This window comes from Homalodisca vitripennis, chromosome 4 (genome assembly GCF_021130785.1).
Source record: "Homalodisca vitripennis isolate AUS2020 chromosome 4, UT_GWSS_2.1, whole genome shotgun sequence".
In the NCBI taxonomy this organism is placed as follows: Eukaryota; Metazoa; Arthropoda; class Insecta; order Hemiptera; family Cicadellidae; genus Homalodisca; species Homalodisca vitripennis.
Genome location: NC_060210.1, coordinates 165853600 through 166430315, shown reverse-complemented (window position 1 = coordinate 166430315; position 576716 = coordinate 165853600). Strand labels below are relative to the sequence as shown.

Below are 576716 nucleotides of genomic sequence, written 5' to 3'. Positions count from 1 at the left end.
TAATGATATCGATAATTCAAAGAAACTAAGCACTTTGTTGACAGTTATGGGTGTAAGGCCTATACGTTACTGAAAGACTTAATTACACCAGACAAACCGTCTGACAAGTCGTACAAGGAAATTGTGGACACTATAGCGAATCATCTGCATCCCAAGCCTTCTTTTATCACGGAAAGATTTAAATTTAGTAGGCGGAATCAATTGGATCATGAAACGGTTAGCGATTATATTGTGCATTTAAAACAGTTATCTAAGTATTGTGAATTTGGTGATAAATTGCCAGACTACTTAAGGGACAGATTAGTCGCGGGTCTGCGAGACCAACAGATACAGAAAAGACTTCTCGGGGAGGAGAACCTCACTTAGAAAAAGCCGTGCCAACTAGCTACTGCAATGGAATTTGCTGAGAAGGGGGCGGCCCCAGATGACAACTGCAGGAGACGTATTCACCGGATGCAGAGCAGCGGGTCGATACCGAAAAGGACACAGGCGGTGAGCATCGCAGCGAGACGGTCATCGGACGGCGGGAAGGCGCTGGGAGACATCACCTGCTATTGTTGCGGCAAGCGAGGATCACACACAGCATCGCAATGTCGGTTATTCGTGAGTACACGTGTAATCATTGTAAAAAGAAGGGACACCTTGAAAGAGTTTGTAGATCGAAAAATATGTTAACAAACCTAATGAGAACAAACCAAATGTTTTTACAAATAGGTCTAAGGAGCCTTCAGCTAAAGGGAAACAGTTTTACAGCAATAAAAAGCAATATGTTTATAAAGGTAGGCAGCACTATGTAGAGGAAAGTAAAGAATCAGCAGAGTCCGGTTCAGATAATCACTGGAAACATAAAGACAATGACGATGTGTATGACATTTCCAATCTATTTACGGTTAAAGAAAATAGAAACTAAAGATTAATAAAATTGAGCCAATAACGGTTACAGTTATTAGTGGAAAGTAAAGGAAATTGTATTTGAAGTCGATAGTGGAGCTTGTGTTTTCAGTTATGTCAGAAAAAGATTGTAAGACTAAGTTAGGAAATATAAACATGTATCCAACTAGCTTAGTATTAAGTTCATATACACATGAAAAGATCAGGCCTTTAGGTAAGGTTATGGTCAATGTACAACATAGAGGTAAAGAGAAACAATTAGCTTTATACATCGTAGCTAATGGGGCTAATCCCTTGTTAGGGCGTGATTGGATGCAAGCATTAGATTTAACAGTTAGAGTGCCTAGTAATGTAAACAATGTACAGTCAGCTGATCGCACGAGCATGGTGGGGGTTGTGCCAACTGCAGGCGGCAGCGCGGCAGACGCATGCAACGCCTGTCAGTGGAAGCACAACACACCTGTAGAGGTAAACAAACAAACATCTGTCAATCCGTCTGTTGTCAAACAACAACAAACAAGTAGAATTACTGTACAATGAGTTTCCAAATGTATTTACGAATAAGTTGGGATGTTTCAAGGGTGCACCAGTTAAATTAAAGTTAAAAGAAAATGTAGTACCAAAATACTTTAAACCTAGGACGTTACCTTTTACACTTAAAGAAAAAAGTAGAAGCCGAGCTGACTAGACTAGAACAAGAGAACGTTATTTTCACCAGTAGATACCAGTGAATGGGGGACTCCCCATTGTACCAATTATTAAGGCTAATGGGAAAATAAGAATTTGTGGGGATTATAAAATAACTGTAAAATCCTTTCTTGGAGGTAGAGACCGACACCCGTTACCGAAAATTGAAGAAATATTTGCCAGCCTACAAAACGGAGAAAAATTCTCTAAAATAGATTTATCTTCAGCTTATCAGCAGCTTAAACTAGATGTAGATAGTCAAACGTATTGTACAATTAGCACACACAAAGGATTGTATGCTTACAATCGCCTATGTTTTGGTATCAGTTCAGCACCGGGAATATTCCAGAGAATAATAGAACGAACTTACAAGGTATCCCGGGGGTAACTGTATTTTTAGATGACATTCTAGTAACCAGGTAAAAAACAATGAGGAACACATGCATAGACTTAGACTAGTGTGTCAAAGACTTGAAGACAATGGGTTCACAGTGAGCAAGAACAAATGTAAATTTTTCTGTGACAGTTTAGAATATTTAGGTTTTGTTATCAGTAAACAAGGGTTGCATACCGCACCTAGTAAGGTTGAAGCAATTGTCAAGGCACCTGAACCTCAAAATGTGACACAGCTTAAAAGCCTTCCTTGGTCTTGTTAATTACTATTCACGTTTCATTCCTAGGATATCCACTATTTTAACCCCAATGTATCAGTTGTTAAGAAAGGATACCGATTTTGTATTTTAATTTAGCATGTAAGAAGGCACTACAAGAGATTAAGCAAAAGTTAATCTCTGCTGAAGTTTTAGCGCATTATGATCCTGCATTACCCACTAGTGGTAGCCAGTGATGCTAGTCCATATGGCATTGCATCAGTTTTGAGTCAGATTCAATACGACGGTACAGAAAGACCTATATCATTCGCAAGTAGAGTGTTAAATAGCGCTGAGAAAAACAACTATTCACAAATAGATAAGGAAGCATTAAGCATTGTATTTGGTGTTAAGAAATTTAGTCAATATTTATATGGTACACAGTTTTTGTTTAAAGACTGATCATAAGCCTTTAGTGGCTATTTTTGGACCAAAGAAAGGGTTACCTGCTTTCGCAGCCAGTAGGTTACAACGATACGCTTTGTTTTTAAGTGGTTTCCAATATGAGATTGTGTATGTTAAGTCCCAAAACCATGGCAATGCCGATGGTTTATCTAGATTACCTGTAAATAGTGAGATTAAAGATGAAATCTCGGATGATGACCTTAATATTAATGTCATAGGTACCTATTTGCAGTGTTTAGCTGAAAATGACATACCATTAAGCTATGTAGACATAAAAAGAGAATCAATGGTAGATAGTGAAATCAAAAAGGTAATATCCTATGTAGAATTAGGTTGGCCTATTGTAACTGAACCAGATCTAAAAGCCATTTGAAATTAGACAGTCGGAATTAACCTTGGAGCAAGGAATCCTAATGTGGGGGTACAGGGTGGTAATACCTAAAAGGTTCAGAATAAACATTCTGAACGAATTGCATACTTCACACATAGGTATTGTTCGCATGAAGGCATTAGCCCGTGCATATGTATGGTGGCCTAATATCGACCGGGGACATAGAACAACTAGCTAACAGCTGTGCAGCCTGTTTGGAGGAACGAGCAAACCGCCCAAGGCTTTCCTGCATCATTGGAATGTTCCGGAACGAGTTTGGTCTCGAATTCATATTGATTTTTTTGGACCTTTTCAGTCCACAGTTATTTTTGGTGGTAAAAGATGCGTACTCTAAGTGGCCAGAGGTGTTGCCCGTTGCTTCAACGGCAGCTGTTCACACGGTTGTGAAATTAAGGGAATTATTTAGTAGGTATGGTATTGTAGACCACATAGTGTCCGACAACGGACCAACCTTTTACCAGTCAAGAGTTTAAAGAATTTTTGATGTCAAATGGTATCAAAACACACGTTTTCACCACCATACCACCCAGAAAACCAATGGTTTGGCAGAACGGTCAGTCAGAACTATTAAAAATAAATTGAAAACAGCTCTTCATAATTCCAAGGATTTAGAATTAGCTTTGAGTAACTTCCTGTTCACGTATATAGAAATACAGTGCATTCTACTACCAATCTATCGCCAGCTCAATTAATGTTGGGCAGATCGCTAAAGTCTAGGTTAGATTTAATTCGCCCAAATGTTAAAGCAATAATGTCAGATAATCAAGAAAAACAACGATTGTACTATAGGGGTAGTAAAACTAGACAGTTAGCTATTGGACAACCAATCATAGCCAGAGATTACAGAGGTAGAAATAAGTGGATACCAGGTGTGGTAGTTTCACGATTAGGACCAGTCACGTATTTAGTTGAACTGAATACGGGCATGAGTGGAAACGACATATCGACCAGTTGGTAGGTTTACAGTGTAGTCCGGAAATGTCTGAGTTGACAACAATGCCTAGACTCCCAGACGCAAGCGTGGCAAACAGAGCACACGCAGGAAACGATCGATATACAGTCGCGGGACAGAGCGAGCGCAAGGTCGCCAGTACTTTTAGCAACGACCTTGCCCCCCTCTCGCAAAACCATAACAATAACAGAAACGCTCAGGGGCAAAGCCCCAGCCCACGTACAAATGTAAACAATAACAGTTCCAGCGTTTCACCCAAACAAATGACACCTGTTTAGACGATACCCACTAAGGGATCGTAAACCTTTAGTCAAAATGGACTTGTAAATACAACCCAATTGTGACTTGTATATAATTAATATTGTTTAAGCATTATTATTATCGATTTGTTAATTGTGTTCATTCAATGTGTTATTAATTGCTATATTCTGATTTATTGGTTTTGATTGAAGTGTTTGTGATTTGTGTTAAATGATTATATTGAGTTTGTATTTTGTTTCTCTATAATCTATACTTACAAAAATAAAAGAGTATAATGTCAATTTTCTTATTCATTGTAATTGATTTAAAATTGGAGAATTGTAAAACAAATTGTAATTGATAAATTTCTAAAATTGTAGGGGACTTATGTATTTAAGGGGGGAGGATTGTAGTGTATTTAGTGTGAGAAGTACTAAGTTGGTAGGTATCCATAGTGATATTTAATGTCTGCACCAGTGATGTTGGCAGTATGTATTGTCAGGCGATGTAACATTACGATGTGGTCTAAATGAATAAAGAATGCTCATAGGCTGCTCCTGTGACGTCACATCACGCCACTACCCTACAACCAACGGTCCAAGCTGGCCAGCCAGCAGTCCACCCGGAGTCCACCGCCAGACACCGTCATGTAACCTCCGCGTCCCGTCCGTTCCTTTACGAGCGGTCCTAGAGCAATGTTACTCTAAATGTTGTAGTTTAATTATTCTTCCCGACCCATAGAGAGTACAGTGTCGACCCGCATACATTACAACTGTCTTATTTGTTTAGTTTGGTTTTATTGATAGATAGACTTACATATTCTTTATTGAAATTGAAATAAAATCTGGTAAGCAGAGACAATTAGAATAGAAAATAATAATACAAAATTATTTTTATTAATAATAATATAAGACATTTCATTAATAATATAAAACAATAAAAATCCACTTAAAGTTACAAATAAAATCTTATAGAAAAAATTAAGAAAAAAACATTTTATGAGAATGTTAAACACAACATTCTTTTACAAAACCATATTACATTTGAATTATGTCTTGTAAAAATTGTCCATTTTATTTCTAAGGCTAAAATGAGACCAATGTTTCAATTTCCGTAAGATATAAACTAATTCTTTTAACTTACTTAAGCCATTCTTTATTACAAAAATCTACAAAAGTAGACAAGAAAAATTCAAAGACATGTTTTACCAATTTTATACTAGACAAAGGTTGTCTGATAAGAACATGGATTTTGGCTTTCTGTATTACTTTACCTTTTTAACTGTGTATTGATTTAATGGCTCTCTTTCTGAAAAAAAACAGTAGTTGTTAAGTTCAAGGCTTGGAATATTTTGTACCTGGCCTCCATTTGTGAGCCATCCACGTAGAAAACTATTGGCTTGTGGTCTAAAAACCTCTAAATTTCTTCAGCCATTCTTTTTTATTTCTAATAGTATGGTTTCTTAATGTCAATTTCTTTATATCTTACACCTTGTATAGTTCCTTGCTTAATCTCTTTGAGTATGTACATAAGTCTCATTTGTTTGTGACGGGATAGATATTTCAAGACAGAGCCAGCACTGTTTTAAACTATCTCTTCTGGCTGCGACACCTCAAAAAGCTACTAAACAATTGAGAGCAACTCCTCTGATACCACAATACTCCAATTTATTTAACAAACTTTCATGGTTTACGCAATCAAAAGTCTTCTGGAGGTCATAGAATAGACCACAGGTCGCCTCTCCCTGGTCCAAGGCAGTCAGCATATAGTCTGTTAAACTTACAATAGCGTTACAATTGATCACAATTATTACTATACAATGTAAGATTCCAAGTTTGTAATCAATGAGTTCAGAGACAAATATCAATAATTGTTCTTCCTCTGTTCATGCACACAATATCTTAAATGAGATCTATAGTGTCATCTGCAGTAAAAGTGGAGGAGCATTCACTCTCAAAATAATTTTCAATACTTTTCATGGAAATAATTATGCTTCTAATGTATAAAATTTAATACATCATTTAATTTAATTTAATGTATCAAACAATCATGCTGCTCCAAAGACTATATTTCAAAATGTGCAAATATACACAATTTATTATTTAATAGAACCAGTGTGTGTATTTATAAAGAAATAACAGAAAGAAGTGGTAAATATAAGTGGAGTAAGAGGTTCCGTTGACCAATAAAGCTGCAATCCAAATAAAAGAATTTCCTTCTGACAAACCACTGTTTGAATTAAGATAATGATTCCTTTAACTTTTTTGATTCTATGTCGCATTTTAAAATTGTAATTAGAACTAATTTTGCAGACTTGTAGAGGAAAGGACATCACACTTCATGTGTCTGCATCAAACACCAGTGCTCTGTTACTGTATCAGCAATTTGCCTTCAAACCACAAGAGTTCATACAGAACTTCTATGATAAGTTTATACCACCTACTTCAAGGGAATGTCGGCACGCATATTTTCTGCGACTTAGTAAATGAGTGGATTTGTATTTTGATTCTCAAAGTGCAGGTGGGTTGGAATTTGAAACATTGTACGCTTACTTTGAAATATCAAAATAATATTATTCAATGTAATTAGTAAATGGTTTTTCGCTTGCTGAAACCTGTTACCTTACTACTAGAAAGTTAGTAAATCACTTTAACATTTATGAGATATTTTTGAAAAGTAGAGAAACAACCCTTGGATAATGGAAATTTTCTGTATATTATTTCTTTTATTTTTATTTTGTTTAGTAAATAATTCTGAAATTATGAAGAGCTAACAACATAGCATCACAAGACATCACGCACAACTCCCATAACTCACGAGAAGTTCAGAAACAGTGAAATAAAATGTGTCCTGCTGTATGTAAAAATAAAAAAATGTATGCTGGATTTAGAAATTATTTATTTAATTTTCAATTATTATTACATCTAGTAATCATACTATAAATTAATATCTTTGGATTATTTTTCTGTAATTGTGAATTACAGATGTCCGTTGCAATTTTTAATTTATAGTTCAGATTTTATAATGCTCAGTTTAATGGAGTAATTTATTACAACAATACCACATGTGTTTTTATTTAGATTTTAGTAATTTACTGTCTTTTTAGGTAATTGTTATTATTTACTACAGTTTTGATATATGAATTGGGTTGTTCTAAAAAAACAAGTGTAAAGTGTACAGTACGCGCGCTGAAGGTTCGGCTCCGAGTCAACCGAGCGAAACTATGGCGGGGGACGGGTGGATTGCTCGATATAACAACTGTTCTGCAGACATCCGCCAATGTTTGGCCCGCTGCAGTCTGAATATTTATTGTCCCCTGTTCTCCCTCACAGTCGAGTATTCACTGTTGCTAGAAGTGGACAAGTGGTTTAAGTGCGTTATACACAATTCGTTGGGATCTTTAAGGTCCCAGGGAGAGGTCAATACACTTCCGGGTCTAGTGATAGCCTCAAACTTCTCCTTGAGACTCACTTCCCTGATTGCATCTTTGAGAATGACGACACTGGAACATCTGGTAACCATGAGGCAGGCTCATGGCCAAGAGCTTATCATGGTAGCTGGGCCATTGCCAGAAGGATAATTAATCACTCTCTCTAAAGCCAAATGGGCAATTTCTAAATTTGCCCCTTTCAAATCTGCAGGAGGGGATGGAATCTTTCCGGCCCTGCTTCAACAAGGGCCGGAGAATCTCCTCACCCTTCTATGTGAACTATTCAGGGCGAGCGTTAGCTTATGGGTACATACCACAAGTCTGGCGTCTCAACAGGGTGGTCTTTATCCCTAAAAAAAAGGGAGAGCGGGACTATTCTGTCCCTAAATCTTTTCGTCCCATCAGTTTATCTTCGTTTCTACTGAAAACATTAGAAAAGACTGGTGGAGAGGCACCTGAGAAAGGGAGTTCTCTCAGACACTCCCCTTCATCGCAACCAACATGCATACCAGCAAGGCAAATGCTGTGAATCAGCACTGCACCAATAGTCAGTAGGATTGAGAATAGCCTGTCCGCCAATGAATTGGCATTGTGCACCTTTCATAGACATTGAAGGAGCTTTTGACAATGCTAAATTCACTGCGATGGTAAGTGGAGCACAGCGACGTGGCCTCGAGCCAGCTCTGTGCCGGTTGGCTTAGGGCCATGCTGTGCTCCAGACGGATCAGGGCCGATCTCAATGAAGAATCGCTTGTGATTGCACCCACAAGGGGATGCTTTCAAGGAGGCATCCTGTCACCTCTACTGTGGATCTAGTAGTAGATGGTCTACTTGAGGACCTTACTAACAATGGAATCTATGTCCATGGATATGCAGACGATATAGTCCTTATGGTACAGGGAAAACATACAAAATTTTGTTGTTGATATCATGAATACCAACCTTCAACATGTACACAAACTGGTGTCATGGAGAGGGACTGAAAGTAAATCCCTCTAAGACAGTAGTTGTTACCATTCACTAGGAAAAAGAACCTAGAGTCTCTTTCCAGGCTGAAACTCGCATCCACACAGCTTGAGTGGTCAGACAGTCAAATATTTAGGACTGACTCTAGACCATAAGCTTACGTGGAATGATCATCTTAACAATATCCTGCACAAAGCAAAGTAGGCGCTCATGACGTCCAGGAGACTTGCAGGAATCTCATGGGGCATAAAACCCCATATAGCACTATGGCTTTACAAAGCAGTTGTAAGGCCTCAAATCACTTATGGTTCATTAGTCTGGTGGACAAAGGTGAATCAGGTAAACTGCTAAAGCCAAGCTCGAAAGCTTACAAGGCTTGGCACAATCTTTGCAACCGGAGCATTTAGGAGCAGTCCCTCAGCGACCCTCAAGGTGGCTTTAGGACTTCTACCTCTTGATGTCTATATAAAAGCTGAAGCGCGTAAGTCAGCTTATCGGCTGATGGTTGCTGACTTGTGGAGGAATGGCACGTCTAAAACGGGCCACGGCACCATCACCGAAGCTGTAAACCCAAACGCTCTTCTCGAAATGGTCTCAGACATAATGAGAACGGAGTTCGTATTCAATAAGCCATTCTCTGTTGACTTCTACTCCAGAGATGAGTGGAAATCGCAAGATAACATCCCAACAATAAGAAAGAGCTTTGTCTGGTAGGCAAAGGAAAGATACCTTTGACTCCCTCACCAGAGGGTGCCAAGGAAAGAACAATCTGCATAATGTCAGGACAGTCAGGCAGCTCTTAAAGCTCTCGACTCCAACAGCATTTCATCTAAGCTTGTGTGGGGAGTGCTTTCAACACTCTCTGCAAGCTTGGATCACGCAACTTTGTACGTCTTGGTTGGGTACCGGGCCACACAGGCATAGGGGGCAACGAATGCGCAGACAGGCTTGCCAAAAGCGGAGCAAAGCATGCCATACCACCGGGTCCAGAACCGAGTTGTGGTATAAGCAAGTCAGCTGCTTACCAAAGTATAAACAAATGGTCCAGGAAGACACACCGCGTGCATGGCAGAGTCACCAAGGACAAGCACTCGGCAAAAGACTGCTTGCTGATTCTAGCTCCGGCTTCACCAGATGGCTGATGGGGCTGGGCAGGGATCAGGTTGAGCAAGTGATTGCCTTGATCACTGGACACGGCCACTTCAGGAAACACCTAAACACTCTAGGTTTACGAAATGAGGACTCGGAGTGTAGACTCTGTAATAAGTCTGAAGAGACTGCAAAACACATAATACTGGACTGTGAGAGACTGGGAGCAAGGAGAAGGGCTCTTTTCGGTGATAAACAACCAGGTGACGAACCAGATGCTAAGTATCGGGGAAAAGCTTCTTAGCCTAATTAAGGGCACAAAGATAGGCTTACCCCTCTAACATCAAAGGGGCACACAAGGAGGATCTGTGAATCCACCCCAATACCCCAACGCAAAAAAAAAAAAAAAAAACACACAATTCATTAGTTTAGTTAGTAGTGAGGTTAGTGAATTTTGGTAGTTGTAGGGCGTTACAAATTATTTAATATTATCCTTGCTATTAAGGTTATATTACAAGTTTTAGTAGTTTTGTTTTGATTCATCATCTTCAGTCGGTATAATGGCCTGATAAGCAAAGTGGCTCGAGGAAAGACTACGAGAAGCCAGGCTCGAGAAATTATATGGAGGGTTAGTGATTTAATGGCAAATGAGTCGAAACTATCTAATGATGAACGAATCCCTATAAATAAATGTTTAGAAAGAACTGCCGCGGCTTGTGGTGTTTCAAAGACACTGATTAAGGAGATTCGCCGTGAAAAAAAAAATTATGGATTCTTCCACTGAAGCGGAGTGTTCGTACACTACCCTAAAAAATACAAAAGAAAATAGTAGAACTAGACAAGAAACTCAGCTCATTCCAAACTTACCAGTTAACTCTCTAATAATTATTGATAATGCCGCCTATCATAATGTCCAAGTTAATAAAGCACCTAATTCAGGTTCCAAAAAAGCAGAAATGATCAAGTGGCTACAAGATCATGGACTGCAGTTTGATAAAATGTCACTTAAGCCCGAATTGTACAGTTTAGTAAAACACCGATTTTAAATAATAACGGATTCTAAATTTATGCGTTGATAATTTAAATTCTTAATTTGTATTGTTAGAGTTTAGTAATTGTACGATTTTTAATCGCTATAGATTTATGACATTTTATTTCTTATCTGTCAGAAAGTCAATTAATATGCAATGTATTGCTAAGGTAGTATTCGAATTTTGAATTGAATGCTACAATGTAATACGGTTTATTCCATTATACAGGGTGATTCGGTTAGTGTTACCGGCACTTTCTGAGCTGGATTGTACTATAAAAAAATAAAGAAAAAAGTTCATATAAACATGGGTCCGGAAATGCTTCCTTACTGGGTTATGGCCAATTGAAGATTTCACCAAAAATTGTGTGCAGGAGGTCAAATGATGATTTGCCGCGTGTTTATGAAGAGATATTTATAGGCGAATGCAAAAACTTTTTCTAACGGATTTTTAGATGAGAAATTGAATAAAATTCATCTCATAGCTGTATCTCATTTAGTTTTTTTGTTTATTACTACAAAAAACAGAAATAAAATAATTTTGAAAACACTTTTTTTAAGGTTTAACGGACAATTATTTTGTTAAATAGGCATTGAAGGACCCACATTTTTACAAAGAAACTTGCAGAAAATTTAATTCTGAATAAAAATTATGTGCCCACACGGCTATTAACAGCGAAGTATTAGTTTCTGGAATTTAATTTTACAACAAACATTCTACCAAGCAAGAAATTCCAAAGCAAAGGAAAACCGCATTTTAATGACATAGAGTAGCCTACACATAAGATTTATTAGGATGCAATTTAAATTAAGTTTTAAATAAATTATTGTTTTTCATCTAAAGCTTATAATACTACGTACCACTTTCATAACAGGTGTTCAAAAATCAGTCCTTGTACTTCAATACACTTAGCAGCTCGCTTTCTGATTGATCGAGTTATCCTCCGCAACGCTGCACGATTGTTTTTGATTTGTGCGGCGGCATCTTCAATTCGATTTATTAACTCTTCACGTGTATTTACTTTTTCCTGGTACACCAGGTTCTTCATCCAAACCCCATATACAGAAATCTAATGGAGTTAGATCTGGTGATCTTGGTGGCCAAGTGTGTGGTCCACCGCGACCAATCCATCGCCCGGGAAACTGCTCGTTTAAGTGCATTGTTACATTATGGGAAAAGTGGGCAGGGGCACCATCATGTTGATAAATAATATTGCACCTTGCTGCTAATGGAACATCTTCTAATAATAGTGGTAGTTGTTCTGTAAGAAATTCTAGGTACATGCGGGAATTTAGATGTCCTCGGAGAATGAATGGTCCTATTAATCGATCATGAATGAGTCCACACCATACATTTACACTAAATCTGTGTTGAAAGTTGCGCACGATTGTACTATGTGGATTTCCCTCTGCCCAAGTGTGTTCATTGTGAAGGTTGTTGACGCCATCTCGGGTAAATTGAGCTTCATCAGTGAATAAAATGGTTCTATGATGTTGACGGTTTCTAATTAACCAGTTGCAAAATTCCAATCGAAGAGGAGGATCTGTTGGTTGAATACTTTGAACTTGTTGTTTATGGTAAGGGAACATGTTATTTTTGCGCAAAGTTCTCCATATTCAGACTGAGACACTGCGAATCGCCTAGAAAGACGCCGTGTACTGACACCAGGACTGCGTTCAGTAGCCATGATTATAGCCTCTTCCATATCTACATTATTCTGGGCAGGGCGATCCCGATAATTAGTAATACTAGGAAGTTTACCTGTTACTCTTAGGGTACGAAATGATCCACTGATCGTATTTGGGTTTGGAACTCTGCGATTAGGAAATCGTCTTCGGTATTCTGCAGTAGCAGCGGTTGCATTTCCGTCAAAAACGCCTAAGACAAATACCATGTCGGCAAAATTCTTCCGTTTGTAAATAACAAAGGCATTGCAATTGTGATAGTAAGTTACTTTAAAATACACTTCACTAACAAACGAGTAGTAAATTAATTGTATTATTAAATTGCACTCATTAAACTAGTACAGAATTGGTAACAAATAATTTGGATTCCTCAATAAATTGCAGTGTATTGTTGAACAGCTGATTTGTGATACCAACTTATTAAAAACATAATTTACCTTCTGTAAGCTAACGTGACAAAGATATGTAGGTACATGATGTAACCATTTGGATAGTCCTAAAAGTAATAGTATTATTGTTTTTTAGTTGAGCATTAATCTATTAAAATCGTATTTACAATTGTATGCTAATCAATTATTTGTGTACCTTATATCATTACATTACGGTGTTTATTTTACTAAATACGTATTTCTTGACTTGGTAGAATGTTTGTTGTAAAATTAAATTTCCAGAAAACTAATACTTCGCTGTTAATAGCCGTTGTTGGCACATAATTTTATTCAGAATTAAATTTTCTGCAAGTTTCTTTGTAAAAATGTGGGTCTTCAATGCCTATTTAACAAAATAATTGTCCGTTAAACCTTAAAAAAGTGTTTTTCAAAATTATTTTATTTCTGTTTTTTGTAGTATAACAAAAAAACTAAATGAGATACAGCTATGAGATGAATTTTATTCAATTTCTCATCTAAAAATCCGTTAGAAAAAGTTGCATTCGCCTATAAATATCTCTTCATAAACACGCGGCAAATCATCATTTGACCTCCTGCACACAATTTTTGGTGAAATCTTCAATTGGCCATAACCCAGTAAGGAAGCATTTCCGGACCCATGTTTATATGAACTTTTTTCTTTATTTTTTATAGTACAATCAGCTCAGAAAGTGCCGGTAACACTAACCGAAACACCCTGTATAACCAATGCCTCTATGTATAGTGTATTTGTAGAAATGCTAAAAATATAATTTATTGTCATGCCACATAATTAATAATTAAGTTTTTCATAAACAGGATTCTTTATACAACAGTGTTTCGTATTCATTCTTCTGTCATAAAATGAGTTTATAAACATTACACCCCAAAACGCTTTCTATTTGAATATAATACAATGAAATTCAACATAATTTCATTAGAGTTTAAAACTTTTAGTTTATCACAGATCACCACTATGGGCTAGTGTTTTTTTTTTTTTTTTTTTTTTTTTTTTTTTTCAGAAATAAACTATTGCAAAGTGATTTAATGTTAAACTTTCAAATGGTATTGCCGTGTTGCATTTACGTAAATGGGCCATAAACTGTAGGGCAGCGGTGTCGGTGATACATTCCACTTCAGACTAAGTTACGGCTAACCTAAACTATGTATCTGAAAAAAGTTAAATCTAAAATTAACTTCAGTTCATTCAGAAAAACTTTCCCGCTGGTGAAAGTTTCCTGACCAAATAATAAAAAAAAATCCTCACATACAAACTTTTTTGTATCACAATTTTTGCACAGTTAATTTTAAAATATATTTTATTGAAGAAAAGTAATAAGACATTGAAACTTAATACAACCATTAGCATTGGCATAAACAGGAAAATAGATCTGCAAAGTTTCAGAATTTTATTTGTACAGGAAGTTGGTCTAACCATAAGTTCATTGTCGAGCGAGAATTAAACATTGCCGACCGTGACGGATCATTGGAGAATCAATGTTTTTATTTGGTTAGTAGGGCAACGACAGGGCCGAACCTTCAGCGTGCGTACTGTACACTTGCTTTTGAATATTTGTTATATTTACTTAAATTTTTAGGTTATTTTTAAATATCTAAAGTGCATGATATTTCATTTATATATTGTGTATAACTTTGTTGAAGGTGTGTCTCTCAAGGCTGAATTATGAATGATGCATGACAAAAATTTGAAGAAATTTCTTCGTGGACAGATGGTCTGATTATAGCATGTATTGTTGCCACACCATTGTATTGAGAAAAGTACCAGAAGAAGAGAGAAGTATTGAATGATTAAATTTGAATAATTTGTACACTCTCACATGATGTTTTTCATAATTATACTTTTTATAGAAAAGGCTTTATACATTTTATACCTTGCTTCCCTTTAGTTTTAAACTTAACCCTTCTCATGTGTACTACACAAAATTCCGTGTGGTAAAAATGACTACACACATGTGCGGAAAAATGACAGGAAATGTCATAATCTGTTGATAAAATGCATTAGAATGCATTTAACTGAACGTCAGACAAAAGCGGCACTCTATTCGTTATTGTCTGCTGCCTTTTATCAATTCAAAACTGATTGTGATAGCAACTTAACGTCATTTTTGTGGTGAACACTGGCACATGTAATGGCTTTTTTTCTTGTGGGGAGGATGATAGAGTAATTCTTGACATCTGTGGACAAGCTCTGTTGCCATGTTTAATTGCGTGTTGTATGTTACATCTGAACATTGATTACAGCTTGAGTTTGTGTATGAAGAGTGTAATTGGGATTTCAATTTTATTTTGCTTCTTTAAAATTATGATAATAACTTCAGAAATCTTAATTCAAGTTGAACTTTAAGAAAATTAATATAAATTTTCAAACTAATTAATTGCACATTGAGGGAAGTCAAGAAAAATATATCCAGCACTCCAAGGGTTAAGTTTAATGATTATTTCAGAGTTGGTTACACTGATATAATATGTATATAAGATTAGTAAATTATGTAAAAGTGTCTTGTGTCTAACAACTTATAATCTACAAGTGTTTTATTGAGTATCACTAAATATTATAACTCATTTTATTAAAACCACTGAAGAAATTAAGTTTATCTACAAAGTAATAAAACCAATTTGATTATTGTTTGTATACAAAAATTACAAATCCTGTGTTCCTGGTGTTTAAAGCTCAAATGTCATTACAAAATTGTTACTTCAAAATTTATTCTGACAATCACATTAAAAAACTTTTATCAATGGTTCATTACCCACTCCAAACATTATTTTATATTATCGCTCCTAATGAGAGGTCATCCTTACTGGGGATGATGTCCTTGCATAATTCCTGTTTTATTTTTACCATGTTTACTGAATTGCATAATTTGAAAATAGTTTCACCACCATCAACAATAAATGGTGGTAAAATTAATTCTCAAATTAAATAGTTCTCAAATTAAACTTGCAGCAAAAAAAGATGTAGAAGAGCCATAGACTCCTTAACCCTAGAACTGGCAATGGTGTCACTCTGTACTGGCGGCTCTATTTTAACAGCCTCGCAGACGTTTCTTATAATGTATCACATTTCATAACTATTAGTCCAAATATAAACTATTATATGTCAATGTATTCACAACTATATGGAGAGCATTATAATAACAATATCTTATTGTTTCCATGGAAACATATTTTTGTTTTATTTTACAAAATGTAAGAAAAATGTTTTTTGGACATTATTTTTGTAAATATTCCGTTGTGTTTTGATGTAAAGCTTAGCAATAAGCTTTACATCAAAACTGTAAATGTATAACTTATTCAAAATTTTATCCTGATTCCAAAAATATATAATTATTGTAACTTTTACCTCAAAACGTATGTGTTACAGGTCTTTGTATGAAAAAGCATGCGTATTTACTTATATTTCAAAAGTGCGTAATTTCTAAATAAATATTATTGTTTGTAGGTAAACATAATCTCATGACTGCATTTATACTTACATAAGTATGACAGATAAAACAAAAATAAAATAAAATAATAAATTTTAATCTTACCTTATTTACGTATGTACAATATATACAAAGTTTCATTTTTCACTCAGCGTCACTAGAACCCACCCTGCGAGCTCTCTAAGATCATTTGATCGGTCTCTAAAGTTTTCACCCTTACTGAACAACTAAAACTATAACTTAAGAAAGCTAAAAAAACAATAATAACAACACTAAAACACTACAAAATACAATTTCCACAAATACTATTGGATTCTCAAACACAAAACTCGGCACTTGTTTACAGTTTCACAACAATGTGGTTGACCCGTACTACGTTCACGTCAGCTGTCCATAGAGAATGATGTTTTACGGTAAACAAAGAAGACAATAATTGAAGTAAGAACAGTAAATCGGTACTATAGTTAATGCTCTTCCAGAATATATCAAAATAAAAATCATTTATATGACCTTAATTGTCTAAAATTTAAATAACTGTACATGTCTACTTTGGCGACGAATATTCGTCCTTGCCAAATCGGATGGGCCTTTGGCGACGAAAATTCGTTTCATACCAGCTGGAGGGTTAAAACAAAAAGCTTTAGCTAGCATAGATAATGTATATACAAAGTTAAATAAAATTTGTAATATTTAAGTTTTGAACTTAACGACTTACCCCTTTCCACCACTAACTGACATGATAAAAAATGTTTTAAACAAGAAATCTCCTCAATAAACTAAAATGCCAGAGTTCACCCAAAACACAAAAATAGAGCATCTACAGATACTGCCAGCATCTCCATTATCTCCACCTAGTAAAACTTTATAGAAAAACTGCACCTGATAGACTCCTCCAGCACCTAAGATTCTACAACCTATAACAGGTTTTGCAGTTGTTTGTTTTTGCCATGGATTCTAGCAATTAAAATAGTATCATTCAAGTAATATTGTAGTTTATGTTTATATTGATTGATATTTAGAGTGTTGTAACTACTTCTAGTTCTCAGAATTAAATTATCTACAAATTGGGAACCAGTTCTTTTCTTAGCACTTTCACAAATATTGTGAGTAAAAGTACATACATACGTGAGTGTGTAAAAAAATAAACAAAAACTACTTTGTTTTTGTGTGCAAAAACTATTTTTGCGTGTTTAATTTATGGCTTTATTGAAAATTCGCTTAGTTTTGTATATTGAACCAAAGATTTGAAAAATAATGAATCAAAATCTGGAAACTATATTGATTAAAAATGCAAAAAATTAAGTAAAAGCACCCAATTATGTAATACGTAGAATACAACAAGTGAGCAGCAAAGGTGGCTTAAGTTACTTTGCATTATTTAAATCTAATCTGTAACACAGGATGTGCTGTAACAGGGGAGGGGCTCCACACATTTTGAAAAGGTACTTATGCAACAGAATGCTCTATGCTAAGACAAGGCTTTAACTTCTGGGAGAGCTGAAAAAACTTTAAAAATTTCTATATCTTCCTAGTTGTATTATGAACGTGCATAAGAAAAGTAATCCTCCGTTCAATCAGAACAGACCAGACATCTTTATATATATATATATATATATATATATATATATATATATATATATATATATATATATATGTTACTTGTGTGTGTATGTCACTGAATTCCTGTCCTGTCCTGTCGGCTGGACCGATTTTAATGAAATTTTTTATGTCTTCAAGTTGGTTCAAGAATGGTTTGGACTTGCAATTCAGTCCAATTTAAATTGCTTAATAAATTAATTTTTATTTATAAGTGTTGTTTTTGAAATTTTTTACATTAGATCCGGCAGATTGCGCTATAACATGTAACAACACAAAGTGAACTGATATTTATCAGCTGTTAACACTTTCAGCTGAAGTTCATAAAAGAGGCAGAAACATTTGTTTACATTTAAATTTTAGAAAATATTAAATTATTGTAAAGTGTTTGATCAATAGTGTAATGCAGATTTCAAAGATATTATTTAATTTTAAATTTAGATTGCACTAATGTTAAAAATGTACCATCTTATGCAATGTAAATAATATTTAAACACTGTTATAAAAACTATCTTATTGTGCAAAGCTGTGAATGTTTGCATATAAGGTAATCGAATCTGGTTAGCTTACTTGACATTGTATATGGCAGTTTTTACTGTAGTTAAAGAAAAGCAAATGGATGACACTCTTCTCCTTATACCAGAAGCATATACCCTTATACATATTTCTTGATTGGTGAAAACATCAAAATCACTTCAGAACCAGAAATTAATCTAAGTTGGATTCTAAAACTTAGATATGTGATCATTTTCTTAGTGTAACCGTAAATAAAATAAATTTCTCAGTTGTGGAACCGTAAATAAATTTGGACCGGGAGTAAATTTAAACAACCGGAACAGACTCATATTGACAGCAGGAACTTTTTACTTGTACAATAAACTTTTGTCATTGGGGCAAAAGGCAAACTCCAACTAGAACACTTGAAATATCTTAGACCAGAGGTATATTACCAGTGCTAGTGCTGGTAGTAGAGCCTTTTTGGCCCTATGAGATCTTGAAAACCAACATATGTATATATTTTATAGATCAAGTAAATAAATTAGACCGAAAGTGAATTTAATCAGCCGGAGCTAACTCTTTTTGACCACTGTTACTTTTAAGTCTTATGCAAGTTATATATTTTATTCATCGGAACAAAGAGGCAAACTATAACTAGGTCACTTGAAAAATCTTAGGGCGAAAGTAAATTTAAATAGCCAAAAGAAGATGCTTTATGATCGAAGATGGTTTTCGTTGGTATATATTTTTTTGATTAGGACAAACTCTACAGTGGTACTGGAAATATAGACATAAAGTGAATTTTAACAGACAGATTTTTATTCTCTATAACAAAATCAGTTCATCGAGACTTATCTATATAAAAGAAGTGTCCTGAATTACTTAACGCCTAGCAAATACATCAGAATCAGAAATATTTTATTGTCATTAAGCTTAATTACAGCGATAGACAAAGTCAGCTTATTCATTTATGTATATACAGATAAGTTAATAAATAAAACACATACTATATCACGAATAAATAAAACAAATACAAACAAACAATTACGGTTTATAATTAACAAATCAATGGAACACACAACAAATATTAATTTTAAAAGCATAAACATGTAATATCGCTGCTAAAGAAATCTGAGACAGTAATAAACATTATTCTTGAACCAGTTCTCTAATACTCTCTTAAAATTATTTAAAGGTACAATCCATGCATTTTGTGGTAATTTAACAGTTTAATTTTCATAAAAATATGGCTACCTCTAGTTTTTTCTAATCTTACTTGAGGAAGATCTAAAAAATACTTCCTCCTCGTATCATACCCATGTACTTGTTCCCTAATTGTAAAGCTGGGGAGGACTTCTTTTACACTTACTAAACAACAGTACATATAAAGATTTGGCAGTGTCATAATTTTATACTCTCTAAATAGAGGAACACTAGTTTCTCTGTCTGATACATTTTTTATTGACCTAACCGCTTTTTTTTGTCATATGAATGCTCTTTGTGCACTAGTACTGTTTCCCCATAAAGTTACACCATATCTTAATTGCGATTGAAAAAGGGCATTAAAAACTAATAACAATGTTTCAATAGATACATAATTTCTTTACTTTCTTAGAAGATAAACTATTCTAGATAGTTTTTTACAAAGTTAAAAAATATGATAGGCCCAATCCAACTTACTGTCCAAACAAATACCTAATAACTTAGCAGTTGAAGTACTCTCTTCTAATAATAGATTGTTTAAAGAAAAAACTATTTTCTCCGTCTTATTACTATTTACAACAAGTAAGTTTGCTTCGAACCATTCTAATGCCATTTTTAATGTTTGATTTTCTTTGTCCATTAATTCATCTAAATGTTTTGTGCTGTTAATCAGAGTAGTATCGTCAGCATATAACACTGACTTACATGTCACATTGAATGAGAAATCATTGACTGCCATTACAAATAAAAAAGGACCTAAGATCGAGCCTTGAGGCACACCTCTGGTAATATTCTTAAAGCTAGATTTATCATTACATTGTACAACCATCTGTTTTCTGTCATTCAGATATGACCTTAGTAAATTAAGCTCATTATGTCTAATTCCATAACTGTGAAACTTATCCACTAAAATTTTGTGATCTATACAATCAAAGGCTTTAGTTAAGTCAATTAACATAGCAGATGTTGTCATACGCTCTTCAAAACTTATTAGAATATTATTAATTACAGTCTCTACTGCTTTGATTGTACTTCCCCCTGGAATAAACCCAAATTGTTCTTGATAGTATACATTATTTTGGACAAAGTAAAAATGAAGTTGCTGTTTAATGTTTAATTCAAATATTTTACCAAGTATAGGTAAAATTAAGGAGATTAGGTGGTAACTTGAGGGATTTGATTTGTCCCCTTTCTTGAATATTGGACACACTCTAGTTAGCTTTAATGCCTTGGGAAAAATCCCTTGCTCCAACATCTTATTAAATAACCATGTAAGAGGTGTTACTATTCCTTCAATAACATTTTTTATGGTTTTATTCGAGAATCCATATATATCTACATGAAAAATAGAGGCATGAAATTTGGTACATACTTTCATATTGCACCCTAGAGGCTCATGAAGGCTATATGACATCAGAGCTGGTAATAAAATTGTGAAAATTTTCATAAGAAATACATTGCCGCAAAGACATTTTAGTTATTATAAGAATCTGGCAAAAAGTAATAAACTGTTCTATGTAAACATTATAATATTACAATACAATCATATGTTTGATTAATTTAAGTATTATTTTAAATGTATTGATATTTATAGTCTTGAAAGCATAGAGTAAGCATAAAAATAATATCACTTCTTATTTCAATATTTTCTTTAATCACTTTTGGAGCACAGCGGTTATCCAGATAAAAAATTGGAAGTTTTAGTAAAATATACAGGGTGGTTATAAATTATTGTACACATTTTAAGATTGAATAAATAAATAACCAATCAACTTAAAAAACATGGGAATTGTTTTATTAAATTGTAAATTTAAAACAGTTTTATATACTGACTGAAAATTAATAATAATTGTACACATTACAATAATTATAAAAAGTAGTTATAAAAAGAAAAGTAAAAATGTCACTTAAACTGTGGGTGTAAGGTATGATTATTCTTAATGACTTGTGTTGTGACATAGTCAGCTGGTCAACAATGGATCTTTCCGCACACCCAGCTGTTAATTACAGTTGACTAAACAAACACTAAACTAACCTCAGTATCAAAATGGCTAGTGCTCAAGAAAATGCAAGGTGTTTTTCTTTGGTTTCATGAAAGCAGATCTGTAATAACTGTTCAAAGAAGGTTTCGTTTAGAGTATGGCCGCAATCCTCTGAGTAAAAATTCTATAAAACGCTGGTTTTTATAGGCAGTTTGAACAGACGGGAAGTGTCCAACATAGAAAAGGTGCTGGTAGACCTCCAGTTTCTGAAGCTATTGTTGATCAAGTAAGAGAATTGTTTACGAGGAGCCTGGTAAGTCTACTCGGCTGTGCAAGTTTGGTGAATTAGGATTACCTCGATCAACAGTCTTAAAAATTTTGCACAAACACCTTAAGCATCCATACAAAATTCAGTTATTACATGAACTAAAACCTAACGATAAACCTCGACGCTAGATTTTGCTTTTTGTTAGATTATTACTTGACCTCGAAGAACAAACAATAAACATTGGAGAAAGCAATTTCTTGAAAAAAGTAATTTTTTCTGATGAAGCAACCTTTTCATGGTTTTCTGGTAAGGTGAATAGACACAATTGTAGGATTTGGGGTACTGAAAAATCCTCATAATGTTCGAGAACAAGAAAGAGACAGCCCTAAAATAAACGTTTGGTGTGCATTGGCTATAGATGAAGTGATAGGACCCTTTTTCTTCGCAGAACCGACAGTCACTAAAGAGGTATACCTCGACATGCTTGAACTTTTTGCAATACCGCAAATTGAGCATAGACAACCAAATGTTTACTGGCAGCAAGATGGTGCCCCTCCACACTGGGGTAAGATAGTACGTGACTACCTAAATGACACGTTTCCTGGTCGTTGGATTGGACGGGATGGTCCAATTCCTTGGCCTCCACGATTCCCCAGACATTACACCCTTAGACGTTTTTTTTTGTGGGGCTATGTCAAGGACAGAGTCTTCGCCAAAAAAGTTCAAGATATTGAGGAACTCAAGAATAGAGTTCGAGAGGTTATTGGAAGCATAACTCCAGCAATGCTCAGAAACACACATGGTGTGAGGTTGAATTTAGACTACAAAACTTTGCGTGCAAACCTCGGAGAGCACGTGGAATTAGTTTAGTTTCCTTGTAAAAGTATGAGTAACAGTAATCTTTTTGTCCTTCATTGGTAATAAAACTGTTTTAAATTTGCTATTTTAATAAAACAATTTCCATGTTTTTAAGTTGATTGGTTATTTATTTATTCAATCTTTAAAATGTGTACAATAATTTATAACCACCCTGTACTTTTAACTGAAATTCTTAGTAAATATTAAGTATACAACGCTTGATCAGTAATTCATGAGGTAAGGATAATGTTATTATCTAGCTTTCGCTACAGATTTAAACACATTTATAAAACCCAACTTACAGGAAGTTGAATATGTTTTATATGCACAGACTGGCCTTATTTTTAATTTGTGTTCGTATATTTTGAGTCTATACAATGTTTTAATTTTGTATTTCATAACAGTTATTAGTTTTTTCCACATTTACTGGTAAATGTAGTCAGTTAATTTTCATAAGATTGCTCTTTTACTGTTTTCAATTATTGGAAATAGTCATTATTATCATAACCATCATTCAATTTGGTTCATAGCATTGTTCAAATTATAAAAGTTTCTGTGAACTAGGGAGGGTACTACAACAAAAGAGTGCACTGAAATAAAATCTTATCACAGTTTTAAGTTTACTTTCCACTCTATAAATAAAAGTCACATGTTGAAATGTCAAATTATTGGATTCAGTTTATTACAAATTTATTTATTCAGAATTTTCTCATTGCCATCATGATGTGCATAGGTTCAACGTAAAACTATCTCTAATGGTCAGCCAAACCCCATGGAGTGACATGTACCATATGAAGTTTTATACAACATTTCAAGACTGATACCATGAAATTTCTCCATCTCCACAAGTAATGTAAGTCTAAAGGCAGCTTGGAAGGTCATAACTTATTGCAGAGGAAATGGAGCTGTGGCTAACTAAATCACAGTATTTTTAAGATTAAATAATGTTAAAATATGTATAAAAACTCAGTATTTTAAGTCAGAGTTTTATGGACTGTTTCATCACATTGGCAGGATTAAGCACATTTTACAAGTTAAATTTTAATGTATTTATAAATAACTATGTAATAAATAAAACATAAATGTAACAAAACGTACTATGGAGCCCAAATCAGGCGTCTCAACGTGTTTTGGAAAATCTTGATTTGAAACATTGAAAACTGCGTTCAAGCCTGCTGTAATCGATTTAGTTTGTAGGCTCAATAAAATGTGTTCCATGAGAAAATAGAAAAGAATTGCAATTGTATGGATTCCGTCTTAGTATGGTTTAAAACGGAAAATTACAAAACATTTGGCATACACAATCTCCAAATGAGGCTTATAAATATGTTAATGCAGCTATATAAAGAGTGTCCCTGAATTCTCTACCAATATTTTCATGTATTATTCCTGGACTAAAAAAAAAACTAAAATATTCAAACTTTTGTAAATTCAAAAATTATCCGAATAGTCACTATTGAATATTTTCACTTTTAACTATAAGCAGTTTTTAAATTTAAAATAGTTAAGTTAAAAACTAAATGGTGGCTACTCGGGTAATTATTGAGTTTTTGAAAGTTTGATATGATACTATTGTTTGTCATTAGTTGCCATTTAATACCTAAAAGTATTGGTGAAGAGTTCTGCCACACCCTTTATTTTAAGTAGGACCCAATAAATTACAAACCATATATATTTCAAATATATATATATTTGAAATGTGATTTGTTTCTCATTAAGTGCATAGTATCATTAAAAAATATATTACAAACTATGTGTAGTCTTCTCGGACGCACTTAAGTAAAAAGGGATTTTGATACTGCCACAGTCAGAAAACATTTTGTGATAAGTGCTGAAAAGGGTTAAACCTAATTTAAAAGGTCTTCCTCCACATTTGAACTTAACAGTTTAAACATATTTATTGTCATAATTACCTAATTACAACATATTCACTGTGGCATGAGTCACTGATGAGTGATTTCTCAGTTCTTCTTCCTCTCCTTCTATGGGACGGCCTATTGCCATGCACTTAAGCCTCAAGGGCCTTTTGTGCACCCCGGAAGCACACCATGAGGCCTATCAGTCTATAATTTCAGCAGTTCCACAAACCGCCAAAAATAACCTATCAGATCCTCCTGGAAAGTCACCACCCTTGTCCAAACTACCAAAGATGGCATACCGCTCCCTTGTTATTGTAGGACAATCAAAAAGCAAGTGTTTGGCAAATTTCTTCCTGCTCATCATACATTCTACAGAGCGGATTTCTCAGTTACTTCTCATGTGTGAAATGAGTCACCCATGACTTAGACAAGCACAGTAGTTTCCCTTGATAGCGCCTATTTCAACTGCTGTTATTGTTTGCTATATTATTGCATCAGCCTTCAAGGTACAGGGTAGATCTTTAGATTTGTCACGTTTTGGAGATATATTCAATAATTTCTTCTTTTTTTTCTATGGGGTGGCCTATTGCCATGCACTTAGGCCTCAAGGGCCTTTTGCACACCCCAGAAGTACACCATGAGGATGATCAGTCTACAGTTTCAGCAGTTCTACAAACTCCTAGACCCCTTCAATAATTTAATATTCATCTAATTGAGTAAACCAGTTTGCAGCATGGGTCACGGGTGACTCAGGACAGTTAAAAAGTAAACGTACAGGGTGACATTCCTTAACAGTACACGATCTGATAATTCCGCCAATTTCATACAGAGCGCTTTAGTGCTGACTTACACTAAACTATCAGACACCATTTAACATTTAAATATTTTGTAGGAATAAAGTAGTGATATCCGGTTTAATTTATGATGAATTTTCAGTATTCAGTACAATGTAAAATACCCTGCACTCAGAAGGTCCCAAATTTTCAAAATCTCCAGACTAGGTCCCCAGCATGGTTGAGGGCCAGGCCCTCTCTAGAAAAAATTTGAAACTGTGCCAATGACTTTAAAGATCTGGAACAAAATCTTGTTTCATTATATTTAAGAACTATGTGGGTAAGTTAGGAGCATTTAATGTAATGGCTTAATAGTATTTTCATTTTTCTAACGAATAAGTTTGAAACCATAGCCTACTCTGTTTTTTCTTAATCATACTACTTATACCCGCTATTAATTGTAATGTTTTAATATTGAAAAACTAAATTAAATTTACTTTAACTGTTACATTGATCTGTTAGTTTGTAAATACCAGTTAGATTACATTTTGAATATAATTTACTACAACTTAAATTTTATATGTGATTATCACACAAAAAGTCGCTGTTTAATTTGTCTGCATCTAAGTCATCTACTTTGGCTACAAAAATATTTAGACCCCCCCCCCTTATCATACCAATTCTTATTGCACAGATCCATTTGGTGGGAATAACAAATAAGAAAAACTCATTCCTTATACAATATTTTATTATAGCCTATATAAAACATTTCTTACTTTCTTCAAATTCAAAAAACAATACCAATAATTCAAGAACTTTAACAATCAATATTTTTCCTATTTTATGAATACAATAAGTTTTTGTTGGTTTTTTTACAAAGATTATTCTGGTTCTTTCTTTGAGACTGTGCATATCAAATATTATGTCAAACTGAGTACGAATAACACAGATTTATTATTAAAGTTGTTATACAAGAGTTTTGTTTCTAATAAAAAAAATTGGTTTGATCATTTAAAACAAGTAACAAACCAGCCTAATTACAGAATCACAAAAAAATTTAAAACTATTTTATATGATGGTTAGTATGCTCATTCGATTTAAGTAAGTTATAGGAATTTAAGTCCTAATGGAGTGATATGCAATAACATATATTTTTGTTATTTTTGAATAAATAGAATAAAGGTTTTAATTTATATTTTATTTCAACTATAGGTGAATTGAACTTCATTTAGAAATTTCATCTAATAATATCTATGCTTTAGAGTTGTGGGATGAAATATTTAGGCTACTATTTTTATACAGAATTTTCTTGTTGGAATCAGAGCAAATAATCTTCTTGTAATACACTTAATGAACAGTTTCTTGATAAATGGATAAGACAGGGTACAACAGTCAGTTATCCTGTCCATTCTCCAGATCTATCCTACCTTTCGGAGAGTCTGAAGTGTATTATTTATGCTACAAGACCTAACTAGAGAGGATATGATGGAAAGAATAAGACATGCAGTAGCTTCCATTTCTCCAGAAGAAATATAAGTTTTAGTAGACAGCATCAGTGGACGGGTATAGCTTTGCGTTGGCCAGATATGGGAAACACTTAAAGCACCTGTAAGGTGTTGGTGGGTTTGATGGTGCTTTCAACGTATTAGTACTGTTCAACTGTTCTATTACAATTTATTGTATGAAAAAATGCTTTAAATCAATTGAAATTTTTATTTATGCTTACACAACTAAAACCGCTTTGAGATAAAACCAGTTTAAATACAAACAAATGTTTTTTTTTCCTACCTTTAATTTGGCGTAATACAAACCATACGGTTGTATTTAATATTGTTTGGTTATAAATATTTTTTAATTTTCAAAATCTAATTCAAAAATTTAAATTTTTAATGTAGAAATCTTTTGGGGATTGAATTTTTTTAGTTATATTTTGGAAAGGTAAGTTATTTTGGGTAACATTTGCAGTTTCATAAGTTGTTCAGTAAATTAACGATTAAAAAACCTGTTCTGTTCTTTTTTTAGAATTTTTTACACTCTATTCTTTTAAAGCAAGATAAATTAAAAACATGTTTTAATGGTCTTTGTCATGAAACCTTTAAAATTAGGTACCACACGCCCCATCTTTACATTTAAAAATTTCCCACCCCCCCAAAAATACCCCTTACAGATCTTTTGAGGGGTCCAAAACAATCTTACAGAATTCTTTAGCCACAAAATTGGGGAGGGGGGGTTCATTTGAAACAGAATTTCTATCTTCACTTGTTATACCTCTACAATCAGTGAACTAGGTGGTCTGGTTCACTCTGTATTGTTATTGACTATTCAGAAATAAATCTCAAACTTTATTTTTCCACTTTTAAAAAGTATCGGCTATTTCACAAGAAAGTTTAAATAAGTTTGAATGTGTGTATCTTTAAATTTAGACATCTTCCATAAATGTAACTAAAAATAAGTATGTAACAACAACTAAAAATAAGTATGAAATGAAGGTGTAAATGTATATTACACCTAAAATTGTTCTTATGGTGCTACCATCAAGAAGACTGCCATTATAGCAGACTCCTAAAATACTCACAATTCAGTGGTTTTGTCTCCCCCTGCATGTTCAAAATAAGCTATGTCAACTGAAAAACAACATAAAATGACTGCTTTGTTTTAATCAAGACTCTTCAGATATAACAACATTTATTTTACTTCATATACAAAATATCAGCTTTTGATTTAAACAATTTTGTGAACTGGATAAAGGCACAAGGAGTCCTTGAAATTTTTTATATTGGAAATAAATTTACCTCCAGTATCCTTTTGTGGGATAAAGATCAGTTCTTTTTTGAAGATGTACTCTAAACTTTCACTTTCATTTTTTATGTTATTGGTCAATAGAACTTCATTAATTTGCTGCTTACCAACAACTTGAGTAGACAGTTTCTTGAATTTTGGTGTGTCATGAATACCGGCAACCTCCTCAAACCACTTTATCACTTTATCTAAAGTAAGCTTCTCAATGTACTCTCTTTCCTTATGATGTCTATCAAAAACATATGTTTCTAACTTTATTTCATCCCAATTTCGCTTGACTTCCTCTTTCAAATGGATGTCTGCACACTTCTTCAATTTTATAAGTGATTCTTGAACTTCACTGAACTCTTCTGGTGAAGTTTCCTTAAGAATTTTTATAAAGTCTGCAAGAAATTGTGTGATTCGAGATTCTACTAATTCAACAGTATTTCGATCAGATTGGCAGTGCACAGTTACGGAAAATCCTAGAACTCCAAAAGTGTCTCGTAATGAACAAGATACATCATACCCTAATTGCTGCTTCGTTCTAAGTGTATCAAATATTGGTTCTTCCATCATCATTAATAGAAACTCAATAACACACGACTCCTGAATCGTTCCTAATCCAGACTGATAGTAATTGGTTACAACAGAATTAGTGTCTTGAGTATTAAACGACTGTACTACACAATGTTTCTCACCAGATGGCAGTTCATTGACTCTTATAATAGGCACAGTATTTGCTGATAGTGGTTTACAAGCCAACTCATTTTTTACAAGCTCTCCAAATTCGATTGCTTCGTGTTTTGAAATATTTCCTTGGATAAGACATTGTATGTAGAGCTTTTCAAAATATTGAGAAATAAAATTTTTCAGCTTCTCAAGTGTAACACCTTCCAAAGCTTCTTCTTTGTTAAGAGCTGTCCAAAAATTTTCAAGTAAGATTGACATTCTGACTTCTCTTACAAGGAAATTAGTTTTTAAGTTTGAATTCGAATAGCTTCTTTTCAGTTCATCCTTCATTGCAAAAACCAAATCTTTATCAAGATCCATTTTTAGTGAATTAATGCCTCTAATAATATAGTAAAGAAGAGCTTTCAGTTTTTCATTAAAACCATTTAGTATAATAACTAATCCTTTTTCTCCAGAATGGAAGCTATAGTTTAGTTGTGCCACCTTAGCAGGATAAAGCTCTTCAACAAGTGACTGCCTCAAAATATAAATAAACAAATCCAACATTGCTGAATTTTGAGCAGATTCGTGAGGTAGTGGGGATATAAAGTGCAAACAGCAAAATCCATGAGGGAGCTTAAAAGTTGCATCTTGTTTATACCAAAGCTCCAAAATATCATCTTTCACAATATTTTTTGGAAACTCTTCAGCATTTTCATTTGGTAAAATTGTGAAATCAGTTGGAATGAACATATTTTCATTTGGAAGATGGAAGTCCTCACTAGCTTCTACATTATTCCAATTATCTATCCATTCCTTGGGAATATCTTTTGATTGATATTTGGTCCCAAACCATTTCTCAACCTGGTTGAGGATTTCTGTAGCAGCTACCAATTTAGATGAAATCATAATGTTGACATTATCAGGTTTAAGTTCCTTTAAAAATGATTGAATTGACTGAGGGTCATACTCAAAATATAATTCCATGCCAGTAATATAATCAGTTGATGGATAGAAGTGCATGTTTTCTGACAATTGTTCAACGTTATCAGAAGATGAAACTTCTTCAAAGAATCTGAAACTTGTCTCTGCAATACACTGCATTTCATTAAATAATCTTTCTTGAGGGCCTACATCTTGAAACATTTTTATATATTTAAAAACTGAAATGAGAACCTCTTCAATGTGTTTGACTCCTTCTGGGGTTAAATGCACAGAAATTGAAAATAACGTATATATTGAGTTTTCTTCTGTTCCATCTCCACCACTACTAACTGTTACGTCAAAACCCCAAAGTTTTTTTCTCAAGTAAGACAGTAAGCTTCCTTTACCCTCATGACCAATTACCCATGACATATAGTTCAACGGTTTTGATTTGTACATTTTCAATGTAGAAGGCATAACCCATGTGAGATCCAAATGATTAATATTCTTTACTGGCTCTACAATATAAAGTTTATGAAATTCTTTTGGCTGAAATGGAGGTTCTGATAGTTTAAATTCATCATGGGGTAGTCCATTGTTTGGCACACCTTGAAAACACTCAACTACCCATTTTTCTAAAACTTCTAGAGGCAATCTTGCTTGAACTGCCAATGTCATCCGATGGGCTGAATAATGTTTTAATCTAAAATCATGCACTGCTTTATATAGATCATTGTCATTCACATTATCTTTCAATGTTATCAAATTTCCCCACATGAATTTGTTTGCAGGATTATGTTTATTGGCTAAACTACACAGGAGCTGAGATCTTCTGCTTTCATCTGAAGGTAGGGACATCTGAAACTCAGACTCTATTGCTTCTCTTTCTTTTGTCATAGATTCTCGTTTCATTAGTGGACTTATGAATAACTGGGAAAATATGTCCATTGCGCCATGTAAATGTGCCTCATGACAATCAAAGTAAAAAGTAGTATACTCACATTCTGTTGAAGCATTATCGCAGCCACCTTTCTTTTTAATGTAAACATCAAATTCATTCTCCTTTGGAAACTTTTCACTTCCCATGAAAATCATATGCTCAAGAAAATGAGCAAGGCCTGGGATGTTTTCTGGATCACTGAAACTTCCAACACCAATACAAAGTGCACATGCTGCCAGTTTTTCCTCACAACCACCTTTAATTGGATTTTGGACCTCATCACTGCCGACACTGCTTCCATCAGTTTCCACATCACTTGTTTCACTATCACTTTCAACTGATGTACCATCTGAGTTCTCATTCATATCTTCAAGATTTAATATATTTGATTTATCTGATATTAGTAAAGCTGTTAGTCCATTTGATAACCTTATAACTGAATATTCTTTTTTGTCGAACTCAGATTTATTTGGAGGAGGCAAAATAGCATAGCCCTCCGATAATTTTACTTGCCCAATTTTGTTATTTGAAAGAGAACTTGAAACTGGAAAATTTATAGTTTCATTTTCATCAGAATTATGAGATGATATTTTATCAACTTTAAGTCGTTTAGCCATAATTCCAGATAATCCTTTAGAAATATGTTTCTTAATTAACCTAAACAACATTAAATTTATAACCACACTTAAACTTACTAAACGTAACAAATATTAAATAATCCATTTTGTACTTCACATGTTATATACACTTTGCACGTTAAGTAATAATTAAAATTATTACAACTCGCGACACACTTCCGATTTCAAACTCATGATTTTTACTAACATAACCTACTTAACCTAGAAATGTAATAATCAAGCAAGTTTCTAGGGGGAAGTCTGATGATGACATTTTTTTTCAAATGTCGATTTGGCAGTGCCATAGCTGCTGGCTGAATAGTGGCCAGTGCTTTTACTCTACCGAAATCCGCGTTTGAGCTGATTGACCCTAGTTATTTTGCAGATACAAAATTAAAACCCCTCATGAACGAAAGTAGTCTAAGAGCAGGCCTAATTTTTGTGAGGGTAGGCCTACTTATACCGTGTGGTACTATTTAACAATAACTGTCTATATACTGTTTAACATTATTTCCTAAATATGATGGGTTTTTATCTCGAATTAGCTTGAACAACTTAATAAGAAAGCAATTTTAAATTGTATTTTGTATATACATATATAATTTTAAAGCTCTATGAAGTCCAAATATCAATGTGAGAAGACTATGAACAGCAGTAATATCGCTGTCTGGAATCAAAGGGTTAAAACTTCAGGACATAAATAAACTATTCGAAATATCTTAAGTCAATCAGAATTCAGAACTTCTTTTATAAGCAAAGAATAACGCCATTGAAAAATAGTTTAATTCCAGTAAGTATATCGAATTACATGATAGTACGTTTGCAATATTTATCCTAAGGCAATTATGTTCAGACTAGTACAATAAAATTAAAATTAACTATATACATCAAATAGATTTTACACTCTTTTTAGGTGGACCTTTACTTTGCGTAAATATGGCATTTGCTGACTAGCACTCTGATTTCAATTTTTTAAATAGATTCTGCACATATAATTAAGACACACTTCCTTAACTTTCTTTAGTGGAAACGGACTTTTAATGTTTTGTTCGACGTTTAAAAATGGGAAGAATTTTCGTCTAAACACTGAAAGAATGGACCATCAATTCGGAAAGAATACCTTCGGAATAATGGTTATACCTTTTAAATTAAAATTCTCAATGCATTAACCATTCGATTGTGTCGTCTTTGCCAAATCTTCCCGAACTGGTGACGAACGGAAAGTGTCCCACGAGATTACTTATTAACAATTATCTCTATTATTATTATTATTATTAGTATAGATTGATCAATAGATGTTATAATCAGAGATGCCTCCGGTAAACAGTGCGGCACATACCGTGTTGCGGTAACCTACGCAGCCAAATGTATGTTTTTTTTGATAAATATGATTGAAAACATGGAACCAATTTGTCATCAAAATACGAGGAGACTGATTTAATGATGCCAAAAATAGCCGATGATTAAAGCATTGAACTTTGTAAATTAAAAAGCAAACCCAATAAAAGAACTTTTCTTCCTGTTTTTACCCGGTCATTCCTCCCTTATTAAAACTATGAAAAACAATGAAAAAATGTAGTGAAAACAATAAAATACGTGCCTTTTAAGGCTGTTGATAGAATCTAGTTACAAAATCAAATTTTAAAATCGGTGTAGTAGTTGGTAAACGCGATATTTATCTGTAGTTATACTACTGCGTAAACTTATATGACTGATTTCTAGACCACGATACCCGGCAGTGACACTTCATTGGGTTATGTAAATTAGTATATTCCTACAGTTATATTCAAATAAATACATCAGCCAGTCGGTGGTAAGTCTAGTCGGTGGTATCAGTCACGGTGGCGTTGCAAGGTGTCTTTTTAGTTTGTGAGAACCGCACATGCCCTCAGTTCAGCCAGAAAAGCAGACTTGCCGTCAAGGAATGTTTTGAAGGTGTTTCCACCGTGCTAAATAATGTTTTTAACCTTGATTTACAACGTACATACACAAATATCAAAATTCAAAATTATAAGGTTTTATGATAAAAGTAATAATTTTGATTCATAGGGCAATTAAAATTTAATCATAGATTCATTGGTCATATCGATTTCATCTCACTATAATCAATAACTTACTTAAGGGGAGCAGGTCGATGAAAATTTAAAAAAAATAGAAAAATTTTTTATTGCATTTTTTAATAGTTTAAAGTGTGTATTTTAAAAATATGTAAGTATTAATGCTCAAATAAATTTATAAATTACCAAAAAAAAATTCACAAACAAAAGATGTTCACTAGTTTTTTTTGCAGCAGTTCGTAAGATGTTGGCTGGACACAATCATATATATCATGTGTGTTAGTTATAAGTATGTTATGGCTTTGCTCTGTTGGTCAACCTGGTACTGGACAACTGGGAATACAGATGACAGACAGAAAGAATATATTGCTTTATTTGTTTTGATATGCTTAGGAGGTTATGTTATAATGTGTTTGTGTCGGATAATTGTGTTTTACTAAAAGTGTTGCACTTTATTCATAGTTAGTGGTAGATTAGGAGTGTGTATTGTTTTTCTTGAAGTGTTTTAAAACTTCTTATAACCATGCCAAGAGCAAAGGTTAGTTACAAAACTAAATCTAAACGTGAGTTTAGAGGAAACAAGTACCGTAAGTTGGACTCTAAATCTAGGCCTACCCAAACAGATTCTGCTAGCCCTAGCCCTAGGCCTACTACTAATGCAAACATTAGCTCTGCTTCTAAAAAAACTGTCCTTTGATAAATATGACAATTATGAAGGAACTGGAATGGGTAGTGTTATTTTGGATCTTAGTTTATTTAGTGAGCAATTAAAAAAAAATTTGTAAAATGTAAATTCTGCGATAGCGAAGACTGCATAGAACTTTGTACTACGGATAAGAAAAGATTTGGATTGGCTGTGAATATTGAACTGAAATGTTGTGTTTGTTTGGAATCAACTAATTTTTACAACTCTAAAAAAAATGAGAATGGAAAATATGAGGTAAACTTGAAATTTATTTACGGCATGAGAAACGATCGGAAAAAGGTATCAGTGCAGGTAACATTCTGTGTTCATTATTAGACTTACCTTTACCACCTCAAAAAATAGGACCTTGTAGTAACATAATATATCAGGCTGTTGAAAATTGTGCTAGTGAAAGTATGAAGCAGGCCATTGAGGAAAGCTGTGTCTGTAAATGAGTGTGAAGAAACGTCAAAAAGAGATTTGACGGTTTGTTTAGATGGGTCTTGGCAAAGGAGGGGGACACAAGTCACTGAATGGGGTTGTCAGCGTAACATCATTAGATACTGGCAAGGTGTTGGATGTTTCCATAATGTCCAAATACTGTCAAATCTGCACTGTACATGAAAAAAAAAAAAAAAATAGTAACCTTGATCATATATGTTCCAAAAACTACGAAGGGTCAAGTGGCGGCATGGAAGTTGCGGGTGCCCTAGATGTTTTCCGAAAGTCCAGAGATCGAAATGTACGGTATGTACGATACTTAGGAGATGGTGACAGCAATGGTTTTTAAAAAGATGGTTGACGATAAGCCATATGCAGATGAAGTAGAAGTAAGAAAACCTGGAATGCGTCAATCATGTCAAGAGAGAATGGGGAGCAGACTAAGGGAATTGAATGAAACGGTTGGGAAAAACAAAACTAAAAGATAATAGAGCAATAGGGGGCAAGAATAGGCTAACAAATAATGACATAGACAAGCTGCAAGAATATTATGGCCTAGCTATAAAAGAGGTGGATCAGATCTTCAACAAATGGTTAAAAATGTGTGTGGGCAACTTATTTCCACAAAATATCGAATGATGACACTCCGCAACATGGCCTATGTCCAAAGGGGCCGGAGTCGTGGTGCGGTTATAATAAAGCCGAAGCCCTACATCAGACTTTCAGCCATAAGTCACACAATTTGCCATATGAAGTGATGGTACAGATCAAACAAATTTATAGAGATTTAACCCAATCCGGATCTTCTAAAAAAATGCCTTGACCAAAAGACTCAAAACCAGAACGAAAGTTTCAACAATGCCGTCTGGTCTAAGGTGCCTAAAAATGTTTTTGTAAGGCTAAACACTCTAAAACTTGGCATATATGATGCAGTTTTAACTTTTAATAATGGATTCACCAGCAAATTGGATGTGTATAACAAGCTAGGAATCAAACTGAGCGAGAAGTCTGTTGCCGCATTGCGAAATTTTGATACAATACGATTGAAAAAGGCAGAAAAATCTGCTTTAGACATGACCAAGGGAGGCTAGAGTTGCTAGGAGGAAAAGAAAACTTGCATTAGAAGAGGAAAATGAAGACCCAGATGACCCTGAGTACGGAGCTGGGATGTTTTAGCAGCAAAAGTTTAGTTTAGCAGTCATTTTTGCCTTTACCGGACATTTCCCGGAAACTTGGTTTTTTTTTCATATAAAGGTACATGTATCTCAAAAAACTATAAATGCTAGAGAATTGAAATTTGGTATGCATATAGAACAGTGCAATTCCAAATGGTCTTGCATCTTTTATCATTCTATCTAAAAAAAACAAATGAGAAAAAAAAATTTTTTTGTATAAAAAAATATTTTTTTTAACACACAATATTTAAAAATTCCTAAAAAAATTTTTTTTAAAAGATTTTTTACTATAGTTGCAAGAGATGTTTATAAAGGAGTACTCTTTGCCTACAAAAAATTTGAAGGTTGTAACTTACTTAGTTTTGACAATACATGTACCTAAAGTTTCTAAATTTAACATGCGCGGGATAGGAACGACCCGCTCCCCTTAAACAAACTTCTTATATACTTTATCGGTATTATGCAAAACTCATAAACAGAAGTAGACATTTAAAACTATATTTTATGTTTAGTAAAAAAAAAAACATTTGCTGGTTCTTATATGGTTAATGAAAAATGTTAATTTGGGAAATTTATATCGCTACTAATAAATAATTAAACAGTTCAAAAGTGAAGTATTAGATGTACTTCAAGCTACAGGAAAGTTATTGAGCCTTTTTAGAATACATTTGTTGATGTTAGAATATGCCTAAAAATTTATAGAACAAAAATGGTAATATCACGAAGTTAATAAATGTCATTCGATATAACGGGACACACTATTAAAACATATACCGTACAGTTTATTTTTATATATACTGGTACAAAATGTTTTTCTGCACTTTTAATGAAAGTAACCGTTTTAAAAGACATTTTTAGATCAGGAATAAGTTACTGCGTGATTTCAAAATGGTTGTTTTAATGTAATAAATATTATTGTTTACTAAAAGTGGCCTGAATAACTAATGTTTGTACAAAATACGGTTCATAATAATTAACAACAACTTTCTTATTTTATTATAATTAGTCTAAAAAACAGGAACTCCTGGAGATCATACTTTTATACTGTATCCTGGTATTTCCAAACCATTGCAAAACTGAAAAATACACTGTCTGTCCATCTTTTAAAGCATTCTATCTAACGTAGATAACCACAACTTAACCTTTTGTAAAAAATACACTGAATGTGTAATTAAATTATTTATCAATTTATATTATTTTGCAGGTTCGGTTAGATTTAAGGTGTGTGTATGTGTTTTTTTTTCTTACTAGACCACGTAAAAACTACAAGACCGATTGTACTGAAATTTAATATGGAAGGTGATATAAGAGAGAGTTCCGGTGGTTAAGATGAGGATGAGACTCTTATTGTCCTTTTCTAAGACCCCAGAGACCAGCGAAAATAGCTACACCAGGAATGATTGCTAAAACTTCTTTAAATTGATTCGGAGCACTGTGTTGGCTGTAATATTCCCAGATTTGTCCTTATCTGGTTCTGTTTGTGTCTCCTAAATTTGTAGCGAAATGATCGCCCGAACTGACAAAAGAATATTAACGAAAATATTATCAGCCTTTATGTTCATTGTCAAGGGACACAATCAGATTCACAAGTGAATGAAGCGATACACGCCCAGAACGACCAAAGTGAAAACAGACCTGGACCAGTTAGATGATTATGGAAGAACCATTGTTGCACAGAATTGTTAAGCTTAAAAACGATATTGGACTGCGATATTTCCTAGCAGTTCCTTGATGTAATAGGGAAATATGACTTCATATAGAGCATTTAGCAGAGAAGATGCAGATATTCCCTTTTTCTTGTCATCCTAAAGATTTCATAACACTCCGTTTCCTTAACTGTCTCCCAGATGTCCTGCACACTTGTCATCTCCACTAATGAAATCATCTGAGTGGGATGCTATATACCAAATATGGTTCCTCGTTTCTAGTCGGTAGTTTGAGCTTTACTTGGTTGGCACACACGTTTCTTATTCCAACAAAATAGTGAGTTCTTGAATAACTTCACCACTGTTATTTGGCGACAAGTGGAGTGTCAGACTGTGTTTAGTGAGTTTTGTTTTCACTGTCCAGACTGTGTATCATCTACCAATGTGCGAGATATGTGCTTAGTGGTAAGGTCAGGAGCAGAGAAATTCCACAATATTGCAGTGTGTCTGGTAGAGCTACATAAGTGCGATCTGTCCTTTCTCTGTGTTCCGGGGACCTGTAAAGACGTTTTCTCTGCCTTTATCTCACCCACACGTAACTCTTATTTATATTGCTCATAGCAGCAGAGAACACCTGAAAAATCTTTTAAAGTTCTTTATTCAACTTTTCTTTGTCTTGAGTGCTTTCCTAAGATGTTTCAATAAAACTATTTTCACTGCATAAGCTCGACTTTCAACATCACTTCAGTCAACCCTTTAACATCAACCCCTAACAAACTTGATGTATTTGCGCCAGTGTTTGCTTAACAATGCTTTTTTGAGAATGCCACAACTCTTTCTTACTAAAACCATGGCCTTATTTATTTTATTTTTTATATATTTTAACGACAGCTTGGATAAGTTTTATATTGTACAAATTTTACAAACATTTAAGAGTTTCAAATGGGCAGATTTAAACACAACATGAAGTGGAAGGCTAGCGCTTTTCAATTATTTTAATTTGGACTTTGAAATCTGAATCAGTGTTTAAATCCATCATCACATCAAGTAAAACTTATTCAAAGACAAAGTCTAGTAACCTCAATGGTCCTTACACCTGTCGTTGAGGAAGAGGTGGATTCAGCAGAAAAGGTCCAATGATACTAATTTAATGTAAATGTGGCTCACCAAGCAATGCTCCAAGCATAATGTGAGTTCTTTGACTGTATTAGTTAATCTGACATTTCGCACAGGAGTTTTCTCCCCACTCCTAAAAATCTCAAAAGCAATACCAATTTAAAAAAAGATGACCCCACACTCATCAATAGTTATCGGCCTATCTCGGTTATGCCAGTAGTAAGTATTCGAAAAGCTTTTTTTATTACGAATGCTTCAGTTTCTTAACAAATACAATCAGCATTCAAACGAACAATTTGGATTCAGAAATGGCAAATCGACGATAGACGCAGTTGTGAGTCTAGTTGAGATGATTGTAGAGGGGCTAGAAAGTTGAAATCACACATTAAGTGTGTTTCTCGATTTATCTAAAGCATTCGATTGTGTTGACCATCTTAAGCTACTCGACAAATTGGCGTTCCATGGCATCCGAGGCGTGCCTCTCTTGTGGCTTAGTTCATTTTCAAGTCACAAATCTCAATTTGTCCCAATTTCAAACCATGTTTCTACTTAAATGAGAAAATTATTTATGGAGTCCTTCAGTGATTAGTTCTCAGCCCTATTCTCTTCCTGTTCTATGTCAATGACAGAATAATCATTACCACACGGAAAAATTGTGCAGTATGCGAATGATACGACTCTCTATTTTAACGAAACAACAAAATCAGTTTTAGAACATAAAGACCTTTGTTGCAGTAAACAGTTGTGTCCAACATTTGCACAGCCTCAATCTAAAAACAACTTTTTTAAATCCAATGTTCTACATTTTTCTTTGCGCTCGGCAGACTGCGAATATGGCCCCGTCATCGTGTTGGATGAGGCCATATTAGTAGAGGTCTGTTCCTCAAAATTCCTTGGAATTTATCTTGATCAAGGTTTGACATGGAATGTTCATCTCGATTACGTTTGCTTCAATTTAGCCTCAGGCATTTATGTGTTGAGGTCTCTAGTTACATACTGCCCTATTCAGGTTATGACGACAGCTTATTATGGCTTGATCTATCCACATCTCGCCTACGCACTAGTGCTGTTGGGTGCATGTGCAAGTAACCAATTTTTAAGAGCGTTCAAGTTTAAAAAACGAGCGATACGCATGATTGCAAAATTAAAATTAAGAGATTCGTGCAGGCCAGTTTTCAAAAGATTGCAACTGTTGACTCTGCCAAGCCTCTACATTTTAGAAATAACGTCATGTTGTATGCTTAAATGCACCTTGACCAACGGACGGGATGTTCACTCATACGAGACAAGATGCAGAGAAAACTACCGGACCAGAAGACACAGAATAGTAGTTTATGAACGTTTGCCTTCACAGACAGAAGTTCATCTCATCAACAGCTTGCCAAATGAAATTAATTCGCCTATGCATAAAGCATTTACAACTCATATGAAACGCTGTTTAGTGTCGAACGCGTTTTATAGCGTAAACGAGTTTATGGCGTGTAACAATCAGAAGATTTACTCTCTATTTTAGGTGGGAAAAAATTGGCGATGAATGCAGCAGAATAAGTGTCAAAATGTATGTGTACAAATGAGAGTTCGGTGGGGCATGTGTGTCAAAATTATAAGACACTTGATGTTTGCTGTACAAATGTACTTTTTGTCTCCGCAATAAATACTTAACTATTCACTATAATTCATTTGTTCTCACTGACAATTTTTTCTTATTTTCGAAATTCCAATAGAGATTCATGTGGTAAAGTTGGCGGCCAGGAACATAATGACTTGTCTTTAGCCGAACTAAGTATCTATTTTCTGTTGTATAGTGACCTAATCAGCATAATTAGGAATGAATACAAATACGGTTACAGTGCTTACATTTACCATAAAATAAAGTGCGTTTATTCTTCAGACCTCAGTTTCTGTAACATTGCTTTACCTCGATTTCGACTTCAAGGTCGTATTGGCAATGAAGCGATGAAGTTTGAAGGTGATAAATTACTTGTAACTCAAACGGAAATGTCTTGAATCGGTTAACGAATGCCTTTGAAACTGCAACAGATTTTGAATTTTTCTCCTTTCCTGTCAATGTTATAGTTTTATTTTTTTAATGTTGAGATAGATGAAATAGTTGAATAATTGTATTAGTGCTTCGTTTTTGCTATAGCTGGGTAGTGCTGTCATAATGATGTTTTCTACGCTACACAACCTGGTTCTATTATATGGTAATTGTATCAATTATATACTGAACAGATTGATGTTGAGTAATATCATCTTTCTAGGTTTGAGGAGCTGTTGTTGCAAAAACCGAATATTCATAAAGAATTTAGCGAAAATTTCTGTTCCTTTAAACGTGCTTAGGAAGAAACATTTAGTTTTTCATTAGGAAAAGCAAGACGAAAAGGTTATTCAAGCGTTAAAAAAGTTGTTCGATGATATAAGGTTTTGGTACGACTGCAGTTATTAAATTTTACACAAAAACAAGGATGTCTAATGAATTCTTTGTTCTTAATTTTTGAAGCTTGAAGAATTACAGCTTGCTCGAGAATATCGTCGAAATTAATATTATGTACTGCAATATTTGTTGTCTATGACAATTAATTGTCTTTAAACCCTTAGTAAATTGAGAGCGGATGAAAATATCGGCAATTAGTACAACCTATTTGCATTAACATTAGACTAAAATTTGCATTAAGTTAGATCGTGGATACAGGATCAGCTGTAAACTTATAAATTAAATGGACTGGAGTTATGTTGAGTTATGTTTTAAAATAGTATTGTGATACTCCTACCTAGAAGGCAGTAAGACTAATGTAGTAATCAGCATCTTTAAAATAATAACTTGAGATAGTTTTCTTATTATATAACAAGCCTTTAGTGGTGTAAAACTGTTATAACGTACCAGATAGTTTTTCTTGTGTAGAAAAAACCAAATTGTTCTAAAGGAAGGAGCTATATTTTACAGCGATAAGTTTTTCTCTTTAAATGTTGCAGAAATTACATTAAATCGTTGAAAATGTATATTAGGTGCGAAATGTACGTAAATTAGGCATGAATAAAAACTTCCTCCACCTTGAAATATAATCTTTAATTAAACTGAAAATGTTTGAGTTCAGTCTTAAGTTTATAGAAATTAAAAAGATTTATACAGTTTTTCTCTGTTGTAGCCAAAATAAATTGCTTTTGGTAACAAATTAAAATAAATAGAAGATTAATGCTGCATATTTTATTTTACATAACATATTGATAGAAATAACGAAAATGACTTGTGTTTACAAAATTAAATAAATACATCCGATTATATATTATTTAATGGGCATTACAACAACAGCCCCATATTAGATGAAGTTTTTTTTATTTGTCTTGTTTAACTGTTTACATTGCAGAAATTATTGAAAACTGATAAAAGGAAACAGGATTTTAACGTTATCCGTCGATCCTTCTCATCATTTAGAAAAACAATATGTAACTCATCTATTGGCCTATTGGAGATTTGCTGTGTAATCAAGTGACTCTTATTGAGTAGTTGTGTCAGCTCCGCTTATACGGTGTATCTAGCGGGGCTTTAACCCCGACAAATATAATCTATGTGTTCCCAATAAATTAAACTATCCTAAATAGGTATTGATATTTCCAATAAACTTCATCACTTAACTTTAGAAACGTATAAAGTTGTTGCATAGTTAGCGGCAGTCGCAAAGATGTAAGAAGGGTAAATACTACCTATATGTTCAAGTATATCGAAGGGAATTTCCGTTTTGTATTATTATATATTACCAAGGAATACGCTACATCACATGTCACATAACAGGCTTCGCTGAGGCTTAATGCAAAATTTTAAGTCTATAACTCATTTCATTACTAACAGATAGTATGACAACCACAGAACAACGAAATGTTTACATCTCTCGGCAATTAAATGAGAAAAATGTGTTAACCTACTGAGTGATAAGGTACTTTGATGACGATAGCCAAATTCCATAGCTGGACGTACAACATCATATAACTCAAAATCAAGTTATTGCAATCTGTAGATCAAGCACGAAGGGTAAAATTTTATCGCTGGGTGTTCACAAAACAGCAGATTTTTGCAAACTTCTTAAAGAACGTCTTTATATCATTGATGAAACCACTTTTACTAGTGAGGTAGTAATTAATTTTTAAAATAATCACGTTGAGTTGAAGAAATTTCATTTGGAATAATTAAGCACCATCACATAATAGTTAATATATTGGGTGTCGTATTAAATTACACTTTAATCGGTTCCCAAATTTCGCCAAATAATCTAAATGGACAAACAAATTAAATTTTTCTTCGAGATGTTTTGCTGGAGCTAGTGGTGATTGTTTCTCTTAAACTAGGCAACAAACACGGGTTCGTTTTAGAATAATGTAGTCTGGCAGCACCTTAATTCTTTCGATCGTGCGCTGTAACCCTGTGCAGTAATTCGGCAGCAGAATGCATTTGAAGTTGTTCAACGATTAGTATAGCAACGAATTCAACCAAAATTGTGGAAGCCATGTTGAAAATCTACAAAGAAATAATAATTAGGTGTGAATTTGTTTGTGTATATTTATTAAATTTTTATGTTGATTGGAAACTTTTTAATTATTTTTGTAAAAACTCATCGTAAAACATTCAGTGGAATACCTAAATGTTTTATAAACATAACAATGCTTGTTTTTATGAAACCATTCGTTTTAACATTAGTAGTTTTTGAAATATTTAAATGACCACCATTTTGTAATGTAAAATATATTAGTTTCACCTAATATGTGGACTAATTAGACTATTACACGTACACAGTTTCAGTTATTTTTCTTAAACGATGATGAATAGAGTATAAAATGAAGTATTAAAACCCCCATACGGGGCGGACAAAAAATTAAGTAAGGTAGGATTATATATTATATGACAACAATAATACTATTTTATCTATATAGTAATAACCTGATAACATTTTGGCCAGAAATAACGGGACACGTGTTTACATATTTCCATCGTTTTAAAACAGGAAACGGCTAGGTGACTTGACACTTGACTTATTATTTATTTATTACTATATTTCTATGTCCACCCTATGCAGGGGCGAATCTAGGTCCGTGTAATCCATGCCTCAGCACGGGATGTCTATTAGGATAGGGTGACAACACAAAAAATTTTAAAATATACACTATAAAAATGAAGATGGCTTTACAATCAAATCTATAAGGGGAGCTATCGCCGATTCATAGTATCACTTGTCTAAAGAATTTGGAAAAGACCTTACTTTAAAAGCACTACTTCCCTCCCTATTGTTCTGAGAATTTAAAACTAGACTCGGTTGGTGGTTCAGCGTGTTGTCCGCTTACTTCCTGCTCGCTCCTTTCCGCGGTTTCAAAGTTGAAGGAACTCAAAATCCGACAGTAACAAATATTGCTGTGAAACTGTTACCATTTGTAACTGTTTGGAGGTTTGGTGGCATGGTCTTTACTGAGCAAATATTTTTTTACTACAAAAATTATAAAAAAAGTACGAAAACATAATTTATTCTGAATGGGTCCTAAAAATGGAAGGGGCGGGTGAAGGGTTGGTAGATTTGGGGGTGGGGCGCCGAAATAAGGTCTTGCACGGCTTGTTCCCATCTCAGACCACCCCTGACCCTGTATATTTAATTAAAACTATAAAAAAGTTTTATCCTCGAAGTTCGATCAAACTTAGTATCTCCGCACAGTATGGACGCATTTTAAGAGTTGTTTATTAATAGAACATCTGCATGCTAGAAATGATCAATAATACATAGCCTGAAAAAATGTGAACCAATATGAACTAACGGTTACTTGGTTTTTAAATATAAATTTTTGTTTCTCCTGTATCTGAAGGAAAAAATACACACAGGTATGATCGTTTGTTACTCACATGAGTACGTGTCATTTATAGTGTACATTAGAACAAAAGTTTATTGTGTTTTTAATTTATTTGGTATATTTAAAATACGCAATTACCCTTTTACCACAAAAATAAATAATATATTTATACCTTGCCAAGTAACAAAATATTGAACGCTCCATTGGGACATACGAGAACAAGATTCGCTAACGCACTACCGCATTCCCAGCTCGGACAGAGTATTGAATAGGTAAATTATTCGTTGCAGTGTTGGTAGAACTGGAGCCTCCAGCAGACCTGCCGCGCCGCCTGCCACCGTTGAATTATGGCAAGCCAAACGGCGTCAGTTGGCAACGCGAGTCTGTTTCGTGTGATTGGTGTGTGTTTTGGTGCAGTGTGTTGCAGTGTTGTGTTTATTTGAATTTGGATCATCATCTACTAACGTACTTGCTGTCCACAGCGGATATAAATGTAAGTAGGGTTTTATCGATCAGCTGTTTTAGTACAGTGGGATAGGTCGTGTTTTACATAGGAATGTACGACGCATGCCGAAGCCACTGCTGGACAGTGTGACACAGCTGCTCGTCATTTGAACTCAGAACGATAAAAAAAGTTTAATAATAAGTAATACTAATAGCGAGTGACAAACCTTGCCGTTATGTTCCGGTTAGTTTAAATACCCAATCTAATCGCTTTATGCCTCTGATCATGAGTAAATATGAATAACAATAACGTAATCCTTTTTATTTTGGCACTCTCAATAAACCACTATGAAATAGTAAGCCTAATAATTATCTCAAAGTGTAAGTTTTATTAACCTCTCTTCATTAGAAATACAGTATACTGCTTAGTCTTTAAATAATAACAGAAAATACAGTACACAATTATTGTATATTGTTCATAATATTATGAGTTTTAAACTGAATCTACATTATAATTTAGACAACAGCAGTGTAACCATAATGATTCTTTTTTATTTACTCTATTAATTTTAAATTAGGCATGTTCATTTTTAAGCAAATTTTATTCTTAAAGTATTTATTACCAAACATAAACATTTCAATGTTGTTAAATAAATTCGACTTGATACATGATGTATCATCTCAAATAAATTTTCTTTTTAAATCGTTAAATTTGGAACTTTTGTGTTTAATACTATAAGTAAAATGGCAGAGAATCAATAAATACAAACCATACTGTCCAAAATACAAGTCTGATACTGTCAATTTGATAATTTATGATACTCTCCTCTATCATGATTCATTATACAATTCTTTCTATTACTGTATTTTTATTATGTTTTAGATCCTTTACAATTTTACACTGCCACAGATTTGAAACTGAAGCGTCTTGTTAATCTTAATTCTAATCTTACACACTGAGTTAGTTTTCAATATGATGTAAATCCATTACATACCATATTAAACACAACTTAAACCAAACCATTTTGTAAATGGTTGGAAATGGAACAATTATTGTTCATTTAGGGTAATCTTCGGATAACTAGGAGTTAGATATATAATTTAAAAATAGTTTGTTTATCAATAAAGAACTGCATTTCTAATAATTGGTCATAAATACATTGTATTTAGTTTGTAAAGCTGCAAAACTTACAAGCAAAGTTTAATCAGTAATTTGGCACACCCATGGCAATTTGGCACACATTTGATCAAGAGCCGATTTATAATTGAATAGCGAAGTTTTGTGTCATTTTTCTGCACAAGAACCATTGATTAAAAAAAATTAATTGATTATCGTTTTAATCAAAATATAGAAAATATATAGGGTTAATTTTACTAACGTTTTGTTTTATAACCAGCTGTTAAATATAACTTTTTTCTGCGTGTTCATCAGGGTTGCCACTTCAGTTTCAATCATAAAATTGTATGACCCTCAAAATATTTTCTAAGTAACAGACATTAACCTAACAGCTATTAATATCGCACAAAAGATATGTTGGAATTGGCAGTAGCAAATCTTGATTACAGTAGCAAGCGACATTATGTATCTGCAACTACCCCATGACAATGTTACACGTCATATTAACTGAAAACACACATTTAAAAGTAAAGGAAATTTGATTGCAGTATTTTACAAGTAAAAATGGGTGTTTTGATTTTATAATAAGGATTATTCTAATTTAGAACGATGGAAAGAATTACTAGAAACTAAATGATGAGACCTTCAGAATTGGTCAATTCAATTTACTAATTGTAAATTAATTTTGAAAATAATTAACAGAATGGTTTAAATAACACCAAACTACTAAAACATTTTAACGGTTGCGTGCAATTGATCATTGATCAATTGATTACGTGTTTTTATCTTGTTGGAATCCAAATGTTACGAACCCATATTCCCTGATATGGGGTGTTTGTATCTGTACCTGAGTTTTAATCACTCTTATAGTTAAAATTCTTAATAATGATTACTTTAACCCTTTTAGTGCTATAGCGTCTACGTTGTAGACGCTGCGTATTTATATATATTTTGGTTCACTTTATGCAAGTTACTGGCTGCAAACGATGACAGTTCATCCAAAAGCCATAGAGTAACGATATTTGTATATTTAATTGCCGACGACCAGCTGTTTATACGTCATTGACGTGAAATAAAAAGGTCAGTTCGGATGTTTACGTTGCGAGCGAACTGACGCTGTGCTTTGTTTACTCTGTTTTATCTTATTGTATCCATTAAATTGTGTTATAATTGTGAAATACTACTTCATTAGTATTCCAAATCATTGCATTACTTCATTTTTCATTTGTGTTTTCCGTGTGTATTATATTTTACTAAGTTGCAAACTAATAAGAACATTGCAGGTTATGATGAGTTACTTCACCATTTTTATAGTTTTATTACTGAATAAAACAATTATTTAGGTAAAAAAGTGTTAACTGTGCTTGAATTTCTTCTTTTATAAATAATAATAAAGTTAGTAAAGCATTTATGCTAATAATAGTAAGTGTATTACTTTTCTCTTGAGCGTTTCAAACATTAGGCCTATATGTAGGGCAAAATTTGGCGCGGACAACATATTATATTTTTAATCCACACTTCTTATTTGTTGTGTAAAAATTAAATAAAATATATGGAATTTGTTTAGTTTTAGTTTCTCTTTCCGATGGTAGCCTTAGAAAAATAATATAAAATGGTTTTCATACTAAAATTGTATGCCAAAGTGAAAAAAAATTATTAAAAAATTTACATTATAAAGACAATTTTTTTTATAACAATCCAAATATGTACCACAAATGTATTTTTTGTCTTTATTTCTGTTTATTTATCTTCAATACAAAAAAAAAGTAACAAGATATGACCTCAAATAAGGAAATAGTAAGGAATTTACTAAAACTCTGCATTTATGCACTAAAATGCTTAGCACTCTTGGGTATGGCAATGCGCCAGACCCTTTAGCACTAAAAGGGTTTTAAACGGTTTAAAATTATTTTTGACACTTTTTTAATAGTATACAGAGTGGGCCATAAGTCACTTGACAAAAATGCATTGCGTTGTTTTGTTGTAACAGCTGACAGGTTACAACTAGAGTTAAATTGATACTGAGTGACTGGTAGTGTCAAGTGACTTATGGCCCACCCTGTACTTTCATTTCCTGAAAGAATGTTTAGGCGGTCTTGCCATATATAGCACAATAATTATTAGTGTTTTAATTTTAGGTTATCTCTCAATTAGTATATCGGTTTTGGGTTATGGGAGGAATCGGGGTTTCTGGGTCTGCGAGGATAACAAACTAAGGGGTAGGTATAATAGGAGGGAATAACAGGGTTGTCAACCGTCACGTGAGAATTTTAGCAGAAATATTAGCTGCAGTTGAATATAATTTAAGTTTTTCGTCATCTCTCAATAGTCTCTACCTCCATGGATATGTTTATTTTTAGTTTCTACCTCAATGGTGAAGATTATTCATTGTTTTTCCTTGTTTTTCTATCCTGTTGGCTATTTTGCAACTTCCTTGGTCATCTCGACGTTGCTTTTCCTGACCGGATAAATTTAATTGTGAAGTAATTTACCGATATAGTCATTTTTATTTCTTTTGTGACGCTAGTGAGTGGTGTTTTTTGTAATTCGCTACAAAAGTCGGTCTCGTGAGTGCAAATTAACTCGTTGTTATTATTGTGTCAGAAGGGACAGAAAAGACGTATTGTTTTATTTTAGTTTGCAATTAGAATTTAAATGGTTTGTGCACTTCTAGGGTAGCGGCCATTGTCAGCCATTGCCTTGCTTCGTATATTAATATGGTTAGGCGAGTTTATAATATTTTAGCTCTTAAGCATACTGATCAGCCTTTTGGAATTTTATATTTTACTGATCGGTACTTTCTCGAGGGATGTTTTCGTTTGTCATATCAGCGTGGGACAGCAAAGCATTATTGTTATCCTGTTCAGCTATTAATGCCTTTTATAAGATGAAAAAAGTATCGGCCTTTCCGAAATTTAGTTATTATTAATTGTTTTTTTTTTATTTAATTTTTGAACATTTTCCTTTTGACAAGTAACAAATATTGTGGCGTAGCCAAATTAAACTTGTACCAAAAATCTTTATACATAGGTTAATTTAATCTGACATTGCAAAGAAATAGACAGCTCTTAACTGTAGAGACGGTAGGGTATTTAATTTACTCCCTGATAAATATAAGTTAGTGAACATTACTTTCACACAAACTATAGATGTATTGTATCCTGGAAAGCGGTGTCTCACTAATAACATTTATTTTACTACTTATTAAAGGTAATTCAGTAACAGGGAATACTCTAAACACAGGGCTTCCTGTGTAACACGGTAACTAATACGTTTTTAGCAGAAGTCAATAAATTTAGTGTTCTAAACGTTGCAGTAATGGAAATTAATAAACACACTCGTTCTTAAATATTCGGAACAATCCTACCAATATAATCGATATGTAAGACTGGTCTAAAACTGATCTTCAAGCTTATTATTCAAACATCCCAAAACGTTTTCTGGCTATAGTCTCAGTGTACAGTCGTATCATTTATGAGGTGAGTTCAATATTATATTACGAAAATGACGGATTGATAGGATAATATGGGCTGGAGACAAGCGACCTCTCTGTCAGCCACACCAGTGGGGTCGAGCCACCTGTCCGAGTGCGACTGTGACATATGATCTGTGACCGGCATTGCATCTGCTACAGGGTTCCATGTATCACTCACTCACTGATGACGTCATAACTGAAAGTGATCAATCACGCATACTCTTTTCACTATAATTTGTGATCATGACAAATGTTAATAACTCTTCTAATCGTGGTATAATTCTTGATAATTATTTAAATAAAACAACAATGACAAATTTATAAGCCTATTGTTGTTGATGACGAGTATGAGACGCCCAAGAAACTTCATATAAATCTCTTAAGATTATGCAAGGCAAATTATTTTGCGATTATACTAAAAAAATATTGGTCAGAAAATGAGTTGGCAATAGGCTACTTAGTGTAACTTGTATGCACGAGATAGTTTCCGTTACGCTCGAAAAGGTACATAATGTGACTTTGAATTTTGAAATTTTCGTTAGGGGAGAGGTGGATAGTGGAGGGAATCCCCCTTGAAGTTCTACCAACAGAGAGCATCGGTCTTTAAAAACGCCAATCTGGAGAACACTATCTACCAATGAAACTAGAAATTAATTACGTTACTAAGTGACTGGTTCGTTAATGTAAACTATTAACTGGTTAATATGCTGTGCGTTGTTATATTTTTTATACATCTCATGAAGTATAGTTAGAATGTAAGAGCAAATAATGTTTAAGTTGTCATATCACGCAGTTATTAAAGTGTCCCTAAAGCAATTATTTTTACCTAATGAACTATTTCCAATTAAAAGTATTAAATTAAGACCTTGTATACCTACTATTCAGTAACTGTTACTTTATTATAGAAATACAGTCCTTAATATATATATTTGTTACATAATTTATTGCAATGCAAAAGAAAGTATATCCTTATTAAATGCACATTCTTCAGTTTGCAATAGTGCATTAAGCTAACATTGCTAAATATTTATTCTTTTCAATTATTTGTCAGTACGCGATATGTCAATAGTTATTGCAGGAAGTGCAAAATAATACGAAAGTGAATTTTTTTCTGGTCACTCCTATAGAAAACGTAGTGGGAACTGACCAATGAAACTTATATAAATAAATAGAAACTTGTTTCTTCTATTACAGGATCACGCTAAGCACCAAGTGCCACAAATATAAGTCATTAGATGACGTAATATCTATCTCTCTAGACAAACCAATTCCAAGGTTGAAACGTTCAAATTGTATCTCTGGTAACATTGTGGACAGATTTTATTGTATAATTAAATAAGATCAATATTAAGATGTTAACGAACGTGTATAGTGAATTTTGTTAAAATATTTTTTTTATAGCCTTTATTTACTAAAATAGGCTAAATTTGTTTTTCGGTACTGAACTATGTTTTACGGGCAACCCTGGCACCGTGTTTAGCGCGGATTTAAACAAAATCTATTTTGAGTGTTTAAGAATAATAATAATTTTAATTAATTGAGTGGAAAACATTGGTGAGTGCAAACAAAGTCTATCGCCTACAAATCGAACTCTTAATACAGAATTGGTCGACTTAACTTAAATTCTACTCAATAGTTGAAATCACTGTACGAGTGTTTATGAAAGTAGCAAAGAATCCGCCTTAGGCAAGTTGTTGAGACCGATATAGACTTGAAGGTCGAATTGTTAAGTAACCAGAACACCAGACAATCACTTCTACTGCAAAATATACTCTCGTAACCGCAACATAAAACTCTCGCCACTTCTCTTATTACGGTTATTTAGTCTTAGTACGTACGTCTTAGTATTTAAGTCCTAACACAGCAAAACTGGACCTTCCCAACGAGTAAGATTCATTAATTATTCCTAATTTGATATTTTAAACTCTAAATATTGCCATAAACTATAAAAAAGTTCATAGTAGTAAGAAAATGTTATTGAACTTAAAAAGTGTATTAGTGAAATATAATTGAAACTTGAGATGTCCACTAATTGACTAATACACATATTTTATGACCAACTGATACTATGTATTAATTGCACTGATTTTCACACGTAGACTAGCTGGTAGTTTTTTTTTCATCTATTATTACTAGATTCCAAACTCACTAAGAACTGGCGCTCTAAGATAGTCGGTGTACGTCTCAAGTAAAGTAATCGAGTACGACGTGATGACTAGATTACAACTTGTAGGAGACTTAGTATTGATTCTCCTATACATTTGAGATATACAACTTCGACTCATTACTACTACACATGGAACAGAGCCAGCTTCAAGCACTGGTTATCTTGATTATTAGTTACCTTCGCAGCGTGCAAACAACTCAGCACAGGCTCTCTACTTACTTTGTCTGAAATAAATAGCGTTGCCACTTAACTGTACTTGCGCGATGCGGTAGCCTTGTACTGATATTGACAGGATGTGCCGCTATACTAGTAAATCCTCTTGAACAGTACTAGTTACTAGTAGTCTCGGTCTGGATTTAAGCTTCATCATAGACCATACTTTTCAGCGACTAGTGTGCGACTAGTGAACTAAGTCCCTGTGTTGCATACAACCAGCAACGGTCTGAAACTGCAGCAACTCTGACAGTGGCGCTTGAACAACAACTGGCTGTGCTGGGTGATCCGGTCATCATTGTATTCTTTCTCCTCTAGCTTCTTGTTATTGGTGCGAGGCAGTTACATTTCAATAGTTATAAAATAGTTATTTAAATAGTATTGTTAATAAAACAAAACTTTCCAATATGATTGATTTTTGGGACGAGGCCTTTAAGAATTTATTTTCACAACATACAGCACTTTCTCGAACCAAATATGCAAAATAATAAATATAAAAAAATACAAATAAATCTGTCACTCACAGAACAAGCAACAAAGTATCCCAAGTTGTACGAAACCCTACACAAAATTTCAAATGATTATAAATCAGGAATTTATGAAATTGGAGTTGACTATGATAAAATTTATATTTGACAAACCAAAAGAACAATAAAAACACGATTTAAACAGCATTTATCACACAAAATATGGAAGAGTTGAAAAACTCCTCTGTAGCCAAGCACTGCATTGAATCAGGACACAGAACTCAATTACAAACCTAAAACTAATAAAAGAAGTAACAAAACCAATGAACTTAAATGCTTGGGAAACACTGTACATGAACAAAAATTAAGAAAAACTCATAAACAATAAAGAAAGTCCTATTTAAAATTCCAGTCTTTTTTCTTCTCAATTTATTCAAAAATGACGCTGTAGCCATATTTAATTTTTTATACTGGCTGAAATATCACCAAAATTTTTGTTTTTGTACATTTACACCATATTGTATTTTAATATTGAATATAAATATTAATTATACATTTAAGTTAATTTCCTTAGTACCGACACGATGTATAATAAACTGTCGAGGTGAACTACTGGCTGGTGTGGTGTTTGTAGGGTGTGAACAGTTTGTACCGCATGCCCCGTGTTACTGCCACGCTGCCCGCCCCGCCCTCCCCACTTCCGCACTGCCCTCTCTGGCCACAAGTCATTAGATTAATCAACATGATGCGCTCTGTAAATGTAAACCCAAGTCTCAAATGACTTGTTACTAGTTGTTGTTGATACTTGACACTCGGTGTCGTCAGTGTCAAGGTGATGCAACTCTTACTACCGATACGACAGGAAACATAAAACACAGTTCACAGCGTCATTCTACGGCCACCCCTAGAAACTAACATGTGTGCAGCACTAGCAAATACAAACTTCAGTGAGACGTTCGAGTGGTACTTTGTGTACGTACGGAGACTGTTTTAAAATAATTTAAGGACTTGTAGAACAAGTCATATGTCTCAAAATGATTAGTTGTATGTTGTAAAGATCTGTCGCAAATTTGAAATAAGGATAGCTTTTGTAAATAAGCGTTAAATAACTAAGGAATTACATAAAAATGCTGTTACAAATTGTTACACTAAGAACCTTTACCAAGCAAAAGCCATTTAGCCGCTTTTATTTGTATATGCACTTTTCTTAACACTGGTGAATCTCCTGTGACCTTTAAGCTAATCTATAACCTTCCTATTGTAAACAGTACGAATTTCAATAATAGATCTTATGGCGAAATCCGATCAACCATTATTTTTACTTTTGGTTAAAACAACAAGTGTAATTTCAGTATTACGTATAGCCTATGTTTTATGACAATTTCAGTAAAATGAAGAACCCAAGAAGTGATGGTAGATGAAAATCAGAAAAGACGGAAGTATTCTTTATTCCGGCTTTAAAAGATACTTTCAAAGAGCATTGCAATGATTAAGTGTCTTAAGAGGTGGTAGGCCTCAGTTGAAAGTCTGCAGCCTTTCTCCGGCTAAAGCACCACCGATACGTTTATTTCCAAATTCAACTCCGGACTATAAACCGATTGCAATTAAATCACGTCTGTATGCTGATGAAGATTTGAAGCTCATAATAGAAAAAACTGAACGGCTCTGATGGAGTTATTGAGACGTGTTACTCACTCACTTTGGCGAACCAGATGCTTGTTGTGGAATGATAGAGAAAAAAGAAACGGTTTTGTCTTAACTATACACTAAACTATAACCAGTTCTACTATGCTAGATGTATACCCACTGCCACGGGTGGAGGATATTGTAAACTGAATTCTAAGTACAGTACATTCAGCTCAATTGAACTCTAGAGTGCCTATCACCAGTTGCAAATTGAAGAAGAATAACGTGCCTATTGAGGCATGTAGGCAGCTTTACCAGTTTCGGAAAATTCCTTTTGGAGTTACAAAATGTGTTTATAGTTTTCAAAGGACTATTCTCAATAATCCGAGAAGAAGACTTTAAAGTGTACTGTGGTATATTTTGATGATGTGACGGTTGAGGGGAAAGACAATGTAGATCACGATTCAGATTTAAAGAAATTCCTTGAAGTGGCAAAGAAGTACAATTTAACCTTCAATATGGACAAATGCTCCGATTCATCTGTTGGGATGTCAGTTCAAAGACTCCAATCCGACCAGATCCAGATTGCCTTCAAACTTTATTTGAGTTGGACGCACATCATGGTATTCACTCTTTTTGTCAAGGCATGTTCAGTCACTCTTAAAGTTGTATACAAATATTTCTGAGTTCGATCTGCTCTACTCTGTCACAAACAGAAGTTACCTTTTCCTCAAGAACACTTTCAAAATCTGAACCTGTCGCTCTTCTGTTGAAAAAGAGGTGCAGTCAATTGAGTAGTATGTAAAAAATTACGCCACTTTCTTATCAAGCTACTCTTTAAGCTCATAACTGATGTAATTGTCCATTACTTTTATGTTTTACAGTAAAAGGGCTCTTAAAATAAAGAATGAAAAGATTCAACGTTGGCGCCTGGAACTGACTTACTTTAAATCTGATATCGTCTATCGTCCAGGAAAGAAAACGGAGTTTTTAACACCATGTCAAGATTGTGTGGTTAAATTCAAGGCAGGCCTAATATTCAAGAAATACACAAGAAGCTGGACCACCTTGGATAAGAAGAGTTTATCACTAGATGAAAACAAAAACCTGCACTTTTCTTTGGAAGAATTACGTAAAGTTGTACCTTGCTATAGAGTGAAATGTGCAAAGCTGAAATTTAGGTTTGTAGCTACTAGGGGAATCTGATAAAGGCAAAAATCACCATTTGAAAGATTAAACATAGATTTTAAAGGAACGTGCCTAGTGTCAACAAAACAAATTCATTCTCTCTATTTTTGATGAGTATTCACACTTTTCATTTGCATTTTCATGCCGAGACACATCATCACCAACAATCATCCAAAGGCTATGTGGACAGTTAAGACATTTTAATGCCTTCTTTTATCTATTCAGACCATGGATTACACTGATGTCTTAAGGACAGAATTCATTTTTTTTAAGTACCTACCTTTAAGTACCCTTTTTGTTAAGTCATTCTTCAGCATACAATCCCAGAGGCTATGGTTAAGTTGAAAAGTATAATAAAACATTTTGGATATCATAATACTTGCCCTAAGGAGCCAAGATTTACCAACCAAACACAGTTCAGTTCAGTTTGCCAATCAGTCCTGTCAGTAGACCTCCACTCGACTAGATCTCTTCTATGTACATCTACGAATACCATTACACATGAGTTGATGTTCAAGCATAGGAGATCTCACTATGGTAATTCACTTTCAACATGGCTTTCCCTACCTGGTTCTGTCCTCATTCGGAATCAAACCAACCGATCTAGCAAAATAGAATCTTTAGTGGAAGAAGTTGAACTCATACAAGAACGAATCCTGGCTATGCACACGTCAAGTCCTTGGACGGGAGAAAGCAGTATCAATCAGAGATCTAGCTCCAGCCCCAGAATCTGAGTCACATGAAAATCAAGATCCAGTCAGTTATTCAAGGAACTCTGTTGATGAAGCAACTCCTGATACACATAAATCACCGTACCATACCACGGAGATAAATTCACCACTTTCTACAGGTGATTCAAATACGACTACCTAATCCTCACAAGATAGGCAATCTTTATCTCAAACTAATAGTCCCCGGCCACGGTGTTCTAGGATACCACCGCGGTACCTGCAGGATATGTCACAAAATGAAGCGGGGGAGAATGGTATACTATTTAGCATAGTCTTAGTTCATTATAATAGTCAGATTTATTATGAGCTGTCCCTTGATTTGTTGTTTACAGTTAATCGCTTACTGTTCATTATTAAAGCTAAATTTTTAAATAGTTTACTCCTTTGTCTAATAAAAATCTTTAGGCTCTTTACAACATTACTCTTCTTTCTTTATGTCCATTGTATGTTGCTTGTTTACGTGAAATAGTAGATTCTTTACATTCCTAGGCAGTAAAATAAACAGAAACGAAATGGGAAAGTTTAACAGTAGGAAAGTACAGAAATGGTTGACTGGCCGTCAGTACCACCCTCCCCTCCACCCCATAATTTAATTTACCTAACCACCACACGTGCATCTATATCCACGAACAACTTACATTCGTACAACCTCCTGCGGTTTTGGTGTTCATCTTATTTCACTTAAAGGTGTTCACAAGGCATCCTTAGTGAACCCTAGCGGTAATTTCTGTAATCAGATGAAATGTAAGAATTAAACTTTTCAGATTCTCAGCGACCAATCCAAATGGAAGTGAGTGTGTGCGATTAGACAAGATTTTATCGGACCCAGTTTGACACGGAACTGGCCTGTGATGACTGTGCATCTCAATATGTGGCCTTCGTAGGCTCTTCATATTTGAAGAGTTGTAATAACAAACCAAGTCTTATTCCGTTTTAAATACCGTGTAATTGCCGTGACTTCCGGCATCCTTCATAAGTATTGAACTTATCCCACAGCACAACCACAATAGCGTCAAGGAGATACATGCGACCACCATGGTTCAGCGTCAACTTCATGAGCGCCAGACTACGAAATAAACAGACCATAAGTCACAACTTTCAGTCAAAAGCTCGGTCTTTGTAGGGTTGGCTGAATCTGATTTCATTTTATTCTTCGTGCCTGATGGTTGGTCTGAAGTGTATCAAGCTAAGATTAATGTGATCTAAAAAATGTTAAACTTTTTAGATCTCTATCAACTTTATCTTTCTTAGGGAAAATTAATCTTTCGGTGTGAAAAAACTAAGTGTGTACTTATATAATGAAAATCTCTCGGCTCCTACATTAAGCCCGTATTTGGCTTCCCTCAATATCCATTATCAGACCATTCACCCGACTACAAAGATGATGGTTTTAAGTTGTTTAAGTTGACATTTCCGTTGGTGCTTAAGTTCACTACCGTATGTGCCCAGACATAAATATGTTACAAACATTGATCTAGACAATGTATTCTAGAAACATGACAAGTCAGAGAACCCGATCCGCATTAAAAACCTCGGTGCAAAAGTACATCTCCCTCTTCCACCATTTGTCTCCAGATCTGTGCAGAATGAGTGACAACCGGGTCAGTGGAAGTGAAGTCGTCAATGCTCTATTTCGCCATCTGCCCGGCGAGAAAGTGAACTGTTAGTGATGTAGATTTGTCTGGGTAAAAATTGAACATCATACATCGTGTAAAACCCTTTGATATAATAGTTCCTTGGCAATTAGGCGCAAATTCTGTATGTAACATTCTATTTTCATATACGTCCAATATATAGGACGTTAGCAAGGTTAATTGTTTACAACACTCTTGTTACGTACACCATAAAATTAAATTCGTCTTTTCGTGAAAAAATATGTTAATTTTAGAATCTATTAAGAAGAGAAAGCGATTGAATTATGTTAATGGTAAAGTTTTTAAAAACCCAATGTCACCCAATACAGAAGCCAATAAACATATGTACAAGTCTAATAGCTAAATCTATGTAAATTCCCCGTCAAATTTTGGAGAATGGGGAGATGCACTGAAATATTCACCGAGGGCGAAGCTGATTAAGCGCTAAAATACAGATATAACAGAAGGGATGATTACTTACTATTTACTACAGAAATAAAAGATCACATCCAGCCGACTTTAATCTAATGTCCAGTACATGTGAAAGTGCCCACTCACAGTTTACTGGGTTGGATGTACCATGTCTACTGCGTTAGCGGTTACTCAGCAAAACGGCATTGATGTCTCATGTGTGTCAACCACATCGCCGTTCTGGCAATAATGGTGCTCATAAACGTGTGTTGTGCGCAGATCCTTTCTCTAGACCTACATCCTCTAGCTATTCCTCTGTATTCCAGAGGACTGTGACTACGGCTAGTATCGGTTTGTCTATTTGTATGTTTAGTACACGGAAACAATGACATAATTATGGCAATAAGAGAAGAAAGAAATTATGGGTAGGTCGCTTATACGGTACTCAGAATTTCCAACTATTTAAAACGTCCAACTTCTGGTACTCACAATGGCCAAATTTTAAAATCATCTAACTTTTAGTACTCACAATATCCACCTACTTAAAATCATCCAAATTCTGGTACTCAAGCCTAGCTATTTCAAGTCGCCCAGCTTCCACATTTGGGTTACGTGCCTCAGCATATCTCTGGTGGAGATTTTGTTCTATGAACAGTTTACTGTTTGTTGCTATATCTATACATATTTATATTCTGTATTAAAATCTCTGACGTACACTGCAGTATTATTTTTATTTCCAGTATCATTACATATACCGGCAAAAAATTATTTGTAAGTGATAGCTAAATTGTCAAAATCAACACATTGAATTAGTATAAAATTATTCTTATTCTTAGTATAAATATATACTAAGAAATGTCAAGTATAGTAGATATACTACAATGAAAAATCTTCAAAGACTTCACAGTTATCTCCTTTAAATAAAATGGTGGGCAAAATAAAACTTCCCTCTATCAAGACCCTACGCAGCAGCGTTCTGAACCTCTTGTATTGTTTCCTTTTGATATCGTATGAGAGGCGATCAAACATTTACCCCCAAATAAAGCGGTGAATTCTCCAAGGACGATGTTCTATAGACTGTAAGTATCAAATCATGTCTGTGCCGAGTGGAATGTATTATATTGTCATTAGAATAGATTGATATATTTTGATGTATAAAAGTTAGAAGTTCATAAATATAAATTGAAGGGAGTAAGTTAAATTGTTTAAAAAGAGTTTAGCGAAGATAAGCGAACAATCTTGTTTGCTACTGTGCTTTAATCCTCTTCTGAATTAAAAGAAAAACTGCTTTTCTTTTGGAAGAACTTACAAAAACATTATTGCACAGAGCAAATAAGAATAAACACAGCCACATAGACCATTAAAGGTGTATTTAAATGGATATTTTTGAAACAGTCACAATCACATAGTAGAATTTGTTCTCTTTAACACTTGGGTTACCAAGCGTCTCAATTCTCTTAATGAGAGTGTTATCACACACCACTACCGAGTCCCTTAGTAGTGAATGTGTTCATGATACCGCTTACGTGAGCTTCCCAAACGAGATCACTCTCAATCTGGAGACCCAGAAATCTACATTCGGAAAAATATATTTAGAAAACAGTGATAATAAGAATCATCTGCCCTGCTACTCCGTCTTCAACTAGGATGTAAGCTAAGAATCGTCTTGTCTTCGTTTTAAAGAAGTCCATTTGAAAAGAACAGATAATTATTTGTTGGTTCATACACATCTATTGGTTCCGGTGGAATTATTGAGACAGTTCAACACTCGTGTCTGGTTTTCCTTTGGCTAATGGTATTAACACTTATTTTTTATTTGCTTTCTAATCTGTCCTTGTTTAACTTGACTTTATAAACACAATAGCATAAATTACACGAAAGAATGATTATGGGGAGATAAAAGACGTAGCAGGAAAATTTCATCGCACCTCCCCACTCTTCCTCCCCAATACAATCAATTATTGACAGTCAGTTCTAGCAGGACTAACAACTTGGGTCTCATAAATAACTCGCTAGGGAAGTCCCGTACCCAACAAGGCTTGTGGCGGCCAGCTCGGAGAGAGTCCATGCCGCTGGCCCGGATAGGACCATGAATCACCCAAGGTCATCACTCAACCTTCCCGCTGGAGTTGCCGCTGTCTGGGGCTGTTGTCATCAGTCTGTCTGGCTGTTGACTTCTTGGTTCGGTTGGCAATCCTGGTTCCGCAAAGTGTCCTTCACCGCAACCGATTTCAGTCCTTCTCTCTGTGGTCGGGGTACGCGGAACTGCTGGATTGCCGTGTCGTCTTGCTTTCGGCCATTGACGCCGCGCCGCGCAGCGCAGAGGTTGTTAAGATAAGACTTATCTAATCGCCTCCAGTTACAGGTGTATAATCCGACAATCGTGTTAGATAGCTTTGAGCCCATAATCCTCTCAGTTTGTTACAAGACAAATCATTGCTACAACCCAATATTGCAACTACATCCAGTTGTTAGATAAATCCTCACAATCATAGGCACCATAACAGTAAGATACGATTAAAGTAACGTGTCCCATAACACGACTGTTATATTAATTGTACATGTCCTATCCCGTATTTAATTGTTTAGCAGTTCTGGTCTACATGTGGATAAATAAACAAAATGAAAGTGAGACAACATTCTTAGGATACCTAGACAAATAGATATAAAAAGTATAATAGGAGGTCTTATTTGAAAAGTTACAACAATCGGACTCGTCACATCAGTGTGACTGAGTCACTTGACCTTTGTTGTCGAAGCTTACCGTGCACGTCGTTTTATAATAATCTGTCATATTCTATTGTAATCGTAAACCAATTGATCGAATGTTTTGTACCTACTCAATAATTTGCGTTAAGTGTACTATTGTATGCATTTGTATTGTAATTTAAGTTGCGACAATTAGAAGATAACTTTTGTATTTGTGTCATGTTTTAAAGGCACAATTATCATTTATTTGCGACAAGTCATGAAAATCAATTCCAATGCAAAGCAACAAAAATACAGTATGTTAATTATAGATTATTTAGCAAGAGGTGTAGTAGTCTTTACGAAAATTAGGCGACACTCTAACATAAAACGTACTGGTTTGGAAAATCCAATGCTTTTTAGGATGAAAATGGTTTGCAAAATTGGAGAAAAACGTTGCTATTTATTTCTCACTATGCGGTATAACCTGGTGCAGAGCTGTGGGCGTGATATAGCGGTAGAGTTAGATAATATCTGTGGTATTATCTGGAGAGTGACGTACGAGCAGTGCGGGGGCGGCAGAGGGAGCACGCGAGCGAGCGAGTAGCAGACACGCGTGTCGTGCACGCCAAGGTTCTGTAATCCAGAGTCCAGACGACAATATCGACCCTACAGCTAACAGCACATCAAGGGCAAGGCTGATATCGATCGCATCAACCCTTATGTAACTGGGTGACTCATACGATCGCCCTTCGTCGTCCCTCACACTCTTGGACGTTAATAGATTAATTTGTACAAAGCTAGGCTTGCTCTGCACAGATGTGGTAGGTGGTACTGTATGTGCTTGTGATAATGGCTGTGTATGAAATAAGTTTAGATCTAATCGTTAATATGTTTGTAACTAAACTACGCGTTTTAATACGAGGGTGGAGTTTTATTTAATAAAAAAAAAAGTAATTCAAATAACCTTCCCAGCTTTTTCGGAAGAAAGGTAGATTTCTCGTGTGGCTATCATCTCTAAATATTAAACTAAATATGCATTATTAGTTTAGAAGGTTAATTTAATCAGCAGACAACGATTATACATGACAACTTTAATGTGTGGCATTTTATTATACTTGTGTCGTGAACAATGCTACTTGATAAAAATCCTCCACGACATGAGCATTCATAATTATACGACACTTTGACTTGAAAAGAAAGCAGAAAATACATAGCTAATAGGTCAAACAATTACAATCATACGACATAACGAAAGAGAATAGGTATTATTACTAAATTAAGTTTTCACCATTTCCAACAGTCGCAATTATACGAATGTTTCTTGCAAATAAAAAAGTTCAAACGGATGTACTGAGAACGAGCGGTTGTACACAAATGGACACGTAATTCCGTTTGAAGTTGAAAATATGGCGTCAATGCCACAAATTTAATTTTAATTCACCAAAGTCTCACCGTGTAAAAAGATATTATATATCCCCGAATAGTTCAAAGAAGTCCTTACAGGCATAAATGAAAACATTTCCAAATTTCGTAAACAAAGTACTTAAATGTCTAAGGGAATCACACGTTACCACAAACTTAATTTTCATTTGGGGTAGTATAACAAAAAACCTATCTGAGGGCAATAGTTGTAAATTTTGATACCGTCTAAGCTTAATTCAAGTGCAGTTATGTTTTGGAGGTGCAATTAATTGAGTTGTAAATTATACAAATGTAAGAAAATGGGGCTGTGATTCAAAAAATAGGGCAAAATAGCAATACATCTTGACGTAAATTCTATCAGACGGGTAGTTTTTTTAAAATATATAAACCTGTGTTAAGTACAGTTAACCCGTCAGATGAGAAGCTGACTGAAAAGTCCGTTTTCGATTAAGTACGTAACTTATTGCTCCAATTTGCTTTTAAGGAATCGGTCTTGGAATCATCTGTAGCGAACAAATAAATACCCGAAATTTCTGTGAAATAGGATAACCACCGATACACTCCCAAAGTCTGTTGTGTACGGTGTAGCTTTATTCAGTTGTAAGCAGCGCCTAATAAGGTTAACGTTGTATTCGCAATTTGGGTTAATTGATTAAAGGGTGGTTTTTACTGAACGTATGTGTCGCACAGCCTATTGAAAAACAGCACTTTTCCCACAATGTTTATGCTATCCTTTTTAAAAATGAATCGTACTTCTAAAGAAGCACTGTAAATAACATTTATTTGATTGACATAAGACAATATTGGTACTCTTCAAATATAAGGTATATAAAACTCTTTTTCTTATACTTCGTTAAGACCTCCAAACCCAGTAGGCAACATTTTAGGATGCGAAAAGAAAGAACACGAAGAATGTCTGATAATGCAGTGCAAAAGAAAATACGCGGGTCTCTACTTTCCTACAAGTCTCTTTTTTAAACTCCTTCTTTGACGCGTTTGGAACCAAATAGTACTAACCATTGCAATATAAGTAAACATAAAAAGACTATTGATATAACATAAATAGCTTAGGCATTTGAACAACATGTTATTAACCGTAACTTCACGTGGTCTTAGAGGTAAATGTGTAGCTGATCTCTGATCGTTTGTTTCCCAAATGTTTCCTGAAGAATATAAAAATATTTTCCAATCAAGTGGTTTATTTTTTATGCGGTTTAAAGAATGTCTTATTATTCGAACTATATTGAGTTGTGTGTAAAAATTAAAAAAGCTAGTTCCAAAGAAGAAAACTGAACATTGAGATGAGGAAAGACTGAATCCTTCAACCAATATACTCGTGTTTAGTTTGTATCTGTGGCCAGGATATGAGAAGATACATATGTTTTTAACACAAACATTGCTGTGTAAATCAAGGGGCTTGCCAGGGTGGGGAGAGTAACCACTTGGTCGGGATAACTTCCGACAGCTGGTCCGACTCAAAGAACCCTTAATCCTTCCCATACCGTGTATCATCATCACATCAGCAACACAACACATCATCCTGCCTGTGTGTAGTCGCAGTAGTGTGACACGCTTCTAGATACTGCCAAGTAAAGGGTTAATACCCGCTTCTGGGCGCAGAAGATTCTACTGATCCATTGACACTGAAGAAACCTTATAATATTATACCATATTTAAATTTTGATTCTATTAAGCTACAGTAACACGTCTGAAGGTCTGTCTGAAGACAAGTTGGAAAGCACCTCAGGGAAAGAGTTGTATAATTAAGATGTTTACAACTACCAAGTTAATGTGGAAATCCCGCTTTAAATTGAAGTGTAAGAAATGCTTTCGATATTTGTACAAAACACGTCTATGAGGATAAGATTGTTAGAAGAATGTGGTTCGGGAGATATTTGTGGGAATAAAATTACATAATATTAGTTTTTAAAATATTCTCCGATACATGCGTCCATAAATCATTCAATGGGCGTTTACAATCAATCACGCAAGTCACGTGGTTTTATGAAAGAAAAAAAAACAACATAAACTGAAATGAAGATGAGTAACGAAATAAATAGATAAAAGTGAAAGGTGACATGTACACTGATACGTGCAACAATAAACCTCTTTTTGTTACCTTACATGTGATAAAGGAGGACGGAGTACCTGACTCTATAAAACGTGCACAGTTCTTTCTGGTGGTCATTTTACTATTTCAGTAGATTTCACAATAAAGATCCCCAAGAATCATGATCTCTATTAGATTATTACTATGAAATCGAATTCTGTCTCTCACAGTAATCGTCATCAAAATAATTACTTGAGTACTAGATGGTCTGAAGCATTGAGTATTCGAGTACAATTGAGTAGCACTTGGGAGGTGTCTTAATGTTGACCTTTGCATGTACCTCATCCGAATGTGCTATTCGCCAATGATAACCAAGAACGATCTTGGTAGTAAAACCTTTTTGGCAATCCAGGCATTCAAACTCTATAGGACCTACAGGGGGTCTTACGAGCACCTAAAAAGGGTCAGATAAGGATGAATTTGTAGGAGGAGCAGGTATTGAAGGTCTGAATCCTACCTTCAGATTGTTTTTTTCTTTCACCATGGCCGAATGATATAGAACAGCGTTGTGGAACGGTCTTTTAAGCTAAAGTTCTATACGACCAGGCCCAACGTATTGTTAGATCCCAAAAATTAGGAGGCTCAGATAGATACAAACATGGGAAATACTGATCCACATCCAGTCAAAAATACACTTTGATAACAGCCTACCATGTAGATAGGACCTTTTTCGTCCTACTAAAATACCGTCTTAAAGTATTTAACGCTGAATACGAATTATAACATGGTAACACTATGATTAAAAGATTAATACGTATAGGTGAATTAAAATATGTACACCTAGCTTCAAAATTTCTTAGCTCACGAAATTAATATCGACCAAAAATTGTACAGTTGAAGCACTACCCCCAGAATCTAAGTCTTGTTGATAACTGACAGTTCAAAGTTAAATAGTTTTTTCCTTTTATTAAAAAAGCACTAAGAGGCGAGTCAGGAGTATACTGGTGAGTGAGAAGACTGTAATGTTCTCATAGAGCACAAAGCTCAGCAGAGAGTACGGAGTGTAACCCTAACTTATCCAAGTTGGAGTGTAACTCTATGCCCCGCAGAACGTATAAGGCGCGGAGCGACACAGCCGTCACCTCTACCGCTGTGTGTCCCTGACACAGTAACGCAGGAGTGGGCCAGTGGAACACTGTTTCTCATTCAGCAGATTCAGATTTGTTAATTCTCCTCAATTATCATCTTAAGCTTATGTAAATGCCCATGATGCCTCTGAGTGATGGGATGAAGATTACCGCGTGCCGTTTGTATGGAGGAAGAAAGACGGGCAGATCACAGTTTAAAAATTCATATTGAGTTTTTTGTTACAGCAGTCGTTACAATTTAGTAACAATAAGGCAGATTTATTTATCTTAACAAAAAACTAACACAACTAAGTCATCATAGTAGAGAAACACAATCCAAGAGCAAATATGTTTAAGATAATGTAATTCTGCAACAATACACAGTACAAAAGTAATAAATATTTTACAGCCACTTTACAAGTCATTGAGTCATCAAGGACATTATAAAATGAGGTGTCATAATATATGGACTTTAATAATACTAAGTATTGTCACTTATCTGTAACGCAGGCATTAGGCACAGACTTAAAATTTGGTACAATGTTACAGTCCATGATTTTGGAATATATTTTAGTAAGGTAGTATAGAATAGTAATAATCCCATAAAGTCCCATAGTGAATATTAATATATTAAAACTTTTCAAATCATAATAAAAATACTCGTCTATACGTCACAAAGTATAGCGTGCTTATCCATTAAGCAATAAACACTACATAAAGACATTATACGGTTGCAAACTCTGTAAAAAGTTTTAAAACAGAGAGATAGTTCTTAAAACTCTATTATTGCGTTATTGTAAGGAATTTGAAAATACAACTAATGTTTCAGTGGCAATGTGCAGACTTTTCAAAATAATCGGGAAGAAAATCGTATCAATAGAAGTAAATGTTTTTTTAAATATATATTGCATCTATACGGAACATTTCACTCTCGGACCTCCTTCCTCTTAAAAGGCTAAAAAGTCAAAATAGATACATAAAATACGTTATTTGACTAAAAAAGAATACATACTGTGCATTACACAATTTCCAAAATATGTTCATGCTATTATACTACATGTAACTGTTTAGTGTGTTTAATTTGAATGAATGAATTAGTTTATTTCCACCAATTTACAATATATACAGGAACAGATTATACACGTAATAATTATTGTCAATCTAAAGGAACAAATAAAGTAACTAAACAGGTTTTTTATAATTAATTGTTATCTTATCTGCCTGAGGAAAGGTTGCTCTAAGGAAATGGGTCTACTACATAGGCAATGTGGCCTGTGCGTAGACCCGAGTTGTTCAAGTAAAAACAATAATTGCAACAATGAGTTTGAACTATTATTGTATGGTTTAATTGAAAGCCACAACCCCAACTATATGCAGCCGATGCCGATGTACGTCTTGAGTCTATGTGACGGAGTGTGTCCGTAGGAGGGGACACTATTATTTAGTCGTTACATAATAATTTCAATTTCAAAATTCCCCTTGTTAAGATGTAAATTAATGTCTAAGAATATAAAACTGATATACAAGGCAAAGCAGTAAAATGATGGATTGCTGGCGGGAACTTGTAAGCCCTGTAGCAGCTGCTCTACAGTTGATCGCTTCTTGGCGGGAATAAATGATTATTCAGTCAGCTGTTTTATAGTCACAAGAGCCTCAGCTGTTACAAGCTATAGCCATCTGGATCCCACTCTGAATAGCATTTTCCTTTGTTATTTAATTGAGTTAAATTTAATTTGAACAAAAACATGTTGTAAGATATACATATTACGATATTACAGTGTATATTTATCTCTTGATAACCAACGGTAGAATCATTCGTAGAGGTGTTATAGTGCGTAAAACGTAAAATGGCGTGCAACAATTTGCAAACAAACGTTCTTTCGACGTATAAAGAAGAAGAATTTTTATGAAATACCAGGATAGTATTTTATTAAGAGGAATCTCAAACAACTTTCAGTAAAACCCCGAGACTTTTATGAACTATAATGTGGAAAATGTTAACTGTAATGAAATAGTAATGCTAAAAATGGTGATGCTAATTTCTTGCTAGCTATCATAAGCTACGTCATAAGTAGGTTTACTTGTTTTAATATCGGACCTTATGGAAATAATTCAATATAATTATGTGTAAACAATAGGTCTTGACGAAAATTGTTAACGAAGGTTTGTCATGTAGAATTTTCGATGCACTTATAAGATTTAATTTGATAAGAAGATAAGAGATTGCGTATATGACTCCCTAGATATTTTTTAATTGGTTATATTGCTAAAACATGAAAACAATCATTAATCAAGAAATTTCTCAATAATTACGAACGACGACTGTCTCTGATCTATGTTTATTTTAAGTGTAGTCATAGAGCGTCGTGTTTACTGTATATGGAAAACGAAATGTTTCAGAGCTACCATAATTGCAAATGTACTACTCACTATATTATATTTTGGTTAAAACTAAGTTTCTTAAGTTAAACAACCTTGATCCATCTACTTACTGGATATGCGCGTAGATGGGCTGCGGACGATTGTGGGGACTTCTCATTTTGGTTAGACATGGAAAATGGTAATTTACCTTATTTACTATTATATTCGATCCAGAATTCCAGATTTCCTGGAGGTTCATTGGTACAACGAAAATTGAGAGAATACTGTATTTATGAAGAATGAAAATTATTTCTGTATTTACGAAATCCTTGGTGATACAGTTATAGAAAATCTTTGGGAAACGATAGTAAAAAATGTAAGAACAATTATCCAAAGTATTTATTTCACGACTCCAAAAGGCCAACTAGGGCTCTTGTATACAATACATCTATTACATTATTAATTTAATATATTGGTTTATTATACAATATAATTATAATACGAGTATTGTGCGTTACAATTGGTGAAAAACAAACCATCAAGAGTGTTATGGTATTATCACTTCAGTATGATAATAAGTGTCATTTATCACACGCACCCCCCACAATATACGTTTTAGTTATAATGACGTGGTGGTAAAACAGTTTGTATTTCTCTCTTGACAGAGCGAGGGTGAGTCGGCTGTAGTAATTAAATTCGGTGAGATATCCTGAACCGTGTTGTTATTTCACCAAGAAGTACTCAACATATAATTCTTAAAGAGATATTTTATTTATAACTTATCTGCAAAATGATTTTTGTTACATCATTGGAAGTTATCCGGTACTGTATATTGCAAATCCTACAGATTATAAAATACGAATTCATACCGACACCCTAAACACGTATGCTCCTAAGTGTGATATCTGCTTGTATTTTAGTGTATGCAGAATTTATTGTGTTTGCGGCACACCTTTCACGAGAAGCTTCGGTGATATTACTCTATTCAACCTGCTTTACCCGCCAAAAACATGTATATTTAGTAAGTTTGCCTGTTTTGCCCACAATACAGGGGCATAGAAAACAATCCATTTAAAACGACGTCCTAAACATCTTTATGAAGTTATTTGTATTTGGAAGATATTCGCGGCGTCTTTGGTTCAAATTTTACAGGGTAGATCCAAAAACCAATGTGTTTAATATGAGAAATTCTAAAATAACTTTTAACTAGTTGCCATTACCATAGTAACACGAATGTCTGTGCCAAATGTCATGTTATTTGATGTAGTACGTTGTGAGATTGGAATTAGTGGGCGTTGAATATTTTAACTTATAAAGCTAATACTTTCTTGGCTTTTATTGTAACATTTTTCGAAAATGGATTAGGTTCTAAATTTAAAAAATAATAGTGAGCTGAGGCTAGAAATCGGAATTCACAACAGTTCGTGGGTAAACACTGCAAGATATTCGTAACAGATTTCTGAACGAAATTTTGAAATACTGTACTGAACTAACTAATGAGTGGTGTCTTATATGTTAGTAGTTTCTATTGATGAAGTCAGATAACAAGTCGGAATTTTAGTGCGCACCTGTGAGATAACTTTCAAGATAAACGAGTTTGACAGCTTCAGTATATTGTACATGGTGATTCTGATTAAAGTGCGCATTTTCATTGTATAGTATCTGAAACGGCTTGAGCACAGTACATTCCCATCCTGTTTAACACTGTTCTCTTGTTGTACCGTTCTGTTGATATTTTCTCCTTCTGTGGGCTTCTGGTGTTATCTTTTTCTACATTTTTATTCCTTATTAAATATTTATAATTCAATAAATACGAATGCTGTGAAAGATTTCCACGACCAGCAGTATCCAAGACGATGGGGTTGGGATACTGTCCGCGAGATCTCACTTCGCTTGACTGTTTATCTGTGGCTATCTAAAAATTAGTGTACGAGACACCAATAAATAATGTAGTAATACTCAAAGCGTGTATTGTCACTACATCAACATAAGTGGGGGGTCCCCCAAATGTTTATTAAATACTAGACAATCAATGTTACAAAGAGCTTAGCTTTGCAGCGATGTAAACTGAAGGAATTTTGAATGTTTCCTGTAATACATTATATTCATTATTATTGTGTTTTTGTGGTAAATAACCAGACAGTTAAATGTTGTTTATTTAGCTTTACGGCTTGTGATACGAGTCTCAAGTAGACATGACAACTTCTAGGCTACACGGCTATAAACATTTCTTCTTGAAAGCGGAAGAATGGAGACCCCAAGTTGAATGGAAAAAAATCACCATCACAACCTTAATCGACCGTGAAAATAAGTGCACATACCGTGTATAACACACACGATGGCACAAAATGGTTTACCAAATTACCTCAGTCGGCCATAGAAGTAGGCAACATCTTCCTTTAGTGAGGTTCTGTGTTACATAGTGTTACATGTTTCTGAAGACTTGCAAATGAGGACTTGTAGGTTTATTATATGTGTATATTCAGTCATATCGCGTTGTAATAGAATGTTTCGCACTCCTAGTTGAACGTCCACTAATTACAGCATTGTCCTTGAACAGCAAATTCTCCAAACTTTTCAAACTGTCGGTCCAGACTCCAGACTCGCTTTGTCTCGGCCCCAGGTGACTTATGATGTGTTCCGGCACGACATCGCCAGGCCTCGTCTCGCTCGCTGACCGCATCTTCCGCTCTCACGCACCTCACCTGTCTCCCCCCCCACCCCCTCCAACACCTCTCCGTTATCCTTCGTCGTAGATCTAATCTCATCCATCATCTGACATAGTACGTCTACCGTTCTATACTTCTAAATAGAAACCTTTCTTACTTTACGCCGTACTTGTCTTCTGCACTTAATCACCAGACTTAATTACTAGCAAACATAACCTCACTCTTAGTCACATCTGACTGTTGTCCAAAGTATTGCATGGACTAAACCTATCTTTAGTGTTTCAATAGTTCTAACTTTATTTTATTATGGAAACGAAGTACTACTATGTTGTAGTGCCCAAATCTTGAGAGGTTTGTAGCATCCAGAATATTTTTAGTATTTCACAAACATTTATAATAAATCATAAAATGTACTTATTTCACTTCAAGTAATCAGGAATCAATGTGTTTTTAACTTAACTGAAATATAGAAGTTGCCTGTCTATTCTTATTGTGATGTATAAAAATGTGTACATTCTGTAAAAAAAATTATTGTTATTTTATATTATCTACCGAGTATAATATATTACAATTTAATGAAAGTATTATCGAATACTGCCTAATGAAAATACATAAAATTTCATTCATTTAGTTTGGTCCACACACACACAACATTTACCTTCCATCTATTTTTGTAAACACGATATATAATTAACGTTGGGAAAACAGCGCCACAAGGGCAATATTGAATAATATTTTGGCAATATTGTAGTTAAATATAACTACAATATTTGTTCACTAGAGACTGTTGTCTGTTTACTCTTGCGTCATATCTTTAAACCTTTGTTTAAGTACCAGGCTTAAAAAATGTACTGAACTATGCTTATATGAAACAACAAATCAACAGTTATTATATATACGTTTATAAAAATTGCTTAGTCGCAAGTAGAATGACTTATGGCATGTGAACATCTAAGTGTGGACAACAAGTTATACGTCTACCAGGATCTCATATAAATGGTAGATGGTCTGTGAGTCCATGTTCTATACCGTTATGCCATGGCCAGTTCTCACGTACTTCATAAAAGGCGGACGCTAAGTCCACGGTCACCCACTGTCCGGCTCAAGGTCTCTGTGTACGAGAGGACCTCGCATTACAGTCACATTGCAATACTTCAACTGGTGTTTTCACATATATCCTGAATCCTGTTGAGGATTTACTTGTTGATTTTGTTGACGTCTTTGTTTCAGAGTTTTGTTTAATTTTACGCCCTAATCCACCACCACCCTTCCCCCATTACGTGGCAATTTAATGTAAATGTGTACAGTTCTGGAAAACATTAGCGTAATTAATGTTAGCGCTTGTTGTAACCAAACTAAATTTAGTGTGGCGCGATATCCTCAAGAGCGAAAGATACGGCGAAATTGGCTAACATATTATATTATTTATATAACTTATTTACATTGCTTGTAGATATTTTATATATTTATAATTATATGTATTTAATTGGCTGAGCGTTATCAAAGCCTACCACTCGAGGGGCTGGTAATATATAATTATAGACTTGACATATCGCATGAAGCTTGTCTTGTGTATAAGCAACATCACGTTTAATGATTGCGAATGTTACTACACGACATTTGGCTGAACGTTAGCGAATATTTTTAGATTGGTCTAATGGGTGACCATGATGGTAAGAGAACATCTCAGAATAAATACATTTGCTAACAAACTTAGTACAGTGCTATTACGTTTTCACATGTGACAAAGTAACACATGTAAACGTAATGAAAGAGCGGTATATTTTAAATTTCGCATGCAACCTTAGCTTGAAGCCTTGGCTTACTTTTCCTCGTATATAATTATGTGGGCGTTTCATAAGTTAATTACCACTAGTCTTACATACTGCGTATTATGTGAATGAGTTGAGTAGTGTAGATTGTGCCTGCGTGTAATGGGTTAGTTTTATCGCGTGAGGAAGGGACCGGATTACAAAGTCTAGAAACGTTACAAAAATTCTGTCTACCAAAAAACTTAATTCCAAAAATATTAAATAACTAAATGTGCAGACTATACAGAAGTAATGCTATCACGTATATTTAATTATTAGACTTGTACTCTGTGTCTCACGAAGGGTTTACATTTTTAAACAGCCAGTAGATGAGCATATTTTTTCATCCGATATATATAAATTCTTGATAAAGCATAGTCTAAATCCTATTTTTTATTACAATGCTTTTCAACACTCTTCTTTATTAAAAAAACACGAATCATTGAGGTTCTCACAATCCAAAAGTTTCTGGCCAAAGGCTAGGGAAATAATTTCATATCTAATGATTTCCCTTTGACGAACATCTCCAGATTTTGTTGTATTTAGTAACTTCTTCTCACAAACACCAATCTGGATTTTGAAATTTCCATGATTCATAACCTCCCTCTCCCAGATTTCTGTCTTGACCATTAACAACGAGTTTCAGAACACGCAATTTGTTACAAGTAAAGAAATGTGATGACTTAAACGTGAATAGAAAGTTTGTTTTATTGTTTGAGAGTTGCTTTTATAAAACAAGAAACATTCCTGTATCGACGTGTAAGACTCCTCATTAACCCACATTATCCTACCGGTACATTGGACAACTCAGTATTGTGTGATAACTGTCTTTAGTTATTATGGTAGGAATACTCTATAGACAGATTCGAATTTACCGATACTGTAATATAAATATCTCATTAAGTATACGTAAGTAATTAATAATAACGTGATACACCTGAAAAATAACATTTGTGTAATACTAATTTACAACGATACGATAAAACTATTGTGCATATCACAGAGTGTGTGTTTAGAAGTATTTTATTCATTGTCCTATAGCATAATGCTCTGTAAATCAGAGAGTAATACTGTACACCGAACTCTGTTAATTAAATCACAATTACTGAATACTTTATTTCATAATAATGTCTAGTTTTATAGCTTGAGGTTTGGTTACAGTAATTTCAGTACGCTAAACGAATGCAGTAACTAGATTGAAGTGTGTTCAGGTAGGAATAAGACAGTCCTGAAAATTTGATTCGGTAGTCAGCTAGGGCTCGAGTCCGGAAACATGACGTCACCCACCCTTGTAACAAGTAGCCGTGCAGTTATAATCCATATACATCAATTGAGGTCCAGTTCAAGGTTAGTAGTCTTTTCTCACCATCCTTCATCTGTTCCCACAATCTTAGACACAGGTAGATAGATACAGATCAGATTCTCAGCTGACGGGGGACAGGTGCTGTCGATACTGTTCCGGACAGCCAGGTGTCTCATTTCAACAAGGGGCATGACCCTCGCCCTACCCTTGTCTTCCTTCCGAAGCACTTGTCAGCCAACATATGTTAAAGCCCCTACATACTGATGAACATTCCATAACATTGACACGTTTGCCAAGTCTATACGATTGGTTTACATCTACTCATTAATGTCTGGATCTTTTGGCCAATAGCATAACACAAACCACACTAAGCAGTTATAAAGGCACAATAATGTGTGTGTAGGATTCATCTCGATAACTCGAAATTTCCTTTCAGAAGAAATGGAAATAGAAAAAAAGGTTTTTGGCCATTTCACGAGGAGGGTAGGCAATTGAAGCAGAATTTAGGGTAGTATTTTAATTAAATCGAAAGTAAAACTGTTTAAGATAGCCTAAAGATATCATTTTTTTATATTAGGTACATACAAAATAACTGAAACGAATTCCATAATGTACTTTATCAAAGCAATTTATATTTTTTTCAATCTAGATTTGCCTGAAATTATATTTAATTACTTATATTTCTCTGTCAGGTAAATTTCACTCCCTGAAGCTATAATTCAGTTACATTCTGTAAAACCTCACATTGTTTTATTCAGCAGTTTTTATTTGACCCTGGATACAAACTTGCCAAAATTTTTTACTTTCTTCTGCAAGCAGTTTTAAAGTATTTAATTAATTTCTACCCAATTCTTTCCACCATTTTTATCACTATGTGCGCACTATGTACAGTTGCTAGGCCGTCACACGATAGCAGACTGACCACCCACCGATGGGGACGCTATAATAATTCGATACGGAGGCAAAAGAGACTACAAGGTTATTGAATATAATTCCCGCGGTGAGTGACCAGTAGTCTGGACTTGTGAGTCACTCAGGCTGTTCTGTCAAGAGAGTGCCAGGTATCAACGCTAGTACCATTGGCTTTTCATAATCGACAATTACTTGGCGTGTAATTTGATTGTCTATGAGCGTGAAGTTTTTTATAGGTAAAGGTCACGCTCTTGGGGACGTCACGACTGAGGTTCTCCAAGACGAGACGTCAATATTCGTTTCATCAGGATTTCGGTCCGTCCTTCTTACTTTTGAAAGTTGGCAAAATTATCCTCGGAATTATCCTAGGAACCTAAAAAAATCTCGTATTCAACCTGTATCCTATTTTTCTTCTTTATGTTACTCTCCCAATTAAACAAGTACAGTACATCATCAAGTGAAATTCTTATTGAAAATGTACAGTCCCAGTCAAGGTCATTATGGTGGTTAATTATTATGAAAACTGAATTCGTCATATTTACATTTTTATTTTGTTTCAGGTGAGTACTTGGATCATACCAGACTATTCTGTAAGTGTAAGTTGGATATTGTATATTAAGTTCTCCTCAATTACGTATTGTATTTTGTAAAATATACGAATTACCTAAATTAAATATAAAGCTTAATTTAGTTCTCCTCAATTATTTATTGTATTTTGTAAAATATACGAATTACCTAAATTAAATATAAAGCTTAATTTAGTTCTCCTCGATCATGTATTGTGTTTTGTAAAATATAGGAATTGCTTGAATTAAATATAAAGCTTAATTTTGTATATAAAAACGTAAATAAAATGTATGGACACATTTTCCCTACTCCACGTCACATCACCGTGTCGGCCACACAATACACCAACAGGACAGCCAGATGTAGCACATGTCCTAAAAACCAGTTTGGAAAGATGATATCTGATATGCTCGTTTATTTTTACAATACAATCTGCAGATACTAATCAATTCCATTAGACGCCGTGTTATAGCTCAGATTACATTACTTTTATTTTTTTAGAAGGCTCCGATTGTATATTTAATGACTTGAAAAAAGCAATGGAAAACCACGTATAAAAATATGTTATTCAAATTGTAGTTTTGGTCTCTTTGTTGAAAGGAAATGAATTTACGAGAACATTTTCGTGCTCAGTGAAATACCAGTACGTCAGCTTCAAATTGGTGCAAAAATGTCACTATTACTATCCATAATAAATTTGACCTTTTATAAAACAAACTATTTCATGCTTGAATGAAAATAAACGAAATTTGCATAGCAATATACATGGAACAATATATTTGTTCATCTTATAATACTTTAACATATGAAATGTCGCCAATTACATGGGAGAAAAGTATTAAATAAATTCCTAAATTATACATTCTTACATTTCATTGCTAGCAGATATTTCTACATATGTCTATAAGGTATGTGTTACTAGTCTTGGGGGCGATATTGCATTTACGAAAAGAAATTGCTATCGAGTTTTCCAATAAATCTCTTGTACCGAGTATTGAACGATAATTTTCACACGATGCAAACAAGTACACCTTTTAGACTACCTAAAATTTAATAATCTAGTAATTATTCTTCCATAAGGAAACGTAACACTATTTTATAACTCATTGTGGTTTTAAAATCATCAGTTTGAACGTAGTATTGTCTTCTTCTTCTAAAAAAAGTCTATGTGACGGACAATTGCTTTGCACTGAAGCCTCAAGGGCCTTATGCGCATCCCGGAAGCACACCATGATGCAGACCGATCTACGGTTTCAGCAGTTCTATAAACCGCTGAAAACAACCGATCAGGTCCTCCAAAGGACTGTAAAAACATATGTTAGTTGATCTATGTTTTAAAGGTAAAATTGTAATTATTTAAAACATGTTTTATGTTTGTAATAAAAATAAAATGTGTGAATTAAAAGTTCAATTACACCAAATTTACCGCTTATTCTCATACTTTCATAACAAAATTCATTAGTGATACTCTTGACCAAACCGAGAATTACACAGGGAAATATACATAGGAAAATAATTGTTTACTTAGGAAACGTAATGTGTTTGGGACAGGAAAATCGTCTGAATTAGCTACGATGGAAACGATGACTCGCAGTATTGGAAAGTAGCCCATTACAGAACAGGGCGATGAAAACTAATTTTGACAATCCATAACGTGATAACGTGGTATGATTTGTTTATTTTAACCTAGAATGTAGTTGTGTGTTAGGCTAGTTATTCACCTGAGGAATACATCAGATTGCTGATCTCGAAATGTAGTGGTGCTGATATTCTAAATTACGTCACTAAACGAAGATACATTTGAGGAAAAATCCTGTTCTTTCATAATTTTACTCATTACCTTTATTTTATTTCATTTCATTTAAGATTATTAGCTAGGAAGCTTCAAATGAGTTCGTCCTTTCACTGAACTTGCACAACTTAGGAAGTACCGTTTCCGGTATGGGAGCAATAACTGGCCTCTTATTAACATCGATTATTGTTTCTTGGTCGCTTTGGGCAAATCTCGTTCGTTTCCGCGTCCATTAAACCGTAACGTAACGGACTACCCTGGAGCCCTGTGGTGTCTATCAATCTCGTCCCCGCAAGCCCATTCACTCGATCCCGTACAGATCCGGGTTGGGTGAGTTTTACCTTTCAATTTCAAATTACTCCGGAATGGAAGTCATAGAGCTTGTATCCGGTTACTGATAAAATCGATAGGCTTTCGCGAGATGATCTTATACGTGTTGTACACCCACCAAAGTTTACACTGCACACACAACAGCTAAATGGTCTGTATCGGTTGCCCAGAGTGTGTGAAAATACTTTGGTAACGTAAACACATTCGTCTGCACGGCTTAGCATGACGTCAATATGACGTCAGCGTCTGGTATATTACATCACCCGTAATACAATCTGGTCATCAGACTCAGCAACAGCCAATTGTTCTCTTTCTGAGTATACCATTCGATACGAGACAGTGTGTACAAATCGAATAAACAGATTGTCTTGACAAGTCTGAATGTTCCAATCGGCCTTTTCGGTTCTCAGCTGTCTCTTGCATTTAATTATTTTACATGCTGTAGGTGAACATGTCAATGCTAGGGACATGTCATAGTCGAACACGAATGATTAAAATAAAAAGCATAGCAATTTTAGATGCAACAAAACAAAAATAATAGCAAAAATTCTTCACTATTATCGAAGGTGACATTAGAGACTAACCTGAGAAATAGTCAAGAAAGAACTTTGCTTCAACAAAGAAGAAGGAGAACTGTTGCCGTAAAACTAAACTGAATCCTGTGATTGGATTATTGGTTGGTTAAGCTTCAGCCAATCCAACTCATTTGTACAGGCGGATATGTAGTATTGACGGTTTCGGTTATACATCTTATGAGTGAAGATGGTTCTCCTGAACGAGACCGAAACATTATCATTTGTTAACAATATTTTGACGCGATGTAAACCGGAAAACAAAGGTGTATTGTTATTACACCAGACGTGTAAACCTAAAACTAAAATTATACTTATTTTGTAATGAAATATTTTCGGAAGCTAACGACTCCACTTATCTAGGTTCGATCGGTACTACATTCAGCAGGAGAAAGGGTGGCATTTGGAACCTCTCTCCCTTGATAGGTTAACGAGCCTAATACAAAAGGCGATTCATGTATCTCTGGGACGAATCATAGATTTTGAATCATAAATTATTTTAGATTTGCAAATCCAAACAGTGAATACACACAACGTAGCCGGCATGCAATGATTGACCGTCCTGGTTTATATTCCTTGTGGTTTAACGGTGTGCCTGTCCCCCTTCTTCCCTCTCACTCAAACTGAAGTAGAGTATATCTGTTTTACTTTTACTAGAACAGCTGAGTTCTCTTCCTGTCACAAGCTTATGCCGATATTGCGATATTATTTTTTTATCAGAAAGTTTAAAATCTGACAAATTTTCTCTCTCTCTTAACTTCTTCGCTCTCACTCAAACTGAAGTAAGGTATATCTGTTTTACTTTTACTAGCTGAGTTCTCTTCCTATCATAAGCTTATGCCGATATTGCGATATTATTTTTTGATTCTTTGTTTGAAGGTTATTTTTGACGATGGAAGGATTGTGAAGGAAACAGGATTTTTCCGGACATTTGCCATCTTGTTTCACTTAACGATGGCAAATGTCCGGAAAAATCCTGTTTCCTTCATTATTTTTGAATCAGAAAATGTGATACCTGGCAAAATTTTGTCTCGAATGTCGTGAGTGTACTTTATTTATATAGCGTATTTTTTTCTTTTGAATCTCAGCTGTTATTGGCTATGCTGGCTAGGTTGGGGTCACATTACTACTATTACGGTCATAGCGTGTTGACCCTTGATCTCTCAGTTAGATAGCGTGACAATATCTACTAGTCTACGGTGGGGGGGGGGGAGACATGCATAATACGTAAAACATGGGATTAAAATTTTTTCTGTTTGAATAGGAACACAAAGACAGCGGAAGGGGATGTACACATAAGAGATGCAAGGAGTGATGGGAGGGGACTGCGACCCAAAATACTGCTTTTAATCGTGAGGATGTCAGGGCTGATGTTATAATGTGTGTGGCTTGTTACGCTGTTCTATAATCAACCTTGGCACTCTGAGACTAATTACCCGACCCTACACGTCCGTGGGTTAACACACTACTTAACTCTGCAATCTCTTGCAGGTCTGAGGGTCTTCTTCATCCTATCAATGAAGTCATTATGTCTGTATGTTGTTTTGAGACTTAAAGCCCATGCTAGTTAACAACTTCGCTATCTGAAATGATGAACTCCCTCTCCAAGTAATCCTACAGCATGTTATTGGTCGTACTATTGTGACGTAGCAGTCATTAATGCCTGAGTCTCTATGCTTGTTCAGCTTCGCACCCCATGTCAGTGGCACATGTCACAGGTCGTCGCCCCTAGTGAAAGTATGGGACAACAGATCCTTTGTCACAGTACAGACCCACCTGTGTGAGATAAAGCCGCAGCCACCGTGTCGCATACGAAATAACGCCTGCTTGATTAGTTCTTCTGTGTCAGCTCTGATTACATTTTCCGACACAGCAACAAGCCCAGCACTGAATATCCACGTGATGTCTTCTACACGTCGGGTATAGCCTAGTATATGTTTATAATGGGCAAACCTATCTATTCCACTCACGGCAGTCACGTTATTTAATATCCTCAAATGCAGATCAACCAATCAGAACTGTCAATTAAATCAACCAACTTAGCGACGTTAGTATGATCAAAAATTAGGTCATGACACAAAGACATCACAATGATGATTAAACAATAATTATTGGTATCGATGGCTAACTTTCGATCTGCCATCGATTGAGTACAATGTTTTGTTTTTAATATCGTCTACAACACACAACTGGTAGTACAGAGTGTGTGTTGTTAGTATGCATAGATTGTTTACACTACTCTTATGTTTACACGTATGTACAACACAGAACTGATAGTACAGAGAGTGTGTTGTTAGTATGCATAGATTGTTTACACTACACTTTGTGTACACGTATGTACAACACACAACTGGTAGTACAGAGTGCGTGTCGTTATACAAGTATGCATAGATTGTTTACACTACACTCTGTACACGTATGTACCACACACAACTGGTAGTACAGAGTGTGTGTCGTTATACAAGTATGCATATATTGTTTACACTACACTATGTACACGTATGTACAACACACAACTGGTAGTACAGAGTGCGTGTCGTTATACAAGTATGCATAGATTGTTTACACTACACTCTGTACACGTATGTACCACACACAACTGGTAGTACAGAGTGCGTGTCGTTATACAAGTATGCATAGATTGGTTCACTACTATTGTGTAACAAGTATGTACAACATACAAAACCTGGTAGTACAGAAGTGCGCGTGTCGTTAGTATGCTATAGTTTGGTAAAACATACTTTGTGTAACACGTATGTACAACTACAACTTGGTAGTACTAGATTCTGTAGTGCGCGTTGTTAGTATGCATAGATTGGTTACACCTACTTTGTGTACAAAGTTTGTACAACACACAACTGGTAGTACAGAGTGCGCGTTGGTAGTATGCATAGATTGGTTCCACTACTTTGTGTACACGTATATGGATATACCAACACACAACTTGGTATACAGAGTGCGCGTGTTTGTATGGCATAGATTGGTTACACTACTTTGTGACACGTATGTAAACACTCAAATGGTAGTACAGAGTGCGCGTGTTAGTATGGTTCACACTACTTGTGTACCGTTATGTACAACACACAACTGGTGGTAGTACAAGGTGCGTGTCGTTAGTATATGCATAGATTGGTTACACTCACTGTTGGTGAGTACACGTGGATAGTAACAACAACACATCAACTGTGTAGTACAAGAGGTGGCGCGATTGTTATAAGTCTGCCTAAGAAGATTGGTTACACAACTTTGTGAACCACGTATGTTACAACACACACACTCCTGGGTAGTACAAGAGTTGCGCCGTTGTAAGTGATGCATAGCATAGATTGGTTACACTACTTTGTGTACCCGTATGTACAACCACAACAACTGCGTTAGTACAGAGTGCGCGTTTGTTAGTATGCATATACATTGGATAACACTACTTTGTATGTACCAACGTTATGTACAACACATCAACTGGTAGTATACAGAGTGCGCGTTGTTAGTTATGCATAGAGAATGGTTTACCACTACTTATGGTGTTATCACGTAATAGAAAACACACAACTGGTATTCACAGAGTGCGCGTTTGTTAGTGATGCATGATTTTGCTTATACACTAGCTTTGTGTACACGAATGTACTAACACACAAACTGAAGTAACAGAGTGCGTGTCCCGTTAGTATGCAGTAGATTTGGTTTACGCTACTTTGTGTACACGTATGTACAACAACACAACTGGTAGTACAGGAGTGCCGGTTGTTCGTTATAACAAGTATGCATATATTGTTTACACTACACTACTGTTACACGTATGTTAAACAAACCACAACTGGTAGTACAGAGTCGCGCGTTGTTAGTTATGCATAGATTGGTTACACTACTTTGTGTACACGTATGTACACACACACAACTGGTTAGTATTGAGTACAGAGTGGCGTGTCGTTATACAAGTATGCATATTATTGTTTACACTACACTCTGTACACAGTAAGTTAACACACAACTGGTAGTACAGGTGTGCAGTGCGTGTCGTTATACAAGTATGCATTATATTGTTTTACATCTAACACTCATGTACACGTATTGTAAACACACAACTGGTGTAGTAACAGATGTGCGCGTTGTTTGTATGCATAGATTGGTATTACACTACTGTTGTGTACACGTATGTACAACACACAATTTGGTAGTACAGAGTAGCGGTGTCGTTATGTATGCATCGATTGGTTACACTACTTTGTGTTCACGTATATTACAACACACAACTGGTAAGTACAGAGTGGCGCGTTGTTAAAGTATGCTATAGAATTGGTTTTACACTAGTTTTGTGTACACGTTATTTACAAACACACAACTGGTTAGTACAGTAGTTGCGCGTTATGTTAGTATGCATGATTGGTATTGGTTTACAATACTTTAAGAACACGTATGGTACAACACACGAACTGGTAGTACAGATGTTGCGCGTTGTTAGTATGTCATAGATTGGTTAACACTACGTTTTATGTACACGGATGGTACAACACACAACTGGTAGTGACAGAATGTCGATGTCGTTAGTTTGCAGTTAGAAATGTTGGTTTACACTAACTTTGAGTGTAACACGTATGTACAACACACACAAACTGGTAGTACAGACGTGCGTTTCGTTTATAACAACGTATATGCAGATAATTGATTTACACTACACTTCTGTAACACGTATGTAAACACACAACTGGGTAGTGCAGAGTGCGTTTCGATTATTCAAGTATGCATATATTGTTTAACACCTACACTCTGTACACGTATGTAAACACACAACTGGAAGTGAGTAGCAGGGAGGTGCGGTGTCGTTATACAAGTATGCAATATAGTTGTTTTACCACTACCCTACTCTGTACACGTATGCGTACAACACACAAACTGGTAGTATCTAGAGTATTCGTGTTCGTTATACAAGTATGCAATATATTGGTTTACACTACACACTGTACACCGTGTGTACAAAAGCACACAACCTGGTAGTACACAGATGTACGTGTCGTATCATAAAAGTATGCATAGATTGGTTTACACATACACTAAGTACACGTATGTTACAACACACCATCTGGTAGTACAGAGTTATTGTGCGTTGTTGTTAGTAATGCATAGAAGGTATATCAATAACACCTATGTACACGATATTTACTAAACACAAAATCTTGTGACAGAGTGAGCGTTTGTTAGTATGCATAGATTGGTTACCTACTTTGTGTAACACGTATGATACAACACACAAAACTAGGTAGTACATGAGTGCGGTTGTCGAATTTAGTTATGCATAGAATTGGTTACTACTACTACTTTTGTGTACACGTATGTAACGAACACATACAACGTGGTGAGTACAGACGTTGCGCGTTGTTAGTATGGCAATAGATTGGTTACACTACTTTTATTGTTACACGTATAGTACAACACACAATGGTAGTTCGAACAGACGTTGCGCGTTGTTAGCATGACATTAGATTGGTTACACTACTTTGTTGTACACGTATTATACAGTAACTAGTTGGCATCCAAGGGCGACCCACGATGGACACAACAACTGGTAGTACAGAGATGCGACGTTTGTAATTAGTATGCATTAGATTGGTTTACACTACTTTATGTACACGTATGATACAACATCACCAATGGTAGTACAGACGTGCGCGTTTGTTAGTAGTCATAGATTGGTTCCACTACTTTATGTACACTCGTATGTACAAACACACAATCTTAGGATCAGAGTCTACAGAGTGCGCGTTGTTTAGTTTGCATAGATTGGTTTACACTACTTTATGTACACTTATGTACAAAACATCAACTGGTAGTACATGAGTGTGCGCGTTTGTTAGTATGCATAGATGTTTGGTTACACTACTTTATGTACACTTATGTACAACACTACAACTGGTAGCTACAGGATGTGCGCGTTTGTTAGTAGTATGCATAAGATTGGTTAACACTTACTTTATGTACACTCGTATGTACAACACACAACTGGTAGTACAGGAAGTTGCGTATTCGTTATACAAGTCATTGCCATATATTGTTTTACACTAACACTCTGTACACGTATGTTAAACACCTCAAACTGGTAGTGCAGGAGTGCGTGTCGGTATACAAAGTATGCATATATTTGTTTACACTACACTCTGTACACGTTGGTACAACACGACCCCAACTGGGTTAGATATCAGAGTTCGTGTCGTTTATACAAGTATGCATATATTGTTTACACTACACTCTGCTACACGTATGTACCACACACAACTGGTAGTACAGAGTGCGTGTCGTTATACAAGTATGCGACACCGCCATTCATGGTACATGCTGTACTTGCGCAACTCCTCTGCTCTACACTACTTTCTCTAAATACTGTGTCTGTAGCCACATAACCTCCTACAACTCCGGCAATGTTACCGCTCACAGATTGTTGTGTAAAACCTGTCTTGTCCGTCGCTTCGTCCGGTGCGATTGCTATTTTTTATATCCACTTCCGTAACTCTAGTTCCGAGTGCGGCTACAGACACTTTAAACGTCAATGTTGTCATTTTATATCGAAGGACATTTTATGAACAAAGAATTCCATTGCACTTTTTTACACTACAGGTACAAGAGTTGGCTTATGAAACTGGATTACTTGGTTAGTACGAAGTCGACCGGTCACGCTCGCTCAGGTTACATACAGTTGACGTGCAGTGCAAGGTCGGTTGTGTTGAGATTGAAATTCCAGACTGGATGAGATAATTCAATGACACTATCATCACACGACCACGGTCTGGTAGCTCGCCTTGTGTGTTACTCTGGTTGTGTGTGGGCTGTTGTTCTCCAAACTCAGTCGTAATATTGTTAAGGGACACAAAATTCCTCATAGCTGTAGTATGTATCTTAACTAGAATAATTAATTTTTACTATAGTGTAAGAATAATAATATTTATTAATTTCACATTATCAATATAGTGAAATTAAAATATTATACCATTTGAAGTAATTAATTCTACAGCTCAAAAGTGCTGACCTGATTAGTACATATATGTATTATAGTCCAGGATCCTAGAGCCAATTTGCACTGTATAACCACACAACATGGTTCCTCTTTATGTCAGTAGAGGAATTCTTTCTAAAATATATCGATTGCCAGCCATGTTAGTTTTGGTTGGAGGTCGAAATGGGTGGTAATCTATAGGGTTCAAAATATGAAACGATATTTTTATCTCAGATTATATATTTACTAGCTTGATACGTTTAAAACCGGGGTCTCACACACATACACATAATACTTATATCAAGGGTAGACAATTAATTAGAGACCGAAAGTCGTCTGTATATTGTTAGCTGACTCTGGTTTAACATTTAGTATCGTGTCTGTTGGTTGAAATATATATCAAGCTAAGAAAAGTGTGATATGAGAATAAATTTTTATATTATTATTAGCCTATTATACCCGATGTTCAATCATTTATTGCATAGATAGATAAACGTGAGAGACAAAAAATAGATGTGAATTAACCCTTAATAATTGTTTCCATATAAGCATTATAACATTCTAAATAATGCTCTCTATAAGCACAATGCTTAATTTATAGTCGATTGCCCCTAAGTGTTTCAAAAGTATTAGTTGAGGTTTTACGTGTACCTAATGTTTAAAAACAAGTGCTGTAGATAATGATACAGTCCCTGTGACGGAAGTGTTTTGTTATTATTTCGGCTGTCCTCAAATATTCAACAGAAGTATAAGGATCATAGAGTAAACAAGGTTTGCAATGATCGATTTATCATGGGGATATATGGATGACTTTAATAATTGTATCCTAAGTCTTTATGGTAGTAATATATTTTTTAATGAAAACATTTTTATTTTAAAGAAAACGTCATACACGTAAAACATGATAAATTAACAGTCATCTTCTCTTCTTTGCTGCTTTATTGGCAGTGCTTCGTAAGACATTGAGCTTAAAAAATGTAATGTTTCTGAATTTACTCTAATTTTGTTCTAAATAACGTAATGTTTTCAACTCTATAAGCGTGTTGGAAGTTAATATATCAAATATTTTGTGGCCAAGACAAAATATTCAATATTTTGAATATCCTAAAAGTAACAAGTATGTCCATTTTAAACAAAGAAATGCAGTGGTTGTATATAACCCATGCAATAAATCATTCTCGTGTGGTAACAGTTTTAAAGTAGTCTTTACAAATAACTTTTATGACTCCGACATTTCGTGGTTTCATTGTAATTACTCAACGTGAATTCGAAATTAAGAGGTTTGAGTCATGGGTGACTTAAAATGGCGTAAAGCTCCCCAACAAGTTATGTGTCATGAGTTGAATTAATTACCATATTTTAAGTTTTGATTGGATCGATGCTTCGCCCCTTCCTCCTTGAAAAGGTGCTATATCAGCGACATGCAAATGTCCGTACTCTGGATTTGAGATCAGAGCACTCAGTTCACGAGAGGTCGAACTGCTTTCGTTCTCAAACCGTTCCAAAAGACAATATGTTGAAGTCAAGTAAATTAATGATTAATGATTGTCTCTTGAAATGGATTGAGTTACAACGACTGTGTGGTCGGACAGTGCACGACTACGACAAGTAGGCAGGAATGTCGGTAAACTCGGCTCTCATGCAAGACGGATTGAGTTACAACGACTGTGTGGTCGGACAGTGCACGACTACGACAGTAGGCAGGAATGTCGGTAACTCGGCTCTCATGCAAGACGGATTGAGTTACAACGACTGTGTGGTCGGACAGTGCACGACTACGACAGTAGGCAGGAATGTCGGTAACTCGGCTCTCATGCAAGACGGATTGAGTTACAACGACTGTGTGGTCGGACAGTGCACGACTACGACAGTAGGCAGGAATGTCGGTAACTCGGCTCTCATGCAAGACGGATTGAGTTACAACGACTGTGTGGTCGGACAGTGCACGACTACGACAGTAGGCAGGAATGTCGGTAACTCGGCTCTCATGCAAGACGGATTGAGTTACAACGACTGTGTGGTCGGACAGTGCACGACTACGACAGTAGGCAGGAATGTCGGTAACTCGGCTCTCATGCAAGACGGATTGAGTTATGTGAGGCAGGATACCCGCACGTCTTCTGGGCCAGAGAAAGCATTTGTCCTGGTGGAAAGCCACCGTCCACCTTTTTGTCCCGTAGCTCCAGGATCTGCGATAAGGTGTGTTTGATATTGTTTGTGTCCTGTGCACTCGACTTCCTGAGCTCATCCTGACATCGTAGAGTGCCGCACGTGTCCTTAAGAGTCGATTTTATAGCCGCATCTGATGCGTGTAAGACTGTTTCAGGACGACTCTCCGTGCACATAATTTAGTACCCGAGCACAAGATGACTTTCCGTATTGGTTGGTATTGCAAATTGACATTTTAAAAGTTGATTTGGTATGTTTTAAAATTCAGAAGGTGAGCCTTCGATCAGTATTGTCCATGAATACGGTATCCAACAAAATATTGGGAACTCTATAAAATATTTGTAGATTACTATACTTAGTGATAGACATTTTGCGATGCCTTGTGTGGAATTATGAGATTAGATAAGTCATTTGTTAGCTTTGATTATCACAAATTGTCAAATTCAGTAAAGGCAATTTTTAACAGAAAGAAATAATACGTGTTTGTGTATTTGTGATTTGTTTCCTAGATGTGTTTTGTTTAATAAACTCCATACTTCAGATAAATGTAGACGCTACGGTGAGAGCGAGTATCTGAAGAGGCGACTGCGTTAGTGCTGTGTGGCAGTGTTACTGTGCTAATGATACGGAGCCGTTAGTCCCCGCTCATTAGCTAAGCGGAGGGGGGGGGAGAGGTGTCAACACGATGTCAGCTCGACACCATCCTTATCTAAGTGGACATACATAGCTGCCGGTCGTACATCACAAACAATATCTGAGACTAGAGGCACTGCAACTACTGCTGTACGTGTGAACTATAACTGAGTGTCTCTTCCCCGCCAAAAAAACTTTTTTGAACATACTTAGTTAAGATTAGTAATATAAAAGTTAGTGTTAAATTTACGTGATGTATTCATTTGATATGCCATTATAGCACAGTTATCTTTTGGAAAATATGCAATTTAAATGATTATTACGTTCTTTATTTTGCAGCCTTACGTGGTAAACATTCGAACACCGTGTCCTGTTTGGGATTACTTGATCTTAGATAACTATCTGAGAGAACTGTACAGCCCTACACAATTTTATGAAATGTTTTGAACGTTTAAGAATGCAAATTAGGAACATGAGTGAGCGTTGCACTCCTTCGTATCTTGCGGCAGGATTATGTTCCTTCTTCTCTTAAATTTGAATAACATCACTCCCAAACAGGATGTGATTTATAAAGAAAAGTAGCAAACACATTTCCAGTATCAGTTGCAATGTATCAGACTTGCCGCGTAATACTGGTGTTGCTATAAATCAGATGCTGCTCTATGCGACACGTTTTCCGGTGCTGATTGAACTGTGGTTAACCAATACTAACCAAAGTCGCCGTAATACCGACCCGATATGCAGTGTAAGGAAACAACAATTTGTATGCGACTGACACTCAACCTACTATTAATAATATATTGAGCTATTCAGCTCAAGTGTGTACACTGAAAACAAGTTTTACAATGCCAATATTTAATTATAAATTCTGTTAACCAATAGAGTTACACATTGTTATAATTTCCGTAGTTAAGTTTATTGGAAATGGTACTATTTAATAATTTAATTTGTTTCGGCTGTTATTATTTATTTATTTGTATATAAATTAAAATCATATACTGAATGTTCCTGAATGTATATCCCGAACCATACTGACAGCTAGTAGTAATTGAAGGTGGTTGACCCCGACTCAGGTGCGAGAATATAACAGGTGTTGTCTTGTTAATGTATGCAACTCTTGGGACACGGGCCGCGGTCCAAATGAGTTTGGGTAATAGTGTTAAATTTAATATACAAAAGTCTTTTAATGTGGGTGTTGATTTGAACATTATTTGATTTCTTTAAAAAAGTACAATTAATTTTAGGTTCCAAACTGAAAATAATTTGTTTATTTAAATGTATATTGTCATGTTTTAGTTTGTAAGTAGTGCTATGTGTAGTGTTTGTGCTTAGCTCGTTATAAGTTTATAGTATAAATTAAAGAAGAACAAGGAAAGTTGAGTCGGCATTGAATGGTTCGTCTCAAGGAATTTTCCACCAGTCATACGGACGGGTATGATTAATTATTAATGTATTCGTAGACTCTTTAACCAGCATTCTCTGCCTGCATGTTGTTGAATTCATTCAGATAGTATTTTGTCTTTGAACTTTGCCGAGAGTTTGATATTGGAATATCCTTAAAAATAAGAGGAATATTATGTAGCGCAGCCACATTTTTGTGTCGATTAAGGGAGAAACTGTTAGATGTAAATTTTACACTCTACCGTGAGGAAACCTCTTCACAAATAGTAACTTTCTAAATTTGTTTACAGTATTCAGTTAGTATTGAAAACCGTTCAGTGAGTACTTGGAACCCTTGGCCAATCCAAATAAAAACTCTTGAAATGTGTATATATGTGTGGGGAAGTGCATGTTGAAGTGATACAAACTGGAGATCTTAAAATGGCATAGTAGTAAGAGTTAGCACAGGACATTGTCTTTGTTGTGCTACTACAACGTTTGGTAATTTATATTTAACATTATATCCATTATTTTAGTAAATTGAAGTTTCAAAGTAAGCTTGAAAGAATGTGTAACTTTATTCTTCATAATGTGTAATATTTGTTCAAAATTTATTGTATTCCCCAAAATTGAGACCTCCAAACATAATAGTTTTATTACTTTTTAAATTGACAAGTGTACGGACATTTTCTCAAAATTAATGTATTAAGTAAATTGATACACAAGATTTCATTAGATTCTACGTAATAAAGATAATTGAAAGGAAACCGGTTTCCTCCTTCTCAAATTGAGTGTGGTAATTGGCGGCGATTGTGCTAATTAGCCCAAGCTTTATTAGTGCTCGCGCCTCCACATTCTAGCCGAAGCGCTGTGGAGGGATTTCTATAACAACTCGTTATGTAAGAATCCCTGGTGGTCTTGTTGGAGATTTAGAAACATAAGCTCTTATACGTGCTCCAAACGTTATATAACAAATCTTGATACTTTGTTTGGACCTAGTACATTGACTTGAGTCAAACTCAATAATCCCATAGCTTTTGCAGTTTTATGTAGGTTACTGAATTCGTTCATTGTTTTGCGGGAGTCCACGGAACATTAAACCAATTTCTAAGAATGGAAAGATTGCACTAGTAAAAATGGTACTTTACAGTTATTGGTGTTTTCGCTTATCAAGTTTTGTTTACAAGAGGGGAGGAGGGGCAAGCATCAGTGTCATATCCAAACATTTGGGTTCAGAGGGGATCCACTCTCAATAACTCATTTTTCAAAGGGGAAACGGGTTAGTTCTATCTGTTTTTTTTTTATTTTTAATTTATTAAAGATACATAATGTTTATAAAATGTTAACTAAAACTAACTGAAATAGATAAAAGGACATTGGTATCTAGATAATATACTAAAGTGTCTTATAGTAGATGTTTTCGCACACCGCGTCGAAACATTGAGAACAATTTTTAGTCGACAGGTGTTCAACGGAAACACGACTGTGACTCTCCACAGCGAGGCCGTAATATTTAAAGATTTCGATTGTTTTAACGTTTCGACGTTTAGTGAACCGGAAAGCTGGAATGATGTGAACCGGCGCGCTACCCTAAGTTGTCAGTGTGTCAAATCATATCAGTTGATTACTTGGCACCACTGTGCACTCTCAGACGGAAGTGCTGTGTTGTAAGAAGTGTAGTCGTAGTGTACCACCTGTACACTGTACACTGTAGCCTGTCAGGCGTGAACAGTTCAGCACCGTGCTCAATGGTTCGTATCTCAGCCAGCAGGTGCCGCCACTCGTCGAGCCAGGACTTATCCGCTCGTTTGTATTCACTTCGTTCTCGTTGTTCGTTGAAAATTTATTTTCGGAACTGTATTTTACTCATCGTCACTCCTTGTGTTTAATTTCCTGGAAGAAGAGATAAGTTTTGTTAAAAATAATATGATCGAAGCGTGGCGAATATATTAAATCGATGCCGGGCTCACTGGAAACTGTCTCCGTTATTGGCCGGGAGCCGAGAAACGATTTCTATTGTGTAAACACACAACCTGGTTTTTCGTGTAATCGACGGGGAAATTTCCCATAAGAAAGAAATCGATCCTCAGCCACTGTTGTTTATGTGGGGTCATAATGGAATAGTAGCGAAAGGGTAAAAATATCAGATGATACATTTTTAATAGGACGCATCTTTTAGCTTGAAAGCCTTCAAACCGAAAGTCCGGCATGTGAAGCAAAGAAGTTACTAACAAACATGATGATTTGTCTGAAATGGCTTTTTTATTTCGTTGCTGATACAAACATAACAAAAATTACCTATCAAAAATAAATAATTTTTGTTGTGTTCAACCCTTTTTTACCCTCCAAACTCATCCTCCACAAAGAATATCAAGGCTAACAGTCGATTTATTTCTTCATGAGCTTCTGCTATTTATTTTAAATAATAAACATACAACTGGACTATTTATCGTGTATATAGGAATAGTTATTTAAATGCTGTACAATTTTGCCAAATTACGGTACCGCAAGGTATTCATTAAATTGATTTGAACCTTTTAAATATTAAGTTTTCGTGTTTTTTTAATTTCAAAACTCTTGCAATTTAGGTTTACAAGCCGTAAAATATTTTAAAAGCATTTATGGTAGTACGTTTTACAAGCGTAGAGTTTTTTAATTCGCACGGGTACAGGAAGTACAAGTTATATACTCATAAATTATTTATAAATTATGTATTAGTACGATATTTTTATATATTTTATAATTTCTCGTTTATAAAATTGATAAGCGTCACACAGGATTTGAGAAACTTTTGTTATTTCAAATCTCAAAATGAATTATGGATAAATGGTGTATGGATTGAGTATTGATTGATAAAAATGTATGGATTAAACAATTAAATGTGTTTTAAATTTGATTTGTTATTCAAGACAGATAAATATCTACAAATCTCTGTTGGAACTGCAGCAAATTATAACTAAGAACCACTTATTGAATTGAAGTATTTTATTCCATAATGAGGTTTTAACGAGATTAAGGTAATGAGGTTTTGTAATAAAAGCTGTGTATACAAAAAATTGAGTTTTTAGAAATCTGTAATTGTATTATATCATTCAAGCCTGTTTGATCAGCGCCTGAAAATCATTGTCGGTGATTTAGCACCGGTAGAGCATTGCATGGCTAGTGTCGAAGGAATATGAAGGCGTCGTGTCACCTCTATTTTTTACCACTGCATTACAATTACAAAATTAAAGAGAACTCATAGGTGTTAATTTCGGGAGATATTCTACAATAAACTTGGGAAATTCAGTGTCGTAGAATTATTTATTTTTACATGTTTTAAATATTTTACATTTAAGATTTGTTTCTTTTGGATTACATTTAGTATTTAAATATATGACGTAAAGATATTTTTTACGTTTAACCCTTAACTTAGCATGACGTATAGATACATCGCCTTGATTAATAATAATCTGGGTATTGTTTATACACTCATTATGTACCGTGAAAAAAAATAGTTCTCAATGAGAGAGTATTATATCTCCCGACCTAAAAGTAAAAAATAAATTATAATAACGATGAACTGAACCAATTCACAATTAGAATGACAATTCGCGAATGTAATGCTTCTTGCAATGAAATGAGTAATGTCTCCTGTTGTAACGTCTGGTGTCGAATGCCTCGGATCGCGGCCTCTGTGGGGTTGAACCTAAAACCCACGATATAAAGAAAACATTATACTGTATCAGAATTTTATTCCTTTTATTGTATCTATACAAGGTGTTCGGTAATACATGCTGTGCTTTGTATCTCGATATTTATTATTCTCACAAACTATTTGTACTATGTTTTACTGTTATTGCGTGTCTAAAACGCTTAACAGTTAATTATTTATGAGATCACCAATATTATTTATTATTAATAAAAAAACTTTTATTCCAGACGGAAACCAAGAAGCAAACCCCATACGACATCAAAGAGATATTCTATGTTAAATCAGGTTGAATTCATTGGTTATTTAAGTTCTAATGATTGAATTTAATTTTTATAATCTATATAGAAGTGTAAGAAAATTATGTTTGTAAAGTAAGATATGTGACTTCTGTATTTTCCAAAATTGTATAAAACTGTTTTAAGAAAGTCATGCTAGTTGTAGCGCAGCGGGACATCTGAGACTCTGTTTTTAAGGGGGGGGGAGTCTAAAACTGCGTAACAGATAGGAATCCATGTGGAGCGTGTGTGGATGTGGAAAGTGTCATATGTATAACGCAGTTTTAGACTTCAGTCTCATGTTAAAAGCGAAGTCTTAGTTGTAAGGAAGGTAGTCTACTAGCGTTACCGCTCAAGCTGTAAAAACTGATTTAGATATTTCAGGCAACGGTTAATACTCTCGTTTTAGTACCGTGGCACTTGTCAGGACGTGTAATTTAGACTAATGTTTGATCCAGAGCCTTCCCTCTTCTGCGCAGTCGTTATCTCTCCCCCAACCATCGCTGCAACATACTGTACAGAGTGTATTTTCACACATCATGACTTTACTCTTATTTATAATTTAATTATAATGTTGTAAATGTGGTCTGTTATCGTCAGATGCTGTATTTAAACTGAAATTTCGGTTCCAAATGCTTTTGAAAGATTTATATAACTAAAAGTACACCTTTTTTTCAAAAATAACTTCATTCCAGAACTTTTTACTGTAGTCCTGATATACGAGTACATATGCACTTCTAACATAAAAATGTCACGATGTAGCGATGTAACACTCATAATATATGCGTGACTATTAATACACATCTTGGGGTCTTGGTAAGTGCTCTGTCACAAAGACTCTTCCAGACTTGAAGGAGATCGTAGGATCGAAATTACGCATAATAAACACCCTGGTCTTTCAGGAATGTGACCCCGATAAGAATAATGAGTACAAGATAGTCAATTAGAAATCCGCCACCGCATTGCCATGAACCAGAGGTCAATCCTCTGACCTCACCTATAAGTGCACAGCGAAGGAGATGTTGACTATCTAGTGGTGGCCACTACGTTGTCATTCCTCCTTCACAAATGTTGGGACAAACTGTCCGGTCCCAAGTATCATTGTACTAATCTGCGCTCAGATATAGGGCAGGTGGAAATAGTTTTCGTTAATAACGTGACTGATGATCCCAGAATGACCAGTGGAGACTGGAAGCTCCACATAATACCTTAATAGCTTAACATAATACCTCTGGCTCTAACTTAGTAAACAAGTGGGTCAGAAATCTGAACCTGCTTCCAAGTAATAAGCTCCCCTCCTGAAGAAAACTGTGATCCATACCGAATGTCAAGTGGGGGATTAACGTTTTGGCCCGGGCGAGACGTGTCCCGTGAGTTCTCAGTGTACACATAAGAGGAAGTTAATAACCCCACGTAATGTAATTTAATATGAGTTTTAAAATTATGACCACTCAACTATAACACATGCTCAATTAAAATCTTCAACCTCTAAATCTGCCATATACCTTTACTTTATCAAATCCAAATACGATCCTTTCATAGAATTGCCTGTTATTACTGTTCTTCACTGTCATGCCTTGTTATTTTATTGCACTGCTAGTTTATAATATATCTGATAAAGCTTATTATCAGAACAACTTGAATTATTTCGAATTAATATTTCAATTTAATTTATTTCGTGAAGTTTGGAGTTCATTATAATTTGTGATTTAATATAACAGATTATCATATCTTCATAAACATAATAACAGAACAGGTTTTAGATGATTGATTGCCTGTATAACAAATATTCATTCTTTTCGATTTTGTATACAAAGTGGTTTAAACTATTTTGATATTGATTAAATGAGGTACGTTTGGCCTACCATGGTTTGTACTACATGTTGCTGCACATTGATCTCTCAGGAGGTCAGAATCCCTTCACAGCCTGCTTCTCCGCAAAATTTGTCTAAACTTGGATGCCCTGAAATCGGCCTGGCATTCATCGTATCGCATGTTCCGGAGTTTGGCAATGTTTCAAGTAGCAGACGAGAGCTGACGGTTTACTAGTGTGGTCAAGAATACGTAAGGGCGATCCATCATCACAAACTTTGTTATGTAAGGTTTGAGAGCCAGCAGATCAACTATTTGATTTTTAGTGGCGTTTTTCTTTGTTTCCTTAATTGCCTAGTTGAAGTGGGGACTTTAGACAACTTTGGGGAAGTCTTCGGCTGTTTGCTTCTTGGGAGTGTCATTATCTACAAGGTGATATAGACTTCAAAATCAAGTGAAAATGGGTGGCGACAAGCATTTGTAACTTTATCGATGAGCAAATCTTCAACAGCGATGGAATACTTGGCGCTCACATCTTATTGCCCCTGTATACTAGTGTATCGTGCTTAGTACAGTGACGGCGAAAACTATAAGTTTCTTTGTCGCACTATTTATACACGCTTCTTTCAGCTGTGGTTATGGTTGCTGAAGAATACGGCAACGCAATCTAACTCTCGAAATTACTGGGTTAATGTACGCAGGTTACTTGTATTTATGTCCGACTTAGAAGACTGTAAATCATCATCATCATTCGTTATATTGGTGTCCCGTTCCACGTGGGTCGAAAAGTGTGTTGTATGGATTCGGAATACCCTTGCCATAAAACTACAGCTCTTCACAGTTCGAGAGTCTAAATGTCAGTTTCACAGCTACGAGCGTATGGATTGTCTTCACCTCCCTTAGAATCCCGGGTCGACATAATGTTCGGTTAGTTCATGTTCCGATCGACTATCTCCTTACAAGACTACGCGCGGCGAAAGGAAAGCGACATTTGAATGTCGAGTGTCAGGCTGGTTACTGTATGGTGGAGACTACAGCTCACGTAATACTGAGTGGCCACCTAACTCATGGTGATCACATTAAAGGTCATGAAGCTGTCTGCGCTTCGTAGCTGGGACAGGAGCTGGTGTTTGGCTAACGTGGCCAGTAACAGAAGCAACGGCTTGTGTGTCATTGACACTAAAGTAAGGACAGTTCCTGTGTTGCGTGTTTTGTGCATTGAAAAGTACCACAGCAAGCAGCTATTGAAGCTGACAATTGTCAGTAGTACGGCCTAGGCCAGTATATTAGTGTTCGTACTCTAACAGAACTGGTAAATGGTTTTCAGGTTTGGGCCGTTTCGGATTTACTAGAGTTTCAGAGGTAGTTACACGAATGTAAGTAAGTGGAATAAGGTGTCCATCAGAGCTACAGATGCTGCGCGATCTGTCCATCTTTCCCACGTGAGGGACTGTGTATAAATTAGTTAGGTTTGAGTGTACAGTCAAATTTACACTCCTTCGTGAATGTTGTTCATGTTGTCGTCTTTAATGTTAAACTAATCAAATCTAACGTATCTGGTTTATTTGTAATTTTAAAATATCTCGTAAAATAAATATTGTCTATAGGTTAATATAGAATACACGATTGTATTTTTGTTATATGATGTATTTTATTGTACAATTGGCTGAGCGATAGAGAAGTCTATCACCCGAGTGCCTGGAACATTTTCAGTTCTGTTTGACTGAATGTTCGCACATCTTGTATAGACTTGGAATTGTGCATGAAGCTTCATTTCTATATAGGTAATATCGGGTTTGATGAAGGTGTATGTCGCTCCGTAGGATTTGGCTGACCGCTATTTGCAACCCCAGCGAAGCCTGTTACTTTACCCAGCAGGGATCACTTCTGGCTGGTTTATACCTACCAGTTGAACCCACCACTGGGCACAGCAAAAACCGATGTGCCACTTCAATCTGGGCAACCTTATGGATGTCCAGTAGCGGCACATCACTAACCGCAAATGTTGAGATTCTGGGGTTCATGGGCAATTCGATAAGTTTAGTCTACTGTGGAAGATGACTGTTGGAGTTGGTGGGGTTTGTTCCCTTACCTCAGAGGTTCTTGTTAACCTTCAACAAGGGTGTGCCACTAGGGGAGGGGCCTACTTTGACTGGAGAGGCTGGTTCAGAGCTGGCCTCCCCTTCTTCCGGGATGACTTTGAGATGTAGTGCCCTAATTCTTGCTCATGGATCTCGATAGGAGGCGGCACCTACTCCCTAACCTTACCCATCCTGAGTATCCTGTAACTCCGGAAGCAGCGCAAAGGTTCTTACAGGACTAAGTGCAATTTATAAGCTTCTTGTCCTAAGAGAACAAAAAAAGCCTGTTACTTGACATTAAAGGAATTATCAAACAATTGTGAAAAAGAAAGTGATATGTATTAGAATATAACGGTATATAGTAGGATATATCTAAAAGCTTCATGTGAAACATGTGGGATTTATGTTATTAACAAATAATAACGGAATTAAAATCGATTTCGACATACGGTCTTTAACCTGAAGAAAAGGGCGTTACCCTGACTTATGAATGAGTAAACATTTGGTGATTGATCTATATCACAAAGAAATCCATATCCAGTTATATAATTGTTGGAAACTAGTAAACGTCACAATTCTTGGGTGAAACCAGTTGTGACGTAACCCCTACACAGTATGTCGTTCCCAAACAAGTTTGGGCGTATAAGTGGTTAGTTGGTTAGTGTATTAAAAAGCGGCTAAAGTGATTAAAGTTGAGTTTTATTGAAAGGGATCTATAAATTTATTTCCTTGTAAAATGAGTAGTTAAATCAAACTGTAATGAAGTCTTAAGTTCAATGACCGAAATCTGTAAACCCTATCTAAATGAAAAACAGGCTCTTGAATGCGCCATAACCAATGAACAAGATTGCCTACGAGGCTCCGTCTCGAATCGATTACGGTTCATAGCTTGTCGTTCTAATAGCAATTAATAACACTCGGGCGTAGGCGGAGATTACCACCGAGAAGCTAACTTGGTCGATGTTCGAGATTTCTGAGGTTTGTGCTTGTGAGAATATTGAAGTCGTAACCTCATTGTACACGACAGTTGGCTACGAATTAGTTGGCCATGTCCGAACTTAACTTGGATAGTTTGTAATGGAGGTCGAAAACAATTACGTGCAGTAACTCAACTGGTGAGCTAATCCCCCTAATAAGCTGTAATATCGGAAGCTTTCTAAGAAGGCAACCACGAACTACTGGCTTCTGACCACTTACAAATCATTTGCCGATCATTATCATAATTCAGAGTGATCATCTAATAAATACCCTCGAAGAATGGTTCGGTTTTATTGTGGGAGCGGAACGAAAGTCGAGCGCCACACCGCGAAAGTGGTCTGATACAGCTGTATCGGAGAGCGATATGGCGGCGGCGCGGGCGGGGGCGGCTCTCATGATTGATGTTATCAGCTGTCGCGAGATAATGGACAGCTGATTGGCGACCGGAGAGAGGTGCACTGTGCTGTCTCCCCCGCAGCTTATTTGTATTAAACCCCGCGGTCCCGGCCTGACCTTTGCTCAGTTCCTGTGGCGCATGTGAAGATCGGTCGCGCGCCACCGCCGCGAGGGGCGCTGCTCAGCTTTCTACCGATACCACCTATTTTAGGGTATTTTATTGATAATATAATATATTCACTCTCGTTCCATACGGGGTTTTTGCGATGACAACTGAAAAGGTACTATAAAGTTTTTTATTGAAAGTTTGGGTATAAAATGAGAATAATTTATGGCGGGAAAGTTTCTTGTAGCGACTTTTGCACTTCACATACACTTCTTACATTTAACCTGGTATTATGGTGGCGCAATCGATTTTGCCATTGGAAGATTTTGTGTGTTACCTCGATACAGAAAAGTCTTTTGATCGTACTAGGTGAAATTACAGGCATTGAAAATACAACTGTGGAATTTTTATACAAAAATATTTTCAAAAAGTGGAATTAATACTGAGTCAAAACAATTCAAAGAATTAAATTTATATGATTAAAATATGCATATAGGTATATGTTTAATCTAAAATAGATTATATCCATATGTTTTGACATTACTATAATTAATTGGATAAAGGTAATAATTGAAGAACGAAATATATTTGAAAATGAGAGATAAGTGGTGCGGAGGGATGTGATAATTGATAGTTTCCTCCTCACATGTCCTACAGGCAGCTCAGGTATCTACTGTTAATAGCGAGAAGTTCGAGTGTAGAATTTGTGATGGACTTTTGTTGACAGTGCAATGTGGTTTTTCCCCGATAACAGAGTATACATTGCTATGACATAATGTTTTCTGTGCCCAGATACGGTCCGGAAATTGCCGAGAGGTTTTTAACTAGACACCTGACACCGTGCTATAAATGGACATAAAAATAATAATCACTATATTATATAATGGTAACTATAAACATAACATTAGATGCTTATGTTTCAGTTTTCAAAACAATAAATTACAAGCTAAAGATTATTAAACGCATTTATAACAAAACAGTAACTATACTCAAGTATGGATTTGGAAGTGTCTGTGTAATACAATTCAAATAATTGTAATAATCTGATGATTTTCGTTTTTATCTACAGTAGTTTGGAGCTTATCAAAACCCGCTTCCATTCTTCCGACCGTTTATCATTTTCCACACTTTATAATTTACTGTATCCTGTACGATCAAAATAGGTTCTGTACAAAGACGGGCATGAGGTTCGTTTTTATTGCTTATATGTAATGTACATCATGTCGAATGTATTGCCACACTGCATAGGCCAAAATCGATGTGTTATAATGATAATAATAATTTTGTTATTGGGTATAAACACAGACATGTTATAGCAACCGTCAAAGTGAATTATCTACTAAAATGTTTCATTCATTCACTACATTTCAACCTCACGTATACATGCCATTTTTACATTCACCCCAGTTCTCATTCATTCTGGAATTTTTTCCAATGTCAGTCAGCCAATGTGGTCTCCCAAACGGGTGTCATAAACCGTCTATGCAGTAGAATGCTTTTAAAAGCAATGCGTTAGACGATTTTTAAGTGCCTTTGGATATCGCAGCATTTTTTATTGAATTGCGCTATTGGTTGACAAATTGAACTGCTGCCAGAGAAAGCAACCGTTCATAAGCTACCGCTCTGTCTCCCAGTTTGGTAGTTATCCCTGCCTCTAGTTTCATAAGAGTGTATGTCGTTACTCCTAATAAGATTGCGCTTTGTCTTGAAAAAAACGTCTGTAAAATATAGAGGAAGGGTAATGTCAACAATTTCAGATGCGAATGCTGGTCTGCGCGACTCTTCAGTCGCAGTTTTGCAATTATTGTGATAGATTTTTTTAAGAATAAACATTCTAGAAAAAATGTTGTTTCCACAATCTCCCCACAAAGGTACGCCATTGGAGATATCTGAGTAGAATAGTCCATAGTACAACGTCATTAGCACCTGCGTTGAAAAGTACTTGGATAATTGTCTCAGTACATAAATGCCTGAGGACAGTCTTGCACACACTCTATCTACTTGACAATCCCATGTCAACCTTCAATCAAGGTACATTCCAAGGAATGTTGTTGAATAGACTTCGTCAATCTCGGTTTCGTTCAAGGTAACTGTTGGACTAATATCTAAATCTGTATATCTCAGACAAAATTTAATAAAAGTAGAATGTTGAATTGTTATGCTGAGTTCAGTAAATATCGCCATTTCAAGTTATGTGTTCGATTTGCGTTGAAACAGAGAGTCGTGTCATCTGCATACTGGACGATTTGCCCGTGATGCTGTGATGAGCCAGCGCTGTTGACGTACAATAAAAAGAGTAGTGGGCTGAAGATGGAGCCCTGAGGAAGACTACGTCACAACCCCCGTCCAGCTAGGAAACACTTTTTCATTGTGCCGAATTTCGTGTCGAACAATTATCTTTCCGTCAAGTTACAGATCTTTTGGGAGAATTTATACGGTTGGAGTTTAGACCATGACGTATTGGCAATGATTGTTCGTTACCGACATTTAGGTCCATGCAGTGTAGATGGGCGCCAGGAGATAACCACAGACAAGTACGAGCCTGAAGCGGGAGATCTCTTAGTAATTAGATGAGTCGGAGCAGAGGAGCAAGAAATTGTGTGGTAGACGTGGACACGGAATAGAGGCGACTGGACAGAAAGTCTGAAATGTATGACATATGAGATAACTAGATGAAGTGGCATGGCCGGGCTTCAGGAAAGTACCAATAAAAGTGAATTAGTAATCGGTCGTCATATAGTCGGATGACATGTCGAGAAAAGTAGATCTGGAGGTACTGGAGCGGCGAAAGGTCGGCGGCGCCGGTCGTTTCATCACCTGTTCACAGGAGAGTGTGCGCGCCGTGCCTGTCATTGTTATAGGAGAGCGGACACTTGAGTGTTGATCATTCATCGGCTGAAGTTATTTTATGTGGCTCAATAAACAAGTGATCGTTTTGGACTGTGATTGTCATAAACGGGAGTCCCATTAAGTATTAAATTAGAAACTAATGAAGGTTTTCAAAATCAAAATAAAAAGATGTTATTGTCCAGACCATTCTACACTGTGGACGGAGTCATGAAACATCACATTGGATAAACGACTAAATTCAAGGTTTATGATAAATAGTTCATTAGTAAAAAAGTCTAAAATTTACTTAATTTAGTTAATTTTATTTATTTATTTTATGATATTAGCAGAAAAACAATTGCAAATTTAAAAACTGTTATATTACCATATTGACATTGTTGATACGACTTAATGTTGTTATATCAATAAAAATGATTGTTAGTGCAGTAGTTATTGTGAAGTGTTTATACTTATCCGTCCTCAATGGTGCAAACCAAATACATACGACACCATGTAGTTCTTATGTTTAGTGTGTTCGTATTTCTGTTTACATTCAAATTCCGAAAAATGTTAACTGAAATCGATTTTTGTTCAAGGAAGCGCGCACTTGCACGCAATCGACTCAGTTGTAGCTTGACGTATGCACGTTTTTGACATAATTCATTACGTATGGCTAGTCCTGGAAGTATGGAACTAGTGACTCAATCACATTTCTGATTCTACAATCCTCAGTAACCGAAGTTCTTCGTAGTTTTATCGTATCTATTGTCTGATCCATTTTGTTGCTGGGATATATTAAATATGTGAAAATATAAAATTAGTAGTTCTGATTTGTGTACGGTACTGCGAATAGTAGTTTATATGTTTTCACTTGATACCACATATCCGCAGGTTCATTATAGTTACATATTTGTCTACGGTACTGCGAATAGTAGTTTATATGTTTTCACTTGATACCACATATCCGCAGGTTCATTATAGTTACATATTTGTCTACGGTACTGCGAATAGTAGTTTATATGTTTTCACTTGATACCACATATCCGCAGGTTCATTATAGTTACATATTTGTCTACGGTACTGCGAATAGTACTTTATATGTTTTCACTTGATACCACATATCCGCAGGTTCATTATAGTTACATATTTGTCTACGGTACTGCGAATAGTAGTTTATATGTTTTCACTTGATACCACATATCCGCAGGTTCATTATAGTTACATATTTGTCTACGGTACTGCGAATAGTAGTTTATATGTTTTCACTTGATACCACATATCCGCAGGTTCATTATAGTTACATATTTGTCTACGGTACTGCGAATAGTACTTTATATGTTTTCACTTGATACCACATATCCGCAGGTTCATTATAGTTACATATTTGTCTACGGTACTGCGAATAGTACTTTATATGTTTTCACTTGATACCACATATCCGCAGGTTCATTATAGTTACATATTTGTCTACGGTACTGCGAATAGTAGTTTATATGTTTTCACTTGATACCACATATCCGCAGGTTCATTATAGTTACATATTTGTCTACGGTACTGCGAATAGTACTTTATATGTTTTCACTTGATACCACATATCCGCAGGTTCATTATAGTTACATATTTGTCTACGGTACTGCGAATAGTAGTTTATATGTTGTCACTTGATACCACATATCCGCAGGTTCATTATAGTTACATATTTGTCTTCATACTAGTATATCACGGTTGATTTCTCAACTGTTAAAATATGACTCATTGTTATTTTTAACATTAAGAATGATATAAGACTAAAGATACGCCGCGCCGTGTACAGATAATGTACGCCATATCTGGAAGCTCGAGGGCAAACGGTTCTAGGGACAACTGAGCAGAAGCGTGCTTGAAGGTCAAGGAGCGTAAACGACCGAGGAGAATCTTAACCGCACGTTAACGTTCGGCTCGTGGCTGAAACATAACCGGATGTGATGTACAACATTGTGGCTTTGTAATGTCACGGATAACAGCCGACTTCTAGACATGCGCAATATACGTTAGACTACATTTTGTTACTTAATTACTGGTATTTTACACGATAAAAACCTAACTGCTTTCTGAATAGCCAAGTTTCTCAAATTACATAAGCAGCAACACCAGTAGAGAGAATATTAATTTTTGTAAATTACGCGCGTTATACTTATACGGATTTTCGAGTTTGTCAATACTTTAAGTATTTAGGTGGTCCCATCCATTTTTTTGGAAAATATTTCATATGTCTAATTCGTAGCCCAAATTAAGTACATAAATACAATACATCGAATTATAATAACTAACCTAATATTAATTTAGATGGATACACGAAGATCGTTTATTCTGAGCCATATTACGCATTGAACTTGAATCTGTTGTAGACTGTTGTTTCCTTGCTGGATGGTGAGAATCATGTCTTGTCGGTGACGTCACAGAGTGAGTGCGCATGCGCAGCTGATCGCTGTCCGAGGAAAGTAGTCACGATCTCAGCTGTTTAGGCTAACTATTAGAACAATTGAATCCGCCGATCCGTGACACAGGCCCGGGCCCACGCATGGTCTCGCCTTTCACGGCCCAGGCCCTGCCTCATTCGATAAGCTCAATATAGTCGTTCCGCCAGGCAGTACAATATATCTCGGTACCATTTGTGGCAGATCTGGCTGGCCCATTCAATTATCTCAGCAAGACACGGAGAAAGTCTTTCTACTTGCACAGATTCACTTGTAGTCGCCGCGAGTCCGAGTGTTACAACATTTATAATGTTGACTGTCGCCAACAGATAATTGTAGACCGTTATATTACTGACTTTCATTCCCTTCCGAGGAGTCGTGGACTGATTATTGATGCCCTTCGCACAGTGTTACTTTTCCTTTCGAATTTCGTCTCCTTTCCATTGGAGATCGTTTTCTGTACTGTACTGTTATCGTAGAGATCGGAAGGAGCAGCGGTAGGACCAGAGATGGGCGTGGCGAGGGTGTGTTGCCAGGGGTCCTCTCACGTATCCGTACACTAGACTGCGGGCCCGGGCCCGGGCTTCAGCACGACTCACTTTCCCCGCTCACCCCCACATACTTTCTAGCATTTGTCATACAGACGCAACGGCAACCACATTTGTGGTTGAGTGTCCGGTAGGCAGTAGCTAGCTCTCAGTTTGGAGTGAAGGGCAGAGTTGTTCGGCTCCTTCGTAAACCGTTACACAATAGATCATATCATATTTTACCAGCGCCAACTCACCACGTAGGGTTGTCCGTTTGAGTTAAGTTTTTATAGGTTTTGTGGAATAAAATGCTTACCAGATTTGCAATTCTGCACGGGGTCAGGAAATCCTCCCCGTGTGATGGTTAGTCAGGGAACAGAGTGGTTGGAACAGACATAAACACGAATCACCATAAATTCATCAATGAAAGTAAATGGACATAAGCATTTTGTTTGATTGTATTTTATACGTTATTATTTATTTCTTGCTGTGATTAAAAGAATTGCATTTTGCAGGTCACTCCACTTTTCTGCAGATCATTCCAGCAGTGACGACCTGTATAAAATTCAAACTTTAATAGGTGTCCAGCTTGATAATTCAAGTGTGTAACACTTAGACAAGAAGTAGGATATAAATGGTTGATGAAGAGCAAGGAAAATACTCTCATGCTATTCTCCCGTTGAAATCAATCCTGTGTTAAATACCTATATCTTTGTTAATGCTCGCATTTAATGAGACGTTCTACGTACACAATATAAATGTAAACCCGTACCTCGATCAAAAGTTATTTCTTTACCATTATTCCTCTGTTTTTTAATAATAAGTAGCATATAATACTTAATTGTTCTCATTGAATGACAGTTTGACGAGCATACTGTAACACTCAAGCTCTGGAGTCTACCAGACCATCCAGAGTGCGTTAGTGGCAATTTTAAGTCCCATTTGCTATATCGCTAAACCACACTTACACCCCTTCCTGAACACCCCCAGCCACTCAGTAAACATGTGGCCGGGCCGGTCAGTTCTACGAGCCCAGAGAAAGTAAAGCACCGCCACCGCCTGGAGGTCACACATGAAAGGTCAGACGCGCGCTGCAGGGTTATCGCGCTCAGTTCGCAAAATCTAAGTCTATTGTCTTTTGCCAATCATGCATTGCTCTGACTTTCTTTCTGATCTAACCCGCATTTATCTGCCATACTACACTATAAATAATTTCTTAAAATTGCACCTGTCAACAATGTTTGATATAATTCAAAGTTCCCACACATTTCCAATCCAAAATGAAGATAGATAATCAATTCCTAGGTTTTATGATACCTCCATTAAAGACGAGATGTTTCAAAAGATTTATTTATTTAGCTCTCAAGATCTTAAACATAATAATTTAAACAAGACCTTTTATATCACCAGTCTCAAGATTCAGGTAGATTTCCATTGCAGTTCATAACACTGATTCTATCATGATTAGCCTCTACCAACTCCCGGTCTCTGGCAGCTTCTGGCCTCTGGAAAGTCCTGGTCTGTTGATGCCTCGGCATTTGGCAAGTCGCGGTCTCTGGTAGCTCTCGGGTTTTGGCAGATTTCGGCAATATGCCCCTGGAAGCTCTCAGTGGACCGTGGTGGCTGGCTTTGGTACCTTCAGGTCCTGGTCTTCGGAACCTACGGCCTAAGCAGCTCCCAGCTTCTGGCAGTCCCAAGTTAAAAATTTGCCGGTCTCTGGCAGGTTCAGGTCTTTGCAGCTTCAAGCCTCTGGCAGCTCTCAGTCTCTGGCACTTAACGCCTCTTGCAGCTCTCCAATTTGAAACCTTCTGGCTTGTGAGGGCTTCCATCTCAAGCAGCTCCCGCTTTCAGTCAGTTTTATAGCGTTTGGATTGTTTTGAATTAGTGACTTCCTTTCTTAAAATATACCTTATTTTAGGAATCTGCAAACTATTTGAGATGCATATCTCTCCAATAATAATGTATATGGATTCTCTTGTATCCAGGCCGCTTAAAGACATCCGTGGTTAGCATGTATCATGTAGAATTTTCTTACGCTTAAAAAAATATGTAACCGCAAGGCGTTGTAGAGGTTTATAAAAAACGTTTTTGCATTGAGACTCCGCTTACGCGTTGGTCCCCCTAGTGCTAAGAATCAATTACGCTGTTTATAAAATATAGACCGTTCATGAAAATAACAGAAGGAGTCTTTTGTAGTTGTGTTTTGGTCTGGGCGCTCCGCATCCTTGGCTCTAAAAGGAGTCGTGAACTATTTGTTATTATTTTTGTTCTGTAAAACATTTATGTTAACTTTGGCTTGTATTCCTCAAACTACGATATACGAGATGTCAAGCATAACAGTTTATAAGAAGGTTTTAACACTAGGGCTTCGCCCTCTTGTTTCAAAGGTGCGCCGGAAACCAATCTTGGGTTAACATTCATCTCATTAAAAATACACTCCAATTTTGATTTATACACAATGTCTGTATATAGTACTTGTTTATAAAAAGGTTTTGACTCTTGGACTCCAACCTCATCGGCCCGATTGCCTCCAACAACAAACTTGATCTTATCATTCGCATTCGAACGTCCATAGATAGTGTGTGCAACGTGTGGTATGCAGTGACATTTCTTCTGACAGCTCTGGACCTAAGGTATATTTTTGGACAGTTTTAGGTAGTTAGTTCAAAGAAATTTTAAATGATCGAACTTGAATTTTCAAAAAAATATTTACTTAAAGCATGACAATGGAGACAAATAAAAATGTTAATGTTGCAAATGTGTGAAAGCTTTAGTACTTCATATTATTAGATTTTGACAGTAGAACCAGTTATTTGAATAAAATATAAAATAATATCGATTTGTAATACACTAAATAAGAGCAAATTCGAGCAGTTGAATATGAATGACTGCGGTGGTGGGTATGTGTGGTGAGTACAGTGTGAGCGCTCGTCGTACACTCGTAGTCATGTCCCAGCGGCCTGCGCTTAGTAGTTATGTACTACTCCTAACAATTGATGTTTGCCTGTTGACACGGAATTGCCGTGAGTTCTGGTAGGAAGTGATGTATAACTGGATAGACAGTTTTGGAGAAAGGACACTGACTAGTAATACCTGAGCAGTCGAATCTGAGGATTGTCCGTGGGCTCGGTGTCTAAGGTCAACCCGTGACACTGACTGACAGACGGAGCGGAGATGTGAAAGTGGAAGTGAGAGGAGAGATAAGTTGTGAGTATGAACTGAACTGACCATCGCTGTCCTTGGCTCGGATTTACATGTTCGAGCCTGTTACGAGAAAACCAGATCAATGTAGGAGATAAGTAATGTATAATGTTACAAGTCAGAGCGAAAAGACTGAAAGAAAAGGAATTTCACTTTTTTGTACTTTAATGAACAGTTATCTAGCCTTTATTTATGTTTTTCAATTTTAGGACATAATGGTTGTGAACATTAGCGAAAATATGACATGTGTTTTATTTCAAAACGAATTTGGTATATTACGTTATTAGTTTATTTTGTACAAAGATGTTCTTCCTGTGTCCATTCTGTTTAGGCTGTCCTGTAGTTTGAAAATTTTACAAGTGCAAGGAGTGAAATTGAGTTATTGGAGTAGTTAACGATAAAATAACGTTAGTCACTAAGATAAGTATCTCCTTAGAAGGGTTCACTTCTGTCTGGTCTGTACCTTTCAGTTGAACCAACACTGGATACAGCAGAACCGATATGTCACTTAAATCTGGGCAACCCTATGGATGTCCAGAAGCGGTACGTCACTGACCACAAATGTCGACATATTGGGGTGCAAGGTTAGATCGATATGTCGAAGGATGACTTGGAGTTGGTGGGGCTTCGTAGGCAAGGCAGTTGCAAGCTTGGACATGACGGCGTGCTCCTACTGCCCGTTTTGACTGGAGATGCTGTTACAGAGCTGCCTCCCCTTCTTCTATTGAGGTGTATTGTGTTCGCTATTCCTCCTCATGGGATCTCGACAAGAGCGGCTCCTACCCCCAACCTTTCCCATCCTGAATATCCTGTCACTCCGGATGCAAGCGCAAAGTTCCTTGCAGGATTAGTCCTGCACTTAGGTGCAATGAGAGGTTTCTTAGCTTCTTGTCCCAAGTGAACAAAAGACGTTAAAATACGGCCCATTTCCACATGTTTCATTCGCACCCTGTATGCCGATGGACTATTCAGATATATCACACACCTGTAATACAATGCCTTTACACCATTCTTTTATTCATAGTGGAAATGTATGGTGAGTAACTTCGATGTTCTGAGTGTTCTCTTCAAATGTTCTAATTGGAATGATGAAAGTTCTAACTTGTATTGACAGAATCATAATAAATTCATATTATAAATTTATAATCTTTTAACCTATTCCTTAATTTTATTTGGTTGGTTACGTAACATCAACATCCAAACAACCCTTTGTAGGCAGTAATATTTGACAGTTATTACCTTTCCAATACCAATATCATTACTGCATCGTAAAAAGCCATTGTGTTAGAAAGGGTAATAAACATTTCACAAGTAACAGGGTAATAATATGAGAGTAAGTGGTAGAGAGTGACCTACACATAACTAAACCTCATTTTCTTTTATATGTATAGTAAAGCCGTCGAGAAAACAAAAATTATGTTTTATGTTAAAGTCTTCTTTAAATTCAACAATACGAAACCATTTCAGCAAGTTTAACATATAATATCGAAATTGAACTTAGTCAACAAGTTCCTTTCTTCCATTTCAAGGAAACTTTATGAACATTTTGGAGACATGTTTGGCGTTGACATTGAGACGCTCGAGGCTCCACCTATCGAAGAACAACTTGCTGTTTGAATACGTTACATATTGTTTTGCCGAATTGCTCTTTTTTATTTTTGTAATTATCTATATGCTGGTAATCTAATATAACTTATTAACATTAACGATTTAAATTCTGTTAAATGTGATCAATTAAACAGGATTAGTAATTCAATGAGTGTATGTTAAGTGAGGGATGGCTCGTATGAAAACTAGTGTTAGTTCGTTATTATTTGTCATAGCGCAATACACTTGTATTAAAATCTAAAACTAATTTGTATTTGATTATTTTATACATTGTACATAAAATATTCAAATATAAACGGCAAAACTTTTTATGGCCGTCATTTTCAGGTGAGAGACTATTTATATATATATATATATATATATATATATATATATATATATATATATACTGTATATATACATTAAATTTGTATAAATATAAATGCCAATAGCCTTATTTAATTTCAACAATCATTAAATCGCAAAAAGTACTTGCTCCGCCGGGACTCGAACCCGGATCTCTCACTTGCCGGGTGAATGTGCTACCATTACACCACAGAGCCCTCACTTTTACGATTCAATTATTTTGTATTTGGCCGTATCTGTCACATATGCGTTTCACATATGTATATTTGGTCTTCCGATCATATGTTAATTTGGTTATTCAAACGCATATGTGACAGATACGGCTAAATACAAAATAATTGAATCGTAAAAAGTGAGAGCTCTGTGGTGTAATGGTAGCACATTCACCCGGCAAGTGAGAGATCCGGGTTCGAGTCCCGGCGGAGCAAGTACTTTTTGCGATTCAATGATTATTGAAATTATATATATATATATTCACTTCGAGTGTATAAAAGCAGAATTGCTCTGTTATATGCAATTACTAAACTTCTTGATACAAAGTTCCTTTAATATTTCGGCTTTTTGCCGTTTTCAAAAAGGTATAATACAAAATAACAATACAGCAACAAAATTTACAAAAGTAAATAAATAAAAACTGACATAAATAAATAAACAAGAATTTTTGAACATGTGGTTAACACCAAAGAGAAATAAATAAATATCATGAACAGAGAATGAATTTAGAATATATATATACCTTTAAAAAAATCTTATTAGGCTACAAATTTAGCAAAGCTTAAACTCTATACCTTTATTTAATTGAAAGATATAATAAGAAAGATACACACAAAACAGATAAGACTGTATGTGACGTTTCTTACTTATTTTGGTCTGACATGATGGAGTTTGATACAGTAATTTATGGACACCCCGTGTTGGTTGGGATGGAGATTGGGGGGATGATGCGACGTTGTGTAAGGTAGCGAAGATTGAAGATCACCCTTGAGTGGTAATACCGTAGTTCCCCAGTGACCAGAGGCCGAAGATTTATTGTTCTGGGCGAGGGAAAGGAGGGAAACTGCGGTGAAGGGCTACACCATGTGGTATCTGACCGTTTCGCGGAGTCATGGGTGAAATAGCCTGGCCCGCTCCGTCACTGTTTGTAAGCTCTAACTAGCTCCAGATCTGCTGGCCTGCGAGTACCGCACATCAGGGAGAAGTAATGTTCCATCAGTAAATAGTCAAGTTAAGCAATTCACAGTAATGAAATTCAATATTCAAATAAATAAAAAGAATAGAGGGGTCTTTTTCGTTTAAGGCCCAGCACAAAAGACCCTAGCTTGCCTATTCAAAACTCAGATCACGCGATGCTTGCCCGCTGCGCAGCGCTTTGCGCTGCTTGCTCTTTTAGAAAAAAAATTAACTCGAGCTTGCAAAGTCCAAGCCCTGATCAACTCACCACGCTTTATTGAACAAGAAAAACTAGACAGAACTAACGCGGGTTTCATTACAGGCAAAAGATAAGCGGCGCGTGTTTATAACTGATAAGATAAGACGAGTTTATACTAGAAGTAGTACCTGGACTACTGTCCTACGAACTAATAACACAAAAAAAAAACGATTAAATGCACTGTCAGTCAGGTATAGTATGTTTGTAAAGTGCTGGCCCTTAAACGAAAAAGACCCGAATAGAGTTTTCTAAATGTGTGCAATACACATAGCGTGGTATATTATTCTATATCGACCTGTTCGTCTCTGTTAAGCCCAGTAAATTCAATAATATTCTGAATGGCACAAATTATCTGCTACAATCACAAATATTAACTCATCTCAAGCGAATCTCGACTACTCAAAATCCAAATGTGCAGCGTAGCCGGTACGACCCGTAAAAAGCACGCTTGGGAACTTTAGATGTTTTGTATTGCTCATATAGGCTAGGAATTGAGGGTCATAAGCACACAATCTGCTTTACTTTCTGATCGATGGGGAATTTTAACTAACAGAGAAATCAATCGTCAGCCGCGTCAGTTTTAGTGCAGTTCGAAATAGGAGGGTATCAATGGGAAAGTGTGAAATGATAATTGCTCTCATATTATATTTTTCTTGCACACTTAAAAACTCATAAATAATAGTTATCATCGTAACATTGATAGATAAACTAGATAAGAAGGCTAATAGTCACCACTTAAGGGTCTGTATATTGTTAGCTGACTCAACCGAGAGTTTATAAATAAAGGTTTGCGGTGAATGTATGTTTACAAACTTTGGCGTACAGAGTTATCACACACATAAGCATACACAAACATTCGCGGTCTAAATGTTACGATCACATTTCACTGTCCTGGGCAAGGTCAACCGCAACATCTCATTTTACGTATGAGAATCTCCTAAAAAATCGTTTTATTGCAGTCTTTGGGGGCATGTGCAAAATGGAAGATAATAATATTAAAATTTATAATACTTCATTTAGTAATTTATTACTGTTTTTTGTTTACTTCATGATCACACAAGTAAGATCACTTTTAGCACGATTGTGCCTGTAACGCAGATACAGCATTGCGAAACATTGTGAACAACATTACCTGTTTCTTGTGATAACATAACCGCTTGTAATTTTCAGTTATCAGTTGAAGTGGAGAACATTGTGTCACTGATAACGAGCAGCTTAACATCTCATACATTCCACATACACTAGGAGTTGAACCTGAACATGCGTTCTCCTGCTGGTTGTGAATGAAACGCGCTTGCCGTATTACTTGTCCCTACCATCTCAATAGTTCATGGGCGTACTCCAGCGTGCTGAAGGGGGGGGGGGGGTGCAAGAAAATTAAGAGATAATACGGTAGGTCAGTTTTGAATCATCAATTCTCCACTACACAGAAATCGTGTAAAAATCTAGAACAATATAAGAAACCCTAACTAATGGTAGTGGATCATTTACAACCTGAATGACCTTGGATTGCCCCCCTTTTCCCTAGTTTTAATTGTGGGTACACCTCTGATGAAAGCTGAATTTTTTTTCCGGAAATTTGCCATTATCCATTGATACTAGAAATCAGTAACATTGTATTACTAAGTAACATCTTTTGTTAATGATTTATTGTATCACCGAACGATCGCAATGTCCGGAAAATATTGTTCCCGGTTTCCTTCATAATCCTTCAATCGTCAAAACAAAGAATAGATACGCCTATGGATACAAACGCCAATACGCTCGTACAGACCACTGTACATATTAACAGATAACTGTGCCCTCGAGTAGTTCGTATAAACAAGTTTTGTGCAGACTTGATCGTCTTCAATCAAAGAGTTTGTTTATTGAATATTCAAAATTGTTTTGAAGTATTGTTTATTGTTGTATTTCATAAATATGTTTGCCATCAAATTAAACGCCAGTTTGTTTTCTCTCGATGTCGACGTTACTTTAAAACGAAACGGAAATGACGGAAGTGCAGCTGCCAACGTCGAGGGCAGGCGAAGACTAGGCCAACCCTGGCTCCTGTAATTTATTGGCACACAAATCCTTATAAGTCAACGTTTGATTTGAATAGGGAAATAACGCCGACAAGAGATGAGTAGACGAGATACCGCGTGCGTGCGTGCGCGCGGTCGCGACAGTAGTTGCTGATGGCAGTAGGTCAGCGTCCTACTGGGACTGCAGCCCACACCACACCACGGCAGGCACCCATCAGCCACTATAAGAACAATTGAATTTCACAAGCACAACCACAACAATACCTGCAGGTCCTGAATGATGCAGTGACCTGAATGATCCTTTCCCTCTTATGTTACTGACAAATGAACTTGAAATATTCTGGCAAACTGGAAAGAAAATGGACAAGTCATAATTGAAGACAAAATCATGTATATGTGTTTCCTTTCAGATCCCTGAGTCTAAAATATTTATGTGTGCTATATCAACGCTGTAAGGCGATTTTTGTTTTATTTCTGTCGTCAGTCATACATGAACCAATTTAATAAAATATTTTTGCTTAGTAATACATTTATTACACCTTTGGTTTGTTAATAACAAGATATGAGAAAAAGTAGGATTTTGTCTTAAGCTTACAAGTATCATTATCAGACCTTACACATACTTTCTGATAAACCGAGAAACACTATTTATTTAAATAACCCAAAGTGTACAAGCATATTTGTTGGCATTAGTAAAATTTCAATTCACCCTTCATTATAGAGATAGTTTTTAGCTGAATTAATAGTTAAAGAAAAATGTATAACAACTAACACAAAGCATTGAAATTAGGTACCTCATAGAACCATAGTACCACGTGACAACATTATCAACGTAATCTAAATGTAGATTATCTGATGCTTTGTCTTTTACTCAGAAAAATGCGAAGCATACCTAAATAAATAAAATAAATTACGAACCATTAAATTATAACTTCAGTGAGATAAAGGTTAAAGTGTTTGTGTGTGCTGGAATAAATTAGTATTATTATAAAGGAGATACAGTGATATAGAAATTATTCCATTAACAACTATTAGTTATTTTACTACGTAATCTAAGGTTATTCTGAATTTTAGGTAGGATTCTCTTTAACAATATCTGGTAGCTGCAGATTTCTATTAAAGCTTCCAGCTTTGTTTATTATAATTGTACCAGAAACCTCTACCGATTATAATTCTTCTTTTTCCAATAAAAAGAGATCCAAAATATTTTTGGAACACTAGACATAAAAATGCTTTAAAAGCGAAATACATAACACTTGAGAATTGGCATACATTACTTTTTTGTTAAAATGCAATCGAGCAAAATGTCAAGTCAAGGATGTGTACGAATGAGCGTTGTGAGTTCATTGAGACCTAAAGACGACTGCTCTTTTATTACAGAAGATCTCATCGGTGACCTGGAACTAAAGAACTGTTGTCAATATGACGTTGCTCATGACACTGTTTGAATGTTAAGCTATTTAAATGCACTACGTGTTACAAACTGGCAATTCTGGCACTTAATTATCACATTGAGTATTGTATATTGAGATTGTGGTAATAATTCTGTTACTAATCGTTGATAAGAAGTTGAAGGTATTTTATCTGCCAGCTCCTGAAACCATTGACTAAAATTTCATTCCGATGTTAATTTTTGTAAAGAGTTAAAAGAAACATTAGTGAATACATGATTGGACCCTTGTTTCAAAGTTTTGTAGATTGCTAGACATCTTTACAATTGTTCCTATTGTCCATTATGACTTTCAGTAATTGTGACGATAAACAATCCCATTAAACTTAATGGAGTAAATGTGAAGGAAGCAGATGGCCTGCTCGTAACGTTCACTTGTCATATATTTTCTTTTATGTTGGATCAGCTGTCAAGTAAATATTATGTTCCCAAACGAATCTAAAATGTCTTTAAAAATGGTAGTTTATAAGAAACATCCTGATTTGAGGGGCAGTTCATGGCTTTTTGTAAGGGTGAATAGAACTTCAGATAGTTTATCTATGACGAAAGATCTTAAAACATGAAGAGCGGACAAACCTTTGAAATTCTTCAAGGGCTTCCTTACGAAAGGTATGAGGACGACCAATATTGCGTAGCATGGAAACGTTCACTAGGGAGTATTGAGTTTTACAATTTATCACTCTCCAATCAGAGGGATAGGCCTACAAATTAACTGTGTTCCATTAAGGCTATCCAGCTATGTAAATTGAAATGCAATATTTTGGAACATAATATTAGGGTCAAGATGCTTTGAGCAAGGCTTCGAATTCCAAGTCGACCAGCGAGGTGCGTATATGCATTAATGTATTAGCCCTAATCTAAAGGTATCCCATATTGGTATACGCTCGTATCTCCGAGAACATACATAATTTACAGTAGTCTTACAACGTATCCGCAAGGCTATACTTGTAAATTTGCGCTGAGCTCTTATCACAAGATCTGATCTCGCCAGACACTAATTCTGTCACGCTGTAATTGACTATACAACAAACACAGACAGGTAATGTACAAGGCGCGGCTCGACTGCCGGTGAGTATTGGCGCTGGGTGATGGAGGTTTGGGCCAATATTTGTCAGGTGACGCACATCGGTGAGGTGAGGCGCGCTACAGCTGCACACCGCACAGCACACACCGCACAGCGAGACTGCACACCACGCGTCAGCACGGACTCGGCTCGGCTCATGATGATAATGATGATGATGATGCACATGCACTCAGCGGTTATTTGACGCCAGTAACGGGTTTCGGCTGGGAACGGTTAGCGATTAGTGTGTACCTGGCATGTGAGATTTACAGCGGATGTGTATATACATACGATCCTGTGGTAAGACTAAACATGTGGACATCTTCGACCGCCATACCTACAGGCAAAGTGATTGTTGTTTAGAAAGAACATTTCAAGAGCTAGTTTTCAAGAAACCACTCTTACGATGGATTCTTTTGCCGGTATTAATGTAAGTATTTCTTTAAATTAAAAATTTAGATAATGATATTAAATATTTAAGGAATCACGACCTCTCCCCAAATATATATTCCTCTCTATATTGTTCTCATTTTCGTGAAAAGTATATTTTAGGCTAAAATATTCATAATAACCTGTTTTTAAGACACGTATGTCTTTAATTTTACCGGGAGAGGACTCGCCCTCTCTCCATTTCGTGAGGAGCATTACATAACCCCCACTCCCTCCGTTGTGACCCTGAACTTCGTACTAAATTGGCCACTGCTTTACTATAACAAGCTTATATATCTTTTGTAAATGTAATTTTGATTATGTCATTGATTTCTACTATTTTTCTACCTTGTTATAACGGTAACTCATTCTTTGATAACAGTTATTTTTGACGGTTTATTTTAAAGAGTAACGGTGTTCATAGGGCTACTACAGCAGAGCACAACTTGTATTACAACAGTTTTCAAACATAGTTTTACAGACACATTTCAGTCATGCATTATTTAGCTATTCATTTTTTTAAGGAAGGGTGTCATAATAAAAATCTTGAAGATTCTTGTTGGAGAAACGCTACCCGGATTTCGTGCCGATTGCTTGGGAAATCTACACCTACTTGGTGGGGGCTGATAATTACCTTGGACTTTTAGCTATATAGTGTGATAGTTACATGATTGTAGGCAACGCAGGATGGTACACAGGGCTGAGCCCAAGTGGTACCAGGCCGTCCCATAATATGCCTACTCCTTTTATTAATCAATCCTGTTAGGCAAGAAGAAAATTACAATTTGGAATTGTACTCAGAGGAGATTTAGAGTCCATCGACTGTTTCTTCGTCAATCCAGACACACTTGATACCAATTTACAGTCACCCAACCTATTCCGGTCATATTCCCGCAGCACTTGTCTACGAACTTTCACTAAACAGGTAGACGTAGGGTATTCGCCTCATTCGAGTAGAGGAGTGAGGAGATTTGTGTCCAGGAAGACACAAGACAAATGTGATCGGAGAGTTACATTTAATGACGATAGAAAGTAGATCTGGTTGCTGAGATAGGAATTTGGTTTATACATCAGCACCGCATTGAGATCGGAGGTCTTGATGTAATCAGGAATGTCTGGCGTACCATTTGGTTTAGAGAAGCTACACGCGGCCTTGAGGCAACCTCAGATATCTCCCATACGACAGTTGTAGCCGGACGGCCTCCACAGTCCACACGTCACCTCCACTAACACCACCTGATCGGAGTGTCATGCAGCCTGCAAGGAACCTCGCTCGACTCGTTGTCAGTAATTCGACCTATCCGAGGCTGAGGCTGTCACCTAGATTTCTTCTAACAAAAGTGATTTATAGAATTTTCACGCGGAGGGAACGTGATATATTGGATGCATCGAGTTTTTCTACTATCCAGTCTTGTCGCGTCAGCCAATGGTGCGTTGTTCTCCCCGAATTCTTGTAATACAATGTTTAGACAGTAGTGACAAGAAATGTATTATGTTAAAATATGTGAGCCAAGGTGTGAAATGTGTTTGATAATACGACCAGAGACATCGAAATTCTCTCTGTAAATGATAACGGAACACTTGGGTCAATTTGTTGATCATCCACCACATTATTTCAGAAAGTCCTCGGTAAATCGGAGATGTGATTTGTCCTTTTCATGAATTCGGTTACCTGTGAATAGGTGTCTGTCGCTGGACTCTTCTCTTGTTTGAGCCTGCGCTTGGTACGAGTATTACTATCCTTAGACAGTGTTATGCAGTTTCAGCGCCTTCCACAGTCACATTATTTAAAATTGTTCTTGGCTCTGATATATTCTCTGGCAATATTTTTTTAGTTGGTAATTCTTATCGATTTAAAAAGCCCAATGATATTCAACCAGCCTACATTTGACACTTCAGTACACTACTACATTTAATATTAAAAATCTTTAATCTGTACCTTCGGAAGGGACACTTGATTTGCGCCAGCATTGCTTTGACGATGACTGTGCTTAATGTTATCACACTGCTAAATGCCGTGTTATCAGAATCGCGGTCCAAGTTGTGTCAGCTCAACATTGTAAATTTGTCAGAGTTTGGAATGGCAAATGGGCTTCGAGGGTTCGAACTCCCCATAAGTGGTGTTGAAGTGGCGGAGGAGAGATCTTAAGTGTTTATCGTGTAGGCCAAGATTTAAGGCAGTGCAGTCAGTTGTCGTCGATTTTATTTTGGTTTTGTCTCTTGTTCCGGTTGACTAAGTTAAGAATAACATTACCGATCTTACATCTACATCGGGAGAAGATTATTTTATCCATTTCTGCTTCCGGGAATTAACACTTTCTTCGCAAAGACATCAAGCTTGAGCTAGAAGCAATTCATTTGTATCTTTGTTGGATATAGAAGGCTTCTTTGAATCCCCATTAAGATAGAAAATGTTGCAATCTCTTATCCTACCTCATATTTATCATAGTTGTTTGCTAAATGAAGTAACTGTAAGTGAGTTGAGAACGTTGGCTCACTCTGTCGTGCTTGTTGCGGCACGGTGGCTGCTCGATGTTGTAGCCACTGCAACAATACGTGACCTTTGACAAAGCATCCGCTGGCAGCAGAGGGTATAATGGTGTCTCTGCTTGCCAGGTCTCAATTCATCCATATATCACTATTCCTGCTAATTACAACAGTTGCACGTTCCGAATCGGTTAGAATCAACTCGATTGAGCTCGCAATGCTCTCATTTGGAACAATAAATAACAACTATTTACTAAGTGTTGTTGAATAAGTGATCGGCAGAATATTTAGTTATAAGGAACAATTTTAAATTCAGTGAGGGTCAAAATGATGCTGCCTCATCAGCTTAATGGACGCTGCTTCCCTCATGGACTCCTGAGTAGAAATTATCTTTTGTTTGTTTTCAATCAAATTTGTCTTGTTCTACAGATATACAACCTATAAGGGAAAATGTAATTTGATGCCCAGAGTTATGCTGGCTGCAGTGAGACCTAAAATGGCAACCAATAAAGGTAGTCAAGTAGTAAAGATGCGAAAGGAGTAAACGAAGTCCGTTGTGCCTTCACCGTATTGTGAGCGACGTAGTGTTCGTTTGCTAGTTAATTTTGGCCCATATCCTGAGCCATTTAATAAATTAAAGAAGCAGCTATTTGAAGACGGCTCCGATAGGAAAATATCCTTCGCGTTCTGCCATAAGACCAGCATGACAGGACTTGTAATTGCGTAATGTGACGTGTGGTGGCGGTGGCGGTGGCGGAAGGGAGGAAGTGACACAACAGAGATGCGGCGGCAGGCAGGGTAGGACAGGCAGTCGTGTTATCGCTTTCTCTGGAGGGGCGAGCCCAGCAGCGTGGCTAGCCGGTGTGTCAGTCGGGCCCAAGCCTGCCGCGCCTAGCAGTAGTGTCGTGCCGTGCCGTGTTGTGAGCAACAATCAAACATCGCGTGCCATCCTAGTAGTACACGTTGTGAAGTGTCATGTGATTAGATATCCGCATCTCACTGTCTTGGGATTTATTTGTTTTACGAATGATGGTATGTTTCGTCTGTAGAAACAAAGTAAAATATTTTAATTTGTATTTAAATTTGCACTATTAGAATCATTGTTTATCTAATTTTTATTGACTTCTTTTCACAAATTACGGTTTAGTTTATTTTGTTGTTTGTGTTACTTAATGCTACAATTTTTAGTTTTGCAAGATTGACATTGAATTGCCGCATGCACGTGACATTTGACTGTCCAACTTAATTTTATTAATTTATAGCTTTACAGCTTTTAGCGTAGGCCCAATCTTGGTAACAGTGCAAAATACTTCAGTTTCATAATTTGATACATTTACATTACGGAAGGCGTGTTCCGAAACGTAATTTTGAATATTTAAGATGTATATTGATTTTGCGATGTATATAAACCGTCATAAATACATTTTCTAGTTTGGACTCACACGCTTGAATAAAATCTGCCACTAACTACGATTATAAAACTGGTGTATTTGACTGTTACCATTTCAAACACGTGGCCTTAAAATATTCATTCAACTAATAATTTTTTCAGATTGGTCTCTCCAGTTTTAAATTCCAGATTATGCAAAATGACAGAAACCTTCACCCCCTTCCTAACTACTGATCATGTACTGACAATTAAATTAAAGCATGGATTATGAGTAAATGTTTAATGTCAAAGTAGGAAAAATCAATCAACAAATATTTTTAAATTTTCACGTTTTGTATGTGCTACAAATACTTGCTAAACATTTTAAGCAGTTAAAATTTGTATGTTAAAGACTGAATCTTGCTTATAAATTAGTTATCAATTTAATGATAAGTGATCCATAAAATAAATTTTGATTTTTAATACATTTTAATAAATAAATTTTAATTCTTTTAGGCGAAGGAATTATTTTACTACTCAACAGAACTAAATGTATGTTTTAAATATAGACAATTAATGAAAAATATATGACTCCTGTTACTAGGCGGATAATTTGCAAATTCAAATGTACTGATCCAAAATGAGCCACATTCGGGAGCTTGCATTATATTATCCTTTTTCAGAGATATCACTTTTTCAGACTGTACATGTTGTTACAATTGCTTGATTTACAAGAATTAATGACATGCATACTTAAGACAATTTGAGTTTGTGTCCTTATAGGAAGTTATATCAAAATTCAATAACATTGATGAAACCACGTTTTTTAATTACCGGTGGCATTATTAAATCATTTTAAGAGACTATTAGTTGGATAAGTACGAAGAGTTTTTATAAAAACCGAATACACGAGTTTCAATGTTTTAAAACGTTTTTATAAATCTTAATGTAACATTTTTTCCTCTCTACAGATTATTCAATTTCGATATGTGGCGCCGGTAACATAAAACACCAGTTTCAACTAAACATTTGAAGACGGAACTGATATCCTAATATCCTGAAAAAAGATGCACCAAACACCTACATTTACCAGCAATGTATGATAACGCAAGAGGAAGTTACGGTATCCCTGACAGGAAATAGGTATGGAAATATACACCACACAGCCTACCTACATCTACACACGATGAATATTAACGCAAGAGGAAGTTTTTTATCTCTGAAAGGAAATAGTTATAGCGAATATCCATCACATACCTACGTCTGCACTCGATGTGTAGTAACACAACATTTTTTAGATATTCCTGATTGGAAATAGGTATAGAGATTTACAAAATGTACAGTAACGTAAGACACAATCAATGTATAGTAACGCAAGAGGAAGTTTTTTTATCTCTGAAAGGAAATAGTTATAGCGAATATCCATCACATACCTACGTCTGCACTCGATGTGTAGTAACACAACATTTTTTAGATATTCCTGATTGGAAATAGGTATAGAGATTCACCAAATACCTATAGTTTTAGCCATGATAAATATTAACGTAATCCACGATGAAATATGTATCGAAAAGATCCACCACATCTCTACGCAATGAACAGTAACGTAATAGGAAGTTTACAGTTTATCCCTGACTTGAAATAGTTATCGCGAAGATCTACCATATACCTATATCTCTATTCAGTGTATAATAATGTAATATGAAGTTTACGATATCCCTTACAGAAAATAGGTATCGCAAAGATTCAGCACATACCTACATCTCTTCTCAATGTATAGTAACGTAAAAGGAAGTTTACGATATAGAAAATAGGTATCGCGAAGATGAAGCACATACCTACATATATATACTCGATGTATAGTAACGTAAGCGGAAGTTATCGTGAAGATCCAGCACATACCTACATCTAGACACAATGTATAGTAACGTAAGAGGAAGTTTACGATATCCCCGACAGGAAATAAGTATCGCGAAGATTCAGCACTTACCTACATCTCTACTCAATGTAGAGTAACGTAAAAGGAAGTTTACGATATAGAAAATAGGTATCGCGAAGATTCAGCACATACCTATAGATTCAGCACATACCTATATCTCTACTCAATGTATAGTAACGTAAGAGGAAGTTTACGATATAGAAAATAGGTATCGCGAAGATTCAGCACTTATTATATCTCTATTCAATGTATAGTAACATACTCGATGTATAGTAACGTAAAAGGAGGTTTAGGGTAATCCTGACATGAAAAAGGTATCGCGAAGATCCACCACTCACCTAAATTCATACTAGATGTATAGATGTAAGAGGAAGTTACTAATATCCCTGGTAAAGAAATAGGTTTCGCGAAGGTCCATCACATACCTACATCTATACTCGATGTATAGTAACGTAAGCGTAAGTTATCGTGAAGATCCTGCACATACCTACATCTATTCTCGATGTATAATAACGTAAGCGGAAGTATGTATCGTGAAGATTCAGCACATACCTACATAAATACTCGATGTATAGTAACGTAAGCGGAAGTTATCGTGAAGATCCAGTACATCCAGTACATACTACATCTAGACACAATGTATAGTAACGCAAGAGGACGTTTACGATATCCCTATAACAGGAAGTTATCGTGAAGATCCAGCACATACCTACATTAGACACAATGTATAGTAACGCAAGAGGACGTTTACGATATCCCTATAACAGGAAGTATGTATCGCGAGGATCCAGCACATACCTACATCTATACTCGATGTATAGTAACGCAAGAGGACGTTTACGATATCCCTATAACGGAAGTATGTATCGCGAAGATCCAGCACATACATACCTACATTGAATACTCGGTTATAATTTACGACGTAACAGGAAGTTATCGTGAAGATCCAGCACATACCTACATCTAGACACAATGTATAGTAACGCAAGAGGACGTTTACGATATCCCTATAACAGGAAGTATGTATCGCGAGGATCCAGCACATACCTACATTTATACTCGATGTATAGTAACGTAAGCGGAAGTTATCGTGAAGATCCAGCACATACCTACATCTAATACTCGATGTATAGTAACGCAAGAGGACGTTTACGATATCGCTATAACAGGAAGTATGTATCGCGAGGATCCAGCACATACCTACATCTAGACACAATGTATAGTAACGCAAGAGGACGTTTACGATATCCCTGGCAGGAAATAGGTATTGTACGCGTGTAGTGTCAGATGTCTGCGAGAAGAGCGGTTTGGGCAGTATTGTTGTGTGGTATCAGGTGGCCGAGCGTATGCAGGTACAGCCAGCTGAGACATACACCGCACTGTTACTGTCACGGCCCGTCTCGCCTGGCTTGCATTACAAGCCTGCTGCTGTCACTTTTTGTTTTTAGGTTTGGGGAATACCCTACTGTTCTCTTAGAACTCTGTGAATGTCCTAGTTTCTCAGATATTCAGAGAAGGCGGTAACACCAGTGTAGCCTACCCTGCAAACTCTATGTAAACATTTACAACAAACTCTAGAGCATTTATTGTTTACGTGTCCGTTCGATCCATATTCGGCTTTGGTAAACGTACACGATACTTTAATGCGTGATACATAAAACACAAAGACAATTGTCTTATTATTAATTCAATATTGCAATTATTATGAAATGTAAAATATACAGTTAGGCCATAGTATAGTTACATTATTAATTAAATGATGTAATGTAAATTACATTACCAATGATTACCAATGCAATCAGTGGTAATAGGTTTAACGGTTTGTTGTGAACATAGCCACAGAGTAGTATATCTTTGTGTGAAGATAAGCGTTTAATATAGTTCACTAAAGTCTCACAGCAAAACCTTGCATAAACAACCCCTCTCCAAGAGATGTACCACAGACATATATTTCAACACTCGAGCAAGATACAACTCAAAATGTTTGTGTTTATACAAAACCATCACTATTTGAAGAGAGTTTCTTAGTTTAATTTCGTTTTTTAGAAGAGTCATTTTAGAATAATCTTGAGTCTACTGCATAGCCAAGAACACAACATATCCAGTCTTTCTCAGTAGACTGTTTTGTATAATTGAAATGTTGCATTGATAAAAAAGGTGATTGAAGCGTGGGAAACTTTTGTTGAGAATCTAGCATGTTTGAGCTTATTTTGGTTTTGGTCCAGATAATACATTTTGTAGATAATTGAAAAGATAGAGTTATACTTTCACACAAATACACGGTATGAGTAGCAAACGATCACAATTAAGCACTCCTAATGCACCTTACATTATTTAAAAATTAAAAGTTAGTACATACTTGTGTGTTTACTGTAAACAAATGTTTGATAATTTTTTTAATGTGTAGCATTCGTTTTGGGTTGAAATACATAAGCTCCAAATAATAGAATCTATAGTAATTAAAAAATAAATTTTACTGCAATATCAATTAAATGATTAGTGAAATGAGAAATCACAACTGGAATCGAAAACATTTTCCATGAATCCAACATCTCGGTCTACTTAGGATTAAAAAATAAAAGCATAGAACACGTATAACTTTTCCTGTTATACGGCTTATACAGTATAATTATGTCAGCATTAGAGAATAAACAACATTATTTTAAATCAAGTAACTCATTTGTACAATACACATTGTATTAATATACGTGTTGTATACACGTGTGTTACCATTTAAGAGAGTTGTAATTAAAGTAGGTTGTAATATATCTAATAGAAACCAACTTATCACGCAATAGGTGTAACGTTTAATGTGCTATAAAGTGAGGCTGTATCAGTGAACCTCATGTAATGTTTAATAGGGTAGTAAGCGATGGCTCCGATGCGGTAGTGGTAGTGAGTGACTTGTGTGTTATTGTAGCAGCGTCATCTGTGCGACTGCGTCTCCCTGCTGCTACTCTGTTCGCACTGGTTTCCTCTTACACTAACTGCCCATTGTTGTGAGGTACTGCAATGTTTAATAGTGTATTAGGCCATGCCTCCGACACGGTGGTAGTGAGTGACCTGACGTGTTATTGTGGTGGCTGCGTCATCTGTGCGACTGCGTCTCCCTGCTGCTGCTCTGTTCGCACTGGTCTCCTCTTACACTAACTGCCCATTGTTGTGAGGTACTGCAATGTTTAATAGTGTAATAAGCCATGGCTCCGACAAGGTATTGGTAGTGAGTGACCTGACGTGTTATTGTGGTGGCTGCGTCATCTGTGCGACTGCGTCTCCCTGCTGCTGCTCTGTTCGCACTGGTCTCCTCTTACACTAACTGCCCATTGTTGTGAGGTACTGCAATGTTTAATAGTGTAATAAGCCATGGCTCCGACAAGGTATTGGTAGTGAGTGACCTGACGTGTTATTGTGGTGGCTGCGTCATCTGTGCGACTGCGTCTCCCTGCTGCTGCTCTGTTCGCACTGGTCTCCTCTTACACTAACTGCCCATTGTTGTGAGGTACTGCAATGTTTAATAGTGTAATAAGCCATGGCTCCGACAAGGTATTGGTAGTGAGTGACCTGACGTGTTATTGTGGTGGCTGCGTCATCTGTGCGACTGCGTCTCCCTGCTGCTGCTCTGTTCGCACTGGTCTCCTCTTACACTAACTGCCCATTGTTGTGAGGTACTGCAATGTTTAATAGTGTAATAAGCCATGGCTCCGACAAGGTATTGGTAGTGAGTGACCTGACGTGTTATTGTGGTGGCTGCGTCATCTGTGCGACTGCGTCTCCCTGCTGCTGCTCTGTTCGCACTGGTCTCCTCTTACACTAACTGCCCATTGTTGTGAGGTACTGCAATGTTTAATAGTGTATTAAGCCATGCTTCCGACACGGTGGTAGTGAGTGACCTGACGTGTTATTGTGGTGGCTGCGTCATCTGTGCGACTGCGTCTCCCTGCTGCTGCTCTGTTCGCACTGGTCTCCTCTTACACTAACTGCCCATTGTTGTGAGGTACTGCAATGTTTAATAGTGTAATAAGCCATGGCTCCGACAAGGTATTGGTAGTGAGTGACCTGACGTGTTATTGTGGTGGCTGCGTCATCTGTGCGACTGCGTCTCCCTGCTGCTGCTCCGTTCGCACTGGTCTCCTCTTACACTAACTGCCCATTGTTGTGAGGTACTGCAATGTTTAATAGTGTATTAAGCCATGGCTCCGACACGGTAGTGGTAGTGAGTGACCTGACGTGTTATTGTGGTGGCTGCGTCATCTGTGCGACTGCGTCTCCCTGCTGCTGCTCTGTTCGCACTGGTCTCCTTTTACACTAACTGCCCATTGTTGTGAGGTACTGCAATGTTTAATAGTGTATTAAGCCATGGCTCCGACAAGGTATTGGTAGTGAGTGACCTGACGTGTTATTGTGGTGGCTGCGTCATCTGTGCGACTGCGTCTCCCTGCTGCTGCTCCGTTCGCACTGGTCTCCTCTTACACTAACTGCCCATTGTTGTGAGGTACTGCAATGTTTAATAGTGTAATAAGCCATGGCTCCGACACGGTTGGTAGTGAGTGACCTGACGTGTTATTGTGGTGGCTGCGTCATCTGTGCGACTGCGTCTCCCTGCTGCTGCTCTGTTCGCACTGGTCTCCTCTTACACTAACTGCCCATTGTTTTTGAGGTACTGCAATGTTTTAATAGTGTAGTAAGCCATGGCTCCGACAAGGTAGTGGTAGTGAGTGACCTGACGTGTTATTGTGGTGGCTGCGTCATCTTGCGTCTCCCTGCTGCTGCTCCGTTCGCACTGGTCTCCTCTTACACTAACTGCCCATTGTTTTGAGGTACTGCAATGTTTTAATAGTGTAGTAAGCCATGGCTCCGACAAGGTAGTGGTAGTGAGTGACCTGACGTGTTATTGTGGTGGCTGCGTCATGTGTGCGACTGCGTCTCCCTGCTGCTGCTCTGTTCGCACTGGTCTCCTCTTACACTAACTACCCATTGTCCAGCGGTTACTGGAAGGAAGTATCATGGCTGGATAAGGAAGAATAATCACCTAGTAAGTGACAGCTGCCCATATTTGTATTCCAAGTCGAATACTTAAAGCAGTATATATCTTAGGGATTACTTATTTCGTTAATATATTCATATTCATTTTAATGGTTTCTTAACGTGTTTTTATCATTCGTTAATGATACGGCTTCTTTGTTATCTCCGGAGCCGTAACCTTTTAGCAGACCATTATGTAAACAATCCCAGCAGCCTCCGCTCCCTAACTAGCACCTGCTTCTGGGTGTAGCATTAATTGATCACTTAAGCAGCAGCAGCAACAGGTGTAATTGTAGTGTGGAGTAATGTCAGGCCATAAACCTCGTCGCAGTCTGTCCCTGGGTCACTTTCTCGACTCTGGTTTACTTTATTGTGGTCGTGTGGCACTGTTGCGCAATCCGCCGGAAACTGATGTTTTATCGGCTGGTTTTACAGAGCACCAACTTAATACCAGAACCGGTGTGTACATCACGCATGCTCGTGGACAACTACGCGGAAGACTTTCTACGCTGCACCGCAGGATCAAGATACATTAACTTAATGTGGAAACTGTCAGATGCTATTTATATTATCATCAAGGAAGTCGGTTTCGGTCTAAACAAGTCTATAGATTAACATTTTACGTAAACTCAAAACTTCGGAATCGTCATTGAATAAAAGTACCAGTAGTTCTGCAGTGCCATCCAATATACTTTGGGAACTTGATGTAATTAATTACATTTCAAAAATGCAATACTTTAGGAATCAAACGCCTTTATAGCAAAATAATCTTAATCCAAGCATAAAAATCTGCCTTTTCTTTATGTTTCCACTTTTTGGTAGAGTATTTTTCTATTAGTTCACCATACTTGTATTAAAAACTTGTGAAAATCATCTCTTACCGTTGATGACCTTGAACAATTTTTATCGCCGACATTTTCTTTAAGCTATTCTTGCTTCTCCTACTGTAGCAGAAAGTATGATTAAAAGCTAAATTAGACCCAAATAAACTTATTTCAACATTTTCCTTTTTGATTTTATTTATTTATGCGTATTAATCGTTTTACTATATAATTTAAATTTTAATGCTTTTGTTTCTGTTAATAATAATAAATTGTCAACGAGCTACGTAACTTCACAAATTCAACTTTAATATAAGTTAGACCGTCTAAAATCAATTTATATGATGTTTTATTATTTCATATTGATTATTAAAATGTTTGTAGCAAAATTTAAAACAAATGTGGTTGCCAGTCAATAATATTTTGTATAGCAGACTTATAGAAGAAGAATTTTGAACTTCATGTATAAACTACCAAGAAAAACTAATTTTGCGCTTTTTTTTGGAGCTTAAAAGAAGCATTTTGGATTTGTAATTGAAATTTTAAATGCATTTCAAATTCTTTTGTAAGTTTCTTGGGAAAAAACGTATCTTCCTTTGCTCGAGTTCATGTTTTATTTTCTTTGTGCTATATTGTTTTGTTGTTCCTCAGGCAGCCGTGACGGTGAAAGATGTTCCTTCCACATGTTACGTATTGTGTTATAAATTGCTATAGCAGAACTTGCCATGGCACGAGTGGGCGTGGAACTACCACCGTCCCCCATACACGAATCTTTAGTCAATCTTTAAATTTTATTATTTTTGAATTTGTTTGTATAAAACATATTTGATAACATCGCTCATAGTAAAAATCTCTTTTATTCCTAAAGGAAATAAAATCGCTAAAAACTTCAAAATTTCGGTTTGAAATTACTTTAACCTCATATTAATCTCAATTTCTAAAAGTGCTGCCTCGAAATAAAAAATAACTTATTCGTGTGTATTTTGCATTGCATTTAAGAGCAAATGAAACAACTTCCCTTACTTGCATTATTTTCTTTTATGCCATAACAATATTATTGATAACTAAATTAAAACGGTCTATGTGAAATGAAATGAAAAATGACTTTATTTACAGAGGCGAAGTTAGGACTTAAAAGTCCTCTCTACCACTTAACCTCCAAACAAAACAAACAAAGTAAAATATAATCATACCTATAGGCCTACACACATCATCATACATTGTAAGTGACACGTAAACTAAATCACTTTAATAGTTACTTACATATTGGATTTAACATAATAATATGTGGTTAGCAAGTAATGCAATACTCAAATATTATGAATGTTCTGTTTATTGTGAAAGGCCAATAATTATGTTCGTTACGACATTAATTCGGATTAATATTTAAACTATGCTTTTCCTTTTTTATAATGCATTTTAATCCAATAGTAACTATATTGTTTATAAAGTTTATTACATAAAACTTCAATTAATTTGTAGGAACCTTATAGTTTTAGTATAGAAATCTGGACTTGCTAATTTCAAATTTTACATTTTCAATAAAAACAATAGGAAGAATATGGACACCTACCCAAGGTTAAATATTGATTTACTACTACTTGCTTCATGTAAAGAAAGGTAAAGTTGTGGAAGGACGAATTAAGTACTTCATTAATATGCACAAACCATACAAAATTAATTAATATTATGCTTGCTGTTAGAATACCTCGACCGCCTTGACAAAGTAGGAAAAATAGAGGTCGACAAGTTTGATGGCAATAGGATATATGTAGGGTCAGACTTGTACGGCACTGTTGTTACCACATAACGAGACCTGCTACAGGAAGGAGAGTCTAGCGCCTAATTACCGCTATAACAGAGGTCAGACGACGACCCTGACTAAACAGTCAAAGTCAGACGATGGTGCGGAGTGGATAAGTATCCCCTGGTGTGTTTGTGTAAGAGCAGTATTGCCGTGATCAAGTGCTCCCCGAGCTCTAGCCGCCATTACCGCTATCAGTGGTCCAGACGATCCTGACTAAACAGTTCAAAGTCAGACGATGGTGCGGAGTGGATAAGTATCCCCTGGTGTGTTTGTGTAAGAGCAGTATTGCCGTGATCAAGTGCTCCCCGAGCTCTAGCCCGCCATTACCGCTATCAGTGGTCAGACGATCCTGACTAAACAGTCAAAGTCAGACGATGGTGCGGAGTGGATAAGTATCCCCTGGTGTGTTTGTGTAAGAGCAGTATTGCCGTGATCAAGTGCTCCCCGAGCTCTAGCCCGCCATTACCGCTATCAGTGGCCAGACGATCCTGACTAAACAGTCAAAGTCAGACGATGGTGCGGAGTGGATAAGTATCCCCTGGTGTGTTTGTGTAAGAGCAGTATTGCCGTGATCAAGTGCTCCCCGAGCTCTAGCCCGCCATTACCGCTATCAGTGGCCAGACGATCCTGACTAAACAGTCAAAGTCAGACGATGGTGCGGAGTGGATAAGTATCCCCTGGTGTGTTTGTGTAAGAGCAGTATTGCCGTGATCAAGTGCTCCCCGAGCTCTAGCCCGCCATTACCGCTATCAGTGGCCAGACGATCCTGACTAAACAGTTAAAGTCAGACGATGGTGCGGAGTGGATAAGTATCCCCTGGTGTGTTTGTGTAAGAGCAGTATTGCCGTGATCAAGTGCTCCCCGAGCTCTAGCCCGCCATTACCGCTATCAGTGGCCAGACGATCCTGACTAAACAGTTAAAGTCAGACGATGGTGCGGAGTGGATAAGTATCCCCTGGTGTGTTTGTGTAAGAGCAGTATTGCCGTGATCAAGTGCTCCCCGAGCTCTAGCCCGCCATTACCGCTATCAGTGGTCAGACGATCCTGACTAAACAGTCAAAGTCAGACGATGGTGCGGAGTGGATAAGTATCCCCTGGTGTGTTTGTGTAAGAGCAGTATTGCCGTGATCAAGTGCTCCCCGAGCTCTAGCCCGCCATTACCCGGCTGTGCATTAGGTGCGAGCACTTCGCTAATCGCCCACTCTACCGGAGTACCTTAATACAATGTATAGCGGCAGCGTCGTACCTTGCTTTACTTAGCCTTTTATAGTTAGCTTACCTTTTGATATACAGTAGCTTAACATTTCACCCTTCTATGTACCCGTTCCATTTGCAGAACTTTTTCGTGTTAATATATTTTTAACGTTTTTTACGTTTTATGATAGTTGTTTTTACTTACAGTCGCCAGTGCAAGTTGACTAATACGAACACCTGTAAATACATAATCATTATCTAAGCTTACAGCATACACCTATCTGTAGCAAGCACCGCACGCGCACACACACGCACTCGCATACTTACCTGCAGATACCGCGATGTTTGTGATGTGTCGACCGCTCTGCCGCTTTTCACTTTCTCAACTTAATTGCCGGGTGTAATGCACCGTTTCGTTGCACACGCACGAACATCGAAAGTTAACAACCAGCTGGCAGATACGGACGCGTTCTCGCAAGTTATTGTTATTCTTCAATAAAGTATATTTATATTCGTTGTAAAGTTCCTATATCCTTACAATAGTATTATATAAAAATCTATCTATGACATTGTGCTACATTTAATGTTAAAACTGCGGAAATGAGAGAAGCGAATCTAGCTGATGTCTGTTTGGAGAGCTGGCTGACAGAATGTGAAAGTAATAGGCCAACTGTAGATTTTCTCCATTTTCGTGACAGTTAAACGCTTAGTGACAAATTTTTTGGTCTTGAAATAAGATTTGTCTTGGTAGAACAAATTTTCCAGCGAGTTTATAACATGTGTTCGGTGATGAAGTGATGCAAACGGACGGGATGTGAATGACCTCTGGACCCAGAGTCAGCATAGTGTTGAGATAAGATCTGTGACGTCACTGCCTACCTGCGCCTGTGTCTGAGCTGACCTCTAGCCCTCGCCTCGCCCCCACTCCTTGCGTAACGTATCGATCTCATCTGATTAGGATTGGTTTTCATTCACCCTACTTTTGCTACTTCTAATCCCTCACTGAACCAATTATAGCGAGGGAGCGTGGCGTAATTTTACACTAGATGGATTTCAAGGCCCGTACTTGAACGTGAGTTAAGTAAACCTTAAACATGATAGTGGGTATTTCCCCCACGTGAAAATCCCTACCGCGGTGACAACCCTTAAAATATTACAAACTGGGATTTTATGATTAAACTTTCTTAAAATTAGTAGTTGTTTATTGGTTTCAAAAGCTATGTAGTTTTGGTAAAGAAATTAACTGTTCTATTTTGTAAAATGTAAAAAATTACTTTACACGAAGTAATGAGGGCAGGAATAAGCATACATCTTGTTCTTTGAAACATATTGTGAAACTACTAAGTATACAAATTGATTTTGGAAAAAGATGATTATTTGTCAAAGCCAAATATATCTTTTTCGTATTTTGGTAAAAATTAGAATTAATGGAAGTTAAGATTTTTATTTGTGTTAGGTTGTTACTTAATTACACCCAAAATAATGTATTTTTGAACTCAAAAGAGTTTTTTTAAGATGACGAAGAAGCAATATTTCTGATTCTTTGAACCGTGCAGTTTACAGAAGGTTAACTCCGCTACGATGTCTTGGCCAATTAAGAGTTGTCAAGTTAAGACATTTTCATATCGTAATTGAGAGAACTACTAGTAGCTTTTTCTCTCAAGAACTCTCTCTGGTGTAATCAGGACGAAGTTGTTTCACCGACCTCTCTGCAACTCAGCGGTGGGCCGGGTCGATGTGTGGATCGCGTGAAAACAGGATCTTGAGCGGACAATTAGCTCTGCTAACGAGTCTGTGACAAACTCTAAACCATTAGAGACGTGATGGTGACGGCTAGATGACGGGTCTTCGCAGAACTGACACACAGGATACTGACAGTGGAAATCACTGTCCAACTTTTTGATGGAATGTCTTCGAAGAGAAATTAGTTTACCTTTTTTTTAATTTGAGTGTCACATTTCAAAAAATACATTGCAAAAATAACCTCGCTAAATGCTGTAAACGAAATTTCCAGTGGTTACGTAGATTCTAATATACCAGTATAATTCAGAAAATGAAATGACTCTTTCAAGATATGATTCAACATCATCACACCTAAGGTAGGGTTTATTGTTGTTACCACAGTATTGATGTAAGCTTGCAACGGTAATGTTAAGGAATCAGATGATATCAGAGTAAGGTATCATAAAATATTGATGACATTATTTTACTTCTCGTAGAGGCCTAGGGTAGAAAGTAGATAAGACTGCTCTCTTTGTGTTTATGATAGTTATGAAGTTGTAATTTTCTCAGTATAGATAAGGGTGGACGAAATACGTCTCGTAAATATAATATATACAATTTCAAAGAACTAAAATAAACATGTGCTACCAGGGAAGTGATCATTACTCATTCGTGGAATTGGATCAACTTCCGCAGCCGAAGTTTGTTAAAGAGCAGGAAGTCCAATAGTAGCTTCCGTTGATTTGTCGAGTTTATGGTCACTCAAGCAGAAGTGGGAGAAGGGAGTTATATAAATAAGCTTGAAAGGAAACAGATCCAAAAGAGTTCCAGATTGATACGGACAGAGACGAACAAACGAAATCAAAGACAACGAAGTGGTGGAGCCGAGCCAAACCAGGAGAGATGAGCCGAGGGCGGCCCGTCGCACGCCCGAGCAGTTCCGCTTCTATAAATGCCTCTAGCCGGATACTCGATTGCGGCTTCTTTTTGCGCCTAACCTGTTTGGCGCTCGTGGCCGCCCGTAACGGAGCCCAGTGCATACAAGCCAGAGCTGAACTCAGCGCGCAGTAAATCAGCCGCAGGAAGTGGTGCTGTACTGTACGAGTCCACTGAAGCAGCTGTTATCTCCCGCATCCAACAGTTGGCATGTCGGAACACGTGAGTCATAGCTAAGGTAGACCTCAGTGACCCTGACCTCTTGGCATCATGTGGGCTTTGCCCAGTGGCGGCGACTCTTGTTGTGCAATACTCTACCAGTAATAGCCGTGAGCCAAAGTCACTGTGGTCAGCACGTGTTCGTCGGGTTTTGTCATTATCTTGTGGAAGACCATCATCACTTACAAAATCTTCCACTTGAGTGAGATAAGACGGCTAAGCTAAAATGCAGAGTGCTTTACATGACAAATGTTTGAAGTCCGATAAAATGGCAAAGCAATACCTGTACAGCCAGACCAAAAGAAAGAGAATATAAAAAATGGTCGTTATTGGAAGAACAGACCATATCTCTGTTCTGATTTTCGCTAGTCAGTGTAAGTTACTATGCGCTGAGTGAAATGGAGAGTGACAGATCACTCCTGCAGTGTTGGAGAGGCTAATCGCATCGGAAATAAGTGTACTTCGCTATGTAAAGGAAAGTTATTTCTCTTATTATAAATGTAACGCTAGTGCAGAGTATGCTTAAATTATTTACTTTGTATATTTGATAATACAGGGTTTTCATAAATTAATGGTGAAATTTTGAATGCTTATAAACAATTTGCTATGCAAGGTAGAAAAATATGGTTGGCACCTCTGAATTCTTCAGCTCAATTAGTTTTATTGCTCTAATGTCAATATGGTGTATTTTCAACAAGATGGTGCGCCACCCCATTATAAGGACTTTGTTCGTGATGCTTTGAATGACAAGTTTGGACAAAGATGGATAGGTCGAGGTGGCCCAATAGCATGGCCTCCTAGAAGCCCGGATTTGACTCCATGCGATTTTTTTTGTGGGGATACGTGAAAAACATTATTTATTCTCAGAAGATCCGTGATTTAGCTCATTTAAAGGAAAGGATTTATGAGGCAGTATCATCGGTTACAAGAGACACGCTGCACAGTGTATGGGCCGAGATCGACCATAGATTAAATGTCTGCAGAGCTATCGGTGGTGGACACATTGAATTGTACTAAATGTATCAGTATAAAATTGTTTTTAACTAGGATTCTAATGAAATAAATATTTTTAATGTACTTCGTACGGTTCTCTTTTTATTTTATGTTTAAATTATACCATTCATTTATGAAAACCCTGTAAAAATGCCACCTGATATGGCACCATAAGATAGATATTGATAACACAACTATAGAAAGGATAAGTCTGCACTCAAAAGATCAAGATCCTCTAAATAAACCATCAAGTGGAAAATATAATAAGAAAATATATAGTGTCAGAGATTACTAAGAAAACCTTCCTTTGATTTAGAATTTCAGCTATCTGTTCCTATTCAAATCTGCAATTTTTATGTTTTTTTTGTGGTAAGCTTTCAGATCAGAACATTAAATATATTTGTAAAGCGTTTTACGTACCATATAACAGTTCACTGTTCTTATATACGAGTATAATTTGTTATTGTATTTACCTTGTGTTCCCGTGTTGTGATTTTATGTAATTTTTTGTTTTTAAATTTAAAAAAAGTTCAATTAGAAAAGCAGGGCACAAGATCTGATAACGAACCAATAGATGTGCTCACCCGCGGCAGTCCTCTAACCAAGGATCCACTAAACCACTTTTCTATTAAGCATATGTTTTGTCGTGTTTGATTTAGTTTACCGCTATAGAAATGGATGGAAAAGGATAGAATGGCTACAACACTCGTGGCCAAAATTAGTTTCGCCTGTCGGTTCGTAAGTCACTGATCTAGCGGTCCACTGATAAGTTGGGCTTATCTGGATCGCAGTTGATCATACACCATCTGTTGAACTGTTGTGTGGGATTTACGAGCCACGCGTGCCATTACACGAAGTGCCCTCCACCTCTACCTCCACCTACTCCCACATCTGTTCCGTACTGCTCGGTGAAGTGTCTGCCATGTTGTTGTGTGTCAGCTGATAAATGGATCATTTTGTAGAACCACACTCGCCACATCAACGTCTTACTTTGGACTGAAATTATCATGGTTCCGTGGCAGCTAAATGATTAACATTTCAGGTTATCAACTGGGGGATACGGGTTCAGAATTTCCACACCCATTCCACATTCATAATATATATAGACCAATTTCTTTTTCTATACTTTCTATACTTTTCTGTACTGCGGCTTGGCGGCAGATTTTCGTGGCTTTTCAGCTAGGGTACGTTGGAGCCAGGTATTTAGGTTAGGTACCGTCTTGTTCTTTTTTCCTCAAGATCAGTATATTTGCTGCGGGTACCACCCAGTTGGTAGGATATGTTTAAGATACAGGTAAGCCAAGTTATGATTTGAGTACTATAAGTTGAGTAAGTTAGGATTGCGGGACAGTAAAAATGAACAGTGTTAACAACCTTTTGCTAGAAGGATCTCGTCACTGACTGAAGCCCTCCTAGCATATTTCACAGATTTTATCTATCATTTTCTCTACTAAGAATACATCTGACCGTCCTTTTAACAAAGAACAGTAAACCTTACCTTCTATTCGGGGGGCCCTTTTAGCATATGCCATTTCAGTTACACCTAGGATGGTTTCACTTAACCGAGAACATACAAGTGGGTGTTACAAGTGGTCGGTTCAATGTAAAACTCCCACAATGAGCTTAGCTTATGTGATAAGCTGTTTATTAGAAGTTCAGACCATGAAAGCTACAAGGATGTAAGAAATATGATACGAGGCTTTTTACGTTTTAATCAATGTCCTACTCAGATGTCGTCGTTAGTAACGTATTACTGGTATCCAAGAAAATTGACTAACATTTCTAATTGTACTTCAGAGTTACTTGGCGATATACGTGTACAGCTGTAGCTATAATAAATTCAATTTACTGTTGCGAGTAACACGTGCAGAGGAATGCTGCAGGGAAGGCCTTGATCGTGGCGGGTGTCGAGACCCGGGAGTCTGATAGCGGCACGCTGTCTAATTAAACGGGTAGTCGAGGATGTGTTGATTTAAACCGAGTGTTGTGTGAGTGTCGTGAGATGCAGATCGGAGAAAGCGGTGGCGGTGGCGGCGGCAGTGGCGGGTGGTGCCACAGAGAGGGTGGTCGGTGAGGTGACTTTCTCTCTATATCGCCAAACAGTTGTCAGTGTCATGTATAATTGTGGTAACCTGCTTCACGTGGGAGTGTCCCCAGACCGTTCGGCCTTGCTTCCGTTCACATAAGATTTCCTGTGACAGTCTCCATGTATAGCCATGATGTAACGACAAAAACGCAGAGTGTACGAGTCAGAGTTTACTGTGATATTAATCATGACAAGATTGAGTACCACATTTGATAAATGAAATTGTTGGACTGGTTGTTTCCTATGAGTATGGAACATTTTAACAGATCCTATACTTCGTTGTATCGACTTATTGTTGCATGAACACTTCGCCGAGATCGTGTTGTAAGGTACGTGGAATTATCTACACTCCAGAATGGAAGAGCTCACATGTGTTATTAATGCGTTACTGAACAGAACAGGAAGAACATCCTGTACATAAGGAGAGACGCGCGACCGCTTCAAGGTCGATTGTTATCGATTTTATAAGCGCGTACCAAAGTAATCTCTGGAGAGATCAACGGGAAATGCAAATTGGTAAAACCAGACCAGAATCGACCAGTTCTGGTAGTTTACATTCCACTCTATATATAACAGCTAAACATTATTGTAAAAGCGTAGCAAATTCTAGAGATACCATCTCGGACGAGCCGGGGATTCATATCTGTTGGAATTCGTAACTCCCACAAGATTACATGTTCCTGTGTCGGCCTCAGCAGTGCAGAGAGCAGAACGGGCCGCGGAGGAGCTGCGGTAGCTCATCATTGTCAACTGGGGTCATATCATTGGAAATACTCTGGTGGTGGAATTTAAATGTTCCTTCAGTCTTTTGTATGAGTATGGACAACATGAACAACGTTTCTCCGCCTGTACTGTACCAAACGTACCAAGCCTCTAAATGATAACAATCTTGCGTGAAACATTAGTTTTCATGAACACACAAAATGACACCTAGCTGGTTTATATCAGACGTTTTCTATGAATCTGTAAACCACGTCTGCAGCGACTAAGAACGAGGAAGTCACTACGGGTATCCCGAGGCAAGTGACCGGTATAGTGGCCGAGGACCGCTAGTCAGCCGTCACCATCACATCGCCCTACTTGACTGTCCTTTTCCTAGTCGGCACCACCTCCTCCTCCTTGCGTCATAGATTCTGGGAACACTGACATCCTCTTGCTCCATCAGGCGATCACGTACACTAGGTTAATAGTTCTTCTTACCCTTTGGAAGTCTAGAGGTATTAAGTGAATAACTTCTCGTGCTTTTTTTCATTGAGGATTATTGAATTAAAGAAATAATTAAACGAAAACACTTTATGCCGCGATATGGATTAATCGTACTTTAAAGTAAATATTTGCATTGAACCAGATCTAGAATTTTTGACCATAAAAAAAGGAACACGATTTCCTTTTGCTACGTTCAAAAATTATCATCTATTTATTCACGTCAGCTAAATAAAACATGTTTATTTAGTATCTCTTTATTTTCCACTAGCATATTACTCATTAAAAAATCAATAAAGACTGAAGGAAGAGTGAATTTAATTCTTAAATAAATGTAACGGTATCATCCATATCCTCTAGATATTTATTAGTATTATCCTATAAATATCTAATATATTGTTATTTTTAATGGATTTGTATAAAGTAATAATTCCCAACATCGCAGAAAATTATTCATAAGCACAGCGACTTAATTATTTTGTATTCACATTGAGCTACTCTTACATCTCGTGCTACCTGTCTTTTGTTTCTATAATATAGTATAGAAATAGTAAGATTTGTCTTCTAAACCAATTCTTTTCCAGATTACATTGTAGTTTATTATAATTTACAAACATGTCTAAAACCACTGGAAACTATGTATCTACCGAAAACATGTTTATTCCAAACTAAGCTACCTTTTTAGGTGGATTTTAGCTGGACAACTGACATTCACTCATCCCAGTCTTAGTGTAATTTCATTGTTTTATTGTGGGCAAAAATTAAATGGATAAATCTGGCAACACGATGAAATTTATTAGTTTTACACAAAGATACCTATTTATTTACTTCATTATGATATATACATGCCCTATTCAACTATTAAGATACCGTAACGACTATTAATATTTAACTATTTTAAGCATTAAAGCAATTGAGTGCTTTAGAATAAATACTTTCATGTGTGACATGAGCATTTGATTTGATTTTCTGAATAAAAATGTTTTATGTGTAAGTTGTATTCGTTTTTTTTGTACCATCTGTCATATCGCAAATATAACAACATGCTAACCTATAATTTCTCAAAATTGTAGCCGGAAATGAAATGTTTGGTAATGAAATGAGGTATGAAAACTGTTGATTACTACTGCTACTCGTTTGATGATATCTGCATACTACTTACACTTCTTGTAAGTGTTACTTTAGTGATAATATATCAACTTACATAATTCATTCACTTATACGGCCATTTACTTCAACTACAACGCATTGGTTGGTCGTTCGTCAGCCGGAACATGTGGAACTGAAATGTTTTGTTCGTCAGCTGAAACATGTGGAACTGAAATGTTTTGTTCGTCAGCCGGAAACATGTGGAACTGAAATGTTTTGTTCGTCAGCCGGAACATGTGGAACTGAAATGTTTTGTTCGTCAGCTGAAACATGTGGAACTGAAATGTTGCATCGTGTCTCTGTTCCAAAAGTTAATTGTATATTTTAGATTGGTATTCTAAGTTTAATGTGTTTTTTATTAAAAAAATGAGCTTTTAAAACATATTCGTCAGGAACTTACTCTAATTCTACCAATTAAAATTAGTGTCTTCAAACGTTTGATAAGTTCCAAATTTTAGGAGTATAAAATATTAGTGCTCTTATGGTAAACAAATTTGGAATCGGTAAAATATAAATCTTAAATGGACATCATGAATATAAATCTGACGTAATGAAGGCTCATTAAAGAATAGTAAATTTTGTCCATTTTTAACAATTTTCTGAATGAGAACTAATTGTAATTTTATCATCAGCAATAGTGCGTTTAAACAAGATTAGAAAGTATTTCTAACCTCTAAACCATAACGTCCATCAGTACGGAGCAGCGTCATACGGGTGCCCCATAGGCTTGATGGCAATGAACGAAAAACACCTCTCAAGGTAGTGCATATTACGAACAAAATATAATTCTATAGTCTGATAACAAATGCCTGAAAGAGCTATTACATATTAGAAACTCATTTACATAAATTATTTTATAGTGAAAGTTTTGCGTACAGCTTACGGTTGACACTCATATGTCTGTAACAGCTGACGTACAGTTGTAAAATATTAAAATGGACGCCTATTGAAAGTGGTAATTTATTTATGTTAAACTCCATAAGAAATCGCAACTCATTGAGATTTCTTATCTTCGTTTTAATGGAAGTATTCAAAGAGGGCCAAGAAAATAAAATCTTAAAATTAAATTTTTATCGAAAATAATAATAAAATACATACTGATGCATAAGAAAAAACAAAATAAACCGCTACACTGGATACTGGGGAAAGTATGAAACATATATACATAAAAATATCTTAAAAAACAAGGAAAGGTTCCTCATTTGCTGTCAATTTATACTTTTCAATGTCACAATAGTGGCTAATTTAAAAAAGTCACTCTGTATCTCCAAATTTGAGTAATTGGCAATAATCTGACTACAACTATGTTGTTTGTTGCAGGTAAGTTGGCCAGTGCTTGAGTTCTGTCCAGGTAAGTCAGACCGAAGTGGCGAGGATGGAAGATCAGAATGGTTAGGCACCCTGAAGACTTTTTGCTGCAGGTAAGTTGGCCAGTGCTTGAGTTCTGTCCAGGTAAGTCAGACCGAAGTGGCGAGGATGGAAGATCAGAATGGTTAGGCACCCTTAAGACTTTTTGCTGCAGGTAAGTTGGCCAGTGCTTGAGTTCTGTCCAGTCAAGTCAGACTGAAGTGGCGAGGATAGAAGATTAGAATGGTTAGCCACCCTCAAGGCTTTTTGCTGTAGGTAAGTTGGCCAGTGCTTGAGTTTTGTCCATGTAAGTCAAACCGAAGTGGCGAGGATAGAAGATCAGAATGGTTAGCCACCCTCAAGGCATTTTGCTGCAAGTAAGTTGGCCAGTGCTTGAGTTTTGTCCAGGTAAGTCAGACTGAAGTGGCGAGGATGGAAGGTCAGAATGGTTAGGCGCGCCCAAGGTTGACCTCCCACAGTCATGTACACTTCTCGTCACTGTTGTACTGCTGTGCTGCGTGGGAGGCGGAGCGAGGTCTGGGCTTTAGCTTATTGAGTGCCACTCCCATAAGTTTGTTTGGAGATGTTGAGATAATATCGTGTGAGTCAACGAATGGTCTACAATTTTGGCGATGTTGATACCATCAAAAAATATTGATAAACGCGATCGCTTTGGTGCAAGTCAGGGCTTTTCTGCTGCGGGTTCGGTGAGAGTGGCGGTTCATGGTTCTTGTGACGGTCTCATTTGGGACAACTGCGTGTAAGTTGAGTGAATGGAGAATGAACCCTGATAAAGATAGGATTGATATTAGTTATCTATTAGTAGTAAGAGAAAAAATTGAGTTTAATGTATTTACTTCATTTATTAGACTTTTAGATTCTAAATATTTTATATAGTATGTAATTCATTATTAGATGTAATTTTAGTTTTACGTACGAGATCAATTTTGTTGTATGAATAATTTATTCTCTGTACTGGTGTTCAGAGGTTAAGTGGCAGAAAAGACTGAAGTCCTAACTTTGCCACTATAATAAAGAATTTTGTTCTATTTTTAATGGATCGTTCTTGTTTATCTGCCGTATTTAGTTCTTTCTTCAAGGACGTGGTAGACAAGTGTGGGGAGCTTGTAACAATCAATTTAGAAAGGAAAATAAGTACCTAGACTACTGATAACAAGTGTATAGTACACATGTGCGGTTTGAACTTACGTTACCTGCAACCCGAGCTCCAATGCCAGCCTCTTCCAGCTCGGCAATAAGGACAAAGCACTTTATTTAGCCCTCTCGTAGTCTGATATTTATCGAGAAGTACAGTTCAATGAGAACTACCATTTCTATAGTACAGGAGCTTGAGCAACAGACCGTACATAACCTTGAGAGAGCGTGCGGGAGTCATTTGCATTCCGCAAATGAAGTGCCGTGGGCAAGTACAATGATGGCTTGGCTGCAAGTGCTCGACAATGTGGCGCGGTGAGGGGAACTGTCTGCTGAACAATGTGGGTCTTTGTTTTGGTCCAATCTCTCAACCATACCGCACTATCCTGTGTGCTCGAGGCTTCCCCATCAAGCTGTATGTAATAGCTGTCGAAATTTAATAAAGAATAGCATTTTATCGTCTAATACCCCCACAATATTATTATTTATTACTAGCAGTTGTAACGTTTGTTACTGTAAAGTGTAATTCACCCAGTCATTCCATAAACTAGATAAAATCAAGTGGACTCATTTATAAAAGTTTTGTAATAATTATTTAGAAGACAAAAGTCAAAGATCTTGTATGTCTATTAACGGTGTAGCTGACAGTATGTTAGTTTCTGAAAACCGGTGACAAATGTACAGTAAATACAATTTTTCACGTGCAGAGGACCGTCAGAGGGTTGTAATTACATATTTTAACAAATTACTTAACGTCTGAGCTCTAGGCTACGATCTGGTTTGTGTACTTATCAGTAGTAACAATCGTTGAATGATTCGTGTACTTATTTACTGTGCAGAATATCTTGGACTCTGAGTGGTTTACCTTCAATTTTTTGGTTTTTGGTTTGGTTAACTAGACAACTAATAGGTTAAAATTATCCTTCCAGATAACAAATTTCCTGTCCAACAAATGTGACTTATAATGTTCACCTATTTGTCATTTGGAGCTTGGAGAATGAACATTTTGATATTTTGGCTAATCACATGATTTTTTTATAATATTATCTATTTTCTCTGTCCATTATTTCCTTAAAAAACATGTACACACATGTGAGGATGGTGTAAATAAGAAAGGTTAATAATAATTTACTGTCACTCGCATTCTTAAATCCATCCCCTCATAGTTTCTTTCACTGTAAAATTGTTTGCCTTTTGATGTATTGGAGAAATCGCGTTTTACTTATGGACGGATATAGACAAGGATGAAAACGACTTTCCTCTCGTTTTGTTCCAGCTGTCAGTTGTGATAATTGAAACACCATACCGCGAGTACATATTTGTCTTCTCAGGACAGTATCACACAAGATCGGTCATCCAGACAGATCGCGGCGACAACTGGTTCTTAGTCACTTCGCTCACGTCACACGGGTAGTCCTGTATCCTTCCCTCTTCGTATGTATTCTACTTGCAGGATAACACTTTATTTTCATGCTCGATTGAGTGCTCAGTTACCCGAGTTTCTGGTTTATTTAACAACATGATTAAAGGGGCTGGCAGCGTGTACGTGTTTGGCAACTTTCTCTTGTTCGTAATCAGCCTTAATTTATGCGGTGATTTGCAGTGGAATACTGGTTAATACTGCTCAGCTTGAAAAACAGTGGTTTAATGTATGTAAATACACATTGTAAAGTAATTTACGTCATAATTATCTTAAAAGCAACTCAACGTGTGTGTACGAATTTCGCATTGTATTTACACTGTAATCTATTTTGTATATGATCCTTGCTTTTTGTACTTGTAAAACAAAATACAAAATAAAACCATTCAAGTATACATCAGTTATAAATTTAATACTGGTTTTTTATGTAAACAAATTAGCAATTAATAGAAATGTAATGTGAATCCCCTAAAATAAATCGACAAGCATGTATGAAATAGCTTTTTAATGGATATGTGCATATTTACATATTTGCGTTATTATTGTTTACGTAGTTTAAGGTTATTAATTTTAAGTTGTTAGAAACGGTTTTTAATATTTAAATGTAGTTTTTATTTTATTTTATATTATTTTTATTATATTTATTTTTTTATTTTTACAACAATTTTTTGAAAATATGCAACGTAAAAGCGTTTTTGATTTAGCTACAAGTAACATTGGTTTCGTTTTGTAAAACGTAGTTCGGGATTCTTGTCATACAGTTTACATAACATTGAAATATTTACACAACAAAGTGAGTTATTTGAAACTTTATTGTTCTTATCGTTATCTTTAAGGCCTGAATGTGACTGTTTAAGATAGTAAACACACTTATGGTTCCGTTTTTCCTGATTACTCGTAATTGAATCTTCCTAGCTTGTTGGCTGATTTTCATTTCATGTTCCTGTTTATTAAATAAACTCCATTGTAAATTGCCTTGTTTCTATAGGCTTCAGCTATAATTTCACAGCAATTCGGTAGCGTTTAGTAATTTTGTATGGCCTAGATCATTCAATTAAAAAATTAACTTAATTTCTTGGACTCGTCCTCTACAGAGATAATGAATTGACATTGGGAAAGGCACGACGTGTAATGCTATTTTAATGAAAGAGTTTATAGTCATTAACAGGACATTTGGAATATAGTTAAGTCCTTCTATTATTTTTGTAAACTGTGTTATGAATCAAATGAAAGCAACTTTTTAAATTGAAATTGAATTATGAATTATGATTAGGGGCACACAGAGGACTTGCAGGTGGTGTCTAAAGTACCCTACAATATTTTCAGCCCGACACGGGAGAGTGGTGTGTACCCGGTGACCCAGTACACGCCGTGCAGATCGCTCGCCCGCGGCCGTGCTCATTATCGCTCCCAATAACCACACTCTACAATTACACTAAACGCCGTGGCGGTGGTGGCGCTCTGCTTCTTGCGCTAATTTCTACAGTAAACAATTTTCGCCTCGACGTCATTTAGCTCTCACAAACCTGTTGTCAAGAACACACAATTACCCGTGCACGCAACGCCAGAAGAAACCTTGTCCTTGTCGCCGTATCACCTACCACAACCTATATTTCTTACACGATTTTACACATTTTTAAATAAAACTCAAACTATTACGCAATATCATCTATAATGCGATTGTTTAACTATCTTTACAAACCATAGTTCAGTTGATTAACTAACAGGAAATACATTGTTTTGCACAATTATGCTGATTGTGACACATAACACAATATGGAACGTTGCTAGTCAGATATTAGAGGTATTGTGTCTGTGAGAGCAAAGTTCAGAGATACTGGGCCTAATGTCTCAATCTCCGCCCTCAATAGCTCGCCAGCTGCTATTGTTCATCATTCACTGAATGTGTTATGGAAGCGGGAATTATTAACAGAATGATCTTTTACCGAATGTACATTTATTGATAAAACTGATTACTACTTTTATTCTATGAGTTAGAATAGTATCTGTTTCTGTTGTCTAGTACTTGTTTCTTATATAGCTTACTATTGCCAGAAATATACGCGAAAGAAGGAGAAATAAAAGGCTGGTGAGAGAATTTAGTTATGACGTAAAAAGCACTGGTATCTACAATACTAATTATTACTCGACTGTATTTTTACACAGGGGATGTATGGAAGGACAATGCGCCCCGCAGGTCTAGTCAATCTCACATAGCTTCCATGGATCAACCTCATATAGCAGCACTATGTTATAGTTGTTTCGGAGGATCTAAATAATGATTTCTATAAGCTACCGAGGCAAGACTCAGACAACAAAATATACCAGTCTGAAACCACTTTCTGACACAAGGGGTGGTGCTCGAGGAAAATACGATGTTAGTAAGCCATTATTGCATATTTGGGAAATAGAAACAGCTTCAAAGACCTGTCAACATGATACTCAGCCACCTTAGTGACGGTAAAATGCTCACCACAGAGACACTGTTCGCAACCTAATGATCAATACCGTTATCGTGTCAGGTTTACGCCGTCATTGATCAGTAATGAACAATTACTAATCAGTGTCTCTTGTGCTACAAATCCAGTGCGCATAGGATAACACCACAGCCGCCCCTGTGTCACTTACCGCTTTGATACACGACAACAAGCACGGCACTGAACATACAACAGTGTAAAATTTTTACCTTGAGTAGTTCATGTTCTTGTAAGGAAACAGTTGATTGTGATTCCAAAGGAAAGAATAGTTTACTCAGGCTGTTGAGATGGGTTCTGCTCTAGTTCATAACAACATACAACAATATAACAACATTGTGTGTCGAACAGAGAAGTGTTTTAGCTCATCACTTGTCTCGTAGGTACCGAGCAATGGCAAATGAAATTGCTGCAAAGATCAGGAGTTATGACTTTTTATAGCTTTGAAATCTACCAAGCATCAAACTTTGAATGATATTTCATGTACGCCTTAGGAGGAAGGGTAGGCCCAGCCGGTTGAATGTCCGGCCGCTTCATGACTATCGGTTCTACTCTCACTGTGTAACCACAGTTTTATATGGGTACCCACTAGATCCGGTGTTTTGTTTTTGGGTTGGTCAGTTAAAGGTATATAAGAACAATTCTTCTCCACTTCCTCTGTGTCAACTCGTTTAGTATGGAGATTACTAGATCCTTTTGATTGATAAAATGGTTCGCTCATTAGCCGAAATAAACCTAAGAACCACTAGCTTTCACTATCTGTGTCACCGCGTTTTGTATAGAGAGTCTCAGATCCGGTTGATCACAAGGTGTGATGAACCCCCAGTTCTGTGTTTTGGTAAGTGGTCTGCTAATCAGCTGATTTAGACAGTCTAAGAACCACTAGCTTTCACTATCCGTGTCACCGCGTTTTGTATAGAGAGTCTCAGATCCTGTCGATCACAAGGTGTGGTGAACCCCCAGTTCTGTGTTTTGGTAAGTGGTCTGCTAATCAGCTGATTTAGACAGTCTAAGAACCACTAGCTTTCACTATCCGTGTCACCGCGTTTTGTATAGAGAGTCTCAGATCCTGTCGATCACAAGGTGTGATGAACCTCCAGTTCTATGTTTTGGTAAGTGGTCTGCTAATCAGCTGATTTAGACAGTCTAAGAACCACTAGCTTTCACTATCTGTGTCACCGCGTTTTGTATAGAGAGTCTCAGATCCTGTCGATCACAAGGTGTGATGAACCCCCAGTTCTGTGTTTTGGTAAGTGGTCTGCTAATCAGCTGATTTAGACAGTCTAAGAACCACTAGCTTTCACTATCTGTGTCACCGCGTTTTGTATAGAGAGTCTCAGATCCTGTCGATCACAAGGTGTGATGAACCCCCAGTTCTGTGTTTTGGTAAGTGGTCTGCTAATCAGCTGATTTAGACCTAAGAACCGCTCGCTGCCACTCCCACTGTGTCGTCATATTTACATACCTGTCTCTGCCCCTGCCCCAGACCACCAGGCACCAGTCCTGCCTGTCCTGCTTAATGACGTTCTCGCTGCCCTTGGTCAGTTAATGTCCTCAATTAACATTCAGCAGCTTTCTGCATATTCACTAGCCCCTCCCTGCAGTTGAGACAATACTGGGACTTATTTCACCTTCGTATTAAATATTGTTTGCAAATTTTAAAACTCTTGCAGCCAAGTATTAATTTTATACAACGCCTTTTAAAATAAAAAGAAATTACTTCAATCTTCAACTTTTTACATATAAAAGTAGGAACAAAGATCATAGAAAATAACATTACAACCGCACTCTTTTGAATAAGGAGTTAAACCGTTCATAAAATCTGATATCGTAAGTAGCTGATAGATTGTTTCTATAAAATACCTTACTTAATCAATATTTAGAAACAGATGTACAAAAATACAAAAGTACAACAAAAATAAAACGCTAGAGGTAAGGGAAACAGCGCGGCGGGCCGGGACAAACAATTTAATTTTGGTCTTGTAAAACCTGTCGATAACATCTGATCTATCTTTGCTAGTTCAAGAAAGTATATTATTTTACGTTCTTCGAACGTGTTCGACACATAAACTGAGATTACTTTTTGAGAGTTGCAATAGCCCTGTATCAATTTAATTTTAGTTGGAATTATTTTCCAAGCTTGCTTTGTGATTACCTTAACTTGGTGGTCGCAAGATTTCACAAGTCCTTGGTTTGCGATCACACCAATTTATGTAAACTTTTTTGCTATTCACTAATACATTGCAGTAATAAAGTTTGTTTTGTAATTCAAAGGCTTTTATTCAAGCTTCTCTTAGCAAAGAAATTCTATTCCTTTAACTACGTGCATTATAGTTATAGTTTAGGAATAAGAAAAAGAACTAATTCTTGTTTGATACGAGTTTTGTGTTTAAACGCCATTTGGGAATTTAGTATGGGGTTGTTTAAATAATGAATTGTTCTTGTAACACACGCATGTCGTACTGGCAGTCTGCTGGCCCTGAGAAGTGACGTACCCGACACCCGGCTTGTTGTTACGACTAAGCCGAGGCGGCGTGATATGTAATGCGGTTCATGAATTGTAAATAACCTAATAAGTGACTGAGGTTTATTGGAGCATCGCACGCAAGTAGTTCTTGCACCTTAAGGTCTAATCTGGGTTGTTGGAATTACGAGTAATTTGATACTCTCGTGAGTCATCTATTTCCAAGCAAAAATAAATCAAGTATGCTTGCACTAATTGTATAGCAATATTACCTAGAACTTACTTAATGAGTAATAATGTTTTATGGTTCTGGTGGGGGGGGGGGGGGGTGGGGGGGGGGGGGGGTGGGGGGGGGGGGGGGTGGGGGGGGGGGGGGGTGGGGGGGGGGGGGGGTGGGGGGGGGGGGGGGTAAACATAGTTACAAGTCATGAGCATGTGGTCAAATTGTACTATATTAGTTCTTATACTCTATTTGCAATTATTTGAACTTTGCACACAAATCACAGGATTGTATTTTTTAATCTTTTTTTGAATGCTTACAACATGGAGATTTAACCTATAATGATTGTTCAAACTAATAAATAGTATAAATTTAAATTACTATATATAAATTTTTATAACTCTTTTTTTGCAATTTTTGAACCTATTGGCACAAAATTCATAGACATTGTTATTTTTAAATATTATTTTTTTTTAGAATTGCTGGTACAACACTTGGAAATTCAACCGTATATATGATTGTTCAAACCTTATATATATATATTATTTTCAAGGAAAACTCAAGGGAATGAATAATAATCCAGTTTTATTATTTGTTACTATTCTGTTTATTCACAAACAAAACTGAAACCCTTGAACAAGGCCTAATTAAGGAAAGTCTACTTTCAAATTCCATTCTAATAAGCTTCTCTGAAACTTGATTTGTTTTCCCAAAATTTGTCTTAAATCACACATATGACTAATAATTTAAACAAAACATAAACTAACAATAAATCCAATTATGCAGCCAGACACAACGGCAGCAGATGTAACTAATAAGACGGCTGCCCCGGTCCAGCATTGGTCACAGTCAAAAACAGAATTGTTCACACAAGATGTTCTTTTCAAAACTATACAAAGAAAGAATTAAAGTTTGACTTATTGAGTAAATAATTATACTTCAAATTGATAGATCCGATTGATAATCGGATATGGCGAAATTCCACAAAATACAGAAAAAGATAAACCAATTATCCTTAAATCGTCCTGCTTACTCTGCCTTATACTATGCGTCAGTGTGCCGACCCAAATTTTACCAGGGCAACCAAACTGCAGTAAATACGACAGGTTTGCCAGTTTTGAAAAGGGTTAAAGTTGACAAAGACATCGGTCAATGTTTTTCCACTCATGAGGCCTGTTTTAAGCCAACCTTGGCTTCACACCTCTTTACACCAACCATACAAAATTTTTGAGTATACAATTTTGGCCGATCAGAAAATTTTAAATCTGCTACTTAGATTTTACAAAAGTCATGCTTTGGAGCAATATATATTCTGCACAATATAATACACAAAAAAAAAACATTCCACTCTGCCCAAAAGCAATTTTTAGTTAACTTGGAAATTTCATCCTCATCTAAGACATAGCATTAAAAAAACCTTAAAGAATCGTGATGAATTGTGTAACATACATCTTTGTAACATTATTGTTATTGTTTTCATCTTCTTGTGGTACTCTTTTCAAGAATTGCTTGCACCCATGTTAACAAGGTTCATTGGGTTTGTGCAGAAACAGAAATTTCCGTTTGCCTAACCTAGTGCTCTACTAGCCTTCACACTACCACTATCAAGATACTTTATTTTCTTTCCTTTGTGTTAATGGTGATGCAGAGCTCAATTTTTCACCATAACTTGGCTGGTGAACTATTTGGCTTATTAAAATAGTGTGAGTAGCTTAAACTCACAAGAAGGCTATTTGCATAGCATTAACCAATATTTTGAGTAAAACATACTTCAATATAGCACTCATTTAAGAAATACTAGTAGAAATATTATTTACAAGGGCTAAATGAGTATTTCTACATTCCTCATTGGCATAGCTAGCGCAAACCCACACTTCACTTCATAATATTGACACCGGATTTGGTCACTTCACTACTGAAAAAAATTAATCTCTTGCCTTAACTGACTGCAGAACGCATTTAAAATCCTTTCATATGCCCGGGCCCATCATACGGGCCTGTAGTTTGGAGACCCCTGATCTTTATCCATTGAAGTAAAAGGCAAGATTTTTGCTGGCAAGAAGCGTAACATCAATAATCAATAAACACTGCAAAAGGACCTTTTTACCAACAAGAAAATCAATACACTATTGTCAATGAGTACTCAAGGTTCCCATTTTGTTTACATCAATTAAATCAATACCACTGGCAACAAGGACCTTTTACCAACAAGAAATCAAATACACTATTGTCAATGATTACTCAGGTTCCCATTTGTTTCCTTAGTCTAAACCTATCATAAAAATTTTTTGTCTAAAAAATTTAAACGAATAATTTGAGTTTATAGACAATTTAGGGCACCCTTATATTTAAAACACTCTTATACAGTGATTCATCTCAAACTCATTATATCTCAAAGGAAATAAAAACAGAAGTTTCTTTGCCAATAATGTCACAACTAGATCATACTACTCTTTTACAACTTCTTTGAGCAACAAAAAAGTTGAGCATTTACTACAAGATTGTGCAATAGAACCCACAGAATTTTTCTCTCATAAATGAAAATTTGGTGATATCAACAAAATTAGAATTGGTCCTGAATTAAGCTTTGCATGCAACAAGATTATTGTTATGCACTTCCACAAGTTACACCTCAAGATAATGTACCCATAAAAAAGAAGATCTAATAACAGAATCTTTTTACACCACACTCTGATCTATGAACCAGGTTCCAGTTTCTGATGAAATTGCGATGCATCCTTCAGTTTAAGTTTAAGGTATAACCCTACTAGTTTAATAAGCTCTTAGACACTGATCAGATGGGGAAATGCTAGATTAACAGACGGTTTGGTCTCCCTGATAACCAAGACAAACCACAAAAATTTTACTCAAACAAATAGCAGAAACCATGAAAGCAATTGTTTTGTCAATGGAATTTCTAAATATATGACAACAAGTGCTCCAGCAACATGCTACAGAAAAATTAAATCACAAAGCGAACAGTCCTCCAGCCATATAAACAATCAAGTCAATCACCATAAAAACGAAAACCACCTAATAGCATCAGCAATAACCAAGTACCTGCTCAGTCATTTCACACTTCTATTTGTGTGTCAGAAGAATTTAGATTCAAAATATCCCTTGTTCTCTATCAATCATACATGTTCTGAACAATATAAACAGTTGGAAAGATAGTAAAAGATCACAGTGTCTAAAATTCCCACGCGCGAGCACACATTTACCATATGAGTGTTTGTCACAAACATTGTGTTATATCTATTCTGTTTAGTCAGTTAGATTTCATAGAGAAGCAACTAATTTGCAAATAGACCCTCATGATGGAAAGGAGGCGGGAGCAGGCGGGTCTATCTCTCTTTAGATATCGATGCGATGGTTATCTCTGAACATGATGGGGCTACCAGGGAAATACAAAAACACTTTGGGGTAATCCAAGCATTTTAAATTATGTGATAATATACGAGATATGTATGGACGTAAACTGACGATTGTAAGCGACTATATGCACTCCACATCTCTCTAGCGAGAGCGTAGCAATTTGAGCCGATCTCTGACATGAGGATTGCGATATCTCTGTGTAGTCGTATAGAGGTGAGACACTAGTTTGCAAACCACAATAAACTGGCCCGTTCATTGATAGAATTAATAGATTCGAGAACCTCTCCCTAACTTAGTTCGAGATACGTTGCCTATAATTCTTGGATGAATACAATGCCAGCCCTCAACTAAATAAAACATTCAAGATGTATGGCCATTTGCACATTTATGAAAAAAAATTGTAAATCTCGGTTGGATATTTCACATTATAGACTTTAAAAACAGAAACAAGTCATTGGAAACTTAACAACAATAAATTGTTTAAATCAAACTATTTGTTTATATACTATACATTGTTATAATATCTCTTAAGCTTTTAAGAGATGACTCCCATTGAAAGTTTCGAAATGTAAGTTTAAATCTCAGTTAATATGCATCACTCACAAACGCATTAAACACAAAAGAAGTCTTTACGTGATTTCCAGTTGCTATTTACAATCATGCTTGTACTAAAATGTGTGACACATTTACAACTACTGACAGCTATGATTGAATATACAAGGGTGTTTGAAAAGTATGGAGTACGGCTTAATATTATAAAAACCATAGGAGATAACATCTATAAACTTTGCACAGTGTCATATGGCTATGTAAACTATTTTTCCTTGCTATTACCATGACATGCCAACCATGGGGGACGGCCTCACAGAGGAAAACACGGAAATCTTAAATTGAAGCATGGGTCGAGTGATACCTCATTTGAAAGAGCTCACTTAGTAGAGTTGAATGCCGCAAGACCGCATCTCAAAAGGTTTATCCAATCAGAAATGGCGGGTTGTTTTAGGTACACACAATGTGAATTACATTATGGCGCAGGGCCATTTCTGACTGGATCGTCGTATTCTGATGCGGTTGCGGCGGTTAACATCTACTAACCAATGTGTTTTCACTGACTTTTTTTAATTAGCAAATTATGTCGTAAATTTATTAACACAATAAATAAAACACAATAAATACCCCGATGTTTTTTTAGTTTTTTAGTAAATATACAGGATTTATTGTGATTATAAATTTACGACATAATTTGGCTATAATTAAAAAAGTTCAGTGAAAACACATTGGTTAGTAGAGGTGAAACGCCCGCCAACCGCATCAGAATCAGAAATGGCAGCGCATAATGTAACTTCACAATGTGTACCTAAAACAACCCGCCATTTCTGATTGGATAAACCTTTTGAGATGCCGTTTGCGGCATTCAACCTACTAAGTGAGCTCTTATCAAATGAGGTATCACTCGACCCATGCTTCAATTTAAGATTTCCGTGTTTTCCTCTTGTGGCCGTCCCCCCATGGTTGGCATGTCATGGTAATAGCAAGAAAAATAGTTATCCATATGAATACTGTGCAAAGTTTATAGGATGTTATCTCCTATGGTTTTTTTAAATATTAAGCCGTACCCAATACTTTTCAACACACGCTGTATAAGCGAAATTGTATACATGTCTGATATTGACTGAGAGTCAATGAGTTTACATTTTTTTATTTTGCTGATGACTTCACTTGTTTGCTGAGCCAAAATTTGATCTTCTTCGATATTGGTTGGTTTGGGGGTAGATCAGGTGGTGTCCATGCAAAGCCTCACCTTTAATTTGGCTAAATGCAGTGTTTTATTTCTTGTCCCAATAAGCATAAACATGACCAGTACATTGCTCTAACAAATAAAAAACTACAAGTATTTTTTACATCCTGTTATATCACATACATTTGAAAGAAATAACTCTGAAATTATTTTTGAAATAGTTACAATTTACATTTAAGTACATATCATAATCAAGGTATATGATTTTCAATACCTATTGAATAAAATTCTGTTGGCTATGCACTTATCCATATATTGGTTTATATGACAATAAGGTCTGGCCCCACTCCATTGATTGTCTTTTATTGTTTGATATTGATATAAGAAACCCATATTTCTTCACCAGTTATTATGTAAGATATTTGTCACCCTTCTTCATGGTACTGGATAAGAAACTTTAGAGCTGGTCTTATTCTCTTTGTTTTGAGTTCATCACTCAAGAGTTTGGGTACCCATCGGGCACAAAATTTACAATATCCAAATTTCATACACTAGAGTTCTTGACATCAGTGGAAAATATTTCGAAATATCAGAGATTTCTCTAACCTAACAATTGATTTGTTCAACAAGGTAACCGCAGAAGATCAGCCATTTTGCTTTACGCCGTGAACATTGATTCATCTTCATGAAATAACTGGCACCATTTTCAACTGCAGTATAGATTATAATGTCTTCTCTATACACAGAATACAACTTGCAAAGAACTTCTATTGGTTGCATTTTTTTACCAAAAGAAAATCTAATAACACTCATTGTAACCTCGATTGGATTACAAAGACTGCCAGATCTCTGTACTATTTCAACTTGGAGCCATATTATGTTGTTTGTTGATGATACAAAAAGTTAAGTATGACATCGCTTCTAAATATTTTAATGTCTTCACATTTTTTTCTATTTTGCTAAGTTTGTTTTGTGACTAAAGTCAACCTGAAAAGCATTATGTGAAGGACAAGGGCCTTCATATTTTTATACTTAATTGTAAAATATGTAATACATTTTACACAACTGCAATAGAGAGTCGATAAAATAAATGAGCTTACCTGATGTTCTTTAGCCTTAACTTCTAATTCTGACAACGTCCATGTAGCACGGAAGTTGAGAGGTAGCAGTCTTCGTTCAGTCAGTCAGCCTTAAAACCATTTTCTAAGGCAGTTGAGCTCATGTTCCACATCTGAAAATAAAATAGAATTATTAAATAGAAATAGAAATATGAATTTAACTAGAATCATAATAAATTACCCAATGTGGCAAGAAATTACCAAAAATCTCATGATCATTGCAACATAGTCCAGGTGCCTTATACTGTAATGTATAATATTTACAACTCTAGTATAAAATACAATTTCATTGTTAGATTAAATTGGTTTTTGTTAGCATTCTTTATCTATAATACTCAAAGAGCTAACTGCACTGACTATAGACAATGACGTAGAATCGGGTGATTGCTCCTTTAAAATACCCATCTAGAGTGTAAAGACATCACCCCCCACCACTGCCCTGTCTCCTGGTCATCCTGATCATCATGTCACCTGTCCCTGCTCGTGTTGCTGCCCAGACCTTCATTCAGTGGCGTAGCGACAGAGGAGTGAGTGGAGCGACCGCTCCAGGGCGGGGGCGACAGGGGAGCGGGCGGCGGCGGACGATAAAATGGCGGAAGCAGCCCCTTCCACGCGCATCACGGCCGCGCAGTGTCTTTGTGTTCAGTCAGTCTGTCATTGACCTTGGCTGAGACAGAAGGCGTACGTACAGACCCACCGAGTGATAGACTTACTTCAATTTACCTTTGCGTAGTCATTGCAGATTTAGCGTTAGTGCAAAGTATTGATTTATATTATTTATTTTGTTGTGATGTGATTTGTGTGGTGTTGATTTATTACCTTTGGTATGTACATGTCGATTAGTAAGGGATTTGACGAGAACTATGGTATTTTCAAAAGAATAAAAAAACCAATTTGAGAATAAAACGTAATTGGTTATGCTATTCAAACATCCTCAATGTTTGCTATTGTCAGCCATGCTGGCTTTTTAATATGGCCTATACTGATGTGGGATTTTTCGAAAGGTACGTCTGATTGGGCACATTTATGTCGAAACATAAAAAGACCATGAAGAAGATTCGCAAAGTCTATGCAATTGCGTGTGAAAATATACTATCCGCTGGCAGTTAGGCCTAACAGTTGATAGTGAGAATCTGGAGGAGATTAAAAAAGCCACTGATTACTGGAGACAAGTTTTTAAGGCGAGTGGTTGACGTCATTATTACGTTAGCTACAAACGACTTACCACTGAGAGAGCACAGATTGTGTAATGACGATGAAGATGCAAACCTAAATCGAAAGGAAATTTCCTTGAGGTAATACATATGCTAGCAAGGTATGACCAGGTCCTTGCAGATTTAATTAAGTTACCAAAACGTAGTGTTAACTAGTACCTTAGTCCTCAGATTAAAAATGAGCTGATCAACCTGATTTCCAGAGAGATAAAAAAAGAAAATCAAGGAAGAAATGAAAAAAGCCCTATGTGTCTATTATCTTTGATACAACTCAAGATATAGCGAAAACCGACCAGCTTGAGTACAGTGTTTCGTTATATAAAGATAAAAACTTGACGAAGGCGACAGGCCAGTACAACTAGTCATAGAAGAAGCGTTCGGGGGCTTTTGGAAGTGGAAAGCCAGAAATCAGAATAACTTATCAAATGTTTGTTTTCAATATCATAGAAAAGTATTCAGATATATCTAAAGTTCGTGGGCAAGGCTACGATGGAGCCGCTAATATGAGTGGTATATATTCAGGCCTTCAAGCAAGAATAAAACAAAAAAATCCTGCAGCTAAGTATATTCACTGTTGTGCTCATGTCCTTAACTTGGTAATCAACGATTCAGTATCAAACATTCCTGAAATCAGAACCTTTTTGATAATGTTCAAATCTTTATGTATTTTTTAAAACTATATCAAGATGGAGTATTAGTTTTCTTAATCTCCATCTATTATATTTGAGTCTAATATCCCAGCTGTTTGAGGGAATCACAACTAGAGGTCCATGAGGCTGGAGTCCTCAAAATGTTTGCCAGAATGATTGAGCACAAGATAGTTTCTATTTCTATTAGCCATTCTTGCCTAAACGTGTGGTTATGTCAGACACCATAGTGCAGTTTAAAGCACTGTTCATTAGAGTTTTACAGTTTTGATAATGGATTCAAAAGAGATGATATGCTAGAATTAGGCAACATCTCTAAAGAAGTGGAATAAACTTGATAACTTTCTTATTGAGTCGGAATCAATCATGATGAAGAGAACCATATCAGTGCTTCTGACCACGACACTAATTCTACAACAGATGACAAAGAGGAAGGAAATTATATTTTCAATTGTAAAACCATAAGCTGTAAGGTAACCTGTTATTGATCATATTCCGAAATATATCCGGCAGTCTGCAAAGAAGATTGCACAAGTTCCATTGGAGGAAATAAACATCATCTGAACAATGGTAAAAAGAAGTAAAGTTCACCTTCACTAGTACATTGTGTGCCCAAGGAACAGGGGCATAAAACAAGTCCTTACTGTACAAAATGTGATAAAACAACGTGGATAAAGCACATGAAAACTGTTTTTGAAGAGTGTTTCAAACCCAAAGCTGAGCCAGAATAAAAACTAATTTAATAAATTTTTTAACTTAAGTAATTCATTAATTTTTCTATGGTAATTCTGGCTACTTTTATATTTTATATTTTGCTCTTTAATATAAGCAGCAAATTTGGTAAATTAAACAAATTTTAAGTTTCCAAGTGTTATGTAGTTCTAAGTAAGCAAAATAAGAAATGGTCCATTATAAACCAAAAGAAAATACATTTTTTTAATGTTACTTTACATTTTTATAATGTTAAACAAGCATGTATGGTATATCATCTTCATTTTCTCAATCAATTTATTAAAAAATGTTATTATTTTACACAAATGTTTAAAGATTGGCAAGAATGTAGATAAAATATTTATAATATGTGATGAAAATATTTCAAATAGTGATGCAATAATTAAATAATACCCACATTATGATAAAATCACAGGAATATTTAACAAAAGTATTATGGCATGGTCTGGTAGACCCCCACATTAGTACTGGTGTCGCAAATAACCACACCAGTACTTAAGAGTTAATCTAGCAAGTGCTTGGGAAAATCTTTCAACCAAAAACAATAATTTGTTTTTGAAAAAAATGATGCCCTGTCCTAACTTTACCACAAGGCTTAAAAGATAAATAAATATGAATGTGATACACAACAAAAGATAAAATAAAGATGTTGAATTAAGTGAAGAGTACTTTGATATTATCTGGAGGCTACTTTTTTTAAGAGTTTTTCTTACCAGGGATCTAAAAAAACTGCATTATTAGAAAGAACAGAATTTATTTGACTTACTATGAAAATATATGTCATTAGAACAATTGGATCTTGGTTTCTGCCTCTCAAAAGGAAGTGATATCGTAAGTAGTAAGTAGTAGTAAGCTGTGTACATGGTGTTCGGACGTCTCATTTGGGGAATGACCCGTCAATACAAAGAAGAAAATTTTCAATGCATTGCACATAAGAAATAAATAATACTGCACCTGTTAAAAGTTAAAGTGGTGTGTTCAAAATGTTCTCCTCAGCCCATCTAGCCTGGATCAGAAATACCTGCTGCTAAAAGAAGTACACTGTTAAGTGAAAGTAGTGGGCCTGTTAGGGTTTCCCATTCACTGGACTTCCCCACAATGTCCCGTTATCTCTTGTTATCTCTCTTTATCAGTTGCACTCAAGCTAAAGTAGTTGTTGCAGCCATATCCTGTTACTGTAAGTTACAAGGTTTAACGAGATTTTCAAAGTTCTTTATGTTCAACTATATATTGCTTATTGAGCGTAAAGGAATTACTTTTTTAATGGTGCGTGGCTGGGGTTATAATGTAACAACATGTGTAGAAGTTACAGATTTATTCAATAATACTTTTCCTGATAGGAATCCTAGTTCAAAATCCATAGCACAACATCTACTTTTTAGAAACTGGTAGTGTTAAAGATCATGTCAGACCAGGACAACCAACTATTATATCAGACGAAGACAGCTCATTAGACAATTCTTCAGTCTTTTATTGAAAATCCAAACATTTCAGTTAGACTTACATCACAATCTCATTGAAAATCTCGTGAATTAGTTCGCAAAGTTTTAAAGAAGTCTGGTTTCAAAACGTACCCTGGTCATGTTAACCTGTTGCAGCAACTGAGTGAAGACAATGTAGATCATCGTATGAACTTTTGTGAAATTATTATGAATAGAATTGACCAAAGCCAAATACTTTTGGACCATGTGATATTCTAAGATTAGTAGACTTTTATGTTGAATGACCATGTTAACAGGCATAACTGTCGGTATTTGGATGATCTTAAACCCACACTTGATGTTAGAATTTCACACACAATATCTCCAAAAAGTTAACATGTGCGCAGGCATAATACGTAATTTAATTATAGGGCCATTTTTCATTGATAGAAATTTCATTGCTAACAAGTATGATATACTCAAAGAAAAAGTTTATCAAACTCAGCCTACAGATCTGATCCAACTCAGACATAGAATAGTACAGGAAGTTCAAGCTATTCCATGAGAGTACATTCAAAATGTAGTAGTCAGCTTTATAACCGGTTAACACGTTGTCCAACGGCCCGGAGAAGAACATTTTAACACTTACTTTGAAATTAGTCCACTGAAATAAATATTACATTCATCTTGTAACAGGTACAGTTTATGTCTTATGTACAATGTATTAAACATTTTTAGACTCTAAACAGCAATTTCTTCTGACTGGATCAACCTTTTGAAGTCCAGTTTGCAGCATTGAGAGATTATCTTCTTACTCCCAAAGAGACATCCGATCATCATGTACACAGAAAAGTAGCTTACTACTTACTACCAGTAATAGTATGCCAAACTTGATTGTGACTTCTCTTGGCGTTTTTGTATTCACTGAAATGAAAAAATGCCTTTTTTTAAGAGGCAGAGTAAGGGCTATCAAGTTATTAAGTTATTAGTGCGGTAAATTATTAACTTATACTTTAAATAAAAAATGACAAAATTGTTACACATACACTTAAAAAACTCTATATATTGAAATGAATTCAAAACCTAATATACAAAAGAAAAACTTTATAAAAATTCAAAATGAAGAGCAATAAGCAATGACACATTCAACCAATCTAACACACTGATTGACCACATAACCGCAACAAGCAGCACCACCTGTCACTCCCACCGACTCCCCAGCAGCAAGTCCCTAACCCTCAACAACTGTTTTTGACTCTAAACTATTATTGTCAGATTTTTCCATAGGCACGAAAACCTGGATACTTCTATTTATAAGTTTATTTTCATAAAAAATAGTTGTTTACTGATTTTGCAAAGATTATGAGGGCTTAGACAATTCAGCTAGATTGTTGTACATCATTGCTCACTTAGATAAAAATCTGGGATATGATAGCTCTTTGACAAACCACTGTATATTGCTTGTTTTTGGAATGTTTTCTTAAGAAATCAATGAGCCTCTCTGCTACCATCTTGGGTGCTTGATCGAACAGTTCAACAAGATTAAGGAATTTTAAAAAAATCATTTACGTGCTTCTTCTTTCCAGGATTGATACTTAATGTATAAAAACTAATAAGTTGCTAGTTATTTCTAAGATTTGTTTTACAATATTTGGTTTTTATTTAATCAAATATAAGAATTACGATGAAGGTGTACTGTGACACCTACATTGTTTAAATTTTGCACTCCCAAAAGACCAAAGTGGTTTTTTTTTTCCTTCCTGAGGGAAAAGGACAATTTGTTCCGGCGCTTAATCCTAGAAAGTCCTTTGCGCCTCCCTTACTTTAATTTTGTGTCCTCAAAGTCCGAGACTTTTGCAAAAACTAATCAGATTTGAGGGCTCCTGTTCTCTGATATCCTTGGGGCTGAGGAGATATGCTCCCAGGTATCTTTTCCGAGTTTCTAAGATGGCAGGGCAATCTAACCAAATGTGCTCTGCTGATTCCTCCTCTTCTCCACAGAGTCTACACTCGTTAGTCTGGCTAAGGCCTACATTCATAAGATGCTTCCTTAGAGGGCCATGTCCTGTCAACATTCCTAATATTAGTCTTATATCCTCCTTATTCTGATCTAAGAAAGCTGTCCACCCTTTAACGTAAGGAGAGATAAACAATTTAGATGGTCTTAATCCTGAGATTCTACTCCAATTATTGTGTCATCCTCTTTTCCCAATCTTTGACCAGAGCTTTAATGTTGGAGAAGGCTATCCCGCAACCTGGCTCAGGCCCCACCATTGTGGATTCCACTCCCTTTTTGGCGAGGATGTCTGCTTTTTCATTTCCACGAACGCCTTCATGACCCGTTACCCAACCGAGTGTTACTCTGTTGTTCATTGCCAGCTCTGCTAGAGCATTCTTACATTCCCAGACCGCTTTAGAATCAAATGAACAGGTATCAAGTGCCTTCAATGGAGCCTGACTATTAGAAAGTATTAGGTATTTTAATCCTTTTGTCCTCATTTGTATGAGTCTTCTGGAACACGAGTCTATTGCCATGACCTCCGCCTGAAAAAACCGTGGCATGTCTTCCTAGGGGGACAGCCATGTCGACTCCTGGTCCGTGTATTCTGTATCCTGCCCTAGAGTCAAGTGGTTAGTGCATAGGCTGTTGTTGTAATAAATGCTGTTTGCAAAATCGCTTCATTTTATATTAAGTGGGTGTTGGAAATTTCGTCATCTACATTCTCAATTATTTCTGTTTTTAGCGTTTATGAGTAATTAATTCAGCGGTTGTGTGATTAACTGAAGTTTTATATTCAAACATCTTATTTCTTAAAATAGTCAACTGATCTGTTTTGCTTGATCCGTAAAGAGATAACCAAATAGTTTACACCAACCTTTTGATAAGTCTGTACATTATTGTTTGAAACCTGTGAATTGGACAACTAAGCTTTCAATTACAATCCAAAAAAGGAAACTATGTTTTAGCATTTCCCGGATTTCTTTGGTCTAAAATAGAGGGCAATTATAAGTATGTTTACTAATAGTGTAGTCGTCAAAAATCTTGAGACTGTGACATTAATTCGTTTTGAGGTTGAAAGTCAAGACAAGTTGATGAATCTTCTGTTTTCATATTTTCTAGTGTATATAGGCGGCCTGCCATAAAAACCAGAGTTTTTGCCCGATGTTTTTATCACTGGGAATGAAGGTTGAGACTGAAGAACATGATTATTCCACTTCTGCTGAATGCTTCTTTCCTCTGGTGATGCTACGGTTTTCTTTTTTTATTATCAGCTTAAATTGTTGTTAGCCATGAAATTTGAACAAACATTAAACGTACCTAACTCACCTTTTTTTTTTTTTTTAAACACGTACATCAATCAAGAACTTATTTGAAAATACTGGTACGTTAATATTTAGTGCGTTCACAGTAACTATGACGAGATAAGGATAGGCTAGCGTCATACTTACAGCATTATAATCTGACAATGGTGTGTGCTGTAAGCTTGAATTATTCTTCACTCTTTGAGGCTTAATAGATACTCTTGAAATCCATTTGGTACTAAATTCTATTAGAATCTTTAGCAATATCAAAGCAGCTCATGATGTCAAACATCTGTAGATGTGTCAACATCAACATCTTTAAAGCCGGTCAGGCATGTCTCCCCAACACCAAATGATAATTTAAAAAATTACCACCTAGTTGACTCATGTGCCAACATCTCAATCAACATCTGTCAACACAAACTGATAGTAGAGCAACTCTTGATATACACCAAGGAAAATATAACAAAGAAGTACTCTGAAAGCAATCAGATGATGACCATGTGTGAGATGATCCAACACAGAGATTTTGCATGTATAAAACTATAATTCATTCTTTGGTACAGGCTGAGGTGGAACACTCACTTCTGACACAGTTTTCTCATACAACACTGTCTTTTAGCCATTAGAAGTTGACTCAAGACAAGTATGAAAGTGACTCAGGTGAAAGAGCATGAGATAAACATCTGTTCCAGCCTCTTCCTCTGGTATTTCCTCTGATAGTGCATCACGTAGGTCAAGTTACAGTCCCACTTGTCGACTGAAACCTTACCTATGGCATGTGTGAGGTGGTCCGGATGAGAGCGTTTGCGCGGAAGTGACCGTCTGCTCCAGTCTCTCCCACTTGCGGTTCAGGTGTGCCATCCGCCACTTGACATCATCCTTCAGCTCTGGGAACCTGGCTGCCAACCGTCCGCCCTGATTGTTGAATACTTTCCTCTTGTATGTCTTACGGTGCATTTCTTCAACGTGACTCTGCAGCATATCACATAACTTAAATAAGTACTTTCTACTTTGTAAAATATATTTATATTTATAATTTGTATTTTTCTTATTATTATTTCACATCAAAATAAGATGTAGAAACATGTCTCTAAGTCACAAATACAACAGTAAACAGTTCATTTCTTACACTAATAACAGATAATAAATATTAAAAACACATTTTGTAACATAAAAAAACAGAACTACTCAATTAAAAATAATTTAATAGCAAAATATTTGTGTACTCAGAAGACATAATTTTATTTTCGATAAATTTAGTTAAGACAAGCTGTTACCCGTGGCTTCACACACAATTTAAAAAATCGAAGCGTTTATACTACTCAGCAATAGCACTAATGATATAATACGATGGAGTCCTATGACATTTTTCAAATAATATTAGGCATACATCCGGTAGATATCATTTAAGTGTTCATGCGTTTAAAGTATCAGAGTTTAACCTGACTTCTTATATCATGTTTTTGTATGTGTAAGAAGATTTCTGGTTTAAATCAATTATATTTCACATGCCATAGCCGAGTCTGCCTTGTTGCCCTGATCAATAACAGGAATTTCATCAGTCTCAGAAACCTACTTCGGTCGATCGAAAAGCGTTTACTTCTAGCCCTTGTAATTGTAATTCCGGTTTAAGATATTTCCAAAGTTTACCTTGTCCCGATGACGAAGAAAATATATGTACATGCATCGTTCTGAGGAGCCTTCTTCAGTTAAAACATGTCTAATTTAAAAGTGTCAAAAAACTATATACCTATGTAGCTGTAGGAAATCTATTTATATGAAAAAACTATTTCCAGCTCATGTTATCTACTTTCACTTATATTTGTGATTTATTTTTGTTTACAAGATTATCTTTTATTGCACTCATATGTATTTGTGATTTAAAATAACTTAATTTAATGTTCGACTCTGCAAATACACATGGAGATCAATAATAAAAATTTCTAATATTTACAAATTTATTAACAATTTTGAGAACATTATATGAAAAAATGAAATGAAAATGAAAAATGACTTTATTTACAGAGGCGAAGTTAGGACTTAAAAGTCCTCTCTACCACTTAACCTCCAAACAAAACAAACAAATTAAAATATAATCATACCTATTACAACATTGTAACTGACACGTAAACTAAATCACTTTAATAGTTAATTACATATTGGATTTAACATAATAATGTATATATACCAATTATAATTAAAATAAACCATTTCGATTAAACTCTAACATAAATCTCTTTAATGCAACAGGCAACTAATAAAACTATCCTTATCCTAACAGCATTCATTCCCCATCCACGCAACTTACATACAGTTACCCCAAGTGTGACCACAAGAACCACCAACCGTCACTCCCGCCGAGTCCGCAACAGAAAGGCCCTAACCTCCGCCCCAAAGCGATCGCTCTTGTCAATACTTCTGATGTTGTCTGGGAGAGCGTTCCACAATCGACACGCGGAAACAGTGAAAGATTTATTATATAAGGCTGTCCTATGAATTGGAATTGATAATAAAGATGCACCCCTACGAGTTCTACGTGCACTAATATCAGACATAAAAACGAAACTTTGGGCCAAATAACTTGGACAACCATTGTGGATTAGTGCGTGCAACAGACTAAGTACATGAAGATCTCTAAGTTCTTTGGATTTTAATAGGGATAATTGCTCAAAATAAGGAGATACGTGATCATCACGTCGTAAGTTGAAAATGAACCGAATACAATAATTCTGTGCACGCTGAATTTTATTAGAAAGGTCAACAGTCATGTCATTGATCACCACGTCACAGTAATTGAAGTGAGGTAAAACTAGAGTTTTCACCAACATCACTCTAACATCCAACGGCAAGTACTGTGCAAATCGCTTGAGGCCATGTATACAGGCAAAAACCCTATTACACATTAGTGACACCTGATCAGCCCATCCCAGGTTTTTGTTGATAGTTATTCCCAGGTTTTTTACTTTTTCATTGTAAACTATTTCTTTGTTGTTCAGTATCAGTCTTGGAGCAGTATTAATGTCGATTTTAGTAATAAGCCTTTGATAGCCTATTAAAATACAGTTAGTCTTGGTTTCATTGTTTCAGTCCATGTCTGCAAGTCCAGTAAGCTATTGAATCAATATCAGAGTTCATTACTTGTACACAAGTGTCCATCTCATTAGGTGAAAAGTGGCGGTAAATTTGTAAATCGTCAGCGTACAGATGGAACTTTGAGTGTAGGATGCTAGTAGTTATGTCATTAATGTAGAGTGTAAAAAGAAGTGGTCCAAGTACAGAACCCTGAGGCACCCCTCGGGTGACAGGTTTCCACTCGGAGCACCCATTGTCAGTCTTGACACGCTGCTGTCGCTCGGAGATATGACCCCACCCACCTGACACAACCATCAGAGAAACCATACCTCTTCAATTTGATCAGTAAAAGAGGGTGAAACACGCAGTCGAAGGCCTTGGAAAAATCGAATAGAGTCAAAATTGTAGCTTGTCGCTTGTCCATAGCAAGTCTTATATCTTCAGTGATTTTTAAAAAGGGCTGTGGCAGTACTGTGGTGAGGGCGAAACCCAGATTGAAATACCGACAAAATATTTCCACTGTCAATAAAACGGGAGAAATTGTTGGTGGACTATTCTTTCTAAACACTTGGATAGTGCCGGCAGTATACTAATAGGTCTTAAATCAGATGGAGCTTTAGGGGAAGAACACTTATTTAAGGGACGGATTTGAGCACGCTTCCATATATCTGGAAAAGTTGAGGACATTAAAGATTTATTAAATATTGCAGTAATAACTGGGTGTGACTGGCAGAGTGCTCTTAATGAACTTGATTGGAATGTTGTCGGCCCCGACTGCATTGCTAGACATCCTCATGACCGCCCTGAACACCTCAGCCTCAGTCACCGGAGTGAAAGAAAACTGATGAACAGGTCTGTCAAGTGGAGAAGCCTCTAGTTCTATGACATAATCACGAGCACGGGACAGATCAATGGGGACGTTAGCAAAAAAGTTATTGATTATATTTGGATTTAAATGGGTTTGTTGGTCACCATCAGATTTGCCCCACTCCCAGCTCTTTCAGTTTCGTCCACAGGGTTTTAGTTGATTGTTTCTGAGAAAGGGAATTGTAGTAAAATCTAATTTTAGAATTTCTAATTTGCTGCTGTGTCCTGATTTCTCAGTCTTTTATATAAGCTCCAATCGTGCTGATTCTTTGTTCGCTTAGCCTTGCGGAAAGCGGTGTCTCTCTGTCTATGCAGATGGCGAATAAAGTCAGTAATCCAGGGAGCAAGCTTTTTTGTTACACGTTTGAAGACTATTGGAGCAATGTTTATCAAACAATTGAATAATTAGGGAATTAAATTGAAAAACCATATCATTCACGTCATCAGAAAATAGTATTTCATGCCAAGAAATATTGGAGGTATCGAAAATCCAGAAGGTCAAGATCAATGTTTTTTGTAGTTTCTTGTATTTAATAAACTTTGGATTGGGTTTGGGGAGAAGAAGTTTGTAGATGCAAAATATCAAATCATGTTTTGAAAGTCCAGGGGCAGGCAGTTGTCCATGGTTCTCAATGAGGGTCGGGTCATCGACAGCAATTATGTCCAGCCAGGTGTCGGCAGCGGCAGTATGGTGAGTGGCATGAAGTGGTAGTATAGTCATGTTACAAGAAAAAAACATGTCTGATAAAAAGGTTTGATTGTAGGTAACTGGTCCAAGTAAATCAGTGTTAAAGTCCCCCATCACAATAACATGACTACAGCGAGCCAAGAGGTTAAGAAGTTCATGTTCGAATTCAGCAAGATAGCCAAGGTTAGGAGCTCTGTAACAGATGGCAACTAAGATGTGTGGTCTGTTAACACTGACATCTAGAAACATATATTCTGGGCGTCCAGCTCTGTATGTGCGTCCAGCTATATGTTGTGTGCAAAGGAAAAAATCATTTTAATTATAGCAAAAATGTAAAATTTTGTGCCAATACAGGGCAGAGATATACTAGTTGGAAGAGATAAAAAAGATATGTGAAATACGAGAGCTCTCCGAAAGTATCCGATATTACTAAAAAACCAGCTTACCAATAGCAATCCAAATACTTTCCATTGGACACACAGTAAACATATTGAAACTTTAAGAAACAAGTTGCCAAGTCCACCTTCGGACTCACCATCAGCTCTGCTGTAGCATTTAGTGCTTTTAGTGTAACCTATTTAACTGCTCTAAATCTGGTTTCTTTGAATGGGGATTCCAATTTTGGGAGCAGCCAAAAGTCACATGGTGCCATATCAGAACTGTGGAGTATGTGACATTTGGCTGGTGTGGTGCTTAAACAAAAACTGTTAATCATATGAGAAAAATGAGGCAGTGGATTATCATAGTGAAGGATTCAGTCTTTATTAGTCCAAAATTCAGGACGTTTTTAAAACACAATCTCCGAGATTTCTCAAAATTTTGAAGTAGTGCTCCTTGATGATAATGAAATGAAAAAATGTCTTAGTTGAAGCAGTGTTTTTTTTATCTGACAGATAATCTGTGACTCTCTGGAGAGTATTCATGGTGCACTGTGGCTTTGTGGTAAAAAAACACTGTATTCATGATTTTGATTTTGCTCTAAACTTGCAGAGCTTTTTTCTGCTACTGGTTTCCAGAATTCATTCAGGGTGATGATTGGGATTTTGTTTTGGGATTGTAACTGTAAACTCATGCCTCATTGCTGGTGATCAATTTTCTTTTAATTTTGGGGAAGTGGTCATCCATCTGTACAATTCTTGTCTGACTTCAAAACACCACTCCTTTCGATCTTTGGTTGACTAGCTTAGGATGAATGTCGTAACCAATTGTTTTAAATCCAAAACCTCCACAATTTCTGCAACAATGGTCTTTGGTATGTCCAAATCTTTCCTCCAGCTTGCACACTGTTAAGCGATTTGTCCGCATTAATAAATAACCACACAAGTTTCATGTTTTCAAAAATTCACATTGATGAAGGCCAACAAGACGATAATTGTGGCTATTTTTAAAAAGGTTGAACAAGAAACTCACAGAAGTTGTTTTCCTGACTTTAAAACAATACATATATGCATATTTGCTGATCTACAAGTTCTGTTATTTTAGAGGGGCAAATATCTGATGAAGGCTTGAGAAACTCACGCACTGAACACTGACTGACAGCAGTCTTATAAAATGTATGAATTACAACTACTCTAGGTACAAGCAGGAGAGTATAGAGATATTGGATGCTGAATTTGGTAACAGTAGGTGCCGTATATAAAGAGTAATCATCAAAGATCAGATAGTTTCTGGCCAACCCATGAAATTATGGAGTCCCAGAAAGCTTAATAAAACAAATAAATGATATGACGCAACTAGCACGAACTTTATCCACCCCTTAAGTATTAAAATATTTCTATTATTTCTACTACTATCTAAAAGATAGATTTTTTTAATGGTCCTTTCTTTAGCTAGCTTCAATCTGAATTAAAATATTTCATTGACACATGATGTGTCTAGTTCCCACTGTATTAGATTTATATCTTGTTAGATGTACTTATTATTACAACTACCATTGGGCTCACTGGCCCATTATAGATCTATGATGGCAAGTAAATATTTTAACATAGCTGATATTTATAGCTGCAATTTTGCATTCATGCGTAACAACAATAGATAGCTACACCAGTTCAATGGTACATAGTCTGCATGGTGACCAAGCCCGCCCCCCCCCCCACAGTATTTTTTGTTTGTTTTTGTTATGTTAAAATATAGGTAATCATATTGACAACCACCCATTATAACTGGTCTGGTCTAGCTAGCCTGGTCTTTAGAAATGTCAAAATGCTATCAAATGGACTTTCTAAAAGTTCACAATTGAAATCACGTAAAATTCTTTACAAAAACTATATCTTTCAAAGAACATTTAAAAGACCTCTGCAGGGTATGCAGGGTAACTATTTGCTTACACAAAAATTGCAGGAAAACTTGATTGACTATACCGTGAGTCAGTCATTTGTGGACGCCATTAACACACACAGTTTTGGGTACCAACAAGCATAAAGCTTGTGGTAGCTTCCTAGTTTTTTTCTGTGATTGTCTCGTCTCATGTAAAAGACTCCGAGAAAATTTGGGAAAATGAAAGGAAAAGTTTCAAAACTGCGAAAGAACAGTTTTATGAACTTTTCTTTCACTTTGTTCAGTAGGTATTCACTGTCAAGAAAAGACCAACTACTCTCCTTTCTGTATTGTGACTTCTTGTTTGTTCTTCTCACTTTTTTTAAAATGTATCCATTGACGGACTACACCTTCACTCATAATGTTTGGGCTATAGACCTGTGTGCGTTTTATTCATGATGAATTTCAGTTGCTGAGTGATTATTTTCCCAGAGGAAATCTTAACACTACGCATTTTACATTGATGGAATATTCTGTTGCAACACTCATATTTTGAGGTTTAACTTGATAACATGTGAATGTACAATGCTCTGTCTTGCCACAGTTAGAAACATACTAAAACCACTGTGCACCATGATGTCAACATGGCGGCACAATTCCCACCAACTTCTTGTGCTATACATAAACGATGGTTACTCATGAATAACCCTCAAATGATGCCACATGGGGGTTTGACAATCTAACGAAATTATTGCTGCCTCAGACCAATCCACCTCTATGCCCTCCCTAACTGCGCTTCTCTGCACTTCCTACCACCGCACTTCTATGACGCTCTCTCTCGCTTCCTATAATAATTTTCTGAAGGAATCTTACATTAACATTGGTCATATTGATGAATTTCATTCCATTTTTTGATTCCCTTAACAACTTATTTCCGGATTTTTGATTTGTCATTGATTTTTCAATAATAATGGCAAAAAACCATTTATTGTTGTAATGGTAAAAATCAAATACATCTAAGTATAACGAGAAATATATGTAGGCTTCGCAATTTTGTACCAAACAAATTATTTCAACACAGTTTTTTTCCGTGTTTTGGTGGTTACCTTTAAGCAAAAAGATTAAGGTAAAAATTAAGCAATCATGCACTCTGATGAGGTACACAATAGTCTAAGGTATTTTATTTAAGCAAGGGGTCACATTTAACAAAAACCACTAATACAAGCCAATCAATAAAAGTGCAATAAATGAAAGGGCATAGTAACTTGTAACCCCATCAGGCGCACGACACGCGTTACGAAAGCACAGTGTGTACCCCCATCGGGTACACAACAGCACTTGTAAAAGATCACGTACCGAATGGGGCACATGTTCGTGAACGTATTAATATTGACATTATCCTAAGTTCATAGACATAGTTCAACACTATTACAAGCGACAAACTAACTTGCTGTTGCCTTTTTAACATCTATCATATTCTTATATAACACTATTGAGGACCAACATATAGAATTTTTGTTTCTGGATGTTAGTGGTCAACGGAAGTCATATTCTTGTAAGTGTTTGTTGTAAACCCTAAATAACAAGTACCTCGTAGAATTTGAGCATTCACTAATCGATCTTATGGCTCATTACAGTTATAACCTTTACCTTGGAGGACCTGAATTCTGAATTGATTGGACCTGGCACTTACTTAACTTCAATGTTACAATCTTGTAATTTGTCTTGTCTTTACTTCCTGCTTACAACCAAAATTTGTGCTGGATATCACGGCTGTCTCTGACCCGACCCCATGTGGCGCACCACAGATAACTTCCCACTCCTGAACTTTCAAAAAGAGATCTTAATTTATTTTTGCCCTATAAATTCCGAACTGCCGTACTTTTCGAACAACATATTTTTTGCTTGCATCCTGTTAAATCCATTTTTTGATTGTTTAAAATATCTGTTTATCTGCAAAAAAATCTTCTTGTAAACTTGTTTCTGTCATTTTAAAGGTAGGACAAGTTTTTCAAATATGACAGAAAATCAAATCTTATTTCAAATTTTAGTGGAACTATAGCACCTTTACAAAACGTCTTGCGATGTTTTAATCATAATATTCAAGTTACAGTTAATTTACTTGTACCTCATTTGGGAGCAGCTAGTTATTGGAATTATTGAATGGCAGGCCTGCGCAAGCACATACCTCACATGTGGTAAGTGCGAGGTGACATACTTTGCAGTGTGGTGTAGTGCAATAAATTACCTCATGTACCAACGCCACCTTCTTTTAATTTTTTTTTTTCTAACCTCATAATTGTATTCAGAAAAAAATTAACAATATAACACTAATTACCAAAATTAATTACTCATAAATAAATGAATTGAATGTACACATAAATAAATAAATGTATAAATAAATATTATTGTGCACAAATAATGTTAGTTTTCCTGAAAAAATGCATTTTAATTTCATAATCTCTAGGTATTTTTTTTTCCTTTATGGGGGGGGGGTGGGGGGGGGGGGGGGTGGGGGGGGGGGGGGGTGGGGGGGGGGGGGGGTGGGGGGGGGGGGGGGTGGGGGGGGGGGGGGGTGGGGGGGGGTACGACAGTATTAGAATTCTTGACGCAACCGTGTATTATATTTTTTTTTACGAAATTCTTTGGGAGTGCATTTCATTTTTTTCTTTGAAAAAAAATTACAGATTGCGATAACTACACTGGTTGTATGTACGTCAAAACCGTTACCGGCAGTAGAGACCTCGCCCATCTAGCCCCGGCTTGTTTGGTCAAAGGGGGGGTCAGTGATCCAAGAGGCGGCCCCCAGTAAACGTGTCAAAAAATAGTGGTGTGGGAGAAATTTCCCCCTCATGTGCGGGAAAAATTTCCCCTGCTCACATCTTACCCTAGTTTTTTGGGGGTTTTTGGGGTGTAAAACCCTGTGTTTTTTCTTAAAATCGGTGATTTTGGGGTGAAAAATCGGGTTTTTTTTTCGGTAAAAGGGGTGATTTGTTGGTCCGGTGGGGGCGGGGGACGGAGGAAATTCCCAAATATGGTCCCCATGATGAATTGGCGGGAACAGGGGAACCTAACCTACTTTTTTGGTTTCCGGTATTCAATATGGCTGCCCCCATTGGCGGGAACAGTAAACAAACCTCAATTTAAAATTGGCGGAACAGGGAAACCCAAACCTCACTTTTTTGGGTTTTTCCCGCTTTTTCAATTGGCTGCCCCCAGTTGGCGGGAACATAGAACATAACCCAATTGTGAAATTGGGGGGAACGGGGAACAAAACCCTCAAATGAAAAAAGGGGGGAAAAAGTAAACTAAAAAGGGAAAAAATTTAAAGCAATCGTATTATTGTGTGATGTTTTAGAGCTGAGTGGGGGTTCCGGGAGTTTAAAAAAAACTTTTTTGGGTAAAAACTAATTTATTATACTATTTAAAACAAATCCAATTGGCATTTCACCCCCCGAAAAGATAGCAATTGTGGGGGGTGACGTCACAGGGAATTTGTAACATAAATAGCCCTGAGTTGAGTTTTGAACAAAAAATTCCGGCTTCCCCACTGGCTGGAATAAGCGCGCCCTTGTTTGGATGTAAATGTATCTAAGCGCTCTGATTGGTGGAACCGAGAGGCCGGCATCCTTCCTCTCTCTCCCGTAGCCTTTGCGGGAGGTTTCAGGGGAGAAGGACGTGTGTCGCTTGTTTTTTACACAATTTTTTAAACAATTACGATCTTTTGATATTACTCGAGTAAAAAAATTAATTAATACTTTAAAAATTTTTATTTTTACTAATCTTATTTCAATTACCGTTAATACTATTCTTGTAATTATTTTTCTTAATCTAAATAAAAATTTCGTTACTAGTAGCAGTTAACTTTTAAATTTTTAGTTGCTTTCTAACGTAAACGTTTCTTAATACATATTGTAAACATGTTTACAAAAAATTTTAAAGTAGATTCTAAACCTTTTAATAGGGATAGGATTTGGATCCTGAAAAACGCTGGGTAAAAACGAGCTTAATAAAAAAAAATAGGGTATCGGTACTAAGACCACCTTTAAATTCAATCCCGCCCCTAAAAACTTTAATGAAATCGTTTGGGGGCTAAGGACGGGATTTTTAAAATTGTAAATGAATGAAAGAAAATTTGCACTGATTCGGACTACCTCGGTTTTAAAATTCATAGTCTAAATTTAAAAATAAAGATCCGGGTACGTGGCTTTTCGACCAGTGTCAGGTCAAAGACGATGCCCTTTTTTGAAATTTTCGGGGGGATAATTAAAAAGAAACGGGACTCGAAAAATCTCCCGATCGTTCAAAGCAAATGTACGCGTGTCAATTTCCCCCTGTTGGTAGTGGTGTTCCAGAAGACCCGGCTTGTACAAATAATTTTCAGAAGAATGTAAAGCACGAACAGTATTGTATCGATAGAAAATGTGGCAATCTGTGTCTGCCCCCGGGTATAGTGGGGCAAAAGCCCACCCAAAAATATCCCCAGTTCAAAGCAATAAGGCAGGACAAGGGTAAGCGACAAACTCTTAGAGCCCAAAAATTTATGACCAAAGCCGGGGGCCCCAAAATTTCTGAACGGAGCGGGGGTCCACGAACTTTCAAAATTTTAAAAGGGACCCAAAAAATTAATATTACATTTACAAATAAACATAAGGGTAGGGACGTGTATTTTAACGGTAAAAATGAAAGTGCTCTGTATAAAATTTAACCTCTGTTCAAAAACACTACAAATTGTGATAATCCCTCCTGCGCCTTTGCTTTAAAAATCTATTTTGAGGCGTGCATGTCCTTTCACCAAAAGGTTATCAAGATGCTAAAAAAATCTGTCCTGGGGTTAGACAGTTTCTCCCCCCCTGTAAAGAGGGCATGGAGGAATAGTTTTGTCAAATTGTAAATAATCTAAAAAATCAAAAATGTTTGGGCTCAAGGGTGAACGGGGTAAATCTGTTAATAAATGAAACATTTTTCAAAACCCTTTTCGAAACGCGTAAATCGAAAAACGGTGCGGGGAAGTTTTTTGTAAAAAACGTAAAGATTTCAAGGCCCCAAAACCAGTGCTACATGCGATCGACACAGGCAAACAGGGCGGGAAAGAGAATCAAAATGGCCGGTATGAAAGGAGAACGTTTCGACGTGAACGCGTGTATGAATTTCAGGGTGGTTATTTCCACGGTGGCCCTAGAATGTTACAAGTAGAAGGAAGGTCCCTTATCAGATGATCCCATCAGACTCTTTGCATCTGAGGTACGAAAGGACCCAAATCCAAAATACGTAAACTCCAGAAAGTTCCGGATATGAAGTTATCGAGATGTGGGGAGTGTGAATTTAAATAAATTAAAAAGATCCTCAGATTGGCATTCTAAATTCATTAAAACCCAATACTAACAACAAACGCTCACCCTCTTATCCAAGAGACGCCTTCTTTGTGGGTAGAACAGGCAACGCCAGAACATACCACAAGTGTGCAGAGGGGGAGTCTATACAGTTGTGACGTATGGTCTCTCCTATCCTTTTGTAATTAATTTAAAATGTAACGTATAATCTCACTCCTAAAATCTATGGTGGGTGACAAAGATGTAGGGGGCGAGGGCATCGGCTGAAGGTCCTTCTTAAATGTAAAGTATGCCTGCCTCCGCTAAAGTTTGTATCACCCGTTCTCCCCTACACGCATGAACATAAATTAATGTTTGTTTTATATAGACAGGTTGGGGAGGACATGTACACGGGTGTGACAGTGCCCACAACCACGGAAGCGGAGAGCATTGGACAGGGACATGGACGATGCAAGAAATTAGAAAAGACGGTTTTTTAGAAAAAGGCTATACCAATTTTAGAGAATGTACGAATTATGGGAATACTAGGTATGGGACCTATGAGGATGGCGGACTCTCAACAGACGTTTGTAATTAAATTTTTAAAAATCAAGCAGGAGGCATCGGGCTAACCCTTCCTGGTGTCCTCACTGATCAAGGACAAAGAAACGTACATTAAAAAATATTTGACATGAAGGTATCAGACCTTGACCAAACAAAATTGAAAAGGAACGCGGGACCTTCGCTCCCTAGCAAAATTAATGCTAAATGCTTTTGGGGGGAAAATTCGGACAGAGTGAGAACCAGACAAAGACATCGATAATACATACACCCGACACATTTTTCAAACTACTAACCATCCCGGGGGACACAATAAATACGGTTCAAGAAATTAACGAAGATTTCTCCTCGTAAATTGGCAAAACACTAGAAGAAAGGTTAGCGAGTCCCTCAGAACGTCAACGTCGTCTTGGCCGCTTTTACCACATCGTCATCTCACGCGAGGGTTAAAACTGTATGAACACTGAACAGCTACAATCTCAAGTCCAGTTACTACTACACAGACAGTGTAACTGTACATACATAAAAAACGGCATGTATAAAGTTCCTACCGGTGACTACCTCCGGGAGATGACCGATGAGTTGGTCGACTACGGTCCCGGGTCATACATTGTAGAATTCTTTTTCTGGTGGCCTAAAACCTATGCCTAATCTTATGTTTGGTCTCAAAAAAAAAATTCGTTAGTTGAAGTCTGTAAAATTTAAGGGCTCACTCTAAAATTTAAAAAACTATAAACTCTAAATTTTTTTTGAAAAAATTAATAAGAAATGGGGCTTAGTGAAACGGATCAACTCTAGAAATAGACAGCAGAACGTATTAGACGGTCAAAAGACAAAACATAGTTACCGTAGAAGAGACTAAACTATTTAAAATTTTTAAACCCGTCCTAAGCTAAGCGGGGGAAAGGAGGATATGAGACACTACCGTATGGGCTATAGTAAAGTTTCTAAATATTAGATATTGTAGTATACTCACAGTGGGTAGTAAAATAGCCTCCTTCACTCTTCTAAACAACAGACACCTGACTAACAATAACCCCTTCGTAGGTCAATACTTTTCCCCCTCTCCTCTTAATCATTCTCCCGCGATAGCTCGAGTAAATGCAGCTTCTCCCGCCATCACGCCGAGACGAACGCTCTCCTCGCAAACCGTGTACACCCACTACCACACAGCGTCCAAGACCAAAATCACCTTCCTGTCACTGTGCTTGCTACCGGCCCTCGCAGACCCAAACAGCCTGAGTGGTGTGGTATGGGCTCTGAGTCCCGAAGGAGTGGGTTGCGATCCTTCAGGTGGCCTAAACTCCATAATCTCCTTGGATCATGTGTGAATTGTGTGGTGGCACACGAGGCGGGCTAAAACCCATAGATGTACTCTTCCGTGAATGTGCCGCGAGGGTTCGTGGCCTTCGGGGGTGTGAATGTGATCCTTAAGGTGACTAAACCCCTTAATTCCTTGGATCGAGGGTGAATGAGATGTGAGATAGTGATGACCGATCAGCCATGGCAGATTACAAAGGTATATAGTGTCTTGATAATTACTGTATCAAGTGTAAATACTGTGTAACAAACACTTATCTTTGGCAAAGTGTGAGGTCTCAAGTGGGGATCGGTGGTGGGAGGGGATAACCGTGGAGCAAGTGGTGGTGTGGGGGAAGCACTTCATTCTCAATCATGCGTGGAACCCAAAGAGCCTCTAGACCTTTGTCTCGCAAATTAGGCCCCAACATCCTATTCGCTTTCTTACTATATATCCAATCCCCGAATCCATGCCGTCGGGGGAAAATAATCTAAACATCGCGAATGCTGCTTTGTATTGTAGTCAGAAAGAAAGAAGTTTACCGACGGACGCGACTAAGCAGACTTTGTCATATGTGTTGCTCGAGACCGATTCAGCTGTTTGGCAAAAAGAATCGTCGACCGCGTATGACTTCACGGAAAGGGATACAGTTTACACAATGCGTGTTGATGTGGAGGCACATCGTTGTAACAATCGGCTCTTTTACTATAGGACCGGGCGTTGCATGTGCGATTAATTCCATTGTCTAAGCAACCCAAGGGATGGAACAGTATTTGGTCACCGTGGCGACAACAAGTTACTTCTGGACTGGCCCACAAAAACAAAATACTTTTAACCTGGGCAGCGAGCATGCTAGTGTTCGACTGGTGGGTGTTCCCAAACCACACCACTTAGACTAATATAAATACCGGTATAACAGATTTTTTTCTTCAATTTACAAAATGGACGCTTATAGCGAAAAAACTGCACAAACCGGCTAGGAAAAAACGATCCCAGACGCAGGTTACGCTGAAGGGACTCGATGATCTATACCAGGCTGACCTAGTAGAGGGAAAAAATGAAGCCCGTATTCAAGTGGCACAAAGGGTACAAGTAAACTATTGACAATGATAAACAGCTTTATAAACCTGGTGCGTTTGCCTTCTTTAAAAAACACGACCGTGCAAAGTCGCGCATGCACTAGAACCTATACTGTCTAAACACAAGATGAAAAAACCTTCAACTGATCAGGGTAGAGCGAGTGGAACAAACACTCACGTCAAAAAGCTAATGGACAAATATAAAAATAAACCTTTAGCTCGACCACCACCAATCTGAAAAGCGCTATTGTTAGAGCTCTAAACAGAACATTAAAAGAGAAAATGTATAGAAAAAATCACGACACGTGGAAGTTACGAATGGTTCAGTATTCGCTCTGGAATAGTCAAGGAATTACAATAATAATGTCCCACTAGAACAATCGTATGGAAACCAAAAGGGACTTTTAACAGAAACACGTAAAAACAAATCCTTGACCGATTTTAAACAAACCACAAAAAGAAAACAAAAAATTGAAAATCACTAAATTCAAGCTAAACGATAAGGTAAGATTAGCAAATACAAAGGAGTTTTAAAAAAGTTTATCTGCCTAACTGACAAATGAAGTATTTTCAACAGTATATGCAATATAAACCTACAGAAACCCTTAGAACGTACATGTCTAGCAAAACTCTAATGGTGAAGTATTAAAAGGTGGGTTTTATGAACAAGAACTCCCTCAGGTCCCAAAAAAACTGGTAATGTAAATATATAGTTGAGAAAGTGTTGAGGCGAAAAGGAGACAAAGTACTTTTAGATGCAAGGGGTTTCGAAATAAAAACAGTGACACATGGGTGAGCAAGCTATGACATCACCACACACTGAGCGTGACTGCACCTGGCAGTCGTGGGACATGATGCAGCATGGCACCAGCCCGCTGCGTGGGAAGGACGGATGCAGCTGTGCGCTCCAACGTCCAAGGAGGGCCTACCAGTTCAAGCATCTGGTACTTTATATAACCTCACTGTCATATAATGTGCAACTTAGTTTATATCTTCGACAATGAAGACTTGATTAGTCAATCTGTGGAAATTACCAATTAGTGAAAACTTTGACGAGTTTGCTAGGTGGTGGTATGAACGTACAAATAAAAACGGTCCTCGTGCTACCTGGAAACACGATTCGCGGATTAATGTTGGACCGTCCAATTGCGGTTTAAAACGAACGTACTGTTTAAACCCTGATTTGTAGGTAGATCCAAACGGTTTGAGATGTTGAAAATGTTTACGTGTTATCAAAATCACTCTCACTCTAACACCAAACCACCAAGTACCATTACTATCCAAGATTAATGGCCGAAAGAGATCGGATACCTACGCGTAATGATGACAATGCATCGTCATACACCCGAGTGAGGCTAAAACAGAATTCATAACTGATATTCGAGGAACGACAATAGCCTGTGAAGAAACAATAACAATATACGAAACTACTTCACCATGGTTAAGACACAAGAATAATTGACCACATCCTACCTAGCCTAGTCAAGACTCTAACCGCCCATATAACCCAATACAGCTCGTTAGAGACAATGCAACTTTAATCGTACTATTCAAACAAGCAACGAAACAAACCTTCACCATGCATACAGTGACCACGTCAATACCGAAATAGACCCTTTGAAAGTTAAACAAATGTGTGGGTGCTCATTGGCGTGGAAAAGATACACTCTGGCTTCCTGCGGTCATATCAAAGGACTGTGACATTGATAAAGGCAGCGTAATCGTATCGGAATCGATAGTTTTTTTCATTCAAGAATCTATGATGGTAAGGATATACCACTACAATGACCTCAGAGGTGTTACTCAATCCAGAGATCCAACAAAGTCCCATTTCAAACCTGTGCACCTGGTCCTATGCCGATATAGAAAAAGTTTTGCGGTAATTACTGTAGCAGTACTCGGAACCACAATTGGTTTTTCACTTCCAATAGGAAGGTGCTGGAGACATAAGCGTGATAGGCGATGATACAGTGCTAGTCTACCACCCGTAATCTTGTTAATGAAATCAGCAAGCGAGCGAACGGTTTCTGCTACACATCGCGATATATGGGATAATTTGTTGAAAAGAAGTCAAAACAAAGGGGTACCCCGGCTCGAACTCGTGGTGTCACCAACGAGACATGCTAAATAGTATCGGAAAGAAACTCCACCACAGAACATGTTATCCCAGAATTCAGACCGTTTCTTCCCTCCGATCAATTCGGTCAAATCGTACCGTTTTGAGAAACGCTCATGGTAGTGTAAACTTTGCGCAGACCTGTATAAGGATGCTCCAGTGACGGGTGTAACAATACGCGCATGCAGCTCGCTGGGTATTCTCATTACAGAGAGACGCAAACCAAGCAATCAGGAACCCTGGTTTTCAAAATCTCAACAATCGTGGCTCTAGCTTCAAAGTGCTACATTGAACATTAGCTACAAACGTAGGGTTACGGCAGGCGCCCTCCGTCCCATACTGGTTTTAACCCGCGAGGGTCAAAGGAATGAAAGATTTTGCTGCAGGTGTAAACAACAATCTTTGTCCAAAGTCATGTTTTACGACAGAATTTCTCTAATTTGGCTTACCCGACCGTTCCAATGTACTGTCGATTAAGTGTCGGAATAACACCGTGCGTGACGGGACTTACTCAAATTACAAATACCAAACAGTTTTGAGGCTTGGAGGAGTTTTACAGGAGCTAATCCAAGTGAAATTCTGGTTACTCAACTCTTACATGATTCACATAGAACATACACAGTAGGTGAACCAGAAACCCTATAGAGCATCTGAAACAATATATGGAAAGCACTGTGGAGAGTGGACAAGTATACTGTAGCTGAGATACCCCAGTGGAGAGACGGATTGGGAAAAGGACCCTTTGTGTTCAGGGACCGACTGATAGACCTGTTAACAGATACCGAGAACAGTTTTAACCCTAAGAGGGCTAGGTACCGTTGGGTGTCCACTAAAGCAGGTCGTACCTTTCTAAGAAAGCATAAAAAACGAGCCCCTCTCTCTTAAAGAACAGGGTTGAAACTGCCATAAAGAATAAGTTAGTAATTAAAAAGTACTAAAACCGAGTCACACATTGTCCATGTTTAAAACATGGCTTTTCAACAGGACGCGAGAAAGGACCTTTACTCTCATATAACTCGTTTGAGGAAAGTCTATAAAGCAAAAGTATAAAACACAGTTCAGAGAAGGGAAGAACTCAGTGGCCACAGACGTATTTCCTAGAAAAACAGTACAAACCTATCCTGTCAGAGTTTACAAAAAAACAACAGATCTGTAAAAACGTGAAACCGAAAAACAGAACCAAAGCAAGAAGAAGAAGAGGAAAAATGAAGATGAGGCAGCCGTAACAGGTTCACCCCGGACGTTATGTCAACCCCCAAAACACCCTGCGTATCCTGCAGGACGATGATGTGCTCTTGAAGCAGGACCGTCGTCACCAACCAGACTCAGTGGATATATACTCAGCACGAAAAAAGGACAACTCACAGCAGCCATCTGCATGGATACAGAACAAACACGTTCTCACATTGCCACTAAAACCATAATGTACATGACAAGTATGATGAAGGGCATATGTTCAGGTAAAACGTATAGTAAGATCGACCATAGACGTAACGGACCAACGCCTACGACAACAATACGCTAATGGGTAGGAGATAAAAAGTTAACATTTGGAGATGACGGTAGCATACTCGTAGGTGAACGGGTCCTACAGACCCCTACACAGGGACGTTTATTTTGAAATTAGCTTTTTAATGCGTTCTGCCTGATGACAAACGTTACAAACGTTAACGATATGAGAGCTTACAAGGATATATTGACAACTGTCCGTCTTGCTCACAAGAGAAGTTACAATTATAAAAATCACGTGAACCGTAACGCTTCAACGAAATACACAAGTCATTATTTCTCAAACTCCACTTCCCAAAGAGCCGGTAGCGGGTATAAGGATGTAGTGAGCACCAGAACCCTATCCTAACTATGATGACCCAAACGAAACTGTGTTAACAGACTCAGACTCCCTCGTGTCCTCAAGCAGAGGACCCGGTAACACGGTACATAGGAAACGAAATAATAAACATTATCGAAGAACTCAAAGAATCAAAGACCTATATCAAGGTGAGTGGTAACGCGAGATCATCAGAACAAATTGATGAGATGACCTGTCAATAAGTTTTTGGTCCGAGGCCACAATTCTGTGAAGAAGCAAGACAATTCAGAGAGTTTAACGAATACTGTAAAACCAAAAGATAAAGAAAAGATGTACAAGAAGACTGTACTCGCAAATTGCAATCCTTCAGAATTCAAGCGCTTATTCAGCAGAATCAAATAAAACAGCTTAACAAAATTACAAAATGAAGAAGTTATAAAGAACGTCTAGCAAGTTCAACCTATTGTCACTGGATCAATAAGATACACACATTACTACCGTACCTCCAGCACGCTTCCACGGCGTCTTAGATGTTGATAGAAAACACAATATATTGACTGGGATAAAGCAGATATTTATAACAGAGCAATGTACAGGAGGAGTCTTTCATCACTTGCACCACACATGAGTGTTTGACAAGTTTGGTCATACGGTCCGGTGACAGGAAGTAAAGAGAGAGGTCCGCCTGGACAAGGATTACAGGTCTCACAGTCGACGGCAACTACGATATTCCAAGGGCAAGTCGGTTATGTTAAACGTGGCCGAACGGAGACGCCCCAGCACAGTCTAGACGCTATAAACCTGCAGACCCTTGAAAAATAATGTGGGATAGCGCAGTCCTCGAAGACTGGCTGGTCCTGACGTTTTTCGCTCTGTATCCAAAGAAAAAATGTGATGGACGCTAAAGGTAACAGAATTAGGCAACACTAGGTTGATGCACCTACCTCTGGACCGATTTGCTCTGAAACTCTTCGTCCGTCTTGCTAGGGAGGTACCCCCTATAAGGACACGAACAGCAAATGATTACAGACAGGTATTTGACAACTACAGGTTCGCGCATGATAAGGTGATTCCCCACTGGGGATACAGATGCAGTGTACGCCTTAAAATATCTTAAAACGAACACTCTATAAAAGCAGTAGTGATGGTAAAGTCTAGGGAATGTGATAACAAAAGACTCGGGACAAGATGGCCTGATCCTCTTCTCGCTGGCGACGGATGTAAACCTACAGACTCTTTGAACCAGGAAACTGAAATGAAAAAAAACGCCTGGCGATAGACAAGGGACGACGATCGACGCTTTAAAAAGAGGAGACTAGTGAATGTAATGCCGATGGTCAGAAGGTACCACAAACGATGCCGTTACACTCTCTCAGTGTCCAAAAATCTATTGCCTGCCTACTAAAAAGTATTAGCGGACGGAACAGTTTATCTTTAATAATTAACAGAGTTTCGTAATGCTTGCTGCGAACCTAAAGGAAGGTACCGACGGCTTGCACTGTAAATTATGTGAAGGAGGAAAGAAACACCGGATTTAGCGGATAAGGGATAAAATGGTTATTCTGGACGTTAAAAACGATTAAGTCAAGTAGCTTCCCTCCCGCTGTATGACGGAGATGCTGTTAAATAGAGAGATACCTTAAAAGATGAACACTCCGAGTACTCGACGGTGACACGTGGAATTGTAGGAATAAAAGATTGAAACTTGTGTGGCGAACCCCTGTCGACATGAGTGACGCTGTGTCTGTTAATTATCTGGTGAGAGTGGTGAGTGAAGTCTTTTACGGTATGTACAAAACTACTGGCTCCGACGCTAGACGCTATAACACCTAACCGATAAAGACGAGTGGATTAGGTTCAACATTGTCGACCCATACTTTAAAGACCCAGTGAGCAGGGTGAGATCGAAACCGTGATGGTTTTATTTATATGTGAGCAGCTGACATTTTTACCGCCAGTTTACTTTGGAACCTGGCGAGATGAGGGTTCTTGGTATTTATTCTATGTGTAGCTCCTCTGATAGCTGCTAATGAAACTTTGTTGTAACTTGGAGAGATACGGCTATCTCGAATACTAATACCTCAGAGCTATCCACAGACATTACACAGGCGGTCATTAGGTTTCAGGAGACGTTCGGCTTGAATGTGACCGGATAATGTAAATGAGGAGACGACTAACTTAATGAACCAGCCCAGATGCGGGCATATTCGGACGAATTAATAGCGTCTTTTCACTGCAAACCCAAACTACGGATGGCGGAAAAAAAAACGATATTATCCTGGTTTATGTACGGTAGTAATTATCAGTATGACCAACTATGTCGGATGCGTTCGCCCTATTCTCAAGACATTCCAACCTGACTTCCGGCGGAACCCTATAAACCCCACAATCATTTTAAGTATCGCTCCAGGAAACATCTTTCGTATTATCTACGGAAAAATTGCAGTAGAGTGTTTGATGGTAGGGGGTGGTTTAGTGGGGTCACGCCTTTCTCCCTATATTGGGGATGAACCAGACAGATATTCATATGGACGGTGACGAAGATTGGGATTATACAATGGATCTACCTGCACCTGGAAAAGTTTCATTCTTTTTGGTTCTAGTACACGAAATTGGACACGCTCTAGGTTTGCAACATTCATCACTTTCGTCGTCTATAATGTATCCTTTTTATTTTGTACCACATGGTATTTCAAATCTTTACCAATTTGATTTAGACAGAGATGATCAAATGGCAATACAGTATATTTACGGACCACCTGTTCCTCCATACACGTCCACCACTACTACTACAACATCTACAACAACCTCGAGCACGACTACCACTACTACCAGTACCACCACACCCACGTCAACCTCTACGTCCCCTACAATACCTACAGAGTTGGACATTTGTAACATTGAGACATAGAATCAATGCATTTTTGATTGTAAAAAATAGATTGTACGCATTTTACGGCAAGTATGTATGGGCTCTGAGTCTGAATCACGCGCTTAGAACACGTGAGGAGTTTACCAATCCTCTAATAATCACCGATTGGTTTGCCGTTTTTATTACCGTCAGACTTTTACAAACATTTCGGCTGTGTACCAAAGACCGAACGGAGAGGTGGCTTTGATTGTGGACAAGACATTGTACATTATTGAGTATCCGTCACTCGTACTTTTAAGACAGAAAAGAATTGATACAATCTTACACTCCAGAATAAATAAAGTGAACGCAGCGTTGAACAGTAATACAGGTAGGACCTTTATTTTTACCGATGACCAAATTTGTTGTAGAACTTAACGAATGCACTCTCAGAGGCACTATGTTGGGTATGACCAGTAGCGTGTTGCCAGGAGTCCCTGATGGAATTAGAGGAGGTTTCAGATATATAAATGGCCGTCTGTACTTTATAACAGACAGTCACGTTCTGGAGTACGACGAGTTTACAGGAGTGGTTACAAGATCCGAGGCGGATATCTTTTGACGTACTGCAGATCACATGTGTTAGGGGAGACCCTGCTCAGGCAACTCTATAACGTATTACGGTATATAAGGGAATAAAATGGGAAAGCACAAAGTAAAGCCAAACAGATTGAAACGAACCGTCAAGCGAGGAAGAGGTCTGGTTTCGAGCGCTTTGCAAAACGCCGGATCGGTCGCTGGAAAATCTTTTTGAACCGTGCAATTGACGCTCTAACCTGTCGAACTCCATTTACCTGGTGGGTACCGATACTGTGGTCCAGGTACGAAATTAGGGGTGAGATTGGCAAGGGGTGATAAGGGTATAAATCCCTTGGACGAATATTGTAAAAATCACGATATAGCGTACTCAAAATACAGGGATTCCGAACACCGAAGAGAAGCCGACAAAGAATTAGCCAAAAGAGCCTGGGAAAGAGTCAAATCGGCAGACGCAAGTATTGGGGAAAGAGCCGCAGCCTTAGCTGTAACAGGAGCCATGAAGACCAAAACAGCCCTCGGTGGAGGGAAGAGGCGGAAGAGCAAGCGAGGGAAGCCCAAACGTAAAGGTCAGGGTATGGTACCCCTCAAGCCGTATCCAAAGAGAGGCGGTGGGGTAAGAAAGAAGAGAGAGGTGTTTGCAATAAAAAAAAAACGTCGATACCCAGTAAAACCGTTATCAAATTACGAGCTAGTACACTACGCGAAACTACTTAAATATTCCGAATTTCCGTGGAGTTTATATGAGAGACGCTCTACACCAAACGCCCACGATCGTATGAATCGGCCATAATTAATCTGGATAACTCGGCCGGTGAAGGTACACATTGGGTGTGTTACAGGAAGTTAGGTAACAGGGTATACTACTTTGACAGTTTTGGTAACCTAAGACCACCAATAGAGCTTATATCATACCTAGGACCAGACGTTAACGTACGGTATAATTACGAGAGAAGACAGAGTGAGGGCTCAGTAGTCTGCGGACACTTGTGTTTAAAGTTTCTCAGCAGTAATGTTTTCCACTTAGTGGTCCCTGCTCCACAGGTATCATGCGAGGTATTTCCTCCAATGGACGTGAGCGATGGTGATTACGAAATCGGTCTAGTTGACCTCTCCACATACTATACGATTCCAAATATTGAAACGGGAATAAACGATATGTTTTATTACGGTGACAATAAACAAATCAAGATAGCAGAGGGGTCGTACGAAATTGAAAATATCGAAGAATACATCCAAATCCCATTTAGGCGCGGATGTGACATTTAGTCTGAAAGGAAACCAATAATACGCTAAAATCCGAAATCACTTGTAATAAAATCATACACTTTGACAGAGAACAGACAATCGCTCCCCTACTAGGGTTCAGTAAAAAACCACTTGAGCCAGGCAGGGTACACACATCCGATGTCCCCATAAACATAATGAATGTAAATACTATACGCGTTGAATGCAATATCGCACGAGGATCCCTTTCAAAACGGTGTAGAGGGACACGCTGCTGCATGAGTTCTATCCTGAAGTGGCCCCAGGCTATAAAATAGTTGAGAAACCCGCCAATGTAATCTATTTAACCGGTGAACGTTCGTAGAGTGAACAACATTTCCGTAACACTCAAGGACCAGGACGGCAGATTGATTAATTTCCGTAACGAGATAGTCTCACTACTACGCTTGCATATAAGAAAACAATAATGGGTCTAGTATTTAGAGAGTTGCCGAGCCACACACTGGTCAGTAATCACCGAAAGGTGGCAGCGTTAACATCAAAGAACATAAAGTTTCTAAAGTCTCTAGGCTTTAAGTATGGCGCTTCTATCGATAGAGTCCGGAGCAATGTACGATGAAGTCGTAACGGGGTGGGAATTTCATACCCATAAACCGTACGCCTCGTCTACGTTTAAGAATAACGATGAAATCAGAATACCGATTAGTCAGCAAGACATAATCACAGCACCGTTCGAAAGCTTCATACATGTTAAAGGGACGCTGCAGGCTAAAAAAGCTGACGGCAGTGCTTGCAATGTAAATCTAGTGAACAACTCAATGGCACATTTATTTGATGAGATTCGTTACGAGTTGAACGGTCAAGTAATCGATAAAACACGCAGTGTCGGCATAACTACGACGATCAAAGGACTGGTATCTTTTAAGGAAAATGAAAAAATGAGTCTGGCTAACGGAGGGTGGCTCGGGGCGAATAATTCCGCAGACGCTGTTAAAGAGTTTTTCAATTACGCCGTTCCCGTTAGGACATTGATGGGATTTTTCGAAGATTACAAAAAGGTAGTGGTTAACAGTAAACAAGAGTTGGTTCTTCTGAGAGCCGCCTCTGATAACAATGCTTGTAATTTCAGCTGACGCTGCTACTGTTGATCTTGATATAACTGACTTGTACTGGAGGGTTCCTTACATTACAATATCAGACAGCCACAGGTTAAAGCTGTTGCGTATGGTCGAGAAAGATACACTGATTCACCTTCCGTTTCGATCATGGGAAATTCACGAGTACCCCAGTTTGCCGTTGACAACACGTCATAGTTGGACAATAAAAACGAGTACCCAAATTGAAAAACCTCGTTACGTGATTTTAGGTTTCCAGACTGGAAGGAAGAACAATTTGAAAAAAGACGCTTCCAGCTTTGATCACTGCGATCTACTCAATATCAAACTGTTTCTGAATTCACAGTACTTCCCGTACGATAACATCCATGGTGACCTACGCATTTTCTACGACATGTTTACCAGATTCCAGAGCTCATACTACCAGATACAAGGTGCCCCTACAGTTGATTTCAACACGTTTAAAAGTAACGTACCTCTCTATGTTATTGACTGCTCCAAGCAGAATGATTCAATAAAAACTGGCCCCGTAGACGTGCGTCTGGAGTTTGAGACTAAAAACGCTATTGCTGCAAACACTGCGGCTTACTGCTTAGTACTATATGACTCACACCTGGCATACACTCTGCTCACGGGTAACGTTAAGCGGATGGTGTAGGAGCGGTGGTGGGGTAAACACTTATAAGTAGCTAAATTTTGTACATGTGTCTCATTCTGTGTCATGGAGAAGCTAAACAGTTTTCTAAACGAGCCTGACTCGGTCGAGGCGACCTCGATACCTAACATTAAAGAACGAACTACTCTACAAGGTCGAGGGCATGCGAAGACTCTTTGCTCGCTTTAGACCTACAGTTAGAGTGCCCAGTGACTCTTATAGATACGGCCATTTCAAGGAATGCGCGTGGGCACGACCCGACGCTACGTCAGGTCCTGACACTTGTCAGTGTCACTATATGGATTCATACATTAGGGGATCGATTACGATTTTGGATCAGTTAGCTGAAATGAACGATCCGTTTCTTTCGAGATTACAGGTTCTACTTGAACCCTTCCGTGATACCGCAACACAGGGGCTGTATTGTTAGGGTGGGGGTAATTGTTAGGGTGGGGGTAATTGTTAGGGTGGGGGTAATTGTTAGGGTGGGGTAATTGTATAAATTGAGCGACTCCTACGCCGAAGCCGACGTACATTACCTACCCAGTGTTGAACACTCTCGCAACGATGGCGTTATACATTCTCAGTTATAAGGAAGACGAAGCAGAGGGGAAATTATTGGGATACCTCGAGTGTACTAATTGTACATCCTATACCGACTTTTATGATGTTAAGGACTTTAACAAAATTGAGGTTTGTTTTGAGGTAGACGATGAGCCCGAGGCCTACGACACGGATGATGAGGATAATCCTGTTAAACAGGCTCTAAATAGGTATAGACAGGGTATAAAAGCCGGAGTGTACACTTCCTTGTGGAAGGACGGAGAAAAGAAAACATGTAAATACCTCGACTGTGCTAATTTCACACCTAATAGTGCGTTTTATGATGTGACGGGTTTTGACAGAATTAGGGTTAGATTTTGCAGAGAGGATGATGTGAAGCTGAAAGGGTATAAAAAGGGTATCAAAGCCGGAGTATACGCTTCCTTGTGGAAGGACGGAAAATTGAAAACAATTAAAAACCATCAACTGTGCTAATTTAACATCCCATGGCGACGCCTGGGATGTGAGGGACTGTGACAAAATTTATGTCTCTTTTTCGATAGATCCTTTCACATACGAATGGGAGGAGGAGGTGGAGGGGGAAGAACCACCTGCTAAAAAATCTCATTGGTCAGAATAAGCGCGTCCTCTGATTGGTCGAAATTCTCCTGTCTAAAAGTAAAATTTGAGAATTTACGTCAGACGTTGAGATGGAAGGTCGCAGACTATGGACGTGGAACCCACGCGGATTCCAAAAACGTAAAGAGCGTTATCAATGCGTTTAACCGGGGTTTTTCTTAGATCTGTCTACTTTTTTGGATAGTGATCTTTTCAAAATGCGTAATTGTAGGGTTTGTTAAGAATCGGGGTGACTCTCTCGGGGTTCTCTTTAAGGGTAAAAAGGGATGCGTTTATTGGTCACACGATGTGTTCAATCAAATCACTCCTCATTTCAATTCCATAACCCTGGCTCTGGAGAATAAAACCAAATTTTATATTAAATCGGACACGGAAGGAGGATATCAAGGTCACAAATGTTTTCGGTCGTATGCACGTGTTTCTCTTTGACGGGGAGCATACTTTAACGCTTAACGAGGCCGAATGGACTCAGTTTACAAACAGCCTTCCTCTGATGTACATTGCTCTCAGAGACAATTTTATTATCGAAGAGTCTGTACGGTTTACCATTCACGCACTGCACTAGCATCAGGGTTGGTAGAGGAGGACGTATTTGCAAAAAGCAGATAGTCAGGGACTCCTCTGCTCCACAGCTCATAAATTAGCTCTTGAAGTGGCCTTGTACAAACGTTGGCCCAATGGATGTGGCAGTAGTTGAATTTCACGCATTTCAAGGCAATAAAAGACCCTTTATTCTTAAAGAGCTCGCGAATCGTGGGAAACTCTTTTCAATGTCAAATTATATTTAAACCACCTTTTCCTAGAGAACGGTTGAGCGCCAAAAATCGTACAACAGCTCGCTGGCTTGAAGATAACTACCATAAGATTTCTTGGGAGGAGGGTGATTATCCCTACAGAGCTAATGTACTTCGCACTCTATGCAAACCCTTTGCCGTGATTTACACGCGCGGGTTGGAGAAGGCAGAGTTCTTGAGAAAGTTTCACGGTGATGTCCGTGAACTGGACGATATAGTGTGCGAGGAGGCCGGCAATCCGTGTAGCTGTAAAACAACACACAGGTTTGCTTGCTCGTTGCCACAACATACGTCAACCGAGGATCCCAATGTGAAATGCGCAATGATTGCAGCAAAGTGCCGTTTTCGAGATCCTTAACAAACAGCTGCACAATACCAACGCTTATTAGTATCGGCGAGTGATTAGTAAAGGGGCGGAGGGGTTCGGCATTTAGTTGAGAATCCCGACGTGTTGGCTTGAAAGGACTCGCCGACGGGTCACATTGAAAGGCTTCACCGAGTAAAGTGACTTTTGACTGTAGGTTAGATACGAAAAATTCTAGAGCGGGGGTGAATGAATGATTGGTAAGCTCCTAAGGCTGGCGTAAAACCTGTAAGTCCTGGGGCTCTTTACTGCTCTTACGGCAGGCCTAAACTCCGTAAGACCGGGAGCAGTTGTGTGTGTGTGTGTGTGTGTGACAGATACCTCTATGGCAGGCCTAAACTCCGTAAGTCCAGGGGTATGTACCTCGCTCTAGATGCTGTAAAAAAATAAAAAAAATTTAAAAAATGTAAAATTCTCCGGTAAGTTTTTGAGTCACATTGAAAGGCTTCACCGAGTAAAGTGGCTATTGAAACTTACAGGAGACAAAAATATGTTGAGGAGCGATACATTGTAATGGAGTGAATCGCTATCGTGTACAGCGGTGGTTGGGGCTGTACACAAATACTGGTCACATTGAAAGGCTTCACCGAGTAAAGTGATTAGTAAAGTGAAAGAGTGAGAATAGGCCTACTGGGGAAAACTCACTATAATCAAAAACGCACTGGGACCCCTACGGCCTAGCCATTCTGGCTTACCGTGGTGTGGAAACGTGGGTCACAAATTGCAGTTAATGCGGTGCAAGTGCGAGTCCTCGGTGGGGGGAGAGGCGTCCGCGTATAAAAGCGCGGTGCATCGGCTGCAGCTGCACTTGCTGTGATAGCTTTGCTATGTCTGTGGCAACTAGTTTTACCGTTTTCGCCATGTTGCTGTTGGTGGTGGCTGGCAACGATCTCGAGGTAATTATTGTTTTGATTATTTATTGTTCTATCGAGTTGTCCCTCAACACTGTTTCTAACTTGTAAAGTGTTTTTTTTAGGAACAACCATCCACTTCAAACGGTTTGCGTAGGAGTCAACCGATCCCTGTGCCCGGGGCTATCCGGGATCGATACTTTAACTACGGATAGCGGGTCTATAGTCCATCTGAATATGGTTAGCTCACATTTCAATACTCTAATTTTTACTCCTTAGGTGTGTGGGCAGCTTTTCTAACTTTATTTTTCTCTTTTTCAGAATAATGGTGATGATCGGGCTACACTTCCTGTCCTTCAGCGTGAGGTGACCAGGGTCAGTACACTATTGTTACCGTTGTATTGTACTAATTACGCATTACTGCAGTCCCTATAATCGAACTCTATTTCAGAACGAGTACGAGGCTCAGATCCAGAGGATGTTCAGGTCTGGGCAATGGGTGACCACTCGACGCGGCCGACGACTGCATGTCATAAGCGCCGGTATTGAAGAGGTGATTACCGTTATCCTATTTTCCATTCGTGCAGTATTCGTGTCTGCTAAGTCCCGCAACCGGTGGCGGGACCCGCCATGTATTAATTCACTTGTGCTTTAGGATGAGTCTCAACCATCGACTCTCGGGTGGACCGGTGATGCTAACCCAAACATCACTCTCCCCCTCTGACATCTCTGAGGAGAGTCTAATCGCTGCTGCCGATAGGGCTATAGCCGAGGCGTCGACTTTTCCCGACGAGGCGACTCAAAGGGTGGTGATGGAGGAATCTAATTCCAGCTCAGATGAGGCGATTTCGGTTAGTATATAGGGCATTCATATTATATTGCAGGTTTCGCTCTGTTTACAGAATCAAAAAATGGATATTTTCTTGTTGACAGTTGAGTACTTCTTGGGACTGTTCCGACGCAACCCCTCGACCCGGAGACAGTCCTCTGAGGATCTCTCTCAGTTCTATCGGAGGTTGAATCAGTCTACTCCACCAACAGTCTCGCCCATCAGTAGTGGCTCCTTCCACTCTGGTTTCTCCCCCGACCCCACCTCACAGGAGTCCCTCATATCCATGGAAGTGGCTGCCGGCTCGCCACCCCTCCTCTCACCATCTGCAGTACGTTTCATTCCCTACATTATCCATGCCACTACGTAGTGTTTCATCTGTTTAATTCGTTACCTATGTTACAGGACATAGATCCCCAATGGGAGGCAATGAGGGCGGTGTCAAGGTCCCTGAGTATAGTCGCTCAGGGTGCAGGGCATCAGTGAGGGGGCCGTCTACGACACCGAACGGTGGATGGTGCGGAGACCCGAGGAGGAGGAGTTCCGTGCCGCCGCTCCAGCCGCTTGGGAGGAAACCCGCGAACGGTGGATGGTGCGGAGACACCCGAGGAGGAGTTCCGTGCCGCCGCTCCAGCCGCTTGGGAGGAAATCCGCACAGCATCCTCTCGCGGATTTCCTATACGAGACAGCTACCCGCATGGAGGAGGACTCCCGACGTAGAAACACCGCTGTGCCGTCCAACGGATCAACCCCTGCCACTCAACCCCGCGAAGTGTCCTGCCCCGTTTGCTTTGCGAATCTACCAACAATCGCTCTTCGACTGTGTGGGCATACACTCTGCCGTCCATGCTCCAACAGAGTGGGGGATAGATGCCCCACGTGCCGTGAGCTGATTGTGGGAAGATTCACAATATATCTCCCCAGGTAGATCTCTCTCTACCTCTATCTTAATTATTCAATTGGCTTCACATTCAAAATTTATATTCCAAATTCCAAAGGGACGGGACATTATCCAGTCGTAGGATGTCTAACCAGTTTCTCTGGACCGATTCTTATACTGGATAATGTTTAACCTGGGTACTATTACGTAGTGCGGATGTTCCGAAACCACATCCAGGCCCACATCAACTCACCGCATCACACAATAAGGTACGATTCGTCTTTATTTCTCTTGTTTGGTTTACTTTCCCGCCCTTTTTACATTTGAGGTTATGTTCCCCTGTTCCCGCCAATTTCACAATTGAGGTTATGTTCTACTGTTCCCGCCAACTGGGCGCAGCCATATTGAATACGCGGGAAACCAAGAAAGTGAGGTTAGGTTACCCTGTTCCCGCCAATTTCACAATTGAGGTTATGTTCTACTGTTCCCGCCAACTGGGCGCAGCCATATTGAATACGCGGGAAACCAAGAAAGTGAGGTTAGGTTCCCCTGTTCCCGCCAATTCATCATGGGCGCAGCCATATTGGAATTCCCTCCGTCCCTCGTTTCTTTTCTCCCTCACCGGACCCAACAAATCACCGATTTTACCGAAAAACAAACCGATTTTCACACCCAAAATCACCGATTTTACAGAAAAACACAGGTTTTGACACCCCAAATCACCCCAAAACACTAGGATAAGAGTGTGAGCAGGGAATTTCTCCCGCACATGAGGGAATTTCTCCCACACCACTATTTTTTGATCACGTGATACATGGGCGCCGCCATCTTGGATCACGTGACCCCCTCTCGACCAATCAGAGCGCGGGGCTAGATCCGGGCGAGGTCTACTGGCAGTATATGAGAACTATTTACGCAACCGTGTATTTTTGGTCTGTACTTTGTACACAGTACTTTTAGCGAACTATTTGCGTACACTTTGTTGCACAAACAACATAATCCAATATAAAATGATTAATTTAATATTATTTTTAAATTTGTATTACAATAAGAAGTATTAATACTCTCTGGTGGCAGTTAATGTTGACCATGAGATAGTATTGATGACTGTTACAATTATTTTATTAACACTCATTCTTTGTACTGCCAAAACCTTCCCCTCTTACCCACAGTACAGTGAGTAATCTGCCAGCAGGAGTACGTCACGGTACCTGCGCTCTGTCACGTTTCTCCGTCATGTTTCCTTCTATACTGTGTTTATACTCCTCATGGTTTTTGTAACGTCTAGTCACCACAGCTACAAACTTGACGATATGATGTATGTTCCAGGCTCTGGGGCCGGCGGGTCCAGTGTGGCCGCCCTGGCATTGTAGACGCCGCCACACCTTCCCTACACACTCCAGGTACTTTGTCAACTTTGTACTTACACGTACTTCGTGTACTTTATCATTAGCCTGTAGAAGTGGAGGGTTGTGTACAGGTGTTAAGACTGGACATTACACTTGACCGATTTTAAGTTTTATCCTGCCTCTAGAGAGCTCTAAAAAGTCAATTTATTATTTTACTAAAATTTATTTATCAAGATAAATGGAATAGTTGGGAGTTATAATAGTGTCATCAACAGTGAATTAGAATATCTTAACGAGTTGTTTTTGAGTAAATTTTGTTTACAATAATCAATACTTTTGAATCTACCAAATGAATTAAGAATTCTTATCACTGTCAAATCTAAAATCAAGCGAAAAGGTTTTGTTGGATTTGACAAGGCTTATTTTAGATGTGCAAGAATACCTAATTTACTTTGTCAATTAAACCCAAAAGGAAGATAATCAATTAATTTTAAATGAAGTTAGTTTGCTTCAACTCTTGCACTTTTGTGGTATAAATTTGCAACAAACTCACAGATTTTAATAGCTTTATCAAACTAATATGTACAAACCTCGTGTATTGAGTCTCCAGTTAGGAAGAATGAATGAAATTGTTGGTATTTACTTCACATTTTATATTGCCATTTGGTATTGCCTTTCTCAATGAACACATTGTTGACCATGCCCATCACTGAATAGGTCGTAGCATTGAAAGTGGTTTTGTCGAGAGTAAGAAAACAAAGGGGAAAGTTAAAGAGAAGTAATATTATTGTAATGTTGACGCTATCTGAACTAGATTGAATGATCTTGCGTTCAATCATGTTAATGTATCTCGAAATAGTCAAGCTTAACACAATATTTTGTTAGTTGTGTTCATTGTGTAGTAAAAATGATTTTTTCACTTTTTATGACATCAAGCCTATAACTTATCACTGCACTGTTATAAGTCTTATAGTAATCCATTAGCTCGACTTGCGGTGGATGTTACACTAACTTGAGATGATGGCGAGATAATGCTGAAGAATGACGTGTTAACCGGCGGAAGCGCGTGGAATTGTGGTGTAAATATTGTATGTTGTGTTGTGGGGAGGATGACCATTGTACCTACTCTCTTATTGCCAGGGGATTTCGTGTTGGGTTGCCGCCACCACCCACTTGACTTATACCTTCTTCGGCCCCTTTAGGTTAGTCACTGTGGGGTGTGCAGATCTCTACATCATTGACTAAGAGATGTTGTCAAGGCGAGAGCTCAAGGTTGTCTCTCAATGTCAGGATTCATTACGATCTCTGTTCTGCCTTAGGGGTGCAAGTTGTGGCTGTAATCGCAACGTTACTTATACACCAACTTCCTTTGGTGGGGGGAGAGGGGTGGTGAATGGAATACAAAATTTGCAGTTCAATGATGCATTCAGACATGAAGGATTTCGCGGTATAGAGATTTTTTTTTAAGAAGCAAATTTGCACAACGAGATTAGGAAAGCCCAAATGCGGAGGTCCTTAAAATTTGATGGTTAAAAAGGTGATTAAAATTGATTGATTATAACAACCTTGACTTTTTGTTTGCGAAAAGAACACGATGATAGCAGCTGTGAGAAAAGGATGCCAATTCAAAGATTTTGACACTTTAATATAAATTTTTGCCTATGGCTCGGTTTACACTTTTGATTTTGCAGCATTGACAATGGCAGATCATATCCGGACTTGGATGCTGTATTAGCTGTGCAATTACAACGTAGGCAGGGACAATGGAAGATATCGATCAAGCTGCTGGAAGTGGGATGGAAGAATTTCATGTGGGCTGTTATTGATGAAGCTTCAGCATGGTTTCAGGTTCGGCAAATACTGGCAGGGTACAATCTCTAAGAGACTCCAAGAGTTGAGCGGTGGTTTGCCACTTGTTAGGAGGTGCAGGTGCTAACTATTAGGTTTACGGTTTCAATAGTCAACAAAATTATGCGATTTTAATATCTCTTGAAGTATTGATCATGGCGCTTGCATCACAGCAAATTATGTGTTTGTTGTGAGCAGGAAAAAGTATATTCATAATATTCGTTATGTAATTTTCTGCGAGTAGTTATTTTTCTATAGTATGCCTTCCCAATAGAAGGCTGTTTTATAAAACAATAATTTAAATAAACACAAGATCTCAAGGTGAAATCGATCATAATATTAATGTTGTAGTCCGGCCAAAGGAAATTATTACAATATGTTAACAAATATATGCAACCGGAGTAAGATTAACTGAAATCGACAGAGTACGTATTTCTATGCTGTGTTTAGTAATGTAACTGGTTTCCCGTGTACCTCTTAGGTCATTTCATAATAAGTACCTCCCATAATCAATGTGAAATTACGCATATTTTTTACGCAAATTTTTGGACTATAGACCAAAGGCACATCTAAACTAACGTGCACTTGAAGTAAAACTAATAGAAAGAAGGCTGGTAAGGAACTTGAAAATAAAATCGCATAAGGTGTGGTCGTAAGGAATAGCAAGAAAAGCTAATATACTAACATAAAATATAATTCGTTTGTGTTTTAGTTTCACAACGAAGCCTACTGGAATGAGAATGTGTGTCTGTGTGTTTGTGAATGTGAATGTGGTGTGTACACTACAGTTAACAGCTGTCAGATGTTATCAGTTGTAAGTGGTACTGTGGCAGATAATGGCGCCCCCCGCCCCCACCCCCTGCCACCGCCCACCACTCGCACTCCACTCTCACTCATTCACACATCTACACTCACTTTACATACCGATACCGTATATCAGCTCATACCTGCCTTCGCCGCTCACTGTCCTCTTATCGTTTAGTGTTAACATCGCCTTCTCCTCATCATCAGTGGAGCGTTGTTAATTGTGAGATCTGATACTGTAACGTTGTGCCGTTCATTTAAAATGTGGAGCGCTGCTCCGTGGTGGTGGAAAAGTTAGGATCGCATTTCTAAATTGAGATGCAGCGAGAGCAAGGTGTATCGGTAGGTGAAGAGGGCGAGGGAGGGGTAGTTTACCCTCGAGACGGGACCGGTAAAATGTTTACGAGTAGCCCACAGCCACATGTCCGAGCACTCAGGTCGATATACGGTAACATATATCTGCTCCACACGCTACTTCGTCATAGGTGCTTCTTCAGGAGGTGGACGTATGATTACTTTATCAGGCCACGGCATGCGAGGGGCTTGATGTAGTACCGGAGGGTTGAATGAATTAGTCTTTTGAAAGAATTATTCAATTTTAATGCGTTCACATGAACCTAATTTTGTACATAACACATAAAAAATAAATGTTACATTTTTAGTTTATTCTCTTGTTATTATTACTTCATTTCACGCTGTTTTTACATTTGTTCAACAGTTTCCTACCATTACAGAAGAGGACAATAACACTGTGTAATTGTTTACAACGTTGTTACAGTTTTATTATTCCAAATTTAACTAAGTTTAAGTGCAAGTCTTGTGTAGATGTGACGTCTGTTCTTGCATATGTGTTTATGGTCTAATTTAATTGCTGTGTGATTACTTTCATGTTTGAAAAAATATCGGTTTATTAGTCAATTTATTGTTTTACAATTATTATGTTGTCTACGTTTCCTGTAAGATTTTTAATTGAGTAGTATAATAAAAATTGTTAGCATGCAATCTGCTTACCTATTTTAGATCAGTAATATGATAACGATTTTCTTTTAAAACGAAATCAAGTCTTGACATAATTTTCTTTTCCGGTTCCGTTAGAAGAAAGGTAAATTTCAACTATGGATTTCATTTCAAAATGTCTATCAGAAGACGCATTACTAGTTTTAAAAGGTTAATTTGTAGTAGTACAAGACTAATGGCATGAATATTCTAAAGAGGGGAATGTTAATATACTTTTAATAGTTTCAGACACACGTATCCCATCACCATAAAAACTTAGTATATACTTATAACATTGTTTCTAAAAACGTGGACGTGGTTAAATTGCAACCAGTTACAAATTACGTTTGTAAACATGTTCGCTTACCGTGATTCGGTATTAATGTATAGGGGCAATATATCGAAACATTCTACGAGCGCTATAACGAGATGTAAAAGACATATAACATAAACGTTGTTGTAAATTACATAACCATTTTAAACAACTTTTCCGATTTGCTGTGCAATTCGTTATAACTTATTAGGTATTATATGAACCCGTAGGATTGAACACACCACAGAAAACTTTGGTTCGTCATTAATTACTACAGAAGAAAGGATACTACAGAGTAGTGTGATAACGTGTGTAATAGTTCGTTAATAGGTTCCATCACACGGCGCGGCGTGTCACTATGTATCAGCTCTGTATATGGTGACGTAAGAGTAACGGCTACTGATGATCTGTTATACTTTATTACCTTTCACTACCAGATAACATCTGTACTTCCAGACTACAGAAGAAAGGATACTACAGAGTAGTGTGATAACGTGTGTAATAGTTCGTTAATAGGTTCCATCACACGGCGCGGCGTGTCACTATGTATCAGCTCTGTATATGGTGACGTAAGAGTAACGGCTACTGATGATCTGTTATACTTTATTACCTTTCACTACCAGATAACATCTGTACTTCCAGACTACAGAAGAAAGGATACTACAGAGTAGTGTGATAACGTGTGTAATAGTTCGTTAATAGGTTCCATCACACGGCGCGGCGTGTCACTATGTATCAGCTCTGTATATGGTGACGTAAGAGTAACGGCTACTGATGATCTGTTATACTTTATTACCTTTCACTACCAGATAACATCTGTACTTCCAGACTACAGAAGAAAGGATACTACAGAGTAGTGTGATAACATGTGTAATAGTTCAGTAATAGGTTCCATCACACGGCGCGGCGTGTCACTATGTATCAGCTCTGTATATGGTGACGTAAGAGTAACGGCTACTGATAATCTGTTATACTTTATTACCTTTCACTACCAGATAACATCTGTACTTCCAGACTACAGAAGAAAGGATACTACAGAGTAGTGTGATAACATGTGTAATAGTTCATTAATAGGTTCCATCACACGGCGCGGCGTGTCACTATGTATCAGCTCTGTATATTATGGTGACGTAAGAGTAACGGCTACTGATGATCTGTTATACTTTATTACCTTTCACTACCAGATAACATCTGTACTTCCAGACTACAGAAGAAAGGATACTACAGAGTAGTGTGATAACATGTGTAATAGTTCATTAATAGGTTCCATCACACGGCGCGGCGTGTCACTATGTATCAGCTCTGTATATGGTGACGTAAGAGTAACGGCTACTGATGATCTGTTATACTTTATTACCTTTCACTACCAGATAACATCTGTACTTCCAGACTACAGAAGAAAGGATACTACAGAGTAGTGTGATAACATGTGTAATAGTTCATTAATAGGTTCCATCACACGGCGCGGCGTGTCACTATGTATCAGCTCTGTATATGGTGACGTAAGAGTAACGGCTACTGATAATCTGTTATACTTTATTACCTTTCACTACCAGATAACATCTGTACTTCCAGACTTTCCACAGAAGTCCTTGCGAGTAGGCGCACTTGTCGCTCTGCACACAGCTGTTAGTCCAACAATGAAGGTCATATGTTCGAAATAAGTCCCAGGGAGCTGGTAGTCTGTAATAGGTAAATTAAAATCTAAATATGTGATTTCCCAAAAATCCCTGATTTTCTCTTTATATTGTCCCCATCCATTTGTGCAGGCCTCTATAAAACCAACTATAACTCCTATTAAGTAATGCAGTGAACTCCTTAATTCTTACTTTAATTTCGTTTGTCAAAATTATGCTTGTAAAATAATTACTTCTAGTTCTTCTTGCAAACTCCATATTTTCGTAACAATAGTGGTGCCAAAACAAAAAGATACTGTTACTGGTAGTTTTTCTAATAAAACTATCTGTAAATGCGAATGTTGAGTTCAGTTCCATTTCACCTTCCGCTTAGTTTGTCAGATTTCAGACCCTGCGCTGAGCGGGACGTGGAATGGAATTGAAATCAACAATCGCATTGAATCAACCTTTCCTACCATAGCTACGTCATCTGTAAATACTATTGCAGATGAATAGTAAAAATATCTTTAAATAAAGTCTTAGATCGTGATCTAATTTTTAAAACAATATAATATTTTTACCACAATTAACTGTATAGAAATTAATACATGTTACTGGACTACTGCACCGAAAATAGCCAATTCAATCGAAGCGTACTTACTATATATTGGTATTAATTCCCGGAGATCTGTTTTCGCTATATAAGCTATGTAATTTACTAAAAGGTATATTCTGTTACTTGTGCTTCTCCTCCGCCATTTTAGAACACCAATGCCCTGTAGAAAATCAATTTTACTCCAACAGTATTAAAGCGAACTATGTGAAACGTTTTTAAATATGTTTGGCTAAAGTATACCTTAAACATAGGTATTTATAAATATTACATGAAGACGTCATATTTTTTAGTCAAATGCGGTAGCGCCGCACAAATATGATTAAAACTAGTAGTTTTTTGTAGCGAAAACTATTATGTTTACTATGGAGATTTGAGTTATTACTATCTTATGGTAAGTTTAAGTGATTAGTTATTCTGTACAGGTATTATCCATACTCGTACCACAAGGATATTGATGTAAATCGTTTTAAAGGCAACCCACGGCTTTATTTTAAACGTATTTTCGCTATTAATCTACTAGTATATTAATATTTATAGACAGTTTTAGTCTAATTATTAAAACAATCAAATAAAAATGTTCAATTAAAAATCAATCGAAAATTTCCACTTTATTACTTTCTGAGGAAGGCACAGGGAGGAATCGGAGACATTTGGGAAATAAAACATTTATTAACAGCCTATAAACGTGGAAATTAAGCCCTCCGTGAATGACTTCCAACATGGCCTAATATAACTGTCGCATCGCGAGGTTGACTGGGCTGCAGGTTGTCCACTAACTGTTCAATGCTAGTTTATTACTATTCTTTATTCAAAGTACGTGACCGAGAAAGTAATGTTTTGTAGTAAAATAACCTTTTGTTGGTGGTGTTTAAAATATATCTATATTTATAATGTTTATTTTAAACACTTAGGTCTACAGGATTTACTTCAGTGCTGATTTTTGCCCACATTTAGCATTTATAGGTAATAAAAAGTCTGGTAATAAAAAATCCAGAAAAATCTGTAATTTTTAAATTTAAAATATTAAAATAATCTGACTTAAAAAATATCTCCGGAACGTGTTATACTATTGGTATTATTTTTATTAACAGGCAGTTAAATATTTTTTAAATGTTATAAACTGCAAGTAACCTGTGGTGGGATGTGGTCAAGCAATGTATGCAATTGACTGAACGTCTTTTTGCCTTTCCTGCTTACGTTTATTTCTTTTGCCATCGGCGTGTTCAGGGATTGTGCAAAGATAAGAGAGTTGGTTAAGTGGCTGATAGGAAGACTGCATGTCAAAGCATGATGTGAAATTATTGTATTTATAGTCAGGTGTCTCGATGTCCTTGAACCTGTAATCACAGTATTACTCTGTGCTGTAATATTACTGGTTGACACAAACTTCACGTACTGTCTGTTTTACGGTGTCTTTGACATTGGAGGTTGCCAAGACCTGACAATAATATAAAGATAATATTAACTGTCAAGAAAGAAAACTAATAATCTATATTTGTTCAGAACACCATAAAATCTCTAATGGTAATGAATGATACCTGTACACAATAAAGATGGACTATAACATCAATCATGACTTAATTTCTGACTGGTCCTGCATTACACGCAGTCATTCCATAATTGCTCTCGGTGATATTTATGATGCGGGTGTGAATTACTTCTTTACAACCGCCTCGTAATAAAGCAGTAATTATTGTTCCGAACTAAAACTCTTTATACTTCCTAAAACTAACTTAAGATCAACATTTTATGGCTTCGACGAAGAATAAAAAGCCCAAACACGCCATACTAAAGGTAGATATTAAGTCGGGAGTTCGACATTAGGGCATTTATGTGTGATAAACTCCCAACAATTCATTTCGGGCTGGGAACGGCGCGTTATCACGCGAGGTCTCTCTGCCAAACCGCGCGCGGTCTCCCGTGGATCGAGGCACGGTGAAATATGTACGACGTGTAAAAGTATAGAGATGAAACTGGCGGGCGGGGGCACGTATGCCATAAAGATGGTCGGGCAATAGCGGAGGCGCTGGCCGGCTGAATTATTAAACATACAGACACTTGAACCTATGTCTGGCAACTTTGTACTTAGTGTACTTCGGAATACTCCATAAACTGCGTCTTCGTGTATACTTGTAATTATTGCCAGGGACTTTTCCAGATAACTGGAATCTTTTTAACACATAAGCGCTTCTTGGTTTCCTGTATTTTTATTACACATCACATTTTTAACATTATGTCGAAATATTTATTGTTAAGGCATCCCTCGAGATATGAGCCACAACATATAAATCGTGTGTGAGGTTCTCAGATGCCTAAAAAATGGGACTGAAATTTGTAATGACCGCTATTTTTAAACCTTACGAGCCGTCAAAAACATGTAAGAACGAACATTGTTTTAAATGAAATTAGTAGTATAAAACACGTGTTATTCTAAAACACCTAGTAACTGATATACAACTATTTTATTTAAAAATTTCTAACGGTTGCCATCTTAGAAACCATACTTAAGTGGTTTAGAATTAATTAGCACTTATAAAAAAAGACTTGTATACCAAATTTGAACATATCAAATGAGAGCCATCTTGAAACTTTTTTTGTTGCCTCTAGTTAATAAACATATTCAAACGTGGTGTAAATAAAATATCTGTAACAAATTTAATGTTAATATGTTAGAATTTAGGGTAGTTATCGTATATAATCGCATTTCCGCTAAGTTATTGAATACTTATCAAACGGTTGTGCGGTCGCTATCTTGAAACCTTGCTCTTAGACGAGAGTGTTCTTTAGTCGCAAGGTTTGTATATCTCCTAAAATTGTAACTATAAAAATTGTTATAAATGATCTCAACATTATAACATACTCCTTTTTCCCTTAAGTGCCTAATAATTGAGATATATACTAACTATACACTATCTTTTCCACCAACTTTGAACAGCCTATTTCTTAAGGCCTCAGCATTATAAAATACTTTTCTCTTTTGTTCTGTAATAACCTACAACTGAGATATAACCAATTGTTTTCTAACCTTGAATTGCGTCCATAAAGAATGTACAAGTGTAAAAGTTATTTGAGATTACATAGTATTTGTAACGTGTTGGTTTGGGTCTAGGTTGGGAAATACGAGTTTAAATAATGTTTTTGAACAGAAAATGGCCGACGTCTTGAAACAGAAAGTTGGCAAACAGCAAATACTGTTTTTTTTTAAATACTGTATTTATTCTCGAGTTTAATTTATATTTGTGGAAATGTATACAGAAACATTTTTGTAAATGATCTTAGCATTCTAAATAACTTTTCACTTTTGCTCTGCAATATTTTATAGACTTTGAAGTTTAGTCGGGATATTTTACATAATGCGGCAGTTATCATCTTCTCAAGCCCGATTATATCACACAAGCCCATTTATATATTACATAAACATACATATATATAAAACTAGATTCATATTATATGATACAAATGGTTGGATTAAGGTGATGTGGGTTCTGCGGAGCCCTGACGTAAAAATGCAAATAGAATCTACCGGAAATTCCGTCATAGGGCGATTGCTATAGATAGACTTCTATGAAGCCGCTCCAATGAGCTGAATCAGAATTGGTTAGACTTATATGTGCTAGATACTGGGGAGTGTGAGCACTAAGAGGATTTATAAGAGTGTATAATGTTATGATACGCTGTGTGCGACCACTGCGCCAAACAGATGTCCAAGGCAATAAACTATCGGGTCCGCGCTACTACGGTAGTACGTGTAACTGATGATCACTGTAAAATATGGTCGGGCGCGCACTCTAGTGCTGCAGCTTTAAACTAGGACATGCTAATTAATCGGTGAAAGTGAGAAGAAGAAGATAAACACATATTTGAATGAATTGGACCTTCTTACGGTCCTCTCACTGTACGGAATGCCATGCCGGGTCAACCAGTACACCATAGCTATTTGGTGGGCAACAAAAATGTCCTGAACATTTGCCAATGTTAAGTTATAGAAATCATAAATATCGATCCAGTAAACATTAATACGAAACGTGTGTGTACAAGTTAAAGTAGATAAATCCATGCCAAAGCACGCAAAGTGTTAGGAAGTGTTACAATAATATGCAATTTGTGCGTGAAGTCCACTGACGCTATCAATGGCCACACACACAAATTAAAACGAACAAAACCTTCATAACCCCTTGACTGGGGCACTGCCTGTGGTACTTGAGCTTCGCAGATTGTTATACAGGGTGTATATTATGTCTGGAAACACCCAAATATATCCTTTAATAATTTAAATATAAATTTGAAAACCTCTTACAATCGTGATAGAGATTGGGCATCTACTTTTTGGAACAATGTTTTGTTTATGTCCACACCAACGGGGGACGTCCTGCCGAGGGTATCGTGAATATTCTTAATGGAAGCCTATACCTTGTGATACATAATTTTAAAGGTAATAGCTTACTGAATTGAATGCCACAAACCGCATCTCAAAGGAATTATTCTATCAGAAAATAGAGCATTTTTAGTATTGAAAATTTACTGATGTTCAACAATGTAATTTTAAACATGGTTTCTTGCCACAAAAATGTGTTACACTAATTTTTTTAGCATTTTTTAAATGTTCAATTAAAATAAAATAAACAATTTATTTTTAAGCTGGTTTCATTAGTACAAATTTACCAGTTTTTTATTACAATGAATAAAACTTATGAGTCACTTTCTCTGATTACTTATGAATCTGTACTTGGTGTTTTTCCAGTCAGCAGGAAGGTTTAAAGAGACAAAGGTCACTAGCCTATGAGAAACATTATTGTGTTATTAATCATCTGGTCTACACAGGTTTCAGTTTGTTGAGCATGGAGCTTTCACTAAGACAGGTCTAAGCTTGGGAATTACAAATGGACAAATGTCATATCATTCCTGTCGAGTTAATCAGTGTCTCTGAAGCATTGCTGTCAACAAGTTATCTAATTACAGTAGTTCAGTTTTTATTTGGCATTTTAATGGAATTGTCTGAAAGAGAACGAATTAACTCTGTTGATGATGCGAGGATATGGCGATCGTCAAAGATCTTATCGGGAAGTTTGTAATTTGTTTTAATGACACTTTCCCAGAAAGGAATCCCATAAGTGTTTTCAACAATATCAAAAACTATTGAGCGTTTTGAAATGACAGGGAGTGTACGTAATCGGCCAAAGTCGGGTAGGATACAATCTGCAACAGATGAAGAACATGCACTAGATGTTTTGCAAACATTTATTGAAGACCCACATACATCGCTCAGAAAAGCTGCACAGCAACATGATATGCACCCTATGTCCTGTCAGTAAGATTTTGAAAATTAATAAATACAAACCATTTAAAGTTCATTTAGTCCAACAGGTTAAGTGAGGATGATTACGACAGAAGAGTTGAGTTTTGTGAACTTGTGATTGCGCAAATGTGATGACAATAGAGATTTTCTGACCAACATACTATTTTCTGATGAGGCAACTTTTTTCCTAAATGGCAATGTTAACAGGCACAATTGCCGTTACTGGGCTAGTGGAAAACCCACATTGGATTACTGAGTCCCATTCACAGCAACCACAAAAATTGAACGTATGGTGTGGAATTTTAGGTAACAAAATTGTTGGACCCTTTTTCATCAATGGAAATTTAAATGCCGAACTTTACTACAATATGCTCCAAAATGAAATAATCCCAGCTATTCAAATTGCATCAGGAGAATACTTTGATAATGTATGGTTTCAGCAGGATGGTGCTCCACCCCATTATGGGAGACAGGTAAGAGAGTATTTGGATTTAAGGGTTTCCTCATAAATGGATTGGCCGAAGAGGAGAAATCGAATGGCCTCCAAGATCTCCGGATTTGTCACCAATCGATTATTTCCTATGGGGTCATTTAAAATCCAATGTTTATAGAAGAAAGCCTCATAATTTGGAAGACCTAAGAAACAGGATTATAGAGGAGATTGCTTTGATAACTGAAGAAATGTTAGGCAACTCTGTCGAATCATTTTACACAAGAATGGCTCATTGTCAAACCGTAGAAGGAACACAGTTCGAACAATTGCTTTGACACCAAATGCAGGTAAAACGTTGTTGTAAGACTTTTCTAACAGCATACATTATTTTTTTATTTGTAATAAGAAATCAATAACATAAGTATTTCCATAATTGTACTGTAATAAAAACTGGCAAATTTGTGCTAATAGAACCAGCTTAAAATGAAATTTTTGTTTTATTTAATTGAACATTTAAAAAAATGCTAAAAAATTAGTGTAACACATTTTGTGGCAAGAACCATGTTAAAATTACATTGTTGAACATCAGTAAATTTTCAATACTAAAAATGCTCTATTTTTCTGATAGAATAATTCCCTTGAGATGCGGTTTTTGTGGCATTCAATTCAGTAAGCTATTACCTTTAAAATTATGTATCACAAGGTATAAGGCTTCCATTAAGAATATTCACGATACCCTCGGCAGGACGTCCCCCGTTGGTGTGACATAACAAAACATTGTTCCAAAAAGTAGATGCCCAATCTCTATCACGATTGTAAGAGGTTTCAAATTTATATTTAAATTATTAAAGGATATATTTGGGTGTTTCCAGACATAATATACACCCTGTAGTATGATGCATATCATTGCAAGTCTGGCCTTTTGGCGTCATAATTTATTAATAATGTAAAGCGATATTATGTAAAACGTGTAATACTAGTTTTTTCGTAAAAACTAATTTTCTATACTCATGCGAAGTTTCAATAACATATCTCAGGCTTAAGTGCGTTATACAGCAGTTTATTTCCCTCGCCCTAGGATATGTCTTGTACTATATATATATATTAAGTTGAGCAGCAAGTACTGATTCAGTGTTTATTGGAAAATTAAATAAGGCTATTACCATTTATACAACTTTGATAAATGTAAACAAGTCGTTTGACAGGTATTTGGTCTTCCGATCATATGTTAGTTTAGTTATTTAAACGCATATGTGACTGATACAGCCAAATACAATATAATTTAATTATATATATATATATATATATATATATATATATATATATATATTGTAGATATAAACGTCCTAATTATACATACTAAAAATTCTCACTTATTTCCGTTTATATTGTTGGTGCTATAAGTACAGAAAGTAAAGTTTTATCCAAGGCCTCATTGTATCTTGTTATCATAGACTTGAACTTGAAATTTTTTCTGAGGATTGGCTTATGTACTGAGGGGAAGATTTTAAAATTGACATTTAAGACGATGTCGGCCGGAGAGAGATGGAATGGAAGAGGTGAGGATAGGGCGATGTGAAATGAGGTAATTGGTCCCAGAGATAAGTGGCGGTAAGATAATGGTGGTGCTGCACTGAGGAGGAGGAAGTGCACCATAAAGATAGGCGAGATACCGGACATCTCGGGTGGCGACAGTCCCCAAGCAGGTGATGTGCGAGTCATGCCTCGGTGCCGGGCAGTTCTGCCGTGACGTGACGTGACGTGACATGTCGTGTCCAGAATTGATAACATTGTTCTCTCTGGTCTCAACATTGTGTTCTCTGAACGCGATTACTATGTTTATGTGATAGGTTTAGTATCAGAAATATGTTTCATACTTCATTGTCAACTACAATATATCTAGAGCAGTGACCAAGCATTATCGAAGCAGGGTATTATTAAATGATGAGATCGAGAAAACTTGTACCTATTATTTTATGTGTGTATAAGTTTATAAATATGTTCGATATCTCCGTGAATTGTCCGAGGTAGTATTGTAAAATGTTGTATACATTTAAAATTGATTTACAGTTAAAAATAATTGCTTATTGATTTAATAATCCATAATTAATTTTTAGTCTGTTAGTATTTTCTTTAATACAAATCATGTACAAATGTGAGTTTTATTCATATAAAAGGTTTATTATATGCTTGTTTCAAATAACCTTTGAAAGAAACAGTTTCTAAAAGTTAAGACTACACCATTCCATGATTTATCAAATTAATTCAGCAACACACATATCAGTAACAATTAAATTTAATGCAAATAGATAGTTGTACAACTTAAGTATAAAAAAAAATTGTGGAAGGTTTATAAATTATTTGATCCTTATACATAATAAAATAGCATAAACAATAAAATAAGAATAATGGGTTTTCTTGTGAGATTTATTCCAAAAACTGTATGTCGGTCCAGATTTCAAATTCTAAATTCGATAATTTATGGAGTATTATTGAAGATCAATCCATCATAGCCAGTTTGTTGTAAAGTTTACCTTAACGCTACTTTATCTTATTATTAATAGAGAGTAATCTTATTATTCCTCTTAAAAAATAATTACATAAAAAGTGTAGCTATCTTATGGATAATCAAATGAGTTATCAGTAATAAAAGACGTAGTAGTGAAAATAATATATTTAGGAATTACTGTAGTGGTATGTGAACCTCGTACACAAGATAACATTTAATCTAATTTTGAAATTCCCATTTCATACATGGGCTACTTACTGTCCTTATAGTTTCAAACACGCCTGTCCCCAATACTTCTTTTCGGATTTCAAAACCAACCATCCCACCGAGTTAAAATTTGTTATGGTTGATTTTGGTTTCAGATTAGGTCTATGAAAAATTGCTCAACAAAATTACCTCATGGTGGTAGAGAGTAGGATTATTAACATTAGGCAGAGTTAAACTTCGCACATTATGTTTTTTATGTTACAATATAACAATGAAAACTGTAGTATTCATTGAATATAATCAGAAGAAATCTTGGAATCAAAAGAAAAGATACAGTTATATGACCCCAAGCACTAGTATCAATCAATAATTTAACCAATTTGTTCTGGATATCGTGAAATTCTTTTTTTATTATAAAACGCCACACTCGACATGTAGGCTATCGCACAGCTTTTGTACAAAACCGCCACGCCCGAAATAGTTTTTCCAATATTATCAGTTGTGCGGCTTTTCTCGCGATGACAGCCGATATGTTGTGTTATTTATTTTGTTACTTGAGGCCCTATAATTTGGTGGTTGGAAACGAGTAGGAGATTGTTGTAAGGTTGGTGCTGCGATCTTGTGGATATTAATCAAACTACTTGTATGCCACCCACATCCACGTGCATTGTATCGTATGCGAGTAGTCTGCTAGTCTGCGGAGTCTGCTTTGTTTCTACTGTGTTTTACTGAGTGTTATTCAATGTTTATGTTGACAGTTGAGTAAATAAGGGAATTATTAGGTAATATGTTTATATTTTCCACCCCTAAATAGCATTTAAAATTACCGTCGGCCGCGGTATACTATCGAAACCTACTCAATCAAATCGGTGTTCAAAATTAAACGTTTTAAAAATAGCGGTTTTACAAAATTACACGCCCAACATAACAATAAAGAGCTCTATAATAAGACTAATATCGGATTTTGTAACCGCCCGGTCAAGAATAAATGGTAATTTTAATAACCTAATCATATAATTCTAAAATGTCGTACTTAAATACATTACTCTTGCAACTATCTTGTAAAAAGATTCGGTCTTATAGGTATCTGAGTTATGAATGTTCAAAGTTGCACTTAGGTTAAGTGCCAAAATTTTTACCTTTTTCGTTGTTATTGATACAAAAACTGAAAGTTTTTATTTTTAAATAATTTGCTTTATGTGCCCAAACAAGCCATATTTGAATACAATTCCCCATATTATACTTCTACTGTGTTTAGTTTGTGGTTAACTCGGAGATCTGAATTTTTGATCTGAGAGTAGGCTAGTTATCACGGCAAACTAGTCTCGCAGATAAAAATAATTAAAATGGTAGTTAAATTTCTTTGTAGCCATTTATTTACGTAAAGAATATTTTTTGTTTTTAAAACAGTTTAAAATTGATTACGAGTTTGAGAACATGAAAAGGAAACGGATCGAAGCAAAATCTTAAAAAAATGAAATCCTGTTCATTAGAGTTCTTTCTCCTGTCTAATGCATGACTGATGTAAAGGTATCATATAGTGCAATTAGATGCAATGTATCATGCAATTTTTTAAATATTTATAAAGCTTTTTCAAAATATATTGCTATTTTTCAATAATGAAATTCAATTATAAAATAAAGTGAAAGGCCAATTTATGTGCCACTTATTGTAATGTGTGGACATTAATAATTAATGAATGCTAGACCATTTCTAAGCTGTAAAAAGTTTTTGGACATAATAACATTGAATATAATTGAACATAGTTGTGTAATGTTTATGAATTGACCGTATTTACAGTATTTACCTAAATGTACATATGCAATAATATTTTTAAGTGTATATTTAAAGCATGGTCAGAATTTAGGGTAAGTTTTATCAAATATAAGATGCCCACCTTGAACAACCCCAAAAGTTTCTCTTAATTTTGTTTCAACATTTTTCATAACAATATAAATAAATAAAACATTTGATTTCTTTCATAAAGTTTCAACTCAGCACCAAAATCGAATAGAACTCTTATTTTTATAAAAAATTAAATATTGCAAAAAATACCTGTTAATTTAAGCTTAAATATCCAAATAATTGCTCTGTACAAACAATACAATCACTATTTCAACAAAACAGATCCTAAACATTAATTTTAAACTCATATTTTTCTTGGATAAGGACCCTCAACCTCCCACTCCCCTGTTATCCTGAGAGGTAATTTCTCCACACATAAAGATCCCTTACACAGAATGGACAGAGGTGCTGGCTATCTCAAACTTTTCCTCTGGATTGTTCACACTACTTAAGATACTACTGTAGTTTAGTAAGTGTGCTGAATGGTTGGAGTGACAGAAGGATGATGGTGTTGGCAGAAGGAGCCGCAGCAGCAAGCGGTGGCGGAGACGCAGGCAGTGGTGGCGAGTGTCACCACACTCTCTGTCAGACTCCAGCTGTAGCTCGGAGGACGAGAGTACATCAACACTGACATACCGGCACCATTCAGACACTGAGACCAACATGCCGGGTGGTGAGTGTATCTCATAGTCCTTCCTGTCCTGGCACAACGATATGCTTTTTGTAATGTGAAAAGTTAATGGAAGCAAATCCTATCTATATACTCATGAGTGTAGAGAGTTAATGACATCTTATTGTTAAAAAAGGTCACATGATTGAATCACTTACTAAGAGATTGATAATTTAAAGAACACGTCCATGTTTTTACTTTCCATACAAAATATTGTGAAGTTTTTTTAGATATAGTGAAATACAAAAATTGTGTGAAGATCCAAAAGCTGATAACTAGGATTTAAGTATGAAGTTACTATAACCATTTGGGTGCCAGGTCTCATTGCTGATATATCTGAGTGACTACTATATAGACTTCTACCATTCTTCTTGCCCATTACTCAGTGACATGTAAATTGACATGCTCGTTGATACTTTCAATTGACAGCTCTTACACTCCAGATGTGCCTGTTGTGGATTAAAAGTACATCCGACTATACGGCTCTGCCCCAAGGTAGATACATATCAGTACAAGCCTGGACTTTGGCTTTATTATTTATTAATAATATAAAGAGTTCTCAATTAATATTTTTAATAGTACTGTTATGACAAGAATCTAATATTCTATATTTATGCAAAGTTTAAACAACATATCTAAGGCCTGAGTGCTTTAAAAACAATGTATTTGCTATAACTCAAGCTTGCAATAATGTCTCTTACCACAGTTAAAATATAATATAGCAGTATTTTGGCTATGAGATAGCTGTTGTAAACTATCATTATTTGGAATGTGCTATCTGAATGTTTAATACACATGAAAATTAAATCAAACTTTATAAATTGAGTAGCTAATTATTTGAAAGAAAGAAATAATTTACTATGTAATCTTGAATACCTAAAACGTTTGATATATTATAATTACATTTTTCATTTTTATCCATAAATTTACAGTACTAAACACTTACTAGAAAAATGGTAAATTCTAATAACCCATTGTAATAATGAATTATTTAATATATGTTTAATCTTAAACTAAGTGTAAGATCATTTATTTCCTCACCCACTTCAATTCAAAATATGTTGGAACTGTAATAATTTCTACTGGAGAAGAAGTATTTAAGGAAAAAACACTAAAATTTCAACTCTTTAGTTTAGTGGGTTGTTGAAGTAATGAAGAGTGAACGGATGATGTATTTCCCCCCTACTAGATGAAAAAGTCAAATGAATGTATGTTGTAGGATTCGAGAACTCTGCGATGAAGTCAAGTTTTTCCCTGTCCTCGCTGCAGCCCTCTAGTGCAAGTCTAGAGACTCCTGAACATGCGAGGCCAGAGAGACCTTACAACTCCCTCAGGAAAACTTGCAGGTAAATAAATCAGATGTCTTTGATGGACTGTACATTCTGAAAATGGTGTTCTGTGTCCATCAGCAGTAAAAGTAGATCTTCCCAACATATAGGATTACTCTTTATGATATTCATGCCTTTATGATTCATGTGCTATTTTATGATATTCATGTTTAATTTTAGTTTTAAAAATTAGTTATTAAATTAGTTTTTGGTATGTAATTTACAGTAACAACGGGTTTATAATAAAAAAATAAATTTTAAAAGTGTTTGATTTAAATATTAAGCATTACAATTGAATAAAATAAAATAAAATACCTTTATTGACATAAAACATTTCAAACCTGTAATAAAACGTTTTTCAGACCTATAAGTTGATAATTTTAATCAATTGATTGTGGCTCATTTTTTAGAAGTGTTAAACCTCTAAGAAAGAGCTTTAACACCAAAGTAGGCAAAATTTATTGCACAATTAGAATGAGTGTCTCAAGTTTCATGCGTACCTGCACGGCTATTAATAAATAATCTAAAGGAAGGTGGTTTTCTTCTGTAAAGATGATAATAATGAGCAATTTCACCTAGTTTAATTTTTTCAAATAAAATATTATTTACCTTGAAAGTAACATTGTTTGTAAATTTGCCAGTATGTCACTTGCCACTTTGGATTATGCACACAAAAGTTTAAACTATTAGAATATGAAGTACATACTAGAAAACAGGAAAATAATAGACACTGTTCTGTTCTATAAGTCATTTCTGTGACCACAAGCATAAATATGCTTTTAGTTATCTAAAAATCTGGAAAGGTTCCATTGAAAGTGCCATAGTATACTTTCAGTTTACCATATAAAACTAACAATTGCAGATTTTTATGTAAGAAATAGTTCAAGTTAAAGGAGTAGAGCATATTGAAACTGATTTGATTTTGGACACAAAATTTATATTTTGATTTGATTTCTATGAGGCTAAGCATATGCTTATTTGTAATAGTATGCTTATAATATATCAAATTAATATGTAGTTTAGGTTGATTTCTGTTCATAAGCCATTATTAGTTAAACGCAGGTATGAATATTTTAAATTGTAATATTTTTGATACAATACAATATATTTGTTTTATTTACTATGAAGGTTATTTTAAGAAGTAACATAATCATTAATTATGCCATATTTACATTAGTGATGGGTGAGTAAGCAATAACAATGGTTTAATGTCTTTAGGCTGGATAATAAGCGCAGCCTTTAACTGCCTTTTCAAAGGGATTGCACTGTAACATAAATGCAGCTTGAGAACTAAGAAGTTCATTGTTTAAACAACCCTTTTTAATGGAGCTTACCCAGGGAATAGTCTGATAAAAGAGTTGTCAATGAATATGTAGGAGTCTGAAAACATTAGGACAATATCTTAGAATTTGATTTCTCAGTTATCCAGAGACATGCAGTGACTTCAATAACTCAAGTCTGGCCGAACAAAGTAGCAGAATAAGGATGCGGATACAGTGTTCCAAGTAAACAAATTACCTTGAGTTAGACAGAGCCTTAGTATAATGATGAATTAACACATTGCAGTTCAAATGTAACATTGAGTTTAGAACACTGTTTTGATTAAGAGTCCTAAGGATTGAGCTGGGTCAAACTTTGTATTTGATATCCATGTAACCATCCATTGTATCGTTATAATAGCTTGACATTCTGGTTATTTTTTTCTCTGGTTTTAGTTTGTTCAGATATAAGGAAATAACAAAAAATAATATAATATTATTAATAATTCAACTACATATCAATGCTCTAAAGGAATGAATCATAATAAATTAAATAGCCTATTTGTGACTTTTAATAAACGCTAGTTAGTCTATATTAAAATTATAACACATAAACAAATCAATAAAAATTAAAACCGAATGCTTGAATATATGTCAGATCAAAAAGCATGTTATACTTCTAATATGTGTAGTATAGTAAACAGTCTCAATTTTTAATTTGTGTTATTGAGCCTAAAGCTTCTGACATATGTTTCACAGTGAAAATAAATTTTTTTAACAGGCTAGAACATTGGGTACTGGTACAATGTCTATTTTTTGGCCTCTTGTAAAACTAACTAAATAGTGCTTAATATTTTTGTGAGGAGCAAGTAATAAATAACACTGCTAGATATGTGATACAGAGGTTTTATAACATGTCATGGTACAAATATTATTACATTCAAACTTGGATAGTTCAAACATTTTAAATTTGTGATCTTGGATAATCTAAACTTGTCTTCCAGGCCCTTGACAATCCTATACAATGTGATAAAGTCTGGATCTTGGATAATTTGAAGTTTTTGCAGGTCACTTGAGTTTTGGATTATTTAAGCTCCTCTGTAACACTAGAATACTCATGTTTGCCTACTCTAGCGTCTTTTACAAAGTAATTAATCACATTACATCAAGTAATAGTTCAACATTCATTCATCCCATTGTTTTATTGTTATATAGAAAAGATCCCGAACAAGAGTCATGGAGGAGATCATGGGACAGAAAAGATGATACAAAAGACGAATTTTGGAATGCGCTAAAACCAAACTACCTCTACTTAATGGATAGTAATTTAATCGACAGTTGCAAGGTAAAGTATATGTTTACAGGAGACACTGTAAAATATCTGAAATATACAATTATATTGTTTATAATGAAAATTTACCTGATTTATGTGAGGAGTTCAAGTTAAACTGTCTACATACTACTGTAGTCTGCATTTTAAACTCGTATTGAACATCATATTACTCATACTTATATATAAAACTTGCTGTGAATTCCTTCATGATAACTATTTCTTACAAGGGCTGTTTTTTAAACCTCTGATGTGTTGTAAAAATAAAATTAATGAGTATAATGAGATAAATTTACTATCAAAAGTTACATACATATATAGTTTACGTTTCAATATAATCACCATTTAAATTGAGGAATGTATTATACCAGGGTACAAGCTCTCCAATACTCTCTTGATAAAACATTGCCACTAATGTTGATTTGAGACGGGTTTTCACGGCAGCATTTCTAGTATGCCGTCTGTTTGGAAGAACTGCCCTCCTATCTACTTCTTTAATTCAAGGAAGAGGTGAAAGTTTCTTGGCGCTATATCAGGACTATAGGATAGATGACCAAATATGTCTTATTGAGATCTTTCAAGAAGCTGTTTTGTCTGAGCAGCTCTGTGAGGACAGATATTGTCATGGATAAGAACAATTCTTGTAGTGAGCATTTCTTTTCTTTTATTCGGAATGGCTCTCCGTAAACTATAATGTAATCTAACGTAATTCAAAGTAGTCCACTCCATGTATCGCTGTCCCTGGCTTTAAGAATTCTAAAGAAACACCTAGAAGCAGAACACTTTTCTGGTGAAGGAAACAGGATTTTTCTATACATTTGCCATCGTTCAGTGATATAAAAGATCAGTAACCCTATTTTTCGAGATCTGCAATCTGATCCTTCTTCAGATAAATAACTAAACTAACATATAATTAAAATCTAGGTTAAAATAAACAAATCATACCAGAGCCTTGTGACACGCATGTTTTAACAACATGCACTTAATAAAGACAAAACACAACATAATTATTATTAAAACTTAACTATAGAATACAGCTCACAATAGGTGTGCATCAACCGATTGACCAGAGGCCAATAGTAAATGGCAATTGTCATGGCAGAAATAAGATGGCAGGAAAAAAGAAGTAATTGGAATGAGCCTTTTTATTATTGGTTCATAGAACTTCTAGATGAACTTCTTAAACCCATACTGTGACTCCACATTGGTTTATTACAAATATCTAATCTGTGTAATAATTTTGGTTTTCTTTTTTTAATTAATTTTTCAGAATTAGCAGCCAAAGCGGCCTATTCTCGAATGATGGTTGAAAGATTGTTTGGTCTGTCAATTTAATGTATGATGCCTCAATTAATTTCCTTTTAAAGAAATGAGGTTCCCGATGTATTATGTTCGCTTCACTGCCACTTACCACTCTTCCGATATTTTCTCTTGTTTTCTATATTTCTATTATAAATTTATACAGATGTAACTTATATAAATAAACGACATTGCAGGAAGCGGGTCGGGACTTGCACTACGGACCGTCACCGACCCACGACTGGAGCTTCGAGCAGTTCTGCACGCAATTCACAGAACTTGATCTATGGCTCACAAGTATCCAGGAAACAATTTACTCTAAGGAAGAAAATGTCACCGATAGAAACTTAAGACTGGTAATATAACACTAACATTGCAATGTTTTACAAGTTTCTTTGATTTTTATGTTTTGTATTTTTAATGCTTTTTAAAAAATGTAAGAGGTTTTTGGGTGCCACAGCCAAGACCTGGATTTCTAAATGTATGGTAGTGTGTGAATGTACATAAGGTAACAAAATTTAAAAGTTTAACCTTTTAAGGAGTAATCTCGTCATGATGTAGCACAAACACCTACTATAAATAAGTACATACTTTTGCATATTACACATGAATAGAGTAAGAACTTTTTTTTCATAGTTGTAGTAAATATACCAAACATAGTTTATGTATGTTTTTAGCTACAAACATTCTAAATGTTGTTATAAATGTTGTTGTTGGTAGTAATAAATGTTGTAACTTTTTTAAGATAACTTTCATAAAGTTTTATAAGAGTAACATTAGAAGGTTTTTTTGTGGTACACAGCAAAACACAGATGAATGCACAATGATACTCTACATTACTTGGATTCATATGAAGTGTCTTTCCACTTGGGTCTTGTCTTAGTGTTGCTTCAGACAAAACATTGGCAGTAAATCTTCTTCTTCCGCTCTATACTGAATGGAAAATGAGTGGGAAAGTGCCGCTCAACAATGAGCGTTGGATTCTTGTCTCCAAGTTGATGTTCCTTGTCGGTACAGTACAGAATGATCCAGAATAGTTGACTTATGGGATTTAGTCTGAAGTTTGCTGAAAGATTGCTTTTTATTGGTGGCACAATCATGCTATTTAATTCATGTAATGTGTATTGAACATTATCAATGATGGCAACCAAGTAGAAACATAACTTGCGGTATCATTTAGTGATTTTTCGTGAACTATCATTGAACGATATTATCATAAAGCCCCCATGTTTTTGTTGTAGTCACAAACAGGTACTGGTTTGTTTGTGATTTTTCCAAACTTTTTTCGTTACCATTTCGTGGTTTGTGAATGGTTAATAGCATAGTCTGAGCAGTTTGTCACCACACTTTTCAGCAAGCAACTTATCGTGTAACACACTAACACTTCTCCCTTTTCATTTTCTTAGGAAAACTAGGCATGCATTGGCGGTCACTTCTAACAGTTACACAACTACCAGTGGGATTGTTCAAAATACAGTTGTGGTGCCATTGATGTATAGTACACAAAGGGCCATTGCCTGTACTCACAACATTATTAGGTAATCCTTCATTCCTTCCAGGTCTCATTCTGGAGTTTGTATCGTTCAAACTTCTGTAGAATTCAGGGGTTCATTGCTTGTTGCATTGGAATCAATTTCGAGGCCCATACAATCAAAACTGTTAGCTTCATCTTCTTTATCGCCAAAAACGTCTACATTAGAATCATACATCATGTCATTATCTTATTCACTAATCAAAAATTCCACTTCCCTTCTAATTTTATCAATTCATAACAAATTGTCCAAATCATGCTCCATTTTCACAAGAATTCATGACAAAAACGCAATAGCTTTTTGAAATACAATTAATTACATCTGTACACTAAAAGGAACATTTAATCATTAACTAGGGGTCACATAAAAGACATGATGTTACAATGGTGTTGAAAAGGCGGGAATTCCCACAATAACGTTGGGGGGCATTTAGCATAAAGTGGATTCCCTCACGATCTGTGGGAAATAGATAGAACTGCTGTTCTGTTGTATTGTCGCAACAATTACAATTACAATTATGGCATAATAACAGCGTATTAATAACTAAAGCATATTGTTTTGTTAACATAACCTTCTAAAATAATAATAATAATAATTCAAATCCATCATATAACGTGATTATTCCTCTACCGTAAATAGCACGATCACGTCAAATGGCATGATTACTATTTGAATGAATTTTTTCATACTTGCTTAAAGGTAAAAAAACTAGAGATTATGAAATTAAAATGCATTTTTTCAGGAAAACTAACATTATTTGTGCACAATAATATTTATTTATACATTTATTTATTTATGTGTACATTAATTCATTTATTTATGAGTAATTAATTTTGGTAATTAGTGTTATATTGTTAATTTTTTTCTGAATACAATTATGAGGTTGGGAAAAAAAAACTTAAAAGAAGGTGGCATTGGTACATGAGGTAATTTACTGCTACACCACACTGCAAAGTATGTCACCTCGCACTTACCACATGTGAGGTATGTGCTTGCGCAGGCCTGCCATTCAATAATTCCAATAACTAGCTGCTCCCAAATGAGGTACAAGTAAATTAACTGTAACTTGAATATTATGATTAAAACATCGCAAGACGTTTTGTAAAGGTGCTATAGTTCCACTAGAATTTGTAATAAGATTTGATTTTCTGTCATATTTGAAAACTTGTCCTACCTTTAAAATGACAGAAACAAGTTTACAAGAAGATTTTTTTGCAGATAAACAGATATTTTAAACAATCAAAAAATGGATTTAACAGGATGCAAGCAAAAAATATGTTGTTCGAAAAGTACGGCAGTTCGGAATTTATAGGCAAAATAAATTAGATCTCTTTTTGAAAGTTCAGGAGTGGGAAGTTATCTGTGGTGCGCCACATGGGGTCGGGTCAGAGACAGCCGTGATATCCAGCCAAATTTTGGTTGTAGCAGGAAGTAAAGACAAGACAGATTACAAGATTGCAACATTGAAGTTAAGTAAGTTAGGTCGTAAGTGGCACGTCCAATCAAGTCCGAGTTCAGGTCCTCCAAGGTAAAGATATAACTATAATGAGCCATAAGATCGATTAGTGAATGCTCAAGTTCTACAAGGTACTCGTTATTTGGGGTTTACAACAAACACTTACAAGAATATGACTTCCGTTGACACTAACATCCAGAAACATAAATTCTGTGTGTTGCCCCATTGGGTACACATGATCTTTTACAAGTGCCGTTGTGTACCCGATGTATTGAAATAATTTGTTTGGTAGAAAATTGTGAAGCCTACATATATTTCTCATTATACTTAGATGGTTTTGGTTTTTACCATTACAACAATAAATGATTTTTTGCCATTATTACTAAAAAATCAATGACAAATCAAAAATCCGGAAATAAGCCGTTGTTTTGAACGTTTTAAGGGAATCAAAAATGGAATGAAATTCATCAATATGACCAATGTTAATGTATGGTTCCTTCAGAAAATTATTATAGGAAGCGAGAGAGCGTCAGAGAAGTGTGGTGGTAGGATGTGCAGAGAAGTGCAGTTAGGGAGGGCATAGAGGTAGATTGGTCTGAGGCAGCAATAATCTCGTAGATTGTCAAACCCCCATGTGGCATCATTCGAGGGTTATCCATGAGTAACCACCGTTTATGTTTAGCACAAGAAGTGGTGGGAGTTGTGCCGCCATGTTGACATCATGGTGCACAGTGGTTTAAGTATGTTTCTAACTATGCAAGACAGAGCATTGTACATTCACATGTTATCAAGTTAAACCTCAAAACATGAGTGTTGCAACAGAATATTCCACCAATGTGAAATGCATAGTGTTAAGATTTCTCTGGGAAAATAATCACTCAGCAACTGAAATTCATCATGAATAAACCCCACACAGGTCTATAGCCCAAACATTATGAGTGAAGGTGTAGTTCGTCAATGGATACATTTAAAAAAAGTGGAAGAACAAACAAGAAGTCACAATGCAGAAAGGAGTAGTTTGGTCTTTTTTGACAGTGAATACCTACTGAACAAAGTGAAAGAAAAGTTCATTCATAAAAACTGTTGTTTCACAGAAACTGTTCATTGAAACTTTCCTATCATTTTCCCAAAATTTCTCAGAGTCTTTTACATGAGACGAGACAATGACAGAAAAACTAGGCTACCTTAAGCTTTATGCTTGTGGGTACCAAAACTGTGTGTGTAATGGCGTCCACAAATGACTGACTCACGGTATAGTCGTCAAGTTTTCCAGTAATTTTTGTAAGCAAATAGTTACACTCATATCCTGCAGAGGTCTTTTAAATGTTCTTTAAAAGATATAGTTTTTGTAAGAATTTTACGTGATTTCAATTGTGACTTTTAGAAAGTCCATTTGATAGCATTTTGACATTTCTAAAGACCAGGCTAGCTAGACCAGACCAGTTACAATGGGTGGTTGTCAATATGATTACCTATATTTTAACATAACAAAAAATACTGGGGGGGCTGGCTTGGTCACCATGCAGGCTAGGAACCATTGAGCTGTTGTAGCTATCTATTGTTGTTATGCATGAATGCAAAATTGCAGCTATAAATATCAGCTATGTTAAAATATTTACTTGCCATCATAGATCTGTAATGGGCCAGTGAGTCCAATGGTAGTTGTAATAAGAAGTGCATCTAACAAGATGTAAATCTAATACAGTGGGAACTAGACACATCCTGTGTCAATGAAATATTTTAATTCAAATTGAAGCTAGCTAAAGAAAGGACTATTAAAAAAATCTATCTTTTAGGTAGTAGTAGAAATAAAAGAAATATTTGAATACTTAAAGGGTGGATAAAGTTTGTGCTAGTTGCGTCATATCATTTATTATTTGTTTTATTAACCTTTCTATCTGATCTTTGATGATTACTCTTTTGTATACGGCACCTACTATTACCAAATTCAGCATGCAATATCTCTATACTCTCTATATTGTTAATTCATTTGTAAATATTAAGAATTTTTATTTTTGATCTCCTGTATGTGTTTGCGGGGGCGAACATTAAATTAAGTTCATTTTAAATCATAAATATATATCGGAGTAATAAAAGATAATCTTATAAATAAAAATGAAACGCTGATCATGATCGCTGATGAACTAATTCGGCTAATTCTTTTTGTAAAATATTTTTTGAAATCTGAGACAGCTTTATATGAACAGAAAGATTGGGAAAGTTACTTGGAATATTTTGGAATTCTGAAAAATTGTAGTATTTACGTATTGTAATCTAAATTTAACTAACACTAAACAGCTACTTTATTGAAGAAATCTGTGAACGTTTTCATTTACTGTGCTGCTAACTGGTGGACTTCCTAAACATTGAAATATGGCATTTTAACAGTGGCTTAAGAAAAAACATAGAAATGAACGAGTCTCAACAATCCATTCTTCTGTAGAATACTTGTACAGTCTGTAAACAATAAGATTTCATAACGAAAACCCTTATAAACGATTAGTTTTGAAAGTTGCATGACCTTAATAAGAATTACTCCCTTATACCTGAAGTAGGTAGGATTTTACCTATAATACACTTCTCAGTCCTACGTATGTATGTATATTTTTTCCATCGAGAAACAAGGCAAACTTAACTATCACACTGAAAATTCCTTAGACCGAAAGTAGATAACAAGAAACAGAAATTCAGCTTTTTGACCGAAGGAGATTTCCGAGAGCTACATACGTGTAAAGTTTTTTTATCAGGGCTATAAGATAAACTCAACTGTGGGACTGTAAGTAATAAATTCTATACGGTCAGAATTAGACATGTTTTAACCGAAGTAGGCTTTCAGAACTATGCGTTTGTTTTTTTTTTTTTCATCGTCAGGACAAGGCAAACTTTGGAAATATCTCAGACTGGAATTATAAATACAATAAACGCTTTTTGGCCAAAATAAGTTTCTGTGACCTATGTATTTCTGTTTTTGATCAGGGCAACAAGGCAGATTTGGCTATGGCATTAGAAATATAATTAATTTAAAACAGAAATCTTCTTATACATGCAAAACATGATATAAGAGTCAGGTTAAAATCTGATTCTCTTAAGCATGAACACTGAAATGATATCTACCTTATGTATGCCTAATAACGTTTGAAAAAAAATGTCTTAGTACTCAATCATATTATATCATAACTGCTTTTACTAAGTAATATGAAGACTTTAATTGTGAATATTTCATCTGAAGCAGCGGGTTACAGCTTGTCTTAACTAAATTTATCGAAAATAAAATGATGTCTTCTGAGTACACATAATATTTGGCTATTAAATTACTTTTAATTGAGTAATGTTTTTTCATGTTACAAAATGTGTTTTTAAATATTTATTATATGTTACTAGTGTAAGAAATGAACTGTGTACTATTGTATTTGTGACTTAAAGACATGTTTACTGTTTCTACATGTTATTTTGATGTGAAATAATAATAAAAAAAATATATATTATAAATAAAAATATATTTTACAAAGTAGAAAGTACTTATTTAAGTTACGTGATATGCTGCAGAGTCACGTTGAAGAAATGCACCGTAAGACATACAAGAGGAAAGTATTCAACAATCAGGGCGGACGGTTGGCAGCCAGGTTCCCAGAGCTGAAGGATGATGTCAAGTGGCGGATGGCACACCTGAACCGCAAGTGGGAGAGACTGGAGCAGACGGTCACTCCGCGCAAACGCTCTCATCCGGACCACCTCACACATGCCATAGGTAAGGTTCCAGTCGACAAGTGGGACTGTCACTTGCCATACAGATCATACCTGGCCTCTGGTATCATTATATTCAGATATTCTCCATGCTGGCCTTATCTAACCAGGTATTTTTAAATGCATGATTATTTTAGATTTTTATTGTCTGAAATGTGTTGCGACTTGTGGTTATTTTGATGCGGAGCAGAATGACTCCCGTTTTTATCCCCTTGGTTAGTTGGCTAGAAAGTTTTGGAGGTAAAGCTTGATGCCTAATGTTAGCCTTGATAGCATTGGCACTTCCTCTGAATAGTTCATCACCTAATGCTATCACATCTGGATGAGTTGTATCATCAATAAAAGATTACAAAAAAAATATTGTGATGGTCATATCTAATCTATACTTTAATGACGGTACATGAAACAAATTCCTATTCAGTTTAGCACAAAATTACTACTTAATCTTTACCATTGACAGATAAACTGTTGATGACGTAACAATCACAACTGTCATCCAGATGTGATAGTTACATATGTTGGTAGTATTTTATCTGAAGACATTATCATTAGGTGATGCACTATCAGAGGAAGTACCAGAGGAAGAGGCTGGAACAGATGTTTATCTCGTGCTCTTTCACCTGAGTCACTTCATACTTGTCTTGTGTAAACTTCTCATGGCTAAAAGACAGTGTTGTATAAGAAAACTGTGTCAGAAGTGAGTGTTCCACCTCAGCCTGTACCAAAGAATGAATTATAAAGTTTATACATGCAAAATCTCTGTGTCGGATCATCTCACACATGGTCATCATCTGATTGCTTTCAGAGTACTTCTTTGTTATATTTTCCTTGGTGTATATCAAGAGTTGCTCTACTATCAGTTTGTGTTGACAGATGTTGATTGAGATGTTGGCACATGAGTCAACTAGGTGGTCATTTTTTAAATTATCATGTGGTGTTGGGGAGACATGCCTGACCGGCTTTAAAGATGTTGATGTTGACACATCTACAGATGTTTGACATCATGAGCTGCTTTGATATTGCTAAAGATTCTAATAGAATTTAGTACCAAATGGATTTCAAGAGTATCTATTAAGCCTCAAAGAGTGAAGAATAATTCAAGCTTACAGCACGCACCATTGTCAGATTATAATGCTGTATGTATAGTGGGGGAGGCTTTATCTCTGATTGTATTGTGGCATAAGATCTGTTGGTTTACATTGACGAGGGAAGCTACCAATCAAATACCATTTACAAACAATTTATCAGTATGTTACTTATATTGAAACTTAATTATTGAGTGATGTTTCCATTTTAAGTGTTTTACATGCCACAAAGGTGACAAATATTTTAGTACAACCAGCTGTTGAGTTTGGTTGTGTCTTATAAGTGCAATATTGATGCAAAAACATTGTCTTTCCATTGTGCGTGATCATTGGTCATGGAATTTGATCATCTCGGTGTGCAGGATTCCTCCATCTCCATTGCTTAGGTGAATCATTTCGAGGACTCTTCGAGGCAGTATATGCATTTTTCTAGGTAGACCATTAAGATCGCTGAAAAGCTGTCATATCTCTATGGTGTTAGGTTGGCCATCCATCTATCCTATGTTAGGGAGATGGGTGAAATATAAATATTTTGGTGTTTTGGGTACTATTCAATTCCTCTTCTATTACCATAATCTCTTATCCCATCTACAGTATATATAAGTAACGTAATACTGCATGTATTGAACACTTCAAGTTTCTGGACTTTCTGCAACAAATAGATACAATATGGAGTGTGGATCAAGATTAGATTTCTTTCAATATTACTGATTTGAAGGGGAACTTATCATCTGAGTAAGAGTACCGAGTAACCTTTTTTGGAATCTTACACTATTTTCTAAATTGTATAGTATTCATATTTTAATATACTGCGTAATATATTATAAAATGGTCTTATATTGCAATCCCCAATTTTCTCAAGCAATTCCCACCATGCTTGAGAAAAAGCCCATATTTATACAAGGAGTTAAACATGTTCTCCAATATGAAGATATAAATAAATTTTTATTTGAAAAAAAAGAAAAAAGAAATACAAATATTAGTTGTTGTAGTATGTTATTTTTCACCTGTAGTTGTAAATCTTATTAATATTTCGATAGTAACTGGCTACAGAGTGTTTGCATGATCTGAGAGATCCTACTCTGCAACTTAATTATAAACAAACAGTCCATTCCTTCCCCCACCCTATCAAGTAGCTTTACTACTAATCCTAAGAGCCCTTAAGAGTAGTAAAATAATCTTAAGTTTTGCACCATAAGAACAATGTTAAACCTCATTCAATTTTATTGTAGCATTATAGGAGATATTTAATTTTAAATATATAATTAATATGCATCCTGACACTTTTTAGCTTTTTTTTTGTTAAAGTGTATGCTTTTTGAATATTTAAACGATCAAGTACAAAAAAGTTTTAGTTTTTTTTTCTCGATAACCCATAAAAATATTTGAAAATCTAAAAAGTATTTGGAGGTGCATTAATTAAATCTCTAAAATAAGACATGTTCAATAATTCTAAAACTAAAAATAAGGGTGGAAACTGGACAAGTTTAATATTGCTCTTATGGGAAAAACTTATTTTGCCATAGTCGGCTCTTAATGGATACACATATCATCCAAACCACTTAAGTACACCGTAAACTCAAAATTACGAATATTCAGTTCCATGGTAAACACATTTGCACATTCTAAGATCCAAGGATGATGAGTTCATACAAACAAATTTGTATACAGCCAAGCATCAAACTAGAGTTGGTGAAAGTCAGATTGGGGGGAGGGGGTGTTGCATAGTTCACTGTCATAAGCAAAAGCAAAGACCTGTGCTTCCTTTACCTGCTCCACCTGATTCAGAGTTGTTTGAAGACCGCACTTCAATTTCACAAATAATAAAGGATTTTCATCCAAAGCCAAGAATTGGATTGCTAATTCTTAGTCTCAAACTTACATTTAGAGCACTCATGACAATGTCCATAATAACACCTAAGAAAATAAAAATAGAATGCACTGTTTTACATCACAGGAAAGCTACATGTTAAACTTCCAACATCGTTCCGGTTGTAATTTAGCGGAGAAAAAATTAATTTATAAAATGTGTCACAGAGACTAATAAATTTCTAGCTTATTGTACTGTGTTTAAAGCCAGTGCGGACTTTAGTCAGTTGCCACTAAGCCACTCAGCATACAGCTTCATAGACGATACGGCGCTATGACGCTAGCCTATCCTTATCTCGTCATAGTTACTGTGAACGCACTAAATATTAACGTACCAGTATTTTCAAATATGTTCTTGATTGACGTACGTGTTTAAACAAAAACAAGGTGAGTTAGGTACGTTAATGTTTGTTCAAATTTCATGGCTAACTACAATTATTAGAGGAAAGAAGCATTCAGCAGAAGTGGAATAATCATGTTCTTCAATCTCAACCTTCATTCCCAGTGATAAAAATATCGGACAAAACTCTGATAAAAATATCGGACAAAACTCTGGTTCTTATGGCAGGTCGCCTATATAAACTAGAAAATATGAAACAGAAGATTCATCGACTTGTCTTGACTTTCAACCTCAAAACGAATTAATGTCACAGTCTCAAGATTTTTGACGACTACTGTATTGGTAAACATACTTATAATTGCCCTCTATTTAGATCAAAGAAATCCGGGAATGCTAAAAAATAGTTTCCTTGTTTGGATTGTAATAGAAAGCTTAGTTGTAAGACTTGCATGTTAGTTGTCCAATTCACAGCTTTCAAACAATAATGTACAGACTTATCAAAAGATTGGTGTAACTATTTGGTATCTCTTTACGGATCAAGCAAAACAGATCAGTTGACTATTTTAAGAAATAAGATCTTTGAATATAAAAATTCAGCTAACCACACAACTGCTGAATTACTAATAAATGCTAAAAACAGAAATAATTGAGAATGTAGATGACGAAATTTCCAACACCCACTTAATATAAAATGAAACGATTTTGAAAACAGTATTTATTACTAAAAACAACAGCCTTTGCACTAACCACTTGACTCTAGGGCAGGATACGGAATACACGGACCAGGAGTCGACATGGCTGTGCCCCTAGGAAGACATGCCACGGTTTTTCAGGCGGAGGTCATGGCAATAGACTCGTGTTCCAGAAGACTCATACAAATGAGGACAAAAGGATTAAAATACCTAATACTTTCTGATAGTCAGGCTGCATTGAAGGCACTTGATACCTGTTCGTTTGATTCTAAAGCGGTCTAGGAATGTAAGAATGCTCTAGCAGAGCTGGCAATGAATAACAGAGTAACACTCGGTTGGGTACTTGGTCATGAAGGTATTCATGGAAATGAAAAAGCAGACATCCTTGCCAAAAAGGGAGTGGAATCCACAATGGTGGGGCCTGAGCCAGGTTGCGGGATAGCCTTCTTCAACATTAAAGCTCTGGTCAAAGATTGGGAAAAGAGGATAAGACACAATAATTGGAGTAGAGCCTTAGGATTAAGACCATCCAAATTGTTTATCTCTCCTTACGTTAAAGGGTGGACAGCTCTCTTAGATCAGAATAAGGAGGATATAAGACTAATATTAGGAATTTTGACAGGACATGGCCCTCTAAGGAAGCATCTTATGAAGGCAGGCCTTAGCCAGACTAACGAGTGTAGACTCTGTGTAGAAGAGGAGGAATCAGCAGAGCACATTTGGTTAGATTGCCCTGCCATCTTAGAAACTCGGAAAAGATTCCTGGGAGCATATCTCCTCAGCCCCAAGGATATCAGAGAACAGGAGCCCTCAAATCTGATTGGTTTTTGCAAAAGCCTCGGACTTTGAGGACACAAAATTAAAGTAAGGGAGGCGCAAAGGTCTTTTTAGGACTAAGCGCGGGAACAAACTTTTCTTTTCCCTCAGGAAGGAAAAAAAAACCACTTTGGCCTTTTGGGAGTGCAAAATTTAAACGATGTAGGTGTCAGAGTACACCTTCATCGTAATTCTTATATTTGGTTAAATAAAAACAAAATATTGCAAAACAAGTCTTAGAAATAACTAGTAACTTATTAGTTTTTTATACATTAACCCAGGCGAAGTCACCCAAAATATTTTACGTAAATGGTCGTGCGTATAGAAAAAATCTAACATCTGACACCTTTTGTTTTACAGCTTTTCAAACGTATTCTTATACCAAGTATCAATTAATTAATTAATTGGAATATTCTCTGAAAGTCTTATAATATTTAAAAAATTCTGTATTTTATCCAAACCAAAGTTAAGTGTGTAATCTAACTAAGAATATTGGACAGTAAAAAATAAAAGATCAACTTTTTAAAGTGTTTAATTTTTAGTGTACAATATAAATACAAACAGAATTTTTACTTTTTGTATTGAGACAAGTTTTAGGCAAAGTTTGCATCATTACAATTTGTACAAGTTAGTCTGGTGAAGGCTGTGTGCTCTTTACAAAGTAGTGTTTGACAGCCCCTGTTAAAAACAAACTATATTAAAATTGTTTACCTATCAATTTAGTATTTTTATATAAAATATTTTTAACGACTTGCTAGTTCCTAGAAAACATTATATTTTATAATACATTTCTATATTTCTGTTAGGTACTATAGTACAAAATATAGCAATATAAATGAAAATAATATTTTGTTTAATATTTGGAAAATGCTAGAAAACATACCTTGAGGTACCTCTCGTCTTGGAGGATCCTGGCCGGTGACTGTTTTGATTGACTGTTTCAATGAAGATGGAAGGCTTGCAATAGATGACCTTTTGAGAAGGTGAGGTGTTGCCAGTTGTTTTTGCCAACTCTGCTATGTACATCCTTCTGGGAATGAGATTATCAGTATTAGCTTTAAATATTATTTGGCTGTTGATTGTTCCCAAGTTTTAGCAATCCATTGAACAAGGTCATAGGCGAGCGGTTGCTAATTCTCATGACAGAATATTCTTTTTCATATGATCAACAACATCGACACCTTCCCTTTGTTAGATTATAAAACGTTATGACCTCTGGTTTGTAAGAGTCACCGCTGCTTATATCAATTGAATCATCAGTGTGAAATGTAGAGATCAAAAGAACATTTCTTCTCCTCTTAGGGGACATATGAGACAAGAAGAGTATGATTTGGTGGAGTCCTTAAATCCGAAAACACTACTGCAAACAGGTCTTGTATTTACATCTTTGAAGACTTCAGGAAGTTGCGGCTTTTTTTTTCTTATCGTACCAACAGTGGTAATTTTGTGATTCACAAATAAGTTCGTTAGCAAGTGGAACCGACGTGTAGTAGTTGTCGGTAGTAAGATTCCGTCCACTACCATCAATTGGTTTGATCAACCTTTTTACAACGCTAGCTGCATCGTTATCTAACTCATATGGCCCTAACAGGTTGTTTTCCACAGTATACTTCCATATTTAAAGTATAAAATGTCCTAGTATAAATTTATGTAACCAACGCATACCTTTTCACCCCCCATATTTATCAGGTTTATTTCCAATATACTGTCTAAACTTGCACTTGCCCCTAAAGGCTTCCAGCATTTCATCTATAACGACATATTCCCCTGGAGAGTAACATGCAATAGATAGTCTGACAAAACACCTCAAAAACTTAACTAAATGCTGCTAAATTGCCTCTGACAATGGTATGAAAACGTCTTTCACTGATTACTGCTCGGAAGTACTCCGGGTGACGTTCCATCAGTAGCCCACATCTCAGAAGTATGAGCATGGTTTGCCTTTTTTTACCCCTAACACGTATAAAATACCAAAAAAAGCTGAAAGTTCTTCAAAATCAGTTTGTGAGCAGTCTTTTTGGCCACGCGAATAGGACTCACTCATTGATAGAAGTTCTTTGTTAGTCCAAATTAGTATTCGATGAATCATTTCGTCTGGAAAAAATACTTTCCAGCAATCTAATTGAGTCACTTTGTTTTTTGCCACTGATTTGGACTCCAGGTAATGAAATAATAATGTTTTTCCTTTGTGGTTTTGGTATTGCGAATGTTTGTAGGCTTGTGAACCAACCATTTTGTGTATGGATCTTTCCCTACAATAATACATAGGCTGACTCACCAGAGGACCTTGTACACATTGAACATTTGATGTCGAAGCTAAGGTGCAGTTGCAGCTTGTGAATGTTTCTATTTCCATTTGCACAGTGTCTTCTTGACGTAACACACTTTCACAATCTGATTGGTCTGTATTTGTGTTATGGTCCGAGTATTCAGTCTGGACATCACTTTCATTCATAGAATCGCAGTTGTCAAGCTCACTCTCCTCAACTTCATCAATCCATCCCAAAATAAGGGCTGCGATTTATTAGCCATTGCACTAAACTAAATTAAATAAATTACAAAAAACAGCACTCAAAACAACAACATAAAAGGTCGCACCGTTAGTATACCAATTACATGGTATACTTTAAATAAAAATAAAAATTTATTTTAGAATTGTAAGTGGATAGGGAATAAAAAGTAAATTTATATTGTAATCCAGCGGCAGGCACAACGCGCTTGGAATCTGGTCTAGACCTGACTTGATGGCAGTGAATGCTAAACAATAGTTTACAGTGGACTCAATCTTTTGTTAGGGGGCGAACCTGCGTTGAGAGAGATTTAAAACAGACCTGCAGGAACAGGAGCGTAGTCGGTGCAGGCCGAGAAACCACGTTCTGCTACCATTCCGAGTTGAGAAGCGAGAGAGTAAAGTCATTTTTAGTGCGAGTTTAAAAACTAGTGTCGGGCGTAGGATCCGTCGGTATAAATTATATTTAATACCGAACTCCAAGACCTTCACGACCAAAGAGCTAAGTACTTTGACTGAATTATTAAATTTTTCCAAATTTGAAATTTGCAAAATTAAAAGTGAATTAATTTAAAATTGGAATTGAAAATTTGAAATTAACGATCAAATTCTGTTGAGTGAGGACTATAATTATATATATGAATTGTAAAGGAGTAATTTATTAAAGTCGAACGTAAAATTTAATTGAAATTCTAAGGATTGTAGTAAAAATTAAGAGCTGCAGGTGCTGCACCATATCCTGTAGGAACTTGTGAAAAATTCCTGTTGAGAACTGTTTAGTTTTGTTTGAGAATTTAATTTGAAGGAAGTTTATTATTATTATTTTTATTAGTTTTTGAGAAGAAGCCTATTTAATTTATTTCATTCAGATTTATTCAAGATTATTATTTTATTTTTTATATTTTATACTCACGTATTTAAAGGACAGTGAGCCAATATTAAATCGAAAGATGCCTTGCCTAAGGAAGTAGTAATTTTAACCTATTGTTCAAAACACATTGTTTTGGTGGAATACAAGGTTAATAATTGACATTTGAATTGATTTAATAAACCTGAATATTTCTAAAAGGGTGCAGTTTTAATTTCCACCAGTATCTACTTAAATCTTATGAGTTCGAGACTATATAGGGTCATCATAATAAAAACAAAAAATTTTGTATATTAACATTCAGTATAGTTAGAAAAAATTTAATAATAGGCAGTACGTATCCGGTCGGGGCGTTAGATTCCGACTGCGGGCCCGTGCGCGCCCCACTTCCAATTCTACCCCCACCCCTCCGGCTGCATGAGTCATTGGAAAAACACGTGCAACAGGCATCTTATATAGTAAAGGACACATACCTAGGCCCTCAATCGCCTACGACTGCAGATAAACAAATTTTCAATACAACAATTAGTTATGTTAGAAAAAATCTAACAGGGTGACCGTTTCCGGGTTAAGTATCAATCCTTGGAGGAATAAGCACGTAAATGAATATTCTTTATTCTTTAATCTTGTTAAACTGGTCGATCAAGCACCCAAGATGGTAGCAGAAAGGCTCATTGATTACTTAAGAAAACATTCCAAAAACAAGCAATATACAGTGAAATATACAGTGGTTTTGTCAAAGAGCTATCATCTCCCAGATTTTTATCTAAGTGAGCAATGATGTACAACTCTCTAGCTGAATTGTCTAAGCCCTCATAATCTTTGCAAAATCAGTAAACAACTATTTTCTATGAAAATAAACTTATAAGTAGAAGTATCAAGCTTTTCGTGCCTATGGAAAAATCTGACAATAATAGTTTAGAGTCAAAAACAGTTGTTGAGGGTTAGGGATTTGCTGCTGGGGGGTCAGTGGGAGTGACAGGTGGTGCTGCTTGTTGCGGTTGTGTGGTCAATTGGTGTGTTAGATTGGTTGAATGTGTCATTGCTTATTGCTCTTCATTTTGAATTTTTATAAAGTTTTTCTTTTGTATATTAAGTTTTGAATTCATTTCAATATATAGAGTTTTTTAAGGTCATTTAATTTTGTGTATGTTTAACAATTTTGTTATTTTTTATTTAAAGTATAAGTTAATAATTTACCGCAATTGTATCAAACCATTGTAAATTTACTGTATACAATATATGAGGGCTTGATAGCCCTAACTCTGCCTCTTAAATAAAGGCATTTTTCATTTCAGTGAATACAAAAACGCCAAGAGAAGTCACAATCAAGTTTGGCATACCATTACTGGTAGTAAGTAGTAAGCTACTTTTCTGTGTACATGATGATCGGATGTCTCTTTAGGAGTAAGAAGATAATCTCTCAATGCTGCAAAGTGGACTTCAAAAGGTTGATCCAGTCAGAAGAAATTGCTGTTTAGAATTTAAAAATTGTTTAATACATTGTACATAAGACATAAACTGTACCTGTTACAAGATGAATGTAATATTTATTTTAGTGGACTAATTTCAAAGTAAGTGTTAAAATGTTCTTCTCCGGGCCGTTGGACAACGTGTTAACCGGTTATAAAGCTGACTACTACATTTTGAATCTACTCTCATGGAATAGCTTGAACTTCCTGTACTATTCTATGTCTGAGTTGGATCAGATCTGTAGGCTGAGTTTGATAAACTTTTTCTTTGAGTATATCATACTTGTTAGCAATGAAATTTCTATCAATGAAAAATGACCCTATAATTAAATTACGTATTATGCCTGCGCACATGTTAACTTTTTGGAGATATTGTGTGTGAAATTCTAACATCAAGTGTGGGTTTAAGATCATCCAAATGCCGACAGTTATTCCTGTTAACATAGCCATTCAACATAAAAGTCTACTAATCTGAGAATATCACATGGTCCAAAAGTATTTGGCTTTGGTCAATTCTATTCATAATAATTTCAAAAAATTTCATACGATGATCTACATTGTCTTTGCTCAGTTGCTTGCAACAGGTTAACTCGACCAGGGTGCGTTTTGAAATCAGACTTCTTTAAAACTTTGCGAACTAATTAACGAGATTTTCCATGAGATTGTGATGTAGATCTAACTGATTTGTTTGGATTTTCAATAAAATACTGAAGAATTGTCTAATGAGCTGTCTTCGTCTGATATAATAGTTGGTTGTTCTGGTCTGACATGATCTTTAACACTACCAGTTTCTAAAAAGCGGATGTTGTGCTATGGATTTTGAAATAGGATTCCTATCAGGGAAAGTATTATAGAATAAATCTGTAACTTCTACACATGTTGTTACATTATAACCCCAGCCGCGCACCATTAAAAAAGTAATTCCTTTACGCTCAATAAGCAATATATATAGTTGAACATAAAGAACTTTGAAAATCTCATTAAAAGTTGTAACTTACAGTAACAGGATATGGCTGCAACAACTACTTTAGCTTGAGTGCAACTGATAAAGAGAGATAACAAGAGATAACGGGACATTGTGGGGAAGTCCAGTGAATGGGAAACCCTAACAGGCCCACCACTTTCACTTAACAGTGTACTTCTTTTAGCAGCAGGTATTTCTGATCCAGGCTAGATGGGCTGAGGAGAACATTTTGAACACCACTTCAACTTTTAACAGGTACAGTATTATTTATTTCTTATGTGCAATGCATTGAAAATTTTCTTCTTTGTATTGACGGGTCATTCCCCAAATGAGACGTCCAAACACCATGTACACAGCTTACTACTACTTACTACTTAGTATATCACTTCCTTTTGAGAGGCAGAAATCAAGAACCGATTGCCCTAATGACATATATTTTCATAGTAAGTCAAATAAATTCTGTTCTTTCTAATAATGCAGTTTTTTTTAGATCCCTGGTAAGAAAAACTCTTAGAAAAAGTAGCCTCCGGATAATACCAAAGTACTCTTCACTTAATTCAACATCTTTATTTATCTTTTGTTGTGTATCACATTCATATTTATTTATCTTTTAAGCCTGTGGTAAAGTTAGACAGGGCATCGCTTTTTTCAAAAACAAATTATTGTTTTGGTTGAAAGATTTTCCCAAGCACTTGCTAGATTAACCCTTAAGTACTGGTGTGGTTATTTGCGACACCAGTACTAATGTGGGGGTCTACCAGACCCCCATTTTAGTCAATTTTTAATAAACATACCATAATACTTTGTTAAATATTCCTGTGATTTTATCATAATGTGGGTATTATTTAATTATTGCATCACTATTTGAAATATTTTCATCACATATTATAAATATTTTATCTACATTCTTGCCAATCTTTAAACATTTGTGTAAAATAATAACATTTTTTAATAAATTGATTGAGAAAATGAAGATGATATACCATACATGCTTGTTTAACATTATAAAAATGTAAAGTAACATTAAAAAAATGTATTTTCTTTTGGTTTATAATGGACCATTTCTTATTTTGCTTACTTAAAACTACATAACACTTGGAAACTTAAAATTTGTTTAATTTACCAAATTTGCTGCTTATATTAAAGAGCAAAATATAAAATATAAAAGTAGCCAGAATTACCATAGAAAATTAATGAATTACTTAAGTTAAAAATTTATTAAATTAGTTTTTATTCTGGCTCAGCTTTGGGTTTGAAACACTCTTCAAAAACAGTTTTCATGTGCTTTATCCACGTTGTTTTATCACATTTTGTACAGTAAGGACTTGTTTTATGCCCCTGTTCCTTGGGCACACAATGTACTAGTGAAGGTGAACTTTACTTCTTTTCACCATTGCTCAGATGATGTTTATTTCCTCCAATGGAACTTGTGCAATCTTCTTTGCAGACTGCCGGATATATTTCGGAATATGATCAATAACAGGTTACCTTACAGCTTATGGTTTTACAATTGAAAATATAATTTCCTTCCTCTTTGTCATCTGTTGTAGAATTAGTGTCGTGGTCAGAAGCACTGATATGGTTCTCTTCATCATGATTGATTCCGACTCAATAAGAAAGTTATCAAGTTTATTCCACTTCTTTAGAGATGTTGCCTAATTCTAGCATATCATCTCTTTTGAATCCATTATCAAAACTGTAAACTCTAAGGAACAGTGCTTTAAACTGCACTATGGTGTCCAACAGAACCACACGTTTAGGCAAGAATGGCTAATAGAAATAGAAACTATCTTGTGCTCAATCATTCTGGCAAACATTTTGAGGACTCCAGCCTCATGGAACTCTAGTTGTGATTCCCTCAAACAGCTGGGATATTAGACTCAAATATAATAGATGGAGATTAAGAAACTAATACTCCATTTTGCCAAACCTTTTTTGTTTTTTTTGGATGAACTAACATATTTTAAGTACTATAACTACAGTACACTACTTACGTCTAAATGGAATCTCATACTGAGTTTGGATACTATTCACTATAAAGAGGCAACAATTTCAGGCTTATAGTATCACTTAATTTTGAATAATTGCTCTTCTCAATAGTTTATCAGAATTGTGTAAAGCTATATTGAATCGTGAAGAGACTTAAGAATCCGGTTCAGGCGGCTAATGAATGATGTTCAGACTTTATTGTAAAGACAAGAACAAATTATACAAATGTGGACAGGAAGTGACAGTATGATAGAAAAGGGGTTAAATAGAGGAATGATGCTAATTACCGAAGTGGTATTCACCTGTCACATGCACAACACAGCGAGATGTCTCATTCTCCCAAAAGATTCCCCCACAGGATCGACACACTGTCTGTGGGCACATTTGCAGATGAAATCAGAGATGGAGTATAAACACAGTTCATACCATTAGTCACATGCATCTAGGTTGCACGGAAATAAACATCTGTCCCACGGTCACAAAAGACACATTCCACAAAACTAAAGCGGATCAAGGGAGCTCTCGAGATAATACCTGCACCTTGTGTTTTACTGAATTACATCACATAGTTACAAAGAACTTACAAAGAGACATGTACCCGGCACAAACGAAGAACAAGGTCCACCACACAATAATCCAGATTTTGGAATGAAGGTCTGGGCAGCAACAAGAGCAGGGACAGGTGACATGGTGATCAGGATGACCAGGAGCAGGCAGGGGCAGGGGGTGATGTCTTTACACTCTAGATGGGTATTTTAAAGGAGCAATCACCCGATTCTACATCATTGTCTATAGTCAGTGCAGTTAGCTCTTTGAGTATTATAGATAAAGTATACTAACAAAAACCAATTTAATCTAACAATGAAATTATATTTTATACTAGAGTTGTAAATATTATACATACAATATAAGGCACCTGACTATGTTGCAATGATCATGAGATTTTTGGTAATTTCAAGCCACATTGGGTAATTTATTATGATTCTAGTTAAACTCATATTTCTATTTCTATTTAATAATTCTATTTTATTTTCAGATGTGGAACATGAGCTCAACTGCCTTAGAAAATGGTTAAGGCTGACTGAACGAAGACTGCTACCTCTCAACTTCCGTGCTACATGGACGTTGTCAGAATTAGAAGTTAAGGCTAAAGAACATCAGGTAAGCTCATTTGTTTTATCGACTCTCTATTGTAGTTTTGTAAAATGTATTACATATTTTACAATTAAGTATAAAAATATGAAGGCCCTTGTCCTTCACATTATGCTTTTCAGGTTGACTTTAGTCACAAAACAAACTTAGCAAAATAGAAAAAAATGTGAACACATTAAAATATTTAGAAGCGATGTTATACTTAACTTTTTGTATCATCAACAAACAACATAATATGGCTACAAGTTGAAATAGTACAGAGATCTGCAGTCTTTGTAATCCAATCGAGGTACAATGAGTGTTATTAGATTTCTTTTGGTAAAAAAATTGCAACCAATAGAAGTTCTTTGCAAGTTGTATTCTGTGTATAGAGAAGACATTATAATCTATACTGCAGTTGAAAATGGTGCCAGTTATTTCATGAAGATGAATCAATGTTCACGGCGTAAAGCAAAATGGCTGATCTTCTGCGGTTACCTTGTTGAACAAATCAATTGTTAGGTTAGAGAAATCTCTGATATTTCGAAATATTTTCCACTGATGTCAAGAACTCTAGTGTATGAAATTTGGATATTGTAAATTTTGTGCCCGATGGGTACCCAAACTCTTGAGTGATGAACTCAAAACAAAGAGAATAAGACCAGCTCTAAAGTTTCTTATCCAGTACCATGAAGAAGGTGACAAATATCTTACATAATAACTGATGAAGAAATATGGGTTTCTTATGTCAATATCAAACAATAAAAGACAATCAATGGAGTGGGGTCACACCTTATTGTCATATAAACCAATATATGGGTAAATGCATAGCCGGCAGCATTTTATTCAATAGGTATTGAAAAGCATATAACTAGATATGATATGTACTTAAATGTAAATTGTAACTATTTTGAAAAATAATTTAAGAGTTATTCTTTCAAATGTATGTGATATAACAGATGTAAAAGATACTTGTAGTTTTTTATTTGTTAGAGCAATGTACTAGTCATGTTTATACTTATTGGGACAAGAAATAAAACACTGCATTTAGCCAAATTAACCCTAGAACTGGCGGTCATTTCATCCTGTAGTGTCGGGCTGTTTTAGAGCTTCGCGCAAGGTTTTTTTTAAAAAAAAAATTATTAAAAATATAAAATAAAAGCAATATAAATAAGAGTATATATTTTTGTGTTCAGAATTAAACGTAGAATTGCACTATATTGTAAAATTAACCATCAAAAATTTTCTAATAAACACTTTTTTAAATCAAATATAAAATTTACGAAAAATATTTCTTAAATTTGGGGGGGACCATACCTAGCAAATGAAGTTATAGTGAGAAATATATTTATAAGTGAGATAGCCATTCTGTGTCAAATTTTATCTAGTTTCAGAAAAACATAAACATTATACACATTTATGAAAGCATCATAAAGCTATAGAACAAAAAGCAGCGATGCGTATAAATTCTGAAAATCGGGTGTACACGTAAGACTTTGGTAAAACAAGTTTTGCTAATACATTTATCTATGAATACATGTTATTTTGCATATTTTATTACTTAGAATAAAAATAGAATATACAGTAGTAATGAAAATAATTACCATAAATTATTTTTTGACAAGTAAAAGAAGTTAAATTTTGCCATTATTCAAAAATTTTGTGAAAAATTTTCATTCAGCAAAATATAAAATAGTTTCTAAAGCTTGTACTATATCAAAAATTTATAAATTTATGGATTATAAGTAATAGGAAATATTACATAGTTAGAAAACTATAAATATAACTAAAGATATTGAAAAAATATAGAATAACCCAAACAGTTATTATATATAACCAAAGAAAATTACAGGAAATATATACTTTATTGTGAAAACTATCTATTTACCAAAAATAAATAGTTACTTCAGAGCTAAAAGAGTGCTATAAATAACGTTTAGTAAGTGAAAACAATAACAAACTATGTGAAATGAATTTTAGCCAAGTCATTTTGCCATAGCCTACACAAAGCCGGTAATTTCTCAAACATATTTCAGTAAATAGAAATTGATTTATTCTAAAATATATATGTTTACACTACTACGACATCAAACAACACACTACACATTAAATACGACACTAAAACACGCGTAAAACTATTAAAAACTTACAAATATCCACAGCTCGGCACGAAAGTGATACAGAACGGCAGCGGCAATATGGCGGTCACAACAAACGGCGTCGCGTTTTCTTTTACGTTCATAATAACAAGCTTGCTATGTCATAACCATAATACAAAGAGGAATAAAAACTCATCTGTTCCTTAGCATTTTTCTTCCCGAATCCAATGGTGCATGAATTATATCGATACGTTACCGGAGTATATTATAAAAAGTAATTATACGAGTGAATGTTTGACCGACAAAATTTTGACGGTTAACAACCACAAAAGCGGCATTAACCGACATAATTATGTCGATTAACCCTAGAACTGTTAATCGACATAATTATGTCGGTTAATGCCGCTTTTGTGGTGTTAACCGTCAAAATTTTGTCGATCAAACATTCCCTCCTATAATTACTTTTTATAATATACTCCGGTAACGTATCGATATAATTCATGCACCATTGGATTCGGGAAGAAAAATGCTAAGGAACAGATGAGTTTTATTCCTCTTTGTATTATGGTTATGACGTAGCAAGCTTGTTATTTTGAACGTAAAAGAAAACGCGACTCCGTTTGTTGTGACCGCCATATTGCCGCTGCCGTTCTGTATCACTTTCGTGCCGAGCTGTGGATATTTGTAAGTTTTAATAGTTTTACGCGTGTTTTAGTGTCGTATTTAATGTGTAGTGTGTTGTTTGTTTGATGTCGTAGTAGTGTAAACATATATATTTTAGAATGAATCAATTTCTATTTACTGAAATATGTTTGAGAAATTACCGGCTTTGTGTAGGCTATGGCAAAATGACTTGGCTAAAATTCATTTCACATAGTTTGTTATTGTTTTCACTTACTAAACGTTATTTATAGAACTCTTTTAGCTCTGAAGTAACTATTTATTTTTGGTAAATAGATAGTTTTCACAATAAAAATATATATTTCCTGTAATTTCTTTGGTTATATATAATAACTGTTTGGGTTATTCTCTATTTTTTTTATATCTTTAGTTATATTTATAGTTTTTCTAACTACATAATATTTCCTATTACTTATAAACCATAAATTTATAAATTTAGATATAGTACAAGCTTTAGAAACTATTTTATATTTTGCTGAATGAAAATTTTTCGCAAAATTTTTTGAATAATGGCAAAATTTAACTTTTTTTTACTTTTCAAAAATAATTTATGGTAATTATTTCATTACTACTGTATATTCTATTTTATTCTAAGTAATAAAATATGCAAAATAACATGTATTCATAGATAAATGTATTTGAAAAACTTGTTTTACCAAAGTCTTACGTGTACACCCGATTTTCAGAATTTATACGCATCGCTGCTTTTTGTTCTATAGCTTTATGATGCGCTTTTCATAAATGTGTATAATGTTTATGTTTTTCTGAAACTAGATAAAATTTGACACAGAATGGCTATCTCACTTATAAATATTTCTCACTATAACTTCATTTGCTAGGTATGGTCCCCCCCAAATTTTAAGAAATATTTTTCGTAAATTTTATATTTGATTAAAAAAAGGGTTTATTAGAAAATTTTTGATGGTTAATTTTACAATATAGTGCAATTCTACGTTTCATTCTGAACACAAAAATATATACTCTTATTTATATTGCTTTTATTTTATATTTTTAATAATTTTTTTAAAAAAACCTTGCGCGAAGCTCCAAAACAGCCCGACACTACAGGATGAAATGACCGCCAGTTCTAGGGTTAACAGTTCTAGGGTTAAAGGTGAGCCCTTGCATGGACACCACCTGATCTACCCCCACCAAACCAACAATATCGGAAGATCAAATTTTGGCTCAGCAAACAAGTGAAGTCAACAGCAAAATCAAAAAATGTAAACTCATTGACTCTCAGTCAATATCAGACATGTATACAAATACGCTTCTACATTCAATCATAGCTGTCAGTAGTGTAATATGTCACACATTTTAGTACAAGCATGATTGTAAATAGCCTGAAAATACTAAAACTCTTTTGTGTTTGGTTTGTGATGCATATTAACTGAGATATAAACTTTCATTTTGAAACTTTCAATGGGAGTCATCTTAAAAGCTTAAGAGATATTATAAAATGTAAGTATATAAAAATTGATTGATTTAAACAATTGTTTTAAGTTTCCAATGACTTGTTTCTATTTTAAGTCTATAATGTGAAATATCCAACCGAGATTACAATTTTTCATAAATGTGAATGGCCATCATCTTGAATTGTTTTATTAGTTGAGGCTGGCATTGTATTCATCCAAGATATAGGCACGTATCTGAACTAAGTTTAGTCTGAATCTATTAAAAATGACGGCAGTTATCGTGTTTGCAAACTTGCATTATATTGCTTAAGCCCTTACACACGCATACATATCTCGTATATTATCACATATTTAAATGTTTCGATTACAGTGTTTTTTATTCTGGTAGCCATGTTCGGAGAAAATTATAAAATCCATCATGAGGGCTATTTCAATAGGCTTCTATGAAATCTACGTAAAAGAATAGATATAAACAAAGAAAACAATATTGTATTTCAATTTTAACACATGATCTTTTACTTCTTTCCAACTGTTATATTTTCAGAACATGTAATGTGAGAGACAAGGGATATTTGAATCTAAATTCTTCTGCACACAAATAGAAGGTGAATGACTGGCAGGTACTTGGTTATTCTGTGCTATAGGTGTTTCTTTTATGGTGATTGACTTGATTGTTATATGCTGGAGATTTCGCTTGTGATTTAATTTTCTGTAGCATGTGCTGGAGCACTTGTGTCTATATTAGAATCCCTTGACAAAACAATTGCTTTCATGGTTTCTGCTATTTGTTTGGTCAATTTTGTGGTTTCTTGGTTATCAGGGAGACAAACGTGTAATCAGCATTTCCATCTGTCAGTGCTAGAGCTTTTACTAGAGGGTTATACTTAAACTGACATACATGGCATTTCATCAGAACTGAACCTGGTTCATAGATCAAGTTGGTGTAAAGATTCTGTTACTAGATCTTCTTTTTATGTACATTATCTTGAGTGTAACTTGTGGAAGTGCATAACAATGATCTTGTTGCATGCAAAGCTTAATTCAGGACCAATTCTAATTTTGTGATATCCAAATTTTCATTTTGAGAGCAAATTCTGTGGGTTTTTTGCAAAATCTTGTAGTAATGCTCAACTTTTTTGTTGCTCAAAGAGTTGTAAAGAGTAGTATGACTGGTTGTGACATTATTGGCAAAGAAACTCTGTTTTATTTCTTGAGATATAATGAGTTTTAATCACTGTATAAGAGTGTTTAAATATAATGATGCCAAATTCTATAACTAATTGTTTAAATTTTTAGATAAAAGTTTTTATGATAGGTTTAGATAAGGTATACCTTCTTGCCAGCGAAATCTTGCTTTTACTTCAATGGATAAAATCAGGAGTCTCCAAACTACGGCCCGTACGATGGGCCCGGCATATGAAAGGATTTTAACTGGTCTGCAGTCAGTAAGCAAAAATTAATTTTTTCAGTAGTGAAGTGACAATCGGTTTCAATATTATGAAGTGAAGGTGTTGCGCTAGCTATGCCAATGAGAATGTAGAAATACTATTAGCCTTGTAAATAATATTTCTACTAGTATTTCTTAACGAGTGCTATATTGAAGTATGTTTTACTCAAATATTGGTTAATGCTTCCAAATAGCCTTCTTGGAATTTAGCTACTCACACTATTTTATTAAGCAAATAGTTCACAGCGGTATGGTGAAAAATTGAGCTTGTAGCCATAAAAAAGGAAAGAAAATAGTATCGTGATAGTGTAGTGAAGGCTAGTAGAGCACTAGGTTAGGCAACGAATTTCTGTTTCTGCACAACCCATGAACCTTGTTAACATGGTGCAAGCAATCTTGAAAGAGTACCACAATAAGAGAAACAATAACAATATGTTACAAATATGTTACAAATTCATGATTTTTAAGTTTTTTTAATGCATGTCTTAGAGTGATGATTTCCAAGTAACAAAATGCTTTGCAAGTGGAATGTTTTTTTTGTATGTATATGAGAATATATATTGTCCAACATGACTTTTGTAAAATCTAAGTACAGATAAAATTTTCTAAGGAATACCAAAAAATGTATTTTGGTGAAAGAGGTGTGAAGCCAAGGTGGCTTAAAACGGCCTCATGAGAAAAACATGACCGATGTTTTGTCAACTTTAATTTTTTAACTGGCAACTGTCGTATTTACTGCAGTTTGGTCGCCCTGGTAAATTTGGTCGGCACTGCCATATATAAGGCAGTAAGCAGACGTTTAGGAAATTGGTTATTTTTACTGTATTTTGTGGATCCAAATCCGATTATCAATCGATCTATCAATTGAAGTATATTATTACTCAATAAGTCAAACTTTATTCTTCTTTGTATAGTTTGAAAGAACATCTTGTGTGAACATCTGTTTTGGCTGTGACCAGCTGACCTTATTAGTTTTATTAGTTACATCTGCTGCCGTTGTGTCTGCTGCATAATTGATTTATTTTAGTTTATGTTTTGTTTAAATTATTAGTAATATGTGTGATTAAGACGCATTTAATTTTGGAACAAATCAATTTGAGAGAGCTATTAGATGAATTTGAAGTAGCTTCCTTATTAGGCTTGTTCAAGGTTCAGTTTTTTTGTGAATAACAAATAGTAACAATAATAACTGATTATTTATTATTCCTTGAGTTTTCCTGAAAATTATTATATATATACATATATATATATATATATATATATATATATATAATTATATATTATATATATATAAAATAATTATATATATATATATAATATTATTGAATATATATATATATATATATATATATATATATATATATATATATATAAGGTTGAACAATCATATATAGGTTGAATTTCCAGTGTTGTAAAGCAATTCTAAAAAAAGATTAAAAAATACAATGTCTGTGAATTTTGTGCAATAGTTCAAAAATTGCAAAAAGAGTATAAAACTATATATAGTAAAGTTGACCACATGCTTTGACTATTGTATTATGTTTGTCTTTATATCATCAGTATTTGATGATATTCACTTTTTGAATGAAAGGAGCTAAATATGGAATAAAAAGCGACTTTTTAGACTAAGTCTTTATAATCTTTTGGAGTTTATAAAAATCAAGGAACTTATGGATGGTAAGAGTGTAATATTCAGCTTTACTCCTTCAGTAACATGTTTGTAAGTTATTCTTTTGAGAGGCACAGAATGGTTTTTTTGTTCTTGCGCTTTGTGTCTTTTCTTTACTGTGATTTCTTCAGGACTCTCTCTATTGTGTTGATTTATGCCATAAGGATCTCTTCAACTTTTCTTCTAGACCTTCTTTTGAGCTTTAATTTAATTAATATACCTAAGCATTGGTTTTTAAAGTCAGTACCCTAACTATTGTGGGGCATTGTCCATTTCTCACCAGTCACATGTATTTTCTTCTGGCAGTTTAATTCAACTTAGTAAACTCCAGACTAAGCCTTTCGACTTGTTTCACAAGATCTTTCTGTAGAACTGTTGACAAGGTAAGATACCAAGTATTTGTCTTATTGTCTTGTTACACCCAATGGCATTGAAGTTCATTCACCTGTTTCCTTGGAGAACTCTAGGTGTGGTTTCCCAAAACAGGCAATATATAAGACTAAACTCACAAAGAACTCATCACTATAACATGACGAAATCCCATCCCAAGCTATGGCGCATGACAAGAAGATTTTATTAATGGTTAGTTAGTACAGTCGACTCTCGATAATTCAAAATTGGCGGGACATGCAAAAAAATTCGAATTAGTGAGAGTTTTTGAATTACTGAGAGTTTCTATTTATTGAGAGGAAAAGAAAACTATTCGAATTACCAAGAGTTTTTTTTATTAAACCACACAATGCCATACGGCCAAACTAACAAAACTTAAAGAACATTAATTTCTAATGATTAATTGAAAAAATCTGTTATCTTTGATTGCTTTTTCTTGTTGATTCGTGCCTCATCGACGACCTTGTTTAACACAAATAGTGCGTCGAACACTTCCGGCTCAACTTCTGTCTGCAAAGAAAAGAAAGAAAACAACTGTCACATCGTATTTCGTAACAAATGCCGAAAATTACGTAATTTGTTGGTTGTATTATAACTTATGACATACAGTATTTACATTGAAGTTTTTAAACTAAGCAAACAGCTGATTTTACAGCCCTAAGACTCTAAGGTTAAAAAAAGTCTACGCTACTTTTGGACATCAAATTCAGTAAAAAAATGATGGATAAAATTGCAGTGTGGAGAATATGGCATTTTTAAATCAGTTTAACAAATTGATAGGCTAACTACATTAGTTTATTGCGATGCTTTTACCTGGAGAGAAAAATGGCGCAGCTTTTCCTAAGGATGTGCTGGCTTCCTTCAGTGTGACAGGCGGGAACTCCTGGTCTTCCTCATCGTTATCAACATTAGGTTGTTCTTCATCTTTAGCGGCCCAAGATGTCAGCATCAGTAAGGGTTCCCCATACTGCAACTTCGTCATCAACTTGCACAAAATCTTCAAATGGGAATCTCCTATTACAGGGTGAGATTCCCAAGGTGTTGGCTGCACAACTTGAAGTTCTTCATCGGGTGTGTTAACACAGAATCCAGACTTGTTTGGAGTTTCATTACTGTCAATTCCATCCAGTACAATCTTGACTATTTCATGTTTGTAAAATGCTTTGAAGTTTTGAATTATGCCTTGGTCTAGAGGCTGCAACTTGAATGTTGTATTTGGTGGAAAAAAGTGAAAGTTTCACATTCGAGAGATTTGGAGGTTTGTTATGAACTGAACAGTTATCAAGGAATAAGAGGATTTCACGATTTTGTTTTTTCATGTTGCTGTTCAATGAATTTAACCACTCGTTAAACAACTCCGTTGTCATCCACGCCTTTTTGTTCGAAGCGGTAGGTTACGAGAAATGACTGGATACCTTTAAAACACCTAGGTTTTGCTGCTTTCCCGATGAGGAGGGGCTTCAATTTTTCGGAACTATCCATGTTAACAGTCAACAGAAGAGTTTAACCTTTCCTTACTATGTTTCCCTCCGTGGCATTTCTCGTCTTTAAATGTAAATGTCTTGTCCGGCATGCATTTAAAGAATAAGCCGGTCTCGTCGGTGTTAAAAATGTTGTGTGGTTCATAACTTTCTGTTAAGCTGGACAACTCTGCACGCCAATCGGAACACACACTGTCGCTTAACGCTAGCGCTTTCCCCACAAACCTTTTAAAAAATATACCAATACGTTTTTTGAAATTAGTCAACCAGCCTTCGCTTGCTGCAAAGCTGGGGATGCCAAGCTCCTTAGCATATGCCTTTACCTTTTCTTTTAAAAGCGAACCTCCAACAGAACATTTTTTATCTCTACACTGTCTAAGCCATGTGACTAAACACTCTTCTAATCTAGGATATTCACCTTTTGTCGTTCTTTTTCTTCCTGCTACGGAACTCACTTCAACTATTTTTTGTTTATTTTTTAGAATGGTAGACAAGGTACTCGCAGGGATTTGAAATGTTTTTGCAACTTCCGACTTAGCTTTACCACTTTCTACCGCCGCGATCACTTCTTTCTTTTCCGAAAGAGACAGACATTTATATTTTTGCTTAGTAGCCATCACGACAAACACTTCTACACACAACAAACACGACTTCCACACAACACGGCGCAAACATAAACCAACACTGCAAAGAGTATGCTCTGGGACACAGGATGCAAAGTTTCTTGTTATGACAAGAATAAGTTGAAATACGTGTTTTCCCACCGGCCAACTCTCAATTTCGAATTACAAAGAGTTCTGTCGAGTGAACTTCGAATTACTGCGTGTTCAAAATTAGTCTGTCCTCTGCGGTAAGTTCGAAATACCGAGTGTATCAAAATGCATTGAAAAAATTTCGAAATAGCGAGAGTTTTTCAAGGGACCGGCCTTTTCGTTCGAATTACCAAGAGTTTTGAATTATCGAATGTTTGAATTATCGAGAGTCGGCTGTATATAAACCACTCATAAGAGGTTCTCCATTTATCATCTTGAGTGTCAGACATACAAGCCTTAAGCCTTTATCAATCATATTGAGCTTACATCGTTCTTTAACGTTGTCAGAAATTTGTCTGTTGCAGTACTCCAACCATAGTAGCCAATATATCAGATTAGAATATCATTAATTTGAGTTTGACATTCTTGGGTTTACATGAGCAGAATGATTATGTCCACCTCACATTAGACATCCGAATCTCTTCTTCCTTTGTATTGCATTCTGTTGTTTGAAGTTATTCTGAATTTAAACGAACTGAACGTTCTATCAAAGTCTAGCTGCCTGTCCAACTATGAAGTTTTCTATCTCAACACTTCTTAAAAAAATATTTTGGACATAGCTGATCTCTATTGTAATGTGTAAGTGTTCTGAATCCATTTCTTGACCCTCGTGGAATGATACAGTGTTAATGACAAGCTGTAGCTTTTGCTGAACTGAAAGCAGTACAGAATGACAATCTCAAATTTACCATTGTTACTCAAACAAGGACACAGTTTGAGTGATAGAGAAGGAGGAAGAACAATATTTTAAGTGCCACTGGAGTGTAAAGGAGCTTATAGCTTTGATAGAAAACAAAGTTAGCAAATAAATCATGAATAAATTCGACTGACACTTACAAGCATATTTTGTAGACAACATTGGCCAGGTAATAGAATCTTTAATGGGAGATCTTGTTTAAAAGTGTTTCACTGGATAGATCTAATAGTAATTCAACACAATTATCAGCATTTTCTTAGAATACCTATTGTTGCATTAAGTAATAAATAATGTCGAAGATAAACTCTATAAATTTCCGTTAGACGATCATAGATTCATTTCATAACTTCCTAGTGGAGTGCAAGGGTATGGTTAAGAAAAATCATAACGTGTTTTGGTGTTGAGTCTTCCAGGGAATCATCTGCTAATAACAAGAAAGGTACCTGTGTGTGTCTGCGATGTCAATCTCTGGAGTAATAACACGACTGGGTGGTCAATTCAAATTGACCTCGCGGAACAAATCCTACAATCTGGCTTGACCTTGGTGTCTCTGGTAATTTGGGTGAAGGTTCATGCTATCCTCCACAATGAACCACATCAATACATGACCTCGGTCACTGTAAACAGTGTCTGCTCTTTCCTGTCCTTTGTTGTTTTAACACTTTAATTTGCTATTAATCACACTGGTGGAACTCAAAACTTTAGTCGAAGCCATACAAAATTTCATTCTTATCCAGGACTAAAAAGTGAAGCTAATCTTATTGAAGTACACTAAGACTTGTTTTTTTATATTAACCCTTAAGTACAGTTCGAGGACTTTAGCTGTGCGCGTGACCTTGATTGTGTGGTTATAGGCGGGAGGGGTGGCGGGGTAGCATTATGCGCTGCGTCCCGAAAACATTTCCTACGACTCATGGGTAAAACCCTCCTTTCAGGAATTGTAATGACCCAAATAACTCATCACATTTGCTAAAATCAGTCTATTTTGTGACTATTGTGGTGGAATTAAATAATAAGAGAATACCAAATAATAGCAATAATAGGACTTATCCTAGTTTATCACTTGCTATAGTGTTGTTTAAAGTGTTTTTTTAAATAAAGTATTTGTCAATACTAATGTGCAAATCGAAATCGTGAGTTTAAAGTCGTTAAAGAGATTGTTGCGCCTTCATCTCAGTGGCTACCACCTAAACGCAACCCGCCACACATATAGCGTTTATTTGTTGAAAGGGTAGTATTATGGCCCTATGAGCACAGCTAAATTCCTCCAACTGTACTGGATATTTGTGACACCATTACTGGCATGGCGGTCTATCAGACTCCCATTTTAGAAAACTTATATAAATATTAATGTGATTTTATCATAATAAAAATTCTACAGTATTTAATTATTGTATTACCATTTGAAATATCTTTTACCAGATTAAACAAAAATATTTTTCCTGCAATCTTTCCAATCCTTAAAAGTTATGTACAAAAATAACAGTTTTTAATAAACTGGTTTAGGAAATAAAGATAATGCAATATAAGGTCATGTTATCAAAATGTTAAGTAACATTGAAAATATATTTTAAACATACTTTCTTCTGGTTTACAGGGGTACATCTCTTATTTTGCTCCCTTAAAATTACCTTACTTTTGGAAACCTTAAAAGATGCCTTTGTTGTTTACAAAAACACAACACACCATTATTTTTTATACATTTGTTTACCTTACAGAATTCACTGCTTAAAATTGCTCATATACTTATAATCATATATGGCCCTCTTCATCATGATTGATTCCGGCTCAATATGAAAGTTATTAACATCATTCCATATCTTTACAGATATTGCCTCTGGTTAAAAAAAATTCATTATAATAAACTGTAAACTCTAAATAAAATAACAAATAAAACACGAAAATCGCTTTACAATGATAATTAATTACATGGAGAAGTTCCAATATAAAAAAAAACATATAATGGCACAGAGATCTAATGACACCCTAGGGCATTTTGAACCCTCTTTACGCTGCAGCAGAGTGACTGTAGCAGAGTGAGGTGAACTGACAAAACCACTTTAACAAATCACGCATGAGTTAACTTGGAACTGCTGGAGAAGCTCAGAATTGCACCTAAACCTCTTCAGGTTGTTGTCTCTAAATTTATATCAAGGTGGGGGTCTGAAAACATCCCAGGACCAGTACTTAAGGATTAACTAAAAGAAATGAAGAATAACATTATTACTTTAAACAATCCTTTGTACAATTTTAAATCAGCAATAGAACAATATTTTGTTACATAAAGAAGTACTTTTTTTAAGGAAAGTTCAATTAAACACTAAAAATAGTAAAACTCAGTGAAGCTTATGATTTGAAAACAAAAATTGTTGTTTTATACGAACACAACACACCAAATAATGTCTATCTTTATTACACTCCAATTACAAGACTTTTTATACTTCTTTTACTGGAGTTCACTTTATTATCAGTATTTCAATTCTTATAAATTGTTTCTCCTTATAACATATATTCACAGGATGGAAGGAAAACTTCTTAGCTCTAGGTGTTTACATCTTTATTGGGAATATTTACTCAATAATAATGATAAGCCATTCAGTCTGCTTGTTTTTGTTGTATGAAGTTAAGTTCTCATCATCAAACTTTTACTTTGCCAATATTAGTCCTATGATTTTTGAAAATTTAAAGAGGTGATCAAGTTACTAACTTTTAGACCCGCTATGGTTTGACTTTAATAATGGACACATTATGTTTCCTAGATAGGTGACACTATTTACTTGTTAATTACAATACTTAAAAAGTTAGGTTTTATAATAATCTAGTTTTATGCTAAAATATGTAAAGTGTTTGTTCAATATCATAGTTTAAATAATCTAGTAGAAATTCTTAAACAGAGGTGGGCTAAGTACAATATTTTTACAAAATATAAACTAAACCAAAACCCATTGACCTTGTAATGTATTATTTGGGATAATTAAACCATACAAAATTGATTTCACGAGATCAATAACAAATTTGGCACCACTTCTTATCAATAAGGAATAAATATATTTTTGAGATTCTTTACTTTTTAAATAGTTTGCTTACGAAACCAAATACAGGGAGTTGTGAATGTTCTTTACTTTTCTACAAAGGCCATACAATCTTGCCCATCATGGTTTTCAGTTACTGTATTTAGTAATGGTCTGTTTCTGTTCTCTTAAAATACCTTCAAGACGATAGATAGAAACTAATGGTTATAACTTAAAGTTTTTGAGGCATGACATCAGATATCATTCAAGACCCTAAAATGTCTTAGAGGCCATCAAAAGGAATTTTATTTCTACAGTTAAGATTTTGAGCAACAAATGTTATTAGTTAATAAGCACGTGTATCTTCTGAGGGGGATGCCTTCACTGGCAAAACAGTTTCAGTAGGAAACAGGCTTCCTGTAATTATTACCACAGAGGAAATAACGAGTAACAATTTCCCTAGCTTGACTAATAGGGATTGCGGCTTGTAACAGATGCTATTTTCTCATCATCATCTTAGACAGATTGTTTATTAATCTTTTAGAAGTGCTTCTGAGGGGCAACCAGTCCCTTCTCTTCTTAAATTTTTAAATTCTATGGTAGGCATTTCAAATATACAGCAGAATTTGATAAAGTTATGGAGTTGTCAGCTACAACATAATATTTAATGATAAATTACTGGCTGGTATTGCTTATCCAACCTAACTGAATAGAAATTCTTGTGGGCCATTAATATTAACTATGAAGACATGCCTTTCTGCTTCGTGGGCCTAATCCAACTCACTTGCTTTCCACTTCCCTCACCTTTTAGCACAAAGAACCATTACATGTTCAAGGCTGATTGACATTTTTGTTTTGAAGTATCATAAATGTTTGAAACATGGGGCTTAAAGGACAAGGTATTAATAATTTAGTTCATGGTTTTTAAACAGAAGTTCAACAATCTTAAGTTTCAGAATCAAAGTAATCAAAATGTAATGGAGTTTGTATAAATATACAACCTTAAAGATCCAGTTTTAAATCAAACTTTATTTATAAAAGTAATGATTGATAATGATTTTTGTGGACACTGAGGTTATATGTACATAAAGGTAAATGTTATTAACCATCTCAAAATTGGTTTTGTGCATTTTCTATTTTATATGTATCCAAAGCTAGCCTCATAGTGTACATTAACATGTGAATGCCAATTTGTATAAATAATAGCTTTCTAACATCAAATGCTTAAATAAAACAAATATTTCACTGTTAAGCATTTTCCCTGTGATTTAACTACATTGCGATCTATAATTAAGATTGCTATACTATTTACCTGATTAATAAGTAACGACATAAACCAAGAAAAGATGAGAAATTTATTTATGTAATACCACACTTTCAGAACAAAGAAGATTTGAAAGAACTCTGTTAAATGGTATTGATTTAAGATATAGACACAAAGATTGTACAAGTGACGTATTCGTGAAACATATAATATTATTAATTATGATGAGTGACATTAATTACAATAAATACTCTGTAGGCATTTCATTATGCAATTTGAAACATGTATGTTTTAAATGTTTTCTAAATCTGGTAAATCCTTGAGTAATTACTTATTTTTATACAAATATATTTTGTTTGTAATGAAATATGTTATTTAATCTCTCATATCTTATAAATAAGAGAGATATTGCACACACTAAAAGATTATACTTCTATAGTAGCTGTAGCAAACCGGTATTAGAGAACAGTCTGGTTTGCTGACCTGGGATCAGTCAGACAATTATATTAAACCAGCGTGAAATGAAGCCAGAATAATTATTTAGGATTACATATAATGACAGTGCAGCTGAGATAGCAGGAGCAGTGGCTGGAGCCCAACCTACCAGGCCAGCTGTGAGACACTCCTCTCTCACACCCACACCCCACACACATCTGTATTTACTTCAATTGTTTTACTGAATTCATTACTAACGACATCAACAAGTGATGAAGCTGGAAAACTTATATTGTAGCTTAGTATTATGCGTACAATATAATACTTTCAAAGTTCTACATATTTTAGTGTTTTTATTATTTATAGTTATAATGCATAAATTGTGTGTAGGGAGACAGAGAGATAATTGCTCTGTGGGTGTCAGTGGGGAGGGGGGAAAGTGGAGAAAATATAATTTATAGTTAATAGCATAAGAAATAATGTCAAGTTGTAGATTGTAAAACTCAATTGCATTTGAAGTTATTATGTACCTCGTTTTGGATAGTTTCTGTTTTACTGCTAACTAAATCTTTCTTTTCACCTATTGTACTTTACAATACTTTCTTACTATTGTACATACATAAAAGTATGGGTTGCTTATTTCTATATGCTTATTATAGGAGAAAGTATTGTAAATGTGTAAAAACTCGAGATTTTGGTGGATGTAACCATTTTGGGTTATTCTGAATTGTGAAAAATGGATCTCATGAAAAGTTAATTCATGTTCATGTGTCTGTCGTGAGATTGGATGGTTTCATTTTTATGAAACAGCATCTACACATAACTAGTTACGGTCTCCAAACAATTCTACAATTTTGTTAGCTGTTTTATAATTTTGTATTCAAACCCTACATTGAGTTCCAAAAAGACAAAATTTCCCAAGATTAATCAAAGTGGGTCTACTGAATGTTACGTTCATTTTAATTTCGGAAACTTCATTTAATATAAACATATTGTTCTAAAGGTTGTCAGTCTACTTAATAAACTCTTTGAATTGTAGATTATACTTAAATTTGGTTTAGATAATGATCTAAATGAAACTCGTAAATAACTAGCACATCAAACTATTGATCAATGCATTTAAAACTTATGATACAGTAAAAAATACCAATAACATGATAGATGGCTTTTCTGCTATAACGTCTCTGTTTCTAAAACGTTATGCATATAGTTATAGTAAAATCCATTTATATAGGCCTACTTATTTTACAATAATAGTCTCTTTCCTTTGCTATAGTCATTCATAATAATAGGTAATATTAGAATCCATGATTAATCAATAGTATCCCAAGATTTCGGTTGTATAAGGAGAATAAATTCTTTAGTACACTGGAAGGAAGTATCAACAACTGGACTGTCAAGGCAGACAGAGAATGTGACAAGGAATATAACATCAGACAACAGGATATAACAATGTTTGCACCAAGCAATAACTGTCCATTTGAGTTCAATGCCTGTGTTGATATAACCATTACGTTTGTTATTGGTTACATTTTTAGGTATATAAAGTATTTTTTTCCAATTCGAAGTCAGCTACTTTTTAATTATGTCTTTATTTAATTATTGTCTTATGTAAAATAAATCTTGCCCGTCGCCATGTAAGAACAATGTTAAAACTCATGCACTTTTACGGCCTTACTTTTAGTTGTACAATAACGTCAGCTGTCACGATTTAAATATATCATTAATACTAATTTAAACAGTTTTTCTGTATTTTTATAGGTTATTCAGAAAAAATCTTAAACATTTTTATACTCAATCGTTTAATATGCCAAAAGTGTACACTTTGCAAAAAAACTAAATATAAAGTTTTTAGATACGTATTAATTATATATTTAAGATTAGTCTTAATTATGTATTTGAGATTGGTTGGCTCCCGTAATTGTATGATAAAAAATGAGGTTTAACATGGTTCTTGTTGTTTCCGACTACTAAATTTATTTAAAAATTACTTTATATTTTTTAAAGATTGCACTGTCTGTAGAGAATATTGTCTTATTTTAACATCGTTATTGTTGTTTATCTACTAGCCTATAATTTTATAACCAGTGATAACTTTATGAACAAAAATGTCTAGATTGGTTTCCACAACTAATTAGACTACTGTTGTGACACTGCTATTGTTACCGGTCTCCAGGTAGACAGCACAGTCGCCGGGACAGTGACAAGGAAGTGGGTTGGGGCCGGACTGTGGCGGCACGTCCTAAACCACTTTCGGTTTTCGGCACGAAGTTTGGCGCACAGATGGCCGGTCCGGGTTTGCGAAACTATACTCAATTGTCCGTTGCGAAAGATTGCGAGGGAGGAACCTACAATTGGCCCGTGTCTCCCGCACTCCACAATTATGTCCCACGCATATTTAAATTGTACGCTTGTGATCTGTAAGTGGACGGAAATGGCGGACGCAGACACGGACGTGAGTTCAGCGACCGGCGTGAGGAGCAGCATCATACCCTTCTGCAGCACTTGCTGTGTAATGCTGTGGAGAATGGTGGGAACAATCGAGTTACGGTTACGGTGGCTGTATCTTCTCCACAAGTTTCTTCCCCCCCCCCCTCCCACACCGATCCTATCGTGACTGCATAGTGCTAAGAAACACCTTGCTACAGGTGCAGGTGGTGGAGCAATTACTACCGTTGTAAAGAACCACGATGACGTCTCAATAGTAGACCTTTCGGGTCTATTGTAGAGTAGCGAGAAGGGGTGGATTGCGAAGAACTACATATATTACTAAAAAATATGTACCACATATCTAAAAATGTTTTCCACTAAGAAAAGTGCTAACACCGTAGTTATATGCTAATATGCTATCTTAAGCCGCGCTGTCGTGTCCAGTTTCTTTCACATTATTAGTTTCTAGTACACTGTGAGTATGACAGTGGAGCTCGCTAGCGATGGTCTGACCTCTAGGCATATGTCATGTACTACATTAGCAGAAGAATGGGATCTGGACGAGACGGTAATAAAGAGGACAATAAATGTCTGGCCTAATTTAATTTATTAAAATTGTAAACCTAGGACGGAGCGTTTGTAAATGAGGGCTGCTGCCGCTCCTGCTGGGATATTCTTCAGGATTATGTTTCCACCGGTTTTGTTCGATGTAATCTACTTCTTGTTCCGAAATCCGTTCTCTGGTGAGCATAGTTTTGTTAGTATGGGGACTACTGTAAAGTAGTACGTGCATTATGTACCAAAGTACATGTAATTTAGAAAACATCTCATATTAACAATGTATTGCCTTTAAGAAAGAAAAAATCGTTGATATGAACCTTTCAAATATTTCCAATATTCTTGATGAATTCTCGATAGACTTTCTAATGTCTGGCATGTAGTGTTCTATGGACTCATAGAACACATTGGAGTGTTCTTGTACTGGTGTTAATTTTAAAATTATTCTCATTTACACAGTTACACTTTACGAATAGTTTTCTATGTTCAGTTTCAGTGTTATTATTCCATTAATTAATTGTTGTACGGTAGGTACGTACTCACAAGTCGAACCTGTTAAGATATTTCAATCCGGTTGTCTGGGGTTTCCGCTGAATTACGTGTAGATTGCATATTTTGTTACTGTTGTGTTCAGGATATGTTTATCAGGATGTGTGCTGTCCTTATCTTTCAAACATTTCGTTTTCCTTAATTGTAGATCAGTATTTTATGCGTGATTTCGGGTTTATTTTTGGATTGCATATAACTTGTTTACGGTACGTGCGACTCCCTCATCTTAATTTCCTACTGAGAGTTTTTCATTATCGGCTGTTAGATATTTTTTATAAAAAAAAGACGACTTTGGTATTTTTATTATGTGGACAAGTCTAGCACTAGAAAACAGTTTCGTAGCGTGATTTCATGGCAAGACCTTGCAATTACAGTACCATGATGAAACACAGCCATCACTAGTGAATGTCCTGCAATTTATGACGTATGCTACTTTTACAGGCTTACTAATTGTTTACTTACTTTGTTTAAATATGTGATTGTATAACTGTGTGCTCTTTATTAGTGTATCAGGAATTGCGTGTTAATCTGTTACAGCTCAGGTCGTATCATGTGTTGCATTTTAAAAATAGGAAAAAGCTGGTTTCTACATAGTACGATACGACCAAGTACAGTGTGGTGTGATACTCTTTAGTTGTACGCGGTGACTTCAATGCGTACATTACATGACCGAATGGTGGCTAGGAAAGTGGACGTTAAGAACTCGGCCTTGTTTAATATATTATCGCTACGACAGGAAGGAATAACTTACTGTTAAGTGACGTACTATCCAGAGATAAATTTCATCACGCGATAATGTATGTCGGGGGTCCTGACGTGTTTACGAGCAGCAATTACACAGCATACGATACAGCCGTACTGGGAGAAAGTGAGCTAATCAACACCGAACTCGTCACATCACATGACAAGGTCGTCCTTCGCCGCTTTCAACCATTAACACCCCTGTACTCGTACACCTCTAGTTCCGTTTGGAGGATGGAATGTAACGTTGCTTTACGACTCTATTAAATACTTAACGTGTGTGTTATAATGAGATCTTCAATTAAAATAAACAAGTTTTGAGTAATTTAAGTGTTAACTATGCATAAAAAAGTACTGTAAAATGTTTTTTCTCTACATTCCTATTCTTGAGTGCTGGGATAATCGATTCCCTGGTCTGTACAACATGTGTGAGGTAAACAGTTGTATAGTAAAGTATAATTATAATATAAAGTATAGATTGATTGTATAATATCAACCGTCTGTGCTCAAAAATTGTTTGTATACTTTTCATTGCTGTATACGAAGTCCAGTAAAAAAATATCCGGATGGGTGTTGTTAAAGAAGAAGCACTTGATTTATGGCTTCGAAACTTATAATCCAGAGTAATTCCCCTTGATGCAACACATTTTGCCGATCGCCACATCCGCTCCTAGAAGCAGTTTAGAGGTCGATTTTTTGAACCTCGTAAAGTTGCTGCGCATCGTTTTATTGTATCGCTGATACAACTTGAAATCGGTCTTAACCGTAAACCCGTTTCCTCACCAGTAATATGACAGTTCTTAAAACATTTTATCGTTTTTAGAGTACTGGATGAGACATCGAGCAGCCGAAACGAAAACTTCCTTTTGCCAAGAAGAAAGTAATTTCGAGACTAACTTTGCAGAAAGTTTTTCATCCCTAAATCATCGGTTAAAAATGATTGAACTGAACGAACACCAATTCATAAACCCTCACCGATTTCTATCACAGCTAATCATTTGTCTTCTGTTACTGGTCCTTTCTTGTTTTAATACAACTCGTCGTGGGTCTCCATGCCACTAGTCACTTTTGACATTTTCACGACCTTCTTTAAGTCATTTAAACTAGCCATGAACTTACACAACCAAGATTTCATATAGTCCTCAGATTCAACACTAGAAGCACGTGCTTACTTTTCATAAGTCTCTTTACAAGTATTTCCAAGCTATTAACAAAACTCGATACAATTACGCTGGAAACACGAAACATACTGAAAGAAACTGATTTTGCGACGGAACTAATGAACTCAGGTTCACCAAACCTTGTTAGTCAGGTAGAGAACAGAGTTAGTACTAGTAAGCTTTACTGTCCAGCGATGCCCATCAGCGGATATATGATACAAGTTCAAATTCAATCTTCTTCGTTTAAAAAAATACATAAATACAAAAAAAAAAAATCCGGATACAACATATCGGAATTGTATTCAGATCGAAGTAGCCACGAGATTTTCTGAACCGACGTATTTTAGTGAGTATTTTGAATAGAAAATCAAATCTAATAAAGCTCGCAATCTGGAGAAAGGACAAGACTGAATTCTGTTTGGGACCAAATAAGGAACTTAGAGAGCAAATGACTGAATGAAAGTAAGATAGACCAGAGAGTGAGAGAGACGGGCGAGTATTAGCCCAAATACAGTCGTGCTGTCTGCCGCTCGCTCTCAGACAACAACTATCGTGAGGTCGTGGAGTAAGGTAATGGAGTCTAAGTACCCGTAATCCAAGTGGTCGCTATGAGATACTATCGTATGTAAACACCTGTTGCTGTATATCCAGAGAACGATATCTCTTAGATGGCATCCGAAATGTTATGTTGGTAATATGTAAAAAAGTTTAAAGCTTAAAAAAATCAAATTTATTAGGTGGCCGTTTTGTATACATACATAACTTAAAATGCCAAAATTATGGTTTTCAATGGATAAAGCAGTTGTATATGACTCAGGGATTTGGTACTAGTAGTATAACGCCACCTCTCATCTCTCAGCCGATTCTGGAATCTTGAGTGAACATTGGGGGTATAAGTAACACAGTACTAGGTGCTCGTGTTTAGCTCTCACGACGGCTGTTGGAGCTATCATGGGAGTGGTGTGTGGCATTGTAATGATGGATGGGAAGTTTGAGGAGTTAGTTGGTATACTTCAGAAAATCATCAGGGGTACTCAGTTAGTTACTCTGAGAGGAAAGCATTAATAATTTTTGTGAAGGGGAGACTGAGCCTATGGGTAAAGTGAGCCATAACTTTACAACTTTGAAGAATATTCCATCCAAGCAGTTTGTGATTCTTAATTCTAATGACTGTTGTTATTTGCCTTCATCAATATATTATTTGATGTGTGCAATATATATTCAGAGTTGTCATAGTTTTCTTAACCCTGTCATTGACATTGAACATAACCATATACAGACTGCATTGACATAGTGTCTTCCCTAGTCTGTAAACTATTCTCACAAAGAGAACAGGAAAGCCTCCCTTCTCTTCTCACAAATTGTAAGGAAAGCCAAGACTATGATAATTGTAGAATCCAAACAAGCATCGTGTTTCCAGGCTCGGGGTTATCAAGCAGACACATCTCCGAGGGGTTTCACCTTAAATTTCCCTGTCGAGGCAATAAACACGCCAGCACGGTCACACTCGCAGTCGGACCGGGGTAATCAGGGAGAGATGACCATCACACAGAGCGGAGCGGGCGGGGACGTGCCTGTGTGTACGGCCCGAGGTGCGACCACTTTCTATCGCAATATACGGCGATGCATTAGCTCAAAGTGTACGGCGAAACAAAAGGTACAGCCTGGAGGCTTACACGCGAGCCCTGCATAGTTGTACATTATCGGTGGTGATAGAGGGAACTCTGTCCATCTCCACCGTGGTCACATCATACAAGTGTGCTTACGACATGATGTAACGCGATACACTGTCAAATTACTATTCACCATGTGTGTCATTTGATTTGGTGTGTCATTTTAAAACCTTATAGAGTGGATTTGTAGTTACGTGTGCAGTGAATGCTACAGTAGCAAAACGTTCTTCCCCCTTTCAAAATCCGTTGAAAACCACGAATTGTGAGATAAACGGCGAGATGTCGACGCGGTGATAACGCCGGCGCACGAAGTGACGGAGGCGCTATCGGACACGACTGCCGCCGCTGCCGCTGCCACCGATGCCCGTCGCTGTCGTACGGAGTAGGAGAATGTGGTGGCGTGGATGCAGGAAGCGGCCGTAACGCGTAACGTCAGCACGCTCTAAGCAAACTTTCTATAGTTTTCGTATCCCGGATAATAGTCCCGAGTCGAATCGCTTTTACAGTGTCTCACACAAAAACCGGGGCCGAATTGCGGCACTTTCTCCGCGGCCAGTGTGAAGAGCGAACAGTCGTACTGAGCGTCTCACACGACTTGCGGTCCGGCCTGCACACACACACTCGATAATACCTTTCCAATTTCCTGTTCCCTCAATTAATAACAGTTTTGAAGCTCTCGACCGCGACCGCCCGTGTGTGCCCCTGTGGCTCTGCCCCGGCGTTACACAACCGATAACACGGCTGTGCGAAAGGTCAAACTTACTACTCCACCTGTTGTTAGTCATGCCTTTCCACTTTTTATGGCCGTTTTGGGAAACACTTATCTGCTTCCAACAGGCACGCACTCTTTATTACCGAAATGGCGCGTACGAGAGGTTGTACAGCTGTAGAGGTCTAACAGGTAGAACGTGTGATCCACATCTCTGGCCTAGACAAGCTCGTACGGTTAAGTGCTGCAATCGGCGCAATAGCTATATCCTTCTAACACATCCTTTCTGAACATAGAAGCAAGCATAACTCCTTGAAGGGTTGTATTTGACAGACTGTATATGAAAGATGACAAAAGGGAATTACATATTATTATAAACAATGTAATTTATTGAACCTTTAACGCTATGCATACTGTTAGCAATCATTCAACCTTCAACCGTGTTTGTTTGGACTTGGTGATAAAATTTCCTAAATTTTCTACTCTAAATACTTATAATTATGCATGAAGTGATGAAATATTGTTTTTCAGATTTTAAGAAAGTTACGTCAAAGGACTATGATAGTAATATTTTGAAATATTATCCAACTAAAAATCGATTGCACCACCTTTACAGAAATTTATCAATTTAACAAAATGGATCTATCTGCATGCCTAATCAATCGATCTATAGAGATTGCATTTGATAGTTGACTCCCGTCATTATACATGAGTATATATATTTCCATTTAGTGGACTGACTATAAGCTACTATCTCTTAGTATCTCTTTAGATAAAAGTTTTAACGCTGTAATATAAAGTCCGTTTTCGTGTTGGTAAGGATTGAATCTCGTATTATTTAATTTGATATTATTTTAAGAATCACATTGCCATCAGTTTGAACAACAATAATGTCACCTTGTAACTGGTGAACAGCTATGGTTGGGTAACCGTTACTTCAAAGATTGTGATGAAAAGACTAATTTACTTCCCCCGTGATACGAGCTGAAGCAGGAAGTGTGTGTACGCACGCACGTACTCCCCCTATTACAGATGTAGGCTGACTAGTGAGGCAGTGTGGGCGCCGTATCACAGTTCACGCTTAAAAGCTTTTTGTTTCAATCGTATAATTATTTACCTTTCTCTTTTATTATCTGTCATCTCACACATTTTATGAGACAATGCCTTTCTCTCTACCTTTATTCTTCACGATCCATATAACATGCGAAAGCTCAAACGCGATTTTAAGGAGTAAATCAGAACAGATATTACACTTGTCAATGGATTATGTGTATGACTATCATCCACATTATTAAACTAGTAAGATTAAATAGGTGCAGCAAGGTGTATAGAAGTAGTCAGCATTAATTGTTTCAGTTTTTATTCTTTAATTCTTATTTTTAATGTTATGAATGAAAAAAAATGAAATAACATGTATGGCCGACACACTTGTTTTTTTATATATTAAAATAAAATTCGTTAATAAAAAATAAATATTGAGCTGAAAAATATGTTTCTTGATATTAAGCGCATTATTTTAATAATAAGTGTAATTGTATTTTATTTATAGTAAACATACAATAAACGTTTATTACAATAATTTACAATTAGTGTCAATGTACTACAAACTAAAAACTAATTACAATTATAAAAACACTTGAATATAACAAAATAAAATAACAAACTTAACGTTTCAAAAAACATAATAGATGTATAAGTTATAATTTTAAAAACATTAATGGATATGATAGGTTTGAATATTCTTAACGTCCTCACTTAGTGTTTCTGTCCACAAAACATAATAGATGTATAAGTTATAATTTTAAAAACATTAATGGATATTCTTAACGTGCTCACTTAGTGTTCTGTCCACAAAACATAATAGATGTATAAGTTATAATTTTAAAAACATTAATGGATATGATAGTTTGAATATTCTTAAGTGCTCACTTAGTGTTCTGTCCATAATGATGTATAACATTAATGGATATGATGAATATTCTTAACGTGCTCACTTAGTGTTCTGTCCACATAATAGTGTATAAGTTATAATTTAAAAACATAATGGATATGATAGGTTTGAATATTCAACGTGTAAGTGTTCTGTCCACAAAACATAATAGATGTATAAGTTATAACGGATCGGATATTTGGCAATAAACCAATGCGGAGTCAATATGGTTTTAAGAAGTTCATCTCGCATGAACCTATACGAAAGGGCCCATTCCTGTTCCCTTTCCTTGTATTTCCGCCTTCTTGTTTTAGCACGATTACCATTGGCTACCCCCTCTGGTCAGTCGTAAATGGTTAGTAGACAGTGAAGACATATTGTGACCTGTATTCCGTAGTTTAGTGATTGGTGTTTTGTATAGTTTTTTTATTAAGTGCATGTCTTTAGTGTTAGTGAAGTTGATCAACATGTAGGTGTGATTCCTGACTCAGGCGTGCCACAACGCTTTATAAGATTTGTTTATTTTAACCTAGTTTGTAATTATGTATTAGGTTAGTTCTTTACCTGAAGAGAGATCAGATTGCAGATCTCGAAACGTAGTGTTACTGTTCTCTTGTTTCACTTAACGATGGCAAATGTCGAAAAATCCTGTTTCACTTCAGATGTTATAAGTTATAATTTTAAAAACATTAATGGATCTTAACGTTACTTAGTGTACAAAACCATAATAGATGTATAAGTTAAATTTTAAAAACATAAATGGATATGATAGTTTTGAATATTCTTAACGTCTCACTTAGTGTTCTGTCCACAAAACATAATAGATGTATAAGTTATAATTTTAAAAACATTAATGGATATGATAGGTTGAATATTCTAACGTGCTCACTTAGTGTTCTGTCCAAAAACATAATAGATGTATAAGTTATAATTTTAAAAACATTAATGGTTATGATAGGTTTGAATATTCTTACGTCTCACTTAGTGTTCTGTCCACAAAACATAATAGATGTATAAGTTATAATTTTTAAAAACATTAATGGATATGATATGGTTTTGAATATTCTTAACGTGCTCACTTAGTGTTCTGTCCACAAAACATAATAGATGTATAAGTTATAATTTTAAAAACATTAATGGATATGATAGGTTTGAATATTCTTACGTGCTCACTTAGTGTTCTGTCCACAAAACATAATAGATGTATAAGTTATAATTTTAAAAACATTAATGGATATGATAGGTTTGAATATTCTTAACGTGCTCACTTAGTGTTCTGTCCACAAAACATAATAGATGTATAAGTTTATAAATTTTAAAACATTAATGGATATGATAGGTTTGAATATTCTTAACGTGCTCACTTGTAGTGTTCTGTCCACAAAACATAATAGATGTATAAGTTATAATTTTAAAAACATTAATGGATATGATAGGTTTGAATATTCTTAACGTGCTCACTTAGTGTTCTGTCCACAAAACATAATAGATGTATAAGTTATAATTTTAAAAACATTAATGGATATGATAGGTTTGAATATTCTTAACGTGCTCACTTAGTGTTCTGTCCACAAAACATAATAGATGTATAAGTTATAATTTTAAAAACATTAATGGATATGATAGGTTTGAATATTCTTAACGTCCTCACTTAGTGTTCTGTCCACAAAACATAATAGATGTATAAGTTATAATTTTAAAAAAAAAACATTAATGGATATGATAGGTTTGAATATTCTTAACGTCCTCACTTAGTGTTCTGTCCACAAAACATAATAGATGTATAAGTTATAATTTTAAAAACATTAATGGATATGATAGGTTTGAATATTCTTAACGTCCTCACTTAGTGTTCTGTCCACAAAACATAATAGATGTATAAGTTATAATTTTAAAAACATTAATGGATATGATAGGTTTGAATATTCTTAACGTCCTCACTTAGTGTTCTGTCCACAAAAACATAATAGATGTATAAGTTATAATTTTAAAAACATTAATGGATATGATAGGTTTGAATATTTCTTAACGTCCTCACTTAGTGTTCTGTCCACAAAACATAATAGATGTATAAGTTATAATTTTAAAAACATTAATGGATATGATAGGTTTGAATATTCTTAACGTCCTCACTTAGTGTTCTGTCCACAAAACATCTCCAAGGATGTAATCTCAGAATTGTTTCTTTAGGCCTGCAAGAGATATGAGACTCTCATAAAATAGATAAATTGTCATGGTGAGGTGGAGGAACTGAGTAATTGGTTTGCTTTGCGGCGTGTAATATCACGAATAAATGTTAAATGTTACGTCGTGGAGTTCCGGCAGTAACAGAGTTTATTGGCTGGCGTTCAAGTCATTGGGCAGCATCTGACGTAAAATAGCTACCAATGAAGCGGACAGTTACTTACCTCGGTTATAGGCTGCAAGCCATTAAGACGATCGGTAAATTAAATTTCTTCTCATAACAAACTTAAATATTATAATTTAATTATTTTTGTTACAAAAAATCTTTTTACTGTCTTTCTCTAATTTAGAATAGCAAGCCGGAACCAGCGACTCCATTCTCTTTCACAGTACTTGTTCTTAAGTATAGTCCGCAGGTGAACAAAGTAATGGACAATTTATTGTGGCCTACTTATACAAATATTCGAATCATTTGAAACACTTCATAATAATATAAATATATAGTTACGAAAACACGCGGTTGTTGTAGTACTATCTTCATATAACTTTTTTATTTTTAAATATTTACAATAGTTTAAACATCTAATATATTAAGTTATTTATACAATTAATGTTTCATTTTCACTAGCTGAGGCTGTACTTCCCATGGACGATGATCTGAGATTCGTCATGATTTTATCTTATCACTAGGTGCACATTACGCTGTAACTATAGCACTGCCTAACCAGCAGTGCTTATTGAACAGTCGTTACAATTTGAAACAAAACTAGTCCATAATAAGCATTAGACTAGTTAGTAAAGTAGCTTATGTTTCAGATACAGAAAAAATTGTATATAGTGTAATATAATACTATCAAACACTTAGACTTAATGATAAATATTATAACATTTGAAATGAACTTCTGAGATCACAAACCAATAATTTCTTTACATCACCTAATTAGTAGTCTAGAACCTGTGAATCTGTAAAATACATCTCAGTGTCAATTCACAACACTAAACGAGGCGTAAATTACACGACATTGTTAAAATGTTACCGTTGTTTTATACAAGTTTCTCAACTTTACCGCACAGGAAAGTGTTCAATGTAGTACAGTATACCTATACTAGATTCATACAACATATTACATAGCATACGATTAAAATAAATATATGTACTTCTGCTTTCTTCCGCTCTAAATAAAATTCATTTTGAAGTAGTTTTGTTATTTTTTATAATAAAAATTGTTATTCACCATGTTTAACTCCCTAATACCATCAGATCATTCTGAGTACAGTGGTCATTTATAGAATTCAAAACTCAAAAACTGTATGCTGTACATAAAACATCGAAATTTATGATTTCTTAAGCTCTAAATATTTAAATTATGCAAATTCGAAATTGATTTGTCGACATATAACATCTCCGTAATTTGTTTCAATATAGTTTATTTTGTCGTCGTAGTTGTTCAAGCAATTGAGAACTCGTTCTCCATTAATTGTTACTTTATTTCTTCCATAACTATCATATAAAGCAGGAACTATCAGTTACGTTTGGTACATAAAGCAAACAAACGTATAGAATCTTATCTTTTAAGTTTTATTTAGATTGTATAAAAACGGTCATAAAAGTTACATAAAGAAACTGAGTTGGATGCAGTTACTAACCCCTTGTAAGTTCCCTGAGTATTGCTGTTGGTTAAGCGTTTCCCATGGTTAGATAACTGACTTTTCTCACCCATAGGTATAAGTCTATGATATATACGATGAGGTTCTTAATTAGTGATAAATTTATACTATTACGAGTCGGCTATACTGGATCTTGACTTAAGCTCCGTAAGAACAATGTAAACACCCAAACAATATCCAACTAAACCCCCAATATATAATGGAAATTTAGTTGCATATTGTGTAAAAATATATATAATACTAAAATCAGTTCTTATGAAATGAAATAAACAACATTATAAATACCGATATATTATATAAATGCCATAAAGGTGCTTCTATAGTGTTAGTAAATAGTCATATGATAAAGAGCTAGAACTGTTGTTATTGTGAACTGTTGTGTTATAGTGCGTTAGTAGTTAGTCATTTGAAATCAGATGGTATAGAGCTAGAACTGTTGTGTAAGAATGCGTCAGTAGTTAGTCAGTTGAAGTCAGATAGTATAGAGCTATAACTGTTGTTATTGTGAACTGTTGTGTTATAGTGCGTCAGTAGTTAGTCAGTTGATGTCAGATGGCATAGAACTAGAGCTATTGTGTTAAAAAATGCGTTAGTAGTTAGTCAGTTGAAGTCAGATGGTATAGAGCTAGAACTATTGTGTTAGGAGTGCGTTAGTAGTTAGTCATTTGAAGTCAGATGGTATATAGATAGAACTTTGTTATTATTGCGAAATGTTGTGTTATAGTGCGTTAGTAGTTAGTCAGTTGAAGTCAGATGGCATAGAACTAGAACTATTGTGTTAGAATGCGTTAGTAGTTAGTCAGTTGAAGTCAGATGGTATATAGCTTGAACTATTGTGTTAGAGTGCGTCATTAGGTAACTCTCTTGTAGTCAGATTGTGAACTGTTGTGAACTACGAGCTGTAGGCGTGTTATAACGTGCTGATCGACCCACGGATGAAGAAGTTCACAGGACGTGAAGGCCCGGAGCCGTTGCTGTGCGTAACACATTAGTCGCGGACCTAATGGACCTAGATACTTCCTTGTTCTTTCACCTCACGCACTTGCTCCGGTCTCACACTCATACTTTTCACAGTTTCCCTTTCATCTGCAAATTGTTTTTAAATGGACCAGCGAGGCTGAGCTGGCCCTGACATTTGGTCGCCTGCAGACATGTCCGCCTGGCACCGACATGCGAAGTGCCGTTCCCCGTCCCTCCGGGGGCTCATCACGGTCAGGGTTGCCAACGAGGAGGAATCAGTGCCCGCAAGACGTGAAACTGTTACAGTTTCTCGAGTTTAGTAAATATTTACAAATATACTGGAAATGTTTTTCGTTGTAATAAAATCTTTTTCTTTTGACAAAAGAATTTTCAAAGCCTTATTTTATACCAAAACTAGCAGGTACCCGTGGCTTCTCACGCAATTCTCACAAGTGGAGTGCGTAGCCTTCTTAGTGATAATAGAAATTATAATGGCGTAGCCATCATTCATGTGTAATATGATGGAGCCCTATGATATTTTTCAGACGTAAGTGTATCACGGTACATATTATTTCAGTATTCATGGTTAGAGAGACTTAAAAGATAATACAAATAAATTAGTTCTACTTTAGGTTTTGTTGTATGAAAAATATATACATATCAGTCTCAAAACCCTAATTTGGTCGAAAAGTGTCAACTTCCGTCTGTTTAAATTCACTTTCTGTCCCACAGGTATTTTCAGTGCCATAGTTGAGTTTGCCTTGTGCTTTGATCAAGAAAATACATACTAACGAAAACCAACTTCGATCAAAATGCGTCTACTTTTCAAACGTTTCATAGAGTGGCGATCGACTTACGTTCCGTTCTCTTCACATTTTTGTCTCTCATGTGGACAGATCGGTCAGCGAGGAGCACGGCCGCGGCCCCGGAGGCTGCCTTGCCCCGGTCCAGTTCTCGGACTACGTGCCGCTGACACATGACCAATCGCATTTCGTGTCACAATCTGGCTGTCATGGCCCGTAGTTCGCTGAACTCTCCGCTGACATTTCTTTTATTTCTCAATAAATAACTAAACACATTCCTCATTCTTCGTAATCAAATCCTTTATTGGAAATGTTCATGTTGACTGGTTTGAACTTTGTGTATAGCCTTACCAGGGAAATCATTAGAGATATCGACTTTGTATGTAGAATATAATATCCATACGTTATGGAATATATAAATTATATATATATATATATATATATATATATATATATATATATATATATACACACATACAAAATTGTATAATAAAAACCAACTTCCATCAAAAAGCGTCTAATTTCTCCTATTTTAATGTATTTTCTGTCTAAGATACCTTAGTTGTAGTTTGCCTTTTTATCCCGATGAGGGAAATATATAACTGAAGAACGGCTGAAATGTTGCTGTGGTCAAAAAGACCCGGCCTTTTAAATTCACTTTCGGATTATTTACGGGCTTATTTTCGGTTTTACGGTTTCTTGGGTCAAAAAGCATCTACTAGGCCTATTAGCACTTCTAGGTCCTACAATCTACATCTGGTGTAAGATATTTAAAGTTCCATAGTAAGACTTTGCAATTTGTCACAATGAAGAAAATATATCGTAAAACTTATTACTCTTCGTAAATATTATAATTATTTTCCCGATTTCTTAAATATTCTGAGAAACCTTTCTATCCTTATAAACCTTCATCGGCTCTTCAACGAATATAAAAATAAGAATTAGCCGAATTGGTCCAGCCGTTCCAAAAATTATTGCTTAGCAACACACTTAGAAATTCATTTTTATGTAGTAGATGTTTTATTTTATTTTTCGGATTGTACAATGTCCACTCACAGTAAATGTTTTTAATGTTATCAATATTGTGTTGTTTTCTACTTGAAAGCATCATTTCAGTAAATGGCATGCTGTCACTAAACCTTTGTAAATTGATTAGTTTATTAATAGCAATTTGCATTACAGTCAATGCAAATCACTAGAGATATCGACTGTGAATGTAGTATGTATCTATAAGTTATGGAAGCCAGCTCGCTTCGCTCTGCTGCCCCTGTTGCAGCTGTGGAGAGTCCGCCGTAACACTTGAGCAAACCCAATTTACGGATATCCGCCAAGAGCTCAGCACACAACGGCCTGTGTGGCATAAAATTATCATACCTGTTCATCGGCGTTGCTGATTGTGTTGTGTAACTTGTACACTAACACACAACTCTTCGATCCGTCTCATTTAAAGCAATCGATTTTTCAATTTGGAACTACATTCATAATAGACCTAATTAGAAAGTAATACAAGGAAGATTGATCTTTACGGCATTAAAGTAGCTTTCGATTCTCTAGGCAGGAATTAAAACTTGGTTTAGTTAGCATTCGTGGTATTGTTAAAAAGCTATTTCAAACGCAGACTGCTAAGTGTAATGGGTAAAGTAAACAGTGCCACCACGGAAGTAAATTACAGAGTCATTCAGGGCACTGTGTTAGGGCCAGTTTTGTTTTAGTTTATATAAATAATTTTTCCCAAATTATAGATAAATGGAAAAAATCTATTTCCCGATCATGTTGCTGTAATTTTGGAGAAGCCAGTTTACAATTAATACTGATACCAATATATTTGAGTTTTTTTTACTTATTATATTGGATGTCATGAACAGGTTATTAAATTACAAGAAGGGGAATAATATTCTATTGGTAAAGGTATTTCAAAGCACCTCTTCCATTACCTTAGTAATAAAAGATTTTGATTGATAACTCTCCAAACAAACTTGCGTCTTTATCGGTGCAAAAAGCATAATATCTTCCGCTAATGCGATAGTGTTTATGTAACGTTGAATTATTTTTCAGTTCAGTATTAAAAATACAGTTGCGAATGTCACTGATCTCTGCAGGAAATTGACTTAATAATGCCTCATTTATAATTAATTATTCAATTTCTTTTCTTTGGTATGCCTTAGTGTATATGCCTTTTCAGCCACAATAATTGTAAATGCAATTAATTGTGCGTAACTGTTGTGTCGTAACGTTGTTCGTTGTTGTTGCTAATATTTTTTAGGTTGAATTCTGATTTCCTTTACGTACATTTTTAAGATTACATTGTTTTCCGTAATCCTCGTCCGTTTTCTAGTAAATATTTCGTGACAGCATTTGGTTTCCAATTCAAACTATGCTTAGTTGTGCAGCCGATGTAAGATACCTTGGCAGTGCTGTATTTCAGACTGACTTTAATAAAAAATTTCTTAACTGGGATTTCAATGTTTTTACAACGTGTACTAACCTTGCATTAGTTTTAATTTGCCTTAATAAAATACATTTGTTGTGGAAAACTTTAGACAAAATTAAAATCTGTTGATTAAATTACTTATGTATTTAATTTTGCTATGCAGAACTATGATAAACTACATAGAGTACTTCTGAACTGATTCTAAACTAATACTGTACTAATCAGTCGGTCACTTTCATCGTCGTCGGCGTCTCAAAGCAGATGAATTACGGTTCGTGATCCAATTCGTGTGCAAGGTCGGAGCAATCCTCTCCTTTTCGGTAGATCTGGAACATCGAGCACGGGAGTGCGAGTGTCGTGAGCCGAGAGTTGAGTTAGTGTTGAGCTTTCACTGGGCCAGCCCCGGGTCACGCGCCCGGTGATAGCTGTAGGGTGTTAGATCACAGTCACAGTCTCTACTACGTATCATTGCTCTGCTCTAGCTGTGACCTAATAGCTACACCTACTTGTGCAACAACTGGGGGGCGCCCGACTTTAATAGTGTGTGCCAAAACTGTACATAAACATGTAGTTGTTGGTGAACCGTGAACAACGAATCGGTAAAGAAATTTGTGCTTGGTATAAAAAACTGAGATCGTCCTTACCCGGAAGTCCTGAATAGTGTCTCAAAGTTCAGTAATCGCGTTGCAAACCGGATGTTGCATGTTTCTGCGTGGATAATGACCCGAGAACTACAACACTATATTACATCCTGATTTAAACGTTGTTGTAGTCTGTAAAAAAACTCCTTGAATCACGTGACCTGAGGACCATAATGAGGTAGAAACACCACAGAAGAATGTTAATTAATATGATGGCAGAAGATGCTGCTTCGTTTAATTTGCAAAAATCAGTTTCCTGTAATTAGTGTTTTGTTCATAGCTGTGTATTTATCTGTAAGTGTTCGCAGTGTTGTGAGAGTGAGGTACGGAGAGAAGAGCACCGTTGGGTTGGGCGCGGATCGCCGCTGCGCTGTACCGCAAACCCTTTGTCGTCTGTGAGAAATGTTCCGTCCGGTCAACGATTGACGACGACCTGTCCCACATTAGTGAACACATGAAAGGAATCCTTCCAAGACAACAGGTTCGTCCTCTCCACCGAGTAGGATGCCTCGGAAATGTCGGTTGGTCTCGCAAGTCAACCTTTTACTGAGAGCGTTAGAACCAGAATGATAAAATTCGTAGTTTATGGTCGGAAAATAAAGAAACCACGACCTTGCTTTTTCTTCCTGTGAAGAGGTAGCGGAACAAATAGTGTTCATTACCTATCTTGTCTGCAAATACATTACACATCACCGTCCAGAAGGGTGTGTGACACATCGTGTGTATTACACGCAAGTCAGGAGAGATGACGTCATCTACTGTAAGTGCACAGAAGCCCGTTAAAACTGATTGGACTAGCTTGCCAAGTAATAGGAAAAGTACTTCTTTGTTAGGATTTTGCGTACAAAATTGGTTAATTGCAATTTTGCCCTCATGGTAGAATTTACGAAACATTTTTACATAACTTCATTGAACACGACCTCCAGAGCCCAGAACCAGTTTCAAAGTTGTTTGAAATCTAACGCGGCTCGTGGAAATGATATATGTCACAAAAGATTATAAAAAAAGCTGGAACTTGGTACAAAAATTGATCTCGGTTAAGTTTGTTGGCCGCCATTTCATAGACTAAATGACGGCTGTTCAAACTTAAATAAATCACAACTTCGCTTTTATGGGCCTACACAAGAATTGTTTCTCTACAAAGTAGTTGGAATTCTGTAATTAGAAAACGAACCATATTAATATTTTTGTCGCCACAAAATCTACCCAGTACTGCATATATACACATATCAATTAAAGCTTGACAAAAATATCCTTACACTATTTTGTTCCCTTTGGAATTAGTGCCAATTTTAATCAAGCAACGTAAGACACACCTCACTGACGCTGAGTTTTATTAATGGTTTTTTGATTAGTAATAAAATATCAGTTTGAAATAAGTTAGACAAATACAGTGTTGCAAGGTAAATCAATAAAGTGTCTGATGATGGAATCTTTGATTCAGAAAGGCCTTGCACAAAATAAAAAGTGATATTGGAAAATGTTGTATTCCTTGTACTAGTGATACTACAATACCCACTTCTTGTTAATGAGTCGGAAGGAGTATTGTCATTTTTTGTGCTATGGTTTATTAGTATTGCTACAGCGACCGTTGAGACTATCGCTTCTGTGCTCAGATCAAGCTCTTGCGTAGTGTCGGGAGTTGGCCGATGGTGGGAGACACGTAAGTCTCGGTACGTAGTTGCTGTAGACCAACATGATGTCATTTATTCAACAACAACAAAGTTTTCTCAGAAGTAAAGTAAGTGCGGAATTGATATCTAGGCCATTATTGCCATTGTAGCAGCTCACACTCGCTCGCCACCGCCTTCGCCATAAACAAGTTGCTGCTGACCTGATTACGCTTCACACAACGGGTTAATCTGACGTTTATGTCCGCTCTCGTGTAGTCGTTCACTTTTTATTAGTGGCTGCTTTTTACTCCCGGCATGCCAGTGACATTAGAAATAATCTTGTCCACCTTTATAGCTCATTAGTACAGACCTCGTTACTCAATGCTTCCTCTTCGTTACACTGCCACACGTCCCGGGCTCGTTGGCCGGTTCAGTGTCGATACTTTAACAGTTTTTGTGTGCTTACAAGATTATCTTGTTTGTTAACATATTTTTTCAGTGAACTATTTATAGCTTGTGGTCCCGTTGCACTGGGAGAAACACGGGAACATGTCATATTGCACCAATTAAACGTTTTTCTTAACTTGCAACAGTTATACAAGATTTTACCGATTGAATAAAACTGTATAAATGACTCATACATAACCTACATATGCAAGGCTGTACTATATTCGTTATTAACACATTAATGTACCAAAATAAGCATGAAAAAGGCTATATTTTACGACCTAATATATTTGGCTATAGCATTTATTCTGCTACTAAGTTTGAAATATTCTACGTTGAAATCAAACGTGATTAGTTTTAATTTTATGTTTCAATTTATCGTTGAGAAATTCATATGAACGTAAAAATACGTACTAACATACAGAAATACAAATAGAAGATTAAACATGATATTATATATCAAGTACATATGTAGTGATTTAAGTCATCTCAATCTTACTACTATCAAGAGAGTAAATAAAGTTACAAATTATAAATTTAAATTTCATTGATTTAATAAAAATACTGTATCACAAATGTTAGTATTTTAAAATGATTTGAACTACCAGCTCTCTGACAGAGTAAAAACATTCCAGTGTTAACTAATTAAACCATTTAAACCCGCCCCTAAGAGCTTTTTAGTCTTAGACCTACCAACAACTTACTTTCAAAATATTATTTATCTAAAAGTAAAAATATCTAGAGAAAGTTTAAATCAATAATTTATGAAAAAAACACTGTTTTAAAACCACGTGAAAACCTTTATATAGCCGAGAACCGGAAGGGTTACGAACCTTGGTCGATTCTAGTAGTATAGTGGTTCCAAATAAAACCTTTTGGAGAACCCCTAAGTTCTGTACTCATGTTTGGCGAACCCCTTTGTAAACTAGGTATGAGAAACATGGACCTTTTTAATGGTTTTATACAAATTGAGAGTGCAATATTTTACACTATGAACTTATTTCATCATTCGGTTCTAGATAGTAATCACAATCAATTTTATATACAAATTTTTCAATACTATAATTATTACATGACGTGCACAAATTCACATTTATTTAGTCGGTTTCTTTGTTTAAGAAGTAAACAAGTTCACGTATTAACAAAAACAGGAGATCTAAGTTCAAGTTTTTTTAAATTAGCCTACATTAAAAAACTGAAATAAGGTTTTACTATTAAAAAATTTACTATCTTATGTACTACCGGCAGTGATTTACATTATTGTAGTAATTCAAATAGCTACTTATATTTGAGAATTAAAAACTACTTAATCAGTAATAAAATGCTGGAGGAAATTAACTACCAAAATAATAAAAAGTACTATGTCTTAAATTTAGTATTGTGTAATTTAAAAAATTAAAATCGTCTTGTGAACGCTTTCACTAATTGTAATGCATGATTACAACTGAAAGCGTTGGTTCTAATACCTATACTAATTGGACAATGCATTACTTCTTCATATATTGTTTTTTTACTTAATAAATGTCTAATAAGTTTGGTATATACCTTGATATTTTAGCTTGAAAATGTGCATTGAAGTCAAGCCTGTTTTTATACTTATTTTTCATAAAACACAAAAGAACGATTGTGGGTAGTTGTGAGAAGTTAGTAAACAAGCACATCAAATGAAAAGAGACAGTCTCCATATACTTCTCCGTATACTTCTTCATGACTACTTTTCTCTAATTTCTATGCTCTCATAAAAATTCCAAAATGAAAATATCGCAGTTATGACAATACGTATCCGTATACCCATATCACAGGCACAGGAGTAAGTAGTGTCTTCAGTAATTGTGTGAAACTTTACACACTTTCACACAGCAACTCATAAGTTTAGAGACTTTATTATAAATACATAGCTGGATTTTAATTTAAACTTATAATCCTTCACTTATTTATTAATCACTTTTCGTCATTATCTATTTATTGTCGTATATTATAATTTTATAATTCTAAACACTTACTTTTACAAACCAAATGTATTGTTTCCAGATACAGACGAAGTTTTGCAATCTTCATGCACTCGTTTTTCAAAACAAATATTACTCTGACATGTCGGGTCATGTTCTGTCCCTGCAACAGTGAAAATAATCATTAAATATCGCTATTAAATTATAAAATGTACAAATAATATTAAAGCGCAACACTCAACCCAATTTATTAGACTAAACGAGAACAATTTAAACTTTATTAAGTGGTGTCACATGCTGCTCGCTAAGTGTTTTCACCATCGCTTTAGTTGCGTCGTAATAAACTTGATAAATATGTTGTGCATCTAAGGTTTTGTGGACCCTGTAGGAGATATCTGGCACGCGCAGTCACGGTCGGAGTGATCAGGCTGCCCGTTCTACATAAACTGCGTTTCCGACATATTGGCCAGTACATGTATGCTACTAACTGTAACAGAAACTGAAATAGTTTACCTGATATTAATAAGAGGTCGAGTCCATTCTAAGAAAGCAGTTAAGTTCGAATCATGTTTATATCGTTGTGACGTAGCAAGTCGTTGTTAAACCCAGAGTAACAGTTAAGATCCAGGAGGTTTGATTCCCTTTGAATGGTCGAGGTTTATAGCAGTGGCTGGCGGGGACCAGGCGGTTGTTAATCTGACCAATTAGTGAGCAGGGGCTCTCTGTTCATTAATTAAATTGGTCCCGAGCCTGGGAGTGTTTCACTATCCATGAACCCGACCGTATTGTGGTGTAGCTCCAGCCACAGCCTGAGGCGGGGTTACACGTAATACAGCATTCCTAACGTGATCGTGAAGAGCGTTTCGGCCATAGTAAGGCGGCTATGGTCGTGTCGCTGCGCTGTGAATCGGTTCCTCATTCGCGAGGATGTATCAATGGAAACTATACCTGCACAATGTATGTGGCCTACTTCATCATTTAAAAATCCAGCTTTAGTTCGTCTATTTGTTGAACAGTGTAACAATACATTAACACTACATTAACAGTATCCAATCAGTTTTACAACGTCTTCACGCCCTGAAGTCTCATAAATAGCCATCGTGGGTCAACTGTTCACATTAAAAATGAAAACCTTCGATCTTGCGAGGGGGTCGTTGCAATTTTCCGATACCAAATGACATTGCCGATAGGAACATGTACGGTGGCCTAAACCTACCTTTAATCATAATATCTGCCAACATTGATGGTATATATTATCTGTAATAACAGAACGGTAACTCAGTCTTCATAAGGTTGTTAACGTGCTTCAGGAATAAGATAGTATGAACTTGTATTACACAAAGTAATGTGCCGATACGGAAACAAGTTGATACAGACTAAAGTGCGACAACACAGAATTCCCTGTTAATGCTTACAAACGCTGTTATTTAGTACCCCTTATTTTCTCTGTGCCATCTTTGATTGAGAAAAAATTTCTTTTGAGGATCATTATTAACTATTAAACAATAAGCGTATCTGTGGTACATGATGTTATTGAATAGAAATCAACTGTAGTTATGGAGTTTCGCACAAATTGTGATCACTTAGAAATTTTGTTTAACGATCAGTTATCGTTCAATTTTCAAAGGATAAAATTATTCTTGTGAAGTTCACCATTGATAAATTACAAGTTTTACCGGTTAATATAATAATAAATTTCTATGTCGCCATACCTACGTCACGTGTCTGTTGTAGTCTTGATTATATTCGTATTTAATCAAGGATTGTAAACGACTTGAATGTGTTGTTCTGTGTCGCTTTGCCTACGTCACGTGTCTGTTGTAGTCTTGATTATATTCGTATTTAATTAAGTTTTGTAAACGACTTGAATGTGTTGTTCTGTATGTCGTATTGCCTACGTCACGTGTCTGTTGTAGTCTTGATTATATACGCATTTAATCAAGGATTGTAAACGACTTGAATGTGTTGTTCTGTGTCGCTCTGCCTACGTCACGTGTCTGTTTTAGTCTTGATTATATACGCATTTAATCAAGGATTGTAAACGACTTGAATGTGTTGTTTCTGTGTCGCCGTGCCTGTGTCACGTGTTCTTGTAGACGACTAGTGTTGCCGAGTCGTACATCATTGTACTCTCGCTTGGGGGAGTTTCTCCGTTTTAATTGAGCGGTCTAAACGCTTCTGACTTTACTACGTGTGTTACCGGCTGGCTTTCTTCCCACCAGCCGCAAGGTAACAATGTATATGATAGTACATTATATACCTTACGACACTTTCCCTGGTTCCCAGCTCGGTCTACGCTTCCTGTAGAAAGTTCTAATGACGTAATAAAAAATTAATTAAACATTTCGACCTGTTTTATACTTATTTATTTCTATACTTATTGGTTTTATTTCTTTTTGGTTTAAAATTAACTATATAAATTCATTGTTGACACAGTAACATATAAAATATACACCGAACTACTGATCATACGAAAGCTCAACTATATTTGTGTGTATTTTGTACCGATATTACATTTAAACTTTTGCAACATTCCCTGCTATTCTTTTCATTTGCAACATTCCCTGCTATTCTTTTCATTTGCAACATTCCCTGCTATTCTTTTCATTTGCAACATTCCCTGCTATTCTTTTCATTTGCAACATTCCCTGCTATTCTTTTCATTTGCAACATTCCTTGCTATTCTTTTCATTTGCAACATTCCCTGCTATTCTTTTCATTTGCAACATTCCCTGCTATTCTTTTCATTTGCAACATTCCCTGCTATTCTTTTCATAATTTTCAGTATTTATTACTATTCAATTAGTATAAATATTCTTTCTGATTCAACTGACACAATATTAAGAATAAAGCATAGTTAAAAGGGCCTCTAAGCAGTATTTGACTATTTCAAGTCTTAAGGATATTTTTCACCATAGAACATAACATTGTAGTACCTTTAAATTATACCTAAATTAGAAACTACTACTTTCAAGAAATCATTTGGCTTGACAACAAAGATCATGAAAACGAATAGAGTTAAAATCATGTTAGTTTATATGGAAAATGTAGAGCCAGAATGATAGGAACACAGTAACTGGTAATAGCGGCATCGTGTGGCCAGGCAAGTAGTAGGTAACTAGCACCCACATAACCAAGCCATCCAAACGATAATGACAATAATGCGATATAATGGATGATGGACAACGTGATTACGTCACAAACAACAGTGTTACACAAGTGTGACTGTTTTCGTTTATTGTAGTCGTTTCGGCATACCCCATTGTAATGAGAATAGTGCTTTTTTGTTTTCGAACCATTTAGCCTGTTACCTGTTGGGCAAGTACAGGTGAAACGAGAATAGCCCTGCGGTACTGGATGATGGCCAAAATGGTATCGACACACACACAACATTGTTACGCAACTTAAGTTAACTTTATCTTTGTTTCTTTCGAGCTGTTGGGAATGTACAGGTGAACCGAGAATAGCCCTGCGATACTGGATGATGGCCAAAATGGTATCGACACACACACAACATTGTTACGCAACTTAAGTTAACTTTAATCTTCGTTTCTTTCGAGCTGTTGGGAATGTACAGGTGAACCGAGAATAGCCCTGCGATACTGGATGATGGCCAAAATGGTATCGACACACACACAACATTGTTACGCAACTTAAGTTAACTTTATCTTCGTTTCTTTCGAGCTGTTGGGAATGTACAGGTGAACCGAGAATAGCCCTGCGATACTGGATGATGGCCAAAATGGTATCGACACACACACAACATTGTTACGCAACTTAAGTTAACTTTATCTTCGTTTCTTTCGAGCTGTTGGGAATGTACAGGTGAACCGAGAATAGCCCTGCGATACTGGATGATGGCCAAAATGGTATCAACACACACAACATTGTTACGCAACTTAAGTTAACTTTATCTTCGTTTCTTTCGAGCTGTTGGGAATGTACAGGTGAACCGAGAATAGCCCTGCGATACTGGATGATGGCCAAAATGGTATCGACACACACACAACATTGTTACGCAACTTAAGTTAACTTTATCTTCGTTTCTTTCGAGCTGTTGGGAATGTACAGGTGAACCGAGAATAACCCTGCGATACTGGATGATGGCCAAAATGGTATCGACACACACACAACATTGTTACGCAACTTAAGTTAACTTTAATCTTCGTTTCTTTCGAGCTGTTGGGAATGTACAGGTGAACCGAGAATAGCCCTGCGATACTGGATGATGGCCAAAATGGTATCAACACACACAACATTGTTACGCAACTTAAGTTAACTTTATCTTCGTTTCTTTCGAGCTGTTGGGAATGTACAGGTGAACCGAGAATAGTCCTGCGATACTGGATGATGGCCAAAATGGTATCAACACACACAACATTGTTACGCAACTTAAGTTAACTTTATCTTCGTTTCTTTCGAGCTGTTGGGAATGTACAGGTGAACCGAGAATAGCCCTGCGATACTGGATGATGGCCAAATGGTATCGACACACACACAACATTGTTACGCAACTTAAGTTAACTTTATCTTCGTTTCTTTCGAGCTGTTGGGAATGTACAGGTGAACCGAGAATAGCCCTGCGATACTGGATGATGGCCAAAATGGTATCGACACACACACAACATTGTTACGCAACTTAAGTTAACTTTATCTTCGTTTCTTTCGAGCTGTTGGGAATGTACAGGTGAACCGAGAATAGCCCTGCGATACTGGATGATGGCCAAAATGGTATCGACACACACACAACATTGTTACGCAACTTAAGTTAACTTTATCTTCGTTTCTTTCGAGCTGTTGGGAATGTACAGGTGAACCGAGAATAGCCCTGCGATACTGGATGATGGCCGAAATGGTATCGACACACACACAACATTGTTACGCAACTTAAGTTAACTTTATCTTCGTTTCTTTCGAGCTGTTGGGAATGTAGAGTTGAACCGAGAATAACTCTTTGCGGTACTTGATGGAAACAACATTGTTACACAACTTAACTTAACTTTATATTCGATTCTTTCAGCCTCTTGGGGATGTAAAGGTGAAAAGAGAATATCTCAACGATATTGATTGATGAACATAACAGTTTAGAAACACACATCATTGTTATACAACTAAACTTTTCTTTGTCTTCGTTTCTTTTAGCCTATTAGGCATGTGCAAGTCAAATGAGAATAAGTCAACGATGTTGTTAAAAATGTAATATGAGGTAATGTTTGGATAATCGAAACATTAATGTATGTTACAGGTTGGTGTGTTTCTGTAGCCAAGTGCGTAAGTAGACCTTTACTTTAACCAAATTTAATAAATACAGTATTGTGTGCTGTACAAGTTGGTTGTTGGCACTTTGCATTATAGAAGAAAAATTTAATTAGGAAATCCTGGATTAAATTTGATTTGACCACTGTAGCATTTATTAATAGTAAAAGTAATACTTTATTTAAACTGTTATTACTAACAAAACTAGTGAAAAAACATCCATGATGAGTTATGGGCCACAATTGGTATTGGTTGTATAAACATAACAAATACATAAAGTAAAGTACTAAAAACCATGTAAGCTTTTTATCTTCAAAGTTTTTAACATCGTGTCTATATATTAATTTTTTAAGAATTTAGTTTAAACCTCTACAAAGTATTAAAACAATTTTAAACATTTTCCGTTGTAACCGATCTCGGATTAGTTAATGTACATTGTATCATTGTGACGTTTATTCATGACAAATGAACATTCTGCGTACTATGGCACGTGATTAGACGTATCCATTGTAGACAGGAGGTAACTGTACCACAGGACAGTAGAGGTTCCTGAACGTAGCAGAGCTAAGAGCTCTCACACGCGAACTCACAGTGCCCTGACAGCCATCGACTGTGTTCCAATGCGCTTTGATTAGTTTGATTCTTTATTAGTAAATGTAGTTAATTCTTTACATATGCAATCTTTATAAAAAAAATGAAACTAGTCTAAATAGTGTGTAAACTACTCATTAAATAGTGATGTTAATTAGATTGTATAGATATATTAAATTCATACTTCTACTCATTTAGGATGTCAAAACTTCGGTATTCAACAGACTTCGTATGCTGTGATTAGACACATTTTCCTTATGTACTCATACAGATATAATATTTCATAAAATTATTTTAAAACGGTAGGGCCTACATTAAAAAAATAACTAGATTATTTCGGTGTGATGTGTACTAGTTGACTAGCAGTCATGTAGTAGGGTTACAGTGGTCTGTTTGGTAGTGGTTGTGTTGTGGTAAATAGTCTCAGGGGCCACGGTATACTCTATCCGACAGGGCATAGAAGAGAACGGTAACATTGAGGTTTAGCCTCGCTATTAGCCGTGGACAACCTCGTTCTACTAGCAAACTGTGAGTCCTGTCCACCAGTTGTACAACAGCATACTTCGAAATCATCTCTCTTAGAATAAGAACAGCTGAATGAGCTGAAAAATACGTTGCGCTTATTGAATCAAACTGGAGTTATTAGCCGTGAAAGATCGGTCTCTCAACTAAAGAGTACAACTTGTTGACGAGGGCCTGTCTCAGGTGGGTCGCGGGGCATTGCTGTAGACCTGTATCACAAGTGGTCACAATATTAACATAACATAAGCGGCGCCTACTTTGTTTTTTTGCATATTTCGCACATTAATGCCAAACAAACGCTAAAAATAGATAAACAAACCTAAACAAACGATTACACTAGTTTTTGGTGTATTTTCGTTAATGGGTGCCACTAGCGATCAAGCGGCACCCACTGTTCTTTGCATATTTCGCGCATTAATGCCAAACAAACGCTAAAAATAGCTAAACAAACGCTAAACAAACGATTCCACTAGTTTTGGGTGTATTTTGGTTAATGGGTGCCGCCAGCTTCACACAGCTGTGTACAACAAAGTCAGTGCGCATGCTCAGTAGACTAGGTCACTCAAAGCACAGTTTTCAGCACGATGAGCTGTCCTTGTTATATTTGAGATAATTTCGAACTGAGCTGTCTTTCAACTGGTTGACCGGGCTTAACGATTATTCGTACGAGTTGTACACGGCCAAATTGAGAGAAGTACAGTAGGAGGACGGACACCTGTACGTAATCTCTTTCTAGTATAAATGTCCACGATCTGCATGTGTACTTATCGACTAAACAGCATTGTTGATCGCGAGTGAAGCGTTTGTGGTATCAGCTGATCCAACAATGATCTCGTGTGGAGGTGTAGGCGGGGCGGGGTGGTGCTGGAGTGGGGGGAGGGGGGCACGGACGCGGGATCTCTCAGTTGGTCGCCAGACACCGCCGCCAGTGTTCGCGCCATCGCCGACGTGCCTTTGTCTTGCCGCCCGTGCCTACTGCCAGTGTCTCAGTGTGTCCCTGTAGAGAATTTAGTTTTATACCTTTTTGTACAACAGCTTGTGAATATTGTGTAAAGTTGAAGATAAACTGTGCGACTGTCGCCTGCACCAGAGAAGTGTGTGGACGCTTCAGGTGCGTGCGTGTGTTTAAATCGGTCTTTTTAAAAAAAGACTGTCGGAGATTTTTGACTCCAGTCCAAATATTGCTTCCGCCTGTCTGGCCTTCCCCGCGCCTCCAGCCCAGCAGCTCCTTGGCTGTGGATGCATAAACAATAGGTAAGCGTGAAAACAGAACTCCACTGTCACATAATGTAGTGTTTCCTGTGTCTCCAAACTGTTCCGCTCTATAATGGAACAAACCTATTAGAGCGTTCACTCCAGCAGTTTACACGTTATGTAATTTCCACAAATAAGTATTGTTTTTCATTAAACGGCATGACTGACGGCTGTGACAAGTTCTCAACTTACTGTGACTAGTCGTTGCCTTATCGGAATTAAAAAAAACCTCCGGCCGGAAGCTTTTTGTTGAAATGTAGCCTCGAGTATGAGGGCAAGAATATAATGTAATAATACATTAGAATCGTGTCATCTTAAACATAGGAGAACGGTCGATAATGATAGGAAGTGGCATAGTTTAGCGGTGTGGCCGTGCGTTCGAGATCTATCGAGGGAATATTAAAAACACATCTTATTGTTGCCACATATCAGTTCATAAAATTGCAATGGTATAATCAACAATTTAACCAACAACGCGTTAGTTACATTATTTGTGGACTACTAGACAATTACGTTGGTGTCAGGAAGTAAACTACGATTTATTTGAATAAAACATCCAAATTCCAAACTAATTCCAAACGTCCAAACATGTTATTACTTACTACTGGTAGTATAGATTACTTCGGTATGGTAGCGGAAACATTGATGAAAGCTTAACTATAAAGCGAATTATTTTTACTTAATGTAGAGTACAACTCGCGTTTAGATACTCTATACAGTTCTGCATGAACAAGATAAGAACAATGTAATGGACCATAATAGTGAAGATAAGGCCTGTGACGTTGCATCACTAACTACAGTACATGCACCGCACTCCGCGAAGTACAATACATACTCCACGGATCTTAGAAAACTGTACTCGTGTTACAATATTACATTAGTTATCACGCGCAAGGTACGCTTCCATAAGCTAACGCAGGTGTCCATTCACGGCAAAGAAGCTTTTGAAAACGTTTAAATGTAAGACACAAGTTTTGATTTTATTGTTTGAGGTGGATGTAAATGAGTTTGGAGTACGGAAGAAACTCGCAGTTGTCCCAAAATTTGAAAGTTTGACGGTCACCGCGATAGGAACAGTCTGTGAAGTGTTGCACCACCTGTAGCTTGTAGCGTCTAGCGTGGTGTGTGACTGTGGCCGGGCCGGTGAAGTCCCGACATTGACCTTCAGCTCGGGGCCCAGATGGCGGCAGCGGCCTCTCGCCACCCACGTTTCTGCACCTCTGCTGCTTACATTACGACTGTTGATACGCGGCCTGTAATCATATTTTATAGTCTGTATTATTGACATTTCCAAAATGCTCAAATGGGTTGTTGAACGCATTACTATACATAACTCTCCCAGCCGGGGTTGTGTTGGCTTAACCTGCATGTGTTTTACTCTACTTTTCTGAATTGCCGATAGTTGGGCCTCATCATTTATATACACACACGGAGCTATGGTCTAAGATTTGCAATAACGTCAGGTAACCGTATTGTTGAGTTCACACGCATCACATCGTTCTCGGATGGTATATTTATTATGGCATTTTCAACATATTGCCACAACATCGCATTACTTGTTGGGATAGGTCAAGATAAGGCAAATACAATATAAATTTAAGAAAGCTTCCAGTCCACTTGCAAACATTCACGTTCAATCGGACTGGCTCCAATATTTCAATGTTCAACAATTTAATGTTTGTTAGGCTAATCCTTTGAATCCCATTGTCCGTATTTACGGGCGTGCACAAATTAATTGGTCTAAAGTATAAAACTTAACTAATCATAATTTGTACTATATATCAAAATTAATTGAAAACCTTTTTTGTAAATCCCTGCGAATCGGCCAAAATAGTGTTCGGATTCTTAGCCCTTTACGTATAGTGAGTGCCCTTCATTTTTGGTTGTACTTGTTTCATTGCTAAGATTGAAAGTGTTGTAAAATCGCCGAATTGAACTTGTTCAATTGCATTGGATCGGAATCTGATAAACTACAAATTTTGCCAATAATTTCTTGAAGTACTGTACTGTTGCGAGATTATTTTGATGTGTGTATATTTTTGGGAAATATACATGATTACATCTTTATTGATAAAAAAACACAGGTGTGATATTTATTTCGCTGATATAAAATACAATTCACGTCACAAATAAAGTATCTTCATTAAACATCCCTCTCTCTCTTTCTCACGTTAAACTACAATGACATAACGAATTTAAGCCAATATGTATATAATCTGCTATAACACAAGCAAACAGCAATTGGCGTCCTTGACGCCATACACGTGTAGTAGTAGTGAACCGTTTACTTAACAGTAACAGAAATTGGCCCAAGTGCCAAAAGGAGTTAATGGATATTTGATTGCAATTAACGTACCAGATAGAGCCAATCAAATTACATTAGCGTTGACCCTCAGCGCTAGGTCTGGGATGTCGGCCTACCTGCCTACCCAGAGACCTTGCCAAGGGCGGAGAAGAGCAGAGCACCAGAAGCTCGGACGTAATTGCCGATGCCTGCTAAAGGCTCTGAAGAGTGAGCACATGATAATTGGACGACATTGACCTCGCGAGCACCGACCTTGCAGCCACTTGTAGTCTGGGGACCGTGACGCGCAGGTACAGTCGCAGGCGTTTAGTCAACTGTGAGTTCACAGCTGATCACAACATAATGTTGGTCAGGGCTTGCATATCCAACAGACTAATTATTGTGTCTGCAGTGATGTAAACGACAATGTGGGCAGTATCTTACATTAGAGGCAGGCAACTAACCATTGTTTCACTGGGTAGATCTACATAGGAAGCGATTACGATATTCCTCTGTAACTTTTTATCGCAAACTATTTTTGATAAAAGTCCACAACGAAGATGGTTAGATATTTGTCATTTAGTTCTGTTTAGCAATCAAAATTGTAATCCTAGAGACGTAGTCGCGGAATATGTGGGGAACTTAGAATAGGTCTCAAACTCCACGAGAGAGTCATGTGCCGATGGCCGAGAGTCTAAGATGTTGGACTTTGAGTCAGAGTTAGAGATAGCGCAGGTTCGAATCCTGTCTGTGACCGTCGGGCTTTTTATCAGTACAATCGACCTTGTACTGTATCAACTCTCCCCCTTATTCTGTTTGATGAGATCCTCGCACAGGCCAGTGGCCTATGAGGACGGGCTGAAAAAGGTATAAAAGGAGATCGGCTTCTCCTATAAAAAGGTTTCATAGCAGGTTTGTCGTTGCACATATGAATTATGGCTGAGATATGTGTGCCAAACGTCCTTTGATGGCCTTCCTGCCGTTTCCTTTCAGTGTCCTCCAGTGTGTACGAGATTGTTAAGGACACTAAAGCTGCAGTGGTCGTGTGTAGTGCAGTAGTGTGGGTGGCAGGCAGCCTTACATCACACTCGCCTCAGACAACTCGCCCACCGACCATGGGTGGCGCGGCGGAATGTGCGGTGGCCTTGCGTGGTAACTGGAGCTCTCGCTATTGGGCACTCGCTTTTACCACACACACACACGTTCGGTACTCTCATGACACACATTGTGGGGAAGCGTCGAGTACAACATTTATACACACATGCCGGTAACGGTTCAAAACGGTGGCTGCAACGAGATGTAAATGGGAGTCTGCGGTTCCTGTAAACTCGACACATGTCCAGAGGTTTCAGCGGACACTGCAGTCGGCTGTCAAAGTGGCACAGCACAATTACCGTAACCTGCTGTTATCTCGCGACGATAATTTCCAGAAGCCATTAGTACATCTCGCGACGTGAATTTCCAGAAGTCATTAAAACAAAGACATTTTGCCGGAGAGTGGCCGCGCGGACGTCTCCGGTGTCGCTGCCCTACTTGCGCAACCGCGGCCGCCGCGCCGTACCGCCCCGCACCGCTCTCTGCTGTTGAGCAAGCGACATTTATAGATCGGAAATCTGGACACCGCAAACTTCAACATTTCATCTTTTAAGATTTATATTGTTTATTTTTTAAACAATTATTTCTTTTATTTCAAGGAGTTCGAGTTTGCTTGTCACTAGCAATTCTTAAAAGTTGTATGTCTATCAGCAGTCTAAAAAAGATATTATATTAATCCCATGTTCGATTTGGTGATGCCCCCAAAAAATATTTATTGAAAAAAAAGTCTTTATAAGAGCCGAATTAGGACTTTAAATCCCTCTTTACTGACTGCTTAACCTGAAAAAGGTGACTGAGTGTACTATAAGTGAATATTTATTTGTTACTAGCTGTTTCCCGCGGCTTCGCACGCGTCTCTTAAGCTTTGCCCGTATATTTCTTTGCCTTCAAATAGTGTTTGGATATTTTAATATACGTAACTACTGTGTTGTAATTGCAGTTTATAATGTGCAGGCGCTTTGATAACTTTTATATCTTGCAGTACAGCCTGGTGGTTAGTTACATCAATGGGCATTGCGTATAAACCTTCTACATAGAAAAATACAAATTTTCATAGTGATCGGTCCAATAGTTTCTGAGTCTATAAAGGACAAACACACAAACATTCATTTTTATATATTATGATTGCAGAAACAGTTTAAACAAAATTTGTCGTTTCTCTTAAGCTTACTCTATGCTTTTAAAACTATAAGTGTAAAGAAATTTATATATAAATATATTTTTTGTCGCATTATATATGTTTACAAAGAACAGCTGATTAAAAATTTGAAAAGACTCTTTCACTTAATAACATATGTTTGCTGCAATGCATTTCTTACGGGTATTTCTGTAACCAGTGGGGCGGAATCCTGAATCGGGAAAGGGATAAAAAGTATCCTATAACCTTCTACAGATCAAGACGAACAAATTAAAAAAAAAAAAAATTAGGCGAATCCGTCCAGCCGTTTGTGAGTGATGCTGTTACACACGAACAGTTTCATTTTTATATATATAGATAATGTATTTGAGTTAGGAATTTACTACGTGACTTTTACTATTTGGGCTTTTGTGTTAATAATCCTACATGTATCTGATAACACGATGGATGTTGAGACACTAATATTTCCTCTACACTACTCTAGTATTAGTGGTCGCATAATACAAGGTTCAGGCAGTTACTACCGTAAAATGTTTTGTTATAGAATCTCTTCTATTTAACCACAGAAAAGACATTCTGTTAGGATACCTATCTCAAGTAACTAAATGAAGACAAAAGTTCATGCATTTTTTGAACTTCTTACCAAATTCTAACAAACAAACAATAAATGTTACCAACATATATTGTATGTTCTATTAAGAATGTTTGACTTTTTCCTTAGTTAAATGTATACAATGGAAGCAAGTCGGAGAATACATTTCAATTAGGCCCCGTATTATTTTAGTAAAAGAAAAAAAGTTTAGCTACTTTATTAATTTTGTTAATTAATCCACACTAAATACGTTAATGCTAAATATATCTAACGCCTCAGATAATGTCTGGGTTATCAACCACAGCTAAAGGAATAGTTATACAGCTAAACCGAGAGGCCAGTAAGATTGCAAATCAGTTTTAACAGGCTATGTATGATTCATTGGTGATCCGTGAAAGTTTCTTCACCAGGGTCTTTATGCTTTTCATAATTTCTAATACTTTACTCAAATGTTCCTTGTTTGTCACCGGATTTAACAATGTTGTCAAGCTTTTGTTTACACACCGATTATTTGCTCTTTGGTCTCCCGCTGACAATATGGAGCGAGGGTGTGGTGACACACGAGTGTTGAGATAGGCTCCAAGGGTAAGTCAACAGTGGAGGGCGGGGGCTTGTCTGCGTTATCTGGAGCTGATAACATATTCCTACACAACACTCCCACCACTAGGGTGCAACACGACGTCTCTCTGTGTAACACAATTAGTTTCATTATTTTTAGATTAACATTTTGTTATGTACGGTGTAGTATTATAATTTAATTTGAATCTTGTTACTATTGTTTTTCAAACATAAACTGCATTGTTATCTTATTGGATGATAGTAGTAGATCCGTCATTTATTGAAATTATTAAAATTTACTACATTTAATGAACCACCAATTTACTGCCATTAGTTACGGTCGCGTGAACATGGACTTAATGGGGATCTTCCGGTCGGATGGCAATAGTACGAGCAAGCTGATGTTCAACATGCGGGCCGTGTCAATGGTCACCAGCTGAGCTGCGCTAAACATAGCAGAGAACATTCAAGTGTTCTTTATGACTCAGGGGAGTCATCTTACTCTTTGAATTGCTCTTTTATATGCCCAATTATAAAGATTCAGTTACTTATTTATTGATATTTTTCACACACGACTTTCTGGAAATTGAATACTTGCTGCACACAGTTTTCTGAATATAGACTGGGATAACTAGAAGTTTGACCTTCTATCGCCAATTAGGTATCTTAGGTAAACAGAAGGCAACAAAGAAAAACGTTTTGATCCAATTTGAAATCAGGGTTTAATTTATATTATTCTAAGTTTAAAAGCGATATTGAACTTGTTTTTTAAAATATTTTAAGTTAAGTTAAAGTTTTGCGTATGGGGTTTTAACTACCGCACACAAGTGATATGGAAACTAACTGGAGAAGGTCCCTTACTTTAAGTGGAAGTGACAAAGTTTCCTGCAGCTTTGGTAACCATATTTTCTTCTCCTGCATACTGAGAGTCATGAGAAAGGCTCGCAGTTCTTTGGATGTGATTCCGCTACTTCAGTCGAGACGTGTGAGACCTGGCAGAATAACCAGGCATTACGTGCCATGTGATCTTGTACTTGAAACTACAAATTACTAATATTACTTTCCTCATCACATGGCTAACAAGACAGTGCCAATCTAGATGATTGGCTGTCAATATACGGCACCTTAACAAATGAGCCGTATCATAGAACTTTCACCAACTAACTATACATTTTATTGATGAATTACTCTTAAATTGAGTTGCAAGTAATTTTCTAAATTCCCATACACTATACACAAAAAGATTGTATAGCAGCGTCAGTACAAGTGGACTATTACTCTCAATCTAATTTAGTTCAAATTAGTTCATTTCTTTGTCGATGTTGATTCCATATCAATTTACCATTATTTGCGTTCCTAAGTTTATCAATGTATTGGTTCAAAAATGCATTAGTATATATCATCAGTTCGTAACTTTGTTTGCCTTTTGAGCGTGATATAGTAAATAAAAAGGGGTTTCAAGTACGATAATCAGCATAATTATTAACTGACACCGACTAAATGTAATATACATAACATATTTAATTGCATAATTCACGCGTATGCAAAACCAGCCCGTACCGGTTATAGTGTTTTACTGTAAGTTAGCGGCTATTTACTTGTAGATTAATTTCCACTGAGGTTAAAATAAAATGAGATAATAATGATAAAATTAAGATTCACGTGCCTTGAATAAAACATTTTTTGAGACCTTAGACAGTATTTAAGTTTAAAATACTACTCGTCAGTTGTGAATTTGTTATTATATTTTAGCTACTTACTTTTGGGGAGAACAAAGATAAACTAGAGAGTATTTTTTAATAACCAAGCCGGTCTTAAATTTCCAGACAACTACATCTCATGAAGCTTTAATTTTCTTCGAACTGCGTCAGAACGAATCTAATAAAATAAATGAACAATTTGTAACTGTATACCCAGTAGAGATTGATACTTATCTATGGGCTATGGGATCATGATAATGTATTTCCGAGTAAGCCCAACCTTAGTTAGCTCCACATTTAGCGACCTCCACTGCTCCAACCCGATTGTCGATGAAATGCGAGAGATCATGCGTACCGTGATGTTGTGGGGGTTCCAAGACCGGCGGAACCGAGGAGGAAGTGGTTGTTTGGATCATTACTCCTGTGTTAGAGTTCGGTCGGGCTGAAACCTTCCTTACTGCTGCCGGCTTTACACATCTTTGAAGTTTCGGTGTTTACAAAACCATCTCCTGGTAACGGTATCGCGCTCGAGCTCGTGCCTCTCTACAACTTGGAACTCCGGATCATATTGCTTCCTTATACGTGTTTTTATATTTTAATACCACATTATTCATTATGTGTTTATATACAAAGAGTTGTTGATAATTCTTTTTGTTTTAGAATAGCATAAGGAGGTTACGTACAACTGATTTTCTACTACTGATAACTCATCGATGCTTTGGTAATCAGATAGATTAAAATGATGATAAAGCGAGAATATAATTTACCTTCATTGTATCAAACATGTACAATGGAATGAAATTTTAAAGAATACAATTTGGCTGAGAGTTGAGTTAATAATTTGCCTTATTGATCCAACAATAGGATGTTTATCATTAACTTCTCAGGGCTGTAGACACTCACGCACCTGCCGTCATTAGTTCTGGGGCGGTGCTTCCCCCCGTATCCGTGCACACTGTAGTCTATAGTCTGTATCACACCGGAACTAAACTTAATTTCCCTTATTATATAAAGCTGATAGTTCTATAGACGATCCACGCCGTAAATGCGTGTTAGTAGTTATACCGGATATGCCTATTTACAATTATGTATAAACTGTTTAATTGGCTGTTTAACTTTATTTTATTTTCAATGTGCATATTGTTGTGGGCAAATAAACTTATTACGCCAAGGAAGATATTGTTCTTCTTTATTACGGTTTTCGACGAGAGATGATCACTGCTTCACAAGTGGACTTGAACTCACTTTCTACAATGAACTCTTGTCCCGCACATTCCTTCTAGGCTAGAAATTTAAAAAAAAAACCAATACACAATATGTGGTAACAAAAATATTGTGTAGACGAAATTTTATAAACCAACAAAACGTTTTTGTCGTTTTTTACGAGATAAGCACTGATAAATTACTTCATATATCTTTCTAGAAGATTCTGTATTTTTTACGTATGAATGTTCTAAACTGTGAATTTAGCCTGGGCTTTGAATCGAAAAATGATACTGCTGTATGTAGTTAGAGCAACACTTTGATTGTAACTCGAACTGTCGGAAAGCGTATTAATGTTCGAACTGAAACGTGCAGTGGTATGTATATTGGTCCATTATAATTAAACATGGAATAATTAAAGCTTTATTTAATCTGTATGTGTTGAAAAATGTAATACTGGATATATAGTCTCGACATACGTGGAGTGGTTCGCCTGGAGGGTTCTGGTGTCTACATCCAAGATGTATCCTAGGTTGATTTTCTTTCTACACAACATTAAATTGCGCAAAGCTGTCGGTGATTCACGTTATTGAGGCTGCTGCAAGAGGCTGAGGGTGACGAAACTGTCGACCGCTGGTGTCAAGAGGCTGAAGTGATGATGACGGATCAGCTTGAGTTTACAATTATGAGTCACCCGGAGACGTTTATGCGTTATACTATAGCGATAGTTTCATTAGTATTCAACACTGCATTATGTATCAGCCTAAAAACTTCGCTGTTGACCACACTAAACAATGGGTAGTACATTAAAAATACATTTTTACTACTATTACATTTCTATCACACCAAATATTTACTGTATATACCATTTTAGGAAAATATAAAGTCTGATTTCGAACACGGGGTTGCAAAAATTAAGAGAACGATGAATAATGCTTTTTAAAGTGTTTGTTAAGTTTGGACTGGATTCTTGTGGTAAACTTTATTCTCGATATCGGTTATGAGTGTACTGTGTGTTATGTTGGCTATAAAAATAAGTTAGATTTGAATTGAATTGGTAACGAAAATAATGTTTTTCTATACTTATAAAAAATATAAAGCATGTTGGTCTACTTAGTAAATACAACCGCAAGGTAAGTCCAGTTATATATTGTAAACACTTTAATGTCATGAAGATTGGGCTTCTTTATCACAGTCCAAATTAAAACAATCAATACAAGTGTAATTAAGTGAATTCATGTTTTTGTATAACAAATATTTCTCTCCAGAACCTGTTAAAACTGATAGACATAGCTGTAACATTTTTAATTGTTCATGTCTTAACGCATAACACATACAGTATTGTCTCTCCCAGCAGTCGGATGAAGGCGATCACGTGGAGGTGTCACGTAGGTAGGACAGCTTGGCCTCGCACATTGTATGTATATCGCACCCTACCTAGGATCAGGACCAGGATGTGTTACATATTACACTCTTCATGAACTCTGAATGTATATTCTGTTCATTCTAAGAATCAGTACTTTCCGAGAGGTCGGGTAGCGTGCATAACGAATTAGTTTAAATAATTGTCGAATAACATGAGGCGATTTTACGCTTTTAGTACGTCGTCTCTCTCTATTTAATTAGAGCGTTCTCAAACCTGGCCAGTGGTCTGTAACAACTAGAAGCATCCTTTCTACCACTCTTACTCGCACATAATCGTCGGATATGTGTAGGAATAAACATATGAGAAGATAAGCATTGCACTTTGCATGTCTTCAGAGACAAATGAGACTAGAAGTGTATTCAGGTGGTGTAATCTACACCGAGCCAGTACTTTATGTTTTTCAGTTAAATACTGGCAAATAATATATCTTCCAGATGGTCAGACCTGCGTGTATAAGGAAGGACTGGCAGCTCCTGCCTTGAGTTGCTATTGTCATGTGCTCTACACTCTACACAACAGTACTATTGCCATTATTGTCCTCTTCCTTTGTGTGCGGAGGTCCGGACCCTGACAGTAATTGGCGCGGCCGGGCAACCCTTGCAACTTCGCGACAATGGTCATAACTAATTTGGTTCGTTATAACACGACAATAACAAGCGTACTCATCTACATGATATGATTGGTTCATTATGATTTAATAACCGGGTGATACAATCAAGCGGTCGTGTCCTGCATACTCCTTTCCGGCATGTAGCCGAGTGTTCAGAAGGTTTGCATCACGGATGCAGAAGCCAGTAAACAGTCCAGTTTGCTCATAAAGTCTCTTGCGTAGCTTCTTCTACCTTACTGCATTGAGCATCATGCCCTCAGCTATAAACCAGCCCATTTGAATAGGCTTAGATTCGCTGCAGGTTTGTTTAATAAAGGGGGTTCTTTTTACCCCTATGACGCTTTTTAATGATCACACTTAAAATGGAAAACTGTCTATAAACTTAGTTGGAAATATTGACCTCCCGGGAATCGAACCTGTAACCTCTCGGTTAGAGAGCAGCAGCCTTACCCCCACACTACGGTGAATGTCATATATGCCATTGCAATCCTGTTGTTGTTTTATATTATAACATTGAGTTGGTTCTGGTCGTAACAATATTACGACTGAGCTCCAAAGCTCATGCAGTAAAAACGTATAATTTGATAATAAAATTGCTTCAATGCAATGCCAAATGTACACAGTATCTTTATAGCGGGGTTGCAATATTTTATATTGTTATTATTTTCTCTACAAAATGTTTTTATAGACGTTAGAAGTCATAGATAACGCACTACTTTAAAAGTGTAAGCAAAATATAAATATTTAAACAATCTAGTTTTGTATAGCACCTTACTGATGATTAATTGACGAAAACATTCTTATGAAGAGACAATAATGTTATACACTGGTATCTTATATAAAAAACGTTTGTGAGTTATTAATAAAATCAATACTAAAAATGTATATTATTATTATATGCAGTATTTTTACTCCCTTGTATTAATATGTGTTTTAACCTTTCATTGACAACTCCGAAGATTTAGTTATGTTTAAATTATTTCTTCATTTATACAAATGCGAGCATTCAGAATTTGTTACATGAAATAATGTTTGATTCTATGTTTCTTAATTGTTTACCTTTCTTGTAGACATCAAGAAGACTATTCATGTAAAAAACTGATAATATTTTATCAGTACTTTGTGGTTCAATCACTGGTATACTTGGGTTTCCGCTTATATGTAGACTGATAAGAGAATACTTACATTTATTAGCTCATATCTTCGAAGCAGTATACACGTTCTCTGTCACTGAATCATGTGCTTTGTTTTGCATTCTCTGAGTCACTTTTTATATATTTGGGTGGTTGTAGGTTGCACCTTGACCTAACGCCTCCCTACGGGAAGGGTATGGGTTGAGTCATAGTTACCTGGTGGACCCTTACATTGTCTAACCTTAAGGTTTGTCTGAGTCATAATTCTGAGTTTGAATTGTATAATCGCATCACTGCTATTAACAATACTGTAGTCAAAATGAAGCAACGTACAGACACATAAAATAGAGAATTAAGAAAACATAAACATAAAATAAATCGAGTGTAGGTTTTATGGTCATAGCGGTTTTTATATAGATTACAGTCAAACAAATATTCGTGGTTAACTTAACGCCTGCAAAGGTTGTCTGTACTCCTGCCTGACGCACGTACTGTAGCGAATCCCGCAAACACCGAGTTAAATACTGGTTTTGGGTAATATCAAAATATAACACGTTAGTTGATTGTTACTAACTATTTCTGGTACGGTTGGTTTTTGCTAATAATAGCTTCAAATAACATTCACGCTCATTAACATCACACAATTCACCTTGACGGATATTCCTGTTCCGGTAGCCTACGCTTTGGAAGATTTACTACGAAGAACCACCAAGATATTAGTCGGGCTCAGAATAGAATACGATATCGTAATTAATGATCTCAGATGTTAAACGTATCTGTGATAGTAAAACGTGTTTATACGTATGGAGATTAACGACTTAAAATCTAGTTTAACTGATTCATGAATAATAAACAAGCGTTCACGTTTGGAACGTCTACTGTGCCGTCCACCGCGCATCGCCCGAGCTGTCCGGGCCATGAGCTCCACTAATAGTATTATAAACGGTGTGGGCCAATTACTTGTAGCCTAGTACCGATCCCATCTACATACCATTATGTCTTGTTGGGTCGATGAAGTCACAACAAAACATGTCTTAATGACGATAATTTATTGCTGTTGTGTAAGAACTTTCACATTGTGACCGGGAAAGTGTAGCTGTGGGAAGTTCTTTAATGATCACACGATGGGATTCCGGCCCGGCCGCGTCTTCGAATGTCTTCATTATGCCATACCGTTTCCTACATTAAATGTTGGCCAGTAATTGGCTCGTGTCGATGTTTCGTGGCTATCAATTATTACAACATTGTAGTCGAGGCCCATTTTATACTGTACGGATAGGCCTAAGCTGCTTTCACTATCTTTGTGATTAGAAACTTTGTAATTTCGTCTATTCCGAGTACGTAGCCTATCTAGTTCGCTTCAAGGCATTCACCTGGTTTACGGAGAGGTTTTATTATTTGGATACTTTTGGAAATTTTGTTTTGTTAGATTTGGTTTAAAGTAACGGAATTCTAGTTTGAAACAGTGGTGAGTACTGTGGGCTTCTTGTTTTGTGCGTTACTTGTAGTTCCAGAATAGTCTATATGTTGTGAAATGCTTTCTATTGGACACATTCTGTGTTTTATATTCAGAAATGTGTTAAGGTCCAAATCGCCTGTGAAAGAGTACCCCAAGAGTATCACATTTAGAGTACGCAAAGAGTACATGGGTATAGAGAGTACGCAGAGAGAGTACCAAGGAAGGGAGGAGCGTGGGAAGCTGTCAACTGCCCACAGTACTTTTGTCTTCTAGGGTCCAGGCAGAAGTACAGCCCTATGTAAATGTTCTTTCCGGTCAGTTCTTCAGTAGGATAATTTACATATTGATTACACATTGAATTACAAACAGGATGTAGGTATACACAATGAGGAGTTAGACAATTAAGGCTGTGATGAATAGTCGAAAATGTGGATGACTCATTTAGAAAATTTTAAATTACACCATCAAAACCTCATAAATGAAGTTTCCAGAGATTTGTAAACATTACTATGATGATATTGATTATTCTTTGGTAAACTCTCATGATTTCATGATTTATTTTTACCCGTCGAATTAAATAGTGTAGCCTCAGACACCTCCAGCTATTCCAGCAGCTGACAGCTCTAAGCCCTCGTCCACATGTTCGAGCAGGCGTTAGACTTTTAATCCCTCCCTCGCATGCTTCTGTCATCCCTTAATCCTATTCCCCTTCGTTCCCTACATCATCGCATCTCTCATTTGCCATATCGCTTTGTTAAGATTGTTTGTTTATATCACTGTCATGTGTGCAAGAAGTGTTTACAACGAGAGTGGTGACTAATGAAGTATACAGTATAGACACTTTAGTGTCGGTTTTGTTTACGTTACGCCTTAAACAATGACGTGGCCAAGGGACAGCACTGTTAGCAACCCTGGTGAGTGCACTGTATACTGTACATGTCACGTGTCGTCTCAGTACTGAGACAGCACAGTGAGCGGTTGCAGTTACTACGGAGAAGTCTTACATGAGCGGCACGTGGACTGTGAGCGCCCTCCTCCACTACTTAACCTTGCACTCTCGTCTCGTTAGGCACCAGGTAATACTGCTGTAACAGATTATCCCTACTAGTACACTTTTATTCATTATTTTAATCATCATGTTTTGAGTCATTACGTTTCTGTACTTTTAGTTTCTATACTGTTTGTTTGCATTTTAATCGAATTTAGATTTAACACGGTGATTGCGGCAGTCGCCTTAGTACGAGGTGGAGGTGTTAACTACGAGAAGTGGTTTGATTCTAATAAAAAATCGGCATGAGCATAAATATTTAGAAACGGCTTATTTTAGGTTTTTATTACTTTTTATGTTCTGTACCTGTACGTTACTACTATATGATTACCGTATTGTTAAGTACAGTGTTGTGACAATTTAAACAAAAGTTAGAACTATAACGTAACAGTCTAAAACTTTTAACTTGTTTATAATTCATGTATCAGTCGATCCAGATTTTAAAACTCACCATGATCATTAAGATACAGAAACAATTTATGTTATGCTTATATTTTTATAACTTATGTTATGTGTCTGTACGTTACTGTATATCATTATGACTACCGTATTGTTTAATCACAGTGTTGTAACGGTGCAGTGACAATTTAAACAATAACAATTTATTTTATTCTTATATTTTTATAACTTATGTTATGTGTCTGTACGTTACTGTATATCATTATGACTACCGTATTGTTAATCACAGTGTTGTAACTGTGCAGTGACAATTTAAACTGAAGTCAGAATTTTAACTTTTATAAAATGCCTAAAATCAAAACTAATAGAATTTTATAAAAAGCAATTAGTTACATTTAACTTGAAAACCCCAACTTGTATACTTATGTTGATGTAGATGTGCTTGTGTAGTGAATAAACACCATTGAATAGTACAAGATGTGATACCGCTTCTAATCTGTGTACATGACGAAGTAGTCCAGCGATTGTAAAAATAAGTAGTGCTAATAAAAATATATTTTATAATAGGATTAAGGATCAATAGATTATCTTGGAATTACACAATAAAAACAGTTATTTCTGGGAAGTTGACAATGACTTTTCAGACGACGTAGCTAAATACAGGAAAGTTATTACAAATGTACTTTGGGAATATTTCATTAGTTCTAATATTGTACCTAAATACATTTATGCTATGGTTAAGCAACGATGGAAGTGCGTAAAGCAGGGATGAAATTTAATACGATTTTATTTGAGTAATGTATAACTGTCAACAGCACGGCGTGGTTTTTATGAAGAAAACACAACATAAATAGAAATCTGTAAAATAATTTTCGATACAAAGTCGAGCTGTCAGTCGGAATCGGAAAAGATTAAATCAACAAAGAATTGGAGTAGGAATGCTTGCTCCACAGAGTATCCTATCTTGTATCCTATCTGAGTATCACATTGCTACCATGGTCACTTTCGAGAGCAAACCAAATGAGCAGAATGCCTATTTCAATTACATTGCCAAAAAGGTGGTATAAATCACTTTTCAGTTAGCACACTATGTCCGAAGACAGGGAAAATATATGTTTTCTTTATTATCACACGAGGAGTGGTATGAATTTGAACCATAATGTTTGGACATCTTATAATCAGGCTTGAAGGAAAACTGATGAAGAAAAGGATATTAACTTTTCTAGTATAAAAGGTGATTTGAGGTGTGACATGTTTCTATAAATAATATTTACGTAAAAAAATTATTAAAAACATCCCACTTCCTGTATTAATAAACAAATAACATTTTTCTTAAGTCATTAATTAACCTGAAGCAATGACTCATGGAGCACTAGATATTTTGCAAATTTAACATTTTTACCTTATGCAGAGTACACAGGGCCGCATTGTCTAATTTTCCTACATAGAAGCTTGTAATTCCCCTAGAGTGATACACGAATTTTTCTACGTTTTCTGTATTCTAGAAAGTTATTTTACAGAGCTTTGATTCTAAATCAAACATTTTCTTAACCATAAACCGATTTAACTTGAATATTAAATTTGTCTTCTTCTTTATATGTATGCGGATTGCACGTCCCACTATTGACGGTAACAGGTTTACAATCCTGCTAAAATACACCAAGAGGTTGATTGCGTACGAGGGAGAGTCGTATAACTCGCTGGCCGCAACCCTCTGCAGTTGAGCAACCTCAGGTGTCGTGCATGGTGTGGCGCAAAGGTCAATTAGCTATCTCAATAATTACTGTATAGGGCACACTGTGTGCGTTACCACACGGAGCTTACGACTGTTACTGTCATGTCACACCTGGGCTACCCACTACAGTCAACCGTCACTCAGCTCCCGCCCCAGAGAAAGTATCTCATCGTGTGGGCGCCAAGGACTATGACTTTTATTTCTTGGACATTTTATGTTAATCTAGTTTCTAATTAATATTCCACCTCCATTAATATGCTAATCGCTTCAGGAGACGCTCTCGGAGAGAATACGTTGACATTTCCACATTGTGTTGTTGACGTGCAGTAGTAACACTTGACAACAGTGTGAAGTAACACATGTGTATTTATAGCGTTCAGTCATGACCAGAGATAAGGCGTTTGTATCTAATCGTTTCCTTGTTATCACAAGGTTAGTTGCAGACAAAGTCTCTAGAATTTCGCGGTAAAGCTTGTGCAACATTGCTCACGCTTGTCGCACATTATATTGGACAGATAATCTGAACTTGCTCTCCGTGAGTGTTGACTTGACCGATTGTACGCTGGTTTTTATATATTAGTAAAGACTGATGTTAATTTTGATAATATCGTAAACAAAGCATTTATCTATCTACTTGGGGAAAACATTCAAGATAATCGAAGCTATTTTTAAAAGATTGAAGATACTTAACGTAATAATTTAAGCGTGTAGATAAATAATAATAAGTCGAAGGGTCAAGAGTTGACTTACAAGGTCTTCACCTTCCAACAAAGGTACCGATTAGGTGAACACGAGTGTTTGCTCCGCCTTGTCAGAGTGGACCTCTGTTACTAGCCTAAGTGCGGTTTTAACACAACGCCACATTGTTTGTTTGTTGGCCGTAAAGTCTAATCGAAGGCACAATCTGGTCTCCCTATTGCTGTTGTAGGGCAATTGAACTGGTTCACAATTACTCCTAGAAGCGTCCGTCGTATATAACCTAGCGTTCAATAAACTTTACGCTCATGACGGTCGTAAACGGACAAAGAAACTCCAGCCAGGGCATAAGTCTCACCTTCACGCACAGCTCACCACTACGACCACACACCTTGAGTGGATCCCTGTAGTCTTGCTGTTGAATATTAGGATTTGTATTTGTATTAGGTATGAGTGCATGTTTCATGTCTGCATTTCCTTTTTACTGAATGTCCCAAAATCTTTCTGGGCTACTCGCGGCTCGACACGCAGTTTTCAAAATCGAAGACCGTAGCCTACTTAGTAAAAGAATTTCAAATGTAACGCGATAGATGGAACACTACGTTATTGATCACGTAAATAGGAATAGATCCGGTACGTACTATTTCAGTATTACTGGTTTAGACGATCAGAGGTTAAGGGCTATTGCAATTGACACGCTTATTCAGGTTATGAGCGTGTAAGAAAGAGCATTTCTGGTTGGAATAATTTATATTTCCAACGCCACAGCTGAGTTTGCCTGTTGCCCCAGTGAAGAACATAGATGCATAGGTCTCGGAAACCTACTTTCAGACCTTGTCTTGTCTGAGGTATTTCCATTGCAAATAGTTTAGTTTGCCTTATTGTCCCATTGAAGAAAAAAATACACATCCATAGGACTGAGAAGCCTACTGCGGTGTAAAGTGACTTCTTCCGGCTGTAACTCACTTGCTATCTAATGAATTTACGGTACCACAGTTCAGTTTGCCTTATTACTTTAATGAAGAAAATAATGTATTATTGCGATGATGACAGAAATCTTGAACATTTGTCTTTAAATAATAATAAGGTTTTTTGCGAGTGACAATACATACATTACTCAATACCCGTACCACGACTATCTCGTTGTTGGATCGTTGTAGGTGGCGGTGAGTTGCCAACGTAATTTACACAATAATAAATCATTGCGCGGTCAGTACTGAAGGCGCGTTCTACAAAAACATAAGTAATTAATGAATGCTTGTAAGTCACGTGTGAGGATGCTGGTGGCAAAAGTTAATGACCACGTGGAACGTGGAAGTGGAATGTGAAGTGTAATGTGCAGCTTGACACAGCACGGCGAGGCACTGTGACCTCGGTAGTCTGCCGCTGCCTGCCTCGGCACGTCCGCGTCCCTCCTGCCCTCTCCTGTCACCGTGGCTGTGTCATATTTAGCTGTCGGTGTGATCAGAATCTTGTGAGCACTGCTCACTTGCTACACTGTCCTGGAGATAACACACGACTGCTGCAGTCGCTTCTTTCATGAGGAACACGGCGCTTAAGGAAATTGTGTCCTATTATGATTGCGCAATGTACACCATTCATCTCTGAACACGTGTTTATATGATCCAAATAGACACATAAACCAAAATTCATTTTGAACAAATCAATTTTTCTCATTATTAAGTCTTTATTATGATTCAATAGTTATAAAGCAAACAAAGTGCAGGTGAATTGTCCTGTGAGGAGAACTATAGGATAATGACATAATCCAGCATTACTCACTCGGTAAACCCGAGAACAACGAAAATACCTCATGAGACTGCTGAAATTGTCCGGTACATGATTGCACACTTGTTCACCGACCACAATGCAGACTCAAGGCTATTCCTAACCCAGGGTTTCGCAAGACTACACGGACCTTCCAAGATCCTATCGCAGACATTCCTTTCAAATCTCCTGTGAACATCTATCATCCCTACAATGCCTTCTTTAAAATGCAGACAGATCCGAAGCGAGCTTTATAATTACCCACAAAGGGGCGGCTTGTTCTTGTGTGGTTTTACTCTTTAGTTTTTTTTTTACCGGGAGACATTCACATATAATTTTTGGAAGGATTAATTAATTTACTAAGAAAGAATAAATTTTCGTAGTGGCCAATATTAATTTTATTAGATAGTTATAAAATCTGTAATACTTAAAACATGTTTTATAATAAATAGTATCCAATAATACTTTAAAATAATATTAAAAGATATATCGACCCAGTTTTGTAAAACTGTGTATATTTATTTAGTTGTTTTTATGTTTGCTGTTTTTCATTATACTTTATTGTAGAATAGTATATACTTTTTTATACTTTTATGATATTATATCTTTAAGTTCTTTGAAACTTTTGGAATGATGTTGAAGTTGCCTAACATATGCGATTAGTACTTACGTAATCAGATTGTTATAACTTACTCAGGTTTCCTGTCTGTTTAAACCTGTTACATGCTTGCAGTATTGATAACAATGTAGTTTTATAACAATAAAACCTCTGTTTTCCAGAATATTGAACATGCCGTCAAAATAATACAAATTACAAATCCGCTTGTGGTCTTACAACAAACAATGAGTCGGAAGTCATCACTCAACGTTTCCACAGTGTAGGAAACACTAACGCGGTAAATTACCACCGTATAAGAAAAAAACTTGAAAATCGTCTAAAAAGTGCTTAACTGTAATAGCCCCCTTAGTCTTGGGCTCATTTTATTATCTCGCCTTCGAATCAAAACAAGGTTAAATAGTGTAATTGGAGAACCGAAGCCAGATCTATATTTGGGTACGTTAGTTATTGTATGCATGATAAATTTTGACGAAAAAATTGAAATTATTCGTCAACTCTAATCGGTAGTGATGAATCCTAAACAATGTTTTTCTTGATAAAAATGGGATTTTATGTATTACCTGTATCTTGCCCCTCTCAGTAACGAGTATGAGTGAAACCCTAGCGAGACGTGGGCGAGAAATCCAGGGCCAATGTTGCAATAATGTGCACGTCATTGTACATCCGTTCCGGCCGCTCCTGGGCTGCTCGCGCCGCCATCTTGGTCTGCTGCCATTGTGTCCGCTCGTGTCCAGTTAATGGGTTTAATAAACCTCATTGTTGGGCCAACTTCAAATTGACGAATGATAACGACCGTTTGGCCCGTTACTGTTATGGTTCCACTAATCGTCTCGATGCCATTTGATATCATCACGGCACAGGCAGTCCAGTAATACCGGTACTTCCGGTGGGAGTAGCCTGATACCTTTGTTGTTTCGATTGTCGCCTTCTGTTGCAAATTACAGCCGTCATTCGATCATTATTAACGAGGCGGTGTTGGACTCCGGTAATATGTTTACAATTGATATACTCGTATCGAGTCATCGTTGGTCTCTTTGCCGGTTCAATTCATTCGTGGTACAAGTAAAATCTGGAAGTTTGGTGGGTTTCGCTTATCACACACATCTAAGTTACTATTTATATCCCAATTATTATTTATATAGAGAGGACAGTAGTACTATACCAATGCTCCCATCTTTTTCGTTCATCAGCTGTGGCACAAATTGTCACATTTAAGGTGTATCTCAGTTTGAGGTATAGAGGAATTGCAGAGATTGAGATGTGTTGATGACAGGGTTGATTTTATCAAACTAATCGGTAATGTGAAGAGCCACTTTGGCCGCGTATGGAGCCAACATTTAGGTTGTGTAATTAAAGTAGAATTAGTCATTAGGTTTAAGCGACAGTCAACTTGCTGCAATCAATTCGGATGGCGTGGCTTACTATTGTCTTATAAGAACACTTTCTAGCCATACACCATAATAGAATAGCAGTTTTACGTGTTGTGTGGTTTTAGCCGACATTCGCAAAATGTGCTGCAAATTAAAATTTGTAAAGCGAATACTTGGCATCCGTAAGATCCAGTGCATTATCCAATACATTTTTGTAAGTAGATGTTTCTACTTTTCATAAACATATCTAAGGAGGAAACTCAGAATTAAAATAAACTGAGTAATTTATCTGGTGGATTGTACCCTATGGAAAGTAATAAATAAAATTTGCCGTCAATATTATGTAAGGCTGAAAACATAGTGGATCGGCGCAGAGTCAAGGTTTGCATCATATAAATCTTTCACTCATTTTTATCTTTACCTCCACCTAATGAGGAGGTGAGTGGGTGACGTAATAATATGGCAGATTTTATGAAGCTCAGTGTGAATCGCCGCTTCATTATATTTTACAGCACTCTTGATTTAGTGTTTGCTACATTTATAAATTAACACTTACGTCGTTGTTGTGGTTGGCAGGAGTACTGCATCATATGTGTTACACAATACAGTACAGTATCTATAATGATTGACTACTTCTCCACCACCACAAATACTATTGTTGTTTGTAAAATCTCTTTATTGATTTTTAAGGGAAGTGATTTTTCTTTGCTTCAGACTACCATTGTATTTAGTATCTTTGACATTTGCATTTCTGGATGAAATTTTGATATAGCTAATTGTATAAGTACTTAATTAAAATAATGCTTTTTATATCTTTACTTCATTTTAAAGAAACAAATTAAATATAGACAAGTTATTATTTTGAAACTAGGAAAGGAACAACTGGCCAGTCACTGTAATTTGATATTGACGTAATCTTTACTAGGGCAAATTACTTCCTTCCAGTGCCAGGTGGTAAATTGCGACAGCCGTCGAATGGCACGGCGCGCATAGGCAAACTAGAACCACTATCGCGGTTGCCGGGCCTCGACAGCAGGGTGCGATTATTGCTAATTCCCCCCCCCCACACACACACACACACCTGTTGCTGCCCATCGCCATCACTCACATGTGAATCACCGTTTTACTATTCCTAATGAAATGGTTAGAGATAATATGAGGTTGGAATTCAAGGCTTTATGCTTGTGAATGTATAGGAATGTGTTCTAAACGAGTCTAACGTTCAAATTTTGCATTTTTGTAAAATTCAACACACACGGTGAAAAAATAATTATTAAACTATAAAATTAATTTCAGATTTTTACCAAAAATTTAGTTACCCCTATCTTTTTAGTCCGTATCAATGTTTAGAACTAAGTTGCTTGTTGAATTGATTTGTAAAGTTAAGTTAAACTAATTACATGTAAATTATAAATAAGTATTTAGTTTTTAATTTATTGCCATTATAATGGTATGGCTTTAAAGATTTTTCAAACCAAGATCGTCTAAATGAACAGGCACTCAATTATTAAATGTGACGAAACTACCCATGTTTGGTCAACATTAATTGTTTCAGCAACAGTTATTTTTGTTAAAAGGAAGGAATCTTTTACATTTTCAACATTTATAGGAGATAGGCAGCCAAACTCTTTTTAGTTTTAAGTTCTCTTTTGAAAGAACCATGAAGTACCTACCGTAAGGTTAGACATTGTTTCTGAATAACATATATTTTGTTGAACCAAAAAAGTGTCGAATGCGTATTAATAATATCTTTATTTAACATTAACATTTCCCGGAATTGTACCTCAAACTGTAAGGGCGTTAAGTATTCGAGGTTTATTATTGTTCTTGTGGGTTGAAAGGAAGATGCCCGCCCGAATTGTCAGTTTTAATTAAGCGTGCATTGGAATAGACCTGAGACTCAATTTGCTGTAGTAGCTTCTTCCCGTTTATTCAGTCCGAAACTCTGCTACACACAGAATCCATCAGTGCCCGGGTTTGGCTATGACGTCACCTTAGTCATATCCCCTCCACCTCTCCTGTTCTATAGAGTGCCGTTTGTTCGTCTCCAATTACTCTCGCTGTCTGGTGGCTGTGTATACTGCAGATGCGGGTTGTTTTGATTAACTTCCTAGCCGACATCCAAACTATACCCTCATTGGTTTCATGCCTTTGTTTATTAACTGTACAAGATTTTATTCTACAAATACATACATTATTTTATAAGGTGTTCATATAGTCTGGGATAAAATAGGACCAAATTGAGACAGCACATTGATACAACGAAAATAAATTTAATATTTTATGTCAAAGTGTGATTCTAAATTTATCTCTAGCCCACAAAAGTAGGCGTGTAACTAACTATAGAATATATCAACATTCTTCAATAAATAAAGAAAGTTAATTTTTAATTGTGAATATTGGTGGCACAGCGTGTTTTTATCCATTGTTTATATAATAATAATGGAGTAAAAAATTGGTAAATGTAAGTTTGAGTGAAAGGGATTGACAACAATTTTTACGTATGAAGCTATAATTTTACACCTACTTGAAATAATGTTTCCTATAAATCAAATTAAGAAAAGGCTCACAAAGTTGTGACACTAAGTTTATGTTTAGTTGTGTATTTTTGAAAATTAACAGAATAAATAGTATTCTTTTATTTAATAATAAAATATTTACCAACCTGAAGTCCACCAGAAGCGTATAAAAACGACACAGTTGGTATGAAAAGGTGTATTTTGGGTAATAAAATTCGGCTTTTTATTTTCTACTTGACTTTCGTAAAGTTTCTCATTTCTTATTATGAAAACCAAAGAACAGGAAAATAATAATTTGGTTTGTCATATGGTGATTTCAGTGAAAAGTAGGAACTACAAAACTGCCTGCCCAATCTGTTAACCTAGAGAGTGATCGGCTGTTGTACATTCTGGGAACGAACAGAGCACAGTAGCGCTAGGGCTACAGTGTCACTATCGGAAGTACTTTACCTACTCATTCCGGGGAGTTAACCTAGAGAGTGATCGGCTGTTGTACATTCTGGGAACGAACAGACCACAGTAGCGATAGGGCTACAGTATCACTATCGGAAGTACTTTACCTACTCATTCCGGGGAGAACTGGAGGGCGTGTCTTGTGTAGCTTTTGTCGTCTAATGAAATGCCCACAGACACTCCCCTCACACACTTGTGTCCAGTTGACTGTCAGTGGCTCTCAGGCTCTCTATTGTACCATTCAGATCGTATCCGTCTTTGTGATTGCGATTTCTCAATCATTCAATTGTTATTGCAACAGTTATGTCAAAAGTTTTGTTTGTCACCCCAAGTATTATTCTCACTAAAAGAATTAAAACATTCTTAACTGCCTTAATGTATATTTGTACCGATTCTTTCTTCAAAGTACGTCACTGACGATGAGATATTTACGAGAATGACAGGATTATTGGCATAGTATGTTACATCAGAAACACGAAACGGATACGACGAACAATATCTTTGCTTTTCCTCAGGTCCCAAATCCTAACAATTATATCAGCACACAACAAATCACCCATGGCGATATACACATGAAAGTCAAAGGTAAAAACAATCGTATGCCAAAACATTATACACATATGTGAAACTCAGTATACAAAGCACATAGTTTATGTTATATTCACTATAAATTTTGTGTGTTTATCGCTACGCGTTTGAATTATTTGTTTTCAAGACACCTGAAGAAGAGGGCAGATATCGATCTTGGAAACGTTGTTTTTCTGTTCTGTGGCAAATTTCCGCAATCCAAGTTTACAACGAGTGATATTTTTGTTGTAAACACTTTATAACCGTCGTACAGTTTGAAAAGATGTTAGTTAGAAATAAATGCTATTGCTCGATACAAAATAAGTTACAAAACAATATCAACTTTGATGCTTACGTAATTTGTAAGGCACGTACTGTTGGGCGACGTTATGCTCTGCTAATTGTTCGCACGAATCAGTTGATAGCCTTGAACTGCGAGCAGAGCCGAGCCGTAGCCCTAGTCGTGAGCACAAGGTTAATTATGTACGAACTTGTAAGTCTCGAACTGTCCAAGGTCACAGGACGCTCGGTGTCAGCATTTCAGACAATAATCACTTTCACGTCAGGACCCCTGGACCGGGTTTCACTTACCGTAGCATGCTCTGTTACGCTCTTGTACAATGGCCCATAAACTGGTACTGCAATATTTGTTATAATTATACGTCTATTGTTAGGCCAATTGCAATCGTTTAAGCGGCAATGGTTTGAGTCCATTGTTTAGACAAGTAATCCGTTTGCCGTTTATGAGCGACCTCTTTGACGAGTGTGACTATGCGTGTTGGGTTCAGTAGACTACCAAGTGAGTTTAAGTTCACTTTGCTCCATTCCTAGTGCCACAGCTTAAGTAGCCGTTTAAGCTTTAATATATTTGGGTTGACATGGTTTTGTTTATGTTTACTTTGTATCTTTGCTGTAATAATTATATCTGAAGCCTACAATTAGCATCGACATGTCAGGCGTGTCGTTAACGTTTCTTTTTTAACACATTCAATACAGTTCTTACTGTGCGTGTATGTGACCATGTCAACTAATTAAAATATGTTTTTGTTACAGGTATGTTATAATTTCTTCTGGCCATTCTGCTAATCTAAATCATTCTGGGTAAGTTTATAATATTTAAAAAAATATCCAGTATTAGGTATATCGCAACATCTTTATCATTAAAAGTGTCGACATGACTTGATAACTAGCTACATATAATTTAATATTTGTAATTTGTAAATAATGGCTATATTCAATTAGAGTGTATTGCGATACTCGGTGCCGTGGGGATGGCTCGGCGGGGAGTGCTCTGAATGGATGTAGATGAGGTGCGGTGTGGCACGGAGATCTGACGCCGCGTCGGCATTAGAGATAACATCACATCTGACATAAACCCGGTGGCTGGTCTGACCATCTGGCCTCAGTCGCGTCGCTGCGCGGCGTACTAGCTTCTTTGTCCCTTCAGTTATCTCCAACAGTTGTGGGATCAAATTGAGTGAGGGAAAGAATGTTTAACTTATGTTGTTATGTAACTCAACAACAAATATAACAGTTTAATTAAGATCCGTTCTGTAACCCACATCAACTAACGTTTAAGGCGCGGACAATTGAAAAAGGTCATTTAAATAGCTGAAACATCAGAGATTCATATATTTTTAAAGACTGCGGTAATTTGAGGGGAAACAGCTGTTACCCTTTAATTGGAAATATTTGAGTTTTTGTTCTGTTGAAATGGTTCGTAGAATTCCAGAATGAGAATTTCTTTTTTTTTAATACTTCCACTTTTAATATATGCAGAACATATATCAGAATACAGCAACGTTTCTAATTAAGCTTCTTGAAACTCGGATTTTGAGGTTAACGTGTCTTTAAATCGCTAAATCTGTTCATCTATGTTCTGTGCACTCTCCTTTTGGATGACTACATGCAAAGTTCCTTCAGTTCCACCATTCGATGTTGAAGGTATTGTACTTGACAGTGAAAACTGGAGTACAAAATCCTAATAAGAAAGAGCGGAATCTCTATAACTCGAGGTCGTTGTAGAACGTTTCAAAAGTAAACTTTCTTTCGGTTATGATTAATCTCTAGCCTATCAATTAACGAAAGGGAATTGTTGGGAGGTGTGTGATGTTTGTATTAGTTAATAATGTCTTACAAATGTATTTCTTTTTCAAACTTATTTCCACTACTTGGATATTATCTAATAATAATGCCAAGTGTCACTCGCCCTGTCTGTACGCCGTGGTGGGTATATCGGGACATCAATTAGGTATTTTATAACTTAATAAACTAGAATTGCTTATCAAAAGCTATTTTTCTGGCACTTTATAAAGTCAATTTATGGTCTTGGTTATCAACTGTAATTGGTCTGGCCATCCACATCAAGTCGTGGTTTTAGCAACGACCGTGTTGTACATGGATTGTACTGCACCCAGACTGTCACCTCTCTCTCTCTCGCTCTCTGTCTCAACACAATTCGCTGTCCGCGTCACGGGTTCTATCCCATTACCTCCAAACAAAGACACTCTCGCAACAATTCCATCAGTTTTTACCCTCTCCATTCTAATGGCCCCCACTCCGCTTTCCACACACTTTCCCGGCGATAGACCGCGGTCGCGCTGGCCAAATCCATTTCAAATTCGCCATGCATAATTTTGTTTTTAGCTCGACGCGAGTGACGGACTCGCCAGCGCGCCTTTCTCCCGTAAGACACACGGTGGGCGCAAGAAATCGCGGCGTGGCGGTTCCCGCAGTTTACAGACGGTGGTGACGTGGGACTCGGATGGTGGTGACGTGAGACACAGGCGGTGGTGGTGACGTTGGACACAGACGGTGAGGAGGAGAGAGAGCGGGTGGAGGTCACGTGATGTCTCTGCTCTACTCATCGCCACGCTTGTAACAAGCGTATAAATTGTGCGTCCGTTCACGGGGAAACTCGCCTAATTGCAAGGATTGCAATTTTATTTCTTAATCGATTCGCAATAGAAAGTACACAATCGCCGATCGCCGAAGCCATTACATCTCAATTTCACGCTGGAGATTGCTTCAGGTAGTTAGCTGTAACGGCCTGCTAAAACAAGGTAGTCGAATCGAGTGAATAAATCAACTGTAAAACTATGCTTGGAAAGTAACTTCGTCTCTGTGGATATCCATTGAATATCTCAGGAAGACGGTAGGGTTTTTTTGACAGGTATTGTGTTTTTCTTCCTCCCTTCTCTATTTGCTACACCTTGTTTTCTGTTTGCTGCCTCGACAACACGGTTTCTTTCTTCTTTGGCAAAAATAACTCTTTGTTAAGTCCAATACAAATACGTTGTAAAAGCAGTGGAGTTTCAAGCTTTCTAATGGCTTCTTGAAAGTTTGGTCCTTGTGTCAGTATATCATGTAATAATGGGTAGGTAGTGCTTATTTAACTGTTCTTCATTTGAAACATTTAAATAGTAGCAACATTTTTGAATTAAATTTTGTCTCTACAACGATCCGCGCGCATGCAAGTGTGCTACACATGCATCTACCTATCACTGTCGAGACTGACTGAGTGCGGTGGATACACCCCAGATACTAGTCCTACTGATCCACAGACCTGCATTGTATATCGGTATACTACCTGCGATATACTACAGACAGGAAGTAAGTGTAATCCGTATGGTTTAGCGGTATAATCTATTTAAACGAATGCTGATAAAAATAAAAATGGTATTGACAAATTTTAGTAAATTACTTGACAAGGTTACAAACTGGGAAATATGATCAGCAAATCATTGTTGAATGTTACGAGACCTTGAGTGGAACACAATGTATAGGTGACTCATCAGCTCCAATACCTTGTCTAAGCTCCTGTACTCCCCGCGATGTCCGAAGGTCCTCCCCTGCCGAGCCGACCACGTAGCCAGGGGCACTCATTGTTCTGTGCTGTCCCTAGACAATGATATAACCGGATGTACTAGTTGAAGCGCTCCAATGAAGATTTTTCAATTTGAAGCTCGAACAGGACCGAAATAATGGATTGGAAAGTAGTTCAGTGCAGTGTCAATGCCAGCGCCTAGTTCCTGCAGACTTTCCCAGAGTTGGAGCTGGAGTCGTGTTGTGTAAGACGTGTCATCGTGACACCACAGCTCATGCTCTACTCTAGTACTCGTACATGACAGTTACATTTCCCGCGTCGTGTCATCGTGACACCGCGACTCATTTTCTACTCTAGTACAAATAGCCACACTTCCTGCGCCGTGTCATCGTTGTGACACGGCAGATGTACGACTATACTACACAATAGTCACACTTCCTGCACCGTGTCATCGTTGTGACACGGCAGATGTACGACTATACTACACAATAGTCACACTTCCTGCACCGTGTTATCGTTGTGACACGGCAGATGTACTACTATACTACACAATAGTCACACTTCCTGCACCGTGTTATCGTTGTGACACGGCAGATGTACGACTATACTACACAATAGTCACACTTCCTGCACCGTGTTATCGTTGTGAGACGGCATATGTCCTACCATAGTACATGTTAGTCACACTTCCTGCGCCGTGTCGTCGTTATTACGCGACATATGTCCTACTATAGTACATGTTAGTCACACTTCCTGCGCCGTGTCATCGTTACTACACGACATATGTCCTACTATTGTACATGTTAGTCACACTTCCTGCGCCGTGTCATCGTTACTACACGACATATGTCCTACTATTGTACATGATAGTCACACTTCCTGCGCCGTGTCGTCGTTATTACGTGTCATATGTCCTAGTATTGTACATGTTAGTCACACTTCCTGCGCCGTGTTATCGTTACTACACGACATATGTCCTACTATAGTACATGTTAGTCACACTTCCTGCGCCGTGTCATCGTTACTACACGACATATGTCCTACTATAGTACATGTTAGTCACACTTCCTGCGCCGTGTCGTCGTTTGACTACGCGACATATGTCCTACTATAGTACATGTTAGTCACACTTCCTGCGCCGTGTCATCGTTACTACACGACATATTTCCTACTATAGTACATGTTAGTCACACTTCCTGCGCCGTGTCATCGTTACTACACGACATATGTCCTACTATAGTACATGTTAGTCACACTTCCTGCGCCGTGTCATCGTTACTACACGACATATGTCCTACTATAGTACATGTTAGTCACACTTCCTGCGTCGTGTCATCGTTACTACACGACATATTTCCTACTATTGTACATGTTAGTCACACTTCCTGCGCCGTGTCATCGTTATACACGACATATGTCCTACTATTGTACATGTTAGTCACACTTCCTGCGCCGTGTCATCGTTACTTACACGACATATGTCCTACTATAGTACATGTTAGTCACACTCCTGCGTCGTGTCATCGTTACTACACGACATTATGTCCTACTATAGTACATGTTAGTCACACTCCTTGCGTCGTGTCATCGTTACTACACGACATATGTCCTACTACAGTACATGTTAGTCACACTTCCTGCGCCGTGTCATCGTTACTACACGACATATGTCCTACTATTGTACATGTTAGTCACACTTCCTGCGCCGTGTCATCGTTACTACACGACATATGTCCTACTATTGTACATGGTTAGTCACACTCCTGCGTCGTGTCATCGTTACTACACGACATATGTCCTACTATAGTACATGTTAGTCACACTTCCTGCGCCGTGTCATCGTTACTACACACGACATATGTCCTACTATTGTACATGTTAGTCACACTCCTTGCGACGTGTCATCGTTACTACACGACATATGTCCTACTATAGTACATGTTAGTCACACTTCCTTGCGTCGTGTCATCGTTACTACACGACATATGTCCTACTATTGTACATGTTAGTCACACTCCTTGCGTCGTGTCATCGTTACTACACGACATATGTCCTACTATAGTACATGTTAGTCATGCTCCCTGCGTCGTGTTTCGTGACACCACGGTACGTGCACTACTCTCGAACATGTAGAAATTGTTGATTTTTGTGGTTGGTTATTTTTACATAGTTGGGGTTGTTGACGGTTTTATTGAGCAGTTCATTGAATTCTAAAACAAATTTGTATTAAAAGTTTTTACATTCCAGTGTTTTATAACATGTCCTATAGCACATACTATAATGATTTGTGATATTAATAATTTAGATTTGCATGAAATTACTGAGAGAAAAATTGCAGTAACCTATTGAATTAGTGCTATTTTGAAGTCTCAGTAAATTTAATAGTTGATATTTTTTATTTGTTAAAATCAAATTTGTCATCAATGACTTGTTTTTGTTCTTGGAAATGAATCAATTTGAAACGTAATATCAATATTCACGTAGTGACAAGAACGGTCAAGATTCATGTATCACGCATAATTAAAATGAAGGCAGTAACCTCAGGAAAATATAGATCGATTCGACTTCATTTTAGAAGTTTACGTATAACGAACCCCTGTGCTATAGAATTAGTTAATTACAGACTCTGGCCGCGGCGTGGTGGATGTCGCCACTCCTCTATCTTGATGGCCATTAAATATGCCTGAGGTGTAAGTTTTTTACCCTCAGCCAAATAACAGGCCTTAAAATGTAAGCTTTCTCCCTTTAGGCTTTGTAGGGAAAGTGACAGGATACACGAGGCGGAATTCGGATAATTATTTAGAGCGCATACTAACATTGTAACTGTAAAACAGTCTAATTTAAACTGCCTGTAGAAATTACCAGGATCAGATCATACGTAGTTACTTACTATCCAGTGTAGTAAACACGCTTGCGGCAAGGCTCGCAGGATATGTGTGTGGCCCCTGCAGTAGATTGATATCCCACAATTGAGCGCCTACATATGGACGTTAAAGTGGTCATTCCGGCGCCCCTCTGCGTGCCATTAGGATGTAGGCTTTCGTTCCACTGCCCCAGGCCGTACCTTCCCAGCAGAGCACACATCGAGTTACCGTACGATTTTCCATTTGGTATGATCTGAGGAGCTTGGAGCTCCAATATGAACTATGAGTTTTATGAGTTTTTAGAAAAGTTCGGTGCATGGTAATCAGCATCGGCACTCAGCGCCTAAAGCAAGGTCGCTTGCAAACGCAGTCATGTATGGTGTTCTCTGTCCGGTATATTACGTGACATCTCGTATCATATTGTTACATCAATTTCAATATTGTACCGAGCAGTGTGCGTCGAAAACCCATGAAGCAACGATAAACCATTAAGTTCTGCTTCAAAATGTGCAAAACTGCAACGGAAACATGTTGGTGCAACTGTACGGGAAGGATGTTGTAAGTAGAAACTGTGTGTACGGTTGGTTTCCACGCTTTCGCGCTGGCAAGAAATCGGTCTCCGCAGATTCTTTGCTCCATGACGAACGGCGTTCGGGGCGGCCTTCCACTAGTAGGACACCTGAACACATTGAATATGTGCGAACGTTACATGCAAGATATCGACGTTTGACTGCGATATAGTGGGTATTAATGAAGACGTGATCTGTGATAACGCCTATAAATGTTTGGGTAAGCTCAAGATATGTACCGTAAATCCTAAGTTTTCATTCTAATTTGTAGAAGAACAAAAAGCAAGAAGTTTTGAAACCAGTGGCAATTTCGTCGAATTGTCTGACCGGATTCAGTTCTGCGTTCTGGACTCTTTGTCCCGTGAGACGAGTTCGGGGTATTACCAGTACGTCCTTGAAATGAAAAGGCAATCAATTGAGTGGTGGGTACCTTCTTATCGGTGACAATGAACCGAGTGACAAAAAGCCTATATAAACAATACGTTGATCACATATTATCTAAAAAGGATAATTATCCAAAAGAATTTGTATCTGCTAGCTAAAAGGCGAATATTCTATTCTACTTGGTCCACGCGACCAAACGTTACTCCACATACAATCCAGAAATAAAGTTTAGTGTCGCAGTAAGCACTATGTACACTCAGAGAGAATTGGAGAAATTGTTTTCAAAAATGAATTTTCACAATTTTCAGAAGCTGTAGTAACAGTGTGTGTTTAGTCTGGTGGCGTATATTTTTACAGGTCAATAACAGTATTTACAGTACACATTTGTGTGTGTGTGTGTGTGTGTGTATTGTACCATTTACCAAATATTTTAGATACGTCTAGTATACGATCACAATAGAAGAAATCCAATATAAAACTTGGTAGATTACTGTAGTATTTTCATATTACAGTGGACTACAGCTGACATCTATGTTAAAATTTTGGCAACTGTGTTAACAGCATTCAGAAATTGAGTTTATGCAATATTTGTTATAGTTTTCTGTATACCAGTTAGAGTACTATGATTTAGTACATATATTTATATTTGTATACGACAACCACATAAGAAGGCTTGGCTACAGCATGAAACGATTATCGTGAAACCAACTCTGATAGTTCTACAGTTTATCGGAGCTTGTTGGTTTTCAACTCACGTACCGGCGATAAGTAAGACAAACAGAACTATAAAGCTGTGAAGGAGTCGGAAGTCTCATGCCCGCTCACGGCACTCACTCGTACAGGACAGCGTCGCCATCTTGTTATGGAAGAAAAACCTTTCTGTCACGGTTATTGGTGATTTTTGGAGGTCAAGCGGTACGAAAAACCGGTGCTCGGTGATCGTCTCTTTGTTCCATCGGAGTACGGGGTTCCTTGGGCGAGTTTCGCTTCGGTTCATCTCTCACGCAGTGTTTCTTTGAGGAAGAGTTCTGAGTAACACGGTAATGTTAATGAGTAAAGTGCGGGGAGCGGAAGAAACAAATGTCAAGGTTTGGCTCGGTCACGTTTCATCAGCAGGAGTGGAATTAACGGAGGATTGTCACTTCACGTCGGATTGAGATTTTCGTGTGTTACAGGTTGACCGCACTTGGAGATCACGCTCTGTATTACTTTTATCTTGGGTAAAGTGTGAAAGTCTAATCTTAGTTAAATGTTGGTTATTAGCTTTGTAACACTTCAGTTGTCGACCTGAAGAACGGTTGTTCAGATCAAATAATGGTTGACCTGTACCGATTTTGTGTATGTAATTATTATTATTGTGTCACCGTTGTCAACAACATAATCTAGTATTTTCAGTATGGATTCGAGATGTGTTTTGTCAATCCAATGTAATTCATCATCATGTTAGAAAACCCGTTGCAATGAATTCTTCCTGTTCTGTGAGTGAAATGGGGACAAATCCTTCCCGTCTGTGGCGCAATATTTGATACTTCTCATACCGTTCAGTAGTTAACACGTTCATTGCCTGACTTGTCTGCCTTGCTTCTTAATTAGGATTTACGTATTCGTCGGCCTTACAACGTGTTAGTACATAGTTATAAAAACGCTAAACCGTAACCGAATGTCAATATACCTCGAACTGTCAACAATGAATAAAACATGGCCCTGGCAGGCAAGGCCTAGTATGATGGGCTATTAGTGACCTACTGTGGACATATTGTTTACTGAATACTCGTTACTGAAACAGTTTACTACGAACAATGATTATAGTAGTACTTTGGTAGAATGGCAGAGGTCTACAGTAGAATGTAATGTGAAGGAAACAGGATTTTTTCGGACATTTGCCATCGTTCAGTGAAACAAGAAAACAGTAACACTACGTTTCGAGATCTGCAACCTGATCTCTTCTTCAGGTAAAGAACTAACCTAATACATAATTACAAACTAGGTTAAAATAAACAAATCTTACTAAAGCGTTGTGGCACGCCTAAGTCAGGAATCACAACCTACATGTTGCTTGTCAACTTCACTAACTCTAAAGACATGCACCTCATACAAAACTATACCAAACACTAATCATTAAAACTAAACTACGGAATACAGGTCACAATACGTCTTCACTCGTCTACTAACCACCTACGACTGACGGTATTGTGACCTGCATTCCGTAGTTTAGTTTTAATGATTAGTGTTTGGTATAGTTTTGTATTAAGTGCATGTCTTTAGAGTTAGTGAAGTTGACAAGCAACATGTAGGTTGTGATTCCTGACTTAGGCGTGCCACAACGCTTTAGTAAGATTTGTTTATTTTAACCTAGTTTGTAATTATGTATTAGGTTAGTTCTTTACCTGAAGAAGAGATCAGATTGCAGATTTCGAAACGTAGTGTTACTGTTTTCTTGTTTCACTGAACGATGGCAAATGTCCGAAAAAATCCTGTTTCCTTCACAATCCTTCCATCGTCAAAAATAACCTTCAAACATAGAATGTAATATTTCAAATTTACAAAATGCACAACTAGGGTGTAACAGCTGTATAGATAGATAAATTTCTAGGATCAAAATAAAAAAAATATTATCTGATTTACAAATTTCACCTCTGGTTTAGACATCGATAAAAGTAAAAAAGTAAAATTCTATTCGATTGTTGCCGTACTGAGGAAATGAACGTATTTTATGGAAAATTCTTCGTTATTGCTCGAATAATCTAGCTCAAATCTACTACCCTCAAATTGTATCGCGTGAAGATTCTATGGCGCTTCGACAGTGATTTACTAAATAATCTGAACTTATAATAGTCAATAGTGTTGCTGAGTAGCTTTATGTAGTAATATATAGAGTTATTATTATGAGGTCTCCATTGAAATCTCTCATAACGGTTTTGTAGACCTGAGTGACAGAGGGACTTGGAACCCTGCTCTCCCCCGGCTACAATCTAGATTGTGAGGGAGAAGTCTGTCCTCATACTCGTACCGACTGTCTCATCTACGCTCTGTTTACATAACCGACACCGCCACCGCCTGTTATACGTAACCCCCCTCCCCCCTCTTCAGTATCCCACCTCTTTGTAAACTCCGGGAAGAAAGGATATTGTCATATCATCCACTTTTGTCCACCTTCCTACGATTTGTTCCACGTCCTACATCTAGTCCTCTTGAGTAAGCCTGGACTCCTTTTGTCCGCTGGCCCGTTCTACTTAACGGGTTCTACAACGGAAAATATTTTTGTTGAAAGCTATTTATTACTAACAGCATTTAACGTAATATGCCATTGTAGATAATATTGAACGACAATTACTTCTCGCTACTTACCATGTCATGCTTTACGCGTGAACTTGGAGCACAAGGGCTGCGTTATTTCATTATACACTGTTTAATATTTGTAACCTTTAAACCGTGTTTTCGTTTCGTAACCTGTAATTACATCGACGAAGGGAGCCTCTCTTTGTTAGTCCATAGTGTTTACCGTGGGTTTATTCCACACTCACCCTTTGCTGCTGAGCTAGAATATGTGGTTACAAAGGGTTGGGCCTCGTCACTCTATCATCTTCTCCACCACATCAACTAAAATTCTTAGTAACGATCTGTCCGGCTTTACCCACACTTTCTAGTCTCACGCGACTCAGCAATCTTAAGGCGCGTTTTGTTGTTGCGCACTAATTTAATTACGGCTCTCGCCACCCGCCTTCTCACGCCACTCTCTCCCTCACCTCGCCTCCTCGTCAATTAGGGTTGAGCGAGTTGGAGGTGACCATCAAATATTGAATAATTAAAATTTTGTGCTTGCCCAATGCTTCATATTCCATAGGTGTATGGCACGTGACGTGTTGGTTCTGAGTTTGCAGATTGTCAAAGTCAAACCATTCTTTATTTACAAATATTTAGAGAATAATAATAATAATAATATAACTTTATTGCGGTAACAATAATAAAATTGCATACAAACGTCACAGAATATTTAAATAATAAAAAGGTAGGCCTACACTTCATTCACTCACGCACACAGTCACATGTTTCTCTCATTCACTCTCATCTTCATTCTCACCAGACAATCCTGCCACTGCCACACCAGAACCAGAGGATTGATCGTGTTAGTTTTGAATTTCGTCCCAGCGGCTCTCCATAAACTCGTCAACCGAGTAAAAACACCCTCGACACCAAAAGGTGTCTTAGTCGAGTTTTAAATTTTTTTTGGTCATTCAATTGTTTGATCTCTTCAGGGAGCTTATTGATTAGCTTGACACCAACTTCAGACGGTAAACGTTCGAATGCTGCAGTTCTGTGCTGTTGAACGCGGAAGTTGTTCCTGCCTCTCTAGTCCCCATACTGGTGAACGTCCCTGCCTTGAACCAAGTTACACTTAGAACGGCAGTACAGGACAACCTCCAGGATATAGAGACAGGGCAAAGTCAGCAATCCAAGCTCCCTGAAGGTGTTTTTGCATGAATCTCTGAAGTTCAATTTTGAAATGATTCGGACAGCTTTCTTTTGACTTCTAAATACACGTTCGAATTTGTATTTAGAACAGCTGCCCCACAGTCTCAAACCGTATGTCATATGTGGATATACCAAGCCAAAGTAGGCCGTTCTTAGTATATCCAAAGAGCAGAATTTTGCAAGGTTCCGTAAGACATAAATGCCTGAGGAAACCTTTGAACAAATGCTGTCAATGTGATCGTCCCAAGTCAGCCCTCGATCTAGGTGCATTCCGAGGAACTTGGTGGAATCAGTTTCTTCTTCTATTAGAACATCATCCGCCATCACGGCAGCGAAGTTGTCAGGTTCTTGCTGCCGAAGAAAGAAATTGACAACGGTTGATTTGGAAAGAATAGTATTGGCATCAACCCTTGCACTATTATACATTGGTCCAGAGGTTGTGCCAGATTGTTGGTCCATTGCTCTTCCAAACAAAATTACTCTGTGACCATTAAAATGATCATTAACTAGATACCTATATCATTAAATTCTCTATAAGAGTTTTTAGCGTTTTATTTATAAAGAAATGCATAATGTCTCTTGCCCTCTATACGCAATGATTAGATAATTAGAATAACAACAATATATGGACTGAAATGTATGTTTTTCATTATTGAATCTATTTTAGAATCGGTGATTTACTTCCACGATAGCCTGTTATAGGAAACAGGACTTTTTCTGACATTTACAATCGTTGAGTGAAAAGATCAGTAACACTACGTTTCGAAGTAAATAACTGTAAGACGGCTTCATAACCTAACACATAATTAAAAACTAGGTTAAAATAAACAAATCATACCAGATTGTTGTGACACGCGTAAGTTAGGAATCACAAACACCGTATTGTGTGTCAATTTCACTAACTCTAAAACATGCACTTAATAAAAAAACTAAACACAACTCTAATAATTAAAACCGAACTACATAATACAGGTCACAATAGGTCTGCATTCGCCGACCAAACCACCTACGACTGACCAGAAGCCAATAGCAAAGCTTCGGCTAATAGCAAAGATCTTGAAACCTAGTGTTACACTGAATGATGGCAAATGTCCTGAAAAGTCCTGTTTCCTTCACAATCCTTCCATCATCAAAAACAAGCTTCAAACAAAAAGCCTGTTAGAGGTTAATGGCTCCGTATAGGAATGCATGTTTTCTAATACCAAGAACTGTCACATCGTTTAACCGTAACTTGAAACTCATCAACATGAAATGGTCATTCTTGTCACCTTCATATATCACGGCACAGTTTATACGATGTCGTAAAGCGTGTACGCCGTGACTGATGGTAATGTGCGACTGGTACGTGAGTTCGTGTACAATATACACGACCTCCTCAGTGACTCATTACACTGCGTGGTCACAATATATATGGTAGTGTATACAAGTTATATAGACTGTACCGGTCGTTACTGTAGGTAGACACATCTCTGATCACAACCACGACCTTACAGTATGTGTGGAGTGTGGAAACTGTGATGTAACTCCCATCTCCACAGTGTCCGTAATATTGGCAATATACTCAATAATTAACGACATATTTAGTGGGACTTGTGTAATGTAGAATGTAAAGTGATAAAGCGGTTGATTTTGACCGATATTAATGAACAAAGACTGCTTATTTTCGAAGTTCAGTTGTCATTCAAAATGTGGGTCCTGACCAGTTCGTACGTAGGTCGAGTACAGCAGTAAATTCTCAGTTCCAGTTTTCATGCTAGAAACCTGTAACACTTCAACATTTTGGTAGCTCGAGACGGTCATTGTGTTGATCGGGTATTTAGGAGCTGTGCGGTGCGGTCCTGAGTATCTTTACAGATATAATCCAACAGTTCTGGAAATCTTGGGTCTGATTGTCTCATGAAAGCGGAACAGGATGTGAAAAAAAGGAGGAAATGCCGTCGTAATACAGCTGGTATTACCTGTGGAGAAGGAGCATTGTGTCGGTTCGCATTGTATAAACACAGCCTGTTTTCTCGATACAAAATTGTTTTTTCGTTGCACTTCTACCGGTCGACCAAAAAAGAAAAAAAGTACAATTATTATTTGACATTTTGAACAATTTTGATAAACCCTTCCACTTCGCCCTCCGCATAAAGTATCGCAGGTAACTAAGAGATTTCTTTCCTAATGGACATTTCTCTACCAATTTATTTCAAGAAAAGGCAGATTATGCGCTAGTACAATACAAAACATTGTATATATATATATATATATATATATATATATATATATATATATATATATATATATATTGTACTTATGTATGTGCTAATACAAAAGTGTGAAAATTGTGGTATTAAATGTTATTTAAGGACGTTTAGTTTGCAAGTAACATCAAGTAAATGCTATATAGTTTTCAAGTAAATCATAGGTAATATGACATCATAATAATAAACGAACTTTTAGTCATAATAGCAATAGTAAACATTTTGACTTGTTAAAGGAAATACTTTTATTAGAAAAAACGTAGTCTTAAGTAATAGTACAGAGTTACCACTAACTAATCTTCATATGGACTCTCTATCAAAATCACTTAATGCAATCGTCAAATCTTTAAATCAAGTACAAAACATAAAAACTAACAATATACAAATACAGTTTTTAATGGAAGTAAGGTTTTAAGAAACCTCAGATCATAATTGATTTAACCTCCTTGCTAAATATTGATTAAAATTATAATGAGAGTGCATTTATGTACTGAATATTACTCAACTACTCCTTGTTGTTAGTGGAGAAATTATAATTTATTCTTGTTTAATATAATTAAAAGTTTAAAAATATTTGAATGATAGTAGTTTGAAAATCAACGGCCGTTGCAAAGTAATATAATTTTCTATTTGTTATTTTTCTATTGGCAAGTCTGGTTTTGATTGATGGATGGCGTAAAGATTAGGAGCTGTCGCAGAGCGGCACTTCTGCACGTTACTCCATTATCATCTAAAGAAGCCGGGTTTGACCGCTTTCCTTACTAATATCTTTACTTTCAAGTCTGCTGCAACATGTGGTAACCAACATTAGTAATTCAATCTGTGGAACATAGTTGTGAAAAGATGCAAGGATGCTATAAATAACTGTAATACCCGTTCCCAAAGTTGAGGAGTGGTTGACACACAGTGAGTGGTAGCGGCAAGGGAGGTCTAGGTGGTGTGGGACATGCTATAAACTGTATAAATAATATTCACACCCGTTCCCAAAGTGAAGTGGTTGACACACAGTGAGTGGTAGCGGTAAAGGGAGGTCTAGGTGTGGGACATGCTATAAATAACTGTAATACCCGTTCCCAAAGTTGAGGAGTGGTTGATACACAGTGAGTGGTAGCGGCAAGGGAGGTCTAGGTGTGGGACATGCTATAAATAACTGTAATACCCGTTCCCAAAGTTGAGGAGTGGTTGACACACAGTGAGTGGTAGCGGTAAGGGAGGTCTAGGTGTGGGACATGCTATAAATAACTGTATACACATTCCCAAAGTTGAGGAGTGGTTGACACACAGTGAGTGGTAGCGGCAAGGGAGGTCTAGGTGTGGGACATGCTATAAATAATGTAATACCCGTTCCCAAAGTTGAGGAGTGGTTGACACACAGTGAGTGGTAGCGGCAAGGGAGGTCTAGGTGTGGGACATGCTATAAATAACTGTAATACCCGTTCCCAAAGTTGAGGAGTGGTTGACACACAGTGAGTGGTAGCGGCAAGGGAGGTCTAGGTGTGGGACATGCTATAAATAACTGTATACCCGTTCCCAAAGTTGAGGAGTGGTTGACACACAGTGAGTGGTAGCGGCAAGGGAGGTCTAGGTGTGGGACATGCTATAAATAACTGTAATACACATTCCCAAAGTTGAGGAGTGGTTGACACACAGTGAGTGGTAGCGGCAAGGGAGGTCTAGGTGTGGGACATGCTATAAATAACTGTAATACACATTCCCAAAGTTGAGGAGTGGTTGACACACAGTGAGTGGTAGCGGCAAGGGAGGTCTAGGTGTGGGACATGCTATAAATAACTGTAATACCCGTTCCCAAAGTTGAGGAGTGGTTGACACACAGTGAGTGGTAGCGGCAAGGGAGGTCTAGGTGTGGGACATGCTATAAATAACTGTAATACACATTCCCAAAGTTGAGGAGTGGTTGACACACAGTGAGTGGTAGCGGCAAGGGAGGTCTAGGTGTGGGACATGCGGTGAAGTGACCGCAGCACGCGATGTGCTGTCACAATCTCTCCAGTCGGACCGGTCACTCAAACACCTGTACGCATGTGACCCCTGAGGTCAAGGCCATTCCCTACCAGGATGAGGGTCGTCCTACTCTCATCGTCCAGTTACGAGTAGATACGAGAGGGTGGCGTTAGAGGAAGTTCAAGTTCAGTTCTTAAACATGCGCGGGTGATCTCAAAAACTAACATCCCGCGCATTAGTTCTATTACATTGTAGTGAGGATGTTAAATTTTATAGATTTTATATTATAAATATGGAACAAGCCGAACAGATTTATTTATTTTTAGTTGTAATTTAAATGTGGTGCATGAATTGAATTGAATTTCTATCTCTAACCTACAATATAATTGTTAATACTTTCCAAGTGACTGGAAAGCTATGTGACATTTGTGTAATGTAATGCAGATCGTTTAAGTAAGTATAATGAATTGATCTCGCGTAATCTTCACGTTAGCTGGGCTCCAAGTGATGCCTCATGACAACCAGGACAAATCAGATTCTCATTTTGTCTACGGTGAACGGTGGTTTTGCAAGCTGCCTAGCGCGTTAACATCAAGTATTGTGAAAGCCAGAGAGGCTTGTCTAACGGTAGCGAGGAAAAGTACGTAGCACATCCTCAGACAGTCTCTGTACCGTAGCTTGAACAGAGCGATCGTCTTTCCCAAATTGCGGGGAGACAGAAAAGATTGTAATTTTGCAATCATTGTTTGATTTTTAAAAGATACCTTCCTAATCCAGTCAAAACGTAAGAGCATGTCCTTACTAATCCACTTCTTATTATTGTTGGGGGACGAGAAGAAGAAAACACAAGTTTTAAATATACAGAGTAAACTAGTTTCCGATCAAATTGAGAATGAAAGATTAAAGTGTATCTAGGCTTATGAATGGTTCTGGTATATGCGACTGCCAATGGGCTCTTGCCTGCTATTATAAGCATTTCACAACCGCTCATATAGAGCCTTACTACGTAATGTTTTACTTTGCAATCAATGGCGCATTTTTTATCCTACTTCTGTAAAGATGTACATTACATCACTTTCAAAGCAACGCAACTAATCGATTCTATTTACTACGCAAAGGCGCTGAGATGTCATGGAGACAGCAGGTCATAACCGACATAACACAGTCATTGGGTGACATTGGCTGACTGAACAGAACAGATAACAGTAAATAACTTACAAACACACGGTTTTCGAATACTTGGATCATATCACTCGCTGAGAATTTCGGCCACCTGATAGACTAAGGTTATATTTCCTGTAGTCATGCATCGGCGAATACTCTTCATCTTTTTCTAAATTCGCCTGAGCTTATGGACAGTTGGACCGCAGACGGAGCTGGAGACCACTGGACTCCGGAGCGTCAGTGCAGCGGTTGACAGCGCACTGACTCCAGTTCCAGTAATGGAGGCCTTACTGCCGCCTTGCACGCAATCATTGCTTGCCTGGGTCCGGAGTTGTCGTAAACAATCCCGTTATTTGTTGCAGCCAGTGGTAGGCCTGACTAGAGCTTGCCACGCAACAATACCTTTCTTTCTTTCTTCTTATATTGTCTGTGAAACTTATAATGGAGGTATAAAACTCATAGCCTTATAAGCGCAAGGGTTACAAGTAACGGTATAATGTTATATACTCCGTAGGAAGGTCACTTCGCGGTGAGTAAAAGTCATAAAATGCAACATACTTACTATATAGTAGACAACGCCATTGGATTTTAAAATTTTACATTTTACAATAAATAATCTATAAACTTAACATAACCTAACAAACTCACAACACTTATTCTATGATTATCAACGTTTTGCAATTCAGCTAGGTACATACAAATCGACTTTATAAAATTGAAATGGTGTGCTTGACAGTTTTAAGTCAGACATTGTAGACAGAGTTAAGTTTATACTTGGCTATACTGTCTTTATATATTACTTTACAGTTCTCGTTGACAAGGAAAGGTTGATGAAATTTATCGTCGTCTACCTGTGATAGTTACGATAGTAGAACATAATGAGTTAAATTTGGCATTTCAAATATCCAATTTGTAAGAAAAAATAGTTTCGTGTTAAAGGAATAAATGTATTTACAGGCCAAGGCAGTAAAGTTGTATGCGTGTGTATTTAAAAATTCTAGGACGACATGTAAACCAAAATATTCCCAATTTGTACTTATAATTAAAACTTGTGCTTAACTCAAAATCGGTTATTGGTTTTATGGATCTCCCATTTGATTACATGTATTCCAGACGTATTCTTTTAGTATATGTATCCTATATTCCTGTGATATTTGTACTCGTAAAAATGAGGGTTGTTCACTTCGATATATAATATGAACCGGAAACGATAGTTGTGAACAATCCCTGTCCGAAGTGCACAGTCGGCGCGGGCGGCCAGGCGCTGCGGTGTAATTACCTCACAGGTATTCCGCGGTTCGTAAATAAATCAGTTTCTGATGGTTTCTCGTGGTTATGTTCATGTCTGGTGCTGTAGGAACCGCTGGGGCACGACCTTGTGCTGTCTGGCCGTGCCTTTGTCGTCTGCTCTCTCAGCTAGTGTTGTGTGCCCAGCCAGATGTCGTGTCGTGGCCCACGCCGATTACCACAACTGCACGCCACACACCTCTCCGTCTCCAACTTTGTCTTCACTAATCACACTCTTCGTCACTTACATACAGGAGGTTCCCGTGACCTTCATGACTTTAGTCTTCTCCAATAAGTAACAAAACTACGGCATTTTAGTAAATTATTACTAAAACAAAATTCATTAATCACAACTCATTAATTGTATTTTTTGTAATGCGTAAATGATCTACCTCTAATCAGTTTAGATTATTAGATGTTTTCGCATTATTTCATACAAAATAATAAGTTTTAATATAGTACCTTAGTCTTTGGTATAAGCTTAAATCTGAAGACTATATCGATTAATATCATGTGAGGAGTCGACCACGTAAAGAACCAGCATATTTGGAGTAAACAGGTTTACTAGTCTGGGGAAGAATGCTCAGAAAGATTAAATTGAATATTTTGTAAAATTACTATGATGTGGAATTATTCAATTTGAATAATAATTATAAAGAAATCCTATTTTAATTGACCTTTTTTATTAATTGTTGTGTTCGAAACCACCATAACACTGTGTTAAAAGAACTGTAACAAGTTGACCTACAGACACTCCAGGGGGATGGTTGCCAAAATATAATCTAAGTTTTACTACACAATATTAACTTAAGTGGTCATGACACGACATTATAACTACATCGTAAATAAACCTAACAAATTTTGTTTCTCTGTTTCGTCTTGGGTTGTGAATTATTATTTGTTTTGTATTAGTTTGAACTGAAATGGATGTATTGTGAATAAAAAACTTTAGTAATTTTATAAAACTGTAAATGTGGGAAGTATTGTACATTGTCCTGTGTGAGCGAATTTTTATCTCATTATGCATCATCAATCCTGAAACAATTAAAGCTGTTATTACGTTTCTAGCCGTCATTACCCAATTAATGTCGGTCTTCCTACAATATGGAGGTTTGAAAATTATCTACAATTAGAAATCTCATTGTGAAACTGAAACAAAAAATATAGGACACCTCTTTGTGTTTCTTGCATGGATACCACCTTTAAATAGGTATGGTTGGTAATAGTAAACAGTTTGGTCTGTTCGTTGCTAACTATACAGGTGTTCACAAAAGTGTGTCACAAACTTCTGTGGCTGGCAGTACTCATTGTTTTAATGTTTATAAAAAATGTCATATAAACATAGTTCGAGAAATGTCTCGTTTAACCACATTCTGTATATTTTATAAAATATTATCTCTAAAACTAGTTAAGCTAAGGAATTTAATTTTTTCTAGTCATAACAGATTTTCTAGCTTTTAAACGCTAATGTCCATAAAATTAAAATATTACGTCCGTTAGAGTAGTACCTATCCACACCAGGAACACATAACTAACTGTTGTACTTCACTCAGCTACACAATTACATAAACCGTTTTACATGTTCGTAAAACACACACAGCCAACTCCATCAATGCTCGGTTACAACAAATGTCATAAATGTACAAGTAACGATTATTACATATCCGAATAGCAACATTTATATAGTGATCGTAATCAAGTTTCAAATTAATATATGATTAACCACCCGTTGTGACTTTGTACTATGTATGATGATTTATTTGCGTTAGTATATCTATCTGTTAATATTAGACATATTTCCTGCTTATAACGGTCATTCAAATTAATGCATGAACAACTGTGCAAATCTCGCTATAATTCTGTAGTTTTATTACGTATTATAAGGTTGAATTGTTAGACTATGTTTTAAATTTACAAAACAAAAAACATTTTCTTTAGACATAGAGATGCAATTTGTCTTACCAATATACAGAAATATACCAATAATTGTCAGTACACTATATAGAACAGCTCGTGTTATTTAATATTGACAATCAAGATGTTTACGTGTTTGTACTCGTATGATAGAGATGTCTCGTGTGGTTATAAGTCATTGATGGCGTGCAACCCGTTGAAAGATAACGCCTTGAACAAATACTATTATAGCTATTATTATTAAATTTAAATTATATATGAAGAGTTCATCTATGCTTTTTATTTTCCGTAAACTAATTGCAGACATCATATTCTTACCGGCTAACAAGAAATATACGGGGAAATTTTAGCTTTAATTTGAGTACATGTTTTCTATACATGGTGCGAAGAGTAAGGCTTCCCACTTCGATCGAGCGCAGGGGTGGGCACACCCATCATCATCATTAGTGAGATGAATGAATGTACCTGCGATGTTTCTGGTGACGGCCAGAGGAAGGAAGGATACACAGGACACTAGTTATCATGCGGTGTGTAAGGAAGGACCAGTTCGGCGGACCGGACTGCTGACCCAGTATCCCAGATATGGATCTATCACCGGACTGTCCTCTATTATGTACATCATTACCTCCTCCTCACGATTATTGTTATTACCCGGCCTAGTCGTTTGCCTCTCCAGGTCTCCACCTTCTACTTAACATTTCCTTACTTTATCGTTCGCCCATTTACAATAACCTCCAGTAGTACCATTCACCGCGAAGTGGCCTTTAAACATGCATCTGTGTCAGTTGTCAATGCTATTGTCCCACAAACATTAACGCCATCTCACCCGTAATTTCAAGACGTATTTCATTAATTAGATTGATATTGTTGATCTAATTAATGATATGAACGTAAATACCCGCTATATTATAAAAGTATTCACGAAACATCAGTATTTTACACTTATTTGTTACAAGTTACAATACAAAGATTTCACCAATGTGTTATTATTAATGTTTTTAAACTAATATGAATAGTATATAATTTGAAGGGTGGCTTTAAACCCCTCTAAGGATAAAACCATGCATTCGTCCGTTCATTATATAATTTTCATACTTATCGTGTAATCTAAATACTCTTTTATTAATTACAATTTGAATAATGATAGTAATTCAGTTAATAACACATTGTGCCTATGCAGCCAATTATAATTTATTTTTACTGAGCGTTCTCCCCGATTTTCAGTATAGTTATTTCAGTAAGTTATCTTAAAGGTTTGGTGGTGAAGTTGAAGAATTGCTATGATTTAAAACTAAAAGAAAACTGGAGTCTTTTGGGGTGTTTTGAGTTTTAAATAATAATTAACTTTGTTAATACTAATGAACTTTTGTGTTTAACCCTTGCAATAAATGGTGCTGGTTTGGAACTCGGAAGTGGTATATGTTTACACCACATGGTTGTAACAACTTCATTTGATCAGAAGAATAAGGTTTAGTTTTCTCCTATGACATTGGATTGTTTTATACTTAGTTGTATTGAAACTATCGAAAATACAATTCAGCCTAAACGATCAGTTTGGCGTGATGACAAGAACATACCGTATGTAGGCTCTATACTCTTCATCAAGCAGTTGGTGGACTCGGGAATATATGCGGGTGTAAGTCATAAATAAAGTGATGTATAGTCTGCCAGATCTTGAGGTTATGAGGGCGAGAAGGGTTGTAGAGATGTGTGAGGGTGAGGGTGTTGGCCGGCCTGTCCAGCATCGCGTGTGCTGCCGCTCTAGGTTTACTCTTCTCATTACCTACCCCTTTACTGGTGGGGGAGCGATGGCGTGACAACGGCTACTGCATGTATCACCTGTACCTGCTGTGTCATTATCGTCCGTGGAGACCGGTTATCTGCGATCGCTACCAATTGCGAACAAAGTGCGTTCGGTTCGGCGAACAATTTGGAAACATTACACCGGCGAGATGTACTGGCGAGATAACGTGAGTCATTCATTACTGTCGTATGAACAGTTACTGAATATTGGTGTGGGAGGTGAACCATGTAAATGTATAGGGGTCAATAGTATACTGCACTGAGACTCCACCGCATGCACTGGAACCATTAAATATTATTAAGAACCGAAAAGGGCGTTCTTATAATCGTGTCTTTGCCTGTTCGTCTTTGTGGTAACGCTTGCCCGAAAGCCTTGAAATTAGGTACCTCTTGCTCGAAAAAAGAACTCGGTTGATTTTGTGGTCATAAGATCAAAGATCAGTGCGTCCGTCTGTTTGTCTGTGTGTTAACTCATGATGGAAAGGTTCTGGAGTTTGAAACTTAGCAATGGTTTCTCTTGGCCAAAGGAAGAGCTATTGATTTTGAATCAAAAGGTCAAAGGCCAATCCGCCTGTATGTCTTTCCATCTGCCCTACGTACGATAGCTCTTACAGAAAGATCGTAGAGGCGTACAGGGTTGTACTTTGGTACAAAGGATTCTCCCGGATCAATGAGAATGGCATTGGCTTTGGGATTAAAGGCCAATGGTCAAACTATCTGTCTGTCTGTCGGACCATCCAATATTTCGTTTTATCGGATCATTTTACGTGAAATTAGTAATCTCTCTCCAACCACAAGTATAAAGGGGTAAGAAACTAACATTTCTAGTGTGTGTGGAATAAAGAAATGTTTTAATATATTTTCACCAATTACGATACAACAAGTACTTAACAGTAGAGAATATTTTGAAAAACTTGTCTTTATTCTGTATTTAACGATAACGCCGTTTTATCATACATTGTGAAGTATAAAAGTATTCTTTAAAAACATATATAGCAGTGTACATATTCGTTTATCCATCAATCATCAATGCGAATAGCCTTTGTAATCCTCAGCATACGTTTAAAATAGAAAAAGCACTCTTAACATTGACTTTAGTATTCTTTTAAATTGAAAATTTGCACGAATTGGTTGTAAACGGACTGGTGTGCGGTAAAAATATAATGAAACCGTAGTGTTCCGATTAAGATGCAGAATCGCCGTGAACAGGAACGGTAGTAATAGTAGCAGTAGTTTCCCACTTTATAAACAGTTATTACGGACATTTAATTAAAATCCGTGCTGCGATAGAACCCTTATGATCGATAATTACGAGGAGAGGCTATTAACCGATGAAATCTGTTAATCGACAGCACGGCCAAGCGCGCTGCGGCGATAGTTGCACATCTGACCGCTGACCGCACAGCGCCTGTTAAGTAATCTTGTTTGGCATAACTGTTCCTGGATTGGCGTTCCATAAAATACGTGTTCTATGTCCGGTAAGAACAGTTCTATCAGCAGGTGCCGGCAGTTAGAACTCTCGGGCACGTCATTGAGGTTTCATCGTCGGTGGTCGAGGTCGATATTATTGCCAAGGAAGAACTGTTCATGTGAAGGCCTCCACTCGAACTTCCGTAGCTGATAGGTAGAGAGAGCCTTGTGAAAATTAGATGCTTGAAAGATTGAACTCGTGATAGGAAGATTTGAAGATTCGGTGTTGTAGTGTTCAATACACTACGGCAGGATAGTGAATGGGTCGCGTTAAGAGTCTAGCAGATTACGTTTTAGGTGTTTCGTAATACCCAAAAATGTCTTGAGTTAGAAAGTAAGAAAACTGTAATATCTAACCAAACACATCCATAATGATGTTTGACTTCAGTGGATTGGAAGTGAAATATTTAATAAAAGAATTATAAGGCGGATCCTATCAATCAAAACCCTTATCTAAAATGATGCAAGAATCTCCAAATTAGTGCCTGCGTTCTCTGATAAAATTTAGATTTGATAGAATTGTGAAATACCGTCATGTTTCCGTTGGTTCTTTCTAATTCAAGAGGTGACAGGACAAATTTTTAGTTGGAGTTTGCAGCTGAAAGCCATCATCATCATCATTGTCTTGTCACATAAAAGTAATTTGAATCCTTCTGAAGTTCTGGCCAGGCCGACATCACTGAGGACGTGCTCAGGATATGTACAACCGGGTCAGGGTTGTGGACGATTGTTCGTAGTTTCTCCGTGTCATCCATTGTGCGTCTGCCATTGTTTGATAAACAACGATCAATAGCTCGATCCGATTATGTGCTTTCCTTCTTATATTGTAGTGTTTGAAAAAGTGTCGGATAACACAGTGATACCTTATATGTCTCTTCTTAGAAGTGCGACTGCAAAGGAGGGGTTGGGTGTGCTTTGGCGAAGCGATCCTTATAATGTCGAGTAATTATTTTTATTGAAGGCAGTTTTTTTATGTCGTCACAGCTGAGTCTAGTGGTCCAGAAAGTGTCGGGTAGCCTCGGAACGTTGCCCTGTAATCCCATGCCGAGAGCAGGCAGCCGGGTGCGAGGCTAGCCGGCCCTGTATCCAGTTACAGCTGATTTGATTACTGTCGGCCCTTCCCCCGGCCTGCGTCTTGTCATAAATAAAGAATTTCCTTGCCGCTCTTGTCTGTGCGGCGCGGCGCTGCAGCATGCAACACTACTTTTCATCAGTTTCATATGGACGCACCATATCTCACCAGTTTCACACGCCAAATATCAAGATCAAACTTGGTAGTAACCATTTGTTTAAAAACTGCCACATGACGAATTATGGTATTATTTCAACTTTTAACTGACTACATTATAATCTCCATACCTCACAAGTATCAATAGTTTGATCTCATATGAGTCGTCACTATCAAATGTCTATTACAACACTTTTGACGTTTGGAGCATTCCAACAGCATAAAGCCGCGTTTACACCGAAGTTGGCAACCAATGATTGCAGACTTTTATCGGCAATTTTTAGTCGAACGCTTTAAAACAACTGCAACTCGCATTGCCAACTGTAGTTGCATACCGATTTTACGAGTTGGCAACCAAAATTTGGTTTTCCGACTGAAGTCGGTAAAGATCAAAGGCGGTTGCCAATCTCGGTTGGCAATACGAGTTGCAGTACCAAATTGAGTGGCGACTTGAGTCTGCAACTAACCCCGCTACCCCTCCCACCTATCGGCTCCACGTGGTCGATAGGTATTTAACATTTACTCACCTGTATGTGAGTAAATATTCAGGAAACATATCAAAGCCTCACAGACATTTGGCACAAAGAGAGATATCGCACTTTTTGAAACTAAAACAACTTAACTGATACTTGTATAAGAGTCGCCAGTTGCCAAAAATCGCAGTTATAGCTAACCTTTCACGCACTGGAATTGCTTTCCTGTAGTTAGTATCCTTTTTGCTAATTATGTGTCCAATACCAACAATTAAACATTCAAAATCGTTGCTCAACATCCTTAAAAAGTTTTTTATACTGCCATCGCATCTCAATTCTCCCGTCAAAGGATCTGTATCATCTCTATTTAAGTCATTCAATAGATCGCTGCCACTATACCTTGCTCTTGCCTGCAATGAAGGTCGAACCCAGAATCTTCTCTGTCTTCTCAATTTACCTAGAACAACACACGCTGCCGCAGCAAGTACAACCTCTTACACACTCGACATTCTATATACTTTTTAATTTTTTGGTTGCAAGCTGCAGTAAAAATTAAGCAAACTGTGTTCATGGTTGCAGATACAAATTGCAAACTTCCATCGGCAATCGAAGTTGGCAATTTTTGGTTGCCAATTCCGGTGTAAACGCGGCTTAAGTCAGTCTAAAGTCCTATCAATGTTGTTAAATATGTGTTGTATAGTTTCAAAAGCGCAACTGTAGTTTTTCTCTTATCAATATTACTAGAAATATTTGTTTTCATAAAGTTACAAACAATTTTGTTACAACTTTGAGCTTGACTTGAACGTTCCAGGTGGCATCTACGAGTTTTACCTTTGTACTTGTGCATATCAATAATTTTGAAATGGTAGAAGGCTTTCAAAAAGTTTATCACCATCTCTCATAGAATGGATAGGGTGATTGGCTAAGTTCGGTAGTTAGGGATGGGTGTGAGGCTACCCTCCCCCTCCCTGATCTCCCACTACTCCCCTACCCCTAGCATTAATCATAACCGAGCACCAATAATGGCCAACCCTTCATTGTGCAGTAATATTTGTCTTGTCACGCCGCGCCGTGCCGCAGTCTCACGCTCACTCCCCGCCTACACACCGAGTCTGAGAGTGTCACCCGGGGTGGTCGCGTGTTTACTTTTAAATCCATGTATTATGTTATAATTACACATAGTATTATAGTGAGGTAATACGTACTATTTACATTTGCAATGTGGATTCGTTATCGCTAAATGTCACATCGCTACATTTGTTCAGTCTTAGTGTTATCATTTTCAGATAAGATAATTTCAGTCGGCTGATGAAAGAGTAGCATTGTCACCTTCACACATCATATGTGTCACCGATGTGAAATGTTTTAATACCCACCTGTTTAACTCACTCGGATGTAAATACGTACATATGAACCGATTATGGAACAAATGAATTTTACTTGTTTCGGTGGAATCTAAATACACTTAAGAAATGGCATTACATTGTGATGGGATTTGAACAGGCGAGTCCTTAAAATAATGTTTGTATTACGCAATCGAATATGATTTATTTAAAGCGCTTTGTCGTCAATTCAGGTTATAAGAATAACATATCATTTGAATGGTGTAAGATTTTGCAGTGTAGTGAATGCTTTATAAGCTATATTGAGAGTTTTTGAATTACATTATAAGATGTCTTATTCTCCAATTACGTTTATTACACTGGAGAAAGTTTATAAATGCAGTACGCTGCATTTATAAACAAACGGAATAAAGTAAGTTGACAAAGAAAACTCGACTTTGAAGATAAACAATTAGCGATTCGAGGCACATTTCCCGTGCCACGGTAACTCTACTCCAGCGATCCTGCCTCGCTGGTCGGTAACCAACTCACCTTGTGTCGGCCGGCCCATCTTACGTCATTTTCTTACGTGACACCTTCACACTTCTCTATCTCAGGGGGGCAACACACTGTAGCTTGAGGTAGATTTATCTCATCAGTATCCAAGGACAACAACTCTACTACGAATTTACACTGACCTTTCGTCATCGCTTTTAATGATCGAGTCAATGCACGTTCAGTGAAATCACAGAATCTCACAATATCCCAAAGGCAACAGCACAAGCCTTTGTGAACAATGTCACAGTTCTTGCAATTACTCAATTCCGTTAAACTAATTTGTTGGACTTTTTCCAGGCGTAAACAGTTTGCACATGAATTGCCGGTTATTATTTTGATTACTGTTGTAAACGCAGTGCCTCGGTTATTATTTAGTTAAAACCACATTGCCCTGGAAAGTGTTTAATTATATTACGCCTGGCTCTATGCAAATTGTGGTAAGCGAACATTAGTCCGCAGCCATGAAAACCCCACAATTTCTAAAACTTTCGTCCGTAGAGCGGTCTGTTAAAAAGAAACAACTGGCGTAGCGCGGTAATTCCCCGGCTAGTGTAAGACCGTGTTATTCACGGAATTAGAATTGTGTAAATGCCGCCTCACGCCACAAGCGGGGTATCAAATTGGCGTTCAAGACTGAGATGAGTATGACTTGAAAGTGGACCTTAATTCCTGAGAATTTCTGATAAGAAACGGATGGGTGTCAGAACCTGCTCTGTCGCGTCATCCGCACTGTCAAGGATAAGCCATCTTCTGTTCCGCCTTGGCTCGCCTTACCTTCGGCATCGTATTATCTTACGTTATAACACGTATGTGCGATTTCACCATCACGAAGATCTGCTCTAAAGGGGATGGCATTTATAGTAGGAAAAACGCATCTTTGAAGCATAAATACCATACGATCACCATAAGAAAAGGATAAGTTACTTTCATTATGAGAACTTGCATGCAGTGACATCTGCCTACTACCACTAACCTGCACTTTTCGGTTTGGACTCCTTCCTGCTAATACAGTAACTTGTCTTCCGAACAGGAATGTGATTAATTAAAAAAAGAATGTGGTGCATTGTTAATACTTATCGTAGTATTGCACATATTTTCATAATATACAACTTGCGACACTCGTATCATGATCTTTGTATACTCTTTATTTGACAATGTATATAACATCTAATGTCTGTATTTCCAATTTTAGTGTCTTTGTTCATAATTAATTGACATCCAAGTAAAATGCAACTACACCATTGTCATGCTTTTAGAAACTTCTTAATGTGCTTCTAACTGTTTCTGAAGATTTCAAGATATGGGGTTTCTAAATTTTTACAAAATTATATTATGTTAACTTTGCATACATCAACAGATGTCATACTAGCCGTGTTTTACAAACTAAACTCCATAACTAGCAACATATAAATTCGAGTTGACAGTCACATGAGTAAAGTATATGAGTTATTTTATTGGACAGGAAATCTTTTCAATTGCTTAGAACACAGTTGGGGCTTATTTAAATAATAGTTATTTTGTTTATGATTTCAGAAACATTTTGCCATATTTGGAGTTGTACCTCAAGTAGGTCTTTTAGAGTTGTTTGTTGTTAAAATTTCTAATGATTTATCACGAAACTACTCTGTTTCTTTTATAATTATTACTTCTCTTATAAAGGCAAGAGTTAAGTAGATTGTTGCTACACTACACCTCTATACATATTACGCTGCCCAGAACAATTATTTTGATCTTATTCTTTTTACTTGTTTGAGGGGTTTCTGGCAAGTGGAACAGATTTTTTAACTGCTCTCATAAACAGAGTCAACCTCCAGCACATTCTCATAGTTCATACAAGTACTGCAAGTGCAGTATTCACTGCCCTGCGGAGAAAGCTGCCGGCATGGATGCCCGCACCTCGCCACGGCCGCCAATCTAATGCCCGTCATTAATGTCCGAATTTGCTGCCACCCGTGCGCTTTCCTGCAACTGATGGCGAAACACCTCACCTTGTATTTTGCAACAATCACTTGCGGTTTCCTCGACTACAGTTTCGCCAATCTCTTCAGGCGTTTTCAATGATCATTTCGAAGCTCATTCGTTGACCTGTACGATTTGGAAACTCATTCAGTCCGAATGGTTTTCGAAAATTGGAACCATTAAATTAGCCCAATAATAGTTTTGAACCGTGGTAAAATGTTACCGTATCGAACTTCGATTGAAACGTGTTTCTAACCAGAGCGCAACCTACGTGGCCGCAGCATTCCAATTTCTCTCGGCACTGAACAGAATCGTTAATGATCGCAAGAAGTAGATAATGCAGGTATTGGCAATATTTAGTTTGAAATGTTGTACTCAAACTTAAACATATAAAGATTACGTCTAGTAATGTATGTAATTAAATAAGTTATTTGTAAAAGAATACTTGGTATGTTGTGTGAAAAGTCCTTGGATATTTTCGTAGTTGAGGTCTTGTTGTGTCTCGTAGTGTTGAGTGTTGGATAAATATTCGCATGTCGTGCAGTATTTGCAAATGGAACAGACGTGTATTCTGCGAACGGAGTCGTGTGGGCGATGGTCTCAAGAGACACTTGAATAGTTCCGGTTTAGAGCGAGCTCAGCACTTGTTAGCGAGTGATTGAGCTACACGGCACGCACAGGCGCTTGCTCTGTCATTGAGCTGTGTGTTCACCGATAGAACGTATTCAGCAGAGCACCCTAGTCCTGCGCTCGTTGTTTCACTGTATTCAGTCTAAGGTGTACAAATATTTTGAAACCTTTTGACTTACTTGAACTGCTCTCGAGAGGATTTCAGTTTATCATCATGCTTTTATTAGTTTGGGAGTGAGGTTTATTGATGTACCTTCCTTGATAACTTTTTGGGTTAAAACACTAACACGATCGGATCTTATCCGGCTTCTTTTAGGCCATGAATGTTTTAAAGCCTACCTTTTCCAAGATGAGAATAGTTGTGAATTATCTCATGTCAATATGGAGATCGGTATGATGATTTGAACAATTTATGTTATTACAGAGGTAGGAGGAGAAAAGAAGGACGCTGGGCTGTGATAGATCGTGGGGTAACTCTCGTCGAATACTGTTGTACGGAGGGTGATCACCAGTTCGCAAAACTGGAATGTTTCTGTATATTAGTAGAAAGTGTGGTGAAACTCAAAAAATCTGAAAATGGAAAATCGGCATTGGCGATGCTCTTGACGTTTATTATCCACAGTAGAAGTCGATTTTTTTGTTTACAAGGCTTCCTCTTGAAGTCATACAGAAAGCTGTTCCTAAAGGGAACGTCTTCCTGGACCGGTGGATATTTGTTATTGTGAGAAATTCCACACACCAGCTTCTAAAAATATTGGTGGCGCACAAACAATTCTTCCCCCAAATTAACAACATATCTGTAGTGAAAAACAACGCAAATATAAAGCAGGAAAGATGAAATGGCGAGTCCCTATTGAAAATAAGGGGTTCCTGAATAGTTTCTAGTAATAATCAAGTAAGTTATTGACAATCACGATTTAAGGTTGCGTGATGATGCATCGTCCGATGATCCCTTACGTTTATGTTGTTAATGTACGCATTGAAATGAATCAAATTAACTTGTGGTTGAAATAGGAAAAAAACAAGAAGCATGTGGTTAACCATACAATTAATATCCTTTTCACTATATTAAATTCAAACCTAGTATGAAATGAAGAAATACCTAAGTTCATGCAGGTGCGATCTATGCTCTTTTGCTTCTGGTAGGCTTATACAGTGAGAAGTCGATGTGAGTGGCCGCCGAACAGTACTTTTGAGGTACATTAGGTATCAACAACGTGACTTATGTGGCCACTTTTGCTGGTCATCTTATACTTGAAACCTGAGTTTGAAAGAGACATACAGTTGTGTCCACATCGTGTACTATTGCAGTGGCCACGGTATTGTCGCCGAGAGAGTCGCCGCGGCCGCTGCGATGTCTCCAGACATACAGTTGTGTCCACATCGTGTACTATTGCAGTGGCCACGGTATTGTCGCCGAGAGAGTCGCCGCGGCCGCTGCAATATCTCCAGACATACAGTTGTGTCCACATCGTGTACTATTGCAGTGGCCACGGTATTGTCGCCGAGAGAGTCGCCGCGGCCGCTGCAATGTCTCCAGACATACAGTTGTGTCCACATCGTGTACTATTGCAGTGGCCACGGTATTGTCGCCGAGAGAGTCGCCGCGGCCGCTGCAATATCTCCAGACATACAGTTGTGTCCACATCGTGTACTATTGCAGTGGCCACGGTATTGTCGCCGAGAGAGTCGCCGCGGCCGCTGCGATGTCTCCAGACATACAGTTGTGTCCACATCGTGTACTATTGCAGTGGCCACGGTATTGTCGCCGAGAGAGTCGCCGCGGCCGCTGCAATGTCTCCAGACATACAGTTGTGTCCACATCGTGTACTATTGCAGTGGCCACGGTATTGTCGCCGAGAGAGTCGCCGCGGCCGCTGCGATGTCTCCAGACATACAGTTGTGTCCACATCGTGTACTATTGCAGTGGCCACGGTATTGTCGCCGAGAGAGTCGCCGCGGCCGCTGCAATATCTCCAGACATACAGTTGTGTCCACATCGTGTACTATTGCAGTGGCCACGGTATTGTCGCCGAGAGAGTCGCCGCGGCCGCTGCAATGTCTCCAGACATACAGTTGTGTCCACATCGTGTACTATTGCAGTGGCCACGGTATTGTCGCCGAGAGAGTCGCCGCGGCCGCTGCAATATCTCCAGACATACAGTTGTGTCCACATCGTGTACTATTGCAGTGGCCACGGTATTGTCGCCGAGAGAGTCGCCGCGGCCGCTGCGATGTCTCCAGACATACAGTTGTGTCCACATCGTGTACTATTGCAGTGGCCACGGTATTGTCGCCGAGAGAGTCGCCGCGGCCGCTGCAATGTCTCCAGACATACAGTTGTGTCCACATCGTGTACTATTGCAGTGGCCACGGTATTGTCGCCGAGAGAGTCGCCGCGGCCGCTGCGATGTCTCCAGACATACAGTTGTGTCCACATCGTGTACTATTGCAGTGGCCACGGTATTGTCGCCGAGAGAGTCGCCACGGCCGCTGCAATGTCCCCGATAGCAGACATCATCATCGATTATTTACGTCTCTAGTCGCAGCTTTCTCCCCGTGATGGATGAACGACCAGTGTCACTCCTTTCATAGATGCCGTTTGTAAAATCGTAACTGTATATTTAAACTAAATCTGTAACTTCCGTTAGTGTTTATTTCATTAATCTTCGACCAATTTTGTACATACTCCTTCAGGACTTTTTCATAAATATAGTTTATAGTACAAGATAATATTATCTCTGTAGTGTACATTCTAGTCTGCAGGCTATTTGCTTTACTTTGCTGTCCATGCTAAATTAGTGTTCTGGTATGATTTTGTTTTCATGGTGAGATTTGTTAATATATTTAATGATCTATGAAAGTATATTTCCTTATAAGTATATACTTTTAAGGAAATTCCTTTTCTAATAATACTGATAAAATAAACGACTAATCATCATTTAAACTGTTGTCTCTCTATGAAAACAAAGACGGAACTCGCGAAAGGAGCGATTTCTCTTAGAAATGATTACCTAAATCGTGATTACCGATTACCACGGTTGGACTGCGGACGCGGGCAGTGACAGAGAGTGATGGGGCGAAAGCCGGGACAATATCTCACAACGGGTCAAAGAAAGGAAATCTTAATTAGTATTATTATTGTGCTCACGATAAAACATTAGCGAACTGATACAGCGTCGTAAATATAGTCTAGTTGTCTAAGAAAGTAGTTTGAACTCTAAGTGGGGGGCAGTGAGGGGTCGTGACCGGGGGATGAGATGTGGCGGTAGCTGGTTACGTTACCTCTTTCTTCGTACAACCGCAGTAATGTTCACAATTAACTCGAATACGCTCACCGAGAAGATGGTGGATAAATATAAAGATGGTTTGTGAAATGTTGAACTTCGGTGGGGGGAACTCTGTGAAAGTGTTCGATAATGGTAACAGTGGGACGGAGACATTGTACATCTGTTGGTTGATGGGCCCCTCACTGTGATATCGGGTATCATTGACAATCAGCCACAGCCACCTCGTGACGTCACGAGACACGCGCCGTGCCGCTGCAGGTCACTGACCACTACATCAACAGTGACGTCAGTCTTATATTATTAAAATGTAATTTTCTTAAACATGCTTGAATTTTATTTAAAAGTAATATTCTTTATTTTAATATTGTTGCAATTACTACATTATTCTTGCCAAAGTACGAGCAACGAAATGTACTGGTGGTGGTGGAGAGGGGCGGGCAAAGGCTATCTCTAGATCAGTCAGCTGCTTGCTGCTCACTGCCCAGAGGTCGCAGGAAAGTGAGGGCGAGGCTGAGGGTCAGTTAGTCATTATCGATACTATCACTCAGTCTAAACGGCAAGTTAGCGACTAACGCTTAGTAGAAGGTATTACAGAATATGCAGCTTTCTTTTCGTCCCCTCGAGAACGTTTTTTTATACTAAGGGGTTTAACCGCTATTAACCTTTGAACAGTTTCATTCTCAACGCTGCCTTCGTTTTTTTCCAGGAAACATAAATTATATTTCGAAATTGGGCCGAAGGCCTTCCGTCGTACCGTTACTGGCCAACTGCAGCCGTTGTGTAGTCTGCGTGGTTTTTTCTGCTCACAATATAGCCTTCCCGCCGACCATTAAACTTGAGTTATAGCCTCTTGGTGTTTTTTAAATCTTTTATTTACGTTTTGCAAGCCTTCTGCTATCAAACAGTTTGTAAACTTCCCGTGTTAAAACAAAACACGCAGAGTTTAAAACACTAAAAGTAGTAGCAGCATATTGGTTTTATACGGCGAAAGACTATATGAGCCTTATCTGTTGGCTGATATACTTGCGGTTTGCAATCTGTCTGCTTACGTTATGGCGCCGGTTTACATCATCACACTGTGATCTGTTTATTTACCGCCATAATTCTCCGAAGTTATACCAGACACTGCTTCAGTGGTTGTGGGTTATCATCACATTTAGATCGATCTGAGCACGTTAACGGGATTGGCGTATCTAGTCTGGGATTGATTGACATTTCAATCCATAACTTTTGGTGATTAAAAAATTAGTTATGGAGAATTTTAAACTGACCAAAACCGAATCTATTGATCGAGATTCCTTAATACAAATTTTATCCTGTATTTAAAGGCTTACGTAAGAGGTTAATGTGAATATTGAGTTTACTTCCATTTCACTTTCCGCTTAGTGCAGCGTCTGAAATCTGACACTGACACCTGATAACAATTGTGCCCCTGATAAGACAATGAGAACATCTCTTCATGTAGATTGCACTGGATGGCTGTTGGATAAACCAGACAGGCCGCTATTATAGTCTAGGTGACTCTGATGTCGAAGCGGTGTAAAGAGTTTGTGTTGAACGAACTTCGTCACCGACGTTTTTGGATCGCTTCAGACGGAAGAAAGACTCCAGAATCAACCCTTCCCATCATAGCTACGTTATTTGTTATTTGTTAGGGGTTAGGTGGAGATGCTTGATTATCCTATAAACCAACGACAACAGCATAAGTATCATCGGACTCAAAAATTTAAGAAGAAATTAGAACAAAGGAGCTGAACTGATTCTATATATTCGCTATTATAATCTGGCAGAAGACATCTACGTCCTTATGACATATTGTGTTATGAGCAGTTTTAATTCTTCTCTCGAGTGTACCACAGCTCGGTACGGGTTGTTTATTGGCTGTCACGTGGTCAGCGGTAGCTCGGCGCGGCACTTACTCAGATTGACCGCTCACGAAGTACCGACTGGCAGGGCAGGGCAGCTACACCGCGGTTATCGCCGGCCGTACATCGGCTCCTGTAGTGTACCGACATGACTTACACCCGCCCTCAGTACACTTTCACCCCACCTCGCCGCTAATCGTTCTGTAAACACTGTTGTTTGTGTTTCTCCAATCGTACCGTGTACCGTATCCGGCAGTTTGTGTCGGAATGTTGTAACCGTCACAGGCTGTTGCTGGGCGGAAGTAGACTGTACTGTGGTTTAAACGTACTGACCGTTTATCGCTGTCCAAGGTCGATCCTTACTCTCACCAAGCAGCCTAGACTGTGTGGACGTAATGTATTAAGTGAAATACTTGTGATATATGCTTGTGTTGTGGGATTAGTTAAAGGTAACAAACGGTAACAAGCGCTTGAAAATCAAAGCTGTCCTGATGAAGTCTCTTTTCTACGGGTAGGACTTAGTCTGACAGCTCGAAACAATGTGATGTATAAGTCAATGTAGTAGCAATCGTCATATATTGAAAATATAGTAAATGTTAATATTTCGGGTTTTGAATCTTTTAACGTTTTAAGTTCGGTTCTATCTTCCAGGTTAGAAGTCCTCCTCAGCAATCACGCAAACAACAATTTGTAACATTTCTGAATTTGAAATTAAAAGGTTTAATCATTATATTTTTAACCAAGCTGCGTAAGAAATTACAGCATATTAATAGTCGATTCTGAGTTATTGGTACAGGGCCTGTTAGATAGGTGCCACTTGTTCTAAATGTTGCCGACTACTAATTATTGTTGTATACACAAAGAAATAACTCGTGGGACTGGAAAACTGTATTTCTATCTGTCTGACTGTCCGTGTGGTATCTACCGTGTGGTCTACGTGTTGCCGACTACTAATTATTGTTGTATACACAAAGAAATAACTCGTGGGACTGGAAAACTGTATTTCTATCTGTCTGACTGTCCGTGTGGTATCTACCGTGTGGTCTACGTGTTGCTGACTACTAATTATTGTTGTATACACAAAGAAATAACTCGTGGGACTGGAAAACTGTATTTCTATCTGTCTGACTGTCCGTGTGGTATCTACCGTGTGGTCTACGTGTTGCCGACTACTAATTATTGTTGTATACACAAAGAAATAACTCGTGGGACTGGAAAACTGTATTTCTATCTGTCTGACTGTCCGTGTGGTATCTACCGTGTGGTCTACGTGTTGCTGACTACTAATTATTGTTGTATACACAAAGAAATAACTCGTGGGACTGGAAAACTGTATTTCTATCTGTCTGACTGTCCGTGTGGTATCTACCGTGTGGTCTACGTGTTGCCGACTACTAATTATTGTTGTATACACAAAGAAATAACTCGTGGGACTGGAAAACTGTATTTCTATCTGTCTGACTGTCCGTGTGGTATCTACCGTGTGGTCTACGTGTTGCCGACTACTAATTATTGTTGTATACACAAAGAAATAACTCGTGGGACTGGAAAACTGTATTTCTATCTGTCTGACTGTCCGTGTGGTATCTACCGTGTGGTCTACGTGTTGCCGACTACTAATTATTGTTGTATACACAAAGAAATAACTCGTGGGACTGGAAAACTGTATTTCTATCTGTCTGACTGTCCGTGTGGTATCTACCGTGTGGTCTACGTGTTGCCGACTACTAATTATTGTTGTATACACAAAGAAATAACTCGTGGGACTGGAAAACTGTATTTCTATCTGTCTGACTGTCCGTGTGGTATCTACCGTGTGGTCTACGTGTTGCTGACTACTAATTATTGTTGTATACACAAAGAAATAACTCGTGGGACTGGAAAACTGTATTTCTATCTGTCTGACTGTCCGTGTGGTATCTACCGTGTGGTCTACGTGTTGCTGACTACTAATTATTGTTGTATACACAAAGAAATAACTCGTGGGACTGGAAAACTGTATTTCTATCTGTCTGACTGTCCGTGTGGTATCTACCGTGTGGTCTACGTGTTGCTGACTACTAATTATTGTTGTATACACAAAGAAATAACTCGTGGGACTGGAAAACTGTATTTCTATCTGTCTGACTGTCCGTGTGGTATCTACCGTGTGGTCTACGTGTTGCTGACTACTAATTATTGTTGTATACACAAAGAAATAACTCGTGGGACTGGAAAACTGTATTTCTATCTGTCTGACTAATTATTGTCCGTGTGGTATTTCTCTACCGTGGTATCTACCGTGTGGTCTACGTGTTGCTGACTACTAATTATTGTTGTATACACAAAGAAATAACTCGTGGGACTGAAAAACTGTATTTCTATCTGTCTGACTGTCCGTGTGGTATCTACCGTGTGGTCTACGTGTTGCCGACTACTAATTATTGTTGTATACACAAAGAAATAATTCGTGGGACTGGAAAACTGTATTTCTATCTGTCTGACTGTCCGTGTGGTATCTACCGTGTGGTCTACGTGTTGCCGACTACTAATTATTGTTGTATACACAAAGAAATAACTCGTGGGACTGGAAAACTGTATTTCTATCTGTCTGACTGTCCGTGTGGTATCTACCGTGTGGTCTACGTGTTGCCGACTACTAATTATTGTTGTATACACAAAGAAATAACTCGTGGGACTGGAAAACTGTATTTCTATCTGTCTGACTGTCCGTGTAGTATCTACCGTGTGGTCTACGTGTTGCTGACTACTAATTATTGTTGTATACACAAAGAAATAACTCGTGGGACTGGGAAAACTGTATTTCTATCTGTCTGACTGTCCGTGTGGTATCTACCGTGTGGTCTACGTGTTGCCGACTACTAATTATTGTTGTATACACAAAGAAATAACTCGTGGGACTGGAAAACTGTATTTCTATCTGTCTGACTGTCCGTGTGGTATCTACCGTGTGGTCTACGTGTTGCTGACTACTAATTATTGTTGTATACACAAAGAAATAACTCGTGGGACTGGAAAACTGTATTTCTATCTGTCTGACTGTCCGTGTGGTATCTCGAACACCAACTGACCTATAGACTTGAAATTGTGTATGAATCTTCATTTCTGTGTAAGGAACACTGAGTTTTATTATTATGCATTCACTCCATGGGATTTGATTGAGCGTTAGCAACCGTGGTGGCACCGAGAAAATAACAGAATAAATACGTTTGTAAACAAACGTAGTATGCTTATCAGACATTGAACATGTGATATATTAACACATGTTGCCTAATTATCCCAATACATCAAACATCATTTTATGGACTTGTCATTATTATAGTCGATCCTAAATAGTTGTACTGGGAAGTTGACACGCGTCTTATATTGTCGTGTGCTCCAATGCCATTTGTGATTTTTTGGTAATTGAATTACAATAAAATAAAAACAGTATGTTAAACCTATTGTTTTATGATTACTCAGGTTATAAATATAGAACAGTTCCGCCTTCTGATAGTTGTTTCTTAGTCAACGTTGTTAATCACATTTTATTTGTGTGTTTCAGGTACTGTACATCATATCCAGTGCGCAGTGAGACTGTGAGTAGTATCTTAGATCCTGTAGTGAGTGAGTAGTAGGTTGTCAGCACCTGTACCAGCCTGTATCAATCAGGCGGTGCGGTGCGGGCGCGCTACCGACCGTGAACACTTACTACTCGGGTACATGCCCCGCACAGTGAGACTGTGAGTAGTATCTTAGATCCTGCAGTGAGTGAGTAGTAGGTTGTCAGCACCTGTACCAGCCTGTATCAATCAGGCGGTGCGATGCGGGCGGCGACTACCGACCGTGAACACTTAGTACTTACTCGGGTACATGCCCCGCACAGTGAGACTGTTAGTAGTATCTTAGATCCTGCAGTGAGTGAGGTAGTAGGTGTTGTCAGCACCTGTACCAGCCTGTATCAATCAGGCGGTGCGATGCGGGCGCGCTACCGACCGTGAACACTTACTACTCTACTCGGGTTACATGCCCCCGCACAGTGAGACTGTTAGTAGTATCTTAGATCCTGCAGTGAGTGGAGTAGTAGGTTGTCAGCACCTTGTACCAGCCTGTATCAATCAGGCGGTGCGATGCAGGGCGCGCTTACCCGACCGTGAACACTTACTACTCGGGTACATGCCCCGCACAGTGAGACTGTTAGTAGTATCTTTAGATCCTGTAGTGAGTGAGTAGATAGGTTGTCAGCACCTGTACCAGCCTGTATCAATCAGGCGGTGCGATGCGGGCGCGCTACCGACCGTGAACACTTACTACTCGGGTACATGCCCCCGCACAGTGAGACTGTTAGTAGTATCTTAGATCTGTAGTGAGTGAGTAGTAGGTTGTCAGCACCTGTACCACCAGCCTGTATCAATCAGGCGGTGCGATGCGGGCGCGCTACCGACCGTGAAACACTTACTACTCGGGTACATGCCCCGCACAGTGAGACTGTTAGTAGTATCTATTAGATCCTGCAGTGAGTGAGTAGTAGGTTGTCAGCACCTGTACCAGCCTGTATCAATCAGGCGGTGCGGTGCGGCGGGCGCGCTACCGACCGTGAAACACTTACTACTCGCGTACATGCCCCGCACAGTGGGACTGTGAGTAGTATCTTTAGAATTCCTCCAGTGAGTGAGTAGTAGTTTGTCAGCACCTGTACTACTCGCGTACATGCCCAGCCCCGCACAGTGGGGACTGTGAGTAGTATCTTAGATCCTGCAGTGAGAGAGTAGTAGTTTGTCAGCACCTGTACTAACTCGGGTACATGCCCCGCACAGTGAGACTGTTAGTAGTATCTTAGATCCTGTAGTAAGTGAGTAGTAGGTTGTCAGCATCTGTACCAGCCTGTATCAATCAGGCGGTGCGGTGCGGGGGCGCTTATACCGACCGTGAACACTTACTACTCGCGTACATGCCCCGCGCAGTGGGACTGTTATAGTATCTTAGATCCCTGCAGTGAGAGAGTAGTAGTTTGTCAGCACCTGTACTACTCGGGTACATGCCCCGCACAGTGGGACTGTGAGTAGTATCTTAGATCCTGCAGTGTGGAGAGAGTAGTAGTTTGTCAGCACCTGTACTACTCGACGTACAATGCCCCGCCACAGTGGGACTGTGAATAGTTAATCTTAGATCCTGCAGTGAGAGAGTAGTAGTTTGTCAGCACCTGTACTACTCGGGTACATGTGATGCCCCGGCACCCGCAACAGTGGGACTGTAGAGTAGTATCTTAGATCCTGCATGTGAGAGAGTAGTAGTTTGTCAGCACCTGTTACTACTCTCGGGTATCATGCCCCCGCACATGTGAGACTGTGAGTAGTATCTTAGATCCTGCAGTGGAGAGAGTAGTAAGTTTGTCCAGCCACCTGTACTACTCGGGTACATGCCCCGCACAGTGAGACTGTAGAGTAGTATCTTAGATCCTGCAGTGAGAGAGTAGTAGTTTTGTCAGCACCTGTACTACTCGGGTACATGCCCGCCAACAGTGAGACTGTTTAGTATGTATCTTAGATCCTGCAGAGATAGAGAGTAGTAGTTTGTCAGCACCTGTACTACTCGCGTACATGCCCCGCACAGTGGGACTGTTAGTAGTATCTTAGAATCCTGCAGTGAGAGAGTAGTAGTTTGTCAGCACCTGTACTACTCGCGTACATGCCCCGCACAGTGAGACTGTTAGTAAGTATCTTAGATCCTGTAGTAAAACGGCGGATGAGTAGTAGGTTGTCAGCACCTGTACTACTCGGGTACATGCCCCCGCACAGTGAGACTGTGAGTAGTAATCTTAGATCCTGCAAGTGAGAGAGTAGTAGTTTGTCATGCACCTGTACTACTCGCGTACATGCCCCGCACAGTGGGACTGTTAGTAGTATACTTAGATCCTGCAGTGAGAGAGTAGTAGTTTGTCAGCACCTGTACTACTCGGGTACATGCCCCGCACAGTGGGACTGTGAGTAGTATCTTAGATCCTGCAGTATGGTGAGTAGTAGTTTGTCAGCACCTGTACTACTCGGGGTACATGCCCCGCACAGTGAGACTGTTAGTAGTATCTTAGATTCTGTAGTAAGTGAGTAGTAGTTTGTCAGCAACCTGTACCAGCCGTATATCAATCAGGAGGTGCGGTGCGGGGGCGCTACCGACCGTGAACACTTACTACTCGCGTACATGCCCCGCACAGTGAGACTGTGAGTAGTATCTTAGATCCTTGCAGTGAGATGAGTAGTAGTTTGTCAGCACCTGTACTACTTACTCGGGTACATGCCCCGCACAGTGGGACTGTGAGTAGTATCTTAGATCCTGCAGTGAGAGAGTAGTAGTTTGTCAGCACCTGTACTACTCGGGTACATGCCCCGCACAGTGAGACTGTTAGTAGTATCTTAGATCCTGCAGTGAGAGAGTAGTAGTTTGTCAGCACCTGTACTACTCGGCGCGGTACATTGCCCCGCACAGTGGGGACTGTGAGTAGTATCTTAGATCCTGCAGTGAGAGAGTAGTAGTTTGTCAGCACCGTGTACTACTCGCGTACATGCCCCGCACAGTGAGACTGTTAGTAGTATCTTAGATCCTGTAGTAAGTGAGTAGTAGGTTGTCAGCAACCTGTACTACTCGGTGTACATGCCCCGCACAGTGAGACTGTGAGTAGTATCTTAGATCCTGCAGTGAAGAGAGAGAGTAGTAGTTTGTCAGCACCTGTACTACTCGCGTTGTACATGCCCCGCACAGTGAGACTGTTAGTAGTATCTTAGATCCTGCAGTGAGAGAGTAGTAGTTTCGTTCAGCACCTGTACTACTCGGGTACATGCCCTGCACAAGTGAGACTGTTAGTAGTATCTTAGATCCTGCAGTAAGTGAGTAGTAGTTTGTCATCACCTGTACTACTCGGGTACATGCCCCGCACAGTGAGACTGTTAGTAGTATCTTAGATTCTGTAGTAAGTGAGTAGTAGGTTGTCTGCACCATGTACTACTCGGGTACATGCCCCGCCACAGTGAGACTGTTAGTAGTATCTTAGATCCTGTAGTAAGTGAGTAGTAGGTTGTCAGCACCTGTACTACTCGGGTACATGCCCCGCACAGTGAGACTGTTAGTAGTATCTTAGATCCTTGTAGTAAGTGAGTAGTAGGTTGTCAGCACCTGTACTACTCGGGTACATGCCGCCGCACAGTGAGACTGTGAGTAGTATCTTAGATCCTGCAGTGAGGAGAGTAGTAGTTTGTCAGCACCTGTACTACTCGCGTACATGCCCCGCACAGTGAGGACTGTTAGTATAGTATCTTAGATCCTGCAGTAAGTGAGTAGTAGTTTGTCAGCATCCTGTACTACTCGGGGTACATGCCCCGCACAGTGAGACTGTTGTAGTATCTTAGATCCTGTAGTAAGTGAGTAGTAGGTTGTCAGCAACTGTACCAGCCTGTATCAATCAGGCGGTGCGGTGCGGGGGCGCTACCGACCGTGAACACTTACTACTCGCTGTACATGCCCCGCACAGTGAGACTGTTAGTAGTATCTTAGATCCTGTAGTAAGTGAGTAGTAGGTTGTCAGCACCTGTACCAGCCTGTATCATTCAGGCGGTGCGGTGCGGGGGCGCTACCGACCGTGAACACTTACTACTCGCGTACATTGCCCCGCAGCCAGTGAGACTGTTAGTAGTATCTTAGATCCTGTAGTGAGTGAAGTAGTAGGTTGTCAGACACCTGTACCAGCCTGTATCAATCAGGAGGTGCGGTGCGGGGGCGCTAAACCGACCGTTGAAACACTTACTACTCGTGTACATGCCCCGCGCAGTGGGCCCTGTGAGTAGTATCTTAGATCCTGTAGTGAGTGAGTAGTAGTAGGTTGTCAGCACCTGTACCAGCCGTATCAAATCAGGAGGTGCGGTGCGGGGGGGCGCTACCGACCGTGAACACTTACTACTCGCGTACATGCCCCGCACCGGCCCGTTTAATACAGTTTAATAATTGTTAACAAGCGAAGCTGCGCGGCCCGTCACGCCCCGGCGATGATATCGGCGCACGGTACCGACTAGATCACCGTTTACTCCGGGCTAAGTGCGCTCTTATTTTGTCGAAAACTTAATCTCGAGGTGGTGCTTCCATGGCCGAATGTCCTCTCGTTAGCGCTTTCTACAAGCTGGTGATGTGACGTAGATAACATCGTATTGGCGTATAGACCGTGTGTAGCGGCGGTAATGAGCACCGAGCTGTGTACAGTGTACCTCGGCTCTGACAGTTGTATCCGCCGGAAACGACAGTGAACCGTGACTATCACCGCGCTAACTGATCAGAGTCGCAAGTTAGGCGAGTCTTACTCATTCAACAATTGGCACGAATTTTGTGTTAGTATTATGTAAGGAAGGATCATATGAACGATGTGTAAAGTGAAGCCGATTAGTATATGTATATACTATTTATATATATATATATATATATACTATTTATACTAATACTATTTATATTTAAATTCTGCTTTTAGCCCGATTAAACATGTAACATGTAAACACATATACATGTAAACATATACTATATACATATGATTCAAGTTCTACATCATCGACAGTTTCATCTAACGTAGATATTAGTGTATGCTCAGTAATATTCCGATTATTTAATAACAAATAATAGTCTAAATCAGTTTTTATTTAGATTCAAACCAACATCCTTAATGATCAAGTATAATAATAAAAATGTATTTAGGTCTTTTAATTAAATAATTGTAATACGCGATATTATTCTTTCACTTAGTCAATTGTCAAAACTTAATTATATTGTTCACAAAATAAATTTGTGTAGCAAACGTTAAGAAATTCTAAAAAATGGACACCCGTATCATATTGAACTCCCAGTAAAAAAAACATTTTAACATTCATTCGACATTCATCCACTTCATTCGTGAGTGAGTCTTGATTTTGTGTCAACAAGTTTTTAACGCTTTGAGCGTAGAGTCATTTCTTAATTCGTAAGGCAACCTGTTAATAAAATAACCTAGCCTGTGAAGGCAAGCGTTTATAAACCACCGTCATGTGTGTTCCAGTCCGGTAGTTATCTCTGTATCTAATCTCGTACGAATGAATGCTTGGCCATTGGTCAAAGCTCATTTAGACTTACAGTATAGCGATGTTTCCAAAATGTATCCTCCTTGGCAGAGTCAACATTTGCAACCCCTCGAATGCTGGCGACTCTCTGAACTTCCATTTATTAATGGTGATTTATTTTGAATTTGGAAGCTCTGAAAAATTGATGATTTGTACAGTCACCCCACAACACCAAACACGTTGAGGTGGTGATAAGCCGTGCACTTGTCAGAACCTGACTGGTGCAGTAATTGGCTAATTAGGCATAAGGATATTTTCGTAAGGATATTTCAATAAAGGGACGAAACTACTGATTTACACTAAAAAGGACAAAAGTATTGATCTCTTTTTAGTGGTAAGAAAATAAAAACCAACCATAAATATTCTAAAACACAATTCTCCTACTAATTTAAATATATAATTTATTGAAAACACCAAATGGGGATATTTAAGTGGTTAATGGGATATCCAGGGTGTCCGAGAACTCTATACTAATACTTTAAGATATTATTCTCGAACCGAAAGACAAACTAAAATATATGTACTACAAAGTACCGGATCTTCAAAATGATGAAGTCTAATTATGAAATTTCATGTTAGTGTTATCATTTTTCTAAGAGAGTCGTAAGTAGAAAAAAAAAACACGTTAGACAATTATCTTTTAGGTCTGTGTACCTGTTATAGATGTAGAGTCAGTCCGATGCTCGTATAACTGACGGCACTGCTTTGTTAATCACATTGTGTAGAACTCAAGCAAAACTGTAAACATTCCATTATCAATCTGCAAAACAAATATGTATACCTATTACCTGTGACCAATGGACTGATATTGAGATTTTGATGTAAAATGTACGCGAGTGTACACGGTAGGTTGTTACCGTATACCGCTGAAGTAGGCCACACAAACATCTCTTGCGAACAAACATGCGATGTACGGGAACATACAAACAACTCTCATCTTGTTGACTCGCTATTGAGATTTTGATGTAAAATGTACGCGAGTGTACACGGTAGGTTGTTACCGTATACCGCTGAAGTAGGCCACACAAACATCTCTTGCGAACAAACATGCGATGTACGGGAACATACAAACAACTCTCATCTTGTTGACTCGCTATTGAGATTTTGATGTAAAATGTACGCGAGTGAACACGGTAGGTTGTTACCGTATACCGCTGAAGTAGGCCACACAAACATCTCTTGCGAACAAACATGCGATGTACGGGAACATACAAACAACTCTCATCTTGTTGACTCGCTATTGAGATTTTGATGTAAAATGTACGCGAGTGTACACGGTAGGTTGTTACCGTATACCGCTGAAGTAGGCCACACAAACATCTCTTGCGAACAAACATGCGATGTACGGGAACATACAAACAACTCTCATCTTGTTGCCTCGCTATTGAGATTTTGAGATTTTGATGTAAAATCGCGAGTGCACACGGTAGGTTGTTACCGTATACCGCTGAAGTAGGCCACACAAACATCTCTTGCGAACAAACATGCGATGTACGGGAACATACAAACAACTCTCATCTTGTTGCCTCGCTATTGAGATTTTGATGTAAAATGTACGCGAGTGTACACGGTAGGTTGTTACCGTATACCGCTGAAGTAGGCCACACAAACATCTCTTGCGAACAAACATGCGATGTACGGGAACATACAAACAACTCTCATCTTGTTGCCTCGCTATTGAGATTTTGATGTAAAATGTACGCGAGTGCACACGGTAGGTTGTTACCGTATACCGCTGAAGTAGGCCACACAAACATCTCTTGCGAACAAACATGCGATGTACGGGAACATACAAACAACTCTCATCTTGTTGCCTCGCTATTGAGATTTTGATGTAAAATGTACGCGAGTGTACACGGTAGGTTGTTACCGTATACCGCTGAAGTAGGCCACACAAACATCTCTTGCGAACAAACATGCGATGTACGGGAACATACAAACAACTCTCATCTTGTTGACTCGCTATTGAGATTGAGCAGGCCGCCAGTTACGTTCGCATCAGTTACGTTGGAAATAGATCACCAGCTTTAAAATACCGCGATCTGAACCGACGCACTGGACTGGTGGTACAGTGTACACGGCTCAGCTGACCTTTATACAATAGCGCGCTTCGGCGGGAAGTGTAACTGTATATTGGTGAATGAAACAATTAATTCACACCTACCTCCATTGTTTGGCTCAGGACCGCTAGTCTGACTATTGATGTCACAGCGCTCTCGCTAAACTAGTTGTCATTTTTACAAGTCGTTATGTTGCAGTACAGGAGAAATAAACTGTTACTTTCCTTACTGTCAATTCAAATTGTAATATAATATGTTCGCAGTGTTGTGTAGAGAAAGGAAACATTCGAAAGGATAAATACGAAAATAAGTGGATCTCAGACATGTGAGTGATATGTGTTGGTGAATGATCGCCCGACAGTTGGGAGACCTAGGTTTGAATTTCTTCGGGACCAAGTATCTACCGATATTTATTGAAATCAAATTATGTCATTACGTTTATACAAATTGGATTAATATCGATCTTATATGATCGCGCGCGCGTTTGTGTGTACATTTAGAGGTTAAAAGACATAAGGTGTGTTATAATCTAGTTAAGAAGTTGGAAACAGAAGGTTTTGATTTTTACAAAGAGATTGTAAAGTATTAAAGAAGCAAGACAGACTGAGGCCTTGTTTATTCTCCCGTGAGAACGTGCATCAGCCCGGACTGTGTAGGCCGCAGGCTCCACCGAGTGTGGGAGAACTCGATGTGAGAACATCCTTGAATTACCGAGCGTGGAAAATGAAAAAGAAACAGAAGACAAATACTGCTCTATCAAAATAGACATTGGAAACTCCAACGTTTGGTTCTGAACAACTGCTTTAGAAACTAGAATTAAGACACATGATATGAGGATAACAGCTTCTGAGCGACGTAAAACATGATCAAATATTTACATAATAGACATTGAAAACGTCGCTGTTAAAAGTCATCGTCAGCATCTCTTGTGTCTTTGGTGAAGTAGATGACTGTAACCTGTACCAGAGTTCATTGGCTCAGCGCCAGTCATGTCGCTGTGTGAATGGCCAATGATGTGCTAGATCGTGCGACACGCGTTACCAAACACGCCCACTCCAGCTTCCAGCTCCAGTGAGTGTAGGCTGGAGGGTTGACAGGTCTTCTTCTGTCTTTACTCGTGGAGACTAGTGTTGAGGAGCACTACTATAACTCGTGTGGCCGCGCCCTCGACTTTCATGATTACCTGCGATATACAACCCTCCTGCAATCTTTGTAAGTGGTTATGCCACTTCAAACAATAAACATTCAATTTTATTTTCATAGGTCGATTCGTCAACAGTATTCATGAATTGTGTTGTGAAAAACCGAAGTAATTTCAAGAAATTAATTAAGTCTGCAGTTGAAATCTGCTGAGACTGGCACTTTGTTATATGTGTTTATGTAATTTACTGAAGCAATAATTATATTTAAATCAAGGCTACTCAAAATAGAAAAGTTAACCAAAATCTATATCCTTATTAAAATGTGTAGATAAGGACAGGTGATTTGCTTGTTTTGCATGTTCGTGTACTTGCATGTCGTTGTTCTTAAAACTATGCATAATATTCTACTGGTCTAAATACAGGGTGACAATTAAGTCTGGAACCTCTTTTTTAATTTTTGAACCACAATAGAAAGAAATACCAAAGTTCACACGTGTTTACTAGTGATAGTAATGCACACATCTGCCCAATTACCGACCGGATAATCCCTTTGGGGGACGGTCCACAAGGAGTCAGACAAAATTCTTAAATAGCAGCATAGGTCAAGTTTGGTATAATAATGTAAATTATTAAGTATTACAAGTAAACACCAATTTTTTAAGTACCTGTGATCAAAGCAAGTGTTCAAAATGTTCCCCTCCCATCATCTGACAATGCAGTAATCAAAGCCAGGAATCAATAATTATTACCAATAACACAACTACTGTTAGAATGTGAAAGTGGCAGATTGAGTCATACACAGCATCCTCAGAAACTTAACGTTTGGGCAGGTATTATAGGAAATCAAATTATGGGCCTATTATTTATCAATGGTAATTTAAATGGCGACTCGTGTCTAGCAATGCTCCAAAATGAGATAATTCCTGCACTTGAATTATTCCTGCAAGCTGGTCTTGGTCGACAATTTCAAAGAATTTATTTCCGACAAGATGGTGCGCCACCACACTTTGCTCTCCTTGTTAGAGAATACTTGGATACAATATTCCTTCACAGATGGATTGGAAGATGTGGTGCAGTAGAGTGGCCTGCTCGTTCCCCTGATTTATCTCCGATGGATTTTTTTTCTTTGGGGATACCTCAAAGATAAAGTTTATCGTACTAAGCCTCGAGATTTGGCACACCTAAGAAATCTCATAGTCCAAGAAGCTCAAGATATTCCTCGTGACTACCTTCAAAATGCAGTGGATGGCTTTTACAACCGCCTAGGACATTGCCAGACGATGGGAGGGGAACATTTTGAACACTTACTTTGATCACAGGTACTTAAAAATTGGTGTTTACTTGTAATACTTAATAATTTACATTATTCAATTGTTTTAAAATTCAAATAGCTATAAGTACTGAATGAATCCACCTTTTAAAGTCCGGTTTGCGGCATTGTACTCTGCTAAGTAAGACCTTTAATTTGATACCAAACTTGACCTATGCTGCTGCTATTTAAGAATTTTGTCTGACTCCTTGTGGACCGTCCCCCAAAGGGATTATCTGGTCGGTAATTGGGCAGATGTGTGCGTTACTATCACCAGTAAGCACGTGTGAACTTTGATATTTCTTTCTGTTGTGGTTCAAAAATTAAAAAAGGGGTTCCAGACTTAATTGTCACCCTATACACAAGGAATAACTAATATTACTGTAAGGTTCATTATTTATCTTTGTACATTTTATTTACATTTATATGTATTGTATTATGTGCCTAATAAATTTACCATGCAACAGACATACTGTTTACGAGTTAAAGATAATTTCAATCGTTCGCTTATACTTTATAATGAAAACAGTAAAAATAATCACTCGATTGCTGTCGGTTTTTCTATTTCGAATCCTCAAATTCCCTTACAGCGTAAACTATGACAATGAGACCGCTCTTCACCACATAACCCGCGACAACGACTTGCTCCCCGCCATCGCGTGCCTGTCCACCCTTTCATCGCAGGAAGCGTGTGTTCGATTGAACGATCGTCTGCTCTCACAAATTATACGGTAACAATGCGATCGTGTTGGGCCGCCATTCCGTGGTGCATTACTCTGCCTGCTAGCCAAATATCACAAGCGCGGACTGTACGGCTCCGACTTCCCGCGAGAAGCGTGTGTTCGATTGAACGATCGTCTGCTCTCACAAATTATACGGTAACAATGCGATCGTGTTGGGCCGCCATTCCGTGGTGCATTACTCTGCCTGCTAGCCAAATACCACAAGCGCGGACTGTACGGCTGGCTCTGACTTCCCGCGAGAAGTGTGTGTTCGATTGAACGATCGTCTGCTCTCACAAATTATACGGTAACAATGCGATCGTGTTGGGCCGCCATTCCGTGGTGCATTACTCTGCCTGCTAGCCAAATACCACAAGCGCGGACTGTACGGCTGGCTCTGACTTCCCGCGGGAAGTGTGTGTTCGATTGAACGATCGTCTGCTCTCACAAATTATACGGTAACAATACGATCGTGTTGGGCCGCCATTCCGTGGTGCATTACTCTGCCTGCTAGCCAAATACCACAAGCGCGGACTGTACGGCTGACTCCGACTACCCGCGGGAAGTGTGTGTTCGATTGAACGATCGTCTGCTCTCACAAATTATACGGTAACAATACGATCGTGTTGGGCCGCCATTCCGTGGTGCATTACTCTGCCTGCTAGCCAAATACCACAAGCGCGGACTGTACGGCTGGCTCTGACTTCCCGCGGGAAGTGTGTGTTCGATTGAACGATCGTCTGCTCTCACAAATTATACGGTAACAATACGATCGTGTTGGGCCGCCATTCCGTGGTGCATTACTCTGCCTGCTAGCCAAATATCACAAGCGCGGACTGTACGGCTCCGACTTCCCGCGAGAAGCGTGTGTTCGATTGAACGATCGTCTGCTCTCACAAATTATACGATAACAATGCGATCGTGTTGGGCCGCCATTCCGTGGTGCATTACTCTGCCTGCTAGCCAAATACCACAAGCGCGGACTGTACGGCTGGCTCTGACTTCCCGCGAGAAGCGTGTGTTCGATTGAACGATCGTCTGCTCTCACAAATTATACGGTAACAATGCGATCGTGTTGGGCCGCCATTCCGTGGTGCATTACTCTGCCTGCTAGCCAAATATCACAAGCGCGGACTGTACGGCTCCGACTTCCCGCGAGAAGCGTGTGTTCGATTGAACGATCGTCTGCTCTCACAAATTATACGGTAACAATGCGATCGTGTTGGGCCGCCATTCCGTGGTGCATTATTCTGCCTGCTAGCCAAATACCACAAGCGCGGACTGTACGGCTGGCTCCGACTTCCCGCGGGAAGTGTGTGTTCGATTGAACGATCGTCTGCTCTCACAAATTATACGGTAACAATGCGATCGTGTTGGGCCGCCATTCCGTGGTGCATTACTCTGCCTGCTAGCCAAATACCACAAGCGCGGACTGTACGGCTGGCTCTGACTTCCCGCGGGAAGTGTGTGTTCGATTGAACGATCGTCTGCTCTCACAAAATTATAAGATGAACAATGAGATCGTGTTGGGCCTCCATTCCGTGGTGCATTAATCTGCTTGCTAGCCAAATACTACAAGCGCGGACTGTAAGGCTCCGACTTCCCGCGAGAAGTGTGTGTTCGATGGAACGATCGTTCCTTCTCACAAATTATAAGGTAACAATGCAATCGTGTTGGGCCGACATTCCGTAGTGCGTTACTCTGCTCTGCCTGCCAGCCAAATACCACAAGCGCGGACTGCACGGCTCCAGCTTCCCGCGGGATGTATGTGTACGATTGAACGATCGTTCCTTCCCACAAAATATAAGATGACAATGAGATTGTGTTGGGCCGTCATTCCGTGGTGCGTTACTCTGCCTGCTAGCCAAATACCACGGTATTTGGTATTGCGTGTTACCTCTGAATACCACAGGCGCGGACTGTACGGCTCGGGCTTCCGGCTTTCCCGCGCACCCTCGGAAGCGATTAATAGATTGTCGGTTTTTAAATGGATGGGAAAGGAAAGTGAGAACCTTGAAGGTTTAGCATCGATCATCGCTAATGGTAGACGGAATGTCTGGGAAATAAAACTGAAAACCGTGATAACGGCGAATGAGAGGTGCTGTAACTATGGTTTGGGAGATGGAGGCGCTGGAGAGGTGACATTAGCCATGAAGCATGTGATGTCAAAGAGGTATAGTTTTAATAGGGGGGTTGGAGGTGTTAATATTATCGCAAGACCAGGCTTCGAACAGTTTAATTACTCTGCAGAAATTGATTATTTTAATAGATCGAATAATTAGTGATTTTGTACAATTTGTGTGAGCAGCAACGAGAATACAAAACGGTGCATATCAGTAATTCAACATACTGCCTATCGATTGCTGTGTATATAGGTTATTGTATAATGAATCATTGTAATATGCAAGTAACATTTTTCAAGTGCTCCATCACAAAGGTCGCTTAATTCACTGTAGCAGTCAGTGTCGCTTAACAAAGCTATTTATTTTCAAATTCAATTAACCCTCCAACTGTTGTTCATCAAAATTTTGATAAACACAACCCATTGTGTATTGTTGTTCATCAAAATTTTGATGAACAAACATTCCCTTGCATAATCACTCATTACAGTATATTCCGGCAACGTATCGATTCGATTCATGCACCATTGGATTCGGGAAAAAAAAGCCTAAGGAATAATATAGTTTTATTCCTCTTTGTATTGTAGTTGCAACGTACCAAGTTCGTAGTTTGGAACGTAAAAGATGTGACCGCCATGTTGTCGATGCCGTCTGAGTTGTTGATGTGACGAGTCGTGTTTTATTAGTAAGTTTATTTGTGTTTTAGTGTTGTGTTTAGTGTGTGTGGTGAATTGTTAAATATTGCAGTAGTGCAAATAAATATATTTTAGAATAAATACATTTCTCGAAAATTTTTCGCAAAAGTTTTGAGTAATGACAAAATGAAACTTTTTTCGACTCTTCAAAAAAAAGTTATGGAATTTATTTTACTACTGCTGTATAGTTTCCTTCATTCTGAGTAATAAAATATGCAATATAACATGTATTGAAGTAAAACTGTATTAGTAAACCTTTTATTAGCAAACTCTTACATATACACCCTATTTTCACAATTTATGCGCATCGCTGCTTTTTGTTATATAGTGTTATTATAGTTTCATAAATTTGTATAATGCTTATGTGTTTCTGAAACTAGAATAAATTTGACACAAAATGGCTATCTCACTTTTATAGTTTTCTTACTATAACTTGGTTTGCTAGGTCTGGTCCCCCCCCCCCCAAAAAAAAAAAAAAAAATGTAAATTTCGAATTTCATGGAAAAAAAAAAATTTGGTCAACATTTTTTTAAGGCCAAATTTAAATACTAATATTATTATATGTTTATTTCTGAACACAAAAATATATACTTCTATATATATATATTACTTTTAATTTATATTTTTAATAAATTTAAAAAAAAACCCTTGCACGAGGCTCGAAAACATGCCGCCACTACAGGAAAAAATGACTGCCAGTTGGAGGGTTAATTGAAAAACGTATTAGAACTATGACATCAGAAGCTGGGTTAGAAGTAGCTCACATTCCCAACGGTGTTTTTCCTGAAACCTACGCTGCAGGTGCGTTCAAAATGTATAAGTTACGTATATCCAAATCCCATCACTACTTGGTGCAATATTAACTATAGCCCCTTATCCAATGCTCTGTGGATATAAACATCATTCACAACACCCACAATAGTTAAATGAGTTCTTTTAAAAACTGAAGAAGAAGTATAAAAGTCAATAGTATTGTTTGTAGGTTTCATGTTGCTTTAGGTGTTGACCATTCTTGGAATTTCTTCAGTTCCACCGATTCGTGTGCCCGCAGGCTTCCTGCCGTTTCTGCCAGTTTAGAGAAAGTGAGGCTCGAGGTGAGATATGTTAGCAGCAGGATCAGCAGCGGCCCAGTAGCAGCAGTATGCCGAGTATGTAGTGGTAGCGTGACAGCTGATCCTGCCCGGGGTTCAGCCACAGCTGCTCGTGTAATTGCTGCTACCGGACATGCTCATATCTCCGCTCCACGCCGACATACTTACCTACAAAGTCCTGTAACGGTTATAGATCAGCCTGTAGCACACTACTTATACGTAAACAAAATGAGGGATCTGTAAAACGTCTCTACCAACGTCCACTATCAATGATTGGACGTTTTTTGTATTTTGTGAAATCCACTAGCGTCGATATAAATCAACAGTTTTTGTTCCGATCAGGTCTGCCGCTCCGCAGACGCGACGAGGGACTCAGTTTTTTACCTGCAGTGCGTGTGCTCTCGTCCTTAAGTGAAAGTCGTCCCGTTCCCATATTTGGCACATGGTAAATAGCATTCCTTACCCTGAGATCCTGCGAGTGAACGCCTCAGATTGGTACAGTTCTGCTCGGATGAACGTGCGAATGGTGACGTCCAGGAGAGCGGTGTGCGGTGTTCCTTTCTCCCTGAACACTGCCAAGTCGAGGATGTATGGAGTTGTTTCCTCAAACCACCGGTTGTCAGTTATGACCCATTGTGACAAATGACGGTGTCAGTATGATTGGCGTGTTTCGTCTGTTGAAGGCCATATTTCCAGGATTAGCCGCGCATTAATGACCGCCCTCCGGCGCAAACTAAAGCGCGAGTAATCTCGGCGCTCCTACCGACAGTGGGAACTGAGTGACATACACTTTGGGATTTCATCACCCCTCTATGTCACCGGGCCTGAACATTTACGATAATTGTAATGAAACAAGGAATTATTGTTAAATTTATATTTACAATTTACGTAGTAACCGATTACCAAGAAGTAACGACGATCTAGCACAGTCACATATAGCAACTTTTGTCCTCTTATGTGGAGTATTTTTATGTAATATTAACTATATTTAAGTTAGTAAATATAATATTTCTGAAAAATAATATCAAACCAGATCTATTGCTCTTCAAATATCACTGTGAATCCTATAGTTTCGTTCAACACCAGTGCAAGACATCTACAAATTGTTGGCGGAACAAGCAATTTTAAACGACTTGAAGTAAAATTATAGATTTAAACATTAATCAAACTCGAGAAATGGAAATTGTCCATTCCTATATAATTCTATAAAAACGTTAATTTCACACACTGCAGTAAATTAACAACTATTAAATGCAGTATTAAAGAAAAAAAACAACAACGTAGACATTTCTACAACACAATAAATACGTCTTAAACCAGAAAACTACATTAAAGAATGCTCTATTATTAGCTGAGCGTTATCGAAGCATATCACTCGAGGGCCTGGAAAAATTTAATTTCTGTCTCTCTGTATACATCCTATAAGATTACCGAAAACGAACTGAACTATATAGTGCTAAATTGAAAGTTTGCATGAAGGTTCTTTTCTATTTAGATAACTGTGATTTCGGTGATGCTGCATATCAGTTCATGGGATTTGGCTAAGCGTTAGTAAACATTTTGACATTGATCGTATGGGTAACCTTGATGACAACAAGAAAACAGGGGTCTTTTTCGTTTAAGGGCCAGCACCTTACAAACATACTATACCTGACTGACAGTGCATTTAATCGTTTTTTGGTGTTATTACTGTTATTAGTTCGTAGGGCAGTAGTCCAGGTACTAATTCTAGTATAAACTCGTCTTATCTTAACAGTGATAAACGCGCGCCACTTATCTTTTGCCTTATACTTAGTTTTTCTTCTTCAATAAAGCGTGGTGAGTTGATCTGGGCTTGGACTTTGCAAGCTCGAGTTAATTCTTTTTTCTAAAAGAGCAAGCAGCGCAAAGCGCTGCGCAGCGGGCGAGCATCGCGTGATCTGAGTTTTGAATAGGCAAGCTAGGGTCTTTTGTGCTGGCACTTAAACGAAAAAGACCCGAAAACAGCAATTTTCAACATGCCTTTCCGGGCCAGGCGGCAATATATTGCCGCCATAGATCGTGTCTGAAAAGTGCCAGGCGGCAATATATTGCCGTCGGTGACATACGCGAAAAGCGCCAGGCGGCAATATATTGCCGCCTTGATATTCGTAATTTTCTTTAAAAAATACGACATCAAATGATTAAAGTTTTATGTTTTTTTATTCCCTGGTATATTTGTAGATATTTAATATGAATATAATTTTTATTTTGGAGGTCTATGCATTTTTATTTCGTAATTGTCACGTGACATTATCAGGTGACTCGATCTATTGTTGTTAATTCTTTATGCTTTAGTGCAATCGTACCATTGTATGCTGGATTCTTCTTCATTATTTTATTTTGTGGTTGTAAATATTAGTAGTGTTACCTGCTTAGCTATTGTGTGTAGTAGTTACAATGACTGACAATTTGCGATCTCACGGGAGTGAAATTGTAAGTAGCATATTTGTAAATAGAAAAAGTGTAAATAAATTTCAAATAAAATTGTGTAAATATTTCTTGGTAAATAGTGTTTTTAACTGTATTGAAACTGCTTATGGATCCTACAATCATCTGTTTACCGGTACATCCGTAATGTGAATATTTATTTTAAGTTTCTTGCAGTTAAGAGTCAGTTGCTTTATCACTTGTTGCGAAGTACAATTATGCGTATTTATACAAAATGTGTCATAAAAAATTTATTTATGAGAGAAATAACACAAAAATTTTGTATGGTTGTTCCTTTATAAATGTACAATATAATAACATAGCTTTCTACAGTAAAATTATTTTTCCTTTTTTAGTTATTTACGAAAAAATTTAAAAATTAAATATTTTTTATGTAATCCATTAAAACATTATTTTTTTTAAATTTTAAATTACTTAAAACTACATCTTTATATTTTTTTGTTGATAGTATATATCTATACGAGTAATTTGGTGCAACTTTTAGGTCATTCTCTAATGTTTATGAAAAGTTATAAATTTTAATCTAAGAGACTGCAAAATCGCCAATTTTAGCCTGGCACTTTTGACTAGTCACAAGGGGATAGATATGTGAAAAAATTTTGCAACATCTCATATTTGGTCCTGGCCCTGAAAGGGTTAAACAAATTGAGTGCAATAATTTGAGATGTTAACATATATCGTAGCAACACACGCAGCATAACTGTCCTATCTCGAGGAAGATTTAGTCTGTAAACTTTAAATTTTCCATGAAAACTAATTTATCCATGGAGAAGAACGAGTTCTATGACGATGTATGTCCAACCATGGATTTTTTCTGAGCGTCATTGAAGCCACTAGGCTGACACAATCCCTCCTTTGTATGCCGGCCGGTCGTAAAAATGTCTTTTCTGTGTGATCGTCTGTACTTGATCTGTCCACAGGATATCTAGAGAATAAAATTATCTATAGATTTGAAATTTTGCAAGCAAAGTCCACGAAGACACGTGGTGTGGCGTACTGCTTGTAAATTATAGTCAGTCATATGTTTCAATACTAACATGGTTGAGAAGTTGTTTATGCAGCATGACACATCAAGCAGGTATACACTTAAGAAGACAGGCTATTGTTGTATACGGTGAAACTCTGTCGTTCACCACAGTCGGCTATTAGAACAACGAGGTAAGAATTATAGTCATGATGGTTCCTTCCAATGACCAGTGGGAAGGCAGTTACAGTATGGTTCCGGAATACGACGTGTTTTCTACTATATGGTGTCTGTAATATAACAGCGAGACAGGATAGAATGCAGGGGTCAGGATTTCTTAAAATACTTGCACCATAGTTTATTGTTAAATGTTTTATATTATAGCTTTTATTAATCACTTTTCTTTCCATTGAGTTATAACTTTCTAAGTATCGTGGTTCAACCAAATTGCCCACGATGTGATGCGGCGGGTTCTGAGCATTTATTTCCATTTGGTCACTGTCTAAAATTAAAAAGAAACCCCCCCCCACTTTAGCCAATCAGTGATTTCACCTCCCTTATGATCTGCAATTTCCTTGAAACATTTAAATGAAGATTCGAAATTCCTAGTATTATATAGACCGTTGTTTATTCATGGACTCTAATCATTTTGAACCACAATATTTATAAATTTGCGACACAGTTTTGATTGTCACGTCAAGGTTATGACAGGCTGTGTTTTGTCTGCCGGCCAACACGACTCTGCCGTTACGACACGCTCTTTGTTCAAGACTGTACTGTATTTGTACTACAGCGGAGTGAACTATTTACAGCACTTACAGTTGGCAGCTAATGAATGGGTTCAGTACGGTCACGTGCGCATGCGCTATTGTCGGCAGCTGGCCACAAATGCGCTATTTGCGTGACGCGTGCCCAAACACCTGGACTGTGGTCTCCCTCCCTTCCCCGCCCAGTCTAATGGCAGGTGCTTTCTATCATGTACCGGCCAGGTGACAATTACAGTGTTTTTTTTTCTGGGTGAGCTTGATGGATCCTTTTACACTATATTCGTTAAAACAAATAGTTTGATACAAAAATTACCGTTTGCTGGAATTAAATAGTTGTATATGTGAAAATGCAATTTATTGCGATTAGGTTAGGAATGTAGCGATATCGTTGATATTTACTCGACACCTGGAACTGAGTGATGCAAACGTAGTAGTTTGTCCCTAGTGTACCACACACTAACATGACTTGTGTGAGGCTCACACTGTGATGTAATTGTAGAATGGTCTTGTTCTTGAGTCATAGCATTTCCATTTCCGCCCTCTTCTGACAAGAGAACTGAATCACTACACCACAACTTCCCAGCTGTTGCTTGTAGATATTTATACTGCCCAACTCGTTGGTACTTTTGGATACCAGCAAACCTTAGATTCAGTATAGTTCGATAAATTTACATTGCTATTACTATTATCAAACGTGTACTCTTCATAATAGGCAGATGCTTCTTTCATATGTTTCTTTGGTTTGGATGTAGCTTTAGTCTAGTTTGGATGAACGTACTACCAATCTACATTTCACAACACCGTGTTCTATTTGAAGCAGTTAGTTTCGTAATTGAGATGCTTGTGTGTATTTGCAAAAAGCGCTCTATTCAAATGCAGTACGGAAATTCGATTCTTAAGAATGAAGTTTTTACTACAGAAATGCGTTTTGTTATTTTATACAACAATCCCAGTTCTTTTTTTAATGCAAATCCTGTGTTATAGTGTACATTCTTTTTACGATTATATTCAATAAATCCTCCACAAACTCTATTGTCAAAAAAAGGTTACGCAAATAAATGCATAAAGGATAGGTTCGACGAGCCCTAACTTGTTGATTTCTCTCGCTTTGTCCCTTACTTTATCCTACATCTCACACATAATGTATTAGCCTAAGTAAGGGGAGCTTCTCTCTCTGTTACCGTAGGACTGTGAGACGGCAGCCTTGTGCCGACTACCGCACTGACCAGTTTCCAGTTCTCAGCTAGCGCCTGCCTACTACAGCTGTGATGTCATGTTGCTGACGTTTGGCATGACTTCATCCTGACCTTTCTGCCTTCTGCTATCATCTCGCTATGATCCAACTATGCGAGTTATTATTATAGATTATCTCCTTCCGTAATGAGTCACCGATACATTGTATACAGTTTATTAATGTTAGAAATATTCTGTTTTTATTTAGTAACGAAGGGCTAAAATGAAATGATTAGTAGTTAGAGCTCTTAATATCGATATAAGCTATACGAGCGATCATCGCTTTCGTTTGTTACAGTGGGTTTCTAGATCATTATATGTTTTGATATTGACCGTTTGGATTGCGTACATGTACGTACCTAATCCGACATAACTTGGTTTGAAATGAAATTCAAAAGTGTTAATTTTAATTGTTTCATGGAAAATCAGTAAATCTTAGTCAATACTTTAGTCAATACTAGCAGTTTCCCGCGGCTTCACACGCAACTTCGTATTAAAAATAGTAACGTCATGGACATATTTATGGTCGTCCTCAGTGTTTTTCTGCCAAAGCTGATTTTATCTTGTTTCCCAGGCCAACACAATTCTGACGCTATGACACGAAAGGTGCTATACGAATATTATAGATTGAATTGACCATCATTTTAACGAGATTACTTTTCCACTGAAACTGTGACAAAATCTGATCTATTAGTAATTAGTGCATTGATCGCAGCAGGTGACAGCTCGGATCGTGGCAATGATGCTGATAAGTGGATGTTTACTCAGCTCAGCCGTACCGTTACGTCAGCCCCCGGCTACTGAACCACGGTAACCACTGACTGACCTCACATTGTTGCTGGCCGACTCGGTAAGCGGATGGCCGATGTTATCGGGATAATGGCACGGACCAGGGCGGCATTAGTGGGGCCGGCCACCGCTGCTCTGCCCAATAACATTCGGTCATCGCTCATAGCGTCCGTCCCGCGCTTCGATATAAGTGGGCCTTGGACCCACATTACTTGTTTGTTTATATGTGATGTATACTCAATCGTAGTGACCGTCAATTTAACATTCCAATAGGATCTTTCCGAACAGTTGGCAGTGAGGGGAGTGGCCGAGGAAGCCACGGATCAAGTCGACCACGGCCAAAGCTGCTTACCCAAACTGGCTTACCGTCTGTCTGTCTGAGTGAGTGATTGTAGTTGAATGGTCACGATGCGTTCTGTCACTGACCTTCTGCACTTGACACTGCACCAATAACATGCTGCTTCTGTTTGCTTCACATCCTCAAAAACAAAGTTGGAGTTTTTCTCTTTGTTAGTTCTGGGTTTGTATTCAATTAATGATAATTGGCTAGGATTTATCTTCAAAAGCGTATTTAAAAGGTTTAGTTCGAACCATACGTCTGCTTCACTAACTGCTCTTTCCAATTATCCCCGAAAAATATGTAAATAGATGAAAATATATCGTTGACGTTGTTTAGGTAAATCTATAGTGCCATATAAAAAACGCATACCAAGCAGTGTGCGCCCCCTAGCAGGCATGTGACTCTAATGTGATGGTAATGTCACCGCCTCCAGTCCTGCACCGGATGGTCATCAGCGCCGGATGACGTGGCCATGGCTCAGGCCGGAAGTGCCGCCAACACACCGCAGTCGGCGTGAGCGGCCGGCAACGTGCCAGGTGAACATTTCAGATTGGGACAACTGGTGTCAAGGTTAGGAGCAGATATGTGCGAGTATGTAGACTGCGGTAAAATAAAAATTGCTCACGTCTCAGGTAGGCTCTTGCATTAGATAAGGTCACTCATGATCTCTAAGACAAGACAAAAAGCATTTCATGCTGAAGTGCCAACTTATTGGATTTCAATGGCTATTACAAGGTATGCAATATGAAGGAGGTAAATATGGCTTTTGCTCAATGCTAAGGACAACTGAATCCTGTCAGCTTGTGGGAAGGATCAATGTTCAGAATTGCAGGGAATTCTCAAAAACGGTCGGTACTGTCATCTCAAATTTAGAGTTTCATATCAAAAGGCAATTAAGCTTATGTTAGGATCTTTTACGTAATCAGATGACATCTTTGAATGGAATAAAATAATTGTTATTTTAATATATTTGCATTACACCACGGGAGTAAGTCGAATGCTTCAGGACTTTGGAACCTAATAGATCAATTATGCACACTCTTATGACAGGCAATACAGTGTGAGTAAAGTAGGCTATTCAGATGACAGAAAGCCATAAATTATTGTGTTTAAAACGCACGATAATTACAACTAGTGATATAATCACTACAGGAAAGTGATGAGTAGAAACATCTCAAATGATTGATGCTGATGAAAGGCTAGCTATCAGCTAAGTGTATGTTGACAGTGAGTATGACATCACCCCTCGCCCTGCCGTTACTCGTGATTGTACTCGCGCGAATCCGCATCCTCCGGTAGCCCCCGAGGCGGAGTGCTGCGGCCTCTCTCCCGGGCTATCTCAGCTGCCATCGCTGTCGGAAGCAGTTCGTCTGTACAATCACTTGATCAATGGTCGAGCCCGGGCCAGCTCTCTCCTCGCCAGATCATCCCAGATTGTATCTCTCCAATCTTACAACAAGGATGTAACTGGAACTGCTCATCAACACACCAACGATGCTTGTTATCTGTTAAATATCGTTAAAACTCGAATTCCTGTAGACACGTAAATAAGGTTAACGATGTATATAAAACAAACGTAGCATCACTGAAACATATTAACTCGGTTTGGAAACAAACGTGTTGAGGTGAAGTTACTGTGGTTACTTGACGTCTAGTGCCGCTTATCGAGCTCAATGTCACGTCATGTTGAGTAATAACCAAACAACAATACTAGTAATTCTTACGGAAGTGCCTACTGCCGAAGTGTGTCAATCACTGCTACCAGGAGGGTCCTCAGCTCACAATCACAGTTCTTGTCCATTGTTTGGTCCCAACAGTTCGAAGTCGCTTGTTCCAGCATCTGCCCCTCGGCTGATTGGACTAATCATGAACTCTTCATTAGAATGCCGCGTGTTACGGTCTGGAATTGTTTTCAAAGCACAGCTGTCACTCAGCGCCACACAATTACTATTGTACTAACCGAGGCCGCCGCATCGCGGCTTGAGTAATCGATAGTAAACCGTTTTGAGGTACGTTTATGATTGTTTACTGACTACCAGTGAATGCAGTTCCATTAATTGTCCACTCATATCCGTACACACTTTAAAGGGATCTGCCTGTTTACGTTCTCTACGAAAGAATGTGAGAGAGTGAAACAATGACTTTCTGAGTGAATATTGTCGTATTTGTGGCATTGTTGAACGATGTACGTCTGGTCGTACTAAACAGTCCAAGGTTAAGTATTGTAGTAAATGCTTTCTCTTGACAGTTTCTTGTGCCAAAGTTGGCACGGACAGTTCGCACGTGCGCGGCAAGTGAGTCACCTACCCGGGCACTCTGCCAGCCCAGCGGCCCTGCTCGTGTATTATCTCCAGTGGCCGTTGGTCTCAGCCGGCTACAACATTACATTATTAATCAGCTGTCGAGGTGTCACTGGCCAAAGATGGTCTTGTGACATTATCCTGTGACGTCACACCGGTTCCACATGTTCGGTACGACCACTTCCCGTCCTGTTGGTATGGGACAGGGAAATGTCAAGCTACTGTCAAAATAAACTACCATACATTAAAATCCTTGAATGTAAAAATTCAACAAAGATTGATATACATTGATTATAATATAGTTCATATCAATAAATTCCCCATGTTTCTTTGAAATATTACTGTCGTTTGTATAGCGGCCAAACGCGCTCTCAAGACTAAAGGAAAGTCTAAACATTATTTGGCAAACTGGACACGTATTTGTTATCTTCTATATATGACGTTACATATTATACTGTAGGTTATTATTGATATAAGTCACAAGGAACAATACCATCGTACTGACACTAGCCCAATATCCGAGTGAATGGGGCCCCTGCAGCTTGCTCCTGCTGGGTTATCAACAGTTAGTTGGTCTGTAATGATGTCACACAAGTGGATCACTACATTAAATTTCGTTGTATGATATTGCAAGTCATCTTGCAGCAATCCGGCGTTTCATTTTTGAAGTAAAATTTAACTTATCGTAGCATGATCGTTCTGTTGCAATGATAATTTTATAGGGATAATTGTGTCTTTGAATTTGATTTTTGTTGGGTTAGGATGATTAAGTTTTAGAATCAGCCCTTTACTTACCTGAAGACATGATTTATGAAAATCACGTGACGAATAGTATGAAAAGGTGTTTGGAGGAGAATTTGATGTATCGGTAACAATATTGTGTTGGTGTTGCAGGTGATCCAGCGTGAGGTGGAGTTGCACGGTAAGATCGTGTGCTCGGTGCTCAAGCGCTGCGACAGGCTGGTACAGGTGGAGGCGGAGGCAGGAGTCGCCTCGCCGGTCAATCTTCCTTCGCGCGGTCGTCGCTTCGACTCCAACCAAGCCATCAAGGCAGCCCGCGACCTCGAGAGACGCTGGCAGTACCTCTACATCCGCAGTCTCGAGTGGCTCTGTCACATAGAGAACGAGACCAAACGGGCCAAGAACAAGGTATGTACCGAAGCGCCGTGTGAGAACAGAGCACGCAATGTCCCGTGTGCTGTCACTGTGGTCTCTGGGCCAGTTTAACCTGATTACCACTTCAGCTCTGATGCACGGGTCCGATTGCCTCGGAACACGCACTCTTAACTCGCGAATAATGTAATTAACATAAACTACCGAGCGTAGAGATGGAAACGTTAATTTATTTGTGCAATTTGTAAAGGCCCGTTTTTATTCGTGTAAAAAAGATAATGAAATATGTGTGAAATTGACTCTTAATAATAAAACAGTAAGTGTGATTCTATCTATTCGTTTTAGTGCTCTTAAATCATGTTTTTATGTTCGGATTAATCATGACAGTCATTGATGGAGACTCAATACAAGGTCGAGTTAGAAGATTTGTGACGATATTGCGGGGAAGCCAATCGATAACCAGAGCAGTCTATCTGGGCGGGTTTGATTTGTTCAACAGGCTTCACGCTATCGCACACTGGCGAAGTTACGACGGTGCGTGCAGAATGGATTCCGGCAAAGCATAAATCCTGTCGGCGGTCCGCTTCCTGCCTCTCAGAGGCTACGCTGCGCCGTTGGTCGTGGCTGCGAACGCTTTTGAGTAGTGGTTTTAAGGCTTCCCTTACGTAGGAATTATAGGCAGTCACAGCTTACACAACAACAGCCCTTTCGTCTGAAACTCTCGAAGTATCTAATCAAAACCTATATTGTAGGATTGGCATGATACTGCCCTTCATCCAACACATTCTATCAGATTTCTCGCAATATTTATTGTCACTAAAGAATCCGGTATTAAAAGGAAACGAAAGTCGATAATTGCGTGAAGAAAGGGAAAACAAACAATTAAAGTGTGATTAAACTATCGGCGTTCTCGGCATATACTGTGTGCAATTGCTAGCGTATTGTAATTGTTTTAATTGTAATGGGCGACTGGTTACAGCGAGAGTTCGTTGCGTACAACAGTGACAGCACCGCGCTGTTGCCTGTCGAACCTAACAAGTTATGACTGTTGCTAGAGAGCTGATTAGATATATTTGGCTAACACTGACATCGATAACTTATAGACTGCCAATCCTCCATGTAACCTTGACTCGAGAGCCCTCACATATCGAGTGGGCGTGGTGAATACTGGCGATAACACTCCCATGTGGCAAAACCCACGTCGTGTTGCAAAACTATTAACTCTTGTTTGCCAACATGACCAAGCTCAACGGTTAGATTCTTTTCAAGTACAATAATTTTTGTTTTACATTCTTATTTTTTAGAAGGCTCTCTGCAATTTGTTAAGGTTAATTGTTTTGTTGCATAGTCAAAGTGTAATCTAAGCTGAGTTATTGTAATTGTAATAGATATTTATTGTTAGCGTCTTGCTGGGGAAGTTAATGGAACCACTTACCTAACCAAATTCGCCGGTAAAGGTTGTGCTATATTATATCAAACATTAAGTACAATAATTAGATTAGAAACTATATAGTACATACTAAATATATATTATAAAATGATATATTTGGTTATGTCTTGTTGTTTAAGAGAAATGCCCGAGATATGAAAATCAACATTACAATTATTGTGCTTTCGCCGAGTATCTTCTCTTGTTGCGTCTTTCTTCACTTGCAGATACACATGGCCTACAACATTAATACGCACCAGATCTCATCCAAACCACCGTCTCAGCTGTTCTTGTCTTCATAAACATCAAATGTTCATGCTCAAATTTAAAAAAGCTTCTGTGCTGATAATTGTATAGGTACACCATTTGGAAATTTTTCTTTAAACACAAAGACAACCTGAAAACAAAATTCCCATTACCATGTAAAGATCACACAATCATCTTCAGTCAAAGTTTGTAAAATTTCGTAGTTGTACCATTGGATCTGATCTCTGTAGTACTCACAGTTCGACAGTATTTCGTTTCGTTTACTTACCGGTTAATTATACTCTCAGTCTGTCTTGGATTAGGGTTGTACTGATAGAGGGATGTCCGTTACAATACCTTACGCTAAAGTGTAACTAACTGTATTCAAAGTTAATGTTTAATGTATTTTCTCCGTCATTTGTTGATATAGAACCAAACCACCACCGTGTTAAACTTAAGTGGTGATCACACTTTCGGTAATTGGAGACGTTTCGCTTCAATTTCTGAAGATTACAAGATCGTCCGAACCGCTTGGAAACTGAATACTCCTAACCGAGCTGTTCACTCCTTAAAGGTTATTTAAAAAAAATTATTGCCGGGTTCAGCCACAAAAAGTCGGCGAGAAGACCAAGAGTTTAGCGTCCGGTTGATTGTTTCTTGGAAACCCTTATTGATAGCCTTGAGGTTATATATCATCTTCCACCCGCCCTGCATACACCGCGCCTCGCCTGCGGAGAGATCAGGCGGCGAGATAGCTTTGCTAGATCACAACCAGCTCGAGAATGTAAATATGCGCGAGACTATTTGTAATGCAGTTAGACTTCCCATACGTGTTCGAACAGCTCCTTTCCCTTCCAGCATTAATGTCAGTGAACCGCTTTCTGAATTTGTTGGCACGGTATCTCGCTACATCGCGGTGCGTTTTTGTTTTACGTCCGAACCAGAAGGAAGAAATTCGACCATTTATTGATGTTGGATTTTCAATAGGTAGTTAATGAGCAAAATATACATACATCAGTGAGCAAAAAGGCGTGGTCTAGAGAGAAATAGATTTGTATGAAAATGTACTCGACACAAATTTCGAGTCAGACACAAATTAAACGTCCCATGTCTCCGCACAGCCATATGGTCGCGCGCTGAGCCGTTCGGCATGATTGGCTTTTTCTACACCTACTACAAGAATGCCGACCCTGTCTTACCATGTTGGGCGCTCATAACTTAGCGATCTCGAGTATTCCAGAATCACCCGCTCCATCACAGACGGCACTGGCGCCTTGTACTTCAATACAAATGCGCTTTTGTACGCGTACAGTGCCGTTCATCAAATACAGTTGTGTTCGAGATGTTTATTGACCTCCTCACGGCTCTGGTAACAGTCAGGTAACCGGTTAACGTCGGAGTGTTGTTTATATGTTGGCCTGGCTTGACATGACACACAATGCAGTTTCGTTTTAATTTATTTTATTGTCATTTATAGGTAATAATATTACTGTTTTTGTTTTATTATTTTATTAATCATATGATTTTAGTTTAATAGTTAAAGGGCTTCCTTAAAGAAGCAAAATTGAATTGAAAGAAATACAATTAAATCTTATAGATAAATACGTACAGTTTTTTGATTGCAAGTTTCACATAATTTACTAGTCTAATCAATTTTGGCATTTCATTGACTTTTGACTTTTTTCGTAACTAAATAAACAATTTGAAGCTCTCCCTATCCAAATAAAGATAAGGATTCACCATATCCTAGAGTTATTCAAATAAAATTAAAATTAAATCATGAAAGTAAGGAAATGTATTAATAATGGAAAGAAACGGAACTGAGCGTGTGTAGTATAACTTATTATTTGCTCTTTAAACCAAGATTGAAAAACAAAAAATTGTTGAAAGGCAAGTAAGGTAACTTAAATTTAAATTTTATTTTTTATCACTACAAATAGCACCACGCATTCAACTCCTGTTCCTCCTTGTTCATATATGAAGAGGTTTTCGTGTCGTAGGAAGTAATCATCGTTCTGTGGGTAATATACGGCGGGCGACATAGCGATCTCCTAATAGAGTCACTCCTCTGTAATAGCGTAATGGGACAGGAATGAACGCAACAGCGTGTTGTAGACTGTCGGGAAAGAATCGCAAGAAACGAGAAGACCACATAGCATCTTGTGCGGACTAATTGCGAGAAGCCATAACTGATGTCACAGACCGGTCAGACAAAGAACGGATATGGCGAGTTCATTGATCTAGACTGAAATAGAGCGAGCGTAATGTAAGCGTAGCAAGTCATAAATAGCGACTAGACAAGTCACTGTTTTCATTCATACTCTTCTTTGACAACATTTTAGCCATTGACAACACAACGTCGTCGAGTATTAAAAACAAGCAGATCATGGATTTTAATGTCGTAATCTGTATTTCCATACGAACTGTATCGAAACATGTCAAAAAGTGTATTTATTGTGTTCTAGTCACATGTTCAAGCCAGAATTGATGACAATGATTGTTTTTAAAACAGGTTTTGTAAATTTCAGAGTTTTTTTATCCAGCATAGTTTCTTGCTGATGGTCTCCGAGCACATCCAGGACATTCACGTGGATTCTGCCGGAGACCCAGTTTGTTCCATTTAGTGGTTTCCTCTCCGACCGCAAATGCGACTCCCTTATTATTTCCGCTTGGTAGCTGTTGCTTCCGTGTAATTTCTTACAGCTCTCTAAAAATGACACTAGAGAGCTATTTCTACGTTCTTCTGTGGTTGAATAAGTGCTCAGTGTTTTGAAGACGTTCACCAAAACGCCAATTTCTAAATTAGGTTTGCGTATTTTAGTAAAAATTTGAATAATTTTTAAACGAGTTCAAAGTTTAGTTGTTTGATCCCGGCCGGTCCGGTGCCGTGTGAACCGCTCCTACTAGACAAGAGGTCGCCAAGTTTCCCAGAAGCAAGACACATCTTCCATGCCGCTCACGTACTGTCATTGACGCAGTCGACCAGTGGGCTGACTGAAGATGATCCTACTTCCACAGCTGCTGTCTTCCCGCTGATCTCTTCATCACTGCTGTTAATCCGTTAAATTCCTCAGAACGGTTCGTGTAAACACAGGTATCTAGATGCTATCGGCGATCTGACTGGATTGATGGGTATCGCAAAGATTACAATGGGAGAGCTAGGATACCGTGTTTTAAATGATTACGGGTCAGAATGGGAGTGGGAGCCGACGTCAGGCAGCAGGGGGAAGGTCCGGAACCTCTGGCGGTGGTCTGAACAATCGTGGAGATCCGCGATAACCGGTGCTTGGCTAAGCGCTACTCCCTGATATTCCCTTTATTGTCTCGCTAATTAGCTTTCTCTCGGCGACAGGAGCAGAGGGCGTGTCCAAGCTCCGTCTCGGGACCGGGACTCCATCAGGCGGGAGAAAGCTCCAGGAATGTGTTGTTCATATACCGCTTTATCTTGCTAAGGTCAACTACATGCAAATCCCGTTGCGTGTTAATTAAAAGTGCACTCCCCTTCTGTAATGAAGAAACCTGTATCATATAGAATTGTGCTCATTGAAAGCAAGGACTAGGACGTTGAGAGGAAATATGGAAATGCGTTTGGTGTTACCGTATAATATGAAGTCCGGATCATTGGACTGATAACACTCATCGGAATTTAATTTACCATTCCAGATTGATAATATTACTTGTGGAGTTTTTCCTGTCCAATAGTAATATTTTGTTGGTCATTATTATAGTCGATTCACATGATTGTAGATAAAATGAGTCGTGTTACATATTTTACATCAAGAGTAATGTGTTACACAGAAAACTTCTTAGATCTGTGATCGATCGCTCCGATACATGTCCAATTAACTGGATAGTTGCAAAGCAGCTGATATCGTCTGACACTTATTATCTCGTCTGGACTGGATCAATAAATCGTGGTGTAAAGCGAGCACATTAAGAGACTGAACTGTGATAGGGTTATCGTTAATATGACGGCTGGACCGTTATTCTCTGCAGTATCTGCCGGCGCGGCAGCGTCGGTGGTGGTAGTGAGCCTAGAGATATCTGTATATTATATGTTATTGCGGCAACTCCGACCTCACATACAGACAATGCCCTAGCCGCTACCACATAGGTCCGCCGACTACCCTGAACTTTCTCGCCCGGGTTTCCACATTATCGTCCATCAGAACGTGCATGCCGCGTCGGTAAATTTATATTTATTTCGCCTTTTGTCGATCGTGTGATATCTGGAATTACTTTTTCCAGCCCACTTTCTAATTTTTGGCGAGTCGCTTTGTCAGCGGTCTCGAGGAGTGTGTAATCGGCCTCGGCTGGGAAAATTGTGTAACTTCAGATACTCACAGCTCTAAGTCTAGCTTGAAGACAAGATAACAGAAAAATGCCATACATATGAATATATACATATATCTTCCTTAGGTAAGCGTTTTATTACAAGCATGCTAACGTTTATAACTTGAACAATAGTAATTCCTTTTACTCATAAATGATTAAAAACTCGAGATTTTTGAAATCAAAATTGATACATATATTTTCTAGAATTGTTATACCCAGCTGTTTTGCATCGGGCCTGGTTACAATTGTTGTAAATTTTCCTCGTGAAGCCATTACTGAACAATTTTCAATTTATTCTCTCTTTTACAATTAACCCACTATAGTCGGAGCTCATCATCCGATTTCACGAATACTTTTTCGTAGTTAAAAACTCCGAAATCGATGTAAATGATCAACTTTATTGTTTGGCCAGTTTGGTGCTCAGTTATTATAAGCATACTGTGGAAGTACTCACAGTAGTTGTAAAGTCTCGTAGTACTCGAGAGTGACGCAGGTCGCAGAGATAGAACTGTTAGCGGTGAACACGACACGGTGGGCAGACAGGAAGACGGAACTGGATTACATGTACAACAATGGCTTATCAGTCCAGTATCAACAGCGCCAGCGGCGTGTGTAGCCTTGTGGTAATGAGTGCTACCAAACAGTACGGTGCCTACACAGTACGTGGGTGTTGTGGTGTGCGATTGTTACACTTTCACTGTACTGAATAAAACATGCAGAGTAAAGTGAAGTAATGACCTTTCTATTCCTGTACTTTAATCTAACAAAATAAGCCACACTATACTAAACAACACATAAACATTAGCCAAAATTGCACATTTTGTAATCTAATAACCTCTACGTAAATCTGTGACCGACTGATCTTTGTGTTGTTTTAAAAATACAGAATGCCATGCCAAAAGATGTGATCTTTAGGTCTTATTTATTAAGTTAATTCTCTACATTTTATTAAAATTAAGAATGACTACAAGATACATTCATTTTTATGTACAACCTAGGCATGAGATATTCGGTTCCACATTGTTGTAAATAACATATTATGTAACATGTAAATAACACGTATTATGTAACATTTATTTGTTTTTAATTTAGTAAATATATCGTGAATAAAATGAACTTTAACTTCATCTAAAAATGTATTTGTATTATTTTTATCAATGCAAATTAATTTATTTTCAGGTAGACAGTAATTTGTGTATTTACATTTCTAAAAGTCTTACCTATTATACTCTCTGCAGTTACAGTTCAATGCACTGAAAAAATATTTTCTGAAACGTCTTAACGAGTGAGAATGATGAAAGTTAAATAAAACTTTTAGCAGTAAAAACTTATAGAAATTGAAAAAGTAAAACATCTGAAATTAGATAAATTCAAGTACTTATGAGTAAATAAAATACCAACGAAAAATTCCCTAAATCCGGACAAAATTGGGAGGACAAAATAATTGTCATTCAACCCTTTATCTGCTCAGAATTGCAGCGAACAAACTTTCACTTGTTTGTTCCAACGAAACAGGCATCACGACCTATGGGCTCAGCAGATCTTGCGATTCTCATAACTTTTAAACAAAAATATGTAAAATAATTTGTGGGGAAATGCTCGACAACAAGACTGATATTTCTTTGCACACATATACAAACTCTTGGGACAGTGGCATAATGTTAGTGAATAGTAGCCCATTGCAAAATACGAACATTTGTAATTCCAAAGTTTATGGTATGAGATAAGCAATGGGTGACTCATTGAAACTACAAAATGTATTAACTATGCAAATTTTGTGGTGGCTCTACGCGCGAAGTGAACCACGCGTGACAGGGATACTACTCGGTGGCCTGGTGTAGCTACGGCTAAGGACGGGTGATGCCGCTGATAATGCAAGGTCGAGTACGGCCTCTCTCTCTCACTTCTCCATTTCACTTTCAGCCATCCGACTGTCTCGCGTGCGTTAGTTTGCATATACCATCCCTAATTAGATATTCTAATAATTGTAATCATGTAGTGAAATTCAAACATTTTGTGCTTAAAGGAAGAGATTAACATTAATTTATTATTCAAATGAATTGATAGAGATTTTACATTTCTGAAAATCTTTCTTGATATTGAGATATTGGACGTTTAATTGAGAAACTCTAAAATTCCACCAATGGAGTCACAGATCACGATATTGTTGATCGGAGTCGGAATGTATCTCCAGGTAACCAACTTCTTACGAGTACGCCGTACCGTTTCGGCCCAGTGTTAAATCCTGGAGCAGGAATTTTTACGATGCACCATCTGTGAACTGTTGAGGAGCGGCGGCGCAGTGAACTTTTATGTAAATTCAGCCGTCACGTTTAAAGGCCATGTGGCGCGGCGGAAGTTGTAATTATTTTGGCCAGAGTGGGCGAGCTGTGGAGTGCAGCAAAACAAGCTCGGAATCAAGTAAACCGTCCTTGAGCTTTAACTGGACCAGTCTGGTGACGTCACGCGCTAACAAGCGGGATCTGAGTCAGTCCGTCGCGGACTGTGCTTCGCCACTAGATTGCTCTTAATTGTGTGACAGCAATGAAAAAAGACAAGAGTGAGTGAAAGATCCAGCCGTGAGAACTTACATTTTGCCAACTCTGTTCGTCGTATAACGAGCATTCGGTGGTAGTTGATGACGACATTAACATTAGTGGAACCGTCTCAGCCGTCTTCATTAACAAGACATTTAGTGGTTAACGTTGTGCCCTGCCCGTGTGGCGGCTCCACTCTGAGAACATTAAGCTCAAGGTGAGGATGGAAATTATCTCATACGATGTGAATTAGTTCCAGTGATACAGTCATGGGTAGTGGGTCCTGTTTTCGGCGACAAGATTACAGAGATTCTATTGGTGATTGATTAGTTTATTTCAAGGATAGTAGATTGAAGCAGTATACTACCATTTACGCAGTCAAGAGTAAAGGTCGGCGTTTTCGGTGATAAGATGTGCAGAGATCTTAGAGGAGATTAATTTATTTCAAGCACTATGTGTTGAAGCAGTAGAGTTCGCAAGTTAAAATTGTGTAACAGTAAAGTAGTTAAATAGCACACAACAAATACAGTACCGCTATGTGTCCTTCGATCCTCCCTCTATCCTTAGTATTGTGTAGTGTAGTGTTTACACCTTGACATATTTGCATTGTCCTAGCTCGTGTACTGTACCACCAATGCTACAAGTACTAATATGCCGTGTTGCTAGTTGTTGTATGTACAATTGAAATATATTTACCAAATTACCGGATGTATCAGACGCGAAGGAATAGTGTAACTTGATCGACACATTCACGTTCATTCATTGACCTCCATGTGGACACTGTGTGTGCCGGTGCGGTGGCAGTCACCAGCCAGCGGCCCGGGCCGGCCTGAGTCACACCGTAGGCCGATATATTAATGGCGTTGTGCTGTGTGTGTGACTGGAGTATTAATAGACGCTGGCCTGCCCGAGCTCGCGGCCTGGAGCCTTTGTCGCCTGCCAGAATCAATAAACCTCTATCAGGTCCTATTTTTGTGCTATGATATCATCGGAGGAAACCTAAAGTACTTTCAACTGTTCACCCAGTTATGTTAGTTAGTCAGTAAATGCTTTGATTTAACAAATCATACTGTGAAAGGATAGTTTTAAACTGATGAGGTGAAAAATGTGAGAAAAATCAAGTTTAGCAGTCCCCAAGCGAAATATTAAGTTGTCTTGATGTTGTGATGTAGAATAAATATAAACAAGGCTTCCATTTCCTATACTGCTTACTTTTGCTACCAGATCATATTATTACAACTAAACCTTTTACATATTTGCAGAGTTTCTCAGGTATTAAAAAACAAATGCACCCTAGTGTAAGCATAATTTGTAGTTCTTTTCAAATTATAACGTATGAGCAGTTGGTAAAAAATGCGTATAAAATACAAGCGTAGGGAAAGGTCACCAGTAGTCTACCAATCAAAGAGGTCCCCTGTGTTCTTTCAAGAACCATGACATTATGACCATACCATAACCCTTGAATTTAGCAAGTCATTTATTCAATTTAGTGAAAAGAAGTATGTCCGCTTATTTGAAGATTGTGTTTTATTTACGTTTATTTACCAGATTCATGAACTGTGCAACAACAGCCTGCGTAACTACGTGACGTCATAATCTGTTAAATCTATAACCCATCGAAGGAGCCGATACAACCTACGTCACGAAAGGGTTACGATCAAAGTAGCTTCATCACACGTTTGTTGTTTTTATAAAACTGCGAAAGGCCAATAGTTTTTTTTATTTGTTACTATGTTATGCTATATGATTGTACTGTTTGTTTATTCTGCTTTATATCTTGGTTACCTATAATATCAATGTAATGAAATCAATAGTTAGTTGTGTCCTGAACTAAGAGAAAGCTATTCATGTGCTGCTTAATGTCGATGATGTAAGTTAAAAAGAGAAGTCGTTCTCAGGAAAATGGAGAATAGCAACACAGGAAGAGAACGTTACATTTACTTTGTCACTTTTTTATGTTTGAACTACTAAATTTCCGAAACGTGGTTTTATAAAACAACCCACCTCCGCAGTGAGCAGGAGTAGATTCGGACATTGTTGCGGTGACGACAGTGTTCCTGTGTGCAGTGTTCCATAGCTCGCGACCTCCGCCTCCGCCACAACAGATTACAGAGCGCCTGACCTAGTCAGCTCGCCTCGGCCTCCCCGCGGGCTTCTCACCTATGAATATGTATAGAGCCGTGCTGTGCTCTCTGTGATTACCTACACCCACCACCAGGCGGCGGCGGCGGCGGGAGGTGTGAACACCAGTGTCTAGCGGGCCCGAGGCGTACAGGCAGTGGCTTCAAAGATAAACCTGGCATCTGTAATGATGGGAATCAGCCGCTAATTCGGGGGAGGGAAAGATCGCTTAGTGCTAATGCCCAGATGCCCACCTCGTTTGCATATCTGTTTGTTAACCGAAACTCTGTTATATAACTGTCGATTGTGCGTATCTCGAATGTGTGTAATTTCAGTGTTGATGCGATGATTCAACCAGTCTTATCACAGTAAACTGTTTGTAATCGACCCTTTCAGCATATATTAAGAGATCGTGTGATTAGATCTGTAGTTTAAGATTTATAACGATAGTGTGAATGCGATATCGTTATCTAACCTGTTTTGGTTAACGGTTAAAGTTTTTATATTGATCCATTCATTTTTAGAATAAGTATTCGTGAATATAGATTTGGGTCTTTTACTCTACACAATATTATGCACTATTATAAATTTGGTAATGTCTTATTACAATCTTTTTGCCACGGTAATCATCCTGTACATTGGACATGAGTTCTTGATAATGCTTTTAATGAAGCTAAAGAATTCGCAATGTACAGCCAAATTGTTATCACTCAAATCATCCTGTTGTAAACATTAATTTGTAATTAAATCATCAATAATTTCGGTATTGACTTTAAAATGAACGCCAACACTTTATAAAACCAATTCGACTGTTGTATTTGATACAGAATTACATTTACTAAACTGTTCACAGTCGTTAGAAAACATTGATTCATAATCGTCAATAATTTAACTTTATCGTTTCATGTCAGTTTTAGATCAGGACTTTTAATCCGAGATATTATGGGACATTCTCACGGATATGTTTCGTAATCATTCATTATGTTCTCCAATAAAATATTGTTATTTGGCTTATAGTAAATAGGCCTCTCTCGTAGCTTAATTATATGATACATTTTTCAACAGTGACATAGCTTAGATTTTTTCAACTATTTGAATACTACTCTAGCGAAAACTAAACTATATTTTAACTGTGTTAGATTTTGCTATTTATGTCTTTTATGTTGAAAATAGTGCGTTGAAAATTTGAAACTCTGTGTGTGCCGATTAAAAAGATTTTTTTGGCAAATAAAAACACATTTTATTGTAAATTATTCGCCGAAAATAAGTAATGTACAGTTCTATAATTGTACTTTTTAGACGTTAGGAATATCTTAAATAGTTTTAATGTCTATGTGATTTTTAACTTAGGACAATTAGGCTGAGGATATCTTTCATTCATTGCACTTGATAGAGATCTAATGAGGATGGATAGCGGGCTCTGTATACTCGTATCAGTGATGTCACCTCGGAAGAAGAAAGGGCTAACTATGTTTCAGCCTTTCCCGGTCAAAGTGGTAGGGTAGGGGACGCTACTCCATCTACTACGGGAGCTCTACCACTCTAACGGTCATCCTCCGCTGTAAACTGGACCTATAGATCAATCTTTTATCGCAACATCGTGACATTCGGGGTTACTGATGTGCCGCTCCTGTACATCAATGGGGTTACACAGTGATGTAAGTGACACATAGGTTTTACTGTACCCAGTGCAGGCTTTCAACTGGAAGTATAAACAGGACATAAGTGAATCCTCCAGATGTGAGTGATAATTTACTTTAACATATTTATACTGAACTTCGGTTGGCTGAAATTTCCTTACCATGGCCATGCAGTTTGTCTGTATGCAGCGGCACTCGCTGAAGTGGGTGACGTGATAGATGTAGCGGTTCCCCGCGAGATCGAGACGCGGTCGCGGGTTGCGGGTCGCCGGGGCTGCGGCCTAGTTCCATTTGCAACATTAGCGGACTCATCGTCGCAAGTCATTCCAGACTATCGTTTCTAATTTGTTCGTATTTAACGCAGAAATGAAAGGCGCTGCAGTTATACCACCAAGAAAACTTCACAAAACCCACAAGCCTCACAATACGTAATTGATGTTCATTTACTTATTTGAACATTAAAAATTAATTAGATTAAATTTAGAGTGATGTTAAAAGTAAGATTAAAGGTATGTTTTGTGTAGTCCACGTAGAATTAATTCGAATGGTAGTCCATCCTCTGAAACCTAGCTAAATGCGAAGTGCTCTAGTGTTACCGATCGTTAAAGTCTCTGAAGTAAATAGTCTCCCACGATGATACTTTCTTATACGTGTATCTGAAACTACTTTGCATGGGGTAATTTATATATTTTCATTGCGTTCATTGGTTCGAGTTACGGCATTCACCTTTCGCTATTGTTAATGGTACAAATAGTTCGCATTGCTTAGGTCTGCAGATAACCACACGTGTATGGCAATCTCGCAATGGTAGAGTGTACTCTGAGAATAATGTACTGCTATCAAGCGAAGCATATTTTAACTAGCAATGTTTTACAATAGTCAGAATTAACTTAAATTATTATCTAAAATGTACATTTGAGAGTTTTAATATGGCCTATTTATTATTTTGTTCGAATATCAAATTAAACCTGTTAAACATTTTCTTCTACAACATGAGCGTTAGTAATGCTCTGCAGACTCCTACCGTCACGTATTGAAATCCGGAGAACTTTTCATGTACATAGATGAGAACCATCAGAGTTTTGTTTTCGCTGAGCCTAAATGTTTCAGTTTACTGGTTAATAACTAATAATTAATAAACATTAATTTCATTTTTAGGGCATAAGTTTAATCATTAACAACTAAACAAAGGTTATTTACAAAGGAGCATTTGAGTGTATGGTACCAGAATGATATAAAGCCATTTATTTTGCAGTGCTATTTCTCAGAAAACAATCCAAACGATGCAAACGAGTTAGGAGTACTCAACGTTATCTGTGTTACTGGAGTAGGTGATTTTTTTCTCGCCAAGTAGGATATGTGTAACGCCAAAACATCAGAAGCTTTTGAAACAAAATTGTCTGTATAAAGAGTGTACATAAAATGACTTGCATAGATTTGCTGAAATAGCCACTAGTGGTCCACATTCACTACACAATTCAAACTAAACTTTAATGTTTTGCCTTCTTATTTATCGTTTAGACTATTACTTGTTGACAAAACACTGAGTGACAAAGAATAAATTAAATCTTAACTCACTGGTAATATTACACCAAAGAAAAGATATCAAATAATAAGATTAGATTGTCATACACTGATAAGTTTTATTGAACCAGAAAAGATTTTTGATCGGAACTCACAAATTTTTATTAATAATCAACATCTTTGTAATTGCAGTTTGGAACACATATAATAGGCTACAGTTCGGTTACTTTAGACTACACGATATTGTACTAAATTGCCCATCGAGAATTATTGAAGCGTTAGAGATAGGGGTTATTCTAAGGATGATTGCAGACCCACACCTCAGAAAGAGTGCCTAACTACACTAGCGCAAGCTTAGGATCTCTGTGTAGAGAGAAGGGACGGGTGTTTTGATGTGAGCATTACTGATCGAGTGTGCGTGGTTTACTCACCATCCAGTGAAAGTACTTGCTTCGTGCAAAGAGTATGACGTATATGGGAATAGATCATTTTCTCCAATGGTCGTAGACCTAATTAACCTCAGAAATATTAGGGGATATTTCTCCATGCAATAAGGGTAGATTAAAATACATTAAGACCTCTTGAAGTTCAAGTAGTAGGGGATTCATGTTCAACAAGATAAAAGAGGACCTGTTGCTGTATTTTACATTGGCCAACAATCCCTCTTTATGCTTTGCTTCGCTTCGCTGTATATCGATGTAAGTGCGCTAACAATGCTTGTCGAAATTCAAAACGAACCTTCCCTCTCCTAAGTTGAAGGGGGCGAAGAGTATGGGATTTTTGTCTATAAACATCTTGTACCTCCCAAAATGCTCAATGTTGTATTTCCTAGTCAAGGCTCTTCTTAATCATACCATTGTGAAGTAACTATAACAGAGACGTTGAAATAATCGGTGTTCGCTTGCAGTTCCTAAAATTTTTATTCACACAAAATCGCTGTTTATACAAATTTTAGTTTTTTTTCCAATCGTATGTTGTTTCATGTCCTGCAATTTGTTTTCAGCAAGGTACGTTTTAAACTTCGATAAGTGAGAAGCTGTACGTGTTACGTACACATGACATGACCTTGGCCTGATCTGTTGACAGTAGTGCCAACCTACACGCCACGACACGACAGATGACCTGTAAACTACAGATCGCGGACGTAACATTTTAATCTCACTTGCAGGGCTTGACACCACAGACAAGCTTACGTTACCGCCTCAACTCTCCCTTCCCCTCCTCACCCTACACTAGGCTGGTGTCGTTCTGTTCTGTAGCGGGAACTTGTCGAGTACGCTCTTAGAACAAGACAAATGCAAGTCATTCTGATCATTCGTTTCGTTCAGAATGTCTACATCATTATTAATGGAAGTGTTGACTGTATAATTTGTTAATAACATTATTACGTGGAAACAAATAATTATAGCTAGGCTTTCTCTTCAACAGTAAGTTGTTACAGGTTTGTTTCTATGTTTATTGTTGCCTGAACAATTCAATTTTTCTTCTTTGCAGGTAGTCTAACTGTCGGTAAATATAGTGATATTATTTTATATAATTTGAGAACTAACTCCAGAAACTAGAAGTGACGGATAATAAGTAAGGAGTGTCTCTGTGGAAGTAGCTCTGTGTCGTTCACTTCCAGAGTAGGGCAAGAATGTTACGTCATGACCAGCTGATGTATGTTAGGGTATCGAGGGTGAAAGTATGTCTCTGACGACATTGGTGCTTTGTTGCTACTCTGGTATCAGTCATGATCATCACTGTCTGTTGCACTCTGCTGTCTTGCCGTCATGGCCAGCTGACGCTAGTAGATTGTAGAGGGTGAAATTATTTTGTCTCTGACGACATTGTTGTTTTTTTACTCTGGTATCACTCATGATCATCACTGTCACTGCAGTGCACGACGGTAAAAAACACATTTGATTCAAACCAGTTATTTCAGACCTCAACCGTATTATTTCATTTATTTGTTTTGTTACCACTCACATCTCTGATAAATAGATATATAGATATGTTGCATTAATCATTCCCGTCGCGTCGTTCGTTAGTAATCTGTGGTGTCCGGTCTTCTGTGGTACCTAATGTACTCTTGTGTTAAGATCACACTTGATTTTACATAGATAGATAGATATGTTGCATTAATCAATCCCGTCGCGTCGTTCGTTAGTAATTTGTGGTGCCCGGTCTTCTGTGGTACCTAATGTACTCTTGTGTTAAGATCACACTTGATTTTACATAGATAGATAGATATGTCGCATTAATCAATCCCGTCGCGTCGTTCGTTAGTAATTTGTGGTGTCCGGTCTTCTGTGGTACCTAATGTACTTTTGTGTTAAGATCACACTTGATTTTACATAGATAGATAGATATGTTGCATTAATCAATCCCGTCGCGTCGTTCGTTAGTAATCTGTGGTGTCCGGTCTTCTGTGGTACCTAATGTACTTTTGTGTTAAGGTCACACTTGATTTTACATAGATAGATAGATATGTTGCATTAATCAATCCCGTCGCGTCGTTCGTTAGTAATTTGTGGTGTCCGGTCTTCTGTGGTACCTAATGTACTCTTGTGTTAAGATCACACTTGATTTTACATAGATAGATAGATATGTCGCATTAATCAATCCCGTCGCGTCGTTCGTTAGTAATTTGTGGTGTCCGGTCTTCTGTGGTACCTAATGTACTTTTGTGTTAAGATCACACTTGATTTTACATAGATAGATAGATATGTTGCATTAATCAATCCCGTCGCGTCGTTCGTTAGTAATCTGTGGTGTCCGGTCTTCTGTGGTACCTAATGTACTTTTGTGTTAAGATCACACTTGATTTTACATAGATAGATAGATATGTTGCATTAATCAATCCCGTCGCGTCGTTCGTTAGTAATCTGTGGTGTCCGGTCTTTTGTGGTACCTAATGTACTCTTGTGTTAAGATCACACTTGATTTTACATAGATAGATAGATATGTCGCATTAATCAATCCCGTCGCGTCGTTCGCAACGATGTCACGCACTCTGCCGTCGGTTCGTTAGTGAACTGTGGTGTCCGGCAGCCCACGAAGGTAGAGTACTCGGGCCACTCTCTACTCCACGACTACATCTCGCCCCCTCGCGTTCGTGACTTGCTGGGATATCGCCTTAGATGACAGGATCAGGATGTAGGCAATCGTAGGTTTGATTTACAGTTCCCCCACAGTAGAAACGGACAACTATTTTGCGTACGTCTCGACGTCTCTAACCCGGCGTCTGGACGGTGGGGACTAAGAAAGTTACTCTGAAAACAACTACCTTGGTACTATCAAGGTTTTTGGAGATATCTGAATGGTTGTGGTATGTTGTCTATGACTAGACAAAGTCAGGACAATATTATAACAGGTTACACAATTCTGATAACAATATATTTTTATTTTACACTATTTATATTTACCAAGTTGTTCTAATATTTTCAAATTCTGCAACTACTATCTTGCTGCTTGAAAACATCAGTATACATTTCCATTCCTTACACATATAATGAAATACAGTAAACGCCGATTGCATGGGAGGATAGTTAGAAGATATGAAAGCCATGACATTACACAGCTAGGAGCACATAGAACATAAAGTAACGCTGTAGAAGTATATGAACAATGACTTCCTGTTCTCCTGAACTGTCGGTCTATAAATCTGTCTGTCACTTGTATCTCGGCTGTTATCCCCTCTTGTGTTATGGCTTGTAGACATTCTCTGGTTACAGGTCTACTCTGAGCGTATGTGCTTGTAGACATTCTCTGGTTACAGGTCTACTCTGAGCGTATGTGCGTTGAAATATTATTCATCAAATAATATAAACATCAGAAGTTCAAAATGTGGTGCTTTATACACTTCATAAGTAATAAATAACAAATACAAAAAGTATATTTTGTACTTGAGCTGGAATTAGTTGAACTATTAATTTTAACGTTATGTACTCCAAATCAAGGCTATAAAACTAATTTAAAATGACAGATTGAGTCTACACCACATTAGATGTTCATATGGAATAAAAACGTTTTGATTATGCTCTTCATTATCTTGAAGTTTTTTGTTCTAAATCATGGTCTAACTGAAGAGAAATTCAGTATATTTCTCTGAAAGTCGTCTAGAAAGATTATTGGATAATAGATAGGCAGGCAGGTTCGCAGAGGGACTTCATGTACAGTTTTATTATGTGATCTTGACAATTACCTTTACTATTTATTACTTTATTTTTGCCTGGTTATGAATAGATTTCATATTTTTTTATTAATTCTGAAGACCATCATTATAAACAGTTAACTGCCCTTTATTTAAATATTGGAATGATTTCTACAAGTTAGAACAAACCATTCATGTAAAACAGCAAATTGTTTATGGTAATAACAAAATTGAAAAACATGAACTTAATTAAACAGTGTATTGCCAGTGAGGCCACATAAATTATGTTTTCCAGTCACTTTGACAATGTCCAAATATAGGTAACATTTGCTTTTCGTTATAAATAGTGATGGAGCATGAGTTTACAAATTGTACGATATTTACAAAAAAATACTAATGTATGCAGTTTTATGGATTATTCTCTCATTTTTGCATTGTTTTTAATGTACAGTATATAAACTTTCTTGTAATAGTCCATTAGAAATAATTAAAACAAACTCTACACTGCCATGGACAAGATTTACATTAATAAAATATATTACTTACTTACGTAAGTAAAATTATTTCAATCCTCTTGAAGAGAATAATGTAACTTGAGTGTATCATACTGTATGTCCAACATGTGCTTGTGTGTGTCATGGCCCTTAGCCAAAGTGCCCCCTCCCCTCTGGCACATGTGCACAGGACTTAATACTGACGTAACAGACACCACATGTTTGGCTTTTTGTCCAGAGGTAATGAGTTCAAGCTGAGGATAGGGTATGATGAATATTATCAACAGTTTCAAATTACGAATCACACATGTTTAATGATTAGTTTTTATTTAAAAAAATAATCATTTCAATTCATAACAAAATTATTTCAGCAGCTGAGCAATTATAAGAAAAACTGTTATTTGAAATCTAGGAGGGTTCTTGTCTAACCATTAAATAGTACCAATTGTATTGTGGTTTGTGAATTTATTCTATATGTGGAATAATATAATTTGGGTTCACTCTCTTATAACTGGAATTTTTTTAATGATCAAATGCTAATACTGCAGCATGATTTCTGTAACTGTGTATAGTTTTGTCTCTTATTTAGTGTATGTTACAGTCAAAACAAAATAATAACACAGACATTTTTCAATTTAAATTATATATATATAGACACAATATATATATATTTCTATTTTGATAAATGTTTATTGAGCATACATAGGCTACAATCAACTCATTCTAAAAGCTGTTATTAATCATTTGTAAATTAACTAAATATAATCCTTTGTTTACTCAGATTAAATGTGTTTTATTTTATTAGTACAGAATTACTTTAAATACTATCCATGTGAACAAAAATAATTCAAGTGACCCATGTCTTGATATGTCAACCATAACAGTTACGTCCCCTCCACATATTTCAGGGAACTTCCATTTTGCACTTGCACAATAAGTATTAAATCTTGTGATACTAAAACTCATGTTTTCGTTATACAAATGTTATGAAAATACATTTTTACTATTACATGTGTTCTGGTAAACAGTCCAATCAATTAATTATTTGTTCTGTATGCCTTATACATCTTCCTAATTTCATAATCATAGTTGCTTGTTGCCAGTATGTTCCGTGTATATGAAACTTTAAACTTTTGTTGGAAATAATTAAATATTAAAGTTTTTCTCTTGAATCTCTTATCAAAGTTGACAGGCTGTAATATCTAATTGCCATCTGATCTGTTATTAAACTCTTATCTTCATTATTTTCATTGAAGTGTGGTAGGAGGAAAAGTGGTGTTCTGTTTATTTGCTGAGTGTTAGCAAAGCCTATCTCTCCATGGGATTGCAAAAATTTCTGTCTGCCTGAACGATATCTCAAAAACAAACTGACCCACGTCTCAGCTGCAGTTGTCACGGTATCAGTGTTTGTTACAGAGCCCTGTGTCTGTGAGCGTGGTGTACAGTGACGAAGGAGAGCCTGTACACAAGTACCCACGTTTAAGCTGCAGTTGTCACGGTATCAGTGTTTGTTACAGAGCCCTGTGTCTGTGAGCGTGGTGGATAGTGAGGAAGGAGAGCCTGTACACAAGTACCCACGTTTGAGCTGCAGTTGTCACAGTATCAGTGTTTGTTACAGAGCCCTGTGTCTGTGAGCGTGGTGGACAGTGACGAAGGAGAGCCTGTAAACAAGTACCCACGTTTGAGTTGCACTTGTCTCATTATCAGTGTTTGTTACAGAGCCCTGTGTCTGTGAGCATGGTGTACAGTGACGAAGGAGAGCCTGTACACAAGTACCCACGTTTGAGCTGCAGTTGTCACGATATCAGTGTTTGTTACAGAGCCCTGTGTCTGTGAGCGTGGTGTACAGTGACGAAGGAGAGCCTGTACACAAGTACCCACGTTTGAGTTGCACTTGTCTCATTATCAGTGTTTGTTACAGAGCCCTGTGTCTGTGAGCGTGGTGTACAGTGACGAAGGAGAGCCTGTACACAAGTATCCACATTTGAGTTGCACTTGTCTCATTATCAGTGTTTGTTACAGAGCCCTGTGTCTGTGAGCGTGGTGGACAGTGACGAAGGAGAGCCTGTACACAAGTACCCACGTCTGAGCTGCAGTCCCTGGCCAGACCAACACTCCACCACTGAGTTCCATGTAAGTTGAGCTCCAAATTTGACAATCAGTATTGTAGAAGTTTTAGTTTCCTGATTTTGATTTAAAACATTCCATAATTTGTCTGTCTGAGAGCCTGGTATGTGTTATAAGAAATTATTACTGCCATCTAGAGTCTTCCTTACATATGTACTAGCTTTATGATTATAAAGCATAATCTAATACAATGTTATTTGCTTTACACTTGAGTATGAATTTGGATCTGGCAGTATTTTAATGGGAAGTATTTATTGATTTGATGAAAGAACTAATGTGAGAACCTGATGTCTCTTACACCATAATATTCATATATATATATAAGAAGTTCACACGCACACAAAACAAGGATGTAATTGTGTAGTAATTTTTATTTCCTCTTCCCGACACGCAAATGTACATGTTTATCATTCAAAGCAATGGTTTATTAAAATTGTTCGGGCATTCCTTTGTGTTTTTATAAAAGAAATATTTTTATTCTTTCTGCTTAACAACTAGATTGTACTAAAAAAGAGAGCATATTTACTATAATTCGTTATTTACTATATTAGGGAAATGTTGGTATATTTTGTTATGAAATTGAAGAAAAAGCATAGGAAATATTAGTATTTAAAAAAATAAAATTAGCGTGCTCTAGGTATTTTGTATAAAGACACTTCAAGATCCAAAGGGATGAGTTAGCCAATTTAAAGAAACCCTGGAGATCAAAAATAAAAATGCTATAAGCTCAACTACCTGTGAAGAGAAAATATACTCGATAATGGGAGTTTTTACTTGTGTGGAAATGCATTTTGTCTGAGTTTGTATATGCACAATAATTGTTTGACAATATTGTAAGGTCTGTAATAACCCAATCTTTAAAACCTTCACTGCAACATGAACAATGTACTGGCTTTAGGGCAGCTGGGATAGTAGTAGACTGAGTACACCACAGTCAACGTGTTAAATTATAATACATCTTTAGGTACAAAATACGTTTAACACCTTCACTGTGACACGAATAATGTACTGGCTTTAGGGCAGCTGGGATAGTAGTAGACTGAGTACACCACAGTCAACGTGTTAAATTATAATACATCTTTAGGTACAAAATACGTTTAACACCTTCACTGTGACACGTACTGGCTTTAGGGCAGCTGGGATAGTAGTAGACTGAGTACACCACAGTCAACGTGTTAAATTATAATACATCTTTAGGTACAAAATACGTTTAACACCTTCACTGTGACATGAATAATGTACTGGCTTTAGGGCAGCTGGGATAGTAGTAGACTGAGTACACCACAGTCAACGTGTTAAATTATAATACATCTTTAGGTACAAAATACGTTTAACACCTTCACTGTGACACGAATAATGTACTGGCTTTAGGGCAGCTGGGATAGTAGTAGACTGAGTACACCACAGTCAACGTGTTAAATTATAATACATCTTTAGGTACAAAATAGGTTTTAACACCTTCACTGTGACACGAATAATGTGTGTTGTCACATTACTTTATATCCTTGCAAAGTAAGTAAGTTCACACTTCATTTACAGGATGTGGATGGAGACTATGTAATGGACGTAAGCTCAGCTGGCGAGATGGTGGGATCTCAGAGTGACCTGAATCTCTCACTCCCCCCCTCCTCCTGTAAGTCCCCTTCGCACTCCTCCCTCATCAACCGCTCTGGCTCCATGCAGATCCCAGCTGAGGAGGATGTTATCAACGAGAACTTCCCCTTCCACAAGTCCAGTGGGTTCGACAGTCACACCAGACGTCAGAGTGAGCCCGCACGGAAACTGTTTCCAGATGAGACTTCATTTACACGGTAACTTCATAAGCATACTGTATTAGACTTGATTGATAATAGTATCAGAGAATTACCCCTTCCATAAGTCCTGTGGGTTTGACAGTCACACCAGAGGCGTCAGAGTGAGCCCGTGGAGACCGCTAGGAAACTGTTTCCAGATGAGATTTCATTTAACTTCATAAAAATACGGTATAAAGAGGCTTTATCGAAAACGTTATCAGCAATACACAATGTTACAAACATCTTTTTTGTGTTTATTTAAAAGCTAAAGAGAAAGCATAGAGAATATTGGTTTTTACTGATATTAATATCATCACATTTCATTTTCTTATTGAATTATCAACATAATTATAACAGAATTCAACCCATAGCCAATTAACATAGTTTTTATATAAACAGTACACATAAGGTATTTCAAATATATTATTAATTGTATTATTATTAGTTTTACTAATTAACTAAAGTGATGCTGTTTACATATTATAAGAGACCTAACTTTTTTCTCTCTAAAAACTAAATGTAGTTCTCAGGTAGTATGCCATTCACCACGTTTTGCTACACACTAATTGATATAATATACATGGAAAGTAAATAAGAATTAATATTTTAGATATGGATCTTAATACATTAATTACACTTTTCAAAAGTAATAATTTATTTATATTTATTTCCTCACATGTTTATGTATTGATTTTATGGACTAAATAGAAATTTCTTTCATAACACATAGAAGAAAACTAAATCTAAATTTTTATTTCAGGTCCGAACGCCCTGCACGAAATTATGCCACATTTTATTCAAAACATCCGGATACGGAATCAGAACGAGAGGAAGGATTGATGGAGACCGACACTAAGAACTCGGATGTGTCCTCAGAAGAAGATGAGTGGACGTACAAGCCTGGCGTGGATGGTGAGGACTCACCGGTCCTGAATGATGACAGTTCCCTTTGCCACTCGACGGAGACTCTGTCATCTGTACCCAAATCGGTCAAACCACAGGTGGAGCCACTCACAAAGCCCAAGCTTAAAAAGCTGATCGAGGGTGCAGAGGTGATAGCCCACTCATCACCGACACGCAGTCAACGCAACTTCCTGCCCTTGATATTTGATTCCACAAGGTCAAAATCCAAAGTAAGCGACTGGATGAGATTAGGCTGGGATCCTGAAGATGGGAAAACTCAGGTACAATAAAGTTTCTTTACATATTTAAGCTTTAACTAATTGGTTTAAGAGAATAGGGCCGCCCAGTTCGGTAGTTAGGTGGTAGATAATTCTTTCACCACAATGTTTGTTGTAAAATGACTTAAAAAATGTATGCATGTTATGTACTAATTGTCTTAGCTATGGAAATGCATTGTAAAATTTAAATTTACACAATAACAAAAAGTTACATTTTAGTGGCAAATCATTGTTGCCAACCCATCAGATAAAAATATTTCAAGCAGAATGATTTAAATTTATAATATAATTTACCAAAAACTGTTTTAGTCTGTTATATAATATATCTAAATATAACATTCATTATGATTTGCAAAACATATTGTTATGGTAAAATGAAAACTGTGTTATTAAAGAGACTATAATCATCAGTTTGTTGACATGGTTCCTTATTGTTAAGTGTTTCTGTAAGAGCTGTGTTGAGTTCGTATTCCAACAACTAATCATATATCATCATTATTCAGGCCCTAAAGACTATTCCATCGGTTTGAGTAGACTTGGATTAATACTTTTGATTATCTTGTCCTGAGACCATTGCAGAAGTCATACATATGATTTGTTTCCATCATTTAACAGAGCTTTGATAATGTACAGGAACTCAACATCTTGGCCCTAACAAAATCTATTTGAAGGATGTATGGCCACATTTAATGCATTGGTTATATGCTGTAGTGCTTACACTGATTAAGATGTTTAATGTGAGTTATGAGTACAAAATACAAGGGACTTCTTTGGAGAGTGGCATTCCTTTTTAAACCAGTGGAGAGCATCTTTTTAAAATCAAGAGTATAAGGATTTTCTAGTGGAATGAGATCAGATACTCGTATTGTACTTAAATCTGTGTATGAACCAGGTAGAATAACAACACAACATACTGTATGACCCCTTGTATTAGTAATATCATCTTTCTGCTTCATAGTTACAGCTCCAACGTATAACTCCTTACACTAACATAGGAACTTGTACCTTACTCTAGCTAGGTCCTGAAGCCGTTAAAGCAGCCCCTTGTATTAGTAATATCATCCTTTTTGCTTCATAATTACAGCACTAACCAGTCTTATGGCTCCAGTTTCATGGTAAGTACGAGGCGTGCTCAGAAAGTAAGTACCGTTTCATTCTACTGTCGTCGTAGCGCTGCAATCGGTGTTTCGTGCATGTCGTCATTGTTCACTGGCTATCGACTCACGCCATTTTAGTTTTTGTACGTTGTGTTTTCAGTTTTCTCTGAATGTTTGAAATGTTTAAGACAGTTAGTGATCCCGCTGATTGTGAGATTCGTTCTTTAATAAGATTTTTGAACGCAAAGTATACGAAACCAGCTGAAATTTATTGTCAACTTTGAGATGTTTATGGGGAAGATGTGGAGTGAAGGAATGCTGAGAAAATGGGTTAGAATGTTCAGTGGCGGTCGAACAAATGTGCATGATGAGAATCAGAGCAGTCGGCCTTCTCTCGTCACTGATGATCTGGTAAGGGCAGTTGACGAAAAAATCCAAGAGAACAGATGTTTTCACTATGACAATGCTATCCGACGATTTCCAACAAATTTCACATACTCTTTTTTACGAAATAGTTACGGACCACTTAGGTTATCACAAGCTGTGTTTCCGGTGGGTTCCAAAAATGTTCACTGACATGCACAAAACCAAGAGTTTCCGAAGTGCTTTGACTTTTCTCACACGATACAGTGATGATGGTGTGGATTTTTTTAAACATAATTGTGACAGGCAATGAAACTGGGGTCCGTCATGTCTCACCGGATTCCAAACAGCAATCAGTGGAGAGGCGACACATGCTATCCCTGAAGAAACAGAAATTCAAGACGACAAATGTCTGCACAAAAAATCATATGCACTGTCTTTTGGAATCGGAAAGGTGTTTTACTGATTGATTTTCTGCCAAGAGGTGAAACCATTATTGCAACAAGTTATTGTGAAACCTTAAAAAAACTAAGGCGGGCATTTCAAAAGAAATGGAGAGGAATGCTCAGTAACGGGAATTATGTTGCTCCATGACAATGCTCAGCCCCATACCACTGGTGACACTCAAACATTGGTTTGACAATTTCGTTGGGAGCAGTTCGATTACCCGCCCTACAGCCTATCTGACTTAACACTTGTTCCTGCACATGAAGCACGAGCTAGGCGGCCAACGCTTTGAAACCGACGATGAAGTGAAAACTGCTGTGGAGTTATGGCTACATCCGTTGACAGGAACCTTCTACTAAGAGGGTATAGACAGATTAATCACCCGCTACAACAAGTGTTTGAACATCGGTGGAAACTATGTCAAAAAATAGTTGGTTTGGGCTTTCATGTCGAAATAAAATTGTGTTGAAAAAAATTGTTTTACTTGTTTTTTGTTAACGGTACTTACTTTTTGAACATACCTCATACTGTTTCCTATACTATTATAGAGTAGGAACTTGTACCTTACTCTGGCTAGGTTCTGAAACTGTTAAAGCAGCCCCTTGTATTAGTAATATCATCTTTCTGCTTCATAGTTACAGCACTAACCTGTCTTTATAACTCCAGTTTCATCGTAAGTATCTCATATTGTTTCTTAGTATCATAGAGTAGGAACTCTTACCGTACTCAGGCAACCTTTTGAAGCCGTTAAAGCTCATTGAATGTAGGTAACACTTTGTTCTAATTTGAGCTACCTCACAAGAGCTCTCTGCATCTATAACCAGTGTTTGATTATGGTATGATACACTAAACGAATCAAGACTCGTTCAAATATGTACAGAAGTAAATTCTTATATGCCTCTAGAACATCTAGAGTTTTTATAGTTTTAGTTAAATACAATGTATTTGTGAATTGCAAAATTCAGCTTGTTTTCTTGGACTGTTTTGAATACTTATCAACTAATTTGCTATTCTAACACACATGCTTTCTAGAATAGTCTTAAAGACACAAAAATGTCTTTTCTTGGTTAACCGTAGAACTGGTAATGGTGTCACTCTGTAATGGCGGCTCTATTTTAACAGCCTTGCAGACGTTTCTTATAATGTATCACATTCCATAACTGTTAGTCCAAATATAAACTGTTATATATCAATGTATTCACAACTATATGGAGAGCATTGTAATAACAATATCTTATTGTTTCCATGGGAATATATTTTTGTTTTTTTTTACAAAATGTAAGAAAAATGTGTTTTGGACATTATTTTTGTAAATATTCCGTTGTGTAATTGCTTAGCAATAAGCTTTACATCAAAAACTGTAAATGTGTAACTTATTCAAAATTTTGTCCTGATTCCAAAAATATATAATTATTGTAACTTTTACCTCAAAACATATGTGTTACAGTGCTTTGTATGAAAAAGCACGCGTATTTACCTATTTTCAAAAATGCGTAGATTTCTAAATAAATATCATTGTTCGAGGGTAAACATAATCTCATGACTGCATTTATACTTATATAAGTATGACAGATAAAATAAAATAATAAATTTTAATTTTACCTTATTTACATATGTACAATATATACAAAGTTTCATTTTTCACTCAGCGTCACTAGATCCCGCCCTGCGAGCTCTCTAAGATCATTTGATCGATCTCTAAAGTTTTCACCCATACTGAACAACTAAAGCTATAACTTAAGAAAGTTAAAAGAACAATAATAACAACACTAAAACACTATAAAATACAATTTCCACAAATACGATTCGATTCGTAACCTCAAAAAACAAAACCCGGCACTTGTTTACAGTTTCACAACAATGTGGTTTACCCGTACTACGTTCACGTCAGCTGTCCATTGAGAACGATGTTTTACGGTAAACAAAGAAGACAATAATCGAAGTAAGAACAGTAAATCGGTACTATAGTTAATGCTCTTCCAGAACATATCAAATAAAAATAATTTGTATGACCTTAATTGCCTAAAATGTCAATAACTGTACATGTCTACTTTGGCGACGAAATGTTCGTCCTTGCCAAATTGACGGGCCTTTGGCGACGAAAATTCGTTTCATACCAGCTGGAGGGTTAAGATATTATGTTTCATGTGATTGATCCTAGAGCAATATTTGTTGTTCAATTGCTTATGAAATTATTATAATAAAATAAAAACACTTTATTCTCAGTAGTTTCTTAGTAAATTAATTGTTTTCCATTATAACTGATAAACTAAATAAGTACAAAAAATCAGAAAATGAAATAAAATATTAGAAATACTTATTTAAATGAGCATTATGTGCATTGTTTTAGGTTAAGTGGGAAGATGAACTAGAATAACGTTATGTAAAACTTCTTTTCTAACTTTGGGTAATCTTTGTGAGTGCTACATTGTTAGACTTCCTCCCAAAATAAGCACATCCTTCAGGAACCTTGTGGATCATGTAGAAAATAAATAGCATCTGCCTACAATTTCCATTGGCAAGCAAATTCATAATGAGGAGATTTGTGTTTAAATAGTTTTATTGAATATAACTGTGAGATATAGTGTAAGGTAACAGAAGCAGTGTAGTAGTATTGAATATAATTGTGAGTTATAGTGTGAGGTAACAGAAGCAGTGTAGTAGTATTGAATATAACTGTGAGTTATAGCGTGAGGTAACAGAAGCAGTGTAGTAGTATTGAATATAACTGTGAGTTATAGTGTGAGATGACAGAAGCAGTGTAGTAGTATTGAATATAATTGTGAGTTACAGCGTGAGGTAACAGAAGCAGTGTAGTAGTATTGAATATAACTGTGAGTTATAGTATGAGATGACAGAAGCAGTGTAGTAGTATTGAATATAACTGTGAGTTATAGTATGAGGTAACAGAAGCAGTGTAGTAGTATTGAATATAATTGTGAGTTATAGTATGAGATGACAGAAGCAGTGTAGTAGTATTGAATATAACTGTGAGTTATAGTGTGAGATAACAGAAGCAGTGTAGTAGTATTGAATATAACTGTGAGTTATAGTATGAGATGACAGAAGCAGTGTAGTAGTATTGAATATAATTGTGAGTTAACACAAGCTGTGTAGTAGTATTGAATATAATTGTGAGGTAACACAAGCTGTGTAGTAGTATTGAATATAACTGAGTTATAGTGTGAGGTAACACAAGCAGTGTAGTAGTGTCCATGGACAGACTCTGCTTACACATTTCTAAATCTGTGCAGACTCTCAGTCTACTAAGAACGCACAGGGTTTGTATGATAATTTTGTGTTCTATTATACAACTTTGATATCATGCTTGTTCTCATTGTGTTGCAGGGGGAGAGTTGTGATGCCAGTGGGGAATACACCACAGAGGAAGAGGGTCACTCTGCCCATTCGTCTGGGGACTTCCACACTAGTGTCATCAACTGCCACCAGAGTGCAGAGCTGATACCTACATTAGACAGTCCTGTTGTTGATAAACCTTCCCCCTCCACCATTATGTCAAGTTCTTCTGACCAATTCAAAGTAAGTGAATTATTAAAATATTATTATTTCTGATGACTGGACTGATCTGCTTGTTTCCCTTCACTTGATATTCCAGCTCAGCCATTATTGCATCTATGAGAAATATAATATACCCATGAAAACATGAAAAGAGTAAATGTTTCAGGTAACCTAAGTGTTTTTTAGCCACCTTGATAACATTGATGAAGTGAAACGGTTATGATCATAGAAAATAAGTTGTCTGGAGTTACTACGACAATTCAGTGTATTATGGCTTGAGAAGAATGAAAGATGTAGAAGGCAACATTCTAGAAATGTTGAAAATGGCTTGAAGACTAAACAAACCAACTTTTGAAAATTTCTTAACCCGTTTTTGGACAGGTTCCCTGGGTTTCAGCTGTCAACATTTATGGCAGTGTTGTAACAAATACCACTACGCTGTGTTCAAAAGATGAAAATCTCTTCTGTGTATCAGTCTATTAATGAAGAGCAGTTGTGAGATCAGCTTGAGACAGTTAACTTATCTGATTCAATTATTTACATTTTTCATCTATCGGTTGATGTCCAATCTGCCACGAAGAACCTAAAAATTTAATATTATGTTTAATGGCATTCCTAATTTATTATCAAAAGTATATAATTGTATTGCTCCTATGCAATTATCTATCATTGTTCTTATGCTTGCATCATTGTTCAGATGATTTATTGATTGAACTGTTTTCTTTTATTTGGAAAGCTGTAATTGAGAAGCCAATCCAAAAAAGATTTCTGAATACTTTAATTTTAGACATTGCATTACATCAAAATTATTTCTAAAGGTTGTAATTAGTTTTTTTTTATTACAATGTTTGCAATTGTATCTCTCCACACCAGCTAGGCTTCATGAGAGGTTGTTTAGCGGCCATAAACATAGCAATGGGTGGTTATGTGGTAGCATGACAAAATCAGTTGATGCTATATAATATATTGACTTCAAAAGAGTGTTTAAAATGATTCCCCATCATCTTTTTTTGAGGAAACTTTCAGCTTTGAATTTGTCCCCTACTCTAATTTGCTGGATCAAATCCTACCTGTTACAAGTCCTGGTCTTTTCTATTAAATATCAGCACTTCCTTGGTCCTCTGACATTGTTTTTTGGACCTTGGTGAGTTCGATATAGTCGCACAGTGCAAACAGCTACTGTGTTTTTGTTGCATGTCACTCGTCTTGGAGTATTTTATGGTTTTATTTCTAGTGTTTATTGTACCATGCATAAAAATATGTAAAATATCCAACACACAAATAGATGATTGGTTTTATTTGGTTTATTTGCATGATGATGGCATGGTTACAGATACTAAAAATGACTTCAAAAAAGACACTAAAAATAAACTTTTTTGCATAAAACCTTTTTATATATATATATATATATATATATATATATATATATATAAACTCTACAAGTCTGTCTCTGTAAAAAATAAACAGTAAAAGAACATAATTTTAGGTACAAAAAAAAAACTGTTGTGTTAAGAAATGAGAAAGTGACATGTGAGCTGTAACTGTGTGACATACTCTCACACTCAGCTTGTCTTGAGTAAGACAAGCCTCAATTATTGCATTTTTAGGCCTCAGTGTTTGTTTGTGCCCTTTCTATTTCATGAGTTTTATCCGTCAAGTGCCATTTACCAAGGTGTAGGGTTGAGTGATAGCCCTACTTTATAATTGTAACTATGTAACAGTATTTGATGATAATTATGTTGGTTGCATAGATATCATCTGTGGTTCTGAGGACCAAGAGGAAGGATGGAACACCGAAACGGCCACTGAGCGAGTCCGGATTGCCGCAACTGCCTCCTGGTATGGAAGATGACAAGTTACTTCAGTCACGTTCTGAATCTGCTTTGCATCAGATGGACAACACCCCTACTCAGAGGTCAGTAATGATTATTGTTTTATTGTGATAAGGATAGTACCAGCATGTCTAATGGCGTTTACAGCATTAACTGGTTTTTTATGATATGGTCTCCCTGTAATATCTCTGAGCAAGTCAGTGTTGTCCCTGGATAATATGTACGGTCAAATGAGTGTCTTCCCTTGACGTAAGTTCCCTTTCATAGTCCTGTCCTTCTTATAATATGAATGGGCGAGTCGTGAGAGACCTCCTTTAATTAGTTTTAACTTTTAAATTTAACTTGAATCAACACATTTAGTATTCCTAATTATCTTAATTGAAATCAGACCATTCTATCTATGTGATGACATTTTTTCAGTGTTTCAATTCAGGTTATTTGATTGTTGCATCTGATGAATTAAATAATCTTGAACTGCTTTAAATTATAATAATTTATAGTATTTACATCTTAGTCTTTGTTTATCGCGATAATTGTAAGTCAGTGCCTTCTGAATTGCATCTTTCTAGTGAACCAAAAAAGAGCAAAAAATTTAAAATAGTTACAGTAATATGATAGGATATCTATTTATGTTTCGTTTGATATTATATTACAGAGTAAAAATAAATTAGTAAGGGAATAATGTAATCAAATGAAGGATGCTGTTATATCGGTGCCATTTTGGTACTTATTTTACGGTGTCGATACCTCGGCTCACAGCTGTTTCGGAAGTATGATTCCAGAGTTATTATATTGGCCTTTGGCCGTTAAAGGGGTAAAATTACAACTATTCTGTACATTTTATAAATAAACTCTTAAATATGAACCTCAAATAAATAGTTTACAATTATAAGAACAAAACAAATAAGATTCTTATATTGGTAATAGAATATTATAATTCTAAAGTGTTTTCACAAATGATGTTTAAATCCACATCATTTTTATCCATAGCTCTTCATGTGACAGTTTTAAAGGTTAGATTTTAAAAAGGATATCCCGATAGCATTGTTGAACAAGGGAATATGAACAAGGGAATATATTGATATGCCGATTCAATATAACAAGGGAAATTTACTGTTGTAACTTTTATTGTAGAATATGAGATATGGATTGAACTACACAACATATATCACCAATGTATTATTATCTATATAATATTTGTGAACAGTGTGAAGATGGACACATCTATGCACGGAACTCTCTCGTCCTCAACCACAGTGGAGGAGATGCCAAGTCAGACTCAGGAGGGCAGTGGTGGAGGCTACAGCTCCAACTCCTTACGAAGGAGAAAAATAAAACTCCGGAAGAGGAACCTGGTAATTTTTCATATATGTACATACACTGCTAGATCATTTAATAAGCAACCATTTGTTGTAGGGAGTTTTATAGTAAATGGTACTGTATTTTGTTCAGAGTAATGGGCGTTGTGTATAAGTTTACTACATTCATGTTCATGGTCTTCTTAATCATTAAACTGTTTTTTGCTTTACTGTTGTGTTATAGGGGTTTAAGAGGTTAGGAATAAAGATATCATTGAGGGTTTCAATTCCAGAAAGTTGACAAAAATTTAAAGAAATTGGGAAGGTTAAAAAATTGTTAGAGGTGACAGTTGCTCACAAACACGATAATCACTGATATTTCTCACTTTCAAATTGTGCCACCAAAGGGATTATATTATATACCCAATTAGGTGCTATTCATCTTGAACATACTGCTGCATTCTGTTGGGTAATTCATGAAAGTGTCATATGGTAAAACTAAATGTAGAGTTTTCTCAAAATCATAAAGTTGCCTAATAGCATACTACAGTAGAGTCCCGCCGATCCGAACCCCGCCAATCCGAAAATCCGCCTAATCCGAACACGGCTAGGAGAAAATATAAAATTGCTAAAAAAGGCAGGAAAATAAATTTAAAACCAGTTATTATAGTAAAACGTAAGTTTTATTTCTCAAAGCATTTACTTACTGACATATAGAAACTGAAATTTACATTTGAAACGTTAGATGATACATACATTGTACGGAATTTATACTGTTAATAAATGAAACATAGTACTGTACTGTACTGTATTTATAATGTACAAACCCCTACGCAAGGCTTAGCAAATAATTTGTACTTTAACTTGGACACAATAAGGGATAAAAACGTAAAACAAAACACTGCAAAACCCAACACTTTCTTAAGACCTAAAGTCAGTGATCTTCTTTTGACGCAACACACTAAAACGACTGGAAGATGCAATGTTTCGCCAACGCCGAAATGAACATTACGTCATTGGGAGTAGCAGCGGCAATGTTGCTCGACGTAGCGTAGAGCGAGGTCAAAGGCACTTGCAGCTGCCGCTGTGTGGAACAATATCGGTAGTTTGGACGTCTCCCTCATCCTCACTGCTACATGAGTCATCAGCTGGACTCCTTGCACCTGTGCCACACGATGTCTTCGTCTGTGTACTCCTCGAAAGCCTTTGTCATCTACAGCCGTCCACTCATCAACACACTCACCTTCTCTACATTTTCGCATCCCGGTATTTTTTTTACAAGAGGAAGAAGTTCGCATTCATTTACCGGTGGAACAACCTCTTCAACAAACTGCAGATCAGGCCAAAGATTTTTTCCAAGATTTCTGCAGAGCTCCTACGCTTGTGTTCTCCCAAGCCTCTGCCACCCAGAAAATTACATCTTTGATCGTGATTTTCTTAAGCTTTTGGAGAATTGTGAGGTCTTCATTTTCCTCAAACAGGCTTCGGAGCAGCTTTTTCCGATAATTTTGCTTCAACGCTTGTAGAACTCCTTGGTCCATTGGTTGTATGATCGAAGTAACGTTCGGTGGTAGAAAAATGGCTTTTATATCACCAATAACCAGCTCTAAGTCATCCGGATGGGACGGAGCGTTATCTATGAGTAACAACGCTTCTATCAGGCAGTCCATTTTCTTTCATTGTAGGCTCTCACGTTGGGGCACAAATTGTTTCTCAAACCATTCTTGAAACAAAGCACGATCCATCCAAGCTTTCTTTTGGTTTTTATAGTAAACCGGCAGAGCTTTCATATTCCATGTTTTTAAAACATCGAGGTTTTTTTGGATTTACCGATAACCATCAAAGGTATCTTTATTGGTGGCGGAAGCGTTGCTGCATGCTAATACGGTTAGTCGTTGCTTATCCATTTTAAATCCTGGAGCGGACTTTTCTTCTCTTGAAGCTAGGCTCTTTGTTGGCAACGCTTTGAAATTTAGCCCCGTTTCATCAGCGTTGTACACTTGCTGGGGTGAGTAGGAGGATGTAATTTCTTTGAACTCCTGAAGATACTCTGCGGCTGCGTTGCTGTCTGCAGACATCTTTTCGCCAGTTTACAGTCAGTTGCCTGATACCGTGCCTTTTTTTTCCACCGATCTAAAAAAAACCGCAACTAGCTGAAAATGACGGATCGCCTCCCATAAGGATGTTTAGTAGAAGCACCTTTTCTTTAATAAGAGGGCCGGTAATAGGAATGCCTTTTTGTCTCTCTTGAGAAAACCACAAGTAAAGTGCTTCATCGAGTTTGGTCATACGATGACACAGTAGTAGTTTGACGTTTTTCTAGAGTGTTTTCACTTGTTAACAGAGCAAAATTGTTCGATTTTTGCCCGCTTCTTTTTCCAGTCACTGATCGTCGCTTTAAACCGACACCAAATTCAATTGAAAGTTTGAGTAGCACTTTCACCATTGTCTAGTCTTTTGAGAACTTCGAGTTTTTCTTTTAACGTACACGAGTTGTGTTTACGTTTACTAGCCATAATGATATCGGATATACGCACAGAGCAGAGCAAAGAACAAACAAAACTGCAAACCACAAACTACAGAATACACAGTAAGAGCACGTGCTGCGCGTATGGAAGATTGCACTAAACTGTCGTCTCGCCACTCGTCACCCGGGGTGGGGTGGTGGAGGGGATAGAGGTGAGGTAGTGGCAGTCCAATAGTTTTGCGCGCCACACTGTTTCAAGGTCACCGACCAACTCGCCCCGCCCACCACAGACAGGTGGCTTCTACTAGATTCATTACGCACAAACAATGGCACTCAGTTTCGACCACGCGATGTTACCGTACAAAGACAGGAAGCTGTAATAATATTATTACGTTTAATACGTACTTACTATTGTTTATTGCATTTGATTATTGTATGCCTTTAATTGTTTTAAAACCACGTAAATTGCACTTGAAAGTTTGATAAATGGTACTATTTAACAAAAAATCCGCCTAGTCCGAATTTCCCGTCAATCCGAACAAGGTTCGGTCCCAATTAGTTCGGATTGGCGGGACTCTACTGTACTTCATTCTACACAACATTATTGTCACTATCAGGAGGCAATATTAAAAACATTATGCTGTGATATGCTGAGCTTGTCACCGTGCTATATAATGCCTGCATGATTAATGTGTGATGAGATATCTTGTCAGCGATGTGCTGTGTGTTAGTTCTTGCTAATAATTTAACTCATATAAACTAATTGAATACTGATTTTCTTATGGGTAATAGAAACAAAATTGAAACACATTCATAAGTTATTCTTATATCTTAACCACTTAGCACTACTGGCCACTCCATTCCCAGTTCAGAGCTGTCTACTTTGAATTATCTTCTCAAGTCGGATGATCAATTATCTTCTCAAGTCGGATGATCAATTATCTTCTCAAGTCGGATGATCAGCAGTGCTAGCAGTCACAATGTCTGTATCAGCTTGAACATCTTTGGAATAATAAGTCTTTCCCCTGAGTTTGAATGTCTGCTCAGCTGCCCTTCTAAATTCTTTTTATAATATTCTATGTTTTTGCTAGGAAAATGTAAGAAAGAAACCAGAATACCCAACACTCGAGCTGAGAGGGCTCACACTGTGGCAATGAGTAATGGAGGGGCTGCTTTAGCATGGTGTTATAGTACGGCAGGCTGCCGCTGAGAATGTGTTAAGATAGTTGTAGCAATTGTCTACATGTAAAATATTTGGTAGCGTTTATACATTTTATTCACATGCTGAACATAAATTACTGTACTTAAAAAAAAAGATTAACTCATTTTAAATTTCTTATAAAGATGTATACTTTACCTCTTTTAATTCATTTTTGACCTCTCTATTCCATTTTGTTGTAGGGGAGAAAGAGTGACTCAGGATCAGATGGACACGACCCACCATCACCGCTAAGGTGTGGGCCTGCGATACGCCGAGTACCAACAAGTGGCACCGAGACAGAGGAAGAGGTCGAGGGGGAAAGCAAGTTGCGGTCAGTGCGCAGAAAGCTTATTCCACCTGCCAATTTCCGGCTTGGTCCAGACAATGGAGTTGTTACAGTGTACAGTTGCGCAGACAAGGCACTGTCTGCCGATAGTTCATTTTCAGAACAAGCTTGGGATAACTACCAGGTAAGTTGTTTAATCTGAAGTTGGGTGTCAAATTCTTTATTCATTTTCTACATAATTGTCACTTACATAAAGGCACTTATCTCTAGAAACCTGCAATGTGCGAGTTCAACCACTGATTTACAGGCAGCTTTTGTATGAACATCAGAGCTTTTTCACTATGCGTTGAACTTTTTTGAAATTTAAGGGAAAATATATGAAAAGTTCCATAAAGAAAATGATGTTTGTCAGGACACATTGTGGTAGTACATTTTGGTTGAAGGCTATTAATAAAGATAAAATACCATCTGGTACCTCTTAACTTGTTAAGTCAATTATGCTCAATGTATTTGTCTCATTGTATTTGTCACTCATAAAAACATACATTGTTTTGCATGATTGTAAATCATTTATAGCAAAATTTTTGTAATTTTTTAATAAATAAATTTAAAGGCAAACAAGTAAAGATGTACAGGAAACTATATACATACAAGGTTATAGAACATGGAAATATTATAATAATAACTAAATTTTAAGTATATTTAAAGTTTCAAGATAAACTATATAGGTATTTAGAAAGTAAAAGTTAAGCACATGAAATAAACCACAATAAATATTGTTTCGCCAATATTTCACTATTAACATCTTCACAGTGGCTCTATACAGAGTGCTCATGAATACATTATGGTGTGTGCTATAGTAAATATGTTAAACTACTGTACAATAACTGTCTAGTTACAATACATGTAGTGGACATTTACACTGCAGCTCTGTACTGAGTGTTCTTGGGTACACTACTATGAAACTGTCATAACTATGAATATAGTTAGCACCACATTAAGTCTGTTGGTTCTATCAACTCTTTGCCTTCAACTCGTGGGATGATTTACGTCTGTGATTTTTAGGGGGTTTAAAAGAATGATTATATCAGTTGGCTTACTGTCACCTTACATTACTTTTCTGTCTGTAGAACAAATACATTTTTATATTTAAGAGTCACCATCATGATTGTATCCATCCTAATACATTTCATTGATATGTTGAGAGAGTGGTTCTGCTATAAAAGAAAAACAGTACCAAAAGAAAGGATGAAAGTAAATTCTTACAAAGAATACTTAGTTGGCAGTATAAGTGATACTATATACTATGGTTTCAGGAAAAGTATATGAGTGAGGCGTACAGTGAAGAAACGCCAGACCAAGAAACGACCCGCCGACTTTTAGAGTTTGGTGACGACTACCGCAATTATCTGGACAGCCAGTCCGACGGCGCCTCCAGCCTGGGCTTTCCTCGTCCAGGTTTCAATCGGAGGCGTAGACAGTTGGTGAGTTGTTGTTTATTGTCATTAGAGTTTATAGGTAGCTATTTGTATATAACGTTCACAAATTGTTCTATTATTAGTGCTTATTCATTGTGTTATAATATTCACAATGAGAAGTTGGCTATCAAATTCATAAAATGACAGGTTTAAAAGTTTATGTTGTACAGATGCCTACTAGAAGCACCATCTGAAATTTGTACTATTCAGCTCTGTAATTTTACAATAAATACTTATTTTTAATACATTTTATGTTTCAAAATATATTATTTACAAAGTTTTACTGTGAATGCAAAGTTAAATGTGTTGATGCTTCAGATTGGAATTAGAAAATGAGGCATTCCTTGGAAAACATATCTCTTTCTTTGTGCATTTCGTATTTAATTCCTATTAAGTATACTAGGTCTGATTCCCATGTGTGGTTTGCAGGCAGTGGACAGGGAGAGCCTGGGCTTGGACAGTGACTCTGAGGGTCAAGAGGTTCGCAACCTCATCACCAAGTCTCAATCACAGCTCACCTTCTCTGAGCAAGCCTGGGTTCACCTCTCTAACGCCAACTCTCTTCTCGTCTTGGCCAAGGATTTTGTAAGTTTTCTTTATTGTTTGCTTATATTTTTTTATAGTAATTTGTTATTTATTTTAAAAATTATTGTTTGATATTGAATCATTGTGATGGGCTTTTAGAACTTATGATCGGTTTTATATTGATTTGTTGAGATTTCTGAGGAAAGAAATAAAATAAATAAATTTATTTACGAGTACACACAGGTTTGCTGCCACTGCGCATCTGAGGCTATACGTGGACAGTTTAAAAAGTTTAAAACTGTACTGTATGAGTAAATAGGAACTCATCTATCAAAAAATATTTCACTTCAGACATATTTTAATTAATTTTTTAATAAGAAATTAATTTTTTTCGGTTTTCATTTTTGAACAGTAAGATAGATAAGTAGTTCAAATACAAGAAATGTTTCTTTTAAAAAACTTTTTATTTAGTATAAAATTTATGTGCATTGCTATTTTAGGATTTTAGATTTTTCGTATTTTATATTCTTTCGTTTGAACAATTTGAAATTTGAAAAATGCAATGAGAGGTGCCGTACCACACAATTTTACTTAAAGAATAGCTCAACAATAAGCTTGGAGGAAAATTTGGTGCTACTACATATTTAGTCAGACTAACACAGTACTTAACTTGTCCTATTTTAAATTTTTTTGTACGCTCTGAAAATGCTGCGTTTAATTTAATTTAACTTTCGCTTATACCAAAATTGTGAGTGTAAATAAACCTTTAAATTGATGTATCTCACAACCCATGTTTACATTATTTGAAAATTCCTCAAAAAGCATCCTTTATCTCCTCAGAAAAGGTCATTTGGGGCACTTTGAAAAGTTGAAAATAATATTATTAGATTCTGTGAGGTTGAATTAGGGGGAAATGAGAAAGGAAAAGTGTTGAAGTTAGTTAGTGTGACAGCTATACATACCGTACGGGTGATCTGGCTCACCATGTATGTAGTGCTCATGATAAGAGTTGGTTATTTTTCAGTATATGTTGTTTTAAGGTTTGTAAAATGTAAGCCAAGTGAATTTATTATTTTATTAAATGTTTTTTTTTATTACACTATAATATTAATTTAGAGTTTAAATAGTAAAGTGAAAATTAAATTTTATGTGTTTTTAACATATCTTCAAACATTATGTATATTTGCTAAAAGAAAATATTTGTCTCTTTCGGAGTGATTAAAAACTATGTACACTTAGTCATATTTAAAATTTTTACAATAGTTAGTATTTATTAAACGTTTTATGGTTTATAATTTATTTAAAAAAATTTGTTTGTTTAAAATATTTAAACAGTTTTTTATTTTAAAAATAAGAGTGATATAAAAAGAAAACAAGAACAACAAAAAAAGAACATAAATAACTAGAACATGAAGTTTATGCTAACATAAATATTGTATGAACATAAAAAAAGAAATTGAAAAAAAAACTGGAGTTTCACATATTAGACATATTCCATGCCAATAACCTTCAGTAGCTAAAACATGAATAAAAAATATCTACTTTTTGAGCTCTTGGTAGTCTTGATTTACACACTGCCAGAAAAATGAAACAGGCAGATAAGTTAATGAATATATAATTACATTAATATTTGATATAATTTAGAGAATCTTATTTATTTATTATTTATCTTTGTTGTCATTGCCTCATTAACTTTATTCCTATTGCATATTTTTACTGACGCCATTATGCTTGTTTCAGGCGGAGATTATATCGACATGTAAAGATAACATAGGAGTTCTGAAGATATTTTTGGAAAGCGTCGGGAAGGACAATGAATTCGTAGAGGAGTGTCGAGAAATTAGGGGTAAGTCGATTTTCAGTAGTAGTTATTGGATACTTTTACTCCTAAACCAACCATTAGATATAACTGTTCTGAAGAATTCTGACAGTCCAGTAAACATTAGTAGATCTTTGTCTACAATGTTTGATAACGAAGCCCCAAACTTCCTGACAACTACAATAATCTCACAGGCTTGGTGCCTATTTGCATTGTATAAGCACACTATCTGGTTAGTCTTGAAACCGTGAGAGGAATTCTCATAAGAAAGACACTGATAGTAAGTCGTGCTAGTATTGGGGGAGGCTGATGTGGGAGGGTATAGAACGAATTAAAAACATCAAGAAATGTTATTGTTTTTCTTAGCTTGACTCATTTAAAACTGACTGTCAGGTAGGCTATATAAATAATAGTTACACAGGACTTCTAAATAAAGAGGCTGCTGAAAGTTGTTATTTTTGCAAACAATCATTCTTTATCTGATTATACAACCATTTTAGGAGGATTTCATAGAAATCTGTCTATTGCAATTCCCCTCATAATGGAATTTCTTAGATATTTTTTTGTATTTTCTCCGATCGTGACCCCCAGGATCTAAAACTTGTCATAATCCAAAAATGTATATATACATACATATATATGTATGTAACATACATACATACAGCAGGTATGGAACATGATAACTGCTGTAATTTTTAAACAAAGGCAGTACTTGCACATAACATAAATGAGTTTGTTAGTCACTCTTAACCAATGTAAAGTTTCAAGATGGCAGCCATTTACATTTGATAACAAATATTAAGTTAAATGATTACCCACAATAAACCTAGTTTTTGTGTGTTGCGTAAGGTATTTTTCGTTTTATTAAAAAAATACATATATAACAGCAGTTATGGTGTATTATACGTTGTTATTTTTTCAGAAAAGAGTGGAGAATAACATTCTGTTCAGATGACTTGAATCTATAATATAATTTATAAATTTTGTTACATATAGGCTATATATATATATATATATATATATATATATATATATATATATATACAGGGTGTACATAAAGTCCTGCACTGGTATAATATTTTCTAAACGATAACAGATAAATGAACAAGATTTGGTACATCAATACTACACCTAAAAATATACTTTTTGAAGGAACTATCAGTTTTCTGTAATATCATGGGGACGTCCCGCAAGGAGTCGGAAGGAAATCTTAAATAGGAGCATAGGTCAATATGCACATCATTTTAAAGGGCTTATCTAGCAGAGTTTAATGCCGCAAACCGCACTCAAAAAGATTGATCCAGTACAAAATGGCGGCTGTTCAAAGGTTTTACTTGGTTACATTTCATTAGTAGCCATAACCCCGGTAAAGCAAAACTGCAACCAAACGAATACTGCAGATAAATACTACATTATGATTGTCAGTTGTACAGAAGTGAATTATGACGTAGGTTATCCTCAAGGGGTACAAATATGGTCCTAATATATTGATAACGGGAAAACCTGATAACAGTAACAATTAAAAAGCTCATATCTTTGGGTCGCAGTTTGGACTTTCCAATTAGCCAGTCTATTCATAGTAGGCTATTCTAGTTTTCTTGTTTTAGTAGTGCTGTCCAACCTTTCTATCAGTGCACTTTAGTACAAAAGAGTTTGTCGTATTGCTTGTAGTTCTTCAACTACACTATGTTGCTTGACGAACGTGAACGTATAACACTTCTTATGATGGTTGGTTTGGGGAAACAACGGACGATCACACGAGGAAGCATGCCATTTATTTCATGACTACTTTCACGAGAGGCAGCCAATTTCTAGAACAACTGTAGGGAGAACTGTTCAACGCTTTATGGAAACAGGAAGTGTTTCCGATCGTCATAGGACAGGAAGGCCCGCTACTGCGACAACTGAAGGCAACTCTTTAGATGTATTGCGCTCATTTATTGAGAATACGCAAGAGTCCCTACGCTCAGCAACACAAACTCATGACATCTCTGTTACGTCTGTTAAAAAGATTCTGAAAGGGTCTAATTTTAAGCCTTATAAAGTTCATTTGGTGCACGAATGCAACGAAGTTGATTTTGATCGACGTATAGAATTTTGTGAAACTATGATGGCCAAAATAGATTGCAACGAAATTGATGCAAACAATATTGTGTTTTCAGACGATTGTTCATTTATGCTGAATGGAAGTGTAAACAGGCACAATTGCCGTTACGTACTAGAGTAGCGAAAATCCTCACTGGATGCGGGAAGCACATACGCAGTATTCACTAAAGGTGAATGTCTGGCTTGGTGTGATAGGTACCCAGTTGGTAGGTCCTTTCTTTATTGAAGGAAATTTAAGTGCAATATCATATTAACGTTTGCTAGAAAATGAAATTACACCAGCAATTCGAAACATGTTTGGAGAACATTACCAGAATATCTGGTTTCAACAGGACGGAGCACCCCCACACTACGGCATTGACGTAAGAGCCTATTTAAACACTGTTACCAATATATTAGGACCAAATTTGTAACCCTTGAGGATAACCTACGTCATAATTCACTTCTGTACAACTGACAATCATAATGTAGTATTTATCTGCAGTATTCGTTTGGTTGCAGTTTTGCTTTACCGGGGTTATGGCTACTAATGAAATGTAACCAAGTAAAACCTTTGAACAGCCGCCATTTTGTACTGGATCAATCTTTTTGAGTGCGGTTTGTGGCATTAAACTCTGCTAGATAAGCCCTTTAAAATGATGTGCATATTGACCTATGCTCCTATTTAAGATTTCCTTCCGACTCCTTGCGGGACGTCCCCATGATATTACAGAAAACTGATAGTTCCTTCAAAAAGTATATTTTTAGGTGTAGTATTGATGTACCAAATCTTGTTCATTTATCTGTTATCGTTTAGAAAATATTATACCAGTGCAGGACTTTATGTACACCCTGTATATAATTTACCAAAATTTAAAATTTTTGTACATTAACCCTTTGAGTGCCAACGTCCGATTTTACCGGACGACAAAAGTTGGCCGAAAAGTGCCGACGTCCGATTTTACCGGGACGTTCGGGAAAAAGTCACTAAAAAATTGTAACCTTAATATTTAAAAATAATATCAAATTGAAGTGTTTGTGAAGAATTGTTCTTTTCAAAATAAATTGTTATAGTACACTTCCGATCAAACTTTAAATAATGAAACTCACATATAAACATTTTTGGTTGCCATAGCTACCAGAAACAATGCGACAATAGTTTCTTAAAAGTTGTATAACTTATTCATTATTGAAGATAATAATATAAATTTTTCAAGATTTACAGACAATTGCATACACTTTCCAGTGATATGGACTAAGAAAAGGATATGAATATTTTTGGTCATAATAATTTGGTTGAAAAATGAAATTAAAAAATATTTTTGAATTTTTTTTAGGTAAGTCCATTTTTGGTATTCCTAAATTTAGTTTTATGATAACTTTGTTATTTTATGTAAATTAAACAGAGTTTTCAGAGAAAAATGAAAAAAAAGAATCATGTTGAAAGCTTATTAAATAATCGAACTGTGAATTTTTTACTAAAACCTTGCAAAATGCCTGAAAAGGGCTGGCACTTTTAGGTACACCCACTAGAAAAATACCTGGCACTTTTCAGTATACCCACTCAAAAAATACTTGGCACTCAAAGGGTTAATTATATGGGACCATGGTTTGAAAATACTTTTATTCCTAGAACTTTGAAACTTCAAGATAGCCAAAAGTTGTAAAATTTTGTGTAGTTTTTGAAAATATATAAGTTTTTAGGAATACATACAAAGAAACTAAAAATATGTGTGAAAATTTGAAAACTTGCCTAAAACCCAACTTAATAAAACAGCAACTATCAATTTGAAATTTAGTAACCAAAAACGTAATTGTTTTGAGCCATAGTCAAAAGAAACTTATTAAAAAGAAAGAATAAAGTAGCAAAATTATATTTACAGTGATAAAATAAATCAATAATTAGTTTGTAATGTAATAGTTTTATTTCTGACTTGGACTAAAACAAAACTACAAAATGCGTCTAAATTTAGTAAACAAATATATTACTGTTAGTATTATTTACTAAAATTACTCACATAAGAACATTACAGGATCATAATAAACACGTTTATGCAATAATCAATAAATATTTACAGTTAACGAACCTAATAAATGAACAAAATAACCAATACAGTCAACAACCTTGCCGGGCTATAGTAACAGCAACAGAGTTGAAAATAAATTCCACTTTATAAACAGCTGATTGCGTCATCTGTCCACTCGCGACAACTATTGAAAAAAACTGTCTGTAGACAGGACAAATTCTGATGTTTGCAGTGATGCCTGAATCACGTTGATATGACGAGTTTACGTACTGTAATAAGTGAAATAGTGACGCCATGACTAATCGACGATTGCCAACCACTGCAGAACTGTCATCGACGAATAATCGTCGATTGCCAACACTAGATTTAAAATATAAAGTCTAAATACATACATGGACATAGGCTTGTCCAGCGAATGTGCCACCGTTGCTGTGGCACCATCACTAGATTGGGATTCGATCTGTGTAAAATATGATTTTTAAGATAACATTTCCATGGAATCAATATTTAATAGCTAGTTCATGTTAATAGTTAATTGATAGATAATTAACTTTCATTTCGTAAAGCATTTTCCGCATATATAAAATGTGCCATTGCATTGTAAAACAGCAATACGTGTATTGTAGTGCCGCTGTTGCCGCAGGCCTCACTCAATGGTAGTAACTTGCGATGCTGGTGCTATGCTGGTGCACCTGACAGCTGGTGATTGTAACTATTGTGTCCCATGTCATAGACATTAGACTCTGTCAGGCATGGGGGTTCAGTGTATACACACGTCAGTTCCTTTTGTTATTTTAGATTGCTTATTTAAAAATAACATATTTTTATGATGTATAAATAGCTCATAAAAAAAACCAGAGTCTGTTTGGACAGTGATGCTGAAAGCATGTATAAGTCAATAACCTACATGCTGTTTGAAGTAGGTGTTCTGTGGAAAGATATAGTTTTTATGGGCTTTGACGGGGCTTCAGCAATTGCTGATGCATTTACCAGTGTACAGGCTAGATGTGAAGTTGTTATACACATTGTTTAAATCTTGTCTCTTTTAGTACTTGTGAAAATCACAAGGAAAATCCAATGATTTTTTTTTACTTCCTTACTGTAATACAGATGATTTTTAACTTTACTGAAGGTAGTCCAAAAAGGCATGCTGTCTTTGCAGCATGTAAAAGAAACTGCAATTAAACTAAAAACTAAAATTCCTTTCCTATACTAGACGAGCCTGCTGTTCATAGGTTTTGTATTTATGTTCACTTACATGAAATTTATTGTAAAAGCCATTGAATAGTGTATTGAGTGAAGTACCTGTTCAAAAGCTATGGCCAACGGTAAAGGTATTTTGCTTCAAGTTAAATCTTCTAATTTGAATTAATCTATGAAAATTATGAATGATGTACTTCGGCTTGCTTTGAAAGTGAGTAAAGCTCTGCAAACCCTAAAAGACCTTTGTCAAGCAGTTAATGGTGTCTGGTAGAAACGAGAAATAGTGATGGTGAAGAACGGTTTTTTTGTGAACCTCTTTATCAAAACATAGGAAATGTATAGTACACTAGATATCGATAAGGAAAGTATCTCAGTCTTATTTAAAGACACTAGTTACTCCTCTTTCCCTTCCTACAGTAAAAAATTCACATTATTTACTTATTACCTTGTTTAGGAATGTGCTATCGATGGGATTAAATCCTAATGTCTGTTAAAAGTGTAAAAATTAGGAAATTGAAATTCTCACAAAACAATTCACACAACAATGACAGTTTTCCAGTACAAGCGGCAGAATTTAAGCTTTTGAAATCAAAGAAGAATGGGAAAACCAATACTAACTTTCCGCCTAAAAGTAATTCAGATTGATTGGTTATCAAAATTCCAACGAGGTTTAGTCTTAGAAAATTTTAGTGGTGTTAATAAATAATAAATGTTATACAATACCTGTAACGAACTGTACAAATGAGAGTATTCTTAAAACTCAGTGCCATGAAATCAAAGCTCAGATCTAGACCAATGGTTCTGTTTGTGATGTAAGTGACATATTCAAGAACAGTGTTGCATTCGATAGGTCGGATGATTCAAAGTTATGTGAAACATCAACGTGTAATACTTGTTTTTTAAGAGACATGTACTTTGGTCTTGACTTTGACTTTTTTAACTACAAAATAATAAACCAGTTTTATTTGATTTGTTTACAGTACTCATTGAAAAAACCTACAATGTGTTTATATTAATATAGTTCTGTGTAGATATAAATAAAACTTCTAAAATCCAAAGTTGTTTACATTCAATATACAAACTAACTAAGTAGGCTAAATGTATCACTTATAAAAAGACTCTGAGTGATATATCTGAATTGCACCACCACTACTGAAGTCCTTTACACATCTATGGCTACAGAGGCAATATTTGTATATAGTTTGGGTGAGTTTGTTAGCCAGTCTTAACTAATAAAACGTTTGAAGATGGAGGTTATTTGCATTTTGGCAACATTTTTATCACAAGTATTTCAGTAGATGAATAAAAAAACTGATACATTTCATAAAATCTTTGTATAATTCCAAGCAACCCTTATTCCTACTTTTTTTTAATAACTTTTAAGGTTTCAATATGGTGCCTGTTTAAAGTTATAGAAATATGCAATTGAAGCATTAGAAGTGCATATGTTTACATTGTTTCACATTAAGTGTCACTTAATCAAGTCCACGTTTTTATAAAGAAATTGGTATGGTTATAAGAAAATGTTGTGTCGTAAGGTTTCAAGATTATTGACTTTCTAAATATTTGAAAGTGTAATGATTATATTAACATGCCAACAGTGAGGGTTATTGTCCCATCAGTGTTGTCGAATCAACATCTAAAATAATAATGCATATTCAGTTGACAGTTGACTTGAAATGCCACAAGATGACTGCCTCATGTAAAATCTACCTTTCTTCCGTTTGAGTTGCAAGGGGTATTTATGCTTTTTTTGTTCTCCTAGGACAAAAGCTGAGGAACCTCTCATTACACTTAGTCATAAAAGGACCTTAAAGCTTGCTTCAGAGTGATAGGATATTCAGGTTGGTTAAAGTTTGGGGTAGGGGCCGATTTCTGTTGAGATCCATGAGAAAGGATTTTGGGCATTAAGCTCAGTCATGTCACTTTGGATGAAGGGAAGGCCCAGATCTGTACCAGCCTCTCCCGTCAAAGTAGACAGGAATAACACTCCCTAAGTCCAGGCCAGCAACTGCCTGACACTTAAGGAGTCCCACCTACTCCGTCATCCTCCACAGCAGTCTAGATCTATCGATCTACCCTTGCACCCCAATATGACATCCATTAGGTTGTCCAAATTTAAGCGACACATTGTTTTTTGCTGTACCCACTGCAGGTTCAACTGGAACGTATAAGCCATACATACAATTGTATTAAAACATTGATAACCAAGCTTTGTAATAACTTGTCACCAACGCTGGACAAGCATTATAACACTTCTGAGCTTTGTTGGTGGCAGTGTGCTCTCTGTTGTTGGTGTAGTTTGTAGGTTTTTTCAGCATTCTCTTGATGTGCAAGAGCCGAGAATGCCAAGATTTGTAAAAATTGATATTAACCCACTTAAGAATTCCATGGCTTGTAAACTGAGGGGCCCTGTCTTGAACACTTTACGCTAGTTGTAGAAATAAGTGCACATCTATGAAGAGGAACATGTGCCTTCGCCATCATAAAGCACAACCATTAGGATACTTTATTTTTCTTAAAATTTACATTGACCAGTTCTGAATATTACTCTTTTTTATCATTTGCACTGTCTTAAATCAAATCTCTTGCTTGCATCCCAAACACCCCAAAACACCTTGTGTGCCCTTAGACCCAGGCTCACTGAACCCATTTACTAAAGAGGATGTGCAAGCATCACTTAAGAATAACATGGACCCCATGGTATTGACCTGTAAAACAAATATAGTAGTAGGACATTATTAGAGAAACCACAATAAGTAATTCGTTTGAAGAGAAATAAAATACTTTTCATAAGCAATGGAGACCATATTCTATCTCTACCATAGCCATCTGACTTCGGATGGAGGCATAAACCATTGATCAGCCATTCAGAAAAGACATTAAACATTAATTTATTAACTTTTAAAGTTTATTTAAACTGTTTTGGACTATTCTTCAAGTAAATAAGCTGCCTATTGTATAAGTTTATGTTACTGATTACCTGGTCCCAGCAGTTTGTTTTTAATTATAAACGTATATTAAAACAAAATTATTCTGTATGCATTAGAGTATTCATTAAAGTCCAAGGCAGAAGGGAAAAAGGGAAAAAGAAACAGAATTTTCGAAAAAACTGCAAGAAAATTGTCCACTGTGGGTCACAAAGCAATACAGGAGAAACTAAATGCAAGTTTTATGAGGGGAAATCACATCTATTTGTCACTGATGAGGTATACGATAGGTATAGATACTGATTAGGTGTATAAATACTGATATAATGCCTAGACTGGACTGAGGAAATAGTATGATATAGTGAATGTGAATTGGAAAGAAATATCTTTATTTTACCATGTATTATCTTTACATAAGGATGGCAACTGTCATAATGAAATTATTGAAATGTGTTAGTATTATTGATGTAAATTTTTTTTAATTTCAATAACAATATCTATATGCTTACAATTTAGATAACTGTACTGTTTTGATTCGAACCTCATTACAAAATTATATATAGGTCTATTTATATTGCTTCTCGGGGCAATATAGCAAATTCCAATTTTGCGTTGCAAATACAATTAATTTGAACTAAAAGTGGAAAACCTAAAATGAGAATTACTCACACTTTTGGATAACTTCTAGTCCTCTTAATCATGAACACTGTAAAATGGGTACGCGATGCACAATATGACTAATTCCACTTTAAAAATATAGGACGCTGTCATATTATAACACAAGTGCTTTCACTAAGAAAACTATGAACTTCAACTTTGGAGTTGATCTAAAATAGTTCAAGTGTTTTTGAAATTGTGGGAGCTATTGAAACAAAAAACGGAATGTTGCATAGAAATTGCAGGTGAAGCCGTGGGTATGTGCTAGTAAATACTAAAATAAAATTTAATTGTGGATGTTCTTATATTTTAATTTTCTAACAAAGGGCCCAATGTTGTTAATTTGGTTTAGGAATATATTGATTTGTTTTCTCATGCCAAAGCACCTATGGACTTGTATATTCTTCTTTTACACAATTCACTATGGGGAATAAACATATCTTATCTCAGTAAAAACTGAATAATCTGTTTACCTTTACAAATGACTATAACTGTTCAACACATTGGAAAATGTAATCACTGTCAAAGTATTCAAATATTTAAGCTGACAATTTTTCTGAATTGAATGTGTATGGAATTGATCAGATTTGAGATTCAACTATCTATACCTTTAACATCTACTTCTTTTTCATTTTATTTTGCTTACAGTCACAGATCAAATCAATTCCAAATGTTCAATAAAACAAACCGTCCTCTTGTTTTCATAACAACAGTACATTTTTAATATCTATAAATTATATTTTTTGTCCCATAGACACAGGCTCTTTTATTAGTAATAAGCAACATTTTGTATTAAAGAACATTGCCCTAAAATATTGGATGTGGGAGTTTTGAAACATTCTATAAAGTATGATGTTATTTAAAGAAATCAAACCAATGCTGATTTAGGAAAATAATGGAGTTCAACACATCATGAACAACTGTATACTGGTTTTATTTATAACATTCTATATATTGTAATATGCAAGTGATTCTAAGATAAAGTGATAAACTGCAAAATAGTCAAAACACATTAAAATAATAAAAAGGTTTCTATAAATGCAACTCCTAACATATGATATTGTTATAATCACCTCTTGGAAAAATAATATTTTTTGGCAAAGCCAAAAATGATGTGTTGTTAAACCTTACCCTATATAAAAAAGTTACAAAAATGATTAAATTTTCAAAACATTTTTGCTGAATCTACAGTATTCAATTAGCTAAATGGACATGAAAAGTTAAAAAATCCTAAAATATGCTAAGTGATTTTCAAAAACAGGCCACCAAACTTCCTGGTTTTTAAGGAGACATTGAAATAAAGAAATGATGTAACATTCCGAATGTTAAATGTCAATCAGTAGCCAATTAGTGTGGCATACACTTAAAGTATGGCTTTGTTTTTGGCAATAGTTCTGAAGCAAGAAGATTGTATGTAACATTCTGAATGTTAAAATGTCAATCAGTAGCCAATTAGTGTGGCATACACTTAAAGTATGGCTTTGTTTTTGGCAATAGTTCTGAAGCAAGAAGATTGTATGTAACATTCTGAATGTTAAATGTCAATCAGTAGCCAATTAGTGTGGCATACACTTAAAGTATGGCTTTGTTTTTGGCAATAGTTCTGAAGCAAGAAGATTGTATGTAACATTCTGAATGTTAAATGTCAATCAGTAGCCAATTAGTGTGGCATACACTTAAAGTATGGCTTTGTTTTTGGCAATAGTTCTGAAGCAAGAAGATTGTATGTAACATTCTGAATGTTAAATGTCAATCAGTAGCCAATTAGTGTGGCATACACTTAAAGTATGGCTTTGTTTTTGGCAATAGTTTCTGAAGCAAGAAGATTGTATGTAACATTCTGAATGTTAAATGTCAATCAGTAGCCAATTAGTGTGGCATACACTTAAAGTATGGCTTTGTTTTTGGCAATAGTTCTGAAGCAAGAAGATTGTATGTAACATTCTGAATGTTAAATGTCAATCAGTAGCCAATTAGTGTGGCATACACTTAAAGTATGGCTTTGTTTTTGGCAATAGTTCTGAAGCAAGAAGATTGTATGTAACATTCTGAATGTTAAAATGTCAATCAGTAGCCAATTAGTGTGGCATACACTTAAAGTATGGCTTTGTTTTTGGCAATAGTTCTGAAGCAAGAAGATTGTATGTAACATTCTGAATGTTAAAATGTCAATCAGTAGCCAATTAGTGTGGCATACACTTAAAGTATGGCTTTGTTTTTGGCAATAGTTCTGAAGCAAGAAGATTGTATGTAACATTCTGAATGTTAAATGTCAATCAGTAGCCAATTAGTGTGGCATACACTTAAAGTATGGCTTTGTTTTTGGCAATAGTTCTGAAGCAAGAAGATTGTATGTAACATTCTGAATGTTAAATGTCAATCTCAGTAGCCAATTAGTGTGGCATACACTTAAAGTATGGCTTTGTTTTTGGCAATAGTTCTGAAGCAAGAAGATTGTATGTAACATTCTGAATGTTAAATGTCAATCAGTAGCCAATTAGTGTGGCATACACTTAAAGTATGGCTTTGTTTTTGGCAATAGTTCTGAAGCAAGAAGATTGTATGTAACATTCTGAATGTTAAATGTCAATCAGTAGCCAATTAGTGTGGCATACACTTAAAGTATGGCTTTGTTTTTGGCAATAGTTCTGAAGCAAGAAGATTGTATGTATACAACATTCTGAATGTTAAATGTCACTCAGTAGCCAATTAGTGTGGCATACACTTAAAGTATGGCTTTGTTTTTGGCAATAGTTCTGAAGCAAGAAGATTGTATGTAACATTCCGAATGTTAAATGTCAATCAGTAGCCAATTAGTGTGGCATACACTTAAAGTATGGCTTTGTTTTTGGCAATAGTTCTGAAGCAAGAAGATTGTATAACATTCTGAATGTAAAATGTCAATCAGTAGCCAATTAGTGTGGCATACACTTAAAGTATGGCTTTGTTTTTGGCAATAGTTCTGAAGCAAGAAGATTGTATACAACATTCTGAATGTTAAATGTCAATCAGTAGCCAATTAGTGTGGCATACACTTAAAGTATGGCTTTGTTTTTGGCAATAGTTCTGAAGCAAGAAGATTGTATGTAAACATTCTGAATGTTAAATGTCAATCAGTAGCCAATTTAGTGTGGCATACACTTAAAGTATGGCTTTGTTTTTGGCAATAGTTCTGAAGCAAGAAGATTGTATGTAACATTCTGAATGTTAAATGTCAATCAGTAGCCAATTAGTGTGGCATACACTTAAAGTATGGCTTTGTTTTTGGCAATAGTTCTGAAGCAAGAAGATTGTATACAACAACATTCTGAATGTTAAATGTCACTCAGTAGCCAATTAGTGTGGCATACACTTAAAGTATGGCTTTGTTTTTGGCAATAGTTCTGAAGCAAGAAGATTGTATGTAACATTCTGAATGTTAAATGTCAATCAGTAGCCAATTAGTGTGGCATACACTTAAAGTATGGCTTTGTTTTTGGCAATAGTTCTGAAGCAAGAAGATTGTATGTAACATTTCTGAATGTTAAATGTCAATCAGTAGCCAATTAGTGTGGCATACACTTAAAGTATGGCTTTGTTTTTGGCAATAGTTCTGAAGCAAGAAGATTGTATGTAACATTCTGAATGTTAAATGTCAATCAGTAGCCAATTAGTGTGGCATACACTTAAAGTATGGCTTTGTTTTTGGCAATAGTTCTGAAGCAAGAAGATTGTATGTAACATTCTGAATGTTAAATGTCAATCAGTAGCCAATTAGTGTGGCATACACTTAAAGTATGGCTTTGTTTTTGGCAATAGTTCTGAAGCAAGAAGATTGTATGTAACATTCCGAATGTTAAATGTCAATCAGTAGCCAATTAGTGTGGCATACACTTAAAGTATGGCTTTGTTTTTGGCAATAGTTCTGAAGCAAGAAGATTGTATGTAACATTCTGAATGTTAAATGTCAATCAGTAGCCAATTAGTGTGGCATACACTTAAAGTATGGCTTTGTTTTTGGCAATAGTTCTGAAGCAAGAAGATTGTATGTAACATTCTGAATGTTAAATGTCAATCAGTAGCCAATTAGTGTGGCATACACTTAAAGTATGGCTTTGTTTTTGGCAATAGTTCTGAAGCAAGAAGATTGTATGTAACATTCTGAATGTTAAATGTCAATCAGTAGCCAATTAGTGTGGCATACACTTAAAGTATGGCTTTGTTTTTGGCAATAGTTCTGAAGCAAGAAGATTGTATGTAACATTCTGAATGTTAAATGTCAATCAGTAGCCAATTAGTGTGGCATACACTTAAAGTATGGCTTTGTTTTTGGCAATAGTTCTGAAGCAAGAAGATTGTATGTAACATTCTGAATGTTAAATGTCAATCAGTAGCCAATTAGTGTGGCATACACTTAAAGTATGGCTTTGTTTTTGGCAATAGTTCTGAAGCAAGAAGATTGTATGCAACATTCCGAATGTTAAAATGTCAATCAGTAGCCAATTAGTGTGGCATACACTTAAAGTATGGCTTTGTTTTTGGCAATAGTTCTGAAGCAAGAAGATTGTATGTAACATTCTGAATGTTAAATGTCAATCAGTAGCCAATTAGTGTGGCATACACTTAAAGTATGGCTTTGTTTTTGGCAATAGTTCTGAAGCAAGAAGATTGTATGTAACATTCTGAATGTAAAATGTCAATCAGTAGCCAATTAGTGTGGCATACACTTAAAGTATGGCTTTGTTTTTGGCAATAGTTCTGAAGCAAGAAGATTGTATGCAACTTCTTTCCCCAGTCGTTTGCTGCCATGGAAAATATTGCAATTGTGAATAATAGATAAGGGATTTGTTCTGGTTCATAGGACGTCAGCACTTGATATATTGGAACACGTCATAGCATTTTATGCACATTCTTCGACAATGTTTGAAACTAATCCAAGAGCAAGTGTAAGATCAGTGGCATTCAAATAATATGCAAGCTTTCGTATTGTGTGGTGCTTTTCTCAGCAGAACTTTCAACCTGAAACTTTTAGAAGGTACATTCTTCACTTGCATGTAGTTAAGACCCAAGATTGAACTTAGAGAGTAGCTTTTGCAAAGCTACCGATTGATGATGAGGTCGACCATCCGCCACCAAGGTACGAATCTCTCACACGTGTAAGTTGTACACTTCCAGAACAGAAATATCAACGAAGACTGTTTTGTTGATCTATGATCCATCACTGTAACATAATAACGTCGTACTAACACGTGTTGTGTTGTACGTGTTCTCTGCGCTATAAACTCGACCGATAATGCTACTACTGACCTTGTGGCTAGTCGTCGCGTCGTGAGATCGTAGTTTGTGTAACCGTATTACAATAGACAATAAACTCCGGGAGTGTTCTGCAACAGCAACAGCGGAGCGTGCTCTAGCCCGCCATATTTAGGTGCAAAGTTTCACGACTGCACTATCACGTCACGTCATAATACAGTCAAGGTCGCGCCGCCGTGACGTCACCCTCTTGCACCTCGGCCGCCGCTCGCGCTCAGCTGGTCCGAACGCCGCGGTTAGTGAGTGGTTAGATAGTCAGCTGTCCTCGCGGCGTGCACAGGTACACCTGGCTGGCTGTGGCTCTTGTGTTGTCATTGCTTTGCTGTTGCCTTTGTGTTTGTGTTGTGACTTCAAATGGCATCCGAAGAAGGTCAGTCAGGCTACAGTTATTGTTTATTATTGTTGCTATTGTTTCCGTGTTTTTACAGTTCTTTTATTTTCAGCAAAGTATTTTCGTATTAAATGTTTTATATGACCTCAATACTAAATAAATTAATTGTTCAGTGTTGCTAGTGTAGATGGGGTAACACATGAATTTATATTCCAATTCTAAATCATTCAAAATGTTTAATACCGTTTAGGGAGATTTCTAAGGGGGTGGTGAAGGGGTAGAAACCACCTCCAAGAACCCTAAAAATGAAAAAAAAATAATTATTTGTATAACATCACTACAACTGTTTTATTGTGGATTAAGCATATCTAATTTATTCTGTTTTTGATTTATTTAATTCCCCACAGTGTTGTGTGCTCTTATATCACACACTTACCCCACAGCCAATTCCTAGTCACGCCACTCGATGAATGATTCTTATCGTGTTTCGTTAGATATAAAAAAATCTATCTGTTTCTCTGGAGAGTAATGTAGAGAATGCAGGTTTTTTTATTAAATGATAGTTTGAAATTAATCTATCCGCACTTAGTGTGCTAGAGAAGTGATATGAAAAAGATCACGAAGTTGAAGAAATCAAGGCACCTTCGACTAACTAAACCTTTGACGTTCATAAACTGTAAAATACTCGAAGTCAGTTGTGCATGGAGTTTTTTGTATTAAATACCTTAGTTGTTTTGTGTAGTTAAGAGGGTCAGCCACATACTGAATGTTAATATCAGTTGTACATCACGAGATGAGTGAGCATACAGTAAGGATGATCGAGTGATGTTGACACTGTCTACGGAGAAATGTTACCGCTGTAGGTAGTAGCCACAGAGCCGTGATGGAAAATCGATGTTATGGCGTGTGTATAACAAGCCGGCCCAGCTCAACTAGTCAGCTCAGGGATCTGTTTAGTCGATGACCCCCTCTGTAGGGCTGAGCCCGGAACTCCAGTTGAGCGCATCATCCACTCTCATTGGACTTCCTCGTCACGTCCCCGACCCGGACAGCTGTCACAGACACGGACGCGGTCTGATTGTAACCAGCCTCTAGTATATACTGTACAGTTGCAGAAAAATTTACACCAGACTTCAACTTTCTGCGCTTGCGAGGGGTGCTCAATATTTTGTGAGCTCAGGATTTTAAACACTTTCATCTCTGACTTTCTAATAACCAGGATAATGGCTCATGATGGACATAATGGAGATGAGTGGTCAGGATTGTGTAGCGTTTACATGTGAAGCAGTCGATCCATTGCTTGAACGAACACTGTAAATGGAATGGTGGAGGAAGGTGAGGGGTGTGGTGAGCAAGTCAGAGATAACGTGGGTGAACACAAGCCCACACTGTACTGTAGTGAGGCGGTCAGCTCCCAGCAGTCAAGGTCGATGTTATCTGTCACTTGCTCAATATAACGAACACAGTGCATTGTGGCTTAGTCAGCACCATCCGCGATATCAGTGACACTAATGTTACTGTCTGTTGAACAAATCAATATTCTGAGTAGACATGATTGTAATGCTTAAATTAAGGTTTGACAAAATTCTTTCGTATTCGTTTTGTGCTCGCACTAGTTCATTGTCGATGTTATATTTGTGGCGTTTTACACATTTCGGTGGTCTTCATAACATTTTCGCCATTTCATCAACGACGTAATGTATGGGCTCCATTGCTATAGTACAATCAGTATTTTAAACTTCTTTAAGACTCCTCAGCTATTTTCAATGCAATTTAGTTAAATCGCAACAAATAATTCGCTCAGTGTGTTGGGTCAGTTTCTTTGATCCGGCCGGCCGTCGCTCTTCTATACACGAGGTTGCTTGTCGGTTGAGAACATAATTTAATTACTGATTCTGTCATTTAGGTCTTAACATTTCCTTGATCTTCGTTAAAATTTTGAATTTGATTGTTCACCTCAAATCTTGTGAACGACAAAATAGTGTAGATTTGTGTTTATGGTCGCGTTGTGTGGGGGAGACAAATGAGCGAGCTGTGGTATTGCAAGTCACTGTAGACCAAAGTGGTGACACTTGCAGTGGGCCGTGCGGCAGTTCCTCGTTACGTTGCGGTACAGCTTCCGCTCTATAGCGAGCTGTGGTATTGCAAGTCACTGTAGACCAAAGTGGTGACACTTGCAGTGGGCCGTGCGGCAGTTCCTCGTTACGTTGCGGTACAGCTTCCGCTCTATAGCGAGCTGTGGTATTGCAAGTCACTGTAGACCAAAGTGGTGACACTTGCAGTGGGCCGTGCGGCAGTTCCTCGTTACGTTGCGGTACAGCTTCCGCTCTATAGCGAGCTGTGGTATTGCAAGTCACTGTAGACCAAAGTGGTGACACTTGCAGTGGGCCGTGCGGCAGTTCCTCGTTACGTTGCGGTACAGCTTCCGCTCTATAGCGAGCTGTGGTATTGCAAGTCACTGTAGACCAAAGTGGTGACACTTGCAGTGGGCCGTGCGGCAGTTCCTCGTTACGTTGCGGTACAGCTTCCGCTCTATAGCGAGCTGTGGTATTGCAAGTCACTGTAGACCAAAGTGGTGACACTTGCAGTAGGGCCGTGCGGCAGTTCCTCGTTACGTTGCGGTACAGCTTCCGCTCTATAGCGAGCTGTGGTATTGCAAGTCACTGTAGACCAAAATGGTGACACTTGCAGTGGGCCGTGCGGCAGTTCCTCGTTACGTTGCGGTACAGCTTCCGCTCTATAGCGAGCGGCGGCAGCGGCCCGTGACGGCGCGGCGACAATCGTGAACAACTGGAGTAGACGAATTTACATTACAGTTACACGAGCGGATACGGAGAACAGGTTTAAAATAATTTGTGATTGATGCGATTGGAAGATTTATCGCCACGAAAGTGACAACATTCTTTGCATCCGAGTCCAAACGTAAACCGTTATACACAGGCGAACACAGTGATTTATCTGCAGCTCTAGTTTCATTGTATCCCATTTCTTGATTCCCTTAAACTCCAATGTAATATCCCTCCGCAATATTCCGATCCCAACAGATTCGCTTGTTAACCCACTCGGAAACGCTGGTGGTGGTGATAATGACAAATGCCCCATAACGATGTGGTGATAATAACTTATTCAAGCTTTGCAACCTTCTAATGTGTGGTGGAAGAGAGAAAGGGATCACCACAGTATACTGTAGCAGCAGGCCCATCTTTAGGCCGCAGCCATCGCACTTCGAGAGGACGAGCAGAGCAATCCAAAGTTCTGAAAACTTTCCCAGCGTTATTTACCAAACACTAACATACGAGACACTCGTATATTAAAGGCTGCGTATGAGAAAGTAGTGCACAATTAATAAACCTCGCTGAGCTTTATCAAATAAAAATACTATTTAATAAAAATACACTCGCTCACACTCCTTGTCTTAAGTCAACCTTGAAATGTACACAAAGTTAAATGTTATTACAAAAATGTGGAAATAAACACATATTTTTTAAAAGGGGGGAGGGAGAATAGATACGAATTTGTTGAAAAGTGGTCATCCTATCTTGCACCTTGATACCTTTACACTTCTTGCGTCTTCTGTCTGTTACATATTCCCTAAACACAATTAATTGCACTCCTGATTCATGGAAAAACCTTGTAAATGGCAGTTTTTAAACTGTGTATTGTCGCTTGTGTGAAAATGAAGTTATATTTGGATTGATGATAGGTACCACATTAATTAGGTACCACTTCTTAATATGTAAATAATTTGAATTTTGTAAAGTTTTGAAATGGTGTTTGAATTTAAAGTTTATTTGAATTCACAAAAATGCAAACTTAATATAATACATAATTTCTTTTCAAATCTTTTTGTAATATTTCCAAATATTTTGACTTATTTGGTATTTTTGTGTAGTGGGGTTATGTTTTTTCAATTTTTCGAATATTCAGATTGTGTAATCAATACGTCCACAAATAATTTCAATTATATACTCAACTTTGATGCGTTTAAGAAGTTTAAGATACTTGATTTTACACTCCCTTTTTGAGTTTCATCACTCACAAATGTGACTATTTCCAAATTCATGGATAGCCTACAGTTAAATATAGGAAGTACTTCTATTTAATCTACTATACTGAGTCAACCTTTTGTACAATAGTAAATTGTATTTCCAAGTGTCCCGTTAATAACCCAAAAAAAATGCTCCAGAAACATGATAATGTTTGTTTTAATGTACGAGTCTCAGTAGATACGCGTGGCAGTACAGTATATGGGTGTTAATTATCAAAAGGCGCGATCGTAATATTGGGAAAGTTACTTTTGTACAAGGTTAAACATAAAGGGACTAATTACATTGGTACAAACGTTAATTGCGCCGTTAGTGATTAGTAATATAGTAACATGATTTTCAACGTGGTACTGTCGTCGTCATATATATGAACAAGCTATTTGTCAAGCTAAGGCCCATCGCTCGTCACAAGGCAAAATTGATGCATTCTACATTATCCCTTGTCTAGATTATTGCGAATAATAAAGCAGCAAAGTCTGTCTATGAGACGAATCTCAATTTGTTGTTCTAAGGTCAAACAGTGTAAAAATCTGTATACTTTGTGGCGTTTTAATGTAATACACACTCATCAGGAGTTTGTGGTTTGGCTTTTGAAACAATGCTGTACAGCAAGATTTACTACCTTTTTAAATAGTTCTTGCGTTGTATTTACATTAAATGTTAATCGCAAAATTGCTTTAAAACTTATGTAATATTTAATTACAGTGTTTTAAATGATCTTTGAGGAAAACACTCGGTAGGCTACCTAACCTACGCCCTTGAAAGGTGAAGCGAAGTCGCATTAAGCCAACTCCCCTACAAGGCAAAACAACCACAACCGCAGAACAACCGATAATTTGAACACGTAATGTTCGCCATCAGTAGAACTACGTCAGCTTTCCTGAGCCTCGCCTCTACTCTTCCATAGTCTGTCCTACCGGACAGCTCTCTGTTCCCGCTTTCTCGCGTGGCTCCGAGCCCAGTAGACGGTGATGAACTCTCACTCATCCGGCTAACGAGTTTTTAAAAACTGCTTTCCGCTCTTCACTCCTACTCGGGATTCAGTTCATACTGCATGAACATTCCGTTTTCCTCCGACAGAGCAGCTAGAGACAGGTTCGTGTCATTGACCTACACGTTAAATTCAGTGAATCGTGATCGGTGAACATTCTTTTAATATAATTAATTAGTTTATTGGCAAGTTTTGTAACAGATGCAATATCGTGTTTGCAAAAAGCATTCATTGAGTGTAGTAAAAGTAATTAATATATTCTATAGCATCGTTTGAAACTCTGAAGAAAGCAATTTACCGAAGAAGACTTGAAATACAGTAGTTTATATATGGTGGGTCACGACGGAGGGTCAATGCCTCATTGAAATCGCTACATTCAAAACCCTTGAGCAAAAAGAACGGCGATGGTGGAGTGGTAGCAATATAAGAAACGTGAGCCGTGCCTCGACCACGACCTCGGTAACACAATACATGTCAGGCCGGGCCGAGGTATAGTGGTGTGAAATGGTGGCTTAATGTTACCACTGTCTCAGTTATGTAATAGAGATTTTAGTCGCGCCAAAACTATATTTAACAATCGCTGGCTTAGTACTGCTCCTGTCAGTTTGAACGCTTTTGCTTTTTGAATGGTAAGTGGCCTTGATAGAACAATCTGTCCTCTTTTGCTGTATTTGTAATTTTCTAAAAAAAGTTTAGTATATTTCGAAAACTAAATTTTCCATTTTTTCTTAATTTATTGGCTTTATATAGTCTTGTGTTAGTTTTTGCACGTTAATGACGTCGGTAACGGTACATCTTTAATGACATGAATTTTCGTATAACGAGAAGACGCATTGGAGATGAAGAAACTCCGACTCCCGTTACTGCGGCTCCGGACCGGGACCCCCCGGGGCCCGGAGGTGGGTAACGAACGGTCCCCCCACCTGGAGATGAATGGTCCAATCGTCTCTCTCCCTCATTGTGTTTGGTCGTATTCCCGACAATTATAGATCCGTGTGACGTGTGAAAACTTGATAGAAACTTACAAGCTCAACAGCTTTCACTTCAGGTCGCTGCATCGTACCGGTCTGTGCTTTTTGTGCTTGAACTGCAAAGTGGTCTTAGCGTCTTAGTGGGTGAGTTTGTATAGGTTAATAATTAAATGGCATTCAGTTTGATAAACTGTTTGTACCACATGCACGGAATATTTACTTTACAGGTAATTACTTTACAGGTGTTTTGCCTTTCACGCTCCATAGGTGTGGCGAGTTTTGGAACTATGCAGAATGACGTAATCTAAGAACAGCGTACGTAATAAACAACACAAACACAACTTCAGTCGGACCTAGCCAGGCTTTGAAATGTTTCTATCCAAAACAAGACATTTAATTCATAGCATTGCGTAAACACAACTGTTGTACTTAATCAAAGTTACAAACTTAGTTCGAACCATGACTGGGAAGTGCGAAAAACTGAAGAACAAATGCCAGTAGCTTCAGTTCTATAAAACGATACGTAAGAATTCTAATATTTAAATAACGCAACCAAGATAAACGCACGTACCAAGTTCAAATATGTAGGATCTTCTATCAAGAGTTATCACACAAAAGGGAAGACCTTCGGATGGACTGCCATTTAACTTTTGACCACAATGTCAGTGGCATTCTTCCTAGAAGCAAGAAGAACCAATGTATCAAATTTAAAGTCTCTAGGACCTGTCTATCATGAATTATCGCACAGACGGGCGGACTATGGACGTAGTAGAATACATTCAAAACAACACTTTAGTGTCTCCCGAATATTGACATTTTCGTTTATACACTATTTCACATCTCTGGCAAGTATACAGGGGATTCTTCTCTGTATCCTTGTCAGGTCACTTTTACCACTGTTCTAACCTCCGGCAAGAGGGAACTGACAGTATAGAAGCTGAATGGTAAGTCGGAAGTATGAATTGTGTTGATATGTCTGTTGTACTCTCCAAGAAGCTGCCAGACAAGACTCTGGAGGGAGCATTGACACTGCTGCGCGGCGGACACTGATTGTGCGGTGACGACAGGTTGACCGCTCATTCGCGCTGCTTTACTGCCGTCGAAGCGAACGCAACAGTTTCCTACACGGTCCGAGGTTACGTAAACGAATGGAATAACAACGTTTATCGCAGTTGAAGGCCGCGATTCTATTGTATGGTAAACAAAACTAGAGTACGAACCGCGAGACCGGCACCGGATAGTCCATGACGACGTGATTGTAAGCCAATACCACTAAACCAGTCAGTAAAGTTGAAGGAGAAAGCAAGGTGCATGGATCCCACTTGAAGTATATATGACGCAGGACCGGTCCGCACTGAGTCAGTGACCCTCCTGCGGCCGCTCGCAGTCGGTTTTCAAACTTGATTTCCTGTTGAATTCAGAGATAGATTCGCCGTACAACTAAACGTCAACGAACCAGTTATACGCAGTCCATAGTAGAAATAAAATTAATTGTTTTTATACCTACAGACATTTTTAGATATTTTGCCGACCCATAATTTACTTACTAACATGTCACTCGTGTTACTAATACAGTCCTTTTGCTAAAACTATATTTTATTTGTACTTTTATCAAATAATCATATCAACGGGTTTGTTGTCATATTCGTTGTATTAATTCGTTATAAATTGTCCACATCGCAACCCAACGATGTGATGGTAGAATGAGTTATTGTTGACAACCTGTAATTTGAGACTTGGAGTTTCACACGTTAGAGCCGCTCTGACCAAGGAACCGGCGTTTGTAGGCCAGCCTGTGGTGAGAAGATGCTCTGGTACGATTGTCGAGGGAAAGTGTGAGTATCCGAGTGTGCAAAGCGTAACGCACACAGGCCCAGCGTGATGTCGGATGTGCCAAGTGCGCGGTCCTGGCCTCCCGAGATCCTCCCACCGAGACCACATTCCTGTATATGACGAAATGTGGGCCTGGCTGAGCTGCGCCGGTGGATCGATAAACTTCCAAGGATTCGACCTTCGATTCCGACTCGGGCACGGGCACCGGTCTCCGATCAAACAACGACGTCGGAACAGTTTTTTACCTCACAACCAGAAAACGGTAAAGAAAGGCGTTCGTTATTCGATCCTAACAATGCGCGACTGAAGTTTTAAATCGGAATTTTTTTATGAATTGATCACTCCTAGATAATAAAGCTCGAACTATGATATCGTAGCCAACCGATGGGACACGGTGTTGTGTAGGCATCATTGGTGTGACACATGTAACTATCTTCACTGTCCCCAACACTTCCTTGACGTTCTCACCAACACTTCGTGCCTGAACGTGTGTCAGCGTGGTTTGACTTGAAGCAAGTGTAACGGGAAACATAGCATATTGTATTTACCTTTTCTTAAACGAATATCTCGTAATAGAAATATATTGAAATCGCTCATTAAAATCTATTCAAAGGAGATTATAGACAATCTCAACAAGTTAATGAATTCTAAAGTATGCGGGGTTTTGAATTCATCATCATATATTACCATATCGTTGAGCAAAACTATTGTACATTGTTTGGGCAAAAATGTGTAAAGTAGTCCAATGTGGCTCGAATTTAGAATTTTACTTCCCAAAACGTGTACGACTTGGCTCCCGTTTTCAGGAGTATGGAATGAGAACCAAACATTCAGGAATATGTCTGTTATATACAATTTTGTTTAATTTTAATTGTATGTCGAACAAAAGACTTTTATATTTCTCTTAAAACTTTTGTATTTGTAATATGATATATTCTTGGCTCTCATAAAAACCACCTATTTAACAACCTTGTTATACAACGTCGTCGAGGTCGCATTGCTTAGGTTTCCGTGGCAAGTGTGAGCCGCAGTTGATGAAGGTAGGAAGGAGATAAAGGGGTCCCGGACCGCAGTTTCGAGTTTCGTCTCGGCTGAGTGCTGGAACAGGTCGTTACTGTCTGCTGCCACTATATGGTTACTGGTGCTGATTAACCATTAATTTATGTGTGTGACAGTTAGTTTTAGTTGAGTCATGCTAAGAAAACATTATTGTCTCATATTTTAAATTTTTTTTTTATTCCCTACCAACATTAAACGTTTGCTATAAATTCAGCAGTTTTTGTTTAACACTAATTGAAAAGGTCCTCCTGAATATCGAAAATCTCTTCTAGTATTACACTTCTTTGTTAACATGTTAAATACAAGAGATAACCGCACTGGAGATCCCAATACGGCTTATTACCCAAATTGTCATAATTGATTCTGGGCCAATTAAAAAGTTGAGCAACTCACATATATGATTTGGCTAGGCCTACTATCTTACTTGGAAAGTGGATTAATTATCGTTTGTGAAACTCTGTTAATTGTTACAGCCCTGTGCACTCGTTATAGTGCAGGACTGACTGGCATAATTTGTTTAATGGCACTTCATCATTCACAAGTCTCAGTTGTGAATTCAACTTTCATTCATTATTGCTTTGATAATTGTCTGTGCCATTATTAAGAAAGTCAAGTTTCACCAACCGACCTGTTCTAGGGACAAAGTTGCCCTTGTAAATCACATTTTCTGCCAGCTCTGATAACCTTGCCTTATCTAATAACTTACAGTACATTCCACACTATACCAGGAACACACTGAGTTCTATAGCAAATTGTTGAAATATTTACTATTGCATTTATAACAGTTAAGATCTATAAATAGGATCTCACTCTCATATAACCTAACTTATAAGTAGGGCTAAGATTAAAATAAAAATAAGCTACCAAAAATGATGTGAAGAGTTAGAGTTATAGTCAAACTTTTTACTGTAGGATTGCCAATGTGAACTTGTAGCTAATATTTGTACTGCCATACAGACAGTGCCGGATTTACAGATTTTTAGGTGCAAGTTTTTTTTGTGCAGCCCTCTCTCCTCTTGTGTTATCCAAAGTTTAAATTATGATTATTTAAGTATATATTTTACTCGTGGTGACAGATTATTAGATTAAAATAAAAAAATCAAGTGTAATTTTTTTAAAGATCCTTAAAATATATATTTATACTTATATGATATTCCTATATTTAAAGAGAGTATATCGCTAACTGAGAGTAATATGTGACTTGTTTATGTTATGAGGTATTCGAGTTTTAAGGCTTGAAGTTTTATATCTCCATATCTGTGCACTTCTTTTGCTTAGTAAATAATTCCATAGTTATGATAAACTATCTATCTATTATATAGTAGTCATTATGTAATCAGCCATTTAAAATTAACATTCTATAAGACTAAAAAGGCAGTTAGAAAATTCTGTATAGGAAATGTTATGGAACTGTTATAAAGTCTTTACATTGCACATATAATTTTGTAAATGACTATCTAAAACATTTAATTTTTAACATAAAATTAACTGAACAATTAATTGCGGCCAGCTCCTGCTTGTTTGAACGTGCTAACCACCATACTGTCCAGGGAGGTGCTGCCATGGAAGAATCACTTTATCGCGCTGCGGTAGACAATGATATTTGAATTTCTTGGCTTGGTTGTGACCATTCACTTTTAATGATTGTTGTCTCTCATGTGAAAACACATCTTTTCATAATCTTCGATCTGATAATTGAATTAAAAATAAACTGTAGACATTTATTTGTATATGAAAAAATCTGGTGCTTGGAGGAGTCCATGTCTGTGCCTCTCAATTTCCAGTTGAATTTTGTTACACTTGTAATATTAAACCATTGAATTTAAACTGTCATATATTTCTTGTTAAAAATTTTAAAGGAAAATTATAACATGACATGAAGAGATTGGTGGGAGTATTACTTTATCATCATGTGGTAAAGAATGTTATTCGAATTCCATACACATTATGTGTCACCTCGTGTGGCCCCTCTCAGCCCATTAGTCGGCTGAGTGGTAACCAGCATGGAACCTACATAAGATATAAGATATTTATTGCCGTTGATCATATACTGTATACAATGAAATAGGCATTGTCAATACACTTTTAGTATAAAACATACTAATATAGAAACAAACCATCATTGAAAACCACAAAACAGATTTAAGAGACTCAAAAACATTTACCTTACAGTTGTAAAATAAATATATAGTTTTAAATTAAAACCCAATGATTTAAAACTGAATATTGACATCCATATTTAAAAACTCGTCAATTAAATAAAATGGATTATTTAAAAGCCACAAATAAAATTTTCTTTTTAAATTAGTTATGGGAGTAACATGAGCAATTTCTGGAAGCTTGTTAAAAAATCTTACACAATTTACCATATGGGATGTTCCAAATTTGGTCAGTCGATGTTGAGGAATGTCAAGCTTATTTTTATTTCTGGTGTTGTGTGTATGAAATTGATTTCTAATGAAAAAGTTTCTGAGGTTAGCTTTAGTGTATAATATAATATGGTAAATGTAGAGATTAATAATGGTAGGTATTTGTAATTGTATAAATAGGCATTTGCAATGATCTAATATGGTGCAGCATGACAAATGGTTCTAATAACCTTTTTTTGGATTATTAACAGATCTGACACTGCTACAGAATGGCCCCATAATATCAAGCCATAAGCAATATGTGATTGGAATAATCCAAAATACGCTGTCCTAAGGTACTCAGTAGATATTATAGATCTTAATTTCCAAAACAGAAAAGCAACTCTCGAAAGTTTTTTGCTTAATCCGTTAACATGATCATTCCAACTCAATTTCGTGTCAATACAAATTCCCAGTAAATTAACAGATTGGTGATCGTTTTGAGAAAGGCTAAGCAATATGTTTTGCGTTTTACTTTCATTGCAGAGAAGTTTATTTGTTGTGAACCATTTCTGAGCATTACTATGAGCTGCAGCCATTGTAGCCTTTAAACTTTCCAGATTATTATGACAGGAGAACAGAGTTGAATCGTCAGCATAGATGACAGAATTCACACCAACATTTTTTGATAAATCGTTAATTATCACAAGGAAAAAGAAAGATACATGTACAGAGTGCGACTGTAAACTGATGGAACATTCATTTCCAGGGCTGATGGAGAGATGGGAATCGCTGGAGGGGCGGTCGGAGGAGCTACAGAAGGCGCGATCGCTGCAGCGAGAGATGGGAGCATTGCGAGAGGAATTGCTGGAGCTGACACGACGTGTTACAGCTACAGAGAGTGATAACCTGCAAGACAGGGACCAACTGGACCTCCATATACTCAACATTAAGGTAACACCACTTGTATCTGTAGTATCAGGACTTATATTACATAGTTGAGTACATCGTGTTTTATCCAACACAATCAGAACCAAATATATTCCTCGTTAAGAATTTATATCCACATTATCTAGGTTTTATTTAGAAAGATTTCCAGTTGTATGAAAGATCTATTTGTGCAAAAGTATGAGGGATAATAGGTTCAAGTTTACCTGATTCCCTGACTGACCTCCTGCCATTCTAAGGTGCAGATTTGTCTACACCTGTGCATGTATCTTCAAAGGCATTTTATTTTTCATCTTACTGATTTCAGTTATCTGTTGCACTCTCATACAGATCATGTCAAAAAGGGTGTTTAATCCCTGATTTAACAAATAAATAGTTGTGCTGCTTGTTTAAAAACCATTTCAGACTTCAAAATATTAGCTGGAAGGCTTCACTAGTGAACAGTGTAATTAACTGTAAAACTAATTTAAATTCTTGTTTTGATGAGACAGTCCAGAATCACGTAGATCTCATAACATTTATAGTAGGTCTCAATTGTCGTATACATGTATTTTGTCTGTAGGTGAATTAAGTTTATAACATTACATATTTGAAAATAGTTTTACAAGTGAGCAAATACTAGTTTCCATCTGTAGTGAACTTAGTTGATTCATATCATAGTATACTTTATTTAGGGTTAATTACGTTTTGTGTAAGATTATGGTTCAGGTTCTACAAGTCTATCATTATGAAACTTTACTTTCTCACTCATACTTCAGAGAAATACATATATGTATAATTGCTTACAGTGCTAATGGCAAATTTAAGCTAAAATTAATAGTAAGTCAGCAGAAATAGTTTTCTGTAAAGGAAGTTTACAACCTTTTAAGTTTCTCTCATTCACTGGATATTCTCATAAAATGTGCCCTTTATTGTAATTTCTTTATAGTATATATCTATACTATTTTGCTTCTGTTATTTGAACCAGCTGAAAAATCACTTGTCTAGTCTCTCTATATTCATGTCATTATTTATTTCCCAAGTATATCAAAAAGGTGTTCTTCATCCAAATGCATAGATAAGGAGACTAATAAGAGAAATTAGTTGCAAGTCACCCTTCATGAAGAAAATATAGCTACATTTGTTAAATTGCATTACTTGTCTTTGCTTTCACTTGGCCTACAGTTCTACATAGAAGGCTTTCCATGTCAAGGTTACCTGGACATTATGTCAATTTGCCTCTGTTCTGTCTGCTTCACTTACATGGACATTGTGAAATAAAATAGTAGCTTGTAGTAGTATTATTTTGATAAAATATAAAAAAGGAGTGCCGATTTGAATTAAAAAGATATGGACTAAGCACTTACTTTGCGAAAAGTCAATTTTGTAATGGGTGCTATTTAAGTATGTAGGAAGATATATTGTCACAAAAAATATTTTAATGTATCAATTCTGATTTCCAGAATACTGTAATCAGTAATCTTTGCATAGTTTAGCGATTAATGCAAACTTAGAGTTGGCTTGATCAAACATCCATATGGCACACAATTATTTCTCAAGCTATTTCTCACTTTATATAGATAATTTCTCAGAATATTGCAATCCCTGCATCATCTGGTATGAGATGCTGTAGGTGATAGTTACAAGAGTTTACTTTGTGATTGGAATGGTGAAACAGGTATCAAACAAATATAACTTGTTGAGTATTTTGTGCAGAGCGGTTGTGAACAAACATTATATTATATTTGAAGTGTGTGGAGAGATGAGGTATCGCTTGCAGTAGCAATCAATGGTATAATTAGAGGAGCAGGGTGAGTGCGTGTGAGTGAAGATGCAGCTATTTCAGTAGAGTCAAGACACTGTCTAGAGGTGACACGTGTAGTCTCCTGGCTGCAGCAGGTAAAGGCAAGCCAACTGGGCGTTGTTTCTGGTCATCATCTCACATCTGTAACACAGTTCCATAATTTACATTGTAGTTATACTGTCCAACTTATCACTTTTCAAATTAACTAATAAATTTGTTTGAAATAATTCTTGTACATGTCAAAGTAGTTCTTTGTCAATTGTGGTCTAAATCTCTGCATACTTTGTAAATTGATTAAAGCTTGCATGAAATGTTGATCCTCCTTCACTAGAAATCTGTTGCTCTGTGAGTTACGTCCGCAATACCGCGATCTATAGAGTGTCCATTGTTGTAAATGTGAAGGGAATTCCAAATGTCTATTTATAGCACATATGGTATAACTTTTACTCACTTTTAATAGCATCAAAGAATTATTTTACACTTTCTGTGTGATTTGTTATTAAAATAGTGACAAAACTATTCATCTTAGTTCTAAGTGTCATGACTGTTCATTAATAATGTAAGCAATGTTTCGCCTTTGTGTGAATGGGAGAACTTAGATGTCAGTCAAACATATTCTTTATAAAGACTAATTAATTATAATATATTGTGTGCTCATATTTTATCACCAGCATGCAATTTTTAAATATTAGTTATATTTAAATGAAATTAAATATTTCTTAAATTAGTAATAATATTAATTTAATACAACACTTTATTGTATGAAATTATTCTTCTTAAGGCTGAACATAATTTAATCTAATTGTTTATGCTTTCAATTTCAGAAACTGAAAACGATAGTTGAGTAATTAAAACAATACAACTAAATATAAACCACTAAATAGTTGTCATACAATACTTGTTTTACAAATCAACTTTTAATAATATCAATAATAATGCATATTTAATTTTAAGTTTTGAAAAACTACACATGTAAATTACTTTCTATCCAACTGTGTAAAAAGGGTCATTTTCTCTAAAAATCTATTTACTATTTTATTAACCCTTTTACTGCCGACGTCCGACATATCGGACGTCGGCATTTTTGCCGAAAACGCCAACGTCCGATATGTCGGACGTTTGTTTTTTTTTATCGTTACTGGCTACTGTTATGTTCAAATGCCAAAATATTCAGTATTTTGGTTGTTTAGGAGCAAAGGATAATGAAAGAAGCCATTTGAAGAACTTTTGATTTCTATTTTTGTCGTCTTTGACTAGAATTGACGAACTACCTAGACAGCTGTCAAAACCAGATGATCGGATTATGTTACTGAAATCTTCGTTCATTGTTGTTGTTTACAATGTTATCGAAAGTTTTTTGAAGTGTTACTTTTGTTGATCAAGGATAAAATGAGTAAAAGAGTTACATCTAACTCTCCTGTGAGTGAGGGAACAATAAGTAAGTGCAAGACGAACTAAGTGACGATTTCCTTCAGAATTTGTCAGATTCAGATGCCGAGAACGAATCTGATATTATTGTTAGGGCTATTGATGACAATCAAAGTGATGTGGATGACACTGATGACGATCCTGACTGTATCTTACCATCAGATAATGAGGAGTTATTAGATAGTGAGGGGGATGTGGCACAGATAAGTTTACCTTCAATTTCCACTGGTAGGCCTAGAGGAGGCCTACCAGTTTTGGGAAAATCCTCATAGTGCAGTTATGTTTCAAGGTAGCACCTTCAAATTTGGTATATGTTCTAAGCAATTGCTCTAGTTTATAATGATATCATGCTCATAATTTTAGTATAATTTTAAAAATAAATTATCAGATGCCAAACACAATTTTTATTTTTTTATTTATTTTTTATTTACATCATTTTTAAAAATAAATAATGTGTTTGTTTCAAATTAAAATGTCTTTTTATTATTTAAAAAACAGCATTTAAATACGAATAAATAAAATAAAAATTCATGCAAATCTAATGAAAAATAAAAAAGATACAGCATTTTTTGTAAATGAATGCACAACAGTGATTTTCCTCCTTGGCAATTTTTGACTGGTACAATAAAAAAATGGCCGGCAGTAAAAGGGTTAATAGGTACTTTTAAATATATCTAAAGCTAACAATGTGTCATATATATTATTATTTTCAATGTTATATGCAATTAAAACTAATGAATACTAGCTCACTGTATCATTAGAGTCAACAGTCATAATTGATGCAAAATGTAATGTGCAAAAGGCAACACAAAATTCTCTAGTTATAAACCCTCAATTTGTTAGAAATTATGCAAATTATATATTTTTCAAACTAATAATAACATTTTTCACAAAGAAAAATATTTTGAAAAAAAATGTATAAAGTTTTAAAATAGTAAATGTATTATAATGGCAGTTGTAATTGAATAACTGGTTTTAAGATTGCTTAATTTACTCAATATAAAAAAGCACAAAATTAATAACATGTATGAAAATAATATTCCTTAGGAAAACAATATAGAATGAAACTAAAAGCTCTCGCCAAGTAAGATGATTTATTTAAACACACTTTTACTCATTTTAGTGGTAAAGGGAGTTATAAAACTCATCTAAACAAACAAAAATTGCAAAGTGATAACATAAAAGAATGATGAACATTTTCCTGCTCAACATAAAAGAATGATGAACATTTGCCTGCTCCTAAGTGTTAATATTATGAATTTTCTCAATATATTGAATGGTTTTGGAACATAATTTTGCGTTACTTTAATTTTCATTGAGAACTAATGCAGTATTTTATCATTATTCCTATGCATAATAAATGAATAATAAATCGTATTGGCTGCAAGTTTTCTGATCAATGGTTAAAATATGCAAATTGCAAATTCTCAAAGGAGAGAAGTAAGAGACGTATTTTTCAAAAGGGCAAGAGGAGTGTTGTATGCTGGACACGTTCTAGCCACCCCCTCGCCCCCTCCCTGACTCCCCCAACTCTAAGGAGCAGCTCTTCCATGCTCAGCCTCTAATTGTGCTCAGTTTGCAAATAGTAAGCGAAATGTCTGTGCACACCAAGTTTGTTAATTAATTGATACAGTCTATACTAAATACCATAATTAAAATAATTGGACACCCATCTTAGATAAATTTTGTTAATTTCAGTAAATACCAATAACAATTTGACATACAAATAATATATTTTCTTATAGTAAAAATTAAGTTTGTAATAATACAATATAAATTTGGAAATTGAATATTAAAGTGGCTTGTTCCAAAAAGTGTAGACCTGGTGCCATACATTTGTAAGGCTTAATAGAATTCTGTGTGCTCTGATAGTACAATGATTGAATACTAAAATAAACATATTAAATAAAAAAAAGCTTACATTATTATAACCTTTATTGGTATGATTAAGAAATTAGGTATAAATGTCATATCCTAAAAAGTTATTTTCTGTTAAGCTTCAATCAATGTATTCCCTTTTTTTATGTTCCAAGTTAAGGTATAAAAATTGTATCATAACAAATATGTAAACATTTTTTTTATGGAAAGGCAGTTGGTAGCAGATGTTATCAGCTAGTCATGTACAGCATAGTCAGATTAAAATAGGAGTGTACCAAGTAAATATTTGAATTCAAAATAGAAATATGTCCTTAACAAGTCACTGTTCTGCAGGGTGAGCAAGCTAACCTATCTCAGCGTAAGAAGCAGCTGTTGGAGATCAACACTGCTGTACACAAGTTCTTCACAGACTCTGGTCAGAAGGGCGGAACCATCGAGGCTGCTGCAAGGCTCAAAGATGATGTCAAGGATCTCTACTTTGTCTGGGATGAGACCAACAAAAGGTAACATAAAGAAGAGAAATTTAGAAAAATGTTAGTGCTTTAACTTGTTGATCTAATTAGATTTAATTTTCTTATCTCACAAGTAGTACAAGTGAGTGGTGTAGTAAGGATTGGGATGTTGTGATGAAGAAAAATATAAGAATGAATTACAAAAAAAGGACATTAAGTTGGAGTAGCAGTGACTCAAGCAGCAGATGACATACAGCATCTGTCCAGTGGTCATCCTATGTGGGGGCAGCCGCAATAACACTTTACTTAGGGTGGGAGATTGTTTTTTAACGTCAACTTGATGGTTTGTGCCCCTGCTTTTTACTGGGGTGGAGATTAGTGGAGCTGCCGTCGAGGGTCACTGCTACATCACTCTGTACGGTGGGGGATTTTCTTATCACTTTCTACCACTTTATTTGGCACAGCCCACTTCATGTGAAATACTGTAATATTGTTGTGGATAATCTTAACTGTATAATACACATTCTGTTCATTATATTAACCCTCCTACCATGTAACAAATTGAGGATCGATTTTTGAATATCCAGTGTACACTTTTCAAATGCAATAAAAAGTTAGTTGACTTGAATGGATAAACTTGCGTTTAAAACTTACAAAGTGTAAGTGTTTCCAAAATATAATAGAAACTTTTGCATGTTGAATATTACAAAATGTATACTTGACATTATTATGTTAAAGTATCCACTTTTCTTGTTACATGCTGGTGCCCCATTTGCCACCATCCTTTTTCACTGAAATAAATACATTTTTATTTTTGTAACTTAAATTGCACACTGAGATTCCAAATAAGTTAAATTTATTCCAAGGTCAAAATGTATAAATTCACATCAGTTAAAAAAATTTCAAAAAATAAAATGTTAAGTTAAAAAATGTAAGTAGGAAAAGACTAGATAGAGACTTGAACTAATAGAAGTAAACTCTGAACAGACAAAACAGTGTTACTGACCAACATGTTGGATGGTAAATTTCAAGTGTGCACAAATGTCCTGAAGGAACCACTTAGTTGGCTGGGCCTACCACTCAAGAGGTCGGAAAAATTTCTTTTCTGTACGACTGTATGTCTGTCCGCATGTTATATCAAGAATGAAGCAGGCTATAGACATGAAATTTTGCATGAATCTTTATTTCAATATAAGGAACATTAAGTTCGATGATGATGATGCAAGTCACTCCATGGGGTTTTGGTGAACATTAATGAACATTTTTACATTGTCCTTATGGGTAACCGTGATTCCAATGAGAAAATCGTAGAATCATAGTCATAAGGGGGTGGAAGACCCTTATTTTGAGGCTAGCAACAGCCCTTAACACTTAGGGTAGCCCACCAACCCCAGCAGTAGACTAGACCTATCGATCTAACTAACTTCCCAATATCTTGACATTTACGGTTAGTTATGTGCTGCTCCTGGACATCCATAAGGTGCCCAGATTTTAGTGACACATCGGTACTTGCTGTACCCAGCATAGGTTGAAATGGAAGGTATAAACCAGCCAGAAGTGAACCTAGTAGGGGTATTTGAGCCTTTGCATAGCCCAGCTATATGCAGGATATCTCGAGAACGATTTTATTTGTAGACATTAAATTTTGTATGAAAATTAATTTCTGTATAGACAAGAATGAGTTCGATGAGGGTGTATGTCTATTCAGTGATTCGACTGAGCATCATTAAAGTCCATAAATTAGTAAGATCAGTGCAGATTTTCTCGTCTGTCTGCCTTGGGAGCTTTAAACATTTCTTTTCTGTCTGCTTGTCTGTCTGTCCGCTGAAAATCTCAATAATGAAATGAGCCATATAGACTTAGTTTTGCATGCAACTTCAGCGAAGCCTGTTATGCGCCACATGATGTGACGTATTCCTTCTTTAATCTACATACAGTATATACTATGTAACATCAATTGGTATTATCGGCAGTGAGTAAGTTTTTCTTAATTTGTTACAATAAAACCAGCATTTTTGTTTGACCAAATTTTGGAATAAAAAATATAATTCAATAATAATAATTTAATTATTTTGATATGATCTAAATTAGAGGCAAAAAATGAAATAACACCTACACAATGGAACTTTTCATGTCATCTATTAATACAGAATTCGTGATGAATAAAACTCAAACTTTTCTTTGTAACCTGTATAATATATTTAAAAATGTACTTATAGTTTTATAAATCTCCTTCTTCATTTTGAACTCTATAAGTTAGTTGAATTTCTTTGTTAAGTCCAAATAGGAGTCAGGTTTATTTTCTATTTATTGGTACATTTATTGCATTGTGTAGTCATTGTGAGATTCGTAAAAAATGATTCATATATTCTTGTGTTATTATTTATACAAATAACATTTATTTATATGCACAATGTATTATATGGCAGAATATAAGTTGTACACTTCATGAGGTTTCACATGGCAGGGTCTATCATATATACCTTGATTCACATAGTCAATAAATTGTAATATACATTACTTTACCAAAATTGTTTGGCCTCTTACTAAATGTAATATGTAGTTTCATGCACTGGCAGAAGAATTACCTTTAGAATTTAATGATTAAAAGAAAATTGTTGTGATTAATTTGACAAATGGGTTGGCACAGCATGTTTGGGGAAGCTTAAGAAAATTTGCAGAAAAGAAAAATTGTATATTGTAAAAAGATAGAATGGTTGAAAGATAATTTTTTACATTTAACTCGTATGTACCCATAATTCCATTATTGGGGCAGCAGGGGAGTCCAGTAAGTAGCCTGTGTCTTGTAAATTCCTCCAGTTCTTGGGTTTATATGGGTTAAACAATATACTTTTTGTTTTCTTTATTCGGGTTACAGAAACATTTTTGAATTTATAAATAAAGTACTTGGTAATTGATAAATAATCAAACACCTTGAAGCAGACCTAATTGTCAATAGCTAGCAAACATTTGGAACCTTTAATTTTTGCTATTGTATGTGTTAACAACTATATTTAGCTATACTAGTGATTCCTGCAACTGACCTTTCCAATAGTAACATCTTGATATGTTGTCTACCAGAGTGAGTCAGCAGTTGGAGAGGTTGACTCAGTTGTCAGCAGCGTGGCAGACATTTGAGAGCCACTTGGCAGAACTGCAGGTAGCTCTCCGGGGTGACCAGAACACTCTGAGGTTGCTGCACTCTGCCTTGCAGCAGGGACCTGTGTCTCAGGACGTAGCGTCCTCCGTCATTGATGTTGCTAAGGTTCTATCAGAGAAACAGGACTTGTGCTTCCAGGTAACAACACGTAGTTCTACTTTATGTCAAATATTTTGAAATAAAAAAGTGTAAATTAAAATTTTATTGCAAATACCTAAATATTTGTGAGGTTTATAACTTGCTAACAACATTTGACTGGTAAATTAGCTGTTTTTTGACTTGTCGTTTTTAAAACTCAATTGAGTGAAGCACAGTAATGATGTCCATCATCCACTTTGAATTTTGAAACATTCTCAGGAATTCTTTGCTTTGTATTATTTCTCTTTTTATTCAAACATTTTGTTACTAAAGAAAGAAACAAAAAGAAACAAAAGTTTTCAGCAAATTCTTTTTCAAAAAAATCCTATTTAAACAATTCTCTCTTGATGAAATTCCATATTGCTTTTTCTTCTTTTTAGCCCTATAATAAAAAAGTAATTCATTAAAAATACTTCCTATTGCTTTATCACTCTTGAAAAGTAAACAACTTTTCTAACAAAATTCGTATATTTTGGCAAATTAATATCCGCTTTATAAATATCGTAGACGATGTTAATGTATGAACTAAAGGGATAACTGAGGCTTTATCACAACAAATATTCAAATTGTTGTATTATAAGGTTAAAATTGATATGATTTATTAGCCAAAGATCTATGATTTATTAGCCAAACGCTTGAATAATAAGTGATATATAAGATTGTATGGTTATGTGTAGCAAAATATAAAGTTTTAAACTATTAGCTTGTTATGCATTTGTTTATGTTGTTTGTATTTACACAAAGTTTGAAACCTATAAACAAAAATTCAATACAATTTTATAGCATACAATAATTAAGTATACTAAAGTCTGAATGTGAATAAAAAACTAATCAGACCATTTTATAGCTTTCTTAGAGTAATGTAATTTTTAATTAATATTTTTAAATTTAACAAATTGAAAGATATACTAAATATATGGATTGAAGGAAGTGTTATCAAGACATTGTGTGATCACATATAACTCTAGTGGGAAGAAGTGGTGTTAGCCGTTGTAGTAAATACACATCACCTTCCCTACCAAACTAGAGACCTGGTACAGTTGGTGTGAACTTGACTTGGTTAATTGTGGCCAAGTGTCATCAATTGTTTGTCACTTGTGCTCCATTAGTGTAGTAGCCTGACAGCTGTGTTCTAGTGTGTATCGGATATTGTTCTTCCATCGGGTGACTATTACAAGTTATGTTGTATTCATTGTGAAGTAGTCAATTTAAACATTTTATCTTTAAGCAATTAACTTGACTGATGGTAAAATTTGGGAAAATGTGTACTCATCAATCATATCTTGTGCACACAATTCAATAGTACCTAGATTTCACAAGTGTATTGTGATGTATTGCAGAGTGTGTGTGCACTGAACAACACTACTCCAGTGATTCTGTCCCTGCCTGCCAGCACCGAGGGTTCCCTATCCGACTCTGGAATCTCGGACTCTGGGTCGGAGCAGGAGAGTGAGCGAGAACGCCGCCTGAGTGCCGTACGCCGCCTAGCCCGCCAACTAGAGGCAGTTCTCAGTCCCAACAGTCAGGCTATCAGAGACATGGCCAAGGTACTAACTGCTAATAGTTTATCACAAATGTTTGAAGTAGTTCATCCATTACAATTAGAAGCAGCGATGAAATTTTGAGTTATTTTTAACGTATCAGTTTAGTTATTTAGACAAAACATTTAGACTGTATTATTGTTGTAGAACAATTGAATGGGATTGATTGACATTTCTTACTTACAACAATCAATTGTTATAATACTTACATCTGCATCTTGTCTAGTTTGCTATGTGATTTAGTGTATTGTAAATCAAACATTGAAATATAAAATATATTTTTGAGAATAACATTCATTACTGTGTATAGTTTTTATTGAGAAGTTTTTTCTTAAATATATACATATATATATATATATATATATATATATATATATATATGAAAAATAAATATTTTCCATTCAGGTTTTATTATGATCAATGGAAAATATTTTCTTTTCTAAATTGATGTATTTAGTAAATCAGTAGAGCACTGTGATTTACTTAACAGTTCGAATTAGAGTAAGGATCCTGTGCTATAGGAACAGTAGGGTCATTTAAATGAAACTCAGAAAAAATCATAAGAAATAAGCAATGATTTTTTTTTACAGAAAATCCTTTTCCAAAAATTGTTTCAACAGGATAAAAAGAAAAAGTTTACAATACAAGGAAGGTTATCCGTTGTTGCCAGTTTTTAAAATAAGGTTACAATTGATACATTGATGTCAACTGATGTACAAAAATGCCTAAAGCAGAGAAATATTATATTTGAATGTAGGCAGAAACAGGTTCGTCAAAATCTTAGATATTACAGTCATGTTTTTTTCGACCCTTCATGTATTTATGGAAGGTTTCAGAATCTCAGTGGTAGAGTTTAGTTTGTTATTGTTATATGTGATATATTTTCCTGTGCTCTATTGAGTTAGGTCTGGCTAGTTCTCATCCAATTTTGTATATCAAAAAGTTATTGAAAATTTAAAATAAGTTATTTAGTTTTTTGAGATATAAATACTATTGTGTAATATATATATATATATATATATATATATATATATATATATGAATTGACCCTGCTAACATTATTGTTGCTGTTCTTACAGAGAATAGAGCAGACGGAGAATGAGCTGCGAGGGCTACAGAAGACCTGCCGGGAGCTGATAGTGAGGACAGCTGTGTGTGCTGATGCCAGGATACAGCAGCAGGACTCTCCCTCACCCTCGCCCTCTCTCGTCAACAGGTCAGTCCGAGTCACATAGCTTGTTTTTCATCAAAAACTATTGAAAAATAAGAAAGGAACAAATAGGGCAATATTATAGATATTTCGTTGTGCCAAGATAATTGCAAACCTTGCTGTGAACATAATAAAGGAATACTTCTTTGACAGAATGTACAATGTCTCCATAGAGAATACACATAAATGGTAAATTATGGAAATGTTCTAAAGTAGAATGTTGCCTTACTCCTGGATTCCCGGAAACATATTCAAGTAAAAGGCATCAAAATGGCTGTACTGTTTGGAGAATCGAGAAAAAGTTATGCTGAAGCTTGTGCCATAAAGCTGTAGAATAAGCCTGAAGGTGCTGAATATTTAATAACACTGAACACTGTAGTGCTGCCTACAACCTGATAGTCAAGCTGCTTTACAGGTGCTTAACATCTTGAGTTAAGGTGTCTCTCTATGTGTTAAGGTTATGAAATCTACATGTGTGGCAATTTATGAATTCTGGAATGCTCTAAAAGACCTGGCAAAGAGGAACAAAGTGGTCCTTGCATGGATGCCAGGTCATTCCTGGAATGTACTAACTTGCAGGTTGCAGGTGAATGAACTAACTGGATATGATTCTTTTCCAAATAAATAAAATATCTAATGAAGAGATGGATTTAAGCTAATGCTTAATTTAAGCTAATAATGAATGTATTCTCGGCTTCTTTTGCATGAAGGGGAAAAATGATAAAAATGATAACAAATATGATAAGTGTGAAGGAGATGAAAGAACTGGAACCACAATAATCTTATAGATTTACATTTTGCAAACCTCAGATTTGATGGATAAGGAGAAGTAAGGGAAGTGCAGTTGACCTTGTAGGTATAATGCAGGCAAATAGGAAGGGAAGAGAATAGTAAAGGTGGATAGATAGGAGTAGTACTATTGCGTCATAGTGTTTTCTTTAATTCACTTGATATGGTACAATATCTTGTGTGGCTACTCCTCTTTATAAAGTTCATAAGCCTTTAAACAACTTTATGTGAAAATTCCTTCAAGCAACAAAGAGGTGAAGCCGAAGTAGGTGTTGAATTCCATGGTAATGTTCTAGTAGCAAAAGACAACAATGTTGACCTTAACATTGCAATTTTTGAAACTTAACCTGACGGAGACATTTCCCTCAATGTGTGAGTGACACAAGCTGTTGTTGATTTAATTTTTGAATACAAGGTTGTTAAGCTTTCACAATTGTAACCTTAATCAATATCCCAGGTTTGCAGAAAATGAATAAAAGCAGTGAAAATCTTTTTGTTACTGCTGTACAAAGGTGCAGAAATTGTTTTGAACAATGGTCTGTGTTTATTTTACAGATTACAAGTATTTTTATGTGTTCCCAACATTAAATTTTAATGTAATGATTAAATTTTAAAATAACAACAAACCTATTCTTACAAATTTTTATTTTAAGAGGTCTTTCGTCAGCAGGGCTCTTAGGTCAGACACTTCACAAAAGTTTCATATAAACAGTATATTTGTTTATGTTTAATAGCAGTTAGAAATATATGATTCTAATATAAGATTGTCCATTGTGTTGTTTAGTTGTAAAATAAAAATAACTAATTATTTGGAATTATATTATGTTAATTCTGTAATCTCTGTGGAAGTAATATATCATTTTGTAGGGCCCATCTTCTTGATTTATAATCAATGTTCTGTGTTATTTGATTTATATAATATGATTCCCAAACGTTTAAATATCTTGGTGTGCTAACATGTTTCCTTTTGGTATAGTGTATCCAGCCAGTATTGATACAATGATTTGCAACACAGATCTGTCTTATTTGTTAAATTTTATGTGGAAGTAATGTTTTTATGTCTTGTATGAATGTTTCTTTTAATTTGTCCAATGTATTTTTTATTGCAGTCAACTCAATGTACTTGATATGTACCTGATTTATTTTGATTTTCTTCAGAATATTTTAGATTTTTCAGACAAGACATTTTGTCAGTTATGTGAATGAAAACTAAAATTGTGCTGATCGCTGCAGGAAGAGAAATAAGTCAATCTATATTGAAAATAATAATGTTACAATTCTAAGGATGTCTGACTTTCATTTATCAAATTCTCTTTGCATCCAGAAGCTTTACCAAGTGTAAAAATTGCTGCAGCCTGCAACATAAAGCAACTGAGTTGACCAAATCATTGTATCACGTTCAGTCTCTTATATAATATGAGAACCAACCTTATACTGCATATGTAAAAGCACATCCATTTGTCCATGGAGATTCTTTATAGAGGCAGTCTATAAGAATGTTTATGAGCAATATAATACAATCCTGGAGATGCAAGGAACAGTACTATTTATTGAACAGTGTTTGGTGAATAGAAAATGCAAGACCACCACATCTTTATTTGCCATGGCAGTAAATTGTTCTTCACCCTTAGAGGGAAGGACGTGGTGGTGTAAATTTATTTCTCAATCCTCTTGCAGAAATGAAACAATGCACTTAGATCAGGATCGGTAAATTGTACATACATTGCAAGCTGCCAAGCAAAAATTAAACATGATGAAAGCTAATCCAGAAATCCGATGGTTATATCTTTATGCACCTGCATCCAAATGAAAATATAAATATAATTGGACGTTTCGAAGAAAATGTGCAAAATTTATTTATTGCTCAGGAATTCTTGACAAGTATTGTGACTTATATGAGTAGGTATACAGGGTGAGTCGGATGGTGTCATAAACAAATATTTGGAGAACGATTAAAGCTATAACAACAACACAAAAATATTACTCTCCTAAATCATACACAGAGAATCCATTTAAAATAGTTTTATGAGTTTTTAAGTACAGAATAAAACAATACTGGAGGTTCTGGGTTTGAATCTTAAAATAAATAAATGTAAACCTGTGTCACATGGTACCCTATTTAATATTTTAAAATCTAATCAAAAGAAATATTTTGGTAGCATTCTTTTCCTATACATGTAAACAGTTTCTAAAATGTGGCCCTAAAGTAACAAAATTGCTACTTGTTACACTCATATGTAGAGAAATGTCTTATTATGAATTAATTTTGTGATTCAATTAAAAATAGAGTGCTCAGATTTTATGACTTTATTAAGGATCCTATAGGATCCTCTTAAATTCATATCATTGTCTGACAATATGTCTGTCTGTCTGGCGATGACTTGATAGAAAAGTTCCAGAGTGACTTGAAATTTGGTATGTAGGAGTAGGACCCTTTCGGTCTAAGTTAGAACTCTATTGATTTTTGGTTCAAAAAGTCCGAATTCAAGGTAAAACTAGATTTCTAACATTTTGTAACCAGTTCCAGCAATATTAGAACATCCTTTCTCCCAGCAAAAGGCTAGTGTGTTATCAGCATTGGAACCAACCCTAAGAAAGATTATTTTATGAAAATTTAACTGATAAATCCACACAACTACTCTTCTCCACAACTTTTAGATATACCCTGAATAGAACCTTCTCTATAATTTGTAATTGATAAGTAACACTGTATGTCCTCCAATTTCTAAAGCATATAAGCGACAGTCTAATGGGTGAGGCTGTTATATTCCTCACTTCTGGAAGGGGGTTTCCAACAATAAGTGAATTGTCTCATTCTTGTTTCTCGTATAATCAATTTGTTCCCTTGTTCCGTGAAAGATTTGGAGGCTTCTGCAAGATTTTTCAGATTATGGTTCAATTTGCGAGGTTGTGCTCATAACTGATGCACTGTACCATGATAATACAGTCGCACTTCTACACGAGCACATACAGCAACTTAGTGTACAATATAGAAAGATAGCTTCAGTGTGTAACGATAGAAGGTTTGAAAATATGGAACTAAGTTGCACTTCTTTGTAATGACAACCAACAGTCATTTTTTAGACAAGTGGCTCTCATCCATTCTTTATATTTTGACAGTGATGTGCTATGGTCCAGTAACTGTGAGTGGGCATTTATTGTCCTAGTCAGTATCAGAGCATTGAATGCTTAAATATGCTCTATATTGTATTCATCTCTTCATACTACAGACAGATTTCCTTTTTAAAATAGGTGTTGTAGTGTACTGTATAAAACATGCGCAAACACTTTTACATGGATTAACCCTTTTATTTGTGATATTTTCCTTAAATTAGTGCCTTAAAAAGTTTTTTTGCTTAAGTTGTATATTATTGACACTCATATGTCAACGGATATGTAACCTTGAGCCAGTGGCGTGTCTAGGATATGAGTGTGGGAGATCCAAACCCATCAAAGTTCCAGAATCGGGTTTGAATGACCTTGTCTTTTTGAGTATCATGTATTAAAGAACCAGATATTTTTTAAGCGTACCTTAAACTTGAGAAGCATATAAACTGGATTTGATTATCCAGAAATCTTTAAATACTATTTCAGCCAATATTATGCCATTATCACTTACCTAATAAAGTACATGAAGTTATGTGTCTGCTCCTATATACAGTAGAACTATATGCAACTTATATAAATTACAAATGTGTAAGGGAATACCTCCAAATCAGATTCTAGCTTTATTAAAATTCTTAAGCTTAACGAGGTATATATACCAAACAGGCCATAATACAGTGTTAGTACGTAATGCAGTGCCAGATTTATCTAATGTCTGGTTGATTTCCAAAGATTTCTATGAAATTCATAAATATATTAAACAAAGACAAAGGTTCTAACTAAATGTATGAATCTAATCGACATGTAACTTGCCAATTCCGGTCGTTTTTTTTAATAAGATCAATTTATTGAATTGCTTTTGTTTTCATAACAATGGAAAGAGACAATTCCATATCATAACATACTGAAGTTTCACCTGCCTGAACACAATAAAATAATATGTCTTTTCATGGTTAAATTCTATTGCTAATCAGTTAAATGTATGCAATATTTTGATTGGTTAGTGTGTGAACCTCATATGTTTCTGTTACCAGCCAGTACAGTTGCATCGTAAAGTGAAATTCTATTCCGGCAAATAGAATTATGATAGTCTAAACCAATGGTTTCATAAAAATTATCTTATAAACCCTTACAGGATGTAGTGTTCTTTGACTCTCTGTTAAAGAAATTGTTTTCATTTTACAAGGTTACTTCAACTAGCTTGTTATTTATATATATTCTTTCCTTATCAACTGTTCTGTTACTGTATCTTACTAGGAAAAATTCTGTAATTAAATATAATTAGTTTTTATCTTAGAAGAATACAGTTTTTAATGATAGAATCAATTTATAATACTAAGCATTATGTTGTCTTAATGTAATAGTAATCTATATTTCCTGATTAAATGTTAGTAACAATGCAGGTGCCAAGTAGTCATTTTGCCTTTTGGTGGTTTTAAGACAATATAGTTGAAAAGTGCCAAAAATAGGTTGGTTATATTAATTAATGTTTAAAATTGCACGTTTCTAGCATTTGATGTACATTAAAATTCACACTGTAGTATTTCTGATTTTTGGGAAATTGAAGAGTTTGTTTTGGTGAAGTTCCATTTGCTGTATCATTTAACATACTTGTTCTAAACATAATGCTGAAAGCTGTATAACAAAGTGGAAATAATACTGGTTATTGTTTTTTCGGGTCAATAAGATGTCAATAATGGTTATTGCTGTAGATTGAGCATAACCTTGGAATAAATATAGAAAAATTACAAATCTTTAAAATAAAAGTCTAGTGTAAAATTTTAATGATATAAATCCAAATGTGTAGTTCACAAATAAGTGTAGGATTAACCATATACACAAACAGTTCTTCTGGCTCAGTCAGAATAAGTAGGTAGAGTTTGTGACAGCTTAAATATTACGGTATTAATTTATTCTCACTGGATTTACATGTACTCAAGATCTCGAAAACCATCCGAGATACAGACAGATTTATTATTACAAAACTTGTAGGTAGTACATATTATAAGCATTGCAGAACACTTGAAATCTTTTTTCTAGGTTAAAAAAAAACAGAGTTTTAAATAAAAAAACTATTTTAACGGCCATCATATTGAAATAATTGCGCACCAAGCTAGCCAACAAACTCTGTTGTGGTACTTAAAAGATATATTTTTGTATTAAGTTTGAACTTGTTAAAGCATTCCTATAGCCAGGTCTTGGTGATAAAAAATAATGTTATTAAATTAATATTATGAAATTTACATATAATCAATTTCAAAAAACCGTTCAAGATACAAAAAAAATTGTTTATTATAAAATATTTAGTAAATGTTATATGCATTCCAGAACACTCAAATAACAAAAAAATCAAACATGTCCTAGTTGACAGGTATTAGTTGTTTGTTGCTCCCGGCTTGTGCAAGCACATATCTTTAAAGTGGCTGTGCTCGCTTATGCATTGATGGATTTCGTTGGAATAAATACCATTGGAATTATCATACAAATTTCAAAATAGTTGGTAAATTGTAAAATTTGTATAACCTATTTAAAGTTATACAAAATGATGCTCATGCCTGTCAAATGATAAAATCTTAATAATTGCTCCCTGCTTGTGCAAGCATACCTATAAATGGCAGTGCTTGCTTATGCGTTGGCTGATTTCTTTGAAAAATGTACAGCTGGAATTGGCATAAAAGTGACAAAATAGTTGGTATCCTATGCATTTTTTTTTCATAACTATACCATATTTTTTTGTTATTTGACTTTAAAAAATTTAAACATACGCCATTTCGAAACAGGTATTAATATTTTATTTTCATAACCAAAAGTTAATACAATTCTCAAGTTTCATAACTTAATCTTAACTGGTTCAAAAGATATAACTTTTTTATAAAAAACACATACAGACAGATAGACGGAAAACTAAAGTTTTTAGTACATTCCTTCATATGCTCATTTTTATGTGTAGAACAAAATCCCAAAGTATTGGAACACTTTTACTGAACACCCTGTATACATACTGTGTTTATACTTTATATTTTGTACTCCATAAATGTCTTCATCATATTAAAATGTTTAAAATTAGGAGGGACAATATTCTTGGAGGAGAGTTAGTAGCATATATTTTAATAATTTTTATTTTTATTTTATTTATTTGGTTAGGTATAAAGAAGTGATATAGGTATTCAAATATACTTAGTATATACAAAAATATTCTAAACTAAACAAAAAATATTTATAGATCCGTGGACAATTCAAATTTTTTCTGGATTACTTGAAAAGGAGAGTGGATTGATGTTTATTACTTTGAATCGGATCTATATTTGTCTAAACATAACCATGTTATATATTTGTATGATTTTTTCAACAAATCTAATTAAAATGGTTCTTTAAAATTTCTAACAACGCATACATCGAGTAAAAGTTATGATAATTGTGGCGTGGAGCATGTTTGAAAAGTACATAGCAGCGCATATTTGATTTGTACAATTGAATGTTTACTTGACTAAGCGTGTAAATGATATTTGTAATTGGAAAATGTAATTTTTTTTAAATTATGCAGAAAAGTGGTGTTTAAACTCCATCCATCCTGAAATATAGCATTTAAACTTCGGATGAGTAAAGATTAGTTTTTGCAGTTATACTTGTATTAAAACTATATGGCGAGGCTTCCAATAATATGTCAGATACCAGGATTATAATACATTAATCTCTACCTTTTGTGAATGTAACAGACAACAATAAAGTGTTAGTAGCGTATCCTCATTATATACCATTATAGCATCTTTAAATGATTGTATTGTAGACCTCCGTTATAAACAAGGAAAAGCTTGAACGTAGAATTGTTATCCAGTACTAGTCGAGACAGACGATAGAGGTGAAGGCCGCCGGTACCGAGCTGAAGGAGACTCCCAGCTTGATTGTGTAGCTTCCACCCTATGATTAGAGGGTGCGGACGTGGCCGGACCGGACCTTTCGTAGTCGTGGAATAACATTTTTTGTGTCCAATATTCATCTAATTGTGTCAGCTATGTTTCGTTTGGGGATCGTGAGTCATCGATAGGCAGGCTTTCCTCACACCGAGTGAAACGTCACTTTAATATGCAAGTAGGCTATACTGAACTTTTCGTTAAAGTACGTTAAGTGCACCCTTTTATCCAACTTCGTTTTTTTTGTACGTATGTATCGACTATACGTATTTAATCCATGTGTGGAAGATATTTCATTCCAACATTGAGGCCAAACAAACACGTAAAACTCTTAAGTTGTAAATTGTATACAACTATTATTATTACATGGTACAAACAACGCCTAGAATTCTTGACATTATTTGTATAATTGTTATTTATTGAAGGTCATATCCCTTGTTCGAGATAAAAACCTGGTTCCCATTCATTGATAAGACCGTAAAAACTTCAAGGAATCTGTATAAAATGTTGTCTATTAATGTACAGGTTCGTTCTTTACTGATTTGATTGAAATAAATATCTACTTACAATTATGTAGATGTTTTACTGGTAACTTTATTTTGTTTTTAGTAAGAAACGTGAATTCCAGTTGTTATTACACCAAAGAATAACGTGATTCTTATGGAAAGTAGCTATTGTTGTGTAACAAAAGTTAAGATAGGTACGTTTTGAGAAGTAGTGCACCTTGGTGTTTGACTTGTGGCAATTAATTGACACAGCAGTTGAGAATGTTCTCCACCATGTTTTGTAATATCTATTAACTTGGGTGCACGTTATATCATAAAGTTTCACATCGAAATAAGAGAGCGAGTGGTTTTTGTATCACACAATACTATGATAAATGTTTATAAAATACGGTTTATCTTTTCATATCACTCATTGTCAATAATGAACATAGGCTACTTCACTTGGCATGCCACACAAACTATCTTTGAGAAAGTTACTTAGAACCTCTTCAACATCTGCGTTTTCTTACTGTGCGTTTTAATAGTTTCCGTGTTGCAATTTGTAATACAATGTTAAAGAAATGAATGTAATATAACAGCCCATTGTGCCTCGGTAATTGTGGGGGGGGGGGGGGAGCGGCGCCGTGGGCCGGCAGCGCGGGGGGCGGGCTTGTCCACTATTCTCCTGACATAACTGTAAAAATGTAATTTTAATTGTGTTTAGTTAATAAATAAATAGTGTAGAGCGAGCGGTGTGGGGGGCGTGGTTGTCCGAGGTAATGAATGGTGGTCGACTCTGATTGGCCACACACGCCGTCCTGCTTCGCTCTCGCCATGACGTCATCATAATTATATCTGCACTCCGCACACTCGATGCCGCAATTTCTCTTAGTTTTAATCATCAGTTTAAGTTTTATTAGTAAAATTCCTAGGTCATTTTGTACTGAAACTATAACTACGTCGTTGAGTTGAGTATTAACTTTCAGTGTGAAACCGGGAAGGTGGGTATGATGATGTAGCGATAACATTATCTCGAGGGTCGCGGGTCGCGGGTGTACCGACACCCTCCCCCCCTACCGCTCAGAAACTGATGTCAATTGTTGGCTGATCCCGCAGCGTCGTTTCACTCCAAGAAAGAACATTAGAATTAGCGAGTTATTCGAGGCCTGGGACACATAAGGCTTAGTCTGTCTTTTATTCCGCTAATATTGCAGTGTAATGAGGGCGGTCGGGGGGAAAGTGTTTAAATCAGGTGATTCTTATGCGTGGGGAGGTTGTCGTTACCAAGTGCTTACCGCGTGGTCGCTGCTGTGCCGTCTACTGCCACCCTCCCCTCCCCCTTGATGTGCCAATTAGCGACAATACTGCTTCTTGACTCCACTTCCAGTTTACTCCCACACCAAGGCTTACGGCTTGTCTTGCAAGAAAACTAAATATGTTTTTGTATATTGTGATCATGTGTTGAATTGTATATTGCAATTTGAAACATTTTTGTTTGAAAATTCGTAAGCTCAAGTTTGAGGTATATACTTCTATAAAGTTATAGACTGCACGGACTCATACCCTGTTACAGTGTAACATTGCAAACGCAAGGAAATACTAGAGAGCTTTCAGTCAAATAAGTTTGTCGCTGTTGGACAACACAGTGGTCATACCTTTAATACTATGGCTAGGCCTACGGTGTTTATTTTCGAACACTTATTACTTTGGCTTGGATATAAATCCAAGAGAATTTGTTTTTACAGGTTAGTGCATATTGCTATTGTTTCTAATTAAATGAGTTATCTTTGTTGCCAGTACAGTGATGCACCAACGTACACGTTTTGGCAGGGTTTGTAGATTGGTCGAGCGTGCTGTAATTTAGTTTTACACCATAAACACCTGTAACAGGTTCTAAGCATGATTGTTACGTTCATTTTAATCTGTCAATGATTGGCTGGAGTCGCTGCGGCAGGTGGCGGTTACCGGCCTCGGCTCCGGTACACTTGTACAATAAGGTAACAGCGCATAAATTACGATGCTCGGCCCTTCCCACGGGGATATTATAATAAATTACATCGGTGGTGATTGGAGTGATGATTGGTCAGATGGGGACGTAATAGCCGGGCGTCGGTGCCCGGACATCGATTGTGCCGTCATCGACAGTGCAGGTATCTTATACTATCGATGGTTCAAACATTTCGGTTCTTTAAGATGGATGGTTCTTTAAATTGCTATTTATATATATTTTTCGTCATATACTGTTTCTGATTATCTCCAAATTAAAAGTTGTACTTTTCAAAGCTTATATTCAAACAAAACCGTTGATGGTACCGTTGACAAATAAATATGTTAGCAATCACCCGTCAGAAAAGCGTTAGAACGGGACCTTCTGGCTTTCAAAATCTCCCAAGCGCCAGTGTAATGTTTCTGTCGGCGCTTTAAGATTCGCCCAAATTGTGTTGCTTATGTATGTGTTTCATATTACGAATTTAAAATGTTGTAGAGAAGAGTTGATAAATTGCCATATTTTCTCAAACCTTTCGAGTTTTGTACACATATCTTTCCTGGCTGATCCTCAGACTTCGAGAGTCGCCAAGATTTGGAGCACTTCTTAATAATATTGCATATGTGATGTGCTTGTCACTGTTGTCTCATATGCGGCAGTAGAGTATGCACTGGACATGTTGTCTCACGACTGACTGATAAGCCGTGATGGGCGAGAGACATTTGCCTGTCAGCTGTCTCACCTAATACAAGCGGTTGACGTGACGTGTGTGCTAACATAACTGCACAGTGATTGGCTGGAAGCTTTATAATCCTTTTAGAACAGTAAAAGAATCCAAATAACACGTTAAGCCTCGCAGTCGTGCCAAACAGCCTATCTCGAGGGTGCTGTATGTAACGCACCATAACCAACCCCTATTATTGCACTCCCCCGTTACCACGCACAACACAGTGCGGCGTGAGTACAGAATGAGAAAAGGAGCTTTTATTGTTTTACTTATTCTTTGACGTGTACTTGAGGCAAGTGGACGCTACTATCTAAATTACTGAATTACCTAGTTTCAAGTGTGTCCATTAACACGCAATTTTAAAGATAAGATTGTTATTTTATAAGTTTAATGTACAATTTTGTGTTTTCTAGGTTTAGAACATAGAGTGACTAATTTTTTGACTAAACACATCTATATGAACTGTGGACATACGTTATTAAGTGTACTGAGACATTTTCTAGTGTGAAGGGGTAATATTGACGTAATGCTCTTTCCTTTTATATATATATATATATATATATATATTTAATTCATATATATTCATTAAATTTATATAAGTGGCAATAGCTTAATTTAATTTCAATAAACATTGGATCGCAAAAAATACTTGCTCCGCCGGACTTTATTGAAATTACACACACACACACACACACACACCGTATCTCAAAGTTTCTGGAAAAGAACAATCTCTTTCGGAACACCAATAATGTTTGTGAGAAATAGGGAAGAGGTACTGAATAATATTTGTTAGTGCGAGATACAGAGAATCAAACCCAGTTCACAAACACAGAACACGAACAAAAAAACAAGTCTATTACTATGTAGGATGATCGAATTATTGGATCGTGTGAGTGTTATTATCGTGTACAGACGGTTTACTACAAGGCACTGATGTGTTGCAGGAGCAAGCGGGGTGCGAGTGGGCCGCAGAGTTTCCTGGTGCCGGACGACGATGACGACGATCCTGGTCCTGGCAAGAGGTCTGCCGGCTGGCTCTGGCGGGTCATCCGCGCAGCGCTACCCTTCCAGATGGCCATCCTCGCCATCTTCTGTGTGGCCTGTCTTCTAGAGCCCCACTGTTGTGACAACATCAACAACCTCAACTTCTCGCTCACCCCTCAGTTGCGCTACGTGCGTGGTCCCCCTCCCACCTAGACGCGGACCATCTTACTCTTAACTTTCGCATAGTTTTTGAATTTAATATTTTAATCTATAAGTAGGATTATATTAATCTTAATTTGTACTCGAAGATGAAATGAATGCAATCGTTCTGTGCTCTCCTTCACGCGTTCTGTTCGTGACTTATTTTATTAATAAAAAGTATACCCAGTGTTACTAATTTTGTTCCTATGTCTTTCACACTGGTTATAAGGCTGCAAAACTGTCACTTTGTCAAATTACTTGTGTACTGATTAAAATAGACGTTAGGAATTCCCTAGACACTTAATTATATAAAGATCGCGAGGTCCTGTTTTGTAAATAACTAAAATATTCTGTGAATATTTCGTTTACTTTTATATTAAAAACATTATTGTTTTTACTTTGTTTCTTCCAAGATATTGTTGTACTGAAGTATATTTCACATGTATTTTATATGTAATAGTGTATCTCTCTATTATGATGTTTGTCTTGAAACTTTACAATCAATCAATGTTGGATAGGGCGAATTGACAAGTTTTCATAATAATTATGTAAGGTTGAATATTATTGTAATGGAATTGCATTCATTTGTAAAGAGATATGTAAAAAGTTAATGTGATAAAAGTAAGAAAATCGTGTTGTATTAACAATTTTGACTATCTGGTTTCCTCTTAATAATTAATGAAGGTTTCTTGTATTAATATCGTTTGGTTTTGTTTGTGTCACGAAGATGGCCAATAAGTGTTAGAGTAACGGAGAGCCTTAGTGAGGGTTGTGCCTTGCACTGTATGTGATTGTTTGTGTGTTGTGCATGATACAGGAAATGTTCAACTGAAAGGTAAATTATTTTATGTTGTAGCTGGTAGCACACCAGATTAGATTGTCAGTGAGTAAGTGATTGTAAATTAACTTCGGTGCCATCATCAATTACATTTTTTTGATTTCCATAAAATAATTTATCTTCAGTTGCGTAGTGTAGCGTGTGTACGTGTAACCTAGATACACTAGTGTACACTCTCATGTTACGTAGGTTAGCCTGCTTGTCCTGGACTGTACTGCTCGGTTGGTGTAAATATTTTTCTACTCCTGAAGTCTGCAACAATAGCCAAGCAAGCCACATTCCTGACACTGCCCGCGGGAACATTGCCCCAAACTCGTTTTACAATTGGACCACTCGGGAAATGAATGTAATAAAACTGAATGTGATAAGTATTATATTTGTGATTGTGTTACTGATTACACAAATAAGAGTATTTTGTATTACAACAAATTTATTTTTTAGGTGTAGCCAAGAATTTAGAATTAATGAAAGCTGGTGAGGTTCAACAATCGGAGCCTTTGGTAAGTAATTTATTGAACTCAAGAGCTGAAAATGTCATATTGTGTTTTTATTGATGTAACTGTAGTTACCAGAATTACAAATTCAAGTTTTAAGTAAGGTTATCTTGTAAACACCACAATGTCATTTTTGTAACATTGTAAAACATTGCATTTTTATTGTAAGTTTTGTAATTTGTTCTTAATTTTTATAGACAATACCATTTTTGTTATTAATTTCTTTTTGTTTTTTATCTCGTCCCAAGAAATATTTTATTGTTTTTCTTCTGAAACATGTTATTTTTGTTTTGTTCCTAATTAGTTTTTATAACTTTATTGATTTTGTTATATGAGTAAAATATTTATATACATTAGAAGTATTAAGACAACTAAAAACATTGGTCTTCCCCAAATTTTTATAAAACACTAGAGATTTATTGAAAGGGGATAAGGGTTATTTGCACAATATTGAAGTATTTAGATTTTTTACTGAATTTTTATTACTCGTAGTTTATATAATATATTTGATGAATTAAATTGTTTCTTTTCTTTAAAATACCGATGTACTGTACAAAAAAAAACTATACAAATAGCAAACTGCAAAACAAAACACCACCAGGTCACCCCTTATGAAATGATAAACAACTATAAACCTCAACTAAATACTACTAAGACACTACTAAGTTTTCTATCTTTGCTAGAGTTGTGTTGTGGTAGCCAAGACCTAAAAGGGAAAATAAATAAAAAAAATTGTAAATAAGATATGTCTTCTTATTTCCCGTACCCATTCCTTGTACTGTAGATGTTGGTAATTGGTGCGGAACATTTTTGAATAAAGTACTGCAAACTCATTCCAATGAGCAAATATCTCTTTTTTTGTTAATAAAAGTTTTGAGATATTATGAGACAAACAATATGTATAAAAATTGTTGAGGGTGGTATGTTAGTCTATTTATCAAAGATAGACTGATATTCTGGAAGGATAAATCACAATTTTAAACACTATAAACTATAATAGGATTTACATGTTATTGTATCGTCTAGTAGTGAATGAGGTGTACCAAGTATTGAGCTGATTGAGGTGTAGATGTAGCTCCTTGGACAGCCTAGGAATTAATTATCCATATTACCTCAAGACTCGTGACCTAGGAGTACTGCTATATGTGACACTTAGTGTTGTAACAGATCATAAATGTTTATGGTTAGAAGACTAAATTCATTACGACATGATCAAGAATATTAAAATGGAGAGTGTACAGAGTTTTAATATATATATATATATATATATATATATATATATATATATATATATATATATATATATATATATGGACGGTGAAACAAATCCTAAGATTGTGAGTTGTCAAGTAGTTTAACTGGTTGGCAACAGTTTTGCTGTTATAAGGTGGATTTATTTTTAAAATATTTTACTCTTTGGTTGTATTTGGGGTCCTTACATGGAATTTCAAACGTGGGGTATTCTAATTCTCATCTTGGTCAGCTACGCTAACGGAAATTGTGACACTATAAAAACGCAAACAGTATCTTAACTCATTCAAAATTGCAGGATACTGTTGTTTTGAAGAGAAAACAATTTAACAACATCACTGACCCTAAATCCATTAAAAATATAATTATCTTTTTTAATGGCGTACATGTTTCTTGTGATTGATATTGTCATCTGCCACGTATTATTGTACTGTATGGTAACTGATTACTATAATAAAATGTGTGGAAATCAATATCTACTACATTCTATTCATAAAATATATTTCACTGTTGTAAATTTTGTTGTCCTGCATAGGTCCATTTGCAATCTTGGTAAAATTTTGGATTATTTATCACAATAATGCGTTTAAGGAAATACACATAAAATATGTAGTACTATGTGTTACCCCAGGGCATGTAACAATTTTTAAATGTACCGGTTGGCAAAAAAAGTATGATTGGATTTGAACTGCGTTAGTAGTGTTAGGGGATGACTGTTGTCAACAATCAGGTAGTCCATCAGCCATAATGCCCAGTTTGGCTAGAGATGGTGCAATGAAACGTTAAACATCACATGTTTGTTGTAGTGAATATTTTTAGAAACAATGACTCCTTTGTTTGTATGCAATAAATGTTTTGCCTCCAGGATCAGGGTAACATAAGTATATGTAGACAATTCTCAACCACTAGGTGATCATCCATAGAGAAGTAGCGTCCACTGAAAGAGAAACTGTATTGAAAGTTATGGAGAATGTTAAAGAAAGGTTTCTAATGTGGGTAAATGAAGGATGACATCTTTTAGATGTTTTCGTAGGCAAATGGATATTTTTTAACCAATTTTCTATAGTTAGGTAAAATTTAGATTTTGTAAATATAAAACAAAAATAAATATATTTTATTATATTGAAAGTTATATAAATTATACTTATTTAAAAAGTGTCCAGCTTTTTTATCCAACCTATTATTTTGGATATAACACTGTTATGCGTCAATTAATTTAATAAAAATCAATTTTGTGGAATAATGTGCTTTTCTCTCAGTGCCAGTTTTTATGGCAATTGTAATTTTTTGTTCTATGTAAAGAGTTTATCTATGGAATTATAGCCTACTTTTGGATTAATTGAAGATTTTGTATTAATTTATTCAGTTATTTATTTGAATAAAACACTGAACGTCGTGGTAAGATCTATTTTCTTATTTTCAAAAATCTTCAATATTTTATACTTTTTATTCTCTATAGGTCCATAGTATTTTTTAATGATTTGGACTACTTTTATCCCCTTAGTTATTATATGGTTATAATTAGAATAACAACCTAATTTTAAGATAAACCGGGTGTCCCATGAAGAGGTTTAAATGTTTAATTTTATATTACTTGCCTATTTATGCGCCGAACATTTTCAAACTTTACACAATTCATTAAATAGTTTTAAAAACATCCTGTGAAAATTTCAGCTCTCTAGCAATGGGATTTTGAAAAACTATACTTTAAAACAGTAAAAAAACAGTATTTTTGGTTTTTTAAAATTATTTATTGTCATATTCTAAAGAAATAAAGCATTTCAATCAGAAAACTGGAACATAGGTTACTAAAAACCTACAGTTACAGTCCACAATTATTTGAACTGTAATCCATCCACAGCAACACACTGATAACAGCTTTTAACAAATGAATCGTAAGCTCTTACAAAGAAAATCTGCTGTATCCGGAGAAGTTCCTCCTCAATTGATTGTTTTAATTCCTCATCATTATTGAAGCTACGAGTATAAACTTGTTCCTTTAAGTAACTGCACAGAAAGAAACCACACACAGTTAAATCTGGGGATCGGGGTGGCCAATCTAAAAAATCACTTCCACGACCAATCCAACAGCCATGAAGGTTGTCATTTAGTAATTGCTTGACAGGATTTGTGAAATGAGGAGGAGCACCGTCTTGTTGGAAGATTACTTGGTCCATTTCTGGAATCGTAAAATGAGGCAAGACTTGTTCATTTAAAAACTTGTTCATACCTATTCCCAGTCATTGTACTCTCTGAAATGTCGTAAATAGCATCCAATTACAACTGACAGCTGCCCAAAACAGTAATTCCTTTTGATTTGAGTAGGAGTATATTCAAGAATGTGTGGATTGCTGGTGTTGTAATAATTACAATTATGCCTGTTTTACAGAACCATTGCGGCAGAAAAAGAAGTGGACTCGTCTGAAAAAGCAATTTGAGTATGCCAATTAGGATCTAGCTCATGAAACTCAATGATACGAGAATAAAATTCCACTCTCATGTCTAGATCATCTTCAAGTAGATAAATGGACTAGGTGACTTTTGTAAAATTTAATTTTGCTTTTCTTAAATTATTCTCTGTAGTAATGACTTTGGAACACCAGTTTCAAGCTCAACCTTCCCTAGGGATTTCAGTTTACCTGGAGAGTGGAGCATTGATGCCCATACTAGTACTTCTCTTTCCTCATGTGATCCTCTAGAGACTTTTTTACGACTCTTCCAGTTTTCTAACAAAAGATTTTTCCACTTAGTTATTGTTGGATTGCTAGGTGGTGTAGCTCCTGAGTAGGCACCTGAAATTGTCTAATTGCTTCTGTAATGTTGTCGACGCACAACCCTTCACTTTTTTTCATTTCTCGAACTTCAGGTGTCAATAAAACTAATGGAGGAGGTTAGGTTATGTTTTTTATAGCACAAGCAATTATATTCCTCAATCAAACAATGAGCGTTATTAAAAAGCTGTTCTTTAAAACTGCAACGCAGTAATCAAATCAGGTAACTCAAGAAATTAATTTTATAGGAAGCTTAATGGTAAAATTTTCAATATGTTCCCATTTTGTTTCTACAATTGTTAGGGGAGTTTTTTAAAAAACTACTTTAATTATTCTGTAGAGTTTGAAAATGTTGGTAAATAATGGGCAAGTAATACAAAATCAAACGTTTAAACCTCTTCGTGGGACACTCTGCATATGTTTCTTCCATCATTACATTATACTGCCACCATGTGATCATGTGCTATAATTTCTGATGGTCAGGTACCATGTATTTCAATTTGAGACTTTTATGTGTTTACAAATTATGTGGTAAATACATAAATTCATTGTTTTCCTCAAAATTTGCTATTTTTCCTTAGTGAGTTTTTTATATATAATTCATACAAACCAGCCTATTGTAGTTGCCCTCATAATGAAATGTTCGGGATATTTTGGCATTTTCTCCTATCATTGAACCCAGAATCCAAAACTACCATAATCCAAATATGTATGTACAGGGTGTAACAAAACTTTATATACAAACTAGGATATTGTTTCATGGACCCAGAGGAGCTAAAAACCATAGATTACAATAAGACCAAATAGATGGGCTATGCCTATCTTGCCAACATTAGGGCAGGGTGAAGCCAGGTCCGCCATGTTTTTGTGGGGTAGAAACTCAAAACTACGCTCCGATTAGTGTAAAAATTCCAGTTCTCCCGTTTCAATCAACTCGTGATCTACCCTACTTAGAATAAATTAAATACTTTGAAACTTTGTATGAGTGAAGTCAATAAGCTATGGATGCCTGTGGTATCATTCAAATGTTCAAAAAAATTAGTTTTGCAATTTAAATAATTAAACAAAGTCGAGAATTATGTTTACATTTTAAAACTTGACATAAAAAAGTTGGTCGCCTGCTACTTTTGCCGTTTTTTGGTCAGGCAGGCAAAAACGGTGGAAAATGTTGTTGAATAGTTGAAGTTTTCAGAACATATTTTCTTTTTTTTAAATTAGCTCTTATGGTTTGGCCAGAAAGTTATTGTTTGTGAGACGTTAGTTTACGAGTGCCGCGACTGCTTGGAGCTCAACGCTCCGTGCGGTCCGTGGCCGGGCCATCTGTTTCCTCCTCGTATCGTACATTATAGCATATTATAAAAAGTGAGTAGAACAAGCTTTATTTGTACTTGTTTACAGTAATTACTTCACTCACTACTACAGTAAGCTCGACAAGGGCGAAGTGAAGAGCGGGGGGTGCAAGGCGACGCTCCTCAGTAGGGTGACTCACGCCCGCGCCGCCATATTGTTGAGTATTAGCCGCTCCGCAGTGGCTTCACCTGCGATCACCCTATGTCCTATCTATTGGCCTTATTGTAATCTATGCTAAAAACTAAATACAACCAATCATTTGTCTCTTCTTACAGTCTCAAAACAAGAGTAAAATTAATATTGTATTACTATGTCATGTTTCAATGTGGCAGATGGTTGAAGTTTATAAAACCTAATACAGCACCCTAAAACCTAATAAAGATTATGAAACATTATTATAGAATAATAAAAGTTGCTATAACTAATTACAATTATTTTGATGTCTAGAACATAGACTATGTACAAATAAGCTTTTAATTGTTTTAATGCGCAGTTAATGGTGTAGCGAAGATATAGACAATGAGAATTTTGCGACTTCAAGCAACATTTATTCTTACTAATTTTTCAATAGCTCGTAAGTGTTCAATATGGTTGCCATTTAAGTTTATAGAAGTGTACAGTTGAACTGTTGCAATTGAATTGTTTACAAAATAATTTAGGATTAATTGTAACTAAATAAATTCTAATTTTTACAAAAAAACTTATATTGTTATAACAGTTTTTGTCTAGTAAGGTTTCAAGATTACAGAGTTTCTAAATGTTTGAATCAAACATCTAAACTAATAATGAATCTCCAGTTTGACATTCGAGATGATGGCCTCATGTAAAATCTACCTTCTTCAGACTAACCAGAAGGGATATTTGAATTTTAAGTTGTTCAAATTCCTCTTTGGTAGGTGTCTTTTTACCAAACTTTTTGCTTAATACAACTCAAACTAATGACACTAATTGCTCCTTCCTCATTATTAATTGCTTTAAATATTATCATTTGTAAACATAGAACAAGCAATGCCTGTAATTCTTTAACCATAGTAGCATGTAGCCATTTACTTATATCATCCTGACTTGTGTCTAGGCTCATCAGTGTGACACACTCATTATAAAATAAAGAGTTAATGATTACTTGTAGATTTAAAATACTTTAATTAGGGTTTTGGTGGATTTTCAACAATATTATTAAATTATATGAAGTAAATAAACATATGATAATACCTGTTCTTTCATAAAATAAAACTCAAGAAAGTTTGTTAATTTTTCCACTGATCAGGTTATCTTTTTGGATTATTTTACTCCTGGGATTTCTGTCATATACGAGTATGTTGATAGAAAATGTTCTGAAAAGTTCGAATTTTAAATAAGGAGTTCTGTAGAACTGTAAGAAAGACATATTTCATGTATGGCTTTCACCTTTACTATAGGCCGTGGGTTCAATTCCCGAAGAGGTAAAAAATTATTAAAAATACATTAAACCTACCCTCAAATTTCATTAGATTTATTCAAAGTTTTTAAAATAACTATACAAATAAATACTAAAGTGAATAATATTGTTCTCTACAGTAAACACGTTTTTGATTTGTCAGATATAGAGAACATAAAATATTCCAATGAAAATAGAGTTTTATTTTTTAAGTTGTAATATTTATATTTTTCTGGATCTAGACAATTTAAAGAAAATATTTTAATCATGATTCTTCAATACTTGGTAACTGAAAAAAATTATGATATTTTTCTTAACCTCAACAAAATTTGTCATAATTTTTGATCTGAAGTATTTTATTGCTACAATAAAAATACACTTATGTGAGGCAAACACAGGTAAAATAAATAAATAAATTAGACATTTTCATATTGAGGATCACAACAGAAGCTGAAGCCAAACCACAGTCTTCTGTTATTGATTATTTCATTGAGCCATGTATTAAACTGGGGCTCAGTTTTAATTCGCCATATTTCATTAATACTCCTGTAGAACACATTTACATTTGAAATCAAAATCTGACATTTTTTGCTCATACACAAAAAACATTTGCTTGATGGTAAACATTTTAGAAAATGTAATTGTTTTCCTATTTTATTAGAACAAACTATAAACATTAGTAACAAAACGTTTGTTTACTACAACCATCAAAAAGTCATCCTGTGATAGATGTTTATGTTTACTTGCTCGGGCAATTGGTATCAGTGAAAATGTTGTTAGAAAAAACTTAATAAAAAGGTCTTATTCTTCATATCTTTCCTAACTGTGTAGTTTGACTACATATACAACCACTTCCAACCTGTGAGTAAGCCACACGGGCCATGTTGCCACGCGACCCATATCCAGTATTTTAGTCTAAGATATTGTTATCACACTAGTCTATTAACACTTCTACAATGAATTTTTTCTTACTTACATTTATTTATCAATTAAATTGAAAATAAAATCTGTAAGTGCTAATGTGGTAACTGTAATCAATTTTTTAAATGGCGCCCCTTTCTATTTTATGACCTATCCACACATAACAGAGCTATGGTGAGAAGGGTTGAATCAATGTAAATATTGAGTTTAACTCCAGTGCACATTCTTCTTATTGAACTTTCCATAATGGTTTTTTTCGTACCATATATTTTATTTTTTCGATAAATATCTGCACCGAACTACCACATCCCAAACTTTGTAACGAGTAATTTACATGATTTTAGTACAAGTATTTCTTATGAATGTAAAGTCTTGAGGGACGTGATAGAGTATGCAAGTACGCTGACGACATTCAGAAGGTGAGTTTGGGAGACCAAACCCATTCATGAAGAAATGATAAATTGACTTGTAATTTTTTACTGTGTTTTAAATATGTAGTTATGTGTAGAAAATCTGCAATAAAACTTTTATGTAATGATTTTATAACCCAGGAACTGTAAAGAGAAAAATAGTTTCTTACTCATTATATATGTTCTCATTACATACTTAATATAGTTCATGAAGCTATATCCCCTTTACTGTGTAGCAATAGATCTTATCTCTTAATCTGATTAATAATAATAAATCTAAATCTAATAAATAAATCGTATGTGAGAGGCGAATCTGACTCTGGGAATTCCTCAGAATCTGGTTCTAGGTATAATGAAATTTCTAAGCTTGTTAGGTGCAAGTTACATCGAACATCCAGGTAACAAATAATGCCAGATTTAAATTCATGTCTTATTTTATTTCTAAAGATTTCCATGATGTTTGCAAACATGGTTATATCGACAAGAAATTGGATTCTAACAGAATAATTAAATATGAATCCAAATCACTACTACATAGGTTGAGCTTCCAAGCATCATAACATGACGCTCTGCTGGTGACCGGAGTGACGTTCCATCTTTGGATGGTAAGGAAGTACTTAAAGAACCGTATCTATCCCAAATTTAACATATAGAGTTTTTACATCTTACAGCTAAATATTCATAAATTGTTCAAATGTATTGTATGATATGGTTATTGGTGAATGGATTATACGCATATGATTGTGTTATTTTATAAAGCAGTTTGAAGGGTCCCCCCGGGCCCTCTGTATTGCTGCAATACATAGCAAAAATTTTGTTTAATATTATTTTTCGGGTTTTAAATTAACTCAACATAGAAGCTGAGCACAGTGAGTATGGGCGGGAAAGGAACGGGGGCGGTTGTGCTGAATCAACATGCAAGATTACTTTTCAATTCTCAGAAGGACTATCAGGAAAGTAGTGTCTGTAATGCAAGAGCTTTCCGAAATTTTTGAAACGGTATCAGCTATAATAGTGAATTCAATAAATTGTGAAGTGAAATCCATTTTACAGCGTATAGTTTAACATGTCTTTGTATTTGGCGCCCTTCCCTCAAAGGCGCAAAATGAACCCAGGAGCCCAGAGTCGCCTCTGGTCGTGGCCATATCTACATATGTATGTTACAATGAGATTATTACGATGAAGCACGAGCTCATATCGAGTGTGTACCAACAGTTAGAGAATTTGTCTGTCGATCATTAGACTAGGGGTATAAAAATTTTCATATTGTATTGTAGATATTATTTTGTTCGTAAGGTAATGATCTTAAAAACAGAAACATATTTTTATAATTAGGCAACTATTTATTAGATCTACTGGTCTGTCTACACCTACTCTTGGCGATGTTGTCGTCATCCCTACAGTTCACAGTTATCTGACAAGAGTGTGGGGTGGCGGGTCCCTGTCATTAAACTGGACCTTAATTTTACTAACACTATATCGAGTCTGACAGCGGCCGGTATCTGCCTGGCTTCGGATGATGTGCCCATACAATACCGAGTTGCTCGTCACCCCCACTTACCGTTTGTAACGTTATTGATATAGCTACTGATATAACTAATGTCTGAAAGTATGTGGCAATTTCATTTCCGTTCGTTATTATATTTTATGTATTATATCCCAGCTATTTAAACGGTAAACGGACTGTAGGTCCACGTCATAAAACTGCCGGAAGCATTTCTTACCTACTTCTTAAGGGGTGTACAGTAGGTCCACGGTCCCGGCCTGGGACCCACTGTCCGACTCACGGGTTTCTTTTGACGAGAGGTTGACAAGGGATCGTCGTACTCACACTGCAGCACTTGAATGGATGTTTCGAGATCTAAACTCTATATCTGCTAAATAATTTTCAGTACACTACATAAGACAGCTGCAAAAAGAATGAAACGAAATTATATACATAGTCAGGTTACTTACGCCATTTCTAACTAAAGAATGTCTGTAACGATTATAGTGTCTACTGGTATATACAGTATTGTACAAACGATGGTCTAATCTAAGGAATAACTAATACAAACTTACTGTAGATGTTTATGATTCATTAGGACAATGCCAAATTAATCAGATAGTACAGTAATATAATGCTATATGGAATTCGTTAAGATGTAATCCCTACTAGTAATCCACTTCATATGTGATAGCTTGAGTAAACTGTTGTTAATATTTGCTGCTTTAGCAGTACGCTGTGCGAATGTAGTGGAAGCATCACTGACCAGAACAAAGAATAAGTGCAGGTAGAAAAATTAATGCACGGCTAGGTCAGTTTTGAAAAGTAGAACAGTGAGTCCACAGGTGTCGGCGTGGACTAACTGTCCTACCCTGCAGAAAAGTGACGTCAGCCACCCTCGTCAAACTAGGCGTGGACCTACAGTCCTACAATCATTTAAGATATTTAAACAGACACAGGAGCAACGACTATTAGTAGCTATTTGTGTTGAGCGTCCGCCGTCGCAGATTTATGCTAGAACAGACGGAAGCATACACGATTTTGGTCACCTATAGAGGTGAAATACACCTCGACGTGACTGACGTGGCTATGATGTATCATCCCTGTAATGGTAATACAATAAGCGTGATGGATGTTGAAATGTAATTGGGACTGTCTATACAAGCACCGAATACACGCAAGCATTGCTCACGAACATTAGCTAACAGATGTTAAAATATATAGTCTCTTCTGTTATATAATAATATTAGCAATTACCCGCTGCTTTACACGTGATTTCTTATTGAATAACAGGTGTATCATAAGCACGTCCTTTTTTAATGGTATAGTAAACGCTCCTGAAAATACGAGTAAGCAATAGTCACTGTAAGACATTCCAGTTTCCCGATCCATTTCAGGGTGGCCGAGTGGTCCAAGACGTCGGACTTTGGATCCGAGCTAGAGATAGTGGAGGTTCAAATCCTGTCTGTGACCTTAGCACTTTTTGTCAGTACCATCGGTCTTGTGTACGGTATCGGCTCTCCGACTTCAGGACCCTTAAAGATTGCTTTTTAACCTTAAGTCCAATCATTTTGAAGTGGATCAGGAGACTAGGGTTTCTCTTTCAGTGAACATCACTTATTTTCAGGAGGGTGTACTTATGCCATTAAAAAAGAAAATGCCTATGACGTACCTGTTATTTCGATAGGAAATCGCGTGTAAGGCCACGAATAATTACTTATAAAACACATTTTTAAGTGTCAAAGCTTGAACACATTTCTGACCATCCCGAATCGGGACAAACAATATTAATATGTAAACGTATTTAAATTTTCACAAGAAAATACATCTGCTTCTGATTTACACCAACTTCATCCTTCATACATTCTAAAAGTGACTTCAAAAAATATGGAAAAAATTGGTTTTTATGGATTTGGCAGTATATGTGCACAATTAAATTTGTTGAATTGATAGTCTGTGAAAAAAAAACGATTTTTCAGGATGAAATGAAATGATATTAACGTTCCTAAACTTGTCGAAGACTCTAATATTTCCCCTTCTGTAAGCCTCAATGGTTTGATGAGTGTTTATTGGACATTTTTCAAGAAAAATCGGAACTGGATTGTTGTGACAATTTTGAGCAAGTTTTCTGCGAACACAAGAAACATGATATTAGTATAAGACAACACAGACACATGTACAGTTAAGTACAAAGTAAAAAAACGTTTGCAAATAAATAATTGCGATAACCCATAAGCACTGCTATCATTGTAGACTATATAGTGTTCTTAAACTTTCATTCACATGTTCTGTTCTAAAATGTTACAATATGAACGATCATGATTGATTCAAGTTTTAATTCTGAGTACGCCATGATATATCGACATATAATTTTGTCCTGTTTAATTCATTACGGCGAATTCTCATTACGCATCATTTTTCATTTCTATTCTTATCTTAGTTATAGAGACGGGACACATAACAGGAACTTTAATTTCACCGCTGAACCAAATAACCTCCATATTGTACTGTCGACTGAAATACCGATACAAGGAAACAGGATTTTTTCCGGACATTTGCCATCGTTCAGTGAAACAATAAATCAGTAACACAGGTGATTGTTTCACTGAACGATGGCAAATGTCCGGAAAAATCCGTGTTACTGATTTATTGTTTCACTGAACGATGGCAAATGTCCGGAAAAATCCTGTTTCCTTCACAATCCTTCCATCGTCAAAAATAACCTTCAAACAAAGAACCGATACAAGGATGGCACGCCAAAGCCAAGCGGACGTCAATCACGTCGGAGTGTGTGTGCAGCTCTCCAGCCAACAGTCGTAAGCTGCAATGTCCGTCAGGCAAAGTCATGTAGGCTATCGTATGTTTTCTGCGTTGCCCCGCTAGGACGGACGCTCTGTGCACGTAACTACTAACTAACGGCGCGACGGTTGCTCGTGTGTCCAGCACGCTCGTGACGACATCATCAACACCCGTTAACAACTCCCGTGTGTCCTCGACTTGTACAATTCATGGCACCTGAAATACACGGTCCATGACCACATCCACAACACACGGTTTGTCTGAAATCATACTGTGTAACTCATAGTTCTATTGAAAGATGCTCAACATGTTGTGATTACTACGTAGCTATGGTAGGAAGGGTTGAGTTTACCTCCAGTTCACCTTCCTTTTATTGGAGCGTCTGGTACCTGACACTGTATCAGACTTCGGTTGCTCCACCGTGCTTAAAAATCGTGTCTATCACATCGTAGTCTACTCAATTGTGTACCTGAGGAGACAATGAGACTACCACTTCACCTATTTATAGGTGTCTCTAATGTCGAAACGATGTAAATGTTTCGTTTTGAGCTTCTCCATCGTCGACTTTCTTTGGATCTCTTCAGACGAACATGACTCCAGATTCCAGGAGTCAAGTCTGATACAGTGTCTGATACTAGACGCTTCAATAAAAGGAAGGTGGACTGGAACTAAACTCACAATTCAATATTAGTTCAGTTAAACTGCGGACGTAGCCTACTGGGGAGTATGGGACTCACTAAGTAGCGGACTGGGTGTCGGCAGTGAAGGTATGACCTCATATTTGTGGTGTAACTGTGGGAACCCGAGCGCACATCGTCACCATGCCGTGCCTTCTCCAGTTTATGGGTTATTACAGTGGCGCCATAACTAGGCCTGGCCTTAATGTGGCCATTAGGATTCCAGTATTACTGGACAACAGTTGCACTAAATTGTGTTTTTCAATTAGAACCGTAAGAGATTACTTTATTCTCGTCCGCCCATCCTAGCACGGCAGCTATCATTGAGCTCTGGCTGACTCTGTCCGTAGAATCAGAGTAGCAATTTAATCCATTGAATAAATAATTATACACAATACTCACTATTAACAATTTAATATCCTGCAATCTAGGCAACATTGGTGACCACCTAAAAATTAAACAAGTACGGATGTAACTGTAACATTATCAGAGAAGAACTTTAAAACGTGATATTTTTAGAGTGTATACAAAGTAATGCGAAACTGTATTTAGACCTCAGGTCAGTATTGGCCAATCTTTAACTTTCAAATACTTTCATCTCACTCTTTAATAGTAGTCTGAAAAATTAAGATCATAATAGGCCTACAGATTGTTCAATAATCAAATAAATGACATCGGTTCAATGTTTATAATTAATACCGTTGATTGATTACCGATTTAATCTTGTATGCGTTCATCACAAGGTAAGAAACTAAAGTTTAAATGAGTCATTAAAATTTACATAACTCCTAGCCGAGGCTCGAGACACGGTCACAATACCGGAATGTTCCAGTGTATCTGAGCCGAGCACGGGTTCACGGTTTATTTATTGGCTGATATTTAATTTAGCGAACGGGTGGGGGACGTGAGCGGGCGGACCTCTGGCCCCATACATCACTAGTACACCGAGTCCGCCCCGCTCCACATCGGTTACACCGGTACACCGTACACCTGACTGCGTAGAGCACAAATGTCACCAGCACACTGGCGGTCTACAGTAGAGAGTCTATGTGAATCTCACTGGTATAGCGAGTCCGCCCCGCTCCACATCGGTTACACCGGTACACCGTACACCTGACTGCGTAGAGCACAAATGTCACCAGCACACTGGCGGTCTACAGTAGAGAGTCTATGTGAATCTCACTGGTACAGCGAGTCCGCCCCGCTCCACATCGGTTACACCGGTACACCGTACACCTGACTGCGTAGAGTACAAATGTCACCAGCACACTAGCGGTCTACAGTAGAGAGCCTATGTGAATCTCACTGGTATAGCGAGTCCGCCCCGCTCCACATCGGTTACACCGGTACACCGTACACCTGACTGCGTAGAGCACAAATGTCACCAGCACACTAGCGGTCTACAGTAGAGAGTCTATGTGAATCTCACTGGTACAGCGAGTCCGCCCCGCTCCACATCGGTTACACCGGTACACCGTACACCTGACTGCGTAGAGCACAAATGTCACCAGCACACTAGCGGTCTACTAACAGTAGAGAGTCTATGTGAATCTCACTGGTACAGCGAGTCCGCCCCGCTCCACATCGGTTACACCGGTACACCGTACACCGTACACCTGACTGCGTGGAGCACAAATGTCACCAGCACACTAGCGGTCTACAGTAGAGAATCTATGTGAATCTCACTGGTACAGCGAGTCCGCCCCGCTCCACATCGGTTACACCGGTACACCGTACACCTGACTGCGTAGAGCACAAATGTCACCAGCACACTAGCGGTCTACAGTAGAGAGTCTATGTGAATCTCACTGGTACAGCGAGTCCGCCCCGCTCCACATCGGTTACACCGGTACACACCGTACACCTGACTGCGTGGAGCACAAATGTCACCAGCACACTAGCGGTCTACAGTAGAGAATCTATGTGAATCTCACTGGTACAGCGAGTCCGCCCCGCTCCACATCGGTTACACCGGTACACCGTACACCTGACTGCGTGGAGCACAAATGTCACCAGCACACTAGCGGTCTACAGTAGAGAGTCTATGTGAATCTCACTGGTACAGCGAGTCCGCCCCGCTCCACATCGGTTACACCGGTACACCGTACACCTGACTGCGTGGAGCACAAATGTCACCAGCACACTAGCGGTCTACAGTAGAGAGTCTATGTGAATCTCACTGGTACAGCGAGTCCGCCCCGCTCCACATCGGTTACACCGGTACACCGTACACCTGACTGCGTAGAGCACAAATGTCACCAGCACACTAGCGGTCTACTAACAGTAGAGAGTCTATGTGAATCTCACTGGTACAGCGAGTCCGCCCCGCTCCACATCGGTTACACCGGTACACCGTACACCTGACTGCGTAGAGCACAAATGTCACCAGCACACTAGCGGTCTACAGTAGAGAGTCTATGTGAATCTCACTGGTATAGCGAGTCCGCCCCGCTCCACATCGGTTACACCGGTACACCGTACACCTGACTGCGTAGAGCACAAATGTCACCAGCACACTAGCGGTCTACAGTAGAGAGTCTATGTGAATCTCACTGGTACAGCGAGTCCGCCCCGCTCCACATCGGTTACACCGGTACACCGTACACCTGACTGCGTGGAGCACAAATGTCACCAGCACACTAGCGGTCTACAGTAGAGAGTCTATGTGAATCTCACTGGTACAGCGAGTCCGCCCCGCTCCACATCGGTTACACCGGTACACCGTACACCTGACTGCGTGGAGCACAAATGTCACCAGCACACTAGCGGTCTACAGTAGAGAGTCTATATGAATCTCACTGGTACAGCGAGTCCGCCCCGCTCCACATCGGTTACACCGGTACACCGTACACCTGACTGCGTGGAGCACAAATGTCACCAGCACACTAGCGGTCTACAGTAGAGAGTCTATGTGAATCTCACTGGTACAGCGAGTCCGCCCCGCTCCACATCGGTTACACCGGTACACCGTACACCTGACTGCGTGGAGCACAAATGTCACCAGCACACTAGCGGTCTACAGTAGAGAGTCTATGTGAATCTCACTGGTACAGCGAGTCCGCCCCGCTCCACATAGGTTACACCGGTACACCGTACACCTGACTGCGTGGAGCACAAATGTCACCAGCACACTGGCGGTCTACAGTAGAGAGTCTATGTGAATCTCACTGGTACAGCGAGTCCGCCCCGCTCCACATAGGTTACACCGGTACACCGTACACCTGACTGCGTGGAGCACAAATGTCACCAGCACACTAACGGTCTACAGTAGAGAGTCTATGTGAATCTCACTGGTACAGCGAGTCCGCCCCGCTCCACATCGGTTACACCGGTACACCGTACACCTGACTGCGTGGAGCACAAATGTCACCAGCACACTAGCGGTCTACAGTAGAGAGCCTATGTGAATCTCACTGGTACAGCGAGTCCGCCCCGCTCCACATCGGTTACACCGGTACACCGTACACCTGACTGCCGTGGAGCACAAATGTCACCAGCACACTAACGGTCTACAGTAGAGAGCCTATGTGAATCTCACTGGCATAGCGAGTCCGCCCCGCTCCACATCGGTTACACCGGTACACCGTACACCTGACTGCGTAGAGCACAAATGTCACCAGCACACTAGCGGTCTACAGTAGAGAGTCTATGTGAATCTCACTGGTATAGCGAGTCCGCCCCGCTCCACATCGGTTACACCGGTACACCGTGCACCTGACTGCGTGGAGCACAAATGTCACCAGCACACTAGCGGTCTACAGTAGAGAGTCTATGTGAATCTCACTGGTACAGCGAGTCCGCCCCGCTCCACATCGGTTACACCGGTACACCGTACACCTGACTGCGTGGAGCACAAAATGTCACCAGCACACTAGCGGTCTACAGTAGAGAGTCTATGTGAATCTCACTGGCATAGCGAGTCCGCCCCGCTCCACATCGGTTACACCGGTACACCGTACACCTGACTCCGTGGAGCACAAATGTCACCAGCACACTAGCGGTCTATACTTGAGAGTCTATGTCAATCTGAATGTTTATCCGTAATTTAATTATTGAAACTAATACTCTTGTAGATTTTTTACTTTTCAGTACCATTTTGTGTTAACAGCAACTAACTGTTTCGGCAATACTAGTGGTTCTGTCATTGTTTAAAACCTGATATAATGAAAGGAGGAAACATCGTGTGTAGATAAAATACATCGGTATACTGAGTGTTGAGTGAAGGAGTGGAAGGGGGGGAGGGGGGGAGCACACGGCAGGAATCACAATGGTCGGCCATAGTTGTTGACACGTCCACGTTGCATAATAAACTCATTCAACAAATTGATATGCAGGCGGTGAACGCGGTGGCCGAAATACGATAGTGGACAGAGCTGCAGCAGTGTTTATGGCGGGTGCTACTGTGTGGGGAAGCGGATCTCGGAACACACGCACACACACACACACACACACACACACACACACACACACACACACACACACACACACACACACACACACTATACATCATGTCGCTGTCACATCGTTTGACTCAGTGCTAACTAAATGTGTGAATCATCCAGCTATGAAGTTGTACATCCATTTGGATAAATGGTTCCACGAAGACCTACTTGAAATAATTATGTGTTGAATGTACAGGATGTTAAGTTGATGCAATTTTTGGTTAGGTAAAGGATTTTTAAATTTCAAAATCACAGCCCTTTAAAATAAAATTCCTGAAGGCAGAATACTAGAAATCCAAATAAAATCATATTTTATTGCATTTTTATAATTATTATACATTGCATTGCAAATGTCAGTAAATCATTTTGTAAAAAGTTATTCATTCACACAAGCACCCAAACTTACACTTCCACACATTCACTCAAGCACACTCTCACTGACCCCAGATCCTATGCCTCTCATAAATCCCAGCGGCTCATCGTGAACTCATCGACAGAGTACGAGTAGAACGCTCTAGACACCAATAGGCGTTTTATACGAGTTTTGAATTGGTTTTTATTGTTGGAGTTCTTTATACTTTCCTGGAAGCTTATTGATCAATCTGACACCAACGTGTTGTGGCAGATGCTGCGTAAACGTCAGCCTCTGATGTTGGACTCGATAGTTGTCCCTGCCTCTTGTCTCATATCGGTGAATGTCCTCAAAATGAACCAAAGTGCATTTTGATCTGCAATACATGATCACGTCGAATATGTAGAGGCAGGGCAATGTCAGAAATTCAAGCTTGTCAGAAACCATTTTCACCTCTTCATGAAGAATTTATAAACAATTAAATTAAGAATTTTGAGCAATTATATAACCCAGTCAAACTGAATGCATCTCTTTAATACATGACTTAAAAAATTCGCAATTACTGTCTATGGCGCATGTAAAGTTAAGAAGGCGCTCATCTAAGTCTCCGCTTTATCACGGGTCTCAAGTTTTAAACTGCGTTATAGACATGTTCCAAATCTAAAAATGTTTCACTACAGAAACTCAGATTTTACTGTCACAGTGCTAATGAATTGTTGTAGAAACTATTATCTGTTATTACTAATTGTGCATAATTTATATTCAAATAGAATTTCTTGTGGAAACAATCTATTTTATAATAAGTGTTTCGTTTTCTTTAGTTGTAGCAGAGAGATTAGTGTTTATTCTGAATATCAGTTCTTTTCTCTCTACAATTTCCTAAATTCATATCAACGCTACGCTACAATAATGGCTTTCTTTGTTAAGTTTTCATGGTTTTTCCAGTTAGGTACACTGTTTTCGGTTATAATACATGGAATGAACTGATCCATCGTCATATGCTTGGAAAAAGTGCACCTATATGTATTTGAGATGCACGAGGAGTAGGATTGTGAATTATCATCATACACAGCTAAGCAATTTTGTTTTGATAATATATTTTTACCTCATAAAGTGCTTGATTAAAAAAAAAACAGTTTTTAGTAAAACAATCTGAGAGTTTTACTTTATTACAAGTAGATAAACTTTACTAAACGCCCTCAAATCAACGTTTAGACAGCTGAGTGTGTCAGTTAACTACAAACTAACGAGTAGAGCAGTTATAATAACTGGGATCGGCACCATTAAAATTTAGCGTGATTAATTCTGTGTTGAACAAAACGAGCTAATTGGATAGAGATAATAACTTCAAGTTTTTCTGTGGACATCAACCGAAATGTGTACCGGGTTTTTACGTGTTTTATCCAAATTGCAACTAAATAATTTATAATTTAAACATGTGATCTGGTTCAAACCAAATGTGTATGCAAGATTTATAAGTGAACTAGTTTTCAGTATAAAATTTCAGAATAATTCATCTGAACAGGCTGCCGAGGCAACTCCACCCTGGTAGACTGGCGGTTTGAGCATTCAGACGATCAGGCGCTGGCCACGGTAATTTACCAAATCTGCTCGATTAAATCTGTGTTAAAAATTAAACGTTATAAATAGTGGATTACAAAATTACACGCATATGGTAATAGCCCCATAACGTGGCCAATGCCAATTGTTTTGAACTTCCCGGTTAAGAATAAAAGCTAAGATATTAATTTACTTTTTTCGTAGGATTCCAAACTTACATATTAGAACTTTATACATGATAGTACATACACCTATACCTATCTTGTATAACAATTCGGTCTTATTGGACAACAAGTTTCAAAATTATAAATTGTAATTTATTTGCTTTGCATTTATAAACGTAGAAATAAAACAAGCTTACTTTAAATACAACTCCAATTATTATAGTTGTACTAGTTAGTGTGTAGTTAACTTTGAAACTGGGAATCTATAAACTTTTGATCTAAAAGTTTATCCGATTACGTCCCTAATTACGATTAAACGCCCAATGAATTCTGTTGTGGAATTAATCCATAATATGGATCAATGTAGACAATTAATTTATACAAGTGTTGACGTTATATGCTTTTGTTATCTGTAATTATATTAATTGAATCATCGTTCTGTTTTTCTGTCGGAATGAAAGTAATTATCGTCATTTTAAAACATCCTTTACTTAATTATGTATTAATATTATTTCATCATATATATCCTTAAATAAAGAACACAACCATATTACATTTAGCAGCCCAACTAGTGTGCACTCACTGCCTATGCAGTTATTAATTATAAGACATTATAATCTACAAATTAAATAAACTGGTTTTAGGAAAATAAAATAGAAAATAAATCATGTAAAACTTGCCATCGAAATGTCGACGCATTATTCATTTATTTGGCAAAACTGTAAACAACATTAAATCTTTATCAAAGTAGTTAAAAAGTATTTCCAAACCTGGATATCAACCACATGTGTATTATGGACTTCACAGTTAGTTTCGATACGTAACTGATAAAAATTAGAAACACGAGTCGAGGAGAGTTTTTACTACTAATGGCACATTACTTTTAAACGCATGCAGTGTATGAACTCCTGTGTTTATTTAAAACCAGTTGGTTTAGGTTGGAGTAGCAAAACATTCCTTTTTCTCTTGTGAGATTTCCTAATAATATAGCGATTGCATAAATTGTTCAGGCTAACGAACGAGATGTAACCGCAAATCGTCACTACAATATGTACATAGGGCAACTATATATGTAGGTAGGGATTTACGACGACTGAGTACTTGAAAGTGATGATATATATTTTAGCAATAGTATATTTAACACCAAAACACTGTGCTTGCGTTCCTCTGCTTTGCATACTGGAACTCTTAAAGGGGCGTAGTAGCAGAAACATGAGATGAGTGATTGTTGGGATCTACCACCCAAGAGCTATCCCACCTGCTTCTGTTCAATTATTCAAACAAGTGTAAAGATAATGTGTTATAAACTAACTTTGGTTAGTATATACAGTGGCAGATTTAACTTTTTGTCTCTAAACAACTTGCACTATCCCCTCTAAAAATTGTTTGTAAATTCAAAGGCGTTTTTATTGAATTTAAAATACAAAAAATGCATATTTCTTTTATAACTAATCAATATAAGTCAAACTTATATTATACAAGTGTTTCCTTGTTGTACCATTTGCCACGTAACAGGCTTCGGTGATGTTGCATGCAAAATTTCTAATCTGTAACTCATTTAATTCTCGAAATGTTCTGCGGGCAGATAGACTGATAATTATACCAAAAAGAAGTTGACATAACAATTCCAGCGAAATGCCATGGTTAAATATTCACTAGCATATAGCATATTCTTGCTATTTGGAAATGAAGTTTCATGCAAAATTTAAAGTCTACGGATTAAATCTTTGTCGGGATGCCTCACCACATGATCAACATTAAGTTTTTGTTCATTAAGTTAGGTTGCATAGCAATATTCAAATGATACAAGTTTCTAGTGAGCTAGTGAGAGTACTTCAAAGCAAGATTGCTCTGAAATCAAAGCTTGTCACGTACTTTTAACATTGATTTTCCACTCTATTCCTTTTCCGTATACTACTCTACGAATAAAAATGCTACATGATCATATCACACAGAAGTTAACGCAGTTTGTTTGTAAATTTATGTATTCTGTACTTTCTCGTTGCCATCATGGTTTCACAAAAAACCAATGTATTTGCTATTGCTCGGCCAAATCCCATTGAGTGACATGCATAATCATCGTCATGGGACCCAGTGTTCCTAATATAGAAATTAAGCTGCGTGTCTATAGGTCAAGCTGCGTGTCTATAGGTCAGTTCATTTGCGAGATATCGTGCGGATATACAGACAGACAGAAATACAATTTTTCATCTCCTCGAGTGTTAGCCAATTGTCCTTCACTCAGCCAATTACTTTAATTTGTCTTCCTTGTGTTGACAAGATTCCGTAATATTGTTTTAGAGTTCATGCCGTATAGCATTTCGGCATTTGCTACGAAACTGGTCAGAAATTGTAATTTTATTTCTATTTCTTTTGAGTCTCCTTTTTGGACTGCGTATGCCCGAGCCCAGTGGGCCTTTTAGTAAATCCGCCTCTGTGTATTATAGTTATAACTAAGAATTATAACATAGTTTGAACTGAATTTTGTCTCGTCTTTACCATTTGCGGATTCCAAAATTTTGTTGAAGTTGAAGATTTTGCGAATTTAATGTACCAATTTTCAAAAATATATTCGTTTTCAAATGTGAAAAGGCCGAGTTCTTACAAGGTGAAGGGGAAATAAATCCTGAGCGCGGTGGTCGGTGTTGACGGGCCGATGTCCTGGTGCTGGCACAGAGGTTTCTACTCATTGACCATTCAGCACAGACAGGGCCCACGCCAAACTCCCACAACGCCACGCATTTAAACAATAATTATTGAGACCACGCTTTTCCTCCTTGCGCAACGCATTTCCGCGAGTTCGCAAACTCTTCCAGCCAACGCCAACAGGCGATTGAGAAACCGATTGTAACGTTTCTTGCGTTTGCGTGTTCTGAATTTAAACGATTGTCCGTGTTCGCCTAAATAGCCGTGGTACTTATTAAATGGCTTTCGTCGTATTAAAGATTGATGTCTAGTGAACATTCAAAACTTTCTTTACTTTCCAGTATCTTATCGCTAAGTAAAAAAGTCCAGGTATGACATGATAACCTAAACCAACAATGATAAGCATTGTTACAATATTCAGTATGTAACAACTTTAAGTGTATATAATATATTTTATCAAATACCTGAAATTAATTAAGAATTCCTTAGGGCATCCGATAGTTACACAAATTCTACACGGATTCTAGTTATATATTATATTCTTTCATATTCAAACTATTGACAATGGCAAATTTCCCCCTACTTTCCTTGACGAGATTATCCGCACGTTTTATGAGATATGCTTACTTGGAAAATTATCATATCACACTGGAAATCTGTGAAATGTGGATATCAATGGATATCCCACTATCTGCATTGTTTTATTATATGTATATTCTAGAAAAAGGATGTTAATTTATATAATTCCTTACTTTTTCTCCCTTTTCATGGAAAGCTACATCTCGTCGGGTTCCATTTCCAAGTTCTTTAAAATTGTTTGCTCCTTCTCCAATAGACCCCTACTATTCTCGTTCACTGTCCACATACCCAGTTCAATTCAAGTAATATAATTAATAAACTAAAATAAATTATTTATCTGTATATTTTATAAACCTGTGCAAATTTAAACGTTAACGACAGGAAGTAAGGAAATCTATAAAGTACAGACAAGACACAAACTTGGAATTATTAATGTAGGCTTACTAGATACAGAGACAAAAAAAAACAAACAAAGATTGACAAATGATGACAAATCTGTGTACTGGTATGTCATTTCATGTTACTCACTGATCTTTCGGAAACATATATTACCATATAACTCTACATGCAATTACCATTTCGAGATATGAATAGCAATTGAGTAAGAGGGGCATTAACCGCCAGCTCTATCACATTTACGAGTATCTCGTAATGGCATTATACTTTAATCCATAGGATTGTAACAAAACCTAGTAACGACCAGCGATCTTCGAGTTAGTCAGTCAGCATCAAACAATTGTTACAATAGAAGACAGGATCTTTGGAGGCAATTCGTGTGCAATCCAGTAAGTGGGAGTATTAGCATGTATCCTGCGGGTGTCTGGGGACGTGCGGTTCCACGAAGAGGCTGGGACAGGAACCGAGGCACCGGGGACAATGGTACGACAGTTTCATTGACCATTATCAACTATGAATATGGTTATTTGGGGGTGCAGTTGGCATCTAGATGTATTTCACACGAGGTTGGGCACGTCTCGGGGCTTCCTGCCGTCAGCATGCAGGCTGCGCCCGGTCCCTAGCCGCGGCGCATAGCAATGTGCCATCCGGTGACGATGGCCTCACCACTTCCCGTCATCCGTCATCATACCGTCCAAACAGCGGCCCTTGACCCGGACTTGGGACAGACGGGCAGGTATAACTTCATATAATACTGATACATTCTTTGTTCCAAGTTTGTATCTGGCGATGGAAGGATTGTGAAGGAAACCGGATTTTCCGGACATTTGCCATCGTCCAGTGATTCAAATCAATCAGTATCACTACCTTTCGAGATCTGCGATCGGATCTCTTCCTCAGGTAAATACCTAACCCAACACATTACTGTACTACAATCTAGGAACCTGTTGTGTGCCCACTCCCATACACACTAGCTCTAAAACACGAATTCAATCAAATTAAACACTAATTATTATTAAAACTGCACCACAGTATCCAGGTTAAAATAGGTCTTCACTCGCCACCAACCAAATAGACCATAGCTGTTGTGGTTCCTAACCTATGCGTGTCACAACGCTCTGGTATGATATGTTGATTTTAACCTAGATTATAGTAAGGCATTCACCTGAGGAAAAGATCAGATTGCAGGTCTCGAAACGTAGTGTCATTAATTGTTTTGTAGCACTGATCGATTAGGCTACAAATGTTCGGGAAATCCAGATTCCTTCACTAATCCATTATTGTATTTTACGAACATTACAAGCGTGTTCTATTTTCGAATGCTAAAAATTACAAAAGAAAGAATGTTTGATCAAGTGTTAAATTAACGAATGCATGTTTCTAATAATGATTAATGGGCTATGTACAATTTAAATAGAGATTGATTCACAAATAATGTTTACTCCTTATGAACTGCAAACGGATCATTTGCTGAGCGAGCCAACAAACCATCTCCGCACCACCAAACGATTCGCGTTCGAGGTCCGGCGAAGAAAGTCCTTGTATGCTGTACCATACCGCACAGATCGTCATCAAATATCCGGGTTCGAATCTCAGTGGAGCAAGTACTTTTTCTGAATAAATATTTATTAAAATTAATCTTAGTACCGTATATATTTATTAATTGACTTATCCGAATTTTAAATATAAAATATAAGTGTTAAGATCTTTAATAGTTGGAATATTGTCAAATATGTCGTGTTGGTCGATGTTTATTCAGCAGCGCTGCGACGCACAGCCGAAGTGTGTCGTCTGGCCGGACTGTATATAGCATTTCTTGGCAGCGTGTGGACACTGCTTCATGAATTTAAATTGCATTTAACTTGAAAGTTGCAAAAGAAATACAAAACAGTTTCTTGAAGACTACTTCCAAGCTTGTTCAGCACACAGCTTTAAACCTATCGAGGTCCTTCAACAATTGTTAACAACATGTTAAATTCAATTTCATCAATATCTTTGGTATTGTACGTAAAGTAATTTAATTAAAAACAATGTTCAAAATCAATAAAATAATTCCAATAGTTATTGGGTGGATAGTTATTAGATTGTTAATTGTGGTTATATTTGTTTCAGCGTCTTAGTTTTCATTTAGGCGTTTTTTAATAGAGCAAGGATTGAAATTCTACATTGAAATGTTTTCAGGTTCATAAATAGAAACAAAGGCTCTTTTACATTTACAAGAGTCTGTTCTTCTACCAAAATGAAAAAATTTACTAATCCATAATTGTTATACAACATAAAAATTATATGTTATATAACATAATATAACAATTATACTAAATTATAATTAGTACTTAGCCAATGACGTAGTGTAGCGGGTACGGCGGTTATCGCAAGATAACCAGATCAAGCAACGTCGAGCGTGGCTGCTGCTTGGATGGGTGACCGCTGAGCGATCCTGTCCATGCAAGCGGCCTGCCCGGCCATTGGTGGTGGTTCGGAAGTCACCTTTAAGCCGTTGGTCCCCAGGTAAAGTGTTAGAGTGAGCTTGTTAGCCCTAACTTCGCCTGGTAAAATAAGACATTCTTTACTTTACTTTTACTTTTATAATTATTTAAGAGTTGCCTTTCAATCCAAGTAACATTCACTTTACCCAGAGCCATTTTATCTTTTCGATCCTCACTCAATCTCCCAGTACCCAGAAAGTGTCTAATTCTACAATGTTCCTTAAAGAGTAACAAATGGGTTTAAAGGTTTTACCAGTGTTTACTGAGTACAGTTTAAGAAAACTGTAATTTACAAAGCTAAACTATTTTAACTTTTAATTCCTTTATAAAATATATGAGTAAAACAATTATTATTCATAATTAAAATTATATATTAGACCGAAGAAAACCAAACGCGAATTGCTTAAAACTATGAAACTGTAATTAATTTTGAACTCTAGAGAGTGAAAACATTTGTGATCTTTCTGGAACGTAATTTTAACGGTTTGACAATGGAGGATAGTTTTTTTATCAACGTTTAAGATTAGTAGGGTCACTTATCCCGTTACAAACGCATTATGATATTTCTACAATTAACATAATATAAGAGATAAATTACAAAGTTTGATCGACATAACTCTTGATAGGTTGAACTGAAAGTATAAGTGAAACTATTTAATTCCGATAAAATTATTCGTTAATTTAGAAGTATAAATGACATTTTTATAATTCGAAATAATATTTAATTAACTCCAATATTTAATCCAATAACTAAAAAAATAACATTAAAGTTAAAAAGAAAAATATTTGAATTACTAAACATTATAAAATGTTTTTATTTTATTCGAACCTCAACAAATTCACGAATACTGTAATCCTAAATAACTTCACTACATTTAATGGGGAATATCAATTATTTGCCTAACCTTGCAGCCATTTTCTCTTAATATGTGGTATTTGAAAGTTCCATGTTTTTGTGTCAGGTCTATATTCCACTATTTGGTCGGAAATAATTTCACGACTTCATGAGTTTAAGACACTAACTATATCGGAAAAATGTCGAAATGAGAAAAACAATAAACACTATGAACATAAGCTTTATATGTATGTGTATATATATATATATATATATATATTATATATATATATAATTTCAATAAACATTGAATCACAAAAAGTACTTGCTCCGCCGGGACTCAATGTGATTCAATGCTTATTGAAATTAAATAAGACTATTGCCATTTATACAAATTTAATGTTAATAGAAGTCATTTGACAGGTGTTTGGTCTTCCGATTATATGTTAATTTGCTTATTTAAACGCATATGAGACAGATACGGCCAAATACAAAATAATTGAGTCGTAAAAAGTGAGGGCTCTGTGGTGTAATGGTAGCACATTCACCCGGCAAGTGAGAGATCCGGGTTCGAGTCCCGGCGGAGCAAGTACTTTTTGTGTTTCAATGTTTATTAAAATTAAATAAGGCTATTGCCATTTATACAAATTTTAATATATATATATATATATATATATATATATATATATATATATATATATATAATATAGTTTACCAGTTAGGACATTAACGTAACAGGCTCGGCAAATTCGCTCTCTATAAAAATGTTGTTATTGTAAAGTAAGCGTTTATTGAATTGGTTTAAAATATTTTTCGTTGCTATAAGTAAATTATCAGACACAAATCACAATAGTAATCACATGATCGAACATATCATATACATTCGTATCATTATACATTCGTATGTAACAGCTTCATGTTTTCGCAACTACTACTGTACCGGTTGGATCAGACTTGTATCACATAGTTGGATAATGTTTGATTGTGTGTAAAGTAATAAGCTTAACTCATGAAGGTTGTCAGTGAAGATTTAGGGATTATTGCAAGGCCAGACCGGCTACAGCTAATTACTCAATAATTACCCTTTGTGTGAAGGCCGCCGCGCCGCCCCGCTCGTGCCGTACTATACCGCGTGTTGTCGCTGCTGCTGCTGCTGCTCCACGCTGATCTGATCTTAATAAGCCTTCCCTAATAGCGCTCGCTGTCCGATAAGGAATTTAAATTACCCTTTCGCCACTAGGAAGCTACGGGCCGGGCCCGCCCATCGAATATTGCCGGTTCTGTCAGAAATCGACGAGCGCTCCTCCGCCACTCAGCTCCGGAATAACGAACCGGAGCGTACAATGGCGGTGCGGCAGTCTTACCGCGTGTAATACAACTTTCTAAATAACTTTCACTGATTTGGTTTTATCCAGTGAACACAATCTACAAATTAACCGTAATCATATAAAACTATTATTAAATACAAAACATTAATTTCAAGCTGCTGTAGTGGTTAAACACTGTAGATACATCTAAATGCATAATTTAAGTTTTTTCTCTCACTTGAAGTTTGATAGAATCTTAAATATTCCGTCATAACTGAATGCACGTACCAAATTCAGGGCATATGTAATACACCAGTTGTAACATGTCATTTTTATAGGGGGTTTAAATAAGGCAATTTTATTTTTTTGAGAGGAGAATATTTTTTTAGTTTAATGACATGTTTATGATTTTTTATTTCTTCCACCTACAATTATACTCAAATACCTCAACGCCATCGCGGGAGGACGTCAGCTGGCGGGGTCCGGCTCGACCGGGTAAGACGCGGAGTTTCGGGATACAATCCGCGGAGTTCGCTTCAAGGGCTGAAGCGCCTTACAGCGGACAACTCCAGTACTACAGTACGTAAGTACGCTGTGCCTGGCTTCCTCGCTCTCTCGGTCGCTGTCTTTCGGTCGGTGTCTAGCAGTCAAAGTCGTCGAGTCGGAGTAGCCGCCCCCAACAACACGCCACACGATAAGGTGCAAGTAAGTAGGTACTTATTTACCTGCCAAAACACGCTTTTACCTGAACTTTGCCTAGTCACTAACGATAGGATAAGTACATGACATTACGAAACTTAAAGCTGCTAACAGAATATAATTATAGATATAAAGTGTAGCAAGAAAATAGATCAGTACGAATAGGATTAGATTCTATCACTAGTAAAGAAAGAGTTTGAATTTAATTTAATTTGGTTTATCGTTTCTTTTCGAGGCCACTGGGTTGCTTGACGTACGTTGGCACCAGTGTTCCTGAACTTCAGGCTAGGCGTAATTTAATTTAGTTTTACTTAGTTTATCGTTTCTTTTCGAGGCCACTGGGTTGCTTGACGTTAAGTTGGCACCAGTGTTCCTGAACTTCGGGCTAGGCGTAATTTAATTTAGTTTTACTTAATTATCGTTTCTTTTCGAGGTCGCTGGGTCGCTTGACGTACGTACGTTGGCACCAGCGTTCCTGAATTTTGGGACTAGGATTGAACGTAGTTTAATTTAGTTTATCGTTTCTTTTCGAGGCCACTGGGTTGCTTGACGTACGTTGGCACCAGTGTTCCTGAACTTCGGGCTAGGCGTAATTTAATTTAGTTTTACTTAGTTTATCGTTTCTTTTCGAGGCCGCTGGGTCGCTTGGACGTACGTTGGCACCGGCGTTCCTTAGCTTCGAGCTCTAGGTGAGCTAGGCGCGATTTCGAGCGAGCTAGTGTTTTACATTTAGCTTTTATTTAGTTTATCGTTTCTGTTCGAGGCCGCTGGGTCGCTTGACGTACGTTGGCACCAGCGTTCCTTAGTTTCGAGCTCTAGGTGAGCTAGGCGCGATTTCGAGCGAAGCTAGTGTTTACATTTAGCTTTTATTTAGTTTATCGTATCTTTTCGAGGCCGCTGGGTCGCTTGACGTACGTTGGCACCAGCGTTCCTTAGTTTTGAGCTCTAGGCGAGCTAGGCGCGATTTCGAGCGAGCTAGTGTTTACATTTAGTTTTTTATCTAGTTTATCGTTTCTTTTCGAGGCCGCTGGGTCGCTTGACGTACGTTGGCACGAACGTTCCCTAGTTTCGAGCTCGAGTCGAGCTAGGCGCGAATTTGAGTGAACTAGTGTTCGCATTTAGTTTTTATTCAGTTCATCGATTCTTTTCGAGGCCGCTGGGTCGCTTGACGTACGTTGGCACCAAGCGTTCCTTAGTTTCGAGCTCGAGTCGAGCTATGTGTGATTTCGAGCGAACTAGTGTTCGCATTTAGATTTATTTAGTTATCATTTCTCTTTTTTTGCCGCTGGGTCGCTTGTCGTAAGTTGGCTCCAGCGTTCCTCGTTTTCGAGCTTCAGTTGAACTAACAACTGTCGTATTAGGGGACGTTTAGGTAGTGGAACAGTCATCCTAAAGCAAATGCTGACGCCTTCCCTTTATTCCCTTTCGTTTCCGAGTCTGCGATGATGAAAGCATGTTGATCCGTTGATCGTCGGTGCTGTATTTGCTTCGGCTTTTGGTTTCACATTAATTCGGTTCTGAGCTGAACTTGAAAACTACCTCTCCCTTTCGACCCTGGATTTTACCCCTCTCGACTGTTCTATCCGGTGTCTTAGGGTTATATAATTTTATAAACTATCCCTGACCCGATTAAACGTTATAAATTTGGCGCCCGAACAATTGGACGAAATTAAACGATTAAATTTTCTTAAAATACTGTATATTTAAGGAAATTAGTTTAAGGTGTTTGAAAACGTTATATTTCGCAAGTTCTTTGTAGTTTTACGCTGGCTGTTGGGAATATTGTATATTTTGCCTACCTCGAACAAAAGGGTCGATTTAGATAAGGCTAACGGTACTAAGGGTGATAAAGATACTCCTGTACCATTGTCAACAGAAACTCGACCTTCGGCGACACTTAATATTCCCACTAGGCAACCGGAAACAATAAAAGATAAAATCCCCAACGGAAAATGACCCATATGTTGGATGGGTCTATCGCTTAGACAAAACCCAACTACGCAACGAATTATTAAAATACAATCTTGATAGTGAGGGTAAAGTTGACGAATTACGAAAACGATACGTAGCATATTTACGGGCGGATAAATTGACGACTTCAGAGCGTGAGGTCGAGAACGAAAATAATAGGATGGACTATGCGGGCGTCTTAGGAGCGTCTCACACCCACAGGATACTGAGCAGCAACGAGCAAAACGAAAGCATGGCTCTTCGTGAAATTCTTGGACTCCCTCCTAACGCTGACAGCAGAAACCCTAAGGGAAATGATTTTATCGTTAAAAAACCACTAGAGAATCCAGCTTTCAGCTAATGGCACGATGGGAACTCCGCACACAAAAACGTAGTACATAGCCACCAATCGATGTTACCGGACTATTCACTTCCGACGTACACACAAAACGAATCCGGTCGGACTACAAAAACGACCAGGTTGTTTCGATCTGCAGAATGACTCGCATAACTTATGCAACCTAGTAAGGAAATGGAATCTTCGTTTTGACGGAGTGAAAGGACCGATCTCGTTCCTAGAGAGATTGGATGAGCTACTCGACGCTTACGGCATTGAACGAAACGACATCCTTATAGCCTTGCCAGAGATTTTCCAAAACTCTGCACTCCTGTGGTATAGGAACAACAAGGACTTATGGGACAATTATGTGGATTTTCGGAGGGACTTTGAAACCACAGTTTCTTCCTCCTGGATACAAACAAAATCTTGATGACGAGATCCGGAAGCGTACACAAGGTCAAGAGGAGCAATTTAAAGACTTTGTCGTGGCTTTAATGACATTAATGCGCAGAAGAGGTTCGGTAACATTAGACGAAAAAACTCAATATTTTATATTCAAACATGCGTCCCGAGTATAAACTTACGATGAAACGACAAGAATGTAGGACCATATCGGATATGATTCACCAGGCTGAGCAGTATGAAGAATATTTTAGGGCCCGAAACACTTACCGGCCTCCTCCACTGCCATCACTCGCCCTAGTGGCCAGAGACGGCATACTATGCAAAGAAGAAGGTGTGATAAATTCACGAAGCGTCTGCGGTTAGCAAGAACGGCGTTACAAAGACAAAACCGCTCAAGTAGAAAATGAAATGAGTTGCACCATTCATGGCGAGGCGAACCACACGCAAAGACGGACGGAGACAGAAACCAAAAATTGTCAAAACCTAACGTTCAAAAAGATAAACGTGAGCTTAAACGTGAGGTTCCAAACCCCAGTTAACACGGTGAGGCGTATACGCGACGACACCATATGTTGGAACTGCGAAAAAAGGGGGCATTTTTTTCGAGAATGCCAGAGGCCCAAGACCTTGAGGTGTTTTTTATTGTAAGCGACAAGGTATAGCAACTACCGCTTGCAATTGCAGACGGGAAACGGTCGGTGGACTCAGCCGAGAAGGGGTCACCTGAGTCCCCAACCGAAGAAATTAAGAACGACCCCAGAAGACTGGCAGAGTTGGCTTCGCACAATAGCGAATTTTTCTGGATCAGTACAGAGCAGCAGAAACATGGACAGCAGACCACACATCGAAATAGAAATCTACGGTAGCATATTTTTCTGCTCTAAATAGATACCTGGAGCAACGATTTCAATGGTGGGAAATGAGACTAGCTGAGGCATTTGAGAAGGAAAACGGAAAATGTACCATTTAAACGCCCGATGAAAATCCGGATGGCTGATGGCTCACAGACATCGTTAGAAGAATATTATACGTTCGAAGGCTTGATCTCCTACAGAGATACGACGCATACGTTCGAAGCACTTTGCGTGCCGTCACTTACTTCGGACCTGATAGTTGGTGTCGATTCGATTGAATCGTTAGGGTTGCTGACATATGATTTCCCTTCCCAGACGCGACATGAACGTAATATCTTCTTAAAGAGGAGTGATGTAGGGGATGTTAGCGGATTGAATCAGCTATCAGAAGATGAACAAGAGGTCTTAGAAAAATTTCTACAGAGTTGCCTAAATTCGATGATGTTACGGGTAAAAACAACACTAGTTGAACCCAAGATTCGCCTGATCGATAATACACCTATTAAACAAAGGTACTATACGAGAAATCCGGCAATGCAGGCTGTACTAGAAAAAGAGTTAGAGCGTATGATCGAAGCTGAAGTGATCGAACCGTCTTCGAGTCCGTGGAGCTCACCGATTGTACTTACCAAAAAAACCATCTGGTGCATACAGAGTTTGTATCGATTTTCGGCGTCTAAAATGCAGTCACGGTGAAGGATGCTTACCCCTTGCCACAAATCAACCCCATTCTAGAAAAACTCAAGGAAGCCCGCTATATTTCGACCATCGACCTCAAAGATGGATATTGGCAGGTCCCTTTATCAGAGGAAAGTCGGCCGCTGACAGCATTCACTGTACCTGGAAAAAGGATTGTTCCAATTTCGCGTCATGCCATGTTGGTTTGCATTCGGCTGGGGCTACATTCCAGCGCCTCTTGGACACCGTTATTGGACCAGAATTGGAACCTAAAGTGTTTGCCTATCTGGATGACTTGGTTATCGTGAGCCCTAAACTTTGAGGCTCATTTAGAGCTTCTTCAAGAGGTTTTTCAACGACTAAGAAGAGCAGGTCTGATAACTTAACCCTGCCAAATGTCACTTCTGCAAAACTGAACTGAAGTATTTGGGTCATGTTGTGAACGACAGGGGCACATTAGACAGATCCAGAGAAAGTTCGAGGCCATTGTAGAATTTCCTAGGCCGTCCAATTTGAAAAACTCTAAGAGGCTTCCTTGGTATGGCCTCGTGGTATCGGAGGTTCGTCCCCAACTTCGCATCTCTGACCACCCCCCTCACGAGACTGTTGAAGAAAAGATACTAGATGGCAATGGACGGAAGAACAGGAGAGTTCATTCAAGGACTCTTAAGGAAAAATTAACGACTACGCCTATCCTAGCCTGTCCTGATTTTGGGACAAATGGAACGTTTGTTTTAAGAGTGGACGCCTCGGGCGATGGCCTTGGAGCATCGTTAACACAAACACAGAACGGAAAAGAAGTTGTGATTGCGTACGGTAGCAGATTGTTGACGGGAAATGAACGCAAATTTCTCAGTCACAGAAAAAAGAATGTTTAGCGCTAGTCTGGGCCGTAAAAAAATTTCGCCCATACCTAGAGGGATATCACTTTATCGCAGAATCGGACCATCAGGCTTTGAGATGGTTACAAAAGTTAGAGACTCCTTCTGGTCGGCTGGCCCGCTGGGTGTTGGAACTCCAGCAACACGATATGAGATACGATACCGAAAAGGAGCCCTAAACAAAGTGGCTGACGCTCTGTCTCGGAACCCCGGTCCCATGAGCAACCAATTGAAACATATAGGATCCTTTACGGCTGAAAATTGTTCAGCTCAGAAAAGAAGGCAGGTAAACAGAAGACCACGTCAGGAAGAAATTACAGATGAATCCAATGATGTAGGGATGGTTGATAGGAACCGTTGGTACAAGAGGCAATACAAGATGGCCGCAAAGGGTGACTCGAATCTGGTTATAAAAGATGGGAACCTCTATCGTCGAGTGATCGTAAAAGGAAATAACGGATGCAGGCAAGCTGACTGGAAAAATGTGTGTTCGCGAGGAGGACCGCCCGAAAAGTACTGCAAGAAAATCACGACATTGAAACTGCAGGTCATTTGGGTGTTAGAAAAAACCGCCTTAAAGCTCTCCCAATGTTATTACTGGCCAGGTTGGTTTCGTGATGTAAAGGCATACGTAAAAAAATGTCTGATATGTCAACGATATAAAGCTGAGCAAACGAAGCCCGCCGGGAGAAGATGTATTTTCGTAAGCCACAAGGTCCGTGGTACACGGTTACCGCAGATATAGTGGGCCCCTTACCACGATCGAAGAGCGGAAATCGGTTTATACTAGTATGTCAAGATTACTACAGCAAGTGGTTAGAACTTAGTCCACTTAGATCGGCCACAGCAGCTAATGTGGTAAAGAATTTCAAAGAGATGATTTTGTTCAGATACGGTGCACCCAGCGTTTTAAATAACCGATAATAGGTCCCAATTTGTTTCGAAAATATTTCGAGACCTTTGTAGAAACTGGAACGATCGACTGTCAGCTGACGGCCCCTTATAGTCCTCAGAGCAATCCAGTAGAGCGTTCTAACCGCGTCATCAAAACCTTGATATCGCAATTCGTTGGTGAAGACCACCAATCGTGGGATGCTAAACTAAGTGAGTTTAGATATGCATTAAACACAGCGAACCACGAATCAACAAACTTCACGCCAGCCATGCTTAACTTTGGACGCGAGCTGAGATTACCTAGAGCAATATGTGGACCTGCGTTTGAGTACTCCGGCGACCAGGAAACGACTACACGAGGAGAACGACACGAACAACGAATGAAAGAATTTAAAAGGGTTTATCAAAGCTGTCATCGCAATTTAGCCCGTGCCTTCCAGAAGCAGTCACGATATTATGACCTCAGGCGACGAGATCATAACCTCCGTGTTGGACAATTGGTCTGGAAAAGACACCATACCCTGTCTTCAGCTCCTGACGCGTACGCATCGAAGCTGGCGCCTCGTTTTGTAGGCCCATTTGAAGTAATTAGGTTTAAAAGCCCAAATATCGTAGAGTTGAAAGACCGCTCGACGAACAAGACTCAAACGGCCCACGTAAAAGACGTAAAAACGTATACGGGATCCAACTGATGGAAATCAATCTGCAGTTTACAGTTGTTTCAGAAGAGTCCTTAAGTTTAACTTTTTTCTCGTTTTGTTTCCCCGAAGTGGGTGGGGGATATGTAACATGTCATTTTAATAGGGGGTTTAAATAAGGCATTTTTTATTTTTTTGAGAGGAGAATATTTTTTTTAGTTTAATGACATGTTATGATTTTTTATTTCTTCCACCTACAATTATACTCCAATACCTCAACGCCATCGCGGGAGACGTCAGCTGGCGGGGTCCGGCTCGACCGGGTAAGACGCGGAGTTTCAGGATACATCCGCCGGAGTTCGCTTCAAGGGCTGAAGCGCCTTACAGCGGACAACTCCAGTACTTACAGTACGTAAGTACGCTGTGCCTGGCTTCCTCGCTCTCTCGGTCGCTGTCTTTCGGTCGGTGTCTAGCAGTCAAAGTCGTCGAGTCGGAGTAGCCGCCCCCACACACGCCACGATAAGGTGCAAGTAAGTAGGTACTTATTTACCTGCCAAAAACACGCTTTTACCTGAACTTGCCTAGTCACTAACGATTAGGATAAGTACATGACATTACGAACTTAAGCTGCTAACAGAATAAATTATAGATATAAAGTGTAGCAAGAAAATATAGATCAGTACGAATAGGATTAGATTCTTATCACTAGTAAAGAAGAGTTTGAATTTAATTTAATTTAGTTTCTTTTTTTCTTTTCGAGGCCACTGGTTCACCACTGGGTTGCTGACGTATGTTGGCACCAGTGTTCCTGAACTTCAGGCTAGGCGTAATTTAATTTAGTTTTACTTAGTTTATCGTTTCTTTTCGAGGCCACTGGGTTGCTTGACGTACGTTGGCACAGTTGTTTCCTGAACTTCGGGCTAGGCGTAATTTAATTTAGTTTTACTTAATTTATCGTTTCTTTTCGAGGTCGCTGGGTCGCTTGACGTACGTACGTTGGCACCAGCGTTCCTGAATTTTGGACTAGGATTGAACGTAGTTTAATTTAGTTTATCGTTTCTTTTCGAGGCCACTGGGTTGCTTGACGTACGTTGGCACCAGTGTTCCTGAACTTCGGGCTAGGCGTAATTTAATTTAGTTTTATTTAGTTTTATCGTATCTTTTCGAGGCCGCTGGGTCGCTTGACGTACGTTGGCACCGGCGTTCCTTAGCATCGGGCAGGACGTAATTTAGTTAAGCTTTGATGTAGTTAAGCTTTTATTTTGTTTATCGTTTCTTTTCGAGGCCGCTGGGTCGCTTGACGTACGTTGGCACCGGCGTTCCTTAGTTTCGAGCTCTAGGTGAGCTAGGCGCGATTTCGAGCGAGCTAGTGTTTACATTTAGCTTTTATTTAGTTTATCGTTTCTGTTCGAGGCCGCTGGGTCGCTTGACGTACGTTGGCACCAGCGTTCCTTAGTTTCGAGCTCTAGGTGAGCTAGGCGCGATTTCGAGCGAGCTAGTGTTTACATTTAGCTTTTATTTAGTTTATCGTATCTTTTCGAGGCCGCTTGGGTCGCTTGGACGTACGTTGGCACCAGCGTTCCTTAGTTTTGAGCTCTAGGCGAGCTAGGCGCGATTTTCGAGCGAGCTAGTGTTTACATTTAGTTTTTATCTAGTTTATCGTTTCTTTTCGAGGCCGCTGGGTCGCTTGACGTACGTTGGCACGAACGTTCCCTAGTTTCGAGCTCGAGTCGAGCTAGGCGCGAATTTGAGTGAACTAGTGTTCGCATTTAGTTTTTATTCAGTTCATCGATTCTTTTCGAGGCCGCTGGGTCGCTTGACGTACGTTGGCACCAGCGTTCCTTAGTTTCGAGCTCGAGTCGAGCTATGTGTGATTTCGAGCGAACTAGTGTTCGGCATTTAGATTTATTTAGTTATCATTTCTCTTTTTTTGCCCGCTGGGTCGCTTGTCGTAAGTTGGCTCCAGCGTTCCTCGTTTTTCGAGCTTCAGTTGAACTAAACAACTGTCGTATTAGGGGACGTTTAGGTAGCGGAACAGTCATCCTAAAGCAAATGCTGACGCCTTCCCTTTATTCCCTTTCGTTTCCGAGTCTGCGATGATGAAAGCATGTTGATCCGTTGATCGTCGGTGCTGTATTTGCTTCGGCTTTTGGTTTCACATTAATTCGGTTCTGAGCTGAACTTGGAAACTACCTCTCCCTTTCGACCCCTGGATTTTACCCCTCTCGACTGTTCTATCCGGTGTCTTAGGGTTATATAATTTTATAAACTATCCCTGACCCGATTAAATGTTATACAGTTACAATTTTAATTCTTTTAATTAGGCTAAACATTTGGAAATTTTGAACTTTATGATGACCTAAATGATCTAAAGATATAATTTTTTAACATACAGACAGTTGGTAAACTGAGCACGATAGGACAATAGATTTTATGGTTTTTCATACTTACTTTGACCTGACAAATCAAACGATGTAGCTTGATATAGTAATTGATGGACACCTTCTGGAATCTAAGGAATAACAGTTTTTGAAGCCAAATTGATCACAATGAGAGTAAGCAAAGCTGGATCCTGTACCAACCCATCATGCAATTGATTGTATGTGTGGATTTTACCACAAGATAATGTGATTACAATCATTGCCACATAAATAATTGGCTAGACATCAAAGATGGACTGTCACGCTCTTTTTTATATTGGATTAATGTAACGAAATCTGTTGTAAACATTTGTTTTGTAAATACTCAACAGTTGAATTGGGTAAAGTTTTGAAAATTCTTCTTCTGTAGCGCTTTTTGCTCTTTAGTATCAAGAGTGTGTATGGTTTAAGGTTAGATTACATTCTACATTTATATCTTCAGTACATTATATTTACGAAAGCTTTGTGACGATATCATTTGTGTGTGAGTGCGGTTTCCCACTAGTTGTCATGATTACCTGTGTATATCATGAACAGTACTGAAACTGTATCAGCTGTAGTTGCCTTCTCAATCAGCTGATTCAATTGTTGCCACGGCTTCGTGTTCATTACTTCTTTCTTATTTGAGGTTAGTTTTTGCTAACACGGGGCTAACAACGGTAGAAAAAGTTTTTATCGTAGAGCATTATTTTTTTTATATACAATCACGCAAACATTTTAATATCTGTCTGTCTGTCTGTCTAGTAAAAGAACTGAATTTTTAATAAAACTTAATTTCTGTACAGGGTGTCCATAGGTTACTTTATTAAACTACAGTATTTGATTTCTCTCGTCAAAATAAGTAAGAAATGTTATATGAATTATAGCCACAGTCATTAGTTTACCGAATAATAAACGTTTTACTGAGTTCTTCTTGTCGCATTTAACATAAAAGATTACCAGCTCATTTCTGTCTCTTACTCATTACAATTTGTTTGGTTTCAGTACATGTTATTGCCAATTAGACGGCGCTCAGTAACCCTTTCTTATTCGGTTATAATGTGTCTCGCAGTCAAGTGAATTTAGGATCAAAATGTGCATCTAAAAGTAACCCATACTTAAATAATCTATTAGAGTTTTAAGAAATTTCCTATTTTTAGATATTATATTTTGTATAGCAGCCATTGTCAAGCTTGATATTTTATCCAATTTAAAAAAAAACAGGTCTTAAATAGACTAAACATTTTACAAAGCTTAAACTTCATATCTTTATTTAATTTAAAGATATAATGTTGTTCCTTGACAAACAGACAAACGATAAAACTAAGCAAGCAAGCACTATTCCGTTCTAGAATTGTTCCAGTTTGAAAAACTACAGTATTAGCCATAATAAACAGTACTGAAACTGAATCAGCTGTAGTTGCCTTCTCGATCAGCTGATTCAATTGTCGATTGTTGCCAAGGCTTCGTGTTCATTACTTCTTTCTTATTTGAGGTTAGTTTTTGCTAACATGGTGCTAACAACGGTAGAGAAAGTTTTTATCGTAGAGCATTATTTTCGCTCATACGGAATTGGACGTGCGGGTGGGCCAAGCTTGTCATACACTGCATTACGTTTACAGGAACATTTCCAAACAAACCCGCCTAGTACTGCTGTCATTCTTGGTGTTGTTCAAAACTTTTGACAAAACGAAAGGGCTTTTCAGGTCACCCAACTATTGTCTGTACAAAAAAAAACAACGGAAGAGTGTTGCAGCAAGTGTTACAGTCACCGAAAAGAAGCCTAATGCGAAATTCTCTTAAACTGAATTAGCAATAAGTCAATGCGAAGAATTTTCAAAAACATTGGTCGATTTCCCTACAGGATACAGACTGGACAACCTTTGTACTGTAGAACAAACTAGCCAGAGTTCAGTACTGTGCTTTAATGTTAGCGATATGCTATGAAGAACCTGGGTTTCTGAGTGATGTATGGTTTACAGATGAATGTCATGTGCACTTTCATAAACAAGCAGACAACACGTTTCCTTGGATTTGAACGTCCTGATATTGTTGTAGAGAGGCCAGCATAGTAAGCGTGTAACCATTCGGTGTGCTGTGTCTGGGGAGAGGTATAGTGGGACCATACCTTCTTTAAGGCAACAATGGAGAGTCACTGTGATCCGAACAAATACGCATAATGTAACACTACTCTGAATAAGTAAACTGTTATAAGAATATCAGGAGCAAGGGTTGGTTACAATAAGAAATTATGTTCGTAAACGGTTGCTGTAATGTTATCGTACAAGTATATCCTTAACCACTTGTTTAGAAACTATCAGGATACCACACGATATATTAAAACACTTATAAATAAAATTTGTTATAAACGATCTTCGCGGAAAATATAAAGTAACCTCCCGGAATTCCGTTATAAGGGAGATTGCAAAATGTTGAGTGTTTTAAAAGTAATTATTTCGCCTTCTTCTACAAAATAATAAGTTTAGCCGAAATCAGAAGTATAAGTTACCGTACTATATTGGTAAATCAATTATAAAAAGTGATAGTGAAAAATTACATGAAATATGTTAAAGACGTTTATAATTAGATTAATTCTTGCTTAAACGTTCGGAAGCTTAAAAAAATATATGACTACAGTCAACCTTCTTTTGTGAAAGTTGTGAAAGAGTTGGAAAAGTATGGCAGTGACATGAAAATAGCCTTGCTTAGCTCTTCGGTATTTCAACGACCATTGAAAACTTTGATTTTATAATTTAGAAATGATCCAAGTTCACTTTCGGCTGAAAACGAAATCGGCCTTTTTAAACGTAAGGATTCAATTTAAAGTTTTAATTCAATATGCGATAATTAATATATATATATATATATATATATATATATATATATATATATATATATATATATATATATAAGGATAATGTTAAAATGTACTACTTTCTCAATTGAAAAAAGTTAATGAATGAATCCTTTATTAAAGAGGCGGAGTTAGAGTTATCAAGCCCTCTCTACCACTAAACCTCATATCATAACTTATACATTTACAATAGTTTAATAGTTTAGGTAGTTCACATGTTCGCAGATACGGAATAGTGGTCAAAAGAGAAGTATTTAAAATCAAGTGCATAAATTAATTGTTTTATTAAGTCCACAAATTAAACTGTTTATTGATGACATTGTAATTTGATGGCAGCGTTTTTAAAGCTTAATATGAATGAAAATTGTAATAGCAATTTATTGAAACCGAAACACTCTAGTAACAGCTGAAAATATTCGCTGGAGTGAGATACACTACCGCTGGAGTGGAAAATCCTACTGGAGTGAGATATATTATCATCGAACCTAGTGTTCCTTAAATCGAAATGAAGTTTCATGCAAAGCTTTGTCTATTGGTTAGATATAGGACAGACGGGCAGAGATTAAATTCTTCCAACCCCTCGCTGACGCTTATAAATTATTTTTTTACATATGGTGACACATTTTAATTCTGATATTTATAGGAAGCCGGTGACAACATAGTCTGATTTTCTCAGTCTTAATTAGTGATAGTGCTGTTAATCCAATATTGGTACTATTTAGTTAGTACATCTATGTTACTGCATACTGTACCGATTCGTGCCTTCACTCTGTTTAATTTTCTGAGCTTATACAGTCTTCGATGGAAAATTCGAATAATTTTAAAAGAAGATCTGAGTCATGAATTTTCTTTATACCAGTTTTATATTTTGGCTCTGATATTTTATAGACTAAAATAATCTTTTTTCAGTGTGCCCTTGCATTAATGTCCTCAAAACGACATTCAACGATGCTGGGCCCAGCGGCAGGACAGAACGACCCAAACTTCTCCTCAACATAAACAATTCTCTGTTCCAGTTTAGCTATTCTTGGCTCAAATTGGCCTTCAAATGCGAGTTTTAGATGTTATACCTTTTATAAGATCTACTATCGTTAAATTGATCAATATTTTTGACCAAAGTGTCAAGGATTGATTAACTCGAATAAGTTGTTTTACAGTCAACTCTCATGCAATTCCATTTGTTACAAGAGTCAGCTGTCATTTTATGGTATTCACTTATATAAAATTCAGCACACCTCTGGTGAATTCATTTACTGTATCATATTAGCCATCACACCGTATACCCTTTCGGAATCAATATCAAAATTACAGCAAACAATACAGACCAGGTACTACTGGATGCCATATTATATGAAGTGAAGGGAAAAAATAACATGTAGACAACTTGAGCTTCATGTTGAGCTTGTGATTGGACAGTGCTAAACAGTAACCAAAAAGGTAACAATAATAGACCAAATGCTATTTGAGATAATTTTAATTAAAATTATTACAAAACACATCAAGCCAATATTTTCTTACAACTTATTATAGTTAGTATAAAGCGACTATTATGTAACAAACAAACAACTAAATTCATGAAATACATGAGATAAATAATAATATTTTACAACAAAGTAATGTTCTGTTTATGTAGTAATATCACATCAAGAGAAGGAGGCGATTCAGAAGGCCGTGGAAAACCCAACGAAATCTTTCTCTGTGGCAGATAAGACGGGGAACAGTTGGAAAGACCGGAACTCTGTAAACAGAAATTGAGAGCCAACACCTCCGAATTGCGGACTAGGCGAGGCAGAGTTCACGTCGAGTAGGTATCACATTGGCAACAAATATAAGTAATGTACAAGCCGAATTTTGTCCAAATCTGTCTCTTTTGATTGAGTAATAATAAACATCCAAACATTCAAGTATCCAACCATTCAAACATCTTCACAATCTTTCGCTTTTATAATATATAGACGTAGGATAACATTTGCTTGCGTAAGTTTTTCACCTAACTGTTTCTTTTAACACTGAATATCCTATCCTATGATTAAATTAAACATTTTGCGTCATTCGAACAACTTTGGAAATTTGAACCTTTTTAAATGGTGGCGTATAACTAAAATCAAGCAAATTATTAAAAGACATTATATTAAATTTTGTATTTCTTGTACATTTTATGTCATAATTTATTAAGCCGTAAGGAGTGTTGATTCGTAATCTTTTAATTGTAGTTAAAAAAGGGATAATTACGTTGTATGAGATTTTTCAGTTAAATATTAAATTACGCCAAATATTTAGAATATGATATGATATTTGAAATAGATACGATTGAAAGATCTGAAAGGATATTGTCGATATACCGGATACTGCTTCTTCTTCCCTGTTTCGTCTATTCCGCTAATAACAATGGAAAGGCTTGAAGTAGGGAGGGGAAAGTATTTTATATCAATAATAAAGATATATGCACTATTGTTTCCTGCATATAGTAGGCCTAATGCTGAAGGTTCTTATTACTGACATTTAATTCCAGATCTGTTTCTTTTTTAATTCTTATTAAGTAACTTAATTAACATTCGTTTCCCGACCTTTCAACTCTCTTTTGTGATGGTTCATTGTTTTAATTATGAAACTATTAAGAACGGAATTATTTAATTTTACATTCGTTGGCTACTATACTTTTCAAGCCATTTTAATAAAATCTGTGCTGTGTATACGTTTTTGGTACAACCTAACTTTTCTATTTCGTTATATCTTCACATCTAAAGACTTTAAACTTGAAAATTAAGACTTTTTTTATCAAAATTTGACATTTGAATTTACTTAACCTAAATTTAAAGATTTTCAATCTCCATATTTCAGTTTTGTACCAAATTGTGATGTGAAATTTTTCTTAACCGAATTTATTATAATTATGTGTCAAAAATAAAACGTAAAACGTGTTTACAGCAACGTTTTATTTTTGACACATAATTATAATAAAGTCGGTTAAGAAAAATTTCACATCACAATATATATATACTGTATAGCCTATATACATTCTATGATATTAACAGCAAACAAATTAATGATTGAATCTTGCCTTAAACAACTATTGTAAATATTACTAACTATTAATGTAATGGTTTGTTTACTACTGTAATAACAGATTTACTTTGTAATATGCAGTAAATAAAAACAAACGTTTTCAACAATGTATCAAAAATTTACATATTACCTTAGAAACGACGAATAAAAAAAGTGTTAGAATTTCAAAATATTGAACGCTCTTAATGTGTGTTAACGGATTTTGATCAACAAGAAGTACGGCAAGACAACAACGGGGATCCGAAATGGATGAGTTACCTTTATGTTTTACTATCTCTTAAATATTCTATATCAATATCTCTCATTTCCCAAAGTGTACACTTAGTTTTAAGAATGATTAATCACAGCATGTAACAGTGATTTGAGCAGCTTCCATACTATAAGTTAATTATTTGAAGAAGTTGTAACGTTAAAGTAATTATTTACAGTTATTTTTTATTAATTATTGAGGTAATTAAACCTTTTTTCTCTTCTACCTATAAAGCCACTAAATTGTTTGTATGGAGGTTGCCAAATGCATGTTTAGGGCTGTTTTTAATCCTCTCTGTACCCAAAGTGTACAGGGAGAATCGGAGGGAGGAATTTGTTGAAATTATGAATGAGTGACCACTGTTTTAATATCCGATTCCTTCTTAATAAACAGAACCTGTATAATTCTTTGCGAGATTAAATTTCTGACTTAAATCTCACACAACTGTTACTATACTTTTTGGGCAGCACAATTAATTATGATGACTCAAAATGTAAAAACATGTTTGAAAGCCAGTCATAAACGGTTAGATAAACTAACTTTAGAATTTAGCGTTATTTTTTTTAATATAAAGTGCTAATAATATTCAAAACAATGTTGTTCTTAAATTTAGATATGGCTCTATTTGTTACAGAAATTCACACCAGAGTGCAGACATAAAATCTATCGTCATTGATAAAATTTATATAACTAACTGTGAATATTACTTATATTTATATATTACTCTTATTTCTTTCTCATATCAAATACTAGTGTGTTTATATCAATATATAATCTCCTAGATTTACTAAAAAAGAGTGTTAAATTTTCTATTATATGTCTAGATAAACCAGTCATTATGGAGGTTATGGTAGTTTCTGAACTCCCCAAGTTGAGCGACCATCATTTTGAGAACAATGTTTACGTCTACTAGAGCCTCGTCATCCTCGTGAACGACTCGTTGTGGAGGCTATTGCAGTTTCTGAACTCCCCAAGTTGAGCGACCATCATTTTGAGAACAATGTTTACGTCTACTAGATCCTCGTCATCCTTGTGAACGACTCGTTGTGGAGGCTATTGCAGTTTCTGAACTCCTCCATCTTGTTTTAGCGGGCAACTTGTTGAAGACAAACTACACGTCTATTGATGAAGTTATAAAATGCAGTTGAAAACCTTAATAAATCTATACACACTACACCGATGATATCACTTATCATTTATTTTTATATTCAAGTATAATATTTAAGGGGTTAAGGTGGGTTTCTCCCCTTAGAGAAAAAAAAGGAAAAAAATAAACAATGACATTTCAACAGGCGAAGTTAGGGCCAATGAACTCTGACACAAACTGGGAAACAGCGGTTTAATGATGAGCTCCAAACCACCTCCTATGGACCAGCAGGTGGGCTGCTTACAAGGACAGGATCGCTTATCAGTCACTAATTCAAGTAGAAACTCCGCTCGACATTGCTTAACCGGAGACACTGCGCCATTGGTAACAAACAAATCTGTATTTAGTAACGGTAACGGTTTTAGTTACTAAATCAGCATCCATCTGTAATAATGAGTTATAATTATAAAAAGGTTCAAAATGGTAACAGTATATCATCTCAAAATATTGGTCTTTAAAGTTTACAGTATTGATTTGACATACATTTTTGTAGGTTAGTGTTTTGTTGTGGTTACTGATGGTGTTCAAATAATTATTTGTTTATACATAAAATTCACATAAGCTCAAGAAATACGTCTCAATAACAATTTAAAATGTTAGTATTTAATAATTTATAAACAAATAGGCTATAAACTTCTTAGTAACTTGGCATCAAATTAAAAAATAACGTGCACTAAAAAGCAGCTTCAAACACCCCCCCCCCCCGCATCGTTTCGACATCAGACACACAGACTACAACAATTAGTGTGATCTAGGTAAAGCTTTTGAGCTTCCTTGTTCTTCGTCGTCGACCGTTTTTGGATCCTCTTAAACAGAGATGAAAATTATTTTAGGTTGTCTCGTGACAAGGACAAGGGACGAAAGCTTAGTGTATTTATAAACGCAACGGTGACGTCATACCGGCCACTGATCGCTAGTGGAATATTTAACAGTTGATCAGTGTTGGCCGATAGTCCCATTGTTTTCATTTATATTGTTTTATCGATATATCATATCTCCCTTCATGTTTACAAGTTGCGCGTACCAGTTCTGACATAGTCTCTGGGAACATACCTGTCAGTACAAGACCATAACAATGAACGCTCAGCTTTGTGTCCATGTTCATGTTTGTGAATGGATTCTACAGTTTGAGTAAATATTCATTTTTAAGATTAAGCGGGATTAATTTTAGAACATTTTTTACTACCCGGGACCTAATAGACCACATTATTAGACTTCCGACCTCCAACGTGATCTGACATCGAAAGAGTTGGACGAACTGGGACGTATCGAAGGCCGGGAAAGTTCCGACCGGTAATGCCCCTGGCCATCAGTGCGGGCTTGGGGAGGGGGAGAGCTTTCGGTGCTACCCTGCACTTTTTTCCGGAAAAGAAAAACCCTCGTGATACTACATACATTTCAGCTCAGATCACGTGTGTGTTCGTTATATTTTTATATTTAAAATGCGTACCTATGTATATATCTACTTATATAGCCTAATAACAATAGTAGATAACAACAATACAACAAAAGTAGTAACAAATATACAAAACACACACACACACACACACACACACACACACACACACACACACACACACACACACACACACAGACACACACAGACAGACACACACACACACACTTACACTATCTGTAGTAACAGTAGATAACAATAGTAGGCCTAGTAATAACAGAACGGCCTCCTTCTCGCCGACATCGCTTCTATCAGGGAGGCAGAAACGGGAGCCGATCGTCGTAATGACATGCAATTTTCATAGTAAGTCAAGTAAAATATGTTTTATCTAATAATCTAATATCTAGTTTCTTTAGGTCCTAAGTAAGAAAAAAACCTTCCAATAATATTGGCTATCGGATAATATCAAAATGTCCTTAAACTGCGAATGACTTCAAAAAGATTTATATTATAACTACAAGTATATTTTTAATATTACATTTTTTGTATTGAAAATACGTATACAATTTTTTTTCCTGATTTTTTACAACTACATTTGACGCACTCAAAACCTGAGGATATTTTTCGATTCAGAAATGATTGTCTTTTAAAAAGTGTTTTAGAACTACTCCAAATTTTTAAAACGGGTATATTCCTACATCACTAACTCTTGGTAACTATGCATTTGTAGCTCTGAAACTAGTGAATATGTCAGTTTTATATTGCAGTAATAAAAGGGGATTATAGTGAATATACTATGTATTTACTAAACCCTTGTTTAATACAACTTCTACCATAAGGGAAAGAACGTTAATTGAATTGAAAGAATATTCAATTTTAATGATCGAAACCCAATTTTATTATCGCTCTACTTTAATTAACCACAATAAACCGACACTTAGAAACATTTGTACATTGGCTTATTAGTAGTTCGAATTCCATAATCATAATCAAGCAATGCAGTTATTTCACAACAGTTGCAGACTCATGCAAGATGTCATGTTTAATCAAATAATTAATGTCAATTAAAACTGTATCAACAGTTGCATTCATTATGTTGATCAGTTCGTGGTATTGCAGTAATTAGATTTGCCATTCATGTCCAGCTATCGAATCACTTTTGTTTTAACGATTGTATCGCTTATAGTTATGCTCTTAGGAACACATTTTAATTTAAATATAAAATATTTCTAATACTATATTTTGACATGCTTAATTTGTCTGAAAGGCTTCTTTATTTTATTGATCTCGGAAGAAAAATGCATATTCTAGTCCATGAGCCGAGAGCCAAGTTGTATTATATAAGCAAAGTAAGTTGTATTATTACAGAAGCTTTTTTTAACAACAGAGAGATTTCCCCTGGGAAAGCTTTTGATCGGCAGCCGTGTTAGTATTAGTAGGGGTTGAAAAGAGTATAAGTAGATATGAATGTAAGGGTTCTAGCGCACTTTTGGGACAGTCAGAAAATCAATGTAAAATACTGTCCATTGAACAATAAACAAATCTAAGAAATCTAACAGGAAACCACGAATGTAAAATACTGTCCATTGAACCATAAACAAATCTGAGAAATCACGAATGTTAAATAACCGAATCTTTAGCTGTTTTACTGTTCATTGTAGGCTTCTAATTTCTTAGCTGTTTAATGAAAAAATCCAGAAATCTTCGAAATCTTTATTCCACGAAGTTAATTGTAACACAGTCTTTATCTTTAATAGTCTTCTTTCCAGTAACAATCAAGTGTAATTTTTCATTTTTGTTTAATTCTTTAACCTTTTTTTCATCCAAAACAGTCAAAAGTCTGTTCGGTAAGTGTACTTTATAATCTTCCAACTCGGCAATTATTGTAAACCCGAATTTATCTTTCATTTTATCCAATGTCACAATTTTATACTTCTTATTTTCTTCTAAATCAATCAATTTCTTATATTCTTTGAACTTTAAATCACCAACCTCATTTAATTCCTTTAGTAGCTCCATTTACATAAGAAAAAAATATTGAAAAAATAGTATAAAGAAATTTAAATTGCCCCCTACAAACCAATATAGTACTATTTTGTCCTATAATTATACTATTTTTTCAAAAATTTTAAGTCTTAGTTTACAGATTTTTCTATAATAAATAGAAGAATCTACAGCTGTTTTACTACAATTTGTGCTGATTTGTGTCAAATTCTAGTAAAATTCTCCACTTTTCAAAGTCTGAGTTATACAAATTTTTCTTCTTTAAATAGAAACATTTAACGCTGTTTCTACATAAATTGTGCTAATTTTTATCAAATTTTGATAAAAATCCTTAGAAATCTACTGAATTATTGCTATTTTTCAGCTTAATAAAAAGATATTTTACTAAATAGTAAAACTTGGCAGATTTCAAATTTTTGCTCTTTAAATATGGAGAGGAAAAAGGTATCCTGCCCGTACTGCAAAAAAGATGTTTTTGAACATCATTTTACCAGGCATTATAAGTCAAAGAATCATCTGAAAAATAAAGATATTTATGAAAAAGAACTAAATTATTTGAGGACTTGGGCTAAAGAAAATCAAATTGCCGATCACCAAAACATGTATAATATAGAAAAATTGCGTGAACTAAAGAAAAATTTTAAGGAAAGTAAAAAAGATCTCAATCTATTTAAAGATGAAAAAATTCAATCAATCGCTGAAAAATTGTCCATTGAAACAAACGATAAAACTAAGTCTGAAATGATCGAAGAAATTGACAAAACGCTTAATGAGAAACCAGAAAATATCATTGATGTCGAAGTTTTATCCTCTATCCATGGTCTTTTCAAGCAATACATTTTAACGAATTTAAATGAAAATTTCATGTCAATTTACAAATATCTTTCTATTTTGCGTCCAGAAATTAAAAGTTTAATCGAAAAATTTCAAGAAACCGTTAAAAATATGAAGGGCTATCTCTCTTTAGAATGCGAATACGAACGTACTTTAGTGAACGGTGAAACACAAACTTGCCCAATGTACTTTACTATAAAAGCAGACGAAATTTTTGACATAAACGACTTTATTACTAAGCAATTTAATAAATTAACACATCGAGAACAGACAAATCATCCAAATCGAGGTTCTGGATGGACATTAAAACGCTGTAAACAACTGATTTTGAGCCTTAATAAACACGAATTTATGAACGCAGGATCATATATCGATTTACCAAAGAAAATCAAAGATAAGAAAGCTTGTATAAATATCAAAAATAAAGATGATTATTGCTTTATTTATTCTATCCGATGTGCTATTGAAAAACCCGAAAGAGACTGCGAAAGATCAAAACAATATGAAAAATTTGTAAATGACGAGATATTTTCAGGTTTCGAGTATCCAATGTCTTTAAAAGATATACAATTATTTGAAAAACGAAGCAGTAAAGCAAAGTATAATTATCCGAAAATGTCTGTAAATGTCTATAGTTTTGATGAAAAACTCAATATTGTTCCGTTGCAAATTTCAGAAGTTTATGACGCTAAATTAGAAATCAATTTATTGTATGTAAAACAAGATGAAAAATCTCATTATGTTTTGATAACAGATTTAAACAAACTTGTATTTTCTCAGTTATCTAAGTGTAAAAATAAAAAATTTCTATGCAGAAGATGTTTAAGCCATTTCTACAAATCTGGAGATTTAACAGACCATTTAGAAATTTGTAAGCAACATGAAGTTTGTAAACCAGTTATGCCGTTTCCTGGTCAAACAACATCATTTACTAATTATCAAAAGAAGTTTAGCCATCCGTACGTTATTTATATGGATTTTGAAAGCATATTAGAGAAGATTCCCACATGCAAAAACAATCCGCAAAAATCGATCACAACCAAGATTCAGAAGCACATTCCATATGGTTTTACTCTATACTTAGTGTCTAATGTGACCAATCGTATGTACAAGCCGATATGTTATCGAGCAAAAAATGAAGAAGATTTGCCAAATGTTCCTGCAAAATTGTTTGAAGAACTTAATAAATTATCGAAATACATAGCTAAAAAGTATAATTCTAAGAATAAAATACCTATGAAATTGACCGAAGAAGAAGAAATTTCATATCAAAATTCAAACGTTTGTCATATTTGTGAATTTGAGGGTTTTGATAATCAAACAAGAAAAAAAGTACGAGATCATTGTCATTTAACAGGTAAATTTCGAGGTGCTGCTCATTTATCTTGTAACTTGAATCTCAAATTTCCTCAAAATATTCCCGTTTTCTGCCACAATATGTCATGTTACGATACTCATTTGTACATAAAAGAGTTGGCAAAACAGTATGGTAATGTTGATTTGATCGCAAACACAGATGAGAAATATATAAATTATTCTGTAAATTCTAAATATGGATATGAGTTTGAAGATGATAAACCAAGAAAGTTCATCAAGTTTTCTTTCGTAGACACGTTCAGATTTATGGCATCGTCTATTGAAAAGTTAGCTAAAAATCTAAAGAGAGATGATTTCAAGCATACAAATCATTTTATACAAGATGGTCTGAACGCAATTCTAGATAGACAGCCAAATGACGACGAAGAGATTTTTAAAATATTGTCAGGAAAAGGAATATTTCCCTATGAATTTATCGATAGTATTGAAAAACTTGATTACAAAGAAGAGCTGAAAATTCAAGATTTCTATTCCCTTTTGACAGACGAGAGCATATCTGAGAAAGATTTTCAACACTACTTAAATGTTTGGAACAAATTAAAAGAGAAAAATCTAGGAAATTACTCCGATCTCTATAACATTCAAGATGTTCTATTGCTCGCTGATATCTTTGAAAATTTTAGGAATATTTGTTTGAATTGCTATAAACTTGATCCAGCACACTATCTAACAGCTCCCAGTCTTGCATGGGATGCTATGTTAAAATTAACGAATATAGAATTACAATTAATTAGTGATTATAATATGTATTTGATGATCGAAAAAGGTATTCGCGGAGGCATTTCTCAATGTATTAAACGATATGTGAAAGCAAATAACAAATATTTAAAAGATTTTGATAAGACAAAGCCTGAAAACTATTTACTCTACGTCGATGCAAACAACCTTTATGGGTATGGCCTAATGCAAAATTTACCATATAACGAAATCAAGTGGATGGATCCAAAAACTTACACAACTGCAGAATGGAAAGAAACAATTTTGGAACTCACTGGCGACGAAGATTATGGATATATTTTAGAAGTCGATCTAGAATATCCGAAGAATTTACATGAAAATCATAAAGATTTGCCTCTTGCTCCAGAACATTATAACAACAAACTTTGCACAACTCTACTGGATAAAACTGAATATGTTGTTCATTCGAGAAATTTGAAATTCTATCTGGAACAAGGAATGGTGTTAAAACATGTGAATAGAGTTATTGCATTCGATCAGAAGCCTTTTATGAAAGATTACATTGATTTTAATACTAGTATGAGAACCAAAGCTACAAGCGACTTTGAGAAAGATTTTTACAAGCTGATGAACAACTCTGTTTTTGGAAAATCTATGGAAAATGTGAGAAACAGATGTGATATTAGACTAGGAAACGAAGAATTTTCAATGAAACAAGCTAAGAAAACGAATTTCAAATGTTTCAATATCTTTGACGATAACTGTATAGCGAGTCACATGTACAAACAAAAGGTTAAATTTAACAAACCGATTTACATAGGATTTTCAGTTCTCGACCTCTCAAAATTGCTAATGTACGAGTTTTATTACAACAAATTAAAGAAGTTTGATCCAGATTTGAATCTGTGTTACATGGATACAGACAGTTATTTCCTAGAATTGAAACGAGATCCTTTTAAAATTATTAAAGAAAATATAGATGACTTTGATACAAGTGATTATCCAAAAGATCATGAATGTTTCACTACTAAAAATAAGAAGGTAATAGGGAAATTCAAAGACGAATTGAACGGCGAGATATTAGAAGAATTTTGTGGATTGAGATCAAAGATGTACTCGTACAAATATCTAGACAAAAATCCAGTAAGATGTAAAGGAATTAAGAGAAGCGTTGTAAATAAAACAATAAATATCGAAAACTTGAAGAGATGTTTGTTCGAAGATAAAGAAGAATTTAGGGAGATGACTGTAATAAAAAGCTATAAACATGAATTGTATACCATCACCATAAACAAGCTGGCACTGAACGCAAAAGATGATAAGAGAAATGTCCTAGAAAATAAGATCGATACAGTACCGTATGGATATAAAGGCGAAGCAAAATCTGATATATTAGACGAATTAAATAAACTTGGAAACTTTGAAAATTGAGAAATTAAACCTAAAACCTAAAAACACGAATTTACATGTAAAATCACGTTAAATTAAACGTAAAACATAAAATTTACGTTCATGTTACGTTCTTGTTACGTTCCACGTTCTACGTTCCACGTTCACGTTCACGTTCCACGTTCACGTTCACGTTCCACGTTCACGTTCACGTTCCACGTTCACGTTCCACGTTCTACGTTCCACGTTCACGTTCCACGTTCCACGTTCTACGTTCCACGTTCACGTTCACGTTCCACGTTCCAAATTTTTTTCTTAATAAATGGATAGAGCACTAACATTATTACAAAGCGAAAAAGATAAAATCGAAGAAGAAAGAAATAATAAAATTTTAGAATTAATACAAAATGTCGAGACAGATTTTAAGAATTTAAGAGCAAGTTTATACAATCTTCTAGATGAAAAATATAAGCCAGAACTCGTAGAAATACAGTTTAAAAATAGTAAAAAAGCTCTGTAAATATTTTAAACAATACAGAATCAGATTCTTTTACATTAGATACAGAAGACGAAGATAAAATATTAGAGATTATTAAACAAGTTGTTAACAGCACAATTGATGTAGATTCTAACGATTTACAAAATATTTCTGGAGGAAGACTCTATAAATACAGATTTAGAAGTTCTAAGTATGGTAGTGGATTAAGACAACATTTAAAATTCTAAACACGTCTTTCTAGGGGGAACGAATCGTTCTTACCTTTAAACTTTCAAGAAAAGACTAGAAGATATACATTTTCAAGGGTATCGAATCGCGACTCTTACAAAAATTACATCCAGACACTATTTTCGACCTTTACACTCAAATAATAGCTTGTTAAATTTTTTTCTATCTAAATGGAGTCAGTCATAGATCTAAGAAATAATCAACTTACATTCGATAACACGAATATCTTAACGATTGTAGACGAAAACAATGTGATCTGGTTTAAGGCTAAAGATGTTGCAGAAATTTTACAATATGAAAATACTATGCAAACGATCAGAATAAACGTTGACGAAGATGATAAAAACTTCTATTTTAATCTAAATATAAGGGGGGCTATAAATAGCTTACCTTCAAACTTCCAAAATAACACTGTTTTCATTAATGAATCTGGGCTTTATTCTCAAAATAAAAATTACTAGTTAAATGGAGTCAGTTGTAGACCTGCTCAATAATCAACTTAGATTTAAAAGCAAACATATCTTTACAATTGTTGACGAAAATAATGAAATTTGGTTTAAGGCTAAAGATGTTGCAGAAATATTGGAATATAACAATACAGAAAAAGCGATTAGAAATAATGTCGATGAAGGTGACAAATCTCAATACTTTTATCTAAAAGATAAGGTAGCCCTCGAGGGCCACCTCGCAAATATTCACAAAGATACTATTTTCATTAATGAATCAGGACTTTATTCGTTAATTTTAAGATCTCATAAAATAGAAGCAAAAAGCTTTCAACAATGGGTTACGAGAGATGTTTTACCAAGCATTCGTAAATTTGGTGTGTACAAACTTGAAAACAAGATTAAATATTTAGAGGACGAAGTTAAACACTTGCAAATTAAAGATGAAATGAAATCATTGAAAATAGAGAATCAAGAATTGCGAATGGAATTAATGAAGAGAGATATGATATGTAAAAATTTTGATAAGAAAAAGCACCATGTTTTTGTATTAATTAAGAAGAATCACATGTGGGAATGGCCTTATTACGTTATCAGAGCTCAGAAACGAGAAATACCAAACCGATTAAAACATCTAAAAATAAATTATCCTGAATTAGAGATTTTGTTCATTGATGACGAACCAAATTCTATCAATCTGTATAATCAAATGAAAGAATCTTTGAATATTTTATACAACGGAAATCATTTTACTACAAATATGGCAGAATCTCGACTGATTTATAGAATATCTAAATTGCACGTTGAAAATGTTAAACATTCGAATTATGATAGTTTGTTTGTAAATGTCTTTTAAGACTATAGAAATGTTGAATTTCTCTTCCGCATACGCAATGAACTGGTCTAGCAAAGATTTGTTTAATACATTCTTTACAATATGCTTGTTTTTTATCTTTACTATAATGCCAATTGTTAAATTCAGAAATATTCTTAACTATTTTACAGCGTGTGCATTCTTTCTCTTCTAAAGTTAATTTTTCCATTTTATCATATAATTCTTTTCTATATTTCTTATTACAATCTTTACAATAATAGTATAATCCATCTTTGGTATTCTTATTTTTAGAAAATTCTTCAAAAAGTCTAAATTCTTGACATATTGTACATTTCTTTTGAGACTCCATTTATATAGAAAAAATTATAGCTTTGACTTTCTCAATTCATATTCGTAAACACTTCCGGTTATTTCTCAATTTTCAAAGTTTCCAAGTTTATTTAATTCGTCTAATATATCAGATTTTGCTTCGCTTTTATATCCATACGGTACTGTATCGATCTTATTTTCTAGGACATTTCTCTTATCATCTTTTGCGTTCAGTGCCAGCTTGTTTAAGGTGATGGTATACAATTCATGTTTATAGCTTTTTATTACAGTCATCTCCCTAAATTCTTCTTTATCTTCGAACAAACATCTCTTCAAGTTTTCGATATTTATTGTTTTATTTACAACGCTTCTCTTAATTCCTTTACATCTTACTGGATTTTTGTCTAGATATTTGTACGAGTACATCTTTGATCTCAATCCACAAAATTCTTCTAATATCTCGCCGTTCAATTCGTCTTTGAATTTCCCTATTACCTTCTTGTTTTTAGTAGTGAAACATTCATGATCTTTTGGATAATCACTTGTATCAAAGTCATCTATATTTTCTTTAATAATTTTGTAAGGATCACGTTTCAATTCTAGGAAGTAACTGTCTGTGTCCATGTAACACAGATTCAAATCTGGATCAAACTTCTTTAATTTGTTGTAATAAAACTCGTACATTAACAATTTTGAAAGGTCAAGAACTGAAAAACCTATGTAGATTGGCTTGTTAAATTTAACTTTCTGCTTGTACATGTGACTCGCTATACAGTTGTCGTCAAAGATGTTAAAGCATTTGAAATTTGTTTTCTTAGCTTGCTTCATTGAAAATTCTTCATTTCCTAGTCTAATATCACATCTGTTTCTCACATTTTCCATAGATTTTCCAAAAACAGAGTTGTTCATCAGCTTGTAAAAATCTTTCTCAAAGTCGCTTGTAGCTTTGGTTCTCATACTAGTATTAAAATCAATGTAATCTTTCATAAAAGGCTTCTGATCGAATGCAATAACTCTATTCACATGTTTTAACACCATTCCTTGTTCCAGATAGAATTTCAAATTTCTCGAATGAACAACATATTCAGTTTTATCCAGTAGAGTTGTGCAAAGTTTGTTGTTATAATGTTCTGGAGCAAGAGGCAAATCTTTATGATTTTCATGTAAATTCTTCGGATATTCTAGATCGACTTCGAGAATATAGCCATAATCTTCGTCGCCAGTGAGTTCCAAAATTGTTTCTTTCCATTCTGCAGTTGTGTAAGTTTTTGGATCCATCCACTTGATTTCGTTATATGGTAAATTTTGCATTAGGCCATACCCATAAAGGTTATTTGCATCGACGTACAACAAATAGTTTTCAGGCTTTGTCTTATCAAAATCTTTTAAATATTTGTTATTTGCTTTCACATATCGTTTAATACATTGAGAAATGCCTCCGCGAATACCTTTTTCGATCATCAAATACATATTATAATCACTAATTAATTGTAATTCTATATTCGTTAATTTTAACATAGCATTCCATGCAAGACTGGGAGCTGTTAGATAGTGTGCTGGATCAAGCTTATAGCAATTCAAACAAATGTTTCTGAAATTTTCAAAGATATCAGCGAGCAATAGAACATCTTGTATGTTATAGAGATCGGAGTAATTTCCTAGATTTTTTACTTTTAATTTGTTCCATACATTTAAGTAGTGTTGAAAATCTTTCTCAGATATGCTCTCGTCTGTCAAAAGTGAATAGAAATCTTGAATTCTCAATTCTTCTGTGTAATCAAGTTTTTCAATACTATCGATAAATTCATAGGGAAATATTCCTTTTCCAGATAGAATTTTAAAGATTTCTTCTTCGTCATTTGGTTGTCTATCTAGAATTGCGTTCAGACCATCTTGTATAAAATGATTTGTATGTTTGAAATCATCTTTTTTGAGGTTTTTAGCTAACTTTTCTATAGACGATGCCATAAATCTGAACGTATCTACGAAAGAAAACTTGATGAACTTTCTTGGTTTATCATCTTCAAACTCATACCCATATCCTGAATTTACTGAATAATTTATGTATTTTTCATCGGTGTTTGCGATCAAATCAACGTTTCCATATTGTTTCGCCAACTCTTTTATGTACAAATGAGTATCGTAACATGACATATTGTGGCAGAAAACTGGAATATTCTGAGGAAATTTGAGATTCAAGTTACAAGATAAATGAGCTGAACCTCTAAATTTACCTGTTAAATGACAATGATCTCGTACTTTTTTTCTTGTTTGATTATCAAAACCCTCACATTCACAAATATGGCAAAGATTTGAATTTTGATATGCAATTTCTTCTTCTTCGGTCAATTTCATAGGTATTTTATTCTTAGAATTATACTTTTTAGCTATGTATTTCGATAATTTATTAAGTTCTTCAAACAATTTTGCAGGAACATTTGGCAAATCTTCTTCATTTTTTGCTCGATAACATATCGGCTTGTACATACGATTGGTCACATTAGACACTAAGTATAGAGTAAAACCATATGGAATGTGCTTCTGAATCTTGGTTGTGATCGATTTTTGCGGATTGTTTTTGCATGTGGGAATCTTCTCTAATATGCTTTCAAAATCCATATAAATAACGTAAGGATGAGAAAATTTCTTTTGATAATTAATAAATGTTGTTGTTTGACCTGGAAACGGCATAATTGGCTTACAAACTTCGTGATTTTTACAAATTTCTAAATGGTCTGTTAAATCTCCAGATTTGTAGAAATGGCTTAAACATCTTCTACAAAGAAATTTTTTATTTTTACACTTAGATAACTGAGAAAATACAAGTTTGTTTAAATCTGTTATCAAAACATAATGAGATTTTTCATCTTGTTTTACATACAATAAATTGATTTCTAATTTGGCGTCATAAACTTCTGAAATTTGCAACGGAACAATATTGAGTTTTTCATCAAAACTATAGACATTTACAGACATTTTCGGATAATTATACTTTGCTTTACTGCTTCGTTTTTCAAATAATTGTATATCTTTTAAAGACATTGGATACTCGAAACCTGAAAATATCTCGTCATTTACAAATTGTTCGTATTGTTTTGCTCTATCAGCATTCTTTTCAGGTTTTTCAATAGCACATCGGATAGAATAAATAAAGCAATAATCATCTTTATTTTTGATATTTATACAAGCTTTCTTATCTTTGATTTTCTTTGGTAAATCGATATATGATCCTGCGTTCATAAATTCGTGTTTATTAAGGCTCAAAATCAGTTGTTTACAGCGTTTTAATGTCCATCCAGAACCTCGATTTGGATGATTTGTCTGTTCTCGATGTGTTAATTTATTAAATTGCTTAGTAATAAAGTCGTTTATGTCAAAGATTTCGTCTGCTTTTATAGTAAAGTACATTGGACAAGTTTGTGTTTCACCGTTCACTAAAGTACGTTCGTATTCGCATTCTAAAGAGAGATAGCCCTTCATATTTTTAACGGTTTCTTGAAATTTTTCGATTAAACTTTTAATTTCTGGACGCAAAATAGAAAGATATTTGTAAATTGACATGAAATTTTCATTTAAATTCGTTAAAATGTATTGCTTGAAAAGACCATGGATAGAGGATAAAACTTCTACATCAATGATATTTTCGGGTTTCTCATTAAGAGTTTTGTCAATTTCTTCGATCATTTCAGACTTAGTTTTATCGTTTGTTTCAATGGACAATTTCTCAGCGATTGATTGAATTTTTTCATCTTTAAATAGATTGAGATCTTTTTTAATTTCCTTAAAATTTTTCTTTAGTTCACGCAATTTTTCTATATTGTACATCTTTTCATGATCGACAATTTGATTTTCTTTAGCCCAATTCCTCAAATAATTTAGTTCTTTCTCATAAAGTTCTTTGTTTTTTAGATGATTTTTTGAATTATAATGCCTGGTAAAATGATGTTCGAAAACATCTTTTTTGCAGTACGGGCAGGATATCTTTTTCCTCTCCATATTTAAAGAGCAAAAATTTGAAATCTGCCAAGTTTTACTATTTAGTAAAATATCTTTTTATTAAGCTGAAAAATAGCAATAATTCAGTAGATTTCTAAGGGTTTTTATCAAAATTTGATAAAATCAGCACAATTTATGTAGAAACAGCGTTAAATGTTTCTATTTATATAGGAAAAATTTAAAGATTTTGATACAAATCAGCAGAATTTATGATTTAACAGCGTTAGATTCTTCTATTTATATAGAAAAATCTGTAAACTAAGACTTAAAATTTTTGAAAAAATAGTATAATTATAGGACAAAATAGTACTATATTGGTTTGTAGGGGGCAATTTAAATTCTTTATACTATTTTTTCAATAATTTTTTTCTTATGTAAATGGAGCTACTAAAGGAATTAAATGAGGTTGGTGATTTAAAGTTCAAAGAATACAAGAAATTAATAGAATTAGAAGAAAATAAGAAATACAAAATTGTGAATTTGGAGAAAATAAAAGATAAATTCGGGTTTACAATAATTTCCGAGTTGGAAGATTGTAAAGTACACTTGCCAAACAGATTTTTGACTGTTTTGGATGAAAAAAAGATTAAAGAATTGAACAAAAATGAAAAATTACACTTGGTTGTTACTGGAAAGAAGGCTATTAAAGATAAAGACTGTGTTACAATTAACTTCGTTGAATAAAGATTTCGAAGATTTCTGGATTTTTTCATTAAAACAGCTTAAGAAATTAGAAGCCTACAATGAACAGTAAAACAGCTATAGATTCGGTTAATTTTTCATTCGTGAGTTACAGATTAGTTTATTGTCCTTTAAACAGTATTTTCCCTTGATTTTCTGTCTGTCCCAAAAGTGAGCCAGAACCCTCACATTCATATCTACTAGTATATATATATATATATATATATATATATATATATATATATATATATATATATATATATAACCCATATAGTATTATATTGAAAGGGTTAAGAATGTGAAAAGATCATATTTTCTCAGATCATATTTTACCAAGCTTGACACACTTAAAAGCAATAAGAAACGCAAGTAAATGTTAAATCAGCCGCAGCTAACCTCTGAAAGTAGCTTCAGTCTCTATCTAGTTGTCTGAATGTGTTATAGCTGTTATTTATGTGTCTGACAATAAGTTCTGAGTATATAAGCTCGCAAGAATACAATCTAAGAGGATAAATTATCGTTTCACATTTCTATAACCTTCTATTTCGACCTCCTTTAAATTAGGCCGGCTGACGATTGATTTCTATCTTAACATAACTACTCTGTCGATTTCAAGAAACATCAGGTCATAGTCTACATTGGACACATAGGCTCTCGGTTCTTAGACTGTTATATTCCTCGTTATGTTTTTTGTTTTTGTTTTTTTTTTTTTTTTTTTTTAGCATGAGTGATTTTTTTTAGTTGTGATGTTTGTTTTGAGCATTGCGGTGTTTACATGTATGATTTTGTAGAATGTAACAGAAACCTACGTTCCTCCGGCTGTGATTTGTACGTTGACGTTCAATAACTATTTAGTTATTCTGTTATTTATTTAGTTTTCCAACTGATAATTACAGTTCTGCTTCACCGATCACGGAAGTGTAATTAATTTCTTATATTGCAATTGTTTCGGCTAGACATAATCGAAAACATGATTCGATGCTTGGTCCCAAGTTGCTTAAATGCCTCTCTAAGAGATAAGGAAGTTTTAGATATAAATTTCCTCCTAACGGACTTTGAATACGTTTGAGCAATAAATTCTATTATTACTCAACAGAGGAGAATGAAATAGATTTGTATATCTTGAACAGATTTTTTCTTTTGACTCATAGTAAGTTCATGTTTGTCCTGTGTTAATAACTGCCCATGTTAATATGCTCGTTTAATGTGTGTTCATATCACAAACAAATAAATACAATCAAATTTAGATATCAATTAAAACATGAAAAAAAACTATAATAGACTCTCGATAATCCGATATTCTTTAATCTGATCAGTTCTATAATCCGAAAACTCGGCTGCATTACGTGTTGTGATAGCGAGAGAGCGAGCACGTTACTCAAGATAAGGAGTGGCAGGTATTTGTCTTGTAAACAGATGCGATATTCAAAGACATGAATGGACAGAATCGCCTGCAGTTTTATGAGATTCTATAATTTCGGAACCAAAAACAACGTTTTAACCAATTTAAGCAATTTTCATCTCGTTTTAGTCTTATGTAAGGGGTTATTCAACAAGTTTTGATACCTCCAGTAGTCCGTAAGCTTCTACTTAACAGATTTATGCTCGTGTATGTGACAAATTACTGAGAGACTATTGTATTTGAAAACATAGGTTGAGAAAGTATCTTAAAATAACTACTTATAATGGCACATTCTTAATAAAGCTGTAATTATTTGTACTAATATAATATTTATATAAATAAAAATGTTTTATTAAGCAGATATATTCCAATTGTGTAGTAATAAGTAATAAACATTTAACTAAAACTATGACTGTATTGGCGGACTTTTATCCAGAAAGTGTTGTTTTCAAGAAATGCATCTGAAGTTAGCTATAAAATTAAAAATGAAGCGAGACGGACAGGCTCTCATATATTAGAATATTGAGATTGCTTCCCCTCCTTTTATCATTGGAGATGTTGTTTTTGTGTTTAAGCAAACTGGGTAGTGCCTTAACATAAAACTTCACTGTGGTGTAACTTAGAGTTGGTAGAATATGGTAGAGTTTTAGCCGACACTAAGTTGATACTGCTGATCAAAAACATCACGTCCATCAGGATTTAATTATCAGAAGCACCATTCGAAACAAAATATACAATTTAGTTCAGTAGTTTGTAGCTCTGCATGAAAATAAGGTGGATGGCCATTGAGGATTATGTGAAGAACATAGGCTATGCATAACAATTAAAATCCCTAATTTTCTTTGAAGAGATTGTTGTAAGGTAGGAAGAAACTAGTTCGATTAAGTAATTAAAGTAATGTGTAAAACGAAAAGTGAAAGATAATATGAATCCTTACATATCCTCAAATTCAAGTTTGCTTTAAAATGGTTTAAATGAATAGGAACAATTTTATATATAATCCTATATACGAGTATATATAAAATAAAGTGGAAAGTCAATGTTAAAACATTCGGTTATCGGATTTGTTTTCAGCAAACTCTTGCGTTCTAGTACCCTCTCTAGCTCACCGGAACTTTTATTATTTAACAATGTTATGAATCCTAACTTAATGAACAAAATGTATAACAAATGTAATGAACAACGTGGCAAAGTATCTTGAGGAAGATTAAAACTGAAGACTATAATTTGCATGAAATTTCATTTATACATAGATAAGAATTAGTTCTGTGATGGTGCATTTTAAACCATGGAATTTGGCTGGACACCATCAAGGCCTATCACAATTAATAGGCTGACACAATTTTTCCTTTGTCTGCCTGGAGATGTAAACAAAAGTTCTGTATTGTCTTTATGTCTATCAGTCCGCAGGACATCTCGAGGATGAAATGAGCAAGCACCTAAGCGAAGCCTGTTACGTGACAAGTTGTAAGGCATACTCCTACATTGTATAGAACTGGTCTTTGGAAAATATCCCCGTTCCAGTAGCACTCTAGAATATCAGAATGTCAGGCTGGCAAGTGAATCAAAATATTCGAGAGTAAACTTATTTAATTTACTTCCAATTTGTTTTTCTGCAAAGTTGTTCCTGAGATTTCAGTAACTGTTTTGCACCCTTTAAGTTGGGATTCCTGTAAAACAATAAACTTGTTTATTCCAGCATTGCCATATTTTCGAAGTTCTAGGAAGAGGGTACATTATTGAAATCAGAGAGTGAAGTCCTTTGTTACTAAAAGGTAATCTTAATAATTTACCCACTATAAACAAGTGTTTACTTTTGAAAATTATTAAAAACAAAATTTCCTCAAAATAGCTCTTGTCAATGTCATTACATTTAAAACGTCAAGCCTCTTGGGAACATTTGTCATTGTTAGAAAATGACATAAAAACAACAAAAAACCAATGGTTATTAACTGTCAAGATTTACAAAATACAAATATATTTATTTAGGTTTTAAAATCCTATTGTAAAATCCCATTGCAATATTATAACATAATTAACGTATAGCAAAGCTAAATACAGCCTAGGAAGTAAGTAGGGTAGTAGAAAAATCTTGATTTAGTCGGCTATGTTAGAAATTAATAAAAACGTCAAGAACTATTCTAAGAAAGTGTGGAATTTGATAATAAATGCGAGGAGGTGTGTGCCAATCACGTGATACCATCAGTTTGATTTGGAATAATCTCTCAAAGTAAATGTTTGTGAGAACGGCTGTTTCTTGTAGGGATATGTAATGAAGTGGAATCTAATGATGTTGTCACTGGAAGCCTAGGGCAGGAGTACCGCACACAGATAGCGAGGCCCGGAGGCCCTCAGCCAGCAGCTGCCGGGCTCTACCGTCACCGTTACACTCACCTGGGAAAATAGCCTTAAGGCCGTCTTGGAGCAACCGTCTCCAAACGTTTTTCCATATTAGCAAATTTCTATAGAAATTAGGCAAACCATCAAAGTTGCGTGTCTTTACGAGGTTGAAACTTCACGTTAAGATGTACACAACTAGAGGAGAATCAGACCGATGGACTCGCTGGCCAAGTGGTATATGGGCCTGCGAGGCGGACCAGACGTGTGTACAATTATATAGTGAAGGCCGGGATGGTGGTGAGGTGGGGGGGATAATCAGTGTAGAATCACAGAGTAGTGGCGGCGCGATTATCGAAATTGATTCCGATGTCACTGCGACTGCGGTGCCGGGCGGGCCCCCTCACGCTGCCAGACCAATTTGAGGCGGAGGGCTTCACACCTGGTCCTGGCCAGGCCCGGTCTCTGGCAGCTCTGAGAATGGTCTCTGGTGGGCTACAGCCATCTGTAAGCAGCTCGTTAAACTGATATTCCAAAAGCCGATAGCCAATTTACTTAGTTCGATTATGTACACAACCTAGTTTCGTGAAATCAATAGAATAACCTTCCCGAGAATAGAAATCTATCATTAGCCGCGAGTTTTGGTGGAGGGGGGGGGTAAACATCTTATAAATATTAACACATAGTTTAATCTTCTATAACATTTTTCTTAGCTTAATATACAACACGAAAATTAAAGCTAAACCAGATTCAGCATATAAGGACTGACTTTTTGACCTCAAGTGGTCCTGGCGCTGATTAGATTTTATGTGTCGGACGAGTTTTACGTGTACCAAACTAAGAACATTGTGACCTGATACAACACTATTGTTTGATGTTTTACCATTTTAGTTTTGTCCAGTTACACTGGACTGAAGAGTTTGCGCGGTCGACTTGAATGCAGTTAAATCAAGCAAAATGGTGCTGTCAGACAGGGGAATTGTTGGGCTATATTCATATTAAGAAACAGAGCGCAAATGGTTAGTGACACACACACACACACACACACACACACACACACACACACACACACACACACACACACACACACACACACACACACACACACACACACACACACACACACACACACACACACACACACACACACACACACACACACACACACACACACACACACACACACACACACACACACACACACACACACACACACACACACACACACACACACACACACACACACACAGGTAAAATTAAAACGATGTTCAAGTTCAAAAACGTTTATTTTCTTGTAATATAGAAAGACATACATATTCCATGAGTTCTGTTGAACTCGCGCGGAATAATTTTTATACTAAAACATACTTAAGAAACAATCAGTTGGCATGTGATTTATGCTATGTAGCCATTCTTCTATACAACTAACATAATTCACAAATGTTCTTAATTTTATCTTTTTAAAATTGTAATGAGCAATTACAAATCGCATAGTGTAACTATGAACCAGCTAATATTACCAATGTTATTCAATATTAAATTTAAATATAATAGAAAATAAAATAACAATGACCAACTAATAAGAAATTTAAATATACGAATTATTAAATAAATAAATAAGTATAAATAAATATATATATATATATATATATATATGTGTATGTAAATAACAATAAAATATAAATAGAAATAACAAGAAACAAATTACTTAAAATTCAGGAAATTCCAGCAGACAATAGGGCTGGACACCGGTCTGGGCACACAAACCCGAACACACGTTACCCAATCCCAATTACTCGGTTACAAATAACAGCGGAACATAATGAAAACAATAATAAAAAATACCTAAATAACGACAACAAAACAGCTGAATGAAACAACAAGTAACAGAACAATTAAACATAAAAAATAAACATCGGATAGATGTAGCTTAAACTGTTTCCGAATTATGGTATGTTTTACTAACAATACACACCGACAGGTGCTAAACGAACGGAATAGACCACAATGTGAGGGGAACAACTTTGTTTATTTCCACCTGTGTCAAAAATATTTCCCATGTTTTTCCCAAAATAGCACCCGCATATATTGGAAAGTTTAATATTTCACATGTTTGATGAAATCATATTTTGGTGCTGAATAACGCAACTAGTGATGCGGCAAGGTTGACCAAATAGAGATATCCCACCTAATGAAGATATCGATACAGGTGAAGACTGTGCGGTGTGCGGTAGTGTGCGAGATGGGTGCAGTTCGATGCATTCCTCACAAGTTTATTGGGCCAGCGCACGAACGGATAATAAAGCGCTCATCGGATAGTTATCGCAGCATCGTATCACCGCACGGTATGCCCCCCGAGGCGCTCGCTACTCTCTTGTACAACACACTTTATGGCGACACCTCCACTTACAACTTTTAATTTGTAATTTTATGTTCTCGCCGCCGCTTGTCATAGCTCAGCCTGAGGAGTGTCCCACGGCGAACACGGGTTGTCGAGAGCTCTTCGCCAATTCTCTTTCTGTAACAGAAAACACGTGAGGCGAGCATGTATTGATACGAATACACCGTAATGAGTTTTATTTCTTATTTATATTTCCATATCCTCCAATAGTTAAATGGATGTTATTTTTATCGGACATTCGTAATTGGAAATCGATTAACGCTTAGTCACTCACAGACATTATAAAACTCTCAGCAGGAATTGTAAATCCTGCTGATACTCTTTACATTCTTAACAGTTTCCAAACATTCAACATTTTTACTGGCGCTCAATAAGACCTAGTGTAAAATCTACGCTAAAAATATGTATAACACAATATAAATAAACCTCTTAACACTTTTTTTGTAAACTTATATTTTTGTTACAATGTAACAAATTAAATTGCAACGATTGTCAATCCCACTATATTGGACAAACCGGCCGATCCTTCAAAATTAGATTTAATGAACACATAAAAGCATTGAAAACATTATCAAATTCAAAATATGGAGACCATTTAAATAACACCGGCCATACATACACTAACATCGAAAACAATCTTGAAATTTTACACACAAGCAAAAAAAGTCGTTTAATATCTACTTTAGAACATTTTGAAATCTGCAAAAGTGCCAAAATTAATCATAATATATTATTAAATGACAAAGATTTTCTAACAAAAAATGTATTATTCGATAGACTTTTAAACAATATACATTGATCTCACATAAAATTAAATACAAATTTAGCCACCAAGGTAGTGAAAAAATACATGACAAATTGGTTTTATATTATTTATTTCATAACTTAACCTTAGTTAGTACCTGAAAATGAAATCACAGATTTTGAAATGTACATTGTAACAAAAATAAAAGTTTACAAAAAAAGTGTTAATAGGTTTATTTATATTGTGTTATACATACCAAAACACTTTTCAATGCTACATCTCTAATACGCTAAAAATGTACTACTCGATACAACAATTTGAGTATACAATTTGAGAATACTTCATAGTAGCCTATGTTATAGTATAGTAAGTTGATAACATTCAGCTTTTTTCCAATGGATAAATATTAATTTTTAAAATTAGTATAAACTTATCTGCGTTATCCCTGAATCACATGCTAACTATTTTCAAAGTTTTTAGCAAATAAATTTTGGACAAGAAGTATCATTTTGTAATGTATCTAGAGAACTCAATTCAGTTGAAACTTACCAACTGACTGAGCTATCACGTTGAAAAGTACCATATGGTCTAATGTTGCAGTCTCAGTGCACACTGTATTATTTGTGTTTAAATTGTAACATATTACGAGATTTTTATTAATATTTACATGTTTATACATACGGCCATTCCTATTTAGACTCCACAGAGAACATTTGAAGAGATATGCTTGTTTCTTTTATTTGGATGAGGTATGGAAGGAACATACCATCTTAGCATTATTAGCGTGCGGAAGAAAGATGCTAGAGTGATGTTACTAAAGGCAACCCTGATAGTATTTCAGAGGCGAAGTCTCGTACTAACCACAGGATACTTGTTGGACAAAGGTTACCGAAAATATATTACGTACGAGTAAAACATATTTCAAATTTTCCAGTTGAAAATCCTGGAGAGATTTCTGATTTCTGGAGAGGTTTTTTGTTCGTCCATTCTAACTGTAATTTCTTACGTTACGTATCTATTGATTTATTATTGTATTAATTAACATGTTTTTGTCATTTGCTTTTTTTAAAAAAACAGTCAAACAACTATTAGTACACGGAACGAAATTTTACAAACTCGTCACTACTTCCATATTGGAGAGAGTTCGTTTCTAGTACTTTTTACGGGTCGTAAAAGGTTTTACTGCGTCAGTGGGTTTTATAACGTGAGGACAGGCTCGGGGAGAGCCTTCACTTCACTGTACAATTATTGTTGTTGTGGTGGGCCCGGGACTGTGTGGTCTCTCTCACTTAGCTCTCTCTCATACATTGTAGTCTACATGTTTGTTACAATTCGCTGGTTTCCTGCTCGGGGAGAGCCTTCACTTCACTTTACAATAATTGTTGTCGTGGTGTACCCGGGACTGTGTGGTCTCTCTCACTTAGCTCTCTCTCATACATTGTAGTCTACATGTTTGTTACAATTCGCTGGTTTCCTGCTCGGGGAGAGCCTTCACTTCACTTTACAATTATTGTTGTCGTGGTGGGTCCGGGACTGTGTGGTCTCTCTCACTTAGCTCTCTTTTATACATTGTAGTCTACATGTTTGTTACATTTCGCTGGTTTCCTGCTCGGGGAGAGCCTTCACTTCACTTTACAATTATTGTTGTCGTGGTGGGCCCGGGACTGTGTGGTCTCTCTCACTTAGCTCTCTTTTATACATTGTAGTCTACATGTTTGTTACATTTCGCTGGTTTCCTGCTCGGGGAGAGCCTTCACTTCACTTTACAATTATTGTTGTCGTGGTGGGCCCGGGACTGTGTGGTCTCTCTCACTTAGCTCTCTTTTATACATTGTAGTCTACATGTTTGTTACATTTCGCTGGTTTCCTGCTCGGGGAAAGCCTTCATTTCACTTTACAATTATTGTTGTCGTGGTGGGCCCGGGACTGTGTGGTCTCTCTCACTTAGCTCTCTTTTATACATTGTAGTCTACATGTTTGTTACATTTCGCTGGTTTCCTGCTCGGGGAGAGCCTTCACTTCACTTTACAATTATTGTTGTCGTGGTGTGCCCGGGACTGAGTGGTCTCTTTCACTTAGCTCTCTTTTATACATTGTAGTCTACATGTTTGTTACATTTCGCTGGTTTCCTGCTCGGGGAAAGCCTTCATTTCACTTTACAATTATTGTTGTCGTGGTGGGTCCGGGACTGTGTGGTCTCTCTCACTTAGCTCTCTTTTATACATTGTAGTCTACATGTTTGTTACAATTCGCTGGTTTCCTGCTCGGGGAGAGCCTTCACTTCACTTTACAATTATTGTTGTTGTGGTGGGCCCGGGACTGTGTGGTCTCTCTCACTTAGCTCTCTCTCATACATTGTAGTCTACATGTTTGTTACAATTCGCTGGTTTCCTGCTCGGGGAGAGCCTTCACTTCACTTTACAATTATTGTTGTCGTGGTGGGTCCGGGACTGTGTGGTCCTCTCTCACTTAGCTCTCTTTTATACATTGTAGTCTACATGTTTGTTACATTTCGCTGGTTTCCTGCTCGGGGAGAGCCTTCACTTCACTTTACAATTATTGTTGTCGTGGTGGGCCCGGGACTGTGTGGTCTCTCTCACTTAGCTCTCTTTTATACATTGTAGTCTACATGTTTGTTACATTTCGCTGGTTTCCTGCTCGGGGAGAGCCTTCACTTCACTTTACAATTATTGTTGTCGTGGTGGGCCCGGGACTGTGTGGTCTCTCTCACTTAGCTCTCTTTTATACATTGTAGTCTACATGTTTGTTACATTTCGCTGGTTTCCTGCTCGGGGGAAAGCCTTCATTTCACTTTACAATTATTGTTGTCGTGGTGGGCCCCGGGACTGGGTGGTCTCATCTCACTTAGCTCTCTTTAATACATTGTAGTCTACATGTTTGTTACATTTCGCTGGTTTCCCGCCATGCTCGGGGAGAGCCTTCACTTCACTTTACAATTATTGTTGTCGTGGTGTGCCCGGGACTGAGTGGTCTCTTTCACTTAGCTCTCTTTTTATACATTGTAGTCTACATGTTTGTTACATTTCGCTGGTTTCCTATTCCTCCTGCTCGGGGAAAGCCTTCATTTCACTTTACAATTATTGTTGTCGTGGTGGGTCCCGGGACTGTGTGGTCTCTCTCACTTAGCTCTCTTTTATACATTGTAGTCTAGCATGTTTGTTACAATTCGCTGGTTTCCTGCTCGGGGAGAGCCTTCACTTCACTTTACAATTATTGTTGTCGTGGTGGGCCCGACTGTGTGGTCTCCTCTCACTTAGCTCTCTTTTATACATTGTAGTCTACATGTTTGTTACATTTCGCTGGTTTCCTGCTCGGGGAGAGCCTTCACTTCACTTTACAATTAATTGTTGTCGTGGTGGGCCCGGGACTGTGTGGTCTCTCTCACTTAGCTCTCTTTTATACATTGTAGTCTACATGTTTGTTACATTTCGCTGGTTTCCTGCTCGGGGAAAGCCTTCATTTTTCACTTTACAATTATTGTTGTCGTGGTGGGCCCGGGACTGTGTGGTCTCTCTCACTTAGCTCTCTTTTATACATTGTAGTCTACATGTTTGTTACATTTCGCTGGTTTCCTGCTCGGGAGAGCCTTCACTTCACTTTACAATTATTGTTGTCGTGGGTGTGCCCGGGACTGAGTGGTCCTCTTTCCACTTAGCTCTCTTTTATACATTGTAGTCTACATGTTTGTTACATTTCGCTGGTTTCCTGCTCGGGGAAAGCCTTCATTTCACTTTACAATTATTGTTGTCGTGGTGGGTCCCGGGACTGTGTGGTCTCTCTCACTTAGGCTCTCTTTTATACATTGTAAGTCTACATGTTTGTTACATTTCGCTGGTTTCCTGCTCGGGGAGAGCCTTCACTTCACTTTACAATTATTGTTGTCGTGGTGGGCCCGGGACTGTGTGGTTCTCTCTCACTTAGCTCTCTTTTATACATTGTAGTCTACATGTTTTGTTACATATTTCGCTGGTTTCCTGCTCGGGGAAAGCCTTCATTTCACTTTACAATTATTGTTGTCGTGGTGGGCCCGGGACTGTGTGGTCTCTCTCACTTAGCTCTCTTTTATACATTGTAGTCTACATGTTTGTTACATTTCGCTGGTTTCCTGCTCGGGGAGAGCCTTCACTTCACTTTACAATTATTGTTGTCGTGGTGGGCCCGGGACTGTGTGGTCTCTCTCACTTAGCTCTCTTTTTATACATTGTAGTCTACATGTTTGTTACAATTCGCTGGTTTCCTGCTCGGGGAGAGCCTTCACTTCACTTTACAATTATTGTTGTCGTGGTGGGTCCGGGACTGTGTGGTCTCTCTCACTTAGCTCTCTTTTATACATTGTAGTCTACGTGTTTGTTACATTTCGCTGGTTTCCTGCTCGGGAGAGCCTTCACTTCACTTTACAATTATTGTTGTCGTGGTGGGTCCGGGACTGTGTGGTCTCTCTCACTTAGCTCTCTTTTATACATTGTAGTCTACATGTTTGTTACATTTCGCTGGTTTCCTGCTTCGGGAGAGAGCCTCACTTCACTTTACAATTATTGTTGTCGTGGTGGGTCCGGGACTGTGTGGTCTCTCTCACTTAGCTCTCTTTTATACATTGTAGTCTACATGTGTTTGTTTACATTTCGCTGGTTTCCTGCTCGGGGAGAGCCTTCACTCACTTTACAATTATTGTTGTCGTGGTGGGTCCGGGACTGTGTGGTCTCTCTCACTTAGCTCTCTTTTATACATTGTAGTCTACATGTTTGTTACATTTCGCTGGTTTCCTGCTCGGGGAGAGCCTTCACTTCACTTTACAATTATTGTTGTCGTGGTGGGCCCGGGACTGTGTGGTCTCTCTCACTTAGCTCTCTTTTATACATTGTAGTCTACATGTTTGTTACATTTCGCTGGTATTCCTGCTCGGGGGAAAGCCTTCATTTCACTTTACAATTATTGTTGTCGTGGTGGGCCCGGGACTGTGTGGTCTCTCTCACTTAGCTCTCTTTTATACATTGTAGTCTACATGTTTGTTACATTTCGCTGGTTTCCTGCTCGGGGAGAGCCTTCACTTTCACTTTACAATTATTGTTGTCGTGGTGGGCCCGGGACTGTGTGGTCTCTCTCACTTAGCTCTCTTTTATACATTGTAGTCTACATGTTTGTTACATTTCGCTGGTTTCCTGCTCGGGGAAAGCCTTCATTTCACTTTACAATTATTTGTTGTCGTGGTGGGCCCGGGACTGTGTGGTCTCTCTCACTTAGCTCTCTTTTATACATTGTAGTCTACATGTTTGTTACATTTCGCTGGTTTCCTGCTCGGGGAGAGCCTTCACTTCACTTTACAATTATTGTTGTCGTGGTGGGCCCGGGACTGTGTGGTCTCTCTCACTTAGCTCTCTTTTATACATTGTAGTCTACATGTTTGTTACATTTCGCTGGTTTCCTGCTCGGGGAGAGCCTTCACTTCACTTTACAATTATTGTTGTCGTGGTGGGCCCGGGACTGTGTGGTCTCTCTCACTTAGCTCTCTTTTATACATTGTAGTCTACATGTTTGTTACATTTCGCTGGTTTCCTGCTCGGGGAGAGCCTTCACTTCACTTTACAATTATTGTTGTCGTGGTGGGCCCGGGACTGTGTGGTCTCTCTCACTTAGCTCTCTTTTATACATTGTAGTCTACATGTTTGTTACATTTCGCTGGTTTCCTGCTCGGGGAAAGCCTTCATTTCACTTTACAATTATTGTTGTCGTGGTGGGCCCGGGACTGTGTGGTCTCTCTCACTTAGCTCTCTTTTATACATTGTAGTCTACATGTTTGTTACATTTCGCTGGTTTCCTGCTCGGGGAGAGCCTTCACTTCACTTTACAATTATTGTTGTCGTGGTGGGCCCGGGACTGTGTGGTCTCTCTCACTTAGCTCTCTTTTATACATTGTAGTCTACATGTTTGTTACATTTCGCTGGTTTCCTGCTCGGGGAGAGCCTTCACTTCACTTTACAATTATTGTTGTCGTGGTGGGTCCGGGACTGTGTGGTCTCTCCTCACTTAGCTCTCTTTTATACATTGTAGTCTACGTGTTTGTTACATTTCGCTGGTTTCCTGCTCGGGGGAGAGCCTTCACTTCACTTTACAATTATTGTTGTCGTGGTGGGTCCGGGACTGTGTGGTCTCTCTCACTTAGCTCTCTTTTATACATTGTAGTCTACATGTTTGTTACATTTCGCTGGTTTCCTGCTCGGGGAGAGCCTTCACTTCACTTTACAATTATTGTTGTCGTGGTGGGCCCGGGACTGTGTGGTCTCTCTCACTTAGCTCTCTTTTATACATTGTAGTCTACATGTTTGTTACATTTCGCTGGTTTCCTGCTCGGGGAAAGCCTTCATTTCACTTTACAATTATTGTTGTCGTGGTGGGCCCGGGACTGTGTGGTCTCTCTCACTTAGCTCTCTTTTATACATTGTAGTCTACATGTTTGTTACATTTCGCTGGTTTCCTGCTCGGGGAGAGCCTTCACTTCACTTTACAATTATTGTTGTCGTGGTGGGCCCGGGACTGTGTGGTCTCTCTCACTTAGCTCTCTTTTATACATTGTAGTCTACATGTTTGTTACATTTCGCTGGTTTCCTGCTCGGGGAGAGCCTTCACTTCACTTTACAATTATTGTTGTCGTGGTGGGTCCGGACTGTGTGGTCTCTCTCACTTAGCTCTCTTTTATACATTGTAGTCTACGTGTTTTGTTACATTTCGCTGGTTTCCTGCTCGGGGAGAGCCTCATCACTTCACTTTACAATTATTGTTGTCGTGGTGGGTCCGGGACTGTGTGGTCTCTCTCACTTAGCTCTCTTTTATAACATTGTAGTCTACGTGTTTGTTACATTTCGCTGTTTCCTGCTCGGGGGAAAGCCTTCATTTCACTTTACAATTATTGTTGTCGTGGGTGGGCCCGGGACTGTGTGGTCTCTCTCACTTAGCTCTCTTTTATACATTGTAGTCTACATGTTTGTTACAATTCGCTGGTTTCCTGCTCGGGGAGAGCCTTCACTTCACTTTACAATAATTGTTGTCGTGGTGTACCCGGGGACTGTGTGGTCTCTCTCACTTAGCTCTCTTTTATACATTGTAGTCTACATGTTTGTTACAATTCGCTGGTTTCCTGCTCGGGGAGAGCCTTCACTTCACTTTACAATAATTGTTGTCGTGGTGTACCCGGGACTGTGTGGTCTCTCTCACTTAGCTCTCTTTTATACATTGTAGTCCTACATGTTTGTTACATTTCGCTGGTTTCCTGCTCGGGGAGAGCCTTCACTTCACTTAACAATTATTGTTGTCGTGGTGTACCCGGGACTGTGTGGTCTCTCTCACTTAGCTCTCTTTTTATACATTGTAGTCTACATGTTTGTTACATTTCGCTGGTTTCCTGCTCGGGGAGAGCCTTCACTTCACTTTACAATAATTGTTGTCGTGGTGTACCCGGGACTGTGTGGTCTCTCTCACTTAGCTCTCTTTTATACATTGTAGTCTACATGTTTGTTACAATTCGCTGGTTTCCTGCTCGGGGAGAGCCTTCACTTCACTTTACAATAATTGTTGTCGTGGTGTACCCGGGACTGTGTGGGTCTCTCTCACTTAGCTCTCTTTTATACATTGTAGTCCTACATGTTTGTTACATTTCGCTGGTTTCCTGCTCGGGGAGAGCCTTCACTTCACTTAACAATTATTGTTGTCGTGGTGGGCCCGGGACTGAGTGGTCTCTTTCACTTAGCTCTCTTTTACACATTGTAGCCTACATGTTTTGTTACATTTAGCTGGGTTTCCTGCTCGGGGAGAGCCTTCACTTCACTTTACAATTATTGTTGTCGTGGTGGGCCCGGGACTGTGTGGTGTCTATCACTTAGCTCTCTTTTATACATTGTACATGTTTGTTTTACATTTCGCTGGTTTCCTGCTCGGGGAGAGCCTTCACTTCACTTTACAATTATTGTTGTCGTGGTGGGCCTGGGACTGTGTGGTCTCTCTCACTTAGCTCTCTTTTACACATTCACATTTCACAGTTCACAGTTCAAAAATCTTTATTTCTACAATATATTTACAGCAAATACATATTGTCAAGTGCAGTAAGCACGTGTGACAAATCTTTACACATATAAAATAAAAATTGTAGTATAATTTGGTCGACTGCACATTATATTAACAAACAAACTTGATTTATACAAATATTTCAATAAACTGTTATTATTTTGCTGAACCAAAACGAACAACATTGTAACATTGTAGCCTACATGTTTGTTACATTTCCCTGGTTCCATCCTAGATGATGTGACTACAATATGAAATTACTCATGTTCCTTACAACGACGAGAAGCAAATTAAACAATCCCAAACATTGGTGTGAAAAGTAAGAAATTATGTTTAATGAGTAATTTTTTTCTTTAAATTCGTGTCGTACAGCCAAACCAGTAAGGCGAAGATAACAGAATTATTGAAATGTCTAAAAGATAACATTTATAACAGATACGGGATTTTTGGTTAGTCAAGTAAAAACAGTTCTGTACAAAGATGTAAATATCACATACAACTCTCTGAATAGTTATAATATAGTTCCTCCAGTTGATGGAAACCCGTATGCAGAACTGATGTTTGCAAGGCTGATGAAAACCAGATTTGGTCTGATCGGGCCTTAAGAATTAAATAATCAAAAACAAATTATTTTGTAAAGAAAGAGTCCAGTTAAGAAGCAATGGTTTCGTACTTTTAAAATATTTGTAGCAATTGGTTGATTTCGCTAAAGCTAAAACATATATTATGTTCTATAAAAATACAAGGGGCTGCAATGCCTGCACAAACGTCTGTAAAAAAAATTATGGAACCATAATTTTAATGTAGCTTGTAAATTTAACTAAATAGCTGTTTTTCAGCTAAATTTACAAACAAATTTCTCCTGGCAACAAGATAAGGTAATTTATGAAACCTTCCCAATATTAATTACAAATTAGAGAAAACAATATTGAAATTTCGTATTCAATTTATACACTATTATATTCCAGAAACAAGCAATAATCTGACATTAATAATTTACCAGACACTGAATAACGGTTCCAAATTTTCAATCTTCAATTTGTTCTTCTGCTAATTATGTGGGTCTCCGCCAATAGAAAATTTCTAAGACATCAAAGCTCGTCAATGTTAAGAACTTAACAACACGAACAAGAACTCTTGTATTTCATTTATAATGGATTGATAAATATATGAGGGACACAAACATCTACTAATTTTATTTGAAACTAATAAGCAGTCTTGACAGCTATCTCATGACTGTCATTAACAAAAATCATGGCTACAGGCAACACTCATGGCGCGCTGTTGATTTAATCAAAACATTCTACAAATATGTATCACAAATTACTTTGTTTGGAGGAACAAAACTTCCGCTCCTTTTTGCTTCAAAGTAAGTTTTATCTTTGGAGCTCACTTTATTGCCATTAATGAACGTTTTTTGGCAAGTAGTTAAATAATGTACAATTACGGAATTACCTTGTAGGCTCAAGTTTATCGCCATGCAGCTACTGGGACTTCTTTTACCAACACTTAGTACTCATTAATACACTGTTAAGACCAAACTATTATAACTAAGAAGACCTCCAATTGTGATTGCACTTTACCTGCAAAACTGTTGACATTTACACTTAAACCTAAAATGCCTAGTGAATTAAGGCATTTTTCACAACACCATGCAGTCTTGTCTATGTTAAATAATAAAGAACTGAAATGCCAAACGATTTTGTAAAACCGGATTACCATATATTTCTATTAGTCTCTATCAATTCAACATAGAGGATATTTGGCCTACTCCTTCAAAATCCAGTGTTCTTTTCGCACTTAAAAAGAAATTAGATGCTTAATGATTGCTTCATTAGAACCTTTCGAGCTAAAATGGAGACATAATTTGTATTGTTTTACAATGCTGCTAAGGAGCAAATGTTAGACTTGGCTAGTAACAGAATTAAATTATATTGCACATTTCTTGAGCTAGCTTCTGACATAGTTTTTGTAGTTGTATTCCCAATAGTGTTTTACTATTTTACATCTATTTATATGCATTTTGTGTTTTATAGTATGGGTTATTGTAAGTGACCCGAAGGAGCGAAGACAATGGCTAATTATTGTTAGTACAGTTTTAATTTACTGACCCAAGCAATGTCTATACAGTGTTACGTCAAAATAAATCATTTGAATAATGTTGAATAGTTAAGATCACAGATTGTTCAATTGGAACAACGTTATTGTTTATTGGTTACAATACAAATACAATATTGCCTGTTAGTCTGGCCAGCAGCTGCCGAACTGATACAGATCTCTCACGGACAGAGAGCTGCCAGTTTAGCAGGTTATAAATGCTACGTCCTCAGGGTCTCACGCCCAAATGGCGGGTTTGAATTACTTGGCAACGCCTTCTTGACGACCACCTTCTTGGATTTCTTTTACAAATTGGTGTAGTTAGTGGAACCCGAGGCAATGTGGCATTTCTATCTGGGCCGAAGAAGCGTGTGATACTGTTAGTTCTTAACGAGAAAATATCTACTTGAACTCCAAATTATAATCAGTGCCTCTTATCTCATATTTAAGTTTATGTTGAATTTAGTAATTTGGTTCAAAGCAGGAACTTTCCAAACATCAGACATTAAGTGTTTGTCCACGTATGATTCTAACCTGGTATGGCCCATAGAGTTCTGCAGGGTTATACCAGGCAATATGTACTTTTTATAGAGTTGAGAGACTATAGTATGTACGGAATGTAAATGTCTTCTTGGCTATAACTGAGTGGGAACAATGTGACATAACACAAACACCAGCTCAATGTCGTGTCTTCAGTTATGTGCAGATTGATTGTAGGGGCGCTTGTTGACTGATTGATTGTGTATTGTTGACTGATACTACTAGCTACGTGCTGTTGCTGACTGTGGAGCTGGTTGCCGCGCTGGCGATCTTCTGTCATTCCAGGCAAGGACGTAGCCATCGAGGGAGTCCAAGGGGCCAGGACGCCCCTCCCAAATTTTAAATGTTTTAAATTACTTTTTTCGTAGACGATTAATATTATTATTATTTAAATAATTCATTATTACTGACATGCACTGCTTTAAGATCGTTCTCCACAAAGAAACGCGTCAAGAACTTTTTAAGGAACAAAATGGGGCCTTACTCTCTGTCCACTACGGGAAAATATCAGTTGTCTGGACCCCCCCCCCCCAATGTTTTCATGACTGCGTTCTTGATTACAGCCACTGTCTTCTAGTGTCATCAGTTCAGTTTATTTAATCTCTTGAAGTATATAAACACAACAAGGTTAAAAGTGAATACGATCTAGTTACAGTGATTGAACTTGTAGAGTCCAAACGATTCCTTTGGAATATACGAGTATATTCAAGAACGACTGAAACATGAGTCACAGAAAGATTGTAATGCAAAGAGAATTTTCAGCATTCAAAAGAGGGATAAAGATAACTAAGAATATAATTTTCCTAAATTATTTATTTTTAAGTTTCACAATGTTTTTTTTTCTTTTTAAATCAAATTTGCATTGTGAACTTTTCTATTCAAAGTATATATTTTAAATTTCTAATTCCAGTTTAGTCCTAGTTTTGTTAAACGTGCACCTGTTTTTAACGATTAGTTACTGAAAACATTTCGTAAAAGATCGGAGTTTATAATATTTCATTGATATTTTTTTCGAAATATAGTATTAAAAAATTAATTATTCTAGTGTCAACCGCCAATTATTGTAATAAGACTATTAACTTCCACTCAAAATCGAAATAACAGCAAACTGCCCTCACATCAGTTGGTGTCGTTAGCTTGACATACAATAGCTGGTGCTGTGCTCCTTCCTGTAACTGTTGTTAACCAGTTAACTCCTTCATGACGCTTCCAGAGTTTGGTATAGAATTTATGAAGTGTAATAACAATAGATCTGGGCTTTAAATACGAAGTTTTCATATTTAGAGTGTCATGTTTATATTTATGTAATTTCCTTATAAAATATTACATTTATAAAAAATCCACTGGATAGTGGTTTCCTTCTCTAAAGTGGTGCAGTCTAAATATAAACATTTTAAGTTAGAAAATTTGATGGTATTACAGAAGAATAGGTTGTATTAATATGAAAGACCGCGTATCAAGATTTTCGTTTTAAGAATGAAAATTTAAGATGAATAATATACATTGTTTAGAAATGTAGGCCTTTAACCCGTATCCTGTATGTATTTGATAGGCCTGCATGTAAACTTTGAGAGGACTTACTCGCTACTTCACTCAGTCCAATAACACTCAAAGAGAGTTAATTCGCATTTCCATAAGTAATGTGGCACTACCAAATCCACCAGAACATTAGCAACGCTATTAAACTCCTCGGCGACATCTAACGGAACGACGTGAGGGGCTTCGTTCAAATTAAAACTCAGAACTGTGAAATTTACAGTACAGCCATCTTGGTTAAGTAACTATAGTGACGTAAGGAGTGCCTCAAAGATCGGTTCTTGAGCCTCTTTTGTTTATAATTTACGTCAGCAAGTCGAACCGGCAATCCAGAATGGTCATCTGATTCAATATGTTGGCGATACAACTCTGTTTGAAAGAAAAAACTATCCAAGATCCAGAATTACGATCACTAGACAAAACATACGGATGCATTCAGAATTTTGCAGAAATCAATGTGAAAAACAATTAGTTCTAAATTAATAGCATTAAATTCAGTCCTAGGATGGCGAAAACAGAATCCACTAAATTTCTAGCAATGCACCATGATAAGGACTGACCTGGAGGGATCATGTGGGCAGCATTTGCTTCAAGTTTGCGTCATGTGTCAGCACTCCATAATTTTTGAACAAGTAGCCTACTACATTCTCATTTTGTGTATTGAATAAAACTTTGGTTGAAAATTATGGAACGATCTTTGAAGTTTCAACAAAAGGCTGTCAGAGTCGTTCCAAGGCTATATATATATATATATATATATATATATATATATATATATATATATATATATATATATATATATATGTACTTTGGTTCAAGGTGAGGGTGTTCATCAATATGAAATGAAGGCCAGGAAAATCTATCGGGTCCAACAACACAGACCACAGACTCACTGAGTGTATTTCATCTCAGCTGGGTATTAGACTGACGAATAAGCTCCCCAGGGGACTACAACGTATTGACAATTTCGTTGATATGCACACTCATTTAAAATGCCTCTTGGTTTCCAGACCATTTTCTTCATTTGACGAGTTTTATTTCATGATGAGTAAATAAAATGGGATGACTCACGTAACTATAACAAAAGAGATTTTACCCGTTTCTGACAGGTGTAAGGATCAATTATGTGTGGCGTATAGACGTACATCAATTAATATTGACATTTTGCTATGGAGATTTTGTATTATTATAACAATAAAATATTCTTGTTCTTATTTGTATCATTAGCAACACATTTATTTAACATCGGCCCCACAGAGATGACGTGCCAACATGTTAGTGAGATGTCTGCCTACCACTGAAGCAATGCCCAGTTCAGCCAGATGAACAGAACCAACTTACAAAAAATAAAATGATTGTTCTAATTAAGGGGTGATCAGGAAAGCCGCTAAAAGTTTAAATAACTCAGGTATAACATATAGGCGTACTAGAACAGTATTCGATGCTTAGAAGCACGCCATCAAGGCTGGGTTGTGACGATAGAGGAGTTTTGGCCAGTGAGATCCAGCTCTCGAGTCACAGATTCCAAAAGACATAACATATCGCGTCTCCGAGTCACCGGAATATTAATTGGTATGATTTCACATGAAACAGAATGCATTGATCACTTGTAGCCTACAGCAGGAATATTCATGTACTTGATCATACAATCCCACTCAAACCTCTGTTCATTTCTTTTCTGTCATGGAGTTGTCCATACTCATATTACTCTAAATCTTGTTCAAGGATTTGTAATATAATAAATCACCCTTGTTCGATGCCACAGCTAGGAAAATCTAGCTGCGCCCAACATGTCACGACCCTTTCACCAAGGATTATTTTTAAAATCGCTATATAGATACAAAAATTATGTGTCAACCGCAGACAGCTTGAACTACTGGCAAACAAGCTATATCAGAGTGAGAATCCTTGAGCATGATACCACACAACCCCAAGTGAAATTCGAGGAAAAGGCGTGTGCGGAACGTCCGGAGAAACGGTTACGCCCTAGGAAATTCCAAAATTCTCCGATCCTACCCGAATTAACCCGATCCTTTGACTGTAGGCGTGATATAATCGAAAGCTTTGAAATCAATTATAATAAACTAGCTTCGCCGACAATTACGCTCTATTCATATGTTAGACTATACATATTATACCCAACATCGGCTATGTTGTTATTGTTTTTATTTTTAGGCTTAAACGGCTATTATCTATTAATTATATATTATAATTAACGTCTTGGTTTACACCGTGCTGAAACATTGAACTTGACGCAATTAATTTTTTGAAATATTTCAGTTTTGTTATTTTGTTGAAATATCTCCAGTTAACAGATGTGACAGATCGGTTTTTGAACTGTTTTATTTCTTCTTCTTCTATTTATGTTCTTCTTCATTACCCCACTATACACCATACACAATATAAGTATCCTAAGATTAAGGAATAAAAATCCTATCTTTGTCCCAGCTGCAAGATTGCTGTCGGGTCCCACGACACTGACTAAAGACCTTGGTAGGCTACGGAGGAACATTGGAATCAATCCCATAATGCATCTACGATGATTGCTCCCCTCTCACTCTAATCTCCATCTAAACATAGACGCGCGCCTTTCAATTCCTCGGCTGTTCCAGTCATCCAAGGTTTATTATAGGAGACATAAATGACCACTTTGACCACTTTTTCATCTTGCTATTGAGAAATGTTTAGACGAATGGATTAGTTTGGAGTTATGAAATTTTGCTTGTAAAAAAGTTATTTTGTAACTTTCTGCGTATCTGTACTTATCAAAGAAATACACCTAGTACGTTTCAAAATTTAGAATTACATTTCAGTTTAAATATGCAAAATAATTTTCGCTTTTGAAGTAACTTCTAATATAAACCCCTAAGTACTTTTTAAGTGAATAAATTATTATTTCCAATGTTTAATTCGCCTGCTTTTAAAGCCAACTCCGTTCGTTATATCGTTATACTTATGATGTATGTTCATCTTATATGTCGAAGGAATAAAGAAATATTTATTACTTGAACGCTTTAGAAAGCCGCTATATTTATCTGATTATAATTTAAAAGGACCTGCGTTTTTAAGTTAATAAGTAGGACAGGCAATTTTGAAGTACTCCATTATTACAGATCCGAAATTTATTGGCCATAAATAAAATTGTAAGAACGTGATGAGCGATGGATGAGCGGCGAGAGTCTCTAGGGGAGGGGGGGGAGGGGCGTGGCTGACCTCCGGTCAACGTGCCACCAAATTGCCTCATATTCGGCGACTACGTGAGGATGTCGCGGTGCTGCGTACTACGTGGCGAGCTGTACCTTCTCTACCTCAGTCAGAGCCTTGTTAGATGCAATCGACATATATGTCCTGTCACGACATTAGACAAAGCCGGCAAACACGATTGCCAGGCGTACAAGACTCGTAAATTCCACTATTCGGCCAAAACCATAAATGAATACTTTGAATATCTAGTGTTGAATCAATTGCCTCGGTTAATAAATAAGACTACATATTGAACGTGTCATAGTTTAGAAATTGTATTAATCCTACAAAAAATAGAACTTTAGACAATTTTCTTGGGTCATTTTCCCCACTTAAAATAGTGTTTCACCCGACTGTAGAAAATAAATGTGCGTGTGTCATGGCACGTTTTCAGGTGATATTACAACTGAAAAGTTGATAGAGACTGTAGGGATCCCTGATAGAACGGAAAGAATCCTCTGACGTTTCCTGTTGAAAACACTTCTAATATGATTTATTAACTATTTTGCAAATTTCAAATTTCATAGGAACTGGATAGTGCAATGTCATTAATTTAAACTTCAAGTTTTTGAGTTACAAATATTTGAATGTGTGTGGCAGATAATAAACAAAGCGAGATTTCATATATTTGTACGGTTAAAGCACATATCCTTTTTATCAATTATTTAACAATATTTCAAATTGTTATTCAAATTTTCCAAACGCCTTATATTTTTGAGGCGATCATAATATTAAATATAGCAAGAGGTCAACCTCTCCTCTCGAAAAATGTTAGACGGGTATGTACCTGATTTAGCGATTTTATAAGGTAAATATAATAATGGTTCTGACATTAGTGAATGGAGAATGTAGAAATGGGTAGTGACAAAAATGTTGGTATATAAGGAAGGGAGACCTGTAATGAAAGTTTGTTTTCCATTTAGAACTGTCTCAAACCAATTTACACCTTCTTTCTTTGTTACGAATCTTCATATTCACAATGATTAAAGATCACTTATCTAGCACAATGCGATAGTTATCATTAACATTAAAATAATGTTTTGTATTTCTTAACAAAGAAAACTGTGATACTTTACATAATTCATATGGTTATAATTTTATTATATACAGACAAAATACGAACCACTACGAAAGAAACTTGGGAGCGAAGACAAACGAGATAAGTAAATGTTCACTCTGCCCCATATGAAGACAAAGAAACATGTGACGCGGGGACTGTCGGCGATTGTCTTTAAGATACTTCAACTCCGGCACCGGTACAGGTACCGTGACCGCGACCGGAACCGCGACCCGGTCCACGACCGCGAGTGAGCTGTAAATCACGACCGGAGTTACCGTGAGCTAATTACTCGATTACCGTGATCTCTAGTAAATCATCGAGTCCTTATATAAACATCCATAGCGCACATTGAGAAATGGCCGTGCATATAATTACAGAGGGTGATTTGTAGTAGCAGAGGAAGCGCTAGGAGGTCTCGCCTAATCTGTCTGATGAATGTTCGTACAGTCGACCTCGCTGGAATTTTCATGCATAATAATTTTCATATAGTCGAAAATGTTTAATTTATGTTGGTGGGGGATCGTTTAATAGTGTGTATGACTGGGACAGATTGGGCCTTTGTGGTCGTGGGTTTTTATTTGGTTAAGTTAGTAGTTTGTCAACTGTAGAGAGGTCGGCTGCTATAGGGGGCCAGCCAGCCAGCATGCCGCGCAGCGCAGTATCTACTCGCCCGTCTCAGGCTGACCGTATCTTGAACTTCGGTGTTAACCCACGGAGTTCTGAATAATAATGTGAAGTGACTAGAGAACGCATCTAACTGTCAGCACATTCTAGTCATAGCGTTGACAGTGATAGTATTCAAATAATACAGCAAAAGCTACATGTCCTACTTTTATTAAAATAAAATCAGTGTCAATTTAACAAAATAGTGTAGCAGAACATTGAAAACGTGCCGAACAAGAGTTGAAAAATCCAGTTAAATAAGTTGTATCCGCAACCATTACAATCATCATAATCAGCCTATTGAAGAAGTATATTATAAAACATGCGGTTTTTGATGAGATATTTGTACGTACTAGATAACAAAAATATGATGGAAAATTAATTTTGAAATACAAAATAGAAAATTAAACATTTTTGTCAAATTCCGCGCTGCTTTACCAAACATTCTAAGTGTGTCAACTATACTGATGCTCCTTTAAACTCTAACTTCGTATCAAATTTATTTAACAGACTTAAAAATCTTGTTGCACTTAGGTATCACAGTTGCCTAATGAACCATCTCGGGTTTTCTCATTTTTCTACCGACCAAGTGTGGGATGGCCTAAAATTTTAAATACTCAAGTTTAGGCACTTCTTTTTTATTTCAATGGGGATGCAATGTAGCTACTATGTCTACCGTAAAATTTAGCATCAATGTTGATGGGTGTCAGTTACACTGTGTTCAATCAACTAATTCAGGCTTTGGCTCGTATATAAATTGAGGGTAGCTTGAAGATTCTAACCCGGTCGTTGTTTAGTCCGACCCTTAAGGATTATAATGTGTCCTCAATGTCTTATACAGAGATTGAAACACTCAGAATTCAAAATTCGTGAGGTAGAGGAAACAGGTGTAAGAAATCCGGTCAACATCAGAGAGGCTAAATTTGCATTTTACCATACCTACACGATCTTGATTGAGGTATCATTTGGGTATTGGTAAGATATGGGAAGGTGAGTACTATTCCCGGTAACGGGGGTGTATTGACACTGTTCGGCAACCTACACAATACGGCTGTCAACTAAGCTGGTGTATTCCCATCAGCGACTAAAGGTTGCAGAGACAGACTCACAGCTGATGCATCAGCAAGAGAGAGAGAGAGAGAGACAGCGGTGCATGATCTAGTGGTGAACTTTATAATATGGCGAGAGTAAGAGCGTGAGAGGATCTAGAAAGGATGATGTATATCCAAGGAGGCTTCATAGTTGCAAAAAGAGAAAGTCAAGAACTGTTACTTAGTTGGTTGTAGGCCAAGTAAAACGTCCCATTGAATAGTTTTGGGTATTGCTTAGTAAATGGAAGAAGATTTATGCCAATCATATTGTTGTATTGCATTGTGTAATGATATCTTGTCTATCCAACATGTTAGAGGTTAAGTGGCTACAAACCAGAACAAATCATCTCATGTGAACTAAGAAGGAAGTAATGTGTGACAAAAACGTAACCAGCTACAGCGTCTGCTCAGTACGTATTCCACGGAACCTGTGCGTCATGAGCAATGGTGCTGAACGACCGCGGTCGTTATCCGGAATCGGACAAACGATGAGAAAATACCGGAGGACAGATGAGGGACAAATAAATGTGGCAAGTACATTGGTCCAATTACTGCGGCCATTTTGTCAGCAGTGAGCAGTGAATGGCTGGCGATCAAGATAGCAGCGGACACCAGACAGCGGGCACCGGTACTGTTCCATTGTCTCGTTACCTCACCACCACCACGATTTATGCATTTCCGGTGGAATCTTTTTCCAGTTCTTTGTGGCAGAAGCCGCCGCTTGATATTCTCCGGGACGCGTCTGTGTCTGTGTGTATGACGGACGGCCTCCGCGCCCGGGGAAATGTTTAAATAATAAAGCGCGGAAACGTGATACTGGAGGCGGCGGCGACGTCTGGCTAACAACTGTAATTAATATAGATATCATATTACTGTTTTAACGAACGGTCGGCCACTTTCACTGGGACGAGCTCTGTGTATGGCGATGTGACCCTACTCAGCGCCTTCTTTACTGGGCGTTGTTTGAGACTCTAAACTTACTAAACTTTATATTTTGATAAATTATTAAAAAGTACATCAAAATACTTAAACTGGCTAGTATACAAGTAGTTTAAACTAAATAGTATATTAATAGTTACAGCCTGGTGGTGCCATGTGGACACATAAGTTCGTGGTCTGCGTATGTTGGAGACAAAATACAATGTTTTCCCAACACACAGATTGTGTTTACCATCAAGTCTGCATAAGTGGACGTGTCGTTGACAAAAGAGGAACAGCACGTGACTGCCTTCGCAGTTCTTAGTCAAAATATTTATTTAGATATTTTGAAGATGTATCGCATACGGTATACTGGTATAAGAATCACCACTTGCCAAGTACATTAAAGTTACAAGTCGAATAGAGACTCAAATGAAAGCTCTGTATCGCGTACATTTCCTTGGTATCTTTTTCCAAGATTAATCGAATCTCTAAATTTTCAGGAGCCTTTTTTAAGTTTATTAAACTTGCATTATCTTTTAATTCGAAGTTCGATAGAAAGTTTAGACTGTAGAATAATATAGCATTCATATCTGGTTATTCAAAGATCAAAGTGACAGTAAGTTAAGAATTGTATTTAAATTATGAAAAAATAAAACAGTTGTTTAGCACTGTTAATTTATTCTGATATGTGCACTAAACACTAAACCTCAAGGAACAAGCTTTGTAGTTCGTGCATTTTAGGATGTAACAAGCAAAGAGTCTAACAAGGATTAATTTTACTTTATAATATTAGTTTTGATAACAGTCATGCATAGAAGTTCCAAGCGACTAGCCTAGCTTAGCAGGCAAACCTAGAAATACCGCCGTTTCCTCGGTGAAAAGGTTCCTGATTTGCCACGTGTTTGAAAATAATCAAGCACAAGCTAAAGCCATGCCCAAGTCACTATTTCAATGAACACTAGTTAGCTGGTGTGGACGCAAAATAAGTGGAATATATCAATCGGAGACTGTCGGCATACAGTATGCAGGCAATGATCGTCAGACAGTCGGCCAACTGTTTGCATAAAACAATCTGCAGGTGTGGACGAGGCTTTAGATAACAATGATCACATATTCATTTGTGAACCGTGGAGGTAAATAATTACCTGGTGTTAAGAGACATTCGAATTGCTGATCATAATTTTATCTGGCCATGATAAATGGACATTAACATTTCTCCAAAAATCCTCATTTATCATTTGCAGCCTAATGGCATTTTTAACGTAAGAAGTTTGGGTTTCTGATGACACCTCAAATTATAGAGTAAGGATAACATCCCCTGGTGTAACTAAAAGAGAGAATCGTTAAAATTACTATAGCGTCATGGTAAAGGGTTTCCAATGACGCTTCTGTTGAAGCCCTCGAAATTTCAACGCTGTGTAGAGTGATATGCGGTAGATAAGTCTGGGGTTGAGTATTTTTCTCATGGCCATCACATACCTCTAGGAAATTTGAATATATATGGTTCCAGGTGTGATAGTATTCGTATCTCCGTTGGACAAGCATTAACATTGCAGGGACTCCCACGGTGGAGTCGAAGGTACATCGTTCTAGGAACATTTCTTGCAAATATAATCATTGACATCACAGAATCTTCTGGGTGGTAGTGCTGTAAAGATTCTCATCGTGAAAGGAAATTTTCGGCGGCATTTCTTTGCAAGGCCGAAAATCCTCTCACTGATTCAGAATACTGTACAGATTGCAACTGGCATATCACCCAATAAGACATAACTTATCTCGGAAATACTTCAGAATGTAAAGAGATTAAGATATAAATTATCCATGATGCTCTTGTTCAATCATTAGACTTCGTCCTCTCTCTGCAGCTTGTAGGAATGTGTACGGAAACGGGAATTATCACAATAATCATCCACAGAGATGCTTGAGCACATTTCATAGTCCAATAAAAAAAGGGTAATCAGTTTATTAATCGAAAAACGACAAAATATCCTATAAATGTTAAAATACTCTTTAACACATAATGTACGTGCGTAAGTGCTGGTACACGTACTGCACAAGTACATATTTACTCATGTTTACGATTGCTTCTGATAACATATCTCTTGAAAACATATCACTCATTACTAAAAAAAACTCTGTCTATTCTATAAAATATAATTAAAATCAGGTATTTAATCCTTAGAGGACACTGTTTGTTAACCAAAGAGCTTAGTTATCGAAATAGAAGAAAGAACTGAAAACTATAGAGACTTTTTTTTCTTGAGATAGAGGAGACGTTGTTGAAACGCGTTCTATTTTTTGATGAAAGTACATAGTGTATTGACGAATTATATGCATAAATTCACAGCTCAATGTTTGAACTGTCCGGTGATATCTCTTTGGATGGTGAATATGTTTTACGTAACGACTTGAAACAGCATCAAAAGACGACTATTTTGGTAGAAATATTGAAAATTCTTAAAAAGTTCGAAACTTTACAGGCATAATTACACAATTTACTATACATTGCACGTGGAATCCAATTAATATTATAAAAGTTTTCTAAAGTCTTCGTAAACAAATGTGACAGGAATGCTCATAAAGCACTAATTTACCTATATGTTGTTCATTAATAATGTGAATTAAAACTGGCGGACTAAAGATACCCTGTGCATACAAAAGTTAAATAATTGGCTGTTGTGTTGAGTGACCCGTGACCTGCGCATTAGTTAGAGGTAATTATTGACGTAGATACAATGGTGTATCGAGACTCGCGTGTGGCCGACCGGGCGTGTCCTTTCAGCAGACTGGACCTCCTTTACAGACCAGACCTCTGCCTGCACCAGGACCAGAACACTGACCCTCAACATTATACTGAACTACACTATCAACACACGTCATGATTGTTGTTTTATTACCGCACATTTATTTTACTGAGCAAATAAAATAAACACAACGATTATAAAATAATTGATGAAGTACGATAATTAATAATATTGAAAATAGTAAAGTGTATTTGAAAAACATATTTCATATTGTGCTAAGAGAAAACAAATTGACCTTTATAACATTTTGAAGTATACTTTATAAATATATTTTTTTTTACTATATCAGTAATCATTGTCAATGTGAATGTTTAGTTTAGCTTCAGATAAACTGAGCTCCTAATGAAGCAATGGCAATACCAAAATTACACTATATTTTGTAGTGTAGGTGTGTCTGATGTAACGAAATCTACATTGAAACGATGTAAAGAGTTCTATTTGATCTACATCGTCGCCAACCTCAGATTTCAGACGCTGCACTGAGAGGAAGGTGAACTGGAGCTAAACTCTACATTCACATTGTATCAACTCTTCCCACCATAGCTACGTTATGTGTAGAATCATCATAAGTTGTACTTCGTTAATGATCTTCCACCATTTGTATAAATGTGTATATTTATATAAATCATATAAAATGATAAAGTATTTTATAAAGTAAAAAAGGTTTCAATTGTTTTCACTACTCGTAAGTAAAATTCTCAGATTTAATGTTTTTTGCCTATATAATTTTTTTTAATGTACTATGACACCCAATTAACAAAGTATCTTTATTATATCGTCATTCAAATCTCTTCAATAACAAAGTACACTCGTGTGTGGTATGTGTTCTAAATTTTTCTACAAAACATTTAACTTGACAAGCCACAGTACCCTTGTGCGTTACGATTTATTTTTAGTAAGCTTTAGTTAAACTGACCCATTGAACTTATAAAAATAGTTTTCATAGAAACTTTAGAGATATGCAAACCAGTATATACAAATCTTTATCCAGATAACAGTTTGTATCTCAAGGAGATACATCATTGGCGAATAGTGATAATTATGGTACATTTTGAACTGTTGGTCACGTGAGATTCTCTTAGTTAAAAGACGCGCGCGCACGCACGCACGCACGCACGCGCACACACACACAAACACACACACACACACACACACACAAAATTGAAGCGCCATGTCTTTTCTTCTACTTATACTCATCATCGTCTTAAAAAAATTAACTGTTTTATCTTTTTTGCCGTTTACCTTTTTTACGAAAAAATTATTTCAGATTTAAATGTTCTGCCTATTTTTGAAACCAATCAATATTCTAACAAAATATAACAAGTGTTGTTAAATTACTGAAAAGTGTCATATGTTTAACTTTCGTAGCATACCAAATTTGTTTACAGATTAGTTTATTCTGAGATTTTCTCATCGTCATGGAACCTTTCTAGTGAAAACAGCTGCCCTTTGGCCTTTTTATTCCAAGGGAACAATGTCGGTAGCACCTTTCTAGCAAAAGTAGTTAGTCATAAGGATGAAAAGGTAGCAACAAAATTATTAAGAAGGATCTGATAAATACGACAAAACTGCTTAAGATGGCTGAATTAGTTTTACTTTCAATTTAACACGTTGGCTTGAAAAGTTCAAAATGTTGTATAGTAAAATTTAGCTTTTAATCAGACGTCATACGAAAGTTTAACAGTAGTTAATTATTAATACCAATTTTTTAAAGCAATTTTTATACGTTTTTCAATATTTCAAATAAAATGTTTGTGCATTAAAATCCATCGTTGGTGAATAACAGAGTGATCGTTAGTAAAACAATGTGAACAACGCAGGTGAAGCGAGCAGTGCACGGCGTGGCGCTCGTAACATAAGTCAGGCTAAATATTTGATAGCCATGGCCGTGTATACTGATGTACACATTACAGTACGCTCTTGTGTGTAATGGCCCGGCCACGACAAATGGCGAGCACATCTGCTGTTTATGACCTGTCTAATTGATATCTACTGCCCTGCCAGATTCTCTCTGCAGTGTGGACCTCTACACTTGATCGTACAACAAAACAGTTCATCCGATGCTGACTAAAATTGTATTCAAATACTAATGTGCTTGGTTATTTGAGATAAGAGACATTCAAATCAGCTCAAAAAATAATAATGATGATTGGTCATTATTGCATCCTCTTAATCAATGTAGTCTTTTGCTAGAATATAGGCAAAATTCCTTATTTTTCATTAGGTTTTATATAAATTGTAACATATTTGCTGTAATAATAATAAACAGACCAAGGAAGACTTTTTAATTAGCACTACAATTTATACTTTCCATTAACAAAGCTTTCAGATGTTATAATATAAATTCTCTGATGTTTATGCTGTTAAGGTTTCAGTTCCTTGCTGTCCATATTGTACTCAGAAATATACAACCACGGCCTTCTATACAAAACTCATCCTGGTTAAAAGCATTACTTAACCAAACCTGATGCATATGTAGTTAGGAAACTCTGTGTCAAATTGTAAGTTCTTTATTTGTGTTGTTGTAACGGTAAATACAGCTCGCGTTTACTGTGTAGCATTCTAGCAGTGACGCGGGTGGCAACTCTAGTCCACCTTTCGAAGGCACCTGATGGTCACTGATGGAACGGATGTCGATTAGCTGAACAGAGTAGAGTCAAACCATTTATGAATTGATATTGCCCCTCTGGAAACATCAGCATTCAAGAACGATGGTGAGTGGTTGAAAACATGTCCTACAGTAGATTCTGAAAACTATAACTGAATACAACAAACATGTCAGTGACACAGTACCACCTAAGTAGAGCCGATATTCTCTTTTGATAGTTATAGTGAGTTTATTAATATTATGTTTGCAAGTAACATGCTCTTTGTGGCAAAGTTAAAATGGCAGTATCTGACTACTGTGTCAATCTAAGAAGAAAGAACAGCGAGGGGACGAGGACGTAGCGTTGTCAGCAACAACAACACTAGCAGCAACAGGAGCAGCAGCAGCAGACAACAAAGTTCCAGTATCTGCTTCCATTGACAGACCAGGTCAGCGAGGGGACGAGGATGTAGCAACAACAACACTAGGAGCAGCAGTGGCAGACAACAAAGTTCCAGTTTCTGCTTCCACTGACAGACCAGGTCAGCGAGGGGACGAGGACGTAGCGTTGTCAGCAACAATAACACTAGCAGCAGCACAGGCAGCAGCGGCAGACCAAAGTTCCAGTTGCTTCCACGACAGGGTCGAGGACTAGCGTTGTCAGCGAGCTGGCAGCGTTCCAGACTGACAGACCAGGTCAGACGAGGACGTAGCGTTGTCAGCAACAACACTAGCAGCAACAGGAACAGCAGCGGCAGACCAAAAAAGTTCCTGTTTATGCTCTCACTGACAGGCCAGGTCAGCGAAGGACGATGACGTAGCGTTGTCAGCAACAACAACACTAGGAGCAGCAGCGGCAGACAAAAAAGTTCCAGTTTCTAATGCTCCCACTGACAGGCCAGGTCATCGAAGGTCGAGGACGTAGCGTTGTCAGCAACAACAACACTAGGAAGCAGCAGCAGCAGACAACAAAGTTCCAGTTTCTGCTTCCCACTGACAGACCAGGTCAGCGAAGGTCGAGGACGTAGCGTTGTAGGCAACAACAACACTAGCAGCACCAGGAACAGCAGCAGCAGACAAAAAAGTTCCAGTTTATCTGCTTCCATTGACAGGCCAGGTCATCGAAGGTCGAGGACGTAGCGTTGTCAGCAACAATAACACTAGCAGCACCAGGAACAGCAGCAGCAGACAACAAAGTTCCAGTTTATGCTGTGACTGACAGGCCAGGTCAGCGAAGGACGATGACGTAGCGTTGTCAGCAACAATAACACTAGCAGCAGCAGGAACAGCTGCAGCAGACAACAAAGTTCCAGTTTATGCTCCCACTGACAGGCCAGGTCAGCGAAGGACGAGGACGTAGTGCTGTCAGCGGTAACCAGAGCTACTTGCCAGTTTTTGCCCTGCTGATACGATTCCTAGAATGGATGGCTCGACTAGTAAGTGTAAATAAGTCTCCACAACCGCGTCTCAATCCAGCTCTCAACTACAGTCTTTATTGAGATGGCGTCGTCTTTATACGGCGTGACAAATCATCAGCCCCTTGTCAGACTGTGGTTTGAAATGTTGCTAGGAAAACTGTATTCAACCTTTATTAAGTAATATTCTATGAATATATACGCCAGGCGATGTGTTGGTAGTGTGAAACGTTCTGGCTTCGTGATAACTAGCAGCAAAAACAGAATAATAATATTTTATGATTTTTAGTCACGACACTGGTTATATCATAAATTATACAAGTTTTTGTTTGTTCTCAACGTGTCAAAAAATTGTTAACACAATTTAAGTTAATATGTGGTGTGCCTCACTGATAAAATAAATAAATAAACACCAATGTAAACAAGTTTAAGTTATTGTTCCATACTCTAATTTGTATTTTGTTGCATACTAATCTATTCACTACTGAGCAGCATCTAACTCTCGAATGGCTACAACGTGCCAGCCGCCGCTTAACGAGCATAACACATTTAAAACGATATCGTACAACTTAAAACATAAATATCTATTGTGAAGCTGATTAGGATCGCAGTTCTAAATAAGCGCAAAATGATTAAACACTGTTGAGGTTTTTGAAATGATATTTGTGTGGTCAACATACAAGTGAACATTCCACTCACCTTCTTCATTATCGACTCGACCTTGACGTCCATATCATGGGAATGCCTTTCCCTGTAAATATCTGGGGAATAAATTACCGCCATAATGTGAGCTGTAATTTGTACCGGTTATATACTGTACTTGTAAAGTTGTAAGCTGTATCCTTGATATAGAGATACTGTACATCACAAATCGTAGACGAATTAAAGGTGAGATTCCATGGAGTGACATTCCCATCATCGAACTGTACGTTGCTCATATAGAAATGTAGCTTCATGCAAAATTCTAAGTATACAGGTTAGTTCGTTCTGGAGATATCAAGCGGAGATATTAGATAGGCACACGGACAGACAGAAAATACATTTTTCTTTTATACAACTCTCGAGTGGTAGGCTTCGCTATAGTTCAACCAGTTACTGCTGCTAGTGCTATTGTTTCTGACAGCACCACGTACTCCGTTTGTGGGTGATCTGATTCAGAGTTGTCTGAAAACCTCACTTAAATTACGCAAACAAGAGAGGTACGTCATCATAAGCTAAAGAATTACCTGGCTGATCTCAATCCACTAGACCCACATCGTGAGATACGGCCCTCACTACGACGTCCACCAAAAGACAGAACAGAATCTACAACAACGGATTTTTCTGCCTTTCACCATGGCCCACACAATAGACCTATGTCTCTTGCGTCTATTGAATTTAATATTTCCTAGTCGAACACGAACACAGTACGCCATTTTAGTAACAAAATTAGTCCCACCAACCAAAGTTGAGCGAAGTCGACTGTCTAGGGTTAATGCCATCAACTTCAGGTACATAAGAAAGAGGAGTCCATTCCAGTAAGGAACTCTTCACAAGTTCCCACACCTCAATGGAAGGATAATCCATTACCGATCTTTGGAGTATCAGTAAACCTGTTGGATCTGTGATAGTCGGCCTACAAATAGATTCTAATACTCCACCACCGATTTAAATCAGAAATGTTCTTGCATGTTGTCATACCATCAAGTGTCTCTCTCTTAGCTCTGCTCATATCTTTTCTATATCTTGGACTCGTATGTATTCCCATTACCTCACCATCTTATTTGAGAGATTAACGAGAGTATAATAGTCTGAATAGTCGGAAATTTGGGTTTCATCCTGTCTTCCAGGACCCTCTCCGACAAACGTTTATGGAAAGACTACATAAATGACACAAGATACCTTTATTCCAACCATGGATAGCTCAAACTATCAACAAATAGCTGATAGGAGGGCAAGGATCCTTGTACATGCCACTAGAGAGGGCGTTAATGGAGATCATATGTGGGCTAAGATAATGGAGAAGAAGCGTTTGCTTGTTATATTGAATTATAGTCTTGTAGAGTATATCTAGTTACGCCATGGCACCTCTGTTCTTTCTTCGCTGTAACTATGGCTTGCTACAATATCAATAAAGTCAACTGCAAATTCCCGTACTTGCACAACAGTGTTTAGACATATCCATTAAATTGTGTTAATTCGTTGTGACTTTTTCAACATTTCCATTCAACGTTCAATTTCAAGGAGGCCGACGGTTTTATTAATTAAAAAGTATTAAATACCATAGAATCAGTGTAAACAATTTTGAAGAAAGTCATCCGTATATGCAAACGTTATTATTTGTAGTATTAATTTAATAAATCTCCTTCAAATGGATGTTGAACTTTTTTACAGAGGTTCGTCTTAGTATTAGATAATAACGGTTTTATGCACTTCACAATCGTGCTCGGATTACATGAATGACAGCAAACCCATTCAATTACGAAATGTGTCCAATTACTGACAACGGTGTAGCTGAGGTCGGCCAAATCGAAAACTTTGCAACATTAAAAAAACGACTCGTCATATTAAAAACACGTCGAAATCCTACACCAGAAGCCTTATCAGCCCTAATCAGTAGCCTACAAATTGATTGAACTTGATAAGTCAAAGTATCCTTACTATTTTGTTGTTATCGTTAGTATATTCACATGAAACGTGCGTTGATATTCAAGGTCCGCTGCCTGATTCGCCAACCCTGTGTGAGCTTAATGTTCGGCCGACCACTATCAGCGTTATCACAGTGAGTCTCTCGGCGGGCTGCAGGACTACAGTAGGAGACCACAGTGTGCCGTGCAGCGGTAGAACAAGACTGCAATCGACGAGCCGCTTGTGTGAGCTTGAGTGTCGGCCGACCACTATCAGCGTTATCACAGTGAGTCTCTCGGCGGGCTGCAGGACTACAGTAGGAGACCACAGTGTGCCGTGCAGCGGTAGAACAAGACTGCAATCGACGAGCTGCTTGAGTGAGCTTGAGTGTCGGCCGACCTCTATCAACGTTATCACAGTGAGTCTATCGGCGGGCTGCAGGACTACAGTAGGAGACCACAGTGTGCCGTGCAGCGGTAGAACAAGACTGCAATCGACGAGCCGCTTGTGTGAGCTTAATGTTCGGCCGACCACTATCAGCGTTATCACAGTGAGTCTCTCGGCGGGCTGCAGGACTACAGTAGGAGACCACAGTGTGCCGTGCAGCGGTAGAACAAGACTGCAATCGACGAGCCGCTTGTGTGAGCTTGAGTGTCGGCCGACCACTATCAGCGTTATCACAGTGAGTCTCCCGGCGGGCTGCAGGACTACAGTAGCAGACCACAGTGTGCCGTGCAGCGGTAGAACAAGACTGCAATCGACGAGCCGCTTGTGTGAGCTTAATGTTCGGCCGACCACTATCAGCGTTATCACAGTGAGTCTCTCGGCGGGCTGCAGGACTACAGTAGGAGACCACAGTGTGCCGTGCAGCGGTAGAACAAGACTGCAATCGACGAGCCGCTTGTGTGAGCTTGAGTGTCGGCCGACCACTATCAACGTTATCACAGTGAGTCTCTCGGCGGGCTGCAGGACTACAGTAGCAGACCACAGTGTGCCGTGCAGCGGTAGAACAAGACTGCAATCGACGAGCCGCTTGTGTGAGCTTGAGTGTCGGCCGACCACTATCAGCGTTATCACAGTGAGTCTCTCGGCGGGCTGCAGGACTACAGTAGCAGACCACAGTGTGCCGTGCAGCGGTAGAACAAGACTGCAATCGACGAGCTGCTTGAGTGAGCTTGAGTGTCGGCCGACCTCTATCAACGTTATCACAGTGAGTCTCCCGGCGGGCTGCAGGACTACAAGAGCAGGCCACAGTGTGCCGTGCAGCGGTAGAACAAGACTGCAATCGACCAGCCGCTTGAGTGAGTTTGAGGGTCGGCCGACCACTATCAACGATGTTATAGTGGCACACTCCTATACTATATGTAGATGGTACGCTGAAATCCTGTTTCGATGCGACATTTGTTACATAATTTGGATCATAAATGTTAATTTAGCAGGGATTAAAAAAATTCAAAAACTATTCCTCATATTTACAAAGAAAAATGATCAAATTTCAGGTGCTGGTAGCTGAGGTTTAACATTAAACGTTGGTAATTTTTGTATAAAACACTTCCGTGTAAAAGTTTTCGTATATTTTAACTTTTTGACCATGAAAACCATGGAAATATGGAGCCCTCAGTTAAAGAAATAACAAACTGAACACTAATTACATTTGGCACTGTTAACTTTAATGAGGCTCGTTAACAATTCTGCATCTTCATCTTAGAGGCTTCTACTCAAATAGGCCTCATGGTTATAATCCATGACAGTGTTGAATGGAATGCCTTGGAATATTCACATACACATTGATGTGGCTTTTAAGATATGATTTTAATCTTCGACTTCAGAGATTCATCCTTGTTGATGTTAATGTTTTATTCCCAATAACTCTTGGCACCTAGTTTCGTAAATACTCTTCATATTCAATCTTTATTACGAATTTTCTTAATAAATAATTTTAAATGCCATATTTGTTAGGATTAAGTTTCAAGGATTACATAGGATTCCAAAAAATTTTTTGGAAAGCTGGTTTTAAAGCTGGCTTTAAAAGTATATTTGCAGACCTGATTATAAATCTAAAAGCAGTATTTCCCTTTAAGCTCTAGTTTTTTTCATATATTTTTTACTTTTGAGTTTTCTAATCTAATAGACCAATACCCTAATGGGCTGTACAAGTAAATACAAGTTCATTCTCTATTTTTATATTTTCCCTGTATACTAACTGTCTAACTCACAGCTAACTGTGACAACATAAATCACTTGTTTTCTAAAAAAGTGTGAAATGGAAAAATCTGCGTGGCCATAATTTGTTATCGTTGTTAAAGGTTTTCTGGAAAACCACGAAGCTGAAAATTATGTACAGCTTTTGCACAATATGCTTAACAATTTCAACCACCTAGGATGCAATATGAGCAGTACTATTGTTTTTATGTTATGTTACTATGTTGTACATTGTTGTTGTTATGTTCTGTCAGAGTTTATATTTGTTTTACGTTTTTATAGTTTATTTATAATTGTTATATAATTTATTGTGTATATTTTGTTGCTTAATTATTGAATTTCAAGTTTAGTAAAGTTTAGCCGAAAGTATTTCTGCTTCCAAACAAAAAGTAAGGTACGCTGGGGAAAATTGGTACATGGTCTTGATTGAGTGATAAGCATAAGAGCTGTTGTGTGCTCTAGTGGTAATATCTAGTTTTATATTTATTTGTCAATTATAAAAGTTTTTTTGCATGATGAGTTCATTAAGCTTTGTTAATTTTCTGTTTTGTTTATTGTTATTGTTATTTAGATGTAATACTCTATTTATTGTTATTTAGATGTATATCTAGATCTATATATTTATAAGTGATAGATGTAATGTAGAATACTGAGAATGTATAAACTGGTATGTATTGGTTGTAGTATTAGGGATACGATTGGGAATACTAATATGGAAGTAGGCACACATAGAATGAAAAATATTTTAATTACTGAGTAGCTATACTGTCCACACACGCCATTTTTGGTGTCTGGGTTATTTTTGCATGTTACGATATTGTATATTTCTGAATAAAGGATTTCTGACTTCTGAGCATTAAGCAACATTACTTGCACAGACATTTCGGCCGTTTTCCTGAAAAAATATGAAACATATAGAAATGATAGAAGATCGGTACCAAGGAAGATGGGATTCTAATATGATGGCATAATATAGTTGGAACTTGCAAAGAGAATTTCCAAACAAAGTTCTTTCAAGATTGTCGAAGAGAAGGAACTTTCGTAGTTTTAATTAAGTACTTTTGTAATATTTTCTATTCTATATTGTAAATGAAAAGATGTGTAAGGAATAAACGACACTGTAACAATATAGATAAACTAAAATTATGTTACAGACATAAATATAAATTTTACAATTGACTCTGTGTTTATTTTATTACTATATCATTAAAGTTGACATTGTGATTAATCGCAAACGAAAGAGTTTGATATCTTTAAAAGAAAAGCTCCTGAGTAAAAAGTAATACCAGATTTGAACTCTGCACATAAAATTCGTATAAAAGTAGCTCAAAAGTTACTGGCACCAAACCATGTATTGGCCAGTGTTATTGTTTATCGACCATTTTACTATAACACACACATACTACCATAGCTGGTAGCTGTAAACCTTTAACATGACCGCTCTTAGTCATGAACTGGTACCATGGCGTACAGAAACTTGCATATTTGTTTCATATATTTAAATAAATTAATTCATGTATCCATCTATAAACACATAAACAATAGAGTTCAACGCTTAACATTGGCTTTTGAGTCATGTTAATTAGAGAAATGATGATTTTAATGTAGTCCTAGACATTTCAATATTAGTTTTTATATTTCATAGGACATCGTATCATTTGGATTTATTTTCTGTGTTTTGTTTTGAATATTAAGTATTTAGTGCAATGTAATTTCTTAAGTAAGATTTAATAGAACAGTTCAATCCGTGTTGGTGGATGATTCAAAGTGCATCCGACCCTAGGATTGGGTTTGCCCAGGTGACCGTATCGGACTATTACAGTCCAGCCAGCATAAAATAAAGTCGAAATCACCGAGTTGTATGAAATATCACGCCAACCGGTTTTCTACTGGACTCCCAAATCTCTGTCTTATCGTGCGATTTCTTGTTAACTGATTCGAACCTAAACGAACCAAACACAATCCCGACCTGGGGCTGAGGGGAGATTTTTTAGTAAGTAGGAAGTAGATCCAGTCACATCTGACTCTCTCCACCTCTTCTTCAGTAGGCTACATATTCTGTAACCAGGTGTACGAATAAGAACGGTCGAGCCCAGGGTGTTTCGGGCTACGCTTCTAGACTGTATTGGGACAGGACCGCTGTAATGGCCGGGGATGACGGCTGCTTAAACGTACTGGCTACCTGAATCAAACTAAGGATTGTGAACACCAAAGTGTAATCAACCGTTGCGTAAAACAGTGTGACACTTGTCTACCTAAAGTTGCACTGATCACGATGAAGACAGGATCATCCAATCAAGGAGCAGCCACGCTCGTGGTGTTATGATTTGGTTACCTTAGCGGTACTCACTAAGACTATGTAAAAAGCGGTATTTTATTTTAGATAGTATGTAAATATAATCCGATACAAACATTTTAATGGGACTATGTCACACGGAGCTGATGGGTATAATGGTCTGTGACCATTGTTTTTATCTGTACCATAGGCTCAACTCTCCTCCTTATTTGAATCCATATTTGAAAAGATCCTCACAGAGGACAATGACCCACGAGAACGGGCAGAATAATAACTAAAAGACGCCCTTCTAAGTATTTTTATCAATACTGTAGGTGCAGTATTAACTTTAAACAACAAGTATTGTCATTATTTAGAAAAGAAGTGTTTTGGTTTGAAAATTCTTAAACCGATATTTCTTTGTACAGAAACAACTAGATTACGTTACTTTTGCCTTTTATTTGCCTGCAGAGCGGTGCATGGTATGGGTCACAACACGAGGGGTCTGGAGTCAGTTGTCCCCGGAGCCCTGGCGGCGCTGGTCGGTCCGCGACCTCGGGTACATGACGATAGGGAACGGTTCCCCCTGAAGGCTCGGCGGCGGAGGCGGCGGCGGGAGATCTGCCATCACTCCCTGATCCCGCAAGTTATCCGAGGGCGGCCTGTCCCTCCAGCGACTGCAGAGCCACTCCATCCCCAAGATAGCGGCCGACACACAAACGATGAATGCCACCTCCTTCACTATTTCAGCGTTGTACGTCATGGCTGAACAGAGCAGGCGAAACAAAGAATTTTGACAATCGAGCAACAACTGGTCAGCTGTATTTAATAAAATAACAGCTGTAGATAACCAACTGAACTGCGTTAATTAGGTAGAACTCGTTCAAAACTTATCCAGAATAGTATTACGAAAGTAGATAGCGAGAAAACAGACCCCACTTTCTAAGCCGAAATGTTTGACTAAAGCCAAAGAAGCAAATAATTTAAATTACCACCTGCAGTATTTTACGTCAAAAACAATGTATTGATAGGTACGCTTTTTTGGTCAATATCGTAATAGAAAGGTTTTGAAAGGGTTAAAAGATTTACAATTAAGTGTTAGTTTTTAATTAAAAACTTCTTTAAATACTTATATATATATATATATATATATATATATATATATATATATATATATATATATATATATATATATATAATACTTATAAGTAACTTTTTATGTACAATAAACTAGGTATTGGTAAAAACAAATTGATAGTCTAATTATTCAGTCGAATACTCCAGTTAACTCAAACTCACACTGGCAATCTTTATAATCTTATATCCTACAATGATGCTTTGGTAGTGAAGGTGAAAACACATGATCTAAATTTACTCCACTTAGTACAATAATTGTATATTCTGACAACTGTCCTGTGTATACTACAGTAATCTAGTTTTTTTTAACGATTGTTGCATTTTTCTGTTTTCAAGAGTATATTTATCTAAAGTAATATTACTCAAGGTAACTGGTATTAAACCACAAACTATATACAGGGTGTCAATTAAGTCTGGAACCTCTTTTTTAATTTTTGAACCACAATAGAAAGAAATACCAAAGTTCACACATGCTTACTGGTGATAGTAACGCATACATCAGCCCAATTACCGACCGGATAATCCCTTTGGGGGACGGTCCACAAGGAGTCAGACAAAATTCTTAAATAGCAGCATAGGTCAAGTTTGGTATCAAATTAAAGGACTTACTTAGCAGAGTACAATGCCGCAAACCGAACTTCAAAAGGTGGATTCATTCAGTAGTTATAGCTATTTGAATTTTAAAACAATTGAACAATGTAAATTATTAAGTATTACTAGTTAACACCAATTTTTAAGTACCTGTGATCAAAGTAAGTGTTCAAAATGTTTCCCTCCCATCGTCTGACGTTTTTTATATTGTGGTTTAAAAATTAAAAAAGAGGTTCCAGACTTAATTGACACCCTGTATGTAAGTTACATATGCTATATCCGGGGCAATTTTGCAATTTATAGATATAAACATAGAATAGATTGTCGTAAAGCCTTATAATCACCAAATGATAAATTTTGTTGCGTCTTGTATTGTTACAAACTAGAGTCTTGACGACAGAGAACAAAACAATAGTTACATTATAGTTCTAGCCGATATACATACATTGAAGTCATCATTCTCAGTCGAACAGTCAGTCTACACTTTCTGGTTGACGCTGATTTAACTTTTATTTACATGTCTGAGTCTGACGGTTGGTTGTAAAGTGTGTCAATCTAAGAAAGTTTGACCTGTGAACTTTATTGATTTATTTCTCTAACCCGTTCCATTTCTTACAGTTGAGTTATTGGCTAACTTGGTAAACTTGTTATTATGTGCAAGCATAATACGTTCATGTACGCAGAAAAACTGCATTTTTCTTAATGGATAGTTTTTAGGCATTGTGCGGGAAATAGCCTATCACTGTTAAAATTTAACACACATTCTTGTTTCTATTAATTTCTTTTTGTAATTAAAATCAATAAAAATATTATATTAAATAACCTTAATGGAGTTTATTGTTTCTTAATACGTCTAAATTGTGGAGACATATTACATAGAAATAAGTATAGGCTACATGCATATATTAAGTAGCCTATACCTCAATAGTATATTTGGTTGAAAGGATGTTTTTTGTCGTAATGGTGCACATTTATTATCGTAAATGTAAACACAATTTTACGTATCACTGGTGTTTTATTTTCGTTATTAGTTTCATTCTAGTAAAATTAAACTTGTAAACAATGTTTATTCAAGATAAACTATTGAGCTTTTATTAAGTAATTCTAGTGAACATAATTACATTAACAGAATCCGAACAAACTTGTTACAAGATATTGTGAAATCACTACATACGCATTTGGACTACTTTTTAAATCAAATAAAACATGGCAAACCCAACATCATCATGACTTATTTATTCGTCTTTCTTTAATAAATCTTAATATTACAGTATATCTCCGAAATTGAACGGTTTGTAGTTCTCACTGTTAGGCCTAATTATGAGGCAACTTTAATAAAGCTACATAGACTTTGACTTCTTATAGGCAAGGTACAATGTAATAAAGAACTTTAAATCTATTACAGTTTTTGGATTTTATCAGAAAATAGAAATCAAGTGGTGTGCATTTAAAATGTATGCTGAACATACTGATGATGAATCCAAGATGACTGACTCCAAAGCAACCCAACCTGAAATTAACCTTAACTTAGTTAACTGAATTAGGCATTAAATAAATTTCTTTTTTTTAGCTTTACGTTAAAATTTACGATTTAAGTAAAGATTTAAGATTGCCCCAATTATAAGTTTTTTTAAATATTACATTTTGTATAATCATAACGGATTTTATTGCATATCTGGTAGAGCAACACTTAATACCAATAAGTTAATATTTACATTAGTCGGAGGAGGTTATATTTTCTAAACTCGCCTTCGGCTCGCTGGGGGCTACGCCCCCAGGCCCCCATGATGTATGCTTGCAAATATCGGGGATAAGAGGGATTTGGTGATTGGTAAAATTTGGACACGAGGCTATGCCAGGAAATTCCCTGAGGGGGGATTAATGTTACCATGGGTTAAGACAGCAGAGGGTTATCTGGTCATACCAGGAACTTCCCAAGGGGGTGGGGGGGTAAAGAGATATGGTGATGGTAAAATTCGGACATGAGGTCATGCCAGGAAATTCCCTGGGGGGTTTAATGTTACCAGGGGGGTTAAAACATCAGGGGTTTTAATTTATTCAGGAGCTTATCTGGTCATACCAGAAAATTCCCTGTGGGTGGTTTAAGGTTACCGGGGGTTAATGACACACGTCGGCCTCTTTTAGAGGGTGTTGTGTCTGTGAACATAGTTCAACTTCAATCTGTTCTTATGTACTTTAGACGCTTCGTTGACGCTTAGCTAATTCGCGATGTGAGCTAATAGACGTATACTAGTCACTCGTTATTATAGTAATACAAACTAAATACGGAACCGGTATGATTTGCATACATTTTTTATCTTTATCAGATTATTAAGTTGATCAGGGGGTCTCATTTACTCAAGGAGTAATTCCAGGAAGGGGGATTAGTATTATCGGGGGGTATCAGAATACGTGGTTTTTTCCTGGGGAAAAATTATTGACCAGATAATACAAAAACTGGACAAACTCCCACAAATTGTGGTCGAATAGATCTTAAAATCACCTAAAATGGTCAAATTGAGTTTTCCAGTTTTAATCAAAGTTCTGAATTAAAAGCCATTTTTTGGCTTAAACCAGAGATAGACAAAAAGTGACTGGACCTTTCATGTCGGAAATGTAATGTTGTCTTTCGATTATGCCATCAGATTTGAGCCACGACCTATAATTTAGGCAGTACATGAGCATAGGGACAAAAGACTGCACTAGGCTGTTTTTATGACTTTTCCGGGGTTTAATTTACTCAGGGGATTACCTGGTCATACAAATTACTAAATATTGACATTTATTAACACGAACCGATGGAGGTAGAGCAAAACTCACTGATCCTTTTTTGTAGAACGCCTGATTTTGTATTAAAATTAAATTTTAAAAATGTACTATAGTTAAGGGTTTGTCCACAGTAAAGCTCATAAAACAAAAATCTCACGTATAACTTAAAAAAATCAATACTTTAAAAACACGTTATGCGGCCAAACCGTTGTTGAGGATAGGGCAAAAAATGTTACTGAACTTTTTTGTAGATGACGCAATTTCCTAAATCTCGTTGAAAATTTGTTTTGAGCTACGACCAACGTTTAGCCGCTATCGAGCCCGAAATGTTAATTTTTAGGCGAAAATTTCAAAAAAAAAAATTCACTTAATTGCGTTTTTGCGGCCAAACCAATCGAGATAGAGTAAAAAGTCACTGGACCTTTTTTGTAGAGCACTTCATTCCCCACTAAACGATTTTTCATCAGATCCGAGCTACAACCTACGGTTTAGACGCTACAGAGCCTCAAACAAAAATCTACAAGCGAAAATCGTCAAAATTTGACAAAATTTTTCCAATTTGAGAGCATGTTTCGGGGGGACCGGTAGAGATGCAAGGGAAGTATAATGTGCCCATTCTGTAGATCATTAAAATTTGCTAAAACCCGTTAAAAATTAGATTTGAGCTACTGCCAACGTTTAGTCGCTAGACGGCTCGAAAGCAAAAAACTACAACAGTTTTTTAACCAGTTTCAACCGGTTTTTTAAATTTTTTTGAGGGGTTTTAAAATTAAAAATTCCCGGTTTTTCAGACTTTTCCTATTGGTTATACGGCAAAAGGTACCTGCGGTGCCAAATTTCAAGTTTCTAGCACTTCTAGAACTATGTTAGAATTTGTATCTATATATCAGTGAGTCAGTCAGTCAGTTTCACATGCAGCTGTAATAGTATATTAGACTCGCCTTCGGCTCGCTGGGGGCTACGCCCCCAGGCCCCCATGATGTATGCTTGCAAATTCGGGGATAAGAGGGATTTGGTGATTGGTAAAATTTGGACACGAGGCTATGCCAGGAAATTCCCTGAGGGGGGATTAATGTTACCAGTGGTTAAGACAGCAGAGGGTTATCTGGTCATACCAGGAACTTCCCAAGGGGGTGGGGGGGTAAAGAGATATGGTGATTGGTAAAATTCGGACATGAGGTCATTGCCAGGAAATTCCCTGGGGGTTTAATGTTACCAGGGGGGGTTAAAACATCAGGGGGTTTAATTTATTCAGGAGCTTATCTGGTCATACCAGAAAAATTCCCTGTGGGTGGTTTAAGGTTACCGGGGGGTTAATGACACACGTCGGCCTCTTTTAGAGGGTGTTGTGTCTGTGAACATAGTTCAACTTCAATCTGTTCTTATGTACTTTAGACGCTTCGTTGACGCTTAGCTAATTCGCGATGTGAGCTAATAGACGTATACTAGTCACTCGTTATTATAGTAATACAAACTAAATACGGAACCGGTATGATTTGCACACATTTTTTATCTTTATCAGATTATTAAGTTGATCAGGGGTCTCATTTACTCAGGAGTAAATTCCAGGAAGGGGGATTAGTATTATCGGGGGGTATCAGAATACGTGTTTTTTCCTGGGGAAAAATTATTGACCAGATAATACAAAACTGGACAAATTCCCACAAATTGTGGTCGAATAGATCTTAAAATCACCTAAAATGGTCAAATTGAGTTTTCCAGTTTTAAATCAAAGTTCCTGAATTAAAAGCCATTTTTTGGCTTAACCGTTTAGAGATACGACAAAAAGTGACTGGACCTTTCATGTCGGAAATGTAATGTTGTCTTTCGATTATGCCATCAGATTTGAGCCACGACCTATAATTTAGGCAGTACAGAGCATAGGACAAAAGACTGCACTAGGCTGTTTTTATGACTTTTCCGGGGTTTAATTTACTCAGGTGGATTACCTGGTCATACAAATTACTAAATATTGACATTTATTAACCGAACCGATGGAGGTAGAGCAAAAGCTCACTGGACCTTTTTTGTAGAACGCCTGATTTTTGTATTAAAAATTAAATTTTAAAAAATGTACTATAGTTAAGGGTTTGTCCACAGTAAAGCTCAGAAAACAAAATCTCACGTATAACTTAAAAAATCAATACTTTTAAAAAACACGTTTATGCGGCCAAACCGTTGAGGATAGGGCAAAATGTTACTGAACTTTTTTTGTAGATGACGCAATTTCCTAAATCTCGTTGAAAATTTTGTTTTGAGCTACGACCAAACCGTTTAGCCGCTATCGAGCCCCGAAATGTTAATTTTTAGGCGAAAATTTCAAAAAAAAAAATTCACTTAATTGCGTTTTGCGGCCAAAACCAATCGAGATAGAGTAAAAAGTCACTGGACCTTTTTTGTAGAGCACTTCATTCCCCACTAACGATTTTTCATCAGATCCGAGCTACAACCTACGGTTTAGACGCTACAGAGCCTCAAACAAAAATCTACAAGCGAAAATCGTCAAAATTTGACAAAATTTTCCAATTTGAGAGCATGTTTCGGGTGTACCGGTAGAGATGCAGGGAAGTATAATGTGCCCATTCTGTAGATCATAAAATTTGCTAAAACCCGTTAAAAATTAGATTTGAGCTACTGCCAACGGTTTAGTCGCTAGACGGCTCGAAAGCAAAAAAACTACAACAGTTTTTTAACCAGTTTCAACCGGTTTTTAATTTTTTTGAGGGGTTTAAAATTAAAAAATTCCCGGTTTTCAGACTTTTTCCTATTGGTTATACGGCAAAAGGTACCTGCGTGCCAAATTTCAAGTTTCTAGCACTTCTAGAACTATGTTAGAATTTGTATCTATATATCAGTGAGTCAGTCACAGTCAGTTTCACATGCAGCTGTATAGTATATTAGACTCGCCTTCGGCTCGCTGGGGCTACGCCCCCAGGCCCCCATGATGTATGCTTGCAAATTCGGGGATAAGAGGGATTTGGTGATTGGTAAAATTTGGACACGAGGCTATGCCAGGAAATTCCCCTGAGGGGGTGATTAATGTTACCAGTGGTTAAGACAGCAGAGGGTTATCTGGTCATACCAGGAACTTCCCAAGGGGGTGGGGGGGTAAAGAGATATGGTGATTGGTAAAATTCGGACATGAGGTCATGCCAGGAAATTCCTGGGGGTTTAATGTTACCAGGGGGGTTAAAACATCAGGGGGTTTTAATTTATTCAGGAGCTTATCTGGTCATACCAGAAAATTCCCTGTGGGTGGTTTAAGGTTACCGGGGTTAATGACACACGTCGGCCTCTTTTAGAGGGTGTTGTGTCTGTGAACATAGTTCAACTTCAATCTGTTCTTATGTACTTTAGACGCTTCGTTGACGCTTAGCTAATTCGCGATGTGAGCTAATATCGTATACTAGTCACTCGTTATTATAGTAATACAAAACTAAATACGGAACCGGTATGATTTGCACACATTTTTTATCTTTATCAATTATTAAGTTGATCAGGGGGTCTCATTTACTCAGGAGTAATTCCAGGAAGGGGGATTTAGTATTATCGGGGGTATCAGAATTACGTGGTTTTTTCCTGGGGAAAAAATTATTGACCAGATAATACAAAACTGGACAAATTCCCACAAATTGTGGTCGAATAGATCTTAAAATCACCTAAAATGGTCAAATTGAGTTTTCCCAGTTTTAATCAAAGTTCTGAATTAAAAGCCATTTTTTTGGCTTAACCGTTAGAGATACGACAAAAAGTGACTGGACCTTTCATGTCGGAAATGTAATGTTGTCTTTCGATTATGCCAATCAGATTTGAGCCACGACCTTATAATTTAGGCAGTACAGAGCATAGGACAAAAGACTGCACTAGCTGTTTTTATGACTTTTCCGGGGGTTTTAATTTACTCAGGGGATTACCTGGTCATGACAAATTACTAAATATTGACATTTATTAACCGAACCGATGGAGGTAGAGCAAAAGCTCACTGGACCTTTTTTGTAGAACGCCTGATTTTGTATTAAAATTAAATTTTAAAAATGTACTATAGTTAAGGGTTTGTCCACAGTAAAGCTCAGAAAACAAAATCTCACGTATAACTTAAAAAATCAATACTTTAAAACACGTTTATGCGGCCAAACCGTTGAGGATAGGGCAAAATGTTACTGAACTTTTTTTGTAGATGACGCAATTTCCTAAATCTCGTTGAAAATTTGTTTTGAGCTACGACCAACCGTTTAGCCCGCTATCGAGCCCGAAATGTTAATTTTTTAGGCGAAAATTTTCAAAAAAAAAAATTCACTTAATTGCGTTTTGGCGGCCAAACCAATCGAGATAGAGTAAAAAGTCACTGGACCTTTTTTGTAGAGCACTTCATTCCCCACTAACGATTTTTCATCAGATCCGAGCTACAACCTACGGTTTTAGACGCTACAGAGCCTCAAACAAAAATCTACAAGCGAAAATCGTCAAAATTTGACAAAATTTTCCAATTTGAGAGCATGTTTCGGGTGGACCGGTAGAGATGCAGGGAAGTATAATGTGCCCATTCTGTAGATCATAAAAATTTGCTAAAACCCGTTAAAAATTAGATTTGAGCTACTGCCAACGGTTTAGTCGCTAGGACGGCTCGAAAGCAAAAAACTACAACAGTTTTTTAACCAGTTTCAACCGGTTTTTAATTTTTTGAGGGGTTTAAAATTAAAAATTCCCGGTTTTCAGACTTTTCCTATTGGTTATAACGGCAAAAGGTACCTGCGTGCCAAATTTCAAGTTTCTAAAGCACTTCTAGAACTATGTTAGAATTTGTATCTATATATCAGTGAGTCAGTCAGTCAGTTTCACATGCAGCTGTATAGTATATTAGACTTCGCCTTCGGCTCGCTGGGGGCTACGCCCCCAGGCCCCAGCCCCCATGATGTATGCTTGCAAATTCGGGGATAAGAGGGATTTGGTGATTTTGGTAAAATTTTGGACACGAGGCTATGCCAGGAAATTCCCTGAGGGGGGATTAATGTTACCAGTGGTTAAGACAGCAGAGGGTTATCTGGTCATACCAGGAACTTCCCAAGGGGGTGGGGGGGTAAAGAGATATGGTGATTGGTAAAATTCGGACATGAGGTCATGCCCAGGGAAATTCCCTGGGGGGTTTTTAATGTTACCAGGGGGGTTTAAAACATCAGGGGGTTTAATTTATTCAGGAGCTTATCTGGTCATACCAGAAAATTCCCTGTGGGGTGGTTTAAGGTTACCGGGGGTTAATGACACACGTCGGCCTCTTTTAGAGGGTGTTGTGTCTGTGAACATAGTTCAACTTCAATCTGTTCTTATGTACTTTAGACGCTTCGTTGACGCTTAGCTAATTCGCGATGTGAGCTAATAGACGTATACTAGTCACTCGTTATTATAGTAATACAAACTAAATACGGAACCGGTATGATTTGCAACACATTTTTTATCTTTATCAGATTATTAAGTTGATCAGGGGTCTCATTTACTCAGGAGTAATTCCAGGAAGGGGATTAGTATTATCGGGGGTATCAAATACGTGGTTTTTTTCCTGGGGAAAAATTATTGACCAGATAATACAAAACTGGACAAATTCCCACAAATTGTGGTCGAATAGATCTTAAAATCACCTAAAATGGTCAAATTGAGTTTTTCCAGTTTTAATCAAAGTTCTGAATTAAAAGCCATTTTTTGGCTTAACCGTTAGAGATACGACAAAAAGTGACTGGACCTTTCATGTCGGAAATGTAATGTTGTCTTTCGATTATGCCATCAGATTTGAGCCACGACCTATAATTTAGGCAGTACAGAGCATAGGACAAAAGACTGCACTAGGCTGTTTTTATGACTTTTCCGGGGTTTAATTTACTCAGGGGATTACCTGGTCATACAAATTACTAAATATTGACATTTATTAACCGAACCGATGGAGGTAGAGCAAAAGCTCACTGGACCTTTTTTGTAGAACGCCTGATTTTGTATTAAAATTAAATTTTAAAAATGTACTATAGTTAAGGGTTTGTCCACAGTAAAGCTCAGAAAACAAAATCTCACGTATAACTTAAAAAATCAATACTTTAAAACACGTTTATGCGGCCAAACCGTTGAGGATAGGGCAAAATGTTACTGAACTTTTTTTGTAGATGACGCAATTTCCTAAATCTCGTTGAAAATTTGTTTTGAGCTACGACCAACCGTTTAGCCGCTATCGAGCCCGAAATGTTAATTTTTAGGCGAAAATTTCAAAAAAAAAAATTCACTTTAATTGCGTTTTGCGGCCAAACCAATCGAGATAGAGTAAAAAGTCACTGGACCCTTTTTTGTAGAGCACTTCATTTCCCCACTAACGATTTTTCATCAGATCCGAGCTACAACCTACGGTTTAGACGCTACAGAGCCTCAAACAAAAATCTACAAGCGAAAATCGTCAAAATTTGACAAAATTTTCCAATTTGAGAGCATGTTTCGGGTGGACCGGTAGAGATGCAGGGAAGTATAATGTGCCCATTCTGTAGATCATAAAATTTGCTAAAACCCCTTAAAAATTAGATTTGAGCTACTGCCAACGGTTTAGTCGCTAGACGGCTCGAAAGCAAAAAACTACAACAATTTTTAACCAGTTTTCAACCGGTTTTTAATTTTTTTTGAGGGGTTTAAAATTAAAAATTCCCGGTTTTCAGACTTTTCCTATTGGTTATACGGCAAAAAGGTACCTGCGTGCCAAATTTCAAGTTTCTAGCACTTCTAGAACTATGTTAGAATTTGTATCTATATATCAGTGAGTCAGTCAGTCAGTTTCACATGCAGCTGTATAGTATATTAGACTCGCCTTCGGCTCGCTGGGGGCTACGCCCCCAGCCCCCATGATGTATGCTTGCAAATTCGGGGATAAGAGGGATTTGGTGATTGGTAAAATTTGGACACGAGGCTATGCCAGGAAATTCCCTGAGGGGGGATTAATGTTACCATTGGTTAAGACAGCAGAGGGTTATCTGGTCATACCAGGAACTTCCCAAGGGGTGGGTGGGGTAAAGAGATATGGTGATTGTAAAATTCGGACATGAGGTCATGCCAGGAAATTCCCTGGGGGGTTTAATGTTACCAGGGGGGGTTTAAAACATCAGGGGGTTTAATTTATTCAGGAGCTTATCTGGTCATACCAGAAAATTCCCTGTGGGTGGTTTAAGGTTACCGGGGGTTAATGACACACGTCCGGCCTCTTTTAGAGGGTGTTGTGTCTGTGAACATAGTTCAACTTCAATCTGTTCTTATGTACTTTAGACGCTTCGTTGACGCTTAGCTAATTCGCGATGTGAGCTAATAGACGTATAACTAGTCACTCGTTATTATAGTAATACAAACTAAATACGGAACCGGTATGATTTGCACACATTTTTTATCTTTATCAGATTATTAAGTTGATCAGGGGTCTCATTTACTCAGGAGTAATTCCAGGAAGGGGGATTAGTATTATCGGGGGGTATCAGAATACGTGGTTTTTCCTGGGGAAAAATTATTGACCAGATAATACAAAACTGGACAAATTCCCACAAATTGTGGTCGAATAGATCTTAAAATCACCTAAAATGGTCAAATTGAGTTTCCAGTTTTAATCAAAGTTTCTGAATTAAAAAGCCATTTTTTTGGCTTAACCGTTAGAGATACGACAAAAAGTGACTGGACCTTTCATGTCGGAAATGTAATGTTTTGTCTTTCGATTATGCCATCAGATTTGAGCCACGACCTATAATTTAGGCAGTACAGAGCATAGGACAAAAGACTGCACTAGGCTGTTTTTATGACTTTTTCCGGGGTTTTAATTTACTCAGGGGATTAACCTGGTCATACAAATTACTAAATATTGACATTTATTAACCGAACCGATGAGGTAGAGCAAAAGCTCACTGGACCTTTTTTGTAGAACGCCTGATTTTGTAAAAAATTAAATTTTAAAAATGTACTATAGTTAAGGGTTTGTCCACAGTAAAGCTCAGAAAACAAAATCTCACGTATAACTTTAAAAAATCAATACTTTAAAACACGTTATGCGGCCAAACCGTTTGAGGATAGGGCAAAATGTTACTGAACTTTTTTTGTAGATGACGCAATTTCCTAAATCTCGTTGAAAATTTGTTTTTGAGCTACGACCAACCGTTTAGGCCGCTATCGAGCCCGAAATGTTAATTTTTAGGCGAAAATTTCAAAAAAAAAAAAATTCACTTAATTGCGTTTTGCGGCCAAACCAATCGAGATAGAGTAAAAAGTCACTGGACCTTTTTTGTAGAGCACTTTCATTCCCACTAACGATTTTTCATCAGATCCGAGCTACAACCTACGTTTAGACGCTACAGAGCCTCAAACAAAAATCTACAAGCGAAAATCGTCAAAATTTGACAAAATTTTCCAATTTGAGAGCATGTTTCGGGTGGACCGTAGAGATGCAGGGAAGTATAATGTGCCCATTCTGTAGATCATAAAAAATTTGCTAAAACCCGTTAAAAATTAGATTTGAGCTACTGCCAACGGTTTAGTCGCTAGAACGGCGGCTCGAAAGCAAAAAACTACAACAGTTTTTTTAACCAGTTTCAACCGGTTTTTTAATTTTTTTGAGGTTTAAAATTAAAAATTCCCGGTTTTCAGACTTTTCCTATTGGTTATACGGCAAAAGGTACCTGCGTGCCAAATTTCAAGTTTCTAGCACTTCTAGAACTATGTTAGAATTTGTATCTATATATCAGTGAGTCAGTCAGTCAGTTTTCACTTGCAGCTGTATAGTATATTAGACTCGCCTTCGGCTCGCTGGGGGCTACGCCCCCCAGGCCCCCCATGATGTATGCTTGCAAATTCGGGATAAGAGGGATTTGGTGATTGGTAAAATTTGGACACGAGGCTATGCCAGGAAATTCCCTGAGGGGGGATTAATGTTACCATTGGTTAAGACAGCAGAGGGTTATCTGGGTCATACCAGGAAACTTCCCAAGGGGTGGGGGGTAAAGAGATATGGTGATTGGTAAAATTCGGACATGAGGTCATGCCAGGAAATTCCCCTGGGGGGTTTAATGTTACCAGGGGGTTAAAACATCAGGGGTTTAATTTATTCAGGAGCTTATCTGGTCATACCAGAAAATTCCCTGTGGGTGGTTTAAGGTTACCGGGGGTTAATGACACACGTCGGCCTCTTTTAGAGGGTGTTGTGTCTGTGAACATAGTTCAACTTCAATCTGTTCTTATGTACTTTTAGACGCTTCGTTGACGCTTAGCTAATTCGCGATGTGAGCTAATAGACGTATACTAGTCACTCGTTTAATATAGTAATACAAACTAAATACGGAACCGGTATGTTTTGCACACATTTTTTAATCTTTATCAGATTATTAAGTTGATCAGGGGTCTCATTTACTCAGGAGTAATTCCAGGAAGGGGGATTAGTATTATCGGGGGGTGTATCAGAATACGTGGTTTTTTCCTGGGGAAAAATTATTGACCAGATAATACAAAACTGGACAAATTCCCACATAATTGTGGTCGAATAGATCTTAAAATCACCTAAAATGGTCAAATTGAGTTTTCCAGTTTTAATCAAAGTTCTGAATTAAAAGCCATTTTTTGGCTTAAACGTTAGAGATACGACAAAAAGTGACTGGACCTTTCATGTCGGAAATGTAATGTTGTCTTTCGATTATGCCATCAGATTTGAGCCACGACCTATAATTTAGGCAGTACAGAGCATAGGACAAAAGACTGCACTAGGCTGTTTTTTATGACTTTTCCGGGGGTGTTTAATTTACTCAGGGGATTACCTGGTCATACAAATTACTAAATATTGACATTTATTAAACCGAACCGATGGAGGTAGAGCAAAAGCTCACTGGACCTTTTTTGTAGAACGCCTGATTTGTATTAAAATTAAATTTTAAAAATGTACTATAGTTAAGGGTTTGTCCACAGTAAAGCTCAGAAAACAAAATCTCACGTATAACTTAAAAAATCAATACTTTTAAAACACGTTATGCGGCCAAACCGTTGAGGATAGGGCAAAAATGTTACTGAACTTTTTTTTGTAGATGACGCAATTTCCTAAATCTCGTTGAAAATTTGTTTTGAGCTACGACCAACCGTTTTTAGCCGCTATCGAGCCCGAAATGTTAATTTTTAGGCGAAAATTTTCAAAAAAAAAAAATTCACTTAATTGCGTTTTGGCGGCCAAACCAATCGAGATAGAGTAAAAAAGTCACTGGACCTTTTTTTGTAGAGCACTTCATTCCCCCCACTAACGATTTTTTCATCAGATCCGAGCTACAACCTACGGTTTAGACGCTACAGAGCCTCAAACAAAAATCTACAAGCGAAAATCGTCAAAATTTGACAAAATTTTCCAATTTGAGAGCATGTTTCGGGTGGACCGGTAGAGATGCAGGGAAGTATAATGTGCCCATTCTGTAGATCATAAAATTTGCTAAAACCCGTTAAAAAATTAGATTTGAGCTACTGCCAACGGTTTTTAGTCGCTAGACGGCTCGAAAGCAAAAAACTACAACAGTTTTTAACCAGTTTCAACCGGTTTTTAATTTTTATTGAGGGGTTTAAAATTAAAAATTCCCGGTTTTCAGACTTTTCCTATTGGTTATACGGCAAAAGGTACCTGCGTGCCAAATTTCAAGTTTCTAGCACTTCTAGAACATGTTAGAATTTGGATCTATATATCAGTGAGTCAGTCAGTCAGTTTCACATGCAGCTGTATAGTATATTAGACTCGCCTTCGGCTCGCTGGGGGCTACGCCCCCAGGCCCCCATGATGTATGCTTGCAAATTCGGGGATAAGAGGGATTTGGTGATTGGTAAAATTTGGACACGAGGCTATGCCAGGAAATTCCCTGAGGGGGGATTAATGTTACCCTAGTGGTTAAGACAGCAGAGGGTTATCTGGTCATACCAGGAACTTCCCAAGGGGTGGGGGGGGGGTAAAGAGATATGGTGATTGGTAAAATTCGGACATGAGGTCATGCCAGGAAATTCCCTGGGGGTTTTAATGTTACCAGGGGGTTAAAACATCAGGGGGTTTAATTTATTCAGGAGCTTATCTGGTCATACCAGAAAATTCCCTGTGGGTGAGTTTAAGGTTACCGGGGTTTAATGACACACGTCGGCCTCTTTTAGAGGGTGTTGTGTCTGTGAACATAGTTCAACTTCAATCTGTTCTTATGTACTTTAGACCTTCGTTGACGCTTAGCTAAATTCGCGATGTGAGCTAATAGACGTTTTTATACTAGTCACTCGTTATTATAGTAATACAAACTAAAATACGGAACCGGTATGATTTGCACACATTTTTTATCTTTATCAGATTATTAAGTTTGATCAGGGGGTCCTCATTTACTCAGAGTAATTCCAGGAAGGGGATTAGTATTATCGGGGGTATCAGAATACGTGGTTTTTTTTCCTGGAAAAAAATTATTGACCAGATAATACAAAACTGGACAAACTCCCACAAATTGGTGTCGAATAGATCTTAAAATCACCTAAAATGGTCAAATTGAGTTTTCCAGTTTTAATCAAAGTTCTGAATTAAAAGCCATTTTTTTGGCTTAACCCAGAGATAGACAAAAAGTGACTGGACCTTTCATGTCGGAAAATGTAATGTTGTCTTTCGATTATGCCATCAGATTTGAGCCACGACCTATAATTAGGCAGTACAGAGCATAGGACAAAAGACTGCACTAGGCTGTTATTTATGACTTTTCCGGGGGTTTAATTTTACTCAGGGGATTACCTGGTCATACAAATTACTAAATATTGGACATTTATTAACCGAACCGATGGAGGTAGAGCAAAAGCTCACTGGACCTTTTTTGTAGAACGCCTGATTTTGTATTAAAATTAAATTTTAAAATGTACTATAGTTAAGGGTTTGTCCACAGTAAAGCTTCAGAAAACAAAATCTCACGTATAACTTAAAAAATCAATACTTTAAAAACACGTTATGATGCGGCCAAACCGTTGAGGATAGGGCAAAATGTTACTGAACTTTTTTTGTAGATGACGCAATTTCCTAAATCTCGTTGAAAATTTGTTTTGAGCTACGACCAACCGTTTAGGCCGCTATCGAGCCCGAATGTTAATTTTTAGGCGAAAATTTCAAAAAAAAAAATTCACTTAATTGCGTTTTGCGGCCAAACCAATCGAGATAGAGTAAAAAGTCACTGGACCTTTTTTGTAGAGCACTTCATTCCCCACTAACGATTTTTCATCAGATCCGAGCTACCACA

General features: G+C 36.8%; 2 protein-coding genes and 1 long non-coding RNA gene across 3 annotated transcripts in view; 2 read left to right on the top strand and 1 right to left on the bottom strand.

Annotated features, from left to right (window-relative positions):
* Nucleotides 1-14697, top strand: part of LOC124360544 — a 16118-nt gene extending 1421 nt beyond the window's left edge. The window contains exons 2-3 of the long non-coding RNA XR_006922249.1: nt 6529-6736; nt 14487-14697. This is a non-coding gene — a long non-coding RNA (uncharacterized LOC124360544). The remainder of the gene's footprint in view (nt 1-6528; nt 6737-14486) is intronic.
* Nucleotides 14698-27975: 13278 nt separating this feature from the next.
* Nucleotides 27976-31501, bottom strand: LOC124360542 (nardilysin). The gene has a single exon (XM_046814255.1). It carries the CDS (start codon nt 31287-31289, stop codon nt 28029-28031), a length of 3261 nt encoding a protein of 1086 aa, XP_046670211.1. The 5' UTR covers nt 31290-31501; the 3' UTR covers nt 27976-28028.
* Nucleotides 31502-118514: 87013 nt separating this feature from the next.
* On the top strand, nt 118515-461114 carry LOC124360541. The gene is made up of 25 exons (XM_046814254.1): nt 118515-118650; nt 192445-192518; nt 209466-209620; nt 210837-210963; nt 213420-213549; nt 215031-215189; nt 221368-221569; nt 235206-235330; nt 368428-368682; nt 389130-389240; nt 390774-391045; nt 391788-392211; nt 397464-397655; nt 399386-399549; nt 400674-400821; nt 404633-404902; nt 406035-406202; nt 406626-406781; nt 408462-408567; nt 435083-435267; nt 440684-440853; nt 443884-444100; nt 445441-445647; nt 446721-446857; nt 458800-461114. The coding sequence occupies exons 1-25, from the start codon at nt 118645-118647 to the stop codon at nt 459050-459052; spliced, it is 4413 nt and encodes a 1470-aa protein (XP_046670210.1). The 5' UTR covers nt 118515-118644; the 3' UTR covers nt 459053-461114.
* The last annotated feature ends 115602 nt before the right edge of the window (nt 461115-576716 follow it).

Coding starts and splice junctions, on each gene's coding strand:
- LOC124360542 (XM_046814255.1), bottom strand. CDS start 31,289: ATGTTGTTTAGGTTAATTAAGAAACATATTTCTAAAGGATTATCTGGA.
- LOC124360541 (XM_046814254.1), top strand. Junction 368,683..389,129: donor CCAAACGGGCCAAGAACAAG/GTATGTACCGAA, acceptor TGTTTGTTACAG/AGCCCTGTGTCTGTGAGCGT. Junction 435,268..440,683: donor TCCATATACTCAACATTAAG/GTAACACCACTT, acceptor ACTGTTCTGCAG/GGTGAGCAAGCTAACCTATC.